General features: G+C 41.2%; 3 protein-coding genes, 2 long non-coding RNA genes and 2 pseudogenes across 23 annotated transcripts; 4 read left to right on the top strand and 3 right to left on the bottom strand.

Annotated features, from left to right (window-relative positions):
* The first annotated feature begins 3306 nt into the window (after window positions 1-3306).
* On the top strand, window positions 3307-63117 carry PUS7 (pseudouridine synthase 7). Its single transcript, XM_026503878.4, has 16 exons — window positions 3307-3555; window positions 11461-11893; window positions 12799-12883; window positions 13014-13115; window positions 16218-16362; window positions 22849-22960; window positions 24845-24922; window positions 44892-45020; window positions 45689-45814; window positions 52472-52533; window positions 53542-53702; window positions 54642-54768; window positions 56244-56345; window positions 58963-59092; window positions 60227-60318; window positions 61127-63117. The coding sequence occupies exons 1-16, from the start codon at window positions 3432-3434 to the stop codon at window positions 61261-61263; spliced, it is 2145 nt and encodes a 714-aa protein (XP_026359663.1). The 5' UTR covers window positions 3307-3431; the 3' UTR covers window positions 61264-63117.
* Window positions 63118-66632: 3515 nt separating this feature from the next.
* Window positions 66633-88104, top strand: LOC130542036 (uncharacterized). Its single transcript, XR_008956263.1, has 3 exons — window positions 66633-67162; window positions 69431-69714; window positions 87934-88104. It is a non-coding gene; the product is annotated as an uncharacterized LOC130542036 (long non-coding RNA).
* Window positions 83865-85928, bottom strand: LOC113266187 (LIM domain and actin-binding protein 1-like; annotated as a pseudogene).
* Window positions 88105-111787: 23683 nt separating the features above from the next.
* On the top strand, window positions 111788-336907 carry SRPK2 (SRSF protein kinase 2). Of its 13 annotated transcripts, none has more exons than XM_057304080.1 (17): window positions 111788-111929; window positions 112496-112550; window positions 266193-266344; window positions 297022-297130; window positions 297825-297912; window positions 298107-298194; window positions 300914-301020; window positions 309065-309230; window positions 310386-310411; window positions 311821-312067; window positions 312776-313258; window positions 319526-319626; window positions 319738-319845; window positions 324336-324405; window positions 325030-325122; window positions 325452-325544; window positions 335255-336907. In XM_057304080.1, exons 1-17 carry the CDS (start codon window positions 111803-111805, stop codon window positions 335437-335439), a joined length of 2298 nt encoding a protein of 765 aa, XP_057160063.1. In that variant the 5' UTR covers window positions 111788-111802; the 3' UTR covers window positions 335440-336907. The 13 variants fall into 13 exon arrangements, with proteins under 13 accessions (XP_057160063.1, XP_057160064.1, XP_057160065.1 ...); XM_026503903.4 differs by lacking the exon at window positions 111788-111929 and adding an exon at window positions 112274-112405; XM_057304081.1 differs by lacking the exon at window positions 325452-325544.
* On the bottom strand, window positions 254734-264432 carry LOC113265632 (40S ribosomal protein S16-like; annotated as a pseudogene).
* A 2357-nt stretch (window positions 336908-339264) lies between the features above and the next one.
* Window positions 339265-433622, bottom strand: KMT2E (lysine methyltransferase 2E (inactive)). Of its 7 annotated transcripts, none has more exons than XM_048212902.2 (28): window positions 433223-433619; window positions 420031-420165; window positions 412640-412712; window positions 409339-409523; window positions 383387-383501; window positions 382097-382326; window positions 379142-379222; window positions 375156-375214; window positions 374054-374226; window positions 369699-369737; window positions 366093-366323; window positions 365846-365976; window positions 364721-364838; window positions 363726-363835; window positions 360860-361124; window positions 359804-359902; window positions 350789-350953; window positions 350179-350487; window positions 347254-347508; window positions 346949-347093; window positions 346176-346426; window positions 345727-345783; window positions 345020-345583; window positions 343693-343979; window positions 342872-342960; window positions 342643-342768; window positions 342370-342467; window positions 339265-341534 (listed from the first exon to the last, which is right to left on the bottom strand). In XM_048212902.2, exons 4-28 carry the CDS (start codon window positions 409407-409409, stop codon window positions 340026-340028), a joined length of 5577 nt encoding a protein of 1858 aa, XP_048068859.1. In that variant the 5' UTR covers window positions 409410-409523; window positions 412640-412712; window positions 420031-420165; window positions 433223-433619; the 3' UTR covers window positions 339265-340025. The 7 variants fall into 7 exon arrangements, with proteins under 7 accessions (XP_048068859.1, XP_057160062.1, XP_057160061.1 ...); XM_057304079.1 differs by lacking the exon at window positions 420031-420165 and adding an exon at window positions 410023-410219 and having other exon boundaries at window positions 433223-433591; XM_057304078.1 differs by lacking the exon at window positions 420031-420165 and adding an exon at window positions 411032-411113 and having other exon boundaries at window positions 433223-433591.
* A 52-nt stretch (window positions 433623-433674) lies between these two features.
* Window positions 433675-437287, top strand: LOC130542048 (uncharacterized). Its single transcript, XR_008956328.1, has 2 exons — window positions 433675-433795; window positions 434048-437287. It is a non-coding gene; the product is annotated as an uncharacterized LOC130542048 (long non-coding RNA).
* The last annotated feature ends 72494 nt before the right edge of the window (window positions 437288-509781 follow it).

The following is a 509781-nucleotide window of genomic DNA, read 5'->3' on the forward strand; positions in this document are numbered from 1 at the left end:
GGAAGTTGTGCTCTATTAAAATGAGGGACTAAACAAAAAAGAAGAGATAGGATATAGGAAACAGAAAATACAATGCAGGAGAAAAATGAATTGAAAGTCCCTGACAACAACCATCACCAGACATGAATTGATGCAGGTCTAGAAGGCTCCAGGAGAGACTACTTTAGACAGATGAAACTAATAGAACACCTCATCTATCTAAGTCTTGGGAGGCAGAGATTGAAACAATCATTAAAAAGTTTGCGCTTGGCTTAATGATGAATACTAAATCAAAATAAGATAATTATTAACTGCAGGAAAAACAAAAAGCTGAGCAGGAGAAGAGAAGTAATCTTAGTATATATTACTTCACCCAAGATGTAAGTAATGTTTACCTAGTCATAATGAAGTAAACACAAACCTATTTAAAAAGGACAGTATAACTAGATTGAGCAGGTAAAGAGATGAAAAGGGTGGTGGGGTAGAGGAAGGAATGGGGAAAGGAAGAAGAGCTAAATCCTCATCTTCCACTTAGTGAAGTCAATAGGTAATGCTTAAAAGTGAAAAATTAAGAAATAGCCATGCAAACATTTTATATGGAGACATGGAGGTAAGTATCACAATAACCAGTTAAAAGAGGCGAAATGGGGGCACCTGGGTGGCTCAGTCATTTAAGTGTCTGACTCTTGATTTTGGCTCAGGTCATGATCTCAGGGTTGTGGGATTGAGTCCCACCTCAGGCTCCACACTCAGTGGGGAGCCTGCTTGGGATTCTCTCTCTCCTTCACCCTCTGCCCCTCCCCCCTCTAAAATAAATAAATAAATCTTTTATAAAAAGGTGAAATGTCTGCCTTTGAGGAGGGGAAAATTGGGAAGGGGGTAGGGGGTACAGTCTTTGCTCTCTCATTGCAACTTTTAAGATTTCTACAGAATTATTTGACTCTTGCAAACATGCAAGATCTGATAAAAATAAAAACATTAAAGGAAAAAAAGATTGCTCTAAACTCAAAATTTTCTTCTGAGGAATTCACTTTCTGGTAAGGGAAATAGAAATGAAAATAAATAAGATTGAATGCAGTAGGCTCAAACAACAGAAATGTTTGCAATGACTGAGGGAGCATAGAAAACAATTGACTACTATCTGGGGAGTCTAAGATGGACAGAATACTAGGCAATAATAAGGATGAAATAAGAGATCCATTGTGTGTGTTAGGCACTTAGCAATGCATAGTGCTCGTGTGGGTTAAAAGCAGGATCCTGAATATTATACATTATATACATGTTAGAATGTAATTTGAAAGTCAAGGAGAACATTAAATTATTAAATGATTATTAGAGGGAATTGAAATTTGGGACAGGCTTTGAGTGCTTCTGTATTATTCTAAAAGCCAATAAAGAGCGGCGATTTTGAAAAACAGAAAACTAAATATGCATGTTTCACTTGGACCTTGTCTAACAGACTAAAATGCAAAAAGGTTAAGTTTTGACCATGGACCTAGCTAACAGCCAAAGGAATGTGAATATTCTTTTCTTCCATAAGCAGCTATAAGGAGTTGGGCCACTATCTCAGAGAAGATACTTCTTTTTAAAGTATACAAAAATTTAAGGTTTGGGATCGAATTTTTACTGTGGCTGTGATAAAAATATTTGCAGTTGTTGTCATTGGGACATTAACCTGTGAATTAGCCATAGCCCAAGGACACGTGATTATACATGTATTAGAGACAAAACTGTCCGTGGTACTGTACTTAATTGAGGTGACTGATCTTACAGAAAGGCAATATAGAATCCTACCAGTCTTAGTGAATTATCCATACTGAGTATGGATAATGTAAATCCAGATTTTAGGGGTGCCTCGGTGGCTCAGATGGTTAAGCGTCTGCCTTAGGCTTGGGTCATGATCCCAGGGTCCTGGGTTTGAGCCCCGCATCAGGCTCCTGCTTGGAGGGGAGCCTGCTTCTCCCTCTCCCTCTCCCACTGCTGTTCCCCCTGGTCGTGCTCTCTCGCACTCTCTGTCAAATAAATGAATAAAATCTTTAAAAAAATATATAAACCCAGATTTTAAAAACAAGTCTATAGATGCTATAGAAAACAACATGGGGTTGTTCAAAAAAATTAAGAATAGAATTACCACATGGTACATCAGTTCCACTTCTGAGTATATACCACAAAAAATTGAAAGCAAGTTCTCCAATAGCTATTGGAACAGCCATGCTCATAGCAGCATTATTCACAATAACTGGAATTTGGAAGCAATGCAAGTGATGAGAGGTGACAAAATGTGGTTATATAAATATGTAATGGGATACTACTCAGCCTTAAAAAGGAAGGAAATTCTGACACATGTTATAACATGGATGAATAGTAAGGAAATAAGTCAGTCACAAAGGAGCATATACTGTATGATTCCACTAACATGAGTTAGCTACAACAGTAAAATTCACCCAGACAAAAAGTAGCATGGTGGTTGCCAGGCGCTAGGAGGAGGGGATACTGGGGAGTTATCACATACTGGGTAGAGAGTTTCAGCTTTGCAAGATGAAAGGAGTTCTGGAGATGGATGGTGGTGATGTTTGCTCAGCAGTGTGAATGTATTTAAGGCCACTGAACTGTACACTTTTACCATGGTTAAAATGGTAAATTTTATGTTGTGTGTATTTTACCACAACTAAAAAAAAAAAGTCTAACAGAAATAAAAGAACTTGAAATAACACACAGGTTTTTCACCAAGGATTGAAATTTGGCAAAATATTAAATGTGCAAAAGCTATTAAAGGCCCGGATTTGGTTGCAAAACGTGTGCTACCTGAAGGGCCCGGACGGAGTACTGGACTTGATCTTCCTTCACACAGAAGCACAAACTTGCTAAGGATCCCTTTTCCTGAGGCAGACCCTATTGAGGAGCCATCAAGCAGGAGGGGTATATCGAAGAAATGGGAAAATGGTTCTCTTGGATTCTCTGCACTTTGAAGGAATTATATATAGAACAGTATAGTCCCTAAAGTTAGTCTTTTCATTAAATTGGCTGCGTGTGGAGAGCCACGCAAAAGGGGCTTAACTATCCGGAAGAAACACTAAAATACATCAAACATTCGTAAGGCCATAGCCGCTTTAGAAGTCCTAGAGACTGTCTAAAGGACTCTTTGGTGCACGATGAAATCACTGTTTGCCCCGGTCAAAGCCCAGGCGAATGGGCCCCAGGGATCTCCCGGAACCTCAGCTGGCTAGGCCGCACCGCTGACGCTGGGACACTGGGCGGCCGGGAGGGGGCGGGGCCTTGCCCCTCCGGGCCGCCGTGGGGGCGGGGCCGGCGGCGGAGGCCGGGCTCCGCCCTGGGGGTGGGGCCGATTAGCCGCTGCGCGTCGGTGCGCCGCACGTGTGAGAGCTCGGCCGCCGGCGAGCCCACCCGCGCGCTCCGGGCCGCACGGGCTGAAGGCGCTGACCGAGCTGCCTATGCCGGGGCGCCCTCGCAGCAGGCTCTTCCGAGTGGCCTTCACCACCGCCGCCGCCCTCCTGCGCCCGAAGCAGCACGCCTGCCCCCTCGCCGCCCGGCCCCCGCCGCGCTCCCAGGCCCCGGGTAAGTGCGCGGCGTCGCCGCAGCCCCCGGGCTCCGCGGTCCCCAGGGCCCCGCCCCGAGGGGCAGTGCGGACTGGGAAGGCGTCCCGGCCGCGGCCTAAACCCGCGGCGCGCCCGCTGCGCCTCCATTACGGACCGTGCCCGCGGGAGCGCGGCTGGAGCCCCGCGGTCCTACTCCGGCGTTGCCAGCCCCGCCCCCCTCCCGCCGCCGGTCGGCAGGGGGCGCCGCGCCCTCCCGCCTCCCCGCGCGGCTGCCCGCTCGCCGATCCAGGCCCCTTTCCTCCCTTTCTTTGCCCCGGACGCTCCCTAAACTCTTCTCGCTGGGGAGAAAACCGCCTATATCCCGGAGCCCTTTAGAGCTCAGGTGTTTTGCGGGGCCAGTCTTCTGCAGGGTAAAGCCCACGTGCTTTCGTCCTCGATTTCATCCATCACTACTTCTTGCGAGCTTGCTGCACGCCAGGCAGGCGCTCAGCTGACTGCTTGTTTTCTACACGTTTCCCAGAGTGGCAGCGAACAGGTTGGGGCCGAGGAGTGTTTTTCTCCAGCCCTCCGCCGGATCTGTGTTTAATGAGTGGATGTTGGAGGTGCTGCTGTGCTTGTTGAAAACTCACCCGCACCGGTTAAGGACAACCGCCAGCCCTGCATTGAGAGGTTTAGAAAGATATCCTTATTGCCTGGGTTATTAGCGCCTGCCAGGAAGTCGGGTTTGGAGAATTTGGTTTGTCAAATATTTGACCGCGTTGTCAGACCACTTTTTTTTTTTTTTTCATTCGGAAAACGCAGGTTTACGACGGGTGTGTGTGTGTGTGTTTCTCCAGTCTCCAATCTGATCTGTGAAAACAGGCATGCCCCCTTGGCTTGGGGATGCCTTGACAATTGAGGGATCTGTCAAAAAGCATCCAGTACACTCATACCCAAAAGGGGATGGATAGGCAGTGATTTTGTTCAAAAATCGTTAGGCAAGTAGCCAACAGTCTGTATATATTAACTTAGCAACTCCTTTTGTTTTTTGTGTGTGTTTTGTTTTTTAAAGATTTTGTTTATCTGACAGAGGGAGAGAGCACTAGTAGGGGGAGCAGCAGGCAGAGGGAGAGGGAGAAGCAGAATCCCCACTGAGCAGGGAACCCGACCTATGCGGGGCTGGATCCCAGGACCCTGGGATCATGACCTGAGCTGAAGGCAGAGGCTTAACCGACTGAGCTCCCTGGGGGCCCCCAACAACTTTTGCACATAACTTTTGGTAGAGGCTGGGGCGATGCAAGTATTAATAAAACATAGCTTTTGCCCCCAAGTAGGAGACAGAAATTACAATCCAGCTGGTCTGTTGATTGTTTGCTCCTGACTCAGGTCCTTTACTTGTGCTGGTCCCACTGCCTGGAACTCTCCCCACACACATCTTTTTGTGTCTAGTTCTTCCATCAAGTCGTGGTTCAAAAGACACCTCCTTAAAGATGGTACATTAAAGAGCACCTCCTTTCTCTCCTTCCCTTTACTCTGCTTTATTTGTAGCTATTATGTGTGCATGTTTCTGAGATTATTTTATTCAATGATATATCCTTAAATAAATGTAAAATTAGTGAGGGCAAGAAATTGTTTGTCCTCAGTGCCTAGAATAGTGCCCGACTCATAAGGGGTGCACAAATATTTGTGGAATTAATGAATCTAATGGATTTAATAATTTTGCATATTAGAGTGTTATGTGTGCTCTGCCCTGAGCAAAGGGCTGTTTATTGTGAGCTAGAGGGATTATTGATAGTTTGCAGAGGATGGATGCATTTAAAAAGTGGATGTTGTATTCCGAATGTAGGTAGGATTAAGACAACTATGGCTTTTTTAAAATGTTCATTTTGCAGAAAATAATGTTAAGGGACTGTTAGTGTTGTATTACAGTTTTGAGAATGCTAAACTTTTTTTGTTGAGTATGTAAAGAAAGCCTATTGGTGAATCTAATATCTTAATGAAGAAGCCTTTAAAATATTGTTAAAATTGTAATTGTCCTAATCTCACTTGGGTCATTTGAAGTATAAAAGAGACAAAACCCCAGTATCTTAGTACTCCCTTCAAAAAATTGTGTAGGACTTTGAAGTTCATCGGAAAGGATCAGTAGATTTCTTTCTCTTCTCGGTGGTAGAATCAAGCTTCTGGTCTATATTACTTGACTGTCATTAGTATTCTGGATTACATATTTGTGCAGCATAACATGTTTTAAAAACATTTTTAAAAATAACATTAAAAAAACTCATCAAGCTGTACCCTCCACCCTTCCTCCCCTTTTTAAAAAGCCAGCCATTTTTTTACAGCTGTGAGGTACAACACTTGAATATGTATATTTGGATTTTCCTGAATGCAAAACTGATTTCCTTAGGAAAATCATACTGGGGCAGTCAGGGTGGTTTTATCTTTCTGATTGAATTCTTCCCAGCCTCTTCCATATTCACAGGATCTGCTCCCTCTCTCTGCCCATTTAAAAATTACATTGCATTTTAGTCTTCCCTTCTATATAGTTTTTGCTCATGAAAATGATACTAATTTGAGTTCTCTTTCTCCTAGTCCAGAAGTGTGCACAGCTGTTCCAGTTAAATATGTTTTCGTCTTCTAGGCCCACTGAAAGAACTTAGCAAAATATATATTAACAGATTTATAATCATTGGTGCTATGTATACTTTAATAATTAATGTCTGTGATAGGGCCATTGGCTAAAACAAATGAAAACTATAATTTAATTTGAAACACAACAGTGAGATTAGTTAATGAGCTTGTCTTTACAGTTAAATATAACAAGAAAAAGAGATTAGGCAAGTGTCCACAAGTATCAAGAAAAAGACTGCCAAAAAATATTAAAAGCCTGTTTATTTGGTGCTGTTGGCAGTGCTGTGAGGGTCTCTTAAAATTAAATGGTATTTGAAGGAGGAGACCATGTTTAATCATTAGCCCAGAGAACAAAAGAAGCATGAGAAGCTTTGTTTTTTCCCCAGACTCAGCAATACAGTTCTGCTGTGTAAACCATCCATAATAAATATTAATGACCAACAGTTGAATAGGAACAGCTATTACAGACCTCTGAGCAAGTCATCATTTTTCAGCTTTACAGAGAAAGAAACCTCAGCCTAGAGAGGATAAGTGATCCACGTAGTAAACGGCAGAACCTCGATTGGGTTGAAACCAGTGGGTGATACTTCATATGCATGATCTGCCTATATTCTCATTCCAGGGATGGTAGGCCTAACAGTGCTGTTCTAAACCTCACAGAATTGTATGCATGAAATCACTGACGTGGGCAGAGGGGAGAGCAAGGAGTTGGGGTGATGACCATACTCGGACTTAGGTGGCAGCATCCCCTGAGATAAGAGGCGCAGTTTAAACACGCACAAAAAATGTGTGTTGGTGGTGCGAAACGCAGATCAGTTTAGGCCATGTTGAATTTGACCATTTGGTTCAGCTCTTCCGAGCTGGGTAAAGTGGAGCCAGATGCGTAATTTCGGGGGATGCTCATGACCCCCCTGAGCCATAGGGCCGAGGAGAGGCTTGAATGAGCTCACTCCGCAGTTGCTTAGCTGTCATCATTGTTGCTTTGGACCCTCAAGCAAAGCAGGAAGTTGGAGATGGGTCTTGGCCTGAAAAATTGGAGAGTGAGCAGGGAACAAGACTCGGGTAGGAAGCTAGAGATGTCCACATTTAAGTGGCAGCAGAGAAGGAGGGGAAAAGAGCACCTTGAGAGGCAGGAGAAAGGTGAGGAGTAGAAGCAGACTTTCAAGGAAGTGAAGCGGTGAACCATGTCCAGTTGGGAAAAGATGTCAGTTAGAACAAGGATGGAGTGGCTGTGGTTTGGGCACAAGGAAGCCATCACTGAACTTTAAAGAAACAATTTGAGTGGTGTGTTGGAGGCAGAAGCTAGATCTTCCCCCCCCTTCCCCCCCGCCAGCGCTAGCTCCACACGGTGGGGCATGAGTTGATTCGCTACAACGTCTTTCGTGTGCCTGGAAGAATGCCCAGTGCAGGGTGCGGGGTGAGTGAGTGTTGAGGGGGATGAAGTGGGTGTTCAAATGACTACGGACTTCTTTTAAGAGGGTTGCCATATTTAGGGAAATGGTTATGATAAGTGGTCTTGTGAAGATGCTGGAAAGAGTTGTGTCTGTCAGAGGATCCCTGTTTTCTTTTTGAATGGCCAGCAGGAGTTGGAGAAGCCAGTCCTGACCAGGGATGGCTGTCGTGAGAGGAACTCTCCTGACCGGGTGTGGTTTTCTCCAGCAGCAACCAGGAGCACAGACCTGGACAGTAGGGTTGGTACTTGGTTGGGGTCTAGCAAGGATCATGGAGCAGGACCAGTGAGCAAGAGTGTTGAGTGGTGGCTCACAGATACTGAGGTTTGGGGCACTTAAAGAAGTGAGGGTGGAAGAGACGGTTTCTTGGGGCCTGTTTGAAGAATAGGTGATGGGAGAGGGCGGGACAGAAGAATGGAAAAAATCAGTGGTTTGATTGGAACAGAATAGTTTGTGTATCTTTATACTTTGTAGGTTTGAAAATTTTTATAATAAAAATAAAAGCTCAGAGTAGATGTGATGTTCCCATCACTCAGGTTTTGGTAATTACCTACCTGGTTTCAAATTTATACCTGCTCCATTTCCATTCACCACTGGTAAATTATTCTAAAGCAAATTCCAGACTTCATAATTTTCAACCATAAATATTTCAGTTTGTATCTCTAAAACATAAGGATTCTATTTTTAAATGTAACCACAGTAACATAATCGCACCTTAAAAAGTTGACAATACTGGGGCGCCTGGGTGGCTCAGTCTGTGAAGTGTCCAACTCTTCTCCGACTCTTGATTTCGGCTCAGGTCATGATTTCAGGGTGGTGGGATGGAGCCTTGTGTTGGACTCCAGCTGGGTGAGAGCCTGCTTGAGATTCTGTCTCTCCCTCTTCCTCTACACATTCTTGCATGCTCCTGCTCTCTCTCTTAAAAAAAATTGACAATAATACCTTAATGTTATCATATATCCCCAGTATTTCTGCATCTCTGATTGCCCCAAACACTTTTTTAAATAGTTGACTTGTTTAAAGAAGGATCCACTCATTGCATTCTTTATAAGCTTACCTGTAAGTTCCCCTCCCTCTTTTTCCATTATCGTTTATTAGTGAAGGAACTGTCTTTGTCCTTGTAGAGTTTCCCACATTCCGAATTTTGCTGGTTCCTTCCCTGTGATGGTGTTTAAAATCTTCTGTCCCTGTATGCCATCTGACCTACCAATTAGGCATCGCCTTCCAATCAGTAAGAATACTTCACAAAGGGGCACCTGGGTGGCTCAGTCATTAAGCGTCTGCTTTCGGCTCAGGTTGTGATCTCAAGGTCCTGGGATTGAGCCCTGCTCAGCGGGGAGCCTGCTTCTCCCTCTCCCACTCCCCCAGCTTGTGTTCCCTCTCTAGCTGTTTCTGTCAAATAAATAAGTAAGATTAAAAAAAAAAAAAAGGAGTGCTTCACAGATAATAGCATGTGCTTTCAGGGACATGCAATGTGTCTGGTTGTCTATTTGTTGTGATGTTGGTGGCCATTCATGGTGGTTGATTGTCCAGGTCCACTGTTTCCTTAGAGATTTGCTGTTTAGTGTGTCTTTGATCTCTGTAGGTGGGGAACAGTTTCAGCACCAGCTCTAAGAAGTCTACAAAATATCCAGAGAGGGCTCATGAGCAGTCAGGCAGGAAACAGGCACCCACTGGGGCAGGGCCTGAGTTGTTGGAGGCGTGTGGGAGATCATGGTATGGGTCTCTAGATGATGGGCAGTGCCAATGCAGGACGGTGCGGACATTTCTGCAGAGGAAATAATTGATGTTCCCGCCAAGGCTTATGACCATCAGTTGTGGAGAAGGAGCTTAATGAATCCTCTGCATTCTGGGAAGGAGGGAGACATCCTGCTGACCATAAAGTCCCTGAGCCAGCCTGCTGATGTGGCTGTTACTGGCTGTGCTTCCTCCCCACTGGGAGCTCTGGGCTGGGGGGTATGGGGATGTCCTGGTGGATCCTGGCATGTCAGCTAGGAACCTTTTATCATCACTGGGAAGCCATTGCAGGTTGGGGGTAAGAGTATGGGGAACGCAGTGTAGTGCCTGGCTTCGGGATGTTCCAAGGTACCTGCGACACCACATGACCATAGGTGGGCTTGTCTTCTCCCACCACCTGCTTCTCTGCCTGGGGTTTCCGTGCCAGGAAGAGCTCCCCTGCCCTCTCAGGTCCCCAAGGCAGAAAACCTGAGTCATCTTGGAGTGTTCCTCTTTCTGCCCACATTTGTCATCCAGTCCTGTTCCTACCACCTCCTAAATGTCCCTGAATCCAAACTTCCTTTCTTTCGCCCTTGCCTCAGCTTTAGATCATGTTGTACTCATTTCTTGGCTCAGTTTTGGCTGTACCCTCTTTTTTTTTTTTTTTTTTTAAGTTTTATTTATTTATTTAGTTTTTTTTTTTAGTAATCCCTACACCCAACATGAAGCTCAAACTCACAAACCGGGAATCAAGAGTCACACTCTCTTCTGACTGAGCCAGCTAGGCACCCTGCAAATGTGGATTCTTAAACTTTAGTTCATTGTTATTATTAATCTGCTGTAGATGCTTCTGTAGTTGGGTTTCTTGTTAACGAGGCCTTGGAGAACCTTAGAATATTAATTTTCTGCTCATTTATGTTCATTATGAGTTTGTTTACGAAGTTCGTAGCATGTTAATTATATCATCTCTCTATATAATTAACATAGGAAAGCTTCTGTCCTTATTTCACCAAGAGCACCAAGTAAGATCAATTTAGATAAATGTATTTATTTTGATTGCCACATGTTATCCCTCTGGCAAGCTGCTTAGTACCGGGAAGTCTGTATGGCTTCTTAGACTTCCCCTCATTACATTGTGTGTGGGCTGGTTAAATGATAATCTGTGTTGTTTAAATTGTGGCAAAATACAGAGAACATGTAACATTATCTTATTCATGTTTTTTTTTGTAAGAGTTTATTTATTTAATTGAGAGAGAGCATAAGCAGGGGGAGGGGCAGAGGGAGAAGTATACTCCTCCCTGAGCAGGGAGCCCAGCGCAGAGCTTGATCCCAGGACCCTGGGATCATGACCTGAGCCAAAGGCAGACGCTTAACTGACTGAGCCACCCAGGCACCCCCATCGTATTCATTTTTAAGCATACAGTTGAGTATGAGTAGTGTTACGTACATTCACAGTGTTGGGCAACCAGTATGCAGAACTCTTTCTAATCTTGCAGAACTGAAACTCTGTACCCATTAAAGAACTCTGCATCCCCCTTGCCTTTTTAATATGGTATGAGTATGCGTTCATGTCAGTAAGTGTATTTATGCACTATTTTTATTTGATCGGTTTTTCGAAAGGATAGTAATCTTCGTGAAACAAAGTTCAAGTAACCTGACTATGGTATTCAGTAAAAACAGAAAGTCTCCCTATTGTGCCCAGCCTACCCATACCCTGTCCTAGAAGTAACCACCTTTCCCAGTTTCTATTCTCATGGTTTCTACGTATTGTTTAGTTTATGTTCCCTGGCATTGTTGTTCTTAGTTTTTTGCTAATATAAAAGCACTGAGATGAGTATCCTAACAGCTAAAACTTGAAGCACTTAATGAAAAATTTAAGCATTTTAATTATTTTAAGATACTCCCTGCAAGTAGTATTTCTGAGTCAAAGGACATACATTTTTTTAAGGTTTTTGATGCACACTCTCACATTCTGTGCAGAAGTGTTGTGCCATTTCTCTGTGCCACCAAAGGTATATGCCAGCATCAGGAAGGATTGTTTTAATAAATGAATTTTAGGACCCTAGGAACAAAGTTAACTGCCTCTTTGCTGAAACCCACCTCTTAACCGAAGTAATTGTTACTTCTGTCTCTCTCTTTCTTCCTAAAAGGTTCTCTTAAATGTTTTCTTGGAACCTTAAAAATGGAGATGACAGAAGTGACTGGTGTGTCGCTGAAACGTGGGTCTCATGCTGTCGAAGATAATGACAGTGTGGCCCCAGCTGAGGAGGCAAAAAGACAGAAGGTCTTGGACCACTGTCTGACCGCAGGTCAGGACGGGCTGGAGCACGTCTCTCCGCCCGGTGGCGTGCACGTGCCTGAGCCACCCGCAGCTGTAAGCGCCGGAGAGGGTGGAAAGAATTCTGATGTGCAGTTGGAAGAAGAGGAAGAGGAGGAAGAAGATGGCCTTTCTGAGGAGGGTGAGGAAGGGGAGGAAACTGAGAGTTTTGCAGACATGATGAAGCACGGCCTCACTGAACTTGACGTTGGCATCACCAAGTTTGTAAGTTCCCATCAGGGATTCTCAGGCATCTTGAAAGAAAGGTATGTTTCATTTACGTGTCACATTATTTTCCTTCTATTTGTTCTTTTCTCGAGAAAGAAATCAGCAATAGGTCTTCTATTTAGCTTTCTGTTCCCAAAGATTGTTTACTGGTGGTCACAAAGGACTAGGATGGAGGAGAGCTGCCTGAATAGGCACATGAAGCCATTTAAAGATAAAATGAGTAAATAAGAATAATTTTAGTGGCAGGCATGCCTTGCTCACATGTGAATGAGTGCTGTTCACTTCTTTAAGTTATTTTAAATGGTTTTAAGTTTTCTCTTCAATTGGTCTTCAAATCTTAAACTTAACTCCTTCACCTAAATGTGCCACATCTACAGTAGAAAGCAGGTAGTCTTTGGAGCCAGACGGATCTGGGTGTGAATGTGACTGCATTTACTTAACTCAGAGCCTCGGTAGCCTTGTCCAAAAAACGGGCCCTAATGCCACCTTGGGGTTCTTGAGAGGATTTTAAATAATGTGTGTAGAGTATTTAGCATAAAGGTAAGCTTCAGGTTGGTTCATGGTAGATTTATTGGGTTCTGATTTAATTAACCATGCCATATTTTATGATTCACTTTAGTATGGACTGTCTCTGTAACATTACTAAGCTTTAGTTTATGCGTTTCTCTGAAAGAGTATTCTAGAAGTTCAGAGGGTCTTTTCTTTACATTCTAATACAAAGCCAACTGTGGCTTAGAATTCAGTAAGAAATCAGAAGAAATAACTCCATATGAACTTTGTACTGAAGATTCTTTTTTTATTTTTTAATTTATTTTATTTTTAAGATTTTTTAAAAAATCCCTGCTGTGTACAATAGCAAGGCTTAATGTTGATAACCTTTCTCCTAAAATTAATAGGAAGCAAACTGTTAATGCTTTGAAAGTTTGTGTTTTCTTTTCATCAGATACTCCGACTTTGTTGTTCACGAAATAGGGAAAGATGGAAAGATCAGCCATTTGGATGACTTGTCTGTCCCAGTGGATGAGGAGGTAAGAGCAGCTCTCCAGCAAAAGTCACTTTCTGTGTAAAATAGCATTTTCTAGAGATCCTAGAGATAGCGATCTCTGACAGCTTTGAATTCTTTACGTGACTCCCTGGGGTCTCATCATTATTTTCAAGGATCCTTCAGAAGACGTATTTGCAGTTTTGACCGCCGAAGAAAAGCAGCGTTTAGAAGAGCTCCAGCTTTTTAAAAATAAGGAAACCAGTGTTGCCATTGAGGTAAATAGCACAAAAATGTATGGAAAGGTTTTTTAGGGTTTTGATTGCTTCTTTTTGGGTGAACATATCTAAGGGTTTATTAGAAAAATTACAGTTGTTAACAAAAGGATGACCTTGCTCTATTTGATCTAAAAGAGCATTACACTGAAAATGTTTTTTTCGGGGCACCTGGGTGGCTCAGTTGGTTAAGCGTCTGCCTTGGGCTCAGGTCATGATTCCAGTGACCTGGGATCAAGCCCCTTATCAGGCTTCTTGCTCAGCAGGGAGTTGCTTCTTACTCCCTCTCTGCCATTCCCCTCCTTGTGCTCTTTGGCACTCTCTGTCAAATAAATAAATAAAATCTTTAAAAAAAAAATAAAAATGTTTTTATCAGTGGCAGATAACCAGTATCTAGATAAACTATAGCCAAAAAAAGAAGCTATGTTTTTATTTTAAGAAAATTTTATATATGACCACAAATCAACAAAGAAATGTGTTGTTTGGAACCACAGAGTCGCCTTTCTGTCACATGGTGTCTGTAGCCAGAGGGCTGGGACAGCCTGACAAGGAGATGTGTGGCCTGATAGGGAGGCTGTGGCTCTGGCTGAGCCTCCTGCAGCCTCTGGCTCTCAGGTGGGTCTTTGAAGGGAGAGGAGTTGGGGAAAGAGAGAAGGGAAATTTTTTGCTCAACTTGAGTCTGCTTCTGCTGTTGAGGAAAAGAAGAGCTCAGCTACCAAATGGAATAGTGGATACCTTTTCAAAAGCTTTTGTTATGAAAATTTTATTCTTCTCAGTGCTGTCCAGTGGAATTATAATGTGAGCCATGTATTTAATTTTAAACCTTCTAAGAACTTAATAAGAGACAGGTGAAATTAATTTTAACTGTGTTTTATTTACCCTAGTACATTTAAAATATCATTTCAGGACACCTATGTGGCTTAGTCAGTTAAGCATCCGACTCGTGATTTCGGCTCAGGTCACGGTCTCGGGGTCGTTAGATCCAGCCCCAGACTGGGCTCTGCACTCAGCTGGGAGTCTGCTTGCGATTCTACCTCTCCTGTGCCCTTCCCCCCACACTTGGTCTCTCACTCGCTGTCACACTTTCTCTGGAATAAATAAATCTTTAAAAAAATAAAAAAATATCATTTCAATTGGTAATATTTTTTTACAATTACAAATCAGATGTTTTACTTTTTTTTTTTCCTACTTAATGGGCAGGATCCAGTGTTCTTTTATGCTGGTAACATAGCTCGGCACGACTAGCCACATGTCAGGTGCTCGGTTGCCTCTGTCGCTCATGGCTGCCATATGGGACAGAGCAGCTCTAGGTGATAAGATTTTAAGAATCTTGTAGCACAAGATTTTTAGAATGTTAAGTTTATGTTAAATTCATTTTGTACCATAGTTTAATGACTTACTTGATTTGGGGTTGTCTAAAATTCCCCCTTCCATCACTCCCAGTTAACCAGAGTTTACCATAACTTTTCAGAATTCATTATCTGCACCCAATCCTCATCTCCTCTTCCTCTGCACCGAAATGTCCCAAAAGTGTGTTGTAATTTTGGGGTTCGTCAATTGCTGAATTTACCTATGGACAAAATCTTCAGCAGTGCCAAAGAGAAAACTAAGAATTGTTCTCGAGAGCAGTCCAGGAGGATGCTTCCGGTTTCTCTCGCTTACGTAATGCAGTGGTAGATCTTAACCCCATAATGTGCATTTTCCTGTGTGGATGACACAATTTACAGTCATCTACTGAAAGTTTTTACCTTTAAAGATGAACCCTGGGCAAATTTCCTTGTTTGTAAAATGAGGATGGACTTGCCGATTTTTGAAGTCTAAATACGTATTCGGTCATGTGCACAGTGTGATTCCAACTCAGTGTTCTCAGTAAATGCCGGATCTAGACTCATGTTTTGATATGAAAATGTCATGTGCCTGTAATTATAATGTAGTTTGTTTTCTTTTACGTTTTTAACTTTACAAAATATTATTAAGTTTAGCAAGTAGTTTCGTGTATCCTGTGTTTTTCAGCTTGCAGGTTGCAGTCCTTAGTGGATCATGGAATCAATTTAGTACGTCTTAACCAATATTTGTGTAAATGCAGAACGATAAAATAGAAAATAACTGCATTGTACACAGTAAGGATAAATACTGTTTGGTCAGATTTTTTTTAGATTTTTAGTAAGGCATATATACATACATATTTCTGGCTGTCGAATCCAGGTGAGAAATGTACTTCTTAGTGTGAGACACATTCAGAAATTGAACAACAGTTTCTTTTCTTTTCTTTTCTTTTCTTTTCTTTTCTTTTCTTTTCAGGAGAGAACATGGGTGCAGCTGGTGGGGGTGGGGGGTGGCAGAGGGAGAGAGAGAATCCTAAGCAGACTCCACCCCCAGTGCAGAGCTGGAGCCCAACGTGGGGCTCGGTCCCATGACCCTGAGATCATGATCTGAGCCGAAATCAAGAGTCAAGTTGTGTAACCGACTGAGCCATCCAGGCGCCCCTGAACAATAGTTCTATAACTAATAAGTTTACATTTTCTAGATGTTGATTTTGTTTTGTATTGTGAACAAATGTGCTAGAACGTCATCAGTATAAAATAGGATTCATTGTGGGGCAGCTGTAGATTGGACTGTTCAAGGGAGTGGAGTTTCTGATCTCTCAAAAGGCCCAGCTTGCTGACATTGCTGTCTGTGAGCTCTGAGTCCCTGAGCAGAAGTGTCTGTGATGGGTGCCTCCGGAGTCACACCAGCCTGGATTTCACATGTGGCGCCGCTGTCCTCCAGCTGTGTGACCTGGGACACATGCCTTTACTTCTCTCAGCCTTGTTTTCCTTCTCTCCAAGTAGGTATGGGGGTGGCATGGTAAGGAGATGATGGGGATTAAATAAGCCGATGACTGCGAAGTTCTTGGTACAGCGCCTGGCAGATGGTCCTGCTCAGTAAATAGGCTCTGAAGATGTGCAGCATTGCGAAGCTCTGAAAGATCCTGAAATCCTACGTGTGGACTTCTGTTACTTTGCACAGTTGATAACATGACTCGTGTTTTTACTGACTCATTAGTAATATTTCCCTGTTTGATGTTTGTTAAATCAGTAGTCACGTTATTTCTGTTTTTAATAGGTTATTGAGGACACCAAAGAGAAAAGAACCGTCATCCATCAAGCAATTAAATCTCTGTTTCCAGGATTAGAGACAAAAACGGAGGACAGGGAGGGGAAGAAATATATTGTAGCCTACCATGCAGCTGGGAAAAAGGCTCTGGCAAGTAAGTGTGTGAGTGACCTGGCACTACTTCTGTCCGGTGGTCATGGGTGGCATCCCACTCCTCCTGCTCTGTGCCCGTTCATGGTTAAGGGCTTCTTGGCTGTTAGGCAGGAAAGGATATTGATCGTGTCACTCCTTCAGAGAAGGTGAATAATAGCTTTCCCATTCACAGAGCAATCCTGCAGACTGCTTCTGGTAGGGGGCCCTAGGTCTCTTATGGGAGTCAAGACTTGCTGTAGTTACAGTGGTGCCTGGGAGGCAGTCCTAGGAATTTGATACGTTCCCTGAAGAGCAGAATGGGCTCAGCAGCAATTCAAGAAGAAAATGGAAGGATATTGCTCATTCTGTGTCTTAATGGAGGAAAGAAAGCTTTCAGATGAACCCAAAATCCCAGTGGCATATTTTCTGCAAAGTCCCTGTATTGGAAGAGCTGTGGTTTTCCAACCGTGAGTTTTTTCACTCATGCATTAAAAGCATGGACTATACAGGAAAGCACCCTTTCGCCCATGTTCATCTTTCGTTGTATATCATTCATTTGAAATGAGTGTGTCGTCAGTGAATCTCTTTGATATTTATGCTCTAATATGTTTTCTACAGCCATGAAAATTTCTACTTGCATATAACCTTAAGAAAAATTAGGTAATTTTTCTTCTTTTATCTGCCAAATCAGCAGGCAAAATTCTAATGAAAATGACGGGGAAAAAAGAGATTTCCTCACCCTCGTCCCCTACCCTTGATAGCTTTTATTAGGGAAGAGTTATTTCTAGATGTATTTGTCAGAGCAAAACGCCCAAAACTGTGTAACAAAAGACAATTCACGCTCTTCGTGCTTTGTCAGTATTCTCTTAGGTTAACTCTGTGAATGGATGAAGACTTAATTGTTTGTAACTATGATTCTAGTGAAATAAGGGCAGTATAAGAAAAATGGGAGCAGAAATAAGGTTTAGTGATGCCTGAAAAAAATAATATCGTCAGTTCAGTAAGTCTGGATAGTGACACAGAAATCCGAAATTTTGAGCAGGTGAGGAGGATAAGGTGGACATCGGAGGCCACTCCTCTGTGGATACTGCAAGAAAAATGAGATGATGTGTTCTGGAATGACTGAGGGCATGAGTTGTTAATTACTCCTCAAACCGCATACTAATGGTTTGGTTGTTGTACATTTCTCTGATGTCTGAGTCACAGTATAAAATAGTACTCCTGCCGGGGTTGTTCAGGAGCAGTAATCCCAGTGAAAAGTGATTTGAGTGATTTTTTTGCCTTCTCCCAAGATTGGCAGTTGGCTAGTAACTATCCTAGGTATAGAGAGGGTGCGGTGGTGCATTTAGTCTCAAGTCTCTCAAGGAGCCCAGGCTGAGGACGGCTGCTGGCAAGCTGTTCCTTGTAGAGAGGCAGTCCACAATGGTCACCCGCCCTCTTTCAAGGGCAAGGTCTTAATTCTGCTGAGTGTGGTCATGAGGAAGCAGATTGGCAAAACCCGTATTGTTTGGACTGGCTGCGGCTTGGAAATGATCTTTCTTTCTTAGAGGATGCCAGCTTTTGTGATCTGCAGGGTGTTAGGGCATTTATTTGCACATCACGGTGGCCCTTAGAGTTTTCCCACCCTTTCACCTTTAAGCGAGTGGTACCAGATCTCTCACGTTCTGTCTTTATCCACATTTTCTATGCTTAAGCCTCACCCACCTTCCTTTTTTTCGAAATAAAAAATTTCTTTACGATTTTTCGGGTGAGATGCTGAGCTCTGTAGGACATGAACCACCCTCCCGGTTTCCCTTGCACGTCTTCAGTAAAAGGAATTTCTCACGTTAGCAGGAAGCATGAGGGCAGGTCACATTGGATTGTTACTTGCATAGAGTTCTAAACCTCTTGGGCTTGAGGTGTTTTGGCATTTGGTCAAAGTGGACTAGAGGTCTGAGCCGTTCTCTCCCACCTCCTCATAATCCCAGACAGACACTGGAGAGCCCGTGTTCATCTCTTGCAGATCCACTCCCACCACTGAGAGTGCCTTAGTTAAACGCCATTGGAAAAGCCGGAGAGCCGGAATCCAGAGACTACTCTTCATGCCCCTGCACATAGAATCCAGTACCAATGACAGCTTATCCTTTTGGGCTACCTTGACTAGCATATGAATAAATTAGCTTTTAAAGCTTCATTACAAAACTAAGTTTATAGTGTTTTTAGAGCTCCTTTCCTGCCATACCCTGATATAAATTGTTACATGCGTGATCTAGGAGACTTGCAATATTCTCACCTAAACTTCTCTCAGCTAGAGCCATGCATCCTAAAACACAGGCATGGTGGATTCTAAATCATGGTGCCCAAACACCACAAATTACCAGCTGTTTTAGCTCCAATATTATGTTGTTAATCCAGTCGGATAGAGAGGGCACCTTGATTGACCTACCAAACCATACTTACGGTATTTTAATGAAAATAGCATATAATTATTCTAAGCCATGTAATCAGGTAAACTACTTTATATTTTCAGATAGAATGTATTCCAAATGCCTCTAAAAATACTTTTTAAAAAGACTTAAGTAAAAAAAAAAATTTTTTTTGACATGTAGAGGTTCCTGCATACTTTCTGAAATGAGTGGGTCCCAGCAGGGATACGCAGATCGAGGAATCCACAGACTCCAGAGGAAGGGCCAGACAGATAAAAAGGAAACTCCCCAGGACGGACTGGTGTTGTGGAATCCACAGGAAGAGAGAATGCCGATAATCAAAGTGCTTAGCATGGAAAATATTACAGATGGGTCCAGCAAGATAAGAACTCTGAAATATATCCCATCAGTTTTTAGCCACATAGATATCATTGGTGTGTTTGCCATAGCAGCTCTAGTGGAATAGGGTTTGAAACCACTTTACACCATAGGCTGAGAGGGAAGGCACTAATTACGGAATGCTGTTCGAAGAAGGTGTAAAGGGGGGCACCTGGCTGGCTCAGCCAGAGGAGCATGCGGCTCTTGGTCTCAGGGTCGTGAGTTTGAGCCCCACGTTGGGTGTAGAGATTACTTAAATAAATAAAGAAGCTTAAAAGAAGTAAGCTGTAAAGAGAGTGAGAAAGGAAAGCAACATGGTTGAGAGGGAGGCATAAGTTCAACTTTTGAAATGGAAGAGCCCCGGGCATATTAATACCCTAAAAGGGAAAGAGCCAGAAGTTCTGGGAGGAGAATGATAGTGTATGGAGCAGGATCCTGAGGAAGCTGGAAGGTCGGTGTGCAGGGATGCAATCCTGGAAATGGCCTTGAATAAGAAGGAAAGAATGTTCTGCATGCTACCCCATTGTGTCCTCTTTCTTGGGCTACATTTTTCCTTCCTTATTCATGACGATCTCTGTGCTCAGTACCTGAACCTTCCTGAATGTGGTTTCTTTTTCTCTGGTTTCTATTTCTACTGGACCGGTGCTGCCATATCAGACCATCAGAAGGTTGCTTCCTGTGATCTCAGCCTGAGAATTCTTTGCATTTACATTTTATATCAGAGTGTCTCAAAAAAGTCTGAAAGTTATTTTAAATTCTCTTAAATTATAAAGCTACATACATGCTATTTAGCATTTTAAGGATTTGGAGTTTTAGAAAGTCAAATCACCCAGAAGTTGAGACTCGTTGATTTTCCGTTATTCAAAATATTCCCAGTTAACTAATGCAGATGCTTACCATTTTGTATACTTAGTGCACTTAGAAAAAGAATCCTCGTATCTGTTATTGACAGAGGAGATAATTGTATGCATGCTCAGTGCTTGGATTTGCTAATAAAAGATGCATGCCTGTGAGCCAAAACTCATACTCGGTTGTCATGGTTTCTCTTAAGGTATAATAGCATTTAGTTTCTTAGCATTGAGGCTTCATTTATTTCTCGCCATTATAGTTGATTGGGAATGTTCCTGAGGGGGGTCATTAAGGACAGGTAAAGTTCCACTTCATCAATTCTGATCACAAGTTTTTTTTAACTTTTCATTATGGACATTTTCAAACAGGCACACAGAGTGTTAAGTATATATTGAACCACTGTGTACCCACCAACTACCTTAAACATTATTAACATTCTGTTGTTTTTGTTTGATCTTTTCTACCCACTAATTTTTCTTGTGGAGTGTTTTAAGGAAAATTCTACACAGCACTTCATTTCACTCATGAATACTTCAGTATGTATTTAGCAGCTAAGGGCTAAAATCCCAAACCATTATCACATCCTACATGATGAACAATAATTTCTTAATATCCAATACCCAGTGCACATTCAGTTTTTCCCTAGTTGTCTCAAAAATGTCTTTTACAATAGGTGACTTGTCAATGATACAAAAAAGGTCTGAACATTGCATTAAATAGATAAGTTTCTTAAATCACCTCAAATCCCTTGTAATTTATCAGTTCAAGAACTGTTTTCTGTAATGATTTTTCAAATTTTTATTGAATAAAAAAATCTTTATAACTCAATTCAGGAAACTCATAAAACGTAGAAAAACACAAAACAAAACAATAATTACATGCAGTGTCACCACCAAAAGATAATCACAAGTAGCACTTTGTGAAAACAAATCTCTAGATGGGGAAGCATTTTGTATTAGGTGTTTTTTTTTTTAAGCTTTTATTTAGATTCCTGTTAACATGCAGTGTAATATTAGTGTCAGGTAGACAGCATACTGTATTCACTCGTAAACCCTATGCTGCGTCCTGTGGGTACAGACAGTGCGGCTTTGAGGATGAACTGACATGCCCTTGTGAGGGAGACAGGGAGGCTGGTACCTGTAGGTGAGTTCTCTCCTCGTTCACTGTTTGCCTCTGCGACATTCCATTGTTAATGTCTGAATGGCTGTTAACCCACCACATAACTACCAGGTGCTGTAACAGTCCTTGGTAGAAACTTTCCATGCGCTCATTTGCATGTTCACCTCTAAAGCACTTTAATATTATTATCAATTAAACATTGCTCTCTTGTGCTCTTTATGCTGTGCATTTGGACAGAGGTCAGAACTGCAGCAGGTAAGAGCGGTTGGTGTTTCATGTAGAGAAAATGAAATGCCAATGATTATTCTCCCAAGTGCTAAGTAGAAGACAATTTTGCTTAACTGTGGTGAGCTGGAAGGAAAGCCAAAAATAATCCTCTTATTCACAATTTTCTGAGGATGCGTTGCGAGGAATTCACACGAAGAGCCAAAGAAATCCTCATAATATGTTTGTTCTCCAGGACAGAAGAGAGTCACATTCATATTTATCAGGAAGGAGAAGCAGCCAGCTGAGCATACATGCTATGGCAGTTTTCCAAGATGATTTACTGATTCATTTGTTCTTTGCGTTGTAGCGTCAATCACTAACCTATCAAGAGTGCTTTTGTTTTGACAAAGCCAAGTGTACCAGCAGCTTCAGTACCGGACATTTCTTAATGTCTGAAGAGGGCAGATTCATGAGTTCATGCTAAAGGATTATTTTTAGGGACAAAGACAAAGGAACATTTTTAAAAGAAGACTCTAAGAATTGTATGAAATCTTTTTTCACAGTTTTCCTTTGATGGAGTTACAGAAATCAAGTGAATTAGGTGTGTTTAGATAACAGTTGCAGCTGGAATATTATTGTACAGTGTCTGGAAATGGGGTTGTGGCTTACATATTTTTCCCAAAATATGTTGATTTTTCAAAATCAAAGTTTAAATCTAAATCCTAATATTTTTTTAAAAATATGTCTGTAGATGATAGTACAATTTAAATTTTCATTTAAGAGAACACTTTTAAAGGTTCTCCAAAGCCCAGACATGTTGGTCAGTTTTCAAAAAGTTGAACAATCAAAGTAACTTGTAGGTCAGAAGTTCATGTTGAAAGTTAACATTTAACCTGGCTTAATTTTTAGAGTTTCTTTTTCCCCAAGGATAATGACCATTACATTTTGAAAGCCAGCCGCTCTGTCAGGTAAACATTTGTAAACCACCTAGGATTAACTCAACTTTTGTGAAGGAAGCGGCCTTTGGAAAACTTGAACCTGTCACCGAGGCAACTCCTCACAAGCTTTATCCCCATCCTTTCTGAGGCATCCAGCGTGCATGTGTGAACTCCCGGCTTGGGGTTGAGGCAAGGCTTATAGATGCCAACTGGAGTGCCGTTTCCCTCTGGACCGCGTGTGTTCTAGAAAGCCAGTACCCACCTAGAAGACACGTGCTTGTGAAGTCAACGCCACTGGGGAGCAGTGGACCCCTCTGTGTGAGGGTTGCTCTGTGTGAGGATTGCTGGTTAGTCTTACTCATTTGTCACACAGCCTGCCTTTCAGCTTTTGATTGTGACTATGGACAGATCATGTTGAGTCTCCAATCACAGGAAGTGTAATACCTGTAGCCCACACAGCTGTAACCACTTAACCTGTGTTTCTTGTCACACTAGATCGGATTGCTCACTCAGAGGTTCTCTAGCAAAAAATGAGCTCGTAGGTTTCATAAGCAAAAGCTTAGATCACTTTTGTTATGGTCTTATATAACATTTAATTTTCTTGTTTTTAAGATCCAAGAAAGCATTCTTGGCCAAAATCTAGGGGAAGTTACTGCCACTTTGTACTGTACAAGGAAAACAAAGACACCATGGATGCTATTAATGTGCTGTCCAAATATTTACGGTTAGTATCTCATTCTTGTGCTGACACAAAATGACAACACGGGAATTCATTTTTCTCTTTCCATGCTAATGAAAAAGGAGCGGGAAGATAGGCGAACAGATAGCAAATGTGCCCCCCCCAGTTATAGTTTCCTTAGACAATAGGTGAATTTAAAAAAATTTTTTTTAACCTCTGTGCATATTTCTAGTGATTCAAGTTGGAAATTTGGTAAGTTAATAGTTCACATACTGGTCCATCCAGCTGAAAATAAATATTAACTTGCTTCCTAGAAAGCCTACACTTTGGTGTGTTCGCAGGGATTTGCTTAACTAGACTGTGAACTCTTAATGCTTGGAGATTGAAGACTTGAGACCAGTCGGATTTCCTCCTAGGAATGCAGAAAGAGCAGGTGTGGGGCTCCTGGGTGGCTGCCTTCGGCTCAGGGCGTGATCCCAGCGTTCTGGGATCGAGCCCCACATCAGGCTCCTCCACTAGGAGCCTGCTTCTTCCTCTCCCACTCCCCCTGCTTGTGTTCCCTCTCTCTCTGGCTGTCTCTATCTCTGTCGAATAAATAAATAAAATCTTTAAAAAAAAAAAAAAAAAGAGCAGGTGTGAGTCTCTGAGGATGGGCCAGTGTCGAAGACTTGTTCTTTACTCATGTTCTTCGCTCGTGTTTTTCACTCATGTTTTTCAGTCGTGGGTATGGGCACCACTGCCAGTCTGTGTGCAACGGATGTTTACTTTTTGATACATACTTAACCCAGTTTAAACATGGTACACAGTGTGTCGGTTTGCTGTGGCCACCGTAACAAAATACCACAGACTGGGTGGCTTCAATAACAGAAATGAATTTTCTCACAGCTCTGGAGACTAGAAGTCCCAGGATCAAGGTGTTGGCGGGTTTGGGTTTTTTTCTGAGGCCTCTCCTTGGCTTATAGATGGCCACCTTCTCTCTATGTCCTCCCATGGTTTTCCCTCCGTGTGTGTGCGTCCCCAGAGTCCGTGTGTCCAGATTTTCTCTTCATAGGAACAGATTGAATAAGGGCCCACCCAGCAGCCTCATTCTAAATGAACCACCTCTTTAAAGGCCCTCTCCAAGTGCAACTACATTCTGAGGTACTGGGGGTCAGGGCCGGTAAGGCTGTATTTCAGCCAGTAGGGTGAGGTACCCTCTAAGGGACATTTTATTTTACTCTAGGTGCTAGCTCTCTGGGAGTCAGTGGAGCCTGTCTGGACCTGGGCCTGGGAGGATAGACCCTTGTGGAGGGCCTTCCTCTGAGATCTGCAGTTGGGGAATGCTCAGAGTTCAAGAAATTTGTCCTGTCCTTTTCCTTTTCATGTGGAGCAGTTTTCTTAGTTAACTAGCTTACTTACATCTTTTTTTTTTTTTTTTTACTTCTTTTTTTTACTTACATCTTTATATCAAAAATATTCAGATCCCTATTTTTAGCATTTGGTCTTTTTTATGCAAACAAATAGCATGTATTTATGGAAACTTCACATTATTATTAACTTATTAAACACTGAAGATAATAAAATTTTCAGAGTGGTCCATGATGTATCTAGAATGAATTTCTCTTTACCTTCACTGTCGTGTCATGTAGTGAATGGCCAATGATCGGCAGGAAGTGCATTCTTTCCTTTTTGGTTACTGGCTAGCCAAGTCTTCCAATGGCCGTTTTTCTCATAGGCACAAACATCCTAAGCCCTGCTAAGAAGGGAGCTGTCCAGGCATCATTTACTTTCTTAGCTTGCACATTATGTTTTCCTGGGTACATTTTTAAATCAAGTTTCTCCTTACTCTTCTATTCTATTATGATTTTATTTACTTTGAACCTTAAATCATGAGAAATAGAATTTCCTAATGGTGTGCCACTTCATATGGTTTTGTTTTTGTTTTAACAGAGTCAAACCAAACATATTCTCCTACATGGGAACCAAAGATAAAAGGGCCATAACCGTTCAAGAGATTGCTGTTCTCAAGTAAGTACCGAGTACATATCGGAATTCGTTCTGCAGAAACCTTAGTATCACCTTCCACAGTTCTCACATTTGCTGTGGGGTTTTTCTCTTCCCTTTTTTTTTCTTTCTTCTTATTCTTTTTTTTTTTTTTAGATTTTCATTTATTTGAGAGAGAGCGTAGGGAGAGGGGAACAGAGGGAAAGGGATAAGCAGGCTCCTCGCTGAGCCCAAAGCCTAAAGCAAGGCTTGACCTCACAACCCTGAGATCATGATCTGAACTGAAATCGAGTCGGACACTTAACCCTTCTGAGCCACCCAGGTGCCGCATCTCTTACCCCCTTTAAATGGTGTCTCTGCCTATTTGAAAAATCACTTTTTATTTTTTTCTTCTTGCTTATCTGTATTTCCTAATGTTTTTAGGAGCAAACAGGTATTATTTGTGTGATTTTTAAATGACTTTTGTGGTAGAGCCAAGAGAATAAGTGCTGCTTCCTTGCTGTCCTTTTTTGTTCATTCATTATTAAATATAAGTTACTTAAAATTTAACTACAAAGCAGTGAATGAGCTCTTTTGTTACACACTGGGGATATACAGATGAAAAGATGGTCTGTGCATTTGAAGCAATTATAATTTAATGGAGCAGACAGACAGGTAAACCAGAGCTTATCACACAGTGAGATAAATGCTAAAATACAGGTGCATTGGGGGCATTAGGGTAAGCCAAGGAAGGCTTTCACAGAAAATGGGATGTTCGAGTTTTAATCTTTTTTTTTTTAAGATTTTTATTTATTTATTCGACAGAGATAGAGACAGCCAGCGAGAGAGGCAACACAAGCAGGGGGAGTGGGAGAGGAAGAAGCAGGCTCCTAGCGGAGAAGCCTGATGTGGGGCTCAGTCCCAGAACGCTGGGATCACACCCTGAGCCAAAGGCAGACGCTTAACGACTACGCCACCCAGGCGCCCCCCCCCCCTCGAGTTTTAATCTAATCAGGGCCTCTCTGCCTTCACCAGCGACATTTTGGAATGGATAATTCTTTGTTGTGGGGGTCATCCTGTGCATGGCAGGGCTTTTAGCAGCAGCCCTGGGCTCTACCCACTAGATGTCAGTAGCATCCCCCCCCACCCCCCACCCTCCAGTTGTGACAACCAAAAATGTCTCTAGACTTTGCCAAATGTCCCTTGAAGGGCAGAATAGCCTGTGGTTGAGAGCCACTGGTCTAGATTCTAGAAGGACAAGTAGGAGTTTCCTGGAGCTGTGGAGGGTCTAGGGTTGCTTGTTTAAACCAAGAAAATACCTCATGAAAAGATGCTGGAAAGGAGTTGGGGAGCACCACACATTTGGTACCTGGCAGGTACTTTAGTCTTGTGGGAGCTCGCAAGAAATCAGGATCCTCAGGGGCCCTGTAGGTCGTGGTGTGGATCTTGGACTTGACCATGATCTAAACGGAGGGCATTGTGTTGAGAGGCAGGACTAGGGGTTGTAATGAGAGCAAGTGGGTGACCCTGGAGTTCGGGGCTGTTACCGTGTCCTGGGGGCTCTGAACCCAGCCAGTTGAGTGAAAGGAAGGGGAAGAGATGAATTTATAGCCACGTGAAGTCAGACAAATTCAGGCTTTCATCTTATGCACACACACAGACACGCACATACCAACACACACACCCCAAGGTAAGGAGTGGTGGGAGGAAGAAAAAGGGGCAGGAGGAAACTTCTGAGGGTTATGCGTATATTCATTATCTTGAATGTGGTGATGGGTTCATGGGCTTATTTACATGATAAATCTTGTACATTTGGAATATGTACAGTTACCACACGTTAATTATACTGTAATGACAAAGGAAGTCCTCTGCGCTTGCTGTCCCCACTTAAATATGTATATTGATTTGTAACCCCCTTATCCTTTCATTAAGAGTTTGAGGCGCCTTTCCTCTTCACCCCACGATCCCCTGTAGTCTCCTTCTTTCCCATCACTTGAAATGGTGACGGGATTAAGCATCTGGTTGTATCCTAATGGATTTTCCAGCCCTTTTCCTCCTTGACCTTGGGATGGAGGCATGATGTAGTCGTGAAAGCAGAGTGAGAACATCTCTCTGTGACGTCACTGACGGTGTGTGCACACGTTGACGGGTTTGAAAGAGAGCGGCAGGAGACAGCTGAAGATGTTCTGCGTGGTGGCTTGTTCTTTTCTGTCCTGTTGATGCACAGACTGTGGAGTCTTCTGCTGAGTGGAGGGGCAGGAGTGGGGAAGGGAACTTGAAAAGGGCGTGAGGATTTGAAACTGCCGCTGCAGGTAGTGGGCCAGTGGGCTAGCCAGAAACTCTGAAGGGTTAGGGGGAACAGCGGGGACTCAGGGGCTCTGGTGTTTCCATGCTCAGTATCTAAAATATCGTTGTAGTCAACTCCTGTGCTTTCTGGCTGGTTCTGCAGATTTTTTTCATCTAAGTTAAAAAATAAGTTAAAAAAATAATAAGTTCGGAGCACCTGGCTGGCTCAGTCAGTAGAGCGTGCAACTCTTGATATCCAGGTTGTGAGTTCGAGCACCATGCCGGGTGTGGAGATTACTTAAAGATAATATCTTTTTAATATGAAATAAATGAGTTAGTTGTTTTATTTTCCTCACAGAAGGAATTAGGTAGAAAATGAAAGTTTTGCCGTAATTGTACTCCCTTAGAGATTGCCTTGTTCACAGCTTGGTATATTTTTGTGGGGGACTCTTTTTTCCTTGTGAACTGAAATATTTATATAAAATGTTTTCTTGTGAACAGTAAATGATATACCTCTTTCACTTTTAGTACATAGCAAAAGATATTTAAGATATGGTGAATCCTAATTTCTGAACTGTTACTCTATTTTTGGATGTTGACATTGTTTCCCATTTCTTGCTATTATAAGCAATTCCATGACAGACATATTGGTAGCTAAATCTTGGCCCACATCTGTGAAAACTTCATTAAGATAAACTTAGCAGAGAGGGGGCCTGCGTGGCTCAGTCGGTTAAGCATCTGCCTTCTTCTCAGGTCATGATCCCAGGGTCCTGGGATTGAGTCTCGTGTAGGGCTCCTAGCTCAGCGAGGAGTCTGCTTTTCCCTGTCCTCTGCCTGCTGCTCCCCCTGCTTGTGATTTCTCACTTTCAAATAAATAAATAAAATCTTTTTTTTTTTGTTTAAAGATTTTATTTATTTATTTGACAGAGCCAGTGAGAGAGGGAACACAAGCTGGGGGAGTGAGAGAGGGAGAAGCAGGCTCCCAGCAGAGCAGGGAGCCCGATGTGGGGCTGGATCCCAGGACCCTGGGATAACGTCCTGAGCCGAAGGCAGACGCTTAACAACTGAGCCACTCAGGTGCCCCCCAAAATAAAATCTTTTTAAAAAGATAAGCTTAGCAGTGGAATTCTGATTTAAAGGAAATATGAAACTCGAGGTTTTGGGGTTTTGTTAGGAAAGCCAAATTGCCTGACGGAAAGGTGGTACCAATTTATCACCTTTATTTTGCTTCCCCAGAATCCTCCCTAACAAGTGTTATGGTTTTTAAAAAAAAAAAAATCCTTTGCTAATTTGAGGGTCAAAAATGGGCATCTCATTATTTTATACTGCATTATATGATGTGAAATCTTTGACTATTTGTAGTGAAGATATTTCTTTCTCTTCTTGGTAGCCACCAGGTGTCATACTTCATCATAGTGCTGCTCTGTCTCCATAGCCCTTTGCTGCTTTTCTCATCTTCCTGTTGACTTAGTAAGAAACTATATTAGACACCTAAGCGTTGGCCTTTGGAAAGCACATAGCACTTATCTCGCGGATGCAGGCGACACCCTTCGTTTGCTTAATGGATACACAGGGCCAGGCAGTTTGGCCTTTCCCGTGAGAACGGGTAGACAGGATAAACCCACTCTGCCACACGGGGGTTTTAATTATTGCTGAATCGCTCATTCCGAGGGATAAGCAGCGTTTCTTTTCAGCTTCGTTATAACTCTCCAGCCACCTCGTAATTTTAACAGGATCTCCAGCAGGAACAGCCTCGTTCAGAATGATTTGTTTCTTTTCCTGCCTCTTCCTGCCAGTCTCCTTTCTGAGCCTGGGCCAGTGTTTTGCTGGCTTTGTTAATAAAGGCTTTTTGTGCAATGTGTTGCTTAGGTTGGCTCCTGATGTTTAAAAGTGAGGTTTTTAGTAGTCCCAAGTTAGTCACAGAATTCGCTATGATTTTACAACCGTAGAGCTCTGTCGAAGATCATCAGAATTAAAACTGTGAGCAGTGTCATGAAGATACCGTCAACACCATTCAACCTCTGCTCAGGGAGCGCCCGTCCTGTAAGAATGAGTATACCTCTTGCTTTCTGCTGTGCCAGCGGGATTCAGAAATATGTGTCTGTTGTGTGTTTGAGAAGAGGCAACAGAGTGTGCGTCAGCCATAAAAAGAAATAAGTACTGACATATATTACAATATGGACGGGTCTTTTTTTTTAAGATTTGATTTATTTATTTGAGAAAGAGAGCAAGTATGAGCTGGGGGAGGGGGCAGAGGGAGAAGCCGACTGCCCGCTGAACAGGTAGCCTGATGTGGGGCTCAATCCCAGGACCTTGGGATCATGACCTGAGCCGAAAGCAGACATTTAATGGCTGAGCCACCCAGGTGCCCAACATGGATGAATCTTTTTTTTTTTTTTTTAAGATTTTTTTTTATTTATTTGACAGAGAGAGACAGACAGCAAGAGAGGGAACACAAGCAGGGAGAGTGGGAGAGGAAGAAGCAGGTTCCCAGCAGAGCAGGAAGCCCGATGCGGGGCTCGATCCCAGGACTCTGGGATCACGCCCTGAGCCAAAGACAGACACTTAATGACTGAGCCACCCAGGTGCCCCCCAACATGGATGAATCTTAAAAGCATGATGCTAAGTAAAAGAAGTCAGACACAAAAGGCCACATACACGATTACATTTATATGAAATGTCCATAATAGGGAAATGTATAGAGACAGAGTACATGAGTGGTTGACAGGGGCTGCAGGGAGAGGGAATGGGGTTAATAGGTGTAGGGTTTTGTTTGGGGTGATGGAAATGTTCTGGGATTAGATAGTGGTAACAGTTGCACAACATTCTGAATATACTAAAAGCCACCGAACTGAATACTTCATAATGGTTAAAGTGATAAATTTTAGGGTATATTAATTTTATCTCAAAAAAAACCCAAAAAACAACAGAGCTGTCAGGTACTTGCATGGCTATCAGGGAGTACTCTCCAGAGCCTCTCCAGAGCTGCCAAGTTGGCTTAACTGTTGTTTGTTTCTGCAATAGCAGTTCCTGACCAAAGAGGGGCTCTGTCGTCCTCGTCCTCACTCTGGCCCTTCTGATCCTCTGCTTCCTGGACTCCTTGGGATATAATTCCTGGATGAATTTGTGCCACTGTCCGCATACATATGCAGATAAGGACCTGGTGCCTTTTCTCCTGGACCTGCCGCCTCTGAGCGGCTTGCCAGGGCTGAACTAGACCTGCTTTATAACGTTTGGTCCTCGGATTGGATGTGGTGAGGGGGGATAATGGAGTAGGAGCTCTGCTTATTTCCCAGCTTCTCTGGCTAGCTTCCTACATTTTATATTAATCAATGGGGCAATGACAGATTTTTTTCCTCAAGAAATTTGGTCAGGCTGCTTTTGCACATACTGAGCTAGGAAACAAGTATACTGATTGATATGCAGCAAAGGGGTGATTGAGTGTCTTCAGAAAGTATAGGGAAATCTTCAGCAAAGAAAAAGAGAGTTTCATGTGATGAATTGGCTAGCTGGTCTTATATAGATGAATTTTAAACAGTTGAACTCAGTGAACGGCATGTTTTTAACTAAGGACTAAGAAACTTTGCCATCAGTTTTTCCTGTAACGTTGGGACCTCAGAGACTGCAGGGCAGAGACGCACACCTGTGTGGGGCTGCTTCCGTGATGAGCTACTTTGGGTGTATAGACCAGGCACTTGGGGCAGAGCTCGGCCTTTCATGCCGGCCCCGGTTCCCCGGCTCCACATCCAGACACACACCCGCCCCCAGCGCCTGCATTTCCAGGCCAAAGCCGGAACATGGCTCCTGACAGCAGGAATGAGCTCAAGGACTAGTCCTGGAAAACAGTCCAGAGTGTGAAGTGTGTCATTCCACACGGCGAAGCACAAATACGTTTGTTGTAGTTCTCAGAGTAGATGTCTATTCGGAGGAAATCTGAATTTAGAGAAAGTTAAAACCATCATATGCACAATGATGTAACATGCAGCATTATTTGTGATTTTCAAAAATTGTGAACAACCCAAATAGCCCAAATCGGAGAATCTTAAATAAAATGAATGGTTAAATAAGTAAGTTTCAAGCATTGTTTTCAACCATGTTAGATTCTTTCTTTCTCTTTTTTTTTTTTTAAGATTTTATTTATTTATTTGACAGAGAGCACAAGCAGGGGGAGGAGCAGAGGGAGAGGGAGAAGCAGGCTTCTTGCTGAGCAGGGAGCCCGATGAGGGGCTTGATCCCAGGACCCTGAGATTGTGACCTGAGCTGAAGGCAGACACTCAACCGACTGAGCCACCCAGGTGCACCACATTAGATTATTCCTTAAAAAAACAAAACAAAACCTTTTTACTAAAGTAGAGATGTAAGTTGTCATAACAATATAAAAATATTCTAACATGACAAAATATGAAAATCTCAAATGAAAAGCCAATGTTTTATTTATTGAGGAAATACCAGAAGGATTTCATTTAGAGCCAGAACAAAATAAATAAAGATGATCACACTATTACCACTCTTTTTTTGTTGTTCTGGACTATAATGCAAACAAACAAAATTAAGAAGGGTCACCTGGCTGGCTCAATCAGTAGAATACGCGACTCTTTTTTTTTTTAAAGATTTTATTTATTTATTTGACAGAGATAGAGACAGCCAGCGAGAGAGGGAACACAAGCAGGGGGAGTGGGAGAGGAAGAAGCAGGCTCATAGCGGAGGAGCCTGATGTGGGGCTCGATCCCAGAACGCCGGGATCACGCCCTGAGCCGAAGGCAGATGCCCAACCGCTGTGCCACCCAGGCGCCCCTGAATATGCGACTCTTGATCTTGAGGTTGTGAGTTCGAGCCCCCTGTCGGGTGTAGAGATTACTTCAAAAAAAAAAAAAATCTTAAAAAAATATTTTTTTATACATTTTTTTAAAAAAGATTTTACTTATTTATTTGTGAGAGAGAGAGCAAGAGCGTGAGCCCAAGCAGGGGGAGTGGGAGGCAGAGCAGGCAGAACAGGCAGAGGGAAAAGCAGGCTCCCCACTGAGCAGGGAGCCTGTTGTGGGACTCAGTCCCAGGATCCTGGGATCATGACCTGAGGCAAAGGCAGGCGCTTAACCACCTGAGCCACCCAGGCGTCCCTAAAATTTTTTTTAAGAAATAGGTGTTGTAAAAATTAAAAGGGAGATGGCCAAATCGCAGTTTTTGTCATTGATAATTATTTCTACTCCAAAGAGTTGACTGAAAGTTATATAAGATAAAAAAGATTAATGTACAAAACGTAATATGAAGACAATAGCTAGTTAGAAATTATAATGGAAAAGAAGTTTTTTTACACAAAAGGAAAAAAAAGAATGTACGTAGGAACATTTTTTTATATATATAGGATTTTTATGAAGAAAATTTTGATATACTATTGAGAGATGTAAAAGAATGAATGAATGAATGATACAACCTGTTCTTAGGTACATATAAATGTCTTTTCTTCTTGAATAAATGTATACATTTATGCTGCTACTAGAGAGAATAACAGTACAATGGTATTGTTTAAGTTAATCATAAAGCAAATGTAGGAAACTTGAGATGAAAACTGGCTATAGAAATTCTGGAAAAAGTCACTAGCAAAGGGGAATTAACCTCAGTATATATTAGAGCATATTCTAGAAATATTACAGTTAAAGCAGTTTGATCTTGGCACATAAATTGGTAGAATAATTAGAAACCCAGATCCACCCACAGATTTAGTATGTATTCAAAGTAGCATTTAAAGTTAGCCGAGCGGGGTGCCCGAGTGGCTTAGTCATTAAGCATCTGCCTTCTGCTCAGGTCATGATCCCAAGGTCCTGGGATCCAGCCCCACATTGGGCTCCCTGCTCAGTGGGAGGCTTGCTTCTCCCTCTCCCACTCCCCCTGCTTGTGTTCCCTCTCTCGCTGTTCTCTCTCTGTCAAATAAATAAAATCTTTAAAAAATAAAGTAAAATCAGCAGACGGGGTTCCCTGGGTGGCTCAATCTGTTAAGCATCTGCCTTTGGCTCAGGTCATAATCTCAGGGTCCTGGGATCGAGTCCCGCATCGGGCTCTCTGCTCAGCGGGGAGCCTGCTTCTCCCTCCGCCGCTCCCCCTGCTTGTGGTATCTCCATCTTTCTCTCTCTCTGTCAAATAAATAAAATTTTAAAAAATAAATCAGAGAAAAAAATGGTTGAGTCAATGAATGTTGTTGAGATAACTGACTAGCCATCTAAGAAAAAAAAATTGGCTCCTTACCTCAGTTCCCTATTCTAAATAAATTCCAGGTGAATCAAAAACTTAAACATAAAAAGAAAAAACTGCACAAAAGAATCAGTGATGATGCTTTTGTATGTCTCCACTGAGTAGGTCACGTGGCAGTGCTTTGTCAGATTTTTTTTTTTCTCGCATAAAGAAAACTTTTATTTGAAGCAAAGAAGGAGATCACTGGGAATGGCTTGCAAAGCCGTGACTCCGCTTTGCCAGATATTAACAAAGCCAGTTCAAAAGCAGCACCAGCCACAGTATCACTGCACACAGATGCAGGCAAATAAATATGTATATTTTTTGTAGCCAGTTCCTTGGTGCAGTTTTTATACTCCACAGTCTGCTTTTCTAAAAGGCCATAAAGCAGAAAGGCGTGTGTGTGATACTGTTAATTTAAAATGTGGAGCCCACGCCACTGAGCAGCTGCTGACATGGTTGCCAGTTTGTGTGTGAAAAACACTTTCCCTGTTCTTTCCTTCACCTCCTTGTTGCTTAGGATGAGGAGACCTCCATGATTTAAAGCCCAGGCGAGAGCAGGAAAACCTTCCCGAGTCAGCGTGACCTCTCTCGTAGCCCCCTCCTTCGTAAGGGACCCACTTTTGGCATCAGAAGTGGACTGGGGAAGGAGGAACAGAAGCTTCCACTCAACGCCCCTGGAACAGCAGTGCCCCGAGGTCTTTTTATTCCCCCCCACCCACAACCAGTGTAAACTTAGAACACCCCCGTAGTGAAGATTAGTGTGCTGGTGAATGCGTGGAGGCCAGCTCTGAATGAGGTGTGATAGGAAGTAATCACTACCAGGAAGCCAAAAGGAAAAAAGGAAAGGTGCCCTTTTTACTGAAAACAAAACAAAACCAAAAACTGTCGAAGGACTCTATTTGCTCTTGGGAAACTTTAAAAAAAATGATCACTGGCTAGGGATACCGTTTCTCTGTCTTAAGCCTCAGAACTATTCTTTTTTTTCAAGATTTTATTTATTTGACAGAGCGAGAAGAGAGGGAGAGGCAGACTCCCCACTGAGCAGGGAGCCGGACATGGGGCTGGATCCCATGACCGCAGTATCATGACCTGAGCTGAAGGCAGACGCTTAACTGACTGAGCCACCCAGGCACCCGAGCCTTAGAACTATTTAAAAAAAAGAGATTCATGAGAATAACTAAAATTTTACTTTTTCGTCCTTATTTATGAAAGAACGCCATCTGAGGAGGAATGGTAGATAGAGAAAAACACTTTCACATCAACACACTAGTTTTTGCTTCAGGCAGGAAGAATCCTGGGGTGCCTGAACAGACGGATGAAAGACTATGGGGAACAGGATAATCCACCTAGGAGGAAAGGCCCCTTTACACTGGAAAAAACTAGCACATACCATTCTAACCCAGTGATTAATTTATCACCATCGGTGATGGACAAACTGAACATTATTGCCTTCTGCTGGGATACACTGTAAAGGCCATAGCCTCACCTAAGTAATGTGTTTATCTGAATCTAATCACGAGGAAGCAGTGAAATCCGCATGTAAAGTCATGGTGTGAAACAGCTGGCCTGGATTCTGCTAAAAGTCAGATACCAACAGAAAGCAAAAGGCTGGGCCGATCCAGACAGCTTAGTGGACACTAACTGGACGTCACAATAGCAGTGTGTGGTCCCTTGGTTAGATCCTCAGTTCAGGGAGCTTAAAAAAAAAATCGAAAGGATGTTATCAGGTAATTGGGTGAGTGTGGATATGCACTGCCTGTCAGTAGTGTTGAATTCACGTTAGGCTTCCTGAGTGTGACCTGCTTGGGGAGGCGTCTAGGAGACACACAGGGGTCACTAGGGGTAAGGTGTGATATCTGCAACACACTCAAAATCTTTCAGTGAAGTATTTAGATCTTACATTTGTGTTTATGTTTGTGCATATGTGTGTAATGTGTGCGGTGTTCATAGATTAGAAAGAGATATATAAAGTTGGGGGGGAAAGTTAGCAATTGGTAAATCTCCTGGGAAGTATAAGGTTACAGTGTTGCCATTTTTCTCCAGTTCTGAATTTTTTAAAATAAAACAAGTGGGAAATTTTCTAATGTATAAACTACTATAAGTTAACTAAACTCAGAGCGCCCGGGTAGCTCAGTCAGTGAAGTGTCTGCCTTTGGCTCAGGTCATGATCCCATGGTCCTGGGATTGAGCCCCACGTTGGGCTCCCTGCTCAGCTCTCTCCCCAGCTCATGCTCTCTCTCAAATAAATAGACTCTTTTAAAAAATAAACTCACAAAATGGGAGATAATATTTGCAAACTATGTGGTAAAGGACAGATTTCCTTACTCTGTGAAAACAGTAAGAAAAATAGTAACAATCCAAAATAGGTAAAAAAATAGGTAACAGGACAGACAGGCAGTTCACAGCCAACATATGCAGAAATGTTTAACCTCACAACAGGAAGTGTGCAAATAAAAACCAAGGAAATACCATTTTTAACGGTCTGGCAGACCTCAAAAAGGTTTATAATTGGCTATGGGAGTAGACACAGGGACGAGGCAGTAGGCACTTACATGTTAATAGTGTGAGCATAAATTGATAAAACTTTTTTGGAGGGCAGTAGGGATTAAAATTTAAAATCCACACCTCCCACACCTAGGAATTTATTTCAGACATGCACTATGTATAGATGAACAGAGAAGTATATGTAAGGATATTTACTGTAGAATTGTTTGTGATAGCAAAAGATAGGTAGCAATTTAAATGTCCATCAAAGGGGGTCAGATAAAGCATTGAATACGTAGGACAGCAGCCATCCCGTGCAACTGGACTAAGAATGCGGCAGCCTCAGAAGTACTGTGTGGATAAAGCAAATCTCGGAAATGCATTTTTAGGTGGAAAAAAGGCAAGGAGCTGGGGCGCCTGGGTGGCTCGATAAGCATCCAACTCCTGATTTCGGCTCAGGTCATGATCTCCGTTGGGAGATCAAGCCCTGCATCAGGTTCCCCGCTGAGCAGGGAGTGTGCTTTCCCTCTCCCTCTGCCCCTCATCCTGCTCATGCACTCTCTCTCTCTCTAAAAATAAATAAATCTTAAAAAAAAAAAAAAAAAAGATGCTGAACAATTTATCATGTAACAAAATTTGTTTTTTAAAAGGGAGGCTCTGGGTGCTAGTTACATGGTTATGTTCACTTTGTGAAAATTCATTCCAGCAGAACACTTACGAGTCATGTATTTTTCCATATATACAATGTATAAAGAGCTTACAAAAAATTTCCTAAAAGGGAGGAGACTTTAGGTACACATATGCTTCTATATACAGAAAGTGTTTCTGGAAGGATGCACAAGAAACTGTTAACAGGGGCTGCTGGTGGGGAGAGGTGTTGAGGGATAGAGATAAGACATAGGTTTTTCAGTTCTGTATTTGTTTTTCTACATAAATTACTACTAAAGAAGTTAAGGAATTTTTCATGAAAATTTCCTTATACATTTTAAAGATTTTTTTTAAGAGAGGGAGTGAGCAAGAGAGAACTTGGGCAGCGGGGAAGGGCAGAGGGAGAGGGAGAACTCCTTTTACGATGACACGGGGCTCGATCCCAGGACCTCAGGATCATGACCTGAGCTGAAGGCAGATGCTTAACCAATTGAGCCACCCAGCCCCTCCATTCTTATACCTTTAAAATGATAGCAAGGTACGAATTTATGGTAGAATGCCATCTCTATCCCTATCTGTCTATATCTATCTATCTATCTATCTATCTATCTATCTATCTATCTAATGTGTTTAAAAAGTGGGAGGAAATGCAAAGTTAGATATTAACAGATTTTTTTTTCAGGTGATGAAACTGCATTGTTTTTCTTTTTTTTTTTTTTTTTTTTTTTTAGGGCACCCAATTTTATTACATCTTAATATTTGCCGTATTTACTTACTATGAAACAGTCCGTCATCATCACTGCTACCAACAGTGATCATCATAATAAATCATTACGGTACCGTTCCTGCTGATTCTTCCTGGATCTCTTTCCCAGCCCCGTTTCCTAGAGACAAAACACCATCCTAGAGTAGAGTTTATTCCCATGAAACTTTTAAATCCATAACTACATATGTGTGTACATAGAGTTTGCGTGGTCTCAAACAGTTTAAATTGGAATGATACTGTATATTGTATGTACATTCTCCTGCAACATCTTTTTATCCCTTAACATTTTCTTTTTGAGATTTATCTGTGTTGATATGTTTAGCTCTAGTTCATGAACTTTACTTGCATAGTAGTCTATTGAATTATTGCATTGTAAGATGGGATACTGATGGAACATTTAAATTGCCTACAATTCTTTTCTATTACAGTATAAAAATGTTGCATTGGATATTCCTGCTTATGTCTTTCTGTGCACATTTGCTTCCATTTCTCAGAATACAAGGCATGGAATTTCAATGCTGAAGATGTTCATCTTCAAATTAACTAGAAATTTTGTCAAACCGCTCTCTGAAATGATTACGCAAATTAGCATTCCTACCAGCAGCACATGAGACTTGCTCTTGCTCCATATTCTCCCCCATACTTACTAAGGTCACTGTTTTCCCAGTTGGTGGGTCTAGAACTGTATCTCGTCCTGTACGTGTGTTTGCTTCCTCTCTCCTCCCCATCCCCCATGCCTGATAGGGCTGAGTTCCCTTTCTTGTTCACCTGCTTCTTCCATGAATTATATCTTCCTATCTTTTATCCATTTTTCGGTTGGATTATCTTCTTCATGACTGACAAGATTATTTTTTACAAATTCTGGATATAAATTTTTTTAAATTACAATCCATGAAAATGTCTTTTCCCAGTCTGTGGTTTTCTTTTTTTTTTTTTTTTTTTTTAAATGATTTTTTATTATATTATGTTAGTCACCATACAGTACATCCCCGGTTTCCGATGTAAGGCTTGATGATTCATTAGTTGTGTATAACACCCAGTGCACCATGCAATACGTGCCCTCCTTACTACCCATCACCGGTCTATCCCATTCCCCCACCCCCCTCCCCTCTGAAGTCCTCAGTTTGTTTCTCATAGTCCATAGTCTCTCATGTTTCATTCCCCCTTCTGATTACCCCCCCTTTCTTTATCCCTTTCTTCCCCTACCGATCAACCTAGTTCTTATGTTCCATAGATGAGAGAAATCATATGATAGTTGTCTTTCTCTGCTTGATTTATTTCACTTAGCATTATCTCCTCCAGTGCTGTCCATGTTGTAGCAAATGTTGAGAACTCGTTCTTTCTGATAGCTGAGTAATATTCCATTGTATATATGGACCACAACTTCTTAATCCAGTCATCTGTTGAAGGGCATCTCGGCTCCTTCCACGATTTAGCTATTGTGGACATTGCTGCTATGAACATTGGGGTGCATATGGCCCTTCTCTTCACTACGTCTGTATCTTTGGGGTAAATACCCAGTAGTGCAATGGCTGGATCATAGGGTAGCTCAATTTTTAACTTTTTAAGGGACCTCCACACTGTTTTCCAGAGTGGCTGTACCAACTTGCATTCCCACCAACAATGTAGGAGGGATCCCCTTTCTCCACATCCTCTCCAACAATTGTTGTTTCTTGCCTTGTCTATTTTTGCCATTCTAACTGGCGTAAGGTGGTATCTCAGTGTGGTTTTGATTTGAATTTCCTTGATGGCTAATGATTTTGAACATTTTTTCATGTGTCTGTTAGCCATTTGTATGTCTTCATTGGAAAAGTGTCTGTTCATATCTTCTGCCCATTTTTTGATTTGTTTATTTGTTTCTCGTGTATTGAGTTTGAGAAGTTCTTTGTAGATCTTGGATACCAGTCCTTTATCTGTAGTGTTATTTGCAAATATATTCTCCCATTCCGTGGGCTGCCTCTTAGTTTTTCTGACTGTTTCCTTGGATGTGCAGAAACTTTTAATCTTGATGAAGTCCCATAAATTCATTTTATCTTTTGTTTCTCTTGCCTTTGGGGATGTGTCATGAAAAAGGTTGCTTTGGCCGATGTCGTAGAGGTTGTTGCCTATGTTCTCCTCTAGAATTTTGATGGATTCCTGTCTCACATCGAGGTCTTTCATCCATTTGGAGTTTATTTTTGTGTATGGTGTGAGATAGTGGTCAAGTTTCATTCTCTTGCATGTAGCTGTCCAATTTTCCCAGCACCATTTATTGAAGAGACTGTCTTTTTCCCACCGGATGTTTTTTCCTGCTTTATCAAATATTAGTTGCCCAAAGAGCCGAGGGTCCATTTCTGGGCTCTCTATTCTGTTCCATTGGTCTATGTGTCTGTTTTTGTGCCAGTACCATGCTGTCTTTGTGATCACAGCTTTGTAGTACAGCTCGAAATCTGGCATTGTGATGCCCCCAGCTTTGTTTTTCCTTTTCAACAGTTCCTTGGAGATTCGGGGCCTTTTCTGTTTCCATACAAATTTAAGGACTGTTTGTTCCAGTTCTTTGAAAAATGTCCTTGGTATTTTGATCGGGATAGCATTGAAAGTGTAGATTGCTCTGGGTAGCATGGACATTTTAACTATGTTAATTCTTCCAATCCATGAGCATGGAATATCTTTCCATCTTTTTATGTCTTCCTCAATGTCTTTTAAGAGTGATTTATAGTTTCTAGAATATAGGTCCTTTACGTCTCTGGTTAAGTTAATTCCAAGGTAACGTATGGTTTTTGGTGCTATTGTAAATGGGATGGATTCCCTAATTTCTCTTTCTTCGGTCTCGTTATTCGTGTATAGAAATGCAACTGATTTCTGAGCATTTATTTTGTATCCTGCCACGTTACTGAATTGCTCTATAACTTCTAATAGTTTGGGAGTGGCTTCTTTTGGGTTTTCCATATAGAGTATCATGTCATCTGCAAAGAGAGACATTTTGACTTCTTCTTTGCCAATTTGAATACCTTTGATCCCTTTTTGTCGTCTGATTGCTGTTGCAAGGACTTCTAGTACTATGTTGAATAATAGTGGCGAGAGTGGGCATCCTTGTCGAGTTCCTGATCTTAAGGGAAAGGCTTCCAGCTTTTCCCCATTGAGAATAATATTTGCAGTAGGCTTTTCATAGATGGCTTTTATGAGATTGAGAAATGTACCTTCTATTCCTACACTCTGAAGGGTTTTAATCAGGAAAGGATGCTGTATTTTGTCAAATGCTTTTTCGGCATCGATTGAGAGGATCATATGGTTCCTGAGTCTTTTCTTGTTGATATGATGTATCACGCTGATTGATTTGCGAATATTGAACCACGCTTGCATCCCAGGTATGAATCCCACTTGATCGTGATGGATAATCCTTTTAATGTACTGTTGGATTCTATTAGCAAGTATCTTGTTGAGGATTTTGGCGTCCATATTCATTAGGGAAATCGGTCTGTAATTCTCCTTTTTGATGGGGTCTTTGCCTGGTTTGGGGATCAAGGTAATATTGGCCTCATAAAATGAGTTTGGTAGCTTTCCTTCTGTTTCTATTTTTTGAAATAGCTTTAGGAGAATAGGTATTATTTCTTCTTTGAATGTTTGGTAGAATTCCCCAGGAAAACCGTCTGGGCCTGGAGTTTTGTTATTTGGAAGGTTGTTTATCACTGACTCAATTTCTTCATAATTAATTGGCCTGTTTAAGGAATCAATTTCTTCTGGTTTCAATCTTGGTAGTTTATAGGTTTCCAGGAAGGATTCCATCTCTTCCAGATTGCTTAGTTTATTGGCATATAGCTGTTGATAAAAATTTCTAATAATCCTTCCAATTTCAGTGGTGCTCGTCGTGACCTCTCCTTTTTCGTTCATAATTTTAATAATCTGGGTCCTTTCTCTTTTCTTTTGGATAAGTCTTGCCAGGGGTCTGTCAATTTTATTGATTCTCTCAAAGAACCAGCTTCTAGTCCTGTTGATCTGCTCTACTGTACTTCTGGTTTCTGCTTGATTGATTTCAGCTCTAATTTTGGTCAACTGCTTCCTCGTGCGTGGATTAGGCCTGTCCCTCTGTTGCTGTTCCAGCTTCTTGAGGTGAGAATATAAAAACTGCATTTTAGATTTTTCTATTCTTTTGAGTGAGGCTTGGATGGCTATGTATTTCCCCCTTAGGACTGCCTTTGCAGTATCCCATAGGTTTTGGACTGTTGTATTTTCATTCTCATTGGTCTCCATAAATTGTTTAATTTGATTTTTGATTTCCTGGTTTATCGAGTCATTCCTGAGCAGGATGGTTCTTAGTCTCCAAGTGTTTGAGTTTCTTCCAAATTTTTCCTTGTGGTTGAGTTCCAATTTCAGAGCGTTGTGGTCTGAGAATATGCAGGGGATAATTTCAATCTTTTGGTATCGGGTGAGACCTGTTTTGTGTCCCAGAACATGGTCTATTCTTGAGAATGTTCCATGGGCATTAGAATAGAACGAGTATTCTTTGGTTCTGGGGTGTAGTGTTCTATATATATCTATGAGGTCCAACTCGTCGAGTATGGCATTCAAAGCCTTTGATTCTTTGCTTAGTTTTTGCCAGGGTGTTCTGTCTATTTCTGATAGTGGAGTGTTGAGGTCCCCTACTATTAATGTATTTTTATTTATATGTCTCTTTATTCTGGTTAAGAGTTGGCTTGTGTATCTTGCTGCTCCCCTGTTGGGGGCATATATATTTATAATTGTCATATCCACTTGTTGAATACTTCCCTTAAGAATAATATAGTGCCCTTCTGCATCTCTAACTATAGTCTGTAGTTTAAAATCCAATTTATCTGATACGAGAATTGCTACCCCAGCTTTCTTTTGAGGTCCATTTGCGTGAAAGATGGTACTCCATCCCCTTACTCTCAGTCTGAATGCATCTTTGGGTTTGAAATGAGTCTCTTGTAGACAGCAAATGGATGGGTCATTTCTTTTTATCCAATCTGCAACCCTGTGGCGTTTTATGGGATGGTTCAAACCATTTACATTAAGACTGATTACTGAGAGATATGATTTTAATGTTGCCATGTTGCCAGTAAAGTCTTTGTTTCTATTGGCTGTGACTTTCTGTTCTGTATCACTCTTGGGGCCTTTTTACTTTTATAGAACCCCCCGTAATATCTCCTGTAGGGCTGGTTTCGTGGTTACGAAATTGGTTAGTGACTGGCGATTCTGAAATGTCTTTATTTCTCCATCAATTCTGAATGACAGCCTTGCTGGATAAAGGATCCTTGGCTGCATGTTTTTCTCTGAAAGAGCTTTAAATATGCTCCCCCAACCCTTTCTCTCATTCCAGGTCTGTGTAGACAGGTCTGACGTAATTCTGATGCTTTTGCCTTGGTACGTGAGAAATTTCTTTGCCCTGGCCGCTTTCAATACTGTATCCTTGCATCTAATATTTGCGAATTTCACTATGACGTGACGTGGCGTAGGTTTGTCATGGTTGAGCTTGGGAGGGGTCCTCTCTGCCTCTTGGACACGAATGTTTGTTTCCCTTGCTAGATTAGGGAAGTTTTCAGCTACAATTTGTTCAAATATCTCTTCTAGACCTCTGTTTTTCTCCACCCCCTCGGGGATGCCGATGATTCTAACATTGGATCGTTTCATTGAGTCAGTAATCTCCCGTAATCTACATTCGTGGGCGTGGATTTTTTTAAGACCATCTTCTATTTTCATTTTTTCCTCTATTAACCCATCCTCCAATTCACTAACCCGTTCCTCTGCTTCTGCGACCCTGGCCGTCAGAGCCTCTAGTTTTGCCTGCATTTGGCTCATAGAATTTTTAATTTCTGTCAGATTCGCTCTCATTTCTGTCCTTAGGGATTCTATATTCTCAGTAATCTTTTCGTTAATAGTTTTTTCAATTCTACTCATCATTTTGACCATCGTTACTCTGAATTCCATTTCTGATAATTTGGTTACATCCATATCCATTATTTCTGTTGCAGAGGCCACAGAATCACTGTCTTTTCTTTGCTGGGGGGGGCTTCTCCTTCTTGTCATTCTGATGAGGAGAGGTTGCGGGGTTTCCAGAGCCCAAATTATTGACTGGGTCCCAGGCCGTGCCCCTTGTTTTATAGGGATCTTAGGGATGTGGGCTTCTTCTTTAAAGATTTTATTTATTTATTTATGTGGCAGCCAACCAGCGAGAGAGGGAACAGAAGCAGGGGAGTGGGACTCCCCCGATGAGGGACTCCTTTCCGGAACGCCGGGATCACGCCCTAAGCTGAAGGCAGGCGCTCAATGACTGCGCCACCCAGGCGCCCGGGTTGTGGGCTTCTTGATTTTTCAGCCTGCCTTCTGTGTTCTGGGGGAGGGGCCTGCCGTGCCGATACTCAGGCAGCCCTGTTTGGGTAGTCTCCGCGTCCCCTGCGAGGGGGGATGGGGATGGGCACTCCCTGAGCCGGTATTTCCAGGCTTTTGTTCTCTGGCGGCTTTCCCTGGCGGTTTGCTGTGCCTCTTCTGAGAGTCAGAGCAGCAGCGGCCGAATTTCAGCCTCTGTCACAGAACAGAGGGATTGCGGCCCGTTCTCTACTAATGTTCTGGCCACTTTAACTCTGTTCCTGTGGTGCTGCTCAACCCTGCAGCGTCCCGGGATGTGCGCCCCACACCCGGCGTCCCTGCCCTCACTTCCAGGGCCGGCGCGTCTCTGTCCTTTGTGTTTCTAATGCCGCCAGCCGCCCCCGCGCGCGCGCTCCCGGATCTCCCGGTCTCAGTCTGGATCCAGTGAGCGCACCGGGATTCCGGGGTTCCGTGAGATGCCTGGTGGCGCGCGCACCCGGCTCACGGTCTCAGTCTGCTGTTTTGCGGGTGCCGTCCGCGAGCCCCGCCCGCTCCCCCGTGCAAGTGGCTACCGCTTCCCGGCACCCGAACGCGGCGGCTCCCTCCCCCTTCCGTTTATCTTCCGATATCTGTGCACAGTTTCATGGCTCCCCGCTTCGTACCTCAATACTCAGCGCTGGAGATGTTCATTTGTAGAGATCCAGATGTGTCTTCCTGCGTCTCAGGCTGGTTCCGTGGTTGTTTAGGCTGGTCTGGTACCTATCCACCTCGACTCGGAGGACCGGCTGAAAACAGTGTCTCCTACTCCTCCGCCATCTTAACTCTGTTTGCATTGTTTTTCTTATTCTCTGTACATTTTCGATCTTTCTTAGATTACAGTATTTTTCTGATAGATAAAAATAGGACTAACTCTTCTTTAAAATGCAGTAACAGTCCTTACCGTTGCATGGGATTGCTCTGTTATTATTCCCCTTCTCCCTCACAAAAAGTAGCAAATTGCACAGATACGATTGTTCCATTACTCATTATAAATCACATGAGACTTTATGAACATAAATGTGGCCCAGGTTAATCTATCCGGTGAGATCGAACCAGTATCGTTTTGCTGGAGAAATAGTCCAGAGGGAGATGAAAAGTATGCTCAGCCCACCTGCCGTGGCGCCTGTGTTTTGGCTCCTCGTAGCTTGGCATGGTCTTGTTTCGAGCTGTCGTTTCACGTAGTAGGGTATCCAGGACCTTTTCAGTCAGGCGGTACTTCATGATCCTCTTGGTGGTCCTTTTTTATTTTATATTTTTTAGAATAACTGCTCAAAGGCTTGCCCACTTGAACAAGTGCTTGATGAACTTTAAGCTGGGGAATTTCAGCTATCAGAAAAACCCTCTGAAACTGGGAGAGCTTCAAGGGAATCACTTCACCGTTGTCCTCAGGTAAAGACCTACAGGTAGGAATGCAGACCAGAGAGGGTCTCCCTGGGCCACCTCACATCTGTTTGGAACCATTATTAATCCAGGTGAGCGGTTCTAGCAGGTGTGGCAGTGAGGGAAGGCCGAGCAGAGCCTGATAGGGCTGGGAGAGCAAATACTGCTGGAGAGTTGGTACCAACATCCCCTCATCTCTCAAAACTCAGCACTTCCTTTGGAAAGGAGCCGTGTGCTTCAAGCACGGTGTTAAGAGACGAAGAGCCTGTGCTTCCGCTTATAGGCAGTAGCTAGGATGGGCAAATTCACGGACAGAGAAAGTAGAAGAAAGGTTACCTGGGGCGGGGGAGTCTAAGAGGGGGACATGGGAGTACTGTTTATGGGTACAGAGTGGGAAGAGTGGAAAGTTCGGGAAGTAGATAGTGGAGAATGTTGCACAACACTGTTGGTGTACTTACAGCCACTATGTTGTGTACTTAAAAATGGCTAGAATGGTCAATTTAATGTTATGTATATTTTGCCACAGTTTTTTTTTTTAAAACACAAAGTCCTCAGCAGGTAGAGAGAAAGCTGCAGGGGATAAGGACACGGCCCGGAAGCCAAGCCTTATCATTGAGGATACGCGTCCCTGAATGTGTTTGACTCGGTTTTTTCTCTGGCTAACTTGGGCCCTACAGAAATATAACAGGAACTGATGAGCAAGTTCAGCAAGCTATGAACTCTCTCAAGGAGATCGGATTTATTAACTACTACGGAATGCAAAGATTTGGAACTACAGCTGTCCCCACATATCAAGTTGGAAGGTGTGTATTTAATTTCTTTTGTCTGAATGAGCTCACTGAAAAAAAGCAGAAAGGTTTTTTGTTGCTGTTGTTTTTAATTATTCATGTCTGGGCCGAATGAGCCAGTGTGTCTCATCAGCGGATCCACAGCATTCTTCTAATTTTTGTTTTTTAATATAATACCAATTAATACAAAAATAACAATAAAAAATTAAATCAGTGTTGAAAAAGATATAACCTGAAAGGTAAGTTTTTCTCTCATCCCTGATAACCCATCCAGGGATTCTCTTTTTAGTTCCTTCTTTACAGGTAAATCTTGGCTCAGTTCAATAAGCTGTTGGGTAGCCTGACAGACGATGCATTTGGAGATCTCCATTAACAAGTGCTTTCCAGTTTATTAAATTTTCATCTTCACTTTCCCCCGCCCTTAAAGAAAGTGGTGTAGGACGGAAATAGCGTGGTAAAATTTATTTTAAGAACTCTGATTCACTTTCAGGAAAAAGGGAATCCCTCTAGGGTGAGCTAGGGTGGGAATCCCATCAACAAATACTTGGACTTTTGATCTTGGGGTCATTGGAGCACCACATTGGGTGTAGAGATTACTTAAATAAACTTGAAAAAACTTCAAAAGGGGCGCCTGGCTAGCTCAGTTGGAAGAGGGTGCAGCTCTTGATCTCTTGATCTCAGGGTCGTGAGTTCAAGCCCCACACCGGGTGTAGAGATTACTTAAATTTATTTTTTTTAAGATTTTATTTATTTATTCGAGGGAGAGAGAGAGAGAGCATGAGCAGAGGGAGGGGCAGAGGGAGAAGCAGACTGCCTGCTGAGCAGGGAACCCCATGCAGGGCTTGATTCCAGGCCCCTGAGATCATGACCTGAGATGAAGGCAGACACTTAACCAACTGAGCCACCCAGGCACCCAAATAAATAAACTTTAAATACATACGTACATACTTACTTACTTGGATTTGGAAACCTAAACCTGTATATGCTGTCCTGCGTCCAGTAGATTGTTACATAAAGTAATCATTCTCATGGGAGTTCGGATTATAGAAGTTACGAGTTGGAAGTGATTTGAGAGATTATGTAGTTTGTGTTCTTCCCTGTGTTTCAAACCCATATTCTAGCAAAGGTGAAATTTAGGCTTGGGGGTCTGCTGGAGCTCACTAGTTGGTCCCTAGTAATCCTAGCAACAGGGGACTTTTCTTGACTTACCGTGCGGGGTTGTAGCAGCTGACTACACAAACTTGTATTTTTAAAAGCACAAAATGGTTGGGGTGCCTGGGTGGCTCACTTGGTTAGGTGTCTGACTTGGTTTTAGCTCAGGTCATGATCTCAGGGTCGTAGGATCAAGCCCTGTGTAGGGCTCCACACTCAGTGCGGCTCTGCCTGAGATTCCCTCTCCCTCTGCCCCTCTACCTGCTCGCACACCTGTGCACACACTCAGTCTCTCTCAAATAAAATCTTTTAAAAAAAATAAAGTTTTAGGAAAGCACAAAATGATAAAAATCTGTCATGTAGTATTTCCTCTACTTCTTTGATGCAGTGTTTTGAAGGTTAAAAGCTCAGGCAGTTCTGAACCTCAGATTACTCATCTATCAAATGGAGATCATAATGCTAACTTCACAAGGTGGTGAAAATGACGTGACATGATATTTATTGCAGCACCTATTGCTATGTCTAGGACATAGTAAGTGCTCAATAAGCAGAAAGGAATATTTTAATACTAAAGCATACTAACCAGAGAAAGAATTTTTGCCGAGAAGAAAGCTAATGATCATTATCATTAGATAATAAATGATAACGTTTTCAATCTTGCTAAATGGTAAGAAGACATTGATAAAGATAGTGAAGATGTTAATCGTATTATGGGACAGAATATTTAAGGGAAGGCTGTATCTATCAACTTTTGGTTTTTTTAATTTTGTTTTGTTTTAAATAGGATTTTATTTATTTTTTAAGTAGACTCCATGCCCAGCATGGTGCTTAAACTCATGACCCTGAGATCAAGAGTCACACGCTCCACTGATGAGCCAGCCAGGCACCCCAAGCTGTATCAACTTTTTTTTTTTAAGATTTTATTTACTTATTTTAGAGAGAGAGAGAGCAAGCACAAGCGGGGGCAGGGGGAGAGGGAGAGAATCTCATGCAGACTCTGCCCTGAGCACAGAGCCCAACATGGGGCTCAGTCTTATGACCTTGAGATCATGACCTGGGCCAAAACCAAGAATCAGACACTCAACCAACTGAGCCACCCAGGTGCCCCTGTATCAGCTTTTGTATTTGGAATTAATTTGGTAGAAGAACAGCCATGGGACCCTGCCAATATTATACTCCAAAGATAATGTAAAATGGCTAATGAAAATGAGATCAGATTTATCAGAAAGGAACAAAAATTGCATTGCAGGCCCTAAATATAGAGTCAGTATATAGCCCATTCAAAATTCCAAACCAACAGTTTCCATAATGTAAGAATATTTTCTAGCTTCAGAGCCACCCACTATTACCATCATAGGACCTCCTAAGGAAAAAACAAAACAAACCTTAGTATATAGATTAAAGATGGAAGAATGACATAGCCAAAGTTTTTAAAGAACTCTTACAACTCAAAGACAAAAGGGACAAATAACTGTCTAAAAATAGGCAAGTGATCTGAGGAGACATTTCTCCAAAGAACATTGACTAATGGCCAGTAAGCACACAAAAAGATGTTCCGCATCATTAGGGAATCACTGATCGTTAGGGAAAAGCAGTTCAAAACCACAATGAGCTATCACTTCATATCCACGATGATAGCTAAAATCAAAAAGACAGACAATAACAGGTGCTGGTGAGAATGTGGAGAAGTTGGAACCCTCATGTGCTGCTGGTAGAAATGTAAAACGGGTAACAGCCTGGCCAGTCCCCAAAAGGTTAAATGTAGAGTTACCATATGACTCAGCTGTTGTCCTCCTAGGTATATATTCAGGAATTGAAAACGTGTTCACACAAAAATTTACACCAATGTTTATAGCAGCCAAAAAAAAAAAAAAAAAGGAAACAGCCCAGATGTCCATCGACTGATACATGGATAAAGAAAATGTGATGTATCCATACAATGGAATATTATTCAACAATAAAAAGAGAATGGAGTACTGACACCTGCTACAATATGGATGGACCTTGAAAACATGCTAAGTGAAAGAAGCCAGTCACAAAAGGGAGGATATTATAGGATTCATTTATATGAACTATTCAGAATAGGCAAATGCATAGAGACAGAAAGTTGGTTAGCAATTGCCTACCTCTGAGGGAGGGATAATGGAGAGAGACTACTGATGGGTGTAGGATTTCTTTTTGGGTGATAAAAATGTCCCAAAATGATTGTGTGACGTTACACAATTCTGTGAGGATACCAAAAGCCATTGAATCGTGCACTTAAATGGATGAATTATATGAATATTTGAGTCATACCCCAGTAAAGCTGTTTTTTTTTTTTTTAATGGAATAAATCCTTGCATATATGGTCAAATGATTGTCGACAAGGGCAACTCTAAGACCATTCAATGGGGAGAGGACAGTCTTTTCAACAAATTGTGTTGGGGAAATTGGATATACATATTAAAAAATGAAGTTGGACCCTTCACATCATTACACGTTGTCTCACACCATTTATAAGAATTAACTCAAAATAGATCCAAGACCTGAACCTACTACAACTATAAAATTAGGGGAAAACCTCATGATATTTGATTGCCAATTTCTTGGATAGAACAATAGGTTGGACTCCATAAATTAAAAATACTTATATACAAAGGACGCTATCAACAGAATGAAAAAGCAGTCCACAGAATGGGAGAAAATATTTGCAAATTATATATCTGATGAGGGGTTAATATCCAAAACACATAGAGTTCCTACAACTCAACAATAAGAAAACAACTTGATTAAAAATGGGCAAGGAACTTGAATAGACCTTCCATCAAAGAAGAAATACAAATGACTAATAAACAAATAATGAAAAGATGCTCAATATTAGTAATCATTAAGGAAATTCAAATCAAAACCGTAATGAGATAATTTTTTATACCCGTTAAAAAGACCATTATTTAAAAAAAAACAAGTGTTGGTGAAGATGTGGAGAAATGGGAACCCTTGTGCATTGCTGGGGGGAATATAAAATGGACCAGCCTCTGTGGAAAATGATATGGTAATTCTTCAGAACATCAAATGTAGAATCACCATGTGATCCATAAATTCCATTTTTGAATATCTACCCAAAAGAAGTGAAAGCAAACACTCAACAAATATTTACACACTCATGTTTTTTAGAGTATTCATAACAACCAAAATGTGGAAGCAACCAAGTGTCCATTAACAGATGAATGTTACATAGGTACGATGGAGAATCCTTCAGCTTTGACAGGAAGGAAATTCTACACATGCTACAACATGAATAGACCTCGAGAACTTTTATGCTAAATGAAATAAGCCAGTCACAAAAGGACAGATACTGTGTAATTCCTCTTACACGAAGTACCTAGAATAGTTAGGTTCCCACATAAAGTAGAGCAGTGGTTGCCAGGAGATGGGAGGTCTTTAATGTGTGCAGTTTCAGTTGAGGAAGATGTAAAGGTTCTGGGGGCAGGTCGTCCTGATGGTTACACACAATACGAATGTATTCAGTGCTGTAGAACTGTACACTTTAAAAATGGCTAAAATTAAGAGTTTTATGTTACGCATATTTTATATAATTTTAAAAAGCTGTAAGAAGGAAAAATAATGTAAGAAAAGTAGAAAACATCTTAATGTGTAGAGGGCCTCTTGTAAAGCTAATCTGCATATTTAATATGGCAATATATACTGAACTTTCATGTATATGGTAGCAACCTAAGAAACTTTGTAATATATTACACCACGTGTTGGCAGACCTTTTCTGTGAAGGGCCAGATAGTAAATATCTTGGACTTTGTGGGCCATGGAGTGTTCGTAGCAGGTAGTCAGCTCTGCTGTTAAAACAGTGTGAAACCAGTCACACGCAGTGCGTCGTCAGTGCATGAGCACCAGTGTTTTACAGTAAACCTATTTCCAAAATCAAGTGACCAGCCAGGTAACAGGTTTTTGAACACAGACGTCTTCTTCTAGAATACAGAAGGACCAGTGCCCGGTCCTGAACTAGTTCTCCACTCTCTGGAGGTGTTGCGGCTAGCCTAGCCAGCTCCATAATGTGTCACCCAGGAGAGTACTGGAAGACTGATACGGTATGGCTTCTTCCAGGACTGCAAGGATGGCCAGCAGTAAGAAATCTGTTGTGTAGTAAGTCACACTAGTAGATAAAAAAATCCATATGATCATATCGTTGGATACCAAACAGCATTTTACATAGTTTAATATGCAAAAATATCCCATAGAGGTTAACTAAAATATGAAAAATAAAAAACCCAGTTAACTAAAAGAAAGGGTTTCTATATTCTTATAGTAGGGAAGGTCTGTCTTTTTTAAAAGATTATTTATTTTAGAGAGCAGGACAGAGTGGGGGGGTGGAGGAGGAGAGAGAGATAATCTCAAGCAGACTCCCCGATGAACATGGAGCCTGATTTGGGCCTCCCTATAGAGCTCGATCCCGAGATCATGAGATCATGAGATCATGACCTGAGCTGAAACCAAGATTTGGACACTTACCCGACTGAGCCACCCAGGTGCCCCTAGGGAAGGCCTTTCTAAGCATGACTCTAACACCAGAAATCTTAACTGGAAAGAATTTCAGCTATGATACACAAAACAGAATTTTCGTATGGCAAATTGTAATAAAAGTTAAAGGAAAAATTGGATATGCTTATAGATGTATCAGAAAAGTCATGGGGGCACCTGGTTGGCTCGGTCAGTGGAGCATGTGACTCTTGATCTTGGGGTTGTGAGTTCTAGCCCCACATTGGGTATAGAGATTACTTAAAAATAAAATCTTTAGGGAGCTCCTGGGTGGCTCAGTTGATTAAGCATCTGCCTTTGGCTCAGGTCATGATCCCGAGTCCTGGGATCATGGATTTTGGGTTCCCTACTCAGCGGGGAGTCTGTTTCTCCCTCTGTCCCCTCATTCCCTCTTGCTCTTTGTTGCTTTCTCTGTCAAATAAATAAAATCTTTAAAAAAAAAATAAAATCTTTTTTTTTAAGCCATGAAAAATACTCTGTCAAGTGTTGATTTATAGTGTTAATTAGATAACATGCAGCCTTTCTTATGTACTATTAAATTTTTGAGAAGCATATAATCAGCAAGAATAATGGGAAGGATAAAGTGTTATTTATTCTGTTTGTCTAGGCAAGAAGGTATTTAACAAGGGGGAGAAATTTCTTGAGAAGTTTCAAATAAGTTTTACTGCAGAAAGACTTAACTTTGATTTATACAGATAATACTATGTGTAACAGCTTACTGAGTTGGTTACTGTTCATACTATCAGCATTTTAAAACTGTGACGTGATGCTGAATGTTAATGAGTGAACCTGCCCTTCATTTTGTTCTCTCTTGTTTTTAAGTTCTTTTGACATTTACGTCGGAAACCTTTGTCATTATATTGGTTTCTCAGCTTCCTTTTAGATTTAATAAAATATATACAGTTAACATGGTTTGTGACTGCACAGATTTTGGCATATAAAATTCATCTGACTGCAAAATTAAGTAAAATAAATAATGTTTAATTTTAGAGCTATCCTACAGAATTCCTGGACTGAAGTCATGGATTTAATATTGAAACCCCGTTCTGGAGGTGAGAATAAAATTCATGTTAATGAAAAAAAAGAAATAGAATATCTTGTTAGGTATTTGTGGAATTCCTTTGCATAAAAAGTATGTGTGCATATTGGGGGTGGTTATTTCAGAATTTTAAAGATTGTTTTTACAGTAAAATAAAAAGGATAGTTCATTTTTTCCCCACAAATTCTATGTGTATATATATATATATATATGTGAGATTTATAATTTGTATTCTGTTTTCAGCTGTTTAGCTCATCTAATTTATTCATTCATAAATGAATACATTTATTTCTTTTTCCCCATGCACTACTAAATCTCCGAACATGCAGGAATCCAGACACATTGCACTTGTGGTGAATGTGTTAAAGCATAGTGTAATACAGAATGTAAAAACTGGGCCAAAAAATGTGGAGGGTTTTTAGTTTGAAGAGTTTGTCAAAAACTTCCAGAAAGTACCTCTACATTCATACCGTATGAAAAAAGATTTAAATACTACTGTACAAGGTCACCTGGGTGACTCAGTTAAGCGTTCGACTCTTGATTTCGGCCCAGGTCTCGATCACAGGGTCGTGAGTTTGAGCCTCACGTTGGGCTCCATGCCCTTTAAAAAAAAAAACCAAAAAACACTACTGAACAAATTATCAAAACAATTATGCCCTTGGGGTAATAATTCATTTGCAAATTAAAAGAGATAAAATTGTCTAATTTTAAGGACAGTGACCTATTAAATTTGCCAACACTGTAGAAAAAGAGAAGGAAGAAAGGAGTACCTCGGTTTTGTCTTGTGTTTAATCAGCTGTGATCATGGAACAGTAATGGTCTTTAAATCCTGGGGTGGTGGTAGGTGGACAAAGCCGGCTCATTCAGTACGCTCTACCTGTCCCGCCTTTTCACATTCTCATGGGTATTCTCATGTGAGCAGAAGCTTTTTCCAATGTTGTGTTCCTTAGGAAGCACATTAAGTTACAGAAATCTATCTTTTCAATAAATTGTTTTAATCACAGCTTTTTATTTCCCCCAGCCGAAAAGGGCTACTTGGTTAAGTGCAGGGAAGAGTGGGCGAAGACCAAAGACCCAGCCGCTGCCCTCAGAAAACTTCCTGTCAAAAGGTGTGTGGAAGGGCAGCTGCTTCGAGGACTTTCAAAATATGGAATGAAGAATATAGTCTCTGCATTTGGCATAGTGAGTGCTATTTGTGAAGTCAGGCAAATGACTTGAGGTGGCTTAATGCTTTTTAAATTTTATCGTTAAATATTTTACTAAATTTTGAAAGAGCAGAAGGGAAATAAGGATCCTTCGGTGATCTCTGAGTGCCGTGTTACCTAAGTGATCCTTGGTTGTTCCCTGAACGGTGATGGGGGTGGAGGGTGGGTGCGGGAATGTTGGCAATATTTATTAATGTTGAGGGCATGAGAAAAGCATTAAGGTGGAAAATATTATCTACAAGGAAATTTAAATTAACCATCGTGGTACTTCAGAAATTCAGTCTGTCTGAGAGTTCCTTTCTTGATCATTCTCCAGCATCAGCGCTGTAACCTACCTAAGAGGTTGTATGAGAAATGGTTTACATGATTGCATTTCCGTTTGGTTTCTTCGTGGTGGTCCAGCAGTGGGTACCATCTTTGCATGTGTGGCCTATGCTAGTATTCGGATATCTATAACCCAGAATAGACTGAAGGTTAACTCTTCAACTTCAGTCTTATTTAATCTTCCCCAGGCAAACAAAAAAAGCAGAATTTTAAATCAGTTGTCCATTCAGTCATTTAGGTTTTTTCCTTCTATGGAATTATCAGGAAGAAAGCACTGTTTGCTCTGTAAGTGGTGTGTAAATTTCTACGGTTTAAGCACTGTGTCTTTGATTCAGGATATAGTTCCCCCGCAGTTGCTTTATTTGCACGAATGCATGGCAACCAGTGCAGTTGGAGCCGACTGTGAACACCCTGTAGTCAGAGGGGTTCTGTGTCTAACACTGGTTGCTATGTGTCAGTCACTGTGACATTCAGGGTATGAGCTTCTTGTCCTAGGGTCACCACTAAACAAGTGATATGTCTTGGAAATTACAGTACTTTAAATATTCAGAATATGTATTTTTTTCCTTGCCTGTTTTTTAATTCCTTTCAGATACCAAGAAATAATCGCTTAATGTATATTCATAGCTATCAAAGCTATGTATGGAATAACATGGTAAGCAAGAGAATAGAAGAGTACGGACTGAAGCCTGTTCCAGGGGACCTTGTTCTCAAAGGAGGTAAAAAGGCAAATATCCTCATTTTTCCACCCAACTAGGGTTAGTTATTTGACACTAGTGCTTAAAATCTGGCCCGGCCACTACTTAAGAGATAGAGAGATGTCTAGTAAGGTTGAAATGGAAAGACATTGTAAACTCAGATTGAACAGTTTGGATCTGTGTCTTTAATGAAAATATATATCCAATTTGGGGCTCCTCGGTGGCTCAGTCGGTTAAGTGTCTGCCTTTGGCTCAGGTCATGATCTCGGGGTCCTGGGATTGAGCCCCGCATCCATCCCTACTCAGCGGGGAGTCTGCTTCTCCCCTTCCCTCTGTCTGCTGCTCCCCCTGCCTATGCTCTCTGTCTCTCTCTGTCAAATGAATAAATAAAATCTTTAAAAAAAAAAAAGAAAAGAAAAGAAAAAAATATATATCCAATTTGAGTAAGTGCCTAACTCGCTCTGGGTCTCTGGGCCTCCATTTTCTCAGCTAGAATAAGATTTGGACTTAATGTCGCCTTACATCTTTTTCCAAACTGTAACCTGGGTCTAGCAAATACTCCCCTCTGCTTCCGGATGTACCTCAGCCTCTCAGCTGTTGTCTGCCAGTTTTAAAGAGTTTCTTTAAGTCAACACTTGATTGGAGCTCGCTTTACATGCGGGCCATGATATAACAGACATTTAGTGCATACCCTGTGCCCGCAGCATTCAGAAAACACACAAATGATCCCATCTGATGCTGAGCCCTCACCATGGGCCAGGCCTTTTGCTGAGCCCTTTGTCGACAGCTTCTGGTTTAAAGCTCTCAGAGTATTCTGTCAAGTAGTGTCTCTGTTCTTCAGACGAGGTTCACAAGGTTCCACAGCTGGTTAAAAAAAGAAAAGGCAGGAATTCAGAATCAAGGTCTGCCTGTTTCCACAGTCCCCATGCTTCCGGTGTACCCGGCTGTCCTTCTGCTCTCTGAACACATAGCCTGCTCGTCTGCATGTATCCCCGATAACTCCACGAAGGTGTCTGTTGAGAAATTTTGATTATCCTGGATTAATAGTTTTTAACCTATCCAATGTTGATTATATCTAGTTATTTTAATGTCCCATGTGCCATTACATTTCATCTTCTAAATGCAGACTGATTTTTTAAATTATTCTCTTAGCAAAATGCATCCATTGGTGATAGCGTTCTAGATAGTATTTTGTAGTGTTGCTTAAAAAGGAGCTGCTTTTTTTAAAGCAAACATTCTAAAAAATTGAGGGTGCAGCTGAGAAATAATTTTTTTTTGACTTTCCACTCGTTCTCAGTCATGATTTGTATTTCTTGGGTAGAGCAGAAAGGACAAAAAGATCTCTAACTTCATGTCTTTAAGCTTTGTAGGCCACTCAGCCTGTGTCCACTTGCACATCTGACTTCTTAGATGTGTATAATTTTAGAAGATCAGGCTCTTGAAAATATTACCTATTTTCACATTTTTTCTTAATTTCTCTATTTGTGATTTTGCAGCTACAGCCACCTACATTGATGAAGAAGATGTTAATAATTACTCAATCCATGATGTGGTAATGCCCTTGCCAGGTTTCGATGTTACCTACCCAAAGCATAAAAGTAAGTTCCTTGTCTGGGGAAAATAGTTATAACAAAGTCTGAAGTATTTAAGCCATTGGCCACCAAGCGTAGAGAGACGGGAAAAAATCAGTATTTGAAATATAATTTTAGAACTTTGATTTCCATCAGACTTGAAAATGTTTTGATTTTAAGCATTTATAAACCACGTTTACATATAAAGTCCCCCAGGAAGGGATGTATTCAGATGGATAATTTAAAATTAAAAAAAAAAAAATTTTTTTTTAAGTCATCTCTACACCTAACATGGGACTCGAACTTATAACCCCAGGATCAAGAGTCACATGATTCACCGGCTAAGCCAGCCAGGCGTCCCTGGATAATTAAATTAAGAAACAGAAAGGTGGTGGTGGTGGTGGTGGCAGTAGTAGGAGTAGTTATAGTAGTATTGGTATTATTGTTACTAGTGTTGCTGTTATTATTGGCATTATTTAAATTTCTGAAATCCACTAATTCTTATTAAGGATAAGAAGGCTTTGGAAAAAGTCACTGAGAAAGTGAACGGACAGTCCTACTTTAACATTGCTTCTTTTAGCCTTTTTTGTTTGACACCATGTAAGTAATACCTGCTTACTGTGTTTTAAAAGTCAACGAGCACAGAAGTTTATAGAGTGAAAAGTTAGAATTCACTCCCCTTATTTCCCGTTCTCCATCGGCTGTTATGAATTACTTCCCTTACCTTCATGGATTAGGGTTGGGGGGGTGGGTGGACTGGAACTTTCATTGTTCAAGGATTCAGAAATTTTAAAAAAGAAAGCAGCTCTGAGCATGAGACCAGCTTGGTGGATCTGACCCTGGAAGTTTACTCCTAGCCAGAACTGATCTGTGGGAGGTTATTGTAAAAAAATCTTTTCTTTTGGGGCGCCTGTGTGGCTAAATTGGTTAAGCATGCAACTCTTGATTGCAGCTCAGGTCTTGATCCCAGGGTCATGAGTTCAGGCCCCACATTGGGCTCCCAGCCTACTTCAAACAAACAAACAAACAAAAACCATCTTTTCTCTCAAGGGACCAGAATGTCCCTTATCCATGTTATATTCCTTGAAATTGTGCAAGTTATAGAATGATTAGGTATTAACACCCTTCTTTGATAATGCAAATACTTAAAAAAATTCATCTGCTGCTTACATGTTGATTAACACAATCAGATTGCTGTGTTCCTAATACTTATGTGACGTTGACTTCACTGAGGGACAGGAGTAGAGATGAGGAGGAGAGAATGACTGGGGAGACGAGGGAAGGGGTGGGCAGGGTCTGCCTAGCCTAATGGCTCAGTGGGGCCCCGAGGAGACACTGCTACTGGAACTAGTGAGAAGGAAAGCACTTAAGATGCTCAGAGCCACTCTTGCTCTCTTTCCAAGAAAGAAAAAGTAAACATGCTTTTCTTCTTTCGTGTACCTCTCAGGAACAGAAATGTGGGTTAATACCAGATAAGACATAAATTCAGCACAACCTTTGACCAAGCCGATCATGAAAATCTTGTGGGTAAAACAGGGGCTGACAGACTGGATTGGTGCTGGTTTGGGCCCGGGGGTTGGTAACATACACACACACTCGGCGTCCAGTAGTGCGCAATTCAGGGATCCCTGTTGTCTTATAGGTGTGTTGTAAGGGGGTCTTTCCTTCACCCTAGTCTACCCAGTATTTTTTATGAATAACTTGAATAAAGAAATCTGTTTATCATGTTTGCAAATTATGTTACCCAGAATGGCTAATACTAATTATATGAAAAGTAAGTTTTTTAAAAGAACTGCAGAAGGCATTGAACATAGGGTTAAATGTAAATTGTTACTTTTGTAAAGGCCTAGTTTGATAGTAGTCTACATAAAGATTCTGGAGTTATTACTAAACATCAGGCTGCTACCCTGAGGCCAGTGAAGGGTTTTGTGGGGAATACAGAAATGGCAGAGGAGGGACAGGTGGAGGACCGGTTGTGTGACCTAGAGAAAATACGGCTTAAAGGGCCAATACTCATGAGTACGTGTGGAAGAGGGCAGTGAAACTGCTGTGTTCCAAAGCAGTCAACAGAAGTTCTAAAAAGACAGATTTCAGCTTGGAATAAGAACTTTCTGACAATTGTGTTCCTCACAAAAAAGTGGTTACCCCTAACTGGCCTCATGCAAACAAAGGCCTGGATGACTGTCTCTCTTGGGTGTTATAAAAAAGATTCCACATCAGGTGTGAGGCTGAGCCCAGATGGTTTTCCAGGTCTCTTACTTTTATGTATATTTATTATTTATATCTGCCTTCCAGAAAGAGTTTGAGGCCTCTCTACATTGTCTCTTCCAACTCTGAGCATGTATAAATTGTATTAATAACTTCTGATGGAATGTTTTTTGTAGTTAGCTTAAAAACCTTACACTCCAGGTACTGTGGCTGCTTGCAAGAGATAACTTACAAGTTGGTCCAGTCTAAGCTGGGGACACCTAGCCCTGGGAGTAAGTCCCTAAATTTTGATTCCAGAGAACAGGCTGGATGATAAATTAGAGGGACTGGTTTTGTTAGGGTGATCTAACTGAATTTACGTCTTACTCTCTTTGTAGTCTAGCTGAAGGTAGCTTGCTGGCATGCTGCATTCCAACTAACGTTTTGTGTTTTATAGTTAGTGAAGCCTACAGGGAAATGCTCACAGCGGACAATCTGGATATTGACAACATGAGACACAAAATTCGAGATTATTCCTTATCAGGGGCCTACCGAAAGATCATTATTCGTCCTCAGAATGTCAGTTGGTGAGTGATAGTCTGGAATGAAAGAGAACTAAATTATGATGTGAGATTGAAAGCTTTTGCATCACTTGTGTATTTTCCAGTATTTACAACCTGGTGTACAAGTGCTACTTGCTATTGTCACTATTATTATTGCTACTACTTGGAATTTTTCAAATCATCAGGAAACAAATGAGTGAAAGTGGTTAAGTTTACATTTTACTGACCTTGCTAAATTATTGAAGAAATGTGCAAAGAATAAAATTTTTCCGCATTAGTAAAAAATTGAGATTTGTTGGGGCACCTGAGTGGCTCAGGTAAGCATCCAGCTTGGTTTTGGCTCAGGTCATGATCTCAGGGTGGTGAGCTTGAGCCCTGCATCTGTCTCCAGAGTCTGCTTGAACCTCCCCCCCCTCCTATAAAATAAATAGAAAGAAAGAAATCTTCTAAAGATTGAGATTTGCTTACAGAGCTATCCCTGAGCAAGCTACCTTTATTCAGAATTAGCTGAGAGTTCCAAACGCTGATCTGTTTGTTTTAATATCATGTTTCTAAAGAGAAAAATATACATGTATTGGCTCATTTCAAATATTTCAGTACCTAAAGTAAACTAAAGCTTTAGTTGATAATTTTTAAAACTAAATATTGAATTAGTTGTTCATTGCCAGGAAGTTCTCTCTCTTCCCTCCATCTCTTTCTCTCTTTCTGTCTTCCCTCCTCTTCTCTGGGTTGTGGGATGAGGTTGGCCGTGTTGGACTTGGTCCTCCCCACTCCAGAGAGCAGTTCCTTGTGACTAACGCTGTGTTGTTAATAGTGAAAACCATTCTGGAGAAAACATAAATGCCATTATTCATTCATTCACATCTGTGCAAAGTTAAGTTTACTATTTATCAACTACGTATAAAGAGAAGTTCTATCCTAAGGAAACATTTTATATTTTTTTACATAGGCTGGCATCCTTCGTCACCTTGCTGTGTAATAATATAAAAGAAATACTCATGCGTAAGATCTGGTCCTATCCTGTTAATCGAATAGTCCCACCCAGAATTATTTCCAACAGACCTATGTGTTCTCCTTTCTAAGCAAATGGCAATGAGCTGCTTAGTACCTTTTATGGCAGTTCACATTCACACTTTTCTTTCTTTATGTGTTTTGAAGGGAAGTTGTTGCATACGATGATCCTAAAATTCCACTCTTCAACACAGATGTGGACAACCTGGAAGGGAAACCACCACCGGTGTTTGCTTCTGGTAAGTTTACTCAGCCATCAGTTCTGTGTCAACTGTGAAATGTTTTCTCAATCAAAAACATAAATTAAAGAAAAACTCCTGGGGCACCTAGGCGGCTCAGTTGGTTAAGCATCTGCCTTCGGCTCAGGTCATGATCCCAGGGTCCTGGGATCGAGCCTCGCGTTGGTCTCCCTGCCCAGTGGGGAGTCTGCTTCTCCTTCTCTCTCTGCCCTTCCCCCTGCTCATGCTTTGTCTCTGTCTCTCTCAAATAAATGAACAAAGTCTTCTAAAAGAAAGAAAGAAAAAACTCTTATAATCACCACCACCTTCCACCAGCTCGGTGATTTCTATTTTGTGTTTTGTCATCTTAGTTTCATGGCTATAGCTCGATAATTAAAATGGTAGATTTCGCTGAAAATGAAGGAACGTTACAGAAGGTTGTGGTGTTAGGTGATTGAGTATTTCCTCCACGACCACCCCTCCCCCCGAGTTAACACAGGTGAGTGAAAATCCAGGAACGGAGTCTAACACATGAAATTTGCATTGTCATTGTCAAATTCTTGCCGCCATTCCTTTGTCTGTTTTCACCCTATTGCTTTTGTGTCGTTTGCCCTTTTTATGAAGGTTCCAAGTAGAATTGCCGTAGGGATTAGCTGGATCATATACTCCCAGCTCTCACTTCCACGTTTCACTCTCGGAGGCCACACGGGGAGTAGCGCCTGAGGAAAGGAGCACGGTTGTTTCCTTTCTGTAGAGATGATATGACTCTCCCCAGTCTGTCTGCCGCTGCCTGCCTTTTCTGACCATTCTCTTCTCTCTTGCCTGGCAGAAGGCAAATACAGAGCTCTGAAGATGGATTTTTCTCTCCCTCCTTCTACCTACGCTACCATGGCCATTCGAGAAGTGCTAAAAATGGATACCAGCATCAAGAACCAGACCCAGCTGAACACCACCTGGCTCCGCTGAGTCCTTTCCCCCAGGTTTAGAAGATGCACACAAGTGTTTGCTGGCTTCCTGCTCATTTTTCTCTTAGTAGAGACCCATAGGTGTATTTTAGATCTTTGTAGCTAAAGATTATTAGTATTTTTCCAGGTTTTTATTAGCTTAATTTGCAATATTTGTACACATATACAAATCCTGAGGATCCTAATTCTAGCTCAGAGGATATAAATTGATCAGAATATATTTCAGGTGCTTAAATCATAGTAAAATGTCAGCTTTCCTGGCTTTATAATAATTTAAAAGGACTTTGGTTTGAAGTTGCAGTTTTAAGTTTTGCTACATTCTTAAAGGACAACATGAATTTTTAATGTATCCATGAATGGAGTATGCAAGGATGCATTTTAAGAGAAAATGAAACAAAACAAATCTTGACTATGAATAAATAAAATACCCCACCCGTCGCTATTAATACAAATACAGTACTCATGTTTATTTAAATGATAAGACATTTACAGGTTTATAAACAGAAAAGTGATTGTATCATCATCTAAATCCTATACCAGGTTTAGGTAAGTGTTGGTAGATCTTTCAGTTGCAATAGCTTTGCATTTATATTCTCATTGCCTTGCAGGACAGTTGCATTGATAGGGCCTGTTTTTCTCGATGTAAACACGTGCAGCTATTTTTGTTAGTCAAGGTCTGATTTTTACTCTAGGTGCCTTTTATGTTCAGAACTCCTTCCATCGGACTGGTTATTTGCCCCAAAATAAATGACAGCAGAGAAGAAAACTTTGAACCTTTCCAAGGGCTCCTCAAATCAGCAGCATCCACCTCTGTCACCTTCCGCGTAGGTGTTTCGGTTTCTGGCCTTGTGTAAAACTTGTCTCTGGCGTGAAAGGCTTAGTAGACCTTTCCAAGGGTGTGTGTGATGTAAGTGCACCGATTTTTATTTTCTACCATTTCTAGAACAAAATATAATAAATATTTTTTAAAACTCCTTTCTACTAGTTATATGTTAATCAAATAAATTATCTAAAACTGAGTGTGAATGAGAACCTTGGCCCAGACTGAGGGCAAGGAACGGAGTGAGTGAGGGATCCTCAGAGATGGTGTTGACACAAAGATGTGTCCTGCTCGGGTGTGAGATGTCATGAGAATAATACAGTTGAGTGTCAGGCTCTACGGCTGTTGGACCATGTTGGACTGGATTCAAGGTTATTCTTCCAGTAGCACCCCTCACTTGCTTTCCAGCCTGCTTTCTGGAGAGAAGAACGGAGAAAAGCTTCCCTACCAGGAACATCCCACCATGACAGTGTGAGTGACATTTGTCTCGTGTCTGGCGGTGGAAGACTGAGAACTGATTTTCAGCCCTTGTATTTTAATGGCGTCCATCGCACTGCAGAGGTGAAAAAGGACTAGAAATCTCATGGGAAAGAACCCTTTCAGCTGGCTGGTTTCTAAAGACTCTTCTGTCCTACAAAAGCTGAGATTGTTGAATGTATATGGGCCTGTTCGTACTTCGCAGTGCTAGTGAGTGACTTTCCTTCATCAGACTGATGAGTGAAGACGTGCTCGTGAAGGGGACCTGACTGCCTTGTGCAGGTGCATTTGGTAGCTCTGCATTTATACATTTACATTACTGGGGGGAAAAGTGAGGCTAAACTTAGAAATGTTGTCTTCATCTGGGAAATACTTAGGGCCCGATGGGATGAGTTCGTTTTCCTGCTGCGTTAGCCAACTGCCAGTTTGTGCATGTTTCCTCTCAAACACCACTGGGAAAATAATGATTCAAGGCAGAGTCTTAGAGCCGTTTTGGGACTTGGGGACCTCCCATCTAATGCCAGGGACTTGTCAGCTTGGAATAAATCATTGCCTTAACATCGATGTCAGGACATTTTGTTGATGTTAACAAAGGGGAGACATTTCTCTGAGGCAAATTTATAAGCCTGCAGGCAGCCTCTTCCTCAACATAAATATACCTTGTGTTCTCAGTTTTTGCCTAAAAAAAATAATAAAAGACCATTATTTTTTATTATGATGTAAACCCAGCACTATTAACTAAGAAGCTAAACAGTCACACTCATACATCAACTGTTTTATTCATGGTTTTATGTTGCAGATAGGAACTAGACAGCCATTAATGACACTAATAAAAAAATATTTCTTGGATGTATCCAACCAAAAAATTAGTAGCACCTGCAAGAGCACGTGGGTACGTACAACTTGACCAGCTGTGCCACACAGTACAAATGAGCACACACTGCTCTTTGTACCGGAATGCTTTTGTGGCCAATTTTGCACTAAAAACATAAAGATCGGTGTGTGTGATACACAATAGGATATAGGCAGGTGCATGTGTGTGTGTGTTCTAGTCTGTACTGACGTGTGGATGCGCGGTATTCTGAAGCAGAAACAGCGTACCATGTCATTACCACACGTGAAGAAGTGAAAGTACGATGGAACGGGGCGCCTGGGTGGCACAGCGGTTAAGCGTCTGCCTTCGGCTCAGGGCGTGATCCTGGGGTCCTGGGATCGAGCCCCACATCAGGCTCCTCTGCTATGAGCCTGCTTCTTCCTCTCCCACTCCCCCTGCTTGTGTTCCCTCTCTCGCTGGCTGTCTCTATCTCTGTCGAATAAATAAATAAAATCTTTAAAAAAAAAAAAAAAAGTACGATGGAAGAACTCAGAGCTGTGAATGGCCAGGTTCCGCCCTCCATAAATTGAAGAGTAGGCTTGCAGAGCCAAGGGTCACTTCACGGTTCTCTGTTCAGCGAAATCTGCTTTCTTAATTTCTAGGGCCATATTCCTATAGGCTCAGTTTTGGATCATGAACTTGAAAAATTGGAGGAAAAAGTATGGATGTTGCCTCCACGGGAAGGAAGGGAGCAAGTGTGTACACACATACACACACATACACATACAAAGATATGCTCACTTCTTACACAATTTCAAAAAAGACGCCCTTCTCTAATTAAGGGCTTTCCAAACTTGAGTGTGCATAGGACTCAGCCGGCAGTCTTGTATGCTGGGGGATGTACCTCAGGAACTCCAGGTGGAGTCAGAAATACTTGGCATTTCTAACACTCCCAGAGGGACCTGCTGCTAGTCTGCACACCGCACTTGGGGAAGCAAGGCTCTAGACCTGCAGTGGCCAGTGCAGCAGCCACCAGCCACAGAAGCTTAATTTAAATTTAAGTTAACTTTAAAAAAAAAAAGATCTTATTATTTATTTGACAGAGAGGGAGAGCACAAGCAAGGGGAGGGGCAGGCTCCGATGAGCAGGGAGCCCGATATGGGGCTTGATCCCAGGATCCCGGGATTGTGACCTGAGCCAAAGGCAGGTGCATAATTGACTGAGCCACCCAGGCTTCCCCCCCAAAAAAAATTATTTTTAAGTTAAAGTTTACAATTGAGCTTTTCAGTGGTAGCAGCCACTGTCCCACTGCTCCATTGCCGTGTATGGGCAGCAGCTGCTGTCCTGGGTGGCACTACTCTAGATACCACACATCAGTCACCCGAGGTTCGCAGGAGTCTGTGTTGATCAGGTGTGACACCCACGGGTCCTAATGATTAAGGCACATAGTACGTGTTCAGCATGTGCAGGTGGGATGACTGCAGTTAGATCCAGGGCTCACATTGACGATTTAAGAGTTCCCTCTTGAAATAGATCACCCTAAGAGTATTCCTTAAACTTGCTTCCATTTTCTGGTCTTCTCCAGGACCACCTGTGATCCTGTTTTCCTTCTCTTCTGCCCTTGCTTTGATCTAGGTACCTTGTCCAAAGATTTAGTAAACCCTGTCTTGGGAAAATCATCCCCCCAAACGTCTTAACTGCTGCAATTAATAATGTTCCTTCTTGGGGCACCGGGGTGACTTAGTCGGTTAAGTGTCTGCCTTCGACCCAGGTCATGATCCCAGTGTCCTGGGATCGAGCCCCGGCATCAGGCTTCCTGTTTAGCAGGGAGTCCGCACCCTCTCCCTCTCCCTGTGTGATCTCTCTTGAGCTCTCTCTCGAATAAATAAGATCTTCAAAAAAAAAAAATAATAAGGTTCCCCCTTGGCTGGCACACACTGTAGCTTCTAATGAAAGCGCAACTATAAAAAACAAGGATGGTTAGAGTCCACATGGTTTTGATGTCTAGCAGGAGTACAGTTTTGTGCTGCAGCTTTTCCACCTGTGTTGAAGACTCCAGGAGAGTGAGCAGTATGTAGAAGAGAGCAATAGGGAACTGTAATGGGAGACGTTATTCAAGACCCTTATCTTCTAATGTATACTTCCTATCGTGTCAAGAGCTTCAAATGTTGCTTTAGAACAGTGCTGTCCAAGAGAAATACAATGTGTACTCATATGTAATTTAAAATTTTCTAGTAGCCGTATTAAGATAGTAAAAAGATCCGTTGATAGGTGAAGGGGTAAAGACAATAGAATATTGCTCAGCTATGAAAAAGGATGAGATCTTAGCATTTACAACAACACGGATGGATTTAGAGGGTATAATGCTAAATGAAATAAGTCAGAAATACTATGTGATTTCATTTATGTGTAGAATCTGGAAAAAAAAAAAAGAGACCCATAAATTCAGAGAATAAACTGATAGTTGTCAGAGGAAAGGGGGGTAAGGGATAGATAATGGGTGAAGGGGTGTGGGAGATACAGACTTCAAGGAGTATGGAAGGAATAAGTCATGGGAATAAGAGGCACAGCTTAGGGAGTATGGTCAATAATGTCATAGCATTGTTACATTGTATGGTAACAGATGGTAGCTATACTTACGAGCACGGCATGAAGTATAGACTTGTCAAAGTACTATGATGTATTCCTGAAACTAATGTAACATTGTGTGTCATCTATACCTTAAAAAAGTGAAAAGGGCACTGGGCTGGCTTAGTTGGTAAGAGTGTATGACTCTTAATCTCAAGGTTGGGCGTGGAGATTACTTAAAAAAAAAAAATGATAAATTTTTTTAAAGTAAAAGGAGACAAAGTGAGATTACCTTTATGTACTTTACTTAAACCAATATATCCCAAATATCACTTCAACATGTAATTGATATTAAAAGCTGAAAACAGGGGCATCTGGTTGGCTCAGTCCGTAGTGCATGTGACTCTTGATCTCAGGATTGTGAGTTCTAGCCCCACATTTGGGTATAGAGATTACTTAAAAATAAAAAATCTTTAAAAATATATAAAAGCTAAATACACTCTCCTTTTTATACTAAGTCTTTAACATCCAGTGTGTATTTTATACTTACAACAGATCTCAACTTGGACTAGCCACATTTCCAGTGCTCAATAGCCACATGTGACCAATGACTACCATATTGGATAAAGTTCTAGAAAGATCCCTCCTTTATTGCATGTCACCGATATGATGGTAAATTTGTCTTGAAAGTTACAGCTTAATATGTAAAATTGGGAATATGTAGGTTGGGAGTAAAGTTAATTAAATATTATTTTGAAATGCTTGGTAGATTATTAAATTATACGGTGATTGGAGTAAATATTTTTGCTATGGGAGCACGTAAATATCATTAGTAGATTTTGAAATATTTCAGAATGCCTGAAGTTTTCCTTAAGCAGTTCCAATGACACTCTGGAATTTTCTCTCTTTAAATAATGCAGAAGCTAATCCTTAGTTTAACCTCTATCTAGATTTTAAATTCCAAATCTAGGGAATATAAATAGAGGTTTCAGGGCATGAGAATGAGGATTATGTGACTGGTTAGCATAAACTGGGAATTCAGGTTGTGTGGGGGTGGTAAGCCAATCGAGGCAGGGCTGAGATTTTTGTCTTACTTGTGTTTTGTTTTTATTAACAGCTCTGTTGCTGGGCCATCCTGACCTCTTAGGGCAGGGCCTCTGTGCATTAATTAGGAGGAAGTCAGACTGTGAGTAACTCCAAACAGTGAAAATCCAAAATTAGGTATAATCTGTTTTTTTTTAATTGAAGTAGCTGACATACAGTATTAGTTTCAAATGTAAAATACAGTGATTCAACATTGGTATACATGACAAAGTGACCACCTTGATACATCTAGCTACCCTCTGTCACCATACAAAGTGGTTTTACATATTGTTAACTATGTTCCCTATGCTGTACATTGTACCCCCAAGTCTTATTTGTTTAATAACTGAAGTTTGTACTTTTAATCCTCTTCCCTTATTTTGCCCATCCCCCACAAGATAAAGTTTACTGTAAATACAGAACAGTTTATTGGTATCTCTAGCTTGTTTGTAGGAATAACATGCCTAATTCATTCCACAAATGTTTGTTGCATTCCTCCTATATGGAAAGCACTGTGTTGCTGTCTTTAAGTACACCCTGCCTTGAAGGAGCTCCTGAGGTCAGTTTGCCCGGTACTTCCTTCCTGTGCATGTGCAAACTGAAGGCCAGGGAAAAACAGTCCAGAAGTATGGTGGCGAAGGGAAACCCAGCAGCATAATACAGCTGTGGAAAGTAATCAGAAAATGGAAGCGTTGTTAGGTGGGTAGTTGACACAGTGGAGATAGTTGTTTTTCACAGAACTTTGAAGAGTTTGTAACACTGAAGACATTAAGGATGTATTTGTTCTTAGATGTCTAATGTCCTAATTTTAGGCTCAGCAAAGGCAGATAATTACAAAGACCTAACTGATACTGTAATAGTGCTATATGGTGACAGAGTGGCTAACGCTTGTGAGCACAGCATAACATGCAGAGAAGTTGAAATCACTGTATTGTGTGCCTGAAATGAATATAACATTGTCAACTATACTCAAGTTAAACAAAATAAATAAAAAGACATAACTATACTGACCCAGCCATACTTCTGAAACCAGCGAGGGGCCCCTGGCTGGCTCAGTCAGTGGAGCATGTCGGGGTCATGAGTTCAAGCTCCACATTGGGTGTAGAGCTTACTTAAAAAAAAAAAAAAAAAAAGAAAAAATAATAAAAAATAAAACCAGAGAATACCCATTTATGGTCCACTAAAATATTAATGGCAAGACTAAATGTTAAAGCAAAAAACCAGATGCTTTTCTCTTATAGCTCATGTTAACTTTTTTAAAAAGATTTGATTGATTGATCGATTGATTGATCATGACATGAGTCGAAGACAGATGCTTAACCAACTGAGCCACCCCAGGCACCCCTCATATTACTTTCTAAAGGAGTTTCCGATATGTATTTTTAGTCAAAATCACCAAAGCTAATGTTTAAGAATTCACAATGTTTTTTATCTTTTCAAAGAACCAGCTTTTGATTTCATTGCTTTTTCTCGATTGTTTTCTTGTTTTCAATTTCACTGATTTCTACTCAAATTATTTTTTTCTTTGCTTAATTTAGGCATAAATTGCTGTTCTTTCTCTAGTTGCCTAAGAGGGAAGCTTAGATCATTGACTTTAGGTCTTTCTTCTTTTCTAGAATGTGCATTTAATTACAAATGTCCTGTTAAGCACTGATTTTACTACATTCCCAAATTTTGATAAGTTGTATTTTCATTTTCATTTAGTTCAAAATATGTTCAAGTTTTTCTTGTAGCCTCTTTTTTGACCGGTATATTATTTAAAGAGTCTTGTGTAATCTCCAGATATTTGGGGTTTTCAAGCTTTCTGTAATTGGTTTCTAGTTTAAATTCATGTGATCTGGGGCACCTGGGTGGCTCAGTTGGTTAAGCATCTGCCTTTGGCTCAAGTCATGTTCCCAGGGTCCTGGGATTGATCCCTGCATCAGGCTTCTTGCTCAGCAGGGAGTCTGCTTTTCCCTCTCCCTCTGCCCTCCTCCCCTCCCCCGGCTCATGCTTGCTCGCTCACTCTCTCGTGTTCTCTTTCTCAAATAAATAAAATCTTTAAAAAATAAATAAATCAGGGCTCCTGGGGGGCTCCGTCAGTTGGGCGTCTGCCTTCAGCTCGGGTCATGAACCCAGGGTCCTGGGATCAAGCCCTGCGTTGGGCTTCCTGCTCAGTGGGGAGTCTGCTTCTCCCTCTTCCTCTGCCCTTCACCCCCACTCATGTGCACTCTCTGTCACTCTCTCTCTCTCTAATAAAATCTTTAAAAAATTTTACACAGGAAGAGGAAAAATTATACAGGTCAAGAACTTGTATATATACAAAGAGCATTGCAAATAGAATAATGTAAAATATAACCTTTTACATTGCTTATTTTTTATAAGCTATTTCTTTTTTTAAATTATTTTTTATTTTTATTTCTTTAGAGAGAGAGTGTGTGCACAAGTGGGAGTAGGGGCAGAGGGAGAGAGAGAATCCTAAGCAGACTCCTCACTGAGCCTGACATGGGGCTCGATCTCATGACCCTGAGATCGTGACCTGAGCTGAAATCAAGAGCTGGACACTTAACCGACTGAGCCACCCAGGCATCGCTTCATTCTCTTTTGTTTTTTTGGTTTTTTTTAACGATTTTTTATTTTTAAGTAATCTCTACACCCAACGTGGGGCTCTGAGATCAAGAGTTGCATCTTCTACCAATTGAGCCAGCCAGGTAGGTGCCCCTCTATTTCTTATTCTTAATCAAGCAAATAGGTAACTCTTTGTTCAAAATAATAATAGTAATAGTGAATTGGGTGATTATGGCATGTGGAAAAGTGAAATGAATAAAAGCAGTATAAGGGACAGCACAAAGTAATTGGGAGTACTCTATTATATGGTACCTGTACAATCCACAAATTACCTGTATGACCCATGAATCAGTATAGTGTTGAGAGTGGATTATATTAGTTATAAATGTATATTGTAAATTTTAGGATAATCACTAAAAATTTTGAAAAATAAAAAATTGTTACACTGAGAAGTGAGAAAATGGAATCATATACAATGTTCATTTAAAACCACAGGAGGCACGAGATGCCTGGGTGGTTCAGTCAGTTAAGCATCCGACTCTTGGTTTCAGTTCAGGTCATGATCTCAGGGTCATGAGATCAAGCCCCATGTCAGGCTGTGTGCTCCGCGTGCAGTCTGTTTAGGACTCTCTCTACCTCTGCCCCTCCCACCTGCTTTCTCTTTCTCTCTAAAATAAATAAATAAATAAATCTTTAAAAATAAAATCAGAGGAGGCAGAAAAAGAGTTGAGGAAAAAAAGGTACAAAAAACTAATGCAACAAACAGAAAACAAATAGATATTAACCCTGCTAAAACAACAATCAAATGAAGTGTGAATGATACCAATTAAAAAACAGATATTATCACAGTGGATCAAAAAAACAAGACCCAACTGTATGTTGTTTAAAAGAAGTCCACTAAAAATATAAAGATATAAGTTAAAAGTAAAGTGATAGAGAAAGATATACCCTACAAACACTAATAAAAAGAAATCTGGAGTACCTGTATTAATTTGAGATTTCAGAAGAAGGAAAATGATCAGAGATAAAGAGGGCCATTATGTAAAGATAAAGAGGTTAATTCTTCAAGAAGACTTAATAGTCTTAAACATCTATGCACCTAACAACAGTGCGTCAAAATATGTGAGGCAAAAACTGACAAATGCAAGGAGAGACAGATAAACCCACTATTGTGGCAAAAGACTCCAACACTCCTCTTTCAGTAATGAATAGATCCGGGAGGCAGAAAAGCAGTAAGGATCTAGTTGACCTGAACAGCACCATCAATCAACTTGGTCTGCTTGACATTTATAGAAGATTTAATCCGGCAACAGCAGAATACACATTCTTCTCAAGCTCGCGTGCAACACTCACCAAGATAAACCATATTCTGGGCCATGAAATGTACTTGAAAAAATTTTAAAAAATAAATATATACAAAGTAATATTCTCAGATCACATGAATTAATTTATTTATTTTAAAGATTCTATTTCCTTATTTGAGATGATTGCAGATGCTTACCCGACGGGGGCACCTGGGTGGCTCAGTCATTAACTGTCTGCCTTTGGCTCAGGTCATGATCCCAGGGTCCTGGGATTGAGTCCTGCACCAGGCTCCTTGCTCAGTGGGGAACCTGCTTCTCCCTCTGCCCTCTGCTGCTCCCCCTGCTTGTGCGCTCTCTCTCTCTCTCTCTCTGACAAATTAATAAATAAAATCTTTTTAAAAAGAAAGAAAGAAAGACAAGGCTTCTGGTGAAGGATTCTCTCAGTTTTTGTTTGTCTGAGAGTCTATTTCTCCTTCACTTTTGCAGGATGGTTTCACTAGGTATGAATTCTAAGTTGGTGTTTTTTAATTTTAACACTTTAAATATTTCACTCCACCTCTCTTCTTGCTTTCGTGGATTCTGATGAAAAGGCCAAATAATTCCTATCCTTATTCCTCTATAGGTAAGGCATTGTCCCCTCTGCCTTCTTTGATGATTTTCTCTTTGTCTTTAGTTTTCTGCAGTTTGAATATGATATGCTTAGTTGTAGTTTTTATGGTTTTTATCCTACTTGGTGTTCTCTGATTCTCCTGATCTGTCATTTGGTGTCTGTCGTTAATTTTGGAAAATTCTTGGCTGTTACTACTTCAAATTATTTATTTTGCTCTGTTCTTGCTTTCTTCTCGTATTCCAATTACATATATGTTGCATCTTTTGAAATTATCCCACAATTCTTGGATATTCTATTGTGGGAAAGGGGGGGGCTTGTTTTGTTTGACCTTTCATTTTTTCTCTGCATTTCAGTTTGGGAAGTTTCTATTAACACATCTTTCAGCTCACTGATTCTTTCCTTGACGGTGGCCAGTCTGTTGATGAGCCCATCACAGGCATTCTTTATTTCTGTTATTCCCACCAGAATTTAGTGGGTTTTTTTAAACATTTCTTTTTTATTCTTACCGTTTCCATCTCTCCGCTTATATTACCCATCTGTTCATCAGTGTTATCTACTGTTTCCATTAGAACCTTTAACAGTAATTGTAGTGCTTTTAAACTCAAAAATCTGTACCATATCTGAATCTGGTTTTGATACGTAGTTTCCCTCTTTGGACTGTGTTTTTTCTTGCCTTGAAACTTAGTATGCCTTATAATTTTTGTTGAAAGCCAGACATCATGTATCGGGTAATAGGAGATAAGCAGGTGTTCAGTGTGTGGTTTCGTGTTAATCTGGCTAGGAGTTGGACTGTTTTTCGTGTTTGCTCTAGCTGTAGGTGTCAGAGGCTTTCATTGCCTCTCAAGTCCTTGTTTTTGTCTCCTCTGTTGTCTTTCTGATTCCCTCCAAACTCCTTCTTAAATAGAATCTGCACCTTTGCATCTCTTTCAGCTGGAGTCCACTGTTATTATTCTATAGCCCTGTTGACATGGTAAAGGAGAGAGAAAGTGTTCTATAATCCTAGACTGAACTTTAGTCTTTTAGGAGGTCTGTGTCCCTGGGCGTGGCTTTCACAAGTGTCTCTCAGCATTTTCCCCCGTAGGTGTGACAGGAAGGCTAGAGGGGGCTGGATTTGGGTAATTTCCCTCCCCGGAGTCAGATAAAGCTCTGTGAAAGTCTATTTACCCTGCTGAAGAGGACTTCATTATGGAGAACACATTGTGCATATATCAAAATAGTTACTTTCCCCTCCCCCTGCCAGAAACACAAGTGTTTCTTGGCTCTTCATAATGAGAACCGAGTGGGGTTTCTAGAAGTAAAATCTACTAGAATGTGGAGGCCTCTCTAAGACCACAGCCAGTCGGAGTTTCCTGCCCTAATGCTAGTCCACACTCAGCCCCTAGCAATTCATCAGTTACCATTTTAGTCTTCTACCAGTTTATGGCTCCAGCAACTTCTGTCCCAGGTAAGCTGATCTCAACTGTGATTCTCTGTGTTTTCCTGTCTCCAGATTCTGAGGTGACAGTTTGCCCTGCAGCCTGAATTCTCTGATAGCTCCAAAAAGAACTTGTTCAAGACATTGATTTTCAGTTTGTTCAGGTTTTTTCTTATAAGGACATTAGTGACAACTTCCAGACAGTTTATATATGAGAACTGAAACTGGAAGTCCCCCAGTATGTATTTTTTCAAATCAAACATGTACATAATTATGTATAAATAGTACCTCTTGGGGTACCTGAGTGGCTCAATCAGTTGAGCATCTGAGGCTTGATTTTGGCTTAGGTCATTTCACAGGGTCATGAGATCAAGCCCTGCATCGGCTCTGTGCTGGGCATGGAGCCTGCTTAAGATTCTCAGGGCACCTGGGTGGCTCAGCCCATTGAGCCTCCAACTCTTGATTTCGGCTCAGGTCATGGGACTGAGCCCTGAGTCAGGCTCTGCACTCAGCGTGGGGTCTGCTTATCCTTCTCCCCTTTCTCTCTCAAATAAGTAAAAATAAAAATCTAAAAAAAAGATTCTCTCTTCCTCTGCCCCTCCCCCCCAACTCCTGCTCTATCTCTCTAAAAAAATAATTAAAAAATAAATAGTTCCTCTTACTTGGAATAAATGTCATGATTCTAGTGCTTCTCAATCACCATTGTATTAATTCTAAACCTCTTAACATAACTGTCGTTAACAGTTTGCTGTTATTTCTGATTTCTTCTCTCTGTTTATATATGTGTATATATCCATATCTCTGTGTGTGTGTGTGTGTGTGTATACACAATATACATAGACATACACACATATATACACACATTTTTAATCTGGGTATGTGTGTATACTATGCCTCAACTTTTTTTCCATGCAATACTCTATACTTTTTTTTTCTTTAAAAGCTGAATTTATTTTAAATGAGGTTTATATTCAACTGACAAAAACGTATTTTTCTTGAAATTTCGTCTATTATTCATAATCACTCATTTTATCCAATAAAAATGTCTTAAGGGGCCCCTGGCTAGCTCAGTCAGAGGAGTGTATGACTCTTGATCTCAGGGTTGTGAGTTAGAGCCCCATGTGCGGTGTAGAGATTACTTAAAGAAGTGAAACTTTTTTTTTCTTTTAAGATTTTATTTATTTATTCAACAGGGATAGAGACAGCCAGCGAGAGAGGGAACACAAGCAGGGGGAGTGGGAGAGGAAGAAGCAGGCTCACAGTGGAGGAGCCTGATATGGGGCTCGATCCCAGAACGCCGGGATCACGCCCTGAGCCGAAGGCAGACGCTTAACCGCTGTGCCACCCAGGCGCCCCAAAGAAGTGAAACTTTAAAAAAAAATGTATCAAGTAGGTGCTATGTTAAAATTTGGAATTCTATTAAAAACATAGGGAAAGGGGCGCCTGGGTAGCGCAGTCGTTAAAGCGTCTGACTTCGGCTCAGGGCGTGATCCCGGCGTTATGGGATCGAGCCCCACATCGGGCTCCTCCGCTATGAGCCTGCTTCTTCCTCTCCCCCTCCCCCTGCTGTGTTCCTTCTCTCGCTGGCTGTCTCTGTCAAATAAATAAATAAAATCTTTAAAAAAAAAAAAAACATAGGGAAAAACTCTAACTCATTTCCCACTAATTTTTGCACAGGTATTCAATTAACTTATATTGTTATTTTCCTAATTTCCAAATAAAATATCAACCTAATAAATAGAAAAGCCTCTATTTTCTCCACTTTCCATCTTGTGAAGGTTCAACAGGTGTTCTAAGATACTATTTTTTTAGTATCTATACTTTCAGATATATTTCCGGTTTAATATGGCAGACTTGAACGCATGGATCTTACTATCATTTAACTATGAAATTCTAGGAGAGTGAGCAGGTGGGATCACCACTGGTAAAGAAAAAGAAGAGGAAATTGCACTTAGCCCAACACACCGTCTGTAATGAAGGATTTCTGGCAATTGGCAAGCTTGAGGTCCACAAATACAAAGAGCAGGGCTGGGCCGGGAAGCCTTATTTAGAGTAATTCATTAAAGAAGCATGCTTGGAATTACAAGGACAGTTGGTTACCTCCCCTCTCTTTTCCATCATTTATTTGTTCAACAAATATTTGTTGGGCACTTTGTAAAGGGCTAGGCTCTGTTCCAAGTGCTGTTGCCCTTGGGATGAAGCCCGTGAACAGTTCTCTAAAGAAAGTGGGTAGGTGGCCTAAGGAGGGCAAGGGAGAGCGTCGCCTGAGCGGACTTCAGAACTCCACCGCGGGTGTGCGTGGGGAGGAGGCAAAGGCAGCCTGCCTAGGAGGAAAACACACTTAACCCGTTCCATCTAAAGTACAGCCCTTTTCAATTTGGTGATTGTGGGGTTCCCCAGCCTGCTTGCTGGCTCCTCACCCACACATTTTTTAGTGAGGCATGCTGGAAGGCGGGTTCTGCCACTTCCTCAGAAGCAGCTCTCTCTCCCCGTAGGGAGAGGCCAGCTGGAGGCAGAGAACACCCCTCCTTAAGGTACTGCCCACCATGGCCTAGGCTAACCCACGGAGGCCTTTGTGCGAACATCTGAGTGAATGGCCAAGCTCGCTAGACAGGAAGAGACGTGGCGGCAGCGTGGAAGGGAAGGACCAAGATGAAAAAACTGAATCACGGACCCCACAGGAGACATAAATAACTCTAGAAACAAGAGAATTTCAAATTGTCCTAATTAGTATCCTCAGAGGGTGGGGCATCAATCCAGCAAACGGTCTGCAAGGAAAGGGGATTGATTGGACAACTGGCAGAGTGATTGCCGAAGTACTGTCATGGATCGGAAGAATGATAGAGTGGGCTGGCGCCAGGCCGCGTAATTGGGAGGACAAAGGAGCGGGAGCCTGTCAGAGCCGAAATCAGAAAGACAGCAGATGGAGGCGACGTCGCTGCAAAGGAGGAGAACAAAGACATGCGTGGAGGAATAAATCATAGAAAATCTCCTCTCACTGAAGAAAAATGCCAAGTGTCAAGCAGAACTAATGGGAAAGGCTCACACATTCTGATGAGATTTCAGAACCAAAAATCTTCCAGAGACGGGGCTGGAAAGCCATGGCACTTGCGGAGTAGCCACATCAGACCGACTTTCGATTTCTCATCACCAAATGCTAGAGGACATGGGAGCAACGGCTCCAGAGATGGAGGAGAGAAGTGTTAGAACCTCAAATTCTATACTTAGCTCCGGCATCAATCAGATGTGAAGGCAAAATGAAAATACTTTCAGACATAGAGATTCCTTGCATGGGAAATTTTTAAAAGGGATTCTCCAACATTTTAAAAAATCCGGAAGGAGCACCTGACTGGCTCAGTCAGTAGGGCATGCGACTCTTGATCTTGGGGTCATGAGTTCAAACCCCAGGTTGGGTGTAGAGACTGCTTAAAAATAATAATCCAAAAAAGGAAGATGATGCGAGAGTAGCAGTTAGAAACAAAGTACAAGATAGTTCATATTAGAAATAAAAGACGAAATATGTGGAAGATTCTTTGATTGCCAAAATGTTAATGACATAGGGTTACATTTTCCTTTTTTATTAGTTCCGACACACTAGTTAGTTCTGTAATAATATTTGCAATTCACAGCTTTTATGACACTACTACTTTGGTCTTTTTTTAAGATTTATTCATTCAGTAAACGTTTATTGAGGGGCATCTGGGTGGTTCAGTCAGTTAAGCATCTGCCTTCAGCTCGGGTCATGATCTCAGGGTCCTGCGATCGAGTCCTGTGTCAGGCTCCCTGCTCAATGGGGAGTCTGCTTCTCTCTCTCTCTGCCTCCCCCCCCCCATTCATTCTCTCTCTGTCAAATAAATAAATGTTTATTGAGCACCTGTTAACCAGGAACTGTTCCTGGCACTGGAAACAGCGTACACAACAAAACTCCCTGCATGGACTTACTCTCTTCCAAGTGGGGAGACTCACCTCTGGGGAGGTGGCCGAGATCTGAATCCAGTGAGAGAGTGAGCCATGAAGAGCAAATACAAAGCCTCCAAGGCAAAAATACATGGCCCGCTGTAGCCAAGAGGAAATTCAACTTTATATTTAAGCAGATAAACAGTGTATAAATATTCGTCTTGACAAGTAAAATAATTAGGGGATTAAAAGAATAAATACATTAATTTACTCATTTTCATAGAGGGAAAGCAGTAGATACAATGTGACATTTATAATTTAAGAAATAGATGACTTCATGTAATATCTAAAGACAGAAAGATAGCCTGTAGGAGAAATAGCAGTAAAAGCCAAAACTGGAACTGTTGGAAGTAAATGAGAAGAGTCAGTGTAATAAATCACTTACATACCAGGAAGGAGAGAATACAGCCTCAAGTCAGGATACAAACAGAAAAGGATTTTATTTCATGTTATAAGGATAATGAACTAAAGAATGAAAACCAGAGACTATGAACAGTGGTCGTGTTTGTGTACGTGGACCTGGAAATGAGGAAGGGGTGACTTTTATTTTTCATTACCTACCTTCTGTTCTGCTTTAGTTTTTTCTGCCTTTTCTTTCTTTTTACTTTGCCTGCATAGCTATATTTTTATTTTTTATTTTTTTGCATAGCTGTATTTTTTAAAACAGCTTTAAAATAATATAGCACCTGTTTTGTTCCCAAAAGCATTTCAAGTAACTTATAAAAATACAAACAATAATAATTGTAACAATGAGATGAATTCAAGAAGGAGGGAAAATCATTATAGGAAGTTTGAAGCTTGAGTAATGTTAGTATTTAAAAATTATTTAAGATCTATGTGACACAGTTTTCATGGCTTAGCCATTCAAAAAATAATGCTCTGTTGAATGTTTCTCAAAATTCTGCTAACTCCAACAGAAAATTCTCTCTTTGGAGATCATGATCAGCTGGAGATGTGTGAGAGAATGAGCCAAATCATTCCAGCCAACAGTCCTTGACCAACACAATATGTCAGTTTCACTCGCAATCTGACCTCTCCTCTAAATGTAATTTAGATGTTGAGAAAATGGATACTTTACTGTAACATACTGATAAAGGGCCTGTAGAAATGAACATGGTAACCAAGATTTGAAACACAGGCTACTTCTTTTAATTGGTCAACATTTTGCATGTGGTTTATTATAAATTCCAGAAGATGACAGGGGCACCTGGCTGGCTCAGTCGGTAGAGCATGAGGCCCTTGATCTCCGGGTTATGAGTTCGAGCCCCACGTTGGGTGTAGAGATTACTTACATAAATAAACTTGAAAACATTTTTTGAAAAATGAGAACTTCTACACTGGAAAGATTAAAATCTTTTGTTGACATTTATGACATGCTAATCGGCCAGTGGAGGGCCATCCAGCTGTTAGCAACTATGCTTTTTTTTTTTTTTTTAAAGATTTTATTTATTTATCTGACAGAGAGCGACAGCCAGCGAGAGAGGGAACACAAGCAGGGGGAGTGGGAGAGTAAGAAACAGGCTCCCAGTGGAGGAGCCTGATGTGGGGCTCGATCCCAGAATGCTGGGATCACGCCCTGAGCCAAAGGCAGACGCTTAACGACTGCACCACCCAGGCGCCCCTGTGCTTTTTTTTTTTTTTAACTAGCAGTAAGAAAGATGCCGTCAACAGGTCTTCAAGATCATGCAGACCATTTTTCAGATGAGGAAAATGGCACCCAGAGCAGCAAACTGACTTGGGCCATAGTGAGCACCCATCATCTCTGACTCCTAATACAGTGCTCTTTCCCCTCTATACCTGATAGGGGCAGTTCTGGACGCTCAGTGTTTAGAAAATGTAAGAGGTGGGGGCGCCTGGGTGGCGCAGTCATTAAGCGCCTGCCTTCAGCTCAGGGCGTGATCCCAGCGTTCTGGGATCGAGTCCCACATCAGGCTTCTCCGCTGGAAGCCTGCTTCTTCCTCTCCCACTCCCCCTGCTTGTGTTCCCTCTCTCGCTGGCTGTCTCTTGCTCTGCTAAATAAATAAATAAAATCTTAAAAAAAAAATGCAAGAGGTCATTGTCGACTGTCACAATGGTTGGGCAGCATTACTTGCAAATTAATGAATGGAAACCAAAGATCCAAGATTTCTGCAATAAAGGGACATTCCTGCCTATTGAAGTCTTATCCCTCACTCACACAACTTCTTTTTGTTTTTTTTTAATAATCTTTATGCCCAACATGGGACTTGACCTCATGACCCTGAGATCAAATGCCACACGCTCTACAGAATGAACCAGCCAGACACCCCAGCCCCATACAACTTTCAAATGTCCTATCAGATGTGAGTACAAAACTTGTTTCTTATTATCTGAACCTAGAAAAAAAAAAACCCTTCTTTTACAAATAAACGAGTATTTTTTACATGTTAATAAACCTGAATTTTCCAAGAGTACAGTTATTATGAATATGAGCGAAAGATTTGACTCTGTTATGTTCTGAACGTTTGCAAGAGGTTTCACCATTTCTGAAAAACGTATTTCCTGTGTCAGTGCTATGCGGGATATTGGACTTACCATACAACTCCCATATTACTCAGCATTTATAGCTGTCACATTCACTGTGATTCTGCATTAGGTTTCAAGTATCTGATTATTTCATTCAGCCTTCCTATACGGTCACGTCTGGACATGTACATAGTGAAATACCTGTTTCCTTTATTTCTGCTCTATAATATAGTTGGAGCATTATATTGACCTTTTATGAAACTTTACTTGAGGAGAAATGATATGATCAATGAATTTCCTTTATAGATAATTTTTTTAATAAAATAATTATAATATTTTTAACAACAACTTTTGGAAATAATCCCCAAGTAAATCTACAGATTCAGTGTAGTTCCTGTCAAAATTCCAACTGATTGTTTTGCAAGATGGACAACGTGTTCCTAAAGTTCATAAAGAAATGCAAGAGACCCTAAATGGCCAAACAGTCTTGAAAAGTTGGAGAACTCCCACTTCAGATTTCAGAACCTACTGCAAAGCTGATATAAAATGGCACACGAACAGTGTGTTATCAGCATAGGGACAGACGTATAGATCAGTGAAACAGAATTGAAAGTCCAGAAACAAATCCATACCAAACATCTGTGGTCAGTTGCTTTTTGGCAAGGTTCCAAGCTCATTTAATAAGGAAAGACGAATCTTCCAACAGATGGTGTTGAGACAACTGAATATTGGCAAAGACTCCCTCCTTGACCTAACTCTGGCCAGGCTCCTCTAATCCCTCTAGGCTTTGACTTTCTGTGTTCATCCTTGGGCCTGCATCATCCAGGTTAGCAAGAATCTTTTAATTCAGGTTAGAAAGAACCCCCACACTCAATATATATTCAAATTCCCCTTCCCACACCAACCCCTAGGTGATATCTGATCATGCTAGCCTGGCTTCAGCAAGAATCCTGTCAAGTCCTTAGGCAGAGTCACCCCTTACCCTGATGTTTCCTTTAGTCATTTTCCACACACTGACACCCCCCACCCTGCTCCTTGGCTGTCTATCCCCACTTTTCCTTATCATATTTGGAGTTGAACCCAATCTTTCTCTCCTATTGCAAAACCCCACTGCAATTTCTTGAAAAGAGTTTTTCTTATCATCTTTAATAAGAGTTAGAATAATTTTTTTTTTAAAGTAGACTCCACGTCCAGCATGGAGCCCAGTGTGGGGCTTGAACTCATGACCCTGAGATCAAGACCTGAACAGAGATCAAGAGTCAGGTGCTTAACTGACTGAGCCACCCAGGCACCCCTAGAATAATTTTTTTAATATAATATTCACATGTAGAAGCATGAATTTGGATTCCTGCATGACACCATGTATAGAAATTAACTCAAAATGTATTAAAGATATAAATCTAAGAGTTAAAGCTATAATATTCTTAGAAGAAAGCATAGGTGTAGATCTTCATTTCCTTGGATTAGGCAACAGTTTCTTAGATCCGATGCTGAAAGCACAAGAACAAAAGAAAAAGTTAATGAAATGCACTCCATCAAAATTAAAAGCTTTTTAAAGATTTATTTATTTTAGAGAAAGCATGTGCGTGAGTTGGGGGGTGGGGAGGAGAGGGAGAGAGAATCCTCAAGGAGACTCCCCACTGAGCACGGAGCGTGATGTGAGGCTCAATCCCAGGACCCTGAGATCATGACCTGAGCCAAAATCAAGAGTCAGACACTCAACCAGCTGAGCCACCCAGATGCCCCAAATTTTAAAACTTTTCTGCATCATAGGACACTACCAAGAAAGTGAGAAGACAACTCACAGAATGGGAGAAAATATTTATAAATCATATCTGATAAGGGCCTAGTACCTAGAACATATAAAGAACTCTTACAATTCAACAACAAAAGAGAAACAAGCCAGTTTAAAAATGGGTAAAAGATTGGGGCACCTGGCTGGCTCAGTTAGTGGAATATGTGACTCTTGATCTTGGGGTTCTGAGTTCAAGTCCCACATTGGGTATAGAGATTACTTAAAATCTTTTTTTTTTTAATGATTTTATTTAATTTATTTGAGAGAGAGCATGAGCAGGGGGAGAGGGAGAGGGAGAAGCAGACTCCCCACTGAGCAGGGAGCCCAATATTAATTGACTGAGCCACCCAGGCACCCCTTAAAAATAAAATCTTAAAAACAAATGACAAAAGATTTACACAGACATTTGTCCAAAGAAGTATAAACAGCCAATATGCACATGAAACAATGCTCAACATCATCAGCCATCAGGAAATGCAAAATAAAACCACAATGTGATACCACTTTACACCCACTAAGATGTCTATAATTTAAAAAAATAGTAATAATTACAAGTGTTGGCACAGAGGTGAAAAAATTGGAACCCTCATGCATTGCTGGGGGGTGGGATGTAAGATGGTACAGCTGCTGTGGAAAATAGTTTGGCAGTTCCTCAAACAGTTAAACACAGAGTTACCATGGGACCCAGCAATTCCTCTCCTAGCTATCCACCCAAGAGAAGTGAAAACATGTTTGCACAAAAACTTGTACATGAGGGGCGCCTGGGAGGCTCAGTCGGTTAGGTGTCTGCCTTCAGCCCAGGTCATGATCCCATGGTCCTGGGATCGAGACCCGAGTCAGGCTCACTGCTCAGCAGGGAGTCTGCTTCTCCGTTACTCTCTGCCCCTGCTGCCCCTGCTTGTGCTCTCTTTCTCTCAAATAGATAAATAAAATCTTAAAAACAAAAACCAAAAAACTTGTACATGAATGTTAATGGAAGCACTACTTATAATAACCAAAAATTATCAATTGATGAATGGATAAACAAAATGTGGTATATTCATACATGGACTATTGTTCGGCCATAAAAAGGCACGAAGTACATGCTGCAACATGGGTGAGCTTCAAAACATAATGGTAAGTGAAACACACACACACACACACACACACACACACGCACACACACACGGAAGGCCACATGTTGTATGATTCCATTTCAATATGTCCAGAATAGGCAAATCCACAGGGACAGAAAGTACATCAGTGGTTGCCAGGGGATAGGGAAGGGGGATTGGAAGTTAAGGGGTTTCTCTTTGAGCTGATAGAAATGTTCTGAGAATTAATAGTTGTCATAGCTGCACAATGTTGTGAGTATAATAAAAACCACTGAATTGTGCATTTGAAATAATTAAAATGGTGAATTTTTTACCTGAATTTTAGAATTTTATCTTTATTTTTTTCAAATGCAAATTAAAAGCTTTATTGAATGAAAATGTTTCAGACTAAGCAAAACTATAAGAAAGCAGACTATTTTACATGTCTAAAAAAATATTAGAGCTAAATCTCTAAAAATGCAGTACAAAGAAGTCTATAGCTTAAAATACCTCTCTCCCCCACATACAATTTGGAATATCAATTGTGTACAACAAATGTACTCAAGTTTATAATGTTCCAAAGCCTTAACTACTAGAAAACCATCTCCCCAAGAAAAGACCTATAATTGGTTTAATTGCACCCTGGGAATACTGTCTGCCATAAAAATCAATACATTTCAGAGCTGATAAGTATTAAAAACAACAACAACATCAAAAACTAGTGTCCCAGAGAGGGGATATCAGAAGTGGAATATATAGGGCTTGGGGTCTGGGCTCCAGTGGTTTAAGGCAGTTTTTCTGTTATTCCTCCTTTAAACTCCTCACTTTGCTTTAACATGCAACATGGCAAACAACAATACAAAACATCTTAGAAAAATGTTGCAGCTTTCAGTGAATGAGGAGCTGCACAGATACCACCAGAGCAAGCAGTCTCCTGGGCTGTCGTCAGACTCACTGGCAAATACCAGGGCTTGAGAGGCAGTGGAACCCTCCAGGCACCAGATGTGCTCAAAAAGTGCCCCCAAAGAATGGTTGTGAATTATCTCAATAATCCAGTTCGGGACGTGGTTTCGAGAATGGGATGCGGAGCAGTGACTTCCCCATGTGTACCAGAGTAAGAAAATTAACCCAAAAAAATGTATTAAGGGTTAAATATTTGATCTCTTAACAGATGAACACAAAATAATTAAATTGGTATTCCTTTAAAAATATACAAACTGTGCCCTTTATACTAAAGTGCATTCAGTCATAATGTTTAGGTTCCTAAACGCCCTCTGCATGTTCCCTAATTCCATAGTTGAATTTTTAGTGTAACAGTGTGCTACCAGTCATCTATTTTTGTATTGCCTTTTGGGAATACAGTGGAGTCTGGACTGTATCGGCTGACATATTCCCCCCTCACCAGAAGTCCTTAAAGCACCTTACATATATCATCATTGCTAAAATACAGGACTGAAGTAATAGTCTCTCTAGCACTTAGAATTGGTTCACTTAAGCTGCAGTATGGGATTTTTTTGAAGCAAGAACTCTTCCAAAATGACTTCCACATACATTACAGTTCATGCTAAGATCCCTGTGTACGTGCATCGGTGTGAGAAAGGGCAGGGACTCACTAACATGAACACACATTTAAGGCCACACACCATTTGCAGTTTGTCATTCCTCATCCTCATCCTCATCATAGTACCGACTTCTCTCTGTTTCTCCACACACAGCTCTTTGACTACTTCTCCCTCCCAGAAACCCCCATCCTGGGATTTCTGATTCTGGATAGTGAATTCTTTAGGGGAGGTATTCTCTGCAAAGCTGGACCAATTTGTAGGCTTGGGTACTAGTGGAGGGTGCTGTTTGAGGTTTCTGTCATCTTCATCTAAGTTTGCACCATTTTCTAGAAGATTCTCACTCCCCATCTCGAAAGCACCGACTCCCTTCCTTCTCCTCCCTGTCGCCCCTCCTCCGGATTCCTGGTTTTGCCAGGTTGTTTTCCCCACACTAGCATTCTTTTCGGAGGTAATGGCATTTTCTGCTTGTTTGCTTCCTGCTGGCATTCCTCCTGTAAACTCCTTACTCTGCTCTGACATGCTCCAGCCTTTCCTTATGGATGGGGGCAAGATTTTGGGGGCTCTTGCCTGAAGTGGTTTGAAATGAAGCTGCTACAGTGAATGGGTGGCTTCTTTCTTTCTTTCAGTGAAGGAGATCATCTTAGCTTCTTCAGATCCGGATCTATGTCCTCGGGAGCTTCAGGCTTGCTGATTTCATCCTTAGGAGGCCATTTGGGCTTGGATACTTGGATCCCTTCCTCCAAAGTACTTGCGGAACTACCAAGTTCTGGGGGGCAGGGGGGCGGCGGCCAGGTGATCTTCAGCTTCTTGGTTTCAGCTGGCTTGTCTTCTTTCTCTGGCTGAGAGGAGGCCTTGGCTTCCATACCTGCTGTCAGCACACCCACCTTAGCAATGGGGGCATCTTCTAGTCCTGGGCTCTGAGGGGTCTCCCTTGCATTTGGAAGCTGGGCTGGTCTTTCCAAAGTCCCTTCGTTTCCAGTTTTGCTTGCCCACAGATCCTTGTGTGGTCTGTGCCCAGAGCCTTCATCATAGTTACCTTTAGCTTTGAAGAGTTGGTTGAAGTGAGGCTTGCGGTAGATTCTCCCATGAAAGACGCATGTGTTCCTAGACTAAGTCTGTTGTTGCATTAGGAGCAACGGAAGCAGCTTCTGTGAACCACCTGCTAGGGGGCCGAGACACGCTCTGTTGGGCAGACTGTCTTCTGACTTAGCACACAAGTCTCTCTTGCAGGTGCCTGAAACTTCTTCAGTGCTTTGGGAGGAGAACTTTCAGAGAGGCTGGAGGCTCTGGCATCTGGATTTAGTGGCGTGGGGTGGACAGGCGGCTGGACCTCTCTCTTGACCCGGGAATTTTGGAGTCATCCTCAGTAGGGCTGGAACGGACTGCCAGGCTGTTCTCAGTTGCACAAACCTTTTCTCCAGCCTGATGGGAGATGCAGACCTCAGGCACATTCTCCTTGTGTTCTGATTTATGAGTTTTGATTTCACCACCATCGGCTCTCCAGTCGTTTGTAGAGTTGGTGGAACCGCTCTGTTTGGACACAGCTGCCTGGTGCTTGGCCATTGGATCCTTGATGGAGGTTTCTGACAGGCGTCGTTAAGTCCAGATTTCACCTGCTCTCGCTTTTCTCTGCGTTGAGTGTAGAAGATGACAACTGACCTGGGCTATCTCCACATCATCCGGAGAACAGCTGCTTTCAGAGACCCTCCTTCCACCTGCCCTGCGGCTCTGGCCCGAAGAATCTGCTTGCTTGGAGTTGGTTCACCCTCCTCAAACATCATCTTAAGGCTGTTCAGCGGAACATTGTATTTCTCTATTTCATTTGCAGCTTCTATGTTTTCACTGATTTCAGATTTTCTTCCTTCGTGCCTGGATTCTCCTAGACAAGTTTCCATTTTTTTACATTCTTTCAAGTGGTCTTTAAGACACTTATTGATCTCAAGGCAGGGATACAGGCACTGCACAAGGGCTTCAGGAGGTGATCCGAGCCTGGGTCTGAGATGGACTCGTTCTCCATGGTCAGCCTTGGCCTCAGAGGCAGAGCTTCTAGCCCCTTCACCGGCAGGATGGCTGCCTCCGTGTCTGACCTCCATGCTGCCGATTCGCAGGAGTCTGTGTGAGACTCTCCCCAGGGCTGGGCTCTCCCACTTCTTCTTTACCACAGTCAGGATCCCCCTCCTGAAGGGCTGGGGAGATTTTCAGGGTCCTAGAAGAACAAGAAGTAAGTGCCAGTTATAACTTGCCCGTTGAAATATTCAAATGTTGTGCTTTGTTTTTTTGTTTGTTTTTCTTCTTAAGGTTCTATTTATTTGTTTGAGAGAGAGAGAATGAGAGAGAGAGCAGGAGCAGGGGGGAGGGCAGAGGGATAGGGAGAAGCAGAGTCCCTGCAGAGCAGAGAGCTGGACACGGGGCTCAATCCCAGGACTCCAAGATCATGACCTGAGCCGAAGGCAGACGCGTAACTGACTGAGCCACCCAGGTGCCCCAAACATTTTGTTCTTTGTAAAATGGAAGTTAAAACTCTAAGCTGCTTCTGGTCCACTGGTGTTTCAGACAGCTGTGAATAGTTACAGCCCTGCCGCATGGAGAAAGCATCCACCCCGGGAGAGGTATTTTATCTTAATTTTATAAAGAATAGTAAGCCCATTTATATTATATTTTTATAGAAACAACTCTGTTTTCCAAGACAATTTTAAAAAGTGAGAAGGATGACACTGTTTTACATTTTGGCAAGTCTCTTTGATGTCTGGTCTAATAGAAGATAGATTCTCATATTTGCTTTTGCATTCAGTCTGTTACAATGTGTTGTTTGGTTAAAGATGACAAAGACGGTCTGGCCTTAAATAGAAAGGTAGTTGGAAAACAGGGACATCACCTGTTAGAATGTTTAAAATTTGAATATTTAAAGTTACAGGACTGACCATACCAAATGTTACTGAGAATGCAGGGCATCAAAGTTCTCATACTCCTGCTGGAGAGACTGTAAATGGATACAGCTTCTATGGAAAACAATTTTGTAATTACTTGAAAGTTAAACAGAACCTACCGTATGACCCATCAATCCTACTTCTATGTATTTACCAAAGAGAAATGAAAGCACATGTACATAACAAAGTCTTTTACACACATGTTCGTAGCAGCCTTATTTGTAAAAGCTAAAAAATAGAAACAACCCAAGTATCCACCTACAAGTGAATGGATGTACAAATTGTGATACGTCCATTAATGCAATTGAACTATTGATACAAGAAAAAATGTTATGAGTCTCAAAATTATTATGCTGAGGGAATGAAACCAGACCTAAAAAAACCACGTATGATTCCATTTTTAAAAAAGATTTATCTATTCATTTGTGAGAGAACAAGAGAGTAGGGCGGGGAGGCAGAGGGAGAGGGAGAGAGAGTCTCAAGCAGACTCCGCACTGAGTGCAGAGCCTGATGGGGGCTCAAGCTCACGACCCTGAGATCATGACCTGAGCCGAAATCAAGAGTCGGATGCTTAACCGACTGAGCCACCCAGGCACCGCTGTATGATTCCATTTTTAAGAAGTTTTAGAAAATGCAAACTAATCTATGGAAAGTAGATCAGTGGTTGCTAGAGGATGGGAGTGTGTGGGGACACTGGAAGGGAGGGATTACCAAGGGGACATGGGGAAACTCAGGGGATAGCTATGTTCATCACCTTGATTGTGGTGATAATTTTTCAGGTGAATAATATGTCAAAAATTATCAAATTGTACCCTTGAATATGTACTTGATGTCAATTTTACCTTAATAAAGCTGTTCAAAAATAAATGGTATTTTTAAAAAAGAAAAAAAAATCAAATATACACAACAGATCTTGTTTAGATCCTGTTTTGAATCATTTGTAAAAAAGATGCTTGAGAGGGGCGCCTGGGTGGCTCAGTCGGTTAAGTATCCAACTCTTGATTTCAGTTCAGGTCATGATCGCAATGGTGTGAGATTGAGCCTGGTGTAAGGCTGCACAGTGCGTGTGGGGCCTGCTTGCGATTCTCTCTCCCTCTGCCCCTCCCCCAAAAGATGCTTGAGACATTGGAGAACGCTTGAATACTGACTGGATATTAGATTATGTTAAGGAATTGTTAGTATTTTTTCAGTGTGATAATGGGGTTGTTATGTTAAAAAGTGTCTTATCTCTTACAGATACATACTGAAGTATTTATGGATGAAATTATATGATGTCTGGGATTTACTGAGTTGGAGGAGATGATGGTATGAAACAAGGTTGGCCAAATATTACTAATACTGACTTTATTCACCCTGCTTAGGATTCTCGATCTCCCTCTCTCTGCCCCCCCCCCCACTTGAGCACACTTTCTCTCTCTCTCAAAAAAAAAAAAATATATATATATATATATATAATTTAAATGATGGTTGTATAGAGGTTTGTTATACTCTTCTTTCTACTCATGTGTATTTTGAGATTTCCCATTATAAATTTTTGTTGTTGTTCTTGTTTGATTTTTTAAAAAATGATTATTTTAGTCCTGCTCTGAAACAGTGGCCTAGACTAAGTGGCTTCTAATCTTCTCATCTGAGAAAATGTACCTTTTCTGTTAAGTTATGATCTCTATCATAAATTATATGTTTCTCACTAGAAGCAAAAAACTGAAGTCTGAAAGACACATGGGGTTTTTTGACCAATTAATCATAAATCTCTACACTAATATACTGTTGGAATCATTGCTTAAAAAATAAAAAGTGAGCCAGTGGCATAGGATAAAAATGCTATTTAAAAATTTCTTTCTTCTTAACTCACCCCAAAATCTCACAGAAATAGCCTGTTACTGAAGAGAGAACATATTTCTTATCATTACTTTGAAACTCAAACAAAGCAACTTACATTTTTATTCTGGCTGAAGGGGAGAAAAGTGATCTGATCTTTTCTGACTAGCTACAAGTTTTCTAAGTAAAAAAAAACTGAGCCAACTGGAAATTATCTCTAGAGAGCAAGCACTGGATAAGAATTATATCAAGGTATTATTTTCAAAAAGTTAAAAATGTGACTCTTGCAGAAATAGACTCATAAACACAGAGAACAAACTGGTGGTTGCCAGAGGGGAGGGACGGTGAGGGGTGGGGCAAAGTGGGTGGAGGGGAGTGGGAGGCACAGGCTTCCAGTCATGGAGTGAATAAGTTATGCGGATGAAAATTGCAGCATGGGGAATACAGTGAATGGTACTATAATAGTGTTGTGTGTTGACAGATGGTAGCTACTGCATAGGATAATGTATAGACTTGTCCAATCACTATGTTGTACACCTGAAACTAATGTAACATTGTGTGTCAACGATACTTAATGTATATATTTATTTATGACATATATATGACTCCTACAAATAGAGAAAGAACACAGGGAAAAGGGGCACCTGGGTGGCTCCGTTGGTTAAGCATCTGCCTTCAGCTCAGGTCATGATCCCAGGGTGCTGGGATCGAGACCCGCGTCAGGCTCCCTGCTCAGCAGGGAACATGCTTCTCCCTCTCCTCCCTGCTCCTGCTGTCTCTCAAATATATAAACAAAATCTTTAAATAAACAATTAGAACTAAAAGTATAATGAACCAATTTGCTTTCCTTCCTCCCTAACCACCATATTATCAAAACACTGTCATGCCATGTTCTTTAAGTAATTCCTCATATATTCCCTCATCTGAATAATATTGGACTTCAGGCAGCTTCTCAATTCAGAACTCAGTGTAGAATATGGTCCTCTTACATCACAGCTTGCCAAAAATCAAGGGGTGACCCACCTTTCTCTTGCTTTCTTTTTCTTTTTGATTGAAGTATTGTTGATATGCAATATGATATTAGTTTCAGGTGTACAACATAGTGATTTGACATTTATATACATTATGAAATGCTCACTATGATAAGTGTAGTCACCATCGGTCACCAAGCCATATCACAGTGTTATTGACTATATTCCCTATGTTGTACTTCTCATCCCATGACTCACTTATTTTGTAACTGGGACTTTGTAATTCTTAATCCCTTCTATTGCTTTCACCCATCCCTCCACCCACTTCTCCTCTGGTAACCATCAGTTTGTTTCTTGTATTTATGAGTCTGTTTCTGTTTTATTTGTTTGTTTGTTTGTTCATTTGTTTTGTTTTATAGACTCCACACATAAGTGAAATCATATGGTATTTGTCTTTCTCTAACTTATTTTACTTAACATAATACCCTCTGCGTCCACCGATGTTGTTGAGAATGGCAAGATTTCATTCTTTTTTATGACTGAGTAATAATACATATATTATTTTATATATATGTATACCCCATATTATATATATATATGTTTTGTACATATTGTATATATACATATACCTCACATCTTTTCAAATTGATTATATTTTTAAAAATTTTTAAAGGATTTCTTAAAGATTTATTTATTTATTTGAGAGAGAGAGAGAGAGCATGCATGTGCACATGCACATGGGGGAGGGGCAGAGAGAGAGAGAGAGAGAATCCTCAAGCAGACGCCCCACTGAGCAGGGAGCCTGACGCAGGGCTCCATCCCAGGACCTGAGATCATGACCTGAGCCAAAATCAAGAGTCAGACGGTCAACTGACTGAGCCACCCAGGTACCCCAATTCTATATTTTTAAATTAAACTTTTTTTATTTTAAGCTAATTGTAAATTTACATGTTGCTGTGAAATAACACTGAGAGATCCATATTCCCTTTACCTGTTATGCTTATAGTACAATATCATAATCGGGATCTTTTTTCTTTTTTTTTAAAGATTTTATTTATTTATTTGACAGAGACAGCCAGTGAGAGAGGGAACACAAGCAGGGGAGTGGGAGAGGAAGAAGCAGGCTCCCAGCGGAGAAGCCTGATGTGGGGCTTAATCCCAGAATGTTGGGATCACACCCTGAGCCGAAGGCAGACGCTTAACGACTGTGCCACCCAGGCGCCCCTCATAATCAGGATCTTGACATTGATGTAGTCAAGATGTAGAATGTCCGTCACCACAAGATTCCCTGTTTTTTTTTTCCTCATCATAGTAAGTGTCTTCTTACTTCCCATCACCTGTTTCACCCATTCCCCCCATTCATCTCCTCTTTGGTAACCTTTAGTTTGTTCTCTGTAGTTAAAGTCTGATCCTTGATTTGCCTCTCTCTGGTTTTTTTTTTTTTCCTTTGCTTGTTTGTTTTGTTTCTTAAATTCCACATATGAGTGAAATGAATACCACATCTTCCTTATCTGTTCATCTATCAGTGGACGCTTAGGTTGCTTCCATATCTTGGCTCTTGTAAATAACGCTGCCATAAAGGTGCTCAAAATCACTAATCATCAGGGAAATGCAGATCGAAATCACCATGGGGTGACCCACCTTTGATGACATATTTTTGTAGCCACAACTTTTTATAGTCATTATAATTTTTAAATGCTCACAACGTTCACCCCAAACTGTTAGCTAAATGCTTCTTTAGTTAAAGAAGAGCGGGTGATTTTCAGATATTTAATGTAATATTACCATCATTAAAATAATTAAACATATGGAGCCCATTAGACTAAGGTGGCGGTAACATCTTGATAGCCTACGCAAGCAAACGGAAACCTAAGCCAGAGTCAAGTCCTGTAAATGCCTCAAGGTTAAGAAATCGAAACCTAAGAACAACTAATCACAAATCCAAGTAGTTTTTTCCCAAATAAGGCTACTCTAAGCTATAGCCAATCAAATAATTTCCTTGCTTTGCTTTTGCATGCTCTATAAAAGCCTTTCCCCTTTCATGGGGTACCTCCCCTGGGTGGCTCTGTTGGTTAAACATCTGCCTTTGGCTCAGGTCATGATCCTGAAGTCCAGGGATCAAGCCCCTGGCTTGATCGGGCTCCCTGCTCAGCGGGGAGTCTGCTTCTCCCTCTCCCTCTGCCCCTCCCCCCACTCATGTTCTCTCTCTCTAGCTCACTTGCTCACTCTCTCAAATAAATAAAATCTTCAATTAAAAAAAACTTTTCCCCTTTCAGTGGAGTGCTCTTAACCATTCTTCATTTGGCGCTGCCCAATCTAATTGATATTGGCTCATAGACATGCTTCAAAATCTTCATGTACCTCAGTTTATCTTTTAACATCATTTATTGAAATAGTCTCAGTATAGGGTTTTTTCATGAATGTGAATAATAAGCTAAACCTCATTCCTGGTGAAAATGTTTTATGCCTCGAAGAATTATATATGTATATATGCATTATTTATTATATATGCCTACATATACATATGTATTATATATTATAAAATACATATGCCTCTGTGAATTCCAAAGACTTATATTTCAAATCAAAGACCACTATACAGTATGTCAAAAATTCAAGAGATCATTTTTATTTTCTCTCTATATATAATTATTTCAATAGAAGACAGTTCATATTTTATCAGTCGGAGCTTGCTATGATTTCTTCTTTGCATTTGCTCTTCTTTTTGCTTAAGTAGTTCACTTCATAGTTCTTTCTTCTTTTTGTGTGTGTGTGTGTAAGTAGGCTCCGTGCCCAATGTGAGGCTTGAGCTCACAACCCTGAGATCAAGAGTCAGTTGCTCTACCAACTGAGCCACCCAGCGCCCCTCTTTAATGACAGTATTAGAATGAGAAAAATCTTGTAAATTGAAGGGGTTCATTCAGGGATAGAAAAACCAGAAGTGCTACTTTATAACACAGGCACATTTATGGAACATATTACTAGTAGAGATAGTATAACCATCAAAATTCCATATGAATTTATGAAGAACTCAGGAAAATTAATTAATAAGAGACCCCAGGGGCACATGCCTGGCTCAGTCAGAGAGCACATGACTCTCGGTCTCTAGGTTGTCAGCTTACAACCATTTACAGGAACTCATCTGAATTCACTTACTTTTTTTGAGAAAATGATTAAACTTAACTGCACACACACACCAATTATCAGAGATTTGCCACTTTTTCTTAAAAACCTGTTTGTTTGTTTTTTAATTTTGATTCCAGTACAGTTAACATACAGTGTTAAAAATCTCCTTTGAGCAAATAATATAATATCTTCAAATCTCCTATGTAAAAATAGGGGAAAAGGACAAGTCTCTGTTTGTGGCTGTCATATTGATGAAATGTGTTTAAATGCTTTATTTCACTCAAACAAATGATACTTAGATGTGATGTACTCTAAACAATGACGTCATCTAAGCACTTTGGAGGTTTTGAAATACCCTAAGCAAAAAAAAAAAAGAAAAGTAATAGGTAAAATTTCTTACCATTTGCAGAGTGCATCTACTCAAATTTATGGATAAGAAACATTGAATTAAGTCAACACACAGACAAAGAATTAAGTCAATACACATTCAGCATAAAAGAGAATGTCTTACTCTCTTTTATGGACTCTCCCTAAGATGCAGAAATTTAAGTCTTTCTATGATATGTATCCTTTAAAAGACCTACCCCATCTCCTACACTAGTTAGAAAACAAATATTTACTGAGGCCTCACAGTTGCAGAGTCAAACCAACATATTAAAATACACAATAAAGAATAGATTAAAAAAAGAATAGATTTTTGTTTTGATTGTCAAAGAATGGACAAATAGAAGTAGGATAAAAAAAGAAAATATCTGGGGCGCCTGGGTGGCTCAGTCGTTAAGTGTCTGCCTTCGGCTCAGGGCGTAATCCCAGGGTCCTGGGATCGAGCCCCACATTGGGCTCCATGCTCCTCTGGGAGCCTGCTTCTCCCTCTCCCTCCACCCCTCCACCCCTCCCTTACTCCCTCCACCCTTGCTCCTCCCTCAACCCCTCTCCCTCGCTCATGTGTGATCTCTCTCTCAAATAAATAAAATCTTCAGAAAACATCAAATTAGTAAATAGATAATAAATAGGATAAAGAAAATAGATCATTACTAATAACTGCTCAGAATATGACCCAGAATTAGGAGTTGTGCTAGTAGATTGTTGAAAGACAAAACTGAACAACAGTGCCTGGAATTTATCTTTCCTGGCCCTGCCCTCCGATCTTTTTCTCAAAGACCCAAAAGGCCTCTCCAGGCATGGGGCCCTTTATTAGTTCCCTACTGTGGCTGTAACAACATGGCTTAAAACAACAGATATAGTGGGGCACCTGGCTGGCTCCGTGGAAGAGCATGCCACTCTTGACCCCAGGGTTGTGACTCCAAGCCCCACACTGGGCGTAGCTTACTTTAAAGCAAACAAACAAACAAACAAACAAACAAACAAAAGAACAGAAATGTATTCCCTCACAGGTCTGGAGGCTAGAAGTCGGAAATGCAGGTGCTGGTAGGGCCGTGTGCCCCGTGCAGGTGCCGGGGAAGAATCCTTTTTTGTTTCTTCCTAGCTTCTGCTGCCCGCCCACACCCTTGGCATTTCTTGCCTTGTAGATGCACTACTTCAACCCTTGCCTCCAAGGTCATGTGGCCTTCTCCCCTCTGTCTCTGTGCCTTCTGTATCTTTGTTTCCAAAGATTTCTCTCTTCTTATAAGGACACCAGTCATTGGATTAGGACCAACCCTAATCCAGTATGACCCCATCTTAACTTGATGACATCTCCAAAGACTTATTTCCAAGGAAGGTCACATTCGCAGGTATGGGGGTGAAGGGTGGGTATGTTAAGACTTCAAAATATCTTTTTAGGAGACTCAATTCAACCTATTCTGGGGCCCCCTCCTGGGCTGTTCTCTTAGGCAATACCCTATGCACTAACTATACCTTGTGGTCAAAAGTGGAGTGTAGGCTAGGCTACTTGGGATGTTGGAATAAGTAGTATATCATGTATTTATGTTTATTTTTGTGTAAATATCAAATCAAATTAAGCTCAATTAGTATTTAGTATGTGGATTTTTGACTCTGGCACCCTGTCATTCATGCATCGGTCATTCAGTGTCAAATATGCTGTTCTTAAAAGAGACTTGAATTTCCTGACATGGAGGCATCTTCACGCTTTATTTTTTTTTTTACTTTTATTTTTTAAAAGATTTTATTTATTTATTTGACAGAGAGAGAGACAGCCAGTGAGAGAGGGAACACAAGCAGGGGGAGTGGGAGAGGAAGAAACAGGCTCCCAGGTAAGGAGCCTGACCCAGGACTCGATCCCAGGACTCTGGGATCATGCCCTGAGCCAAAGCAGACGCTTAACGACTGAGCCACCCAGGCGCCCCATCTTCACACTTTAGAATAATGAGCCAATTGCAGATTACACAAGCCTAATTACGAGATTTGTAGGTTGTATTATCTAGTTTAATGAAACCAACCCTCACAAAATTAACCTATGGCTTTAAAAAAATTTCCACCAAGAGAGGTGCCTCGCTGTCTCAGTCGGTGAAGCATGAAACACTTGATCTCTGGGTTGTGAGTTCAAGCCCCACACTGGGCGTGCAGCCTACTTTAAAAAAAAAAAAGATTCCCCCAGAGCAGCGATTTTCAAAGTGTAGTCTGGGGACCCAGAGGAGATCTGTGAGCCCCAAATACATAGCACTAAGACATTATGTGCCTGTTTCTACTCTCAAACTCTACTGAGTATGCGGTGAGCTTTTCTAGAGGCTCCGTGACATGGATGATGTCATCGTTCTGCTACAAATAGAATGTGTGCTTGGGAATCTGTGTTTTTAAAATTTTGTTTTAATTTCCAATATGGTAAATATCAATAGGTATATAACCACACCAAAAAACATCTCTTTGAGGTCTATAATTTTTAATGTAGAAAGAGTTCCAAGACCAAAAAAGTTGAGAAATCACATATTGAAGATAACACTAACATTGTGGGCATAAGCTAACAAGAAAATGACATACAGTGACAAACTCTTAGAAAGCTACTTTACAAGGCAAAAGCGATCTAATCAGATCTGACAAGAATTGGGCCAGATATAGAAAATTATGAGCGCTATTTGAAATAAGGATTTCTATCCCTTATCATTATTGATAAATTTTGCCCTAAATGTTTATTATATATCAGATCTTTATGAAATATATTTTTGGCTTTCATAGCCATTAAAGTCAAGTACCACAATAAACTGAACTTAGGAGTGTTTCTATGAACTGCTGTCTCACACAGTGTCAAACCAAGACTTAAAAAATTTTAAAGGACCATAATTAGTCATTTTGCTTTCACTACAAAGTTAGTGCTGACAACATTTTTAGTAAGAATAAAAAGTCTTGGGATGCCTGGGTGGCTCAGTCGGTTAAGCGTCTGCCTTCAGCTCAGGTCATGATCTTGGGGTCCTGAGATCAAGCCCCCAGTCGGGCTGCCTGCTCAGTGGGAAGTCTGCTTCTTCCTTCCCTCTGCTCCTCTCTCCCCCTCTCATGTGTGCTCTCTCTCTGTCTCTCTCTCAAATAAATAAAATCTTAAAAAAAAAAAAAAGAGTGTCAAAAGATCCTGAGATTAAAAAGTTTGAGAACCACTGGCTTAGATCCACAAAAATATAGTCAAATAATGGAGGGATGATGGACACAGAAACAAAAAAGGTAGAGCTCTACCCCCATGGAGGGAAGGGGAAGTGGTGTCGTGGGTAGGCATCCAATGATGACTGCTACCAGAGGGAGATGGTTTGGATCTGGAACGTGACTAAAAAAGGGACAAAGTGTAAGGATGGCTCAAGGCAAATAAGAACAAGGAAGCTTTTTCTTCCATTATGGCTGTGGGAGACAAGTTTACAGAAGACTGATTAGCAGTGCCCGGTCTGAAGCAGGGGATGAGGACGCCCGGCTATAGTGTCGGTAGCATCGGATATTTGTAGCGAGAAAGGCTGTGTTAGCAGACTAGTTAACCAGTAAAAGGTATTGCAATAATCTTGTGCCTTAAGTATGAAAATATTTTTACCTTTTTTCCCTAGATTACACCTTTGCATTTTTAAAAAAATCATAATTTTATGTAGTTGAACAAAACGATGTAGGAGAAAAGCTATTTAGAAGACGGTTTTACTCCAAAATGAAGAAGTGAAGGAACATGTTCATAGCCCATATAGGGTCTGAGATAGAATCCTAAACGCGGGTCCCGAATGCTGCTGAGGCTAATGGAAACCAGCTAATCCTCTGTCCAAGGTGCTGCAAGTGACAGGGGCTCCCACACTGCATTTAGAAGTTAACACGCAGGACAATATTCTAATTGTAGCTTGTCATTACAGAACTACCTATTTGTACTTTTTAGAAGATACTGGTTGATTTCTCAGACCTTGTCCCACTGACAATGTTATAGGAAGCATTTTTTGTTGTTGTTGTTTTATATATCTCAACATAACTCACTTTGTGGACACATCCAGCATCATTATCTGCTGTAAATTGATTTTAACGCTTGCCAGGAACTATTAGCAGATATGTTTGCTATCATGATATTCAGTTTATTTGTTTTCACACAGTTTAGATCCCTCATTTCTAGTGGCGCTGTATGTGCATGTATATAAATATATGACTGTTAACTCAATTTTCTTCTTTAAACTTTGGATTGGGTTATAAGAGCTTTGAATCCTTCCAGAAATTTTTGCTGCAACGAGAGAGTCTGCCTATTGGTGTGGCTATCATGAGAACTTTTGCTCTCCATTATTTCTCTTTTGGTTTTAGGTTTAATGGTTCCTAGTTCTTTTACATATACAGAAAGGGCATTGGGTAATGTTTTATGATTTATGAAATAATGTTTTATTTTTTTAAAGATTTTGGGGCACCTGGGTACTCAGGTGGTTGGGTGGCTGCCTTCCACTCAGATCATGATCCCAGGGTCCTAGGATGGAGCCCACATCGGGCTCCCTGCTCAGCGGGGAACCTGCTTCTCCTTCTCCCTCTGCCTGCCACTCCTCCTGCTTGTGCTCTATCAAATAAATAAGTGGAATCTTAAAAAGATTTATTTCTTTGTTTATTTATTTGACAGAGAGAGAGAGCATAAACAGGCAGAGCAGCAGGCAGAGGAAGAGGGAGCAACAGGCTCCCTGCTGAGCAGAGAGCCGGTCGTGGGACTCCATCCCAGAACTCTGGGACCATGACCTCAGCTGAAGGCAGACACTTGGCTGACTGAGCCCTTCAGGTGCCCCAATGTTTTTTTTAGGATTTATTTATTTATTTTAGGGGTGCCTGGGTGGCTTAGTCGGTTTAGCAGCTGCCTTCAGCTCAGGTCATGATCCCAGGGTCCTGGGATCGAGCCCCACATCGGGCTCCTTGCTGAGCGGGGAGCCTGCTTCTCTCCTGCCTGCCACTCCCCCTGCTTGTGATTGCTTTCTCCCTCTCTCTCTCTGTGTCAAATAAATAAATAAAATCTTTTTTTAAAATTTAGTTATTTATTTTAGAGAGAGAGCGAGCAGGGTGGGGAGGGACAGAGGGAGAGTGAGGGAGAGAGAGTCTCAGGCCCACTCCGTGCTCAGCACGGAGCCTGATGCAGGACTCAATCTCACAACCCTGAGATTATGACCTGAGCCGAAACCAAGAGTTGAACGGTCAACCGACTGTACCACCCAGGTGCCCCAAAATAATGTTTTATTTTTAAAGAGGAGGAACCAAAGTGGAAAAAATATATGCTGGGTCAAAAGATTGTGTGTGTCCTAGCTCTCCTACCTACTGCAAAAATGGGACCTCTGGAGTGTTTTCCAATGCCAACAACAAATTCTCTGATTTTCAGGACACCCAGTGGGTGTTCAACAATTCACTTCAGTTCTGACATTAACTACCTGGGGTTACCACAGACCCAACAAAACTCCCCCCCTTCCAGCTTTAGGACCAGTTGCAAGTCTTGGAGAGATCACCCATGCTTCTGACTGGCCATAAAGCAGGGGTCGCCACAACCCTCTAGTCAGGTTCGATAATTTGCTAGAATGGCTCCTAGAACTTAGGATGGCATTTTACTGGTTTGCTATCAAGGATACAACTCAGGAGCAGCCAAACAGAAGTGAGGCATAGGGCAAGGTTCGGGTGGTGGGGTGCACAGAGCTTCCATATTCTCTCTGGTCACACCACCCTCCCAGCACCTTGATGCTTTAGCAGCTTGAAAGTTCAAATTTTGTTCAAGACTTTTTATCTGCAAGAGCTCAGTCTTCAGCAATCCTTCTCTCCAAGGAGGTCAGGGGTAGGGCTGAAACTTTCAATCCTCTCATCACTTGGTCTTTCTTTCTGTGACCAGCCTTATCTTGAGGCTTTCTAGAAGCCTACCCTAAGTTGGCCAGGTGTGATGTAAATGGGCTCCTCATGAAAAACAAAAGACCCTTCTAACACTCAGGAAATCTCAAAGGTTTTAGAAGCTTTGAGCCAGGAAATCGGATCAAATACCATGTGTCCTGTTCTACTACTGGGACATGCGCATTTACTATTTTACAGGATGGATTTGAAAGAAATTTTTTAATGGATCTGAAAGCATTCTTTTAGCCAGAAATTGTAAGATAAATGTAATGTATATTCCAAGCCTATTACTTTGTTCTTTGTGGTTGCTCCACAAAGCGAGAAACTGTTGATGGATTGACCTCGCAGAGGTTTAAGTGCATTGGCAAGCATGCCTCAGATGGAGTCCAGTGGGATTTTACACACGCACCCCTATGGTAGACTACTACACAGTGGCCCTGGTGACTCATGCCTCCCTAAATTCACACCCTTGGTATCATTGCCTCTTGCAATAAATCTGGCCTTAGAATTTGCTTAAAGCAACAGAATATTCTGGAAATGACAGTGTGTGAGTTTTCTGAAGCCTACACAGCTTGTGCCTTCAGTCTCTTGAGACTTGCCGTCCAAAGAAGCTGAGATAGACCGGTTAGTGATGAAGGACCGGTTAATGATGGAGAGAGAGAGAGGTCCCAGCCTTCCCGTCTTTTCAAGGCCTCAGCTATAGGAAGGGGGTCATCTTGGGCCCTCCAGCTCTAGCTCACCCACTGGATGGATGCAGCAGCATGTGTGAGCCCAGATGAGACCAGAAGAACTGCCTAGTGCACCCACAGCATTTTGAGGAATAATAAATCATTGTTGTAAGCTACTAATTTTAGGGTTTGGGTTTTTTTTGTTTGTTTATGCAGCAATAGACAACTGAGGCCATTCTCAACTTGTGATGACCAAATTCTTTAGGTGTTAGTTGTCTGTGAATCTAGCATTAGACAGGAAGGGGAAAGGAGCAGCAAAGAGTGAGACCTGAAGAAATGCCTGAGGACTCAGAAATAAGAGGTACTTATATCACCTTGAACAATGACAACAGAACATGGTGGCTTCCTCTTTGGTGACAAATAGTGCATGAGAAGAGACATCCATTTGTTGTACATCACTGGGTGTGATGAGTCACAGAAACGTGCCTTACATACCCAGAGATTCAAAAATACCATTGTCTTTATTTTTTATTTATTTATTTATATTTATTTATTTATTTATTTATTTATTTATTTATTTAATTTATTTTGAGAGAGAGAGAGCGCACACCCAGGGGGTGGTGGTGGGGAGGGGCAGAGGGAGAGGGGGAGAGAGGGAATCTTAAGCAGGCTCCATACCCAGCATGGAGCCCAATGCGGGGCTCAGTCTCACGACCCTGAGGTCACAACCTGAGCCACAATGAAGAGTTGGACACTTAACTGACTGAGCTACCCAGGTGCCCCACAAAATACCATGGTCTTTTTTTTTTTTTAATTTTATTTATTCATTTGAGAGAGAAAGAGACAGAGAGAGCACAAGCAGGGGGAGGGACAGAGGGAGAAGGAGAAGCAGACTCCCCGCTGAGCAGGGAGCCCAGTGCAGGGCTCCATCCCAGGACCCGGGGATCATGACCTGAGCCGAAAGCAGATGCTTAACTGACCGAGCTGCCCAGGCGCCCCAATACTATTGTCTTTAATTCATAGTTAGGTATATCTGCTTCCAGTTTTTTAAATGAAAAATCCCCGTTATATGGATTGTTTTGATTATTCTATTAATAGAACCTCAATAAGATTGTATTACTTGTAAAGTTAGAAGAATATCACTCTACCAATCCTATATTATATAAAAATAGATTTATGGCATTGGAAATTGTGTTGTTCTAGAACACATAAAGATGATTTCATAGGGGTGCCAGGTTGGCTCAGTCGGGTGGAGCGTCTGACTTTTGAACTTGGGGTTGTGAGTTCCAGCCCTGCGTTAGGGGTAAAGATTACTTTTTTAAAAGTTATTTTATAAACAAATGTGTATGTTGCCTTCACTCTTCCTCTTTCTTTCCCTTGCCCTAATGTTTGGTGAGCGGGTTGAAGTGTTAGATGGTGGCCAGCTTCCTGTACCAACGTCTTCGAGCAAGCTGCTACTTTTTCTCCATGATCAGGTGAAGTCAGGAGCCCTAAGTTCCCAGCAGGTGCTAGAGACCCATCGGTCCTTCAGAGTTTGGCTTGTAAAGTTTTCAGGTGGGGTCTGCAGAGGTGGGCTGTTTGCCTCAGGGCTTGTATAGGTGATTCTTAATAAATCAAGGAGGTTCGAGGGGAGCACCCTGAAGTCTGAGTCGCTCTAAGAATAAATCTCCAGGGGGTTCAATTCAGTTTGGGGTCTCCATTAAAGATTTTTGAGAAAGGGGGTGCCTGGCTGGCTCAGTCAGTGGAGTCTGTGACTCTTGATCTCAGGGTTGTTGGGTCAGTCCTCATGTTGGGTGTAAAGTTTACTTTAAAAAAAAAGTTCTTTTTTTTTTTTTTTTTTGTAAGATTTTATTTATTTATTTGACAGAGAGAGAGAGCACAAGTAGGCAGAGTGGCAGGCAGAGGGAGAGGGAGAAGCAGACTCCCTGCTGAGCAGGGAGCCCAATTTGGGGCTCGATTCCAGGATCCCGGGATCATGACCGGAGCTGAAGGCAGATGCTTAACCGACTGAGCCACCCAGGCGTCCCCCCAAAAAAGATTCTTTTTTTTTTTTTTTTAAGATTTTATTTATTTATTTGACAGAGAGAGAGACAGCCAGAGAGAGAGAGGGAACACAAGCAGGGGGAGTAGGAGAGGAAGAAGCAGGCTCCCAGCAGAAGAGCCTGACGCGGGGCTCGATCCCATAACGCCCTGAGCCGAAGGCAGACGCTTAACGACTGAGCCACCCAGGCACCCCCCAAAAAGGATTCTTGAGAGAGGGTTTAAGCGATAAGATTGATGTACAGGCACAGGGCCGCCCCAGCCCATAAGCAGCCCCCCTACCACCGTTGGTTGGGTCTGCTCCTCTATCAGTTCCTTTAAGCAGACTGTGAGGAGTGAAATGGGTCTTGGAGGGCAACAGAAGCAGCCTGTGGAAACCGAGGCCTGTTTATCTAAGCTGCCCAGGGAATGTGTTCTCCGGTTACCGAGTATGCGCTAGGACAGGACTGACCTCGATTTACATTACTGTCACATTAGCTCAGCTGTACAAGGGAACTTCCTTTTATTCTTACTATTTATTCAACACCACCTACTATGTGCCAGGCACTCCCAGAGGAGTTAAGGACATACAGTCCCTCTTTAAGCAACAGACTCTAGTTTTCTTTAGCACTGCAACATAAAAATCCTGACGTAGAGATTAAATTACAATAGTGTGGGACTTAATGACTTTTAAAAGTTCTGAGATTTGGGGAATGCCTTAAAACCAAAGCAGTTATTGCGGCAACCATTTGGGAAAGTATTTTGGTGGTGTCTGCTAAAAGTGAACACACATACATACCCTATGACTCAGCAATTCCGTTTTCTAGGTATATGCACAAATTCACCAAAAGACAGGGACGAGAACATTCATAGCACTGCTACTCCTAGTAGCCCGAACTGGACACAACAGAACCACGCGTTACTGGCCGAATCATGTGTCCCTTAGAGTCTAGAGAGAAAACAAATTATTTTTTTGTTGCAGTTAGATCAGCTACTTTAACAGAAAAATGAATATAAGGGGCGCCTGGGTGGCACAGCGGTTAAGCGCCTGCCTTCCGCTCAGGGCGTGATCCCGGCGTTCTGGGATCGAGCCCCACATCAGGCTCCTCCGCTATGAGCCTGCTTCTTCCTCTCCCACTCCCCCTGCTTGTGTTCCCTCTCTCGCTGGCTGTCTCTATCTCTGTCTAATAAATAAATAAATAAAATCTTTAAAAAAAAAGAAAAATGAATATAAGGCATCATTCAGTTGAACAGGTACTGGAGAGCTAAAAAAGGATAAAGGGGGCACTGTGGTAACTCAGTACTAACGCAGGAATCGGCACCCATCTCTGTGGCTGGGGGACAAAGTGCAGAGCTGGGGTACTCCACCTCAGAAGCTTAGAGGAGGGAGCTGGGGCCCAGAGGTCTCAGGAGGGGGTACTGCCTGGCCTTGATGGTCCTTCTGAGGGGACACCGTGAGGCTCGTTTGAGGAGCACTATAAAACTTGAGACTGGAACCCACTGCTGCTGTGAAGAGATGGTGGTGACGGGACCCGCCAGCTCTGTCTCCCTTTTCCAGCCTCCGGGCTCCCTCTAGCGCCCCCAACTGGCAGAATCAATTGTAGTCTCTTGGCTGAGTCACAGCTGCCTCATTACAAAGCTGAGAGTAGAAGGGCAATTTTGGGGTTAAGATACAGTATTTGTTTTTTGTTTTGCTTTTTTTTTTTTTTAATATTTTATTTATTTATTTGAGAGAGAGTGAGAGCGTGCTCACGTGGTGGGGAGAGACAGAGGGAGAGGGAGAAGCAGACTCCCCACTGAGCAGGGAGCCCAACTTGGGGCTTGATCAGATGCTTAACTGACTGAGCCACCCAGGCACCCCTTGTTTTGCTCTTTTGGAGAGAGAGAGAGCACGGTGGATAGGGGCAGAGGGAAAGGGAGAGAGAGAATCTTAAGCAGTCTCCATGCCCAGTGTGAAGCTTGAGGTGGGGCTCAATCTCACCACCCTGAGATGATGACATGAGCTGATATCAATAGTAGGATGCTTGAATGAGCCCCCCAGGTGCACCAGGATACGGTAGTTTAATAAATGGTGCCAGTGGGGGTGCTTGGCCAACTCAGCCGGTAGACCATGTGACTCTTGTTCTCAGAGTTGTAAGTGCGAGCCCCACATTGGGTGCACAGATTACTTTAAAATAAAATCTTAAAAAAAATAAGTAAATGGCACCAGTGGATTTTAAAAACAAGTGGTATATTCACAAAATGGAACACTCTACAACAATGAAAGTATTACTGTGTGTAACACACGGTTCAGTCTCACAAACATAAGGCTGAGCAAAAGAAACCAGATGCAAAGACCTAGTTTATGATTTCATTACCATAAACCCAAAAACTGGGCAGCATTAATCAGCAGTGTTACTAGTTAGAATAGAGGTTACCTGGGTGGGACTAGTGACTGAGGAGGGATGAGGGGGCTTTCAGGAGGTACTGGGAATGTTCAAATTGTTTTTTAAACAATTCTATTTATTTGAGAGAAAGAGAGCACAGAGGGAGAGTGAGAGGGTGAAGCCGACTCCCCCCCCCCCTCCCCCCGCCAGCAGAGAGCCCAAGGTCGGGCTCCATTCCTGGACCCTGAGATCATGACCTGAGCTGAAGGCAGATGCTTAACCAACTGAGCCACCCATGACCCCAGTGTTCAACATTTTTAAACACAGGTGTTTGTATTTTGTACCTTTGTGACTTATGCATGTTTTTACTTGTATATTATGTAACAATAAAAAGTTTAAAAAAATAAATACAATTGAACACTATGATCATGGGGACTATCAAGCTGTTTTCTGTTTTGTTTTGTTTTAATTTTATTTTTGGAAGCACCTGGGTGGCTCAGTCAGTTAAGCATCTGACTCTTGATTTCAGCTGGGGTCATGATCTTGGGGTTGTGAGATTGAATCCCAAGTTGGGCTCTGTGCTGGGCATGGAGCCTGCTTGGGATTCTCTCTCCCTCTCCCTCTGTCCCTCCCCTGCCTTAGAAAATGAAAAAAAGATTTTAAGCGGTCCCTATACCCAGTGTGGGGCTTGAACTTACAACCTTGAGATCAGGAGTTACATGCTCCCCTGAATGAGCCAACCAGATGCTCTGACTATAAAGCCATTTTTTTTTAAAGCTTTATTTATTTATTTATTTATTTATTTATTTATTTATTTAGAGAGCACAAGCGGGAGGGGCAGAAGGAGAGAGAATCTTAAGCAGACTCCACGCTGAGCACAGAGCCTGATGCAGGGCTTGATCTTACAACCCTGAGATCATGATCTAAGCTGAAACCAAGAGTCGGACACTTAACTGACTGAGGCACAGAGGTGCCCTCAGAAAGCTGTCTTTTAATGATAAAGTATATTTTATCACTATACGCAACACCTCTATCTACCCAAAGTTATAAATACACATTTTTGAACAACTGATTGTGAATTATGCTAGAACAGAATTCATGTTTAACTGTGAGAAAAATCATATTGTTTATTTTTACATTAGATTTTATATTGGATTTTTATATCATAAAGTGGAGGACAAAATTCTAATACTCAGAGAGTTCATGTATTTGAGAACGAGTATTCTATCATGGCTCTATCCATGTCCAAATGCTTGAAAGAAATGGGGCTCGTGGAGTTCAGCATAGTTTATTATGGCCAGACCATTTAATTTGTTTAGATATGTGCTGGCATATTAGTTAATATTCTGAATCTCTACTAACAGAGCCCTGGGCAGATCTTTAGGGGCCTTTTTTAACTGGCTTATGTAAGTCTTATATACAGTAGGCATTTTATTTATAACACATCTATTACTAATGTTGATTTTCCCTCAATAATCTCGACTACATTCCCTTTTCTTTATTTAGTGTGAACATTGGACTGAAAATTCTCTTTCATTTCTACTGTTTAGACAATAGCCAAATGAGGGGTCTGTAAGGATTCTCGTTTGCAAATCAGAGGCACTAAAAGAAAGAAGGAATGACCCCTTGTGGTGGTTTAAAAAATACGTCCACATATTCTCTGTTCCTTTTCCCTTCAAGAAGTGGTTTCATGCCCCTCCTTTGAGCATGGGCTGGCCTTGCATCTCATGGATAGAATGTGGTGAAATGATGGATTGTGACTTCTGAGGGTAGGTCACAAAAGGCAGTGAAGTTTCTTCCTTGCTCTCTGGGGGAAGCCGGACACTCAAGCAGCCCTATGGAAAGACCCAGGTGGAAGAAGTGAGGCCTCCTCGAAAGAGCCAGTGAGGATCTGAGGCCTCCTGCTAACAGCCATGTGAGTGAGCCATCTTGGTAACAGATCTTTCAGCCTTCCTCAAGCCTCCAGATGACTGCAGCCCCAGGTGACAACTTCACACTCCAGCCAAACAGCTCCCCAAGTCCTGGACCACAGAAATCGTGAGATAATAAATGTTTGTTGTTTTAAGTTGCTAAATTTGGGAGAAATTTGTTTTTTAGCAATAGATTAGTAAGATACGTCTTGATGTGGATATACGTAAGAACAGCTAATACTTATTGAACAGTTAGCTCCTTCTCTAAGCATTTTAGGTGAAACAACTCATCGACTCCTCCCATCTATATAAGGTAGTGAATATTACTGTCCTCATTTTGCAGATCAGGAAACTGAGGTGCAGAGAAACAGAGTAACTTGCCCAAGTTACCCAGCCCAAGGTTTACCTAGTAAATGGTAAAAGTAGGATTTGAACTCTGCCAGTCTGGCTCTGCTGCTCTGTACACTCCCTTCTGGGTTAAATTGCTGCTGTACGGCACTGAGAAATATGCCGTAATAATAAGAGACGGGCTTACGCTTCATAATAGAAGGTATAAATTAGATCTACAGAAACTTTCCTAGAAATGTCAAAGCATTGGAGAGCCTTTAGAAAGGGGCTAGGTTCTCATCCACTAAAGGCCCAAAGCTGGGTTGTATGACCTCTCAGGTCTGTTTCCAATCCCGTGACATACTTCATAAACCTTCTGAGATACAGTATGATTTAATAGCTCTATTTAGAAATATTAGTGTGTAATTGGATTTACAGCATTCTGTAATTTTTTCTTATATTTAGTAAAAATTAATATGATATGTTTGCCTTGAATTCTGTAGTGCTAGGTTGGGAAAAAATGCATAAATACTGCCCTTTTCACTTCTTTTGGACTGCTACAGAGAGCAAAATATATCCAGTTCTAATACTTCTGCTTCTTAATTATAATATTCTCAGAATTAGATTTATTAGGAATAAAGAATGGTAGAATAAAATAATTAAATTTATACTCAGGGTTGTGAGTTTGAGCCCCACGTTGGGCGTAGAAGTTTAAAAAAAAAAACAACTTATACTCTCTGTTTCTTTTTGTAAATTTCCTTTAAAATGTCATTTGAAATTATGATGCATCTCAAAGAAATTTTCCATTTTTATTAAAAAAATTTTTTTTTTCAGTAGGCTCCACACCCAGTATGGGGCTTAAACGCACAACTGACCCTGAGATTAGTCACATGCTCTACCCACTGAACCAGCCACATGCCCTGAAATTTTTAACTTTTAAATTTGCAGAGACTAGGTTTATATTTTTATCATTCTTTCTGTAAGCACCTAATAGAGTATGTGTAGATTTATTGATTGATAATTAAATTGGTGTATTTTAATTCGATAAATTCAAAGCAATACACAAATATTCTAGGTGGCAAATGTAGTTCTCTCCTATTTTATAGACGTAGAAAGATTGACAAGAATACCTTAAGGTCTTTAATTGCTATCTTCTCAGTGAGACTTTTTTTTTTTTAAGATTTTATTTATTTATTTATTTATTTGAGAGAGCACAAGCAGGAGCAAAGGGAGGGATAGAAGTAGAAGGGGAGGGTCAAGCAGACGTCCCGCTCAGTGGGGAGCCCAACTCCGGCCTTGATTCCAGGACCCTGAGATCATGACCTGAGCCAAAGGCAGACGCTTAACTGACTGAGCCACTCAGGCGCCCCAAGTAAGACCTTTCTTAATCACCTCTCCAGGGGCACCTGAGTAGCTCAGTCAGTTAAGCGTCTGCCTTTGGCTCAGGTCATGATCCTGGGGTCCTGGGATTGAGTCCCACAGCGGGCTCCTTGCTTAGCGGGGAGCCTGCTTCTCCCTCTCCTGCTCCCCGTGCTTGTCCTTTCTCTCACTCTCTCTGCCAAATAAATAAATAAGAAATAAAATCTTAAAACAACAACAAAAACTCTTGGAAAAAAAAAGCCACCTCTCCAAAAGCTTGGAATTTTTTTGTTTTTCATTTTTTCTTCTTTTTATAGATGCTACTGCCATCTAGTAATCATAGTAATAATTCACATATTTATTTTGTTTATTTTCTGCTCTGGCAGTAGAATGTAAGCTCCATGAGGGAGGGAGATTTTTGTGTGCTTTGTTCACTGCTGTAGACTCAATACGTAGAATAATGCTACATTAATAGGTATTTGATAAATATTTGTTGAACAAATGAATGCAAAAGATCTAGCAGACAGATTGGGTCTGTGTCTCCCATCTAATGTTAATGGTAATTACTATGTATTGAATAGTTATTTATTTTACTTGATTATCATATTGATCTAGGAGGATTGGTATTGATATTATTACCATTTTCCAGATGTTGTAATTAAGTAACTTGTCCAAGGTTATGCAGAAATTAGTAGCAGAAATTGGTTTCAACATTAAAGTAAGTGAAAGCAGCCAGTCACAAAAGGCCACATATTGTATGATTTCATTTATATGATCTGTCCGGAATGGGCAAGTCTATGGAGACAGAAGGAGATTAGTGGTTGCCCAGGGCTTGGTCAGGGAAGGTTGGGGGGAAGGGGGAGTGACTACCAATGGGTATGGAGTTTTTTTTAGGGGTGACAAAGATATTTTAAAATTAGATTGTGGTGGTGGTTGCACAACCATATGAATGTACTAAAAACCATTGAATTTTGCACTTTAAGTGGGTGAATTGTACGGTATGTGAATTAAATCACAATAAAGCTCTTAAAAATAATAAAAGACACTGGTTTCAAACTAACATTTCTTTGGCTTTAAAGCTTCTAATCACCTTCCAGAAGGAGCTAAGACTGGACACATGCTGGTTTTGAGACCAGATCAAGGAAAGTACAAGCTTTCCTGAAACATCTTGTGCCAGAAAGTTAAGAGGTACTCAAAAACCTATTGGGACATGTCCGGAGGACACTACAACTTGGAAGGGTCTTTTCTGGTCAAATATGGAACAATTCAAGATCAAAAATCAAAATGACAGTAATTACTGTCAATATTGATACCAAAAACAAAGGCAAAACACAAGCTGAAAACAGAGAACCAAGGAATGGTGAGAAATGAAAGTTCTTCGTTACATAAAAATGTCACCTGAATGGTACAGATGGAACAGATGGAATGATAAGATTATAGTGTCATTATTCTACCACCACTATAGTAATAATTGGATCAGGCAAGCATCATCAAGATATGCTAACCCACAGAGTGAAAGAATCTTGGGGAAGGATACTCACCGAGTTTCAAAGTATTACCCCACAGGATTTTTTGTTTCTTTAAAATTGAGGTGAGATTCACATCACATTCAGTTAATAATTTTAGAGTGCACAATTCAGTGGCATTTATACATTCACAACATTGTGCCACGACCACCTCTTTCTGGCTCCAAAATGTTCTCACCCCTACAAAATAAGATTTTGTAACCATTAAGCTGTCGCTCCTCATTTCCTCTCACCCCCAGCCACTGGCCACCACCATTCTGCCTTCTGTGGATTCGCTTACTCGCGATGTTTCGTATAAATGGAATCATATTACAAAACAGACCTCTTGTGTCTGGCTTCTTTCTTGTGTCTGGCGTAATATTTTGAGGTTCATCCATACTGTAGTATGTATCATTCTTTTTCATTCTTTTCTTCTTTTTCTTCATTCTTTTTTATGGGCTGAAAAATATTTCATTGTATGTGCATACCGCAATTTGCTTATCCATTCATGTGTTGATGGATATTTGGGTTGTTTCTAACCTTTTGGCTACTGTGATTAGTACCGCTATGTACATTTGTGTACAAGGATTGGAGTATCTGTTGGCAATTATTTTGGATATATACCCAGGGGCGGAATTGCTGATAATTCTGTGTTTAGGTTTTTGAGGAACTATGGGACTGTTTTCCACAATGATTGCACCATTTTATATTTCCGCCAGCCATGTACAACGATTTCAATATCTCTATATCCTTATTAACACCTATTTTCCATTTATTTATTTATTTTTAAAGATATATTTGAGAGAGTGAGCGAGTCGGGGGAGGGGCAGAGAATCTCAAGCAGGCTCCCCACTCAGAGCAGAGCCCATGGGGCTCAATGTGGGGCTCAGTGTGTGGCTTGATGGGGGGCTTGATGTCAGGACCCATGAGTTCATGATCTAAGCCAAAACCAAGAGTCTGATGCTTAACCGACTGAGCTACCCAGACACCCCTTATTTTCCATTTAAAAAAAAGGAATATAGTCATCCTAGTAGGTGTGAAAGGGTATATCATTGTGTGTGAGTGTGTTTTAAGATTTTTTTTTATTTGAGAGGGAGAGCAAGAGAGCACAGAGGGAGAGTGAGAGGGAGAAGCGCAACTCCCTGCAGAGCAGAGCCTGATGCAGGGCTCGATTCCAGGACTCTAAGATCATGACATGAGCCAAAGGCAGACCCTTAACCGACTGAGCCACCCAGGTGCCCCTCATAGTGTTTTTGCTTTGCATTTCTCTAATGATGTTGAGCGTCTTTTCATGTACTTGTTGGCCATTTGTATATCTTTGCAGAAACGTATATTCAAGTCCTTTACCCATTTTTCACATAGACTACTTTTTTAAATGGAAAAGAAAAAAGCTAGCTTTACCATAGAAAAATGATTAAATGTAACATCACGAATAATGGAACAAACTGACATCATTTCCCTTCTGTTGCAACATACTGAGATGGACACAATATCATCCATACAGTGTACCTGACAAAATTATTTAACTTGAATCTAACAGGGAACAGACAAATACAAACCGGGGAACATCCTGCAGAACAGAATTGGGTTCTTCAAAAGAAGTCAATGTTATAAAAGAAAAACAACAACAACAGAAGGGATTATTCTAGACTAAAGGAGTGTAAAAAGACATGGCAATTAAATGTAATGCATGATTCTTGATTGTATCCTGGATTGGAAAAAAGTCATTTAAAATGGATATTTTGTAAATTTGAATATGGCCTCTGTATATTACAGATAATATTATATTAATATTAAATTTTCTTGGAATGATAATGGAATTCTGATTATGTAGAATATCTTTGTTCTTAGATACTTATCGAAATGTTAAGGGTAAAGGGTAACAATGCAAAAACTTCAATGATTCAGCAAAAACAAAACAAAGAAAGTTCATATGCATACATACACACAAGTAAAGCAAATGTGATGAAATGTTAAAAATTGCTGAATATGGGTTAATATGGGTGTTATATTTTTCTCTTAACTTTCCTGTAGGGTTAATATTTTTGAAAATAAAAGTTGAGAAAGTACTTAACTATAGAAAACCAACTGATGGTTACCAGAGGGGAGGTGGGTGGGGATGGCTGAAGCAGGTGATGGGGATTAAGGAGTGCACTCCAACCAGGTGATTAAAATAAAAATTAAAAAAAAAATGTTGAGAAAGTAAGAAGTTCATCAAGTCTAAACAGCACTTGCAGATCTTTGGGTTTAGCATCTTCAGAATAAGACTGCTCTGATGAGTTAAGAATACAGTTGTACGACCAATGAGAGTAAATGGTCAAGGTGGATATCTTTCCAAAACATAATTATTTAAACAATCAAAGGAACACTGCAGGTATCATTTTGTCCCATTTTCAGCTTGAGTCCCGTCTTTATTAGGTAGCATGGTAGGTGGAAAGGGTTTGACGTCAGCTAGGCCTAAATTTGAATTATCGTGGGGCAAACTGTCAACTTCTTTAGGACTCAGTTTCCTCATTGTAAGGTGTAGACAATGACTACTTGGTGGGATTGTTGTGTTAAATTGTTATGCACTTGGTGTTTACTGAGCTGGGCTTTGATTCAGGTGCGAAAACTTCATCGTACTTTCCATACCATTTGCATCTTTTCCCTTATTGAACTCAAACAATCCTGTGGGGTAGGTAAAGGGGAGAGATGAGAGGACTTCTCCAAGGTCACACAGCTGGTGAAGGACCCAGGTTTCCCCGCTCTTGGTCCTGTGCCCTTTCCACACCCGCCGGAGAGGAGGAAGCGGCGCTCATGGGGATGCAAGGATGTAGAGGAGCAAAGGGGGAGAAGAGGCCGCGTGAAGAGAGGTGGTGTGAGACCCGCGGAGGCGCGGGCCAAGGAAGGGCACATGGAGAGGCGGGTGGCGCGATCGGCCGGGGTGCGTAGGGGAGAGGCTGTGACTGGAGAGGGAGGGTCGCGCGGGCCGGGTGCCCGAGAGAGGCGGGAGGCCTGGGCCGGCCATGGGGGCGCAAGAGGCTGAGGCCCCAGCCGCCGGCTGGGCGGAGGACGCCGTGGGCGGCAGTGGCGGTGGACGCGGGGAGGCACTTCTGCACAGGTGGGGCAGGTGGGTGGGTGCGGGGCACGCGGGAGGGCTCGGCGCGGGGGTCCGGACCCCACCGGGCGGGTGGGGGCGGGGCGGGGGCGGGGCCGGCCGGGGGCGGGTCTCGCTGGGCCCCCCGCGGGAGCGGCGGCTGCGGCGGCGGCGCAGGCGCGGTTCCCGCCTCCTCCCGGCTGGCGGAGCGAGTGGAGGCTGCAGCCCAGCTCGGCTCGGCTCGGCTCCCGCGTCGCCGCTGCCGCCGCCGCCGCGAAGCCCCCCGCCCCCCTTCCGCCGCGTCGGGATGAGCTCCCGGAAAGGTGAGTGGCCCGCGGCGTCCCCTCCTCCCCGCCACGAGGCCCCGCAGGCCGGCCGGCCCGACCGTTAATGTGTGTCTTCTCTTTCCCTAGTGCTGGCCATTCAGGCCCGAAAGCGGAGGCCGAAAAGAGAGAAACATCCGAAAAAGTGAGTCCACGCCGCGCTAGCCCCGGGGTCCATGCCCCCGCCAGGTCGAGGGCAGCCCGCGACCACGCAGGGGAAAGTTGCCCGGATCCCCGGGGCCGGCGGTCTGATCCCCCGGGACGCCGGTGCTCGCCTCCTGCGCGCCCCGGCGGGCGGCCCGGGGGGAGGGGCGGGCGGGGGAGGGGCGCGTGCGAGCCCGCGACCGGCCCGCAGAGCATCCCCGGACCCCCGGGCCCGGGGCGGCCACGACCGTGGTGGTGGTGGGGGGCGGCCGGGCGCAGAGACGCCGGGCGTGCGCACCCTCCCTGCGCGCCGCGCTGGCCCGGGGGTCGCGGGCCTTTCCCGGGAGGGGCACTGGCGTCCGCCGCCCCGGCCCCGCCGCGTGCGGGTGTGAGGCTGCTGTGTGGCTCGCACCTGGGCACTGGGGCCCAAGAGGAAGAGGAGCCGAGTGTGCCAGAAAGTGAGTGTGTGTGTGTGTGTGTGGCCTTCTCTTCCTCCCCGGCCCCCGCCTCTCGGCCTTTTCTGCTGAAAACCCGAGCTGGTTGTCAAGTGGTTTGCCTCGGGCGTGTTCCTGGCGCGAGTTCAGCGCCGAGACCTGTGCGTTTCGGGGCTCGGGTTTTTATTCGAAACTTTCTGCTCGGGCCGAGCGTCACTTTGCTGCGCGGCGGCTGCGCCCGGGTCGCGGGGCTGCGCGGGACCGGTGGGCGTGTGCGCGGGCGGTCCCCGGCGCGGCTCCCCAGCCCTCATTGTGCCGGGGAGTTGATGAATAGGGTGGTGATATTTAAAACGTGCCAGCCGCCGGCCACCTCCAGCCTGGCCGCGGACCGGAGTGGGAGCGGCCGGCGCCCGAGAAGCCTTTCCTGGAGAGCTGCTCCGAGACCGCAGAGCGCCGCCGCGTCGCTCCTTCTCTCTTAATCTTAAAAAACCAACTAGCGTTCAACGTCTTTACTCCTAGATTTGTGGCTTCACTCTTCCTTTTGAGCAAGAGACACTCTGTGGTATTTTTGGTCTTACAGGGAACGGCAGTCCATGATCATCTTCAAAATCACGAAGCATTTCTTATTTTGTTTCCTTCGGGGGACTACCCTGCAGCATTCCCAGGCTTTTCCCCTTCCTGTCCGCCTGGGTCTCTGCCTGGTGAATTTCATGCTCTGTGAAAAACTGCCTGAGGCGTTACTAACGTGCTGGTGTATCTTGACAGGATTTTTGTTCACTAAGATGGACTATAACTTGAAAGTATTTTCGGGGTCTCTCAAAATGTGCATCTCGATATAAATATTACAGTGACGGAAAAATGCTTATTAAGGACTTGAGGAACTGGTGGGTAAAAATCTGATACTGGATTCTTAAGACGTTAAAACGGAATGGATATGGCACTTTGAGGTCCTTTACAAAATTAATGCTGGCTTTCAAGTCAGGGCCTTAAATTTGGGATTTCCTTTGAACATTGGGAGATTAAGCCCACGAGTAAGGAGAACTGTAACGTTTAGGATCTTCAGTATTGGGTTTTAAAAACAACTTTAAGTTCAAAGCATTTATTTTCACATAGTACATTATGTTTAGAAATGTAAAAAGGAATTGAAAAACATGTCCTCAGTTTTGGGAATGGTTTGTGTGTGTGTGCGCGCGCGCACATACGTATGTATAATATGTACGTGTGTATGTGAAATGTAGACATACGTGTAGAAAAGCACTTTTAGTTAACTAAGTCAACACGTGTTTCATATTTCGGGGTATGACTTTCCTAATGGCCAACAGCCTTTTTTGGTGTGCTGCAGTTTGGATTTAAGTGGTATGTTTTAAAGAATTAGCGTATATCCACAATATCCAGTTTTTACTTTCACAGATTAACCTTCAAGATTCTTCCATTGTCTGCTGTATTTATGTGATAAGATTTGAGGGAAAAGCCCTCAGGCAGTGGCTAAGTAAATTGGTTGGTCTGCAAGGTAATTAAGAAGAGGAGACCAGCCTAATTACATAACATAAAAGCAGTGCCATTTTTTGCTTAATTCTTTGAATTAAAACATTATTTTAAAGGAGCGCTGGTTATGATTTATTCATGTATTCAACAAGTATCTGCATGGCTTTCCTGGGAGATGATGATAGAGCTTTGAACAAGACAAAGCTCCTCATGAATGTTACATTCTGTGGGTTTTAGGGAAGAACCCCAAAGAAGACAACAAATCAGGATGGCAATTTCAGGTAGTGCTATGAGGTGGGGACAACATTTGGATAGGGTGCCTTAAGCAATAGTGATAGGTGACATTTGAACACTGGGCCAGGCATCGTGCTGATAGCTTTACTGCCTTTTATCCCTTGTGACAACACTAAGGTAGGCACTGTGGTTAATCACCAGTTTACAGATGGGCAAGCAGCATGCCCGGCTGCAAAGTTGAATATAGGCAGCCTGGAACTAGAGTCCACACTCAGCTCTCTGCGGAGGTGACATCTGAACAGAAACTAAAAGGAGGAGGAGGAGATGGGAGTGTGGCAGAGGACTTGGGGAGGAAAGGGCTAGGAATGTTGGAGGACCCCAAAGGTCAGGGTGACTGGAGTGCTTTGGGAGAAGATGGTGCCAGGGGAGGATGGGAGTTGGGTAGGGCCCTGCCCTGTAAGCCATCCAGACGCTTACCAATGGGCATGACGGGAATGACGGTTCCTGTGGAGAATGGAATGTCAGGAGGAGGGGAGAAGTAGAAGCTGGGAGCTGGCCTTCTGTCTGTGAGGGAGACCCTGGTAACTTGGTTCAGGGTGCAAGCCGTGGTGCCAGAGAGAAGTGGTGGAAGGGACTTCAGGAGATGGCTGGTTTGAGGAGAAGTCCTCATTTTTATAGTCAGCCCTGACAGAGGTGATAATCACACAGTTAGCTGCGTTTGGACCAGAATTCAGGTCTCCTGATGCCCATTGTTTTTGCTTTTTGATTAATTCTCCAGAGGAAGAAAAGGAGTAATTGGTTTAATTTTAAACTGTATAGATGTAATGACTGGCAAACCTAAATTATGTGACAGCATGGGCCTGGCTTGATGTAATGTGATCTACTTTTGTCATTATCTACTTGTGTACGCAAGCTGGCTCTTCATTCATTTTCATTCAGTGAGCTTTTGTGAATTGAGCCAGGTCCTGTAGGTTACTTTTTAAGAACGCTGGAATTTGTAGTTGTCAGGAATAGCATTAAGATTTCTCTACTTAGCTGAGTCAAAATTTCAGTCTTGTCAGATTGTTCCGGTGAGTTTAGTTTGCTAATTATTAATTGAGCTGCTTTGTGAGTAACAGGCAGCAGGGAAGGACTACAGTGTCAATTCAATCATGAAATCTCCAGAATTAGCTAAATCAGGTGCACCTGGGTGGCTTAGCCCTTAAGCATCTATGCCTTCGGTTCAGGTTGGGACCGAGCCCACATCGGGCTCTCTGCTCGGCGGGAAGCCTGCTTCTCCCTCTCACACTCCCCTTGCTTGTGTTCCCTCTCTTGCTGTCCTTCTCTGTCAAATAAATAAAATATTAAAAAAAAATTAGCTAAATCATATGGCTGGGGACAGTTGCTTTGGGGCATGAATGAATGTATGTATAAAATTTTTTAGGGATCTTTATTTTTTTAATGTGTGTAACTTTTTCGTTAAGGCGTAATGCACGTACTGTAAGATTATCTTTTAAAGTGTATAATTTGCTAGTTTTTAGTATATTCACAACGTTGTGGAACCATCACAATGATTATTCCAGAACATTTGCATCCTCCCCCCCCCAGAATAAACCCCATACTTATTTAGCAGGCATGCCTCATTTTTCCTTGCTCCTAATTTATTTTCTGTCTCTACGAACTTAACTATTCAGAGTATTTCATATAAATCGTATTATACAATATGTCAGCCCTGTGTCTGATTTCTTTCATTTAGCATAATGCTTTCAAGCCTAATACATGTTGAGGCATGTATTAGTACTTTGTACTTCTACAGTGCCAAATAATGTTGCAATGTATTGATACGCCATGTTTTATTTATCCATTCATCCATTGATGGACATTCAGGTTCCTTCCACTTTTTGACTATAAATTATTATAATAAAATTATTTTTTAAAATATTTATAATAGAGCTTGTAAGCAGAGAGAGGGGGAGAGGGAGAGGGAGAGAATCTCAAGCAGACTCTGTGCTGAGCATGAAGCCCCCTGCAGGGCTTGATCTGAATCTGAAATCACAACCTGAGCCAAAACCAAGAGTTGGACCCCCAACCGACTGTGCGCCCCAGGTGCCCCCAACTCTTTTTTTTTTTTTGTAATTAAAACTTCATTTTGAAATCCTGTGACTCACAAGAACTTGCAAAAATGGGTACTGAGTTCCCTGTGTACCCTTTATCTAGCTTCCTCCAGTGGTGATGTCTCACATAACCATAGAACTTTGTCAAAACCAGGAACTGACATTGCCACCACAATGCTATTAACTGAAATAAGATTTCACTGGCTTTTACTTACACTTTCTGTGTGTCATTCCCTCAGACGGATCACTCGTGTAGAGTAGCGTAGTCATGACCAGAGTTAGGATGCAGAACTGCTTCATCACCACAGAGAAACTTTCTCTTGTTACCCTTTCAGAGTCAGACCCTGCCTTCAGCCCTGACCCCTGGCAAACACTGATCTGTTCTCCATCACTGATTTCGCCACGTTGAGACTGTTACAGAAGCAGAGTTATACAGTATGTAACTGTTGGAGAGTCTCTTTTTTCACCTGGCGCAGTGCCCTTGAGATCATCCATGCTGGTGGGTGTATCAGCAGCTCATTCATTTTTGCTGCTTCATAGTTTCTCATGGTGTGAACGTACCAGTTTGTCCATTGACCTGTTGAAGGACGTTTGGATAGTTTCTAGTTTTTGATTCTTACAGATAAAGCTGCTGAACATTTGTGTACAGGTTTTTATGTGAACACGTTTCCATTTCTGTAGGGTAAATACCCAAGAGAATGATTGCTGGAGGACTTACGTTTATACTTTGACTTTCTAGCAAGGTAGCAACTTGGTTTCTTGATGTGTGTCTTTCTCTCTGTGTGTCTCTTGTTTCCTCTGTACAGTGTCTGTGATCTGTGTGTATGCTGTTGGTGATGGGGTTTTGTGCTGGATCCTTTGGGCTTTTAACTTTCTGTTGGTGGGTGGATCCCGTGGGTTATTGCTTCTCTCTGCTCTGTGGTCTAGGTTCTGACTGCTACAGAAAATGACAGGCATGGGATTGGTGGCATTGGGTCAGTAAATCACAGGCGAGACAATTTAGGAATGCTGTCGTGGAAGCTGATATCTTTATTGGGTAATCCTCAACCCTTTCCTGTATTATAATCTCAGGTTCACAAACCCATGACCTTGGAATACCTCCCTTGGAAGGTAATCACTTATTTTTTACTTCTTGGTTTGTTACACATTGTTTACTCAGCAAATATTTTTGCTTACCATAAAACAGTATAACAAACACATATGAAGCAGATTCCTAGTGGTAGGCAGTGTTGTATGCTAGGAAGATGAACGTAAATAAAGCCCAGTTCTAACTGGCAAGGAGGAGAGAGGTCTCTGTCTCACGGTGAGTAGATCATTGTGGGACAGTGTGCTCAGCACTGTGATTTAGGTGCAATGGCGCTTTGATTGGTAAGGGAAGGCTTTAGGAAGAGACCTTGTTTAATTTTAGCACTACTGTTACTCTAAGGAAATAGCTTTTTTTTTTTTTTTATGATTAGAAATAATATGGTCTTGGTGGAAAATTCAGACAGTACCTAACAATTTAAAGAAATAAACATCAGTTGTAGGTCCACCAGTTATTTTGGTATATTATCCTTTTACTTGTGCATATTTTTTTCTCCAGCTTTATTGAGATATGATTGCCATATAACATGCAAATTTAAGGTGTACAACATGATGATTTAGTGCATGTGAAATTGTGAAATGATTGCCACAGTAAGGTTAGTTAACACCTCCATCCTCTTACATAATTACCTTTTTTTTTTCCCCTTCCTGGTGATAACAGTTAAGCTCTACTCTCTTAACAACTTCCAGGTATATGATATAGTACTGTTAATTATAGTCTGCTTGTGCATTTTTTGTTAGTTTTTTAAAAAGTTGAGTTATAGCGTGTATATATATATATGTGTGTGTGTGTGTATAGTAAAGTGCACTAATTCTAAGTGTACAGTTTGATGATTTTTACATGTATTCTTACCCTTATAACCACCACCCAGATCAAGGTACAGACCCTTTCAATATTGACTCATAAGGCTGGTTCCTCAAGCCTCTGCCCAGTCTATACCCTGCCACCCAGAGGTAACCATTGTGCTCCTGTCATTATTGATTACCCACCTGTTCTTGAACTTCATATGGATGCACTCTTGTGTCCGGCTTCTGTGAGGCTTGTCCATGTTGTTGCACGTACCAGCGCTTCACTGTTAACCGCTCTGTACTAGTCCATTGAGTGAATATACCACAATTTACTTATCTATTCTGTTGATGAGTATTTCTTCTTCAGTTTTTGGTCATTATGTATAAAGCATTCTGAATAGTTCTGCATAATGAATAAAGCATTATGAGTAAACGTTCGTTTTTAAAGAAGTGCTTACTACCATACAGTTTGTAACTGATAGTAGTATTTTTTAAGATTTATTTATTTAGTTGGGAGAGAGAGAGAGTGAGCTGGGGGAGCAGAGGGAGAGAGGGAAAATCTTTAAGCAGATTCCCTGCTGAGTGTGGAGCCTCATGAGGAGGGGTGGTGGTGGGGGCTCGATCCCCCGACCCTGAGATCCTGACCTGACCTGAAACCAAGAGGTGGACGGTCAACTGCCTGAGCCAGGCAGCCGTAGACCTTCTTGAACATGCCTTTTGTGGACGTTTGCATTTACTTCTCTTGGAGATGAGCCCTAGCAGTGGGATTGCCAGCTTACAGAATAGGTATATGCTTAGTGTTAGTAGTAGGGCAAAGGTATCTCCCCCCCAGCTTTATTATGAAATAGTTTTGATTGCACTGCTTTACTCTCAAACCAGCAGTGTATGATAGTTTTGGTTGCTTTACATCTTTGCCACACTTGATAGAGTCTTTCTTTTTAATTTTGGCTATTCTGGGTTTATATTGACACCTCACTTTGGTACTGTTTTGCATTTTTCCGAGTGATGGTGTTGAACAACTCTTCCTATGTTTATCGATCATTTGAATTTCCTATTTTGTGAAGTGCTTGTTTTGTCTTTTGCCCTTTTAAAAAAATATTGGGTGTAAGTCTTTTTTTCTTGTAGGAAATGATGACACTTTTATTGAGATATAATTTACATACCATAAAATTCATCTGCTGGAAGTGTACAATTGAGTAGTGTACTTTTAGTAGATTCAGAGTTAGGTTAAACTGATTCTTAAAGAGCCAATAATAGTTTGCCAAGTAGGGAAGAGGGGGCAGGGTGAGGGCCTTTCAGGCAGAAGCAGCATTGCGGCTGGGATAAACATGTGGAGGTGTAGCTGGCCTGCTTGGATTTCTGGAATGTCAAGCAGGTAGGAGAGGCTGGGGTGCAGGGTGTGGTGACCAATGAGTGGAGCTCATCTGTCTGAGGAGGTTGACAAGGGACTGGGGAGCTGTGAAGAGGCACAGGTTGACATTTTTAGAAAGATTACTCTAGCTTCTGTGTGGAGAATGCCTTAGAGGCCAGGAGATCTATTAGGAAGCTATTGGAGGAGGCTTCAGGAGACCGATGGGCATTAAGGAAGCAATAGAATTCTTTGAATTTAGTGTCCAATTTAATGTGGGAGGTGGGTGGGAGGGGTCTAGGATGAATCCCAAGTTTCTGAATTAGCAAAATTTATGGATGGTGTTGTCATTCCTCAAGATAGGGAATGCAGAACCAGTTTGGGAAAAGCTGATGATGGCTCTGGTTAGGCTCTTAGAGGTTAGGGATACTAGTCCGTGTTGGCAGCTAGAGCACTGGGAAGAGCTGTGGTTAGGAGATGTGAATTGGGAGTTGTTAGGAGTAGCTGTTGGTGGCCACTGGTTGAAGGTGCTGAGTGTGAACAGAAGAAAGCCACAGGTAGGGTTGGTAAAGGAGGAGCCAGAGAGGAGAACCAGGAGAAAGGTGATTCGCGGAGACCAGAGTCACAGTCTGCAAAAAAGTTCGAGATGAGCCACAATCTTGGCCTTTGATTTTGGCAGTTAGGGAGACATTAGAGACCAGTACTTTTAGACCAGTGGATTTGCATGAGTGAATGAGATGACAAGATGTCAGAGTCTTTTTTTTTTTTTTTTTTTTTTAAGATTACTCCTTGGGACATCTGGGTGGTGCAGTTAAGTCAAGCGCCGGACTTGGTTTTGGCTCAGGTTGTGATCTAAGGGTCTTGAGATTGAGCCCGCCTCAGGCTCCTAGCTCAGTTCAGAGTTTGCTGAGACTCTCTCTCCTTCTTCTGCTCCCCCCCCCTTCAAATAAATAGATAAATCTTAAAAAAAAATTACTCCTTGCGTAAACTGACTTTGTATAAAGGAGAAAAGGTAGAGGGGTCGTTCTTGAGAAGTGGGTCTCCCCCTCCGCCCCCTACCCCCACCCCCTGTAAGCAGATGATAAAGAGTCAATAGAAAGGGAGGGGTTGAAAATACTGGCAAGGGGGATTTTGGAGCAGAAACCCTGAGTTGACAGGAAGGGGGTTTGCTTTGGACATGAGGACTGTGAGTTTCCCTGAGATGAGGAAGGCTGTAGGTTGCATGTTTTTAAAAAACATGTTCCCAGACCTTGCTGGAATGTTAAATAAAACATTATATAGGTACCGTATTATCTTTGGAAAATTAAAAAAAAAAACTGGAATGGAGTAACATCTGGCCCCTAGGGTTTGGACCTGTGGTAGGTGCAGGAAAGGCTGGCTGTTAATAGGCTTCTGGTGTTAATGCTGTCCTATTTTTTTCTCAGTGACGTATCCAGCTGTCCCGACTGTGTTGCATTTCCACATATTGAGTGTGTTCACTTCTCTGGCTGCTGTAGTTCCATGTTGTTTTAATTGCTATAGTTTCAGATACATCTTACAGTTTTTTGGTGGGCCAGAAGTTCTCCTCCATCTCCCATATACACCTTGTTACTCTTGTTTTCAGAATTTTTTGGGCAATTCTTGCATATTTATTCATTAAGATCATATTTCTTTTTTTTTTTTTTTTAAAGATTTTATTTATTTATGTGACAGAGAGACAGCCAGTGAGAGAGGAAACACAGCAGGGGAGTGAGAGAGGAAGAAGCAGGCTCCCAGCGGAGGAGCCCGATGTGGGACTCGATCCCGGAACGCCGGGATCACGCCCTGAGCCAAAGGCAGACGCTTTAACGACTGCGCTACCCAGGCGCCCCTAAGATCATATTTCTAAGTCCCTCCCCCAGTTTGCTTTTGCTGTTTGGTTTGAGGTAATTGAATTTGTAGATTAATTTAGGGAGACCTGACAAGTCTTGAATTAGAAACACATTTTAAAAAGTGACTTTATTTTATTTTTGATTTATTTTTATTTTTTTTTAAAGTAAGCTTTGTGCCCAATGTGGCACTTGAACTCACATCCCGAGGTCAGGAGTCACACGCTCTACCGGCGCCCCTAAAAAAATGACCTTAAAAATATGTACCATATCTGGAAGCTATAGAAGTATATAAAGAAGAAAACAAAAATGGCTCATTGTTACCATCCAGCAGGATATGCACAGATAGGATTTTGTTAATATTTTGATATAATTCCTTCTAGGCTTTTTTTCCATTCTTGTGTTTTTTTTTTAAATTTACTTAATCATTGCATATATGATTTTGTATTCTGCTTTCCTTATTTAACATTTTGTCATGAACATCTTCAACATCCTTAAAAACTTTTTATAACCAATTATTGACTCAGTAACATTATAATCTATTTAATTTGCTTAAACATTTTTCTATTCTAGACAAATGTTTCCTGTTTTCAGGCATTATAATATTTCAGTGAGTACCTTTGTCTGCCTTTCACATGTTTTAGACTATGTAGAGTCCTAGGCTGGAAAAATCGAATCAAGGCAGTGAACCTTTTTAAGCCAAATTTTGGAAAGCTCTTGTAAGAAGAGTCAACAGGACTAGAACTAGCCAGAACGTGAAGAAGAAAAGCAATAAAAAAATGAAAGCTTTAGTTTGACTGAAAATGTTACACTGAAGAAAGAGTAAGACAGTTGGGAGGAGTTGTTTGGAGATGGGAAAAAGATTTTATTTTAGGCACATGGATTTGAAGTAGCACGTGGCCAAAAGGAGGTGCATTGTAGGGAGTTGGTGCCCAGCTGGGAGGCTGGGACTTAGAATACGCATTGAGGATGGTTAGGACAGCGAGGATGTTCAGGACAGCAAGGTGGGCTTCCTTCCTGTTGGAGGAGGGCTGAGGCCTCAGTCTGCGGGAATGCTTGCTGGGCAAAATGAAGGAAAGAAGCTAAAGGTCAGAGTAAAGAAGACAACTAAATGGGCCAGAGAAGTCCAAGGAGAACGAGATTTGAGAAAAGTTCGTTAGATTTGTTCATTTAGTTCATCATTGATGGCCTTCATATTTCAAGGCTTAATGTTCTTTCTTCTATCTATCTTGACAATTTATGAAGAACTTACCTGTCATGGTCTTGTCTCATCATCTGATAAAGGCAGATAGTGTTATTTGTGTTGGTGGCTAAGGATTAAAGAGATTTTTGTCTTGCTCTGTTGTGTTCAAGGTTTAATAGGACCCCCAGATTTTTGACACCAAATCTTGTGTTCTGTTTTCCAAAAAACCCACAAAAACCCACAAAAACCCAAAAAACAAAAACAAACAATAAAACAAAAAAAAGTCTTTACCTGCAGTTGCCAGGTTTTTGCACTTGTAGCCTGCCTTGATTCCAGGAGCGTTACCAGCCAAGGTTAAGGGTAGCACAGTCTAGACTTGCGGAGGCATTAGAGTAACTTGTGTGGACAGGTATTAACAAGAGAAATTTTTCTTTCTTTGTTTTGGTGGGGGGTGCCTTATTTTGTGTCCTATGTCTCTATAGGAACATTTCAGGTTGAGTTTGTTTTGTAAGATACCTTATGTACCTGAATATAAGACACCCGATTATAAGTCTCCTAATTTCCCAGTGAGATTAAGATTCTCTACAACTTGAATGTATAAGTCTGAGGTATAGATGGAATAGTCAAATGTTTACTTATGATATTTAATTTCCAAAGTTAATTACACATACATTTAAATTAAGTGAATTTATACATTACTTTAGGAATATCTCTTTTCCTTTTAAGTTTCCTGAAGCAGTTTTATTCAGACATTTCATATTTATGACATCAATGACTATTACAAATGCTTTTTGATTCACTATACATACAAAAATGGTAACTGTGTAAGGTGATGGAGGTGTTAATTAACCCGATTGTGGTAATTATTTCATAAAAATACATATGTCAGATCATCATGATATACACTTTAAGTATATATATATAACTTCGTCGGTTATACCGAATACAGCTGTTAAAGTTATAAGATTCGTGAAATTGCTATTTCTGAGTAATTGGTTATGGAGATTCATTACTATCTTCCTTGTTTTATTTGTTTACAAAAAAAAAGCTTTTTAAACATGTTAAAAAATGCTTTTTGAATCAGTTAATGGTTTTCCAGAGCACATGGCATATATTTTTTAAAACTTATTTTTTCCCTAGTTTTATTGAGAAGTGATTGAATACATCACTGTGTGAGTTGAAGGCGTACGGCACGATGGTCCAGTTAGTTACATTTACTGTGAAATGACTGCCACCGCGGGTTCAGCTAATATCCATCTTGCGTATAGATACAATAAAAAGAGAAGGAAAACAGGTTTCTCCTTGTGCTGAGAACTCCTCGGATCTGCTTTCGTAACAGCTTTGCCGTGTGCCGTAGGGCGGTGTTAACTACGGTCGTCATGCTCCATCATCCTACGTCCCCCGCACGCACTTGTCCTGTGACTGGAAGTTGGTACGTTTGTCTGCCTTCCTCTACTTCTCCTGTCCCCGGCCTCTGGTAACCACAAGTCCTATCTCTTTAAAAACTTCATTTTTTAGAACAAATTTAAATTTATGGAAAGCTGTGAAAATAGTACCAGGAGAGCCTGTGATGCATCATTCTTGAATCCATACAGGTTACTGACACTGGTTCTTTGATCCAGGCTACAGCTAACTGTTTGCAAAACAATGAGACATTTGTTTTGTTTTGTTTTTCCTCATTTTTTTTAATGGAACTACTTTTGTTATTACAATTTAATGATTTACTTGCTTTTTAAAACTATTTTTAATAACAGGCTTGTGTACAGCATCAGTGAGGTCGTATCTTAAGGAATAATTCCCAAAATGTATTGAATATACTTGCCTCCTCTTAAATTGATTTTATGGGGTTGATGTCTCTAAGCCTTCCAAATTAGTATTGATTACAGTGATTTCAGCCAGTTCCCCCAGAAGATTCTCAGTCAGTGAAGAGTGGCTTATCCCTCCTCCCCCATTCTGTCTGACCAGCTCCTCTGAGCCAAGCTCCTCTGGGAGTGATCTGTCCCCTGCCATCAAGCCTAACATTACCATAATCCTGATTGTTCATTTCCTCTTGTCTTGAGGATTTTTTCCTTTATTATGTTAAAGATAGGTTAGTTGAAAGAGCGGTCTATCATAGTAAATGCTTTCTAAGAGCTGGAGTAAGGAAACTGTCTCTTTTTTGAGGGATAATTTTTGGGAAAAGACCATGTCTTATATATTTGGGCATATATGATACTTTATGCTGAGTTCTGAGCCTTACTAGATGAATCCTGCAAAATGTATTATGTAATGTTTTGCCCCTGATATTTGAATTCACTTCTACATTGAATATCTCTGTAGTCACACTGCTTTTCTAGTAATCTAATTAATGATTGATTTATCAATTCCAGGGTGCATTTATTTCAGCTATCTCTTGGACAAATGATGTAAATATTTTTAGACATTGTAATTCTAAAGTCAGGGTCTTAAAATGTGGGGCCTAAGATAGGCACAGGAGGGAACACCTGCATGAGGTTGTTGAATGTTTTAAGCTCCGATACGTTGTAACCCATGACTGTTACTCACTTCAGTGGAGCATAGAGTGTGGGTGCCGGCATCCCCTGTAGGACTGAAAATTTGTACATGTGCCTCTGGATGGGCTGTGTGAACTGTGCAGGTTAACTAGGTAGGGCGTGGGAAGGGTACGGCATAACCCGAAGCCGAAGTTTGAGTCGTGGAAGAGAGAAGGCGGACAGTGCGCTTGGAAGGAGTTCCTGGCTCCTGGGACTCTTGTGCCCGGCCGCTGGCTTCGGTGCCCACGGAGCGCAGGTGCCTCGCGGGCTTTTGCCGCCGCCTTGCGGGCTTCTGCCGCCGCCACTCACACAGCCAGGCTGAGCCTCCCGCTGATTGTTGTTTCCAGAATATCTCACTGAAGGATTTTTTTTTTTTTTTTTTTTTTTTGAGGAGGAGGTAGGATGTGTTTCATCCCCAAATAGGTTGTAACCGGATGTTACTTGTGGCGTGAATGTGGACCTGACTTTTTCACAGGGGAGACCCACCCGGTGAGGGCTGCGGGTCCGTGAATGCTGAGTGTCCTTCACCTGTACTTTGCAGTAGCAGAATGCTTTTCAAGCAGAATTTTTCGGAGATCTCTTCTGTGTAAAGTAGAGAAAGTTCTGGGAGAGTTGGCACGTGAGGGGTCCGGGCCACCAGGTCTTCTCCTCATCTGCTGTGGGGCTCCCCTTGGCGGCTTCACGGACACGGCTTCACATTTCTTAGGCCTTCATTCTTCTTCCTTTCTCGTTCAGTGAAGGATTGAAGTTACTTGATTCAGGTCACTGAATCACAGGTCCACAGCCCTGGACTCTGACTCAGTGGTCTTCGAAACCACCAATTGATCTGCAAAAAGACAAGCAATTCTGGGTCTGATACGGAAATTAAGTTTCTAACCCCCCAAAGAGAGATTGTTGCAAGAATGTTATTATTTTTTTTTAAAAGATTTTATTTATTTTTTAGAGTAACCTCTACACCCAGTGTGGGGCTCGAACCCACAACGCCAGGATCAGGAGTTGCACACTATACCGACTGAGCCAGCCAGGCACTGCAAGAACTTTATTTTTTGATTCTTCTCTTTATTGTCCAAAAAAACAACAAAAAAAAGTGTATTCTCTTCCCATGAATGGAGATGACTGTTGACATGCCGCACGGGTCTGGACTGTTTTGTCCTGTGCAGATGTGGTAGGAGTGGGATGGAAGCTACTTCAGGTAGAAAATTTTAGTGTATAGTAAGATAGTTTTTTAAAAAGGTGTAACTTGTTTTCCTTCTTAGCTTTGGAAACTTGTTTTTTTTTTTTTCTCGTAGCTACAAGGCTGAGGCTTTCAATATCCTTTACGTAGCAACCAGTATCGTGTAGGTCTGACTGTAAGGGCAGACCTGTTCTCTTTCCTGTAGCTCCAGTCAGGCCTGCTACTACCTGCAGCATCTTCGTCATCAAGTTAAGGGACACTCGAAGATAAGTTTACTTTTTAGAGGAGCCTGGGCTTTGTCTATTACTTTGTGTAGGAAAAGGCTGTTTCAGTTCCTCAGCTTACCAGAGAACACGTGATGGGTTCCCTTCCCCAAAGTCTGGTTTACCCTTGGATGTTCTTCACTAAGGCTGGTATTGCTATCAGAGGTAGCTGACCAGGGTTTGAGTTTGGAAGGGATCACTTTTCTGAGTGGTGTTAGATAATTTATTTAATTTTTCTAAAAGCTCAATTTCTTCATCTTAAAGTAGAGCTAAGAGTACTTTACCTCTCAGAGAGTAAATGTGAGGATTAAGTGAGATACACACTCACACTCTGCACATAGTAAACGCTCAGTAATTGGCAGCTATTAGTTTTATGATTTTTCATTGTATTTTAGAGGTTTTTATAATAGGAAAAAAGGCAAGCTGAGAAATTGTGAAAATTTCTTATCTAAACGTGCACATGCTGTTATTTTGGCCAGCTTACATTTTTAAAAATTGAACTACAGTTGACACACAAGCTGTGTTAGTTTCAGGTGTACAATATGGTGATTCAGTAACTCCATCACAGTACCATTGCTTATGTTCCCTCGGCTGTACCTTCCATCCCCGAGACTGACTGACTCCGTGACAGAACCCTGTACCTCCCTCCCCACTGCACCCTTTTCTCCTGTTCCTCCATTCTTCCTCCCCTCTTGGCAAACATTGGTTTGTTCTCTGTATTTATGAGTCTGTTTCTGCTTTTTGTTTCTTTGTTCATTTGTTTTGTTTTTTAGATTCCACGTATAAGGGAAGTCATGTGGTATTTGTCTTTCTGTGTCTTATTTCACTTTGCATCATACCCCCCAGGTCCATCCATGTTATTGCAAATGGCAAGATCTCATTCTTTTTTTTTTATGGATGAGTAATATTCCATTATGTTTACACATGTATACTTACACCATATCTTTTCTTATCTCTTCATCCATTGGCTAGACACTTGGGTTGCTTCCATATCTTGGCTGTTATAAGTAATGCTGCATTGAACATAGGGGTGCATATATTATCTCTTCAAATTAGTGTTTTGTTGTTTTTTTACCTACTAGTGGAATTACTGGATCATAATTGTTTCTATTTTTAATTTTTTGAGAACATTACATTCCCACCAACAGTGCAGGAGGGCTCCTTTTTCTCTACATCCACGCCAACACTTCTATTTCTTTTTTACTTTTAAAGTTTTTATTTATTTATTTTTTTAGTAATCGGTACACCCAGTGTGGGGCTTGAACTTATGACCCTGAGATCAAGTACATGCTCTTCACTTTTTTTTTTTAAGATTTTATTTATTTGAGGGGAAGAGAGAGAGAGAGAGCGAGAGTGCGAGCCTGCACACGAGTGGGGGGAGGGGCAGAGGGAGAGGGAGAAGCAGGCTCCCCACTGAGCAAGGACCTTGATGTGGGGCTCAATCCCAGGACCCTGGGAACATGACCTGAGCCCAAGGCAGATGCTTAAGTGACTGAACCACCCATGCCCCTGAGAGTCACGTGCTCTTCTAATTGACCCAGCCAGGTGCCTCAACACTTGTTATAGCTTACATTTTTTTTTTTTTTTAAGTAAACTCCACTTCCGGCGTGGGGCTCTTGGGCCCCTGGGCCACTGAGATCAAGAACTGAGTACTTTACCTACTTAGCCAGCCAGGTGCCCCTTTGACTTTTTGATTTTAGCCGTTTTGACTGGTGTGAGGTGATACCTCATTGTGGTTTGATCTGTATTTCCATGATGGTGAGTGATGCTGAGCATCTTTTCATGAGTCTGTTGGCCAGCTTAAATCTTTATCTTTCTATACCAACCCCTGTAAGTTTTTATAGGAGGTATGTTGTCTAAGCACAAGTCCTCATAGTGAATTAGAGCAATGAAATTACTTCTAGAAATCATGAAGGAGATATTCATTGTTCATTGTGATCTCTGTCTAAGTGTATAATTTGAAACTAGAAGACGGGGTGGGGAGGAGGAGACAAATGCATGTGATAAAAGGAATGGCTGATGCCATAGTCATTTTTTAAATTTATTTTTTATTTTTTAATTTTTTAAAGATTTTATGTATTTGACAGAGAGAGAGAGCGCGCACAAGCAGGGGGAGCAGCAAGTGGAGGGAGAAGCAGGCTCCCCACTGAGCAAGAACCTCGATGTGGGGCTCTATCCCAGGACCCTGGGATCATGACCTGAGCCAAAGGCAGCCGCCTAACCGACCGAGCCACCCAGGCGCCCCTTTTTAGTCCTTTTTAGGCAGAGTCTAAGAGGGAAATAAACATTTGGTATCCCTTGTCTTATAAAGTAAATGTACTTTGGGTAAGATTGAAAAGCCACCTTTTATAAAGGGAATTCTAGTTCCCTGTTGGCTGGTATTAAGAAATCAAAGCGATGTTTAAAAATAAAACAACCCCCCCCCCCCAAAAAAAAGTGGTATTTTCACATGAAAAGATTTCTTAATAGATTTGAGAACTTTGGCTAATAAAGGATGAAGGTGGCTCTCAGGCCTGAGCCATAGTGTTGTTCTTAGGGTGGGGAATGCTCTTCAGCTCTACCCATCTCAGGGACTTGGCTTTCCCAAGCTTTGCTTGTCATATTATCTACAAGACCAGAGAAATCCCTCTTAAAGTGGGGAGATTCTTGACTTTGTAACTTGAAGTTTTTAAAGATTTTGAAAATAAGCCTCATTCCTTCTTTTTGATAAGGATGTAGTCTTGTATGTCACTATGAAAAAGCAAATATGGTTGGACATGCCTTAATTTTGAGCTGAGTATATATGACATTGAGCTATATGAGATTGGCTTTTCTTCCTTAAGTGTTGGATTCTGTCAGATTTCTTGTGGTTTATCTCATATCCATAAATAGCTAATAGAGCAACTAATGTTTATTAAGCATTTGTGTCTTGGGCATTCTGCTAAATGCTTAACAGATACTTAGGTTTAATTCTAACAGCCTGAAATTGGGCTCTTTAAATTTTCAGCTGTCCAGAATCCATTTATCCTCCTGGAAGGAGGCCTCTGTTTTTGTATGGGGATTATCCCTTATCTATTTTTGGTTCAGGTAATTCAGGTCTCTTCCCCTTTCTCCTGGCACTCCAGGGATAGAGCATGGCCTGTTTCAGCCACAGTTAGAGCCCACCTAGAGCTCATCGTAGGGCTTTTGCTTGAGGATCTGGAAGAAGCTTTTGCTTTCTTTGGCTTGACTGTGAGAGGTTGTTAAATGGAGTTATTGAAGCCTTTTTGTCACCAGGCAGATCCTGCAAATGAGCAGAGAACAGAGTCTAGCCAAAAGGTGGAGAGAAACTCGGTCCTGAAGATGATGTTGAAACTCTGTTTGAAGCAAGGGCTACCTGCTGGACTTCCAGTTATGTAAGCCAGGTTGAGTTGGGGTTTCTATTGCTTAAAACTGAAAGAGCAGCATTACTCATAGTGGTGGGTGGAAATAACCCAAATATCCATTAGCTGATGAACGAATAAACAAAATGTAGTATATCCACATGGTGGAGTATCATTTGGCAATAAAAGCAGTGAATTACTGTTACATACTACATTGTAGATTTACTTGAAAAGCAGTACACCAAATGAAAGAAGCCACTCATGAATGACCAGATATTATGTTGACATGAAATTTCTAGAGGCAAATCAATAGAGATGGAAAATAGAGAACTGGTTGCCTAACTCTGGGGGGGGGGGGGAGGGGAAATAGGGAGCTGTTGTTGATAGCAATGAGTTTCTTTTTGGGGTGATGAAAATATAATAAAATTGTGATGATGCTTGCAGAACTCTGAACATACTAAAAGTCATAAAATTGTACACTTTAAATGGGTGAATTGTATGATCCGTGAATTGTACCTAAAGCTATTATTTAAAAAAAAAAAACCCAAAAAAGCCCAATGTTACAAAAAAACCCCTGAAAATTCTAACAGATTGTATTATTATTATTATTATTATTATTTTATTACTTTCAATTAGGCAACATATAGTACATCATTAGTTTTTGATGTAGTATTCAACGATTCATTAGTTGCATATAACACCCAGTGCTCATCACAATACGTGCCCTCCTTAATACCCATCTCCTGGTTACCCCATCCCCCCACCCCCTCCCTTCTGTAACCCTCAGTTTGTTTCCCAGAGTCTCTCATGGTTTGTTTCCCTCTTGGACGCCTTCCCATTTAGTTTTCCCTCCCTTCTCCTATGGCCCTCTGCGCTATTCCTTATATTCCACATATGAGTGAAACCATGTGATAATTGTCTTCCTCTGCTTAACTATTTTTGCGTAATCCCCTCCAGTTCCATCCATGTCAGTGCAAATGGTGGGTACTCATCCTTTCTGATGGCTGAGTAGTAATATTCCATTGTATATTATGAACCACATCTTCTTTATCCATTCATCTGTTGAAGGGCATCTCGGCTCCTTCCACAGTTTGGCTATTGTGGACACTGCTGCTATGAACATTGGGGTGCAGGTGCCCCTTTTAACTACATCTGTATCTTTGGGGTAAATACCTAGTAGTGCAATTGCTGGGTTGTAGGGTAGCTCTATTTTTCATGTCATGAGGAACCTCCATACTGTTTTCCAGAGTGACTGTACCAGCTTGCATTCCCACCAACAGTGTAAGAGGGATCCCCTTTCTCCACATCCTCTCCAACATTTGTTGTTTCCTGCCTTGTTAATTTTTGCCATTCTAACTGGGGTAGGGTGGTATCTCAATGTGGTTTTGATTTGTATTTCCCTCATGACAAGTGATGTGGAGCATTTTTTCATGTGTCGGCCATTTGGATGTCTTCTTTGGAGAAGTGTCTGTTCATGTCTTCTGCCCATTTCTTGACTGGATTATTCGTTGAGTGTTGAGTTTGAAAAGTTCTTTATAGAACTTGGATACCAGCCCTTTATCTGTAATGTCATTTGCAAATATCTTCTCCCATTCCGTGGGTTGCCTCTTAGTTTTGTTGCAGGTTATACTACTATTATTCTCATTTTACAGATGAGCTGAGGCACAAAGGTTGAGCATTAGGCCCATTGCTGAGTGCTAGAGGGTGGAGTGCTGGGGTTCAGACCACCCGTCTGACCACTAGGTCTAAGCTTACAGCTGTGCTCTGCTGCCTTTTCTTTTTTGTTTTTGTTTAAGATTTTATTTATTTATCTATTTTATTTTTAAAAAAGATCTTATTTATTTATTGGACAGCGAGAGCACACAAGTAGAGGGAGCAGCAGGCAGAGGGAGAAGCAGGCTCGCCATTGAGCAAGGAGCCCGATGTGGGACTCGATCCCAGGACCCTGGGATCATGACCCGAGCCAAAGGCAGACACTTAACTGACTGAGCCACCCAGGTGCCGCTTATTTATTTATTTATTTATTTATTTATTTATTTATTTTAGAGCACACACGCACACGGAGGGGAGAGGGAGAGGATCTCAAGCAAATTCCATGCTGAGCGCAGAGCCTGTTGCTGGGTTGGATCTCACGACCTCGAGATCATGACCTGAGCTGAAACCAAGAGTCGGATGCTTAACTGATTGATCCACCCAGGCGCCCCTGTGCTTCCTTTTCCGAAGATAAATAAGACTCATCCTGTGGAACTTTGGAGTTGGGAGTTCCTCAGCAATTACTTAATCTAACCCTTTCATTTTACTGATGAGAAAATTGAACCTCAGATAATGCCATGACTTACTCGAGATTGCCAAGTTAATTAGCGACAGCCAGGGATTTATGACCTACTCGAAGAGACAGGCAGGTAAACAAGTAGCAGTGATAAAAAGTGGAAGGGTGGATAGCAAATAGAAGTACAGGCGTTGTGCTGTGTGAAAGTAAGGGAAGGCTCATTTAGTTCTGATGGCTACCCCGGGGGGTTTTCATCGAGGCTGTGACATTCCGAGGGCAAAGCTGGTAAACAGGCCTGAGTGTGAGGGGGAGTGAGAGGTCCTGAAGGTCTCAGTGCATACCTGGAGTGCACAGCAGGATGCAGAAGGTGGTTCGAGCGGAACGGTCATGAAGGTAGCAGTAGGGAATTGGGACTTTCTCTGTAAGCAGTGGGAACCATTGCACATCATCAGGGAGGAGAGGCGTGATCACCTGCTTAAGATAATGGGCAGCTACGGGAAGGATGGGTTGAGGTCTGTGGCAGAGACGGAAGATTTGGAGAGACGTTTTTGCATGTTCTCGCAGTGATCGTGGTGCACCGGGCTGGGTGATCGTGGGAGGAGTGGAAAGGAGGGCTGGGATGTGCGTCTGCACAGGTGGAATCATTGGAAGCAGATTGGAAGCAGCTAGACTGTGAGCTCCTGGGGGCAGCCTTGTCCTGCTTGCCGTGTATCCCTGGCACCCAGCACAGTGCCGCACACATTTGTGGAAAGCAGAAGGGGGGGGGCATTTTCATATGACTTTGGATATGTCATCGTCTGACTTTGAAGATTTTGGTCTTTCAGTGAACACAGGAGGACAAGCAGGGTTGGGTGTGGGGAGGAGGGGAAAAATGTAAGGAGTAAGGGGGAGGCAAAAAATGGAGATCTTGTTGAGTTAGAGGTACTTGTGAGACATTCGTGGCTGTTGAGCGGGAGAAATTGGGATCCCATATGTCTACTTGGATGAGGGACAGCGGCTGTAATACATGTAGGAGTCAGAGGGTCTTCTGCAAAGAGGTCCTAATTGAGGCTGTGTGAGAAGTAAGAGAATGTTGAGGATAACCTCCATTTTGAAGGGGCAGGAGGAGTGGCTGCTCTAGCAGAGACCGGGAGAGAACCATGGGTTTGTTCTCTGGAAGCTGAGGCACAGGGACTGTTTGAATGTGTGTCCTGTGCAACAGAGGAGCAAATGAAGTGTGAAGACCAGGAAAGAAGAGTGATGGGTAATTTGGGTGGCTAATGGAGGTGTGCCCTATGGAGAATTGGGAATTTTTGAAGCATGGTTAGAAGACTGGGGCGGCTGCTACTGATGGGCAGATTAAAGAAATTAGTAGCCGTGAACCTTTACTTAACCTTCATTGCGTGCTCTGTGCTGAGCGCCAGACGCGTTCTTCCCTTTAGTCCTCATACTGACTAAGAGGTACAGTAAATGGAAAGATTGTTGTAAAATGGGGAGGGTTTTTAGAGTGCGGTTATTATCTGTCATACTACACATAACAAAACTGATTCTGAGGACTTGCCCCCTAGTCCAGGTCATACAGCTTCTATTAAGAGGTGACCTGCAGAGCCTACACTCTCGATTGTAGGGTGTTGGTCACGGGTGAGATGATGTTTGTTTTCCTTCCTAGCTCTATTAGTTATTTATTACTTTGCAACAAATTGCCTTAAAACATAGTGGCTTAATCACCAGGATGTATGCTTTAAATATCTTAAAATTTTGTCCATTACACATCAGTTAAAGCTGGGGAAAAAAACCACATGGCTTAATACCAGAGACATTTATCATTGCATAGTTTCTGAGGTTAGGAATTCGGAAGCAGTGGAGCTGGGTGGTTCTGGCTCGGGGTTGCAGACATTTGAAGGCTTGGCTGGGGCTGGGGGAGCTCCTTCCAAGCTGGCTTACTGACATGGCTGTTGGCAGGACACTTCAGTTCCTTGCCATGTGGACCTCTCCTTGAGTGTCCTCACGACATGTCAGCTGGCTTCATCCCGAGTCATGATCCTAATGATCCGAGGGAGCAAGGAGGAAGCTGCCGTGCTTTCCATGACCTCCTCTGGGAAGTCTCACACCTGCCCCTCCGCCACATTTTATTGGTTAGAAGTGAGCTCCTGAGGGGAGAGTGGAGGCTCTGTCCTTTGAAGAGAGGCATATTAAATAATTTGTGAACATATTTGAAAAACCAGCACACAGGTGAGGCACAGTGAGGAGGAAGGCGCCGGGGGGAGGAGTCAGAAGACTGGGGTTTCAGACCCAGCTCTGCTGCCGGCTCCCTGACACTGTTGAGGATGTGGTTTCTCCTCCCTGAACCTCCATTTCCTCTTTGAAAACAGGGTCCTGAAACTGCAGGCTGCTCCACAGTGAGTTATAAAGGTGGCAGCACAGAGGTAACAGCTGCGATGGGCTCTGGACGCCTTCAGGTGCTGTGGGCTTCAGAGGCCGGTGTGACTGCTCAGTCCAGGCCTGCAGTGTGTACTCATGAGCGTGTTGTCTGAGCCCTCTCGTGCCTCAGTTTCCTCATTTGTAAAACAGGATTAATTCAGGTGTCCATCTCATGGGGTTGCTGTGAAGATTAAATAAGAATTCGCAGGATAAATTCAGTATAATGCTTGTACCTATTAGGCCAGGCATTATTTAATAAATAGTCACTTTAAGGGTCTTTTCTTTCTGCTTGTGTCCATTCTGTTATCTCTTTCTTGGGCTTCAGCCAGTATTTGGCCCTCGGACTCTCACATGGATATAAATTTATGAGGGATCCTTGATCCAAGGTCAAATATGTTTCTTTAAATAAAACATTTCCTGTTTAAAAATGTATCACCTGATTGTACAGAAGTAGTTTGGTTAGAAAATATTTCAAACTTTTCTGTACCAAATAGTGACTTATTAAGTTTGCCGAGTAGTTACAGTCTCATTAATATTAATATGTCATTTGTGGATCAGTTGGAAAATGTTTTGCTTTTTTCTAGGTTTCTGTTTTTAAGGAAAATTTCCAATTGTGATGTTATCATATTTTTTAATGAGTAACTAAGACCCTTGAGGTATCTGTGTTAGTGGTAGTTTAGAATTGTGCACATGACTTAGTAATGGTTCATGGGGCACCTGGGTGGTGTAGTTGGTGGAGCACCTGACTCTTGAAGAAACCAGAGTTTAATTGTTCTTTCACTGGGTACTATTATGAAAACCATTTGAGTTTTTTTCTTTTTAATTTTTGAAAGACTGAGACAAGATTTATTGCACTGCTGTTTGCTACAGTAGAGAAATACAAATTGACACTTCCTACATATATTACTGTTAAAATATATTTATGGTAAAATATCTTTGTGAAGCTTCCAAGATAGCTTATTTCCTAAAAGATTGAAGGGAAAGTTTCAGTAGCAGCCAGTTATTAGGGATACCCCTTTGGAAATCATTGTAAATAATTGAATACATAATAGTCTAAGTTTTCTTTAGAAAAGTTTGTCAGGTTTGCTTTAGAGCCAGTTTTCTGTCATTTGTAAGAAATAATTTGTACATACTCATTTCTTTTATTGTAAAAAAACCCCACAACATTAAATTTACCATCTTAACCATTTTAAGTGTACAGTACAGCAGTGTGTACACACATGGCTGGTGTAACACAGCCCTAGAACTTCTTCATCTGAGAGAACTGCAACTCCTCCGTACCCATTGAACAACATCTCTGCTCTTCCCCCTTACCTGGCCCCTGGCAACCATCATTTCCTTTCTGTTCTTAAGAGTTTGACAACTTAGATCTTTTTTTTTTTTTTTAAGATTTTATTTTTTTAAGTAATCTCTGCACTCAATGTGGGGTTCGAACTCACAACCCCAAGATCAAGAGTCGCATGCTGTGTTGACTGAGCCAGCCAGGTGCCCCAAGTCTCTTATATAAATGGAGTCTTGTAGTATTGACTTTTTGTGACTGACTTGTTTTACTGGGCATATCCTCAAAGTTCATCCATGTTATAGCATGTGTCAGGATTACCTGTTTTTGAAGTCTAAATAATATCCCATTATATTTATACATATTCATTCATTTATTTATTTTTATTATTTTTTAAAGATTTTATTTATTTTCTTGCCAGAGAGAGAGAGAAAGAGAGAGCATGCAAGCAGGGGGAGGGGTAGAGGGAGGGGCAGAAGGAGAAACAGAAGACTCCCCGGTGAGCAAGGAGCCTGATAGAGGGAGGGGCAGAGGGAGAAACAGAAGACTCCCCGGTGAGCAAGGAGCCTGATAGAGGGAGGGGCAGAGGGAGAAACAGAAGACTCCCTGGTGAGCAAGGAGCCTGATTCAGGACTCAAGATCGTGACTTGAGCCGAAGATCCTTAACCGACTGGGCCACCCAGGCGTCCCTGTACATACTCATTTAAAAGCCAGTCTATTTAATAGCTAAGTAACAGGACATTCTATATTAATTGATTAGTTCTGGGACAGTGTGCTGTATTTTTCTTTCCCTTATAGACTTTCACTTTTTATTAAGTCGTTGATTTGGGGGGAAGCAGAAAACTTGTCCCCACAAATGTATGGTGCTATTTAAATTCTGCAGCCAACGAAGTGCCATAAAACTAAGGAGCAGCAAAGACCTGATGTTCCATTAATACCTGTAGTTGTGCAGTGGAATCTGGCTTTTGTATTGTTTTGACAGTACTAGAGAGACTTCACGTTCACTGAGCTTTCATGGCAGTTATTCGAGTGCTCCGTGCGCCAGGCGCTGGGCAGAGGTGACAAGGAGGAGCGGTTTTCCATTGGAAAGAGAATTGTGTGATCATCAGAATTACTCACTTTCCAGGACAATGAAGTATTACAGTTGATAGTGGTTTGAAGTTAATAAGGAGATTGAAAAGGTAGGATGATGAAATACTCAATTTCTTTCTTTCTTTTTTTTTTTTTTTAAAGATTTTATTTATTTATTCGACAGAGAGACAGCCAGCGAGAGAGGGAACACAAGCAGGGGGAGTGGGAGAGGAAGAAGCAGGCTCCTAGTGGAGGAGCCTGATGTGGGGCTCGATCCCATAACGCCGGGATAACGCCCTGAGCCGAAGGCAGACGCTTAATCACTGTGCCACCCAGGCGCCCCGAAATACTCAGTTTCTAAATATAAAATTTTTAAGCCATGGTGAAAACATTCAAAATGATTATTTTGCCACGTGAGTCAACCTAGGAAGACTCCCCCCCCCCCCCCAAGCTTTTAATACAGCAAATACTCCTGTAGAAAAACTGTTACATGGTACTTTCCAGGAAACAAATGGTTAACATTTTACACTCTTCTTTTGAAGAAAGAAAGAAGATTCCGTTTTTGTGTTCAGTCAGCAGATACAGGGAAGTATATAACGTATTTTAAACCAGTGCAGTCCAGCAGACCTTTGCGTCATGATGGAGATGTTCTCTATCTGTGCTGTCTAATATGGCAACCTTGAGCCTGCTCTTTTTTTTTTTCCCCTCAAGATTTTATTTATTTATTTATCAGAGAGAGAACGCGCACGCATGCATGAGCAGAGGGGAGGGGTAGAGAGAGAGGGAGAAGCAGACTCCGCAAAGCAGACTTCCTGCTGAGCAGGGAGCCCGCCATGGGACTTGATCCCAGGACCCCGGGAACCAGACCTGAGCCAAAGGTAGATACTTAACCGAGCCACCCAGGTGCCCACTGAGCCTGCTCTTGATCACTTGAAGTTGGCTATCGTGACTGAGGGAGTGAAGTTCAATTTTATTTAATATAAGTAAATTTAAACAGTCACCTGTGGCTGGTGGCTGTGATATTAGAGTAGATACAGAACATAGGCCCATGTGGTCATTGGCCATGTCCATTTTGGAAACTTGTTTCTTGCCCAGCTTTATATTCCAAACACATTGATTTCTTCATGCATAACAAATATTTATGAATACGTAAAGGAATTGAGACGTTTTTATCCTTCAAAGGATACAGTGTTTCAGTTATTTTACCTTATTCTCTCTTGTAACTTCTAATTGTTATATAATGTGTTTTCCTTATTTTTAATACAGTATTTTTTCATTTCTTGCAGTATATTTGGTCATATTATTAATTTCTTTGGTCTTGTGCATTTCTTTAAAATGCGCGAGTGAGTTTAGATAATCCCGTTATCAAACTGAAAGGCTACTGTTTTTGGTTTTTCAATCTGTAGGAGAGAAACTGGACTGTGAATTGAGATTCGTCCTAATGGACTCTGAGCACTTGACGTCAGTATAAGAGTTGTCATTGTTTTTTGTTCCCTTTACACATTTACTTTAAAATCCTTTTCTCTTTCTTTTAGTATTTTACATCAGAGACTAGATGAGCAAGTTTTTTGGTTTTTTTTTTTTTTTTTAATTTGAATGTGGGTGAAGTTGAATGAGTTGAGGTCAAAAGAAAGCCTTTCTGCTGGTTACCCAACAGTAGGGGCTTAGTGGAAAGACTTGCAGGTGAAGTTAATAGTGGTGCTGCGGAAATTTGGAATGATGGAAGGGCCGTACAGTTGGACCTTGAGGTTAGGATGTAGAACAGAAGTCCGCAAATTATGGCTTGCTGGCCCAATACAGTAAACAAATACCTGTGTTTCTGTGTTCTGTGAGGTAAGATGGCTTTTAAGCTTTTAAATGAATGAGAAAATTCAAAAGGAGAGTATTTTGTGACATGTAAAGTCATACGAGATTCAGATTTCAGTGTCCATAAAGTTTTATTGAAACACACGTTCATTTCTTCATGCATTGTGTCTGTGTGTTTTGTGCTACAACAGAGATCATACTGCTTACGAAGCTTAAAATATTTGCTCCCTGGGGCGCCTGGGTGGCTTAATGGTTGAGAGTCTGCCTTTGGCTCAGGGCGTGATCCCGGCATTCTGGGATCGAGCCCCACATCAGGCTCCTCCGCTGGGAGCCTGCTTCTCCCTCTCCCACTCCCCTGCCTGTGTTCCCTCTCTCGCTGGCTGTCCCTCACTCTTTCAAATAAATAAATAAATAATTTTTAAAAAAATATTTGCTCCCTGGGTCTTTGCAGAAAAAGTTTGCCAGCCTCTGCTGAGAATGTTACTGAAAAATAGGATATGACATTGTAAACTGAGAAGTACAGTTTTGTGAAAAATGAGAGCGTAATAGCCAGTGCTTGATAATCTAATTAAATCGGGTATTGAAATACCGAGTGCTGAATGGAAGTGTACTCCTAGTGAGTCAGTTATGATGTGTGTGAGCAACGAAAGACAAGTAAGCGTTCTCTCCTCAGAGGCTTAAGTTCTGAGAGAGAACTTGATAGTTGGTCACACAACTTTCTGCAGGTTTTCTGACCTTCACCTTCTTCCATTTTTAAGAGTCAGGTATTGCTAAAATATTGTTCCTCTTAATAACGAGTATTCGACACGTCTGCCGTTTTGCAGTAGGTCCTCTGAGACACATCTGGCACCTCCTCACGGGTTTCTGCTCACTGACCTTGTTCGTCTCTCTTACTGCTTCCTTTCAGTCTTGTTTATTACCTCGTGAACACACCCTGCTCTCCGGGCCCCTTAGCAAAGGCCAACTGGGGACACATTTTCTGTGTCATTTGTGTTTGGGACCCAGTTCAGCAGTTCATTCTCTCACCTCTCTTTAGCTCTTTTTTTTCTCCTCTACTTTAACATACTCCATTTCATTATCCCTCCTTCCTTCTTCCTTGTTTATTTGAAACTTACCTGCTTTTCCACATCCAGGCCACATCTGTAGCTGGGATGCTTGGGGGCTGTGGGAGGAGAATGGCCAGACTGGGGGGAGTCTGACTTTGCAGTGAGAGAAGAGTAGCATGTGAAGAGGCATGGAGTTGAGAGAGCGAGATGGGTTCTGCAAATGATTGGTATGTCTAGAATTCATGTCTTTTGGGAAAGTGTTAGGAGATGAGACCAGGGAGCTCAGCAAAGTTTCTACTATGAAAGACCCTTGCTTTACCCCAATAGGTTTTCAGATCTTACTTAGTGTGTGTAAGATTCAACCTGCCTGGGTAGAACTTGTTTGGCCCCACCCCCAGAGATTTCTAGTCCAAACTCTTGGGAATCCAGAGTAGGCGATGATAGGTGGGGTATGAGGGTGGCTTGGGAAAGAGCAGATTATGGAAGGTCTTGGTGTCTTGTTTGAACGGTAGCTTTTGTTAGTAAGATAGCCGTTTTAAGATTCTGCATCAGGACAGTGACCCTGGGAAAGCCACCTTTGGAATTGTTCAGCTTGCTTTGGAATGAAGAGAACTAGGAGGCAGGGAGGAAAGGCTGGGAGGTGCCTCAGAGGGTCTTTGGTGTTTAGCCTCGTCCAGAAATGTCTTGAATTGGTGAGAAAGAATTTGAAAGAGAATTTGAAAATGGAAAAGAGAACTCCTGACATACAGGACAAAGAGGATGAGAAATGAAGGAATCTAAAATAAGTTGTGTTAAATTTTAGAAAATGCAAAGTGATATTACCTTATATTTTGATTAATAAAATTAAAATTAGCTTTAGTTCAGGAAAGGAGTAAATTTTACGGGTGGCTGTCTTTTCCTTTTTTGCAATTATCAGTTGAAATCTTTCTCTCAAATTCTAGTTGATGACAGATTTTACTGTCTTGTTTAGTGGTTTTATTAGCAAGTCTAGTTTTATTATACATGAGCACAAGCCCTTTTGGAATTACATGAGATATGAAATAAGTGATGCACATTTCTTTTAATTGGCATGCTTAAAAAATGATGTTGAAAGTGAACTCAACATTTCTAGTACTATTTTCATTTTCTATATATTCTTCTAGACCATTTGCATACATTTTTTTGTTTTGGATTTCTACCAACTTTATTGAGGTACAGTTGACGTACAGTAACCTGTACACATTTGAAAGGGTTTTTTGGTTTTAAGATTTATTTGTTTATTGATTTGACAGAGAGAGCACAAGCTGGTGGAGGAAGAGGGAGAAGCAGACTCCCCTGCTGAGCAAGGAGCCCGATGTGGGTCTTGATCCCGGCATGATCTGAGCTGAGGGCAGACGCTTAACCGACTGAGCCACCGAGGCACCCCATTTGATAGGTTTTTGACGTATGAATACACCTGTGAAACCATCACTGCAATCACAGTCTTGATTATGAATATATCCTTTACCTCCCAAAGTTTTTTCCTGTCACTTTGTAATCCTTCCCTACTGTCCTTCCCTGTTTCCCCCACTGATCTTCTGTCATGTAGATGAGTTTGCATTTTCTAAAATTTATATAAATAGAGCCATACAACATGGATCCTGTTGTGTCTGGCTTCTTTCAGCACAATTATTATTTTGCTATTTATCCATCTTTTTGAGTGTATCAGTATTTCATTTCTTTTTGTCGCTGAGCAGGATCTTATTTATGGATATACCACAACTTGTTTATGCTTGTTATTTATTGATGGGCATTGATTTCCAGGTTTTGGCTTTTATGAAGAAGCGGTGGTGAACATTTGTGAATAGGTCTTTATATGGGCATATGCTTTCATTTATCTTGGGTAAATAGTTGTGGGACGATTAGGTCATGTAATAAAGGTATCTTTTTAAAAAAGTGCCACATGTTTCCCAAAGTGGCTCTACCATTTTTTCTTCCCACCAGTGCTAGTTTCTCAACATGCCTGTCAACACTTGGCATGGCCAATCTTTTTTAGTATTTTTGCATTCAAGTAGGTGTGTGGTTATTGTCTCATGGCTTCAATTTGCATTTTCTAATGACTAATGATGGTAAGCATCTATATTTTCACATGCTTTTTTGCCATCACTTGATTTTTTTTGATGAAGTGTCTATTTAAGTCTTTCAATAATTATGGGTGGTTTGCTTTGAGAGTTCTTTTGTATATTTAGAGTACAAGTCCTTTATCAGATGTGTGATTTGCAAGTATTTTTTCATATGCTATGGTTTGTCTTTTCATCTTCTTGACAGCTTTTTAAAGAACAGAAGTTCTTAAATTTGATGAAGTCCAGTGAACCAACTTTCTTTTGTTATTGGTTCTAAGCAATCTTTGCCCAAACTAGTCTCACAAAGGTAGTCTTCTTATGTTTTCTTCTAGATATTTTGATTGTTTTAGCTTTTACTTTTTCCATTTTGAGTTGATTTTTGTACATCAAGCACAGAAATTAACTACATCGATGAAAGTTTATTTTACAAATGCGTTTATTTTTCCAGTACTTTTTCATCTTTTTTACCTTGAGATCGAGAGTCACCTGCTCTACTCACTGAGCCAGCCAGACAGCCCTCCAGCACTTTTTGTAGAAAAGACTATTCTTGAGGCACCTAGATGGAGCATCTGACTCTTGATTTTAGCTCAGGTCTTGATCTCAGGGTTGTGAGTTCAAATTCCACTTTGGGCTCCAAGCTGAGTGTGGAGCCTACTTAAGAAAAGACAAGACAAGACTTCTTTCTCCACTGAATTGCATTTGTTTTTTTGTCAAAAATTAATTGACCATATTTGATATTCTGTTTCTGGACTCAAATCTATTCTACTGATTAGAGACCTCTTCATCTGTCTTGATGCTTTACTGTCCTAATTATTATAGCTTTAATAATAACTCTTAAAGTCAGGTGGTTTCAGTCCTCCCCTTTTATTATTTTTCAGGTTTTTTTTTTTGGTTATTCTAAATCCTTTGTATTTCTCTATAAATTTTAGGATCAGCTTATCAGTTTCTACCAAAAAGTGCTTATTTAGATTGGGATTGCATTGAATCTATAGATAAATTTGGCTGGAGGAGAAGTGACATCTTAACAGTGTGGAGTCTTTGGTCCACGAACATAGGTTTCTGCCGTCATTGAGGTTGTCTTTAGTTTCTTTTCAGCAACAGTTTTGTGGTCTTCAGTGTACAGTTCTTACGCATCTTTCTTCCTGTTTATTCCTAAGTATTTAATATTTTTTGATCCTATTAGTGTGTATTTTTTAATTTTAGTTTTTTACTTTATTATAATTTTAGCTTACATAAATCATGGTTATGATCGTGGTTTCTGGAATTAGACCTAGATTTAAATTGCAGCTTTGCTACTTCTTGGGTGACACGGACTGTGCAAAAATTACTCTTTTTCTGAACTTGTTTTCATCAGTAAAATGGAGAATGATTATAGACAGCATTTTTCGACCTTGGAGCTGTAGATGTCAGTTGCATCTAATCAGCCTGAAAATGAAAAAATGTCTCCAGACATTGCCAGATGTCTCTGGGCATTGGGGGAGGGGGTATATCATATTCACCCCTGATTGAGAATCACTGTTGTTCTCTCTTGGTGAGATTGCGGTGAGGGTTAATTTGATGTGTATGGGAAGGACTTCGAGAACTTGTCTATGGGAGACAATAATTAGTCAACACTATGTCATACATTCTTCAAATTGTTTTGGCGTTTTAAGTTATTTTGCTTAAGTATAAGCTCAGAAAGGGTAGTCTTTGGAAGGAAATCATTTAATTACGTCTTCGAGTCCAGGGAAGGTGTGATAAATAATTCAGTGTGGATGCTTTATACTAGTTTGAGGAGGTATATCTAATTACATATCTATGTGGCAGCCAGAAAGAAATGAAGAAATAGAGGATTATTAAGAAATGGACTGCTGTCTACTTTCTACTGTGTCACATCTTCTTGGTGTGTGTGTGTCTTAAAGATTTATTTATTTATTTTAGAGAGAGAACATGAGCAGTGGGAGGGGCAGGGGGAGAGGGAGAGAGAATCCCCAGCAGATTCTCTGCTCAGTGCAGAGCTGGATGTGGGGCTCCATTCCACGACCCCGAGATCATGACCTGAGCCAAAATCAAGAGTTGGATGCTCAACTGGCTGAGCCACCCAGGTGCCCCTTGGTGTGGTTTTATATTTATGTCAAAGGTGGTGGATTTCTAGAATGTCAGAAAATTGAAGTGTGTTTTGGGGTGCCTGGGTGGCTCAGTTGTTAAGCGTCTGCCTTTGGCTCAGAGCGTGATCCCAGAGTCCTGGAATTGAGCCCCACATCAGGCTCCTATGCTGGGAGCCTGCTTCTTCCTCTCCCACTCCCCCCACTTGCGTTCCCTCTCTTGCTGGCTTTCTCTCTCTCTGTCAAATAAATAAATAAAATCTTAAAAAAAAAAAAAAAGAAAAGAAAATTGAAGTGTGTTTCAAAAACAGTGACTTCATTTTGCCTGGTGGGTATGTGTTGTTCCTTTGCTGTTCGTCATTTCATCATCTTTTGAAAAGAAGACCTTTATTTCATTTTGCTGAATCCTACAGGGTTGTTTGAGAGTGCTGGTGGAAGTGCAGGAAGGGGGTATCCTCTGTCCTCCCTTAGGCACCTGACTTAATCTGAACCTGGAGTTTCCTCCCTAGAATTTGAACCCTGCACCCAGTGACTAGAGGTCCTGCCCTCTAGGCACAGGACCCAAACAAGGTGGTGGAGATCATCCAGGGCTGCCTCCCTGTGGACCCTTCCCTTTGGCCCTGTGAGTGCCTGTACCTTTCTCACAACCCTCCCCCTCTTCTTCTGAGTGGTGTTGGCCGTGACAAAATTGATGCTTAGCGTTTCTCCCACACAGTTGAGGTAAAATGTGCAAAAGGCCCAGAAATGCTTTCAAACCCATATGTAAGTATGTGCTTTTCTTACATATTATTTTGTCTGGTTTTAACTTATTTCTTCTGATCATATGATTTTCCAGGGGAGGGCTATTTTGTGAGTATAAATCCGGTCTGTAAAAAAATCTCATTTGAGAATGGCCATCCTTTTTGAGGAAATTTTCTTATTTTTGTATTTGGTGCTCTACGTTTCTGTGACTGATGGAGTGAAGTAATTTTAACACTAACACGCCAGAGAGGAGGACATGTTTTACATTTCCCATTAAAAAAACAAACAGCTCTTATTCCCTCTTAGGCTGGGATAGTTTTAGCATGTTCAGTTATCGGGATGTGCATTTCTGAAGACCATGCAGATGTCCTAGAAGTCCGTGATTCCCCCTTACAGAGGGGACGGGGAACCCTGACATTTGTTGTCCAGGTGGCTGAGTCATTTTTCTCTCTCGTCTGGCTGCAAGGAGCCTTTCTGGATACTTAGGAGGAGATTCATTAGGACCTGGCTAGTCTTGTTGTTATACCTGATGAGTTGTAGGCCGAGAGGTGGTTGAGGAATTGCTGTCTTGGAAAGTGGGTGAAGTTAGGTAGAAGTTGGTGGATTCAATCTGGGACTCCACCTGTTAATTAAAATGGGAAAGTGGCCACTGCCAGTTTCCAGGGCATCCGTTTCAGGGGCACTTTAACATTTCTTTAGGACATTGAAGCGTTTATTTAGATTAGAAGTAATGTGTGCTTGGAAAGGATCTTGTTGGAAAGATAGACTCAAAGCTTACTTTAAAGAATGGGCTCCATCCTGTTAGGAGACTAGTATGTAAAGTGTTAGTGTTTAGCCTCGTATGATTATATAGTACAGGGCTCCTGGCTGGCTCTGTCATAAGAGCATGCAATTCTTTTTTTTTTTTTTTTTTTTTTTAAGATTTTATTTATTTATTCGACAGAGATAGAGACAGCCAGCGAGAGAGGGAACACAAGCAGGGGGAGTGGGAGAGGAGGAAGCAGGCTCATAGCGGAGGAGCCTGATGTGGGGCTCGATCCCGTAACGCCAGGATCACACCCTGAGCCGAAGGCAGACACTTAACTGCTGTGCCACCCAGGCGCCCCAAGAGCATGCAATTCTTGATCTCAGGGTGGTGAGTTCAGGCCCCACGTTGGGTGTAGAGATGACTTAAAAACAACAACAAAGATTATATAGTACAGTTTTAAGTTTGTTCTTTTAGCTATAACTGTTTTACATGCAGTTTTTGTTCACAGTATGAATGTTTATCTAATATTTCATCACATCTCCCAGAAATTAACCAGCACCAAGGTTTAGTGTTCTTTTATAAAAAATTTAGTTCACTTGATTTGTTTTGTGATAGGGAAATTAGTCTTGAGAATATGACATGCTGTCTGAAAATCTCATCTGTTGTACCTTTTGAAAATGGGGTGTGGGGGGTTGTTGGTTGATCACAACAAAGATCATCAAGAGGTGATCTCAGTAAAAACCCTGAACTGTTAAGAGTCGGTGATAAAAAAATGTTTATCTTTTAGTCCTAGGAAAGCCGCTGAGTTTTTAATCAGCACCTTTATGGTTGTTTTCTCCATAGTTTGTAGCAGTTTAGTAACTACATACTAGACTGTGGAAGAGTGTCGTAAAATGGACCAGGATTGCTGGGGATCTGTGGGCAGTGAAGTCGCACAGTGGGGATACATGGGTGGTGAATGATAGTAAAATTTTATGTGGTATTTGAAATGTTCTTACTTCTTTCTCTTCAACTTGTATAATAGCAGTTCTCAAACATTGTGGTCTCAGGACCTCTTTACACACTTAAAAAAGGAGGACCCCCAAAGAGCTTTTGGTTTTGTGGATTACATCTGTCAATATTCACTGTTTATTAGACATTTAACTTAAGTTAAAAATTACTTATAATTTTTATTTTTTTAAAATGGCCACATAAATACCATTTTTAAAAATGAAAAATAACTTTCTCAAAGTATTTGTTGAGAAGTGGCATTGTTTTAGGTTTTTGCAAGCCCCTTTAATGTCTGGCTTAAGAGAAGAACGTTGGATTCTCGTATTTACTTCTTCCTTCAATCTGTTGTGATGTATTTGAAGTAAGCACATGAAGAAAATGTGGTCTTGTACACGTATGTAGTTAGAAAAGAGTATTTTAATGGACTTTTCAGATAATCATACATATTTTTTCTTACTACACTGAAATCTGGCAAGTATTAGAAGCAAGGAAGTGAGTGTTGTGGAATCTAAACCCAGACTGGTGAATGTTTCATGTGCTGTTACAGTAAAATCTGTTGATTTCCTTGCACTTTAAATGACTCTTTCCCCTCTGTGTGATCTTGTAGCATCTTGTGTTGGTCATTTGGAAAATGAGTTATGCAGATCTTCCAAATGTTCACACGTCATTATGCAGTATCCAAAAGTAATGCTCATGAATGTCTCATCAGCAGAGTGTGTAAGTGTTGAGACCTGTCATGCTTATGGTGGCAGATACAAGTTCCACAGAATATTCTCTTGAACGCTTGGATTTTATCATTGGCAACAAATACTCTTTCATCTGTTTTTCTTAAATTGCTAGGCTTGCTTCATTTGGTTCTTTGTTTTGTTTTGTTTGTTTTTAGAAATGTCATCCATGCAGCCAAGTCTGAATAAGTATAGTTTGTGTATCTGTTGTTTTTTCAAGTAAAGATGATGTGTGAAAAAAGTGGCTAGTTCCACTCACAACTCAAACGATTACCCAAGTGCATTTTCTTGAGATAGCCATCATATCTTGGTGTGTACCAGGAGTTCTTGATGCACATTTCCAACTTTGTCACACAGAATTTTAAGAAGATACATGTTTAAGGGTAGGATCAATAAAAATAATTTTAAATTTTTTTATTAAAGATATTCTTTTTAAGTCATCTCTACACTCAGTGTGGCGCTCGAATTCACAACCCTGAGAGCCATGGTTGCATGCTCCACTGACTGAGCCAGCCAGGTGTCCCATTTTTTACTTCTTCATTAAGGACATTCTTAAACAGGGCATTTTATTTTTGTAGTGGCGAATAATACAACTACTAATAAGGATTGTTGTCAGGATTCATACTGAGGCACCAACACTTTTATGCGCTATTATTCTTGCACAATGAGTGAAAAAAAGCAAACCATATTTTGTTGTTATTCCTGGGGGCCACAGGCGTCCATGTATCTGCTTTGAGATCTGCTGTTGTCCAGTACTACTCAGCACTCAAGGCTCAGTTGGTATCTCCTGAATTTTGGAAATCACAGGTTGATGTTGTGTTTCTTCCTTAAGCATTTTGTTAGAGTATTCAACACACTGCAGTTGTGTGAGCTTCTTGAAGATGGGAATTGTCTCTTAATCTCGTCCTATTCCCTTAGGGCATACTACTTGGATCACAGTGGGTGACCACTAAATGTTTTGTGGAATGAATGAGTTGACTGAAATAAACATCGAAAAAACCAAAACTAGTCTGGAATCTTTTTACTAAAACAGAAAATGGCCTTGTATACCTCTACTCAAAATTCCTGAGGGCGTGTTTTTGGGGGCACAGAACATTAAAAACTATATGCACTGATGACCCAGAGTTATACATAAAATATGAAATTATATTTATTAGTCTTTGCTTGAGAACAGGACTTTTTTTTTTTTTAAGAATTTATTTATTTGAGTGAGAAAGCAAGAGAGAGAGAGAGCGCGTGCACACAAGCAGCAGGGAGGGGGAAAGGGAGAGGGAGAAGCAGACTCCCCCTTGAGCAAGAGCCCAGTGTGAGCTCCATCCCAGGACCCTGAGATCATGACCTGAACTGAAGGCAGATGCTTAACCAACTGAGCCACCCAAGCGCCCCAAGAACAGAACTTCTGTGACTAATTAATGCAAGGATGGATCAAAGGAGTAAGTCGGAATATTTTTCTCTGTTGAAAATTCCTTGTAAAATAAGAATAGAAAGACCCTTCCTTAAAATCATTAAAAATATATGTCTTAACATGATAGCCGTGATCATGGTAAATGTTATAAATGTTACCATTCCCATTACAATAAGGGACAAGATTGGGCTGATTGGTTTCCCTCCCTCCTTGTTGCTTAGTGTAATTTTAGAAATGTCAGTGCAGTGAGACAAGAAAACCACACAAAACGTACACAACTTAGAAAGAAGTGAAGCTTATTATTTTCAGATGGTATAGTCTACTTGAAAAATCCAAGACTATTCTGAAAATTATTATAATCAAGAAGAGTTAAGGAAAATGAAGTATTCCAAACAGAAAAAAGTAAATAATATAAAAATATTTCAGCAATAACCTATTGGAGATATAATGGAAAGACATCCTCTTTTCAATAGGATTCAAAAATATCTTTTTCATAATTGAGGACATTTAAGCAGATACATAATTTTTTTTTAAAGATTTTATTTATTTATTTGACAGAGAGAGACAGCCAGCGAGAGAGGGAACACAAGCAGGGGGAGTGGGAGAGGAAGAAGCAGGCTCCCAGGAGAGGAGCCTGACGTGGGGCTCGATTCCGGGATCATGCCCTGAGCCGAAGGCAGACACTTAACGACTGCGCTACCCAGGCGCCCCAAGCGGATAAATAATTTGAACAAATTAATTAGAACATTGAGTATGTAAGGTCAGCATTTTTAGCTTGACACTCTTAGGTTAGATAAATTAAAAAAAAAATCTTGTAACAATTCTTACCAAATTTATTGAAAGTTAAAGTTTCATGCCACCTTTTATCTTTGCCTTGTAATAATTTCATTTTAGTACTTTATTTTAAAACATTTTATTTTCAACTTTTGATTATAGGAATTACATTGGAAAGTATTTTCTTCCATTCTTTTTTAAAGCTTTTTTTCAGTTATGGGAAGTTTCGAACTTAGAAGTTGAGCTAATAGCATATTAAATGCAAAAACTGGGGCTCCCAGATGGCTCAGTCAAGTGTCTGCCTTCGGCCCAGGTCATGATCTCAGGGTCTGGGATCGAGCCCCGCATCGGGCTCTCTGCTTAGTGGGGAGTCGTCTTCTCCCTCTCCCGCTCCCCTTGCTTGTGTGTTCTCTCTCTCTCTCTCTCTGCCAGATAAATATAATCTTAAAAAATGCAAATGCCTGTCACTTAAATTCAACAGTTATTAAGATTTTGCTCCATTTCTTTTATCTATCCGCCCCCCCCAGTCTTGTGAATGTATTTCATTTATTTTTTAAGTAGGCGTTACCATGGGGCTTGAACTCACAACCCCGAGATCAAGAGTCTTGTGCTTCACCTACTGAGCCAGTAGGTGCCCCTTTTAGAATGTATTTTAAAGCAGGTATCTATTTATTTATTTGAGATTTTATTTTCTCATTTGAGGGGTGGAGCATAAGCAGGGGAGAGGCAGAGTGAGAAGCAGACCCCCTGCTGAGCAGGGAGCCGACCCGGGTCTCCATCCCAGAACCCTGGGATCATGACCTCAGCGGAAGGCAGACACCTAACTGACTGAGCCATCCAGGCGCTCCAGCAGATATCTGATTGATTATTTTGCCCCTGTGTACTTCCATCACTGTCTAAGCTCAGGCTGCCATAGCAAAATACCATGGACTGCGGGGCTTAAACAACAGAAATGAATTTTCTCACAGTTCCAGAGGCTGAAAGTGTGAGGTCAGCAGGCCAGGCTCTGGTGCGGGCCCTCCTTCTGCTTGCAGATGGCCTCCTTGCTGAGTCTTAACAGGGGCACTAGTCTGATCTATGACCTTATCTCAGTAAACCTAACCACTTGCCAGAGGCCCCATCTCCAAATACCTTCACTTTGGGGGTTAGAGCTTCAGTATCTGAATTTGGGGGTCCATGGCAGTCATTTATGTTTTCTTATGTAATCACAGTTCATTGTCGTATCTAACAAAGTCACAAAACTCTCTGTGGTCATCTAAAACCCAATCTTGTATTCACATTTCCATAGTTACTTTTTACAGTTGATTTTTTTTTAGAATTGAGTTTCAAAAATAAGTCCATGTGTTACATTTGTTTGTTTTGCTTTTTAAATATGGGCAACTAAAAGAGTGGTTTTAAAAAGCAGTGCAGTGGGACGACTGACTCTTCATCCAGTGGTTGTATTAAAACAAAGGAAGGAGGGGGAGGGACTGCTGTAGAGTAAGATATTTAAAACGCAAAATGAACAAATGTAATACGTGGGCCTTCTTTGGGGGGAGGGTCCTCATTCTGACAAATCAATTGTATAAAAGATGACAGTGTCCTAAGTTGTATAACTAAAATATTCTGGAAAACTGACACAGAAACATTTGAGTTGTAAATTAAAAAAGAATAACATTCTGGAAGTATTTTCATTAAATGAAGATTTTATGTTTTCCACAAATCACAATGGTATTTTAGTTTTAAAACATTCTCAACACACTAATGAAAATTTTGTTAGAGTGTTGTTAAAAGTCAAACTATCATTGACTCATGATGTAGCTTTAAAAACTTTTCTGCCCCCAAAAAACAAAACAAAACTTCTCCAAAGCTGAATTTATCAGAGTAGTTTAGTAAAATTTTGTAAAGATCATTACGAAGAGATTTTTGACTCTGTATTTTGTATTAACTATGCTGAATATTTAATGTGCAGTGATATTATTCAAGTATGAATGTAACCAGTAGGTGGCAACAGGTCAATACCTGAATCTATTTTTAAGAAAATTTCAAGAAAAATAGTAAAAGTAAATGTATATACCTTATGTATAGATAAGGTACATTTGATATTTTCCTACAGATGTTTTGTGTTTATGTCCTTAATACATGCTTTTTTTTTTTTTTTAGAGACAGAGCTCTCAGGAGCACTTGAGCCAGGGGTGGGGGGTGAGGGGTGAGGGGCAGAGGGAAGGGGAGAGAATCCTAGGCAGGCTCTGTACTGGGGGCTTGATCCCACGACCCTGAGATCATGACCTCAGCCAAAACCAAGAGTTGACGCTCAGCTGACTGAGTCACCCAGGTGCCCCACCCAGTACATGCTTTTTAATTTGAAAAATTGGTGTAGATTTTATTTTTGTATGATATACGTAGTTCCTTTTTAAAGCTGTGATTGGTGTTTGATAGTTGGCTGATTAATTTATAGTTGTACTTAAGAGCTGGGAATGCAGTTATTTCATTTATTACCCGGTGGATACAAATAAGCATGATTTGGGGAGTTGTTTTTTGCCTTTATTAGAAGCTTAATAATAAATCTGGTATTATGCTAAGTAGTGTTTTTTAACTTACTAAAAATGAGCTTATATTGAAACCCCACAAAAACCCCAGAAACTTCATAACACTGTATGATAGACTAAATTGGGAGAAATTAGTTTTTATTAATGGGGAGTATATTCATATGTTGTAATGTTATAAATGCATTAGATCTATTGTTACTTACATGAGCTAGAGAGCATTGCATCAGAGTTTGACAAACGAGAGGAAAGAGTAATACCATTTGTAAAAGGTTTCCAGTGCCACGTACCGTTGATGGTTGTGTGTCTGCACTCTCTTCTCCCTCACCTCCCTGGGACTCCCTGGCTCGTATCAAACTATGCAGACGTGGATTGTCAGGGTCACATCAGAACGTCGTGGCTGCCTGGAAGTAGGAGAGGGGATTGGTACTCAGGGTTTGTGTTAAAGGGTTAGCTTAGCTTTTTTTTTTTTTTTTTTTAATTTAGCCATTTTTTATAACATTCGCAGTTAAAATTCTGAAGAATGGGAAGAAGAGTTCAGTTCTTCTGTTTCAGTTCTTCTGTTTATCTTTTGAATTAAAAAAAACACAACTAACTGAACATAAATCTTGAGCAGAGCAACTAGTGCTTACAGAATGGTTTTTGTCACTTCAAATTTAAACACTTTAAAGGTGTATAAACGTTTTATATTTTGTCCATATATACAAACTAAATGTCATTTTTTAATTCTTTTGGGCGGGGAGCAGAGGAGCAGAGGGAGAGGGGGAGAGAGAATCTTAAGCAGGCTCCACACCCGGCCGGGAGCCAGACATGGAGCTCAATCGGAGGACCCTGAGATCATGACCTGAGCCGAAATCTAGGGTCAGATGCATAGCCAGCTGAGCCCCCCAGGTGCCCATCATTATTTACTATTTGATATATTTTAGGTACTTTCTAATCTATACTTATATACATTTCTAATATAAACGGACACAATTTACATAGTTCCACATTTTTAGGCTTTTTGGTGGTTTCCTTTTTATTTTATAAGTACCCCTTCTGTTGGAATATATTTTGCCCCCTTGGTATTGGGGGGAGAAAGAGTAATTTTTTGGGAAATAGAAGTCCAAAGGTATGAGAAATGTTGTAATTTCTGTCATTTATTTTTAGAGTGTCTTTGGAAAGAACACTAGCGTGCAGTTCTCTTTCCTTATCCTGCCCAGTTTTTGGCTTTGTATTTCATCCCGGTTTGTAAGGTGGATGAATGCAGGTGGCTGGCAGGAAGGTACACTCCGCTCGCAGTGAGCTACTGTGTGGGAACTTGTGAATATCCTCTTTATCATTTACCCTTGTCCACTGATACTGTTCATAGTCCCCTGGGCTCTGGCCGGCGTCTGGCCTGTTTGAGCTGCTGTTTTCCTCCTCCTTTGTTTTGCTGCTTTCTTGTTCCTTATTCTGGCATCAGCTTTGACGTTGCTTCTCAGAGAGTTATTGCGTGCCCATCCCATATACAGTGCCTCCTCAGTAGGTCTTTTCTTGGAGCAGTCTGTCTGTCCCTCTCTGGTGCTTACCAGGACATTACATTGCTTTTTGTTCTGTTTGCTCTGTTCCCTACCAGCCTTGAGCTCGGGGAGGCCTGGTGCCACATGCACTTTATTCAGACCCTGAAAATGCAGGGCCTACACCTGTGCTTGGAATGTTGCATGAATTTAGTAAGTCCAATGAATGAATTCTTGAATGAATGAACTTTAAAGATTGAAGGTTTACCTCTCACATCTCATTAAACTTTTTTCTGTTCATCTCTCTTGTCTCTTCATTCTGTGGTAATAAATTTTCCTCTTCTCCAAAGCTAGGATATGTTTTTAGGATCAATATTTGTTTTTATGGGTTATTCTTTATATTTAACTCTTTGACACATCTGAAATTTATTGTAGAATATAGTAGTGTGAAGTACAAGTCAAAGTAATTCTTTTTGTTTTAAACTACATTTATTATGTATTGAGTCATTTCTTACTGTTGTAATTAAAAATTTAAATCTGTCTGTAAAAATACTGTTTTAGTCCATTAATATCTTCTCTTTTTATTTATTTAAAGATTTTATTAATTTGAGAGAGAGACACAGAAAATAGAGCACGAGCAGGGAGGAGAGGGAGAAGCAGTCTCCCTGCTGAGCAGGGAGCCTGACCAGGGGCTCGATCCCAGGACCCCGGGATCATGACCCGAGCTGAAGGCAGATAAATGCTCAACTGATTGAGCCACCCAGGCCTCTCATTGTCTTCTTTTTTTAAACTAGAAAAATCTTAACTGTTACATTTTGGAAATCTGGTACCCATGAATATATAATAATTGTCATTTAGATTATTTAATTGTCAAACCCATGTGAATTTTACTATCAAAGGGTCAAGTTATAGAAAACATTCTATGTGATTTCTACTTGGTATTTCACTTAATCTCTGAATTTACGTTATCGTATTTACACTTAGATAGGTTTCGTATTTTTAAATTAAATAGTATATGTTTTATCCAACCATCCACCTTACTCCACCCCACCCCACCCATCCTACAACTTTATCCTTGCTAAGTCATTTAGGAGTAGCCATTGAGAGTTGCTGACATATTTTTTTTAAGATTTATTTATTTGAGAGAGAGCACGTGGGTGTGTGAGTGGGGGGAGGGGCAGAGGGAGAGAGAATCTCCAGCAGACTCCCTGCTGATCACGGAGTCTGACAGGGGGCTTGATTTCACAACCCTGAGATCATGACCTGAGCTGAAACAAAGAATCAGAAACTTAACTGGCTGAGCCACCTAGGTGCCCCAAGAGTTGCCGACATATTAACTTCACCCCTGAACAATTAGGCATGTCTCCTAAGAAAAGGGATGTTTTTCTGTAACACAACTACAATGTTATTATCACTTTCAGGAAATTTAACATTACTATGATATTATCATCTAATGTATAGTCCATTTGTATGTATTTGTATGTGGTATTTATATATACTCTGTTTCATATATATATATGTATGTATATATGTAAATTTTAAATCCAGGATCACACGTTGCATTTAGTTGTCATGTCTCTTAGCTCTTCTTAATCTGGAATAGTACTTCTGAGACTCTACGTGGTGAAGGACCCTTTTTTTCTTTCATTTCCAATCTGCTGTGGACCAATAATTTTCTAAAATACAATAATAATAAATTAGTATAAAAATAAAATGGAAGAAATGACATGAAAATAAGGCTCATGTAAAAAATTAGATTTTACTATCAAGTTGTTATAAGAATTTCTGAACTCTAAATCTGTGTACTTATTATCAATCAATAACAAACATTTTGAGGGCTTTTACTGCTCTGTGAGGTAAGTAGCACTGATCTGGAATGGTTTTCCCAGCTTAACTTTTTTTAAGACTTCAGTTATTTTATTTATTTTTTAAAAAGATTTTTATTTATTTATTTGACAGAGAAAGAGGGAGAAAGCACAAGCAGGGGAGCGGCAGGCAGAGGGAGAGGGAGATGCAGGCTCCCTGCTGTGCAGAGAGCCTGATGCAGGGCTCGATCCCAGAACGCTGGGATCAGGACCTGAGCTGAAGGCAGATGTTTGGCTGAACCACCAGGTGCCCCAAGATTTTAGTTATTTTAGAGAGAGAGAGTGTGTGAGCTGGGAATACAGAGGGGGACGGGGAAGGAAAGGGAGAGGGAGAGGGGAAAGAATCTAAGCATACTCCCCACTGAGTGTGGAGCCCGAGGCAGGGCTTGAACTCACAACCCTGAGATCAAGACCTGAGCAGAGATCAAGAGTCAGACACTGAACCAACTGAGTCACCGAGGCACCCCCCCCTTTGAAATTAATAAGATACTGTGAGACTGTGTGAATATCTGTTCTTACAGGTATGCAATGGTTTTAACATCCCTTGATGTTTCTTGCCTGAATCAGTGTTTTGCATCTGTGGGTTGCAAATGATAATTGTCTAATCTCTTAGTATCTTTTTACATTGATTAGTTGTCATTCTTTTGAAGAGAAGACATTTTTCTGCTCCAGCAGTTTTTAAACCACATTGTAGAGATGAGCCCTCTTCCCTTTTTTTGCAGGATGCATGTCTGACCTAAGGAAAATTGAACTGAGTGTCTTTTTATTAAACACCTCCCATTTCCCTTTCCATTCCTTTTCCATCAGTTTTGCCCTTTGGGTCTGTTTTTTGTCCCAGTTTTCCCTCGGCTCCTGCTACAGAACCTTCTCTAAGGCTTCCTCAGCCCGTGAGGGCCTCATCTCCTTAAACTATCTGCTGTTGTTTTTCTGTCTGATGATCAAAACTGCTTTGCCTAGTCCACATTAATGCATGAAATTCTGTTATTTTCTTTAGCTTTTTGGATCTATTTGTGTTAGATTTTTTTGTAAGGTGAGTGAATAAGTTAGGTGACTAATAGGCAGTGTGACATGTGGGAGAAAGAGGTCTTGGAGGGGGCGGCTGAAGCTGAGGAGCAGCCTGTCCTGTGGCTGAGTTTCCTGAAGACTCACTCCTGAGTCTGGGAACCTGAGGTGTTCCTGTGTTTTGTTTTGCTCTTTGTTGTTGTTGGTCTTTGTTGTTGTTGTTAATACCTTTTACTACTGGGCTGCAGGCTGGTTTAATCCTTTCCCCCTACTTCTCCCCGCAATTTCCTGTCCTACCCAGATCGATTTTGTGTGATGTTGGGGTTTATGACCGAAACGAACCAAGGGATAGAGTCATTCGTAGGACTCCTTTGGAAGTTGATAATCTGTATTTCTGCTCTCTTCTGGCAGAAACTCTTGTAAGTTTGAAGCTCATCTGAATTTAGTACCTGGGCACCTAGTTAGTATGAATGGCATTGCTAGGCGCCGGGATACAATCCTGAACAAGTACATGTGGGCTTGACACTACGTCTTGTAAGGAGACAGTTACACATCTCACATGGCTGCAAGGAAATGGGAGAAGAATCAGGGGCTACAGGGAAACCTTACCTGAACTTGGCAGGGAGGAGGGGTCAGTATGTTGGGGAGAGGTGCAAAACCAAGAGACTGTGGGAGTGGTTGACAGACTTTTCCTGTAAAGGATCAGATAGTAAATGTTTTTGGCTTTTCAGGTCACATGATATCTGTTGCAACTACCTAACCCTGCCATTCCAGTGCAGAAGTGGCCTGGGAAATAAATAAACAAATGAGTGTGAGGGTGTTTCAGTCAGACTTTATGGACAGTAAAACTCAGAATTACTTATAATTTTCAGGTGTCATGAAATATTATTCTTTTGATTCTTTTCCCCCCAACCATTTAAAAATGTAAAAACCATTTTTAGCTTACGTGTTGTTACAGAAACAGGTGGTGGGCTATAGTTTGCTGACTCCTGGAATATGGTGCTAAAATGCTCATTATCAAGGGTCTTTTGCCTGAACTCTTGATAAAAACACAGCTATCACGTAATAGACCTGCAGTCAGTGTATGCGTTATGCTTTCAGTAAGACATAAATTTGTAGGTAGGGTTGAAAATTATAGTATTTCTGCAACTCTAACTGTTCTTTTGAAACATTCCAGTAATTCTGGAAATTCAAAGGAAAGGATGTTGGGAATTACGAGAGTGATTGCCTAGTGGTGCCGCACACACAGAGGGGCTTGCGTAGTGTAATTAATGGTACTTAGAAGGCCCATTCCAGTCGTGATCTTGTCAATTACTGGCAGCGCAGATCATTGCACTTTTCTGAGCTTTGTGAAAAAGAGAAAGTAAACTCAACGCAGATACTGCTTGGAATTATTGCAAGTAATAGTATACTTTAGAGCACTGTGTAACGTGTCAACATTAGTATTTTAAAATTAGCCATTTCTCTCATCTTTACATACATCCTGTGCATATAGGATGGCATTATGATTGCTTAGTTTGCTTCACAAGATGAGTTCTTGAGGAATTCAGCCATCATGCAGACGTTCCTCATCTATCGTGTGTTAAGGACTGTTCTAGTTAGGGGGATAAAACAAGGGATAGGTGGGGGTATCGGAATGGTGGATGGGGAACATACTGGGGAAAGCCTCTTAGGAAATAAGGTTTGAACTTGAGGTTTGGGCAGGTGAGGAAGCTTTCAAAGAGCTGGAGAACACACCGTAAAGGCCCTGAGGTAAGGAGTCTTTTAGTATGTTGAATAAAGGCCAGCAAGCATAGGTTGGATCAAGTGATGTAGACAGGTCTGGGACAGATGTATAGGACCTATTGGACCATGGAAAAGAGTTTGGATTTTATTCTGAGAAAGATTAAAAAGCTATTGGAGGATTTTGAGCCAAAAAGTGAAATCTATGTACATTTAAAACTGATTACTCTCCCTTCCCCCTTCTTCCTGAGCAGTTTCTGTCCTAAAACCGTCAGGTGGGGCAGAGCAAGGTAGGCACACACAATTTGAGGAGGGGTGTGGGGAGCTGTTGTGGTCCCGAGCAGCATGTCTGGGCCCAAATGGGATGAGGAGGGTGGTTTGTGACAGAATGCTTGTGCTCTCTTGCAGTCTTGTTCTTTCTTGCTCCCTCTCGCTGTCACTCTTCCTCTCAAATAAATAAATAAAATCTTTAAAAAGAAACTGAAAAATCAAAAACCAACAGTGTCACTCTGCCATTGTATGGTAAAGGATTGCAGAGTGGCAGAATTCCAGGGAGGAAGCTGGTGCAGCAGTTAATCTGGGTGGGTAGTGCTGGTGGGTTGGGCTGGCAGTCTTTTATTTATTTATTTTTAAGATTTTAATTATTTGAGAGAGAGAAGGAGCAGTGGGGAGGGGCAGAGAGAGAGAAAAAAGCAGACTCCCTTCTGAGCAGGAAGCCCAACACAGGGTTCGATGCCAGGACCTGGAGATCATGACTTGAGCTGAAGGCAGATGCTTAACTGACTGGAGCCACGCATGTGCCTCTTGGGCAGGTGGTCTTAGTGGAGGAGGTGAGAAAGATCAGATTGGGGACTTACTTTGAAGAAAGAGCTGATTGGATTTACTGATGGGGTGAGATAAGACAAGAGTCAAGGTTAGCTTCTTGGTTTTTTAAGGATTGACAAATTTGGGAAAGATGATGCTGTTAAATAATGCCATGAATTCATTTTTTTAAAATGGAGTTTGTCAAAAGACCTGGTTTCTAGTCTTAGCTCACCCTTGGAGATGGTGTGTGAACTGAACTTGCCTTGACTTTGCTGGCTCTTGAGTTCTTCCTGTGAACAGCATTGTGTAGAATCTTTACAGTAGGACCAACAGGCCACTGTAGCCATACCAGAATTTGATTTCAGCAAGGCACATCCGTGGTCTCCGGTGATACTTTGTTGAGGAGTTGGAGAAATGGGGTTTATGTCATTGCATAGCTAGATAGTTCAACACCTGAAGTATCGATTTAATTATCAACTTCAGAACTTTCAAAGGGTTCCATTAAATAGTGAGATGAAATAGTTTGTCTTTGATTCTACTAAATGTTTTTTTATCATTGACTTGGATGATTTGGGTCACTTATCAAATTAGGATGTGTAGGGATGTTGAGAGCACCTTTTTTGGGGGGGGATTTATAGTTGGGAATCATAAAAGTCTTGGTTGAATAAAACCACCTCTACATGATTCTTTCTGATGAATAGCTTCAGTTAACTTCCTAATGTCCCTACTTCAGTTTACATACATGGTGGATTTTAAGTAGGAATAACAGGGTTATTGGGCATTAAATGATAATAGATGGGAAAACCCCAGGCATGATGCCTGTTGGATGCACCCTATAGATGTCAGTAGTGTTCCTCCCCAGAGGGTCTGCTAGCCTTGCTTATCCGTGCTTCACATTTGTTAGCTTTTCAGTTATGATTCATTTGATCAAACTACTTCTAAGGAAAGACAGTTTGATTCCTTCAAATTTTAAATTTGTTTCTATCGTGCATACTTGAGGTGGCCTTTCTTACCTTGAAAAAAGCTTCCTTAAGTGAAGTTTTCAGCCAGGTTGCTTGGCGCACTAAGGGAAGAGTGTGAGTGATGTGTTCCCAGATCATCACTATAGTGTTAGAGGCATAGATATACTTATGTGATACATAATACACATACATTTCCACTTCTTGGAAATTAATGTACTATTCCCACTTTATCCTTAAAATACTCACTCTAAAGGCGTCACTGTTCCCTGTGTGCGTTGTCAGTGTGTAGCATCTCATACTTTTAGTGCTGAGTAAGTTACATAGTAAGGAACGGAGAAGAAAGACTTTATTCTTCTTTAACATTTCTGAACAGGGCCAGTATTATGATTTTATTTGCTTTAAGAATCAGCTCTTGAAAAAGTAATAGACTGCCTGCAATGTCTCAAATGTGAAATACGGGTAGGTGTTTCAGAGAAATTTCTGTGCAGTTCTGCCTTGTGGTTTGAAGTTTGAAACTTAAGAAGAGGAAGTTTTTTGCTGCCTGACATTTTTGAACACTGGTGGTGGTGATGCAGACCTGAATGTTTGTCACTGCCTGTAGTCACAGAGGTCCTCACCTTCCATTTGTTTTTGAATTTTGTTAAGTTTTAGTGTATATGTTTCTCTAGTGTTTTTTCCCCCTAGTGTAAAATTTCGGTCTTTATGTAAATATATATTCTTAGAGTTTGTTTTCATAGGTCATTTTTGACCCAGTGTTTTCTCTCCAGCTGCATCGAGGCTATGAGCCAAGGAGACCTAAGGTATTGTGAGGGGCACACTGAGTGAGTTGGGGAGAGCATTCCTGGATCAGGTGGAGATGTATAGACTAGCAAATTAGACATCCTTGCAAACTTAAAAAACAACAACAAAAACTTGAGGTGAAATTCACACAGCATAAAATTAACCAGTCTAAAGCGAACAGTGGCATTTAATATCCACGTAGCCACCAGTTCCAGAATGTCCCCCCGCCCCCCGAAACCAGTGCCCATTAAACAGTTGTGCCCCATTGCTCCCTCCTCCAACCCCTAGCTACCACCAGTCTGTACTTTGTCCCTTTGGATTTATCTACTCTGAATACTTTATATAGTGGAATCATGCAGTATGTGACTTCTTGTGCCTGGCTGTTTTCATACAGTGTTTCTGAGGTTTACCCAGTTGTAGCATGAATCAGTATTTCATTCCTTTTTATGGCTGAATAATATTCCATGACACGTATATGCCACAATTCGTTTATCCACTCTTCACTCGCCGTGGTTTCCACCTTTCGCGTGTTATGAATAGTGCTGCTGTGAATGTGTGTATGTGTATTTGAGTACCAGTTTTCGTTTCTTTTGTTGTATAGCTAGTGGTGGAACTGTTAGGTTGTATTGTCTTTCTGTGTTTATCTTTTTGAGGAATCAGCACACAGAGCTTCCACTATTTGATATCCCCTCCAGCAATGCATAAGTATTTCTCCACATCTTTGCTAACGCTAAGGCTTGTTTCCCAGGCCTCCCTCCCTCCCTTCCTTTCTACCTTCCTTCCTTTTTAAATTATGGCCATCCTTTTCGGTGTGAAGTGGTATCTCATTGTGGTGTTTTGCATTCTCCTAATGATTGAGTATCTTTTAATGTGCTCGTTGGTGATTTATGTATCTTTGGTGAAATGTGTATTGACAGTGTTTGTTATTGAGTTGTGTTTGTTATACATTTTAGGTACTAGATCCTTATCAGATGTGTGATTTGTTAATATCTCTTCTGTCGGTTGTCTTTTGCTTCCTTGATAATGCATCTTGATGCAGAAGAGGTTTTTTTTTTAAAGATTTTACTTATTTGTGTGTGAGAGAGAGCATGAGCAGGGGAGCAGCAGGCAGAGGGAGAGGGAGAAGCAGGCTCCCTGCTGAGCAAGGAGCCAGATGTGGGACTCGATGCCAGGACTCTGGGATCATGACCTGAGTGGAAGGCAGACGCTTAACCAACTGAGCCACCCAGGTGTCCCAAAAAGTTTTTACTTTTGATAAGTCCAATGGATCTATTTTTTTCTTTTGTTGCACATGCTTCTGTTTGTATAATGTAGGAACCTGTTGCCAGATTGAAGGTCCTGAATTTTTATCCCTATGTTTTCTTCTAAGAGTTTTATGGTTTTAGCCCTTATATTGAGGTGTCTGATGCATTTGAGTTAATTTTTGTATGTAGTATGAAGTGGAGGTCCAGCTTAAGTTCTTTGGATTATGTATATCCAGTTGTCCCAGCACCATTTATTGAAGAGACCCTTCTTTCTCCACTTAATGGTCTTGGTGTGCAAACTTTTATTTCTCTTTATTAGTATATGGGTTTATCAAGAATTCACTTCTGAGGAGGAGCATTGTATGAGAGGGTCTTTGGGGGCCACAGTCTGGCTTTGGTGGTAAATAGGGATTTGTCACTTGAATGCAAAATTAGCTTTATAAATACAACTTTTTTAAAGATTTTATTTATTTTTGTGAGGGGGGTGTGGGGGGATGGGGAGAGAGAGAGAGAGGGACAAGCAGACTCTGTGCTGAGTGCAGACCCCGATGTGGGGATTCAACCCTGAGATCATGACCTGAGCCAAAATCAAGAGTCAGATGCTCCACTGACTTGAGCCACCCAGGCGCCCCATATATAACTTTATTTTAAATGAAATGGTTAAATTAGTGCTGATTTTATTTTGGCTTTTGAGTCTTCTGTTTTTGTTTTTTTAAGATTTTATTTATTTATTTGATGGAGAGAGAGAGTGAGCAAGCACAAGCAGGGGGAGCTGCAGAGGTGAGGGCACAGCAGGCTTCCCACCCAGCAGGGAGCCCAGCACTGGACTCAGTCCTGGGACTCTGGGATCATGACCTGAGCCGAAGGCAGACGCTCAACAGACTGAGCCACCCAGGCGCCCCGCCTTTGAGTCCTCTTTAGTTTGCCTGTGGTAGTTCAGTACTGTGAAGTGAGCTTACTGGTTGCCTTTTCTGAAAACTTACAGTTTATTCTATAATTTATTCTCAAAGTAATTAATTAAGGTATTTTTAAATGAGAATCTCTAAAGAAATATTGATAAATAAATATTGATAAACTTGCTTTAAGTTTGTTTAACATAAACAGTTTGCATATGTAACTCGTCTTTTTCCCCTCTTCCACATGATTAAATTGGCAACATTAAGGGACTGAAGATGAGAGGTACTGAGCAGAAGAGGAAGGTTAGCTTGCAGTTCATTCCTCTGTTGAGGGAGTGGGTGTGGCTGTGTGTGTGTGTGTGTGTGTGTGTGTGTGTTAAAGCATAGATGTTGCTTTGATCTTTTGAGTATTAATTTGCCTTAAATATACAGCCTATGGACAACATTGCGACTAAAAAGAAAATGTAACTATTTAAATTTGATGAACTGGATTACCAGAAAAAGACCACTTAATTATTTGGAAAAACAATTAAAAAGCAGATTATATAATTTTTTCCTCTTCCTGGATTAAATGTAAGAGTGGATGTTGACAAAAACTAAAGCTTGGTAAAGTTAATCATTAATGTGTTTCTTAAGTTTTCAAGAAAGTGGAAGGAGGATAATTTTAAGCCTTAATACTATAAATGGGTCTTTTAAAAAAGTTCATGAAACAAACACCTGGAGGCTGTTTGTACTTAAGCCCCTATATTCTGAGAGACTAATGTTTAATAGATAATTCTCTTTTGGTTATCTCTTTGCTGTGTTGGAAAGGACATTTGCAGTGGGAACAATTTCGAGTCCTCCATTAGCATGTATAGAATTTTAAAATAGGGATGCTTGGGTGGCTCAGTCGGTTGGGCAGCTGCCTCTAGCTTGGGCCGTGATCCCAGGGTCCTGCTCTCTGCTCCGCGGGGAGCCTGCTTCTCCCTCTCCCACTCCCCCTGCTTGTGTTCCCTCTCTCACTGTGTCTCTGTCAAATAAATAAATAAACTTTTTTTTTCTTAAGGTTTTATGTATTTATTTGACAGAGAGTCAGCTAGAGAGGGAACACAAGCAGGGGGAGTGGGAGAGGGAGAAGCAGGCCCCCTGCAGAGCAGGGAGCCCAACGCGGGGCTCGATCCCAGGACCCTGGGATCACGCCCTGAGCCGAAGGCAGACGTTTAATGACTGAGCCACCCAGGTGCTCCCCAAATAAATAAAATCTTAAAAAAAAAAAAAATAGGTGCTCATGGAAACTACTGATATTTACTTGATCTTTGGTCTCATTTGTAAAATTGGAATAAGGTCAAGGAATAAAATATTGTCAAGCTAGGAATCAGGAATGTAGTGTATCTGGTGGGTTTTCTCTGGCTTTTAGAATTATCGTACTAATTTGTGCCATTTGCTGTGAAGCGCTTACTAACATGGAGGGAGCACAGTACACGTGAATGCTGTGCTTTACCTACTCCTGGAGAGAGTCTTCACTGTGTAGTGGAGAGACTACAGAAGTTAATGCTACTTTCCAGTCCTTTCCAAACAGTAATCTGAGAGGTGGTTTCCACTGTTCAAAAGACTCTTTTCTTCAAGTTAAGAGGCACGCTTTTTTTTTTTTTTTTTTTTTTTTTAGATTTTATTTATTTATTTGACAGAGACAGCCAGCGAGAGAGGGAACACAAGCAGGGGGAGTGGGAGAGGAAGAAGCAAGCTCCCAGCGGAGGAGCCTGATGTGGAGCTCGATCCCAGAACGCCGGGATCACTCCCTGAGCTTAACGACTGCGCCACCCAGGCGCCCCAAGAGGCACACTTTTAAGATTGCCTGAAAGATACCTTTTTCATTTAGTACACTGTTTTGCATTGTATAAAAATGCTGGGGGTTTTAGGATACCAACTGAGAAGTAATTTCAGAAAAATTTTTAGTAACTAATATCTGTAATATGAATATGCATTAGGAGGAAAACTATCATAGAACCTCAGAGTTAACAAAAAGTTATTATGTAATATATTAGAATCATGCCAAATATATTTAACCTGGATTTTTATTATTTGTGTGTTCACCAAGAGTATTTCCAGACTTGCCAGAGGGATGAGAAATGTGTCATATTTAGAATGACATAATACTCCAAGGGACTTTAGGGATTATCTGCTTAAGTGGTTTTAGGACTTTAAAATGGTAGAACCTTTTCTTTAATTGAAATCATATCCAGGAGTCCAGTGTTTAAAGCATCAGTGACAAGTGGTTTGAAATGAGACTTGTGGGTCTGGAATCCTCGTGCTTGCTTGGCGGGTTCTGTGTGCCACTGGTTAACAGTAATAAACAACATTGACATGTATTGAGTGTTCATTCTGGGCCAGATATGAAAGCACTTTACGTGCATGATCTCACAGTTTGAAAACCACTCATCTAGCTCGGCTTGTGAATTTTATCTCTGAAGAAACAGGCCCAGAGAGCTTCCATGAGTCACCCAGCGTTTTTGTAGAGTTAATGTTACTGAAACCCTTCAGCCAGTGTAGCTAATGGTGTGTGTGCGCTGTGTTGTTTTTCCAGATAGGAAAATAATGCGTGTTCATTGCCAACATTTTTGAGTTCAGAAAAGAGTATAAAAGGAAAAGAATACTTAACTTCACTAATTAGGGATTGGTAATACTTTGGTGTTGATCTTTCTAGCCTCCTTTATAAATGTGTATTGGAAGTTGATATAGCTACCATACCATTTTATTATGAGTGTTTTCTTAAGGTTAACAATATATTCTAAAGCATGTTTTTTTTTCCCCTAAATGTTCTTCATGAGAATGATTATTTAATGAAATTTTACTAAATTGAACAGTTTATTTAATGTTTCCCATTGTCGGACATTCAAGATGTTTGCAGGGTTTTTCTTTTTTCTTTCTTTCTTTTTTCTTTTTCTGTTATATTTAATGCTGTAATGAACACTTAACATAAAATTTCTGGAACATGAACTTCTAGATTTCATATTACTGGATCAACAGGTGCCTTAAAAATATATTTTGAAGCATACTTCCTAACTGATCTCTTTGGAAGGTTTTGCCAGTTTATACTTTCTCAAGTCATGTAATTAAACTCATGTGCGTTCTCGACAGTGCAGTTCAAACAAACAGGTCATTGTTTTAATTTGCAGTTGATTATAAATGAGGGTAAACTTTCCCCCTTTAATTTTATTAGCTGTTTTCTAGTTTTTCATTTGTAAATTTTTAGTTTCTTTGTCAGCTTTTCTATTTCTCTGTTTTTCTCTTTTTAAACAGTAAGAGTTTAGGAAATACCTGCATGTGTCTCTCCACTGTGTGCACCCTCCATCCCCACGATCCCTGTCACATCTTTTGCCATTTTTTATTCAGGTTTAAAAAAAATCACTACTTTTTGGCAGAAAGAAGTCTTAACTTCTTATCTTTTAATTATCCCTTCTTGTGAAATCAATCCGTCTTTTCTTTTTCTTTTTTTTTTTCTTCAAGATTTTATTTTTAAGTAAGCTCTACACCCAGTGTGGGGCTTGAACTCATAACCTTGAGATGAAAGGTTGCACGCTCTACCCACTGAGCCAGCCAGGTGCCACATTCCAATTTTTCTTTATTCATTTCCTAAAGTACTTTGTAGAGAAGCTTCCCCATATCAACTGTTTAGATACTTCAGGTGCATTTTTTTTTATGTAGATAAGTCTGTATACAAGCTTGATTCTTCCCTTTTATTTAGCACATTCAAAATAGTTGATTTACTGGCTTCTTCCAAAATGACTTAAAAAATTACTTACGGATTTAACTGTATTTGTGTATTGTTATACTTACTGATGCATAAACTGTTCCATCTACGGCCAGCAAGAGCTCCTTCAACTGCCAGTAAGTGGCAGGGCTGAGTCTACCTGTTCTGACATCAGCTCTTGCTTTCAAAGACCACGTGCTCTGTGTAGACTTGAGCCCTGTATTCTGAGGTGGCTAGACGGAAAGGAAGGCTGGCTGAAGATTTCTGGGGAGTATTGTTAATTAATTTGTTATTGGTCAGCACAACAAATATTTGACGAACCATTTCTTCAGTGTGCTAGGGATATGGTAGTGGCCATGAATAATTTCAGATCAGTGCTCTGGAGAAAATTAAATAGGATGGTAGGATAGGGAGTGAATGTACTAGTTTAGGCATCAGTGAACAGAATAGTTTTTAGCTGTTATGCGCCTGGAGTCTATAAGATAAAAATCTTGCCTTTTATGGATCAGAGACAAACCAGGGAGGTACTGAGTGGTGCTGAGTTACCTGCATTTGTGAGTAGAGTAGGAACCGTCTCCTGAAAAAGTAGTTGAAAACAGCGCTCAGAATTTCTGTTTAATGCTTTATGCTGGAATTAAGTTACTTAAGGCTTGGGAGACTCTACTTCTCATTCCTCTAATTACTTGTGATAAAAATAATTCTGATAATTCTAAAACGGCGACCTGTGCTACAGTGCAACCTGCAGGGAAGAAATCTCTTGGCTGTGAAGTAGAAGGCTCCAGATTCTCAGTCTCAGGGGTTTGTGGTCTTTGAAGAGGCAACTCCTTTGGCTTTCTTTCTGAAAGTGATGCCTGTTGGAATTTACTGGTGGCAGTAAGAGGAACTTGGGAACACTTCTTTGGGAAAGAAAAATCTCTTACACATTTGGGCATGTTATCATTTTGGTGGAGGCGTTACTCAGTGAGCTTTTAAAAATCCGCCCCAAAATTCATGGCATGGGACCTGGGTGTGTGCTACTTCTAGTAAGGATTCGACTCTCCGAGGTTGAAGAGATGCCACGAGATCATCATCGGCGTGTTGGACAGCGGCTGTATGAACGGACGAGGGCTCAGTAAACGACCTTAAGGAAATGACTTTAACCTTGCCGAAGTGGTTGTGGACGTTCACAGTTCACAGCCTTTCCCTTTTCACTGGCATTCTTTTTCCTGTTCGTTTTGCCCCATTTAAAAGGAACACAGGGACGCCTGGTTGGCTCCGTTGGTAGAGCATCCGACTCTTGATCCTTGGGGTTGTGAGTTCGAGCCCCACGTTGGGTGTAGAGATTAGTTAAAAAATAATTTAAAAAAATAAAAGGAACAGAAAACCCAAGAATCTTCCTTTCCTTTCTGACCTTACCTGCTTCCCTTTGTTGTTTCCCTTCATTGTTCTCATTCTGCGGGATGGCTCCACTATTGTTTGCTGTGTAAATGTGCCGTTTAACTTGTGTATGTATGCTCCGCATATGGCAGATGTTTTACATTTTCTAGAGAATAACCTCTTTGTTCACATTCTCCATGTTCACTTATTTGCTTCTCCTGCTTTCGACTCCAGTTTTTCTCTGTTTGTTCATCGTCTGTGGACCTGCTATGTATATTTCTCCCGACATCAGTCTGTGGAGTCACACGGTATTGTGTTGTGGAGAGATTAGTAAAGTCAGAAGACCTTCCATTTGCAAATTGAAAGTGGATATTTTCTTTTGCCTGGGATAATTGTGAGGCTGAGGTTAGATGTACTTTGGAAACCGTAAGGCACTATCACAGTCATGATATAAAGGCTGTTGCAGCCAGGCTTTGACTTCTCTGCAGTAACGCAAGTTGTCCGTCCTGCTTTGAACATCAGAACGTGACATCTTCAGTGATTTGAAGCTTTCTAAAATACACGGTGTGCTTCTCTACCACTTGAGAATTTTCTCCACGACTCCTGCTGGTCTTGGGTGGCGCTCTGCCTCTGCTGCCCCGCCCCCGGAACTGGATGCGGGGATGTGGGCGCAGGAGGAATTTGTTCTGATCCCGAGGACTTGCTTCCTTGGGTTTGCCTTCTCCTGGGCCTTCTTTCATCCTCCCCCGCCCCCCCTTTTGTGTTACTTGTTGCTCCTAGTTGAGCTGCTTGGCTCTCACACCTGGTAGCCCGGTCTTTTATTATCTTCCTTAGTCAGTTGTAGTGCTCTTCCTTTGGCTGGGCTGGCAGAACAGGGTCATCTAATCGTTGGGCTTTGGATTCTGCTCTTGTGGTTCCTTGAAACAGCTGCTTCATCCTCTCCCTCCCTTCCTTGCCTTCAGAGCACTTTCTCCCCCTTGGTTTTTTAGCCCCTTCTTCTAATCCCGGAGCTCGCAAAACTTGTCAGTAACCAACTCCCTAGCACAACAGCAACAGAAATAAAAAAAGCAGAGGCTGGACTTGGGACATTTTAGTTAGCGCCCGATTTCAAGTTCAGCCCGGCTGTGACACAGTAGTTACCAGCGGAGTGTAAGAGGAGAATTGACAGCAGAGCAGAAGGACAGAAAGGAGACGGGTTGCAGCAGTGAGGTGAGTCTGTGGCCGCTGAAGGGACACCGCAGAGCCGCTGTGTGCCCGGGGCGGCTGGGGTCCCAGGGCCCGGGAGCCACGAGCGAGCAGACGTGTGCGCTGCTCAGTGGACGAGGGAGCGCTGGGGTGCACGTGCAGCCCTGCTACCCAGACACCGGCCTGCTGTTGCTGTTTTCCTCTGGTAAAGGGCAGAGAGAAGGAAGCTGGTGCCTGCAGGGAACTGACAAGGGTAGAAATATGGGAAAATGGCACTTGACCTAGGAGAGTTCTGGTTTTGTTGTTTTATATGATACCGTAGCTCCAAAAGAGCAGCTGCCTCCTCAGAATAATTTTTACTGAGATATCATTCACGTACTATAACATGCACTCATCCCTCTCTCTGCACACCCTGGCAACCACCATTCTGCTTCCTGTCTTTATGAATTTGACTGCTCCAGATGCCTGATACAGGTAGAAGCATCAGTATTTGTCTTTTTGTGGCTGGGTTATTTCCCTTAGCACAGTGTCCTCCAGGTTCCATGTTGAAGCGTGCGTCAGATTTCATTCCTTTTTATGGCTGAATAATCGTTGCATGTACATCCCACAACTTATTCATCCATTGGTGCACATTTGGCTTGTTTCTCCTTTTTGACTATTACGAATAGTGGTGCTGTGAACATTGTGTACTAGGATTTGAGGAATATCTTATAGTTTTTATTTGCATTGTCCAGTGACTAATGATGTTAAACACCTTTTCATGTGCTTGGTGGTCATTTTTATATCTTCTTTGGAGAAATACTGTTCAAGTCCTTTGCTCGTCTTTTGATTGGTTGTCTTTGTTGAATTGTAAGACCCTTATCAGATAAATGATTTACAAATATTTTTTCCCATTCCATAGAGGTTGTCTTTTCACTTTCTTGATGTCTTTTGATGCACAAAATAGCTCTTCACTTTGTTTTACTTTTTTTTTTAAGATTTTATTTATTTACTAGAGAGACAGAGATAGAGATAGAGAGAGCAAGGGCTCTCAGAGCTCGCTCCTGGAGAGGGAGAAGCAGCTCCCCACTGAGCAAGGAGCCCAATGCCAGGCTTGATCCCAGGACCCTGGGATCATGACCTGAGCTGAAGGCAGACACTTAACCCCCTGAGCCACCCGGCAGCCCCTGTTCTTGAGTTTAATTGCGGCTTTTAGTTAACTAAAGCAGTTAAGCAGGCCATACATGTATGAAGCCAAACCCTTCCTACCTAGAGTATGGGTTCTCTGATGAAAAAGAGTACAAAATATCTCTCTCTGACCTGTGTTACGTGAAAAGGCTGAAGTGGTTGGCATAAATAATGTGTATTATGGAAAGGTGGTTTGGCTTTTTAAATTGAGGCTTAACTTACTTTTTTCTGCTCCATTTCATATCATAGAAGGTTTGAGGAGGCTTATGGTAGTTGTGCTCAAATGGAGAAGTCTGAGTAAAAGATAAAAATTAGGATCAAAGGAAAAATAAATAAAGATTGGGGAAAAGAATATCATTGGACGTTTCTAGATGGGGAGGAACTGTGCAGTAGTTAGTGTAGGATTATGAGTGATATAACATTTTCTTCTTCGTACATGATTTCTCATTCTTTTGTTTACATTTAACATGTCTTGCTTTAGTAAAGAGAAGATTTTACTATGGTATTATTAAAATTCGAAATGCGTTTGTCAGAGTCACTGCTTTCTCCACACTGATACATGGTCCATTCTCTTGGTTTTTTCTGCTATGGGCATTTGTGTTCATTCTGTCCTTCTTCCCTGAATTTCATTTGGTCCAACTGCTCATGTACACCGCCCTCAATCCTGTCCTGGTCTGGGATCCCTCAGGGCACCTCCCGGCCCCTGGCTCCCTAGTCTTGCACGTTGCATTACTGTTCTCTCAGCTGCAGCCTGGCCTCTCTGCTTTTTCCTTTCTGTTTGCCTCAGTTCTGCTAGGACTCATCCCAGATACCCCACGCCTGGGGAAGACTCCCCTGATTTCTTGGACTCTGTCTGTGCCGACTTGGGTTCCTTTCCTCATTCTTCCACGGCCCCTACCCAGCTCTGTCACTGCGCTGACCACAGGGTTTATGCGTTGTGTGTGTGCTTTTATCCTCACTAGATGAGGACGTAGACTTCTTCACTGTGTGTCCCCATGCCTAGCAGAGTATGTGGTAAAGGCTTGCCCCAAATACCTGGCTATTAAATTAATAAATAAGGTCTGTACTATTATGAGGTGCCACCTGGTGGTTGTGGGCTGGATCATGCTTGTGGATGTGTTTGTGTACCTTACGGTGCTTGGAAACTTGGGATATTTTACATAAAAAAGTCCCTATTTCTGGGGTGCCTGGGTGGCTCCGTTGGTTAGGCGTCTGCCTTCGGCTCAGGGTCCTAGGATCGAGTCCCACGTGGGGGGGCGTCCCTGCTCAGCGGGGAGCCTGCTTCTCATCTCCCTCTGCTCCTCCCCTCCTGCTTGTGTGCTCTCTCTCTCTTTCTCAAAGGAAAAAAAACAACACATCACTTTCCAAGGTTCATGACTTTACTACCCTTAAAAAAAAAAAAATCCCTGTTTCCATCTTCTGAAAATACGAGACTCTCTGACCACCCTGCATCAGCGTTCCTTTCCCATGCTGTTCGCTAGACCTGGTTGTGGTTGTCTCCTCTTTTAGATGATTTGCCCTACTCATGTGACTTGTTGTCCCCTTGAGACACTTGGGATTAGGTCCCTGATCCAGAGGAAGGATCGACTGCATGCCCTACAGCCAGATCTCTCTGTCTGCCTCCAGTTGATCTTTTGGTAGGAGGTGGGCAGCAGACAGAGGTTTTGATTTCTGGCATGGTTTCTACAGTTCTTTCTGTGAGGGTAATGAAGGATAGAGCTTTCAACTTCATGCGTACATACACAACTGAGACATTCACCAAGTGCTGGTGAGTTGAATTTCCAAGGACATCTCCTAATGACACAAGTTCAAATAAAATGACATGTTTAGTTACAGGAAAGTTTATCATTCTGAAGTTCCTAAATGCCCTTTTAAAGTTTTTGACATGTAATCTGTATGTTGATGAATGGGTTTTGGTTAAAATATTAACATCTCTTACCTTCAGCAAATATTTATGGACTTGCTTTGAGAAATCTTTAATTCCTTTATGAAATTAAGGATGGAGTTTTGTTAACTTAAGTTTGGGAATTTTAAGGCATTAAGTAAATTGTGTTCTTGGTGTGACTGTATGCAATATTGGTGTGCATTTTTTTTGGCCATGGTGCATAAATTTCTAGGGGGCTGATCCCAAGTCCCAGCAAAGAACTGCAGCCATAGGAAATGGGGCAGCCCCGTAGGGCTTTAAGCGGGGCAGTAAGGGGATCTTGTTTTCTGTTTTTGAAACTTGACTCTGCAGTATTGTGGGCCAAGGATTAGAGAAGTGTGAGATACCAGACGCAGAAATGGTGATGGCTCCAAAGAGAATGAATGATTAGGGAGGGAGAAATTCTGATTATTTTTGGTGAAGTTATATCATCTAAGTACTTAGGTTAATTATGAAACTCCTTTTCAGATAAGAATGAATGAATCCTGGGAATACTGTAGCTGACAGTAGCCTCTTACTCAGGCTGTTACTCTGATTGAGAAAGGAGAGAGTAGTAAGAGTCTCCTGGCTCTCTGTGGGAAAAGAATCTTTTAGTTGAGTAAGCAGAAACTCACGATTACTTCTTTCTGTCCTCCCACACGTCGGGCGTAGTGCTGTCAGGTGCTTTAGGCACTACGGAAGTGGTCCTGCCGATGGAAGCAGTTCTACCAGCCAGCAGACCTACCAGCCTTCTGGGTAGAAGCAGGAGATGGTGGCTGGGCCTCAGTTGCGAGATTCACCACTTCCGCCCTGTGTGCCTCAGTTTCCTCAGCCATACCCAGGGGCCCTAAGAGTGTTTGCTTACCTCCAAGAGTTGTTGCAAAGAGTAAATTAATATATGTGAAATGTTTACAATAGTGTCAGGTATTTTATAAGTACTTAACACACTTGCGTCTACCACTGCGGTTACTATTTTTATTAATGGAGAGATCCACAAATAAGAATTCTTTTGAGTGAAATTTCTGTTAACATTATGTTAACGTTGTAGTGAAGTTTCAAAAACAATACTCTTTGGCTCCAAATCACGATAAGAATTTAGCATTACAGCTTTTTAAGTGGTGATCAGAATGAAGATTAAAGTCTGTACAAGTAAGAAAGTCAGTGTATGTCCGCCGTTCCTTAAGGTAAGCCCCCGCCCTGCTGCTCGTCCACGTTTAAGAAGTTACAGTGTACAGTATTTTTCATTTAAAGCGTATGAGCATTTCTACACTTTGAAAACAGCACGCGGCAGGTTGGGTTTTCTAGAGCTCTCCGAGAACGTAATCCTGTGAATGCTTGGGCGGTGAAACGGGAAGGGGAGCAAAAGAAATTCTTGGGCACCATCTCAGTCTGTTTCAGGGTTGGTCGCTGGCAAGAGGGAGAGACAGGGTTTATTTCCAGTGGTTTTTTTTTTTTTTTTTTTTTTATTCTCTTTGGTGCAGAATGAATTTTGTATGAAAACAGAATCATAAACTGTTGTGACCTCCAGGTGGAACAACAGAGCTCTCTGCCCAGACTTCTGACGGCGGGAGGTGTTCAGGTGGTGAGCCTACGGTATAGCAGCGAAGCTGTAGGAGTTCTTAAGCCCTCCCACTTTGCCAGCCACGTTTCTAGATATTATCTTGCGTCATCCTCACTAGTCTCCTGAGACAGATATTCTTTTTTTTTTTTTTTAAGATTTTATTTATTTATTTGACAGAGAGACAGCCAGCGAGAGAGGGAACACAAGCAGGGGGAGTGGGAGAGGAAGAAGAAGGCTCATAGTGGAGGAGCCTGATGTGGGGCTCGAACCCAGAACGCCGGGATCACGCCCTGAGCCGAAGGCAGACGCTTAACCGCTGTGCCACCCAGGCGTCCCTGAGACAGATATTCTTAATAAATTCTGTTTTTCTGTTTTTTTTTTTTTTGAAATAAAAGTTTTATCTGTTTTTAGAGAGAGTGTGCACGCTTGTGTTTGAGGGGCAGAGGGAGAGGGAGAGAGAGAATCTCAAGCAGACTGCCCCCTGAGCACTGAGCTCAATCTTATGACCCTGAGATCATGACCTCAGCTGAAATCAGAAGTCGACCGCTTAACCGACTGGGCCACCCAGGCACCCCTAAATTCTGTTTTTCTAAATGATAGTTAGGGATAGTAAGTAATTTGAATTTTAGGAGTGGTCATGCAGGTCAGGGCAGTCAGCCAGTGCCGATATTCTCAGTTGCCATGGTATATCCCACCTAATTGTTAAATTACTACTTGATTATAAAAAATATATATCCTGATTATAACATGTATATTTATAGTCCAGTGTAGGAAATTCAGAAACCACTTGGACTCTGAATTCCTCTGGATTCTGGATTCTAGCATGCTTACATATATTAAAGAGTTCCTCAAGGCACTGTGCATTTGTAGAGGTATCCCCTTGGTACTTTCTCTCAGGGAGTTTTTTTCCATGTAAAAGTAAGATTTAGATAAGACTTGTTAGTAGCAGGAGAGAGTGAAAGATCCGTCTATGTCAATGGCCAAATGGATGGCGTGGCCGCGGAGTGGTGCAGAGGGGGAAGGCTTCTCTCGCCTGCCTGTCCTTGTTGGAATTCAGCAGAGTTCTAGCCCACCATTTTTAACAGACTTAAGTTCTGGAGTCCACCACTTACTTAGTACGTATTGGAAATTATTTGATTCTATATACCCTCTTTTCGTTTATCATTTGTTTATCCTTTTTAAAAGATAGCGGAATTCTAGTTTTAACAGTAAGCCTTTCTTACGTGAAGAAAAGCCTCTTTGTAGCCACCACAGCAGATGGAACGGCACTTGTACTTCTAAATTTTTTAGTAGTAAGGCTCTCCTAAAATAGCACCAAAAATTAATTACTTTAATTGACACTGCCCTCCCCCATCCCTACTGGGGAAGTCGTGGTTTGACATAAAATCTGACCCTTCTACTAAAACCTCCTTTTGAGCTGAGGCCTTTGTGTCCCCAGCGCTGGCCCATTTGCACCTGCCTGCTGCTCTGTGTCTTTCTCCACTAGGCAGAGCTGTGAGATAAGAGGGAGAGGACTGTATTCCCTTCTCGGAACTGGGTGGCATGATGGTTTGACGCCTGACCCTAAGTGTGAGTTTGTATTTCCATAATCAAGTTGTAAGTTCATGTTCCAACATTGCTTTTCTCAGTATTAGAGTCCTTTCCCTACCTTTCGTGGGATTATTTTCTGTTACATAAATGCTCCTGTGACAGTGTTTTCTAATTCTGAGAAATTATGACTTTTATTTTTCATTTTCTTCTTAAAAGTTACTCTCTACTTAAGTTAGAGATGTATTCAACATTAAAATGGATTGCCTGTAAAGACATTTGTAAATGAATGTTTTGGTTAAATGCTTTTCCAGCCGAGGGCGGCGTCTTGCCAGCAAGAGGGCGGCAGTTCGCCAGCATGTCTTTCTACATGACTTTTTTTTCTTTGTTCCGGCAGAGTAACATCCTGCTACTTCAGTGGTGGAAAACTCCTTTCTTTCTGGGATTTTTAAAGAATGTCGTTTGCCTGGTTTAAAAGAGTTGACCAGAAGTTGACTGTGGTGTGGTCTCTTAAAAGTTTAAATATTTCTACTTAAATGGTTTGGTTCTAATGATATGTCCTTTGCAGTAATAACTCATAATTATTATGACTTTCATTAATGTTGCGAAACTATTTATGGTATTTTTGGTAAATGTATTGAAAGGCACGAGGTGAGAGTACAGAGATCGATGGCCCTCTAGGGCCTGGTTAAGTCCTTTGAAAGCCTGAAGCACTGGGCCTCTTTTTCTCCCTCCAAAATGAAAAATGATGGTATTCTAAACAGTAAGCTAAAGGAGAATTTCCATTGCCACCCATAGTTGAGAAAGGACATAAAATATCAATCTTAAAGAAAAAAACATTCTTCTAATTTTTTTGGTGGTATTCCTTGAGCATGCTGAAGGCGGAACAAAGTTTGCCACCTCGGAAGACATCACTTTGGCAAAAAGATTGTTTTGAACCGAAAGCAGTTAGCTCTCTGCCCTCTTACTTTCTGTCTAAAAGCAGGACATAAATTTCCACTTGTCGAAGTGTTTCCCTTCCTCATACCGGGAGTGAGGAGTAACAAACCTCATAAACAACCTTTTTCACTGTACTTAACTCTAGTCCCCTTTCGCAACTACCCCCAGCCTCTTTTTCTTTCTGAGCCTTTTTTCCTTGCAGCACCTTTTGTGAAGTCCTGCATGCATCCCACCCATCCCTTTGAGTTGCTTGTCACCTGAGTTTTCTGTGTATGCGCTTGACAGTATCCACGACCACATTTCCTTCCTCCTGTTAATTTGCTTTTTATCCGTTTGATTTGTGGGCCCAGTGGCTGAACCTAGGAGGTGAGGGAGTTTTCTTTTCCTCTGCGTTGTGCTTCATCTTCTTCCTTCTGGAAGTTTCCAGCTCTGATTTCCCCCAAATTCTGTAGAAGACAATTAGAATAACAGGAATGAGCAAGAGAGCATAGTTTATTTATTTGGAGGAAGCTTTTTGTTTTTTAAAGTTAATTCTTTAGAATAACTATTAGTTCCTTTTCATGGTTTTTGTATACTGCTGTGATAAGGCAGGATTTTTGTTAAGTAAACATCCTGTATTATCTCTGTCGGAGGCTTTAGGATCCAGAGAACATAGAACCCATTTAAATAGGTACTTGACGTAAAGCATTTTGAGCAATGGTTATTTACTGCCGCGGTCTGGATGCTTCTAGAGTGATAGTTCGTATTTTTCCGTTAGAGCAGGGTCTTCTGTAGCTATGTGGTGGTTTTAATTTTATACATTTTGATTTATCTCTAATCTAGGAAGGCTTTTAGTTTTTCTTTTGCAAGGAGATGGCCCTAGTCTGAAGGGGTCTGTAGGCACTGTGTCGCAGTTACTAATAGCAGCCTGGACAGTCCTGAGGTACTGTGGATTGCTCGATGTATCATTAGTCTCTGGAGTCCTATAGTCACAATACTAAATACTAAATGAAGAGATTGGTTTTTCTTTCAGGGTTTTTCTTTTTTTCCGTCTAATTAAAGTGTAGGATATTACCTGATGGAAAATGAAGGGTTAAGGCAAAACTCTGTCCAGCCTTTGGGCAAGACATTTCTGTTGACTGTAGTGTGCATGTATGCATATTCTGCCTTGTTCCAAAAAGGATTTAAGGTAGTACTTCTCTGCAGTTTCTATGGTCTGAGTAAGACTTACAGATACACTTAACAGTCTCAAGTTGAAATGAATCTGGCTTCCAAATGCTGTGTACTTACTCAACAATGCTGCCATTGTACCTCGAAGTCTTGTTACACCTTCAGGGTTTGACTATGTTCACTGGTCATAAGTCTTTATCCTTTGATGTTAGAATCAATTTTTGGCATCGGCCAAAAATCACCGAGCGCCAAGTCTGGTGAATAACCTGGATAGGCAGTCCTGGGTTGTTAGAGTTTTTTGGCTTATTGTTTTTGACTCATAGACTATGAGCCAGAACGTTTTCAGGATGATGAAACCGGTTTCTGAGCCACAGTTAACTCCTTGTTACTTCAGCAGACTTGAACAATGGGGCCAATTGACTTTTGGTCTTTGTGGGATGTTCCTACAGTAGCAGTGCCATTGAGATCAAATAAACAAGTTAGCATTGTCCTCGCTTGTGATTTTGATATGGAGGGTTTTTTGGGGTTTGGACTGCAACAGTTTTCTGTTGCAAATTTCGTGTTTTCAGGTCACTGTGAAACCTTTTATCATTAGTTCTTCTAATTTTCTTAAAATGTTATTTTCTTTAGCTGTCCATGAAAGATTGAAAACAAAGAACAGGTTCTAACTGCTTTTTATCACTTTGTGAAAATATTTGGAACATTATTCACCCTACTTCCTGTATATTTTATTGGCCACCCTGCCTCACCCCTCTCCCCCAACCAACAGATTTTCTTGTGTTCTGATTTTTCTGCATAATCATTCAATTAGATGAATTAAATTTTTACTTTGATAGCATTTTGCAGATGAGGAAAAAGACTTATGGAAGATGAGACTTACTTAATTTAAAGAGGAAAAATTTAAATCCCAATTTTCTGAGTCTAATTTTGAGGACTTTTGAGTACTTAATGCTGTCATGATGGAATTAAGTCCTATTTATTTTTAGTTTTTTTTAGTTTTTTTTTTTATAGTAATGTGAAAATTAAAAGCATTCTCCCTTTATTTCCATATATTTTACTTGAGGATTTAATGCCCCACAAAAATAAGTGTTCATTTTTTTTTTTTTCTCAGTAAGGTCATTTTTCATTATAAACCAGCATGGATCCTGTGCACGCATTTACCTCACCACATGGTGCTTTGGCCTTGAAAACAGTTATTGCATATGAAAAAATTATGTTTCTCCTGTTCCTGTTTCTTTGTTTCCATAAATCATGCCAGAAAATCATATGTATTTTAGTGTTGCATTGAAACATTAGTTTGTCTTTTTTATAATTTTTACTAAAGCCACATTTAAAAGTTTGCTCCATGAGGGCCTCCTGGGTGGCTCAGTCAGTAGAGCATCTGACTCTTGATTTCAGCTCATGTCATGATCTCAGTTGAGCCCAGAGTTAGGTTCTGCCCTCAGTGGGGAGTCTGCTTGAGGATTCTCTCCCTCTCCTTCTGCCCCTCTTCCTGCTCATATTCGTTCTCTCTTTCTCCCTCTCCCTCTCTCTCTAAAAATAAATAAATAAATATCTTAAATAAATATCTTAAGTAAATTTGTACATTTAAATTAGGCTGAAACATAAAGTTTCTTTGTTCAGTATTATATTTCATTTATGGCAGTATCCTCATGTGCTTATAACTCAAAGAAGTGATCATTTTACTTTGGAAATATTTTAGACCTTTGGAAATGTGTTATATTCTATGATTTATTCTGATTGGAGTAGTTTGGGTCACCTGGCACAGAATTCATTCCCTGGGAAATGTGATAAGGGCATTCACTTAGACACTGTTTTGATGGCAGCTGAGTTGGATATGTGAGTGTTGGGGGAAGAGTGGGTCCCTACATAAAGTCAGAATGCTGTTATCACAGGTGAGAAGATTGGATGAGACTGTGTACCAGAACTAGTCAGTCATTCACTGTAGGCCCGTTACCTGCTCATTTCAACTCAGGAGATGGTACACTTTGCCTCCTTGTTCTTCCTGTAATGACCATCCAGGCCACATAGATACTGAGCTCAAATGGGATCACCTCCAGCTCCTCACACATCTAGGGCATTCTCCCACCGTACTTTCCTATTCCCCACTGGTGGATATTTAAACCGTGCCCCTTTGTTATGTATAGGTATTCCTCTTGTAGTTCTAGAGCAAACATAAATTGTACTCACCAAGAGTTCCTGTGGCCTGTCATTGCCTGTCGGTGGGCAAGTGTTAAGGAACTGTTCTTATCAGCAAACGCTGCCACACACAAACTCTCCAAAGCTCAAGGGGAAGAAATATTTTTATGAAGGATTACATACGGTCCATCCATCCTGTCATTCTAAATTTTATATTAAGCTGAGCCATTTTGGTGACCTGCTTTCCTGTAAGGCATTGTGTTAGAATGGGTTACACTTATGGTGGATAGAGGTACTATTACAGCTCTCCTCTGCCCATGGTAGAAGAAAAGGCTAATATTTCTTATTTTTTAAAGTTCCTCTTTAAAAGTTTAAGAAGTTTCTTTTTGGGATGCCTGGCTGACTCAGTTGGTAGAGCATGCGACTCTTGATCTCGGACTTCTGAGTTCGAGCCCAACTTTGGGTGTAAAGATTACTTAAAGTGGAACTTCTTTTTTTTTAAGATTTTATTTTTAAGGTAATCAAAATATATTGATTTCCCTTAACTAGAAATAGATATGTTAGGCTGTAGTGTTCTTTTAGGTTCTGATTTTTTATTTTATATTTAAAATATTTATTATTTATTTATTTATTTGAGAGAGAGAGAGAGAGAGTCAGAGCACACACGAGCCAGGGGAGGTGCAGAGGGAGAGGGAGAGAACTCCCCGCTGAGCACGAAGCCCGACTCGAGGCTCGATCTCACAACCCTGAGATCATGATCTGAGCCAAAACCAAGAGTCTGATGTTCAACTGACTTAGCCACCCAGGCATCCCCTAGTTTGATTTTTAAAAATTTGATTAAAAATGAGAAGACAATATAAAAAAGAAGCACTAATAATGATGTAGTTAAAACATATATAGAATATCATAGCACCAAATCTCAAATTTTAAAGATCAGAAAATTGAGGCCCAATAAATTTCGGTATCTCTCCCAAAGTTTACAGAACGAATACAGGCTGGGACTGAACCCAGGTCTTAGGACTCCCAAGTCCAGTCCTTGGTTGTGGGAGGGTGTGCTCTCCTTGAGATGCTACGGATATTGGGAGTAATGACAACTGAGAATTACGTGTTGATTTGGTAATCTGTATTAGCAACCTTTGTTGAATGCTTGCTGTATCAATGGTATTGTGTATGACTTAGGAGTTGAGAGAGGGAGACCCTTGCCATCAAGGCCATAGTGAGGGATGAGGGAAGATGAGCCTTTTGCAAACATAAGAAATGATTGACTTGACCCCTGAGGTCTACTTCAACTCCTTCATCGGATCATTTAACAAACCAGTTTTGGACCTCCCCCCACCCCTTGGGTAGAAACTGTGCAAGTGGGTTTTGGAGTGTGGGCCATGTGGGATGGTGAGTTTCCTTAAAGTTAGGGATAGGATGGAAGAAAGTGTTAGTGTTTCAGTTAAAGAAAGTATTATTTGTTCTGCAGATAACAAATATAAGGCTTTACTGTTCTGAGCATAGATATAGTTTTATCCAGATAGCAATTGACTTCATCTTTACAAGGTTCATTGTTCTTCTTTATTCCTTTTTTTTTTTTTAAAGATTTATTTATTTATTTGACAGAGAGAGAGGGGGAGAGACAGGCAGCAAGAGAGGGAATGCAAGCAGGGGGAGTGGGAGAGGAAGAAGCAGGCTCCCAGCAGAGGAGCCTGATGCAGGGCTCGATCCCAGAACGCTGGGATCATGCCCTGAGCCAGAGGCAGACGCTTAACGACTAAGCCACCCAGGTGCCCCTGTTCTCCTTTATTCCTAATTTCTGAAAAGTTAGTTCACCAATATCTTTTTCAGAAAGGTTAATAAAATGGGGAATTCTCCAAACAGAAGTTCTATTCTTCATCCTATCTGTGCGCTATATGGAAAGTATTCATTTAAAAAATTACATGGATGGAAAAGAGGCTGTTCACAACGTTGAGATGGGGCAAAGCCCTTAGTTGAAAGGATTGTGGGAACTTGAAGTATTGGGCTCTCCCACCTGAACCCACTCAGCAGTAAAAATGGGGATGTGAGAAGAGTGGCCCCACCTCCATCCAGGCCCTGCAGGACGGGGACACTGGAGGAGCAAACGCCTCTGGTCCCTGGGGCCTGCAGGAGAAGTCATGTCTTAAGGGGCAGAGGTTGTGGGGACTGGCTTATGGTTCTTAAGTTCCAGTGGGCGGCGGGGGGGGGGGGGGCTGGGGAAATTAGGGCACATTAGTGGTGCTGGTGCCATGGGTAACTCAGGCTGACAGAACTGAGTAGCATCTGGGAAGGTGGGTAAGCAGCGCTAGCTGAAGGGGGGCTGTTGCTGGTTCTCTTGGTGGCCATGAGAGCCATGTGCTGGGAGGGCACGTGAAGGCCTCCTGGGGAACAGGCTCTGCTGGGGGCCGGTCCACACCTCCTCTCCCCTGCTGTGCCCTGGTGCAGTCACTTGGACCTGTTCTAGGCTGGGGGTGGGCACCTTATTCAGAGCCACACTATCCTGAAAGCCTCTTTATTTGATAATTTTGTTTGCTTTTATAGACACAGAAATACTATTATACTGTAGTAGTGCTTGAATTTTGTTGCTTACTTGTGTGGGGGGTTTTTAGCTTTTTAGTCCCCTCAGATGGCCTGCCAGAAATGTTAGCATGCAGAAGTGCCCGCCGTGAATACAGAGTGGTCGAGAATCCACCCCAGCTATTTCCTAAACAAGCCTTGTTCTTTCATTCTTTGTGTATTGTGTGTTCATGGTGTTTCCTCTGCAAGCTGCTGAGGGCCTTCTCCTGCTTTGTACTTGGAGTAGTCTGTTTTTACACTACTCACCTTGTATTTCAGTGAGTTGATTATGTTGTTGTCTGTATTAGTCTGAGTTTCCAGAGTGGCTGCACCAATTTGCATTCCCACCAGCAGTATATGAGGGTTCCCCCTTCTCCACATCCTCAAAGGGCCAGAACTTTGGATCAAGCAGTAAAAATAAAAAAAAGTAATTGATACCTTGCTCAACATACAAAAATTAACTCAAAATGGCTTATAGGCTTAAATGTAAAACTACGAACTACTAGAAGAAAACATTTGGAAAAAATCTTTGTGACTTGAGTTAGGCAAAGACTTAAGTAAACCCAAAGCATGATCCATTTAAAAAAAAAAAGAAAGATGAATTGGACTTAAAGTCATCTCCTCTTTGAAAGACATTCTTGGGGCACCTGGGTGGCTCAGTCCATTAAGCGTCCAACTCTTGGTTTCAGCTCGGGTCGTGATCTTGGGGTCCTGGGATTGGGCCCCAAGTTGGGCTCTGTGCTTAGTGGGGAGTCTGCTTGGATTCTCTCTCTCCCTCTTCCTCTGCCCCCCCCCCACATTCATGCTTGCTCTCTGTCTCAATAAATAAATCTTTAAAAAAAAAAATTGTTAAGATAACAAAAAGAGAAACCGCAACTGGTAGGCAGTATTTACAAATCATATATCTGATACAGAACTTTTTTTCTAGACTATATAAAGAACTTTGCAAACTCAGGAAAAGATACCAATTAAAAAATGGGCAAAAGATCTGACATGTCACTAAGGAGGATGTATAGATGGCAAATAAGCACATAAAAAGATGGCCATTTTATCAGTCATTTAGGGAAATGTAAATCAAACCATGAGATGACTCTATATACCTTTTAGAATGGTTAGAATAGAAAGAAACTGACTATACCTAGTGCTGGTGAGGACGTGGGCCCAATGGACCCTTCACGCAGCATACCATATGACCTACTCCCGGGTTTTACCCAAGTGAAATAAAAACTTATGTTCATATAGGAACCTGTGTGCTAATTTTATAGCAGCATTTTTTTTTTTTTTAACAGTGGCCAAAAATGTAACCATTCAGATTTCTCTCAACTGGTGAATGGATAAACAAATGGTGATACATCAGTACAGTGGGCTACTGCTCAGCAAGGAAAAGAAATGGGCTACTGATGCCATTGCAGCGGATGGGTGACTCTAAAAGGTGCTAATGCTTAGGGGCGCCTGGGTGGCTCAGTTGGTTAAGCGGCCGATTCTTGGTTTCTGCTCGGGTCACGATCTCAGGGTCTTGGGATTGAGCCCTCCATCGGGCTCCACGCTCTGTGGGGAGTCTCCTTGTGGATTTCTCTCTCTGTCTCCTTCTGCCCCTGCTTGTTCGCTCTCTCTCTCTCTCACAAATAAATAAATCTTTTTTTTTTTAAAAAGGGAAGACGGTGTTACGCTTAGTGAAAGAAGCCAGACTCAAAAGCCTGCAGACTGTACGGTTGCATTTGTATAGGAAAAGGGGAGACAGCAGGGACAGAAAGCAGATCAGTGGTTGCTAGAGGTTATAGGTGGGGAGGGGTTGGCTGTAGAGGCTCATGGAGCAATTGTTTTGGGTGTGGAACTCTTCTTTATCTTGTCCGTGGGGTTGGTTACACAATTGTGTTTGTTTTGCACAGAACACATAGGGAACTGAACATAAGACAGTGAATTTTACAGTATGTGAATTATACCTTAATTAAAAATGAAAACCAAAGTAATTTGATACAGGTGATTATCAAAAGTTTTGTTAACTCTCTTAAAGCTTGGTAAAACTTTGCAGGTTTGGGGGGAAACAATTTGCCAGATCACCTCTGAAGGCCTTTCAGTGACTGTCGTGAGGACCTCTGTATGCCTAATCTTTTGTCGGAGTGCATAACCATGGAGGTAGGCTGTAGGACGTTGCCACGTGTTACAGATGAGTGTGGTTTGAAAAACGGGTAAATGTTGAACAAGACAACATTACACAGTTGATGTGAAGGAAAATGGCAAGACGTGATAGGTGTGCTTTATGTGATGGCCTTGCATTCCAGCAGTCGTGACCCCTGCGTGGCGTGTGGAACACGGCCTGTGGCGTTTCATTCTGTCAGTGTATCACTGAACTCCCTGTAAAATTAAAGACCTGTGATTGGCACTTGGTTTGCTGTTTCCAGCAGTCCACTGGATTTTATGTTTTATTTCTAAAATAGGTTTATTTCCTTTTGACAGTTCTTTCACACCTGAGAGTTATTGTTACTGAAGATTCCCGAGAGTACTGTCGGCGAGTGTGAGGGGGCCCAATAAGTATTCTTAGTCTGTATGTTTTTTTGTTAGTTGATAGCACTTGAACCCCCCACCATAAATGTTATCGTGGACCTGCCATAAAGATTGTGAGAGGCACTTTGTAGTAGCGGCCTCTGGAGCCAGGTGACCTGGGTCTGTCTCCCAGCTCTGCGGTTTATTAGCTGTGTGACCTTGGGCACAATTTAACTTCTCTATGCCTCTGTTTCCTCATCAGTAAGTGAGGGGAGGGTGATAATTACAGCACCATCTCCACAGAGCGTTTGTGTGGATTAACTGAGCTAATAAGTGGGAAGCCCACAGCAGGTAGCCTAGAGCTGTGAGCTGCTGCTGCTGTTAGCATCATTCTTCTGTCGAGGAATAGCATCATACGCCTTCCTTAGTTTATGTCCGAGAATGGCTATCATGCTCTTTCACCCTTTGGCTTCCTGAGATTGGGTTTCTTTACTTTCTGCAAAGCCAGTGGACATACCTCATACTTTCTTTCCTCTTGTTTCCCTGAAGTTCCTCTGTCCTATATACTTCATTGCATATTTGATTTTTAGTAAGAATGTTTGTTACATTTGGAGTCTGTCTTCTAAAGACTCATTGTCTTAAGAAATATGAGACGGAACGAAATGTATCTCTTAAATCGGGAGGCAGTGAATGTGGTTATAAATTGAGATTTGGACACTTGGTAAATTTAGAGAACGAATACTATAAATCAAAAGAACAACCTGTTTGCTTCTTTGTGTACTATGTTACTTTTGTAAAATTGTGTCTTTGTATTGCTCTCTCAGCACAAGGCTGATTGTGTTTGTCAGTATTTTGAAGGTACTTGTTAAAAAGCACTTGTGGGATGGTTTGTGGAATGGCTCTGAGGTTTCACAGAGTATTGTCCTCAGACCCGTTCTTTAGTAGGACAAAATAAGATCTGTCTTTTAAGCTTGATGATAGCAAACCAATTTACTAAGTAAGACTGTTCTTCTTGTGGGGTTAAATTGGGTAGTATTCATTAGAGGTTCTCAGACTACCAACTGATTTGCTGGCAGTGATGGTATCCTCTGTACTGAGAATCTGAGGTCACTTTTGCAGCCTCTCTTACTACCTGAGCAAAGCCTCTTCACTGTGGAACCTGAACCGTGACTCCCCGTATCCCCTTCTCAGCTCCTGGCAACCTCTGTTTTATTTTTCTCTATTAACTTACTTATTCTAGGTACTTCATGTAGGTGGAGTTATATTTGTCCTTTTCACTTTGGCTTATTTCACTTAGCATGTTTTTAAGATTCCTCCATGTTGTAGCATTGTCAGAATGTCCGTCTTTTTTTTTTTTTTTTACAGCTGAATATTATTCCACAAATCCAATAATACAATTAAATAATACATTTAACCCAGTATCTCCAAAATCACAGTAATCTGTGTAAAGATATTAATGGAATATTTTTCATTTTCTTTTTATGCTAAGTGCATCTCTGTTGGGAGTGGCCACCTTTCAAGTGCCCCGTGGCCATATGTGGCTAGTGATTTCTGTATTGGACAGTGTAGGTCTAGAATAAAGGATGATTACTTAAAATTATTGAGCAGCTCAAACTTTTTTTAAAAAGAAAAATATTTGCTGAAAGACAATTCTAGAGAAGATTGTAGTCCTCAGCCACAGAAAAAGAGTATTTAAAAAATGACGAAGGACTCAGGCATGGCTTTTCCTTCCTTTCCTTTGTTTCAAACTTCACAAGGGTTAAGAGCCTTTGGAGGAAGACATACTTAACTCTGAATTTCTTTTGATGAATAGATGTAAAGAACTCTTGACAGGATTTTTGATTCACAGTGTCCTAAATACAGTGCTGGTAAACCATAGGTAATAAATGTTCTGAGTAGAAAAATTTGAAATTCAAGTAGAGCTGGAATAGAAATTTGCAGTGGGTGCCGTGGGGCTTGATGGAAAACTCCTGTCCAAACTCTGGAATTTTTCTTTTCCATTCCCATTCCTTGAACTTTGGGGATTGTGCCTGATGTATGTCAAGCACTCCTCACTGTCGCTGTCGGGAACGAGGAGAGCACAGGGCTGTAGACTGGAGATGCCCGGTGGCAGCCTCTCCAGATGTGACTCTGCTGTGTGCTGCCTCCCCTGGAGGGATTGGATCAGGCGTGCGCCCTGGCCCAGCACAGGCAGACCCCAGGGAGTCCAGCATCTTGTGGATAGTCTCGCCTGGCTAGAAAAGATGACTTGGAATAATGCATTCCCTGCCCCAGGAATTTGGATTTCTGAAATGGACAGATTAGGCCAGTTTGGTAGGGCCACTGTATCACTGTGGTTAGTAGTAGCATTGACTTCAGAGTTCGATTTACCCGGGGCCAAGTTCTGTGTCTGCCACTTAATGGCTGGGTGACTTTAGACATGTTACCTTACCTCTTTGCTCCTCCCTTACTGATCTACAAAATAGAGATGGTCGTCGTATCTGCCTTAAGTGTTTTTATGAAGATAAAAATATGTAATCCTTGCCAAATTCAGGAGTTATCGTTGACATCATAATACAAGACAAAGATAATGTGGCCGCCATGATGTAGAAGGAGCCTGGCGTACTTCTGTTTCCCAGGCTGCAGGTACAGAGCTAATCACTTGGGACGGAATGAAACGGATGCTCAGAAGCACATGTACTGTAGCAGTGGGACCCTCAAAAGAGAGTGGGCCCAGAACTGCTTTTATAGGGGCCTTGAGTAAACATTCAAGTGTTACAGGTAGTTTAAAGGAAACTTAATGTACAGTGTGCGAAACTATCTCTAGTTTCCTCACCAGGCTAGAATGAGCCAACTGGAAGGGCACACACGTAGCCACTGTAAGGGACAACGAAGAAAGGCAGGAAGAAGCGAAAGGCACTGAAGCAGGCCTTCAGCCACTGTTCAGAGGCCCTGAGAATATTCGAGTAGTGCATGTAACAAAAGGCTCTGAGGTAGCCTGATTTTATTTTAAAATCAGAAGTATGAATGTCTCAATCCAGAATGGCTTAAATAAGGTAAGACACATAATCTTTCAACTGTCATGAACACATGACTCTCCAGAATCACTCATTCCTTGAAGGCCGGTGGTGGAGGTTCACCTGCATTCAGAGGAGGGAAAGCAGGGGAAACTGGTTAAGAAGTGGTGAAAAGTTAAAAACATTAAAGAATTATACAGTCTTTCATGTGTGTAATACATGAAATACAGATGTGTTTTTTTGGGTTTTGTTTTTGTTTTTTTAAGAGAAGGGGAGAGGGGCAGAAGCAGAGGGAGAGGGCATGAGAGCATCTTAAGCAGACTCCACACAGCGCGGAGCCTGTCGTGGGACTTGGCCTCACAACCCTGAGCGAGAATCAAGTATCGGACGCTTAACCAGCTGAGCCACCCAGGCCCCCCGTGAGTTTGAAGAATAATGAAAAAGGCACCTGAGTACCCCACTCTCCCAACTCAAGAAGTAGAATGCTGTCAGTCCAAATATTTTCCCCCTTTCCTCTTTCTTTGTTGTTGGTCCAGATTTCAGAGAATTAGGCTTTAGAAAAAGGAAAAAGCAGGTTACTTCAGATGAGTTAAAATACGTTGGCTAGTATATTTCAGTGTAAATTGAGGAACCATTTTGTTATTAAAGTAGATAATGATATGACTGGAAGGAAGTTATATTTTTTAAAAAAGCAGGACTAGAATTTCTTAACCTTCTGTTCTTGAGCCATTTTAAACTTACCTCTTCATTGCGGTGGTTCTGTTGTGGGAAGTGTTTCTCGCTGTATAATTGCGCTGGCACTTGACTCTAGTGTCTCAAGCACACGCCTTTCTCCTCTGCACTGTCTGAAAAAGAACGCAATAGTCCATGGCTCTGCGTACAAAATTTAGTTACCCTACCCCTCATCTGCGGGGTTCTGCATTTCATCTATAGCACTAGCTTGTCTCTCATAGGCTCACTGCATCCATTGGTTGAAACTTGATCATTTTTGGACTGCTAAATTATATTTTTAGATACTTTTTTTTTTTTTTGAACTCACCAGTTTGTCTCAGCAATTTTATTTTGTTTTAAGAGCCTGCTCATGATAGAATTAGAAGGGACAGACTGAATTTAGTTTTTAAAGCGAATTTTAAATGCTGTTTGTACAACCTTCACAAGATTCCCTTTCTTATGATAGAACAGTGTCAGAAGAATTTCGCTATTTTTTTTCCTTCAATATAACACTCTCAGGATTCCAGCAGAAATTGCTTTGATCTTGATTAAACTGTGAATTTTATTTGAAAGTGAAAATTGGCATTTTGAAAGCTATTTATAATGGTGTGATGGCAGTCTTTTTGCAGAATGTCCATTTGAAAGCTGGGTAACCACAAAAGGGGTTTATTTTAAATGGAATATCATTTGGCAACACTTCACATTATTTAAGAAAATTATTTTTAATTACACAACACCCATAAAAAATTTAGGTGCGGGTAAAGGTAAAATTTTCTGAACACCATTTCCTCATTCCTCATTTCATCTGCAAAGTAAGGAAAACCTTTTCCTAATCATTTTGGAATATACTCTTCCCATTTACATGTGTGTATGTATATACACACACACACACACACAAGTATACATGCACACATATGTACACCTGGGAAATACACGTCTGTAACAACAGTAGTATTATACTGTGTGTATTCTGCAAGCTGCAGTTTTAGTTTGTAGATCATTCAGTACATGTAGACCTACCTCATTCTTTTCAAATGCTCTGTATGATGAGTGTACCATAGTTCATTTAACAGTCAGGTTGTTCCCTTACTTGCAGTGGTGTACAGCATTAGGATGGGCATCTTTGTGTGATTCTCCTAGACCACACGTGACTGTTTCTGTGGCTTAGATTTGGAAGAAGTGGGCATGCTGGATTGTTGACTATCTAGCATTCCCTTTACTGAAGTCAATAAATACAATATTGTTTGGTATGATTGGCCATTTGCGCTTGTGCAATGAATTTTTTTTTTTTTTGTAATACCAGTCATTTTAGTTAGATAAGGAGGACAGGGGCCAAGTATAAAACCAGTGATTCTCAACACTGGGTGCTTATCAGCATTACCTCAAGGACTTTTTCAGCATCATCACTCTGAGAGAGTGATTTAAGTAGTCTGCAAATAAGTGCAGATGGCCCTGAGGGTGAAGAGGAAAATTAAATACAAGTAGTACATCCCGAGACTTTCTGAGAGTACTCAAGTTACCCAGTACTGGCTCAGGACCTAGCTCACCCCAGAAAATACAGCCAAAATATGGCCAAAAAGTTTGATTTTCTTTCAACTCTCAATATAAGCTAATGGCCTTACCCCCCCACAAATGCTTAACACATAAATGATTATTTTCAGATTGACAGAGAGGAAGAAGATTTTTTTAGGAGGAGGGGACAGCAGGATTATAAGCATGAAGCATGCGTAGGACTGCATTTGTAGGATTGTGTTACAGCTTTCATAGACATTATCAACATAAATGAGTAGTTAGCTTTTTTACTTTGGAAAAATTTGAGAGCATTCTAAATGGGCCACACATAGAGCATAATGGTTGAGGGCCCAGACACTGTGCAGTGGCCGCTGCAGTTCAGTCCCCCTCTACTAGCTCTGTGAACGGTGGCAAGTACCTGAGCCTTTCTATTCCTCAGTTGCCCTATCTGTAAAATGGGGATAATGCTAATGTTTATCTTATAGGGATATGAGAGTATTGAGAGAGTTATTATAGAAAGCAAATAGAAGAGTTCCTGATGCATTGTGATTGGTACAAAACGTTAGCTGTTACTGTTGTCATTGTTGCTAGTTATCACAGATACAATTATGAATCCTAATGTCTTAATCTTTAGGTATTGTTTCATGCTCAGTATATTTTTTTTCTAAGTGACTAGAAAGCAGCAACTCGATAGATGGCCAGAGATGATAAGGATGAAGAACTTGTACTCTGGATTATCGATTCAAGGTTACTTTGATGTAACAAGGTTTTCTGTGTCCTCGATATGTTTAAGGCCCTGTTTGTTGATTTTTGCATATTAAAATGGAGAACTAGTTGAGGTTTTCTGTCTATGTAATTGGTAGGAAATCCCACAAAAATCAAATAGCCTGTGACTGATTTGCGAAAGTATTTGTGGTACTTCATAACACTCTGTAAAGCAACAAAGCCTTGGAAGTAGGCTTTACTATTGCTTGCTGCTGTTAAAGATTTTTATAGACATAAGGGACAACTGATGCTTGAGGTGAGAAGTTTAGGATTTACAAATGATAGAGGTGATAATTGGCTAAGTTCCTGAGGGGCACTGTGTGGGCGGACAGACACATTTGAATTGTGGAGAATCGACAAGTCTCGTAAATAGCTCCATGAAGTTGAGTATTGTTTCCCCAGAATGATGTAAGATTTTAAAAATTTACTTTTCATTCTGATTCACCTGTTGAATCTCTTACTTCGGCTTTAGATGTATAGTTGGTTGTATTCTACCCTGTGGAAAAGCACGACTTTGTTGTACGGCCTGTAACATGCCCCACCAGGGTCTCCGGCTTTATTTCCTACCAGTACGTCCTTCGCTCCCGCCAGTCACCAAAACAGCTTGGATGACCCACACGACAGGGTCTGGCTTTGTTTGTGCCATTTTCCTGTTGGGAGTGGGCTTTTCTGCACCTGGTGGAGTCCTCCTAACCCTAGTAATAAAGGCCAAATGCCTTCGGCCGTTCCCTCTGCCCTGACAGTCTGGTCATTTCCTTCTTGCAGGCTGCAGTGGTGGATGGAGCTCGGCTTTAGAGCTCCATTGTCCGGCTTCTCATGCTGGCTCCCCAACATACTAGCTCTGAAGTCTTTTTTTTTTTTTTTTTAATTGGGATAAAATTCACAGATCACCTTTTTCACCATTTTAAAGTTTACAAATCAGTGGCTTTTAGCATATTTATAATCTTGTAAAGACATTGCCATTACGTAATTCCAGACCATTTTCATCATTCTAAAAAGAAACTCTTTGTACCTTGGCAGACACTCCCCATTTTCCCTCCCCCCACCAGCCCTTAGGGCTACTTACCGTCTCTCTAGATGTTCCTGTTCTGGACATTTCATGTAAATGGAATCATGCAATATGTGTTTTGTGTCTGGCTTGTTTCACTTTCCATGATGTTTCAGGGTGTATCCATGTGGTAGCATGTATCATTAACTACATTTGTCTTATGTATGGGTATACCACATTTTGTTGATCCGTTCATCAGCTGATGGATATGTGGGTTGTTAACAGTTTTTGGGTACTACGAATAACACGTGTGTACACATTTTTTTGTGAACATAAGGTTTCAGTTCTCTGGGTATATACTGAGGAGTGGAATTGTTGGATCATGTGGTAACCCTTGGTTGAACTTTTTGAAGAACTGCCAGATTGTTTTCCAAAGTAGGTGTGCCAGGGGGGCCTGTGTGGCTCAGTTGTTAAGCATCTGCCTTTGGCTCAGGGCGTGATCCCAGAGTCCTGGGATCGAGCCCCACATCAGGCTCCTCCTCTGGGAGCCTGCTTCTTCCTCTCCCACTCCCCCTGCCTGTGTTCCCTCTCTCACTGGCTGTCTCTCTCTCTGTCAAATAAATAAATAAAATCTTAAAAAAAAAAAAAAAACAAAAACACCAAAGTAGCTGTGCTGTTTAACCTTCCCACCAATAGTACATGAAGTTTCCAAATGCCCCACATCCTCTTCAACACTTGTTGCTGTCTTTTTTATAATAGCCATCTTAGTGGGTATAAAGTGGTATTTCATCGTTGTTTTGATTTGCATTTCCCTAATGACAAATGACATTGAGTAACTTCTCATGTGCTTATTGGCCATTTGTGTTTTTTCTTTGGACAAATGTCTATTAGATCTTTTATCCATTTTTAAATTGTGTTCGTTTTTTTTTTTTTAATTGTTGAGTGTAAGAATTCTTTATATATTCAGGATTCTGGTTCTTTATCAGATATATGATGTGCAAATATTTACTCCCATTCTGTGGATTACCTTTTTTTTCCCTTGCTACTATTTTTTGAGGCACAAAAATTTGTGCATTCTCTGGAGGTTCAGTTTATCCTTTGTTTTTTGTACTTTTTGTGTCATGTTTGAGAAGCCAGCCTAACCCAAAATCATGAAGATTTACATCTATATTTCCTTCAAAGAGTTTTATAGTTTTACCTTTCTATTTAGGTCTTTGATCCATTTGGGGCTAACTTTTGTATGTGCTGTGAGGTAGGAATCCAGCATTATTCTTTTGCATGTGTATATCGAGGTGCCTAGAACCATCTTTTCTTTTTTTCTAAATTTATTTATTTTAGAGAGTGAGAGAGCGAGAGCATGAACGGGAAAGGCAGAAGGAGAGGGAGAAAGAGAATCCCAACCAGACTCTGCCCTGAATGCAGAGCCCAAGGCAGAGCTCTGTCTCCTGACCTTAAGATCACGACCTGAGCAAAAACCAAAAGTCAGACGCTTAATGGACTGCACCACCCAGGCGCCCCAGCACATTTTTTGTAGAGCCTGTGCTTTTCCCGTCGAATGGCCTTGGCACTCTCATTGCAGATCACTTGGCTGTAATGTGAGGGTTTATTTCTGGACTCTAATTCTGTTCCATTGATCTATATGTCTTCCATTTATGCCAGTTTCACAGTGTTTTGATTACTGTAGCTTTGTAGTAAGTTTTGAAGTTGAGATGTGTGAGTCCTCCAGTTTTGTTCTTTTTCCAAGATTGTTTTGGCTATTCACGGTCCCTTGCATGTCCATATGAATCGAAGGGTCAGCTTGCCCATTTCTGGGAAGGGGGGGTGGAGGGTGGGGAAGGCATTTAGAATTCTGATAGGAATTGTGTGAACCTGTAGATCAATTTTGGGGGAATATGACCATTTTAACAATGGTAAGTCTTCCAACCCAGGAACACAGGGTGTCTTTTCATTTAAGTCTTTAATTTTTTTCAGCAGTGTTTTACATTCTCAGTGTGCAAGACTCTCATTTCTTTGGTTCAATATATTCCTAAGTATTGTATTCTTCTTGATTTTATTATAAATGGAATTGTTTAGTTCTGGGAGTTTTAGAAAGTCCTAAAACTTCCAAAGCTTTAGTTTCTATGCATGCAAAATGGAATTTATGTTAAGTACCTGCTTCTCCAGTTGTGAGTTGATTTGTATAAAGGGCTCAGGTAGGCCTGATGTGATGGTTCAAGCTAAATGTTAAATATTAGGCTGTGAACTCTCCAAGGAGTGGAATTTCGCCCTATGTATTTTTGGGACACCTCCTTCCTCCCCCCGGTCAGGTAGCATTTAGTGGGGTGCCTGTTGGTGCTGAGGGAATGTAGGAGGGTGGAAGAATTGTACTGCATCATCAGTTTCGGTTCTTAAGTTTGAAAGTTAACGTGGATTGGGAGTTAGGGACTCCTATTCCTCCTTACACTTCATATTTTGATAGGGCTTCTTTCTTTACACATGTAAATAAGCCTTGTGCAATAATTTTACCACGTCTTAAGGTAGTGAAGTTACTTTTCAGGATGTTGAATGGACTTTGGTTTACTAAAGGAGTCAGAAACCAAGAAATCATTGCCTTGGTGAACTCACAGTCCTCTAAATGCCAAAATTGTAAATGAAATTAAAATGTCCTAATTTATGACATTGTAAGCCACAATATTAGAAAACCGAATCGTTTCAGTTTTATATTAATATCTAGTATTAAAAGCAATGTTTTAATTAGGATTATAAAATACTTCCTTTTTCTGAGTGCTATAATTTCTAAAATTCATATATTGGAAAAATGTATAGATGGTGTTTATTTTAAAAGTGTAAAACAGAGAAAGCTTTAAACTTGATCTCATGGTAAACAGAGCACTGGATCTCTCAGCCTGCGTGTAACAGCTCAGTTATCTAAGAACTGGTGTTACTTCTGTCTCCCCAACAGAGTCAGGGTTAGAGTGCCTTTGTTCTGTTTAGCAGCCGGGATTAACTATTAATGACACTCTGCTGTGGTGAGAAATGTGTAGACAGTTGTGAGGAATTAGCTCCATTACATTTCATTGCTGATAGAGGGAGGGCATTGATGGTGATGCTAATAAAATTAAGCATTTATTTAAACGTTCATATTTTCTCATTTTTGTATTTAGTTGTCCTGAAATTCCTCAGTATCAAAATAACAAAAACAATGGTAACAAATACTGTATGATGCGCTGTGAAGCCTGAACGCACCCCTGCAGTGTCAGGATGGTTGGTGTGGGGTCTTGGGCTGGTGTAGACACAGCCAGAGACCCTGGCTTCTCTGCTCCCTGCCTCTTACCTCCAGGCTTCTGGGGTCAGTGAGGATGGGAATCCCAGTTGGAGGGGATTGACCTACTTTTCTTGCTACAACTTGAAAATCAGTAACAAACCTTTCCTTTTAAACTAATGTTCCTTTCAGGTTATAAATTATACTCAGTAATAATTTAAAAGGTGACAGAAGGAAAAATATTTCCTCTAGTAAATGAAGGTTGTGGTAAGTGGCAGCAGCAGCTACCGTGGAAGCTCAGACTGAAGCCTAACCAGCTGGAGACCACCTCGTCCTCCTCCCGTGCCTCCACCGCCCACCCCTGCCCCAGTGGGGGTTTGGAGTGAACACTTTGTACTCCACTGGCACTGCGCCATGTTCAGGAACACAAGTAATCCTGTTGGGGGATCGTAGCATGAGGAAATTTGATACTGGAAAAAGACTTTTAAGGAAGGGGGTGAAATTGGGAGTTTTATCTTGAAAAAAAAATCAGGTTCTCAAAGTAAGCTTATTTTTCAAAATTTGAATTGTAATTGAAAAACAAGTACTGAGTATTCGATTGAACAAAGAATGTGTTGTTTTTGACATGAATTTTCATTACTAAGTTTTATATAATAACGTGATTGGATATCTTCTAATTTGTAATGTAGTTGTAATGAAGGACATTTTTGCAAACTATTTAAGAGTGTTATTATTTTCCCTGTTAGATAATCAAATTATTATCATTCTTGAGACACTTAGCATATTATTGTCCTTGTTGATTTTTCTCATCAATTACTAACTTTCCTAACTCCTCCTGTAGTCTCATTTCTCAGACTCTGTCCTCATTTGGAATTCTAACATTTCATTAGTATATTCCACCAACTTTGTCAAATGTTGCATTTTGTGTTGCCTATTTTCAGTTTTCACTTTGTTCTGGATTTGCATTCTATTTGAATTGTTGGGACTGTATGAGCATCGGTGAGACAGAGACAGAGAGAAGGGGGGTTGATGGGTGGACACAGAGGCTAGGAATAACCAGGGACAGTTTATTAACGATTGTTTTTGTTTACACAATTTTTGCTTTTCTGTGTGTTCTTATAACAGATGACTTGAATAATGAATGCCGGGATAACAAGGACCCCTTTAGAGTGGACTGTCTTCATGGTGTTGGTCAGTTAATCGCTGACCGTCCTAGACGTCTCGGAGAGCTTGCTTTACTCCTCCCCTTTATGAAGGATCTCTTAACGTGTCTATCTTTGAATTTTGAGTCAGGAACGCAGTACTTGGTCCCAGATGGACACTTGAGCCAGAGAAGCGTCTGCAGGCCCTGTTTTGCATTTAAATGGGAGCCCAGTAAAGGTACTTCTAGGCTTGAGTTGGAGACCGAGAGAGAAGGACACCAGCGTGCGTCCCAGCAGTAGAATCTGTGAGCACATGAAAGAGCAGGAGATGCAGTTAATTGGTAGCGACAGAAGCAGTGGAATTAGGGTCACAGAGGTGTTGAATCACCAGAATGGTGAAGCGTTAAGATGGAGAGCAGTCCCTCTGAGTACTTGGGCCCAGGAGCTGAGTATCAGCTGCCCTGCCTTCTGAACAAGATTCTCACTGAGGCCTGTGGTGGGGGCATTTTTCTCTTCTTACGTTCTAGATGTTTTCTTGCAGTATTATCCTATCACCTGAGGTAAACTGAGCACATACCTGTTTCTTGTAGCCTGAAACAGCTCCAAATATATCTAAAGCTTTAATAAAAAAAAGAAAAGTCCTCCTTATGTATACCCAAAATAAAATCAGCTTTGTGAATGATTATGTAAAGACTTTGGCAAGAGGAAGGAAGTTTAGTAAATCTGTTGGAATAACACCCATGGAAAAAGGATGTAGGTGGAAGAATTTAGGTAGAACTCTCTGCCCAATTATGTCTTATTTAATTTCCATGTCCTAAAAGGAAGGGTCCCACGTGAGCTCCTGTTTGGCGTGTGGTGCCGTAAAGGACGTGGGAGCATGTCATCTCGACAGCATCCCTGTGTTAGTCTCATCCACGTGGATTCAGGGCTGCCCACTTTCCCTCCCAGGCTGTCTGATCTGCGAAGCACATCCTTTATTGGACTTTGTTTTAATAGTAGTTATCGGTAACTGCTATTCCTGGTCTTAAGGCTGGGCTCAGCTCTGGACTCATAGCCCTGTGTGTTCCGTGAGTCTCCAAACTCATGTTATTAAGTGGAAAATGAAATATTAGAGATAGTAGGCCATTAACCAAAGAGTTAAAAATATTCATCTTTACAAGGAATTTGAGCATCTTTTAAAGTGTAGGTATGAGAATAAAAGGTGTTTGTGAAGAAGGTCTATGGGTTGGATAGAAGAGAATGCGTGGGAGGTCCTGGTGAATTGGTTTTTCCTTTTTGGTGTGTAAAGTGATGAATAATAAAGAGTATTGATGTCATTGACCAGTTGTAATCAAGAAAGCTATTAGTGATGATTTTAATTGATTGGAGATATGAGAAAATAGAATTTAGAAGCTGATTTTATTTATCTTTTTTTAAAAAGATTTTATGTATTTATTTGAGAGACCGAGAGATAGCAAGAGAAAGCACAAATGGGGAGGAGGGGGGGAAGCAGGCTCCCCGCTGAGCAAAGAGCCTGACGCGGGGCTCAATCCCAGGACCCTGGGATCATGACCTGAGCCGAAGGCAGACAGACACTCAACAGAGTGAGCCACCCAGGCGCCCCGAAGCTGATTTTAAAGAAGGCTGAATGTTCTGCTTTGGTTGCTAGTCCTTGGAAATTTAGCTGTAGCTCTCAGAGACAGTAGTCTTTTGGAGAAGATGAAGAGTGTTCTTGCTACCAGTTGTTTATCTTTTTAACTCTCCAATTTATTCTTCATAAATTCACATGGTCAGCTAGGTGATGATCTCTGAGGATTCTTCTAACCCTGCAGTTGTTTGACCCTCTGACTGATTGTATCTGGAAATTTATATTTAAGAATAAGGAAACTAAGTTAGCTAGATTGTAACTTTGACTAGAATAGGCTAAGAAAACCATCAAAGTCTCAATAAGTAAGTGTAAATTGAAGTGAAATGTCAGGTCCCCATCCCTAAGGAAGCTGTGGTCTCAGGGATGTCAGACAAGTAGTGTATATATTTTAGTAATTCTCTAATGAAGTGTATCTGATCTGTAGAGGGGTAGAGAAGGTGAAGTGTATTCTGTCTGGGACACTGTTGGAGGGAAGGTAGCACTTGGGCTAAGATTAGAAAAGGGAGTTGGAAATGGCTAGCAGACACATGAAAAAATGTTCAACATCATTAGCCATTGGGGAAATTCAAATCAAAACCACACTCAGATACCACCTTATGCCAGTTAGAATGGCAAAAATTGACAAGGCAGGAAACAACAAACGATGGAGAGGATGTGGAGAAAGGGGATCCCTCCTACATTGTTGGTGGGAGTGCAGTTGGTACAGCCACTTTGGAAAACAGAGTGGAGGTCCCTCAAAATGTTAAAAATAGAGCTACCCTATGACCCAGCAATTGCACTACTGGGTATTTACCCCAAAGATACAGACATAGTGAAGAGAAGGGCCATATGCACCCCAGCGTTCATAGCAGCATTGTCCACAATAGCCAAACTGTGGAAGGAGCTGAGATGCCCTTCAACAGATGACTGGATAAAGAAGATGTGGTCCATATATACAATGGAATGTTACTCAGCCATCAGAAAGAATGATTACCCAACATTTGCATCAACATGGATGGGACTGGAGGAGATTATGCTACATGAAGTAAGTCAAGCAGAGAAAGACAATTATCTTATGGTTTCACTTATTTGTGGAACATAAGGAATAGCAGGGAGATAGGTAGGAGAAGGATGGGAAGAATGAAGGAGGGGTGGTAAACAGAAGCGGAAATGAACCACAAGAGGCTATGGACTCTGGGAAACAAACTGAGGGTTTTAGAGGGGAGGGGGTGGGAGGATGGGCTAGCCTGGTGATGGGTATTAAGGAGGGCACGTATTGCATGGAACACTGGGTGTTATATGAAAACAATGAATGAGTCATGGAACACTACATCAAAAACTAATGATGTACTGTATGGTGACTAACATATCATAATAAAAAAAATAAAATGCAATAGGTTGAGAGCCTCAAAAAAAAAAAAAAAAGAAAGAAAGAAAAGGGAGTTGGGTGTGCAAGAGAAGCAGACGGGGCACTGCATCCCAGGGAAGGAAACTGCATAAGAAAAGACTTGGTGGTGTGAGAAAGCATGGTGTGTGTGCGCTTAGTAGTCCTGGAACATAAAATAGATCGAAAAAGGTGAGCGGTAATAATGATACCCCAGATGAGACAGGGGTGCTGGTCTGGGATCCTTCACAAATTCCTGGCTCAGAAGGGCAGTGCTGCTGCTGTTCAGGGAGATGAAGACTCCAGTAGACCCTGGACTGAGAATTTGATGAGGTTAGCCTTAGATGCTGAGTTCAAGGCGTGTCAGGACCATGTATGTAGGGGAGATGTCTGGTAGGGGTGGAAGAACATATGGTTCTGGGTTGCAGGAGAGAATATTGGGTTCAAAATTCAGGTTTAGTCATCATCAGTGTCCTTTGGTTGTGGATGTCAAGGGAGTAGATGGAAGAGTCACTGCGTGAAAAGAGGGTCTTGCGAGAGAAGTATCACTAACATGTCTGTGTAAAAAAGATGATAAAGCGAAGAACCTAGAGTTAGGAGGAGAATCATAAGAACACAAAAGGACTAGAAAAACAAACAACTTATGTTGTCCCGTAATGTTATTTCGAGATTAAAATAAAATTATGACAAAAAAAATCACCCATAATTTTGAATACTTATTCAAACTACAAAGGAACCACTTGTTCATTTTCTTTGTGAAATAAAGAAGTGTGGCCTTAGTACTCATTGGCTGAATGAAAAAATGGAGACCGTGGATGGCTGAATAAATACGTATTTATGGGATTGTAAGATTGCTGTTTTGAAAGAACTGAGGAGTGGTGGTGAAGAGAGTAATTTAGAATTGTGGGGGTGGGTGAGGCATAAGGTTTTAAAATATAACTATAAAAGCATACTGGATAGCTACATCAATTCATAGACTGAAATACTTTCTGAAAGGGTCCAAGATTTACATGCTAAGTAAAATTATAAAGTGTATTAGAAGAAAATGGGGTGATTTAAAAAATTTGGTGTGGGGAAAGTCTAAATGTAACATAGGAAGACCATCATTGAGGAAAAGATTGGTGGACTTAATTGCAAAAAAAGTAATAAAGTATAGGGTCCTAGGTCCTAGATACTGTGAAATGAAACAGAAGAACCACCAGCTAATTTGTAATGTGTGTAAGAGAGCATCCGAAGTGTGGTCATGGTAGAGGGCTCAGGTGACCAGAGGTTCAGGAGACTGAGGTCCCTTAGCCAAGGGTTTTTGGAAATCCTTTCTGTCAACATGAACATCACATGGCAGGTATTGTGGTGGAATGGCTTCTAGAGTTCTTAGTGAACGTGGGGAGTAATCAGACCGTGGCTGTATCGGTAAGGAGAAGTGGGTAGTAGAATAGATGGGACACACGGGCCTCAGGGTATACAGTAGTAACGTAGTATTTGTGAGCATTCCTAAATGCTTGAGTCCTTTGGGAGCTAGAAACAAATCTGAAGGTTTGAAGAAAATGTGAAAATGGTGGTAGAAACCTGTCCATGGATTATTGGAAACCTTTTTTGTTTGGAGCTCTCAAAGCTCTAACTTTCGTTTCTAATGTTTATATACTTCCTAAGAGCTGTGCGGTTTAAACTTGGGGGGTCTTTTTTTTTTTAAGATTTTATTTATTTACTTATTTATTTGAGAGAGAGAGAGTGAGAGAGAATGTGAGGGGGAGGGAGAGGGACAAGTGGAGTCCACGCTGAGAGTAGAGCCTGACACTGGGCTTGGTCCCACAACCCTGAGACCATGACCCAACCCGAGTTGAAACCAAGAGTCAGACGCTTAACTGACTGAGCCACCCAGGCGCCCCTAAACTTGGGGTCTTTCAGTTTACCTGTACAGATAATCCGTACACTGAAGTGCGAATTTTTTGTCTTTTTGAAATGATCAATTACCACAATGAAGAAGGATTCAAGTGTAACCTCATTTCTGACTTGGCTGGTTGATAAACTGAGAATAACTCTCTAGATGGGGAGGCTGAGATACAGATTAAAGTTAAACTTCGATATGTAATCAAACTATAGTGATAAAAAGGTCTATGTTGAGGTTGATAGTAAGAGGGGAAGGTGGATCAGAACTGTGGAGAAGCTGCTTAAGATAAGGCAGACCTGGTGTACCTCATTAACTCATTCAACAAATATTTGTTGAGGATTACTGTCCTTTGCTAGGCACTCCCGAGCAGCGGACACAGAGGGCTGACTACATGTCAGGCACGAGCCTACATCTGCATGACTGTCATGGAATACTGTATTTCATTAAATCCTCACAACAGCCCTTTACAGGCCGTTATTATCCCCATTTTATAGGAGAGGAGATAGAGGCTTTTAGAAAGTCTAAGTAATTTCCCCAAGGTCATGTGGCTCTTAAAGATGTTAGAGGATCCTGCCTTCAAACCCATGGCCGAGGCTGAGCTCTCAAATGTTGCTCTTTTGAAACCGGCGGGAGGGGCATTACTGAGCATTCACTGTGGCACCTGGTGCCAGACTCTGTCAATCCACCAGGAATCCTCAAGGTAAGTTTCATTATCATCATCTCCGTCTAACCACCATGCGCTGTGCTCTCCCCAGTGGTTAGGGAGTTCGGCCACAGCGTGTGGCGGGTTCTGCGCTCTCATCACATGTTCATGCCAGTTTTATATAGTGCCCGTTGCATGAAGTCGGAAGCTTAAACAATTTAGAAAATCCCTTATTTTAACAACATTGAAAGGCTATTTCTGAACAGGTCCATTGTATTTTAGGCAACTAATTTCTTTCCCTTTCCCATCTTTTCATATTCCTTTGATTTTTGTAATCGAGATTCTTAAAAATTAAGATTTGTTTTGCCCCTTAAAAAAAACCCCAAAACTGTTGAGGTCTACTTTGAAATCCTGAGACTCCCTATAGTGGTATTTCAGTGGCCAAGTGTTTTATTTTTGGTATGTGAACTTTTTATTATGCATAGGGAAGCACGTTTATGAATAGGAAAACAGCTTTGCATGTGAAATAGCCTGGGTAATGGGACCATGTCAGTTTTATTCACATAAAATTATGTGCTTTTAGGTTAGTCATTAATATTTTTAAAGAAACTGTGCTAGGGTTTTTTCTTTTTTCTTTTTTTTCTTTTTCCTCTCCCTCTTATTTTTACCTCTCCTTCCCTTTTAGTTTGTTTTTTTTTTTTTTTTTTTTCAAATCAGTATCAGCAGTTCTCTTTTAATTAAACTGAATTGGCGCTTCCATTTCTGTTGCAGATGGCATTGTCAGTCCTTTCCTAAAAGGACAAGTATATTATCTGCTCGGTAACTGGGTGTTGCTGTTCACTTGTGCTGTACTGCGAAGGAGGAGGGGAGAATTAAGGTGTAAAATAGAAGTCTTTTTCTGAAGGAGTTAGGGACTAGATATTACACAGATTCTTCAATTAAAGACAACCAAGAAATTATAATAAAGGTTAAAAAAAATTCAATCTATAAATTGGAGTTCTGGTTTAATATTTCATTCTTAAGTGACAAAAATGATTCACTGAGCCATATTTTTTAGGGCCGGTGAAATGCAAGTAGCCAAGGGTTGCACATCTGTTCCTTACAGCTCATACCTTTATTGCCCAGGCTTCTCAGATGATCTAGGGTATCAGATGCAGTGGTGAGCATTTCTTGTTTGTGTTTTAGTTTGCTGCATTTGAAATCTTCTGGTAGAGCCGTGCTAGTTCTACCTTAAAAAAGAAAACACCCCTCTGCTTGAAAGAAATGGTACTTCCTGCTTTCATAAACAGTCATGTGCATAGTTTAGCAAGGCCTGGTGCCTCTGGAGCTTTTCCCTTTATAGCACCATCGAATCCCAGTCCTAACAGAAGTACTGCGAATCTTGTGGCCTCTTTTTGAACAAAAGGGATCAGGGACGAAAAATCTGTTGATACAAAGCTTGAAGGCAAGGGCAGGCAATCTTGGTTGTGAATATTTTCTGATTTTTCCAGAAATCAAGCAGAAGATTGAGCTGCTGATGTCAGTTAACTCTGAGAAGTCGTCCTCTTCAGAAAGGTACAGCTACATCTCTTGCATGAACAATTAATGGTGTAGCATTGCTAAGAAACCAACCAGGACGTATTTTTTTTCTTGTCAAGTTTGCCGTATGATGTATTGTACTGCATGCTGGTCACTGTGCCGTATTGAGGATGTGTATTTGGGCAGGCTGTTCTGCTTTTACAAAGGGTAATTGATTTTGTAAAAAACAGTGAAGCCTGACCAGCTGCAGCATGTACAGCATAGCACAGCCCAGCGCTGGTTCACGTGTGGCAGCTGTCGAAGGCTTTAAAAAATAATTTACTTAGCTGCAAAACAAAAATCTTGCTTTCTTTCAGGAAATACTAGTATTAGATTTTCTTCCTGTATTTTGAGGTTGTTGCTACAAAATTACCAACAATATTTGTAAGATCTAGGTTAAAAATACTTGGCTTTTGGTTGTCATAAATATTTTCTTATGTGGAAAGGGAGTGCCATTTGTAAATCGCTTAGGAATTGCAAACCCACAGATTAGTCACATTCTGAAAGAGAGATATGATGCTCCTTCAAGTCTGTGCTAGGGAATGGAACAGTCACTGCATGCAGTAATGGTTCGTGCCTGCAGGTAAGGACAAAATGACTCAGAAGTGTTTTTAAAGCAATTATTTTATCTGTCAATCAAGTGATTATACCTGTAAGGAGGTATTTCCTTAAAATGGCTATTTTACTTAATAAATGGAATTAGGGTATTTTTATCTCAAGCCAGAAATGAGGCTATATAGTTGCCCATTTTGATATGTAAATGTTGTGTTCACTTCTGTTTGCCAAAACTGTGTATACTACCTACTGTTTTAAATTGAGGTTCTTGGGCATACAGTTGATGCTTACCTTTCTCCTGGTTACCTAATAGTTTATACTTTATCCTGGTATTTTATGTTGAAGGTCTATTGATGTGTCTCGCCTGTGGTTAGTTTTCAGGTTATCCTTTTTGTTCACAGATTTAATATTTAAGAAAATATTATGGAGACGTGATTTAGTAGTTGTGAAATGATAGAGAAAAAGCACTGGGGGGGGGAATGAGGCGAAGAACCTTCCGTGGTAAAATGGATTTAATTCAAGTACACTAGTATATGGAGGACGTGATCTGATGGCAAAATGATGACATTAAATCGATTTATTAGTGTAATTAGGTGAAAGGCTCCTGGCTGTAATTTAGAGCATTACAAATAAGACGTTAACTGCTTTCTTTAGAAACCGAAAACAGAAAAATTTATTCACATTTGTGTTTATTTTTATGTAGTTTCTAACTCCTGGTTTGTGGCTAGCCATCCGATTTTGCACACTCTGTCTGCTGAGATGAAAAACAATCTTGAGCCTTGTGAGTGTTCTGCCAGTAAAATGGTGGTGATGGGAAGGGGAGAGGGTGGTGGTGTAAATAGTGAGCCGTCCGGGTGCCAACTGTAATGTTGGAGTTTTGTTACCAGGAAGGGCATTCTCAGTGGGATGGCGGCAATAATTATGTTAGCTCTTTTGAGCAGCATGAATTCTCTATTGATAAATTGAAGGTTGGACAGAATGGGTGAATATCAGCGAGAAACAAGTTAGGAATGGGTGAGGTTTCTGTGATTAAAATACATTCTTCTAAGGAAAGATTCTAAAATATTTTGGTGATTACATTTATTTATCTTATTATTAATGTTATTTATTTATTATTTTTTAAGTCTTTTTACCTAAGCTCTTGTTGTTAAATTTGATGGAAAGGGAGGTTACATGTGGTCATGGTTTTAAAGTTTAGAAATCAACCAGTATGCTTGTGACAGCTTTATACACAGTTTTACCAGAGCTTGCTTGCTTTGTCTTTCTTTTGGGGGTGCTTAGACATATATATGGCCCTTGTGATAGGCTGACTTCATGGGTGATAAATGTAGTTTATGGGTCAGCCAGCACTGTGCAAACACAGAAGTTGTTTCATTAATGTATATATATCAAAAACAGAAGTTACTCCTTTTTTCTCCTCTTTTTTAAAGGCATACAATAATGAGTAGTCAAATCTTCTGTCTTTTTAATGTATTTGAAAAAACTTGAGAAACAAGAATATGAAATAAAAAAAAAATTCATGGCCTAGTAATGCTGTATCCTGCCCATGAATGTAATAGCTTGTAGTATCATGTAACATTACATCACATCCTTCAATTCCTCGTTCACCAGTTACTGAAATTTTGAAAGTCTTAGATTTTTTTTTCTTTCATTTAGCTGTTTGAGTCATGGCCTTAAATCTTAAAGCTATTTGGAATTTACGTATGGTCGGTAGTTCCCCCTCCCCCCCCTTTTTTGGTAAAAATAATAAATCCTGTCTTTAAAAGAAGAGAGAAGCTATTTGTTTGCAAGAAACCAAAACTTACCTTTTTCTACAATTGATTTTGTTCTCTCTCTGCAGTGCAGAATGATTTTTTGGTATTTCAGGCCATCCAGTGGAGAAGCAACATTTCTAAGTGCAAAATATAATAAATATGAACAGTGATGTGATATTCCTCATAATTCTTCCATCTCATATTTTTAACCTGCTTCTTGGGAATTTCTAGCCCTGAGTGACAGCTAGTGTTGAATTCTTGTGCAGACAGTTTTGTAAAATGGGAGAAACAAACCAAAAAATAAACCTAATTTATTTTTGTAGACTTAGGATCCTTCGTTCAGAAATAAATCTGATTTGAAGCAATATATGGAATTTTGAAGGTTGTTTTGGAGCTTAAATTAGAAAATATGTTTTCTTAACAGATCTCAGTAACACCTTGAAATTTAAGATGATATTTTTACCTTTAACAGAATAGCGGCAGTCCATTGAATGTTATTCTGTAGGGGAGGCATGGAGTACTGTTCAGAATGGCTGACTCATAGGACAAAATCCAACAGGGTGACAGAAAGTTATAGTTTTATTTTTTGGTTTTATACTTTGGAGAAAGGGGAAAATGTTAACTTACTCAATTTTTAAATTAAGGACAGAACATTATTGAATGAATTAAAAAAAAAACAGCAACAACACATGATACTTGATTTGTATGTTATTGCCAGTTAAGAGGAACACATATCAGTTGCAAGGGGGCCCCCTTCTGCAGATTTTAGGAGCAAATCTCACTATGAGTATCTGCTTTTTAATTGCTGCCTGTTGAATGAATGAATGTATTCATCTTAAATATGGTAGTGAGAGGACTAGTCACAGGTTTACTTTTTTACCTACCCCCATTTCATGGGAAAAAAAGCTGTGAGCATTTCTTTGATATAAAAACTAGGTTTTCAAGGTTTTGTTTCTTCTTGACTTTTCTTAGCAATAACACTTCTGGGATTCGGAAATTTATGGGGTGGAGTGGGTGGGGAAGAGGAGGAAAAGGAGTAATAATCATGATAATAGCTAGCAAAAAGGTAATAATCATTTATTAAACAGTTCCCAAATACAAGTTCTAAGTGAGGAGGGGAGGGGAGGAGGCAGGGAGTCGGGGAGGGGCAGCAAGGAAGGGGGGAGAGCGAGGGAGTGTGCGCCTGCCTGCAAGGGTTGGCTGTGGAGAGGGAGGACTCTGACACATCATCCCTAAAGATCCTCAGTGAGCAGAAGGAACTTTATTAAAATTTTTGTCAAACTGTATTGCTACTTCTTCAGTGAACTCACGAACAAAATTGGACAATTCTTAATCAGTGAAGAAGAGCTGAGCCCAACGTGCTCAGAGTGGGGATTCCCAGTCGTTACCTGCGGATTCCTGGGAGGGCTGAGGACTTTGTGAGGGGAAGGTCCTAAGGAGCTGGGAACCTGCATTCACACAGAGCTTGGCCCATGTCTGCTCTTGTGAAATGTAAATGTTGTTGTAATTAGTAAAGTTCACAGTCAGTCAGAAGTTAAGTAAATAGCAGTGCCTACTAGGTTTGTGTTTTCTCAGGGACCAGATACCAGAAAGATCATTTTGTGTGTGTGTGTGTGTGTGTGTTTGACATTTTGGCGGGTTAAGAGGGGTTTTTATGCTGTAGTAGATACTAAGTACTAGCTTAGATCATTAGCGTCCCACATAGCTAGCACTTGATTGAATTTATACATTGCTAGCTACCTTTTTCAGGAGAAGAAAGGAAGAAGGAGAAAGTATCATAAAAATATTTACGCTGTGGCCTGTGTTCTGCTAATGCTGTATGAAGAGGATTGGTGAGAAGTGACAGCGATTGTTGTCCCTACCCCAGCATGAGAAGGACGTTTGAAACACATAAAGAGCCTGTGCTATTTTTGTGTGTGTATTTTAATTCCTTTTATTAGTTTGGAGCCTCTTAACTGAAAGAAAAAGGGCATATGATAATGACGCGTGGTTGCAGAAAGCAACAAGAGAATCTTGGAAGAATAAGGGGAATGGAAGGGGGAAAAATTTTAAAAATCAGGGTGGGAGAGAGAAGTAAAGGATATTCGGTGGGAAAAGATCCAGGACCAAGGTCTCTTTTATTTGCTCTTAGGTCGGATGTATTTTCCTCCATGTTTCTATGGGGAACTAAGAGCAGTCATGGAAGGATAGCCAGATTTTATTAAAAAAATTCCCTCTTCCGGGGGGGCCCGGCTGGCTCAGTTGGTAGAGCTTGCGACTCTTGATCTCAGGGTTTTAAGTTTGAGCCCCACATTGGGTGTAGAGATCACTTTAAAAAAAGATCTTAAAACAGAATTCTATCTTCGTTGTGTTCCTCTCTCCCCACTCCAGCTCACAAGGCAGTGCAGGTAGGTAGTGGTGACTGCTTCTCCACTTCTCTCTCACCCCTGCCGCAGTCAGGCGTACGTTCCCGAGTGCTGAGGAGAGATGATAGTGGCGGGTTGTGTGGTCTCTCTGCACTCAGTCCTTGCGCTTTCTTCTGTTTTCATTTAACTTTCAGTAATATGTTTATTGAAGATATATATGGGAAAGTGCACAGATCATAGATCATTATGAAATCCAATTATTGGGTTTTCTTTCTTCTGTAGTTTATGTTTTACTTGTTGTATCTAAGAAATTTTTGCCAAGCCAGATGTCACTAAGATTTTCTGCTAGGTCGACTTAATAAACGTTGTTGGCTCTTAATATGTTAAGACTGGGATTCATTTGGGTCTTAGTATTAAGGTAAAAATGAAGTCATTTGTATCTGTTGAACATCATCTGTAAATAGAAGCCCTCTGTACATGGTTTTGGTCTGTCTGCTCCCCGCGTTACCTGTGCGTTGCTCTTGTGTTTTGTGTGTAGCGGGAATTGGCTCGGTCTCGTTGCTGTGCAGAAATCACCATACGAATGTGCCCCGCTTTATTGACCCATTCTACTGTTGATGAGCATGTGGGATGTTTGCAGCTTGTTAGGAAAGCTGCTGTGTGAGCATTTGAATACGTATCTTTTGGGGAATGGACCTCTGCAGGCATTTCTGTTGTGTGTGCACCTAGGAGCGCAATTGCTAAGCATTAGCGTACATTGCCAGTTTTCCAGAGTGAGTGTGCCAGTCTACACTCGCACTAGCTCTGCTCCAGGTCCTGGTGAGGTTGGTACTGTCTATAGCCTTTTTCTCTGTCTTCCCATTTCTGTTCCCTTCCCCTTTTCTTTCTCTGTCAGAATTCTGGTAGGTGTGCCAGTGTGACCAGTAGTTTGAGCCTTTTTGAGGAGAATTAGATGTAGATAAGGGACTTTTTGAGTACCAGCTTTCATGAAGGAAATCAGAAGTTTAGACCAAATGGGAATCATAAGGTGTAGTCATCTGAGGTGCTGCTCTCCCACTGACTGATTCTGCTCTTCTAACTGGGCCCTGGAGGTGTTAACATTAGTTTTCAGACTTGGTTTCAATAGCAAAATTACTTCTTCATTTAAACCTTACTAGAAGCCTGTCATATAAAACATAAAAGCCCCGGGTGAGAACCGGGGAAGTAATCAGGGCCTCCATTCTTGGTACTCAGCATCCGACCCTTGAGAACCCCTTCATGGACCTCTGGTCCTCCTAAAACTTACCTTGAGGTAGGTAGGCCACCTTGGGTCTGACCAAGAAATGAGGACATTTTTTGAAATGTTTAGATTTTGTATTACCTTTTTATAATGTTAAATTTGTATAGTGTTACATTTTATATCATAGTCTCTAAAATTTCTGTATCCTACACCTAAATAAAAGTGTACTTTTGTCTTTTAATTTCTGTTTAAAAAAACCTGGACAATTTTCTGAGCTTTCTTCCTGTTGGTCATTATTTATGTGGTCTAGATGCAGTAATTTCTAGATTATTGTGTTTGTTACCAATTTAAACTTTGATTCTGTTTCCCGATGCCTCTTTGGAGGGCTGCCAGCCAGCATAACCTTTCAGAACACCGGTCTGCTCAGGCAGGTCACTCCACTTAAATAACCTTCAGCTCTTTTCCCACTGTTCTTGGTAGAAAAGGAGAGCTCCGTATCTGGGCCAGTGAGTGCCCACATTCTCCAGCCCCACCTCAGACTCCTTTGACTTCAGTCATGTCCCTCTTGGTTTGCTCTTCTGCTGCTCCGATCCCTCCCATCTTAAGGAAACCCTGCCTAGGTCAAATTACACCTATTATAAGCCCTTACAGGACGTGTACCTTTCCTTTGTAGCATTTGTCACAGCTGTTGTTTGACAGAGGGGAGTATCAATGACATTGGGTCTACTTACTGGTTTGCTTAGTGTTAGCCCCAATTGAAGAACTTAAATATAGAAGTGTTTTCTTTGCAGAATATTTTTACTTTAGATCATTTGCAGCTTACAATTTAGGAACTTTTTGGGAAGACTTTTGGTATAGGGAATAATTTTTATGGTATTGGCTTAGAGTAATAAAGTATAGCCATATATAGTCATAAATAGTTATATATATATATTCTCATATTATAGTCAATTATAGTGATAAGCTAATTTAACTCAGAGTATCCCAGTTATAAATCTTAGGTTTTTCTATCACCATAAAAATGCAATTTGTTATTAGATATGTTTTTTACATTTATTATAATGTAAAATGGAAATTAAAGTAAATCTGAACACTTTCCATCTCTTTGCCAAACTGATAACATCAAACGATAGCCATTTATTTCCCAAACGTCAGCGTTTTGTATATCACCTTGGTGCTGTTTGTCTTGCTTGTACTCCATCCTGTACTGTTATTTACTTAATAACATGTTTTTTGCTTGTTTTTAGTTGTGATAAAATATACATAACATAAATTTTTATAATGCTTTTTTAAAGTTAATTTTCTTTAAAAAGAAATCTTTGTGTTCCTACCAGAACCTGAAAGAACAATTGCTATTAAATCCTGTCTCTATTCTGTTGTCTGATAAAGGCTTTAGGCCTGGCCATATGCTCCCTCTGTTTACCAGGGAAATTAAATTGGCAAATGTCAGAAAAGAGGTTAAATCTGTGTTAGCACCAAAGTGAGACATGCTCTTTGATATACTCAGATAGCCTGAAAGAAGTTGGGAAAAGAGTAACTCTCTCAGTATGTGATTCATTGTAATTCAACACCAAGTCCCAAGTATCACCTGTAATCCCTTCGTGTACCCACAGCAGCACATCCTCTTCTCTTTGGGAACTGCCCTCCTCCCCTCCCCCCAAATGGCAGATCAGGGAAGTTTTGCACAAATGTGAACAGCTAGTATAAAAATAACAATGACAACAATAAGAAATAACTCTAGCTCTAGCAGTCATAGTGCAGATTCCCTTTGGAGCAGAATTCTTCCAGCCAGTGGCTGGAGGAAATTAAAGACTAAGTTTAGTGTAGATTACATTTGTCATCCATCCATCCAGCATTTATCAGCAGCTGCTGTGTACTCGCCAGTCAGTGATTTGGAAATCAGGGAGCAGCAAAGGCAGCACAAAAGCATAGGATCTTTATAGAAGAGGCCTTGGTGGGTGGCTTACCCCTGATGCAACGTGGTCGGTTTTTTGGGCATGTAGAGCTGAGCACCGTATCATGGACTATGCCAGTGGGAAGCTCTTGGCACTTTTTTTGAAAAGATTACAGATAACCAATAGTTGCATTTTGTGTGAACGTACATTAAGATTAGAGGTACGATGAAGGGGTTACAGACATTTGCCTACCAAAGGCAATTGTGAATGAGTGATGAGGGCCAGGTGCAGACTCTAGAACACTAGAGACCACAGTCCCATCTAAAGAGGTGGCTGCTGCTATGCTTCAATTAAAAAAAAAAAAAAGTGAAAACTGGGGAGAAGGAGCATAGAGAACTCAACATCCTTTCCTGTTCTACAAAGGCAAAAATAAAACACAAAGTGGGTCTTTGTGACTTACTCTGCACCTTTATGCTAGCAAAGGTTTTGGAAATAAATGAAATGATTTGTAATGTGTATTAAATTCATTATGGTTTGTAGTGTAAGGGTATGATGTAGAGATTAAACCGATTTAATAATGCAAAAATGTTATTAAAAGACATTGTAAAAAAATAAAGTAAGAAAGGTGAAAAATGGGTGGCAAGAAAGTATTTAAAGATGTTCCAGCGTCTATAAACCCGAGTCTATAGCATAAGGGTGTGTGCGCGCGCATGTATGTATAAATGAGTCTATACACACAAATATGTGGTCTGCAAAGACGCACTGTGTAATCCGGCAGTGCTTGGTATGGTTACACGTCTGGCCTTTTGCTAGTAGGTGTGTAATGCAGTTTTTATAATGACGTGTGTTTTTCACATCAAGTGTTTATAAAGACCCCGTATCCCACCAAGATAAGTAAACGAAGAGGAGGCTGCTGCCCTGCTCTTGCCGGCTACCAACATGTTGGAATACAAGCCAGGTTTTGCTGGCTTTTGTGATTTTTAGGAGAAGTTGAGAATTTGTTTTTTTATGTCAGATCTCTTATTTTTATTTATTTTTTAAAAGGTTTTATTTTTTAAGTAATCTCTACACCCAGTGTGGGGCTCCGACCTCCAAACCTGAGATCAAGAGTTGCTCACTCCACTGACTGAGCCAGCCAGGTGCCCCAGATCTCTCATTTTAAATGATGGCGCAAATTAAAAAAACAAAACAAGAACTCACACCGGCCTTAAAAGAGTATCTGCGGTCTAAATTCAGCTCATGGTAGACGTTTTTCTTCTGTGCTGTAGCACATTGATTTTAGCCAGTGAGCCACAGACATGTGCGGGTTTATCGTAAAGGATTTTCAAATCCTGTGAGTACTATACGCATTATCTGTAGATTGGAGGCGTACAAGTCCAGGTATTGTTATACTAAGAAGTGTGTCTCTGCGTTTTTCTGACGGTTCAAATACGCAAAAGCACTGGTGATCACTGCTCTAATAACTGCATACTAAGGTATCAAACCTCCAGAAGAATTCGGTTGTTTGAAGTAGGAAGGGCCCCTGAAAGACGTGCATTTCTCACACTGGGAAGGTTTATGCTCATTCATTCTACACTTACTCAAATGCCCCCTGTGGTAAAAGTTAGACTGCAGTAAGTTAACCTGGAAATTACAGAGGTAGAGCAGTACCCTGTTTGTGCGGCTGTCTCCTCATCCTTTCTCTCCCTTCCCCTTTCCCTTCTTCTTCCATCTTTCTTTTCCCCTTTCACCCACACTCCTCCCACAAAAAAGATTTTGAGGCTAGTTAGAAGAATATCTACAATGCAATAGGGAAAGAACCAGAGGAAGTGCAGGTCAGGGTAGAAGGTTGTGATGGTGGATAGTCAGAAGCACGCCCATATGGGGCATTTGCTTTGCACCTGCTAATGGTGACTGGCAGATTTGGCGTTAAGTCTCCTGACAGCTGGACTAAAGAAGAAAAGTAATGTTGCTCTTACTATCTGTACGGAGAAAATATACTAGTTCCTACAGGAGAACTAAACCTTTCCTTTAACTTAATTATGATTAATATTATTTAATATAATCTTTTTTAGATTTTATTTATTTGAGAGAGAGAGAGCACACGTACACAAGCGGGGGGAGGGGCTGAGGGAGAGGGAGAGGCAAACAACCTACTGAGCGGGGAGCCTGATGCGAGGCTCGATCCCAGGACCCTGGGATCATGACCTGAGCCGAAGGCAGATGCTTCACTGACTGAGCCACCCAGGTGCCCCTTAATATCTCTTACACATATCTCAGAAGATAAGTTTATTCATTTTAGGAAATTCAGATAAAAAGGACACAAAAAGCACGATGCTTTTATCACTAAAGGTCAGTCACCTTTATTAATTTTTTAAGAGTAATATTTTGTTTTAGTGTAAGTAGACCTATAAAAATCAAGCAGACATACTTTAACAAAATCGCCATCATCAAAAAGAAAACCCAGTATCATACCGACAAATTACTTTGGAATTGGCTTTTTGTATTTATCACATGCAATCTTTCTTATGTTACTAAGTAATCTTCTGTAGCGTCATTTCTTTGTGGTCCCATTTTTAACGGCTGCGTAGGACTGAGTCATTGGTACGGAGGGGTATGCCATAATTCTGTTTATTGAGTCTCGGTGGTCTTAGAGACGGAGTCACCTGCGAAGCCGGCATGTCAGGGCCTTGGGCAGGAGTGTCCCATTGTTCCCCAGAGGTGCAGCGTCGCGCTCGCACTGGCAGTGCAGCAAGGACCTTCTTGCCTCCACTCTTACTTGGGAGTCTCAGCCGTTTCTTTCTGACTGTCGTACAGCTGGTGGCAAACTGTGTGCTCGCCGTTGCTGACCTTCTCCTTAGCTCTTCTCTCTAGTAAAGCCAGCTGTACTGTGACGCCTTCAGTGCTCCTCTGGGTGTGCACACGTGCGAGCGAAGTGCACGTCATCAGCTTCAGCCAACTGTAAGACGCAGTACACTCTTGTATTCGGTCGCATTCGTAAAACACTCAAGGTATGCTTAGTGCCTTTGTTAATGAGCCTTAGTTTTGTAAGGAATTTTAAGAAGTTATATGATAGTAGCTTCTCACCCCATACAGATGACAAAACAGTTAACACCAATGATAGGTTTTCCTTTTTTAAAATATTTTTAAAGATGTGTAGAAATTAAGATTCTCCAACCCTCCTTGTGAGGGTTGTGGACTGGGGCCTTGTGGGTGTTCAGTAAATATGCACTGACTTTATTGTAAAAATTAATCACCTGTTTAGTCAAGCTCTTTTTTTGGCAAACTGCATTTTTCCTGCTAGAATTTGAGGGTTTTGGGGGGAGGAGCCAGCAGTGCGTGTGCTTTTGTAGAGTGGGAGGCTGAAGTGTGAAGTCACAATCCTCAGGTTAGCCTTGCAGGCTGGGGAGATGGCATGTGAGAGGTCAGAGTGAAATGAAACATTGTGGTACCATCTGGGAATTCTGGATAATTCTGTAAGGCTGGGAAAGAGGTGGAGGAAAGGGTGGGACACAGGTGAGAGAGAGATTGTGGCCTGGCAGCAAGGATCCTTCTGTGCAGTGGTAAGGATTTTGGATTTTATCTTATTTTTAATTTTAATTTGTAAAAGATTGTATTTATTTAGGGAGAGCATGTGAGCAGGGGGAGGGAAAGAGGGAGAGGGAGAGAGAGCATCTCAAGCAGGCTCCATGTCCAGCTTGGAGCCTGACGCGCGGGACTCCATCTAATGACCAGATCATGACCTGAGCCAAACCCGAGTTGGATGCTCAACTGACTGGGCCACCCAGGCGCCCCAGGCTTTTGGATTTTAATGAAGTTTACCAAGAGCCATTGACAGGGTTTAGCAAGGGGAATGTTGCACCTGGGTGTAGAACTTACACATGCTCCTGTGAGCATAAAGTCAGGTCTCAGGTTTTTTAAGAACGTCTTAAGAAATACATTTTCCCCTCTAGAATAGAATCAAAGGTTGCAAGGTGTGTTGTGGGGTTGGTGGCAAAATGTTATTCATTTGCTCTGGAAAGGGGTGAAAACGTGGCAGTATTTACCATTTAAATGATAGAAGGTGGATGAATTCCTTGATGCTGTTGAGTATTAAACACTGAAATGGATTACCAAGAGAGGCTGTGAAGTGTGCTTCTCTCCAAGATTTTAAAAAGAGATTGGTTTCTTATTTGTTTATATGGATGAGGATGTCCTAAGGACAGGTGGTTGGCCTGTCAAACCTTAAGTATTTTTTTCTGTGTTGTATGTGGTTAGTCATGATTACAGGATTTTTGTGGTTAATAATTTGTCTCTTGTTTCCCTGAGCTTTTGTAGTTGAAGCAAGAGAGTGTATCAATGATGGATTTATTGCTGTGGTGGTATCTTTGTATGCTTCTGTTTCGGCGTAGATACAAGTATTTATCTCGAAGTAAACAAATCCAGAAACAGTGTTTGGGCCGGCTGAGCTACTCCTCGCTCTGTCCCTCCACGCCCTTGCTCCTGAGCACCTTCCGCTGCTCTTGCTGCCCACGGGGCCACCATGTTCTCAGCGCCTAGCTCAGGCCCGGCTTGGCAGTCCAACTGGCTCTGGGAGAAAAATACAGTTATTACCCCTGCTTCTCTCAGAGGTGCTATAAAATATTTAACAGCTGGTGACAAAAATGGAACTGCTTATCTGTGGTTCACCCTTCTGGTAGTTTAGTGCAATCAAACATTTTATGGAGAACATTGAAGGCCTTCTGATTCTTGGGACTGGATATTATGATAGATCTGTTTGTAGTGATACTTTAGATAAATGCAAATTAAGCATTTTCCAAGAAATTTCTTTTAATTTAAGGTTTTAAAGTAGATGTACTGAAGTTAACTTTTTCTGAAGATGAGGCTCTGTTTAGTTACCTCGTATGATTTGATACTTTTTGTGGTTCTGAACTTCAGAATTTCCACCAAGAGTTCAGTGGCACCACACCTTACATATGCATGAGGTAAATCCTGTATGTCTCTGGATGTGAAATTACTGTGTGGTGACTGACGTCGTGTCCCCTGTAAGTCCAGCACAGCCAGCCTTTCATCCACTGGTGCAACACATCAGCATTCCTTTTATCGTTTGTTGCATGTGAGGGCATGTGGTACAAAATGACGTATTTTTGAACACTAGAATAACATGTTTCTCAGCGACATGGTCAAGCTTCGAGAGGCATGTGGACAAGAGCTCATGTGAAGAAATCAAAGATTTACACATCTTATTGCCTGTCATTCCACCTCGTACCCTTACTGAAAGGAATGTTGGGAGGAATCACCACATTACCAGAGTTGTCATTTTCTTTTTTTTTAAAGTAGTTACCACGCCCAACGTAGGGCTTGAACTCATGACCCGGGGATCAAGAGTCACGTGTTTTACCTACTGAGCCAGCCAGGCGCCCCTAAAATTGTTATTTCCCCTCCAACTTTAATACAGTTGAGATGGTGGAATGTAAAAGTTCATTTATGAATGATGCAACTCAGTTATAATGATTCATTTTTATTAACTAACCAACAGCATTTCACTAGTTCTTTTGACCAGGCATGCATAGATGAATAGAATGAAAAAACATCACAGCAAGGAAAGAGCTTGGAGATCCCATGTATCCTCCATGCTTGTTTTTTGCATGAGGAAGACTGATGCCCTAAACGGTGAAGTGATTCATGTAAGCTTCCACTTTGGATTCCTTTTTTTTTTTTTTAAAGATATATTTTTTAATTTTGAAAAATTTTTGAGAGAGAGCAAGAGAGAGCAAGTGAGTGGGGGGGGGGGGAAGAATCTGACTCAGACTCCCTGCTGAGTGCAGAGCCTGACGCGGGGCTCGATCTCACAACCTCGAGATCATAACCGAGCTGAAACCAAGAGTCGGACGCTTAACTGACTGAGCTACCCAGGCGCCCCTAGTTTCTTGTAACCAATAACTTTCAGTACTTAAAGTTAAGAAATTTAGAGTCTTGGAACATTGTACAAAGAAATTGGTTTGACAGTTTCCTTTTTCTTTAAGAAAACCAGGAATGGTGATTTTAAATTCTACTAGGACCATTCTTTTAGTTCTGCTCTGGCCAGAGAATAGAAGAAATAACTCCAGTGCTTTTGTTTTATAGTGTATTCTCCTGTTCACTATTAGTTTAATTCTTTAAGTAGTTCTCTAGATGTATAGTGTAGATGACTGTTTTCTCACTTATAGGTAAGAAAACCAGTGTCTTTGTGATTTGACGATGTCAGGCTCTGGGTGGTGGTCGGAGTTGTGCACAGCCGTGAGGCACAGCCCCACCCTCTGCACCTCAGGGCACACCGAACAACAAGGATTTCGAGGGTTTCCACGTACAAGGTGTCCCGAGTCAGGTTGCATGCGTTTATTAAGAACGTGCCCCCTCAGGTCTTCCTCCAGCAGCGTCAGTGTATGAGCACCACTAGGCAGAGAGACCCGGGTTGCCAGCCGTGGCCGTCGAACAAAGCAAAGGTAACTGGCACAAGTGGACAGAAGTCACACTTCTGTCTTCGTCCCTTGTATTGCCCATCCTGGCCTGACAGGGCTTTTTAACCCCAGATCTATTCTATCTGAAGAGAATTATACAATTTCGTAGGCAAGAGGACCAGTGACTCTGACCTGGAGTCACAGAAGCTGCGGCTTCTAAGTAGTGGTAGGCTTTTCAGGAGAAGGTAAGAAAGGTCATCAGTACAGTCCGTTCTGATACCGAGAATCAAACTTCGTTTCAGCTACTGTTTGATACATTTTGTTAGGTGCCGTTATCCTGTCGTATTATATCTTGTTCAGTTAATGGTTAAAAACTTCAAACAATAAAATGAGAACCCCATAAAAGGTGTAGCTCCTTTTTTCTTTTCTTTTTTTGTGTGGCTGGAACTTCGATGGTTCTTAGTAGCCACGCAGGCACGATTATGCTCTGGTGGTCAGTGATACAGTTCAGAAAGCTCCTTGTCCGTCCCTCCGTCACCTGGTCTGGAACCTGTTCCAGGCAGGCTGTTGTTAGTCCTCACAGCAGTGTGATCTCTGATTTGTGGATGGGTTGGTGACAACAGCCAAAGCCACAGAGCTGATGAGTTTAAAAAGTGCCTCCTTTTTACAACGTTGGATGGATTTGTACTTCATCTGTAGGGAAAAATGGTTAATGGCGGGAAGAAAGACTTTTGTTAACGTGCAGCCTTGCGCTGTAGCTGTGAGCCCCTGGAGACATGGTTTTGATTCCCAGTTCACATGGTACTGTGAGTACCAGGACCCTCCATTTTTCTCTACACTGAATTTGAATGCCCACGGGGGAGGCTGCAGCCCATGCCCGTAGGACCAGGACCCAACGTTGACCATTGTGTATCTTAGTGCTTCACACTCACCTGCCTGATTCATTCATTCATTCAGTCATTTTTTTTAAAGGTTTTATTTATTTATTTGGTTTAAAGATTTTATTTTTAATTAATCTCTACACCCAACATGGGGCTCAAACTTAGAACCCCAAGATCAAGAGTCGGATGCTCTACCGATTGAGCCAGCCAGGCGCCCTCACCTACCTGATTCTTGAAGGCATTTGAGCTATGAGCTGTATGTGTAAAGCGAAAAGCTTCCTTTATCTGGAAATGTCACTCATCAGCAGATTTAACTCCTGACAGTTCGAGGCAAATGAAAGATTACTGTCACTAACTAGCCACTTACTGAAAGTGGTGAAATTTGTAGTTGTCTTAAGCATTCAAAATATCTGGTGCTGAAATACATAGATGTGCTTAATACAAAAGGTTTCTATTTTTGGTTAGTAAAGAAGTTGGGGTAGAAGATGAACTATAAGTCATCCTTCTCAATTTCTTTGGATTCTCCTTAACCAAATGTTGGCCCTTCCTCGGGGTCTCTGTCCTAGGTCTTTTCCTCTGTCTGCATTCTCTCTGAAGATGATCTCATCTGTTTCCATGGTGTTGAGTTCCATCTGTGTGCTGGTGACTCCCAAATTTATATCTTAGCTCTCCATTCTGAGCTGTAGACATATATATCCACCTGCCTACTTTACATCACTACCTAAGTGTCTTTTGAAACCATACCATAAACCAAAGTCTTTATCTTGTTGAATCCTTCTTGACTCTGCTGATAGGTTATATGGCCAATCTGTGTCTCACTTTTCTGTCTTGTAAAATGTAGTTGTAAGGGGAGGAGAGGGAATAAATCATCCTTTTGGTGTATGGCTGCCCTTAGGGACTCTGGAGTCAAGGACAAAAATTACCCTGTGTGTTTAAATGTTAATGCTAAAATTTTCCCTGCCTCTGTGGGTTTAAGTGAACGTTATAAATATCTTTGAAAGAAAGAAGAAGGCAACAGGAAATTTTATAAGGTCTATACAAGGATGGAAAGAAGTTCCCTTATCTCAGCCCAGCAAATACTGAGGGTTTTTGCTGATGTGGACAGTTGACCCTTGAAGGAGTTTGAACTGTGTGGGCCCACTGATTTTTTTAAAAAGTACAATAAGTGTACTTTTTCTTCCCTGTAATTAACATTTTCTTTTCTCTGCCTGACCTTGTTGTAAGAATACAGTATGTAATATACAAAACGTGTGTTAATCGTTTAGGTTATCAGTAAGGGCTCCTGTCATCAGTAGGCTATTGGTAGTTAAGTTTGGGGGAGTCCAAAGTTACTGTACAGGAATTGGCGCCCCTAACCATGCGTTGTTCAAAGTTCAACTGTGTATGTAACTTTTAAGCTTTCCTTTGTAGCAGCTGCTGGAGCCACTGTCCTCTCTGCCAGGTTTCTTGTTCATGTTACTTCTTAACTGTCAAGCTCAAATTATGGGCCCACTGTGACCAGGAATGCTCCTTCTGTCTCTAAAATTTTGTCACACTGCTCATTTTAATTTAAATAAGGGAGTATTTATAACTTTCTATAGATTCAAAATCCTCAGCATTGCCTTATCTCCTAATTTTTCCTCACTGTCCACATCCGGTTGGTCACTGGGTGCTGTTAATCCCCTTGTGGACATTCTTTCCAAACTGTCTGCTCCCCTGTGACCTTGGTGCCCTGCTTTTATTCAGCCGCTCCACACCTCTGGCCTCCAGGGCTGCTCCTTCCTGGCTGCCGCCGGCCTGTCCCCTTAGCCCATTGTGCCACGTCGAGGATCACATTCCTAAAAGAGACTTTTTCGTCTAGCTTAAGAAGGTCTCTTCACCGTCTGGTGCTCCCCACCTGCAGTTCCTGCCGCCCTGCCGTCTTGGTCTTGCCATCCTTGCTGCGTCCGCGGATGCTCTTCCCGCCGCATGGATCGTGGCTGTGCTGAGACAGTTGGCACTGTGAGCTGCCGCTCCAGCACCCCCGCAGAGTGCCCTTCTCTCTGTGTCTCCCAGAAAGCTATTGATACACCTGCCTGAGAGCTGCCCATCACCTCCCTAGACTGTAGAGAGAGCGTTTTATCCATCTCTGTGTTCTGGTACCTAACACGTCTTCTAGCCCGTATAGTAAGTCACAAACGTTTATTTGAATAAAGGTTTTTAAATTTCTTTCCCAATTAGTAAGGAAGTTTTCTCTGAGAAAAGATTATTTTTGTCTTTTTAATTAGACTATATTGGGCAGTATTCCCTTATTTTACTCTCTTCTGCAAAGCTTCGTTAAACGTTCGTTTCTGTAGCTGTTTTACCCAACCTTCCTGTGCTTGGAAACCCTCGCATTGTTTTCGGTGGGATCTCCAGCAGCTTCTTTCTGGTAGTACTCTTTTCTTCTGGAAGGTACCTACCTGATGTTTGAATTACCTGTGAGCCACGAGCGTTGGAGGCATACCAGTGAATTAACGGCAGGCTCGGGACTCGAGCTTACGCTACCTGTTGCTCTTGTGCTCTTTCCCTTGAGTCTCATGCCAGCAGCAAGAACACTAGGCACAGCTCCCTGGATTGGAGTGAGAACATTTTGTTGATGCCTTAAACTTTAAGTGATTGTCTGAACTGCAACTGTTTATCAATATGCTCTAATTTATAGATAATTATAATCTTGATAACTGAAATTTAAAATTTTGCACCTTTCCCCAAATTCAGAGTTTTTTAAAATTCTCAGCCCTAAATTCACCATTTACTATTTAAGGTTGTTTGCAAGTGACTTTAGGATCTTAATTTTAACCTTGGTCACCTTTGCTCCTTCTCAGGTTCCTCAACTGTAAAGTGACTCACACAGACTTGGAAAATTGAGATTAGAATGTAAAGATGTCCGGGCTTTTTGAACTTTGGCCACACCTTCTACCAGAATAAAGTGGGGAAGTAGACTTAAATATTTGAAATGCTACTTCCTTGGCAAGCTTTATGTCTTCAGAGCTTTCTGTTCTTATATTCGGGTTATAGCTGTAGTCAAGCGAAGGTTACTCTTAAGGATTAGAGATCCAGCTTGCCTTCAGGTGCATTGGTGAGCCCCATTGGCTGCTCATTTGGCTGCTGCAGACCAGTCTAGGCCCTGTCTTGAGTGGATGTGAGCTAAAAATAGATGATTCATTTTGGGTTGGCAGAGCACAGCTCTGGATTGTTTTTGTTGCTTGTTTCAGATTGGACTTTGTGTGTGTGCCTGTGAGTGGGTCCTTGTGTATACAGTAGAACCTAATAATAGTGATTTTGCTTTACTTACTGTGGGGTTTTATCTACAACCTCCATCCCCCTGCCCTCCAGCCCCTATACATTTTCAGCCACTTCCTCACAAAGGAAGAGGGGATTTTTTGAGATAACTTAGAGCTCTAAATTGGAAGGGTCATTTGAGATGATGTTGCTCATTTTATAGATGAGGTGGCAGACCTAGAAATGTCGCCTGTTGTAAATCAGGTGATAAAGGCACAAGATAGAAATGACAGTGGGAAATACTGAATTTTTTATTTTAAAAATACATCAATATATGATTTGGTCCTTGGACTTGGAGTAAGGTTATTCATACTATGGCAGACTGTTGACAGTGGCCCTGCCTTGATAACCTTTTCTTGGGGGAAAATTTCCTTCTAATGTCTAAGCTTTTCCAGTTAAATGTTTGAGAAGGGCGGTAGGGGGAGTGACTGATAATAATGTAAAGCCTAGAGAATTGACTGATGGGGGCGTGGGAAGGGAGGAAGAGGAGAAGCTTTGACAACAAAAGATCAAATCTGACTTGATCTCCATCTTGCAGGAATCACAGTTTCCCACAAGGGGGGGGGATCATCTTGTGGTGATGGATTTATAGAATATTAGTACTGAAAGCAGCATGATACATTGGAAAGAGTGTATGGGCTTTGGAGCCATGGATCAGAAACTAAATTTGGGCAAGCTGCCTAACTTAAGTCTTAGGTTTTCTTCTTGTTTGTTTATTTATTTATGAGACAGAGGGAGAAGGGGAGGGGAAGTGAGAGAGACAAGCAGACTCTGCGCTGAGCTTGGAGCCTGATGTGGAGCTTAGTCCCCCGACCCCGAGATCAGGACGTGAGCCGAAGCCAAGAGCTTAACCGACAGCCACCCAGGCGCCCCAGTGTTCTTGTTCTTTAAAATAAAGGTGATAATGCCCAAGGAGATAATGTTTATAAAGTGGATGCTCAAGAGGTGATGGGTGGTCTTGTTTTATGATCACGTGCTTTGGAATCAGGCCGGTCACTGAATTGCTTTGTTTACCTTGGGCAAGTAGGTAACTTTCTCTGGGCCCCAGTTCCTGTATGTGTATAAAGCAAATATAATAATGCGTACCAGTCGGGAAATCATGAATTTAACCATTCAGTAAATGATCTGGGAGCTGGTAGAGGCCACAGAGAAGGAGTGTCTAAATTTAGCCCGACAGTCCTGTTCTGTACCTCAGTTTGTTACCATCTAATTTTGGTATCAGAATTAGAGTTCTTTATTAGCAAAATTACCAAATGAAGTTTACATCCTTTCCTTACCATACGATCTCTTTTTAAACATTTTCTATTCTGACGCCATTTCAGTGCTTTCACTTCCAGTTCTTGTATCTTTTTGCCTTTAAATTCTTTCCTTCAACTTGGTGAACTGGTTCTTAATCATTCTTTAAACAGCAAACAAACAAAATGATAATAAAAGCATTGTAGGGACGCCTGAGTGGCTCATTCGGTTAAGCGTCTGCCTTGGGCTCAGGTCATGATCCCAGGGTCCTGGGATGGAGCCCCGCATCAGACTCCCTGCTCAGCGGGGAGCCTGCTTCTCCCTCTGCCCCTCCCCCTGCTTGTGTTCTCACTCACTCGCTCTCAGAAATAAATAATAAAATTAAAAAAAAAAAGCATTGCAGACTGTGAACTGGAATTGTACTGCCAAAGGTTACTTTAATTAAGCATCTTAAACAGGCCAATATTCAAGAAATACATGTCTGGTTAAAAATACTGATAAATAAGTATTTGGGTAAATACCAGGTAAATATTTTCATTTGTGCTAAGTAAAGCCCTCCAGTGAATCAAGAGCATGTTTAAAGTGCAACATATGAAAAAATGTATTTTAAAAAATGTTGTTTCAGAGCAGTACTCTTTCTCATTCTCCTGCAATCTTTCCATTTTTAGAGGCAAGTGAGGTTCAAAGGTCAGCTGTTAGTTCATCCTGTACTTTTCTGAAATTACAATCTGTGTTTAGGCTTTTAACGTTAAAAAACTTGTTTCCTTCTTCCCTCCCTGTCTTCATCCCTGCCTGTTTGTAATTTCTGTCTAGGATTTCTACATAGAGAACTGTACAAACCAGGCATACGTAGTGCTTCACACGATTTTTATACCTTTTCTGTATTCTTGGGACTCAGTTTAAAGAAATGTTTTAAAGTGTGTGCATTCTATATTGCTTCCAGATAAAATTATTATTTCACTGTCACTATCTAAAAGGATAAGATTATTAAAAAATTTACTTTTGACCTTTTAGGCTGAGCCCAAAGTATTTGATTCGGAGACTGAACTTGCTCTCCTGTAGGTAAAGTATGATCAGTGGAGGTGGGGACAGTGAGCAGGACTCATCTTCAGAAAAGAACCTGGGGGACGAGGGGAAAGAATACCAGCCAGTAGGTAAGGAGCGGTGCTGGCTGGGGCAGAAAGCTAGAAGTGAGAGCTGCTGCTGAGCAAGATCACATTGAAAAGGGGGAGAAAAAAAGTGGGCCCAGCGGCCTCTGGCTCTGTGCCTCTCATCAACCATGTGTCACTGTTTTTGAATCTGTACTCTGATTTTCCCATCCTTGAATGGTCTTTCTGTTGCTTTGTCTTGTAGAGGACTGTTCTTCTACCTGCTTCTGTTGAGTTACTCTGTAAATGATGTTTTATTTTTTTCTCTCTTCCCATCACTTCTCGTCAGCTTCTAGGAGTCTGTTAGAAACAATGTATTTTATGTTCAGGCTGTTTCCCCTCCAGCCTTCTTAAGGGCTCTGACCTACTTAAAGGGGGAAGAAAACCCGAAAAGATACACTGTTTTGGGTGTGAAGAACTGGACGTACTGCTTCAGTGGTGCCTTGATAATTCAGGAAAAAGTCCTTTGTTCTCTGTATGTTTTTTATTGAATGACTTCCTGTGCAAAGACAAATTGGATCAGCATTTTTTCTGACTTAAGGAAGGAGTGATAGCTATATTTTGCATTTTCTGATGCTAATTATATTGTAGTTTTCTGAGATGGTTTTCTTTAAAATTTTGGATTTGTGAGGACATAGAAAGGTTTATTATCTTCTTGTTTCCCTTTTTGTTAGTTGATAAAAATAAATCATGCTAGGGAAGAATGATTTATAATTTATAGCCTCTTCTGATGAATGGTACTCTTTCTAAAGTAGAGGTTTCTAATCAGCAGGTTGAGCTATTCACATATGTAGGGCAGCTGTACACTTGGGTTTGCCAAGGATAGCCCCAATTTAAGTATGTTTTCTTGGCTTATTAATAGGGAAGGGAAAGAAAGAAGCCCTTTTACTCTTAAAAGTGTATTGGAATGATGAATTGTGTGGTCACCCTGGCTTAATGTCTTCATAGATCTCCAGTGTGGTTACTGTGTCCACACTTTCTTCTCTGGGGTCAAAATGTCCATTTGGGCAGAAAGCTTGGAAAGGTGTTCCAGAATGATTGTGGTTGTGTCTCTCTAGATGGGATTATAAATGATGTTACATTCTTCAGTGTATGTGCTCTACTTTCCAACTTTCTTCTATAAAACCAAAACAAAAGAACTAAAGAAGTTTCAAAAATTGTTTATGTTAAACAAAAATAAAATAGAGACTGTGTAATGGTGAAGCTTATCAATCAGGCTTTTGCATTCCCAGCAATATAAACTGACTTTGTCTTTTTTTTTTTTTTTTTAAGATTTTATTTGTTTATTTGAGAGAGTGAGAAAGCCACAGAGGAAGGAGAAGCAGCAGGGAGCCTGATGCTGGGCTTGATCCCAGGACCTTGGCATCATGACCCGAGCCAAAGGCAGACACTTAACTGGCTGAGCCACCCAGGCACTCCCTGACTTCATCTATTTTAACTAAAAAATACAGCTTATTGGAATGATTGAAGTACAGTTGACTCTTGAACAATGTGGAAGTTAGGGATGCTGACCTCCCAACAGTAAAAAATCTGCTACAATTTTCGACTACCAAAAACAGAACCACTAATCGCCTGTAGTTGACTGGATCCCTTACTGATACTGATGTGGCACACATTTTGTACGTTACGTGTAATGGAGGAGAGTTGGAAGAAAGGCGGGGCAAGGGGTCCCTGTCCTAAGAGGAAACTACCCTTAAAAGGAAAAAGACCCCATCCTGTTATTCTATTCCACCCTGGAAGGAGCCCTCCACCCTTTCCCCCAACTACCTGATAGGTGGATGAGTGTGGACAAAAACCTGATGGGGTGACACGTGCATGGAGGGTTAATCAGATTAAAATAGTCCACCAACAATCTCATAAAAACTCCTAGACTTAGGAACTCCAACGGCAACCCTCTTGGGTCCCCTCCCTTCGGGAGCTTTATACTATCGCTCAGTAAACTTTGCCTTGCCGCCTGCCACTTTGTCTGGTTTACCTCTTCATTCTTCGAAGCGGCGTGACCAGGAACAGGGGGCACTAAAGGAAAAGAAATCCTGAAACAACATGTATTATAATACTGTATTCTTACAATAAACTAGAGAAAGGAGAATGTTATAAAAACCATAAGGCAGGGAAAGTACATTTATAGTACCGTACTTTATTTGTCAGTAGCATAATTTTATGTTGTCTGTTGATACCATGAATTGTCCGTCAGTACCTGCAATAATATGGTCTTACACGGTAAAAATCACTATAGCTGTTACACATATTACTAATACCAGACATCAGAAATGAAGACATAGGGGCGCCTGGGTGGCTTAGGTGGTTAAGCATCTGACTCTTGATTTGGGCTCAGGTCGTGATCTTGGGGTCGTGGGAATGAGCCCTGTGTCAGGCTCTGTGCTCAGCGGGAAGTCTTCTTGAGGATTCTCTCTCCCTCACCCTCTGCCCCTCCCCACTCGCATGTGTGCTCTTGCACATGCTTTCTCTCTCAAATAAATAAATCTTTAGAAAAAATGAAAACATAATGTGAAAAAGTAGTTTATATTTATTTACAGGTATAATGATTTGTGCGTTGATAATGAAGCAGCAGCAATGAGGTGGTTTTATATAGCCTCCTGTAATCGATACAATTGCTTCATGGCAGCCTGGCTTATACACTAATGAATGAGTCGTAAAATTTTTGTGCCATCCAGTATTAGAAACATTGTTACATGAAGAAGAATCCGTTACCTTTGATGATAGGATGATGAGCAGTTCCCGTGGATATGAGAGGCATACTGTGCAGCAGTGTACATCTTTAAAAGCAGAGTTATAAAATAGAAAGTTCACCGTATTTTATATGAGCTATCACTCACCTCATGCCCGCGTAAGGATAGGCTACCCACTTCCATGTGGGTCTTCGACGCGCCATGTTCTTTAGGGTGAATATGTAGGCGGTGATGACGACCCAGAAACATCTCACACAGTGCGTGTCCTGCAGTTTAGATTTCCACACGAAGACATTCACGTACACCACAGATGAGTTGATTGCCTGCACTGTTCGCTAGGTGGAAGCAGATCATCCTAAAGCCGTCATCGTTGCCGTCTTCGGGTTGCACAGGCCGCGGGGGAAGTAGCAGAAGGGGCGGGGTTGGGCTTGCTGTCCCGGAGTGGCAGAGGTGGAGGTGATGGAAGGCGAGGCCGGAGAGGCGGGCACGCTGGGCGTAAGCATCTGGGAATACCTCGTAATGTTCGACTTCTTTGGCTGTTTCACGTCTCTGAAAACATTTCTGTATGGTACCAAATCCTTGCACTGTTGACTTTAGTTTCAGTGCCTGTATCACAGAAGGGTCCAGGTCGTGAACGAGATCAAAAGCCCTCTTGAGTAACCAGAGCCCTTCTGCCAGATTGTCCAGCGTCAGTTTGTTTTCTGGCGCTGCATCTCCTGTGTCTTCTTCCTCGTCCTCTGGCTCTGGTAGGAGAGCGCTCGTCCTCTCTTAATTCCTCTGGGGTGGTGTCCCTTAGCTCTTGAGTTTCTCTGAGATCCATATCTTGAAACCCTTTACCCACCCATTTTTGCCATATCAACAGTGTCTTTCGTGATTTCCTTGATTAGCTCTGTCATCAATCCTCTGAAGTCATGCAGTCCTTTCCATGTACGTCACCATGTGCAGTGAGCCTCAGTGACGCCTGATCGCGAGGCTGAGCTAGAGTCCTTGTGTCTGAGGGCACGTAGTCCATTCTGACACCTTTGGTGCTGATCTCATGGGGTTCTGGGTGGCCGGGGCATTGCCCAATCAGAAGAACTTTAAGAGGCATCCCCTTACTGGCAAGGCACTTCCTGACTTCAGGGACAAAGCTCGAGGGAATCCAACCAGGGAAAGGGGTTCCCCTTGTCCAGGCCTTCGTGCTGTACAACTGAAAGACTGGCAGTTGAGTTATCTTTGCCCTTCCAGGCTGTGGGGTGAGCAGCTTTACAGATTACGGCAGTCCTGATCATAAACCAGACTGCACTGGTACAAAACAGTGGAGGTGGACTGTCCCTTCCTTCCTTAAGTCCTGGTGCTCACTTCTCTTTCGTACTTATACATGTCCTTTGTGGCACTTTTATCCAGAATATGGCACTTTGGTCTGCATTAAAAACCTGTTCAGGCAGATATCCTTTCTCCTCAGTTATTTTCTTAATGGCGTCTGAGAAGTCATTTGCTGTCTCTTTGTTGGCAGAAGCTGCTTCTCCTGTTAAGATATCTTAACTTTTTTTTAAAGCCAAATCTCTTTCTAAAATTATCAAACCATCCTTTGCTGGCATTAAGTTTTCCAGCTTTAGATCGTTCACTTGGCTTTTACTTGAAGTTGTCATATAGTGACTTGGCTTTTTCTCGAATCCTATTAGTCTTAGAGGTGTGCCTTTCATTTAGCCACCCTGCACCCACGTTAAAGCTGCATTTTCAATATGGGATAAAAATGTATTTTGCAGAAGGTCCAACGTTTTCATGCCTCCTGGCGTAGCAGCAGTGACAGCTTCATCAACTCCCTTTTTCCCCCCTACAGCAGTCCCTACACTGGATTCATTTTCCTTGAAATGGTGGGCGCCATAGCTGCAGACCTCAATCCACACACGTACCAAGCAGTCGAGCTTTTTCTTGTAGGGTCGTGCTTCCTGGGAGCGCTTCCTGCGTCATCAGTGGCGCTTCTTAATGGGTCCCGTGGTGTTATTCAGGGTTTATGGTCTTGCACTAAACACAACAAAAAACACACGAGAATAGGGAGAGATCACTTTTACCAAGATACACGGTTTCCGGGAGAGACAGCCTGCTTGTGCCGTGATTGGGGTCACCCAGCGCTGTAAGTGGGTGCTCGCCGCACTGGAGCTCCCCGCATAGCAGCAGAGGTCGCTCTGAAGTTATCACGGTCGTGCGGTGTGTATTGCGCTCAGTTTTGTGCAGTTATGATTTCACACTGCATCTTTGTTTACACTTCTCTTGACTGCAAATGGCACCATGTACAGTCTTCAAGTGTGTGTAAAAGTTTTGATAAGTTTTAACTTTTCTTCTTTTTATAAAGATTTTATTTATTTTGAGAGAGAGTGCACAGGAAGGAGGGAGGGGCAGGAGGGAGAAGCAGACTCCCTGCAGAGCAGGGAGCCTGATGCTGGGGCTGGATCCCAGGACCCTGGGCAGACGTTTAACAACTGAGCCACCCAGGTGCCCCTAAATTTTAATTTTTTATAATTTGTGTATATTTTATGGTAGTAAATGATAAAATAGATCAGTTATCTACATACCTTTTATGCATTTGTGACATACCTGATTTCTTCTTAATTTTTTTTTGATATTTCTAGACCATGCAATTTGCATATTTATTCAAATTGTCAAAAATTTCCAAAAAACTTTATATTTTTTGAAAAAATCTCCAGTCCCCTTATAGGGAGATTTTTTACAGTTCAAACCCGTGTTGTTCTGGGGTCACAGATGTAGGTGGTGGAACAACAGAAAAGCTGGGGGAATAGTGGAGAGGCAGCGGCCACCACCATTGCACTGGATCGGCCTCGGGATGCCATGGCTCTTGGACACCTCCCACCACTGTAGCTGGACCCCTCATCCTGTGATTTTGCTTCCTGGGCCATGGGCCTGTGCTTTGGCCTTCAAAGAGCTGGAGCAGATCACATCTTCTTCTCCAGGACTGGGAGGCAGAGCTTTATTGTGACTTCCGTATGAACTTTTTTTATCATCTAGTTACACCCAAGAGATGAGAATAATAATAATAATAATAATAATAATAATAATAATAGTCTAGTTATCTTGATATCCCTTCTCTTAGGAATTTGAATGAGGCATGCAGCATATTTAAAAGGAATCTGATTTGATTTGAAAATGATCATTAATTACTGCTGGTTGAGAGTCCCAAGTAATGTTGCTTTGCTGCTGTTTACCCTGCATGATTCAGCCCTTACTTAGAACCTCTTGTCATTTGTCTGGTTGGGGGAGTATGGAGTAGTTATTTTGACAGAGGGGTTGATTTAGATACATGCTTTGCCTCTAGCTCTAGGTTATTTTGCTCATGAGTTGTTTCAAACTTAATAATACTGTAGCTTTTTTAGTGCTTTAATTGTCAGAATGTGCTGCTGCTGTTATTGGCTGTTTATAAACATTTAAATGCTTTGCCCGAAATCAGTCCAAGACTTACGTGTATATAATGAACCTAAAACCGAGCAAGAAAAATAGAAATCTCTTGTGTTAATTGCTCTGGATATGCTTTTTTAGGTTCTTAAAGTTTGGCTTGTGGTTCTAATAGAGCACCCAAGTGTCTCATGTCTGGTGGCAGAAGCCATCTGTGTAAGAACTCTTCACTTACCAGAGTCAAGGTATTCAAGCTTTTAAACATACATGATAATTACAGGAAAAACTTTGTGCCTTCAAAGTCAAGTCTGATTTACATTTTTGTAATCGGAAGTGCAATGTGAGATTTAAGTAGTGTTTAGAGTTCCTTTCAGGGATGAAAAATATTTGGGCCCCAGAAGAGTTACCGGCTTAAACGGCTTGCCCCTCTGAACTTTTAGTTGTTTTAGTAAGGAAGATTTGTTTGATCAGCACAATATATTTGCACATTCTTCTCCTAGGAGTTACATTTAATTGATCCAAGTGAAGGTGTAAAGTGTGTTTTGAGAATGTGCTGAGTGGGTTGCATAATTTAGTGGATCTTTTGTTAGTAGACTTGCACTAGGGAGTAGGAATATGCAGGATGTTATGACAAATAATATTTGTTAGATTTTTCTATTCTAATTGTTTTCCTTTGAGTTTTAGGATTAACCATTTTGGCAGCCTACAGAGTGGTGTTTCAAAAAGTCACCTTTCTTTTCTTTCTTTTTTTTTTAAGTAGGCTCCATGCCTAGTGTGGGGCTTGAACTCACGACCCTGAGATCAAGACCTGGGCTGAGATCCAGAGTCTGATGCTTAACTGACCGAGCCACTCAGTCACCCCCAGAAAGTCACTTCCCTCCCTCCCTCCCTCCCTCCCCCTCTTTCTTTTTTCTTTCCTTTCCTTTTCTTCTCTTTCCTTTCCTTTCCTTTCCCTTTCCCTTTCCCTTTCTCTTTCTCTCTTTTTAAGATTTTATTTGTCAGAGACAGAGGGAGAGAGAGAGAGCATGCAAGCAGGGGGAGCAGCAGAGGCAGAGGGAGATGCAGACTCCCCCTTGAGCAAGAAGCCTGATGCTGGACTCGATCCCAGGACCCTGGGATCATGACCTGAGCCGAAGGCAGCCGCTTAACTGACTGAGCCACCCAGGCGTCCCAAAAGGTCACTTTCCAAACCAAATTTGATCAAAAGCATAAAGCTTGTGGGTTTTGTTGTTGTTTTTTTTGTTTGTTTGTTGGGTTTTTTTTGCTTGTTTCTTTTGTTTTGTTTTTGAGAATTGTTTCTGCGTGCTGCTGTGAAATACCTTGTTTCTGGTAGTCTCAGAAAGCTGATCATGCATGGTGTTCTGGCAGCTCTCCAGACCCAGGGCCTGTCTGGGCACAAACCTAGCTTCACGGTATCACCTGCTATAATTTAAAGTGAACCCTCAAACCATCGTCTGTGTCCTCAGAGACATTATGTCATACTCCGCCTCTTGCCGCACTGTGTGAAGCCATGTTCCCAAACTGCTCTTCTGAGTCTATCTGCATTTGTGGAGGTGGTTCATTTGGCTCTTTTCATTTATTTATAGCTCCTTAATAAAAATCTTGAAACAATTCATCTTAACTGTTTGAATTTGGTATTTCACATGTGGTATCCATAGAAACTTTCCTTGGCACCGCTTGTCGGAATGTTCTGCTGCATTGCTTTGCCCTCACCGCCCTTCCCTCTGTCTGGCAGGCCGACTGCTGGTCGCTGCTGTCAGCGGCGGCCTGTGAGGGGAAAGAGGTTTGGTGTAAGTGTCAGAGGTTTTGGCTGTATGTTCTGAAATGGGTCTCTTAATTGCCCTAAAATCTGTTTTCTCGTCTGTAAAATGGGAGTAAAACCTGCTTTTCCCTCTTACAGCACCACTGTATGGGCGCAAAGATGATTTTTCAGTGAATCAGCCCCACCTGTAAATTATAATACACATGATTAAATGACATGCCACTAAGAAAGAAAATTCACTGTGTGTTAAACTCTGTTACAGCGTTGATTACAAAATGCATCTTGCTATCAGAGATTATAAATGTGAAAAATATACATGTTATAATAAGTGAAATGTGTTATATGTGACAGCTCCATTCTCCATATTGCTGTCAGAGTGATATTTTAAAAATCACGAGTCTTGTAATGTCATTTCCCTGCTCGAAATTCGTCAATGATTCTCCATAACCTACGGACACACTCGAAACCCTTGATGTCATGAATGGGGGCCAGTGTGATCTGGACCTGAGTGTGGTGCCCAATGGCACTGGCCTTACCTGGGAAACCTATCAGAAATGGGACTCTTCAGACCCTAGCCCCTTCCTGTGGAACAGAAACCTGGGGATAGATCCAGCAGCTTGAACAAGCTCGTCATGAGATTCTGATACATGGCAAAGTTTGGGAACTTCGATCTAGGTCAAACCTATTTTAAGTTTGTCCCCCTGCCCTTCCTTTTAGGTGTATTTAAGTTAATGTAGAAGTAGTGGGACTGTTCGGATGTAAGGTGAGTACTCGCCTTCCCAAGAAATTATCCCCTAGAGAAGAGCAATGGGGGCGTCTCTCCTGTTGGGGGTGGGGGTCTGTGTCAAGGACATTATTTTGGGTAGCAGAGGATTCTTTGTGATGGCATACTGTAAATCAAAATGACTTCAATCAGTGCTTAATTTCAGATATTTTTAGAATTCGCTAGTGGAAGTAGTAAAAAAGCAAAGGCATTTTAACACGGATTTCGTAATATTCCTCACAGTTGCAAGTGTTCACTGTCTAACACCTTTTAAAGATCACACAAAAAGCAAAACAATAAGTGATTGTGATTTGGAGATCGTGCGTGTGTGTGCGTGTGTGTGTGTGTGTGTGTGTGTGTGTAAATCAAATGGAAAACCAAATAAATGGTTATTTCTGACTTGGGATAACAGTTCCACAGGCAGTATCATATTTATTTAAATAAAAACAAGAACAAAAATCTATCGCAAAAGCCTTAGAAATAAAGATGCTTTAATTTGAAAAACCCACGTTAGACTAAAGCATTGGCTTTATTGTTGGATACAGTGATAACAAAGATGCGTATGAAGCATTTGGATAAACTTCATGAATGTAAGAAAAACAACCTAAACGATATTTTATAATGTGCATTTAACTCTATATGCTCAAATTAAAAATTAAATATTATAAGTAAAACATTTGTTTCACTTCTATACCTAGAAGCTTACCAAAAATTTGGGGGGAGTAATTGTCAAATAATATTTACAGTTTCAAAAAAAATCCATTGTCCTCTCTGCCCGGAATGGTCTCCCACCCCTTTCTCTTTGTGGGCTTCTCGTATGAAACTCAGTTCCCGTCTTCTCCCCATGTTCACTGTACCCTTTCTTCCCCACCCTTGAGGTTAAAGTACCCTTTCCTGCCTCCTGTAACAGCTGGTGCCGCTGCATGTCAGTGCACCTGCCTTCCTTGCTTTCCTGCTTTCTGTTTGCTGCTTTATTTCTTCTATTAATGTGTAAGTTATTTTAAGGCTTTCTCTTTGGGGTAATTCAGAACCAGGTGTAGTGAGCATGGGTTTTATAGACAGTTTTGGTTTGAAGGATGGCTTAGCTATTATTTAGGTTTATCACCTCGCGAAAGTTACTTAGTCTTTCTCAGTCTCCAGAAATTGAAGATAATAATTAGTTTGTTGTTTTATACTGAGGATTGAATGAAGTGTCACAGTTAAGCATCAGTAAATGCTTAAAACCATTCAGTTTTGTCTTCAGTGTATCATAGGGACTCAAGATTTCTCTTTTAAGTGATACAGAAGAGTTTTATCTAATTTACACCCCATTACCTCTGGATACATCAAAAAGCAACTTTGATTTCACCCATAGATGAAAAATTAGCATATGTTTCAAAACCTTATTTACTAACTAACATATTTCCATTGTTTCAAACAGTATTTGTTTAATTCTGTCTCTTATAATAGTTACCCACAATCTGACATTCCAGTGGCAACTACTGACATACACATCTGTAGTCTTTTTCTTGTCTATTTTTTCTTTTTATGTAACCGAGTTTACTAAAATGTGATCTCATTTATCTGATTATAACGGAAATAGGAGAAGTCTTCTTAATGTGTGTCTAATTTTTTAAAAGATATTTATTTGTTTATTTATTTATTGGGGTGTCTGGGTGGCACAGTTGGTTAAGTGTCCCGACTATTGGGTTACCTCTCTTGTTGTGATCTCAGGGTTGTGAGATTGAGCCCATTATCAGGCTCCTTGCTCAGTGGGGAGTCTGCTTGGGATTCTCTCTCTCTCTCTCTCTCTGCCCCTCCCCCCATGCACACGCTCATGTGTGTTCCCTATCTCTCTCAAATAAATATTTAAAAATAAATAAAAATAAATTTTATTTTTAATGAATTCAAGAATTTTGAATACATAGAGACAGAATATGTTTGCTGTTATAAACATTTTAACAGAAATTGTTTGGAATGTTTTCCGTGGACAAATTCCTAGGGAAAAATCACAAAACAGACCATTTTAAAGGTTTCTGACACATATTGCCTACTGATTTTAGCAGTTTATGTCCATCAGCAGCATATAAGTGCCGTTGTCTGTCTTTATCTGTGTGTATGGTTGTTTTTGAAAACTTCGAATGGGGGCGTCTGGGTGGCTCAGTCGGTTAAGTGTCGGCCTTCAGCTCAGGTCATGATCCCAGGATCCCAGGATCGAGCCCTGAATAGAGCCCCTGCTCAGCTGGGAGTCTGCTGCTCCCTCTGCTCTCCGCCCCCCGCCGCCACCTCGTGCTCCCTCCCGCTCTCAAATAAATAAATAAGATCTTTTTAAAAAATTGAAACAAATGTGAAAGGTAAATCAAGGGCATCTCGTTGGTATATATGCCTTTCATAGGAAAATAAATCCATTCTCTGGGTAGATCATTTCCGCTTCCTGTGTTCCTCCAGTCATCGTGCTTATGTGTGTCATATTAACCCTTCTAAGGCACACGTGGTTTTATCATTTTCCTATTCTCCGTTTACTGCTTACTCAACTTTCTACGGATTTTAGAGCCCAGCAGCACCGGTCTGCAGCTGGTGTCGGCACCATAGTGGGGCTGAGTTTGTCGACCCCCGCGGGGGCTGCGCTGCTGCTCAGCCCTGCTCGCCTTGGCCGTGGGGACACTCACCCATCTCCGTGTCTGTCACAGTCTGACACATCCTTCAGGTCTCATCCTAAGTATCTTTATCATTTCTTGAAGGAGTACCTGTCCCTTCTGGGAAAGGCTTCTGTGGTTTTGGTCACTTGGATCCTCAGGTCCTCGTGCTCGGCCTGACACCGTGCTGTCCTGCTGTCAGACGGTGCTTGTTCGTGCCCTGGGGTTTGAGCTGGGAGAGGGGGCTCAGACTCCCGTGAGAAAATGTCCCGCCCACTCCCGCCTGGACTGTCCCGATGCGTCAGGATCCAGTTCAGTTCCACACCCCCTCGAAACCTTCCCGGATCACTAAGGCCTTATGATGTCCGTCACAACCATTTAGTTCTTAAATTGAAAGTTGTTTTGAGGTTTTTGCCTTGGCTTCTGGGCTGGATTCTGGGATAGAGACTCTGCGTCGCCGCTTCTGTTTCCGCTCTTACTGTACGCAGAGGTTTCTGCTCTCTGTGTGGTTGCTTGACCTCTCTCACCTCCTGGCCTCGGTGCCCTACATCAGTTTACCCAGCACCTGTTCCTGTTCTACCACCATGGATCCTGACTCTAGCATTTTATTCCTGCACCCCCTCTCCATCCGGAAGGTGGGGTGGGGGATGAGAGGGAAGGAGCAAAGCTGAAGGGTGCATGTTTGGTGTCATAAAGGTGAGATACGTAGATGTCTGGGTTTTCTGTATGTTAGCACACAAGGGAAGGCCCTTGAAAGCAGCACTGTCCCTTCACATTTTGGGGTGGTTTTCTCTGCTTGCTTTGTTGAGCTGAGCTCCCTGCAGTTTTCTTCTCTCTTGGGCACCAGCTTTTTAAACAACTGTTGGTGGGCCAATGTCATTCCAGCATCATGATACTCCAGTGAAAAGGCAGCAGAGGCTGCTGCTTCTGTGAGCAGTAGTTACACTTAATCAGCAGAAACGTAAATGTTTCTGTATGAAAGAGAGAAATGACTGTACATATTAATTTACTCCAAAGTAAACAAAAAGGTGTTTCGGTATCCTCTTCCAGTATCGTTTCTGTGGGCCCGTTATCACACATCTAAAGAACTTGTGGTACATCTTTCATATTCCCTTTAGTATCCAGACACTGGAGTGTCAGGAATTTGTTTGAAACATTTTTTGAAGAGATATTTTCAGAGGGTTGGTGTGCCTTGCAGCCTCAAATGTAAATTTTCAGAGTGTTCATCAAAAGCTCTAAATCCAGGCACCGTACTGTTCTCCTGGCACGTTAATTTTCCACATGCAGTGGGCTCTATCCGTTCCTGGTATCGCTTCTCTCATCCCAACTTAGGATGATTGGTTTGGCCATCATTCATATTTTTATTAAAACTTTCCGTTTTTAAAATAGTAGATTAAAAATACTAAAAATAGCTTGTGGGTATGAAAATTTGCCTGTATTAATTATTTACCCCTTCCTCATTTCTGTGAGGGTTAAGGTAGGTTGTGAGATGTTCACCGTGCTTTTTAAAATAATATCTTTTTTTTTTTTTTAAAGATTTTATTTATTTATTCGACAGAGATAGAGACAGCCAGCGAGAGAGGGAACACAAGCAGGGGGAGTGGGAGAGGAAGAAGCAGGCTTATAGCGGAGGAGCCTGATGCTGGGCTCGATCCCATAACGCCGGGATCACGCCCTGAGCCGAAGGCAGACGCTTAACCGCCGTGCCACCCAGGCGCCCCTAAAATAATAGAAATGAAAGAGAAAAAATATACTTCTTGGGCCTCTCAGAACTGCTTTGTATTAGTAGAGGACATTGCATTTTCTGTATAATAAGGTACAGTGAAGTATGCTGTAGCTGCTTGGTTTTTACCCCCTCTCCCCCACAATCTGAAAGAGAGAATTGCATTACTGTATTTTTAGTGCTTTTAATATTTTACCTGATTGACAGAAGAACTGTGACAAGGTAAATACATTAAAATCTAAAAATGTTTTTTCCTTAATAATATATTCTGTACTTAAAAAGTACTATTGAGAATTACTGGTTCAATTAATGGCAATAAAGATTCTAGGAGCAAATTTTGCTATAAAGGGATTTCCTGTGGTCTGTGGCATATGGTGTTTGTTTGGTAGCAGATGAGGTAAGCGTATATATAATAATTCAAAGGAAAGGTGGCTATAGGAGGGTGGGGCGGGGAGAATTAATTATAGTTTTAAGACTCGTTAAATGCTCATGTTGGACTTTTCCTTCATTATTTTCCTTGATATGATTCTGGGCCCCCCAGTTACCAGGCTTAGTTCAAATTGGTCTGTATTCCATTCTGTAAAGTGGAGGATAGTAATATTATCCATGATAGTGTTGTAAAGAGGATTGAATGAGTAAACATATGTCACAAGTTTGGGATGATACCTAGCACTCACTTAATCTCAGTAGTTAGTACATATAATACTTACGTTATATTTTTTATACTGGTGGCATGGCCACAGGAGTTCATGTTCTCTCTGGTATCTGCCTAGACTAGGAAGCGGAGAAATAGGTAAACATATTTTGTTTCATTTTCTTGCACATGTCTATGAATTGACTAGTAGATAAATATGTAAAGTTCTTGAGAACCATGAAAGTGCAGTGAGGTGAAACTGGATGGGAAGTGAATATCTGTGATGTGTAATGGGTTCTGAGTGGTGAAAAAATTTTGGATTTGAGGCATAATATGGCTTTTGAGGTTGCAAGAATAGGAATAGTTGCATTGTTGAGATAGAATTTTTAAATATTGGAAGGGGACCTTAGAATCTTTGTGGGTTTGCAGAATTTGAGGGTGAGTCTGAATTCTTCCAAGTTCATAATGAAGTGTTTCTGAGAACATTTATCTTCGAAGCTAGAGTATGAATTTGGAACCGAAGGGAGGAAACATAGAAAAGATAAAAGGACTGTGCATCCCTAATGTCCATTCAGCCAGTGAAGCTCTTCAGACTTACATTCTGATTGTTGACTGTGTATCAGTGCTTTAACTATTTTCTGTAGACTTGATGTCTTTGTACCTTGAAATTTCCCTGCATGAGGTTATAAAATAATAGAGATGCTTTACTTTGGGGGCTTTATGGGGAGAATTGCTGGGGGATTGTCTTCAAACTCAGGGACATGGATTTTGGGAGGCATAAGCCTCTTATCCCCTGCTAAAGCCTTGGGATAATGTCCAGTCAAATCCTGGGCTCAGATCCTTCCTGATTTTTGTCAAGCTCTCTGGCTCACTGTATGGCTTACTTCATTTGGCTGGTAGCTCCATATCTCTGCTTATAAAGCCTCAAGTGAACAATGCAAGCTTAATAGGAAAATGATAAGCTATGCATTTAACTTTACTTAAAAATGCATATATATAACATGGAGCTATAATTCACGTAGCATATAGTTCACCCATTTAAAAAGTAGAAGTCAGTGGTTTTGGTATATTCACACAATTGTGTAACCATCACACAATAAATTTTAGAACGTTTTCATCACCAAACAGAATCCTGTCCCCTGTAGCAGTCATTCCCCATTTCCCATCGGCCCCCAGCCCTAGGCAACCAGTAATCTGCTTTTTTCTCTACAAACTTGAATATTTTGGACATTTTGTACAAATAGAACCATGTCTTTGGTTATTGTCTTCTTCGACTTACCCTAATGTTTCAAGGTGTGTCCATATTACAGCATATATTTGTCCTTCTTTCCTTCTTCTGCTGAATAATACTCCATTGCATACATACCTACATTTTGTTCATCCGTTCGTCAGTTGGTGGACATTTGGATCTCTGCTTTTTGGCTCTTTTGATTAATGCTGCTATGAACATTCTTGTGCAAATTTTTGAGTGGACATATTTTTGTTTGTTTTTCTTATTGGATATGCTCAGAAGTGAAATTGCTAGGTCATATGGTAATAACGCTTATGTTTCTGCTTTTGTAGAAACTGCCACACTGTTTACCAAAGCTGCTGTACTTCCATTCCACCTGCAGTGTAAGAGATTTCCAATTTTTCCACATCCTTGCCAACACTTGTTACTAGCTTTTATTTAATTGTTATTACAGCCATCCCTATTGGGTATGAAGTGGTATCTCACTGTAGTTTTATTTTTATGTCCCCAATGGCTAATGATGTTGAGCATCATTACTTATCATCATGTGCTTATTGGCCATTTGTTTATTGTCTTTGGAGAAATGTCTGTTAAGATCTTTTGCTCAATTTTAAATTGAGTCGTTTATCTTTTTTATTACTGAGTTGTAAGAGTTCTTTATTTGCTTTCAGTTATTGAGTTTGGGAGTTACGGTGCCTTTGATTCTGGGGGAAAAAGGACCAGGCAGCAGTTAATAGTCCCAGTTCTCACCACTTGCCACTAAGGTGTCTCCAGTAATTTAATGCAAAAAGGTAGAGGAAGTGAGAGATGAGAAGTGATTTGCTCCTGGTGCAGATGAAAACAGTCACTGCTCTCTTAGCCTTTTATCCCAGTCGGGATATTCTTTTGATTTAACCCAAACTTGGGAGGGGGGAAAAAAAACTTTATTTTTGAGGGGGAGGTCTTTACTGCTGACGACATGGAAATCTTTTTAAAGCAGGAATTTTGTTTCTTCCTTGAACACATGCACAGTGTTTCGTTTTGTTTTTTTAAAGTAAAAAATTTTTCTCTTATTTTTGTATATTGGAAATATATAAATATAATCCCTAAATGCTTCACAGGCAAACAAGATTTTATATTTATCTTATTTAAAGTAGATTTAGGGGCGCCAAGCTCAGTCAGAAGAACACGCGGCTCTTATCTGTGGGTGGTAAGTTCGAGTCCCATGTTGGGTGTAGAGATCACTTAAAAAAAAAACACACAACGTAAGACATTAAAAATAAAATAGATTTAATATTTTGGCGTACTTATTACCATATTTTGGGAGGTCTTTAGATTCTGAGACACAACAGAAGTTCGTATCTGGTAATAAATCTGTATTTTAAAGTTAACTTTGGGGCACTGGGGTGGGTCATTCGGTTGGGTGTCTGACTCTTGATTTCAGCTCTGGTCGTGATCCCAGGGTTACGGGATCAAGCCCTGCATCAGGCTCTTCACTCAGTGTGGAGTCTGCTTATCTTTCTCCCTCTCTTCCTCCCCCAACTCACTCACTCTCTCCGTCTAAAATAAATAAATAGAATCTTTTGAAAAAGTAGTTAATTTTATTAGCACTGTTCACAGCTTTTAAAATCTGCAGCAGCGTTGTTGAGTAGAATGCTCTGTGATGGAAATACTCTGTCCAAAATGGTAAACAGACCCCCTATGTGTAGCTGTTGAGCACTTGAAATGTGGCTGGTAAGACTGCTGAGTCTTTAGGTTAATATTTTTAATTATTAAAACTAAAAGTTAAATAGCCACATGTGGCTAGTGGCTGTGTTGCACTTCTAGACATTACAGGTGTAGAATGTCACTAATCTGTTATGTTTTTTAGAAGTATGAGTTCAGCTATAAGAAAATTGTTATAAGAAATAAGTGCAGTATGTTTTTGGCAAGTATTTTTACTGAATGTATTTTCTATTTTCTCTAGTCTTAAGAGTGCTTGCTTTCTATGTGGAGCCTATTAAACTTTATAAATAAAATTAAATTTCTTTGTCTATATCTGTAATTACAGCGTAAAAAATGGCTGGGCAGATTTGCACCAAATTTAGAAGGTTTTGGATGTTGTGAGTGAAAATATAGACTATGTGTCATGCTTTAAGAGTGGCTTTGGGGAGTATGGTGGCTGTTAGCTCTGAGAGACTGATGGATGATGGGAAGCCCTCCCTGCCACACTCCATCTGGAATGTGGAACGGACGGGAACAACTCATGGTTTTAAGTTACTAGGGCAGACGATCCTAACTGCTGGTTGGCCTCTCTCTGTAGCCTGCTCCAGGAATAGCAGCAGCAGTGCTTCTCCAGTGCAAATGGGGAGGCTAGTTGCTAGTCTTAAGTTAAATAAATTACCCACTGTCTTTACAGACAGCAAAGCAAGCCAAATTTTATTGACAGTTTTTGGATGGTGGAAGTGTTCTAGGTAAATTTAGCTTCATTAACATGATTATGAAAGCTTCAGAAAGCAAAGGGAATCACTTGATTTGGTATTTTAACACCCTTTATTTAAGCTCCTGTGTGTCTTGAGATAAGTTTTTTTCCTCATGAAAAGTTTAACTTTGACTTAGCAAGTAAACATTTCAAACTTTTTTGGGCCAGGGAGGATGTTTAGTTCACTTTAAATGGTAGATAAACATACCAAATTCATGAAATATACAACAGGGATAATGGCAAGATGTATTTTAACTGGCAGTTTGCAGTTCGATTTAGAATTCTGCGTGTTCCAAAATGGAAGAAGGTGGCAAGCTGAAACTTGAGCCAACCATAACTGTATGAGGGGTGTGTTCGGGGGCTAGAGTGGGTTCAAGTCTTTTTTGAGGAAAGGATAGAGACTCTGAATTCCTAGAAATAACTCCGATAAAAGCTATGTATGGTCTTTTTGGAGAAAATGTCAGAATATTACAGAGGACATAAAAGCACTCAAATATAGGGACGGCTGGGTGGCTCAGTCAGTTAAGCTTCCAACTCTTGATTTCAGCTCAGGTCCTGATCTCAGGGTCCTGGGACGGAGCCCCACGTCAGGCTCTGCACTCAGTGCAGAGTGTGCTTGAGAATCTCTCTCTCCCTCTTCCTCTGCTCCTCGCCTGCTCGGAGAGGGCAGGGTGATTTAATATCATGTGCAAGTTAGTATTCTGTAAATGCTGCTGGGACAATTGGTTATCCATACGGGAGAAACTAAAACTAGAGCTCTACCTCACGCCTTAAAGAACCTTCCCAGGTGGATAATTAAGTACGTTACCCGTGTATCAGAGTTGAAGATGTGCACGGCCTGTTGATGAGATTTTTTACTTCTAGGTATACACCTTCAAGTATGTATGTAGTGGGTTCTATATTTTATTCTTTTCTGACCCACTGCGTACACAGATCTTTCCATGTAGAACTGAAATTTGTTTAAAGAAACAATACTCATACTAAATCAAACACACTTTTCTACATTATTGCGTTTTTAATAAAATACTGTGCGTTTTTAATAAAATGCTGCCATGACCCAGTGCATTGATTTCATGAGGATTTCATGAGCTACTGAGTGTAGCTTGACAGACTGCCTTTGAGAAACTCTTGTACATGTGTGTAAGGAGATGTGCATGGAAATTTTAGCATGTTTGTAATAATATAAAATGATACATGCCTGAACATGGTTAAAGCATAAAAATGTGCGTAGGAATGATGAATCTTAATTTCGGGTTGGCTCTTACCTGTAGAAGGGAGGGGGGGAGGAGGAATTAAGGGTCTTCAAGTCTATAATGAGTTAATCCTTAATCTGAAAAGATGTGAAGCAAATGTGACTAAGTTTGTTAACATTGCAGGTGGGCATACCTTTTTTATGTTTGAAGTAATGGAATACGATATAATAAACAAGAGGGAGAAAGAAGAGGAGCAAAGGTGTTTGTTTCACTTAAAATAAAAAGCAGTATTGAGGTGAGGCTAGGTTAGTAAGCAGGACCTAGATCATCAGAGTTGTTTTCATCACGTTAAGAATATTTTTGCTTTGGGGCGCCTGGGTGGCTCAGTCGGTCAAGCATCTGCCTTCAGCTCAGTTGTGATCCTGAGGTCCTGGGGTGGAGCCCCATGTCAGGCTCCCTACTCAGCATCTCCCTCTCCTGCTGCCCCTCCCCCCACTTGTGCACGCTCTTGCTCTCTCGTGCTCTCAAATAAATAAAATCTTTAAAAAATATATGTTTGCTTTATCTTAGCGGCAGAAGGGTGTATTTTATTTATTTATTTATTTATTTATTTATTTATTTATTATTTTTTGAAGATTTTTAAAACAATTTATTTTACAGAGCACAAACTGGGAGTAGTGGCAGGCAGAGGCAGAGGGAAAAGTAGGCTTTCTGCTGATCCGGGAGCTGATGTGGGACTCGATCCCAGGACTCCGGGATCATGACCTGAGCGGAAGGCAGACACTCAAGACTTAGCCACCCAGGCGCTCCAAGGACAGCAGGGTTTAAAAAAGGAATGATGAGATCAGATTTGTGTTTTTGAAGGATCTCTTCCACCACAGTGTGGGACAAACTTGGGTGAGCAGAGGCCGAGGGAAGTGTAATGATTCTGTCGTGGGGTGTTTGGGGCTTGAAGAGAGCAGGGCAGTGAGAGGGTGGAAAGGGGAGGGTCGGTGCACATGGAGGAGGCATCAGTTTGCTGGGGTAGGGGCTGACACCGAGGTAACTCCTAGCTTCCCTGGTCACCACCAAGGTGCGTAGAAGGTAGTGGCCTTCCCCGGAAGGGGAAACAGAAGAGCTGGGTTAGCTTCTAGGTGGTGAATGCAGAGAACTGAATAAGTCAGGTTTTCTGTAGGAAGATAATTATGCTCAGCATTGCTGCTTGATTCCGTTTCGAAAGAACTAAAACTAAAATTTTATAATCATTGTTTTTATGTTTACAGAGTAGTATTTCTTTTTAGTTTAGATTAAGAAGGTGATTTTCACATTAAAGATGGAATAAAGGTACTAAGGTTGTATAACAAAGTACCTGTTTGAGTAATATAGATACTTGAGGTGATGACAATAGGGAATTGGTTTTGCCTCATGATACAATTTGTATGTATTTACAGAACTTTTAGATGTACCACTAGGTATTGGGTTAATCTGTTGAGTTTTTTTGTTTTGCTTTGTTTTATGAGTTACTTTCTCAAACATTCAAGAAATTATTATTATTTTTTAAGTAGGCTCCATGCCCAGTGTGGAGCCTAGCGCGGCGCTGGAACTCATGACCCCGAGATGAACAGTTGGATCCTTATCCGACTGAGCTACCCAGACACCCCTGAGCATTAGAATTTTTTATTGTTCACTGACTTTGGTCTATAATTTTAACTTTTGTTTTTGTTGCAGTTGGTTTCCAGAAGCCAGCTTTGCGTTTATTCTTTTATTACTTTATTGTCCTCCTCTGAACATGAAAGAAGTTTGATAAAATCCAAAGTTGACTGTTCCAACTGACACCATACATATAAACCGTTTTTTTGTAGGAACGTGGTAGAGATGCACCTGCTAGTGGAATGGAAACCAACTTTGCTTCTCTGTATCTGTCTCTCTGTGTTGGAGCTGTTACTTAAGGATCCTCAAAGATGGCATGTTAGTAGCCACTACTGACGCCAACAGGCATGGCTCTGTGCTTGTCATTGGACGGTCTCTCCCTTTGTAAAGCAGTACAGTGCCCACCACACTGCACGGTACATGGGTGGTCTTTCATAAATATTTGTTGAATGAAAAAGTGTGCCATGGCCAACATATTAAGGGTTTGAATCTTTCACAGTTTTTAGTGTCTTTTGAAGTTCAGTTATTACTTTATGAAGATAAAATGTTGCTCTTGAAAGTGTATTTTTACTTACTGTAAGTAAAGAGATAATGGTTCTCAGTGAGCAGGATTAAATTAAGTGGCTTGGAATGCTCCCTTAAAATAATTTATGATAACGTGAGCCCTTTGGTGTTGAACCCTTCACTGGCCAGGTGGTTTAATAAAGCATTGATGTGATTTCTAGATAAAACCTTATTGTTTGTTTAAATTCCCATATATATTATCTGGAATTATAAAGTAATAATTTTATTGTGTTTGGATATATGATTTATTTTTAAAAACTAAAAGTAGAAAAGAAACTACTACTTAGTGTAGATAGTTTTAAAAAATAAGGAAATAATTTCATGTTTTTAAATTGAAGAAAATATTAGATGTTTGCACAATACCTGTGGAGCAAGAACTCCGTTATCCAGGGTTCTTTTGTTCTTCATCTCAACTACCTAAAACACAGGGGAGAGAGAGAGAACAGAGAGTTGTGAAATTTTGCAGTGTGCAAGGCCCGGAACCAGGAGCCTCGTGGTTGGAGGCGGTGCTTAACCCCCGCAAGTGGTGGAGCAGAATGTGTCTGCGGTTAATTAGCAAGCCAGCGGGATGCAGGAAGCAGCAGCACTGTCCTCGCCTGGGTGGAGGTCGCAGACGCTTCACACGGAGTTGATCAAATTGGACTTGATGGTTGAAGGAAGAGTGTAATTTGTCAAGACAGAGTGAGGAAGAAGGGCTTTTGTTAAGCAGAAGGTTGCACCCAGGTGGGAGATGCTTACTGGCGTTCTGGTGCGGAGGTGTGGCAGGGCGAATTGCAAAGGAGGGGCCTTCAGTTCCATATTGTGCCTGGATAATTGAAATGTGGAGAGCCTGTGGTGGGTCAGCATGTGAGGAACCTCTGCTTTTTCAGTTTTGGTGATGTTCGGGAGAGGATCTGGAAGGCAACGGCAAAGAAGAGCTTTTGCAGGTTTTTTTGTTTGTTTTTTAAGCTGAAGAGACACACAGATCTTTTTGAAATTATTGCCCTTGAGCCCCTTCTGGGCAAGTGGAGTGGAGGTTGTGAGGTGTCATGGTCTCATGTCTTCTCTGGACTGTCGGGCCCTGGGCTGAGGCAGCAGGTCCCCTAGGGTGTCTGTGTGCGGGCAGTGCCAGACTCAACACTGCGTCTTACTCCTGGGTCATGTGCACAAAGAGTAATTGCATTGATGCTGAATGTTTCTTCTGTGCTGTTTATGGTTTTTAAGAAATTAGTCTTTAAAAAGATATACTTGAATAAATGCAAAAGCATTTAGATAGATAAAGCCTGGCTCATAGTAGTAACTAGAGTTTAGCTGGCTTTTTCCACCCTTAGAATTACAAATAAAAACTTCCTTGTTCCGATTCCAGTGACCCAACAGAATACTTCAGGAGGTCAGGGTCCATATCGGTCTTGTTCTTGATGAAACATGAAACACAGACCGATACAGTTAGTGTGGTTACTGTTGCATATAAGTGAAAGTCTTTCAGAAGTGTGTTTTAAAATTCACGTTATTATGGATTCTGCTTCTGTCTTTATATCAGAATGCTCTTTCTCAAAAATGTAAGTAATGATGAAAAACTTATAAGGAATGTGGGGGAACAGTGTTTAAAGAGTTAGCAATACTCAGAATAGATACTGAAGTATGTAAAAAAAAATGTAGTTTTAAAACTTGCCAGTGATTTTACTGTTAATAAAAATGGTTTTCTGCTTAAAATGCTTATAAAATTACTAGGCTGTTGTCTTCAGTAATTGTTAGATCAAATTTTACTTCAGATACTGGGTTTCATACTTTGTTGATTATAGGACCTTTATTGTTTTTATGTAGCATGGGACGCTACTTACTGTAAGGAAATAGTCCTCTGTTGCTGGGGTGTCGGCACTGGGAGTGTGGAGTGTGAGTGTGTGGGGGAGCCCTTCCTGAGCAGTTAAGCTACCAGCATGGAAGCTCCCTGATGATGAGAGTGAAGTGTGTACAGGTTTCTGTACAGCAGTTTGGCAGTGGGTTTGGCTTTTAAATGTCTGTAATCTTTGATCTGGTAGTTTACTCCTGAGACTGTGTCCCAAGAAAATAATTTGTAAGATAGCGACAAAGATGTTTGACCAAAGATGTTTTGAAACATTATTATATACAGTCTCCCAAGGCTTGAAACAAAGGAATGGTTAAGTAAGTTTGGTAGATACGTGTCGTGCAGTAGTCTATGCCTAGTAAAATGGCATTTAGAGAGTTTTTAATGACAGAAGAAAATGCTCATGAACAGAATGGCCTCAAATTATGTAAGCTATACATGGGTAAAAGTTGGGAGGACATATATGGAGATATTATGGCTTATCTCTGTACACTTGGACTGTAAATAATTAGTTTCTTTATAGTTCTGTGATTTATATATTTTTAATAATGAACATAACAAGATTTTTTTGTTGTTATCTGAAGAAAAATAAATACTACTTTTAGATCGGAAATACCACAGGTCGTGTCTCTAATTTGGCAAGGTAGCTCTGGTGAAGGGAGAGGCTGAATGGGGGGCGGGGCTGGGCCATGAGAGATGGATGCAGGAGGATAGTGTTTAAGGCAGGGGGATAATTAAGGGATAGATCATAGGAGCAGCAGCATTGGGATTCGAGAGAGTCATCAGAGAATGAGTTGGAGCATCCATCTTGGCAGACAGGTATGGTTGGGGTGGAAGTAGGCTTTGGAGTGATGTTGGTTTGAGATCCTAGAAGAAACGTACGGGTTTCTGCACACCAGTTCAGCAGGCCGGTGGACAAGCTTGTCTGGATCCAAAGTAAGGCATGGGGGCTGCTGCAGCTGGCAAATGCGTGAGGTACCAGAAAAGTACGGAGCAGAGAAGGTACACTGGCTTGTTCAAGGCCACAGGCTCATCTTAATTTACATGAGGTCTGTGAACATTCCGGACTGTGCATTTAACTACTACTTTGCACTTTTCAAGTTTTATTGAAAGGAGTAAAATATTACTTAGTTTGTAAAGGCAAATATATAAAGGCAACAGTATAATATGGTTTAGAGATTTTCTTGGTCAAAAAAATCGTGAGTGGGATTAATAAACCTCTTGGACTGATTCACTCACATGAAATTCATTTTCTGACTCTACCAACTAAATGCTGCAACTGTTTTAAATTAATGATTTATAATTTTATCAGTTTCTACTCTTTATTTCTCCCCATTATCAAAAGATTATTATTTTGGCACTTGCGGCTGTTGTTTCTCCTCCAGTGCTCTTTTTAAACATTTCAAGATACCAGTTGAAACAAATTAGCCACAGTCTGGGATGACAGAAGTAATGCTGGGAATCTGGGTGTCTTGATAGATACAAGTGGTTAAGGTGAATTGTAGTGAAAACAAGGTATTAAAATTCTACTAGAGTGGTATGCTAGTTTTGGATTCTTCTAGTGATGTGTTTCATATACTGACAAACTGTTGAAAGACTTACTATTTTAGCTAGGAATCACAAGTCAGACTATCCAAATTATAAATGGACCGGAGAGTTAGGGGACACAAGATTATTAAAGCATTCAGTATATAAAACATGAATTTTATTAAACTCTGTCTTTTGAGGGGTGGCTGTATTTCGTTTTTGTCTGCTGATTTGAAAACATAAGTCATTTAAATGAAATCTTACTTCATTTTTCAGGATTTAAGTCACATATTCTTTGAGTTCCTAAAATTCTCCCTAATAAGTAGTAATGAATAGACTAGTTTGTATGCCCCTAGGTCAATGTACACTGTTGGAAATTTTTGCCTGTTCTTGCTACCAGTTTGTGACTGACTCATTACTAAGATTCTTTACTCATGAATTCCTAATGTATAGAAATAGTATCTTTTCCACAGAATTTCTGATATTTTCAAATGGAACCTCGTTATTTACTGTATATTTGGGGGGGAAGAACTAGGAAATATATATGTATATATATATATATTTTTTTTTTTTTTTTAAAGATTTTATTTATTTATTTGACAGAGAGAGATAGCGAGAGAGGGCACACAAGCAAGGGGAGTGTGAGAGGGAAAAGCAGGCTTCCCGCCGAGCAGGGAGCCCAGTGCGGGGCTCGATCCCAGGACCCTGGGATCATGACCTGAGCCGAAGACAGACGCTTAACCGCTGAGCCACCCAGGTGCCCCTAGGAAATATATATATATATATATTTTTAAAGATTTTATTTATTTATTCGGCAGAGATAGAGACAGCCAGCGAGAGAGGGAACACAAGCAGGGGGAGTGGGAGAGGAAGAAGCAGGCTCATAGCGGAAGAGCCTGATGTGGGGCTCGATCCCATAACGCCGGGATCACGCCCTGAGCCGAAGGCAGACGCTTAACCGCTGTGCCACCCAGGCGCCCCAGGAAATATATTCTTTAATTCAGAAAATTTCTGTGATTGCATTGGAATTCAGAATCAGTGTAAGGTAAGGAAATGAGAGTATTATAGGCATAATGACTTAGAAAGTAGCAGGTATACACCTTTTCAATTTTGACATTTCATTCAGCATATATTATTGAATGTCTATCTTAGTAGGTCCCTGTAAAGGTACGTAGGCAGTAAGGCGTAGCTCTTGTCCTTGGTCATCTACGATGACATCATACCTGGTAAAGAGTGATCGACCACCCAGCACTGGAAAGCCTGAAGGGAACCTGGGTAGAGGAGCTAATTGAGCTTCTTCAAGGGAGAATCTGGTGGGTGATGAGTAAATGCTTTTACATAGCACAGAAAAAGCATTAAGAGAAAGATGAAAAAAAATTCTGTTGTAATCGTATATGGCTCTGGGCTGGGTGGGGCTATTCAGTTTCTCCAATAAAGAATTGGTGGAGCTGGGCTTGTGTTTTGGGAGCAGGGTGGAGTAAGGAGTCTGAGATTCTCACTGTTCATCTTCAAAACCGTTTCTTATCCCAGTACCTTCCTGTGTCCTCTGTGCTTTGAGGCTCCAAAAGGTCTAGTCTTCGCCTCAGGAACAGTTGTCATCTGGCTGCTCTGAGGGTGAGAGAGTGTGTGGAGACGGAGCCAGGGCCTCCTCCAGCTGCCCTGCGTGTGTTCTGCAGACTTCCCCGCCCCCCCCTTGCCAGCCCCTGGTGGCGGTGCTGAGGCGCTCGTGGTTCTGGGGTGGACCGGTTTCTGGTCGGTGTGTTTCTGCGGTGCCTTTCAGTTGTAGCTGCTTGTGTTCTGCTGGCTATCTCCTCCATTCACTGTTTTCAAAAACGTTGTTGAATTTCTTGTTCCTCAAGTTTTTACCTTTCGATTGTTCTTGCAGGTTTTCTTGGTTTTTTATTATTGAAAAGACAGAAGAAAAATGTATGCTATGCTGTTAGTCATGTTTAAATTAGACATTCTTTCGCTATGGTTTTCTGAGGTGGAACTTAAACATAAGGATATAATTATATTTTAATGGGATTAACTAAAAGTTGCTCTTACTTGAAGTGGGTGATTAGGGTAGTAAATTTTAAGAAATATGCATTCATTAAAGGGGAGGTCCATTTCCTGAAGTCTTTTGGAGGATTAGAAGTTTTTATTTGTATCAGCCTTTCTTTGCTTATGTCTGTTCATATCTGTTTGCCTGTGCGGTTGACCCTTGAACGACACGGGCTTGAACGGCAACAGTCCACTTGGACAGATTTTTTTTTTTTTTTTATAAGTACAGCACAGTACTGTAAATGTGTTTTCCTTATGGTTTTATTAATATTTTTGTCCCAGCTTTCTTTATTGTAAGAATACAATATATAATATATATAACATACAAAATATATGTTAATCGACTGATACAAGGAAGGCATCTGGTCAGCAGTAGTTAAGTGTTTGGGGAGTCAGAAATTACATGCAGATTTTTGACTGTATGGAGGTTGGTGGTGCCCGTATCACCCACGTTGTTCAGGGGTCAACTATGTTTGAATCATAAGCACACTTGAGTGCATTACTGGTAGACATCTGTTAGAGGCGGCAGTGACTCCTTCCTAACCGTGGGTGTGTACTAGTCTCCTAGTGACTCGTGTCCAGGACACATTCCAGACCTACTGAGTCACATTCTCCTGGTTCTAGGCTTTTGTTTTTTGGAAAAGCTTTCCGGTGGTTTTGGTGTATAGTCCTCTTCATGAACTATTGTGTTAGAGCTTCTAAAATAAAAATAGATTAAATATTGCATGACACTTATAGCTTACCAGAAATAAATTCCACATTCTTCATTCAAGGGTGTCAAAATCTGGTCCTAACCGTTCTTTATAGAATTTCTGCCAATATTCACCTATGGGTCCCTTATGTATCAGCAAACCTGAACAAGCCCTTTCCTGCTGCCATACCTATGTGCTCATGCACGCAGTTCCCTGCCCTGAAAGTCCTTTCCCTCGCTACCACTTGTTCTTCCTCATAGGGGAGCCTCAATTGTCACTCCTTTCTGTAAGCATTCCTTGGGACTCACGTGGCCAGAGAGAACATTGTAGCCTTTCTGTCATTGTATCCCCTGGACCTTACAACAGTGTTGGAAACTGTCTGACTTGAATATGTTGTGAGTTAATTAAGGAAATAATCTCTTCAAACCAGTGTCTGCCTTGTTTTATGTTATTTTATACCTGTCTGATATAATCTGTTAGACTTCTAGTTCCATGAATGAAGGTACATATTTTACTCATTTTAGCAATAAAAATAGAGTTCAGTAAATATTTCTTGAATACGTAAATGAGGTGTACCTTCTCAGTACTTGGGAAATCCAGCAGAACTTGGAACTGCAGGGTAGAATCACAAAATTTATGACACAGGGAAGGAAGGGGAGAGACTATCCCAGGCTCTGCGTCCTGTTTGATCTGAGTCGGTGAGATGCTCAGTCTGGTAGAGCACTTTAGTCCCTGCCCTGTCAGAGCTGTGAGTTTGATGCTTTTCGGGACAGTCTTCAGTTATTAGATATGCTCGCACTGAAATGGGACTGTGTTGTCTGTGAATGCGCGAGAGAGTCATTTGTAATATTTGCTCTCATGGGTGCTAGTCTTAGCACCACTCTGTTTCGAATTTCTGTTCCACCTTAGGTAAGACTCTCAGTGTTTAACTCTGAGGCTTTGGTTTTCTCCCCTGTCAAGTACCGCCCTTGCAAGGTAGCGGGTCATCTCACACTAGGCGCCGAAGGTCCGGACTGAGTGCCATGTGTGTTAATGTCAGTGACTAAAGGGTTTGCACTATTTTATACTTGGTAGTGAAGAGCACTGGACCGTAACCAGCTGGAGTTTGATGGGAGCTTGTGTTGAGGGCATTTCACAGGTGAGAACTCAGTGGCAGCAATGATGGTCTTTTTTTTTCAGCTAGCTTTATTAATGTATAATTTACATAAAGTAAAAATTTCCCAGTTTGAGATGTACAATTCAGTGAGTTGTGACCGATGTGCACATACATGGTGTCTTGAGAATCACAACCGTGAGGTGATACTCACGGCCACTCATCAGTTTCCTTGCTCCCCTTTGCAGCCAGCACCACCCCCAGCCCCTGGCAATTGATCTGCCTTCCATCACCGTCATTTTGCCTTTTTAAAACGGGGTCATGTGCTAGGTGGTCATTGGTGTTTGACTTTCTCACTTGGCACTTTTTTTGCTTAACACATGCTTTTGGGTTCATGTTTTTGTACTTATTGTTGATTGTCTTATTGCTGAGTAGTTATTCCATTGTTTAGCCACAGTTTATCTTTTCTGCAATCATCTTTTGGAGAGCATGAAACTGGCACATTATTTGTGTAAAGATTTACTTGACAACACTTATATCCAAAGTGCACATGAACATGATTTTTATTATTTAAAGGGTCATTAAAGTAATATGGAACATTAGAACAAAAGACTTGTATATAATGTTTATGGTGGTGACATGTGCATGCAGTGGTGTTTCTTAAAGTGCAGCCCTTGAACCATGTGCATCAGAGTCTGGGGCAGGGGTTAGGGGGTGCGGTTCTTACCAAACATGCACATTCCTGGGCCTCATCTCCGTCTTAGTGACCCACACACTCTGGTTGGAGGAGTCTGAATGCGGTAAGTGGGTATCAGTACCAGAGAGGACTCAAACCAGTGGGTGTACTTATTTATAGTTTGTCTTTAGCCAGTTATACAACTGAGAATACAGTTAACTGGCTCCTGATACTTCAGTGATCTCACACTACTGTTGTTTGACAAATTGCATTCTTTCTTTTGAGAGCTCTGGTGACAGTGTGATTGTCATTCTTTGTAGGAAATCTGGCTGTTTTTCTCTCTACTTTTTTCTCTGTGCTTTGGTGTTCTTCAGTTTTACTCTATTGTGGTTTCTTTTTATCTGGCACACTTTGTGCTTTCTGAATCTGTGAAGTTATGTTTTTTATCAATTCTGGAGAATTCTCAACTATTATTTCTTCTAATAGTGCCTCTCCTCCATTTTCTCCCTTTTTTGGAACCCAAATATTAGATAGGTTAGACCCTCTCACTCTCAGATACTCCAGGTCTTAACCAGTCTCTTTATCTTTCCTGTGATCAGAATATTCTAGGTGATTTCTTCAGATCCATCTTCCAGTCTATTTGTGGTCTAATCAATTCAACGAATTTTAAGTCATCTTCTTTTTTTTTTTCTGCTCATACTTCATTTCCTTTATTTCTATTAACATTATGGACATACTTATTTTATATTCTGTATTCCACAATAGTATCTGAAATTTCTTTTTGTTGATTATTTCTTTTGGCTTGCTCATAGGGTGTTGTTTCCTTGTTTAGGTGATGATTTGAAAAAAAAAATTGTTAAATTACATTTCCACAGTCTCAATCACTACGAATACCAAGGAGCCCTGATTGAGGGTACATTTCTCCCAAGAGGATTTGTTTTTTACTTCTTCTAGGATGCCTGGGATGGCAATGACCCAGAAGCACTCTAAATTTCTTGGCATGGGCGATTTCCAGGACGGGGTAGGTATGATGATAAATTCAAATGCTAACTCTGCATGCAGGGAAGCATGAGATCATGAATTCTTAGGGAGGACTTCCCCTTCCACACTAATCTGAAGAATTAGGAGATACGGTATCCTGAGTCCCTCTCACTGGCTGATCCTAGGTGCTCGATTCCACTTCTTCTGGTCTTACCTCGTCCAAGAGCCTGTTGTTGGATATCAGTTCACTTAGTTGGAATCCTAACGTACTCTCACTTCATTCTGGAGCCTCTCCCACTGAGATTGGCTTTGGTGCTTGCAGAATCTCTTGTTTCCTTGGAAGATGTTTTTTCTGATGGCTTCTTCAGGTGTCCACCAGTGTCTGAGAGTGGCCACTCCTACAAGAATAATATTTATGTGCTTTAACATCTTTGAAGAACTGTATACACAATTCCTACAGTAAGGTTTGTATTACAGCTAATTGAAATGACTGCCTTCAGAAATAAAGCTGTATATTTAAAATTTAAGAATATGGATGAGTGAAACTATAAAGTTTCAGAGAGAATGTATTGGAGAGGACCAGTATATCTTCAGGTGATCGAAATTCTGTGCCAGCAATTGTGAATTTTTTCCCCTCTGGGGAATATCATTTTTAATATGGGAACAGTTTTGATATGTAAAGCCCATTGTGTGGAACCCTAGCTCACAAGGTCTTCGAGGACTGGGCTTACCTTTATACTTGTCAAAAAAGACCTAGTTAGAACAAGTCATGAGTTAATGGAGAAGATTTATTAAGCAATTTGCTTACTCTCTAAATTTTAAAAATTCATGTTAGACATCATTCTCTTCAAAGACAGTCATAAAAGCGCTATAGTCCCTTTGTCTTATTGTCTTGTAGAAATATGTGATCACTAACAACAGAGATCCTGGTGAGACTTTGCTAAATCTCATAGCTAATCTTGACTATGAAATACATGGGTGTAGAAGCAGAGGGGTTGAGAGGTAGGACTCATGCTGGCCTCTGCATTGGGACAGTCCCAGGTGAACAGAGAGGGCCCGGGTCTGCTGGCAGTGTTAGGGGCAATGGTCAGGGTATACCTGCTGGTCACAGCGGGAGCCCTGAAGAGGCAGGTTCCCCGGCACCACCCGGTTGGTGGGTAGGGAGGGGAGGACTCACTCTTACAGACTGCCTCCCACCACATGCACACTCACGTACCAGCTGATAGATGTATCATCTCTGAATAATCACCACACTCCGACTTTCCTTCCAGGCCCAGAGAACTTGTCACTGGCCTGAGTTCTCATAGTTTTTTGTTTTTTTCTTTTAAATCTTAAATCCCGTGACAATTGTTTATTATAAAGATGAACCCTCATCCTCACCATAGGCTTATCGCTCGGATTTCTGGCAGCGAGCACGGGCACTAGGACCGCCAAACTTTCTGGATTCGCAGCGCTGGGGATCAGCTACCAGCAGGGTCCGGTCGTACTGGATGAGGATGTCTTTGATCTCCTTCTTGGAAGCCTCATCCACGTGTTTCTGGTAATAGGCCACCAGGGCTTTGGAGATGGACTGGTGGATTACGTACATCTGGGGCACGTGTCCACCGCCGCAAATGGCTCCTCGCCCAGAAGCGAAGAGGTTTCAGGAGCTTGTGTTGGAGCATGTGCGGCTCGATCATCTCCGGGGGCCGCCCGTTCACCTTGATGAGGCCGTTGCCCTGTTTGCTGCGCGCCACTGCTTTGGCGTCTTCTTGAGAGTGAAGACCTGCAGGGACTGCAGGAGACCCCCAGTTCTCGTGGATTTTCAAGTGATGTAACTAGTATTCAAACCTGACCCCAGCCTATCAGAAAGCTGCACGGCATTTGGACTTTGACCTTTGTCCTAACTCTGGTTCTAAGTCAGTGCTTTAGTAAATTCTCCCTAGCTGAACTGGAGGGAATGGGGTGTCATAGGTCTGAACTACTTTCCCAGCATGTGATGATGGCATGAAAGTTTCTCTTTCCTTATTTTCCTTTCCTGTCTTTATAAGTTAATACTTTATTTCAATAGGTGTGCACATGGTACCACTTGAAAAAGTATGAAAGGAGTATAGGGAATTTTGGAAAAGTGAATTCCTTTCCCTGATCACCAGTCATTGAGTTCCTTTCCCTGCAGGGAGCCGTCACTGTCAGTTTCTTGTTGCTCCATCCAGACATAGTAACACGAGGCACATGCTTCCTGTCTCTGTAAAACAGATGGTACATGCCATATCCAAATGCTCTGCACCTCTGTTTATCAGTGGCATGTCCTCCCTATTAGTATACAGAGAACTGCCTCATTATTTTTGTGTAATGCCTTTATTGAGAGAGAATTCACCTGCTGTAAAATTGACCCATTTAAGATGTACAATTCAAAGGTTTTTCAGTATAGAGTTTTGAAAGCATCACCAACCACTTAATTTTAGAACATTTTCGTCACCCTCGAAAGAAACTCTTACACTTCAGTAGTCATCCCCATTTCCTTCCATCCCCATAAGCAGCTGTTGATCTGCCTGTTCTGGGAATTACATGGAAATGGAATCATTCACTATGATCTCTAGTGACTGGCTTCTCTGATTCACCATAATGTTTTTAAAGATCATCCACGTTGTAGCCTTTATAAGTACTTCATTCCTTTTAATTGTTTTATTGCTGTTAACAGACATTGGGGTTGTCGTTCCTTTTGGCTGTTACGAATGATGATGCACTGAGCATTTATATACAGGTTATTGTTTTGATGTATGTTTCGGTTTCTCTTTGTTGTTATATACCTAGTAGTGGAGGTGCTGAGTCATAGAGTAATTCTCTTCAACGTTTTGAGAAGTTGCCTGCAGTTTTTCACATGTTTGCAAAATGTCTGCACCATTTTCCTTTCTCCTAAGCAGTGTACGAGGGTTCTGATGTCCGCACATCCTTGCCATCACATGCTGTTATCTGCCCTGTTGATTATTATTGACTTGTGATTATTATCCTAGTAGTTGTGAAGTGGTAGCTCATTGTGGTTTTAATTTTCATTTTTTCTGATGGTGGTTGATGAACATGTTTTCTAGGAGATTTTTATAGTTTTAGATCTTAACATCTAGGTCTTTGACCTGTTATGAGTTATTTTTGTGTGTATGATATGAGTTTAAGAGTCTGCCTTTATTTTCCATGCATATATTCAGTTGTCCCATCACATTGTTGGGACTACCCTTGTTGAAAGATCCGTTGATTGTAGTATGAGGGTTTATTTCTGGACCCTCAATTCCCATTGATCTGTATGTCCATCCTTATGTCCGAACCACCTGTCTTGATTACTGTACCTTTGTAGTGAGTTTAGAAATCAAGAAGTGTGAGTCTTCCAATTTTTGTTCTTTTTCAAGATTGTTTTGGCTATTCTGGGCCCTTGTATTTCCATATGAATTTTAGGAATGGGTTGTCAATTTCTGCAAATAAGGCAGCTGTTATTTTGCTAGGGATTGTGTTGAATGTGTAGATCATTTTGGGGCATATTGTCATCTTAACAGTATTAAATCTCCAGTCCATGAATATGGGATGTCTTTCTGTTTATTTAGGTCTTTTTAGAATTCTTTCAATAATGTGTTTTAGTTTTTAATGTATAAGTTTTGACATTATTTTGTTAAATTTATTCCTAAGTACTTTATTCTGTTAGATGCTATTGTGGATGGATTTTTCTTAATCTCATTGTCTCATTCTTTCTGGCAGAGTTGTGTTGTATATGTGTGCCATAACCCATCAGGTGTTTTAATAAGTCCTCTCTCGATGCACATTTGGGTTCTAATATATGGCTGTTTGCAGACATTGTCACGGTAAGTGTATCAGTAAGATGAATTCCAGTAAGGAGGTGTGCTGAGCCTAAGAGTGTTCAGATATTGGAATCATCTGTCAAATTTAAAATGAATATACACTCCCTGTTTATAATTTTACAGCTTATTTTTCAAACTTCTAGTAGTGGGCTATATAAAAAAAATCCATTGCTGTGGATTATAAGCTGGTGCCTTCATAACCTTGTACTCTGTCTCCGAACTAGGCTCTGCCCTGGCCCTTTCATTCATCATTTTTCCTTGGCATTCTCACGTGCTCTGGAAAAGGCTGTAGCTATCAGCTGCTTGCTTATGACCTCTGCTTCTACTTATAGCCCAAACCTTTGTTGTTTTAGCTATAGATGCTATGTACCAAGCAGTTCCTACACTGCTGGGCATCCATATGCCTCTCAAACTGAGATGAACTAAAAGAGAAAGATGTTTTCTCTGGAAGCCTTTCCTCCTCCTCCTGGCTCTGTTCTCTATCCAAACCAATGGTAATGCTATCTTACTACCAGAAATCTAGGAGGCAAAGACCTACCTCCAACAATTGAATTACCAAGTTCTGAGTTCATGTTTTTATCCTGTCTTCTCTGGGCTCCTCACTAGTTTCCTTGCTTCTGGCTTTTATCCCTTCTACCCATTCCACATACCAGTTCCATATGTTCTTGGCAGAAAGCAAATTTCTCACATTTCATGGCTCCTACTTGGTGTAAGGATAGAGCCCAGACTCTTTAGAACGGTGCTGTGGGTCATTCTCTGTGAGCTGATTACGGCAGAACCTCTTAACTGTCTCCAGCCACGGTACTCCAAAGGCTCTTTTAGGCCTTTGTGCTTCTGGTCACCTTGTGTCCTGGGCCTTGGGCCTCCACCTGTCTGCTGCCCCCACTCTCCATGCCGTGTTCTGGTCAGTCTCCTGAGATCACTCCCAGCATGTAGATGTTTCTGCCATCTCCCCTTCCATGACAGGACCTGGAGAGCATGGTTTGTGTTCATGCATTTCTCCCCTCCTTGCTGGACTGCATCCCTCAGCGTTGGGCTCCTGGGAAGCTTTTGCTGGGATATGGTAGACACTCTTGACTATTTGTGGGATTGGTGGATGTCTTTTTACATGGCTCTGAGCTCTGGCTTAAACTTTTCTGTCAGTCTTTTTCCACTTCAGTAGTAATATTTCTTCCAGGTCCCACTAATGTTTTATAAAATAGTCACAGTATCAGTGGCTTAAGATGTATTTGCCCTGTCATTTATATGTTGTTAGGTGATCAAACAGTTAACGCCTTTCTTGTCTAAAATGTTAATAAGTTGGGAGGCAGGTCTATTTACTTCTTCACCAACTTTTAGTTGGCTATGTTCCATATTCTACAAAGCAATGTAGTCTTAGAAAATAAGGTTCAAAGGTTCTGGCTTGGAATTATGATTGTTTCTTTTAGAATTTGGGGCATATGTTTTTGTTTTTTGTCGTCGTCATTGTTGTTTTAACCTGCCTGTGCCCCAAAAAGAATTGGCTTTCATTTTAGAATACGTAGCTTCTTAATTCCTCTGGCCATTTTAATTATTTAAAAAACCCGGACCTCATTGTTGAGGCCCAAATCTGATAAATTAACATGAAGTGCTCTATTACTTACTGAGAACTTACTTGGCAGTTGTATTCATTTTCTATTGCTGTGTAACAAATTATCACACACTTAGCAGCCTAAAACAATACCCATTTATTAGCTCATAGTTCTGTAGGTCAGAAATGAGGGCTGCACAGCATGGCTGGATTCTCACTAGACTGAAATCAACTGTTGGCCAAGACTGCGGTTCTCTGTTGGGGCTCAGAGCACTCTTCCAAGATCGTTGGTCATTGGCAGAACTCATTTCCTTGCACTGAAGTCCTTATTAGTCCTTCTAGCTGTTGGCTGGGCACTGTGCTCCCTCCCAGAGGTTGCTCGAAATTCCTCGCCTGTGGCCCTGATGGGCAGTTCACAGCATGGATGTTTGCTTTCTTCTCGGCCAGCTGGAGCACGACTCTTTGACTTCTGTCACCAGCCAGAGAAAACCCTCTCCTTTTGAAAGGCTTATATAGTTAGGTCAAGCCCACCCAGCATAGCTGCCCAGCTGCCGTGTAGCATAATATCGTAGTAAGAGTGGCGTCTTATTCACGGGATCTACCCACGTTCAGAGGAATAGGGAATTCTGCAAGGGTGAAGATCACTGGCGTTCGGTTTTAGAAGCTGGCCTACCACAGCAGACACTTAATATTCAGGTTTGATTTACACGAAGTTGGGAAGTTTTTTCATTAGGGAAGAACACATGAAATCGTCATGGGGTTTTTTCTCTTTAGCTGTGCGGCTTTACCCAGTGTTAAAGCAAGGCTTTTTGGATAAGCAATTTTGAGAGAAAGTATGTATTGATTAGTTCTGTCCTTAAGCAGAAATGGCAGATTGCATGTTTCTCTGGCTAACAATTTACCATCAAGAATGGGAGAGTTAGAGGGAGGGAGGGAGTTTTGGATCAGGAGGTAGACTTATAAGGGGCAAAGAAAACAAAATTTGACTTTATGTGAATGTTCTAGGAGAAGTTCATTTGAAACTTTTTTTTTTATATTTTGGTTAAAGATGAATAAATTAATTTCTTAAATTAGTGTCAGTTGCCATTTAGGTTGATAATAAAGGAAAGGACTTCTTTTTTCTGCCAAATGTGAAGTTTACTTGTCCTTTTCTCTGCTCAAAAGAAATAGCAGCTGGAAGGAAGTCGGGACTCCCATCCGGTTGCCATGACAGTGTGGAGACAATGATGCGCGCCTTTTGCTAGCGTTCGCTTTTCCTCCCTTGTGCGGTAGAGCAAATGCACAAGAAAAATACAATTTGCAGTAGATAAGCATGGTAAAATCATCTTAGTATTATAATATTTAAAGAAAAATATTTTTTAAAGATTTTATTTATTTGACACAGAGAGCACAAGCAGGGGGAGTGGCAGGCAGAGGGAGAGGGAGAAGCAGATTCCCCACTGAGCAGGGGAGCTGATGGCGGGGCTTGATCCCAGGATGCTGGGATCATGACCTGAGCCAAAGGCAGTCGCTCAACGGACTGAGCCACCCAGGCGCCCCCGAAAATATTTTGTTTTTTAAACTGCATTTTTTGATCATCCTATTTGGAGTAATGAGAATATTTAGTTGTGTCCTTTGTAGGGCAAAATAAATATAATTCTTTGTGAAAATATAAATGACTAGTTGGAATTTTGTTTCTAAATTTTGTATTCTAGTCACTGAGGGTGGAGCCTTCTTTATTTATATGAGAACATGTTCTTTAAATTCGTTTACAGAACTGCATACTAGTTTTCACTGTAAATGTGGCTGGCGCAGTTGTGAAGGAGACCATGTGTACAGATTTTCTAAATCTAAATGTAGGTATCTCTAATTTTTCTTGGAGGCATGTACTTTCTAAAGTGGACATTAAAAGATGTAGGGGTGTGTGTGTGTGCGTGCGCTCACCACGCACGCACACTTTTGCTTCTTAAAAAAACAGCTTTTGAAGTTGCTCCGCACCTGTTAACAGTTAATCCCCACTCCCCTCCTTTTCTCTTTCCCCTACTGCCAGCCTTCAGCAACCACTAATTTACTCTGTTCTCTATACATTTGCCTGGTCTGGACATGTTTATGTCAAATGGAATCCTATACCATGATCTTTGGTGCTTGGCATTTTTCATTGAGCATAATGTTTTCAAGGGTCACCCATGTGGTAGCATATGTCAGTGCTTCATTCCTTTTTATTGCTTAATAATATTACCACATTTTATTTATTCATTTATCATTCCATGGACATTTTTTGTCTATTTTAAATAATGCTGCTATGAATATTTTTACACAAGACTTTGTGGGGACATATGTTTTCATTTCTTTTGGGTATATACCTGGAAGTGGAATTGTTGGGTTTTATGATAACTTTAAATTCAACCTTTTTAGTAACTGCCAGACTTCAAAGCAGCTGGGCCATGTAACACTTGTGCTATAAATTCAGGGTTCTAATTTCTTTAGGCTCCACAGTACTTGTTATTGTCTGTTTTGCTTTGTTCGTTTATTTTTAAATTATACCCGTCCTATTGGGTGTGAAGTGGTTATCTTGTTGTGGTTTTGATTTTCATTTCCCAAACAACAGTGATGGTTGAACATTTTTTCATGTGCTTATTTGGTGTTTTCAGGTCATCTTTGGTGAAATGTCTGTTCTAATCTTTTTCCTATTTTTAAGTTGGTTTGTCTTTTTATTGTCAAGTTGTAAGAGTTCTTTTAATTTTTTTATTTAAAAAAATTTTTTTAAGATTTATTGAGAGAGAGCGCGTGCGCGCGCGCGCGCACACACACACACACACACACACACACACACGAGCACAAGAGGAGGGTCAGAAGGAGAGAGAGTCTCAAGCTGACTGCACGGAGTGTGGAGCTCAATACAGGGCTCGATGCTACAACCCTGAGGTCATGACCTGAGCCTAAACCAAGAGTTGTTAGCTCAACCAAGTGTGCCACCCAGGTGCCCTGAGTTCTTTTTATATTCTAGGTACAATATCCTTATCTTGTATGATTTGCAGATATTTTCGTCCATTCTGTGGACTGGTTTTACCTTTTTTTTTTTTTAAAGATTTTATTTATTTATTTGACAGAGCACAAGTAGGGGGGAGCGGCAGGCAGGGGGAGAAGCAGACTCACCGAGCAGGGAGCCCAATGTGGGGCTCAGTCCAAGGACCCTGGGATTGTGACCCGAGCCAAAGGCAGATGCTTAACCACTGAGCCACCCAGGTGCCCCTGGTTTGACTTTTTTGATGGTGCCCTTTGAAACACAAAAGTTCTTAATTTTGATCAAGTCCACTTTATCTTTTTTTCTTTTATTGCATATGCTTTTAGTGTTACATCTAAGAAATGTTGCCTAGCCTAGGGTAATAAAGATTTACTTGTATTTTTTTTTCCTCCCAGTTTTATAGGTTTAGCTCCTTCATTTAAGTCTTCGCTTCATTTTGAATTAATATTTATGTATGTGTGAGGTAGAGTTACAGCTTCTTTTTCTTCATACAGATGACCATTTTCCCAAGTACCATTTTTTTGGAAAGACTGTTCTTTCACCCTTTAATCGTGCTGGTGCCCTGGTGAGAATATTTGAGTTCCCTGCACGGCTTCTTCAGTGCTTCTAGTAATTCTTATTAGAAATAACTTCTTGATGGTTTTCATCAGGACTGATAAAAATATTTTTTTTTAAATCTGTTGATATATTTCATGAGTATGTATTTGGTGATACACACTGCTACCTCTGGATCTGTTAAATAGTTGAGATTTAACCAGGCTTTGTAATGCTGTGGAAGCCACCGGAAGCCGCTGTGAAGAAGGCAGCCTTCAACATGGTGTGGCCTCGTCCATACAGCTGCCCTAAGGCAAATTTACCTGTTTCTCCTGTGTGGTGAGCAGTAACAAGGATGGATGGGGTGAAAAAGAACTATGATTGGGACAGTAACATTGTTCTGAGCCTTACTATGATGAGTTGGGTGATTTAATAGCTGGTGATAATTGATGTGAGGCAGGTTACCAGGAGAAGCCTTAGAAAAAATCACAGGGCTCCTGGGTGGCTCATTCAGTTAAGTGTCTGCCTTCAGCTCAGGTCATGATCCCAGTGTCCTGGGATGGAGCCCCACATCGGGCTCCCTGCTCAATGAGTCTGCTTCTCCCTCTGCCCCTTCCCCCACTTGTTTTCTCTCTCTTTCTCTCAAATAAATAAATACAATATTAAAAAAAAAGAAAAGAAAAAGAAAAAGAAAAATCAGCACTTACTGGGTGACCAGGAGTGTGTCCTCTAGTGTTAGTGATCCGAAGGGTCGAGAGTAGTGCTGTCCTGGACAAATACCATGTGATCCTCATTTGTAATTCAAAGTGTTCTAGTAGCCACATTAAAAAAGAGTAAAAAGAATCAGGTGAGTTTAATTTTAATACATTTCATTATATCCCAAATATTGTTTTAACATATAATAAATATAAAATTATTAATAAAATATTTTACATTTTTTGTATGAAATCTTGGAAATCCAGTATGTATTTTTACACTTATCTTGATTTGCATTAGTCACATTTCAAGTACCCGCATGTGGCCAGCAGCTACTGATTAGACAACATAGTCCTAGATGCTGTGATATGATAGCCAGTTGAAGTATTACCTCAGCATTACTCAACTTCCTTTATACTTCAAGGTACCTGACTCATCCCTTTAATCTGAGAGAACTGATGGGCTTTGGGGGAGCTCTCTGCCTGCCTGTTCAATGTGGTCCTCACTGGAGGGACGGGAGGTGCCTGTTCATTGAGACCAGAGAGTCTGAGAGTTTTGTCAAGCAATGTGGGCAGCTCACCAAATGGATAAAGAATAATTAAAAGAAACACATTGTGATGCAGGTATTTGAGTCTGTGAAAGGAGAGCAAATGGGCCCATGAAAATTAGAATTTCTTTTCCCTTATCACAGACACAATCTACTTCATAGAGGTGAAGCTAAATACAGAAAATACTGTGAGAGCAGTGGATCTCAAATGGGCATGACTTTGTCCCGGGGGAGTTGTCGGGGAGTTGTCGAGGTCTGGAGTAGTTTCGATGGTCACAGCTGGGGGTGGGGGATGGGATGTTACTGACATTAGTGGCTTGAGGCCAGGGCTACTGATAACATCCTGCAGAGCACAAAACAGCCCCTGCTCCAGCGAAGTACCTGGCCCAGATGTGAGACGTGCAGAGCACAGCGGTGCCTGGCACTGGTAGAACAAGAGCCTCCAGTTCTGTTCTTTTCATTAGTTGTTGCACAGTTTCTGTAGGCAATAGAACACGTTTTCTTTTAAATATGAAGAATCTCCTCGTTTATTCCTATAAAATCTCTAAGGAAGAAATAGCTAATTTTCAAAGCATTTCTGATTGAGCATATTGATCAGCGGGGTAGATTTTGCTCACAGCCCTGACGGCTGAATGGGTCGCCTAAGAACGTACTTCCTGCTAACCTTCCCTTCTTCGCTCTGGAGAAGCCGTGAGACGGGCGCAGCCCTCTCCTGCCTCCCCTTCCTCGGACCTCTCTTTGGTCCGGTACCGTTCTACTTGCAGGCAGAGCACGTATGTTAAAAAGAGAAGGAGCATTTGCAAGGCTGCCAGAAAGATGATCCCACTTGCATAAGGTCTGTTGGATGTATTTTTGGACATATTCTGGCGGTGATGTGGGTGTTCGGTTGTGACTCTTCCCTTGCAGCGCTCCGTCATGAGCAGTGGTTAACTCAGAATATGATCACCACCACGCTCCTAAGGTCTGTCACCCCGAGGGCTGTAACTGAGTCTTCATAGATTCGAGCAAGTAGAAATCAATGCAAGTCATTTACAGCTCATAAGCATTCATTAGTTGTTCTGCCAAAGGTAGTCCTTTCTTGCCGGTGTTGGCCTTCAAGGATCCCTACCCCTTCCTCGTGACTGCTGGCGTTTCCGCTGCCTTCCACCTCTGCCCCCCTTCGTTGCTTGTGGCAGTTTGAGTTTTGGGAGCGACCACATAAATGAACTGTAGCTAACCTAGGCTAAAGGCAATACAGTAAATGCTATTCGGGGGATCTTAGATGTGGCAAGAATTTAGAGGTCCGGCTTAGAAAGGGGCAGCGATCAGGGCAGCTCTGCTGGCCCTGCCTCTCACGAGCCGCTGCAGATGAACTTGCCCCCCTGTGACCGCTGACCTGAAGGCACCAGGGCTCTCGAGTGAGCCATGGCTCTCTGTGGCATCAGCTGTACCACGTGAGGAGAGCAGATCTCGAGCCAGCCTTCCATTGTGCAGAGAGTAGCGGTGTCTCAAGGGGTGCTTTTAGAAGGGGAACATGAATACTGGGCAGGCCAAAAACAAGAGCATTTGTCTACCCTATTAGTGCTGTGGGATTCCCCTCGCTCCCCAGACTAGAGACTCCCTGCTCACCTACTGAACTCTCTCTGGGGAACATAGAGTTAGCTTCTGCGGGTGTCTGTACCTCCCCATTTCCTACCCACACAGCTCTGGCCAGCTCAGCGAGAGCAGTGGTTGCCCATTGCTAGGGCGGCTTGTCTTAGCTGGAGGGAGAGATGTGCTTCTAGCGCCTACGTTGTGACCTTAGGTTCAAGTTTCCCCAGAAGAGCATGGTTAGAAATAGCAGTTAAATTTTATAGTAAGTGAAAGCTTGATTTTATAGAATTGCATTATGAACGCATTGCGTACTTAAGCAAATGTATTCAGTATGCTCTTGAGTTTCTAGGTGCATGAAAGGTTTATATCTGTAATCTCTCAAGGTTAAAAAAATTTTTATTTTTGCATTACAGGTTTTCTTATCTTTTGTAAAAAGGGCATGCTTAATCATCATTGAGCTGTTATGTGACAATTAGAAATGACCATTTTGCAAACCTTGCAAACCTGGCATTAATGTATGGACTGTATCTGTGTTTGACTGACAGTGGGTGTTTTCTTTGTTTAATTTCCAGTTTGGGGACAGTGTTCTTGATAAGCCAGGTTGATAGATAAGTGAATTCCTTAATGAAAATAACTGTACATCAGCTGTAGCATATATTAGTCAGCTTTTAGGAACCATACATTCTTACTATTTTTATAGGATTTAATTTTAAAATAATGGAAAATAAGACCTTTTTTAAGTTCAGGGCTGCTTTCATCTGTCTTTTTATAATCTCTGTGGGATGTGTTCTAACTAATAAGGCTGTGTATCATGGGGGGCAGGGTGAATGCTCTTTCTGTTTCACTTATATTTCATAATCTTGTCAGGACTTAGGAAATACTGAATCTCTGAGTGAAAATGTGTCTGCAAAGTATAATTTTTCCTCCTGACCGGTATGTTGAAACATTACTTGAATTCAGCTAAAGTGACAAAGTGACATTAATCAACATTTCTTCTTAGTGTGTGACAAGTTTTATTTTTCTCTTGTGTTAAGAAACTCTCATGTGTGTCCATAATGCAAGACTGACTTCTGAGTAAATAGGAATTTTCCTTCCACTGTTTCAGGCCGGAGCCTCAGCAGAAAGCTCCCTTAGTTCCTCCACCGCCGCCTCCGCCGCCCCCGCCGCCTCTGCCGGACCCCACGCCCCCGGAGCCAGAGGAGGAGATCCTCGGATCTGACGATGAGGAGCAGGAGGACCCTGCCGACTACTGCAAAGGTGACGCCTTGCTGCCTCTGGGCCACAGGCGTTTGTCAGGGGAGTTGCTGATGCAGATCGCTTGGTCCTTACTAACCTCTTAGTGTCAGTATCATTTTAAAGTTCTAGGTCGTTAAATATAGAATGCTACCCAAAAATGTAAGCGATATCAGAAGGAAAAACTATAAGAGGTAGAAAATACATACATATGTACGTACGTACTCTGAGTACTTCCCAGAGGATTTAAATCTAATAGAATTAAACGTAGTATTAAACAACAATTAAAGATAAAAACACGATAAACCATCTAAGGAGAGCCTAGAGACTTGAAGTTACTAGGCTCCTGAGGCGAACCAGTTTAACTGGCGTGCAAGACATTTGACTTTAAGTTTTCAGGCTGCTGAGACTAACAAGGAACTAGCCCTTTCTCTGTATGGCATTGAATTACATAGTACTCATTGTCCATGGAAAGAGAGCCTGCTCATTTGTTTACAGAAACAGACTTTTTCCTGGCATTGTGCTTAACGAAAAAGACATTCTGTGGGTTCTGCCATTGTGTGACACAGTGGATTAGGTTTTTAGCTGTGATTTCACAGAATACACAGAAATTACTTAAGTGAGGGGCGCCTGGGTGGCTCAGTCGGTTAAGTGTCTGCCTTCGGCTCAGTTCATGATCCCGGGGTCCTAGGGATTGAGTCTCGCATCTGGCTCCTCGCTCAGCAGGGAGCCTGCTTCTCCCTCTGCCTGCAGCTCCCCCTGCTTGTGCCCGCGCGAGTTCTCTCTCTCTCTCTGTCTCTGGCAAATAAATAAAATCTTAAAAAAAAAAATTACTCAAGCGAAGTGTTCCTGTATTGATGCTTTCTAAAGATCAGGAACACAGAGTTAAACTCCTAAAAGGCAAGCGTGTTGTTTGATCAGTTTTCAGAACAGCGTGATGCAGACTCTATACTTGGTGTAGACTGGACTCTGAAAATGCAGGAGAAAGGGAAGTTGCTGTGTCCATTTGACTCCTCTTTTTACTTAACTTACTCATCTGTAGTTTCACTCTCTCTGGTAGAAAATTATCACAGTCTGGTAGTCTGAGCTTCTGAACATTTGATGAAACACTGATTTGCTACAGATTAAGTTAAATGTAAATCAGATTCTGTACAGAGTAATGACAGATGGCAGAAGATGGATGCCTGTACAGGCCATACAGCATTAATGAATCCCTGGCTCTGGAGTGTCTGGATGAACTTACCTAGTGATCGCAGGCCATTCGTGTATTGGTTATGATACATTGTACTCTTTAGTCACCTATTAAGAGGAAGAGAAAATTATGTTCTGCTGTAAAAGTTTAACAACTAATCTTCCACTCTAACCTGATTGTTCCATAGGTATGGGTTTCTACACATGGAATCTGTTTTCTTTAGAAAAAGGAATGTAGATCTTCAGCATTTTTATGAGGAGTGATTATGACCCCAGAGGTCTTTGCCATCTAATATGGAATATAACAGAGTCTGTGGAAAGGTGAAAAGAAGAGGTTTTATATCCTCCCTCCTACTCTGCATTTCTTGGTTCAGAAATGAAGTTGTTTGAAAAGGAGATGCGGACAGTTGTCTTTCGATTTTACTGCTGTGAGGCCAAAGCATTAGGGTGGTTCTGTAGGAACATTTCTTTTTAGCACATGGACTCCACCATGCTGGAATGAGAACCCTTGGCCTCACATCTGGCTCTTCAGTATGTGGGTCAGGAGATGTAACCAGAACTCTAATTTATCCCTTTATTATCTCGTAGATCCGCACAGCGGACACCTCAGACCGAAATACAGGGCTGTGAATGAAGGATTTCATAGTCAGGGCTGATTTTAGGTAACATTTACTGAACTCTAAACGTCTTAGAGTATTGAAGTCAGCCTCACTAAAGCATATGAGATACACGAGGTTCGTTCCCTCTCTCTCTCTCTAATTCCTGACTTTGGTAAGTCACTTGTGCTTCTAGTCAGCATTACACGTAACAGATGCTTTACTCTGTGAATTTTGTATATAGATCAGAACTCTTTGTCTAAGGTAACCGACGTAAATACATCCAGGGAGTCTGGAACTGAATGGGAATGTCTGGGACAAGAACTGTGCCCCACTCCCACCCTCCAGCCATGAATAGAGTTTAAGTTTCCAACATGTTGCTTATTCACTCCTGAGTTATTTAGTGTATTTTGCCCACAATCAGGTACATTCTTTTTTGTAAGTACAATGCAACCATCAAGATCAAGAAGTTAACATTGTAGTAGTTCTGCCATTCTTTCCTCAGACTCCATTCAGGTTTTGCCAGTTGCCAATATTGTCCTTAATATGAGACCAGTCCTTCTTAGAATCATGTTACATTTTGTTTTCTTGTGTTAAAAAACAAAATTCAACCGAGAAGATTTGGAGATCTAATTGGCTTTATTTATATTAAGCATTTCATGAATCAGACGTCTGTATCCAGCAAGTGGAGACACTCCTCGGAGTTGTGAAAAATGAGAGCTTTCTTTGGGAAAGAGAGTGAGGCTTGGAGTTACTAGCAACAGAAAGGATTATTTCATGCCAGGACATCTTCCTTTGACGGGGAGAGAGGGGCAGGATTTTTATCATGGAGATTACCTCACTTGTGCTTATCAGGAAACTTCTGGTTGACTTTTAAAAGGTCACATTCCTGGGGTAGGTTGAAACTATAATTAAGTCTTGGTTTGTCATGTTGGGGGGCAGATGACTTGTTGGGCTTGCTTTTTTCTTTGTTAACACTTCTTTCTTTAATCTGGAACAGTTCCTTAGTCTTTTCTTGTCTTTCATGACTGACATTTTTGAAGATTGTAGGCCAATTATTTTGTATAATGTTTCTTAATTTGGTAAACTGTTCTATTTTGTAGATTTTGTTTGTTTTTTTAAAGTAATCTCTATCCCCAAGGTGGGGCTCTAACTCATAACCCTGAGAATAAGAGTGGCATGTTCTCCCGACTAAGCCAGCCAGGTGTCCCCCCCCCCCCAATGTTTCTTAATTTGGAATATCAAAAAAGTGTTGTGGGGCGCCTGGGTGGCTCAGTCAGTTAGGCGTCTGTCTTTGGCTTGGGCCATGCTCCCGGGGTCCTGGGATAGAGCGGAGGGCTCCCTGCTCAGCGGGGAGCCTGCTTCTCCCTCTCCCTCTGCTGCTCTCCCTGCTTGTGTTCTATCGCTCTGTCCAGTAAATGAATAAAATTTTCAAAAAAACCCAAAAAACAAAAAAGTGTTGCTCTGTGAGAAGTGTTCTCTTAGCACCTTATTTTATCAGGTAGTGCATGGTTTTGTTTTATACCATTACAGTTGATGTCAGTCACTTTGTTCGGGGTGGTGTCTGCCAGATAATCTGTACTGTGAAGTTAGTCTTTTCCCCCTGGTAATAAATAGTCTGTTGAGAGCTACTTCTTTGAGACTATCCGTAGCCCCTTGTCAGTGAGTGTATTTCCTTCTCTCTCTCCTGTCTTTCTCTTCCTGTCTCCCACCCATTCCTTCCATCCATGTCCCTGTCTTGTCTTTCTAGCTATCTCAGATGGACTCATTCACGAATTTCCCTTTTATTCAGTGAGTTCTAATCAGTTCCTCTCCTTATTTGTTTTGATGCTTGGCTTATCCCACGTTTGGCCATTAGGAGTTCCTTCAGGTTGATTCTTTGCCCTTTCTAGATGTCCTTGTCATTCTTTGAACACTTACTTTCAAGTACAGTAAATTGTTCCAGGCTCATCTTGTATTTTCCCTACAGCCTGGAATCCAGTCTTTTCTACAAGGATCCCTGGTTCCTTTTAGTGGGGGATAGGATTTTTAGAAAACAAGATCTGGGCATTGGATGTGATTATCATCGTTCGGGTGTCAGTGCTTGTAGATCTCTTAGCATAGGGTTAGGGATACATAGGGTTAGAGATACACACACCTTTTATGTTTATGTATTTATGCTTATTTCTATTTTTACTTCTGCATATATTAAAATACGTGAATTTAACCAGATATCTATAATACCAGGGCATTCAGCCCAGTTTTCTCCCTTTCTGGATTTCTGGATTTCTTTCTTTCTTTCTTGGACAGTAAGAGGGTAGGCTCTCATTATCCTCATTACATGCAATTATTTGATGAATCACCGGCCGCTGTCACTGCGGTGAAGGGCATCTCTCCCCTCTGCTCTTACCTAGCCTGCGCTCAGAAAGCCTTTGTTGCCCCACCCTGTCTCATGACTGGACTGAATTTTTCGGGCAGGGGGTAGGGAGGGTTGGCTTTTGCAGTTTAGGGGTGGGTTTTACTTAGTGTGGGGAGGTGTCTTGTCTGTCTTCTGTCCCTTCTGTTTTCTTTGACTCCATTTCTAGAAAACCTCTGCCCTCCCAACCACATCTTAGTATCCACAAAGTAAAATAAAACACCAACAACAAAACACACTACCTGTTTTATCTCTTCACAAAAGAAGTATTTGTTCACCTTAGGAAACAGGTACGTTGAGGGCCGAGTGAGCAGAGTCACCTGGACTCTCAGCACCCCACAAGAGCTGTGGTAAGCCTCTGGGTCTCTGCCCTCCTCGTTCCTTTTTATCTCTTAACAAGTCTTTCCCCTTTCGAAAACATAGGAAACCTCAGCTACTTGAGCACAAAGGCCACTGTTTAAAGTTCTAATATTGCTAAAGCATTCTTCATTGCTCCTTTCTACTTGGCTGTGCATTCTCTTTCTTCATAGCCAGCTTGTTCCCACTCATCTTACTTTTCTTCTCCCACCAGACCCAGGAGGACTATGGACTTTGGTGTCTGAGTCCTGGGGTCAAAATCCGGCTTCCCAGTTCTGTGTCCTCAGACAAGCTCCTTCATCTGTGATAGAGGATCTCTCTCTGTGTGGTATAATATACAACCACATCGTACCACGTAAGATTTTATAAGGATGAAAATGTAACAGATAAAGGAAGTATGTGCCATATTCCCTGGTACGTAGAAGGTGCTTAAGAAATGTGAATTTTATTTTCTTCTGTCCTGTCCTTGTTCCTTCATTCTCCTCCCAGGTTTGTTCCCACCTGTGCTTTCATGCTGGTGCCCTTCGTGCGGCCCCCGTGGGGTCTTCGCTGCCTCGCCGTGCCGGGCTTGTTGCCCTGGCCTCTGGAGAGGGAGCTGTGTCACATGGCCTCTCTCTCCCTGTCTCATTGTGATGTCACCTCTGGTCAGTTGTCTCGGGTGAGACTGGGCAGTTTGTTCAGATTCCTCCTTCCAAGCCCGGGAGATAACAAAGGTCAGGCACAGGGTGAGCCAATGAGCAGACACTTCCGTGAGGCCCTTGCACAATGTGCACGCGGTTCGTGAGTTTGAGCATAAAGCCTCTTCGCCAGAGTAGAACCTCGTCCTGTGGGGAGATTGCAGTGCTAGGTGGGTCTTCAGAGTGTGACTCGGCACCGCCTGTCTCAGAATGGCCAGGGGTGGCTGCTGGCCACTCCTGGGCTGGGCTGGAACTCCTGACCTGGGATCCCAGCGAGGCCGACCCGGACACCCACGTGTTTCAGAGCCTCGTCAGGCTTGGCTAAGGTATGTGCATGCCTCTAAACTCCAAAGCCAGCACAAAGAGGGGGCTTCCGTTCACTCATTCGAGGTGACTGAGGCGCTGTGGAAGGGGCGTTAACTGCTTCGAACTACCTTGTGTCTAAACGTTTTTCCAACCCTCAGCACATATTTGCCACGAGGACTGGTCAGTGGTGACAGTTGGAACCTTGTTTTGTTAGATCATCCTGCCTGCACCTCCTCCTTGGAGATCCCGGTTTGGTTGGCTCCCCTAAGTCGTTCTTCAGTAAGTTGGCACCTTGTACAGTTTCATCACCTGTATTGTTTCTGGAGACATCAATTTCAACACTTGTGGTCTGACTTGGTGAGCATGCGTCATTTCCTCAGAAAGGCCTTCTTTGAACCCTTAGTCGCATCTTCATTAGGCCCCTCCCTCTGCCCCTCACAAGAGCAGCTGCCACGACCTCCCACCCCCCAGCAGTCACCAGGGTGGGGATTACACATTTCTTTTTGTGTTCATTTGTGATCTCCTCCTCAGTCTGGAAGATTCCCTGTGGCCAAGGGCTGTGTATTCTGTCAACCCCACTGCATTTGTACTCTCCACAGTGCAATAAATATTTTTGGTTGGATGAAGGAATTGTCTCTAGTGTTTAGTTACAGCTAAGGGACAAATGACACTGATGTTTCCTGTGTGTCTCAGAAGGCATGTCAAGAGTGAGGAGGTTGACATGCCGTGAAGGGGCCACGAGTCAGAATACAGATCTTTCATTTCTTCCCTAGATCTTTTTAAAATTATCCGTAATGCTCCAGAGGTCTTACTTATTATCCTCGTTTGAGTGGCATCCAGTTTGTTTCTTTTGAAACTTAGGAATATTTTCTTCAAAACATAGGATAAACAATAGAAATACTCACACACTAGAAAAATGTCTGATGACTTTTTTACACACAAATGGCCTTTCCATCTATGAACAGTTTAGACTGGCTGAACTTTAATAACTCTAAAAATTTAATGTTGGTGGTTATTCGTTCTCATTGTCCTTGTTTCTCTCGACAGTCTATGCCTTGGGACTATTATAGCTTCAGCTTTTCTCAAAATAAGAAAGCAGTACACCTTACATAGGGTTGCCTTAGAAACCAATGTCGTACAGCTTGTATTTCATAGAAGTGTAGTCTTTAGTTTGCTTTTTTCCTTTTTTGGGGGGGGTATAAAAAAGATCACCTTTATTCACTCGGTTATTTTCCTTAAAACCACTAATGCTGTGCACATACTTAATCTTACCATGTTTGCATATGTTTTAAAAATTATTTGGTTTAATTTGGTTTACCTGAAGCCTTAAAAAGAAACTCTGCTTACCTATGTGAGCAAAGTAACAGAGGCTCCTGAGTTAATTACAGAAGTCCTCAGTACATTTCTTTCGTGGGGACTGAGGAGAGTCTGACACCCGATAGGCCTGCTGATGCCGCAGATCGCCACTGCCGAGGGTTGTCGATCACTAAGCGTTAGTTAGCATGACGGTTCAATTCTCTGAGCCTTACGCTGTGTAGAGTGTTCTACTTCAGGGGCTATAAAGGTGAATTGGAAACCAGCCCCCACTCTCCAGGAGTTCGTGGGCGCGTGACTTTGCTGCTAGTGTAAACAGAAGCCAGTCAGCACCAGAGCCTTCCGCCGGCCTTGCCTTCGCAGTCCATCCCTGGCACCTAGTAGAGTAATGTGTGGCTTGTTGTATAGTGACTGAGGAGACCACATCGAGAAGCTCCTTAAATAGCCTTTTTCACCTTTACTGTGTGGTTAAGAAAGAAAAGATTGGTGAGAGCTTTTAGAGGTTTGACGTATTTGGTTAGAGGTAAAAGACTTCCTAGAAAATGTAAAGGGGGCCTTACCGCTGGAGAATCATTGGACACAATTGTTACAGGACACTTTCTCTGACTCAGCCCTGGAGGCTGGGACTGGCGTTTCTGGGAAGCGCTGAGGCCCCTTGTTTTCCTCGCCCATGGCAAGCTGAACGCTGATGCTTAGATTAGGTTGAAGAGGAGTTTGGGAGCATTGTGTAGAGGACAAAGATGAGGATAAGAAATCTGTACATGAAGTAAGTTAAAACACCAGTTACTAATGTATATTGAAAACAAAACTTGAAGGAACACAGAATAGTTCGTGTGTGTATATAGATTTCTTGGGATTTTCTGCGCACGGGTCATTTATCGTATCACAAGTATCATGCAGATACTTGTTTTCCTCAGCATTCTTTATGCATTTTATTTCTCTTTCTTGCTTCCTTGTTCCCTGCCTGAGGTTGAATACAAGTGGTAAGAGTGGACATCGTTTATTGTTTCTGATCTTACAGTAAATGTGTAGATACTTTTTAGCTCTCTTTACAGGCTGTGATGGATCATAGATTTAAGTAAAGCTAAAAGTATAAAGCTTATAAAAAGAAAAAAAGTAGGAGGATATCTTCACAAACTTGCAGTAAGGGAAGACTTCTTAGTATGCAGGAAGTATTAACTACAAAATAAAAATTAATAAATTTGATTTCATCAAAATAAAAAATATTTGCAGATTAAAAGGTACTTGTAAAAATGAAAAGACCAGCCTCAGACTAGGGGAAAATATTGGTTACGTGGATAGCTGACAAAGAACGTGACTGAGAGAGCAAACATAAGTTTCGTGAGGTTTTGAAGAAATATTCTTTATATTGATTAGGGTGTAAACGTTTGTCAAATATCAGGGAATTGTGTACATAAGATGTTTGACTTCCATTGTAAGTAAATTTTACCTTTATTTATTTATCTATTTATTTATTATTATTTTTGTCAGAGAGGATGAGAGAGAGAGAGCACAAGTGGGGGAGTAGCAGGCAGAGGGAGAAGCATGCCCCTCACTGAACAAGGAGCCTGGGGGGGACTTGATCCCAGAACCCTGGGATCATGACCCGAGCTGAAGGCAGATGCTTAACTGACTGAGCCACCCAGACGTCCCAATTTTACCTCAGTTTTAAAAATGGTTGCCGTACCTAGTTATATGTGGGTTTATAGGATTTCTGGTGTGTGTGTGTGTGTGTGTGTGTGTGTGTGTGTGTTACCTCTTCGTCTGAATTTTTCTTGATTTTCTGTACTAAGTGTACACTTCTTTGTAAATAGAAAAAAAAAGTGTTTAAAAAAGAAAAACTTAGGAACCGTTGTAGATTTTGAACAGGGAATGGCTGTAGTTAAGAAAGATTAATTTGTAAATCTTGAATGATTAGAGAGAGAAGATACATACAATGGAGAGGTCAGAAAAAGAAGCAGCATCACGGAGGAAGCATCTCTGTGTTTGTCAAAAGACTGAATATAGAGGACAGCGATGAAAACCTTCCAGGTCTTGAACTGTGGGGCGACTGGAAGAAGAGCAGTGCATTCTGGGCATCATTTTTTTTTTTTTAAGATTTTATTTATTTATTCGACAGAGATAGAGAGACAGCCAGCGAGAGAGGGAACACAAGCAGGGGGAGTGGGAGAGGAAGAAGCAGGCTCATAGCAGAGGAGCCTGATGTGGGGCTCGATCCCAGATCGCCGGGATCACGCCCTGAGCCAAAGGCAGACGCTTAACCGCTGTGCCACCCAGGCGCCCCTGGACATCATTTTTTTTAAAAGGACTCTGTGAATTTTGAATCTGCTTGCCATTTCTTCTTTGTTTAGGATGTTATTTGGCTATTAAAGAACTCAGAGCCATGGGGCACCTGGGTGGCACAGCGGTTGAGCGTCTGCCTTCGGCTCAGGGCGTGATCCCGGCATTATGGGATCGAGCCCCACATCAGGCTCCTCCGCTATGAGCCTGCTTCTTCCTCTCCCACTCTCCCTGCTTGTGTTCCCTCTCTCGCTGGCTGTCTCTATCTCTGTCGAATAAATAAATAAAATCTTTAAAAAAAAAACAAAAACAAAACTCAGAGCCAAATGTGCAGCCCTCCTGTTAACAAGTGAGCAAGAATTTCCAGCATTGCATTCTGTGTCCTAACTTCACTGCAGCATTATTCTATTTTATTTTTTTTTCTGGGCAATTTTTTCTTTGCCCCAATTTCCTTCTAATTTTGTATCTTTTATTGTGGTTTTATGAACTGCCTCAATTCCTTATTGGAAAGAAGTGGATTTGGCACTATTAACAGGAACAGGGAAATCACAGTTGGTCTGGGGAAATTTTGAGTTTGACTTTATTCATTTAGTTTAAAGAAACTGGTGTAGATAACAAAAAGACAGCTAGAAATAGGAACCTGGGGCTCAGAAGAGCAGCTAGCAAATGGTGTCGTAAAGAATTTAACACTGCCCAGGGGCGCCTGGGTGCCTCTGTTGGTTAAGTGCCCAAGTCTTGATTTAACTCCATGGAAAGAGGACTCCTGGATGCTCTGCATTTGGGACCCTTCTCGATCCTGCCCCTACATCTCTTCCCTTGATTGCCTGTAATCTGTGGCCCTTATGTTTGTAGTAAAATGTGCTCATGAGAATAGCGGCCTTTGGGGAGTTCTGTGAGTTCTTACAGATGATCAGCTGTCGAAGCTGAGCTTGTGTGTGGATCTGCGCACTTGAGTTGGTGTCCGCGGTGAGGTCTTTGGGGTGCCTCAGCTCTGCAGTTCTCTGAGAAGTGGAGGTGTTCTTGTGGACCATTCCCAGACGTTACACAGGCACTACAGATTTGTTAGGAAAACAAATCCTGTCAGAGGTGTTAAGTGAATAAAGATGCAGAAGGCTGTTCACTGACAGGCCTTCGGGAGATCCAGTGGAATACAGGAGGAGAAAGAACAAGTTGAGAGGAACAGAGCAGTCAGGGAGGTCGGAGAGCAGCCAGAGATTGGGGTTCAGCTTGACATGGAGCAGATTGAGGAACTGAGCAGACAGCAGCTCTGTTAGTTTTAATCAAAAAATCCTGTATGTATTCAGTTGTGTAACTGGAATTTTCCATTTTTGGGGGTAGAAGGGTCTTAATTGCCTTGTAAATGTCCGTGGTTCCTGTCAGTCCCTGGCATCGTTGGCCCTTTTTTGGGTCTGCACATCCTCAGAGGTGGGTGGCACGGCATCTGGGCCAGAGCCACCACGTGCTGTCTGCCGTGGGCTTCCTCCCTGCTCTTCGCTGCCCCGGGTGCTGACGGTACCCGCTGAAAGATTGCTTTTGGCCACGCTGCCGGGGCTGTCCCCGCTGTGCTTGGTGCCAGAGCCCAGCCCAAATGCCTCCTCTGCCTCTGCTTCGTCCAGTAGGGGTCTGCACAGCGGTGCCTGCGCCGCCTCACTCCACACCTTCCTTCTTTGGCCAAAACTGAAACACTCTGGCTCTTTGGGGCTGTCTACCAGTTCTCTCGATGGGCCCCAAGCATGTTTGATTGTTATTTGGGACCTAAATTAGGATTTTAAAAACATTTACAAACAGAACCTAGTAATGAGACAAGTTTTAAAATAATTTTTCTCTTTTTTCAAATTTATTTTTACTAAGATATAATCGACATACGACATTTTGTAAGTATAGATGTACATTGTGTCATTAAGGTGTTGATTTGAGGCATTGATGTATTGTACTATGATTGCCACCTTAGTGCTAGATAACACTTCTGTCATGTCCCATAATTATTTCCTTTTTGTAGTGGGAACGATTACAGTCTCGTCTCTTAGCAACTTCGAAGTTTACAATAGAGTTGCCTGTATTTTTTTATTTCTCTCTTGAGGCTATTATAAAAAAGAACTGTATTCTTAAGAGTTCTTATCCAGATCCCTCTCCTTCTTAGCACTGATATTCTGGATCGTAGAATGCATTGGGTAGAATGATTTTCGTACTTATCTGTACTGGATCCTGTTTCAACGTAGAATTGAAGATTGAAATGAAGTAAAGGAGTTTTAAATTTTGTTGAAGTTTTTTTTTCTTCTTTTTTCTACTTTGTATTGACTAGCAGTACTTGAAAACTTGCTGTTTTTTTTTCCCCTCATGCCGTTTTCTGTATTGATTACAATAGCTCCCTCACCCCAGTCCACTACAGTGATGTTCCAGTACCGCCCTGAATGCCTGAAGCTGCACGTAGTAGCAAAGCCCAGAGATACAGGTTTCTTCCTATACATACATGCTTGTGATGAAGTTTAAGTTATAAATAAATTAGGCACAGTGAAGAGATTAACAACAATAATAAAATAGAACAATTATAATAATATACTGTAGTAAAAGTTATGTGGTCTCTCTCTCTCTCAGAATGTCTTACTGTTCTGTACTCACCCTTCTTGTTTTTGTGGTGATGTGAGATGACAAAACGCCTCGGTGGCTCAGTCGGTTAAGCGTCTGCCTTCAGCTCCGGTCATGATCCCGGGGTCCTGGCGTCGAGCCCCGTGTCAGGCTCCCTGCTCAGTGGGAGTCTGCTTCTCCCTCTCCTTCTCCCCCTGCTTGTGCTGTCTCTGTCAAATAAATAAATAAAATCTCTTTTAAACAAATGCCTGCTAGATGAGATTAAGTGAGGGAAGTGATGTAGACATTGTGACCTTGTGTTAGGCTATTGTTGACCTTCTGGTGATACGCCAGGAGGAGGATCACCTGCTTCCAGAATGCAGCTGACCATGCCAACTGAAACTACGGGAAACGGGGGAATACTTACATAAAACTAGCCACTCTAAAGGCTACAGTTCATTGGTTTTCAGTATATTTACGGATTGGGCAACTATTAGCACTAATTCCAGAACATTTTCATCACTCCAAAAAAGAAAAATGTTCATTAGCAGTCAGTCCTCATCCCATTTCTTCCTAGTCCTTGGCAACCACTAATCTGCTTTCTTTCTCTATGAATTTGCTTATTCTGGACATTTCATGTAAATAGAGTCCTACGGTATGTAGTCTTTTTTAGCTGGCATACTTAGCATCTTTTTAACTTTGATCCATGTTGTAGCATGTGTTATTACCTTATACCTTTTTATACTGTAATATTCTGTGGTTGAGATATATTACATTTTGTTTGTCTATCAGTTGATTTACATTTGGTTTCTAATTTTTTTGACTATTAATATGCTACTCTGTGTGTGTGTGTGTGTGTGTGTATTTGTATATGAGTGTTTAAGGGGGCCTGTTTTCATTTTCTTGGGTATGCCTAGGAGTGGAATTGTTTTTGGGTCATATTGTAACTCCATGTAAAGTATCTTGAGGAATTGCCAGACTCTTTTTCTGAAGAAGCTACTCATCACTGTGTATTCCCACCAGCAGTGTATGACGTTTACAGGTTTTCCATATCCTTGCCAATACTTATTCTTTCTTAGCCATGCTGGTGGTACTGAAGTAGAATCTCATTGTGATTTTGATACTGATTTTTTAAAAAGATTTTACTTTTAAGTAATCTCTACACCCATCATGGGGCTCAAACTCATAACCCTGAGATCAAGAGTCTCAGGTTTTTCTAACTGAGCCATCCGGGTGCCCCTGATTTTTATTTTCTGAAGGACTATTGAATTTTGGAGATAGTAGTCTTGGAGAGGTTGAGGTCACATCTTTCTTGCAGAATAGGGAGGTTTTACATAGCTGTTGTGGCGAGCAGAATAGTGACTGGTTACTATTGGCAGCCTTATGCCAACTTTTAATTTCGCTTATGATTTTATGGATCAGGAATTTAGAAAGGGCAAAACTAGTATGGTTTGCCTCTGCCTCATGATGTCTGTGGCTTCAGCTGAGACATCTCAAAGGCTTGAAGTAACTCGATGGGCTGGGGACTAGAATCATCTGGAAGCTTACTTACTCATGTATCTGGCTGCTGGGACAGAGGATTGGAAGACTGGAACTGCCAACTGGAACACCTCCATGTGGCTTGGCTTCCTCACAGCATGGCAGCCTCAGAGTAGTCAGATTTCTTACCTGGTGACTCAGAGTTCCAAAAGCAGACATCCACCTTTCAAAGTGAGAGCTGTGTTGCCTTTTACAACCTAGCCTCAGAAATCACGCAGTCACTCGTGCTGCATTCTTTTGGCTAGGAGCATTTTGGAAGCCAGTCAGATCCACAAGGAAGACAAGTAGAGTGCGTTTCTTGATGATACACCTTCGGGGTTCTAGAAGAGCAAGTGGTTTGGAAGATTGTCTTGTGTCCTTTTTTGGAGAAGATGATTTGTTGGAAGAAGTTCACAAGAACTTAATGAAAGAACATTGCAGCCTTCCATGTATGTTTAGCTAGATTTATTTTTTGGCGTAATCATTTAACTACTTTTCTTAGAGCATAAATTCATTTAATACTCTTTTTGTTTGGCATAGACTATAAGTCCTAAGCCTGAAGCCCACTAACTGTATCTAAGTTGCTGTGTCGAGTGCCTCATATAGGAGCATGCACAAGTTGGTACATGAGTTAGGCTTTCTCGTGATGATTAAACTAGGAAGCATTCATTGCTTTTGGATTATAAAACTAGATAGGGTTTGAGATTGAGGCTCAAAAGTAAGTTCTGTTTTCCATATATATGTTGAAGACCTTTTACTTCCTGCATTTGTAGTGCTTTGAATCTAAGAACTATGTTCTTTTCCCCATTTTTAAAATTTCTTGAGAATAATTGAGAATTTGGATTATTCACAATGTATATATTCTTCATTTTTTGTGAGATATAACATCTGCTTGGGAAGACGCCTACAGTCGTGTGGTGGAGTCCGACCTTGCCGTGCGCTTTGGTATCTCCTTGCTCTCTTATGGTCAGGAGGAGACAAAAATAACAGTGGGCCTTGACTTCTTGAAGGAGTGTAATCTTTCAGTTACGTATTGATAATCTGACTGCATATAATTATGGGCTTTGGTTTCAAATAGCCAGGGAACTGCTTTCAGCGTACTTTTGCTTGAAAAGTTTCTTAGTTACTGAAAGAAATCTCAGTATTTTTTCCTGTCTTCCGATTTCTGAATTCTGCTTTTACCCCAATAAGACTTTCTCATTCCAAAAGCAATTGTTTCCCCAGTTCATATTCTAATGTATTATATTTGAACTTATCCAGAACATAATTAAGAACCAAGAAATGAGCCCAGAATCTGTGAGTACATCTGAATAATGTCCAAGTTCTTGTACTAAAGCTCATGTTTACTAAAAGGGGAGAAAATGCCCTTTCAGAATTTCAAATAGTATCTATTTACTCTTCCTTTGCCCACAAAGCAAGTAAGGGAAGGCTAAGAACAAGACATAAGATATAAAAGCTAGAAAAATCATAAAATTCCGATAAACACTGCAGCCTTAATCTGCTTGATGTAGTAATGAAATTTTTAGGCAGAAAGACCACATGTCTTATCAGAGGAAAATCAGATTGTGATCAGACTTTTGTACATCAGCGTTGTAGACCAAAAGACAATAGCGTAATGCATCTGACATACTGAAGGAAAGAAATTCTGAGCCAAGTATTTTGTATCCAGTCACATTGACCTTCAGTTATAAAGGTCCCACGTAAATTGTTAGGTACGTGCAAGTCTTGAGGGAGTATTTTTCTCTGAGAAAGCTGTTTTAAAAAAAGAAAGAACTGTAAACAACCAAAATTAATGCAGAGGGATAGACATAAAGACTGATTTCATTAAATGACAAAATTATACCCGAAAAATTACTCCTCTATCAGTCCTCTAGAGTATTTATCTTACAGCATACTATTAAGTAGGTGTATTAACTAGACACTCAAAAGGACTTTAAAGAATGAGTGTTTACTTTCTGTCGACTGTATTTTTCAATTTAAGGGTAAATTTTGTAACCACATATTTAATAGAGCGATGATTTAGATTCTCCTATTAAAGATAGTGAAGAGATAAATGTCTGTGTCTGGAGCTGTGTATGTAAGAAACAGTAGAAAGTACTGGTCATGGATACGGGATGTGTCTGTGAACTCTCTTTAGCTGTGAATTCTGAGATTTGTGGGTTATTGGTGTGTACAATATATTTTTAGTGAAATTGCACCCTTGTTATATGTGTATGTGTGAGAAAAAAGTTTGTGACCCAGATTACAAAGTGAATCTCTGTACTTGGTCTCTTGGAAACATCCATTAGCCATTTATAATCTGATGTTAACTCCTGTGCATTTTAAGGACTTGCTACCTCCAAGGTGCATGTATAGAATACTGTGTCTAAACCATTCTTGCTGGATTAAGAAATGATTCTGGAGTGTTCCAGACTACAGACTGTAGAGATTTAGGCTTTGAGAGTTGGCCACGCCCCACCGTGGGATTTGCATGTCCACTGTGGGCTCTGTCATTCCTTTTTTTTTTTTTTTTTTTTTTAAGATTTTATTTTTAAGTAATCAATACACCCAGCGTGGGGCTTGAACTCACAACCTCACAAGCCAGTCAGATGCCCCTTGAGGGTCTTTTCTAGCAAAGTGGAAATGTCAACATCACTATATTTTAGAAAAATTTTGCTGTAGCTACAAAATCATAGCACTAAAGTGACAAGAAACCTAGTTATTGATCATAAAAGCAGATGAAATCCTTACTCTATTTGATTTTTGTCTAGAATCACATTCCAGCTTTGTAAATATATGGAGCTATTAGTGGACTTTAACCCTTAAATGTTTATAATCCCATGATGGCTGTGTTCAGGATCTTATAAATATTATCACAGCTCAATTTCCTTACCAATTTGTCTTAAGTACTGTACCTTTTAATTTTGTAGTATAAAAAGTATAATTTTTCCACCACACAATTCTCTTAGTGGTATTTTTATATGATATTACTTGGGATACATTTGAATTATTAGTTTACTAGTTCCCCATCTGGTCATAAGAGAAATAAAGGGAAATCTTCTAAGGATACACTGTATTACTAAATTTTGTTCACAATATTAATAATGAAAGTCTGAACTTGAACAATTCTCAAGGCTCTTCATAGTCTGATCCCAACGTGCTTTTCTTGTTTTCTTCTTAGCAGCAAACAGAAGTATTTATTTTATTGTGAACATGCCTTCCTGCTGTTGTAATTTTCCTCTTGCTATCTCTTTTTCTTTCTGGGCCTTCCTCTCTTTTTCTGTTATAGTGTAGTATTAACTCAGAATTTAACGTTAGCCCACATCTTAAACTGGTAAAGCCTTTTTAGTTTCTCCTTCACACCAAGGAGCAGAGAACCAACCTCCCTCCCATCTGTGTCTCTTGTGTTCTCCGCTTTCTCTCTCATGTATTTATTAGTTTGCCTGCTGTGATCCAGGTACTATGCGTTAGGGATACTGTCTTTCTCCTTGTAGTATTTAAAATCTCCTGGGAAAGGGACACTTGGCTGTCTCATTTGGTGGAGTGTGCAACTCTTAATCTTAGGGTTTTGAATTAAGCCCTATGCTGGGTGTAGAGATTACTTAAAAAAATAGAATCTTTAAAATAAAATCTCCTGGGAAAGACAAATGAGAAAATGAATAATTAAAATATTCTTCTTTGTAACAGAGCATACTGAGACATTATAGAGGTACGTAAGTACAGGACAGGAGCTTTTCCTCAGCCGGGAAGATCAGGAAATGTTTCCAAGAAGAGGGCCTTGTTTGAGCTTATCCTGAATGATAAGTAGCTGTTAATTGTATCCTAACACTTTACATTCTTGAGACATTTTACACGTAAAGTACATAGAATATAATAGGCAAATAGATGAAGAAATTATAGAAAAAAGTCACATTAAGGCTAATACATGAAGATTTATAAATAGATATCTGTACAATTTAACAGTGTTGTAGATTTTCCTCTGGGTTTCTTAGTCATCAAAGCAAGGAAGGAAATGCAGTGGTTGTGAGACTGACAGTTTTCATAAGATGAAAACAAACTAGTCACTCTAAACAAGAGTGCTTTTTCATGGTGCTAAAGATAAATCTATCATGAACCAAGGCATTTGTGAGATTTTATTCTTCCTGCAAGCTGATAAGTTAGCCAGCCAGTTTCATAGATGCTTGCAGAAGACGTGAGACTCCTGAGTCAGAAACAGAGGGTTTTATTACTCACAGCACGACAAGCAGCGTGTGCTCGTGTCCATACTGGTTCCTACCCTCCGTCCCACGAGGGCCATGTGGAGGAAAGCCCAGGTGGGCGCTCCACACGTTGTGCCTGTGTATCAAAGCCGAGGACCTTCAAGCTTAGGAATCTAATCTTTATGGGTATGCAACCAAACCTGCCCAACCTTTGTTACTGGGGGGAGATACTTATACTGCACAGCAAACCAGTGTGCCCCCTTCTCCAGTGGGAGACAGTATGTCTATTTTCCAACGTCATTCACCTTGGAAACCTTTGAAAGATAGTCTGCAACAAAGGCTACCAATGTCTGTATTCAAAAGCTGTGCAGAAATTTGGTTGGTTTGGGACCAGGTTCTCTCATGAGATTATAGTCAAGCTGGGGCTGCAGTGACCTGTAGGCTTGACTTGCCCGAAATATCTGCTTCCCTGATCATTTTGGTGGTTGTTGGCAGGTCTCAGTGCCTCACTGCTGTTGACTGGAGGCTTCGGTTACTTGCCACATGTGCGTCTGTACAGGGCTGCTCACAACAAGGCAGCTAGCTCAGCAGAGAGCGGGGAGAGCCCCAGGATGGAAGCCACAGTTTTTATGACATGATGATAAGCCACACTCTCATCTCTTGGGAAATGACATTAAACTTGAATTTTGAAAATCTGGATTCTTTTATAAGTATATTTTAATGTTTGGATAAACCATTGATAAAAAGATGAGTTTCTTTAATCAATGTGATACATCATAAAAGAAAGTATAAAAAGCATATGATCTTTCAGTAGATGCAAAAAAAGCATTTGCAAAGTATAAAATTCATTCATGATAAAAACCCCTAACAAACTAGGTTTACAGGGAACATACCTCAACATAATAAAGGCCATATATGAAAAACACACGGCAAATATCACACTCAATGGGGAAAAATTGAGAGCTTTTCCCCTAAAGTCAGGAACAGGACAACAAAGTCCACTCTCACCACTTTTTCTTCTTTTTTTAAGATTTTATTTATTTAGAGGCACCTGGACGGCTCAGTTGGCTAAGTGTCTGACTTCAGCTCGGGTTGTGATCCCAGGGTCCTAGGATCAAGCCCCGCATTGGGCTCCCTGCTTAGTGGGGAGCCTGCTTCTCCCTCTCTCGCTCTACCTGCCTGTGCTCGCTCTCTGTCAAATAAATTTTTTTTTAAAAAAGGTTTTATTTATTTATTTGACAGAGCACGTTTGTGAGTCATTGGTGGGGAATGGAGTGCAGAGAGTGAGGGAAAGAATCTCAAGCAGACTCCACGCTGAGCATGGAACCCTTCGTGGGACTCAGCCTCCTGACCCCAAGATCACGACCTGAGCCAAAGCCAGGAGTCAGATGCTCAACCAGCTGAGCCACCCAGGCAACCCCACTCTCACCACTTTTATTCATTCTGGAAGTCCTAGCCACAGCAGTCAGACAACAAAAAGAAATAAAAGGCATCCAGACGAGTAAGGAAGAAGTAAAACTTTCACTGTTTGCAGATGACGTGATATGATAGATAACCCAAAGGATTCCATCAAAAAACTGCTAGAACTGATAAGTTCAGTGAAGCTGCAGGATACAAAATCAGTGTGCGGGCAATCTGTTGCATTTGTATTCACCCGTAATGAAACAGGGAAAGAGAAATTAAGAAAACAATCCCATTTACGATTGCACGCAAAATTATAAAATACCTAGGAGTAAACTTAACCAAACAGGTGAAAGGCCTGGACACTGAAAACTACAAAACATTGATGAAAGAAATTGAACACGACACAAAGAAATGGAATGACGGTGCATGCTCATGGATGGAAAGAAAATTATTGTTAAAATGTCTATACTACCCAAAGCAATCTACAGATTAATGCAGGCCCTATCAAAATCACAGAACGAGAACAAACAATTGTAAAATTTGTATGGAACCACAAAAGACCCTGAATAGCCAAAGCAAACTTTAAAAAGAGAAACAAAAGTGGAGGCATCACAATTCTAGATTTCAAGTTACATTACAAAGCTTTGTAGTGATCAAAACAGTATGGTACTAGAACAAAAACAGACACACAGATCAAGGGAACAGGATAGAAAACCCAGGAATAAACCCACAATTACATGGTCAGTTTTCAACAAAGCAGGAAACAAGATGCAATTGGCAAAAGTCTCCAAAAAATGGTGTTGGGAAAACTGGACAGCTACATGCAGAAGAATAAAACTGGACCACTTTCTTATACTATACACAAAAATAAATTCAAAATGGACTAGAAACCTACATGTGAAAACTGAAACCATAAAAATCCTACAAGAAGGCACAGGCAGTAATTTCTCTGACATTGGCCATAGCAACAGTTTTCTAGATATGCCTCCTGAGGCAAGGGAAATAAAAACAAAAATAAACTACTGAGACTACATCAAAATAAAAAGCTTCTGCACAGTAAAGGAAACAAAACTAAAAGGCAGCCTACGGAATGGGAGAAGATATCTGCAAATGACATATCTGATGAAGGGTTAGTATCCAAAATATATAAAAAACTGATAGAACTCAACATCCAAAAAACAAATAATCCAACTCAAAGTGGGCAGAAGACATGAACAGACATTTCTCCCAAAAAAGACCTCCAAATCGCCAACATGAAAGGTGCTCAGCATCACTCATCATCAGGGCGATGCAAGTCAAAACTACGATGAAATATCACCTCAGACTAGTATAACATTACTCCGAATGGCTAAAATCAACAACCAAGAAACGTGTTGAAGATGCAGAGAATAAAGGAACCCTCTTGCACCGTTGGTGGGAATGCAAGCCGGAGCAGCCACTGTGGAAAACCGTCTATAGTTTCCCCCAAAAGTTAAAAATAGTACTACCCTACAGTCCAGTAATTGGACTACTGCGTATTTACCCAAAGAATTCTAAAACATTAATTCAAATGGATACATGCACCCTGTGTTTACTACAGTTTTACTTACCATAGACAAAATATGGAAGTAGGCCACATGTTCATCATTAGATAAATTTACAAAGAAAATGTGTGTACACACACATACACAATGGAATATTAGCCATAAAAAAGAAAGGAAATCTTGCCATTTGCACCCATGGGGATAGAGCTAGAGAGTATAATACAAAGCAGAATAAGTCAGCCAGAGAAAGACAAATATCATACGATTTCACTTACATGTGGAATTAAGACACAAATGGGCGAAGGAAAAAGAGACAAACCAAGAAAGAGACTTTTTAAAAAAAATATTTATTTATTAGAGGGAGAGTGTGAGTGGGAAGAGGGGCAGAAGAAGAGGGAGAGAGGATCTCAAGCAGACTCTGCGCTGAGCGGAGTCCGACAGGGGGCTTGATCCCACCGCCCTGAGATCACGACTCAAGCTGAAACCAAGCATTGGATGCCCAACCGACTGAGCCACCCAGGTGCCCCCAGAGTCTTAACTATAGAGACCAAACTGATGGTTACCAGAATGGGGGGGGGTTAAATAGGTGATGGGGATTAAAGAGCACACTTACCATGATGAGCACTGAGTAACGTATGAAATTGTCAAATCACTGTACTGTGCACCTGAAGCTAATATAACTGTATGTTAACTATACTGGGATTAAAAATCAAAAAACGATAAGTTTCTTTTGGACGTTTGACAGCTCTAGATCATTATATCTGGGGTATCACAAACCTTTTACTAATTGGGCTCTGTTAGTGAATTAGATTACACTTTTGGCCTGTTTTACCGTCTTAAATAGCTATAGACAATACCCTGAACCCTAGTCTGCTGACTCAGTAATCCGTCACTAGTCACAGTGGATTTGGAGAATGGCAGAACAACAGTGAACACTTCTGTGGCACTGAGTACGTGCCCAGGACAGTTCTGAGTGGATGACTGTAGGGCGAATACCCAGAGAAATAGAGTAGTTTGCTCAGCGTTACATAGCTAGTAAATGCCAGTGCGATTCAGATCGGCTTCCTTTTTAAAGCACAAATCTGAATAAGTTAATTCATAGTTAGGCAATAGTTTACAATTATTTGTTGGACTTTATATTAACATTTTGTATGTTCAAGGTCTCTGAATCTGTGGATTCTACTTATATCTCTGTGGCTCTACTGCAGAAATTGTTTCTGCGTTTTATCATATATTCTCAAGTAATTTTTGTTGTTATTTCTTTGGGTCATAGATAAATACTCTTTTGGAGCACTTTCCTTTGCTCTGAGTTTCCCTGTAGAGCTCTCTCCCATTCGTTAGTGTTGCAGAGAATATTTGGTATAATAACAGATTAATTTATAGTCAAGAGGGTTTTTTTTTTAATTTTTTAAAAGATTTTACTTATTTGAGAGAGAGAAATAGTGACAGAGATAGCGAAAGAGAGCATGAGCAGGGGAGGAGAGGGAGAAGCAGGCTCCCCACTGAGCAAGGAGGCCGATGCGGGACTCGATCCCAGGACCCTGAGATCATGACCTGAGCCGAAGGCAGACGCTTAACCGACTGAGCCACCCAAGCACCCTTCAAGAAGGTTTCTTTTTTTTTTTTTAAAGATTTTATTTATTTATTCGACAGAGATAGAGACAGACAGCGAGAGAGGGAACACAAGCAGGGGGAGTGGGAGAGAAAGAAGCAGGCTCATAGCAGAGGAGCCTGATGTGGGGCTTGATCCCATAACACTGGGATCACGCCCTGAGCCGAAGGCAGACGCTTAACCGCTGTGCCACCCAGGCGCCCCTCAAGAAGGTTTTTTAAAAAAAGATTTTATCTATCTATCTATCTATCTATCTATCTATCTATCTATCTATCTGAGAGAGCGCGCGCGCGCATGCACGTGCAAGCAAGCAGGAGGCAGAGCGGTGGGGAGAGGGAAAGAATCCCAAGCTGACTCTGTTCTGAGCAGTAGGCTGACTCGGAGCTCGATCTCATGACCCTGAGATCACGACCTGAGCCAGAACCAAGAGTGGGGCCCTTAACTGACTGAGCCCCCTAGCGCCCCTATATTGAAGAGTTTTTAAATAACAATGATTTCTCTGCTTACCTGCTTTGGAATCTCCCTCAGTCTGAAGGGAGTTTGTTAGTTGTGTCAGAGGCTTTCTTATTGCCGCCTTTTGTTTTGTTTTGTTTCGATGGCTACTAGGGCTATTTTTTAATACCCTTATTTGTGCTGCCTTTGAATGTGTAGTGTTATTGATGTTTCTCCTGGGGTACATGTGATTTATTTTTTGTTTTTAATTTAAATTCAATTAATTAACAGTGTATTATTTGTTTCAGGGGTACAGGTCTGTGATTCATCAGTCTTATATAATATCCAGTGCTCATCACAACACATGCCCTCCTCCATGTCCACCACCCAGTTACCCCATCACCCCACCCCCTTTGCCTCTGGCAACCCTCAGTTTGTTTCCTAAGATTAAGAGTCTCTTATGGTTTATCTCCCTCTTTGGTTTCATCTTGTTTCACTTTTTCCTCTCTTTCCCTAAGATGCCCTGCCTTGTTTTTTAAATTCCACTTATTAGTGAGATCATATGATAATTGTCTTTCTCTGATGGGTTCATAATACCCATCCACGTCATTGCAAATGGCAAGATTTCTTTTTTTTTGATGGCTGTGTAATACTGCATTGCATATATATACCACATCTTCTTTGTCCATTCATTTGTTGGTGAACATTGGGCTCCTTCCATAGTTTGGCTATTGTGGATGTTGCTGCTATAAACATTGGGGTGCAGGTGCCCCTTCGAATCACTACATTTGTATCTTTGGGGTAAATACCCAGTAGTGCAATTGCTGGGCCGTAGGGTAACTCTGTTTTCAACTTTTTGGGGAACCTCCATACCATTTTCCAGAGTGGCTGCACCAGCTTGCACTCCCACCAGTGTAGGAGAGCTCCCCTTTCCCCGCATCCTCGCCAACATCTGTTGTTTCCTGACTTATTTTAACCATCCTGACAGGTGTGAGGTGGTATCTCATTGTGGTTTTGATTTGTATTTCCCTGATGCCAATTGATGTTGAGCACTTTTTCATGTGTCTGTTGGCCATTTGGGTGTCTTCTTTGCGGAAATGTCTGTTTGTGTCTTCTGCCCATTTCTTGATTGGATTATTTGTTCTTTGGATGTTGAGTTTGATAAGTTCTTTATAGATTTTGGATACTAGCCCTTTATCTGATATGTCATTTTTGCAAATATCTTCTCCCATTCTGTTGGTTGTCTTTTGGTTTTGTTAACTGTTTCCTTGTCTGTGTAAAAGCTTTTTATCTGATGAAGTCCCAATAGTTCATTTTTGCCTTTGTTTCCCTTGCCTTTGGAGAGGCATCTAGCAAGAAGTTGCTGTGGCCGAGGTCGAAGAGGTTGCTGCCTGTGTTCTCCTCTAGGATTTTGATGGATTCCTGTCTCACATTTAGGTCTTTCATCCGTTTTGAGTCTATTTTTGTGTGTGGTGTAAGGAAATGGTCCAGTTTCATTCTTCTGCGTGTTTGTGTCCAGTTTTCCCAACACCATTTGCTGAAGAGACTTTTTTCCATTGGATAGTTTTTCCTGCTTTGCTGAAGATTAGTTGACCATAGAGTTGAGGGTCCATTTCTGGCTTTTCTACTCTGTTCCATTGATCTATGCATCTGTTTTTGTGCCAGAACCACACTGTCTTGATGATTAGAGCTTTGTACTAGAGCTTGAAGTCCGGAATTGTGACGCCTCCAGCTTTGGTTTTCTTTTTCAGCATCCGTTTAGCTATTTGGGGTCTTTTCTGGTTCCATACAAAGTTTAGGATTATTGATGGTATTTTGATAGGGATTGCATTGAATTTGTAGGTTGCTCTAGGCAACATAGACATTTTGACAGTATTTGTTCTTCCAGTCCATGAGCATGGAACGTTTTTCCATTTCTTTTTGTCTTCCTCAGTTTCTTTCATGAGTATTCTGTAGTTTTCTGAGTACAGAGCCTTTGCTTCTTTGGTTAGGTGTATTCCTAGGTATCATATGGTTTTGGGTGGGGTACATGTGATTTAAATTATACTTTAAATTAATGAAGAAAATAGTATTTTCTTAGATTTCAGTATTCTTATTTGATGTTGCCTGTAAGCCATAATGTCACAACTGAGAGATGTGGCTACGAAATTTTAGGAAGCTTATGTGGGATAAAATTTTAAAGCAATACTTTATTTTCATATTTAGTTCATAACCAAAATTATGGTTGCTAAATACTTGTAAAATCTTGTTCATAAAAGCCGATTACAATAGATTCTTATGAGTCATTGACAAACCATTTCTAACTCAGGCATATTATCGATACCTTATACTGAGAAAATAGATACCATTTAAAATGGCAGTTTTTATTTTATTTCAGAGTTTTTTCTCTCTGTTTATTCACAGTGCCATGCACTTAATTCATATTAGAATCCCAGATGGAAAGAAAGGGGTACATATTTTAGCTGATGGGTGAATAGTCAGACATGGTATTGCAGACAGAGCACAGTGTTTAGAGTCTGGCACATCTGGATTCTAATTCTGACCCTACTGCTTCCTTCCCAGGTGGCAGCTGACTGATGGTAGAGCCTCACTAGCCACTCACTGACACACACACACACACACACACACACACACACACACACACACGTTCAGTAGGAAAGATAGTAAGTATCATCATAAACACAAGGAATCTAGAATGAGCCTTTAGTAGGCTTTTTTATTTTGCTTTCCCTCTTATCTATTTCTCAGAGGTCGTTTTAGAAAAAGTAGGGTCCCACCTGTGTACTATCTGGTCACGTCACTGAACCTCCTCTGTGGGCCAGTGGTTGAAGCTGGTCTTTACCTACTCTGGGCTTGCCTCTAGACAGCCCCTCTCCCCAGCACACATTTGGGATGCGTAAGAGACTGGTTAAAAATGACATGCTTTTTATTATGGAAATTATCAAACATACAGAAGTGTTGAAGGAATAGTATAGGGAATTCCTGCATTTCCTTTATGGAGGAGAGTGTTACCATTTTAGCATTGTTGAAGAGTTGCTGACATTTTCTCTTACTTGCTTTATTGTATACATTTATCATTTTTTTCTTTTGCTGAATTACTGGAAAGGAAGTTACAAAAATCATGACATTTTACTCCAAAAAATCTTCAGACTTATCTAAGAATAAGCATTCTCATTATATAGCCATAATGTCATTGTTATAACTAAGAAAATTAATAATTCTGTAATATCATCTAAAATCCATATCTTATTTAAGTTTACCTAATTGTTTCAAGAAATGTCTTTTACGCCTATTTTTTTTTCTTCCTCTCAAGTCTGGGTCGTAATCAGATTTACCCATTACATTATGTGTTTTTTGATCCTTTTAATCTTGGAATGAGTCCCTTCTTCTTTCAGTTCCCCAGCAACTTCAAGTCTGATGCTGTCTCGTAGGTTTTTCACAGATGCTCTTCTGTTCCTGCTTTGTTCAGAATTTTGATCAGCAATGCATGTTGAATATTAGGAGATTTTTTTTTCCTGTTTAGTGAGCTAATCCTATGGTTCCTAAGTTTTCATTTCTAGAATAAAAGCCACTTGGTCATAGAGTATTATCCTTTTTTATGTTTAATTAGATTTGATGAAATTCTGTTTGGAATTTTTGTATCTACTTCATGGGGAAATTGGTCTGTAGCTTTCTTTTAATGTCTTTGCCAGGCTTTGGAATCAAAGTAATGCTGGCTTCGTAGAATGAGATTGGGAGTATTTCCTCCATTTCAGTTTTCAGGAAGTATGTAGAATTGTTAGTATTTTTCCTGTAAATGTTTGAGATTATTCACCAATTCATTTTTTATGGGAAGGTTTTTAACTACAAATTGATTTTTTTTTTTTTAGAAACTGGTATAGAGTTATTTAGGTATGTATAGTGTGTATGTATGTGTTGTGTTTTTCATGGTATTTGTCCATTTCGTCTATGTTTTCATATTTATAGGTATAAAATTGTAATATTCTCTATTATCCTTTAATAGCTATAAAATATGTAGTGATATCACCTCACTCATGTTGGTAACTTGTGTTTTCTTTCTGTTTTCTCTGGTCAGTTTATTATTTTCATTTTCTCAAAGAACCAGCTTTTGGTCTTACTGATTTCTCTCTATTTTTATGCTTATTTCACTGATTACAGCTCTTAACGTTTATTCTCTTCTTTCTTTTGCTTACTTGAAGTTACCTTTGTTCTTTTTCTGTTTTTGTAAGCTGGAAACTGAGCTTATTGATTTGAGATCTTTTTTCTGATACAGGCATTTTGTGCTCTAAATTTTCCTCTTAAGGTTTAATTTTAGCAACATTTCTCAGATTCTGATGTTAGGTCTTCATTTTCACTTAGTGTAAAATTCTTTGTAATTTCCTTTTCATTTCTTCTTTATCCCATGGGTTATTTTGAAGTGTGTTCGTTTCCCAACTTTGTGGTATTTTGTTACTCATTTTTAACTGAATTCTATTGTGGTCTGAGAACATGCTTTATATTTCTTGAATCTTTTAATATCTGTTGAAACTTGTTTTATGCCCAGTATATGGTTTATGTTGGTACATGTTCCGTGTACTTGGAAATAATATTTGCTGTTGATTAGAGTGTTCTATAAATGTCAATTATATCAAGTTGCTTGGTGGTGTATTCACATCTTCCATATCCTTAACTGCTTTTCTGTCAGCTTGTTCTATTTATCTGTGCTCCCAGGTGTGTCTGTATTATAGTTCTGTGAATAAATTGCTTTTTGCCACGCCTTCCTTTTTTAAGACTGTGTGTGTTGGAGGTGGTTCTCATGTTTTTCTTTAGACCTTCAGTAGCCTTCACTGGTTGTGGAGAGAAACCTCCCCAGCAGAAGACTGAGAAACTAGTGTTGATACAAAAAAATGAATACTTAATAGTATCTTTATTAGCAAATAAAGACTTTGCTGAAAATCTTTACAGTTTTGTATGATAGAGTTCTGAATTTTTGATTGCCTCAAATTGATCCTATTTTTGGCTCCGCAAGGAGAAGAGTTATCTTTATCTTTGGCCAACAATTCTAGAATAGCTAAGAAAGGTGGTTTTGGAATTGTCTTCTTTGGAGCCTTGATAGTTTGAGTAGAGCTTTAGTTACAGTTTCTTTAGTGTGCTGGAGGGGCAGGAGTTGCCGAAGATACCATTGAGTGAGCTCAAGTACTTAACAATCAGGTTTTAGTCTCTAGTATTTGTAATCCAAACTAATATTTATTTTTTAATGATCAAAGGTAAACTCCTAAGTGATAAGTGCATGGTTTTTATATTAAGTAATACAAATAGTGAAGTGCAAATGTGTCAGCTAAACTCCTAAGTCATGGTAGTTCTCAAGTGCTTGAACCTTTCTGGTACTCTGCCTGATGCCATGAGCAGGGTCTGTGGGGAGCACTGTTGATAAATTCCTGTGCTGCCTGTTGGTAAAGGAGCAAAAGGAGATGCCCTTATCTGGTCTGTGACTGTTCTCAAGAGTCCTTGCGTGCTAGACAGTGTTGTAAGCCATGGAGTGTCTGTTGCTAGTGGTCACTGTGGTGCACACTGTGAGCTGATCTCAGGGAATTGGAGAATTAATTGGCACGGTTACTGGAGTGTCCATTTTCTCTAATTCTGTGGGTGTTGGGCAGGTTGGTGCGGTCTGCTATGGGAAGTCGTTGTTCGACCTTCTGGCAGCATGAATATCATTTACCCTTTTATGGGAAGAGGTTGAAAAGTAGTCAGAAGAGACTTGTTTTCTATGGAGATCTGGGAATTAGGGTAGGAGAATATATGGAGTATAGGTTTGAAATTATGTCATATTTTCAAAATAAAAGGATAACTGTTCAGTACTTCTAATTGTTTTTATATTTGTATTAAAAATTTCTTCTCTGCCCCCTCTTGTTTTAGTTGGCCTGCCTTTAGGTATAGTATTATTATTATTATTATTATTATTATTATTATTATTTTATTATTTTTTTTTTTTAGTCCTCTGCTAGGTACATCTTAGCTCATCTGTGGCCTCCTGAGGTAACTGGACTAAACTAGTAATTTCTTTTGTTCAACTTTCCAAGTCCTATTGAGAAAAGGAGTGGCCGTGCTTACGCTGTGATTATATTGGAAACAGCGCTTTTCTGTTTTTGCTCACATACGCACTCTGGCTGTTGGAGAATCCGTAATGATACAGATTTTTAAATTTAAAAACTTTAAAGTTGGGAATACTATGCAATTAAGTAGTAAATGGCTTTTAATTAAGCTATCGAGTGTTCCCCCAATATTAAGATCAGGAAATAGTCCCGCAGTTGTTAAAAACAAAATACATTTCTTCCTGGTGGACAGGGCAGGGACTTTGGAGTCAGACCCAGTTTCCAGCCCTGAACCTATTACTTACTGTCTCTGAGACTTGTGCCCACTTCAGCAGTGTAGATAGAAATCACACCATCTGCTTTGTGGGGTGGTCGTCAGAAGTGACATAGACACCAGTATTTCCTAAATACTTTGTATTGTGAAATGTGACTTGTTTTTTTTGTTTGTTTTTGAAGGAATCATTTCATGAGCAAATATGTCTGGGATTTGCAGCATGCTCTCTTTTCTTTAAGGTCCCACTGTGTGTTAAGAAATCGCTTTGCTTTTTGAACTTCCCATTTCCCAAACGGACTTCTCCTCCCTTCTTCTCCCCACCCCCACCGTGGAACACCTGCAGCATATTATAGTTTACTTTCCTTTCGTGGAATATGGTTTTGAAAATAAAGGGCCTAGCACAGTGTCCTTGTACTTGGAAAATTATAGGTTTTTTCCTCCTCCTTTCCAGTGTTAATTTTAATAGTTCAAAAACTGTATTGTAAACTCAGAGCCCACTTCAGTTTTAGTTTAGTTTAACCTTCTAAGTAAGCAATAAGCAATTTTTTTCTTCCACTTTTATTGCGATGTATTTAATAATACAGCACTGTATAAGCTTAAGGTGTATAGCATAATGACTTGACATATGTGTGTATTGTGATTACTACAGTGAGTTTAGTCACCACCTATCCATCCATTTAGTAATTTGCTATATTCTTAATTTATTATCTTTTAGTTCATATCTTTTATCCAGAATATTGTTAAAGACTTTGATATTAAAATCTGAGAAATGCTGATGTGGTGGTAGTAGAGTAAGAGTCTAAGAAACTCAGTATCTGGTCAAATTCCTGCTTCACTAATTCAGTTGAGTAACAGTTTAAATATTCATAAATATTCGTAGTATTTCCTGAGGTCTATTCCTAGCCCTCTGAAAGATACTGGGATGGGTTAAAAGATGTGGCTTGGATGCTTATGCACCTGCTCTGAGCCTCTGAGCACGAGGTGGGAATGAACTATCCATGTCTTTCTTGAGTGATTTGTAAGAATTCTGTAGTTTTAAAAAATGAGAGATAACATTGCAATAAAAAAGCAGATGTTAAAAGAATAAAAAAGTAGGAAAGCATTATATTTGTTTTAGTAAAAAATTAAGATACATAAAAAAGAATAAAAGTAATTTTATACTCAGATATGCTTGTTGCTAACATCTTATCCCCCTAGGTTTTTCCTTGTGTATTTCACAAAAATGGTATCATATTCTACATGCTATTTTGTAGCCTGCTTATTTTATTTACAAACCCAGAGGAAAGGTCTTTTTATGCCAGACATCTATAAAAGCACCCTTACCTTTCCCAAGTATCTGCCTCAAGATGGTGTCCTCTCTCTCTCCAGCCTGTTTCTCAGCAGGGGTGTGAGGTTGGAGGAAGTGTGGGGAGAGGAGCAAGGTCTGTTGGAGGGTGAACTGTTGTACATTATATGATTCCTTGTTGCTTATGTGTAAACTATTGGTATATGCAGAATTAGGTAGAGCACACATCCTTTACTTTGTGAGTTATGTTCTACTGACCTAAAACGTTTTGCATTGAATTTATTGCTTAAAAGGGAAGACGACAATGTATGGAAAGGTCAAGAGCTGGTGTGTGCATATTACGTACACCTTGGCTTGTTATGGGGTACTGGGCGGTTTGTTGTCTTTCTGAGTTAAATCAGAATGGACAGAAAGCCTAATAGAAAGGCAGAGGACATTTTTCTCTTGATGAAAGATATTTTTGAGAAAAATATTATATTATTAAACATACTTTGATTTTATTATTTAGAGCTTTCTTAAATGGTATCAAGAACTGACTAAAGGGGGCACCTGGTGGGCTCACTCTGTAGCGCATGTGACTCTTGATCTTGGGGTCTTGAGTTCAAGCCCCACATTGGGTATAGAGATTACTTAAAAATAAATAAAATCTTTAAAAAGAACTGACACAAAGGATGAGATTTTACTATTTCTCTGAAATTAAAAAAAATTTTTTTTTAATAAAAGGTGGCTACCATCCAGTGAAAATTGGAGACCTCTTCAATGGCCGCTACCATGTTATTAGAAAGCTAGGATGGGGACACTTCTCAACTGTCTGGCTGTGCTGGGATATGCAGTAAGTGTTCTTTCTCATTTGTCCATTTGATTTCTGGTCTAGTGCAACCTTTGTCATGAAGTATGGCAGAGGAGCACACCTACTTCTGTTGTAGCATGTATAGTACTTAGCACGGGCCTGCCTCCCCCAGCTAGACATCCCCCCCCCCGCCCAGTTTGAATTTCACTTGTCTATTATCTTAATATATTAACTCTCTTCTGCTTTTATATCTGAAGCTTATTCATTGAAATAGCATTATATCAGATATATTCTTCTAGTAATTCATCTATATGAGAAAAATATTCACATGTAAAAAGATAATGTATAGGCCTTTAAAATCAGTGATTTCTGACTTTTTTTTTTTTTTTTTTTAAGTCACGACCCCATAGTATGAAACTGCACTGCTACCCGGGACACATACATATATGGGGTGTGTGTGTATGTACTCAAACATAAGTGTTACAAAATAAGAATTACTCTTAATCTGTGTGATGAACTCTTAACATTTTTCCAGTCCACCTTATTATTATTAGGCAAAAACAAACACAGAGCAAAAAAGAGATTGTTTTGGTCCATTAACCTATTGCTTAATTGTGGCCACACAGTTTGAAAAGTACTATTTTAAAGAAAAGGTTATTAGAAGTTTCTATTTATTGACTAGTTTTTATTATAATGATCGCTTCTGATAATATTTAAAATATGCATTTTTTTAAAGGGGGAAAAGATTTGTGGCAATGAAAGTTGTCAAAAGTGCCCAGCATTATACAGAGACAGCCTTGGATGAAATAAAATTGCTCAAATGTGTAAGTACTGTGAAAATGTGAATAATGCAAGAAAAATTAATGACTTAAAATTTTACAGAGGAATTTTTAGTTCAAATACTCAATCTTTTATTTTTAAAAACATCACTTTTACTAAAATGTTTTTGGTTGGTTATAATGGAAATGACTTTCAGTCCTAAATGGTTCTGTTCTTGAATTCATTTTTCTTTCCATAGGTTCGAGAAAGCGATCCCACTGACCCAAATAAAGACATGGTAGTACAGTTAATCGATGACTTCAAGATTTCAGGCATGAATGGAATACGTATCCTTATTGATAGTTCTTTTGCTTCCTAATGGCTTTTTACTTTTAAAATATGGAAATATTTCAAGCTTATTTAAACTTCTGTTTGCTGTGCTGTATCAGTGTCCATATAAAGCCTCTAGTATCATTGCAGATTATTATAAAATGGTGTGCCAAAAAATTCCCCAGTTCCTGCCGGTCCGTTTCAATGTCTTGGGTCATCTCTCTGAGGTCATAAAGCATCTTAAGCATCCTTCTTGTGCAGGCACCGGGCTCTTTACAGACAATCTTTCTACCTTCAAGCTAGGGAATGCCTTACATAGGTGTAAGGAGAGAGCAGAGTAAGATTAGTCACAGTCATCTTTACAGATTACAAGGAGCAAAAGGTCAGTTGTGTCAAGAGCCAGGGTCTTCTCCTTCTTATCATGTTTGGAAGAGATCCTTCATTTTGGTATTTGACCTGCTCAAGCTCCAGAAGCCTGAGGACAAAGCCTTCTCCCAGTTCAGATCCCAGAATGGCACCCTGTTTCTGCATCTCCCAAGCCTTAATCTGTGGGGAGGCACTTCCTTCACACCCTGTATGTCTGAAGGAGGTTCTGTATTTCCTCTAGAGATCGGACTAGAAGCTACTAGTAAGTACCAATGCCTGCCTGCTTATGTCACCTTGCCCTTTGCCTCAAGATTATTTCTGCTAGTTGCTGAGTGCATTTCCTCCCCCTTTTTTTAAAATGGTTTTTTTTTCTTTTTTTTTTGATCGAGATTGAGAGTGAGGGGGCAGAGAGAGAATCTCAAGCACAGAGCCCGATGCAGGGCTCAGTCTCAGGACCCTGAGATCACGACCTCAGCCAAAATCAGGAGTCAGATGCTCAACCGAGTCACTCAGGTGTCGTGCCCCCCCCCCCCCCCATAGACAGAAAGAGCTGGTCCTCTGCCCGGTCTCCTGGTGAGCCTGTTTGTTTATGGGCAGGCAGGGCGGACCCTCTTCTTGGATCAGTTCTGTAAGGCAGTTTGTTGGGCTAGCTGACAGGGTTTTTTTGGAGAAACTACCTGATTTATAGGTAAATGGAGTGTTTTGGGTATATATTCCAGTGGCTGTTTTTACCACTAAATAAAATGCTAGGAAACCATTATAGTCCAGGTTGTCAGTGCTTTGAGAAGACTTAGGTCATAATTTAGAAATCTTGGCCTTTGACTCTGTGTCTCTTACTAACTTTAATCCTTAGTGTGCCTTTTTTAAATGATGAAATAGTAAACTTCTGGCTTTAGATTATCTATGCGTAGTACTCCAATATTGTAGAAATTTTTTTTAATTTTCATTAAAAATATTTAAAGCAACAGTTATTGTGATCATGTGATTGGTAGATCCAGATATTATAGAAAATATTAAATCAACTAACCTGCTTTAGTAGCCTATCTGTAGGCTTCCAGGGATGAAGGGTATATTCTCAAGAGGTTTCAGAGCCATTTTAAATCTTCCTGTATGAATAACATGAATATATTTGTATATATATTTGTATGATGGACTTTGGTGGGTCATAGTCCTGGATAGTGGGTGGTGGACTAGAATTTCTATTAAAAAGAAAAAAAAAACAACCAAAGAACACCCAGATTCCTGAAATTTCATTATTAAAAGTGGTTCTTAGGTGCCATGTCTTATATTGTGATCCTATGTTATTGAAAACTTCCTGTAGTATTAAAGTTGATCTGGTTCTGCCCTGAAAGATACTGTTGAAGGAAAAGATTAAAAATCTTCACTGTGGGGGCGCCTGGGTAGCACAGCGGTTAAGCGTCTGCCTTCGGCTCAGGGCGTGATCCTGGCGTTATGGGATCGAGCCCCACATCAGGCTCCTCCGCTATGAGCCTGCTTCTTTCTCTCCCACTCCCCCTGCTTGTGTTCCCTCTCTCGCTGGCTGTCTCTATCTCTGTCAAATAAATAAATAAAATCTTAAAAAAAATCTTCACTGTGTTTTTGTAAATTTCTATTTTATAAAGTGTTTTATGGATTGGAAATTTAGACAGGCAGGGAAGACACTTAAGACAGGGCTTTTTGGGTCCCCCCCCCCCATCAGTTTTTATAAGGTTTCAGCTTTGCTCACTTTTCATTATGGCTGATTATCAGAGAGGGGAGTGTTGAAATGAGCGAGTGTGGGGAGGTGTGGGGTTGCATCATGGCCCGGCCACCTGGGGACTGTGTGACGCCAGAGAGCTCTTGCAGCTTCTGGTTCACTGTGGTTGCTTCCGTGTGGAGGTAGGCACATTGTTTGATGAGCATACATTGAGTAACATGTAGGATACATAAGTACTTAATAAATACTAGATCTATTTATTTTGGTGAGAAACAGCACGTGACCACTTCTGGTATTATTGATAGTAGTGACGTTGCATTTTAAACATTTTAAAGTGTTTTCTTTGTTTTTTTTTGTGTGTTTTGTTTTTTTGTTTTAAGAGAGGGAGAGATTGCACATGTGCACAAGCAGGGGAAGGGGCAGAAGGGGAGGGAGAGGAAGAATCCCAAGCAGTTTCCGTACTGAGCGCTGAGGAGCTGGGCTCAGTCTCACAACCCTGAGATCATGACCTGAACCGAAACCAAGAGTCAGACACTTAACAGACTGCGCTACCCAGGCGCCCCATGATGTTGCATTTTAAAAGAAAAAATTGCCAAGTGCCGCAATGATGCTGCTTTGAGTAATTGCATCACTCCAGGAAATGTATCTGCAAATGATCCTTAACCATGTACCAGACGTCTGCATGGTCTTCGAAGTACTTGGCCACCATCTCCTCAAGTGGATCATCAAGTCCAATTACCAAGGCCTCCCAGTACGTTGTGTGAAGAGTATCATTCGACAGGTGAGGATGTGAGGGCAGCCCCCGCCCCCCCCAGTGCGTAAGTGGCTAGCCTTTCAATGGAAATTCCTGGTCTTAAATACACACACACACACACACACACACACACGTGCGTATAAATATAATCCCTGTTTTGCAAATATATGCGTGTATATTACAGTGCATAACATTTTGGACTTGTTATGTCAGCTTTATAATTATTTAATCATATGCCATTCTGTCTTGTAAAGAGGGCAATATGTAAATGTCAGGCATGTATTTCTTTTGGTGTATTGACCTTTTCTTAAGGTAAGTGATATGGCATACCGAGAAATTGTTTTATCTAATATCATTACTGTGAAATGTCCCACTTAGTTACTTAGAAAATAATTCAGAAGAAATAGATAATTTGTGTTTGTTTACTATTTCTACGTATCTTTGGATGGAGGCTAAATGAAAGATAATATAAGGAATGTTAAAGTTATATAGGGAATATAGTATTAGTTTTGTCTTCTGTTCAGCTGCCTTGACAAAAGACAACCTTTAACTGAGGCCTGTTTCAGCGATGATTTTATGGAAGAGGAACGGAGGTGTGGAGAGTTTAAGTAACTTGCCTCCGGTCAGGAGGTGACTTAAAAAAGTAGTAAGCTGTGGGCCAGTCCTTCGTACCCAGAGCATCTGGCTCCGGAGCTCTTACCGTTAGCATTTTGCCAAGCAGCGTGGAATACCTTCAGAACTATACCTGCCCTACTGTCCAATAACGTTAAATCACTGTTTTCCTATGAAGCTGTTTAAGGTTTTCTGCCATCTGGTATCAGCCCGTATTTCCCCTTGCAAACCCCGTTTCAGCTTTTATCTCCTGGCAGGTAAATGTTTTCCCATTAATTAATATTTTTAAATAGATAATGCAGGTAAGTGTTCTAAAATGTTAGGTCCTTCAGGTATCCAGCTTCTCTCCCAGAGTCAGCCAGGTTGCCAGCCTCTTAGGAATGTTCACAGATGCCCAAAATTTTACAAATGCATGCAGAGTTTTTAATCATAATTTTTTACTAGTTTCATTTTGTAGGTATTTTAGAGAAAGTACTCACTTGGCCATTTTTTAGCTGCACATCTTTGATCATTTCTTTTGTCTTCTGCTGCGAAAAATACTGCCCTTTCTTTTCTACCCATGTTTTGAAAGACTCATCCAAAATCCAGTTTCCGTGACAAAGGCTTCCCACACGACCCCCATTAGGAATGCTCTTTCTTCCCTCCTCGGTCTGCCTGTGGCCTCCATTTGTGCCTTTCCTAATGATCGTAGCGTCTTACTGTATACGCCCCAGTTTCACAGCCCCGGCACTATTGAGATTTTGGACTGGAAATCCTTCGTTGTGGGGACCTGTCTTGTGCATTGTAGGGTGTTCAGAAGCATCCCTAGCCTCAAACAACTAGATGCCTGTATCAGCCAGCACCACCCCAGTTGTGACAATTTTAAAGGTCTCTAAACTTTGTCGGATGTCCCCGAGGAGGCAGAATTCCCTTTTGTGGAAAACCACCGGAATAGGGGAAGGTGCACTGGGTTGGTGCCTTGTCAGTAGACTTCACATTATACCTTTGGCGCTTACTGTTTTGTGACCCTGATCCGATGATGTAGCCTCTGTGAGCCTGTTTTCTCATTTATAGAATTGGGGTGGTAATAGGTAATTTGTGAAGATTAACATGGAGGGACTGTTGACACGGCGTCCAGCGTGGTGACCAGCATGAAGTAGCCTGTGTGTCTCCCCACCTGCCTTGTGAGCTCTTGGAGTTGTGCGTTCTGTGTGAATCCTGTGTCTCTTTGGTCAAAGAATGTGTTTGATAGGTTGTCTTTCCTTAAAGAAGTATACGTTCCTCTTCTTATTCTATAAAATGGCTCACTTTCTATGATTTGATGGGCTCACAGACCAACATTACCACTTGTTTGTATTTTAAAAGTAATGACATAGTTGAATCATCTTTCTTTTCAGGGTTTCCCATACACTGTTCTCAGTGCCTTGGTCAGTTCTGAGCTGTCCTCGTGTCATGCTGGTGACCTTGTGCTGGATCGGAGAAGGGCCATGCTGGGGGCGTCTCGGACGCTGTGTGCAGCCCCTGCCTTTCCCAGGCTGCTTCTCTGGCTCAGGTGTGGAGTCTTGTGTGGGTCTGCTCATCCGCCAGCTTTCAGTTCTTCTTTTTAAGTCCGCTTTAGTGAGGTCTGTTTCATGTCTTGCTCTTACTTCTGAATCCAGAAGAAGAAACAGGATGCTGATGCTGGCCGTGTTTACTTGTGATGCATGAAAGGTATGGCTTCTTCAGATGCTGTTGCTCTTCTTTAAACATGGCTTTGACTTGCTTATATATTGAAAGGGCAGCTGATATTTTAGTTTTTAAAACTTTATTGTTTAATTCATTGCCCTTTACAGGAACCTGTAAGGAAGTGGCCTCTTGGTAACGGCAAGGCCCTGAGTTGGGTGACTTTGCTATGGTACTGGAAAAACTGGCAGTCGCAGCTTGTCGCTCTGGATTTTTAAATATTTATTACTCTTCTATAACTGTGATTGTCACTAGCATTTATAGTGCTCTTTAGACACCCACTTTTTTAAGCGCTGATTTGAATTCAGGTGGTAGAATTCCAGAACCCATGCTTTCAGCTGCAAGGTCCTGTGAAATGTCTACACAGAAAGATCTGGGAGCATTTAGGTTATAGCATGTGTTTGTGAAAAGTGTGCATTTGTGGGTCTGTTCGTGGTAAATGGTTTTCTTTGTCTTAATGGTAGAGCTGGCAATTAGATTGAGGAGATAGCCATTAGATGTTACTTACTAAGTGACTTGTAATTGGTAATATGTGCTGTGCTATGTAACCTAAGGGGGCTTGTGAAATGCAGTGCCTGTGTGGGTCAGGGGTTCTGGGGGCAGACAAAGAGCCTGGCCCTTCTGGGACAGGCAGAGTCACCTGTTAGCATGGAATGCTTTTGTCTACACTGAGTATCTATTTACCATTTCATTTATGTTACTGCTCCTAGTTACCAGTGAATTCATGATCACTGAGCCAGGAATCGGTGGTAGAACAGAAGATGAATTTTAAGTTGGTAAACGTGTTTATATTCATTGTGGTAGTACATTTGGTTCTGTCCTAACTTGGAGTTCTCCTCAGACGGTTGTGTCCTCAGCTCAGAAATGTGGGCAGCCTTTCTCAGCCCAGCGCTCTGCAGCGCCCTCTACGTGCTGGGCACGGAGGCTTTCTCTTTCCTCCTGGCCGCATTCGGAGGAACGGCTGCAGGGTTTGCTCATGAATTCTCAGCAGTCCAATTAGAACACGGAGCGGAAGCCTGTTCCGTGTCACAGCAGACGAGGACAGTGTCCACGGAAGCTTGTGTGTGCGTGCGCATCCGGTTCCCGCCCCTTCCGTTGAGCTGGGATTTCCACACCCCTGCATTCAGTTGAGTTGTCAGAATTGTCAGAAGCAGGTTGTAGAGTTTACCTCATGTCTGTCTAGTGAAGAAGAGAAATCCAGTGGGAGGCTTAGCTTTCCTAGTAGGAAAGTGTCTAGGCTTGAGGAGACCCCCTCTGGTGCTTTCGTCCACACCACAAGGAGTCATATCTCGGGGCTCCTGCGTGGGGTCAGCCCCTCCCGCTGCCTGTTGGGCTCCCCTGCGTGCTGCATGAGCAAGGCCTTATGGAGTAAGAGGCTGGCCAAGTCTCTCTGCCCTGCGTCCTTTGTTCAGGCGTGGGGCAAGAAAGTCCCCACGGGTGACCAGAGTCAGAAAATAATTTATTTATTTTTTAAGATTTTATTTATTTATCTGTCAGAGAGAAAGAGAGAGAGAGTGAACGCAAACAGGGAGCGGCAGGCAGAGGGAGAAGCAGGCTCCCTGCTAAGCAAGGAGCCCGATGGGGTACTTGATCCCAGGGCCCTCGGATCAGGACCTGAGCTGAAGGCAGACTCTTAACTGACTAAGCCACCCAGGCGTCCCTGGAAATAATTTAGAAAGTTGCTGTCATTCTCATTCTCTTTGCAGTTTAGAATTTGGGAGGAGGCTTCATTTTCTGGGTGGTGAGCAGGGCCCAGGAGACATCTTCGAGAGAAGTTCCCACATTTCTCTCAACTCACGCCTCCTCTTGTATCTCTAAGATCACGGACTGTTGTGGCAAGCTGTAGGCTTATGTTGTTAACACCAGTACTAGATGCTCTCTGCCATCCCCACAGGTGCACAGAAAGACACCTGAGAGACCATCTTGCCCAAGCCTCTGATTGTACAGATGAATTTGAGGTCAGGGAAGGGGACTTGCTCTGAGCCAGAACTAGGGGCCCCAGGCTCCCAGCCCTGGGCTCTGCCTTCGCTGACAGGCTGCTGCTAGCATGCTCATCTGGCTTCACTAGGAGAAAACTGGCCGCTGCTGCTGGGGGTGTGATCTGGCTCCTCTGAGGGAGGTGCGGCCCCGGCCCATCAGTGCGCGGACTGCGCTCCGCTCCCACGACGGCTGTAGATCCCAGCCGCTGGCGAGCAGGCGCGCTCTGCAGCCTCTGCTGCCTCCTGCTGATGAGGCCGAGTATGTGTTTTTAGGCAAGAAAGACAAGTACACCAGGCCTGGCAAGTGAGGAAACACAGAAAATTCGTAAAGGCTCCTTCTAACTCTGCTTCTCAGATTTTGCAAGAGGAGATCTATTCTGGGCACGAAGCTTTCATTCACTGCTTTTCTCTTTTTTGTGCATCATCACAGTTATTCTGCGTAAATGGTTATGAGATTGCCCATCATTACTGTTTATTCCGGATTCTGGGGATGCTTTAAACTTCACTGGCTGAGAACAGAAATGCTAAAATAGCCATTCTTTTTAGTCTACAGCTAAAGACTTGTAAAAGAATTGTAGTTCAGAATTAAAAGAAATTATGGCATCAGAATTTCATTGCTGGGATGTACCACAGAGTTTATTAGGGATAGCCCACGCACAGGTGGGAGAAATGAGACCCAGAGAAGTTTAATAAGTGACTGAGCAAAGTCAGAGTTGTTTAGTTAATGTCAGTACCGATGTTCTGACTTTGTTCAGTTCTCCCATTTATTTTGAGCTTCCTGTGAGCTAGACCTTGTTTTTTGTAGATTTTCCATAGATTATTTCTAATTCAGACCTTATTTCTACTTTGTAGATACACACACACAGACACACACACACACACCCTTAATATGAAAATGGAAGCTCAGACAGTGTAAGTACCTTGCCCGGTGAATGAACGATCTGGCAGGAGTCTAGGAGTGGTGTGAGTCCCAAGGTCCTGTTTTAACACCACACTGTGCTGTGTCTCTCAACTCCTTCCTTTAAGATTTGCATTGTCTTAATTAATTTGTCTCAGCAGTCAGTTCTTTCACTGTGTTCATCATCAGACATTATAAGCTGTGCTTCTTAAGGAAAGGTAACTCAGTTGTGTGCAATTACAAATATTTTAAAAATCTGAAACCTTAACTTCTTGCTGGGAGCACTGTGTTCATCTCAGGTGCTGCCTTCTCATTGGGAACTCATGAACACATTTGGATCCTGGATCACATTAACTCTTACTTGTGTAGCCTCCCACACAGTGAAACAACCTGACCACCACGGAAGAGCTACGGTGGAAAGATAGGAGTGACTTAGGCATGAAATGGTGGTGAAAAGAAGCTGATATTTTTACTTTGAGTTAATAATGATCATTGAAATGCAATTTCAGTTGGAATGATTTTAAACTGTATAAAGTTTTTCAAAAATCTTGTTCCTTTGCCTCCATAGGTTAGAAATCATTACTGTTCCTGTCCATTAATTTCTTGAACTTCTCAGAATCTCTCTTGTCATTCAGATATAAAAGTTCCTCGTATCATTTCAGTTTGAACAAATAAGGTGCATGAATGTCAGTGGATAACATATAGGCCCCTTGGATTGTGTTCCCATCGGGATTATAACCTAATTCTTTATGGAAACGTATATTGAATCTTTCTTCCTGGTCCTTTGATGTTTTAAACATAATTTAATAGTTCTAATTGCAGTACTATTGCAAACATTAAATATTAATTTTAAGGCAAAAAAAAACCAACAAACCCAAGTGCCTTTTCTTCTGTCATTCTGGTTTTATCTGTTTCATTGTTTTGGTGCTTACTAGGAACTTGTCAGCAGCTCATTAAATCGTGTTTGTTATGCCCATGGTTCATCTTGGTTTCTTTTCGGCCAGTCCCTTTCCTCCTCCTGGCGTAAGCCCGTAAGCTCTCTGAGGACACAGGGGCTCTAAGCCCCAGGAGACAGGGAGCTTCGTTTATTGCTGTAGGTCATACACCTAGAATCAGCTGCATGACCTGTTACAGGAGTTTGGTGCTTGGTCAGTTGAAGTCATGTAAAAATACTTCCTAGGTAGTTATTTTAGATAAGTGTAGAGATTTTCATCCTGTTTAAGAGATGGGTTTTCAAGGGTGCCTGGGTGACTCAGTCATTAAACGTCTGCCTTCGGCTCAGGGCTTGATCCCAGAGTCTGGGATCGAGCCCCGCATTGGGCTCCCTGCCTGCTTCTTCCTCTCCCACTCCCCCTGCTTGTGTTCCCTCTCTTGCTGGCTGTCTCTATCTCTGTCAAATAAATAAATAAAATCTTAAAAAAAAAAAAAAGAGAGAGATGGGTTTTCCTTTTCTCATTTTCCTTGTGGAACCTCTGTCCCCTCATTTCCCAATGCTATTGTCTGTTGAAGTTGTTTAGTCATTTACAGTAGACAGAGCATTGGGCTATTGCTGAGAACTTTCTAGAGTTGGAAATACATAATATGGATACATATTATGTGTCTACTGCTTGTTTTTCCGACTCCCTTGTCTGTTGTGGACAAGACCCCTACATGATATAAAGTGTGTGATATTTATTAAATGCTAATATTTATTGAGCAGGTAGAATTTGTAATGTACAGGATCATGATGGGAATATTTTAAAAATTTATTTTTGTTTATGGGAAGAATTGAAAGAATTCCTCTCTGATGGAAATAATCCCAGAGATACTGTGGCCTCGTATTTAGGTCACTGGACTGTGTACGTTTTGTGGGTTTTGTTTTCGTGGATACTTCAGCAGTTTCTTCGAGTTCAGTGCTGTCGTGTGGTCTGGACTCCACAGCTGTTCCGTCCTGTTTTCCTGCAGTATTAGAAATGTGTACACATCATTAGACATCACAGAGACACAGATCATACTTCACACCTGCTGGGGTGACTAAAATAAAAAAGATAACAAAGTGTAGGCCATGACAAGGAGGGGGGAGCCCTCATACATTGCTTGTGGGAATGCGACAAGGCGTGCCCGCTGTAGAAAACAGGAGTTAGCCTACAACCTCACAGTCGTACTCCCAGGTATACACCCAAGAAAAATAAAAACGTTTGTCTACACAAAAACTCATGCATGGATGTCCATAACAATATATAGGAACCAAAAAAGGGAGAACAATCCAAATATCCATCAGGTGAACGGTTAAACAAAATATAGCATGTCCAGTGGAATATTATTTGGCAGTTACAAGAACGGAAGTATGTGCTACACGTGGATGGACCTTTAAAACATTGTGCCAGTTATAAAAGACCACTTTGTATGATTCCATTTATATAAAATGTCCAGAGCCAGCAAATGTGTGGAGATAGAAAGTAGATTAGTGGTTGCCTAGGGCTGGGGAGCTGAGAAGAGATGGAGAGTGACTGCCAGTGGGTAGCATGTTTCTTTTTTGGGTGATAAAAATGTGCTAATTTACATAGTGGTGATGGTGCACATCTAAAAACCATTGACTTGTACAATGGTACACTTGTACATAAAAGGGTAAATTTTATGTAAATTACATCTCAGTAAAGTTGTTGTAAACAAAGTATAGGTATAGATGTGTTTACTTCCATGAACATAAAGAATCACCAGAATGATGCACATTGGTTGCTTATGGGAAGGTGCTGGGCCCTTCTGGGGTCTGGGGCAGGAGGGAGATTTTTACTAAACACCTTTCGTGTCTGATGCCTTGTGATTATGGTACCAATTTTACGAGTGTGGAACAACGAAGGTATTAATAAGTCGTCTCTTCTCTTGATTTTACTATGACCAGGTCCTTCAGGGGTTAGATTATCTACACAGTAAGTGCAAGATCATTCATACTGACATAAAGCCGGAGAACATCTTGATGTGTGTGGATGATGCGTATGTGAGAAGAATGGCAGCCGAGGCCACGGAGTGGCAGAAAGCAGGTGCTCCTCCTCCTTCGGGGTCTGCAGGTGAGTGAGCTGAGCCGGCTTTGTTTCAATTTGTTTGGGGGCCACGCTGAAGGCAGTTGAGTCAAACATGTATCTCTTAGGAACTTTTGGAAGAGTCTGATTGCTAGAAATAATGAGACCTTTTTCTTGAAAAGGAAGATGCCCCAATTATGCGTTAATATTTGAGTTGCTTAACTTGATCCTCCCTTAAAAGATCATTTGCAATCTTGTGAGCTGCTTCATCTACATTGGAACATTGTCCTGTGCTGCACACTTGTCTGCAGGGGAGCATATAGTAACAGGTTGTGTAGTGACCTGTAGTCATCAGAATATTCCCCTGGCTTCAGGCTTGTTAGAATGCTTCCTAGTCTCTAGGTAGTCTTCATCAATCTGAGTCTAATGGCGGGTTTGGAATCAGTTACGAAAGACCCACGTTGGGGGAGAAGGTCAGATGCCTTAAGGATTGGCATCTAGAGTTTTCCGTCTGGTTTTGACAGAGTGTAACGGCTGCAGTGACGTGACCGCTCTCGCCATCTCTTTCTGTTTCCGCACCCTAGTGTGTCGTCGGGCGAGTGTGCAGCTGACGGGCTGCTGTGCGGTGACTGACAGGCTCTGGGGAGAGGCACCGCCTCCCAGTCTTGTGTTCTACCGTCAGGGTGCGTTTTAGATCAGAGACCTACAGCCGATCAAGCTGTGGATGTCAGCAAGGACCAGTTGTGTGATTTCTAGAATATTTGATTTATTTCCGCTATGTAGACTTGCTTAGTTTTCAAACTTACATGTACACCTCCTAATCTAAACTGTTCATTTTATTGTCTGCAAAACAGATTTGGTTAGATGACTATGTGACATTTGTGAACTCTTCTCCATTTTCTTAAGTTATCGGTCAGTGCTTTGGGATTGACTCTTTTTGAAATGAGTGGGTTTTTAATTTTAGATAAATAAGAGAAATGGCTCCTTATGATCAGCTACGCCCGTGCCTTTGCAGAGCCAGTCGTTTGAGTTGGATAAACTTTCTTTAGATCCCTGTGATTAGAAAGCTCTGATGTTTAACCATTTTGAAGTTGGGTAGCCATTAAAAGGCAATAATTACCTTCATTTTACAGTTCAGATTACGTGCATAAAGATACAGACCTATTTTCCTCTAAACATTCATTTTGTTTCCTTTTGTTGTAGTGAGTACGGCTCCACAGCAAAAACCCGTAAGTACCTACACATACACTTACCTTTACCTTTGTGTTAAAAGCAGCTGTTCCTTATCGAGCTTTTCAAGTTATAACATTGGTCTCTGCTGCTTTCTGCAACAGTTTTTCATTTAAGGTTTTTTGGGGGAATGGATTGTACCTTTTTTTGTTATGTTCTCAATTGTAGATGTTTAATACGTAGTAATATGAAAGACAGGCATGTTTATAAATGCTGTGTGTCCTTGAATATACGAGACTTACTGTTCCGGTGTGTTGAAGTGATTTTTAGAGTTGGAATCGTTGGAGCTTTTCCAAGTTTGGTCTTCATTTTCCCTGTGCACTTTCTGGGTTGCTGTTGGCGGAGTCTGGTGAAATGTGATGTGATCGAGATAGAGTTTGAAGTGTGATTATTATGAAACACTTAACATTAGTTCTGACTTGCCCCCAAGATACCTGGTTTTCTGAAGCTTGCACTCCGATTTGTTTTCCAGCCAGTCGTTAAACATTGTCTGTTTTGAGGTATGAAACAAGCTGCTTGGAATTAAGTGTTACCCGAGTGTCCCTAAACCTGCTTAGTTCCAGTAGAGGATAGAATATATGTATCTTGAGTTGACGAGTCACCTACAAGTCTTGAAAGAACGTTAGGAACCAGAAGCATTTGAAAGGAAACGTTGAGAAATTGAGCGTGCTGCCAGCAGCCGTCACTCTGGAGTGAACGGCCCCCTACGAGGGGGAGTGGTAATAATTATGCCCCCTGGCTTGCTGGGACGCCGAGCCATTGCCTACATTCCTGCTGTGGTTGGAGCAGCTTGTCCTGTTGATTGATTCTGTGGAAGAACTGGAGGCTGTCATTGCCAGCACTTACCCAGTCACATGGCCTCGTCGGAGGCAGGCTGAAACTGTGGCTTTTTCTTTTTTCCCTTGACTTCCTATGCTCATTGCTGGCAGTTTCTGCAGTCCTGCCTGTTGATAACAGCTCAGTGTGTGAGACCCAAGCACCCACAGTGCTGTTGACCAACAATGAGGGCAGTGCACCCGTGTCGCCAGGCTTGTCTTTTATGGCAGATAGCTGGGTGAGACAGGACATATCGTTAGTTTGTGTATAGGCAGTGACAAAACTTGCAAGAGGTGCTTCTTATTTAAAGGCCAGAGTATCTCAGCATTTTCCATTCTTAAAGTTGAATTGAGACAGACTTCTTGGATGGGAACCGTGTGTCCCTCTGAGGGCAGGGCCTGCTAGTAGCCCCCTTACTTGATGTCATCAGGCTTCTTTCTTTCTGTTTTTACTGTAACCCGGAGCACAAGGTTTTCACGAGTAAGACCTGAGGAAACAGGATTTGTCTGTGTTTGTCGTGCTGGTGCTCGTACTCCTACGTAGTGCTCTAACGGGGCAGACTGACCTGTGGTGTCTTCTTGACATGTTGTAGATAGGAAAAATATCTAAGAACAAAAAGAAAAAACTGAAAAAGAAGCAGAAGAGGCAGGCTGAGTTATTGGAAAAGCGCCTGCAGGAAATAGAAGAATTGGAGCGAGAAGCCGAGAGGAAAATAATAGAAGAAAACATCACGTCAGCGGTACCTTCCAATGAACAAGACGATGACTACGGCCCAGAGGGGAAACTCAAAGCTGCCGGCTTAGAGGACGCGGCCGAGGGCGAGCCTGCCAACGACAACGGTCAGTCTGCATGGGGTCCTGGAGCTTCCTTACTGGGCACCCGCCAGCTCACCACGCAGGCTCACTTGGTGCTGCGGCTTCAGATGTGAGGATGATTCTTTCCAACTCCTGGTTGGGGAATATGGGAAACCGTCTGCCACTTCATTTGTAAAATGAATGCCAGAAATATGTTAGTATTTCTAAAATAGGTTTTTAAAAATGGAAAATGTCTAACACCATGTCTCGATCATGTTAATGATTGTTCTTTATTTTGTAATTAACCTTTAACCTAAAGTAATGTACCCACGGACATTTTCTGAAGATTGTAGAAGAGAGGGTAGAAGCGGAAAGGCGATTCTATTTATAGTCATTTTTTCCCCAAGTCTAACTTTTTCTAATAAGAGTTAGCCAATTATTTACTAAATAAAAAATAAGATTTAGAAAACCTAAGATCTTACCCTGAGAGCCAAGAGGTGTTTTGCTTTGTAGTGCAGAAATCAGGCACATTCATGGGCGCTTGACTGGCTCGGTCAGTGGAGCATGTGACTCGATCTCAGGGTCATGAGTTTGAGCCCCATGTTGGGTGTGTAGAGCTTACTTGAGGGGGAGAAAAAAAAACAGTAAATTAAGCACATTCAAAATTGTCTCTTGTTGGGGGAAATATGAACCTAGTGTCACTGTGTTAAGGAGAGTGACACATTCTGATTCTTAACCCATCAACTTTTTAAGGCGAGGCTGAGGACCAGGAAGAGAAAGAAGACACCGAGAAAGAAAACACTGAGAAAGATGAAGATGATGTTGAACAGGAACTGACCAACACAGACCCTGCGTGGATAGAATCACCCAAAACCAACGGCCATATTGAGAATGGCCCATTCTTACTGGAACAGCAGCTGGATGATGAAGATGATGAAGAAGAAGATTGCCCAAATCCTGAGGAATATAATCTCGATGAGCCAAATGCAGAAAGCGATTACACATACAGCAGCTCCTATGAACAATTCAATGGTGAATTGCCAAATGGACGGCATAAAATTCCTGAGTCACAGTTTCCGGAGTTTTCCACATCATTGTTCTCTGGGCCCTTAGAACCTGTGGCTTGTGGCTCCGCGCTTTCTGAGGGATCCCCGCTTACTGAGCCTGAGGAAAGCAGTCCATCCCATGACAGAAGCCGGACGGTTTCAGCCTCCAGCACTGGAGATTTGCCAAAAAGTAAGTGCCCCCCCCCCAACCAGGTGTCTGCTTTCAGTGGCCCTGGTATCGTGTCCTTGACACACACTCTGAAGGGAATTGACTGGAGGTGGTCAAGTCCTGTATGTATCTGTTCACCACTCTCGTTGTATTATTGTACCCCTGCATAAGTAGTGTCATTTAAAATGTGCTCCGTGCCGCTTAGCCTTTCTCTTGCCTTCTGAATATCAGTCCCATGTCTGAGCTTCTCGTCCCGCTTCTGTAGGTAGTGGCGTCTCCGGTTGCAGAAACCCTCCCGGTCCAGCAGTTATCACGTACTGTAGCGTTTATAGAATATGTAGGTTATGATTCGTACTTCCATCCAATAGGGTATATTTAGTTTTGGGATTTTGTTTTGTTTCATTTGTATTCAGGGAAAAAAAACATACCTGCTTTTTGTATTGAGGAAGAAGTCTCTTATTTTACTTTGATGTTTGTTCCTGATTGTAGAATTCTGCTCTCCAAAGGTTAAAGCCATTTTAAAGGAAGTGGCATGGATCTTAATGCGATGATGACCTCTATCAGCCCCTTATTTTGAGAGTGAGTGCCACGTGACCTGTCTGCCTGTGTCATGCTAAGCGAACTTGGGGCATCACGGTTGGTTTCCATTCTGGCCCACAGAGGAGTAGCTCAGTACCCTCCTCTGCTCCCCCTGCTGACAGGAGTGTTTACCGCATGATGAGTCTGTCGATGACCCAGCCCTGCAGAGCAGGAGGAATCCCACAGCCCCTCCCAGTCCCTCAGGTGGGAGACCCCGGAGCCGTCTCTGTTACTCATTGGCTCTAGCTAATCATCCTAAGGATGTGGGTGTTTTTTTTTTTTTTTTCTTGGGTAGACATATCCTGTTCCTTTTTACTTTTAACCTGACCAAGGACTCTTTGAGGGTGCTTATAAAATGCTCTCACATGGAAGGTAGGTTCGTCTAGGGAAAGACTCACCTCTGTGTGTCTTCCTTCACTCTCACACACTACTTCTGACAACTCTGGTCACCAGATGTGTGTGTAGGGCATCTTCCCTACACCAGAAGCTTTTCTGACACCAGCTGGTGTCCTATGATTTAGCTTAATTCTGACACGATCTGGAGACAGCATCAGGTCCCACATGGTAAGAGCTGAGTCCCAGGGACGCCTGGGCAGCTCAGTTGGTTAAGCGTCTGCCTTCGGCTTAGGTCAGGATCCCAGCGTACTGGGATCGAGTCCTGCATTGGGGGGTTCTCCCTCTCACTCTGCCTGCCGCTGCCCCTGCTTGTGTGCGCCTCTTCTCTCTCTCTCTCTCTGACAAATAAAATCTTCTAAAAAGCTTCTAAAAAAAACCTAAAAAAAAATCTTCTAAAAGCTCAGGCCCACAAGACACCCCGACCCCCTTCGTACACCAGTGACAATCCCATATTGTCACCCGTGCTTCTGACCCGTCAGCTGTGAGTCGGAGGTTCCCACGTCCCCCTGTTCCAGTTAATCTGTTACAGCAGCTCGCAGAACCCAGGTTTACTTGCTAGGTCACTGGTTTATTCTGAAGGAATGTAACTGAGGAGCGGCCAGACGGAAGAGATGCGGAAGGTGAGGCTTTCGTGCTCCTTCCAGGCGAGCCTCCTGCCCTGCAGTCTCTCACACGTCCCTTCCTGAGGCCAGAATTTTCCCAGTTTGGGGCCACGTGAGCCCCTTCCCATTGTCTTTTCTGTCCTCTTGACACAACCCCATTGTTCTTTGCCTGCTCCCTCACTTGCGAGAACCACATTCCCAATTCAACTCTCCAGAAGTCAGTGTGTCTCCAGGTCGTTCTTGTGACTTTTTTTTTTTTTTTTTTTTTTTTTTTTTTTTTTTTTTTACCTTTTATAATATACAGAATATATAGGAACAGTAGCATGTAAGATTTATAAATATGCATGTATGGAGGTGAATGTGCAAGCATTTTTTATTAATGGAGTAAACAGTGAAAAAGTTCCACCATCACAAGTATAATAGCTTCTCCCCGTTTATTTTCACAATCTAGTAAAGAACGTCTGTGTGCAAATGCATGTTCGCTCATGCTTCTGTGCCTTTGCGGATGCGTTTCCTCCTGCTTGGAATGTTTCCTCCTCGGGATCCATGGTTTGTCCTTTCAGCCAACTTACTTGCTTGCCGGCCGGCAGCTCAAATATGAGCCCTGCCCGGGGCCCCAGCGGGCCTGTTGCCTTTCCCCTCTTTACCTGCTGCTCCTGCTTTTCTTACCTGAACGCTCATATTTCCGTTACCCTTCTCACTGAGATGTACAATCTCGGCGAGCCCGTGCATTGTATCGTTGTATCTTCAGCGTCTAAGTCAGTGCTGTGATAAACCTTTCCTGAATAATGAACAGATCCGTGCCGTCTGGCTACACTCTTCTCCTCTTCCCTTTGTCCCGCCTTTCCCCATTCACCATCAGAACCTTGTTCGTCTAGTGCACGTTCCATCCCCAGCACCCTTTCTGCCGCACCGGTGTCACCTCAGGGAGAAATAGGAGGTCTGTTTTTCATGTTGACCCAAATCTCTTATCAAGCAGACCTTTTCACTGTTAAATTCTAGGTACACACCAGGGACAGCATCTCCTTCTCCAGTCCTTTGTATGGAGGCACTTAGTTCTGGTTCCCAGCCTGGTGTTCGAGGACCGTGGGCGGTGGCCTGCATGGGAGGCCTTCTGTTGCCTGCGTGAAAGGGGCAGGGCCCTGGGAGGCTGGGTGGCCACCTACCGCCGCATGAGCATGAGGCAAGAGAGACAGGCTGTGTTCAGAGCTGGTGGGTCCTGGTTGTCGCAGCAGAGTATACACATGTGAGGGAGCAGGAGAAGGAAAAGGCCAGGAGGGGTGAAGGAAGAAGGGACGTGCCGGGCAGAAGGATGTGGACTTCTCCCCGGACTGACTGGGTAACCACTGAAGGCTGAGCAGGCAGGATTCCTTTTGTATTATTAGCTGCTGGAGCCATAGCGCGCATCTTGGCCCGTCCCATCTGGTCCTGCTGGCTTTCCCTGCAAGGTATTCACCCTCACCTGGCAGGGACCCAGGTTGCTGCCAGTAACACAGGCGCCGTGCTGCCCACTCAGCGACTCTCACTGCCTGGCCTGGTCTCTGCAGGGCAGTCCAGAGAGTGCTTTTCAAAGCACGTCCTGGCATCTTCCCTCCCCCTCCCTCCCGAGGACCTCCAGTGTCTTTCCACTAGGAATAACACTGCGAGGCGTTGCTCTGGAAAGCTTAGGAGCTCTCCGCAGCCCATTTCCTAGCAGCTCACTCTCTGGCACTGTCTCCCTCACCCGTGGCTCACTCGGCCCCTCCCACGATGACTTCCTCACGGGTCTCAAAAGTACGAGCTTGTTTCTCCTCTCTGCACTTTGCACTTGCTGTCTCCTCTGCCGAGAGCCTCTCGCCCTTCGTGTCTCCCTTTGTTCAGGCCTCTCCTTGCATGCCACCTTCTCGGGAATGACCTCCCCTGCACATCCTCATTGTCCATTTCCTTTCTTTGTTTTTCTTCTTTCTTTTCTGACATGGCTTGTGACTCAGTCATTTTATTTACTTTAGTGCCCACTGATATGTGAGTTTCCTATTTTGGGGTATGGTGGGGGAGCCTTACACGTTTTGCTCCTGCTGTTCCGAGTGCCACGTTAGTACACAGAAGGGACTCAGTAAATGCGTGGTGAATGAATGGCCAGGCTCGGGCATTGAATCTCCCAGTTCTGCTCCTCTCTGGGCCTGGCTCTGAACATCTGCTTATGGAGAAGGTAGCCACGCCTTTGTTGTAAGGATGTTTTAAAGTATATAAAGAGTCAGCGTGAGCCCAGCACAGTGCCTTGCAGATAAGCAGCGACGGCCGTGTCGTCACTCAGGGCCGCCACGCTGCCATCTTACTGGTTTCTAAGATAGCTTCACATGGAATGAACAGTGTCACTGGGATACCAGGTCAACAGAGATGATTTAAGGGGCCCAGTCCTTCCTGAAGTGACATCTCCCCACCTCTCTCTTCCCACGTTTCAGTTCCTCCTTGGCAGAGGAGGAGAACAAGGAAGGGCTGTGGGAGGTCACCACAGGGATGACGTCATCAGAGGAGCTGACCCGATTCCCGGGCCAAGCAAAGTCGGTAGGAGTGCACAGCTCGCACGAGTGCCATGTTCACATGGGCTTTGTTGAGGGCTGCCTCAGGTACCCTAGCCGGGTCATCATCACACTGAGAAAAGGAAGTCAGAACTACAAGTAGATTCTCGTTCAAAAGCCTCCTTTGTGTTCTTCACCAGCTAAGGTTCTGGAGTGAATTCCCTGTTATTTGGGAGGCATTGTGAGCAGGGTCCTTGTTGACCAACCTGAAGCCAGAGGATAACCGCCTATCACTAAAGACACCTTGTCTTGTGATCATAAATGAGGGGGATTAAATGCAAAGAAACAGTATTGAACATGTGAGGTGCTGTGTTTTTTGCAGTGTGTTTCCTCTAGTTGACTTGAATTATCCAGCTCCTGGGAAACATCTTTCAAACACCTGGGAATGGGTGGTCATCACAGAACCCCCTTCCCCGCGAGTACCCTCAGGCACCCACTTAATGTGGGCGAAGCAGAACTAGAGCTTCACCCCGCTCCTTCCTTAGACCTTTGATCTGAATTGTGTGGCTTCCCCTCTGCTCTCTGCCAGTGGGGCTTTGGTTCTGGCCAGTGGAAGCCTTAGCCTGGGGTTGGAGGGGGAGGGGTCTGGCATGGCTCTTCCTCTTCTTTCTGGAGCACTGAGCCTCACAGAATTTAAGTCATTGCCCAGAGTCTCAGAGCCTGTTGGTGTTGAAACCTCGATTTGAATCCCGTTGTGCAGACTTTACACTAGCTGAGCTGCGGAGCCAGTAGCTTCATTTTCTTGCCTGTTGACTCTGCTTGATTGAGTGACATGTGGGAGTCCTCTGGCCATTTCTAATGCTGCCCATCTACCCATTGGGTCAGCGCGTGTATGCCGTGTTCTCAGCCTGTCCCCCAGTCACTGTACACATTTTGTGTCCTCGTGTGGGTCTTTGCTGCTTTCCTTCTCTTCATTTGTGAGTTCTTGTGTTTGTTCTGCTGGCTCAGACCGCCTTTGGTGAAGCCCACAGTGCACCAGCATCCTTTTAAAGAAGAAAAGGTCATAGGGCAGATGGCAAACAGGGAACAATGAGCCTGACCGGCCCACATTGACCCACAGGCCTGGGGGCTGGGTCTTGAGGGTTTAAGATGTTGGAGAGCTCTGTGGGTACCCCAGCTCCTGGATGCCTTGCTGCTTGTGTGGGGCTGCCAGGGAGTCAGAGCGCCCTCAGTGCCGGGGCTCTGCGGCGTGGGCACCCCTGAAGCGAGGCTGGACGTGCTTGAGCAGCGCCCGGCTTCGAGCAAACAAAAGGGTGTTTAATGTTCTGCATCGAGTCGACTTTCCTGTTTAGTGTGTAAATACCATTTCAGAATGACTTCTATGATAAATAAGAGCCATAGTTACGTGGCTTCCGGAATCAAGCTTTTGGTCAGTTTGAGGTTTGATGAAGATGCTTACTCACTTCAGGATTTTCTGTCTGGGCTGCTCCACGTTATTTTCCTTTGTCAGGTGCCTCCTGGTTAACCGTGCTTGAATGGGGCATGGTTTGGACTTGTCTGAGAAGCTGTTCTGGCCCCAGGAGCCCTGAGAAGCCTAGTAACCCTGTGTCTGCTGTTGAGCTTCTCTCAGGGTCACCCTGGGGTTAAAGTTGGGCTAAACCCAAGTTGCTTGGTCGTGGCCTTTAATCTGTATTTGTTAGTCAACCATTGTCTAACCCTTGAGGTCTGTGTGCTCAGCCCAAGCAGAAGGAGAGGTAGGGGGTGTGGTCACCAGGTGAACTGTGTGTCACTTACAAAGGGATTGGCACCCAGGAACCTGTCCTCACTACCTTTGTGTTTCACGTGATAACGTACCAGTGAGCTCGGTGTGGTCCCTTGTGGGCTCTGAGGCAGTGAGGAGCGGCTTTAGAAAGACGCAAAAGAGAGCAGAGTAGGGTTGACCTAGAGGTGAAGGAATCAGGGATACAAGGAGAAAGGACAAGGCCGGGTCAGGGAGTGTCTGGGCAGCCCAGTGTGCTCTCTTTTGTGAAGTACCTTCCAGGGATGGAGCCCAAGAATTTAAACTTCTGTTGAGTTCAACTTACAGGGTTGCAGGCCTAAATGCTCATCCCATCACTTGTCTAGAAAAGGAGACTGTGCCCGGCACACATTGTGTGCACACATGCAGACCACTTGTCCCGAGCACTAACTGTCCTGCTGTTTGCTCATGCCAGCAAAAACCCGGGCGGCCGACTTGTTGGTGAATCCCCTGGATCCACGGAACGCAGATAAAATTAGAGTTAAAATTGCCGACTTGGGAAATGCTTGCTGGGTGGTAAGTAGTTTTCTTTCTAGAACATTTTGCTCATGATCATGTATCAGAAGACACTTTTTTCCTTTTTAATGTCTGTTTTCCTCCATAGTAATACAGTCTGTTCCCTTCCAGCATAAACACTTCACAGAAGACATCCAGACACGTCAGTATAGATCCATAGAGGTTTTAATAGGAGCAGGTTACAGTACACCTGCTGACATTTGGAGTACAGCGTGTATGGTAAGAACGGCCGTGGCCATTTTCTTCTGTGTAAAGACTCGTCCCCTTAATGCTCATGACGGGACAGTCCCACTGCTGCATGTGGTCTGTGTTTTCCCGACTGTGAAATGGGTCCACTGTGGGAGGGCTGAGGGCGAGGTTGCTGTCTTGAGTGTCTTGAGAATTGGAAGAATTCTTCTCAGGTGTGTCCGGGGCTTGGCCATGTCTGGTTTGACATGACTGTGATAGACAGTCTCCGGTCAGGGCCCTCTTCAGGCCACCGCCCCGAGAATCACACCCTCTGCTGTGGTGACGAAGTCACTTCAAGTCATTCTTCCTGGTTTCTGAAAGCTTGCAGGCCATGTGCAGGTTTGCCCTTTACTCGTGCTGTGGGGGATGATGAGGCAGTGGTGTCTGAGGGGAAGATCGAGGTCGAAAGGCGGGGCCCCTTCTTGGTAACCCCTGACAGACCTGATGTCCTTACCGTAGAGGAAAGGATTTCACTCTGTGCCAATGTTTAATGTCTCTTATAAGGCAAAACCTAGAGAATATTCTAGCTTATTGCTGTAGGCTGTCCACTGACTTCCGAGACACAGCAGCCGCACATATCCCCTTTGAGTCTGTTCCCAGAGAGAACACGAAGGCATCTCTCGTCAGGCCTCAGGACGCCTCTTCTTTCCCCCGTGTGTGTCATCATCTCTTCTGGCTGCATCGCAAGGTTGCTCGTGTCTACACTGCGCGCCCAGGCCCTCACCGGGGCGTCTGTTTCTCACTTACTGCTGACCTGTGACTTGAGGAGCATGCGTGGGCCCTCATCCTTAAGCCAATTTCGGTCTCTCTTTCTTGGCCCTGTTTCCTATCCAGGGTGCGCTCGCATGTGCGTGTGTGTGTTGCTTGGGGTGCTATTTCATGTTTTTCTTACTTCATTTATGTTTTTCCCCAAATTCTTTGATATATTTACAGCGAGAGGCTTTGTGTATGAAACTTGGCACTTTGTCTTCTTACTAGAAAGAGCAGTGAGGAATAGATGTCATTATCTGTTATTCAGAGATTAACAGTTCTTTGGAGTTTGCCGTGCTATATGCCCTCTGATGCTGCAGTAAAAGCATGGTGCTAGATGATATGAAAAAAAGTAGATGTTTGTGTAAAATTATTAAGATCTCAGGCAACAGATGTGGCCAAATAGATTGGAAACAGTGTGCCTTTCTGCTCCCACTTTGCTCTGACAAATCATAGCAGATAATAATTTTTAAAACTAAGTTTTTCAGTGAGTATCAGAAACTTAGGTCTTTGCTGTGCTAGGTATGGAAAAGAATGGTGAAAAGAATTGGTGGGCATGTGGTGGCTGCTTTGAATTTGGAGACTGCTGTGCGGGGAGGGACAGGGAGGGACAGGAATCTGGAGGGCAGGGGGTGGGGAGCCCTGGAAGCGGCAGGAGCCCGAGGCTGGGTCAGTAGGAGGGGAGAGAAATGTTCCATTTCAGGATGTGGTGAGGTCAAGGCTTACGTGTCCCCAGCAACACAGAAGGGGCCATACCAGGCTGCCCTGAATTAGACTCTGACGGCTCTTTCAACTCTGAAATCCTGTGCTTCTAATTTGGGGTGTTAAATTTTGGTGATATAACCAGAAAAATAGGACAAGATCACAGAGGTAGGAGAATAATGGTGGAGCTGTCAGTATGCTTTTGTACCAGGTTGTCTGTCTTGCCTTCTGTGAGGTAAGGACTTGTCCCCTCACACGGTGTCCGCATCCTGGCCACTTCCGCTCCTGTGGACAGTGATACAGAAGTAGCAGACTGTCTCCTTTCTCCTACCTCCCCTTCCCCGCAAATTAGGCGTAAACTCCCTCAGGGCTTCGAGGGCTATTTGAGGGGTTTTTAAAATTTTTTAAATCAGTTGGTTGTCATTGGGGTGATTTTTTTATTTCTGGAAGGGGGCAAGCCTTGTTCCCCAGCCGCACCTTCCATCCCCAGAAGGCAAGGCTGAGAGGTCCCTTGTGTTCTTCCTGGAGAACCCGGTACACACAAGGCGGTGCTGCCCCCCCCATCCTCGCGCTGAAGTTTAGAAGTACAATGGCATATTAAATTCATGCTACTAAGCTGTACGGAAGCTCCAGACTGGTGGTGGTGGTGTGGCGCGGAGCCCTTTGATGACATGAGCGGCAGGAAGTCTTGCAGACGCCCCGGTGGAGTTGAGAGCTCCTGGGTGGGCAGCAGGCGCTTGTGCTCACGGATGAGTGCCATCCCCGTTGTCAGGAAGGAGGGCAACAAAACGGGGCAGAGTAACCGAAATATGTCACTTGCTGAACCTCTTTTCCTTTTCTTGAGTTTTGGGGCCCCTCAGATGTAAGTGCGTGTGATCTAAAAATTCTGTGTGGGCCGAGGCGTGGACGGTTCTGCACTCGTCTGTCGGAGCCCGGGGTTAGGTAACTTCTGTGGGCTCCACAGTGAGCCCCGGTGAGGACCAGGGAAGTGAGAAAAGCCAGTCTGACAGACTTCACCCGACCTCCTCAGCACTGGTCACATCACAGGAAGAATAGGCGACCTTATTTATTGAGAATGGTGTAGGAGGGCATTTCAAGAAAGAGGTGTCTGGCCTTCCCAGAACCTGAGAAGAGTTTGGTCATGGGGCGTCCTTGTAGGGGATCTGGTCAATACAGAGGAAGGAAGCCACAGTTCCCAAGCATTACAAGTCCCAAGTGGTAAACTAGGAGTAGTAAAGGTTGTATTGGGAGTGACTTCGTGAGCGGAGGGCAGTCGTCTTCCACAGTGTCACAGCGGCCGGCACGGAAGCAGGCCGGAAGGCACAGACGCTGACATTCCCGTTGTGATTCCTGCCCCTGCTCTGCTGAGCAGGTCCTTTTCGTTAAGAAAATCTCATCCCTCTTTGGAGAACTAGGACCAGATGACACGACAGGAGAGTCTCCACCTTACCTCTCCTCTTCCTTTTCTCTTTTAAGTCATTTCTTTGTGGGCTTCTTTGATTTGAGAATTTCGTTGGAAATAACATGGGTGCTAATCAGAACAGTCCTCTTTCAAAGAACGCTCCGTTAACATATCTTAGTGTTAGGCTGTAAGAAGTAGACTCAACCTGATTGAAATGTTTTTGAAAACTAACCAGAAGAGTGAGCGAGGGCTCAAGGGCAGGGTTAAGGAGCAGCGGTGGCACGGTCCTCGGGGCTCCCGCAGTGGCGCCTCGCGGTGTCTCCCCCAGTAGGGTCTCCCCTTTTCCTCACGGCTTGTCCCAGGCGGGAAAGCCTCTTCTGGCCATTCACCATGAAATCTAACTATTCCGTTTGGATTTGTGGCCAGTGTGAGGTTTTGTACCCTGATCTGAGATCATATTTCTTGTTCATTGGGTGGAGGGGAGAGGCCCCAGGCAAGGACCTTCTGTGACCCTGAGGTGCTGGCGTGACCAGGTCCTGCGAGATCCTGAGTTCATACACTGGTGCTCTCTCGGGGTAGCTGAGAACCATCTTGTCATCCCATTTTCCTCCTTTCTTTGAAAAAAGAGAAAGGTGAGGCGATGTGGTCATGGCCACGTGCACCCACCCTTAGTTTGTGGAAGGCCGTGGTGGAGAGCCTCTTGCCCACACTCTGGTCAGGGCCTGGGGAGGAAATGGGGGGATGCGGGAGGGCAGGGCCGGAGCGTCAGTGCCGGGGATCCAGGCCCCTGAGCTCCTTTCGGAACAGCAAGATCTAATACAGAATAGAAGTGTAGAAAAACCAAAAATAGGATGTAGCCTTTTCCTTTTTAAAAAAAGATTTTAAGCACATGGTATTGGATCCGCAGAGCAAAGGCAGTTACCATCTTTATATATCGTTAGCAGATTAAACTTGTGGTCCTGAGGGCTTTTTTGAGAACAAGGGAAGAAGACTGCCCAGTAGAAACGGAAACACAGGGCCTCCCCCACCAGCTGTCATGCTGGGGGGCAGGTGGTGACGGCCCAGGAGGCAGGCCAGCTCTCCTTGCCCACCTCACTGGGTTCCTCCGGGCCCAGGGCACAGAGCGGGAGCCACAGAGCCTTCTTTGTGGCTCTCGGTTTTCCTTCGGTTGCGTCAGAAATGAAAGAAATGATGAGACGCTGAAAATAGCTCTTAGTTACTAAGACATGAGGGTCTTTGCTTCATCTGCTCTCTGGGGGCCAGACGAGCCTGGGGGTTGAGGGCAGGCATGAATCGGCCCTGGTCCTGGACTGCGTCCGGGTGCTGCCATTCATAGTGGGGGTGCAGTCTCCAGCCAGGCCTGCACACGGCTGCCGGCCGACGTGCTGCCTGCAAGATGAGGGGAGGACGTAGGCTTTACATCCTCCAGTAGAGGAGATGTGAGAATATTTCTGAACCTTCTTTGAACTTTTTGGAAGGAAGAAAAAAGTTGATATTGAGCTCTTTTAGAAGGCTCTTTGATTTGACCAGATCCTCATAAAATGTAGGTCTCTTGTGCGAGGAGAAAAAGTTGCTGGCTCAGGGGCCGCTTCACAGAGTGCTTAGCGTGTCATCTGTTGTATCCTAGGCATTTGAGCTGGCAACGGGAGATTATTTGTTTGAGCCGCATTCTGGGGAAGACTATTCCAGAGATGAAGGTGAGTATCGCTGCCTGCCACATACCTCAGGCTGGGTCTCCTGAGAAGCCTGAGCTGCTGGACAGTAGCGTGTTTCTGTACTGAAATAGAGCTGTGTTTTGGTTTTCAAACGCCCAATTCAGTCGCTTTTCCTCGAGCTTGAAGCCCCCTCAGGCACAGTGGATGGGCAGCTCTGCGGAGAGCCCTTGGCCCCAGCTCACCCCTCCCTCCTGCTTGCCCCGGGCCTGGTGCCCAGCAGCCAGGAGAGGACGGGCTGTGTGAACCGCAGAGCCTCTCTGTGCTCCTTTCGTCCACTGATCTGCCCACGTCTCTGTCCTGTTGGGGAGCTGAGTTGAAAACCTGGGAATTCTGGCTTGAATTCCATCTGTAAACCTGACCATCTCCATGCTTATTTGCTTGCGATGCTGGGGTGGCCTGGGGCGAGCTGGCACCAGTCACCGTTAATGGTCCAGATGGTGCCTGAGGCCCGCCAGCCCCACCAGCCTCTGCATGAATGTGCGCAGACATTGTTGATTTGAATCTATTTCTGATTTTTTACTAATTTCAATTTTTTCCCTCTTCTTTTATCCCATCCTTCCCTTTGCCCCTCCCATTCCCGTATCCTTTTTTTTCTCTCCTCCATAGACCACATAGCCCACATCATAGAGCTGCTAGGCAGTATCCCAAGGCACTTTGCTCTATCTGGAAAATATTCTCGGGAATTCTTCAATCGCAGAGGTAGTACCTCTTCTTTTTGAAAAGCGCCATGATGCAGACAGAAACGGCATAGCAGCTGCTGATTGTAGCACTAATGGTGACAGACCTGGCTCCCAAATTCAAAAAGCAACCTAGCAAAATGCCTATGCTGATTTAAAAGTGGAGAGGGAAGACCACGCTTGCCCTGGGCTGTGGTCACCCGTGCATCCGGCCACACCGGCAAAGCCTGTGCTGGGATTATCCAGATCGCGCTCTGTTTCTGTCTGCGCGGGCGGTAGCAGTGTCTGCATGCAGTGTACTGATTAAACTGTCGTGTGTTTCTGTTTTGCTGGCAATGTTTCCCAATGCAGATCACATAGCATTGATCATTGAACTGCTGGGGAAAGTCCCTCGAAAATACGCTATGTTGGGGAAATATTCCAAGGAGTTTTTCACCAGAAAAGGTAACGGTATTTATGCAATGCTAATTTTCGGCATAATCCTCTCCCAAAAGGAGAAATTGTGCATTCCCATTTGGGCAGTGGAGAAAGACCTGGACCTTTACAGCTGGGGAATTCTGCTGAAGAAACCTCTCAAGACATAAACTTGAACCATCTCATATCTGTGGAGTATGGATTTTGTAAGAGCACAACCTTCCTGAAACCCTCGGTCTCCTCCCCACTTCCCTCTTCTAATCTAAGCCCAATCCGTGTATTCGTGGATTTGTAAAAAGGAGTTTAAGTGATTTTTAGGAACCAGCTAGATTTAACTTTCTGTTTTCTATGTTGTTCTTGGAGCCCCAGTGTTTCTGCCTTGGAGTAGAGGCAGCCTAGGGACTGGACTTAAGGAATGTCCCTCCGTGTCGTCTTGGGTCTGTTTGAGCTACTAGGGAGTGGGTGTGGGCTTGTGAAACCCTGCACCCCACACTCTGAGAAATTGAGTTTTGTTCTCCGTTGCATTATTCATACTGCGTTATAGCTGATTTACTTTAATATCACAGTTCTGTTGATCTTCCCTTGATGTGACCCTGAATAGCCGTTTCTTTGCCTTTTATAGTCTCTAATTAGTGATGAGTTTTTTTAAAATACTCAAAAGCCCTAGGAATTTATTTTTAAAGGATCCCTCCCCAATGCCGTATTCTTTTGTGTGAGCATGTTGGTCCTCTTAATTCATGTTTTTCCAGCTTGGATTGGCGGGGGGTGGTGAGGGCTGCAACACCCTTTAATAAAAAAACTTTTAAAGTTGGTGTGAGCAGGACATGGAGTTTCTAGAAATTTCTGAAAGTTATTGGTCCTCTGTTCCTCTCTGCTTTAGCCAGATTTGGAGAACTGGTTTTTTGGGTTTTTGGTTTTTTTTTTCTTTTTTTAAGATTTTTATTTATTGACAGAGACACAGCTAGCGAGAGAGGGAACACAAGCAGGGGAGTGGGAGAGGAAGAAGTAGAGCAGGGAGCCTGATGCGGGGCTTGATCCCAGGACCCTGGGATCACTCCCTGGGCCGAAGGCAGACGCTTAACAACTGAGCCACCCAGGCATCCCTGGAGAACTGGTTTTGACTTTGTATTTTCCTGTGAGATAGGTAGGGTATTCTTTTAGCGGAATAATCCTTTTTTATACCCATTGGTGATGTTGACCTAACCAGTCCTCATTTCATCCTTTACATATTCCTATTAAATGCATGGAAACTTGAGAACTAACTGTGCCGAAGCTGATGGTTTCCTGTCCCACTTACTCTGAGCACAGTGACCACAACTCCCAGCTGTTCCAGGATCACCCAGTGGGTGACCTTTAAAATATGTAACTAGATGCAGTTCTTTTATTACTACCTTTTCAAGGCTTATCACAGGAGAAAAGGTTGTCAGAACTGTTGTTCAGACAGCCTGTATTGATTTTGGTTCCCAGAATCTATGTGGTCTTCGCGGCTGGGTCACATGAGCAAGCTCCATGGTTCCCCTCACACATGGGCCCCAGTAGGCTCGAGGGCGGGAGAAGGGCTTCGCCACCAAACCATGTTTGGTGACGAAGCTGAGGTTTAGCGTGCTGTGAGGCTGGGCATGTCTCGTCTTCATGTGCCCTCTGAAGCTCCATTTCCCGTCTGGCTGGGGTGACTTCAGGGTGTGTGGTTGTTACAAAAAAGTATAAGAGGTGTCTGTGCAGTGCACGGCACCCTAGTAGCTCATGTCGTGTTCGCTAAGGCAAAGTTGTAAACAGGAGAATACTTGAAACAGCATGAACTACTAGACAGTGTTATTACTGGGAGAATGGACCAAGTTTCCATAGGAAACTTCTAGAAAATGTTACTTGAAAATGGCTGAAGCGAGGAATGCTCCGGATGATTATGGCTTGGGATTCCGTGTGACTTGAGGAACTCTGTTTTAATCAAAGCAGACCCCTTCTTCCACACTTGAGAATGTTTTTAGAGCCTGTGAGAGATGGTCTGGCCGTCAGGATGACGTGGCCAGCAGATGACTTGCAGCGAGCCCCCAGCCACAGCTGTCACCATTGTCAGATGGGGGCTTGGAGGGGAGAATGGCCAAGAGCTACTAGCCTAGTCTGTCCTGAGAGAGGGGGCATTACTGACTTGCTGATGCTCTGGGGGAGGGGACAGGCACTGCAGGGCACTGGACCACAGCTCCTGCTCCTTCCACCAAGCAGAGAGTCTGCCACAGGTGCGCGAGCGGGTGCCAGCATCAGGCCGAGGGGAGCCTCCTTTCCCACACGCGCCTCAGGCAGGGTGGGACCGACGGCCCAGAAAGGCACACGGGGCTGTTTCCTTCAGTTGTGCTGCTGCTGCTTAGAATGCCTGGGCTCTGCTCTTCTCTCGTTCCATTGTCCATGGGTTGGGAACCACATACCGTGCACACTGGGAAGGAGGAAGAACAGGGACAAAGGAGGGGACCTGAATGGTGAGAAAATGAAGTTGTGGGAGTTATTTGAAGTCACGTGCCCAGCTTTGTTCCTGGAGGCAGCTGCTCTGAGCCCCTTGTGCCCATTGGGCTTTGCCTGAGCCTCATGCCACCAGGGACAGCACCTGTTGAGGACCAGCCCAGCACCAGCCCCGGGCCTGGAACCCTTGCCTCGCGCCACCTGGCAGGTGCTGTCTTTCGAGGACAGGCTGTTGAGTGATGCCTGGTGAACCGATGCCGGGTCGCCGGTGGGTTTCAGCTCAGAGCTCTCTGTCCTATAGCTCTTCATGCTGGAAGGTGGCCCTTCTGTCAGCTCCGCTGCTCCTAGGACTCGTGGTCTGTGCACGACCACTGCCCGCGCCCTGAAGGGAGTACGAAGTGCTCGCACGGGACCGTGCTGCTGGTCCTGGTCGTGCATGCACTTTGAGGACTCGTGTGCACGGGGGTTTTCAGGAGCTTGTTTGAAGGTGAGCTGCAGAGTGGATGCGCATTGGCGTCCTTGGTAAAGAAAGACCGAAAACACTACGATGTGCTATCACTTTTTTCCCTTCATTTGGATATGAGGGAGAGTTCGTGACTAGGCAAGAAATCCTCTAAACTGACTGGGAACTGGGACTTAGGTCCTGCTCATTGTTTATTTATAATCACTGGAGACGAGAAGGGATTTAGGCTTGTTTACAGAAGTCGCAGAAATAGTATGATGAATGAGGGCCTGTCATGAAAATAGATTTCACCATGTCCCCTAGGACAAGGGGAATGATGTGTTACATTGAAGATGGGTTTGGCATGCCTCCCTAAGTAACGTGTGTGAATATACATTTTGGAAGTAATGAGATCTTAAATGTATCCATTAAAAAAATTTTTTTTTTAATATCTTTGTACCAGAACTGATAGAAAAGCAAGATCGAAAACTTACTAATTTGCTTTCATCACCTTGGAAAACAGCCAGTGGTTGAGAGGGAGTAAACAGCATGTTTTTGTGCTCGTTGTCCTGGGTGGGATGCAGGTCTCATCCCCACCAGGAGGGAGAGTAGGCTGTGTGTGTTAGAGGTAAAGGTCAAGGGCAGCTAAGTGGCATCTTCCTAGTTATAATTCTGGGTAAAATGGTGGTTACTAGTTTGAATTATTTCTTGGCCGGGAAATTTTAAATGGAGCTGGATTTTTGGCAGAGGATGTAACTCCTTTCTCACCCTGTTAGGGTTTAATAACCAGTAAGTTATTCCTTCAGATGTGGACATTGGCAACCAAAGATCGTTCATAAAAATCATCTTGGTCAATGTGATAAGATGTGCCCCGATAGAAATAGCATCTCTGTGAATTTTGTCCCTGTTCTGTCCTGTTACGATCTGAAGGTGTGTGTACCCTCCCCCCAAAATTCATATGAGGGAATCCTAACTCCCCCCGCCCCCGACCCCTTGCAAAGGTGGTGGCTTTCAGAGGTGGGGCCTTGGGAAAGTTCAGAAGGTCATGAGGGTGGAGCCCTCACGGGTGGGATGAGTGCCCTCGTGGAAAAGACGGCTCCTTCACCGAATGTGCCATGTGAGGAGGACACGAGGAGTCTCTGACCCACAAGAGAGCCCTCAGCAGACGCCAGCCCTGCTGGCAGCCCGATCACAAACTACCAGCCTCCAGAACCGCGGGGAAGGAAGGCATGTTGATTTATAAGCCTCTCGGTTGGTTGTATTTCGCTCTGGCCGCCAGAACAGGCCAAGGCGCGGCCCCAGGCAGGGAGCCATCCTCCGTAAGAGTCCGGGCTGGCAAGTGGTGGTGGCACAGTCGCTGCAGTCGGAGCCCGCCGCCCACACTGCCAAGCGGACACCATGCTGACCATTGGCCGCCGTCATTCTAGTAAAACCTGCATCGGGGATGGAAGTATCAGAAGAGTGTACTGGTTATAAGAGACGGTTTGATTCTTGGTAAGGCCGTCCAGTGTGCTGGAACGTGTGGGAGTGAGCCTGTGTGTGGGACCAGAGACCGTGAACTGCGACTGGGAATTTCAGAGCCCTCAGGGCCCCTGGGGTGCCGGCCGGCTGCCACGCTGGGAACCGCAGGCCGCTCTTGGAAGGAGGCACTGTGCGCTGTGTTCTTCGGTTCCAGCGTTGGAGATGAACATTGTTGGAAGGATTTTGACTTCTCTCTTGATGTCTGGGCTGCGCAGAGTGCTGCCCACACCGGTGGCCCCTGCTGATGTCCGCGGGCAGCTAGAGAAGGTTCCTCATACTAGTGAGTTGGAAGCTTATGCAGTGTGGACGACTGTAACGACAGTTTGACTAAGCATCAGTTGTGAGTTGTGAGGCTTCTATGCCAGGTGCAGAGTGGGTTCCCTCAGTACTTCATGCGCGTGGAAACGGGAACCCTGTTCAGTCCTGGCTTTGGCTGGAAGCCTCTGTGAGCCAGCAGCAACGAGAAACCCTGCCTCTCTTGGCTCTCACTCTGCGTTCTCCGCACCCTCACCCCTGGCCGCCTCTGATCTGCCCTCTGCCCCCTGCAACAGATTTCCCTGTTCTGGATGTTTCCTATGAATGGAATCCTGCAATCTGTGGACTTGGCGACAGTTTCTCCCAGTCCTTCCGAAGGCTTTGTGTGTGCAGAGACCGTGCTTGCTTGCCCCACTCGTCAGCTGACGGCTGTGCGGTTTGTGTTTCCACTTTTTGGCTCTTAGGAATAATGCTGCTGTGAACATCGTACAGATGTTAGTGTGGACATGTTTTCATATCTCTTGAATGTACATGGGCGATAGTTGAAGTATAAAGCTTCAATTTTTATGAAGTCCAACCTTTTATGTTTTCTTTGTTGTTTTTGTTACTTATACTTTTATTTAATTATTTTTTAAATTAACATATAATGTATTATCTGTTTCAGGGGTCCAGGTCTGTGATTCATCAGGCTCATATAATACCCAGTGCTCACCACAGCACATACCCTCCCCAGTGTCCATCAGCCAGCGTTACTTGTGCTTCTGATGTCTCATCTAGGAAACCATTGCCTAGTTCACGGTCACGGAGATTATCCTGTTTCCTACTGAGAATTTTTTATTAAAGTAGGTTCCATGCCTAGTGTGGAGCCCAACACGGACCTTGAACTCACAACCCTGAGAGCAAAACAAGCTGAGATCAAGGGTCGGAGGCTTAACTGACTGAGCCACCAGCTCAGTCATGATCTCAGGGTCGTGAGATCAAGCCCCACTTTGGGCTTTGCCCTGGGTGTGGAGTATGCTTAGGATTCTGTCTCTCCCTCTGCTCCTCACCACCCCCTCGTGCGTGCACATGTGTGTGCACACTGTTTCTCTAAATAAAAATTAAAAATAAAAAAGCACTCTGATAATTTGGGATTGGCAAATATCCATTTGCAGCCCCAAAGCCTTGACTTGGCGGGGATGGGGGGGTGAGTGGGGAGGGCTGCCGAGGGCAGGGCCGCCCATCTGGCCTTGTTAGGCTCCAGAGGAAAGACTCAGTGATACTCACATTCAAGAAGGAAAGGAAGTTCTATTTAAAAAATAAACACTGTCACTATTAAGTGTCTAGTTATTTGCAAACTTTGAGTGAAACATATTTTGGTATATTTTCCTAGGGAAGAAAAAATCGTCAAGGTGAAAATTTGTTGACTTGTCAGGAGCTACTTGTACAATAGGAACAAATAGGAAAAAGGTCTCAATTTTTTTTTCTCATTTTGGTCTCTTTTTCTCCCTTAAGCGTTTTGTTATTTTATTCTGTACTGTAAGTGGTGGTAGTGGACACGGCTGTGTTTCTTGTGTGTGATTCACGGGGCTGGAGCCAGTGAGTGGACCTGAGGTCCTTACTCACCAGGTGAGGCTGCCCTGCCAGCAGCCGCTGCAGGGGCCTGGGAGCTTAGGGTTTATTAGGGAACATCAGCTGTTGTTTTCCTCCACCTCCCCCTCCCCCTCCCCCTCCCCATCTCCCCTCCCCTTCCAAATTTTTATTTAAATTCCAGGTAATTAACATACAGTGCAATATTGGTGTCAGGAGTAGAATTCAGTGATTCATCACTTACTACAACACCCAGTCCTCATCACAAGTGCCCTCCTTAGTCCCCATCACCCATCTAGCCCATCCCCCACCCAGCTCCCTCTATCAACCCTCAGTTTGTTCTCTATCAGTAAGACTCTCTTATGGCCGCGCGCCTGGGCGGCTCACTCAGTTAAGCGTCTGCCTTCGACTCAGGTCATGATCCCGGAGTCCTAGGATCAAGCCGCACGTTGGGCCCCCTGCTCAGTGGGGAGCCTGCTTCTCCCTCCCTCTGCCTGCTGCTCCCCCTGCTTGTGCGCTCTTTCTGTCAAATAAATAAAATCTTTTTTTTCAAGTCTCTTATGGCTTGTTTCCCTCTTTTCCTTTTTTCCCTTTCCGCTGTGTTCATTTGTTTTGTTTCTTAAACTCCATGTATGAGTGAAATCATACTTTATCAACTATTTGGAAGACTCTATTTCATACTGAATTGAACGTAGTAACATGTACATGTAATCATAGGGCCTAGGCAAGTTTATATCCTGTTTTTTTTCTTGGCATTGGTTTTTCCAGCATCTCCATGGCCCACAGATCGTTCTGTTGGGAGGCTGTTCAGGATTCCGTGATTGCAGCATTATTGTGTATTCAGGACCAACTGGTGCTGAGGATTGTTTCGCGTACTGCATGTTTCCTGTTGTCCTTACTGCATCTTTGCACATAGTTTTCTGTGTGGGATTACCTGGTCAAAGGAAGTTAGATATCTTAGTCTGTTCTTTGGAAATACCTGTATGGGCTCATACCAAGTGAGGTATGAATAAATAGATCTTCATGGCCTTTGAGCAGTGTATTGTTTTCATTACGATTATTACGGAGATTTTAAGGCGTCTGTCTCGGGAAAGCTTCTCTCTTTTCATAGAAGATTGTACTTACTTTGATGCGTGCTGATGGATTCGAGTTTAAAGCTGGCGCCCTCAGGCAGAGACTCCGCTCGTGGGCGGGGCCACAGTGCTGCTCAGCAGGTGCATCTGCTCGCCGGGGCGTGTGTGCTCCAGGTCAGAGTAGGTGCAGGTCACTGACGTTCCCTCCCCTTTCCAGAGAACTTGCTTTTAGCATGTTGTGTGTGACCTTCCTTAGTTTTCCGTCACCCTTGCTCTGCTGAGAGCCGCAGTCGCCCTAAAATCACAAAGGTGTTTGGGGCGCCTGCTCTGCATCTTTAGGGGCCCTTTAACAGTTACTCTTGTGATCATATTCTTCTAGTCTTCTGTTCTTTTAGTACCAAACATGGGGCCGTGTCGTGTCCCTCCATGTCATTAAGTAAATATTCACTAGTAATCCTTGAGCGGCCGTCCCGCGGTTTGTTGTTTTTAACCCCCGTTCTCCTGTTACTGAGCGCCTGTCATTTTGCAGGTCCCTGTACTTTGCACACCCTGTGTGATTCGGGGTGTGGGGTGGTGGGCACTGGGGGTGGATTTCTTAGGCCGGAGTCCTAGCGCTGGCGTTCCAGACGCACGGGGGCGCACTCTGAGGGAAGGCTGGACTTGGTGCTCCCGACGCAGCCCGCCTTCCACGGGAGGGAGCCCTTCCTGCTGTAAGACGGCACGGCCCCCTCCCTGGTCCAGGAGACCCGACCCGCCGCTCTGGCCGCCGCGCTGAGCTCTGGCCTCGGCCCTCGGGTTATTCACGCGCCTGCGCTCTGACAGGAAGCGGTCTCACGCCGATTCCGGATCCGCGCGGCATGACTACAGCGCTGGCGACGCGCCCGCTCGTGCGAGTGTAACCGGACGAGCGTGTGGGCCGAAAGACAAATTCCTTGTGGAATTACAGGCAATTTCTTCTTGTGTTTTTGTGATTTTCTGTCACGATTCTTTATTGTCTGTGTGATGAAAGAAAGAGGGGGGCGGTCTGAATGGAGATGCATCCATGGGTGAGACAGACCAGGTGTCCCGAGAAGACCTTCGGAGGCGGGGAACCGCGCAGCTCCCTGCGCATAGCCCAGCACGGACCGCGGGACACGCCGCGGGTTGCTCGCGCTGCAGTGCGGTCGGGGGCTGGGCTGGGGGGACGAGGCCGGCCCCGCGGGAGGCGTGCAGGTCGGCGCGCGTCCCCCTCGGCCGCACGGCGTCGCGACGGGCGCTCTGGGCCCGAGAGCGCGCGGGGAATGGGCGCCAGGAGCGCCTCTGTGCGAGCGGCTCGGGAAGATCGGCGGGCACCAGTGAGGCCTCTCCAGGTCCAGGGGTGGGTGTGCTGTGAAAATGTCTAGCTGGAAGAGAAAGGGAGTTCCTCCTAATGAAAGGTAGCCTCACCTTTTGGTAGTTTGACTTGAAACAACTTTTCTTCCTATTCTGGAAGGGGCTGTTGAAGTTCTCTGACCGTCTGCTGGACTGTCAGTCACTGTTGCTTGTCCGTCGGGGCTACTCGTCACCTACGCTTTTCATGTTACAGGCAGCACATTTTCAAAGTTTAACTTCAAGATTCGATGTTTAACTTCAAGATTTAGATTTTATAGCAAATGTGTAGAAATGAATGGTATTTGATTCAGGTCGGCCTCTAGAGCTGGGTTGCCCGGTACCGTTGCCTGGTACTAGCTGATAGTGGCCGGTTATATTTAAACAAAGGAAAATTTCAGTTCCTGGGTCGCACCCGTAACCACATCTCAGCATAGCAGCTGCCGTGTCGGATAGTGAGAGAAAGTACGTCTGTGCCATCAGAGAAAGTTCCAACAGCACTGCTCTAGACAGAAAGACTCCCTTTTCTTTGGATGGTAACATGCAGAAATAATGGTCCAAGAGGTTTATATAGTGTATCTTAAAGTTTTTCTAAGCATATTTATAGATTGCAAAAGATCCTGCATTGGAGAGAGAGTGCCTTTGTCATTCTTCGCAAATGAAAACATTCTGGGTGGGAGCACCCAGCTGGCTGTCAGAGGAGCACGCGACTCTTGATCTCAGGGTCGTGATTTTGAGCCCCACATTGGGTGTAGAGATTACTATATATATATATATATATGCTTAAAAATAAAAGCATTCTGGGTGGACTCAGCACCTCTACTCATTTAAAGAAACCTGGAACTGATTCGAATGAACTCTTCCCTTTTTGATGAGCCCTTTATTTGCGTTTGCTAAGCTTACTTGAAATCCCACACAGCCGTGTAAACCTTGATTGATGATCGCCTGGGGGGGAAGCTGGCTTGTTCTGTGTTGCTTAGTGTCGGGCAGGTAGGTGTCTGCTTCCTGGAACGCCTGGCTGGACCACCCATGGGAAGTGCACATCTAGAGCTTTCTTGACCCTGCCTGTTTCTTCCCTGTAGGAGAACTGCGGCATATCACCAAGCTGAAGCCCTGGAGCCTCTTTGACGTCCTTGTGGAAAAGTACGGTTGGCCCCATGAAGATGCTGCACAGTTTACAGATTTCCTGATCCCCATGTTAGAAATGGTTCCCGAAAAACGAGCCTCAGCTGGCGAATGCCTTCGGCATCCTTGGTTGAATTCTTAGCAGATTCTACAAATAGAGCATTCTGAGCTAGCAAATGTTTTCCAGTACATTGGACCTAAACGGTGACTCTCATTCTTTAACAGGATTACAAGTGAGCTGGCTTCATCCTCAGACCTTTATTTTGCTTTGAGGTACTGTTGTTTGACATTTTGCTTTCTGTGCACTGTGATCCTGGGGAAGGGTAGTCTTTTGTCTTCAGCTTAGTAGTTTACTGACCCACTTTCTTCTGGAAACAATAACATGTCTCTAAGCATTGTTTCTTGTGTTGTGTGACATTCAGATGTCAATTTTTTTGAACGAAAAATACTTTCCCCCTTGTGTTTTGGCAGGTTTTGTAACTATTTATGAAGAAATATTTTAGCTGAGTACTATATAATTTACAATCTTAAGAAATTATCAAGTTGGAACCAAGAAATAGCAAGGAAATGTACAATTTTATCTTCTGGCAAAGGGACATCATTCCTGTATTATAGTGTATGTAAATGCACCTGTAAATGTTAATCTCCATTAAATATGGGGTGGGGACTCAAATTTCAGAAAAGCTACCAAGTCTTGAGTGCTTTGTAGCCTGAATTGCATGTAGCGGACTTGAACTGCTCCCAGGAGCCGTGCAGACTTTTCATTCCATAACAGTCCTTTTACATTTGGATTTTAAACGAGTGGCTCTGAGTTAATGTCATTCCCTATATGGCACTTTAAAGCAAGAAAAAACATGCTTTCATTCTAAAATACGTATTATAGTTTTAGCGCTCCCATTCATATTTTTGCATATTTTTAAAAGTAATTTAAAGGAAAAAGAGCAATTTCCCTTTAAAAATGTGATAGCCTGGTACCATGTGGTGTTGCCTCCTCCAAACACTGTAAGTTAAACTCTACGTAGATTAAATCAGACAACAAAACCATGTGCAGTGTGTGGAATGAGAAAAAACATATATATAATTTTTTTTTGTTTTGAAAAGTTTGCTTGTGTTTGTCCAAAACCGAGGTATGTATGTACAGTTAGCAGTGCTGCGGGCACCAGCCTAGCATCTGCGAGGTAACAGGGATCACGGTCACTCCCTAGGCAGTTAGATGTGCGGCTACGTCACTAGCTTTTTCATGGTCTTCCCATGCATTGAAGTTGAGAAAACGATTTTCCCTTTGCAGGTTGCACACGATTTTGTTTATGCATTTCCTTAACGCTGTAGAATCCAGGACACAAACCATAGTAGGCAATACAAATTTAGAATGTAATATACGGAGGTGTATTTAGCCTCTTTTAGAAGTCAGTGGATTGAATGTCAGGTTTTTTTAAAATTTTACATTCATTAAGGTGCCTCGTTTTTCTTGACTTTGTCCATTAACATTTATCCATATGCCTTTGCAATAACTAGATTGTGAAAAGATAACAAGTGTTGTAATAATAATCCATTGTTTGAGGTGCTTGCAGTTGTCTTAAAAATTAAAGTGTTTTGGTTTTTTTTTTCCAGACATTGGCTTGGTCATTGGCCTGTATTTGAAGCTATAGAATCAACCAGCATCTGCTCTCCTTTTAGTGTAGCGTAACCCAAACTCAAGGAAGTATCAACATTCCCGTTGCAGGACGGGTAGCTGTAGAACATGGGTTAAGTCTTACTATAAGGAAATCATTCATTCGTTGTTTTGTAAGAGTAGAATATGGATCTAGAAGAATTGCTGTAGGACAGATGCACTACCTAGAACTTGAGTGATTCTTTTTCATTCACGTTCCATCAAAAACATTCCGATGACATTATGTTTAAGCATTGCAGATTTTCTTTTTTTCTTTAACAGTATTCACCTTGAGGGAGCAAGACACACCTTTTCAGGATTTAGCATGGTTTCCGTACCGGGAGGTGGAACCCACCCACTTCCTTAGGCATCGTGCGTGCGCGTGCGGAGGTTTTCTGATGAGGCTGTGGGTTATCACGTAGCTTCTACGACAGATGGCTGCTGCAGTTTCCGTGAGAGCCGTTCTCACAAGAACCGCAGAGTGCCTTCCTGTCTTCCCTGACTCGGAAGAATTTGTGTCGGGTTTAAAGCACACTTGAATGAAATTTATCTAAGGCAGTTTCAGCTCACGTTAGAAAATAGACTTGATTGTTAGGGATTTGTAAAGATCTGTCCCTTTCTAACTGGTTTACAATGTGAAGAAGTTGTTCTAGAAGGAATACACATTTGTATTAGGTCTAGCATGGTTTTAGCGGACTCTCAGTGGCTCGATGAGAGAACACGAAGCTGAGTGAGCAGCGCTAGTTACGCAGCTCCCCGCAGCTGGCTGCAGTGAACGTCCTGGCTTTTGCTCTCGTTAGTCCGGTCAAGTCCTCATGGAGAAGGACAAGCAGTGGATCGTGATTGTAGCAGATGAGAAGCTGGCTGTCTGGAAATTAGAACTGCTCAAAGGCCCAAAAAAAAGCAAATTTAGAGGCATCAGGAAAGCATAAACTTTTCAGGTGAAAACCGATTTACTGACTTGCTGTTGTACCTGGATCATACCTAACTAGTTAAACACGGTAAACTACTGTTTCTCCCTGGGTAGAGAACTTCGGTTTCTATTCACAGTTGAGATTATTCCTTAAATTCCACCCTTTTCTTCTGTTAATGTTTTTGTAACTTTGATGGTAGAGACAGTGTCTGAGAGTGTATGTGCCCTTCATCGAGGAGTCGGGGACTTATGTAAGATTCTGCAGTTCATAGACAAGCTTCTCTGTCAATTATTTGTGTAGTAGGCAGATAGATGCCAGGAAATTTAAATCCTTAGAAAGAGGTGAATAATGCTACTCACTGTGCTAATAGTTAACCACCTTTGTTCTGTGAAACCGTGGGGCCGGGTCATGTGTCCTGGGAGACGTGCTGCTTTAGTGAATGCCGTAAGCGGTGGGTTGTTCGGTAAAGTCAAGAAGGGCAAAGTTGCCCAAGTTCTTTTAAAACCTGAAGCTGACTAGAATTGAGCCCTAAACGCAGCTCCCTTCATGTACCATCATTAGCTGGTTTCCAAAAGGAAATGGACATTAAAAGTTACTGTAAAACAGGACTTTCATTACTGCCAAATCTTACCCATTTTTAGTCTGTTGACGTTTTTCTCCAATGCACAGAATGTGTATGCCGTGCCAAATTATGTTAATTAGGTGAAAATTGGAAAAATGTGTTCGTGTCATTACTTACGGTTCTACTTAATCCTCCTAAGAGGTATAAGACGATTTTTCCAAAACAAAAACTAGCATTGGGCATTTCAGCCAAGTGTTCACCTGAGAGGCTATTATTTTCATTTCACTTGCGAACTCTTAATGATGCTGTTTTCCTTTGTTTTATATGCCCAAATCAAAATTTTAGGACCTCCTATTACTTTCTTTTTAATACTATATATAGCTGGATAGTAAATGTCAATTTAAGGTTTTCAAATAATTTTGATTGATCAGTAGGACGTTGCAGTCATGCATGTTCTACAGGGTGCAAATGAGGTGTCTGCGGTGTCAGGCAAAACTACGCCATGTTTTCACAAACAGTTGTCAGTTCCGGTCTAGAACTCGATCACGTGTAATACTTGAATGATATGGGTTCACATTTTGCATGATGTCAATTAGAGGCAGAGCCTCCACCCAGCACAGGAGTTTCCTGCAGAAATGACAGGAAGGAACGTTACAGGACCAACCAGCCCCTCACTGCCTCCTGATGTCTGCTACAGTCCAGCCGAGGTAGGTGTAGCTGCAGAAAATGGAAGGCTACTGACAAACTAGATCTGAAAAAATGGAACTTTTGTAAAAAAACAAGCAAAAAAACACTTGTTTAAACAGATTCCAATCACAGAAGTTATACAGGACAATTTGGTAAAACTGACATAATTGTGATTTATTAACATGAATTAAAATGCCCAACCAGTGCTTCAATGTGACAGTATATTTAAAATAAAAAAGAAATTAAAGGCCATATACTGTACTACTTTCACAAAGATCACACAGTTTTGCAAAGACTTGTCATATGTACAATTCTATATATCAAATGAGAAAAGCTGTAAGCAATTATATACGCAAAAGAAATGCAGTATTTACAGTTTGTCAGGAGACATTAAAAATCATCTATACATTAAATTACATTTTGCTTGCAAATAACCGATAAAACAAAATGAGCCATGTCCACACCAAACTATAAAAATCTGTATTGCATTTTTTTTTTTTTAATATACCTAGGATGCACTCACGGAACTGCTGACAGGAAAAAAAAAGAAAATCCTCATAGTGCCATTACTTAGCTGTGTACTTAAATGCATATGTATAAAATAATATAGAAAACATTCACTAAATGAATTTTAACTGCAACAATGAAATTTAAAGATCATGTAGCATCAAATCTGCCAGAGAAACAGCTGGAATGTTCACTTACAAAATAAAGATACCTAATACTGGCTTAACAGCACATTTTTTAAGGAATTTTAAAAAGCAAAAATGGGAAAAATACAATGAAAGAGCACTGGTGTTTTTTTTTTTTATACAAAGTTTCATGTACAAGCTTTAAAAAGTACCTTAATAGGTACATATGAAATATACAGTTTATCTTACAGCACATTTTAAAAAATGTTTTTGCAGTCCATTTTAATGCCACCCTGAACCATGGTAATTGTTCTGAAATGTCGGTGGCACCTGTGCTCTGTGAATCGGAATCTGTCCAGGCACTGGCGAGGCCTGCTGAGGTCCTTGAACCCCATGAGGCAGGGCCACAGAGCCAGGATGAGGACAGAACCCTGAAGCAGGAGGTGTTGGAATACTGTTTGGTCCTTGGGGCTGGAGATGAGGACCTGCGACTGGTAGTGGACAATGTGGCCCTGTTCCAGAAGGCTGGTGTTGGGGTCCCGGTCCCAGAGTGGTGTGATGTGTGGCTTGGGAGGGATACGGTGGTACGGCTGGATGAGCGGTTGCAGGAAAAAGTGGAGGTCCTTGATGAGGTGGATGGTGTAAGGCTGGAGCAGAGGTGGTATGGTGCCCAGAAGCCAAAACGCTGGAAGGTGGCGGCGGCGGCGGTGGGGGGGGTGCTGAATTGACCACATGCTGGTGTTGTGTTGGTAGACCTTGGAGTCCTGTGGAAGGATGGGGTGGCGGGTGGTGATGAGGGGCAGGACCGGGAGGTGGCGGGGGTGGTGGCAAATGGTGTCCAGCAGTTTGAGAATGAATGTGTGACCCAGGGGTGACCGCGTGAACGGGCCCTACGACGTGAGCAACAGTGTGTTGCTGATGGGAACTGGGCTGCTGGACAAGGTGTGGCCCTGGGGCCGGGGGTGGGGGTGGCGGGGGGGGCACCACGGCGGCAGCAGTTTGATGGTGAAGAGGAGGGTTCGGAGAAGGCAAGAAGTGCCCTGGAGTGACGTGGTGGCCTGGAGCGGGCTGCTGGCTGCCGGCGCCCGGAAGTGCTTGATTTGGTCCTGATGCAAACACAGTCTGTTGGGCAAGACTACCTTTAAGCTGATTATAATTCTGAAAGTTTGAGGAGGGCTGCTGGTTTTGATAATAAGACGAGGAAGAAGGGGGCGGAGGGGGTGGAGGGGGCGGTGCCGTGCTGCTCAGACTGGGGGCGGTAAACTGACTATATGTCGCTGAAGATTGTCCTGAGGGGGTCTGTGTGAATAGTGCTCCAGACGGGGCCTGCTGAGTACTGGCTGGAAGGTTCTGTGCTGCTGGGTAGAAATTTCTCTGAGGCTCTCGCTGAGGCGTTCCCACTTGAGGTGACTGTGCATGATGAGGCCTGTAGGGCGATCCTAGCTGCTGGGAAGGGGGCTTTGGTGAGAGATAACCGTGCTGCACAGGTGGGTGGGGTGTCGAGGACTTGGGAGGATTTTCTACGTGAGGGGACGGAGGACAGTGCAACTTGACTGGCGCGGACGGCAGCTTCTGGGAAAGTTGCTCGGCTGAGCCTCGAGCGAGCGGCTGAGGAGGGTTCTTTGGAAGTGCTTGCGTGTTACTTAACAGCTGCTTCTGGGGGAGCTCTGCTTTCAGGTGCACCCCGTTCTCCGCTTCCGACGCGGTAGCTGTGGCCTCCCAGTGGGAATCGGACTTTGTGGGTATTTTCCCATGTGGCTGAACAGGAAGTACGGGTCCCGGGGAACCAGGCTGTGGAAAGAAAACGAACCCCGTAAGGAACGTCTTACATGTATTGAGGTTTGTTACCAGTGGTACTGAATGTCACTTCGGATGCACTTTAGAAAGGGGGAGAGAGTAAGGCGGACTGGGGAAGTCCGTCAGAGACGGGGGGGGGTCCTGAAAGGGCAGCTTTTTCAGCAGTTCAACGAGTTCTGGTCCTGAACTTAAACTGAATTCCCTGGATTAATTTTTATGGAAGACAAAGAAAGAATGGCCTTTATGTGCGATTTGCCTCTTTCCCCTCAGTGATCCAACCCGTTTTTGAGCCTTATTCTGCAAGAATTCCAGTAAGCTCTGGCACTGAGCAAGTTTTAAGTCTGCTAACAGGACCTGCTGCACCCAACCCGTCTGGGTAAATAAACGTGCTCACCCGAACTGGTGCATTGTTCAAATACGAATAAGCCAAGTACAAGACACTTAAATGTATGTGATGTTACATAGAAGAAAAAAAGAAAACCAGTCTCATCTTCAGTTTCCACAGATATTGCCCCCACACGAGACCAGCACATCTTCCCGAATCAGGATGGCGACAGCATTTCTTTTCAATGGATGTCCTCTGACCTTTTGTTTTTAGAGCACTGACTGCATGGTCCTAAATTGTATGAAAAGACTGAACTTCCTGGGGTGACAGGGGTGGACCTCTAGGAGAAAATGTAGAGGACTGAAGCGCAGAGAGCACGTTAGACCATCTGGTCCCAAAGTGTCCAAAAATTGCAAACTGACGCTTGGTATGGCAGGAGAATCTCCGTATGCATATGAGCACCCACTTTTCTGAATGGCCATGTTCAAAGGTCAATTTTATTACCTTGTTCACTTTTGAAGGGCTTTTACAAGTGTTTTGAGAGGTGTCTGGGGATGGACATTCACTTGTAGTCATGGGCTCTGGATTTTCAGGGTCAGGATCTGTAAAGCAGAAGAAAGCTTGAGTAAACGTAACATTGCATGACCAGCACTGCCTTGCACTGACACTACAGAGCAGTGTGAACTCTCTTCAGCCCGACTTTGTAGAAGGCACTCTCCTCGCTGATTCAAAAAGGTTTTTAAAACAATAACCATGACAGGTCATCTGCTTACTGACCTTCCATAAGTTCACTGAAAGGAGGGACTGGGCCCTTGGGTTGCAACTGGGGAATGTGATTTGAATGAGATGAAGGTGAAGACGGAACATGACTCGGTGAACATGGGACACATGGTGACTCTCCCCCTAGAGATGAAGCAGACCCAAAGAGAACATTAGAACTGCAAAGAACGAGGGTGCAGAGGGATTAGCTGGCTCCACTTTCTGGCAAAGGAACAAGCTCGCTTACCACTGTCTTTATCTTTGCGGTGATCACTGAGAAGTAGTGCTCGCTGGTAACTCCTTTCTCTCACTTGCTCCACTGAGGTTGAAGCGGTCCTTGAACATAAAATCATACCATCAATTCAAGGAAGCTACTGCCAGCTAGATTATTCTCTGTCCTTGATGGTCAACATGTCCTCTCAGACCAAGGCTTTTGTTCTGCTGGGAAAACACTCAGGTGTAACGCTTTGAAAATAGCCAGACTCCATTCTCCTTTGTCTTAAGCAATTTCTTGGTGAAGGGGCGGGGAGGGGAGGTTGTGAAGTGCATCCGCATTCAGAATGTCACGGCGGGTACCAGATACACCCTTACAGATCACCCCGTGGCTGGACTGTAAGGCTAGTGGGAAGCTCTCAGGGGGAAGGGGACCCAGAAGGGAAGTGAATGAGCCCTTCTGCCCTTGCCAAGACCCATCCCATGTCCAGCTTCGGCTGTTCCTACTAAAGAAATACTAAAACTTGGTTCTTCTTTTCTGAAACTGGTTAGGGATATAAGGAAATCGCAGGATGCAGACTATGAAAAAAGTTCTTTGGAGAGGAATATTGTGAAAAAGGCGAAAATCGTCAAAGAGGATCTCTCAAAATTAGGACTGCAAACATCTCTCTCCTTAGAGCGGGGGAACAAGAGTTCACTACCCAAAGCTTGTGTTTTTCAGAACAGCACACTTCAGATCTTTACAGATCTAGCTGCGTTCACAATCAGCTATGGAAAAGATCCTGCCCGGATGATAAAAAACAGACTAATTATAAGGTATACTACTCGGGAGTTCGCTCTTTTAGACAGGCTTACCATTGGACTTCTGGGTCGTTCTTCTCAGTGGCAGAAGCTTCCTTAACAGGACAGTTACTGCTGGTTTCTTCGGACATAGCACTATAAACCGCAGCTGGTGTTGGTAACGGCAGGCTGGCGGTACTTTCTAGCTGCTCCCCGCTTTCGCTCCTGCTGGCACACCCGTCACCACCGTTGCTCGAGTTGCCGCTTGCGTGAGGTGACACACTAACCAGTGGAAAGTGCTCGGCCTTTGAGCCGCTCTTCCTGGCTTCCCGCTGTCTTTTACGGTATTCTAATAGCGAGACCTTCCGCAAGAAAGAGAAGGAAGAGCCAGTCTTTTATTCTTGTTTTATATGTCAGAGTCAATCTATGCTTTTTTTTCTAAAGAAAATTACTACATTTACATTAGGAAAATTATGTAAAATGATTTGATTTTGAACAAATAATAACAGTTAACAATTATCAATGCCTATTATAAGCCAGGCATTGTATTTAGATGATTTACATACATTATCTCATTTAATCCTCACAACAACCCTATGAAATAGGTATATTATCATCCCCATTTTACAGATGAGGAAATTGAGTAACTCACTCACTCAAGGTCACACAGCTGGTGAGTGTTGGAGCCGGGATTCGAACCTAGGTCTTACTTGAAAGCCCGTGCTCTTTCCACTATACTACATTGCTTCCCACAAAGTTGCCAACTGGACTCTGTTATAAAAATTAAAAGCACACATCACTAAAATTCTTTGACTTGCAAAGCAATAAGCCTATTTATTAACAAATAAAATAAGTGGTGTAGTTTATCCCATTTCTCTGAAATAAGGCATTCTAATTGTCTGTCTCAGTACATCTGCTGCCAACCAAATAATGGTGGTGAAGTCAGGGAACTTACATTATTATTTACAGAACACTTTTCAAAATACTCCTATCCATGGCCTAAATACTATCGATATTCTGGATGATGAAAGCAGCGTTTCTCCAATACAAGGCTGCCTGTTCTATGTAAAATAAGGATAATAAAAACACAAATATTATTCAACTCTGTTTATTTGGCTAGGAAGTGGTTATTATTTTTGAAGTTACTCTTTCAGTGAAATAAATCATCTTGAGATTTTTCTGAAACCACGTTACAAGCATTTTCCCTATCACTAGAATGTTTTACTTCTCTGCAAATATCTTCTAATTGAGCATTTACAAAAGGTTTAAAAGTGTACATACCAAAAATTTAACTTGAATAACTGGAGTACGAATGCCTTACATAATACATAACTGCTAATAACCCTCAGAAGTAGTATGAAAAAGACACTATTAAAAGGACTAAAATCGTTAAATTTGTAACCTTTTTCTTTTGTGGTGGATTCTGGGGTGTGCAACTTCCGTCGATCAAATTGTCATTAACAGTCCGTCCGAAACCAGAAACAAGCCCATCTTCTGAAGTACAAAACACAGGTGTTTCCATAAATATGCCTCTAGTATCATCCTGCATCAGGCACTTTGACTCACTTATTCGGAAGCCTCCTCCAACCTCCAACTGATGTGAGGGCGTCAGGTCCCTCAAGTTAGAGTTTACTGAGAAGTTAACTCCTGTTCTGTCAGGACTCTTTACCCAGGAAGAATACATTGTGCCCCGTCCAGAGTGAGTAGATTCCAGTTGGCTGTTAGAATCAGTCCTGTCATGGGTAGGTGGTTCCATGGTTTTATGTAAGGCAGTTTGCTCAATTGCATCGAGTCCCAGCTGAAGGTCTGACACAGATTCCTTTTCTCCAGGGCACTGCCTGTTGACTTCAGTCCTACTCCTCGGGCTGGTGTAACCAATAGTCTTTATTTCTTGCAGACCCAGGTCAGTTAAATTAGAATTTCTAAAAGGCCCCAATGTTAACATGGTTGAAGATCGGTCATATCCCTGTTCACAGAATTAAAACAAAAAATTACACAAAAAACCACATCTTGAGACTACTAATTTTAAAATCTCCCAATAATTTATACAAAATGATGGTAATAGGAAAAGGTCACCAATTTAAATAATCTTTTTGAATAACTTCTTACCTCTTGATTATAAGTGCGTCTCTTAATTTCTGGAGAACTTTCTGGGGAAGAAATATTCTACATAAAAGAAATAGAATTGAAAATTAAAATATGTAACTAAATCCATGATAATTTATAGAAATGAAAACTTAAACCATTACACAGACTTTGGTTTTAAACTTTTTTCTGTTTTATTTCCATTCCCCCACAGAAGACCTCTTGCTTTAAAATCAATTTGATAGCCAGTCTGATGCTGAGTATCGATAAGATGAAAGTTATGCTCATTTTAATAAAAATGTAAAAGTTTAAATTCACATCAGTGCATGTTCCAGATTTGCTCTTTTGGTTTCTTAACAACTTTCTTCCCCTTACTCATAAGGCACAGTAGTTGTTAAGGGAGGGGGTGTGTGGAGTGGGAGCTGTTAAATACCATCCCCACAGGTTTTCTTTCACCCATTTAAGTTTCTCACCTCAAAGTGCATGGTATTCCCTGGTGTGCCAGGTGTTACTGGGGTAACTGGTGAATATATGGGCTTATAACCATTTCTGCAAGCTTCATCATCTGATTTTACCCGTGGAGGAGTGGCAAATGATGGGTCCGTGGGAGTAATATCTGTGTGAGTCGGTGTAGCATACGGCGAAGGAGTAGGTGTGGAGGTTTCAGAGTAAGCAGAATCTAGTAACTGATAAAGTCTTCGTTTTTTTAGTGGTGTAGTTAGATCTGTTGGCACAATAAGAATTCACAGACATTATATTGATGGTATTTGCTACAATCTGTAATATATTCTGAGAAAGATCAAAACATCAATGATAGTAATTATAATGAATTTCACCCCCAAACTAAATTTCAGGGTTTCTAAAGATACTACTAACAGGAAACAATCTCTCCCCACCCCCACGAGTTACTTTTACTATTAACAGCACGAAATATCTTGCCAGATGGCTTACGGGCCTAGGAGTCTCTGCGAAGTTTTAGAACTACAGATGTGAATTTAACTGATTTCCAAGCATTCTTTTCGATCTGAGAAGCAGCCCCAAAATTCACCCATAAACCCCAATATACGTAGTAGTGCATATTTGAGGTTTTCGTGTTTATCTTCATCCAAAAGGTTAGAGGACAGAAAAAATATAACGAAATGGTTTATTTTATAAAATATGTAACAACTAGAATGTGTCTGTGATATAAGCTATATACGTCCTGCCACATTCTTCACACTAAAACAACACTGAAAAGAAATTCTACCTGGAAGGGAACAGCTATCATTTAGTAGTAGTGGACTTTTACTTTCACCATTCACCGTAGGACTTCTGGATCTTTCTTGACAGGGTGAATTAAATCTATGTAAAATTGCTGAGTTTTCCTCTTCTAAGGCTTGTTTCAACCATCGCTGAAATACATAACAAATGAATAGAAATCAGTTTGTAGCTGTTTATATAGCCTATAAATGTAGAGCTGATTCTAAAAGCACTTCACTACCAGGAATGGTAGTAAGGAAGGAGACTGGCCCTTGGCTTATCCTAGATTTTTATATCCAAATAAAAGTTTACCTTCTTGCAGGAACCAGAAATGTTTTCAGTAGGTTCTTTTTTTCTCCTTTTTTCTGAAAGGAATGGTGAAGTAAATCGAATATAGTGCTTAGGAGTAGAGTATACATGGGGACTGTAGGCCAGGCCTGGTAAGGAATTGAGCTGGGTAGCTAACACTTCAGGATCGGTAGTTATGCGCAGAGGCCTTTCCGAAAGGCTGTCTGAAGGTTTTCCTGTCTTCTCATTCTTCTCACTTAACCACTCATTGACCAAGTGCTACAGAAAAGAAAAATGTGGATCACTCTATATGTAATTGCACAGATTATCCTACTGAACATTTTGATACCAAATTAAAAATTGATGTATTATCCAAAATGACACGCTGGATAATTGAAATCATTCCTAGATGATGTCCAAAAAAATCAATACGTCATTACATTTCTTTGGTTAACTTCTCTTACTCCTAAAATCTTTTATACAATAGTATTCTGCCAGGAAGAAAACACATGGTCACCTTTTGTAAAACCGCAAGGTCTAAGAGACTCCAGTACCACCTTATAAACACAAACACTGAATTTAGGTTTGTTACTGCTTCTGTTATCAGTCTACACGAAAAATCTGATTTTATGCAGTGTTTTTCTACCCTGGCTGCCTATGAGAATCTCCAGATGATGAGACCAATGCATATACATTAAAAATAAATAAATAAATAAAATGGTGTCAGCACTGACAATCACTGTTTGAAAATTTACATAGTCCTTTTTAAATTAATTCTGATTTATTTTTATCTACACTGTATGTAATTCAGTCTTTATTGGTTACATGAATATACCTGATCCCAAAATATGACGACTATTCAACTTCGTAGGCTAGTTACAGTTATTTAATAAAGCAATTGTAATGGGCATGGAAATAAGGATAACATCTGTCAGCACAAGCACATTTTGTCTGCTGTGTGACCATTCGTATCTTTTCTATCTGGTAATCAAGTAATGTTATTTTTACTCTAATTTGTTAAAAAAAAGTACTAAAAGTAGTATATGCAGTCTCACACACAGATACACAGACACATTAAATAATCTACCGACACTGTCTTCCAGTGATAATCAGTAAAACATCCTAGCATCTTTTTTTTTTCCCTTCTTTTTTCCCCCCAATGTATGTACAACTGCATATCCTGGACAAACAAGAGAAAGCTCATGGAGTCAGCAGCCAGACTGCCTGGGTAGGAATCCTGGCTTTGCCATTTACTCTGTGACTTCAAGCAAGTTTTAGAACTTTTCTGCATCTCAATCCTTATCTGTAAAAGAAGGGTCATAAGAGAAACTAGCTCTACAAGTAGGGTTATTGTGAGGATTAAAAGAGCTAAATAACATACATAAAGCTCTTTGAGGAGCACAGTATCCGGCACAGAGGAAGTACTATGCCTTATTACACCGAATGAAGCCTTCACATTAGGGGAAATCATGATCATTTGGTGCTCGAACACTATGTTGTTAAAAGAGGGGAAGACCATCAACAAAACCTGTGGCAAAGAAGGCTTTTTTAGAGAATCAAATGGGAGCAAGAGTCTGTATCTCAGACCAAGAATTTAAATAAATTGATAGTGCCACAATTCAGCCATTTAAAAATTAAAAGGCAGGAATTAGGTCATATCTGTAGTCAAAAAAGTAGCTTCTCTTTTAAACATGAGTTTTTCTTTTCACTAATGTAAATCACAAAGACAAGTTGCAGTTATTTTTTTGTCCTTCCAAAGTGGGCAAAAATAACTGCTCATTGTTTGGTTTTGTTTTTTTAATTCCAGTATAATTAACATACATTTACCTGCTCATGGTCAAGGCAAGTGTTGGCTTGCTTGTTCAAGATCTGTGGGGCAGTAAGGAGGAGTACACCCTTCCAATTAGACAAAACTGTGTTTAGATCTTGTCTCTAACTAACCCTCTGACTCGCCATTAAAGTATACTCCTGGTATGTTTACTGAATATACTTCTGGCTTCAACAGAACCTACAAACTGTACTGAATCTGGTAAGAACAAGATAAATTGGGTGCCTGGGTGGCTCAGTCATTAAGTGTCTGCCTTCGGCTCAGGTCATGGTCCCAGGGTCCTGGAATCGAGCCCTGCATTGAGCCCTGCATCGGGCTCCCTGCTCAGCAGGAAGCCTGCTTCTCTCTTTCCCACTCCCTCTGCTTGTGTTCCCTCTCTCGCTGTCTGTCAGATAAATAAAATCTTAAAAAAAAAACAACAAGATAAGTTTCAAAACATTTTGTTATGTAAGTGTACAAGAAGAATCCAGTTATGATCTAACCCCCCCCAAAAGAGCTTAAGGATTACCACTTTGATATCTCTGTTCCAATCTACTATAGTCTACTGGGTGTTGGGGGTGTTTCGTAAGGATGTTCTGTTATTTCTGAGCTGTAAAGCTCAGGTTGCTTGATCTCAGTGAACAGTTTCCCATAATTGCTTTATTAAGTCTGACAGTTTTTCAAAGATGAATAAACTCCTCTAAAACTACCCTTCTTTATGGCAATCATTAATTTCTTCACATAATTTTAATAATCTACCTATACTGTGGAAATTGTAGGAAATAATAAGACGGATAAATTGTAGGAAATAATAAGACGGATAACATGTAAAACCAGTTGTTTCTGCAAAGTGTAAAAAGTGTACATAGGGTACGCAAAAAAAGGAATTTTGATAAATTATTAAAATCATTACATTGCGATTTGCAATTCTAAAAGGAAGTCTTGATATACTGAATATTGTAACTCTCTTTACTGTTTTTAAGTCTCATTCTTAGTTTAAAAACTCCGTTAAGTGTAAAAACTATGCCTCTTGTTCTGTTCTAGTCCTTATGTTATAGAGTGAATCTTAAAAACACAAATATATTTAACATCATAAGACACTCTTGTTAGAAAAGAGTTCCCGTGCTCCTGAAGAGCCCTACCTTCTTAGTTTTCGGGTACTTCGCAGGACATTTAGTAAGTGCTGGGACTTCAGTTTCGGGAATCAGTTCTGCTAGTGCAGTTTCAGTTTCTGGTTCTATTGCAAGTACAGTATTTTCAATATCGTTCTGTTGTGAAGTGACTTCTATGTCAGGGGAAGATGGCTGGATATCTGAACACATGCTGACAGTCCTGTGTCTCCGACGCTGCTGTCCAATGTGAGTCCGACTCCGAGAAAAACTTTTTCTCTGTTTAGTTCTATTCACTTTGGCAGGGGTTGGCTTGCTAGCAGTTTCTTCTTTTGCTTGTTCCTAAGTCAAAATACAACAGGGTGGAACTTTTGATACTATGTTTATAGAAATGAGAAGTTGAAATCTAAAAGCATTAATCTACTTCAGAAGCTAATTAAGTTTATGAATTCTGATAACATAACTTTTTTTTACTCTAAAACAAAGAATCTTATATCTCAAGTCTAAATTCTCAGGATTTGAAAAATGCTACTGAACAGCATTAGACATTAAAAATTCTTGACAGATGCAACTAAATCAGGTGTGACAATTTTATCGGCAAGTGCTTAAGTATGAAAACAAAACCAAGCCCAAATAACAATACCTGAATAACTTCAGCATCACTGACAATCTGTGCATCTTTACATTCAGTTTTAACTTCAGTTTTGGCTGTGCTGATCCTTTCCAAAGCTTGTTCTCTTCTCTTCTCTCTTTTTTCAAGTCTGGCAAAAGCTTGCAGAATTGCTTCCATTTTCCTTTCTTCTCTTGTCTACAAATTTAAATTTCAAGTGGCATAATGTCACTGAGCTGAAGTAAAATTCAAAAGTCCAACTGTTCGTGGCAAATGTAAAAAATAAATTCTATGATGTTAGCAAAACATTTCTGTTGATGACAGCTGGGGGGGGGGAATATTCATTCGAGATCCTTCAGAGTCTGAAACATCTCAGGAAGCCTTGTCATTACAAATACATTGCATGAAAGGAATACTTGTTGGATGACTGTCAACAATAAAGTAAAACCAAAAAAAAAGGCACAAAAAACTACTTGCTTTACCAAACTGAAAATTTTTCTCAATAGGGAAGTTAGCCCTTTTTAAAATAAGATTCAAAGTTCCCACGTTAATGAACGTTGAAAAGATCACATTCACAGAAACTTAGGGAGTGAATACATTATTGACATGTGGCAGGATATTACAAGGTGAAGTCCTGGGTTCAAATTATGTCTCTAGTCATTTACTATCTTTGTGACCCTAGGCAACTTAACGACCCTAGTTATTAACTTTTTTGAGCCTCTTACAAAATGTGGACAATAATAATTACACTTCACTGAATTGTTATTGAGTTCAAATAGAAAATATCTGTGCGGCTTGCCAACAGCACTTGGAAAATGGGAGGCGTTCCCGAAGTGTCAGTGATGATTCGCACTTTAGCCTTATCGCCCTCTGTCACAGTTCTTACAAGGCATTCTTCAACCCTCTGACCTTCCTGTCTTCCACTGACAGTTTAAGGCAGGGACTGAGGAACAGCAAGAGTTCCTTTGTCCTTCAGTTCTCTTTAGAGAGAGAATATTAAAAGCACAAGACCCAGAGCCTCGGCCAGAAACAGGACGCACGTCCATGGACTGACAGAACCAGGTCCTGAGTCTCAGAGCCATTTGGCTTTCCTCCTCTTCTGGTCAGTGACGTGGGGAAGAAGGGTTAGGAACTCCTGCTCGGGCTGCATGGTCTTCTCCACACTGGAGCTTTAGTCCCAGTAACTGTCAGCAGAGGTTTAAGCATTAAGACATCTACATTCTGAAAACTGCTTGCTGTATTTTTTCCTTCATTTTTAAAGAAAGATTTATTTTAGAGCTAGAGCGTGTGCTTGAGCAGGGGGAGGGGGGAGGGAGACTCCGCAAGTAGATGCCCCTGGTTAGCGCAGAGCTGGAAGTGGGGCTCGATCCCAGGACCCTGGGAGATCACGACCTGAGCCGAAATCAAGTGCACCTGCTAAACTGACTGGGTCCCTTTTTCATTTTTTTCACTCAATAAGGGGACAAAAATGGTCTATCAACAGACTCCTCTGACAATACTGCTAAGCTTCTAGTTAGTCACAACAAACTGCCATACTCCAAACTTGTCACTCTTACAAAACTATTATCCTCACTTTATATTACAGGTAAGAACACGGAGGTCCACAGAGGTAATAAGGTTGCTTGTTTGTGGATACATATGTACATATCCCGCTGCTCTTGCTTTAGGATGGGCAACTGGCACTAAAATAAACAGCACAGGCAAAAGTGGTCTTTTCACTGGAACTGGAAGTTTACTCAAACCCCTTTCATCTTATGGCTCTTTATAAAAACCCTAACTTTAGAAATCTGGAGTAATTAAATGATTTTCCTAATGCTTCACCTGCTGAACAGGGGACCGGGTGAGGAGGGAGAAAGGGTTAACTACTATGGTTATTTTCTCTCCTCAAAAATTTTACAATAGATCTGACAAAAAGTACATTCTTCCAGAAGAAACAAACTTAGCAAGAATCATTTTATGTATAAAAAATTACCAGTATTTAAGATAAATATGAATTTATGACAAAAATCTGACATAGCTCAATATTCACTTGTTTTAGATGGAAAGACCAAATTCATTCAATTAAAAACTGAACTTCCAGGGTGCCTTGGGTGGCTCTGTCAGCTAAGCATCTGACTCTTGATTTTGGTCCATGTCATGATCTCGGGGTCATGAGATCCAGCCCTGCTTTGGGCTCTGTGCTGAGCATGGAACCTGCTAAGATTCTCCCTCTCCCTCTCCCCCAGCTTGCACACATGCACATGCAGTCTCTCTCAGGAAATAAAAAGTAAATACTGAACTCCATGTAAACAATACAATTAATTGACAGTCAAAGGAAAATACTTCAGAGATGAGTCAATCTTTTTGAGCTCGTCAGGATCTTAAAAAAATCTAGTCCTGTGCTGCCACAGAAACCAAAGCCCATGTGTATTACGTGACTCATTCAAAGGCAGAACCATAATTATTATCCAAGTTTCCTGGCTCCTAATTTACTCTTTCCAATTAACCACCACTGATACTACATAAAGCAAAATAAAGCATAACTCTTCCCACATTTACTACAACTGTCAACTGAAAGCACTAAAGAGATATCCCAATATTTTAATACAATCTCATCTTTAAAAAACAGACAAATGTTGGAAATGGAAGCACGCCTTTGATTTTTTACATGAAAAAAACATGCTAGTCTACTTTTAAATTCCTTAAGGTTCATAGGTCGTTCAGCATTTGTTTTCACCACTGCCTCTAACACATTCTTTGACACCTAACTGGATACACAGTATCTACTTAATGGCAGAAAACTTGCCAATTTTATAGACCTAACTGATAAATAACCAGTTTTATATATAGCCTGGGGTAATTACAGTTTGTGTAGGGGATTAGAGAAATTAGGAGTCCTAATTAACCAGCAGACCCTAACATCTGTGCTTGATGTGGTTCAGATTATACTTGTCACATTCGGCTTAGTGCTAAGACCTGCATATTCTGTAACCATGACTCATTATTCCAAGCCCATGACCAGACCTCAGAATCACTATTATCTGTGAGCCGGGCAATCACGGACCTGATACAGAACTAGAATTAGACAGGTTTGCCTTTCAGGAATACTACATCAGCTTCTGACATACTGTTAATGCTGGAGTACTGGATGCTAAACTAACCTATGAAGGATCCCTAATGAGATCAACAGACTGCTTTCATGACATGTGTCTTAGTTTATGGTCTTACGGAGCAAATATAGAATACTGTAATTCCTGTAAGCAGAAGAAAGTCTGCTTAACATCCCTTTATAGGATTTTATCACTTAAGTAGGTATTTTGAGTATTTTTATTCCAATTTTGTGCTTCTATATATAAACACACTGGAGCACAAATCTGATTTAAAATCATAAAAACTGATAAACCTGGAAGATACTATGAAAATCTTGTCTAAGCCTCCTTTCAGTAAATGGTGAGGTCCATACAGTTCAAGGGCACATAATAAAGAACACATATTAAAGTTTTATATACAATACTGCAACTGAAAAAATAAACTCCACTGAGTAAATTGTTAGAATTCATCCTAATAACTAGAGATAATTGGTACTTTTTCACTGAGGAAACAGAGCTGATGCCCTGTGGGTGCCCCACAGCAGCTTTAGAGGGAAATGTGCCTCGTAGGAGAGTGAAAGAATGAGAAGAAAACACAATGAAGACCTCTAGGGACTCATGGTTTATTTTTTTACCTTGCTAATGGGTAGAAGGGTTTCTTAAAAGAAAAAACTTGCCTTTTAAAGGAAAGGGAACCAGCAGGGTCAGCCTGCCAAATTACCCTACCCACAGCCTTGAAATAGAGAAAGTAAGAAATTCCTTACTCAAATAACTTTGCTTATCCTCTTAGAGATTAATTTATTAATCTTTTAAAAAGCGGTTCAGATTACTGATTACCAATAGAATAATTCCAAAATAAGAAGTATGTCTTGTGGGGTATCCCCATTTCTTCTCTACCAGATGAGGATTCCGTTTATCCTCACAGTACTGCTTCCTCGTTGATACTTATTTCTTAACTCCCTACATGCCATCGTCCATGAAGCTTCTCCAGAACCTGGCCACCTTTTTCACCCAGTACCTTCCCTGGCCCTCAGCATGGAGTGAATACTCACAGCTTTGTTAAATGAGTAAGAATTGTGAATGTATAATAGAAAGCACGTTGTCACTGTTACGTGAAAGTATGGAACAAAGTATTTTAACAAGATTTTGGAAATCGTGAGTTTATTACAAGGCAGCTAAAGCTGAGTATCCTCATTTTGTTTGAACAGAATACCAATAAAAATAAATGGGTTCCCTTCTGCTATGTAATACCATAATGTCATTAATCACTCACCTTTAGAAACACAATTCCTAAACTCTGTAATGAGAGAAAATGGGACCTAAGAAAACTGAAATTAGTAACCGACAAACAGTCATGTTATTTTTAAGGGCTGAAAACTAATCAGGTGGGTGATCACATATCTTCAGATGAGTTTCCTGGCAAGAAATTTATCCTAATGATATCTTACTATTAAAGTTTCTTCCACATCTTCTAAAGCGATCTTCTAAGTCAAGTCACTTCCTAGAGGCATTAGGAACAGCAGGATTCTTTCTAATCTTTTCCCACAAGATGCTTGTTCCATCGAGTAAAAATCGGTAGATGTCGAAGGTATCACCACAAACAAGCTGCAAGGATGTCTAAGTTTATGAAATGGTTTCATAAACAGAATTAAGTCTTTAAGCACACCATGTGTACACTGGGAAACTCAAAGTTGGGGACCTGAAGCACTGTTTACTAAACTCAACTGGCCACAAAGCTCTTTTTTTCACAAAATGTATTAGAGTTCTGTGGAATAATTTCTGGTGTGAAGGATGAGGGATAAGAAAATTATGGAGAATTCTGCATCCTGGCAAGGCCTCCAGGACACTACCTGGCCTATAAGAAAGCTTCAGTTAATTCACACTTACAGGCTTATCTACATCTCTACTTAAATGGCTGCCACAAATATTTAGTAGGCTCATTTAGTGACCATGTACTTTATAAAAGCCAGCACATTTTTTTCCCTAGGAGCTGGGGCTATAGCAATTAACACAATTACAAATTCTCGCCCTCATGTAGTTTATATCCTAGTGATACACAATTCCAGATTTTCCTAGCTGCTTGACAAGTTGAAGCATTCATAACCTAGGTGACCATCCTTTCATACCCTTTTTGTTTTTTAATTTTTTTTTAAAAAAGATTTTATTTTTCATTTATTTGAGAGAGCAAGCACAAACGGGGGGGGGGGGCGGGAGGAGCAAGGGGAGAGGGAAAAGCAGGCTCCCCACTGAGCAGGGAGCCCGATGCGGGGCTCAATCCCAGGACCCTGAGATCATGACCTGAGCCAAAGGCAGATGCTTAACTGAGTCACCCAGGCGCCCACTTCTTAAATCTCTATCCTCGTAAGTGTGAAGGCCTCCTGAACCACCTTCCCTGGACTCCAGTTTAAGCAATCTGACTACAATATACCATCAAACATTGCCAAGACTATATATCCCCACAGTACAGTCTTTCCATAATGCCACAAAAAATTATTTTGAAAACACAGATCAGAAGATACTTTAGGAAGTTCTTTTCATGCCATTATAAATTGCGAAGGGCAAGCCTCCTTTTTTATTTACATTTTTTAAAAGCTTTATCACTTGTTAGTTCAACAAAATGCAGTGAGCTTCCCAATACCTAACCCCCTGCCGCACACTCTCTTTACCTCTGACAAGGTTATGGTCACCTCACCTCACCTGCTACTGTGTACCTGGGGGCGTCCACTCAGTAGTGCTCTGGTTCTGCAATTAGGTGACTATAAACAGCCTACTGTATTTCAACTGCCATAGCTTAACTGGGCTGATTATAGGATTCTCCAAAGTGAATTGCAACCCACTTCCAAAGAAGTATTTCTTACCAGCTAAAAAGCAAATGTCAACCATCTACTCAGTCCTATAACCATTTAGGCACAAATTTGCTTTTGTAAGCAGGTAACAACTTTTTAAGGGGGCAAAATAATGGAGGGAAAAGGAAAGTGTTATTGAAAGAATAGCTATCTGGCCATATAATAATAATTTATTCTTCCATGAAATCTTTTTCAACATTTCATGTGATCTGCTACCAACCAACCTTACTTCCCAACTCCCCCCCCCAAAAACAGCCTACATAATCCCAACCAAGTATGATTCATCACTTTTATAACACCCCCCCAGGCTATTTTCCCTACAGGCTATTTCTCCACTCACTGCCATACAATTAGGTACAAGCTAATCTGTACTTGTTCCAACCGTACTCCTGAGGGCCATCATAAATACGACCTATTTCATGAAATGGCCTCTGAGCACCCCCACCCCAACCACAACTCTAAGTTATCATATTTATAGTTCCTTTACCACATTTCTTGCTGCACTGTAATTGTTTCTATAAATGCCCCTGAAGGCAGAGACATTGTCTGATCTTCCAACATCACCAAAAAGAACAAGCAAGCAAACAAAATAATATATCCACTGGTGCAATTTTTGGGAGACAGAACAAAATGCTAAATATTAGGTTGTGTATGAAACTGCCATTTATGTAGGTAAACACTGTCGAATCAACAATTTCATAGGCTTCAGCTATACTACAAAAGGATGGGCTGAAGGATATCTGAATTTGGACATTACATGGTATTTACCTGCGAAGAGAGTATGACTAACTCCTTTTATATCCCATTCTCATGAATATACAAGAGAAATAGTATCTCCTGTTATATCCACAATGATTTAAAGTCTGTCCTCTCACAGAAGGAAATTTCAAGCAGTTTAAGAGAAGTTTCTCAGGAGTTGTCCTTAATCTTTCCAACTGTTAACCTAACCAATACAAAAGGCAGACACTAAAGGCTGAGATTAATATTTAAACTTTTCAAAACCAAATATTTTGTTTCTCACAAATACTGTGTTGGCAGGGGTGGGGGAGACCATGCCAACTGGCTTCGGAATCCCAGGATGCATTCTTTCACATTCTGCTTGAGTATATCCAAAAATTCTATCATTGAGATATCAAAGCAAATGTACCAATTAGAAATAGTAACACTACAATGATTTTGATTTCTAAGTATTTATTTCATATCCCTTCAAAATACCAGACAAATTCTAAACACTGATGCTTTTCAAGTTTTCCACATTTTACTCGTATAAAAAATACCCAGCTGTACAGCAACCCTAGAGGCAGATGTTAAAATGAATACGCTAAAATGGACACAGAATTTGAAGCATTCACCTGTATTAATATAGCATACTAACAAGTAAAATCAGGACCAAACGTGGACCAAGGAAGCCTTTTTAGCTGTCCAAAGTTCCATCAACAAAAGGATATTTCTATTTTCGCAATTTATAATGGCATGAAAAGAACTGGGATCTGAAAATGAAGAGTTTTAAGTTCACAGATTTTCTCAGCATTAAAAGATATTTTTTAAGTAGCCCCACAATCATAAAAACTTTTTTAAAAATGCAATCTGAGTAAAATTACTGTTAAGGGCATTAAACAAACCTTTTCTTTTTTAATCTCATGATTTTCTCAAAGGAGTTGTTACAGCCCTTAAAGTCACTTGTGAAAGAGGTTCCTCCTACCAGACACATGCCTCAACCAAAAACAAGTGATACCCTACATTGGTTTTGCAGTTTAGTGCAAATACACTGCTGTGGCTATCGTGGAATGAATGGGCCATTACTGAAAATCTAGTCAAGAGAGGGCCACAGGTAATTTGGGTAGGTACAGGTAATTTAGATGTAACCAAATCTCAAAATTCCTTTAGGTACAGGAAAAAAACTCTTCTCTTTATAACCAACTTCCTTCAGTACTTTCTCCTACAGAGTTGTTTTTTTGTCTCTTTGATCTCTAGTATCTCCCTATCCCCTCAGAGCAATGTCTCTGAAATCCAGAGGCTGTGAAACAGTTCCGCATCGCTTTCACAATTATGAACATCAGCAATGAAATAACATTACAGGAATGACCATCCAGGGAATAAAACAAACTTAATGCTAAGTATGCCTACAAAGACCAAATTTCAAAGACCCTGCTCTAAGTATATGACACCTGAGATTCCATGGAATGCAGCATGAAAATCACAGATAGGAAACAAGGAAGAATATAAAATAAAAAGGAGTGGGGAAAACCCATACTAAGATCATTAATTGGTGTGTTAAGTCATTTTCAAATCTTTGGGCAAACTATACCATAATACTTACTTAACTGGCCTAAATATTATATCCACTGCTAAATTAACGTGGATTTCTAAGGAAGTATCTTGTATCATTTCTTGTATTAATATATATTATTATATATATAATATTATATATTATTATAGTATTATATTATTATATATATAATATTATATATTATATATAATTATTAATATATCCACTGCTAAATTAACGTGGATTTCTAAGGAAGTATCTTGTATCATTTCTTGTATTAATATATATATAAGATATATATATACAGATATATATATAATATATATATATATAATATATATCTGTATGAAGAGTAGAACAAGGAACATAAATACAAATGCATTTTAATGAAAACCTTATTTTATGATACCAGTATGAGATACAGACATAGTAGCTACCAAACAGTCGGGTGGTTTTGGTTTTGTTTTTGTTTATGTAAGTCATTTATTTGGTGCTGTTATAAGCTTTAAAATTCCATTTTTGCTTTATATTAAATTATAGAAGAGAAAAGGTACATTTAGCTAATGAAAGACATTTCGAACAGTAATTCTGGCATTAAAATTTATTAACAGTTCTCAGCTTCAAAAATGTTAAATGTCATACATTCTAAAATTTCTATTGAACACAAAATAAAAATAGAAAAGATTAGTGCAAGTTACTTGAATGGTATTAACAAAGCCAAACAGAAATGCTCAGTGGCACATCGTGTTTGCTAACTTGAAACAAAGAATAGTGTCAGAACCCTCCTAAAGGCAGCAACAGTTACTATGGGAAGAGCAGTTGTCACAAGAGACAGCATGAAGCAGCCACTGGCTTCCCAACTTACCATCTTCCTTTTCCTTTCTGCAATCTGCTCCTCTGATTCCATTTCTACTTCATTGCTAATGGGAGTTTTTTCTTCTATATCGTCAATAAAATCTGGTTCCTGAAAGATGGAAATGACTGCTTTATAGAAACTACTATTCCATCTACAAACTCAGGACACTGAACTATTACAAATTTAACCACAACTAACGCAGTCAACATAGAAAAATTACAAGCCTACTTAAATCCATTTCAGAACTTTAAAACTGGTTTTAATTCGAGAGAACTTTCAAAATTAAATAATTTTGCCTTTTAAAGTTCTAGTCAATAATGTTATTAACAGAGCCCACAAGGTCAAATATGGTAGCACAGCCTTCTGTTTATATCCTTCCCAAAACATAAACACATAAAATGACTTCATAAAACCCAGTGCCTAGAGATACCAAGTGCTCAAATAAATGTTTGCTCAATTTAAAACTTATGGGAAAGTATCATTAAACTGATTAAACTACTAAATTATGGAAGATGGGGTACTGAAGATGAGCGAAACACCTTACTTAATTTTCATTTTAAACGGTCCCTCCTAACTTCCATTTATGTAGAGGGCATATAAAAAACTATTCCCTGGCAAGGCAGACATATGGGCCAAACTCAGCCCCCAAAATTATCTTATGTGTTAAGAGAATTTTTTCTGAAAAATCTTCTCTCTCATCCTTATAGACCTGATTTAATTATGCCTCAAATGTTTAAAAAAGGAAATTAAGACTTTAAATAAGAACACTTATTAACATTAAGGACAATACCATCTGGGAGAAGTTTTTAAATTACCCACTTACAGAAAAATCTTGTATTCAATTCTGCAAGGATTTGCTGGCTGAGTTGTTTAACAAGCTTAACAAACACTGCACAAATTCCACCAGAACTTGTGTACTTGTGTTTTATGCTTCTAAGTGCTTCCTTAAATAACAGATTTAACTTTAAAATTTTAAACCACTTTACATAAAAAAGAGGTTAAAACATTACAAATTATTTTCTTTTGTTGACTTCTGTTGAGAATCAGAAGAGCATAGTTCAGTACCTGATTATTTGATACTGATAGTCTCAGTGGAGAAAGCTTTCTCTGTTTAGTTTCTGGGCTCTTCATTTTGTTGGTTGTTCCTTCACAATCCAAAGTAATATTCTGATTCTGTGTATCTTTTTCTTTTGAAATATCCTTTTCTTTTTTTCCTTTTTTCCTTCTGGTCTCATAACCGCTATTGATGTTTTCCGTGGATTCAGAACTACGTTTCAGAACAGGGCACTCTGGATTTTCCTTGAGGCATGCGCAGTCCACCTTGTACTTACTGGAAAGATAACCAGTTAAATATTTACTCTAGACACAAACTGTAAAATTTTCTAATCCATTTTAAGCTGCAACTCTGTAAAATTATATGCTGCTACTACTACTTATAAGCAATCCTTACTTCGTGCTAATTTTGCATTCCCATGGTAAGTATCACAAACAAGTTTTTCTCCCTCATTATGTTTTTTACATTTAAAAAACATAATCATTAGAAGTTGATTTCTGACCAGAGATCAGGCCTTCAATCGTAAGGATAGCCAGTTATGGTTTAGAGGGGGAAAAAAAAACCCTCAATAAATTAAAATTGAGTCCTTTTCAGTAAAATGATTCTTTGGCTCACAATAAGGCAAAAATGGTATTTACTTCAGTGGTCCCAAACCATAACTATGTCTTATACTTTAAGAAATGACTTCGATAACCAGGTGTCTTTAAAAAGCTACCTTGAAAAAAGGGGAAGTTACGTTTCCCTTTGCCCCTCTTAAGTGTTCCCTCTTTCAAATGAACACTTGAAAAATAATTGCACTCTCTCTCATCTTCACTGCAGTGATAATTATTACTTCCACCATACAGAGAAGATTAAAGCGCAGAGAGGTTCAGCATTTTGTCCAAAGTGACAGTTACTAAACGGTTGGGACAGCATTCAGGTACAAGTCTGTGTGAGTCCAAAGCTCACACTTTTTACCTCTTCAGTATTTCTGCACTCTGCCCTCCATGTCCCTACCACCATGATTTAGTTTCTCTCCAGGATGCAGGCAAAATGCCCAACCTGAGTTAAACAGTAGAAGCCTCCCATTTTACATGTTTTAAGTTGTTTAATGTTTGTTCACCATAAAAATAATTTACTTTCCTAAGTTTCTAATACTGCTCCTTACTCACTTTCAAGATTAGTACAAGTCAAACTGGCTAAAATCTGTGAATCAGGGATAGAATTCAAAAATTTATGATCTATGCCCCCACCTCCCCAAATTAGGTATTACTAGAAACTAGGCTGAAACTCTTTCTAGATGTTTTCTTTGATTTTAGAATACAACTGCAAATAATGATGGTCAACAGCTAATGTTTACTAAAAGCACTTATTTTGTGCCAGGAACCGTTTTAAACACTCTACATATCTTAAATACACTAAATCTTCAAAACATTCCTGTTACGTGAGTATTACTATTCTCCTATTATGACATAAGGAGATGAAGAAATTGGTCCAAAGTTACATAGGTAATAATAAGCAACCAAGCTGGGAATTGAAACCAGATTATAAAACGCTTATATTCTTAACCACTTACAGGAAACAGTCTTTCACAGTAAATGAGCAAAGAGCCATTATGCTAAATTTCCCACCATCTGGGGGAAAAGGGGCTAAACAAGGTAATGCGTAAGTTATACTAAATTTGACTCTCAACAATCAAGTAGAGCTGCACAGTGCAGGAAGTGGAATTTCATTGACAGAAAACATGGACATGTAAAACTTATGCATTTAAATAGGTTACCATACAAAATTTTAAAAGCAAAATCCAGAATAGGAGGAAATGAACTGAAACACTTATAACCCAATAGACTACAGGATACAAAAAGAACCACCCCGCCTTCCCCCCAAAGATCAGAAAAAGACTGTCCAGCAGGAAAACTGAAGATGATTAAACAACTCATAAAAGAGGAAATTCAAATGACAAATTAATATACAAAAAGATCCTTGGGCTCATAAAATAATCAAGGAAAATGATAATTAAAAATATAAAAAGATACCGTTTCACATGGATTAGCATCAATTTTTAGAAGTCGTAAGGAAGTGAAGCAAGGAAGAAAGGTGTGAGTAGAAACTGGTCATCACCCCACATCTGGTAAACCCTGAGGCCGTACACATCCTACAGCTGAGCAAGCACACCCCCGAGACTCCCTCCCATGGAGAGAACATGTGCCCACAAAGACATGTTCAAGAAGTCATAGGAACAGTTTTGGTAAATCTAAAGATCCAACAGAGGAAGGGATAAATGCCATTGGCAGTGAAAATAAATGAACTACAGCTACACAGAACAACAGAACCGAACCTCAAAAGTAATGAATGAGAAAAGATGAAACACTACAGAATATAATTTACATTGAATTTAAACTGAAGTTTTTATACTCAGAATTAACTTTATTTTCCTAGTGTTTCAGAACAACAGTTCTCAGAATTTCCTAACAGGACTCCAACAAACCCTTTCAATTTATACTGCAAAGAAAATTTATACAATTTCTTTCGTTTGGAGGGGCAAAAGTGAAATTATCCATTCACACTGATCAGGCAAATTAACTGTAAGACTAAAACTGTACCCCCTAAAATACCAGAAAGAACAAATTCTCATGTAAACAAGGTCAGTGCTGTATGGCTGAATTAGGACTAATGATTTTAATTACTATGAGCACTTACGTTACAATAATAATTAGAGTTTGGAAAAGAACTAAGTAATAATGCTCAGTGGAAGTTGACACCAAAATGCTTGTTTTCAACTAGATTTCATTGTCTCATAACAAATACAAATAAAAAGCTATGAAAGTAATGACAATACCTAAGATTTTTAGGAAGACTATTTCAAAACACAGAACTCATTTAGAGACTTGAACTTACCAATTCCCATAGTCAAAATCAAAGGCAATAGTTATTTCAGTTCCCTTTGGAATACTCTGTATAGAATAAATGTAAAGATGAATGGTTCCATCTTCAATTTCATGCCTCACCTGTTAAAAGAATAATTTTATATTTTTATAAATTTCTATCTTAGAAGCACCTCATCCTGCAATTTTGAAAACTTTTCAAAGTAATTCATGAGTACAACGTGAAAAATATGCAAGCAATTACAAGATGTAACAGTGGTTATCAACTAGAAGCAAGTACAGTGATGCAAACTCCACAGTCCACCAGGTAGCATTAAAAAGCAAATACTACACTTCACTGATTCCACAATGCATATTTTTTCAACTCCGAGTATCCCTGAAATTGGAAGTTTTATAAGTGATGGTATCTTCGATTTGACGACATGCAGTAATGAGTAATGGTACAGTTAATGCCATACTTTTCTATGACAGACACTAGTCCTCCTAACAAGTTCTTACAAGTAAAACAAGCACAGACAAGCTTACAAAGCTAGTTTGTCAAAGACAAGACATGAATCTAGTATGTCTGGTTTCAAAACCTATACTCTTAATTGTAACATAGCTATAAATTTAAAATGTTTATTTTGGCATGTAAAAAAATAAAACTAGAAATACTACTTTAGGCTCCAAATTAAAACACAGTTGTATAAAAAATTTTTATAGTAGCACATATAAAATCTACTTTAGCTTTCAGTTTCATCATCTATCTTGATCCAATCAGATCATGACCCATAAAGAGAGCTTAAGGAATAAACAGAAGCCCAATATTTCCTCTTACAAAGAACATCACAATTTCTTCAATGTGTAATGTAATTTTTAAGACCTCAGAGCCCAGTATCAACTAATTTTTCAAAATGGAAACACACTGGGCAATATAAAATTCATCAATGGTTAAAAGGCTTGTGTTTGATACTCAATTCCACACATCCCCCACACCCCTGCCTCCCACAAAGATTTCTGTAAGCTTACCTCTGCATTGGGTGTACAAGAACGCCTGATGAACCGAGCCTCATTCCCAAAAGTCCTTGCATCAACACACATTTCTAGCCCGTGAAATTTAGAATAAAATAAAACAAAAGGATATGGTCTACAAAGAAAGAAATGCATTATAAACTATTAACATATTAACAAACTTCTAAAAGACTCAAAGTAAATAGTGAAGCCAAGATCTGAATACAGGCAATCTGATACCAGAGCCCATTCGTTAAGGGCTAGTTCATGCCAATTACATTTTTACCTGCTCCAATAATCTTATCTAAATTAAAGGTAATTAATTGAAGGTAGAAATTCAAATTTACAAGGAAAAATAAAAAGGAAGGGACTACTGCCTTTACAGAAGGATTCATAACTGGACACCTTTAAAATCTTTATCTCCTAGTGCATTTAAGTGTTTGATTTATAGCACTGTTTGTATGTAAAAGAGAAGTATTCTTGTATAGCTTTCGAATCTTAAAAACTCAAGTTATAAACAACAAATACTTTTAATAATCATATAGACTGAGAATGTTCTCTCTCTAGAGATACCAACATATTTCCAGACCTCAGGGAAGCAATGGGTCACAACATCAAATTCCCACCAAAAACACAAACCACAGAAAAGTGCTCCAGAGCCATTCCAGTAGCAAGAAAGTGGGAGCTGAATGTGGTGGCAATAATGGAAAAGCAAATCTAACATCCTCTAATATAGAGGAAGGGGTTTTGCCTGTGATCACCAATGGTCTTTTCAGGTTCTACCAATGATGTTACAAGGAATTAGGAAAGATCCCGGAGGCAAAAGGATTCCTTATAGTCTTAGGTAATCAAAGTTTTTCATTAACATCCACCTGTATTGCTGTAGTTTGTCTTTGAAGTAGACTGTTGTAGGAGTGTCAGCAAGACAGAGATAGGTAAGAGACTGAGGAATACATCTGCTTTTTGCTATACTTTATTATAGTTCAAAAGTTAACAGTCACTGTTCAATCACACTACACTTTTAAATGTATTAAAATGATCGCTTAGGAAAGCAAAATACATACAAACACAGACAGCATCTTGGTAAAACAGCCAAAAAAACAATCTTTAACTACAGTTAACTGGTAAAATAAATAAATATACCTCTTAAAGAAATATCCATTTGCTTCAAACTGTTCTCTTAGCATAAACTTCCCTCTGTACTCAATGATAAGTGCATCAGGAGGCAAATCTTTTGCGGATTTCAGAATTTTCTTATTTTTTTGTATATGGCTCTAAAACCAGAGAAATGCTGAGATTAATTAAACCTGATCGCTTTCAATTTACTCAAGATATACATTAGAAAACAGTTTTTGTTTCGTAATTTTTTTTTGGCAAATGATATACTTACCTCCACAGGAGGCTTAAAGAGCAGATTGTTGGTATTCAAATCTGATTTGTTTATTTCTTTTTTGTCATTTCCATTGCCTAATCTCAGAGCTATTCTTTGTGCCTCCCTCTGAACACCCTCACTATATTGGTTACTGTTTGCCTCTTCGTATCGATCCATCCACGCTTTAATTTTTGTCTCCCATCCAAAATTTGAACCATCAGATGAAGGATCAATCTCTGGAGCTGAACCCTGAAATCATAGCAAACTAAGCATTAATATCTGGACTTCTAAGTATTTATACACACACACACACACACACACACACACACACAAATAAATAATAATCTATGTAAAAGAACATAATATAAAGTAGAAATAATGGTAGGCTTTCTGAGTTGATCCTAGGGAAAAACTGACCATAAATGAGCAGCCTACCACGTCTTTATACTGCATGCCAGACAAGTAAGGACTTAGAAGACTAAAGGAGGCCAAATTATGTGTGACTAGCATAAATTCAGACCACTAGCCAAACTGAGGCCTTCAATAAAACTGCAAATACCCCAAACTTTGGAGTCACTGTCAGCTAATGGTTAAAAAAAAGATAGCGTAGGGTCGCCTGGGTGGCACGGTCAGCTAAGCATCCAATTCTTGGTTTTGGCTCAGGTCATGATCTCAGGGCCGTGAGATCGAGACCCACATCAGCCCTGAGCTGGGCGCAGAGCCTGCTTAAGATTCTCTCTCCCCCCATCTCCCTCTGCCCCTCCCCCACTGCTCTCTTGGGCACTCTCTTAAAAAAAAGATATGAAATTTTTTATTAGAGATTGTCAGTATCTACCTTGTACTCACAGTTCTGATAGACTACTACAATTGTAACATGTTTTATTTAACAATATACTTTGATATCTTAATTTAGTGTAATTTCAAGATCTATAATCAACTGTCCACATGATAAATTTGACATGAGAACAAAATGTCTCACAGAATGTAAAATGACCCAAAATGGTCCATAACCTAAATTCAAGGGTCATACTGAAAGCAAGAACATTTAAACTTAAATACTTTCTCTTCATCTATACCTCCTACTAAAAATCCGTAAGATAAGAATGCTAAAAGCCAAGTACAAAACGTTACAGCCTCTCTTAATCTGTTACAGAGCAAAAAGAGGGGGGCACCCGGCTGGCTCAGTTGGAAGAGCATGCAACTCTAAATCTTGGGGTGGTGAGTTTGAGCCTCATGCTGCATGTAGAAATTACTTAAAAATAAAAAAATCTTAAAAAAAAAAAGAAAGAACAAAATGGGGCACTTTTCCTGCTGGAATGCAATTTATAGATAGGTACAATTACCACACATTTTAAAAATGTGGATTCCCACAATTTTTTTTAAGGTTTTTTTTGTTTTGTTTTAAAGATTTTATTTATTTATCTCACAGAGACAGAGCAAACACAGGCAGGGGGAGTGGCAAAGGGACAGGGAGAAGCAAGCTACCCACCAAGCAGAGAGCCCAACGTGGGGCTTGATCCCAGAACCCTGGGATCATGACCTGAGCCAAAGGCAGACACTTAACAACTGAGCCACCCAGGCGCCCCTTCAACAACAATTCTTATTTGCAATCTTAGGGTGAAAATGAATCAATGACGATAACAAAAACATTTATGTTTCATTAGCATAATTCAGATTTCAATTTTTTGTAAATGCTATTCATCAGTTTCTTTCTACAACACTGAACACCTTACACCTTGATGAGAAAAGATTATTTCTAAAATATGTACAACCTAAGTAACTAAAATTTTAAAATCATATGTAGAATTCATAAAAACTCATATATCCTATTAGACATGTACACATGTGCAGTAACACTAAAATTTACCATTTGTCCACGTTCCATATAAGTAACTAATTTTTATTACAAAAAGTATCATTCTTTCTTACAATGAAACAAACTACAGTAAGTTGTTCAGCTGCTTGACAGGAGTAGGTTTATTTTTACCAACTGATATTTTATGTAATTATATATTCCACATTATAATGACCACCTTGTAACAGATTTTTACACAAATATGAAATACTATATAATAAGGCCTTCATCAGCTTTATTAAAGAAATCTATAAATTTAAAAATTTTTTCCTTCTATTTTACCTTCTCCCCCACCCAAGCCTTCTACTGACCTGGTATATATTTGATACAGTAAATTCTTCTGTATCTCTTGAACCTATAAATACTATAGAATTACTAACTGGAATTGTTATGATCTTATAGAGGTATCTTTAAGTAAAAAAAAAAAAATCTTTAAAGATGCACAAAGCATTATTAAAATTTTACTTCCTTAGTCATTTCTTTACATAAGAAATGAAAATATTGGGGCGCCTGGGTGGCACAGCGGTTGGGCATCTGCCTTCGGCTCAGGGCGTGATCCCGGCGTTATGGGATCGAACCCCACGTCAGGCTCCTCCGCTATGAGCCTGCTTCTTCCTCTCCCACTCCCCCTGCTTGTGTTCCCTCTCTCGCTGGCTGTCTCTATCTCTGTCAAATAAATAAATAAAATCTTTAAAAAAAAAAAAAAAGAAATGAAAATATTTCACTTAAGTAAAAGATGCCCTGTCTTCAATAAACCTGCTACTGGGATAACTGGATAAATCAGAAAGAAAAGGAAACTATCAGAGTATTAAGTTTCCACTAGCTGAATTCAAAAACTTTTTCAGACTGTACGCTATGTCAGAGAATATCCCAGAAACCCAAGTTTAATATATAGTAAGTATAAAATCCTTAACTTTAACACATAAAGAACATTCTATGAAACTTTGGGCTTGTAGTCTGTTGAGTGACACCATGTTAACTTTCCTGAGAAAGAACTACAAAAGCATGTAATAATCATCACTAGACATCCATTTAATGATTTGTTTTCCAGGAAATGTGGAATAATAAATAACTATTATGCTTTACACTATGGGCACAACAAATATACCGTAACATGCTCCCCACATCCTACTCTACTATCTGACAACTTGAGAAGCCCATTATCCTTTAACCACATAACCTAGAAAGCTACAGTCACCCTATATAGTTGACCTCTGTGATCCGACACCTCTCTTTTAGGGGGAGGCAGAGCTGATGAGCCTTGCCTCTCTCAGCAATCTGGGATTCAACAAAATTGAGGCTATAGTCTAATTATTTCAAGGTACAGTGACTACTTTGTACTTCAACAGTGATTTTACAGTATTTTATAACAACTTACTTGACTAAATCACTCGAATCCCAACTATGCAAAAAAAAAAAAAAAAAAAGGAAATTTTCAAATTCTCTATGATTTTGCATTCATATGTCCAGTATACGATGTAGTACTGGGAGGTACGGAATGCACTGATAACTGAAATTCAGATTATCCAAAATTTTGATATTAGCAATTACTTATATACCACCTCCTTTTGCTTAATATTTTAACATGTGAATAAACTCCAAGAGTATCATATTAATCAAATTAGAATTCTCTATGGTGCCACTTCTGGTAAAGATAATAAGCAATGAAATGATACACAATGAAGAGAACATAAAGATTTTGGACAAGTAATCACTTAGTAAGCTTCTGACAAACTGACAGTTGGTACTAAGGTCTTTAATGTATTTACCTTAACTCTTGATGACTTCCTAGATCCTTCACGAAAGGCCTGAAATAACATGAAATTCTGAGTTAGTTCTTTTTTAAACTGAATATGATATTTAAGAATCAAGCAGTTCACTGAAGTCTTCTACTAGAATATTATTCCATTATTAATAAGAGAATGCAGACGGGGTGCTTGGGTGGCTCAGTCAGTTAAGTGTCTGTCTTCAGCTAAGGTCATGATCCCAGGGTCCCAGGATCGAGTCCTACATCAGGCTCTCAGTTCAGTGGGGAGTCTGCTTCTCCATCTCCCTCTGCCCTTCCCCTCCACTTGTGCTCGCTCGCTCTCTCATTCGCTCTCAAATAAAAACTTAAAAAGAGTAGAATGCAGACTTTGTATACCTGAAATTACAGTAACAGTGTATATCAACTATACTCAAAAAAAAAAAAAAAAAGAATGCAGACTATGTAAGAACATGAGACTATGTATATGAATGATACTGCTAAAAAAATCTCAAATTTTCTATGTGCTCAATTATTACAACCATGGAAAAATAACTGATTAAATTGGAAGGGTATTAAAAATATTACAGTACTTTTATTGAAGAGAAAAGTTTTGGGAATGATAAAATAATGTTACTACTTTAATACTCTAAGTGAACTAGTAAACGATATTTGAACATGTAGTGGAGCTTAAGTAATAAGCACTGTGGTAAACAGAGCTGTATTTATTCAATAAATATTTAGTGACAGCTCACTAATCTGCTGGGTCCTGAAGTGGTATTTAACATTTAATTCCTATCTTCGTCATCACTCCACCCCAAAAGTCTCTAGGGAGACTAACAAACATAAACCAAGAGTAAGCAATATAGATCCAAATGTATTTAAGTGTTAAGTCTGTGTGTAGACTACATGTTAGAAGAAAGCAGGATTTATTAACAACAAAATGAACCTTCATGGAAAACATGGGAAAAGAGCTAGGTAGACTTTGAAGAATGAATGTACTCAGACAGATGAACAACTGAAAGGAACACAATCCTAGTACTAAAGAAATATGAGGGGCACCTGGGTGGCTCAGGTGGTTAAGCGTCTACTTCTGCTCCGCTCATGATCTCAGGGTCCTGGCGTCAAGTCTCACCACACCCTCCCAGCTGGGGTTCCCTGCTCAGCAGGGAGTTTGCTTCTCCCTCTCCCTCTGCAACCTCTTCGTGCTTTCCCTCTCTCTCAAATAAAATCTTTTTAAAAATTATAAAAAGAAATATGAAAGAAGGCATCAAATAGGAAAAAATATTTGAGGAAAAACTAATACACACACTTTTACCCACTGAAGAGTATGACATAAAATTTGCTACAAAATTTAAAATTAGATCATGGAAGCCTTATTTAAAAAGTTGGATTTTATGATTCCAACTTAAATACAGGTATGCTTTTCTTTATGCTGGAGTAATCAATAAAATACTTCTGAGCAGAGAAGAGATGTAAGAACAATATTCACAGGAAACATCATAACCAAATATAGGATGTTATGAAGCAGAGGATAAAGTTGGAGAAATTAAAGATGGTTAAGTTACTATTGCACTACTATGAGGTGATGAGCGTTTGTAGAAGCAAAAGGAAGAAAAATAAAAATACAAGAGACATTCCAAAGGAAAAAATCAATAGTGCTTTTGAAAATAAATCTGAATGTCCAAAACTAAAGATGACTCAAAGATTTTTGAGGCTGAACAATGGCTATGCTGCTGGGGAAAAAAAAAAAGAATTTGAAAGATAGTCACAATACCTGTCTTTTTCTATGTTATCTGCAACATTTACAGTATTAATTCTTCATGGGGCACCAGGGTAGCTCAGTGGGTTAAGTGTCTGATTCTTGATTTCTGCTCAGGACATGATCTCAGGGTTATGAGATTGAGCCCCACCTCAGGCTGCTTGCATGGAGCCTGCTTATTAAGAGTCTCTCTCTCCCTCTCCCTCCACCTCGGCCTCTGTCCCTCCCTCTCTTAAAAAAATAGTATTAATACTTCATGTCAAAGTCCTGAATTACTGAAACACCAATACTTTGCTAGGGTTTTATGAATATTTGAAAACTGTTATCTATCCAGAACATCTACTGTAAACACCATTCAAATTTTTAACAATTAGCCATAACAGCAACAGGCTGAATAAAAAGCAAAACTGTATAAATCCTTTTGTTATATGGTTTTTATTACATATTAACCTCAAATAATAGTAAAACCTTAACAGTGGGTACAGCAAACTAGATCTTTTATGCACAGTTTCTGGATTTTTTTTTTTTCTAATCCTTGTCTATATTTACTAACAACACAAGAGAAAAATTTCTCTTTACACACTAATATTCTGAAATAACTTTGACACAATCCAAGACTCAGGATTGATTCATTTTAAATAGCCAAAAGTCATTCCAGCCAGAAAAAAATACAGAATCTATGCTTTACTCAAAAACAGATTTGTTAAACCAAATGACCTAAAACAAGAGGATAAAATTTCTAAGTAACATTTTTTTTGAAAAGTTTATTTATTTGAGGCATGCCTGGGTGGCTCAGTCGTTAAGCGTCTGCCTTCAGCTCAGGGCGTGATCCCAGGGTCCTGGGATGGAGCCCCGCATCAGGGTCCCTGCTCAGTGGGAAGCTTGCTTCTCCCTCTCCCACTCCCTCTGCTTGTGTTCCCTCTCTCAATGCCTCTCTGTCAAATAAATAAATAAAATCTTAAAAACAACAACAAAAAAAGATTTATTTGAGAGAGAAAAAAGTTAAAAGGAGAGAGAGGGCGAGGAGAAGCAGACTCCCCGCTGAGCATGGAGCCCAACTGGGGGCTCGGTCTCACAATCCTGAGATGATGACCAGAGCCAAAATCAAGAGTTGAACACTTAACTGACTGAGCCACCCAGGCGCCCCTCAAGTAACCTTTTTTTTTTTTTTTTAAAGATTTTATTTATTTATTTGACAGAGAGAGAGCACAAGCAAGGGAAGTGGCAGAGGGAGAGGGAGAAGCAGGCTCCCCGCTGAGCAGGGAACCCAAGGAGGGACTCGATCCCAGGACCCTGGGATCATGACCTGAGCTGAAGGCAGACACTTAACTGACTGAGCCACCCAGGCGCCCTTCAAGTAACTTTTATACAATAAATAGGAAAGCATAATTTCAAAGCGTGAGATGAAAAAGGTGAGTCAATACTGACACATGAATGCCGAAATTGTAAGAGGCATTTTTTTTTTTGACAATTTTATTTATTTGACAGAGAGCACAAGCAGGGGGAGCAGCAGGTAGAGGGAGAAGCAGGCTCCCTGATGAGCAGGGAGCCCAATGAGGGACTTGATCCCACGACCCTGGGATCATGACCTGAGCCAAAGGCAGATGCTTAACTTTAGAGAATATTCTAAATGGTGAAGGGAATGGCATAAGCAAAGATAACACCCAATGGGACACCTGGCTGGCTCGGTCAGTACAGCCTGTGACTCCTGATCACAGGGTCGTGAGTTCAAGCCCCACACTGGGTGTGGAGCTTACGAAAGAAAGGAAAGAAAGAAAGAAAAAGGTAACACCGAGAAAGTGCAGGTAGATTTTAGTAAGAAATTATCCAGAATGGATAAAATACAGGACAGGTAGAAGAATAGCAGAACTGGAGAGGGACATAATATGTGAAGACTGCTATAGTCAAAGTATATTTTAAGCAGGGAGGTGAAATTAGAAAATGCAAAGTACATCTGCCTATTAAACAACCAGATGATATCGTGAAGAACCACTCAAGGAAAAACGCTTTGAAAAAGCCTTGATTATATATCTAGGGATAATTTCAGTCTATAATAGCAATATAGCCATCATGAAAAATATTTTTTACCTTAGCAGACAAAAATCTTCAATAGCAATTATAACAAATTTAATGAAAAAGTGGCTCAGAAATGGTTTTATGCCATTACATCCTTAGGATAATTTATCACATAGAATTTAAGTGAAAAAAATCTACATGATAAGAAATTCAACAAATACGGAGGCTTATTAAAATGATTAAATATGATTGAGAGAACTATAAACAATCATTCACAATCATTCTATGCTCCTTTACCTGTTCATAAGCTATTAAAAATTTAGGACTGTTATTTCTGTTTTCTAAAACAGCAATTTTTTCCATTTTATTTTAGCTTTTGCATTTCTATGACTAGTTTCATTAGTGATGATTGCAAATCATTATGCAAACATTCTTCTCTATCACACTCCAATCTTTAAAACATATTAAAATTTTAAAATGAGTTTTAAAAAGCTTAGATTCTGCCAACTTTTCTGGCTACCATCCAATACTCATCTGCCTTTCCTGTAAAACTCAGCTCCTACCACTTCCCACACACTCATCTTAAGAAAGGAAAAACTTACTTTTTTACACTTTGAAATGTTTTGTTCTTTCTCCCCACTTTTTTTCCTTCTTTTATCATTAACCTTGGAAACTCTTGAAGCAGTTAAAGTAATCGATGTTGGGGTGTGCTGAAATGCAGTATATAATTCCACAGGAACCTCATCACCACTCTCAGTTGCACTGGTATCACCATCTTCCAAGGCAAAATAAAAATTATTGTATTTGCCATACTATTTTGAACAAAATAAAAAACAAAACAGCATTCTACATGGCAAACTGTTCTATCTCCATCTGTCTACAGAATAAACATTGTTTTACTTCTTCCCCTCACTCAAAGTAAGATACATTTAAATGCAAACCGCAAGTACCATTCCTTATACATTAAACTAGATGAAAAGTCTGACAATACACTGAGATGGTGCGACTGTGGGAAATCAGCACTTGCATAAACTGCAAGGAAATTCAAAATACCCTATGAAGGGGAATTTAGCCATATCTAGCAAAATTCTACACTTAGCCTTTCACCCAGTAATCCTATTTCTAGGTATGTATCCAAAGATAAAGTGAATGAAAATCCAAAAAAACTCTTCCAAGAGGGTTTCATTGAAGGTGCTATTTGTAATAACAAAAACTAAAGAAACAAAAAATACTGGAAACAACCTAAATGTCCATCAAACGGGAATAATTCAATAAACTATGATTCTCCAAAACCATTTGTATTAGTACTGTTTTAAGCCTAAATGAAAAGTTGTATTGTAGTTCAACTTCTACAATCTATTCGTAAAAATGAAAAAAATACTATTCCATGTGATAAACTAATGGGATCACCATCTCTCTGAAAAGCGAACATATTTAAATACTTCTCTAAACCTATCTGTTACCTTTGTAGAAAAATATGGATAATTTATAATTTTTATTTCCCTCTACTTCCTACATTTTCTAAAGTAAGTACACTCTTATTCTATAATCTGGTAAAAAGACTATTTAAAATCTCTACCTGATTGTAAGTCAGATATACAATCAACATTCACTGGGAAGGTGTTTACATCTGACTAAAATATGCAGGGCATTCATTCTCTCGATCATACTAATCTTAATTTAGTACAGATCCTTTTCACCTACCTGACATATTTTCCCTTTTCCGGCGTTGTAGTAGCACTGCCCTCTCTTTATCCAAATTCCTGTATTAAAATATTAATGATTATTTACCAAACTTTCATGGATTTAGATATAAGAAGAGCAGTTTTAAATGTAATAAACTTTACAATTTCTCTAATTTAAAGCAGATCGGTTTTAGAGGTGATGAACTTCACACTTTCTCTAATGTTCCTACTGAAAAACACAGTATAAAATATATGTATTATCCCTTGCCTTAGAGCTTATCTAGCATAATTAGCAGTAGATGCCAGTTAAGTGACTCTATTGCACTCTTTTAAGAAAAGAACTTTTTACTTAGGAAACTAGTACTTTTTTATTCAAATTAAATATTTAAGGCAAAAAGTCTGTTAAAAAAGAATGCTATTTCATGAAAAAGACGGAGCATCTTGAAGGGATGGAAAGAAATGAGTCAATCTCTATATACTAGTATGAAGTGATCTTCAGCACATATTTTTAAGAGAAAAAAGGAAATGTGGCAAATTCTATAATATACTATCACTTACCTAAGTAAGGAATACAAATACGTATGCACATATCTGTTTCTAATAAGGAAACATCAATGGAAAGAACAATCCATTTTTTATCTTACTTCAGGGGTGGAAGGACATAATCACGTTTAAGTATATAATTATAAAAATAAAGTATAAGAAGCAATCCTAAAAATAAAAAATAACTAGCTTCCTCATACATTTCTGATAGGAATGTAAAATGGTACAACTGATATGCAAAAAATTGCTGGACAATTTCTTACAATAGTAAACATGCCACTTTCATGTGACTGAACACCTTCACTCTCAGGCATTTATCCCAGAGAAAACACACTTACATTCACACCAAAACCTGTACACAAATGTTCACAGCAACTTTATCTGTAATAGCCAGAAAGTGGAAAAGACCCAAATGTCCTTCAATGGGTGAATGGTTAAACAAACTGTACATATATATCACAGAACACTACTCAGCAATAAGAAAGAACAAAATACTGGTATATGCAAGAAATTGGCTAGCTCTCCAGAGAATTATGCTGAGTAAAAAAAGCCAATCCCAAAGGTCACATACTGTATGATTCCACTTATATAACATTCTTGAAATGACAAAATTATAACCATGGATTACAGATTACAGCAATGGAGTTGCCAAAGGTCAGGGATGGGAAGGGTGGGAGAGGTGGGAGGTGGTGTGGCTGTAAAAAGCAACATTAGGGATCCTCCCCATGGAAATGTTTTGTTTCCTGACTGTATCAATGTCAATATCCTAGTTGTAATATTGTATTAATAGTTTTGCAACATGTTACCACAGGGGGGAACTGGGTAAAGGATATACAGAATCTCTGTATTAATTCATAACTGTATGTGAATCTGTAATTAACTCAAAATAAAAAGGTTTATTTTAAAAAATAAAAAAAATCACCTCATCAATATAGCGTGTATCCAGCTGGTATTATAATCACACAGTGAAATACTTTTAAGGGACTTTAAACACAATAAACTATAAATTCCTGTGGAACATATCTTAAGGAAAAAAGTTCTAAACTCTTTTACATAGGGGCACCTGGCTGGCTCAGACGGTAAAGCATGCGACTCTTGATCTCAGGGTTGTGAATATAAGCCCCAAGTTAGGCGTAGAGTTTACTTTTTTTAATTAATTAATTAATTAATTAAACTGTTTTACATAATCATATCTTGGTGCTAGTGTTGATATTGTTACTCTAGACTGTTATATTTTTCTATGAAAGGAAGCAACTGAGTAGCTGGTGAAATTCTAGTTATATTATTGTCTATGTTGTTGGGAACTAGGAGATATAAATGGAATACGGAAATGGTTAAAAGAAAACCTCATATTCCTAAATTTAAATTACAATTATCTGTATAAACTCATGTACTTTATCTTAAAAATAAACAAACAAAACATATTTCCCTAGCTTTGTCTAAAAAGACAAAGACCTAGGAACAGTGACCAATCCAGTAGGAAAGAGCATGACTAGCTCTCAGATTCTAGAATTGAAAACCAATTCTCAGAGGCTCAGGAGTATAAAATAAGCTCGAGACATCTTGTCATACCAGAAAGCACAAAACGTAAGTACCACTAGGATACTGTCATAATGGCTCAAGAGACAACTTGATGAGGTTCCCAATGACCAAAACTGGACAAAATTTGAGTATCAATAAGGATAGTAAATGCAACAGACTGATATCTACGATGTTTAAATCCGAGTTTATAATGATACTTAAATTTCTTTTAAGTATTCTGAACACTAGTAAATAAAGGGTAAGAATCAACAAGCATTTATCCTGCCTTTCCAAATACAGTGGACTCTTAAACAACATGAAGACTTAGGGGCACCAATCCCTTGTGCAATCAAAAATCCGCATATTAACTTTTGACTTTCCAAAAACTTAAACTACTAAAAGTCTACTATTGACTGTCAGCGTAAACAGTTGATTAACACATATTTGGTATATGCATTATATACTCTACTCTTATGGTAAAATGTACCAGAGAAAAGAAAATGTAGTTAAGGAAGTCATAAAAATACATGTACATGTATTGGGAAAAAAAATGCACATTAAAAAAGAAAAAATCATGTTTAAGTGAACTCACACAGATCATAACTATGCTATTCAAGGGTCAACTGTATTCCTTAAGAGAACTAAACAGTTAATATGGGGAAGTTTGTTTCTATAGAAATATTCCAGCTAATAAGTTATAAGCAATAAGATTAACATGGCACTAACTTGCAACCCCTAATAAATTAATGGATCTAAACAAGGACTATCAATGTGTCCTATCATAGAGACAAGCAATCGCTTCTCAGCCTTTTGGCTAAGATCAAGTGAGACAACCAGATATTATGTGTTACTTGACAGAACACAGTCTATGAAATATTCTCCCCCCACCCCCCCAAAAAAATTGAACCCACAATCCGATCACACACTTATTTACAGAAATAAAAAGGATACAGAAATTGGTTATATCATGATAATGCAATCAGCAAACAAATCAGGATAAACAATTCAATTCCTTAAACACATTGCAAAGGAGACCAGAGTTTGTGGGGTAATGGAAGGAGGTTTATATTACCAGAGTCTTAACGGACAGATGTATATCAACCAATCAATATTTTAACGGTGGCTGAGTGATAATACATTTTATTACATGTATAATAATGGCTTTGGGGTTGGTTTTTTAAAAATTCTTTTACAGATATATATATACATATATATATATATATACATATATATATATATATACACACTGAAATACATAGGGATACACGTGAATGAAATTCTTTTACAGATATATATTGAAATATATATAAATATATATATACATATATACACTGAAATACACAGGGATACATGTGAATGAAATTCTTTTACAGATATATATTGAAATATATATAAATATATATATATATATACACTGAAATACACAGGGATACATGTGAATGAAATAATGTATCTGACCTAGGAAATTGTGTGAATGAAATAATGTATCTGGGACTCCCATTAAAATATGTGAAAGGGACAAGAAATATATGACAGTATAAATGAAAAAGACTGTTGAAAATTGTTGAAGCAGGGCAGTGGAATGATTATTTTTTATAGAATACATGGATCTAGTAACTCTTTAACATAGTGCACTCCACTGAAAAGAGATGCCATCACTTAGAAGATGTGTTGTTATTTTCTGCATTATTAATGAGGTAAAAAAAAAAAAACAACTCTACCGAGTAAACCATGAATATTATCAATGGAAAGATTCTTCCTGATTTTAGAGATGTCAGAATACAAAAAAAATAATAAACATAAAAATGAAAAGTGTATCTTAGAATTGATGAAACACAGTAATCCATTAATTATTTAATCCAGAATTCATACATAAACTTCTATTAACCAAAGATTATTTCAGTAAATTTACTGGCAATCTTATAAGCATGCACAACTTACCTAGGCTGACAACGTTCACATAAATATGTATCAGGAATATGCTGCCTGTCAATCCCCATGCAGTCAATATGTTGCCAAACGCTTAAAGAAAAAAGCAGAACATATAAAATATTAATAGAATCATCCTTAATTTAAGATCTGATATTCTATTTAACTATTACCTAGTAAGCGCCCACTTTGAGTTTAGCACTGTAAAAGGTGCTGTGAGGAATTCACAGAAGTATGTCCTTAGGGAGATAAAACTTTGAGATGCAAAGACAAGAGGACAAATATAGGATATTATATATATATATATAAATTTCTAAAGCAAATATAACTTTTAAATATGAAAGGTATACATTACAAATATTATCCAAAGTCACAATGTGAAGATGTCCACATTATTTGAAGTTAATGGGAAAAGCACCCTGGAGAATAATGGACTTGAATAAAACCTCATTTGGGAGATTAGAAAGAAAAGATGTCATTATAGCAACATTTTCTCAAGTAGATTCATATGAGGAGCAATCGCCAGAAGGCAGTTAATCTATATGAAGGGAAATTTTCATTCTGAGAAATACGGGGGGGGAGGGGTTAGAACTGGATTAGTAAAGTGCAGTCAGATTATACAGGACTTGGAATATCAGGAAGTGTATAGATTTCCTCTAATGCGTACCAGGAAAAACTCGGGCTGCTTTGATGGTATACAGTAAATTCAAAGAACTTAAGAAACTCAAAGTAGAAAAACCACCAACTAAGAGGATTTTCCAACATTCCAACCCTCAGTTAAAGAAGGATAGAACTAGAATGCGGCAGAGAAGATAAAGAATCTAAGATACATTCTATGAGCATAGGGATTAAACCTATTCTGTCCTCAAATTAGTTTTATGGAATACATGGATCAGCTTGAGGCAACCTCTCAATTTGTTACTATTATTGTATTTTGTTGCCAAGGCTGTAATTGGTCCAAAGCTGATTTTTATATATATGTATATGTGTATATACACATATACATATATACATACACACACACACACAATATATCATATATATATGCCTATTCCTAAAAATAGTCTTAATTACTCTTTACATAAGAATTAGCCATTTCAAATATATCCCTTCTGAGTTAACTATCGTATGCTCTTCAGTTCTAAACTGAGAATGTTCGGGAAAGAACTGGTAGGAAGCGGAAGGTAATGGAATAAAAGATGTGGGGGGAAAAAGTGAGAAAGAAAAGCAGAGCACCTGACAAGGCAGGTTAGAATAACAAACTAAATTAAATTTAGGGGTAAGTAGTAATGTCATGAAGATAACAGAAGAAACAAAACTAGAAAATGAATAAATGATCTGAGCTCTAGAGGTCAAACTTGAAAGAGAGGAGGATAGGCAGCAGGCACATGGACACACATAGAGGCAATATGGAACAAGAAGAGAGGAAAAAAGATAAAGCCTTGCAAGTATACTACAGATTAAGCAGTAGAAAAACAACAACAACAACAAAAATAGATTCATAACAGAGAACAGTTGCCAAGAAGCAAATACCTTGAACAATCCAAAAACTGAACTGGTCCCTCAAGAATTTGTAGGTATAAATCCTAAGGACTAATTAACTATTTTCTAATTCAGATAATTCTATATTATATCTAGATCATTGTAATGAAATCCAAAGAAAACACTCCATTAAAATGAAAACACTGCCAAATGGTATGTAATTTATCACATTAGACAAGATCAGCTAAGAGAAAGCTATATTATATGATCAGTTAAAATATGAATTGAAATTTTCTAACTAGTTATTTGAAAAATAATGAAGAAAACAAGTTATCACTGAAGTTATTTTTTTAGTTTTTAAGTTTACCTCCTGAATAAATTTACTGATGTGATTGTTCATAGTAGTGACACGTGTCATAGGTAATGAGTATTTATTTTTAAAATTTAAAAGGTACCACAATATATTTTTATTAAAATTAACCCAAAAGATCACATCTTTACATAAAAATATCAAATTTCACTCTCCAATTAAGACTAATTTCCCCCCTTTTTGGCAAAGGTAAATCAACGTTTTGAAATATAACCCTACATGCATGTTTATATCAATAACATCCAACATCCAATCACGTAACAGATGGGAACACTATTACAAATAATACAAAGTAATTTATATTTGGCTCTAAGATGTATTTTTACACTCACACTCAAATATAGGTATATGCTATACTATTTCAAATCAAATAATGAAGCAATACCACAAAGATCTGACCTAGGAGATTGTGTGTAAAGCCACCAAAATTTCTTACCCCCCTACAGTACACTGCTTAAATCCTCTCTGCTTCCCACTCTGTGCAGGGGAGGGACTCAGTAACTTTCAGGCTGAGATCCTACGTTCCCTCTGCATCCTCCCCAACTCCCTCCCCCCCCAAAAAACAAAAAATGAAAACAAAACCCCACTTTCTGTCCCAATCACACCTTCTCTAGGGGAGGAGGCCTTTCTTGGTGGTTGAACCAGGGTTGGGGGAGGGGAGACTGTGGTTCTGGTTCAAGGAGACTCCAGAGTGCTGCAAGGTTCAAGTCAAAAGGAGGTGAGAGAGTCAGGTCAAAAAACATCAGTCAAAATGTATAATTCCCCCAAACTGGAAAATCACAGTTGACTATACAGCACAAATAATTCCAAAGGAAATTCAGAGGGCTCATTTTTCTATCTTGTCTACCACTATATGTAGTTGTATTATTATTGAATGAGCAAAGAGAGAGATGGGATCCTGTATGAATAAAGTTCAGAACTGACTGCCTATTACTTAACAATGAGGATTTCTAATAAACTCTAACAAAGCTTCTTTCCCATAGGGGATTTTTCTAGCAAAACATCAAAAAATGCATTCATCAATTTCTTTAAAAGTGACTTTGTCTTTTTCAAGATTAACACTCAAAGGTTAGCAGCATTCAAGAAAAGTAAACTAACGGTGTAAAGTATTTTACCTGCATTTGTCACAACAGATCATGTATCCATCATCATGTGTAAAACCACATATGCACCTGGTTACATCAGTACCATAACTTCCATCCTCAGATGTGCTGATTGTAGTAGCACTGGAAGTTTCATCAAAATTAGGAGTGGTAAATATGCCTACTTCATTTTTGCTAATAAGAACTGATGGAGGAGGGGAAGCCGGAGGTGTTGGAGGAGGACGAGCACCATAATTATGGTCCTGGATAATTGAACACAAATACAACACGATATAATTTCCACAACAATATGAATTTAGATAAAAGTCAATCCTTAATTTGAATATTCAAGAAATATGAAATCAGTCCATTTCTTCCCTAATACCTTTAAAATAATGACTCGGAGAAGCTAGATATTAAACCATACTCGTAAGTGAAAATGTCTACCTACAACCTCAGTCACCTCCACAGTGACTTCCTTCAAACTCCACACCCTCACCTCACTAATCAAAAGATATCCTCAAAGTCTATGGTCAAAGAGCTCTGCCTTCAAGACAGAAGCAGGTACAAGATGTGAACATAAGGGTTAAAAAAAAAAAAAAACCTCAGGAATGTGGAGACTAAAGAATAACAAAAACAACTAATAAAGACATATGATCACTATAAAGTATATAACAGAAGATTTTTAAAAATTTGGTTTTTACTCTGGTCCCAGTGGTAAAAATCCGTCGTAACTGTACCTGGATAGTATAACATGTGTCCAGTTCTGTAACTGTTTCAATCTAACCTGTGCCTCTTATTAGCTATGCAACACTGAATGAGTTAATTTAGATAAGCCTTCATTTTTTCAGCTATGAAACATGGATGAAAATTATGCCCATCTCATGAGGTTGGTTTTGAAGATTAAGTGTGATAATATATGTAAAAATGTTTACAGTCTGGCACATAAGTCCTCAATAAGTGGCAATTACATAATTTACTATATAAATTACTATATAATTTAGAATCAACAGTAGATAGTAAATACAACCCTGTGTTTTTATAGAGAAGGTAAAGAATTACATAGCATAAAATGCATAATAATAATAATAATAATAATAATAATAGCTTCTAGGGAATGCCTCTTCTAGAATTTTAATCCCTCGAGTAAATACAGTTAGGGTAATAAAAAGTTAAACAATAAATTACATACCTAATTATTTAGATAATATAAAACAAGTATTGTTTTTTTTAAATATTCTGTTTTAGGCACAATACTACAAACATCTACTTTCAACCTCTAGATATAAAAAATACTCTTCCAGAGAAATGTTGGACACTTACCGCATAGGGCAAACCGATATAACTGTGTGAATGATGCGAGCTGCTGGTATATAACTGGTGGGGATAACTGTTGGATTTCTCAACTACCACAGGGCTAGCTTCTACGGATTCTGGTCTGGAGGGGAAAAAGTTGCGTTAAAGAGAATTCCATTCATTTTTGTTCTGTTCATCCATTTAAAATTACAAGCATTTTATTTCATTGTCTATACAAATGTCTTTTTATGGTATGTAGACACCCTGTGGACAAGATATATCCTATATTTCCTATCCAGATTCTGTGTCCTAACAACAAAACTTTCAAGTAAAATAAATGTCTCACCTCCAAGTTCAAATATAGGTTCCCTCGCATTAGGAAAAATTATTAGAGATTAAACATTATTTAATATGCTCAGTGGCACTGGGGACACTACACATGGGGGAGAAAAGTGGCAGAAATAATTTAAACAGGACGAAGAACACACTGAATCTGTATGGACCCCAATGTCAATTGAAGTATACATTTCAATGTTCAAAACTGTATGTATGTGTTAGTGTGCCAAGGTGTAATGAAGCCTGGAAAATATCATTATATAGGAAACCTCACAATGAACCAAGGTTTGCTTATGAAAAAATATAAGCAGCAGCCTGTGGTAGAGTAAGATCAGCAGTTCTTGTCTGCAATGGTTAAGTGATGATGACCTGACCATCAACTGATACAACTGGGACTAACAACTCACCCACTGTGACCGACATATAAACTCCCTGGCCTAGCATTATACATACATCACTTTCCCAATTTCCTTACTGTATCAATCCTCCTGAATCCTATCCTGGTAATTCCTATTGATCAATGTAGTAGTGAACCTACTTCTGAAGCCAATTCACAATGAAATTAATTTCTGCCTTGAGTACACAAAACGTGACTTGTTTCTGTGCCTTTTATTCCTACCACAGCCACCAACAGAGAAGATTTTTTCATGATACTCCTTATCCTACCTCTCATTCAAAACTTGCCCTTAGACGGGCGCCTGGGTGGCACAGCGGTTAAGCGTCTGCCTTCGGCTCAGGGCGTGATCCCGGCGTTGTGGGATTGAGCCCCACATCAGGCTCCTCTGCTATGAGCCTGCTTCTTCCTCTCCCACTCCCTCTGCTTGTGTTCCCTCTCTCACTGGCTGTCTCTATCTCTGTCAAATAAATAAATAAAATCTTAAAAAAAAAAAAAAACTTGCCCTTAGAACTTATTACTGTTTGCACTCTTCATGGTTTAAGACTTCTTAATGTAGTTACACTCTAGTTGTCCTATTTCAATAGCCAATTGCTTCTTGATATACTGCTCCCCCTCACTCCCCTGTACAAAGTCTCAATGTAGCTCCAAGTGGCTGCTGCTGTGAGACCTAGTATTCCACAACCAGGAGAAAGGAGACACAAACTGAGGTTGTCACATGGTTCTGGAGGAAATTACAGAAGAGCCTCTAAAATGTTCTGAATACTTCGAAAATCAATACTCACCTAATGTCTATGCTGTTATTTTAAAAATTATTTGCTTACTCCTTCTTTTAAAAATTTTTTTTTATTTAAAATCAACACATTCTCATTGCATAAAACTTAAATATGTAAGAAAGTGAAAGACCATGTCTTTATCCAAAACTCAAACATACCCATGTTAAGATGCCATGTAGCTCCCTCTAAATTTTTCCTATCTGTAAATATATCTAAGAGGTGGTTTTTTTTATTTTTTTTTTAAATAAGTTTATTTTTTTAAAAAGATTTATTTGTCAGAGAGAGAGAGCTCATGAGCACAAGCAGGGGCAGCAGCAGGCAGAGGGAGAAGGAGACTCCCCACTGAACAAGGAGCGGGATGTGGGACTCAATCCCAGGATTCTGGGATCAGGACCTGAGCCGAAGGCAGATGCTTAAGCGACTGAGTCACCCAGGCATCCCAAAGAGCTGTTTATTTTAAAAAATGAGACTACAGGGGCACCTGGGTGGCACAGCAGTTAGGCGTCTGCCTTCGGCTCAGGGCGTGATCCCGGCGTTGTGGGATCGAGCCCCACATCAGGCTCCTCTGCTATGAGCCTGCTGCTTCCTCTCCCATTCCCTCTGCTTGTGTTCCCTCTCTCGCTGTCTCTATCTCTGTCGAATAAATAAATAAAATCTTAAAAAAAAAAAAAGAGAGATTATAATGGGGGCGCCTGGGTGGCTCAGTCAGTTGAGCAGCTGCCTTCGGCCCAGGTCCTGATCCCAGGGTCCTGGGATTGAGCCCCGCATCAGGGCTCCTTGCTCGGCAGGAGCCTGCTTCTCCCTTCCCTTTGCTTACCACTCCCCCTGCTTATTCCTTCTGTCAAATAAATAAATAAATCTTAAAAAAATAAAAAATAAAAAATGAGAATTTACTGTATTTGCTTTTTCTATCTTTCAGTGTCAATACTTACCTACCTTATTTTTGGTAATAATTGCTGACTTCATTATTAATGTACATAGTCTACTTAACAATTTCCCTACTGGTGGGGGTGCCAAGGTGGCTCAGTCAGTTAAGTGTCGGACTCGACTTCAGCTCAGGTCATGATCTCAGGATTGTGCGATCCAGCCCCACACTGGGCTCCAGGTTCAGCACAGAGTCCGCTTGAGAGTCTCTCCCTCTCCCTCTGCCCCTCCCCCCCACTTATGCATGCTCTCTAAATACATAAATAATTCTTTTCTTCTTTTTAAAGATTTTATCTATTTGACAGAGACAGCCAGTGAGAGAGGGAACACAAGCAGGGGGAGTGAGAGAGGAAGAAGCAGGCTCCCAGCAGAGGAGCCTGATGCGGGGCTTGATCCCAGAACGCCGGGATCACACCCTGAGCCGAAGGCAGACGCTTAATGACTGAGCCACCCAGGCGCCCCTACGTAAATAATTCTTAAAAAAAAAAAAGAAAAATAACAATTTCCTTATTGGTGGATATTTGTTTCTATTTTTCACTGTTAAAGGTACCACTGCATTTGTACACCATTCAATCGTCTTAAAATACACGGGAATATTTCTACAGCATGGATCCCTGGAGGTAGAAATGTTCAACAAAAGGGTAAATGCATGTAAATGGATAGATATTAGCAAACTGCCTTTGACTGATTTACAATATCAATTGCTTTAAAATTCTTCCAAAGTTACAAAGAAGAAGAAGTTGGGGCTCATGGGTGGCTCAGTCAGCTAAGCATCTGACTCCTGATTTCAGCTCAGATCATGGGATGGAGCCCTGTGTCAGGTTCTGTGTTCAGCTGTGAGGCTGCTTGAGGATTCTCTCTCCCCCTCTCACTCTGCCCCTCCCACCACTTGTGCTTTCTCCCTTTCTCAAATAAATAAATCTTTTTAAAATTACATAGAAGGAAGAAGTAGAATTTTGGCAATTCCTGATCTATAATACTATTATTAAGGCAACATGGAGGTATTTTGATCAAAATAGAAAGACTCACACTTAAATATCTGGATCAAACTCCAATTACACTACTGAAGAGTGTGGCAAAAAACTTTGGTATTTTAGAGTAGTTAATGGTTAAGCATAAAAAAACTTTCAGCACAAAAGCAGTTAAGTTCAGGCATGTAAATAAGTCACAAATGCATAACTTCATGATCAAATTAAAGCTGCACCACTGACAATTTAGCAATGAAAGAAAGCAGAAATTCTTTATCAAATTCCTCATTTCTACTGCTGCCGCTTATATTAAAGGTAATTTTAAAAGGAAGGTAACAGTTACTTTTTAAAAAATTTTGTTGACATATTTTAAGGATTTTCGCTGAACTATAAGACAGCATTTTAAAAAAAGTAATACAACAACATATATCTTTAGAAATATTCTTTACAAGTCCCACGGTGCTAAATATCCTCAAAGCTCTGCATTTCCATAACATGGTAAACATGAAAACAACTTTGTGACAAATACCAAAACTCAAACATCCTTTGATCCAGTAACCCCATTTTTGGAAATTTATCCTAAGAAAGTAATTCCCACTAAATAAACGCCCACAGATTTGAAATGTTTATTGTCATACTATTCATAAAACAATATATAACAGGAGAAATCATTTAAATACCCAATCAAAAAATGATTAATTAAAGCCAAGCAAACCTACCATATTTACATATGGACAACACCTTGGCAGGAACTCACAGTAACAAAAATCACTATACTAAGGTCATAGGAGTTTCCCTTAAAATCTTCTGGACCATTTCATAAAGCTTTAATAAATTTCTAATGTCAGGGCTAAAGGGATAATACGCAATAACAAATTTTTACGTGAACAGTCGCTACAGTGCTCTGTTTAGCCTATGTATATATAGGCTATGCGTGTGTACATACACACAAATTCCATATACAAATATAGCATTTATCATAAACTACATTAGCATATTTCTATAAATAATTATGTATCAAAACATAAATCATGGTGCTTTGTTCATCATAAGATTTCACCTACATAGATTTGAAGTCACTTTTCAAATAGTAGGATACTTACTTGTACTCATTTATATAGGCTTTGTATGTGTTCTTAAATCAATGAAACAATGATTACTATCAAAAAGATACTCTCTATCCATGGGAAACTTACCAAAAGATAATCACTCTCTAATATGAGAATTCAAAGTGTTAAAAACAACAACAACACATAATTAAAGTATTCATAATATGAATAATAAGGGGGGGGTGCCTGCGTGGCTTGGTTGGTTGAGCGTCCAACTCTTGGTTTTGGCTCAGGTCATGATCTCAGGGTCATGAGATGGAGTCCCGCATCTGGCTCTGAGCTCAGCAGGGAGTCTGCTTCTTTCCCTCTCCCTCTGCCCCTACCCCTGTTCACACATGCTCTAAAATAAATAAATGAAACTTTAAAAATAAATATAGATAGATCGGTAGGTAGACAGATCAGACAGACAGACAGATAGATATAGATGCAATAACGTATGGCCAAACGGTCAAAACAGAATTTGTAGATGAACTCTCTTTTTCAAAACTCTGATTTCTGTTTCCCACAAATTGAGGACATGAAATACATAGAGTTTCTAATATGCAACCTGGCTCTAAAACCGAATTTTAAAATATGCTCTCTTAAAAAAGAAATATGCTCTCTTCTTGACTAAGCCAACACTCAGATACTGACTGCTTCTTTTGAAAGTTCCCTAATAGCTAATAAATGCAGAAGGAATGATCAAAGTAAAAAAATCATGAATTTTCAACCTTCTAGAGATGATGGATTTAGGCAACAGATAACCAATGGATGCTAAAACCCTGAAAGGTTGAAAATTGGTAACACCTGAACCTGCTGATCTTTTTTATCATCACTGAAAGTTAGACAACCAAGTTTTATGTCCTTCTCTAATACTATGCAACAGAAAAGTACAAGGTCCCACATTTAAAGTGTCATGCTGAAAAGAAAAAAGGAAAATGAGAGAGGGGAAAAAAACAAATCTGAAGCTAATCACATCTCAAGGTCTAAATACCAGTTTATAAAAACATGGAGATAAGTGTATTAATACACGACAGCAAAAGGAAGCAACAGACCAAATCCAGAACATTAAAACTTTTATAGACCAAAAGACTCAATTTGTTAACAGTATATGGTATGAGGGAAAACAAATTTAAAAGGTTGCTGCAGATGAAAAGAGATTCAAAGATATTTCAATCAAATACAATGTGTGGATTTTGTCTGGATGCCAATTTGAACACACCAATTACAAAAAGACAGTTTTGAGACAAGTAAGGGAAATCTGAAGATGAATTCGGTATTTTATATTGACTGTTAATTTTGTCGTATGAAATAACAGTATTGTGGTTTTAAAAAATCCTTATCTGTAAATGATGTACACTGAACAAAACAGGTAAAATGATGTGGGGATTTGCTTTAAAATATTTTAATAAAACTGTAAGATTAAACAAGATTGGCAAAACTTTGAATACTATGGAAGCAGAGTAACAGCCACTTGGGATTATTATACTCTTCTCCCTACTATTGTATATATTTTTGTACTTCCATACTAACAAGTCTTTTTAAGTTCCCCAACCTTTTTATCTTACATTTAATATCCTTAATTCAACAGGTACCTGTAAGAATGGTATACTACTTCCTTTCCTCCCAAACTCAGGAAGATATCCTGGGCATTTCTATTTCTAAGCATCTACCTGTGGAATCTCAAACCTTACTTCTTGATTTCAGCACATTTTTCAAAGCATACTTCACATGATCAAGAAGCACTTTCCTAAGTGCTTCAACTCATCACAATTTTTATAAGTCCTACGGATTCCTACAGCACTTATTTATTATTATCTTTCATGTAATATTTTTGTATGCTATCAACCATCTTATCACATGCATTTATTATTTCTTTCTTCCACACTCCATCAAAATTAACAAGGAGTCTTCTCTCTTAAAAAGAACATGGGGGTGCCCGGCTGGCTTAGTCAGAAGAGCAGTCGACTCTTGATCTCAGTGATATATGTTCAAGTCCCATGTGGGTATAGAGATTACTTTAATTAAAACTTTTTTAGAAAGCATGAACTGGGATCTATGTGTCTAAGCCTGGCCATTCAATGGGTACAGCTGAGTAGTCACCTTTCTAAAGTTGAACTTTTTATTTGTAATGTAGGGATAAATATACCCCCCCTTCACCTTCCTCCCAGCAACATGAATGAAACTCAAATGATCTTCTCAACTATAATGCATTATACAGATATGAAACACTACTTATTTCTTCAGAAATGTCTCTCAAGTTTAACTATTCAGTCTGAAATTGCTTTTCAATTATTTTAAAACCTTAACTCCACCGTAATTCAAACTTCCAATAGTGATTCTAAGTACAAGGTCTAGCTACACCTGTTTTAAATAAATCACTAAATTTGCAAGGTATCAAAACACTGTTGATATTTAAATTTAGTAAATATTGAGCACTAAATATATGCTAAGTCCTTTTAAAGTGTATCCTTTTTTAAAGTATACTCCCATAACTCTCGAAATTATACTGAAATAAGTGCCTTGAAATAAAATGATTCCTTGGTAATCCCTTTGTAAAATAGATTTTAAAAATATATCTTCTTAAAGTTGAGTCCATAAATACATGATGCTTCACATAGTAAAAGACTAAACTTTACATCAAGAAATGTAATCTGTGGGGCGCCTGGGTGGCACAGCGGTTAAGCGCCTGCCTTCGGCTCAGGGCGTGATCCCGGCGTTATGGGATCGAGCCCCACATCAGGCTCCTCCGCTATGAGCCTGCTTCTTCCTCTCCCACTCCCCCTGCTTGTGTTCCCTCTCTCGCTGGCTATCTATCTCTGTCAAGTAAATAAATAAAATCTTTAAAAAAAAAAAAAAAAGAAATGTAATCTGTAATCATGAACTTGTAACGATCTGTAATCATGAACTTGTAACGATCATATAACAAGGTTTTAAAGTTCTAGGTCAGTGATTCAGAATATTATTCAGTGACATAAAATATATTTTACCGCAACACTGTATATATTATATATAGGCATCACTAATCGAACAGGGACACACAGCAATATACATACATCACTTTTCTATACTTACCTTGTCTTTTTTAATAATGTGATAAGCTCCAAGAGGCAAGAACCTATTACTGTAGTAACAGTTATTTACTACCAACAAAATAAGAAATAGAAAATGGCGGGACAACAGAATGGGATCAATACATATATATTTTTTAAAGATTTTACTTATTTGACAGAGAGAGACAGCGAGGGAGGGAACACAAGCCAAGGGGAGGGTGAGAGGGAGAAGCAGGCTTCCCGCCGAGCAGGGAGCCCAATGCGGGGCTCAATTCCAGGACCCTGAGATCATGACCTGAGCCAAAGGCAGACAATTAACGGCTGAGCCACCCAGGCGCCCCTGGGATTAATATTCTAATTTTAGTTCCAGTCACTGCTTAAATCATTTATAATTTTGACACAAAAGCTAAGCAAGCAAGGAAATCTCTATCATGGGCAGCGGAGATTTTTTAAATGTTTAAAATGATTTTTTTTCGGGCGCCTGAGTGGCTCAGATGGCTAAGTATCTGCCTTCACCTCAGGTCATGATCACCAGGTCCTGGGATTGAATCCCACATTGGTCTCCAGCTCAGCCGGGAGCCTGCTTCTCCCTCTCCCTCTGCTTCTCCCCCTGCTTGTGTTCTCTGTCTCTCTCAAATAAATTTAAATAAATAAAATGATTTTTTCAATACTACTGTACATCTGGATTTTATTTTATTTTTTAAGATTTTTATTTCTTTGAGAGAGAGTGTGTGTGTTTAGAGGGGGGGAGGGCAGAGGGAGAGGGAAAAACAGACTTCCTGCTGAGCACAGAGCCTGACAGGGGGCTCAATTCCAGGACCCTGAGACCAACCAAAGTCAGATGCTTAACTGACTGAGCCACCCAGGCACTCCTGTACATCTAGATTTTAGAGAATTGTGTTTTCTTTAAAGATTTATTTTTTTAAGTAATCTCTACACCCAACATGGGGCTCAGACTCACAACCCCGAGATCAAGAGATCAAGAATTGTATGCTCCATCAACTGAGCCAGCCAGGTGCCCTTAAATGTTTAAAATGTTTTTGTTTTAAGTAGGCTCCATGCCCAGTATGGAGCCCAACGCAGGGCTTGAACAGATCAAAAGCTGATCTACGATCAAGAGTCAGACGATTACCCAACTGAGCCACCCAAGCACCCATAAACTGTTTTTAAAGTAATAACTTTAAGGTTTTTAAAAGGACTATACATAGGTATAGTCAGCCTTAAGCATGTCAATGGAAAATCAACATGATTTTGTGCAATACTTTATATACACATGCGAGGTTAATGTAGATTAACAAAATCTGACACAATGCATTTGATTCACTGTTCACCCAATCTAATATCCAACATGTTAAACCAAGAAGTTATATGTAAGCTCCTTGGAAAGAATAATTTTATTCAAAAGCTTTGCAAAAGAATACTTTACCATTCCTCTCTTTAAAACTCTAAAGGTGCTCCCTAGTTTTTATGTTTTAATGTTAAGTGACTAAGTACCTGTTCACATAGATGGATCCACTGAACTATCCTGTTTCTTGACACATAGGTCTCAATCTTATTAACCATCTTTTTAAAAAACATTTTTTTAAAGTAATCTCTACACTTAAAGTGGGGCTTGAACTCATGACCCTGGATCAAGAGTCACATGCTCTACTAACCAAGCCAGCAAGGCACTCCTTATTAACCATCTTTATAACACAGCCCCTTAAGCCCTGATGATCATTTATCTTTCTTCAGATCCATTTATTTCTTCATAAAGTGTGGCAGACAGAAAGGCAGGGTACTCCAGCCATGAGTATAATATACTCTGTAGAAAGTGATCTCATGATGCTCATCATTTTCTGGATTCTTCTGACACAGCTTATTATACCAACGTCTAAAAATCACCTTATCTTAGTATTTCTGTCCTTGCCCATAGAGAAGCATTTGCCATTTTCTGCTGACTCACAGTATTCTCAAATTTGTATTTTATCACCACTAACATATGCTTTCAGTACATAAAAGAATGAATCTGGACACATCATTATGCCATCCCTATCCCAAAGAAGTCATATAGACATTAAAATAAGAGCAACCCTAGTAATGCTGGAAGACACCACTGTTTATATCACTTCACCCAGAAAGTTTATTTTTACACTTTGTTTCCGTCTATGATAAATCCCAGCCATAAAATTTTTTCTAAGTGTTTCTGGTGGATTTACCTTACAGTCAAAGGAGCATACAAACTGTAATTCAACAAATAGTTCTATGATGGCGTTCACTATGTGGTTAAGGTAACTTGTTAGATCCTGGACAGGATGAAGAGATAAAAAACATACTCCTATCACTCAAAGAGATTCTGATCTTGGAAGGAACATCAGGGTTAACAAAAAGAGGTACACAAAAACCACTATACAAGGCAAAAATAGGATACTGCCATAAAAAAAGTATGGGCAAATGCTTAACAAAACTCGTTCCTCCTCTGTGTGAGATTTTGCTCTTTAGTTAACTTTCTACCTGTTACCCTAAAACCTGATACGGTAATTTGCTATATTACTCAGCAAATTAAAATGACCCCTGATTAGTAAATAAGGTGTGTCTAGACTGAGAAAACTATAAATATTTGATGAGGATGCCACAGATTTGAACTTCCCAAAGATGCAGTGACTCTTCTAACTGGCATGTCCCTTGCAGGGAACCTGGAAATTCTGCCTATGCTTGTTACAAGAAATACTTGCTCTGAAGGGCATAAGGGTTCTAAATCAGGACTCTCATACCTCCCTTATGTGGACCTTGTCTCCGTACCTGACCAGTCACCTGAGAAGCCAAAAAAAATAAGTTTCTGGATGGCTGACCGTACTCCTACATGGTCTCATACAGACACGAACAACTGATGCTAACCTCTGATAAACTATGGCTCCTGTCCTGTATACCGCATAGATCAGTGCCAAGTAGAGCCAATGATAGTCTTGTAAGTCTGACTGTTTAGTGGAACCTAAGAAGACCTACTCGGAGAAGCTGCAAAAGTTCAAAGTTCAAGGCTCCAAAATCAAGGGAATTCAAGAGAAGGACGTATCTATTTGAGTAACAAGAAGGATAATGAAACATGAGGTTTCATTAAAAGTGAGAATACTTCTGAAAGACAGGACTTTAAACATTTGATATTTATACCAAGTACATATCTTCTATTGAAAAAAATTTTTTAAACCATTAAGATGGAGGAAGACAATATCCCATACACATGCAAAAAGAGGAAAAATGGCATGGGGAGTCTTCAAGGAGTATGAAGAAGTCAGTTAGACTTCAGAATAGTTAGCTTAGTTAGCTGTTGGTCAAAATTAAGTAACGCACAAAACCCTGCAATGGAGGGGGATTTTTCTTTGTAGATTGGATTTAGAGAAACATTGTTTAAACTAGGTCTTTAGATGATCTGTATACCAACATCATCAAACACAAATAAGCACTTGCGCTGAATCTCATGGCAGTGTTCAGCATAAAGTGGTGGTCATCCAAGATCACTCTCAACAGACTTAAACTTTTTTTCCTAGTTCAAAAGTAAAATGGCAAAAAAAGTTAAAACTTCATAGGGCTCACAGAGCCCCTGGGGACTACATCCATAGACCTCAGTTTGACTAGCAAGGATTAAACAAATATTGAAGGCCTTATGCTTGCCAGGGACTATGAAAGATAAGACACTGTCCCTGTCTTCAAGGAACTTATAATAATATAGTTTTAATTCACTCAATAAACATTTAAGCACACATCTGTAAGTAGAAGACACTGAGATGCTGGAAGTTAAGAAATAAAGAAGTAAAAGAAGTGGTCCTTCTCAAGAAACTGATGTATGGGGAAGAGAAGTATAGCAATGATTATATAGTGTCATCAGAGGTATGCACAGGGGCTCTTCATAATAGTAATCATATTTACCAAATTGAAGGGAATGAAAAGTTAATAAGCCCAAGAAAGAGAGAGGCAGAAGAGCTGGAGAAGGTATTCCACACAGAAAGCACACATGCATGCAGTCAGAGATATAAACACCAAGACATGTTTAAGCATGCTTCTCTAAGCATGACTGACAGAACACCAGTATCATAATCAACTGTAATGCATGTTATAATTTTTTTACAGCTCTACTTAACCGAATGAATAAAAATTTTTTTAAAGATCAGGCTCAGAAATCTACAATAAGCACCTTCAATCTTATGTTCACTGAAGTTCAGGAAGCACAGATTAGAAAGAGCTGGCTTATATACCTCAACATCAAAAAACCCCAAATAACCCAATTCAGGCAGAGGACCTGAATAACATTTTCCAGAAGACATACAGATGGCTAACAGACACATGGAAAGATGCTCAACATCACTAATCATGGAAGAAATGCACATCAAAACCACAATGAGGTTATCACCTTACACCTGTCAGAGTGGCTCAAACTGAAAAGACAAGAAATAACAAGTGTTGGCAAGGATGTGGAGAAAAAGGAACACTCACGCACTGTTGGTGGGAACGCAGACCAGAACAGCCACTATGGAAAATAGTATGGTGGATCCTCAAAAAATTAAAAATAGAATTACCATATGATCTAGTAATTCCACTACTGGGTACCCAAAGAAAATGAAAACACTAATTCAAAAAGATATAGGCACCCCTATATTTACTGCAGCTTTATTTACAGCCAACATATGGAGCCAACCCAAGTGTCCGTCAGCAGATGATTGGATGAAGAAGGCATGTACACACACACACACACACACACACACACACACACACACACACAAAGGAATGTTACTCAGCCATAAAAATGAATGAAATCTTGCCATTTGTAACAACATGGATGCACATAGAGAGTATAATGCTAAGTGAAGTCAGACAAAGAAAGGAAAATACCATATGATTTCACTCATGTGGAATTTAAGAAACAAATGAACAAAGAAAAAAGAAAAACAAAAATTCTTGAAAACAAAGAACTGGTGGCTGCCAGAGGGGAGGTGGATAGGTGAAATAGATAAAGGGAGATTAAGAAAACACTATTGTGATGAGCAGTGAGTAATGTTGCTGAATCATTATATTGCATACCTGAAACTAATAAAACTGGATTTTTTGAAAGATTTATTTATTTGTGTGTTTGAGAGAAAAAGGGAGAGAGAAAAAGGGAGAAAGAGTGAGTGCTCACGCAGGGGGAGGGGCAGAGGGACAAGCAGACTCCCTGCTGAGCAAGGAGGTGGGGGGCTTGTGGGGGGAAGAGAGAAAAGAATTGCTAAAATTCAGAGCAGATGGAGTTAAAGGTATGGAGAAGAGGCCAGAAATGAGGGCAGATAAGTCAACCAAGTACCAGTTCAAAAAGTACCCTGGGTATCTAGCTAAGGAATATGATCTTTATTTTGAAAAACTGTACAGAGCCACTAATGGTTTGCTTCTCCACCAAGGAAGGTAACAATGTGATCAGAGTAGCAGCATTTCCAAATAAAGCTGAGGGCTTCAAATGCCAGCTTGAGTAATCTGTATATATTTCTCCCAGATTCAGCAGGTTCAGGAGAAGTCCTGATACTGATCAGAGCAGGTAAAAAGTGCTACCTCTCCAACTCCTTCCCCAACCCCACTTACAAATAAGTTACCTTTGCTGTCCTTTGCTTGACTGAAAAACACTTAGTACCCTGTCTAGTTTCAAAGTAATCTTCAAGAGCAAATGGTGCCTACAGTCTAAATCAGTAACTTTTTTATTTAAGAAAGGGATAATAAAATGTGCAGCTTGATATTACAACTAATAATTTCTGCAAAGGAGTTCCTTCGATTCTTAAGTATGGGGTCTACCCACCTTGGTGATTTATCTACAGTAATTTTTTTATTACATACAGAACACTGGGCACATTAACCACTGTAAGATTCATGCGATATTTAGTTACTTTTAATGACAACGTGGAAGTAAAAGACCTTCAAATATTTTATTACTAAAAGACAACTTAACTCTTAGTAATCTTTTAATCCATCAATTACATTATCCACAAGAAGTTCCCATTAATTCTCCAGCAGCCTTCCTTATGTTTTTAAAACCTTAGCAAACTTGGAATCATTTGCCAAATATGCCTTAAATTATCTTTTCATCCACTTAGTTTCTAATTATTACATGACATGCCAAACTTCTTTGCGTCTACCTTTCCCCTTAACAGACTGTTCCGTATTCTGAGAGAAGCCTTTTATTTGGTTGTTTTATTTGTAACAGCATCTTTTATTTGGCTGGTTAGCCACACAAAGATTAAATCAAGATTCAAGTGCCCATTTTTGATCTATAGCACATTACTATGAAGCTTCCAAAAAGGGATCTTTACACAGACTCTAGAGTTAAGAAAATGAAATTATATTTTAAACTCCTACTTTTAACTGGTCTGGGAAATTTCATCACTTAATCCTTCAACATTTAAAGAAAATGTGATTTCCAATGTCCTAGTCAAAATACTATCACTTAAAAAAAAATACCACCACTTGTTAAAATTCTAATACCGAAGGATCTTATATCCCTCCTACTTCTACATTCTGTCTAATGTATTCTACCACAGTCAGTACACAGTCACTCAGGTAATGTACATAGTAAATTTCAATCGCTCTCTAGTTTCGATTTTAACGCTGCTAGTTTCCTAATGCCTTTTATTATTTCCCAGCTTCCTGAAATAGGTACTAACCAAAACAGCTAAAGAACTACACCATTCAACTCACTGAAATCACACCAACTGTGTAATATTTTTTATACACAAGAGACAGTTTGTTCAATTCTACAGCCCCTTACACCTTCCTACAATGGAGAGGCTGTAAAATATTTCTAGCTTTAGTTCTGTCTCTCCTAAACAACTGAAATAAAATTAGCTAAGATACGAACATTCAACAATCATTCCTATATAACAGGCTTCAGAGTTAACAGAGAGACCAATATGATTCATAACTCAATACTTACTTTATGCCAGGTCCTGTGGTAGGTGCTGCACACCCAATGATATATAATAAAACAGATGTTTGTATTCATGAAGCTTGTATTTCAGTAAAAAGATAAGGAAAAAATAATGAAAAAAACCAAGACTTTTTCAGAGAGGTTTTTCAGATACTATTTTAGATAGTGTGCAGAGAAAAGGCCTCACTGAAAAGCTGTATTTGAGCTCAGCTAAGACTAAGCTAAGAGCAAAAAAAAAAAAGAATGTTCTAGGCAGACGGAACATCAAGCACAAGGTCCTGAGGCAGGAACAAGTTTAGAATATTCAAAAGAACAAGGAAAATAATATCAACATGGGAATAACATTAGGCCAAGGGGAGAATATTGAGTAGAGATTAGAAAAGTGGGGCCAACAGTGCCAAAAGAAGTTAGGATTTTAAATGAAACAAAATAATTACTGGGAGATTTTCAAGTGGGAGAAACTTAAGATTTGTTTTATGCTTCAGAAGAATCGAATTACCTTCTATAGAAAAAATGAATTGTGGAAAGCAAAAGAGAAACATGGAGATTACCGTAGCGTCCAAGCAAGAGATGAAAAGGGCTTAGACTAAAGACAATGGTAGAAATGGAGAGAAGTGTCCTGATTCTAACTGTATTTTGGAGGGAGACACAGGATTAACCAGTGAATCAGACGTGGTGAGTAAGGGAAAAGGAATAACCCAGAAGAATGCCTTAGGGTTCTGGCTTAAGCACAGAGATGGAGTTATTTAAAGAAAAAGATGACCCTGGAGCAGAGGGAAACAGATCTGAGGGAAGAAAATCAAGCAAAAAATGAGAAAGAGTGGCCAGTTAAGTGTGGTATCCAGAAAGCCAACAGAGTTACATCTTTCTAGTAGGAGGAAACAATCATTTATATCAAATGCTGATAAAGCTATATAAATTACAGAAGACTACGAATTATTTTGACAACATGGGTATTTATAGTGGTGTTGTGTAGCCTGATGCTAAGTGCGAACTCTTTCAAAGAGTTTGCTATAAAGAGGAACAGAAAAATGGGATAAGAAATAAAAAGGGGCAGCAGTTTTAAGGTATTTATATGAGACAGGAATGATCTAATTAGAAAGAAATTAAAGATGCAAGAAATATGGGATAGCTGCAGGTGAGAGTGAAGTGTAAACAACCTGAAAAAGATGAGAGGGGGATGAAATCCAGAGAGCAAATAGAAGAACAAGGCTCTACTAAAAGTGACATTTTACAAGAAAAGCAAAATTTGACTATAGATAGATTTCAGATATGGAGTTGTGTCCCCAGCTTCTAAAACAGTGGCTGGTATATTATAAGCCTTTAGTAAGTATTTATTAATAAACAGGAAGTTCCTCTCAAGTCGTTGTTACGTATTAAAAGTCATACACTGAAATATTAGTACTTGCTTAAGCCAAAGAAATCAGAGAAGAATAGTACTCTTTATTTGAAAGAGTACCCAAGATTCACTTTCTCTAAACAAGAAGTCAGCAAACTAGGATCCCTGAGCCAAAGCCAGCTCAATGCCTGGTTTTGTAAATAAAGTTTTATTAGAACCCAGTTATGCCCATTCACTTACACCTACTGTCTAGTTTTCAAGCAACAACAGAGCTGAGTAGTTTCATCAGAAACCATATCGTTCCAAATCTTATATATTTACTCTTTGGCCTTTTAAAGAAATAGTCTGCTGACTCCAGCTCCAAATTTAATTTTAAATTCCAAAATAATCTGGAAAGTGAAAAAGGATTCACTAAAACACACACTATAGTGTATAGTATACCTAAGAGAGTGTATAGTATACCTAAGAGTATACACACTATAGTGTATAGTATACCTAAGAGACCTAGTAATGCAGGGGGCTATATGGGTGGAACTCATGAGACAGATTAGGTTGAGGATGATTTGGAAGTCATGAGCCTCGTAGGGTATGGTGAAAGCTATAGAAGTGGTTGAAACCTCCAGGACAGCTTACAAGGTTAGGGAAGTAGACACTCCTAGAAAACATAAATATTTAACAAACAGGAGAAGAAACATTAAAAAAAAAAATTAAGGCACAAAAAGAAAACCAGATGAAAGCAGTTTGGTGGTTTCTTATAATGTTAAAACATAGAATTACCTATAACCTAGCAATTCCACTCCTAAGTATATACCCCCCCCAAATAAGACTCAAATTGATATTTATACCAATATTCATAGCAGCATTACTCACAATAGCCAAAAGGTGGAAACATCCTAGTTTCCATCAACAGACAATGGGATAAACAAAATGCAGTACATCTATACAATGGAGTATTATTCAACTATACAAAAGAATGTAATTCTGATACCTGATACAACATGGATGAACTCTGAAACATTATGCTAAGTAAAAGAAGCCAGACACAGAAAAAATATTTATTTTATGATTCCATTTATATAAGGTATCTAGAAGAGCCAAACAGAGACAGTAAAATAGAGATTATCAGGCACTTGGGCCTAGAGGGGATAAAGAGGTTCCTGTAACAAGTGAAAAGTTTCTGTTGGGGATGATGAAAGTTTGGAAACAGATGTGAGACTGCCCCGCACTGTGAATGTACTTAATGCCACCTGTATACTTAAAAATGGCTAAAACAGTCAATTTTACATTATTTACATTCTACTACAATAAAAAGAGCCAAACTACAAATAGGTAGTTTCACTAAAAACAAAGGTACTAAGAGTCATAGTATCAAATCTTGAGAGCACAAGCAATTGAAGGTCTGAAAACTATGCATTTGCCTCAATGTGACAGTAGCACAAAGTGAAAGCCAAACTGTACACAGCAGGTGGAAGAATAAAAGCAAGATCAGTGCAAGGAATCAAACATATGAATGCGGCTATAATTTAGTGCCCAAGGAATTATCAAAGTCAGAGGCACAGATAATACTGACAGTGGGTCAAGATTTAATCCAAATTAGCCACTCCCAGGACCTACTTCTGACCCCCTGAGGTGATGCTGGGGGCCTGGAGAGAAGGTGAAATAGCAGAGCAGGTGGAACAAAGATGTGGTAGGCTTGGCTTGCATCTGGCCCCAAGAGAGTGTTGGGGCACAGTTTCCTTTCCCTCAGACTACAAGGAGGTCTGTTCTGGCCTAGACCTGCTGGTAATTGATCTGTTCCTGCTCAGTCCAAATAGGTACAGTGTAATGGGGAGTTTCTGGACCCCCAGACAATGCTATCATGAAGCTAGGGATGGAGGATCAGTTGCTGAGTCCTACCTGGTATGGGACAGAGTGTAATAGGACAGCAAATGTTCAGGGAAACAGTCTCTGCTACTCCAAAGTGATGTTCAGACACTGTCCTAGAAGGTATTCTGAAGATCACATGGTCCACCCTCCAGCTTTAAGGACCAGGAGATAATTGATCCTAGCTTCAAAAACTCTAGATTGAAGGACTAACTCTACCACTAAGTCACTGTGTTTCCTGGGACATGTCATATAACCACTCTGGGTCTTAGTTTCCACATTTGTAAAATGAACTCTTTTTTTTTTTTTTTTTTTTTTAAAGATTTTATTTATTTATTCGACAGAGACAGAGACAGCCAGCGAGAGAGGGAACACAAGCAGGGGGATTGGGAGAGGAAGAAGCAGGCTCATAGCAGAGGAGCCTGATGTGGGGCTCGATCCCATAACGCTGGGATCACGCCCTGAGCCGAAGGCAGACGCTTAACCGCTGTGCCACCCAGGCGCCCCTGTAAAATGAACTCTTAACTCCAAGTCATGTGGTTTTATAACAGCAAAGAAAATACTAAAGCCTGGATCTCTAAAGTTGCTCTAGAACTTCTCCCATTGAACAACATTGCCCCCACTATGCCTGTGAAATCTACTAGAGTACTGTTTATGCCTGTGGATTAGTGACTTAATGAGATAAACAGCTTTATCTCATTTTTGTAATACAAAATGGTAGTTTGTGTCATTTTATAGAGATACACAAAGCCTGAGTTCTGGTAATCCTGAATCTATGCCACTTTAATTTTCATTACATCAAGCTTTACAAATATGGAGAATATCTTTGGTCATTAAAATTAAAATTATTCCTTTATGTAGTATTTCCATTTATAAAAATGAAAACAGGCTATTTTCAAATGTGCTAATTGAAGTTCTAAATTATTATCAAAAACTTAGAAAGCAGAACTATCATTTTGTTTGTAGTAATCTACCTGATGTTGCCCGATTTTTCTGGAACCACTTTATAAATTAAAAATCTTACTTAGACCAAAATATTCTTATTCTTTAAAAAGGCATCATAAATTACCATCCAAGGCACTAAATTACGCATTATTGGTGCAGGCATTTAACTAAATTAGATAAACTGAACTTAAGATCTAAAAAAAAGAAAAGTATCAATCATTAAGTGAGGCATTTAGAGAAAAAGAACAGGTTAGAATGACTGAATAGGGGTGCCTGGGTGGCTCAGTCGGTTATGCATCTGTCTTTGGTTCAGGTCATGATTTCTGGGGCCTGGGATCGAGCCCCACATCGGGCTCCCACTCAAGGGGAAGTCTGCTTCTCCTTCTCCCTCTGCCCTGATCCCCCCATGCTCGCTCTCTCAAATAAATAAATAAAAATCTTCTTTAAAAAGTGATTGAGGGGCACCTGGGTGGCTCAATCAGTTAAGCATCCGCCTTCAGCCCAGTCATGATCCCAGGACCCTGGGATCAAGTCGACCTCAGGCTCCCAGCTCATCCCTGCTCAGTGGGGAGTCTGCTTCTCCCTCCACCTGCCGCCTGGCTCATGCTTTCTCTCTCTCTCAAATAAAAAAAATCTTTAAAAGAAAAGTGACTGAATAAGTAAGCCGGGATTCCTCAGAAATTGGGAGTTTTATGATTTCCTTCTTCCTCAACAAAAATTTAATTTCTTCCCTGTATAAACCTTCAAAATATAGTCTGATTTAATGAGTTTATATCAGTGTTTTAGGTAAAACCTCTATAATTTTCCTTTTAATGTTAAAATATTCACTAACACACACTGGGGTATCAGTAATGGCACATGGATAGACTGACTCCCTAACTGCTACAGTAATAGGTATAAAAGACCTCCGTGAGTTCTCAATATGCTCCTTCAGATGTGTGATCAAAGCTTCTCAATTCCTTTTATCCTTGTTAGAGCCTATTATTTTTTACAGATATCATATGAAAATTACACACATTACAAGAGCATACCCAGAAACATTTTGAAATGGAGAGCAGGTTTGGTGTGACAACTGCCCTCAGTTTATTCTGTGTGGCATTTTAGTTCACTCAACTCATCCATTAATAAAGCCTGGCTCTTCTGACCAAGTGGCCTAGCAACCCTGGCCAAGCAAACCTAACTTTACTTTATTGATTACATGGCCTTAGTGAAGGTTGTTAACCTCCTTTAGCTGCATTTCTTTTGCAAAATGGGAATAATACTTGCCTTTTTGCTGGAATGATTAGGAGATATTATAATACACTGTGTTACAGACAGCTGCATGAATGTACTGAACTTTGTATTCAGTATCACAAGTGAAAAAAATTAGAAGAAAAAATTGTTTATGATTAAGTGTGAAACAAACGAGAAATTCAACATCATTCTAAGAACAGTTCTAAACAATGCTAGCGCAGTACTGTAAAACAGGCTTTTAAATATTAGAACAAAACCATATTCAAGTGAAAGTACTTCCAAATTAGGATAAGAATATCAACACTTACTTTAAGAGCAACAGAAAGTATTAGTTTCCTGATAGTGGATTATGTGTAAAGAAATCATAAATGAAAATGTTAAGCATCAGTGAAAATGAACACGTAAAATATTACTAAAAACATTTCATTAGACACAAAACATTTTAGCATCTTCAATTACACAAATTCAGACTGAAAGCAGCCAAACACTTCAACAAGTAATGAACTCTGTCAGCAGGTGGCTCTAGTGACATTGAAATAACTTAATGTCAAATGCTATAGCAAAATAGTTAAAAATGTACTCAATCTCACAAATTTTAACTCAAAAAGAGTCACAATAATACCTCAATCCAAGCCCTCTTTTTCAAATTAAGATAACCAAAGTCTACAATAATCAGGAATCATGTTTAAGGGCTCACTAGTATGCTACTGGCAGAACAAAACTGAAAACCTAGATATCTCCTTTTAGTACTGTTAGTCAACAAATGAGCATTTACTATGTTGACAGGTATAGTTTGAGGAGCCCTCCTCCAAAATAATTCACCTCTAACTTACACATGTCCCATTTACTAATTTGTCCACCTCATCTGAAAGTACACATAATTATATAAAAGCTCATTTTAATTATTTCTAATGGTATCAAGGTAGTAATAGTAAAAGGAATACAACGTTAGCAATCTTATTCCCAGTCACTGACAGAGAAAAGTAGTTTGGCTTTTCTTTTTTTTTTTTTTTAAAGATTTTATTTATTTATGTGACAGAGAGACAGCCAGCGAGAGAGGGAACACAGCAGGGGGAGTGGGAGAGGAAGAAGCAGGCTCATAGCGGAAGAGCCTGATGTGGGACTCGATCCCGGATCACCAGGATCACGCCCTGAGCCGAAGGCAGACGCTTTAACAACTGCGCTACCCAGGCGCCCCTGGCTTTTCTTTTTTAAAAAGGCTACAAAAGAAGAAATTTAACACTCCCCATTTACACATCTTCCCACTTTCCAGCTCCAGAAGTGTTTCCCATCTTTTTGTTTATTTATTTAACCAATTTAGGAATTCAGATAGTTGGAATACCAGAGGTAGAAGAGGTAAAAAGAAATCAAACAAGTTCTATCTATTAGGATAAAAAAACATACAATTCTAATAAACAGCTGAATTCTGGCTCAACTTTCCTGTCCAATGATAATGGAGTCTAGGTTTTTTTTTTACATCCCTTATCCTTGAGCAAAGACCTGAGAATACGTTTGTTATATGCAGTCATTTATTACATTGAATTTACTAATGCTAGAACTGAAGTTACTAAATACACGAACCACATGTCAAAACAGTTATGTTATATAGATCACTCTGCAATATTAGTAAAGGAGCTATGGTACAGAAAGGCCTAAAACGAACACATTATTAAGTTCTGCCTCTGCCACTTTTCTGCTCCGTGACTTCAGTTTCCTCACCTATAAATTAAGAATAACAGTATCTACCTAATAGCTATATCTTTATCTTATTCAGAGACTCTTAGGTTTCACTTTTACAACTTTCATAACTAGCCTATAGCCTACAGCCATGTTTTCTTCTTCCCTGAGGTTCCACCACTTTGTTACCTAGTCTAGAGTTTCTTTATCCAATACAGTAGCCACTAGACATATAATGAGCACCTGAAATGTAACTAGTTTGAATTAAGAGGTGCTGAAAGTATAAACCACATACCAGATTTTAAGTATTTTTAGTGTGGAGAAAAAAATAAAAAATATTTTTATACTGATTATATGTTAAAATAATACTCTGGACATAGTTAAATAAAATACATTCCTAAATTAATTTCACCTTTTTTTTAAACCTTTTTAATATGGACACTAGAAAATTTAAAAGTATACATTGACTCTGTGTACTTCTTCTTACTGGACAGCTCTGAACTAGAGTTCTGACTTCCCAACTTAAACTTTCCTTAAGAGTGGGGGTAGGGGCGCCTGGGTGGCACAGCGGTTAAGCATCTGCCTTCGGCTTAGGGCGTGATCCCAGCGTTGTGGGATCGGGCCCCACATCAGGCTCCTCTGCTATGAGCCTGCTTCTTCCTCTCCCACTCCCCCTGCTTGTGTTCCCTCTCTCTCTGGCTGTCTCAATCTCTGTCAAATAAATAAATAAAATCTTAAAAAAAAAAAAAAAAAGAGTGGGGGTAAAATTTATACTTTACCTTTGTAACCTGAGCCTCTAGTAAAACACTTTCCACACAGTTAATGCTTTTAAGTGATGATCCAAAATGTGCTTTCTCTTGGATTTCTAGTCTTACCCTATGAAATTATGCTAGAAGAAATCTACTTCTAGTATTAGCCTACATTTATGGACATATAGTTAACCAAAAAATTTCACAGATGGAACTTCTGATAAAAAAAAACAGTCTCCTGATTGATTAGTCCAGTTATGGTCATTTCATTAATCAAGTTTTTTAAAAATGTATTTACACTTAGCTCAATTTTCCCTTTAAATATATCATTATCTTTCCACATTTTTTTATTGTACCCAGGATCATGCCAGGCACTAGTGAGAAAATCAGTTAGTCATTGAGTTAACCTGTATGTTGTGACAGGTATTTCTCAAATCTAAGGACAAACACAATGCAGGTAAAAAACTTACTGCTAAGATCTAAGTAGTTAACAGGCAATTTTTAAGGGATCTTAAGAGTCTCCCCTGTAGCATTTGGCTTCAACTCCAATTCCATTCATCAAGATCTAGGTATTGGTTTTTATCAATGCTATGTATAGTAAAAAGTAATTTTTGAATAAAACATCTTCAATTACATTCGACTGTGGAATGTTTATAACTCCTTTTAAAAAATACTTAGGCTAATGAAACAAAATTTTATTTTTTTAAATTTTATTCTTATTATTAAAGCAGATATACCTGAACAGTAATCTATCAATCTTCACTGGTCAGTTATTCATAAAATATTTTAAAATTATTCTTTTTAGTTCAAACATTAGGTAGAGAGCCAACTCTTGGCAAGGTAATAGGGAACAGAAAGAGTAAAATACAAGATCCCTAACTTTGAAGGAAAGGCAAAACAAACCTAAGGTTTATCGAAACTTAGTGATGAGAAGAGCACAAAAATGTAATAAAGAAGAAGCTGGACTTGGTGAGAATAATGAGTTTTATTTTAGAGACACATTAATTCAACAGCAAATGTTACCAAGTATGGAAATAATGGACTAGAGCTCAGCAAACCCATTTTTCACACATCCTGAACTAGACATTCAACTTCAGTTTCCTGTCTATAAAATGCTACAGATAGACTAGATGAGCAAGCAATCCAATAATTCTTTTATAGCTTTAGAAGCTAGTGTAAATATGGTCTAGTGTACTAACACACTCAATAAACAATCACTGAGTATCTCCTAAATTTTAAAATAGTTTATTAGTGATAGATTGTATTTTAGCAGTACAATCTTTTTAAAAAAAATTTATGTATAATTATTATGATATAGCTACATGAATACAATAAAATGTAATTCTCTAAAAAACTTCTTAGTTTAAAATAATTCTGTAGCTTCACAGGAGGTAAACAAAGAAATAGGGAAGTCTCATGCATCCTTCCCCCAACATCCTGCATCTTACACAACTTTTGATGTATTTGAAATAAAAAGAAAGCATCATATTAATTACATCAAAATTTCTTATAAAAACAACTCTAAAAGCTTAGTTTCTGTGGGAAGCAGGGAAAAGATTATTTAAGGGTCTTTTTAAGCTTCCAGGTTTTATATTTAAAAAAAGGAATTTAAAAGCTTGAAAATTAAACCACAAAAATTCTGATGGTTGTCCCATAATAAATATTGGCACCAGCTATACTTTCTGTGTCCACTGAGTGGGGGAAGCTATGTCCAAGCGACATATATCTGTATGTGGAATAGAAAAAAAATAATAATTTCCTAAAACAGAAAGATTGTCATTCTGTAATTACTTACAAATTGATCATTTTCCCATAATAAAAATGGCCATATTTGTATCCAAAACGATTTGGCTCCATAATATAAAATCATACTTATTCTGTAAGTACTCTAATAAATACATTTAATAAAAAAAAAAATAGGAAGCTATTCCCTACACTGCCCTCTTTCACTATTATTCATTCCCTTTTAACTGTATGCTAATGTCTTCCATTCTGTCTGTGAATTACTTTCAAGTGCAAATACTAGACATGCCAACAAAGGACAAATGTATCTCATACTGTACACTAGACAAATTCCTATCCAGTATATAAATTTCAGAAATTACATCTTGCATTAATTGCTTAAGACTATTTTTAAAAAAAAAGAACTATAGAGGTGATTCTATTTAGGAAGCAAAGCATCTTTACCAATAAACACCTGTAACTATTATCAGATATGGATTTGCATCTACCAGATACTTCATATGAAGAAAAACCAGTCCTTCAGACTCATAACCCTTTGTCTCCCAAGCACTGCTTCCAGGATCTTTAATTCCAAAAGTATCCCTATTTGGGCAGAATAATGGCAAGCAACCGTCACAGAATGCCTTGTTAGGAATCTATTAGTTTATGACAAAAATAATTTATACATAGTGCAAAAAACATAATGGCTTTTAAAAATTGTATTACAACAATCATACAGTTAAACAGACTGTATAATATATTACTGAAACATTAGAGAGCATCTCTGGGTTTTTCCCAATAGCACAAACAGAAGTAGTGAAACACTTCAGACCACTTGAAATGACAACAAAAGAAGAATAAATAGCATTTTTATCCTCTCCATGTATCAGTTTCAGAGGCCCTAAAATAAATAAATTTCCTTTTTCAAACTTAAATTCTAATAAGATCAGCTTTCTCGTCAATTAGAGTCTCATTAGACACAATACATCCATTTACTGAAACAGAACAAACACATGCATCTTTCTATCCTTCAAACACTGCTACTTGAATCCCCTGCAATTTCCAAAAACAATCAATTAATCCTCACAGCCAATAACCTAGTGTTAAAGTGGCTGGTCATTCAAAAACAAAATATAATGAAATCTATCTGCACGATGGCCTAGAACAAATAGTCTAGAGGCAAGGTAAGAACCTTTCACTGAATACATCAGAAATGGCTCTTATAAAAGCAAAAGTTATCAAAATAATCATCCAGCAGAAAATAATCCCTCTTATTTAAAAATGGATTGTTTTTCAACTCAACTTAAAAAAAAAAGCCAATTCCATGTTTAAATGGATCTTACAGTATTTTTAAATATTCAAATTTAAAACCAAATTACTTTTCCAATATAAACATGACAAATCTTACAATTTAAAAAAACAACAGTTATCTATTATCTTGAACCCACGACCCTGAGATTGAGACCTGAGCTGAGATCAAGAGTTGGATGCCAGGGGCGCCTGGGTGGCTCAGCTGTTAAGTGCCTGCCTTCGGCTCAGGGTGTGATCCCAGAGTCCTGGGATCGAGCCCCGCATCGGGCTCCTCCACTGGGAGCCTGCTTCTTCCTCTCCCACTCCCCCTGCTTGTGTTCCCTCTCTCGCTGGCTGTCTCTATCTCTGTCAAATAAATAAATAAACTCTTAAAAAAAAAAAAAAGAGTTGGATGCCAAAACTGAGACACCCAGGTGCCCCTATTATCTTGATTCTTGAGGTTGACAATTAGCAGATGGATAAGACAAAAAGAATTAGAAAAAGATACAGCATTTTGGCTCAAGAGTTGTTTTAAAAAGTAACTTAAAGGAATTTTTGTCTTTAACCTTCTGATATTTTGTTTTCAACAAGAATCTAAAATGAGAAAAAATATAAATGCAAATCAAGCACTGCTTGATTGTGCTAAAATAACTGTATAAAACATTCTGCCTTTCTTATCCAAAATACTTTTAATTTAAATACTTACTCTGAGCCTGCAGCCATTTCCAAGTATGATGTTTCTGCTGTATCAACCCCCAAAGGGATCACTATGCTCATGACGTTCGCCTCTGGTAAATTCGATTACTATGGAGTCCTATGCATTGGTATCCAAAACACTGGGGCATGCCAGCCACAGTGCTCATTGCAAACATCTAAGTGCATCCACAAACCCTGTTTAAAAGAAAAGGGAACAGAAAGTTAAAAATCATCTTCATATTCCTAACACAGTCATACTATAAAAACAGTAGGTAAAATACATGAAGAAAGCATTCTTCATTAAAATATACATATAAATTAGAATTTGCTCAGGGAAGGAGTCTCTATTTCATTTAGTTTTTTTTTTTTTTTAATTAAGTTATGGGACTGTGATCGAAAGAAGTTTCTGAATCAAAATCTCCCTTTGGGAAAGATTAACTAAGGTGTATTGCTTAGTGAAGAACCAACAAATATTACTCATTTTGAAAGATAAAATGGAATTTCTTACAGCACTAGTATCCAAAACAAGTCTTCCTGGTTCAGAAAGTGATCCAAACAAATACTGAGTACTTACTATGGGACTGAGCATCATATTAAGCTTTTAGATGGATGATCTATTTAATCCTTACAGCTCTGAGATAGGGATCTTTTACCACTGAGGATCACAAAAGCAAGAAAGATTAAATAACTTAACCAAGGTTGCTCAGTTCAAGAAATAAAACCAGGATGGGGCGCCTGGGTGGCACAGCGGTTAAGCATCTGCCTTCGGCTCAGGGCGTGATCCCGGCGTTGTGGGATCGAGCCCCACATCAGGCTCCTCTGCTATGAGCCTGCTTCTTCCTCTCCCACTCCCCCTGCTTGTGTTCCCTCTCTCGCTGGCTGTCTCCATCTCTGTCAAATAAATAAATAAAATCTTAAAAAAAAAAAAAAAAAAGAAATAAAACCAGGGTTTGACTCTATTGTTTATATAATGTATAAAAGGAAAGCAACTTTATTTGTAATAAAATCCACTGTTTTAAAGTGGTTGTCATTTTCCGTACTACATAAATACAGGTCTACTGAGGGAGTTCTCAATTTCTTCAGTTAGTATCAACTCCCTAGAACTAACATTCCCTAATACAGGCAATTAGCAAAGAAAACTAACACACTTCAAATGTTTTTTAAACAAATTTACCAAGTAACAAAATATATTCAGCTTCACCATCAATGCTTCTAATCTAATTCACTGTATAACACCTGCACATGGTACTCAAATAACTACTCAAAATTTTTTCAGTAATAAAATAGTACATCTCAGGACAAAAACAGAGATAATCCTATAAACAGGAAAAGAGCAACAGTCAAAATTGTTTTTTGCCATGTTATACCTGAAATACTGAAGAGCAAGATTTCTTCAAATAGCAGTTCTTTTATTTATTTTTAATTTTTACAATTAACCTCGAGAATACCTAATTCAGGTTAATTCCTATTTCACAGATAATGCAGATTGTGAGCTCATTCCTTATCGGAGCAAACACCAAAATAGGGAAATAAAGTGGTAACAGTGGTTTGAATTCTCCAAGAAAACTAGCCTCTATTTTTATACCATGTATAACAGGGGGAGACCTACTAGATTATAAGATATTATAATAAAAATATACGATAACAGGCTTTTGCACCTGAAACTTAAAAAAAGAAGTACTGGACCTATCTCTAATGCTCACCAGATGTGTAAGCTAGGCAAGTTATTTAACCTAAGCCTCAGGTTCCTTGTCTATAAAATGGAAATCTATCCTCATAGCGTTTCTGTGAAAAAAAATGAAATAATGAATGTAAAACATTTTTGTACACAGCATTGCACATATTTGGCAATCAATATGTGGCAGTCACATAAGAGCTGCTCTTCCTTCATGGAAAAGCTCTCTAGACTTCATTTAAAGTGAATCTTCTAATAGTTTCTAAGACTAAAGTAATCACAGTTTTCAACTTGCCATGTTTTTACAGTCTCCATCAAATTAAAATCATCCTCCAAAAATAATTATAGCAGAGTGAGAAAAAGGAAAAGCTGCCCTACCGTCTTTTCTGCACCCCAGACCATATGAGAGTTACTTCATACAAGCCGTATTTATTAACCCACATAAAGCTATAAAATTTCAAATTAACAAAATGCAAGCAATACAAAACTCTAAGTTTGTTCTATTCAAACGGTACATTATTGTGTATTTCTTTAAAATGCTAAAGACATGGATCTAACAGCAGATAACAATTACAGCTTAAAAAAAAATCCTGTTCCTTATTGATAGAAGCTACTTGATAGACGTTTTCTTCAGCTCAGCTTATCTTTACATTAGACTCATAAGAAGTCTTATATTTTAGGTGTATGTTGTTAAATAAGTAGTGCACTTTTTTGTTTTAACCAGAGGCAGAAACTAGAAAGCAGAAATCAAGTAGTTATGTATTCTTTTAAGTAACTGAGTAATATTTCCAACCTAAAAGAATCTACTTGAATATGTATTCAATAGTGTGCTCCATTTTTATAAAATATACAATCCTCAATAAACACTACATTTGAACTATTTTTAAAAAGCAATGAAGAGCTTGCCATGAGCCTATTTCAGACAATAGCTTGTGTTTGTGTGATTACTGCCTGTCTCTCAAACCCTGCACAGTGCTTGGAGCATAACAGGCACTCTGTAAGGGGTTGGTGAATGAATGAGAGCATCTAAGATGAAACCTCACCCCTGGTCTCATTAGCCAAATGAGCTGTCAACCTCTACAGTTAAGTGCTGTAACAGCAACTACAGGACACCTTTTCCACAAATGCATCAGTCTAAAAACACAGATGCTCATCCCCAGGATAGACACATCATCGCATCTGAAACAGAACCACAGACTAAATTTGATTCAACAGGGAAGATCTCAGTAATCTATTCACAAGAGGTCAGAAGGCAACAGGTCCTATCTATTGAGACCATAAAATGGCAAATATTTCACTATGTTCATTAATATCAAAAACTCTATAGCCAGAAAACTCACACTGTTTAAAAATGTAGTTGGTATTTAATAAAATCATAAATTCATTAGGATCAAATCACTGTGTCTTTAAAAAGAAGAAAGGGAAAGCCAAAGCAGTAAGCAGAAAAGGTGTGAGCTTATAACACAGCCACAACTGGAGGAAATTCAACAATTCAACACAATCCAAAGAATTACCACAAAGCTTTCACATCTTATATGCGAATCAAGAAACTGGTTTTCCAACTGGCAAGCAAAATATATACAAAGTACATTGAGAAAAATGGCAGCCATTAAAGAAATAATATAAAAAGAAATACCATGAGATGTCTGGTAAATCTGAGGTCCAAGAAAGAATAAATGTCTTCACAAAACCTGCTATCCAGAACAGACCTAGAAACCAAGTGAACACAGGAGTATTGAGCTGTTTTTAAATGGCATAAAATTTTAGGTACTTCTAATATGGCACCTAAAATCAAAGGGACTCAAAGACAGCAGCTAATTCTTAAAAAAATAAATTATTCACTTCTTTATACAAATGAATGTAAACATAGTAAAGACAACAATTAAAGCAAAGTACCAAATCAAACTGAATAGAAACTGGAAAAATACAATATTAATAACAGATTTAACAAAGCAAAGGCAACAATACCAAAACAAAAACAAAACCCTAAAGTAGGAAAAACAAGATAAAAAGCTATGAAAAGCAATTAAAAACAGTCTATCAGAAAAACTGGAAGGCTGAGGCTGCTTTTAAGACCATGTTCAGAAAACAAAAAATACCACTGAAAAGATGAGTATTGTACCCAAAAAGCAGGATGAAAATATGAGTTTTTTTTTTCTAAAATTACAAATAAAAGTGCCCAATCTAACATAATCTCTTTGAAGAGTCGTGTATTGTTATCTTTCTGTCCTAAGTACCTTATACTTAGAGCTCAAAAAACACTAAAATTAAATCAGTGTTTATGTTTTGGACATGTATCACTAATAACCTGGTGAATTTTTGGCTAAATTACTAATGAAAATGAAATAAACTTGAAAGAAATTGTGAGGGACCACATACATTAAGATTTCCTTATAAATTAGAAATTAAGCTGCCCTTACTATGACTTTAAAATTTCTTTTCTCTGTAGCAGTTAACTAAGGTATAATTGAAAAAAAAAAAAATACTGGTTGATCAAGATCTATTACCAAGTTATTGCTTATGAAACTTTGGACAAGTCATTTCACAACTCTGGGCTTGAACTATAAATGGAGGTAGGTTAGGCTGATGATCTTACAGTTTAAACCATATAAGCACAAGTATATTAACAGATTATTCCTGATAATCGAAACAACAATAAATATCAGATTCCAAAAAGCAACAAAAAGTAACTTTGACAAAAGAATGAATTATTTCTCCAACTGGGTTAATATTACTATCAGACAGTGCTCTACAAGCACTTACCTGATACTCAAATCTCCTCAAATAGAGGTTCTAATAGCAATAACAAATACTGAGTGCTTACAATGCTTAATCCTTATGAGCCTATCGTGTGGGTACATTTATTATCCCCATTTTACAGTCAAGGTAGAGATTAACCTTGTCTTAAGTTCTACAGCTAATAAATAGCAGAATCAAGATTGGAATGCTAGCAGTCTGATTCCAGAACCTACACATTAGTTTGCCTGAAATTAAAATTCACTAGATGACTGGTGTTTACAGTTAAGAGGAAAAAAATGACAACTGCCTCTCTCAAAAAGAGGAGAAATTAAATAAATACATAAGCGTCACACTCCAGGACATCTGGACTACATTTATTCTAGCATACTGAAAGAATAGTAATGAAACCCACCTTGCTCCTCCCCCAAACCTGATCTACTGAATGAATTTACATGCATTCCACAACACTGCATTAAAACACTACAAAAGTGGAGACACATGGTCTCAAAGTCTAAAATTCGGATTTAAAATATTTCGGGGGTGGTGCAAAGGACATAATCAAAGGACATTCAAATTCTCTATTATTTTCAGGAACAAACATGTGCTTCGCTAGTATACTGAAGTTAGGGAACCATGCTCCAAATTTGAGATTACTAATTTGCACAAATATAACAATTCCTTACACGAAACTATTTGTTAAGCAAAGGCTACCTATATAAACACTTGAATTTTAACTTGAATCCCCTTTTAACAACCACTTGGTTCCTAGAAACAATTTCACCAACCTACATTATAATACTTTTATAGCAAATAAAATCTATTTAAGAAAACCTGTACTCTTGTGTCAGGATTAATGTTAGTGGACCTACTTGAAAAATGGAAACCTATATATAAAATTCAATGTTCAAAAAAGTGTATTTTCTGGTTCTGTAAAAGTCTCACAGTGTTTCATTGTTATCACATTTAACACAATTCCGTTACTACTAAACTCAATGTCAAAGTAGCAATGCTTCAGCTTTCACATTCTGCCACTTACTAATAATGGTTACTTATTCTCTTGAAGCCTTAGCCCCTCATCTGTAAATAGGAATAATCACAGAACCTATTTCTGAATCACTGTTTCAAAGACTGTGTGTGGCACTCAGTGCTAGCTTGATGATCAGATAAAATTTCTGGGAATTAAATATTTAGTAAACGTCCTTAAGAATGAGTACTGAGAACAATTCTCAACTATTATACTTGTAAAAAGTCAAATAAACTATTAAGAATTTCTGACCAGGGTGCCTGGCTGGCTCAGTAAGAAAAGCATGTGACTCCCAATCTCAGGATCGTGGGTTTGAGCCCCACGTTGGGTGTAGAGATTCCTAACAAAATAAATAAATAAACTTAAAAAAAAAAAAGGTATTAAAGTATTAAGAAGAACAGCGTTTTTTAAATTTTCTTAAAGATTTCAGTTATTTATTTGAGACAGAGAGAGAGAGCATGAGCAGGGGGAGAGGCAGAAGAAGGAGACTCCCTGCTGAGCTGTGAGCCAGATGTGGGGCTCGATCCTCGGACCCCAGGACCATGACCTGAGCCGAAGGCAGTCACCCAACCATCTGAGCCACCCAGGCGCCCTAAAAACAACCTTTTTAAAAAAAAAATACATGAAGACAAAAAGTGAGTGTAATGCAAACTATACATTTCAGCTGATAATGATGTTTCGATGCTGGTTCACTGAATGTAACAAATGTACCATAATAATGAGGAACAGTGACGATGAAGAAGGTTGTACTTGGGTCAGGAGGAGGCATGTAGGAAATCTATACTTTCCTCTCAGTTTTAAAGTGAACCTAAACTTGCTCTAAAAGATGAAGTCCATTATTTTAAAAAATACATGTATGAATACAATATAGTGAACTATTTGTCTGGCATTACATAATGGGGTACCATTCTTTCTACTAGAGTTTTTGGAAAACTTCTAAACACCAGTTCTGCAACCAGCTGAAGTACTGGTACATTCCTCCTTCCCCATCTCAAAGCACGTACAAGTTAAAATAACTAATTTCAATACTATCAGTTTTTTAATGCACCACACTATCATTTTTGAGTAGTATTTGTCATCCCCCAAAGTGTTGGAGATCACTAAACTACAGTGTAAAATGTGGCCTTTTAAAGTAGCAATTCAGGGGCACCTGGGTGGCTCAGTTGGTTTAACAGTCCGCCTGTGGCTCAGGTCATGATCCCAGAGTGCTGGGATGGAGCAGGGCGTCCAGCTCCCTGCTCAGCAGGGAGTCTGCTTCTTTCTCTCCTTGCTCGTGCTAATAAATAAACAAAATCTTAAAAAATAAATAAATAAAATAGCAATTCAGTGACTGATAAGAGTTGAGAGATTAGACTGGAGTCTCTGGGTATAAACAATTTGTTTCCTATACACACAAAACTGCTCTCAGAATTTTGTCTTTACTCATACCTGAGAATATAACTAACAAAAGCTATTTCCTGCTGAAACAGTTATCTATTGCCACTTTCTACTTGCCATATGGCCCACAACTACATATCTTAGAATTTACTGCTCACTACACAGTACAAAAGGAAAAAAATCTTCAAACCTGAGAATAATCACATGTTCCCAAATTCCTTAAAAGCTTACTTTTATGTACAAAAGCAGTAATACCACATACTTCAATGTAAAGCATCACATATGTGAAGCATCATACCTGTAAAGCATAATACCACATACTTCATGGGTTCTACAACTTTTTTTTTTTTTTTTTAAAGATTTTATTTATTTATTTAACAGAGATAGAGACAGCCAGCGAGAGAGGGAACACAGCAGGGAGAGTGGGAGAGGAAGAAGCAGGCTCACAGTGGAGGAGCCTGATGTGGGGCTCGATCCCATAACGCCGGGATCACGCCCTGAGCCGAAGGCAGACGCTTAACCGCTTACAACTTCCTTCTGTTAAAAAAAAATTGCTATCTACATGAGTAATTTTTAAACTGTGCTGCCAATAGTCCTCATGGAGTTGGGGATTGAGATGTTAGAAAACAGAATCAGGGAAGTTAACAAAAGAAAATGAGAGACATGTTCTGCAGATTTAAAAGGAAAAGTATGAGGCTGCACGTCTTATGCGGTACCTATCAAATGGGAAAATGACATTAAATGAACACTACTTAGCAATATAAAGGAATTATTGATACGTGCAAAAACTTGGACGAATATCCAGGAAATTATGTTGAGTGAAATAAAAAAGCCAATCCCAAAAAGATCACATACCATATAATTCCATTTACCTAAGAGTCTTGAATGACAAATTACAGAAACAGAACAGATCAGTGTGGTTATAAGGGGGGTAACACCAGGGATTCTTGTAGAGATGGAACTGTCTTAACTGTGGTAGAGGACATAGGAACCTATGTATGTGATAAAAATGCACAGAACTAAACACAGACACACATGCCCATGCACACAGGGGTAAAACTGGGGAAATGTGAACAAAGTGGATAGATTGTATCAATGTCAATATTGTGGTTGTGACACTGTACTACAGTTTTGCAAGATGTTACCATGGAGAGGGAAACTGGGTAAAGGAAAAATAGTTTCTCTGTTTTTTTTAAAGATTTGCTTATGTGTGTGAGAGAGAGCATGCATGTGTGAGCACAAGCAGGGGGACGGGAAGAGGGAGAAGGAGACTCCCCACTGAGCAAGGAGCCCGATGCAGGGCTTGATCCTGGGACTCCAGGATCATGACCTGAGCCAAAGACAGACGCTTAACCAACTGCCATCCAGGCACCCCTCTCTGTATAATTTCTTACAAAGGCATGTAAATCTACATTACTTCAAAATTTAAAATTTAATCTTATAAAATGACATTAAAATTGTGGCCTTCAAACCTTTCTGAGTACTGACAGAAACTTTTTTACAAATGAAACTTTACAGTGAAATCTAAGCATGTATTTTGATTCCAGGATGAAAAACAGCTTGAAACTCCTATGCTTTCCCTAACGATTGCTAATGTCAACTTGAAGTACTATGTTAAGGAGGCCACAGCCAGATATAAAGGGAGAAGGCCTCAAGTGATCAGTAATGTCTGTGAACAGGTACATTAGGCATTTGTACCTCATATTTGCTAAGTCTGTGGTTGAAGAGGGTGGCAGGGGAATGTTCCTACCTACATATCCTCCCACCTACCAGTTAAGTTCCATGAAAAGCCTATGGCTTCCTGGAGAATAGCTCAAAAATCACTGGCTAAAAGAAAATACTTCCTGACTCAACGTATGACATGAAAAACTTATTTCACTGGTAAACTCTACCTGCACAAAGCAGAAAAGAAAAAAATAAGCTTCCAAAAGTAGTGCTGGAGACTTTTGTAATAAAAAATCAAACAAAAACAACAAAAAAACTCCATTTATCTTTTAGTCAACCTATACAGACTGTTAGGCTGGTTCATTCTTGCTTTTTCAGCCTTTAAATAAGTATCCCACCAGGTGAGGGCACAATTTTTGACTGAAACAATTAAAGTTGGCAATAATTTTGTTTTCTCATTCTTCATTCTAGTCTCAAGTAAAACAATATCCTCTCCAGGATTAACTAAGTAGTATTCCTTCAATCACAATTTTGAATCATTTCTTTCAGATTAGAGATCAAGTCCTCTCTTATTTCAATATCTAAAAACAATACGTATCAAATCTAATTAATAGGATTTAAATAAATCTTTCAGATTCTACTGTCTACATTTTACTATCTCAGCCCTGGGCTGCCAGAGTAATTTTCTAAGTGGTCGCTTTCTCTATTCTAACTTGACCTTTAAACCAGTGGTTCTCACACATGAATCCACAAACTGCTACTTTTCATATACCTGGGGTCTGGAATTGAAAATGATGCAGTCCTAGGCCTCATTCCCACAGATTCTGATTTAGTAAGTCTGGGATGTGGACTGGATGTCTTATTTTTTAAAAACGCATTTCTCCAGCCCTTTATAACAACTGCTTAGACACTAAACAGATATACTTCGAAACCAACTAGTATCCTAATTTTGCCCTCTTCAAAAAAGCATAGTAGCTCACAGTAATTACAGTTAAGTTCCAATCTTGACATTATCAGGTTACCCTGTTCCATGTTAATATTCCAATACATAAATTCTCTGATTATGCCAGTCTTTTTGCTACTGTTGGCATATCTTTGCTCATTCCCCTTCAAATTTTCTAAAGTAATATTCCTTTACGTTTTTCCATCCCACCCAAAAAAATCTTATTAAAACTTCAAGGTTAGGGGCGCCTGGGTGGCTCAGCCATTAAGCGTCTGCCTTCGGCTCAGGTCATGATCCCAGGGTCCTGGGATTGAGCCCCGCAACAGGCTCCCTGCTCAGCGGCGGGAAGCCTGCTCCCTCTCACACTCCCCTTGCTTGTGTTCCCTCTCTCACTCACTCTGTCACATAAACACATTTTAAAAAATCTTTAAAAAAAAAAAAAAGTCAAGGATCATGTAAGTACTTACTATGCTTCCTTGGAAGATTCTCAACTTCCCAACTTAAGACTTTTCTGCTACAAAACTAGCTTCAAGGTCTCTAGCAGATCAACCTCCTGTGGGCTGTTTCCTCATCTATAAACAAAAACTGAGCCAGACTACCTCAAAAAACTATTCCAGCTATAAAACCTGTTCTACCCTAATCTCTTCCCTTAACTTCCCAAAGAATGTATTATAGTTTTTTAAACCACTAGCTTACATTTTGACCCATTATTTTGAAATAGCTATTAGATGCTTAGCTCTCAAAACTGGATCATCTACTTTACCCTACACCAAGAACTGGAATATTTACATTTTAGCTATCAAAGCCTAGAATGTGGTGGTTAAGATACCACCTAAATTATCCTTGATTAAATCATATTCTTCCTTATCCTAACACATTCAATCCCTTCCTCCCCCTTTTAGATGAACACTAACTTTTCTCAAAACAAAGCAAAATACCTGCCACAGAAGAACATTACTGATTTCCTTCTGGAACTTTTCTTTTGTTTTTTGTAACTGTTTCTTTCTCTTATTACTTTTAAAATGTGGAGACTCTCAAGGCTCAATCCACTCCTTATTAGTCTCCATCCATCTTGGATTTCACCATTCATTCCTGTTTGATTTCCTATCCCTAGCCGTCTATAGGGTATGTATCTATTCAATATCTGCCATCACTGCAAAAGTCAAACGTTCAAACTGGATCTCTTTCACACACTTTTCATTCCATTTCTTGTTCGTACCCCATTCTTCTGATTCTTTTTAATCCTTCTTTTTTCTAATCTCCCATTATATTTGCTCACCTAGCCTTTGTGCCTCCTCAGGGTTCCAGATTCATTTTTCCTCAGTTTCCATGGTTCCCACCATCATCTTCATCATCTGAGTAATTTCCAATAATCAACCATCCTTCCAGCTTGTCACCATCGAGTTCTGAATATCTGATCTCCAAACAATGGAAGAAATCTTGCATGTTTTTAAGCACTTCTCCCCCAGATTATAGGGCAACTATTCTATTAATTTAAAATGTAATAAAATAAACTCAAATTTATCCATTTAACATATTTATGTTAACATGTTCTAGATACTGGTCTATGTGCTCGGGAATGAGCAGTGAACAAAATTAAGTTGCCCTTAAGGCCCTTTTAATGAGCAAGGGCCATATAATCAAAGGTATCTTAGAGTAGTTTTAAGTAATTGCCCTTGATAATGATTTGTGTATTCTCATTACTTAGCCAAAAATTAGTCCTTATAAGGATCAATAGAGAGGATTTTTTTCAAATGATGTGAATTCAAATTCTTGATCAGCCATTCCTTTTTTCCTTTTTTTTGAGAGAGTGCGCGATTGAGTACGTGGGGGAGTAAGGAGGAGGAATCTTAAGCAGGCTACACACGGGCGCAAAGCCTGATGTGGGGCTTGATCTCACAATCCTAAAATCATGACATGAGCCAAAATCAAGAGTTGGATGCTTAACTAACTGAACCACCCAGGCACCCCTTGATCAGTCACTCTTTTAATTATGTGACCCTGAGTCTCTCTAGGCCTCTCATAAAAAATGGGTAAAATATCTACCTTGCAGAGTTGGTATGAATGTTAGCGCCTTCCTTCTTAGAATTAAAAGCATGAAGTTCCCATTATTCAATCCAATGATAAATTTAATCAACCCCAGTCACAAATCTGTTGACCACTAAAGCCACTTAGTGAAAAACAGTGGCTCTATTATCATAAATATCTGAAAAAAATCTTAAAATTCTACATTTAAGATATTTACTATAGAAACCTTAAGTCTAAAAAAGAGTAATTTCTAAGTATTAACAAACTACAAAATCAGCAAGAGACTAGCAAAAGAAAAAATACTTTCCACATTTAAACCATTTATTTCTACAGCATTTCCCCCAGTCCTTTTAATCCCAAGACTTACAGTATTCAACAATCAACTTCTTCCTCTGCATACGTTAATATAAATAGAAAAAAACAAAAAACTGGAAATAAAAGGACCAGTGCATAAGAACTAGAGAGTTGAAGCGTAGTTAAAAACTGTCTATGCATCTCACTCTCAAGAATGAATTATGGAATTAGATCTAAGCCTCCATTAAGAAAATTACTCAGATATGCAAACTTTATTAACTTATTATAATATGTCTTGTTCAAGCTTTTAGAGTAGCCAGTCTTGAACAGGCATATAATCATGGAGACACTGTACAATAAAGGGAAAAATAAAATGTCAAGAATGAAGTTGGTAGATACAAGTGCTATTACTGACCAGTATATCTGCTATGAGACAGGCTACATCCACTTTCACCTTCCAACTTAATTTTAAGACCTGTCTTTACAAATACAAAACATTACGTACATACATAGATAAAAAAATAATCAACATGTACTGAGCTGACTGGCCAACCTTACAAAAGTCATTTGTACATGAAAAAATTGCCGTGCGAAGTTGAACTAGAAATACTTTTCTCCAAATCCTTAATGAACCACTTACTTCAGGATATAAGAGGCATAAAATTCAAACTCCCTGTAAGTGAGAGTTCAGGCTATATCAGCAGAGACTCCTTTTAAAACTCCACTATCATTCTGGATTAAATTTAAATGATAAGATATTCTCAAAGTAATTACACAATAAAAGAATTTTTGTCTTCTGGCAGAATACCAAGTCCATAAGATCTGCCAGTTTTTACTTGGAATTCAAAAATTAAAAAGTTATTACATTAGTATAAAATTAAAAGGTTATTACTAACAGACAGCAACCATGTTACAATGTATCAAACAATTACTGGCTAAAATTTGAAAACCACACAAACTGATCTCGGTTATTAGCCAACACAATCATCAGTTACTTCCCTTAGGAAATATGTGCAAGATCAGCAAGCCAAAATTAGTAGCTACCATAATGCTTTCAATTAGAGGGCGTTCAACTATTTGACACTAAACGAATCTAGTTTACAATATTAACAGTTAGAAGAGTCCTAAAGAAAAGTAGAATTTAAATCTCACAAGATAATAAAGGTTACTGGATCTTGATAGATCAGTGCATCTATTCAATTCCACAAATGTTTGAAATCTGTCATTTTGTCTAAACAGAATTCTATAAACCCCAGTGGACAAATCACAATCAGATTCTGAAACAGCATTTTAATTTAAGTAGTTGTGTGTGTGTGTTGGGGGGGGGGGGATGCATGTGTGTTCTCCAGCAATGGACTTCACTGAGGGTAACTGGAATTGAGGGGTGTATTAGTTTCCTAAGGATGCTGCAACACATGACCACAAACAATTCTAGAGACCAGAGTCTGAAATCAAGATATCAGCATGAAAGAGCATTTTAAGATTTCCAAGATACCAATAAATAAATAAATAAATAAATAAATAAATAAAAATTTTAAAAATCTGGATTTATACATACAACAGGAACTCGAAATTTGTGAGCTCATCAAAGCCAGTTAACATGGAGATTCATTTAAAAATTATATATATCTTAAACACTGTATTTTTAATTTAAAATATCATTCACCAATATTTTAGTGTCAAGCTAAAATGTTCTCTTTGAACATGGCTCCCCTACTTGGACTTTTGGGTTCTCATTCTCGTATCAACCGTATCTGTGATGCATTGTCTATAGTTTTTGGTTTTAGATTACTTCAAGATAAGAAATTACTTAGACACCAGTGGAGCAATGTGAATGTAGACTTCCTTCTAGATTTGGATTTGTATTATTTTTCCCCATTTTCTTTTAGTTATCTTGCCCATAACTAATTAAACAACTTTCTTTAGCAATTAATGTGTTTTTAACAGGTTTTCCAAAGTAGTTAACTTAGTTTTCATTTAAACAATTCTCTCTTCACACTCATTTATCATTGGTTTATGTTATATATAATAATATAAACACAAGTACAATGGGATTAATGTATTTGGGAACAAACAGGACTCTCACGAACATTCAACTCAACTAGTCAGAGCATCACAGAGTAGTTTACATCATTCAACATACAACTGGCATTAATATTTTTTTAAGATTTACTTATTTTAGAGAGTGCAAGCAGGAGGGCAGAGGGAGAGGGAGACAATCTCAAGCAGACTCCACGCTGAGCGGAGCCCAACGTGGGGCTTGATCCCAGGACCCTGAGATCGTGACCTGAGCCGAAACAAAGAGTGGACACCTAAGCAACTGTGCCACCCTGGCGCCTCTGGCATTAATATTTTTTGAGTGAAGGTTAAGGAATCTTCTGTAGTATCTACATAAAAAGGCTTTGGGAAAAATACTATATATATATATATAAAATAAATAGTGATCACCACAGCACATGAGAGACAATTAGGATAGAGTCAGAAACTCACTTTTTTTCCAGAAGCAGCTACAACACGAACAGCTGGAGCACTAAGAACTGTACACATATTAACTCACTGAATTCTCAAAATGACTCTATAAGATAGACTGTATCATTATCTCAATTTTGCAGATCAAGAAACTAAGGCATTAAAATAAAAGTAATGTGCCCAAGATCACAAAGTAATACAACCTGGTGTGATTATGGTTCCAGTTCCTACTTTTAAGTCCTATGCAATACTGCCTCTAAAGAAGTATTGTTCGAGCTCTCTTAATAAGCATATATCACTTTCATAATCTTAAGAATTAGAGGGGATAATCATGTCCCAGTATGTCACTCCCCAAAGCAAATTTTTTAGCAGCTCTCCCATAAAGTCCATAATCTTCCATCCTGGCACTCAGGGCTCACCACAACTTGATCACAATTTGTATTGCTAGAATTCCAATCCATGACTCTTATACAAATAACACGTGGGTTCTGGAAACCGATAGATCATCCTGAATTGGGATGTACAGAAACACAAAACATGGAGAGTCTGTCTCATGACACTACACAAAGACTAATATTCCTTCATTCAGAGAATCTAAAAACAGTGGTCTGGCTTCTCAAGAGGACAGTCAGCATGGTTTCTTGAAAAAGTTTAAAGTATCAAGAATTGTGACCTAAATTTTAATCCTTGATCAACCACTATCTAATTATATGACCTAAGAAAAATTATTTAATCTCCCTGGTTTCTGTTCCACTTGTAAAATAAAAGGGAAGAGCTAGAACAGTGTAAAAATACAGCTGAGACTAGTAACTAAAATGCAAATTCAAGGCTCCACTAGCTGTGATTAAGTAGGTCTGAAATGGGGCCCAAGAATGTTTGTTTTAGTAAGCATTCCACGTAAATAATACATGTGGTCCCTGGTCCACAATGAAAAATATTTAAATAAAAGATCTCACAAGTCAATTCTAACTCTAGTTTCTTAACTTCAGTCAATAGGATGCTACTTTACATAACCAGGATGGGGGTTGTGGCCTAAAAAGACAATCCTCAGTTCATCATGGAATTTGTTTTTGCACCTCTCACCCCCTACTTTTTTAAGACAACGGAATATGATTTAGTAGTGCTACAAACTGAACTTTCATTCTCTTAAGACACAGTTTATTCAAATGAGTTTTAAATCAATTAAGCACCTACAAAATGCTGATTCAACTGTATCATCTTATTAATCCTCCTTATTTTGAAATATGATCTTAACTTTCTCAGAAGTAAATTTTAAGCTTCAGAGAATATAATCTCCACTCTACAAGTATTCACAAGTTTTAAAATTTTCTTCTCCCAATTTTCCCTGAAAATTTCTAATTTTCATTTAATAAAATAAATTACTAATTTTCATTTAATATGTTACCCGGGGCTTAAATCAGCAAAATATTCGAATTATTGCCCAACTTCACTACCATTATTTTGCTATCATTAAGAGGAAATATGCCAAATTAATAAAAGTATTATAATGTAATTAAAATCTGAATAAATGTTTTCCCTGTTTCTTATCCTTTTCTTGTCCTTTTGAACTTTTCCTCAATGAGTATTCTATTTGTTCCAAAAATCATACACCACTTTGTTCTAAGAGTTACAGATATTTGATGCTCTGCTGTATTAAATGTACCATCTCCCCAACCTTTTTAAAACAGCAAACTTGCATATATGTTAAAATAAAAAACTTCTCGATAATTTCAGAAAAACATATTTTTCTTCAAAAGAATTATTTCAAGGATTTTTTTTTAACAGAGAACAAGGAATAACACCATAATTAAAAAACGTATTTTCAGCCTTGTCTTAGAAATCAAAATGCTAGCATTAATAGCAAATTGTAAACCTAAACAACTGTAATGCAAGGGTCATTTAGCAGTAATTGTAAAAACTAAATGAGGAATTGGAACACCGTAATTTAAAAAAAATAATTTAACAGCCTATGTACTTATTTTCTATATTCTGATTTCAAATTAGACCAGCATTCAGTAGGCTATCTTAAATTCCATTTGTGTAGAAAACTGACACTATCTGACATTATCCAAATTATCTACACTTTCCTTCCTTAAATTTTTTTTAAATCTGTTGTGATTACAAAAGCAATCCATCTGTCTCACAGAAAGACCAGAAGAGAAAACTCCCACAATTCCAATTACCCAGACACAAATCACTGCTGGAAACTTTGGTGTATTTGCGGCCACATGGTAAAAACTTATTCAGGCACCAATAGACACTAAGTCTAGGAAAGTCTGACAGGGAACAGAATATTTACACAACCTCAAAATACCTTCCCACAAATTACTTAATAATGGCAAAAAGAGAAACAGTAACTATACAATGGAGAAACTACTCCACACCTCAACCAAGCAATCAAAATGAACTACTGACAAGGGGCAAACATTAAGTGCATCCAAATGATTAAAACAAAACAAAACAAAAAACCCACATATTGCATATCTAGTATTCCAGAAAAAATGCAAAATCTGAATCTAATCAGAAAGAAACCTTAGATAAACCCAATTGAGGGACACTGTTTAATAACTAGCCTGCCAATGTCATGAAAGACAAAGAGACCTGAGAACTAAATGCAATCTGATCCTGATTTGGCAATTGCACCAGAAAAAAAAGTGCTAATAAAGGGCATAATTGGGACAACCGATGAAAATGGAATATGGACAACAGTCTAGATGAAAAGTATTACATCAATGCTAAATTTCCTAAATGTAACCACTCTGGTTACTTAAGAAAAGATGCTTGATCTTAGGAAATGCATACTTAAGTGTAGATGGCATCATATATGCAATCTACTCTCAAAGAGTTAAGAATTTCTTTTTACATGTAGAGTGAAAATAATAAAGCAAATGTGACAAAAGGTTAAAAATCAGGGGATCTGAGTAAAGGGTTTAAGGGAATTTTATACTGTTCATGTAAATTCTGTAAGACTGAAATTATTTTAAAATAAAAGCATTAAGGGGCACCTGGGTGGCTCAGTCGTTAAGCTTCTGCCTTCGGCTCAGGTCATGATCCCAGAGTCCTGGGATCGAGCCCCACATTGGGCTCCCTGCTAAGTGGGAAGTCTGCTTCTCCCTCTCCCACTCCCCCTGCTTGTGTTCCCTCTCTCACTGTGTCTCTCTCTGCCAAATAAATAAAATCTTCAAAATAAATAAATAAATAAATAAAAATAAAAGCATTAAAACACCTTGGTTTTTTGGCAGTATTCCTCAACATATATGCATATATTTATATATTTGTATTTTTAAAGTTAAAAAGTGGAATCATCCGTTTGATACTATTTAGTTTCAGAGGCCCTCCCAAGTACATTTAAATATCCCTGAAAAAAGACAATTGTCCTTCTCTTGCTCTCCATCCAAACAAACTCTCCCACACCATAAATACCCACTCTACCACCATCTCCTTAACCAGTTACAGCTAATTAAAGGGATCAAGATGGAGAACAGTAGCTCACTGACACCTTGCCAATTCCTGTGAGGTCCAACTGTACTTTCTTCAAAAAAGTTCTCTAAGATTTCCCTTCCGTCTTAAAACAAATCTTTTACTTAAGCTAGCTGGAGCTGATTTCTGTACCTTGCATCCAAACAAACCCTGAAACAGCAGGCTTTTGAGAAGTAGAAATAAACAGTGCAAGGGAAACAGTAGCTACTTAAATTAATCTTTTGTCTGTGCTTGAAAAAATATGGTTTTGCTAGGGGCTTAATGGTAAGATGTAATAAGGCTGTGTCAATTCAGCCAATTATGCAGCTTAATTTAAAGAGAAGCAGCAGAAAAGCAAATAATTCAAAAGGAAAAATCTTATTTTCTCAAGAGGAGCTACTATGTATCAGACCAACCTCAGAACCCCATCAATTTATGGTTAATGAAGCAGAGTCTCAACCTTTCAAATCAGTCACATCAAGAATCTTCCCATCTTTTGCCACTTCATTAAAGAGAAAATGGATTTTCAAATTCCTGAAACTTGTCTTACTTTAAACAACATACAAAAAAACAGAGGAATTTAAGAGGTCTCTCTGTAAAATCAAAAAAGAAACTATTATATTTCATTATTAGTCTGTGAAATAAGTCTGTAAAAAATATCGGAAGAGTGTATCTTTCTCATATATAGTCCCCTGATATGTAAACTTAAAAAAACAAAACTGTTTTCCTAACAATATTCTAATCTTAATTCTTCACATCACATTCCTCACTTTCTGCTAAAAACCACTGACACTAGGCTTTATTCTTAGACCAGTGAGAAATATGGGAAAACATATTTAATCTTTAAATTTACTTAACTCAAATAAGTTTAAAATAATTGCTCATAGTAAATTCAGTTAAAGTCTTTAAAAATTATGTTTAAATACCTTTTGAAAACAAAAGTCAAAATTTTTCTGGTCTCAGATAAAATGTTAGATAACATAATTCTGTGAACTTGAACTTTAAAATTATCTTATGAATACCACAAACCAAAACTATCTCAATCCAACTGTTCATTACTTAACTTTATGCCACAGGCTCAGACCTTAAATGCTGCAACCAAGTTAGCTATAACACAGGTGTGATTACTCAATGTTCTTTCTCAATTATAAACTTCAGGACCAAAATTTTTATTGCTTTGGATTAACTCGAAATTAAGCAAACATCTAAGAGTTGCTAGAAAATTATCTCTCTTCTCCAACTGTACAACTCCAACTGTACAATAAAGAAAGCTGCATAAATCATTTTGTTTCTCAGGTCCTGTCTTAAATCCAGATTTCACACTTAAGACAACTTTAAAATGCAAAAATAAATATTTTAACTAAAAATAATGGACAAGTAGTTGATTATTTACTCACTAAATTACCATATTATAGATAACTTATGTATGAAAAGCCATAGTATCTGTTTTGATGGCATTGCAATTCAACATATCAAAAAAGAATTCTGACTGACCTGTTCCATTGAAAAGTCCAAGATCCCAAACAGCTTAAATAGTTCTTGTAAATAATCACATCAGATTTTTCAATAAAGCTGGAAAATGCACCTAACAATATAAAAATGCTTTCCTAAACTATCTAAAAATAAAATTTTATTTATAAGCTGTCTATGAAGAAGAAAGAACTGATTTCATACTAAGGGAAAATATTTATCAAGTGAAATTTAAGACCCAACTATTTTCTTGACTCTAAGTAAAAAGCATCCTAGTTACTAATGGTTAATAAAAACTTCTCGTATTCTTAAAAATACAAATAACATCTAATTAACTCAGCCTTAGTCACCACCATCTGATTTTTTAATGTAGCACTTAGCATGAGTGCTCACAATAACAAAAAAAAATTTCTTTTGGTTAACTCCTACCTCTCTATAAAATACTGTTTAATTGCAATAACAAGATTTTAGTTAAATATTGTTACTTCAAATCTGGTGCACTAAAAACTATTTTCAACCATTAGTATTGCTCTTCCATATTAAACAAATGTTTAAGTGATACTTACTATTCGTTTAATATTAAAAAAAAATAAGGCTCTTCCCAACACCTGTACATTACAAAAGCCAATAAAAAAGAGACAGCCACTCCAATTTTAAACTCAGCCTAAAAACCAACATTTATATATCTAAATAGTATCCTTCTTATTTTCCCAGTCAACACAAAAGAGTAATTTTCCATACAGTAAAAATAATTCTACAGCAACACTAAAAAGTCTCCCTGAATGTATTAAACATTTATTCTAACATATGACAAGGAACAGTCCCTGATCACCCTGAATATTTGAGATGTGCTTGCTTAAATGAAAAGCTTTAAATGCAACAAATAATTGAGCACCTACTCTCTACTGTGAATCAATCCTTTGGAGATGAAAGCTAATTACACATTATGAACGTATTTTTAAAAATACAGCATATTTTGCAAAAATTCCATACCAATATTTCTTTAGCAGTTTTTGATAGCTCTTCCACGTTTTTTTGGTTTTCTCCATTTTAAACACTCAATAGCACACATTTAAGTCCCAGTATTAACTTCCAGAAAAGCAGAGCTGTTAGGATTTACATAACACACTTTTAAAAATAAAATCATAGGCGTAAGACTTTGATGCATGAAAATGGGTACATTATTCTTAGAAATAAGAAACCAATTTAAGAAGTTAGACTTTCACTAAGACCACTAAGGTACGTGTTAAAGGGAAGAATTTCTCCTAAATTATTAATTGGCTTTTATCCTCACTTCCTCATTTTAGATCCAAGAAGTCCTAAAGCTTACTGTGGTATACATGGTAAAATTCTCTGGCTGGAAGCTGTTAAGACAGACAAGCCAAAATTGTGAGAGTTATCAGAGATCTAAAGAGTCAAAGGGAAATGGAGGAGCCCCGTAAAGGTTCTAAACTTAAATTGAGATCAAAGGGATCCTATAATGTACACTGACAACAAAAGGGAAGTATGATCAAAATATAGTCTCCAAAAATAAAATTTGCTCTCCAATTACATTATAATTTTCTACAAATCCACTTAAACAGATAAACACCTAATCCCTCAAAACTCAGCTACCCTAAGAACAAAGACCATTTAACTAGTTTTCTCCCCCAAGAGACCTATTGCATCAAAACTCACTGAGAATAAAACACCAGGCCTAACCTTTTAGTAAATCTGCCTCTGCAATTATAAAGGACATATAGTCAATGGGGTATACATTAACAAAAACTAAACATTTATAGCCATGTTATTTGTAAAGTACAATATACATAAAACATATATCAAAACAAGCAAACAAAATCCAAAGCAATGAAGCAGCCCAGTATGAAGAAAGCTAAGAGCGTGAAGGCAGCTTTTCTCATAATTTCCAACTTGGTATTGTTTATTTGAAGGCAAATAAGTCCAAATGCTTTGTGTGTCTAGACCTGATCAAGGTCACTATCAAGAAAAAACAATGGGTGTAGACAGCGTTCCCTCCCACGGCTACATAAACCAAATCTCCCTAAGAGTATACCGATTTCCTACATTAGATAGTAAGTTTAAAGTACCAACCTCCTGAACCACAGATCTTAACCACATAGTCTATAAAACAAATACATAATCTTTACACAGCAGTTACGGATTCTAGACTTCCATGACCACTCAGAGCATAATAAAAATGAGTATTGACCAGAAATCCCTACACAAACTCCTACTACCCAACAACATATCATTTTACAATAAAATATTTCAAACATTCTAAGGTTATGTGCTTAGTCTTCCATGATGAAACTCTCTAAGCTAGTTATTTCTACAATTATTTTGTAGAACAGAAAGTTAACTAGTTCGTATATGAACTTCAATGATTCTCTTGTTCCACCGTAAATATTAGAGCAGAATTTACAGTGGAATAAAAAAATCATGAAAAGGCGTATATTCTCCAACCTTTTAAAGAACTACTGCATTGAAAGGCACTCATCTTTTGGTTATTCCATATCAGAATGGTCATTAAATGCCATTAATGGCCCATTGATATCTCACTGATGAGTTCAGGCCGAAAAGATCAACATCCCACTACAGAGATGAATTTTAATCATTCCCACTTTTTAAAATACTATTAAGTGACACCATTTAATTTTCTGCCTCAATCTATTAGATTCTGAAATTAGCATAAAATGGATTCAAGATCCTATATTACTGTATGGCTTATATTTAAAGTCATTAAAACAGACTAAGCTCCACATGCTAAAATAGGTAAATGGGCATGGGGGAGGGGGTGGATTTCAAGAAGTAAAGCCTTACTTTTCTACTTACATAATTCTGATAGTATACTATAAAACAATTTTAAAAGGCAGCAAAGCATGCAGCTACACTTCATAAAATATACAAACTTAGAAAATTCTTAAAGGAATGCTTAATATATGAGAAAAATGGATACAAAATATAATAGTGAGAAGAACAAGCATTTCCACACCCAGTGAAGTAACAGGTTTAGGCTTGTTTGTACAGCTCCCTAAAAATTAATCTGAAAGAGTACAAAAACCAAAATTCACAAAATTGGTCAAGAGGTGGATGGGAAACATTTCACTCTAAATTAAAACACCTAGTCACACAAAATGTTACAGTTACACACTCACAAAACATTTTAACTTACTTTAGCACAGTGAATAAAAAACACCTGCACTAAACCGAGCAAAAACTATTCCTTGTCCCAAATACATTTTTTTAAATGTTTAAGAGCACCTACCCTCTCTACTGAAATTTCTAAGGCTACCTGAGTGTTTTTATTTTTTTCGAAAGTGGTGTCATTTTATTTGCCTCTCAGGAAAAACCAATAAAATTAATCAACTAAAACACAGCACTGTAATTTGCAGTAAAATCAACACATTTTTGTAAACTGTTTGGGGAAGAAAAGCAGCACAGTCTTTTCATGTAAACATAATAAGCCTGTAATATGCTGCAGACAAACGCACTGCATGGGGTGTGGAGGACCCGAGCTGATTAGATTACCACAACATCAGCCTGGGGCCGCCATTTTTAGAATCTGTAAAGGACAAAAGAGGGAAATTTCACTTTTTACTTCCCATCTCGAAAAATAAAAGAAAAAACGGGGCTATCTTCCAATTAGGTATTGATGTCTCCAGCCTCGAGTTGAATGCACCTCACTTAATTCTCTCCAAGGTCTCCAGAACTCCAACACCTTACGTTATTCACATCTCTAAAAGGAGGGGAAATAAGGGAAAAAAAAAAACCCCACAAAAACCAAAAAAAAACCCAAAACAAAACAAAACAAAAAACCCGGTGTTTACTCCAAAGCGAACTCTAGCGATTTCTCTTTGACTTTAAATTATACCATTCTTAAGAGACTCTAGCAAGAACGGATCTCTACGGAACTGAGGCCAGAAGAGAGCACTCCGGATTGTTTTTTTTCTCCCCCCCTCCCCCGTTTAGCACAGTGAACCGTTTGTTTCTTTTCTGTATCTGCTGCCACAGTGTTTGTGCCAATCCCTTGGTCAAAATAAGCTCTTCTGAAATGTGCCATATTGTGGATTCTAAGCCTCCGGTACAGTAAAGGACGGCGATAATGCAAGCGGAGTGGGGGAGGAGACTGAGAAGGCTGGGTACTGGGGTGACCACCTCAGGGGCGGGTTTACCCTCTCCCGGAGAGGATGAGGAGCTGTCTCGTTCTCCCACAAAGGGAGACAGAGACCCAGAGCGTCCTTTTAACCCTCTTGGTATTTACCAGAAAATTATACCACAGAATGCCAGGCAATTAATGGAAGAAGAAGAAAATGGGGCCTATACGGTTTTTCAGCACCTGAACAAGATGCGGTCGAGGAAAGGGAGAGCTGGCAGCTCCTGGGACCACTTCGACACAAACCCTACTAACAGTCACAAGCCTACCTCCTCACCCAAGCGGCCTTAACCCGCTGCCAATGAGGAGTGCGCCCCCTCCCTAACTCCCACTCTCAAGGGGGTTTAACTGCCAGTTTCCCCTTTCCCCAACCCTAAAACCCGCCATAATGCTCCCTTTCTAGGGTCAGGGAAGAGAAAGGATAAATTCGATTCAAATAAGCAGCGTCTTGCTCCAGCCCAGACACCTGAGAGTCAACGTCGACTCCCCCAAACCCCCTCCCAGAAGGATAAAAATGAGAGAGCCCCCTCCCCCTTGAAACACGCGTCCCTCCACCCCGCAAACCCCAAGAACTCCCAAGGAGACGACAGGCACTGACCTGTGATGTTCACACACCAGACACCCGAACCCCGTTATCTGCTCGACCCCCAAGGAGTCTCTCCACACCTCCGCGAACAGACGACCCCCCCGACAGCAGCCACTGCGGACACAGGACCCGGTTCCACACACCCCCTCCCCAAACAGCAGCGCGCAGCCTCTTCACCAGCAATCAAGGAGTAGGGGAGGGGGCACCCAGACAGTCAACAGGAACGCAGAGGCGACGGCAAGGCTGCTCAGAGTGTCTATGCCCCCTCTGTGGCCGCTCCCGAACTCAGGTACGGTCTCCGACTCGGCCCCCTGCGCCCGCTCAGTGTCACTGCCTCTCGCTCTGGGAAAATGGCGGCGACGGCGGCGGCGGCGGCGGCGGCGGCGGCGGCGGCGGCGGCGGCCGCGGCGGCAAGTGCACGGGGCCCGCCCGCCCCGCTCCGCAGGGGCAGAGGGGGAGGGGACGAAGCTGCCCGCCGCCATTTTGCTTGTGGGCTGCCGCCCGCCGTTGCCTCTCCCACAGAGGCTTGAAGATAGCCAACTGGAGGCAGAGAGGTGGGCAGAATCTCCGTCTTTTTCACAACAGGTGCATTCAACAATTCTCAGAAGGTTTGGGGAAGTTTCGGTATTTGGTGGGATTGGTTCTTTACCCCTTTTCCCTGAGCAGCCCTCAAGTTTGGATATCGGCGAGCTTGGGCACGCCACTACTGGGTGGAAGGATAAGGACTGTAGGCCCTGGGAACGGCCCCCCTCACCTCACCCTCCTAAAGCGATGCACTTTCTCCCACTCCCCAAACAACCTCAGTCTCAGTCTCAGTTTCCCCCTCCCCCTCCCCAGTCTGGCCTCCAGCGCTGGGTGAACTCGGTTGGGGTGTCACTCGACGCCCACTAGGGGCTGAGGAGGCTCCAGTGCGCAGACTCCGGGCATCGGATAAAAGCGGAGCTGGAGCGTCCAGCGCCGTCTCGATGGAGGAGCGAGAAACGGAAGAGGTCGGGGGGAGAAGCAGCAAGAAAAGTACAGCCACCGTCAGCGCCGCTTTCCTGCCACCGTGTATCGGGGTAAAAAGCTGCCGTTGCCGTCGGTGCAGTTGCCGTCGCTGCCTCCTACTTTTGGCCCCGGGGAAGGATTTCCCCGCCGGCGGGACAATGTGCGGGGTGGGGAGCGGGAGTTCCTTTATGTGGTGGTGATTAAACGAGGGAGGGACAGAGAGACGGTTATCTCGAAGAAAAAAAGGGGGAGGCCAAAGAATAAAACAAGGGTTTCCCCACTAAAATAACACGGTGATTCCGGTTCTTGTTTTCGGGGTCTTTCCCCCGAAATGGCGGTTTCCGCCTTCTCGCTCCACGGAGACCAGGAGCGCTTGGTAAGCCGAGTGGGGAGAGGCAGAGGCGGTTCGCGCAGCCAATCGGTGCCTGATGTGTTCTGTCGGCCGCGTCCCGATTGGCTAGTGATGACTTCATGCTGCAGCAGCGGGTGGGGCCAGAGCCGTCTGGGGAGGCTGTTGCAAAGGCAGAGAGGGAGAAGTGACGATGGTGATCGTTGCTGCCGCGGCTGATATGGAACCAAGCAGTGGCGAAGAGAATCTCAAGGCTCTTCCCTGAGTATTTTCTCCTGTCCCTGCGCGAGGTGAGGGCCCCGGCTCGGCCTCTGCGAAACTTTGGGGCGCTGGCGCGGACGAGGAGACACAATTCCTCCCATGACTTTTTGTAACTGCGTCAGGGCAAGATGGCGCTGGGTCTCCTTGGGGCGCGGGGGGAGAGGCACGTCCACCGCCGCCGCAGCGCATGTGACCGGGCTGCATTCCTGTGGGGTTTGGCTCCGACCCAGGCTGGTGCGGGGGAGGGGAAAGGGCTTGGGCGGAGGAGACTGTGGTGCGGTCGGCGTTGGCGGCCTGAAGAGGAAGAGATGACTGTTTGAGAACGCTTCCCCTCCCCCCTTATAGCTTACAGCTGCGGCTCCCGGGGGAAAGCCCCGGAGGGACACTCCTTCTGGGGTGTGACGGCTGTTGGTGGAGGAGAAGGTTTGGTGCCCTATTTTCTTATCTACCTTTCTCCTTGCAAAGTACTTACGTAAGGTGGCAGGTTCCTAATGTGGGAGTCGCGATCAACTGTGAGTCCCTGAGGGCCACTGGACTGAGTGAAAAGGAGAGACTAGCTGGGCCACAACGTCAAGAAGGATCAGTTATTTTCTGAGAAGACGTAAAGTTTCTCAGATCCCAGTAGAAAAATATTTACCAAATTTGGAAGCAAGCGTAAAAGATGTAAATAACATCCAGGAACACTGAAAATTTCCTAAAAGTTACCATCTGAATTTTGAGGACCCTTTTCAGGCTTTCTGTTCCTTCCCTCTGTACTTCTCATATCCTCCCTGTCTATATTCTACAAGTGTAATCTTAGTGGCTGTGCTTTTCTTTTTGAATTTAGGCCTGATTAGTAATAACAATAAAAGCCGCTAGTGTTGTAATCTATATGAAGTAGGGATGTTTTCAATACTTTTGTCTTTCTGTCGCTTCTTAACTGTGGTTTTTAAAAATAAAAGATGAAATCACTTTCGGTAAATATTAAGATTCTTGCACCATTATGAAGCCTACCTCTCTAAATCACTTCTGTAGAAGTATGGACTTTAGTTTTAGAAACCTTCTTAGTTGAAGATCTTTAGTTCAAAAGTTTTTAAGTAGTTCATCTTGGAAGATTCAGTAAGAAATACTAGTTTTGTTTTTGATTATTCTCACTTGGCCAAACAAGCAAGGTAGCCATTAACGAAACTAGTGAAAATTCAAAAGGCTTCTCCCCTTGGGTGGTGTTGAGAGCAGAGAGTTACACACAACAAAGACATTTGCAGTGAAACCTGGCTGGCTTTTTGACAGAACACATCTGCTAGGAGGAAACGTTTGCTGGACCTGAAAAGTCGGGTTTAACTCAGGTCAAGGTTATGTTATTTCCTTTAGTGTTAGTTGCAGACTTCGTAGTTCGAAAACAAGATTTTTTAATTCATTTGTTTATACTTAAACCCTTGGCTAGTTTTTGTGGCTTTTTCAGTGAAGGAACAGTATGAATGAACTGAAAAGCCTGTAATTAAACTGTAAATATTAAGTAGTACAAAGATTTTAGAGTTCAAAGTGTTTTTCCATTGTGAATAGAAAATGGGCATTTTGCATAGAAGAACTCTTGCTTGAATAACTTAGAGGATTTTTTGTCATGTATAAGTTGTGTTTCCCTTAACTGTCATAGTAGCTTTTATTTTGGCTCAGGAAAAGGGGACCGAATATGAAGTCAGGTTTTTAAGGTAATTTTCAGTCTTCCTAGCTTCCCTTTGCCTTAATAAGGAAGAGAGGCCATTTTTCAATCTAATAAACATCCTTGTTTCTGTCTTTTTCATCAGCTTGTCCACATTATTCCTAATTGCCAGATCTTGAGCTCTAGTTTTTCTTTTGCCACGTTCCTGTGGCGTTTTAACTACTACTTGGAATTACTTCTTGGACTACCTTCTTGTGTTACATGTTATCTCTGGGGAATTTCTTTTGTGCCTATGACTCTCCAGTAAGGCCTAAATTTTTATCTTAGCTGTAAGTGCAATGTTAAGGTATACAGGGGGGCCCACAGGCTTCCTCAACTCCCATTAAAAATACTGAGCTTGGTACTAGATTCCAAAGAACTTTGTTCACCCATCCCCTCAAAAAATTTTTGCTTCTCATCCTATTTCATTGAGTAAACCATACCCCAGCTTTCCTATATTTTTATTCAAATCATCTGTTATATAATTGGAAGTTTTATAACTGCCTTCAGGTGGCAGACATCCCCTAATTGGTAAAATACATAGGGAGTACTGTTTCATACGTTTGTGTGTCTGTCCACACCACCCGAAGTATTTCTTCCCACTCCTGGATAACTTGAGACTTTGCCTCCTGAAACTTCCAAATTCTTGCTCCCAAGTCCTATGAACCATTCTTTACATTAATGACCTAGCCCAGTGCTTGACACTTGGTTGGCATTTCAGGTGTACAAGTTTTTTGTGGCGGTGTGTTGTTTTTTTAGGTGGATAACACTCTATTAATAAACTTCAGTGCAAACTGTAAAACATAGCTTTCATACTTTTTCAAAAACACTTGACCACCAGGGTTTGATGAGGAAATGAAGGATTCAGAGGCTCACAGGCGAGTTTTTCTCACCTTTACCTTATATGAGAGGGGACAAGGGGCTGCTGATGGGCTATTTCTGCCTCCAGAAAGATGGGAAACAAAACTGGCTTTATTTTTCAACAGCGTATTTCTCAAATCTGGAGGCCATTTTAATCTACAAGCTTCAGTATATAAACACCAGTGATTATTTGGGTTTATAATTCTTTGATGTGTTTGGGGCTTATTAAAGTATTTAGTACTGCTTGCTCTTATACTAGAGAACCCAATTTTTTGTGCCCTTGAGTTTAGATTTTGTCATTTTTCTTGCTGTCATTTATAAGTGTCCATGTGCCATCCTCTGGTACCTACATGTGTTTCATGTATTATGAGATTGGCATTCCAGTAATAGGGCTTATTAAAATTGCATGTAAAATGGAGCTCCTTAATAAGAATTCTAAGAGTCAGATTTGAGTTTTATAAACATTGATGACCCTTTGCTGTTAAAGCTTTTGGGGTATTTTTGAATAGTGATTGTCTATCTTTTCAAGTTCAAAGTAAGAAAATACTCAGAATTATAAGGGACTTCACTGGATTTTGTTTTTATATGGAGTTTTTCTCTGCCCCACCCCTGACTTGAGTGTTGCCTAAGTGTAGAACGAAAAGATCTATGTCTGAGAATTGAACTGAAACCATTAAATATACCTTAAATTGTGATGGTTAAACATACCACCTGATTGGTTTAACTTCCTGAAAAATGAATTTAATGCTATCTCGTTCTTCCTGGGCAAGGTGTTATGTATGTTAACACTAAACCTAAAATTCGTATTTGAAAGTAGTGCTCAAAAAAAGTTTTCAGGGCTTTGGATACCTTGAATCAACTTGATTGGTTTTCTTAAGAGAAAGATAGGTTTATTCCTGAGTATTCAAAAAACATTTCAAAAGTTAACTGCCTTCTGTTATTCAAAAAGATCAGGTCTAGGGTTGCCTGGGTGGCTTAGTCGGTTGAGCATCATTCAGTATGAATTCTTGGGTTCAGCTCAGGTCATGGTCTCAGGGTCCTGAGATGGAGCCACCCCTCCCTCTGTACGAAAGTGCGCACGCGCTCTCTCTCTCTCAAATCTTTAAAAAAAAAAAAAAAATTGGGGCGCCTGGGTGGCTCAGTCTGTTAGGTGTCTATCTTGGCTGGGGTCTCTCAAAGTCCTTAAAAATATCAGGCCCATACTCTCCCTGTTAATTACTCAAATTTGAAACATCTTTAAGTATGGAGTTTGATTTGGAAAATAGAGAAACTAATAGTACTCTTCTTCCACCTGAATGATGCAAATAGGAAGCTAGCAAAAGCCCACTGTTCTAGAGTTCTCTGCAATGATTTAACAGTAGGTGTAGAAAATGGGCTCTTTAATATTCAGTGTGAATTGTAAACTTTAATGTAAAAATGGAGCCAGTGAAGAGCTAAGAAATCTATTGGAGGTCCTTTTGCTCACAGTGAGTGGTAATTTACAGAACAAAATTTCTGAATGTACCTAGTTTCACAGCTGTGCTTGCCCTATTTAGAGCTTGTGATTGTGTTTTGTTCTCTTATAAGTATTTATGGCCTTTTCCATTCCTTGCCTGTTTGCCATAAGCATTGAAGTGTGCAGAGTTTTTCTTGTATTTGTATTATAAAAGAAAATTGGGTTTGGGTGTGTTTTTTGTTGTTGTTGTTCCTTTGTTGTAAGCACACGACAAAACAGCAGTATGGTCAGCCTTGTCTTTCCGAGGTAGAGAATATACCTTCACTGAACAACTATCTCTTAAACAGTACTGGTCCTAATAAATTGGTTATTGACCTAGAGTAAATGAACTAAAACTTAAATCGAGTTAAATTATATAGAAATTTATTCTAAGAGATTATGTCACTTAATATTCCTTATCCTTAAAAGTATTTTTTGAAGTGCCCCTCCCAAAGTATATTGATATTTGTGTCTCAAATTTAAAATTATAATCTGGTTTTTCCCCTCTGAATGCTTTGTTCCTGGGACAAACTGGAACTCCAGCTCTAATTTGAATAAAATAATTGGCATTCCTACCGTATTTAAGACACAAAACATAATTCCCAGCCCTTATATTTTCAGTTAGGTTGGCAAGATAAACTATGGTAATTAGAACTTTTGAAACATTTTTATCTAAATGTTTACGTGCTGGTTTCTTCCAACTTTTATTCTACCTTTTTAAATTTAGCTCAGTTTTAATGCCACTTCCATTTCTTTTTGTATAGGTTGGTTTGTTGCTAACAGCTAACATCAAAGAAGGAAAAGATCACTGGTTAGTAAGTAAGGATATAATGGATGGAATTAAGGATTTAGGAATAACAGTTTTTGCTTTAAATTAGCAAGGTAAGCTGTAGTGGGTCACTCCTACTAGTTTAGCAAGAGTGGAGAGTTGTTGGAAAGTTGTAATTTAAACACTCATAATCTTTAACTGCTAATGAGTCTCATCACCCCCAAAAAGGAATGCTGAGTGCCCAGAAACATATTTCATACTATTGTACGTACTTCATCTCTGTTAAGTGCTACTTACCTGAGGTTGGCAGAGCAGTGATTTCCTTTTTTTTTTTTAAGATTGTATTTATTTATTTGACAGAGAGCCAGCCAGCAAGAGAGGGAACACAAGCAGGGGGAGTAGGAGAGGAAGAAGCAGCCTCTTAGCGGAGAAGCCTGATGTGGGGCTCGATCCCAGAACGCTGGGCTCACGCCCTGAGCCGAAGGCAGACGCTTAACAACTGTGCCACCCAAGCGCCCCAAGAGCAGTGATTTCAACACCACTCTCTCTTCTCTGACTTCGCTAAAGTTTATATTCTTTGTCCAAGTTATACTGTCTGAATGAAGACTTAGTTTTAAGCGGAGGCACAGGACAGTGAAATGTGTTAGGACTTGTGTTTTTTTTTTGTGTTTTTTTTTTAAGATCTTATTTATTTATTTGACACAGAGAGAGACACACCGAGAGAGGGAACACAAGCAGAGGGAGTGGGAGAGGAAGAAGCAGGCTCCCAGCAGAGGAGCCCGATGTGGGGCTCGATCCCAGGACCCTGGGATCATGCCCTGAGCCAAAGGCAGACACTTAACAACTGAGCTACCCAGGCGCCCCTGTTTGAAATCTTATTTACCCTTCAACCTTAGGGGAAGGGACTGACACTTAAGAGCCATTAATGTAGACGAGTAAGAACCTGAATGAGAGTAGGAGTAAGGAGGTGTAGTATATAAGACATTACAAAAACATGCATGCATGTTGCCTGGATTTGAAGTGAAAAAACAGCTGACTTTCAAGAAAAATAATTATTTTAAATTCGGTAGTTTTAAAAGATGAGTGTCAAAGCTGAGTGTATTCAGTCTTCATAGGAGACTGATCTAACAAGAAAGTGGACGTGTTCACATTTTAGTTCTAAGAGTGGGAACAGATTTCATTTGTTTTCTTTAGATGGCTAAATTATATGGAATAAAGTCACAGGAAAGAATGTGCAGCAGAAGGAATATAGTCAGTGATACTCTGATAGTGTTGTATGGTGACAGATAGTAGGCTACACTTGTGAGCATAGCATAATGTATAATCTTATCAGATCCCTGTTGTATAGTGAAACTAATGTAACATATGTCAACTACACTCACGTTTTTAAAAAATAAAATGAATAAAAATAAATTATATACCAGTACATAGTTACCTGAGTCTTGTTAGTCATAGTAAAAATAATTTGTTCATAACTATCCTAAGGATACCTTTTGCTTTTAGATTATTCTGTAATCCACAGACGATCACATTTTAAAGTACCCTTAAAAAAAATTTTAAATGACTCTCCAATGAGTGGAAATTTTTTGAAACCTGAGGTTTTCAGTATGCATCACCTACTTTAGGTTTCTTCTTTCTTTAGAAAGTAAAATAGCATAAACCAGTTCTGATAACTCTGGAAAACACACACTGCTTGGTTAACTCTTTAAAACCAGGTTGTTCAACAACCAGTGACTTGATTCCTAAGGAGTAAAGTAACAACCCAAATGTTTGGTGAGCACGAGATGGTTTAGCTATTATATATCCAACTCTGAACTAGGGAAAATTGCTACTGATTTGTTAGACACTTGAATTATAGGTAGATCAGAACTTAACTAACCATGTAGGAATTTATAAACAACTTCTTTTTGTTTTAAGAATATATTTATTAGAGAAAGAGCAGAGAGAGGGGCAGCGAGAGAGGCAGACTACCCCCTGAGCAGGGAGCCTGCCATTGGGCTTGACCCCAGGACTCCTGCATCATGACCTGAGCTGAAGGCAGGTGTGTAACCTACTGAGCCACCCAGGTGCCCCTATAAACCTTTTTTTTTTTTTTTTAAAGATTTAATTTTTTTGACAAGAGAGCCAGTGAGAGAGGGAACAAAGGTAGGGGGAGTGGGAGAGGAAGAAGCAGGCTCCCAGCAGAGGAGCCTGATGTGGGGCTCGATCCCAGGACTCTGGGATCACGCCCTGAGCCGAAGGCAGATGCTTAATGACTGAGCCACCCAGGTACCCCTAAACCTCTTCTTTTTACATGTAAAAAATGAATTCACTCTGACCGATCTGCACCTCTCCATCACATACACGTTATGACCAATGCCTGGTTCCCATTGTCTTTTTGATAAATTTTAATGTTTCCAGATAAAGAGGGAACCTATTCCTCCAGTTTAGTCTTATCCCTAGTATTCAGATTTTTCACGAAGGAAAGCTATGGTAAGGTAACCCACTCCTTCCTGAAGAAAACTTATTTTTTAAGTTTTATTTAAGTAATCTCCACCCAATGCAGGGCTCATATTCAGCACCCCCAAGATCAAGAGTCACATGGTTTCCAACTGAGCCAGCAGGCACCCCAAAAACTTACATATGCAAGAATTTTTCACATTCTGTAGTTGAAACCTGAAAAGGCAGCAGAAATACTCATTCTCAAGTGCACATGATAACAATAGTATGGTAGCGTAGGCACCTCTTCTCTGTCCTAAACACAACTTGTCTGACCACATCTGTGCAAGACATCCTGTGGCTACTCTCTTTATTCCCATGTTCTCACTTTATGGCAAGTTAAAGGGCAAATGGGAGTAAAAGGATAAGATGATACATCAAATGGATGATTGAAGAATCCTTTAAAAATTAAATGAGAGAGGAGCTCTTCTCATAAGATCAGACATCAGGATTCATATTCCTGGGGAATAAGGAAGAATTATATGCAGTTGTCTGCATATGTAACATTTTTAAAGTTCTATATTATGTGCTCCCGATGTGGTTGGTCTTCTAACCCTGTAGTATTTAATTGCTTAGAATATATCTTGTTGGGGCGCCTGGGTAGCGCAGTCGTTAAGCGTCTGCCTTCAGCTCAGAGCGTGATCCCTGTGTTCCGGGATCGAGTCCCACATCGGGCTCCTCCGCTGGGAGCCTGCTTCTTCCTCTCCCACTCCCCTGCTGTGTTCCCTCTCTCTGGCTGTCTCTCTGTCGCATAAATAAATAAAATCTTAAAAAAAAAAGAATATATCCTGTTGAGGGACACTTGAGTAGCTCAATCAGTCGAGCGTCTGACTCTTGATTTTGGCTCAGGTAATGATCTCAGGGTTCTGGGATGGAGCCCCACATCTGGCTCCACGCTCAGTGTGGAGTCTGCTTGTCCTCCTCCGTCTGCGCCCCCCCCACCTCTCTTGCTCTCAAATCTTAAAAATACAAGTATATATATATACACCTTGTTGAAACTCTATATGCTACGCTTTGTTAGTTGCTACTTCTGTCTTTCCTGTTTTCTTTAGTTTCTTCCGCGTAACTGTTGGTATTTCCCAGTGCTATGTCCCCAGCCACCTTTTCACCAGTTGTGTTAATCAATTTCCACATCTTTACTTACTGAGGATTCTAGAATTCAAACTAAACAAATTCAAAACTGAACTTTTTCTCTCTCTACTTTATTTCTTGAATTTCATTTTTTGGTTAATGATTCTCTTGTACCCTTCTAGCTTAATGATCAAACATCTTTCCAAAGCACACCTTTTTTGCTAAAAACTCTGCAAATAGTTGCCAGAGATTGAGGATCATGAACACCACTAAAGTTAAAATGACCCAAGTTTCAGGCAGTTGGGTGGCTCAGTTGGTTAAGCATCTGCCTTCAGCTCAGGTCATGATCCCAAAGAGCCCCATGTCAGGCTCCCTGCTCAGCAGGGAGTCTGCTGCTCCCTCTGCCCCTCCCCCCACTCCTGGTCTCTTCCTAATTCACTCTCTCAAGTGAATAAATTAAAATCTTTTTTAAAAAAAGGTGACACAGGTTTTAATATTTGCTCTTCCAGGGGCACCTGGATGGCTCAGTTAAGTGTCTGCCTTCGGCTCAGGTCATGGTCCCAGTGTCCTGGAATCGAGTCCCACATCAGGCTCCTTGCTTGGTGGGGAGCCTGCTTCTACCTTTGCCTGCCACTCGCCCTGCTTGTGCTTTCTCTCTGGCAAATAAATAAAATCTTTAAAAAAATAAGTAGGCTCCATGCCCACCATGGAGCCCAGTGCAGGGCCTGAACACAGGACCCTGAGATCAAGAGTCAGGCACTTAACCGACTGAGCAACCCAGGCCCCCCCATATGTTCTCTTTTCTATTGACTAATGAGATGATGACAGGCAGTGTCTCATTCATCTTCATAGCTAAAGTGCAAAGTTCCTGGCATAGAATAGGTACCCAGTTTTGTTGCACAAATAAGATAATTAGCTTTGATGCCAGGTGCCTGAAAATTTTGCCATACCTATGTTTATGGTAATAGCAAGTCAGTGAAATACGAAATTGAATGCAACGTGCTCTGATTTATTCCGTACTATCATGTTAAAAACTTTGAGGTGTTTTTCCCCCCCACTTTTTTGGACACATATTTTGCCAGTTTTACTAGCTCTCAAATCTGGTTTCTGTCACGTTCCTCTTGCTGAAATATTTGTACCTGTTATTGTGCAAGCCAGGACTAGGCCTTTACACTATTAGTTTATAATCTAGTTTAGGATTAAGCCATGTGGGTATAACTATAAATGTTCAAGCAGAACCCCTGCTCACAGGTAATGTGTTTCACAGAGGAAATCACATTTTTGGACTAGGAGGCAAAATGTTTGTGAATTTCATTAGTGACAGGTTATGGGCATTGAAGTGCAACATATTTGTACTTGGCATAGCTTTATGTGCAAAAGCATAGAACAGGAATAAAGGACATGTGTTTAAACTACAAGAAACCAGTTTGACTAGGCTTGCATGCAATACATGAAGAGATAAGACTGGAAAAGAGGATGGAATGTGACAAGATGATTTCTTTTTTTTTTTTTTAATTAATTTAGATTGCTAGTGACGCTCAAGACTTATTTTTTCCTTTTCTGTTTCGAGGAAGTCCTCTCAAGGAGGGAAGTGACTGGCAAAAAAGTCTTAGATTGGACTGGACTCAGCTATTACCAACTAATCCCAAATTGAAAACTAGACCATTAGTAAAAACCTCGTCTTCCTTATCTCACTTTTAGGTGGGATTAGGGTTAGAAAAAGTATTTGGTTTCTTTTTAAAAAACAAAAAAAAAGCTGTTTTTTTCTTCCTAGTTGGACATAAAAAGCGGGAATGAGAAAGCAAGTGTGATGCAGTCTGATGACTTCCTTTCCTGTTCATGCTCACCTGTTAGAACCTACGTGGCTTTTTTGTTGTTTAGATTTTATTTTTTTAAAGATTTTATTTTTAAGTAGTTGCCACACCCACCATGAGGCTCGAACTCACAACCCCAAGATCAAGAGTCGCATGCTCCACCAACTGAGCCATCCAGGCGTCTCTACAACCTACATGTTCTTGATGAACTTGCTTCGTCTGTAAATTATTTCATTGTCTGCGAATATGTAGTTTAGTGCCTGACAGCATTAGATTGTTGATAACCACTAATAATAAACATGGATTTAAGAGATTTCTGGCAATTTAAATTTTACGCTAAGAATCCATGTAGCACAGGCAACCTGTGTCTACCTATGTAACAAAAGCCGGAACTGGTTATTTTGCTCCTGCATCAGGAAGTATATCTTGACACCTGCATTCCTACTAAAATTCTAGACCCAAAAGAATTTATTAGGATGCTTCAGTTTCAGATTAATATTTTTGTTCATGTTAAATTCATAATGCCCATGCCAAGTGCATTTTTTATGGCTTTAGGACAACATACACACATTTGGCAATCAGAAATCCTATCATTGTTGTAATAGATAAATGCTACCCTTGTATGACCAAGATCTGACCATATAAAACTGTAAGAAAGTTGTGATTCTGACTTGATAATAGTCATATAGAAACAGTTATAATTTCCAGGTGACTTTCATGTTCTCACCATTTTACAGTGTATATTTCAGAAGAACTTACCCATTTATAGATCTGGGAGTATACCCATTAGAAAGCAGAAGCAATTTATTGTATAATAGTACCCACTTAAGTTAGGACATTGACAAGGAAAAAGTGTCATCACTGGCATTTTTCTTTTATATAAATACATAATGTATTCTGTACATGAGAAGTTTTTTTAGAATTAGTATTTCCTGCCAGAGCAGATTTCTATATTACACTTTTTTTTAAGGGAGGCAGGGGATGGGGGGTAGAAAATCTTTTTTATTTATTTTAGAACACACACGCAAGTTGGAGCAGCAGTGGAGGGCAGGGAGAGGGACAAGCAGACTCCCCACTGAGTGCAGAGCCTGACACTGGGCTGGATCTCATGACCCCAGCTGAAACCAGTACTTGGGCACTCAATAGAGTGAGCCACCCAGGTGCCACCTACATATTTGTACATTTTGACCCAACCATGAGCTAAAATGTCCATCTTCCACGCATGATTTTTGTCAGCCTTACTGGTACTTGACAAGATAGTTTTTCTACTTCACAAAAGAAGTCTGTCCCAAGTATAACACCTGTGTGAAACTAAAACAAGTTTCAGTGTGCTTTTGTTTTTTTTTAAACATATGCCTAAGCCCTCGTTTCATCATGTGAGATGTCACCAAATGTGGTTTCCTGGGTGAGCTAAATATTCTTATTATAGCAAATACCTTTTTTCTGAAGGTTCTTGGCTCCCAACAGTTAAACATTCTGAAAAACAAAGTTTGACTTACAGTGCTTTTATATCAAGTGTCTGGTTTGTGTGTATATTTATATTGTATGCTCAAAACGCAGGGGGAGGGGGCACAGCTATATTAGATACCGATTCCTGTTTTTTTAAATGTTGACATACAATTAAAGGTTAGAACCAGCTAAGAATGAATACCATTTATACTTAATAAATGTCAGCTGAACTTGCATTATCTTTGTTTTTATGGTGTATCCTACAGCAATAAGTTGTTGTTTGGGGTTTTTTGTGGGGGGGGGGAGGCGGTGAGGGAGCACGAGGAGGAGAGGGCAGAGGGAGAGAGAGAATGCTAAGCAGGCTCTATGCCCAGTTGGGAGCCTGATGCAGAGCACTTATCTCAGGACCCTGAGATCATGACCTGAGCTGAAATTGAGTCTGACACCTAACTGAGTGGGCCATTCAGGCACCCCAGCAATTAGTTTTAGTGCTGGAAGAGATGGATTTTTGATTTAGCCCTCTTTACAAATGAGGAAATTAATATCCATCAAGATAACTTAGATTTCATTTCAGTACTTTATTTACATAGGTGTTTTCACATTTGATCCTACTTTTCCTTTCATTTCTGTTTGAATCCTTTATTTAATGTTTATGTTAAATCCATTTTTTAAAAGATTTTATTTGAGAGAGAGTGTATGAGTTAGGGAGAGGAGCACGGGGGACAAACAGACTTCCTGCTGAGCAGGAAGCCTGACACCAGGCTTTATCTCAGGGCTCTGAGATCATGACCGGATCCAAAGTCAAAACACTTAACCGACTGAGCCACCCAGGTGCCTCAACTCATTTTTATTTTCTATACTTTTTATAGCCTGTGTCTTGATCTCACCTGGGTGATCATTAACATTAAATAGCTAATTTTTGGTTCCTATATTTACTGCCCTCTCCCATTTTTTTTTCAACCCCTGTACTCTACAGACTTTCCTCTTGATCAACAGCTATACCATTTCCGGGGCGCCTGGGTGGCACAGCGGTTAAGCGTCTGCCTTCGGCTCAGGGCGTGATCCCGGTGTTATGGGATCGAGCCCCACATCAGGCTCCTCTGCTAGGAGCCTGCTTCTTCCTCTCCCACTCCCCCTGCTTGTGTTCCCTCTCTCGCTGGCTGTCTCTATCTCTGTCGAATAAATAAATAAAATCTTTTAAAAAAAAAAAAAAACAGCTATACCATTTCTGTAGTTAATGTAACAGTGTATATACTCTTCTGTAAATACATGTGTATCAGAGTCCTCTAAATTTATTATTGCTGGGATGCCTGGCTGGCTCAGTCAGTGGAGTGGAACTGTGCCCTTTGATCTTGAGGTTGTAAGTTCGAGCTCCACACTTAGTTTACTTAAAAGTAAAATTTTTGAAAAATAAATTTGTTATCCTTGCCTCTGGAGGTAAGAATGAGTTGTATTTATCACTGACCCAACAAAGTTTGGTATTACAGAAGTTCTCAGCCTTTGTAAAGATGACCAGAAGTTAGCACAGTTAAATTGAGAGGGAAACCAATACTCAAACTTGTATTAAGCTACAAAATAAATTCACCTCTTAAGTTGCATTTAGGTAGTAAATTACTTCCTAATTTATAGCTTTACGTCCAAATAGCTTTCTCAGAAACTAAAAACACTGAAAGTAGTAGAGTGAGGTTTATGTTATAAAAATCAATATATGCTCATAAGACCTTAATAGCTATGATGTACAATTGTTTCTGTGTATCTTTCCCCTTTTTCTATCAGCTAAATGGGAAAATTATGTTCAAGGATAAATTGAGAGTATTTTAATTGGAGGCCTAGATCAAAGTGTGTAGTTTTTTAAGGTTAAGCTCTTCAAACTCATAGTTAAGTTGTCCATACAGGTGCTTGGTAAAATCAGTTATTTGTGGAAAAGAAGTAGATGCTTGGTTTTCTATGCATAGAAAAAAAAATTTCCAAAAGATTAAATATCTAGGTTATGTTTCCATCTCTAAAACAGTCAAATCATATGTTCCCTGGAATTAATTTTACATTGGTAGATAAACTAGAATGGTTTTCCATGCCATGCATTTTTATAAAATAACTATAATTTGTATGAAAGTTAAAATATTCTAAATATTAATTAGCAAAGTAAAATAAAGGAACCAGATGACAAAAATCAACAGTGCTTGAGGAGACGGAGAGAAGACAGTTATGCATTTAATACCCTGGAAAGAGAATTCTCAGTGGAAAGTATGTCTTTAACTGCCTAAAATTTGGTATTTTAGAACTCATTACAGCCAGACCAGTGAACTTTTTTTTTTTTTAACTTTGGGCTCTAGTATAATGTTCTTATGAAGGTAATTGTAGGGTATTGGCTCTCTTTGAGAGAGGACTAGGAAGAGGTTTGAAATCACAGTCCATGTGGACTTAAAGCTACGGATTTTTGTACACCTGAAATTAACATAACCCTGTTATGTTAATTATATTTGAGCTTAAAAATAAAAATTTTGAAAAAGCTGTGAATTTTTTAAAGTATTTTCAGTAGTTAGAGTCTGATTATTCATGCTCTTTGTAGCCTCTCTGTCTCACTGGCAGACCTTACTTTCTTGCTCATCCTGCTGTTACTGTGCATCAGGGAGGCATTGTGTACCAGAAGGCCTTCAGCTACTTGGGGAAAAGGTGCTTATAAGAACAGGGTAATTATTGGGACGCCTGGGTGGCTCAGTCAGTTAAGTGTCTGCCTTTGATCCCAGGGTCCTGCAGTTGAGTCCTGCATCGTGCCCCCGCTCAGTGGGGAGTCTGCTTCTCCCTCTGCCTGCTCTGCCTGTCGCTCCTCCTGCTTGTGCTCTCTGACAAAACTAAAAAAAAGAACAGGGTAACTATTAATCATAATAAACAATTTTTGTCAAGGTGCATGGGTAACTCTTGTGTATTAGTAGCTGTAAGTGACTAGATAGCTTCTCAACAAGCAGGTTAGATTTGTTCCTTCTGAATCACGGACCTCACACACTAGGTCTAATGTCTCATAGGAGCTTTGATAGCATAGAATGGTTAAGATGGGAAAGGCTCACATTCTCTATCCCGTTCAAACAATACAGAGCCATTCTTTGAGAACAGGGTTTAGGACAAATAGCGTTTATCCAGATCTCTAGGATATGAATCAACAAAGCAATTAGGAAACTCTTGTGTGTTTTTTTGTTAGAATGTATGAGATTTGGTATATATGAGACAAACTAAAGAGTTGGCAGGGTTTTAGAGCTGTTGAAATCCATTGGTTTCCAGACTTTGGGATTTTTTGAATGAATCAAATGATAATATGGATAATAAACCTAGTTGCCAGTTTTAGTTCTTAAAATAGTGATAGCGTATGCAACATTTGGTTTTAAAATAGTTATTAACAGCAAATAAAGACAATTTTTTTTAAAGATTATTTTGAGAGAGCGAGTTTGAGCGAGCACAAGCTAGGGCAGGTGGGGGAGGGGATAGGGCACGGAGGGGCAAACAGACTCCCTGCTATGTGGGGTCCTGGGATCAGGCCCCAAGATCACTACCTGAGCTGAAGTCAGATGTGTAATCAACTGAGCCACCCAGGTGTCCCAGGGCATATGATTTTAAAAATGAAATTGTCTTTTTGAAAAACTTGCCACATGATTCTCATTTTGCTGTAAAATAATGAAAAATTGTCCAGATTTCATTTTGGGCTATTACTTGGGAATCATTCGTGTATCTCAGCACCTGTTCTATGACAAGGCAGTCTTAGAAGTAAACAAATGTGTATATTATATATATTTCCAACACTCTAATTAGGGTAAATCCAGAATAACAGCCATTAAAATTATTTGCAAAGAATCATTTCAAAGTATTACATACTACAAAGAAATGGTAACAAAAATAGGGTTACAATTTTGTGGGACTTTTGCATAAGTGTTATCATAGCAATGGGTAAAGAGGGATGCTTGGGTGGCTCAGTCAGTTAAGCATCCGACTCTGATTTTGGCTCAGGTCATAATCTCGGGGTTGTGAGATCAAGCCCCAGGTTGGGCTCTGGGCTGGGTGTGGAGCCTTCTGAAGAATCTGCCTCCGCCCCTCCCCCCCTAAAAATAAATAAGCTTAAAAATATATATATATATATGGGTAAAGAAAGTAAAGTAGAATAGTTTCACTGGGTCTTTCTGGATTGTAGGCTTACAGATGGATTTTCTGCAACAGGCATGTATTACCAGAAAGCACTTTTTTCCCCAAAGTTATTCTAGTTTGTAATGATATTGGAAAATGGTTGTACATTAACTAAAAAATGGGATACAAACTAAAATCAGTATGGTTTTAGCTTGTCAGAAATCTAGGCACCATCCTCAGTCCTTTAACACCATGTGTCCATTATGTCCATAGTAATGTCCGTTTTAACCTTTTTATTTCTTGGTCTGCCTGCCCTTGTCTTCATCATGACTACTACTTCATGCCTGGCATAGAGTAGTCAGTCACCCTGAATATTTGCCAAATAAATGAATTATTAAATATATATAAAACCATGTAGTAGCCTCCGTGCTTACCCTGGCTATAATCTTACCCTTCAAATTCATGTCATCCTTCAAAGTAGTTTTACTAAAATGTGAATCTGATCTTACTGGAAATGCTTTAATGGAGGAGGCCTTGTTCCTTAGGATGGCAACCAAGGCCCTGTGATCTAGCTCTGCCTTTTTTCCAAAGGTTGAGTTGCACCTTCTTTTGCTTCCACACCCATATTACTACTGCCCTCAGTTCCCCAAAACCTACTTTGTTCTCTGACTTTTTGTGTGTGATCATCTCTTCATGAAGTACTTCCTGCCTATCTCGCCCTTGGAATGCATCTTTCAGTTCAAGTGTTTTTCCAAACAGTTCATTGTTCTTTACAATTCCGTGTAGCTTTTATCCAGCTCTACTACTGCACTTAATGTAGTTTAAGTATTTAGAATCCCCTCACCCTGTTAGAATGCGAGCTCCAGAAAGGTAGTGTTTCACTTTGTCTCCCTGAGATAAATACATAGTTCTTGCATTAATATCTAGGACATAGTAAGTGCTCACGTAAATGTTTGGCTTTATTAGGTTTCTTTCCTCTTTGGTATAAATATAAATCTGCAAAATAGCTCCTAAACTTAGATTGTGAAGAGAAGGAAAGAAGATTCGAGATGAATTTTTGTAGTTAAGTTAGACCTAAAATTGCTAATGATTTATGCCAAAGAGCAAAGCCATTCTTATTCTTTAATAATAATAATAATTGAACATCTGTTCTTAGATGCAATAACTAGGTGCAATTATCTTGAAAGAATAACGATCCTAGGTCAAATATCCTGGCACTACTATCTGTTGCAGGCAGGTTTTTAAAAGCCTCTCAACAGTGTTGTGCTGGGCAAAGTGAAAATTCCCCTCCATCCTCTGGTGCTTGGTTATAAATTTTTATTTTTCACATTTAACAACTACCTTTCCAATGCATAGAAAAAGATAACTATAAAGGTATTTTAACTTAGAGAAGATAACTTTCCCATAGCGAACTTTTCTTAACAGTTCCAGCAACCGGCTATTAATAGGATGAAAGTTCAGGGCTAGATTCTGGCATCTTATTTTTTTAATTTTTTTATGATTTGTCAGCGTTGCACGTATGCAAACGGGGGGGGGGCGGCAAAAAGAGGGAGAGGGAGAAACAAGCTCCCCGCTGAGCAAGGAGCCTGTTGGAGGGCTCGATCCCAGGACCCTGGGATCATGACTGGAGCTGAAGGCAGATGCTTAACCAACTGAGACGTCCTCCCAAAAAATCCATTTTTTTTTTAATATTTTTTTATTTTATTAATTTGACAGAGAGAGACAGCCAGCGAGAGAGGGAACACAAGCAGGGGGAGTGCGAGAGGAAGAAGCAGGCTCCTATCGGAGGAGCCTGATGTGGGACTCGATCCCAGAACGCTGGGATCACGCCCTGAGCCGAAGGCAGACGCTTAACGACTGCGCCACCCAGGCGCCCCAAAAAATCCACTTTTTAAAATTAGTTTCCCTGCTATATGGGAATGTTAAAATGTTGCAAGTCAGTGCTTCCCAAGCCAGTTTGGTCACTGTAATTATCTGGGAAGCTTATTAAACTATACATTCCTGAACTCCACACCCAAACTTCCCCAGAACAAGATGTTAGGCGTCACCATTCCTAATTTTTTTAGGATGTAGCAATTCTTGAAGAACCATATGCTGAACTACTTAGTGTGACCCAGGAATGCATTTTGGCAAACTTTAGGTTTTTTAATATTGATTTAAGAGAGAGCACAAGCCAGGGGGAGAGGCAGAGGAAGAAGCAGACTCCCTGCTGGGCAGGGAGCCGGACACAGGGCTCAATCCCAGGATCCTGGGATCATGACCTGAGCTGAAGGCAGAAGCTTAACCAACTGAGCCACCAGGCACCCCAAGATGTCTATTTAATAAACACTTAGATATGTGAAATGAGGTGTTTCACTAAAAGGTCTATACAAACCTACAGTATAAAGAATTCTTTTCAGTTCTCTTTTGGGAAGTGTTGCTGTAATAGACCTGTCCAACCTAAGAAGCTTGGAAGTACTGTTGTCATGAACAATTTCTTAAATTTCTTCTTAGTAACTTCATCAGAACAGCAACATAAATTGTTTTCAAAGAAATTTAGAATATTCTGATGGACTGAACTTTTCTCTAGTAGATAAAAGCCAAGTATTGTTAGCCTGGAAACCAGTCCATGTGGTTTTTTGGTGTTCTGTTTAGGTTTTTTTGGTGTTCCGTTTTGTTTTTTTAAGTGTGTTTCGGTTTGTTGTGAAAAAGAAACCTTATTTCTAAACTCCCACCTTTAATATACGAGCACCTTAAAAGGAGAGGAGCTATTGGGGCACCTGTCTGGTTCAGTCACTAGAACATGCAACTCTTGATTTTGGGGTTGGTAGTTTCAAGCTCCACATTGAATGTAGAGGTCACTTAAATGTAAAATCTTCTATGGGCGCCTGGGTGGCTTAGTTGGTTAAGCTCGGGTCATGATCCCAGGATCCTGGGATCGAGCCCTGAGTTGGGCTCCCTGCTCAGCAGGGAGCCTGCTTCTCCCTCTCCTCCCCATTCGTGCTCTCTGTCGCTGTCTCTGCCTCTCTCTCTCAAATAAAGCCTTTAAAAATAAAATGTTATAAAAAAAATTTTTGGGGGGGGAAGGAGGGGCACCTTGGTTGGCTTGGTTGGTGGAGGGTGCAACTCTTGGTCTCCGGGTTGTGAGTTCAAGCCTCACTTTAGCTATCATTTAAACATAGTGACATTTCGTCCTACAGCTTTTACAGGGAATCAATTCTGAGATGTGTAATTTTTTTCTAAGGTTTTATTTATTTATTTGACAGAGCACAACCAGGGGGAGCAACAGGGAGAGGGAGAAGCTGGCTCCCTGCTTAGTGCGGGGCTCAATCCCAGGACCCCAGGATCACAGCCCAAGCCAAAGGCAGACCCCCAACCGACTGAGCCACCCAGGTGCCCCTAGACAGTGTGATCTTTTAATGAAGGTTAATGTTTTCCCTTAAAGCTTAAACCAGTAATTTTAAATTCTGTAAGTGCAGCTCAGTAGAAAGAAGCCGCACTTCATTTAATATTCATAATTTAAGAGTAGTAGATCTTAAGAAATGAAGAAGTCATGAGCTAGGACTTTAAGGATCCACTTCAATGTAAAAAAATTCAGTCCTAATGCCAGTAAATACTCCCATCATGTAATTCCATGTTTTGGTATCCTTTTCACCAACCAGCTTTGAGTTAGACTTGCTGTGTAGTGATGGAGGTAATGTACTCGCCTAAGAGGTTTAAGTTTACTTTCTTCACAGATTGATGAATTGTTTTGAATTTTACATCATTATTAAAAAAGCTAAATATAAGGAGCTACAAATTACTTCAGCAAGTCAGTAATACAGCCAAAGCTGGGGAGATACATATGAAAAAATATAAATACAAAAAAAATTCTTTCATCAAGTTGGCGGTAAACATTGTGTGAGACATTGTTTCTGAGAACATGGACATGTCTTTTAGTCTGGAGTAACTTCTACAGTGGTCCCTGTATTATCCAGAAGATTAACCAGGAACAAAAAATACAATTTAATTTCCCTTAGATCAAGGTTAAGCTCATCCAGGTCTTTCCTGTTGATTCTGCCAAGCTAGTTCCTGGGCTACACTTCACTGGATGCTAGGTAGGAACACTGGGAATCTTGTTCATCCATTCATAGGCATCACTGTTCAGATGATGAGGGGTTTGGCTACCCTCAGAGGTATGGTTACTCTCTTATACCCTCGCTTCGTTGAATTTCTTTACTTTGACATTCAGAGCTCCGGGCAGAAGTCACTTACTAGTTTGGGGGACTTGGGTATTTTTTTTAAGTTAAAGGATTGGGATTCTCCAAATTGAAAACCAAAGTCCACATCATTAGCTATGGGATTTTTTAATATGAAAGGCAAAATACAACACAACTGCAGTTAAGAGTAAATAAGTAAGATAAGTAATTGTGTAAAAAGGAAAGAAATTAAGGACTGGATTTTAACTCACCCTGCCTAATAAAGTCGTGGTTGAAAGGATAAATGAGGTATGGAATTTAGTCCTTCCAACATTCCATTGTGTTAATCATTTTTCCTGTTCAAAGAGGCAGCAAGGAGTAATTTCAGTGGCTGCAGTTACAAATAATGTGCTATATAAGCTCCCAAGTGCAGAGATAAGAATGGAGTTATGGTTGTCAAAGAGAACTTGGCCTTCATTCTTTTTTATCATTTGATGGTTTCTGTTGCCCCTAGAGAATCATCTTAAGATATCACTATTCCTGAAACCAGAGTTTACACAAGTGCCAAACACATGAACAAAATACCCTACTAAAATTCCTCTCAAACACTGTATTTTTTTAAGACTTTATTTTTAAGTAATCTCTGCATCTAGTGTGGGGCTTGAACTCAACAACCCCAACATCAAGAGTTGCGTACTCCACCAACAGCCAGCCAGCCACCCCTCAAAAACTGTATATCTTCAGAGAGCAGGTGTATCTGCAGGCTGTCACAGTGGTCCTGCTCAATTCAGCATAAGCGTAACAAATACTAGTGGAGACTGACAGAATTTAGGATTAACCTAAAACCCTCTAAGGTATCCAGTATTAACTAATTCCTCTCCCTCATTATGCAAGCATTAGTTTGCCTAAAAAGTGATTGACTTTTTTGTCAAATAGCCACAGTGATTTTGGGGCAGTTCATTGCATCTTTGGACAGCTCTTTTTCCTTTTGGGACTGTAGAACTGAATATCCTAAATTAATTCTGTGCCACAAAAACATTAGTAAAATAAGGAATTGGGTACATAAGTGGCAGACAACATAGGTTATTAGGACACATAGCTTACTCCATCAATAAACCAACTAAACAAGAAACTACTTGAGAAACTTTATATTAGAGGTTTTTTTTTTTTTTTTTACTAGTATTATTTTCAAATCTATGGAAATATTTTCATAAAATAACTATTTCATTGCTAGCTACTAGAATTACAGTTGCAATTTTTAGGAGCTGTTTGAGATGTGAGATGTAAACATAACACTGAAATTATACATGTAAGTGTATGATTGTAGCATTGTTTCAATAAACTTAAATCTTACTTTCAGTGATTTTTTTTTTTTAAGATTGTATTTATTTGTCAGAGCGAGCACAAGCAGGGGAGTGGCAGGAAGTGGGAGAAGCAGCCTCCCCCTCTGAGCAAGGAGCCTGTTGAGGGGCTCGATCCCAGTACTCTGGGACCAAGACCTGAGCCAAAGGCAGATGCTTAACCTACTGAGCCACCCAGGCGTCCCGCTTTCAGTGATTTCTTACTTTAATCACAGAGTTTCTCTTCCCCCAGCGTGTAGCAGGCATATATTTTAATACTTGCTGTATTAATTGGCCAGACAGAAGCACACAGTGATAATGTGAGATGCCAAAAAGTATCATGGTGAAGACCAAATTGAATTAAATACCTAGCCAGAACTTTTTAAGTTACTGTGACCATACGTGCACACAAGTGAGATTTACTCTTTCTCCCAATAGGGACTAGGAAAGAAATGGGCGAACTACAGGAAGCACAGCCTGGGAGTTAAAGTTCTTTAAAAAGTTGTTGAAGGCTTGAAGGGGGTCCCCATGTGACTTGATACTGTTGCTTGAAAAGCCTAGAATACTTCCTGGGTGGCCTTATGCTTCCCCCCCCCAAAAGTAGATTCCTGGACTAGAGCAGTTACAGGAAAAACTTTGAACGTAAGATTTCTAAAAACAAATAATGCTGAAATGGCAACTAGTTTACCGGAGAGCCTGCTGTTCTTCGAGGGATCAGTCAGTACATAGAGGGAAGCTGGCTTAGCCAGGAGGTCAGAATACAAATATCGTAAGAACTAGCTAATGAATAGGCAAATAATTATATGTAGCATGTCACAGCCAGTAGATGGAGTAATATGATGCCACCATTAAAATGAATTTATAATAACATGTAAAAATTGTTTAGGCATATTTAAACTATTAGGATAGGGCTTTAATACCCTATTGCATTAGAGACGCACAGAAAGAAAACGTAAAGATGTATCTCCACTGCAAGCAAATAGACATATTTTGATTTAGTGCATACTTCTCTAGTAGTTTTACTTAATCTCACTCTTGCCTATTGAGTGTTAAGTAGTTTGGTTATATAGCAGCATTCTCTGAAGTATCATGTTGGCAATACCCTTATTTTAAAGAAATGGAAACTGCTAGGTTAAGTAAATTGTGAACCAAGGCCTGTATCATGCTCAGTATTCAAAAAGAATAAACTGATAGGATAAATGACATTAATAAATGGAAGATTTGCCTCCTCGCTGGAAAAACTTAACCTTCAAAAGATGGCACTACTACATTAAACTTTTACTGAAGTGGAATCACAAATTACTATAAATGCTTTTTTATTACTCGACAGGCTACTAGTAAAGTTAATCAGACATAATAAACATTGTCAAGATTTTCTTTTAAGATGGACTCTTAGGTGTAAGCATTTTATAAGACAGTTATCAAAGCTGTATTGGACTTCAGTTTGGTCATCCACGCATGTACATCCTAAATGTAGCTGCCCTCTTTGGGCAGCCTCTGTTTGACTCGTGCCAAAATTTAAAACAGGGCTGTGTAAACTTAATCACATTCCCCAAAAAGAATTTACTTTGTGAGGCATAAATAAGTAACGTTTATTTTATTCATGATTTCACAAGATAGACTGAATAGAGTTTAAGTTGCAAAATATGCTATTCTGCTCAGAAAACCCCATGCAGTTCTCTGGTTTTCGTGTTTTTGTTTTTTGTGGTGAAACACATGAGTACTGCCCTCTTAAATTTTGAAGTGCACTGTACAGTATTGTTTCTCCAGCTTTTGTTTCTCACTTTCAGCTGCCTGGTCTTTTCTAAGTTTCCCCCTTTAAGTCTTTCTTTCTCATGCATATTTAGCAGTTGTGGGCACTATACAACCTTAGCAAATACATTCTTGGTTAGGATGTAGCAAATACAATCAGACTTTATGTCCTGCCGTGTAGCACTTATCCTTAATGCAAAGTCTCACTCAAGAACCCTGTAGTGTCACAGAGGACACACTACAGAGGAGACACAGTGTACGTCTAACATCTTTGGGGAGTGTCTCACTGGGTTAAGCTGCTAACGGCACTTTTCCTCAACCTGGGCCTTTAGTCAACATTAACAAAGGTAATAAAGAATTGCAAATTTTAATCATAAATAGGTGGAGGAGAACTTAGACTGGTTTAATAAAGTTGGAATACGTTATATCTGAGCCTGAACATTTTAAATAAATAACAAAGTCTTTGTGAAACAGGTTTTTCTACAGAAAGGCCAGTTTCCATCTAGCACATTTCATTTGGCTGTGTTCCTTTATACTATATAGAATTTAAAGAATTTCAAAACAGATTGCATCTTTGCACAGGTTATTCAGTTTTATGGCTGTCTACCGCTATAGATAATTTCCATCTGATTCTACAAAATCTACAAGTTGCCAGGATAACCTTGGGATCAACCACAGAAATAATTCTAGGCAAGCATGATGTATTTGTCTCTCAGCCAGTGGTTTGTTTTTTGAGATTTTATGAATTATATGACAGAGCACAAGCAGAGGGGGCAACAGGCAGAGGGAGATGCAGGCTCCCCGCTGAGCAGAGAGCCAGACCCTGGGGGGGGGGGGCGGGTGGTGTCCATCCCAGGACCCTGGGATCATGACCTGAGCTGAAGGCAGATACTTAACCGACTGACCACTCAGGCATCCCAGGATGCACATTTTAAAAACCATTGGCTTATGGGGCACCTGGTCTTCAGCTCAGGTCAGGATATGATCCCAGGGTTCTGGAATCGAATTCTATGACAAATGAATTCTTTTAAAAAAAAAATCGGGCTCCTGGGTCAGTCTGCATTAGAATTACCTGGTGCCTGTTTAGAGTTCAGATGCTTGACAAACCTACCAAGTCAAAATCAGATCATTTCTATATTTTGAGAAGACAACTGTAATCAAAAGAAATGCTCCCTTTTTGAGATCTTGAAACGGCAGTGAGGAGACTGTTCTCTTTGAACGTTATCTATTTAGGAACAATACTATAATAATGGGATGTTATGAAATCCAGATGAGTATTTTAACAGGCTTTTAGGAATGCAAAAAAATAGGGCACTGCATAAACAACTGCAAGGAGGAGTGTATTTGAGCAGTCTTGGATGGGGGCGGGGGAAGCTTTTAATTTACAGTGCAATCCTACAGGGAAAGGAGGGGGGAGAAAATGCTTTTGAGCTGCACACAGAAGAATTGCATCATATACAAGATTTGTTGGATAGTCCCTCTCCTGTGTATTCCTGTTGAACAGGAAAACTAGTCATTAAAAGTAACTTGATATAAAGATAATTGTAGGAGATGAGAGAACAATAAAATACCACTCTCATCTATTGTCAGGGAAGGGGATTGGCTGGGCCAAATAAGTTAAAATAAGGGAATTAACAATCATCAATACAATGTTGATGTAAAAGGAAGTTACCTATCTGCATAGTAGGTTCCACATAAAGGGATACTGCAATCCAAATGACCGTTAATAGGCTTTAAATGTTTTCAACAAGTTATATTAGTTACCTTGTGAACCCAACCGTAACTGGGAAATAGTCAAGGGTAATCCAGGAACAAAATCCAGGTTCATTGTACATTGAAGAGTAAAGCTTTAAACACGCCCTACATGTGGATTAAGACAGTGACTGATTAGAATCCCTTTTCTGGTGGTTTTGTGGAACCAAATTATTTGCACTGAAGAACCACCATCTGTTTCCCAATAGAGAAAGGAAAATAGTAGGGAAAGGCAACATACCCTGGGTTTCCGGAGTAGTCCTTTGAAGTACCTTTTCCCACTCTTAACTGACCGAGACTATAACCTTCGTTTGTTTCAAGCTCCCAGAAGATAAACTTAACCTTTACACGAGTTACTTCCAGAGATGTTTCCCTTGCCCGCAACTACACACATCCTTAGTTTTGTGTCAGAGGCCTTTAGACAGCCCCTTACAGCTTATGAATCCCTTCTCAGGATGTTTTACGTGTATATTACATACTGCACACACAACTCCGTCCGCAGACATCTCGTTAGGCATCCTATGCCGGGTATTAAAATTCTGAGAGAACGCTAAATTAATGAAGATTGTAACTAATAGTGTTTGAGCATCCTGTTCAGGTTGGGGGTACTTTGTGTTACTCAAGTTTCTGGCTGGAGAAACTAGCACACTAAAAAGTGGCTGGGATGAGAAGCCAGTGAGGAGTTTTACTTTAATAAGAAACACTTAAAAAAAAAAAAAAAAAAAAAACTTAAACGCGCTTCCAACATTTCTGACCCGCCAAGAGGAAAGGGGTTCCGTAACCTAGTTTTGACCCTTTGTGGAAATAGCCCCTGACACTGCATACAATATATAACTGGCTCACCGTGCCTATGGACACACCCAAGATGGCCTTTAAGAGCCCACCACCCACTTTACACGAGAAGCCTCTTCCTTGAGACCTCCCTGGCTCTCGCTGAGGTGGTTTTTTGCTCTCGTGAACTCCACGAAGCCGTCCAGACATTCGCCCGCGTCTGGAAGAGCGAGCCGTGGGTGGCTGCCAATAGATGCAAACTCGTGGCTTGGCCGCTGGCCCGAGCGAGTCCGGACCCGGCGTTTGCGTCGCGGCAGCAAGCTGGCCTGCGCGGCAAAGGGCGTAGCCCGCGCCGCTTCCTGCGTCACAGGGGCGCCGCCCTCCCGGCGGGGGAGGGGCAGGCGGGCCGAATCCGCCCGCACCTTACCCTAACCTTTGCCCGCGGTCGGCTCCGGGAAGCGGCTCTGCCCTCCCCGGGGCTGGAGTCCCCGAGGGCCCAGCGTGTCTACGGCCATTGGTACAGTGAAGATCGAAGAAGCAAAAGACCGGCCGGCGGAGACGCGCCGCTGCCTTCCTCCCTGCGCCATCTCGGAGGAGCGGCAGAAACGCACTTCCGCCGCAGCCGAGAGCCCTGGCGGTGCTGGCCTGCCTCTGCCAGGCCGGCTTCCGCCCAGCGCTTTCTGCGGTACCCCGGGTCCAGGGCTCTAGCTTTTTCGGTATTCAGGGTCTCATGTGACTCCCCTTTTCCTTTTTATACTATCTGTCCGTCGCTTTCTCAAAAAAAAAAAAAAAAATCTGGTGCCACTTCCGGCTTCCTCCAGCCGTGACGCACTCCGCTCAGACTGAGAGCCCGGCGCAGCCGCCATCTTCCGGAAATGCTGGTACAGGCCCGTGTGGCTATTGTCCTGTGTACAAAGAGGAAGGGACTATTCCGTCCGTTTTCCTGATACTCTGCTGGGGAGGGCGGGAGCAAGAGTGGTCCTGCGGTGGGACTCACCTGTATTTGAATTCCGACCCCCACCCCAGCTCCTTAATCGGCTTTGCCGCACGTTGAAAAATGGTAATCTCTGAACCTCTCTTAACTTGTTGATGGGTCAAATGAGGTAGTGCATGCAAAGCCCTTAGAATAGTATCTGGCTTAAAAGTAAAAATAAGGAAAAGCTGTGAGGATATACTGAGCGCCTGTTTGCTTTTGCCATAGTCGTGTTAGGTATGGAAAGTGCTTTTGATTCTTCATCCCCACGGAATGGCCTTCTAGTACCTGAAAGAGCTGATGTTTGACGGCTCCTGAGTTTGCCTGCGTCTCCCAGGCAGCCCTTGATGCACCTAGTTCCTAGGAAAGTTTCTGCTTTTACTTGACTTGCCTCTTTTTGCAGCGTTTTGTACTTGATGAATATTCTGTAGGGATAGTGGACGAGCCTAGGTTTGGTGTGATTGTAGCATCACATGAATGAAGAGGTAGACTAGCTTCTTCCCAGGTACATTTTAGGCTGCTGACAGCAGGCCATAATGCTTCCCTACACTTGATCCCTTACCATTTGGAACTAAGAATAGATTGAGGAGGGGGTCTTAAAAAAGAACGAGAGAAATGCTTAGATAATTTTGGTCACTATTTATAAAAGAATAAAATAATTAAACATATAAAAGAGATTGTCCCTACAAGAAATGGACGAACTCCACAAACTTGTGGCAGACTCACTGGTGAAGGCTGAGTCTTCAGATGTTGAGGAATAATTAAAACTCTTCCTTTTCAGCTGAGTCGCTAACTTTTAAGTTTCTGGTTGATTTCTGTTGTCCCTGCAAGACTCTGAAGTCTTACCTCTTACCCTCTAAGTCTTTGCCCCTTCAAACACTAAGCATCCATAACTCAGACTGAATAATACCTTCGAACAGCACAGTTCCCACTGTGGAGTGAGATCATCCGATTCCAACATGGGTTGAAGAGTTGCAAGTTCCTTATACTTTAGAACATTTAACTTGTACGTGAGTTAGACCACTGTCACAAAAACCAAAATGGAATCTTTAATGATATGGAAACACAGGCAATATGTAGTTTAATGAAATGACATGCACAGTGTAATCTTATTTTTGCAAAAATGTGTGTATGGATATGAGGAACATTAATTTCCTCTTTAGGTCTTTTTAAGGGTTCTGTGATGTATTGAAATAGTGTAAAGTAAAAGTTCTTTTGTAAACTTTATGAAGATAGATTATAAGAGATGGGGTCATTATAAAAGATGGATATTCTGTTAGCTAACTCTTCAGTTTGCAAGGAAAATCTCAGTTTGATAAATCAAGAAATATAAACAACATTTAGACATCTGGAGTTATTGCTAAATGATGATACCTCTCCAGTTTGAGGTTGAAAATGGGGTCTTGTTCCTTTTCATTTTAAGCTCTTGGATATGGATTTTTTTTTTCTTTATAAAATATATGCGTGTTTTACTTTGCTAAATTTAAAAGATTAAAAATTACACTTAGGCATATTTTAAGATTTATTTTCATGTAGGTTAACCTATCCTTTCCAGGTTTGTTCTTTCTCTTCTCTACAAGGAGCTAGAGCAAACAAACTAGCTGAAACGTACTTTGAGTAACAGTATCAAGTAGAAACACATTATGACTTGGTTAATATAAAGCATGAGGTTTTTCTTTTTATAATTGAGGGAATGAAAATACAGCTTAGTTATCATGAATTGCGTCATACTCTTTTTGGGATGGTCTTTTGGCTTGAATCCATTAACTGACTTGTAGCACTGTGGGAACTGCATTATTAGAACAGTGTCAAAGTCACAGCTTTTGTATTTGGCGCCCTCTAGTGTATAATTTTAAATAACAAAAGCCAAGTTACCCTTGCTAAGCTGTTAGCTGGAAGATAAAATGCGAATTTCAGTCCACCCTGTGGCACCTGGCTGGCTCTTTATCTCAGTGTCATGACTTCAAGCTCCACGTTGGGCATAGAGATAACTTTAAAAATAAAATAAACTTGAGCCTATCTTCCTAGTGTGATTGATCTTGCTTTTTGTGACATCGAAAGAGATTTACCCCTCTCTGTACCTACACATTTCCTAGCCATGACACTCTTAACTATACTGTGACCTTGCACCAGTTGCTTAATCTGCCGACTTCAGTTTTCTCATCTGTAAAATAAGGATGACAGTCACAAGAATTGTACAGGGTTCCTCAGGACTAAGTCAGCCATTATATGTAATGTGGATGCTTTGTACGTAGTAGGACCTCAATAATTGCTAGCCTTTAAAAATACATAGTTATTGTTTTAATGTTTAAGGTTAATAGTTATATGGTAGATCTTAGAAAATCTAAGATGCAGAATGATAGAGGAAAAAGAAAAATTTGAAGATTTGGATTCAGACTGTAGTTTAAGCTGGAAGCTCCAAATTCCTTTTTCTGGATTATATTTTCTGAATTGGAGTTCCTGAACAAGCTGTGCACAATGTTTGTATTTTCTGTGTACAGGTGGGAGAGCATCATTGATACTAATTGAACCCATGTGAATCAGGATGTACAAATTCGTTTCCCACATTGACAGGCATGGATTTTGAAGCTTAACATCGCTACCTCCAGGGTTTCCCTAAGAACCAGTTACCTGAAGAAAGCATTGGGTACTTCTTACCCTTACTGGAGCCCCTCTGGAGTCTTTGGCTGGTCCTGTGTATAGTAAATGTTGCCATGCTATTTTTCCTAGGTATCATATTACAGGTCAGAATTGTTTCTCCTTCCCTTCCACTGCCTGGGTGTTAAACCAGATTGATTTCCTCATGAACAGCTACCAGCTAACCATTATTGAAGCTGTATTATAAGCTTGGGACACTACGCTGAGTACTTGTCATACATTAGTTCTAATTCTCACAACCCCCATCCACTAAAGTATTAGCCCTATTTTCCGGAGGACAAAATCACACTAGGTCACCCAGATAATAAGTATTAGAATCAGACTTTCAACCTGAGTCAGCTTCTAGAGCCCATGGCCTCAACATCACATCAGAAACACTTTCCAAAGGGAGAACTGTGGGTTATGCAGCCTTCAGAAGTGCAAGGAGGATCTCTCAACTCCCTTTAGGCACTAAGGTATCAGTTCTCCTTTTCGAGAATGCCCAGCTGGCTAGCCCTGCCATAATAATTATTAGACCCTGGGATACCTCACATGGTCCTTGCAGTTTTTCGAGGTTGACCCACGGGGTATCTCATTTTCTCTTCCTGAAAACCTTCTCCATTCATCATGCATTAAACCCCAAGCTAAGCTGGGGCAGCAAGTTCTTTTCTGGCAGAAGATGGAAGCTGCTGTTATTTACCCCCCAGGGGATATGCTGCAAATCCCAAGCCTTACAGCTGGGAACACGGAAATCTGGCTTTGCAAGCATATAAAACAAATCTTGACAAAGAGGGAGGGGTGTGCACACATTGGCCATCCCCATCCCAGCACACTGGACAAGGAGCTCTCAGCCAGGAGGCTGGGATGCAGAGGCACGGTCTCGAATGCCAAAACCACATTCAGCAGGCCTTCCGTCAGTCACACGGGCCTTCCACCGCTGGGGCTCATTCACTTAGGCCAAGCATGTGGTCTCCTAATTGCTTTTCCTCCCTTTAACCCTCTCCCCCCTCCTCCCCCACCTCGCCCTTGTCCTTAAATGCTTTCTCCAGGTCTACACTTTAACCTCATTGTAGGATCCCAGTGAATGCCAAGGTTTGTATGGGTGGAAGATTACAAATCAAAATTAAAACCTCAGACACAGCCATGGGGGGGGGGGGGGGGACCAGAGGAGAGAAGGGCCACAACTGAAAACAAATGAGCCTCTTTCATCCCAGTGGGATTTTTGTTATTGTTTTCTAAAGCCTGCTGTTCCTGCAGGGCACTTCACCAGAAGCTATGGTTTCTGGAACATTCAGAGAGCAGAAGCACTGCCAAGAGTTGTCCACATGTGTGTCCTCTGCAAGAGTTTCAACAAAACTTGGGGGCCTGAAGAAGTTCTATTTTTTAAACAAGCCTCAGTTTCTCCCCCAATAAAAGAGGTTTCAGTTTTGAAAAGCAACAGAAGTGTAGCCTCAACCATCATTTTTCTCCAGAACCGAGAACCTTCACAAAATGACAGAGGGATCAGATCTGAAAAATCTGACTAAATGTAGTTTACGAAAAATTAAATCTTGTCTTTTCTCAACAGTCCTGTGCTCGGGGAGGGGATCCCAAGACAGAACTCCAGTGCGACCTCAACTCCCTGTTCATGTACATCTGGTTTTATGAGGCATTATGGTAATTAACAGTTTTATATGGGTGTGTCCGTGGTTCTGGGAATTTACAACTGTTTACAGCGGATGGCAAAGCTACTCGTGAAGCTGCTGACAGGGCTAGAATGCTGTCGAAGGACTTCTCCAGCCTCTGGACCAGCTCAGCTTCTCGAGGGCTGGAAACAAAATGGGCTTTCACCTCAGAGGAAGGTTTCAGTCCTGGTGCTGCTGTGTGGCTTTTTAGATTCCTTTTTTGAAAAACAGGAAAAATGAAATACCAAGTGCCTTGACCATGACATGAGAGAATCATCTTAGAAGTTGGGAGGGAATTCTCAAACACATCTAGCATTCAATCGGGTATTATTTTAATCTGGAAGGAGCCTGGAAGGCTACATAATTCCACGAATAGACCAGAGCTGCTAATTAACTTGGGTTAGGAGAGCTTCACCAACCTCTCTGTAAATGAGGACATTCTGGTTATAGATTATTAAGAGATTCAGTATGACCCGTGAAGGTCATAGATTTGAGTCTGTGGCTGGAATTTAGTCACTGAGCAACTCAGCTCAGAAGTTAAGCATATTTCGTGTTTCTAAGAGGCTTCCAAAAACCAGAAATTTTATTAAGTTACAGTTCCTGGGGGCACCTGGGTGGCTCAGTCAGTTAAGCGGCTGCCTTCGGCTCCCGTCATGATCCCAGGGTCCAGGGATCGAGCCCTGCATGAGGCTCCCCGCTTAGCGGGGAATCTGCTTCTCCCTCTCTCCCTATTCATGCTCATGTGCGTGGACACACTCTCCTTCAAATAAATAAAAATCTTTATTAAAAAAAAAGTTGCTTCTCCATATCTTTACTCAACTTATCCTGTGTGTTAATACATGAATAATTTTAATTCTCACTAACTCATCTGAATTCATACTAACGGGCAAATGTAGCCTGAAATTTACCACATTGCTGGAGAGGCTACATAGCAAGATGGCTTGTTCAGGCAGCCCTCCTACGCAAAACCTTGGCACCCCATGCACAAATTCTGAGTTGTGTAGGGGGAAAGCCTAAGTACACATGGTCTGCTGAAAATGCCAGATGAATTTCTGCAGCTTCTTCAACATCCTTATTATGTAACATGTCCTGCCTGGATTAAGGACCCACTTTTGATCACAGAGGTAAAACTGGACCCTTGTGCCCCTAAACACAGAAAGTTTGATTAACTCAATTGTATGCTCTTTCCAAACAGCACATTTGTTTTCGTGGCCAGGAAGTTGGAACAGCGTTCCAATAAGTGTTTAGATCTGGTATTACTTAGGCTACAGGTTCAATGACTCACAAAGAGAAGCCAAAATACAGTGGTAGTTCAGCTCAGTCAGGGGCCGTTTCTCTCATTGTGCTGCCACTCCTGAAACAAACATGCCTTTTGCTTCATAGTCCAAGGTAGCTGCTCCAGCTCCAACACTCACATCAACATCCCAGCAGAAAAGGAGAAAATAAAGACATTCTCTAAGGGTAACACTCTGGATGTTGTATACACCAACATCTACTCCCAACTTCGGCATATCCAGCTGCAAGGGAAGCTGGGTGACCATGTATCTGGCTAAAATTTGTTATCCTACAAGAAAAGAAGTACAGACTAGAGAACAACCAGCACTTTCTGCCACAATTCCCTTCCTGTGTTTTTTTTGCTCCAGACCTACTTGATGAAGAATTAAAAATGCTGAGCTAGAAGCCCACTGAATTCCCTATGTGCAGACATTGAAAACGAGAGGCATTTTTACTCTCATTTTTGGATAGCATCAATAATACATGTTAATTCTTGGGGTGGGAGATAGAAAATATAAATCAGAATGTAAGAATTAGCATCCTTATGAATCACTATTGTGCACCTGAAACTAATACCGTATGTTAACTAATTGGAATTTAAATAAAATCTTAAAAAAAAAAAAATTAGCACCTTTAGACTCTATCCCCCTGTGAGAGGGAGGTCAGGATTCTGAGGTCTTTCCTGACAAACTTGCCCAATACAAATGCAGTTGTTGAATCTCAGGGTGGGAATTTACATGACAGGATGGTGGTGGACATAAATGATCTATATTGTGGGGTGGGGGGAGGACTCTTACCTGCCGAACAACTGAAAGAAAACAGAAATGGAGAAACTTGGATTTTAGCTCTACCTCTTAATTGACCCCCTTCGTGACCCTGAGCAAGTAACAAAGCCATCATGTTTCCATTTCTCCATCCATAAAATGTACTTTTATACTTTTTCTCAATCCCCATTACAAGATAGTTACAAGAATCAAGTCTTCCTTCCTGGATCCCTTCAAATACTCTTGGGTGCCCCCTTCCCCGCCCGGTGAAAGGTACTGAGAATAAAGAGAGACTTGCCCACCATCCCCCTGGAGTGGAATCTAATGGGTGATGCATATCAAAATCTTATGAGGGGTATCAGCTGGCAAGCATAGGTCAAGGATTACTATCGAGGAGTGTTTACCAGTCATCGTAGGTCCTCGGCCCTTCACACCTCTTTGCCAAGGCCAAAGTGGAGGAAGAGGTAGAGGAGATAAAGCGGTCAGACAGGTGGATGTGGTCTGGCCTGGGCGGGCGCCATTTTACCAAACCCAATCAGCCCTAACTCCCCTACGATACTAATCGGCATTTTCTAGTTACAACGAGTGCTGTGTTCTACCTTCTGACAGGGAAGTAGGAAAATAGAGATTTGCAGAAGTCGCTAAAAACTCATGTCAGGAGGCAGAGTTCCATTTCTAGATCCAAGAAAAACTTCCTGTTTTGTTAAGACCCTTCTTAGGAGCGGAAACCAGCTCACTCAAATGAAAACCGCAATGAATAATTTCAGTGATTTGTACCGTATGTTAAGCAAGCCCAAAATCCCAAGAGAAGGTTGTGAATAAGAAGAGAAACCATCAGAAGGGAACTGTCCCATGTCAACCCCCACTGACCAGGGCTCCTCCTCACTTCCTCCTTCACCACTCCCTGAAGAACAGTGACCAACAATGGCGTGGAATAACTTCGGGGAGAACAGGACGCAAAGGCAATCTGGCAAAGCCTCGGGGGCTTGTTCAAGAACTGCAGAACTCCGATTGCTCACCCTCTCTCCAGATGGAGTTTCCTTTTCTGCACAAAGATCTAGGAGAACCGCTTTATTAGCCTCGCCTATACTGCAATAACGAAATAAGTCCAGAGTCTTAGTTTTCCACAATAACGTGGTATCGTTGCTTCCGTGATGTGACGGATGCGGGTTGGTGGTGGAGATCAAGAACCCTGGTTGATCACTGCAGTCTAGGTCTCCACCATCCCGGCCAGAGAAGAAAAGGCATGGAGAAGTCACATGTGCTCTTCCGTGCTTCAGAAGGGACATGGGTGACTTCTGTCTCAGTGGTTGGACAGAACCAAGTACAGAGGGGCCGGGATGGACGGGGACATGCATGGTTACAGCCGCGCAACAAACGCTCTGCCCCCGCTGCCCTTTCGAGTGGGGGCGAGCTACGACATATCCTAGTGGCTCAGAATCCCAGACCATGAAAGGATCATTTGAATCCCAGTCCACTGAGATGTCTCCCCTAAAGGTCTTTCTTGATAATTTCCTGAGTGTCTAACAGGCAAATCTCAGGTCAAAAATAGCCCAGCCCATTTAAGGTGGGTTCTATGTAAGGGTTTTACCTCAACCCCCAACTCTTCCCATGTTCTATTTACCTGATGAGCTAGCCTCACAGTGTTGCTGGGAGACGGACGTAACTTGGTGCCCCTGGGAGCATGGGTCAGTCATTGGAACCAAAGCAAAGCTTTTTAAATCATGGAATTTTAAGCTGTTCACATTTAATTCCACGCAAACGCCAACATAAAGCTGGAGGATTGTTCTCTAAAAGACTGTTGACCAAATTGTTCAAAATATATTATGATTCAAGCCTCCTCTTGCCGTTGACTCATGTCTGACTCTTGTCCAGTGTTCTCATGCCAAGGGAGGATGCTCTGTATTCACCATCAATTAAATATACATACAGCTCATGCACACATGGGGTTCTCATGAATGAACTTGTATGCCCTTGCCAGGGGGCAAGAAGTGAAGTAATAGCTTATCCAGGACTTAAGTGCCTTTGCCTTCTCCACCTTGCTCCTTGCTTTGGGGACATTTGCAATCCACCAGAAACGCAGGAGAGAAGCAAGGGAAATACAGCTCATTTTGGAGGCAGACTGACTTCACAGGGTGGTTCTCTGCCCTTCTGTTTTCCTTGGCCTGCTGTGGAGCTGTTTGGGGACTTAGGAGGCTCTCCAACCATGAGGCCCTTTCCAGACCTGATTTCCCCTTGGAATGACACATTAGCCTCCCTTCAAATGTAGCAATTGTAAATTCCTGACTGGGGAGCAGCAATTGCTTTGAATTACACACTATTTGAATCAACCAGTATGGGATTAACAAGGCGTTATTGTTCTCCAATCCTTTACTGAAACTCTGCTATAGCAATTTCTAGTGACATTGTATTTCCCTGCCTAGCATTTGACGGTGCAAAGCAACACTTTCCCCACTGTAATGGGTCCTTTTAGTTGTGTGTAATAAAAACCTCTGGTTACAATTTTACCAAGAGCACCGAACAGGAAGAGAGAATATTTGCCAGGTTTTCTCTGTTTGCTTTTTTCTCTTCCTTTCCCGCTCTTTGGCTTCCCTACCGGAATTCCACATTTTAAGTTCCTCAGATTCGTGAAGTTAAACATTGCTTCATGACTGCTATGCACACATGCAAATGTACACACAATGTAGGATTCTCTCTCTTACACTATGTGTATATGCTATTTTTAAAATAGACCTCAGGAGCACAGAATGAAATCAGTCATCATCCTTGGTTTGTGATACAACTCTCATCATTGCCCTGGAAATGCTATTGTAAATGTTTTTATGATAACCCAAGGAAACAATTTACATTTGCTCCAGTCCATTAAACACACACACACACACACACACCCCAAAAACACATTTCTTGCTTATTCACTTTTTACTCAATAACCAAGAATAAATCAACTAATATTTACTTTCTAACCAAAACCATTTCTAACAGAACTGAAAGGGAATCTCTTTATAATGAAAGGCTTTACTCATAAAAGTGTTGAGCACAACAAGATTTACCTACAAAATAGGCCTTTATAAAGGCTTCTGAGTCAGTGAATATAAACCCAATGAATTAGAGCTGTACCAGAGTCTTTTCTATCTGGTTTTACACCAGTTAAATCTAATAAAGATCATGAAGATAGAAAGCCAGCTTGAACTAAGAACATTTTATATTCTATTAATAGGTAATAAAACTAAATCTACGCAACTGCTGAATGAAAATATTAATTACTTCATTATATAAAACTTTAGGCCTACATAACTACCACTCCAAAAACCTTGATAGCACAATATTTTAGTTTTTTAAGATTTTATTTTTAAGTAATCGCTACATCCAACGTGGAGCTCAAACCTACAATCCTGAGATCAAGAGTCACATGTTCCATCAACTGAGACAGCCAGGCTCCCCAGTGGCACAGTACTTTTTAAAAATTGTTATCTTATTTGAGGGAGGATGCAGGGGGAGAGAGAATCTCAATCCGACTCTGCACGGAACAGGGAGTCAGATGTGGGGCTCGATCCCACAACCCTGAAATCATGACCTGAGCCAAAACCAAGAGTTTGACACTCAACCGGCTGAGCCACCCAGGTGCTGCAGCACAGTATTTTTAAAATAGGCTTTGATGAAATTTACAAAGTAATAATCTTTACCCATTTGTCTCCAAACCATCTTCTCAGATCTTGTATCTACATTGAAAATTTTTTTTAAATCTTATTTGAGAGAGAGCACACGTGTGCACGTGTGCGGAAGCAGGGGGGAAGGGCAGAAACAACGCTCCCTGTTGAGCAAGGAGCCCCATGCGGGACTCCATCCCAGGACCCTGGGTTCGTGACCTGAGCCAAACATAGATGCTTAACCTACTGAGCCACCCAGGCGTCCCTCCATTGAAATTTTTGTGCCAGAAGGGAGTTGGATGATATTTCAGATATAGTTATACTATAAGAAGTATGATAAATTATTTTTTTAAAGATTTATTTATGGGGGGGCACCTGGGTGGCTCAGTTGGTTAAATGTCTGCCTTTGGCTCGGGTTGTGATCTCAGGGTCCTGGGATAGAGTCCCACATTGGGCTCCCTGCTCCGTGGGGAGCCTGCTTCTCCCTCTCCCTCTGTTTGCCGCTCCCCCTGCTCATGCTCTGTCAAATAAATAAAATCTTAAAAAAAAAAAAAAGATTTATTTATGAGAGAGAGGGCGTGTATGTACACACGCATGGAAGGGTAGAGGGCAGGAGGAGCAGAGGGAGAGAGAATCCTAAATAATAATAATAATTATTATTATTATTATTATTATTTTAATCATTAGAGGACCAGGAATTCAACTTTAAAAAGCTAGGTCTATAATCTGCACTGAAAGGATTAATCTGCAAATATTTTAATCTTTTAATCTATAAACATATGAGCCAGTTTCTCCCATTTTTCAAACCTCTGACTTCTTTGAAGCATTTCCTCTTAGAAAAAAAAAATAGGAATGGGTTGTTGCTGCTGTTCACAATTTCATCAGCAAGGAGATAGAGCTAATTCCTTTAGGGACCTTGTTTCAGAGTAGAAGCGTAGATGAAATCCTGGGACACACGACTGGATTTAAGAGGCCTTCTGTGGACACTTGGCTCCGAGGTAGCATAAACAAGAAAGCTCAAGAAGCTCAAAGCTGAGGCCAAAATCACGCAGTGATTTGTACAGGAGCAGTAGACACTGTGAACTGGAGCATAAGGGGACGCCAAGCGAAAATCTTACGAGACATGGATTCCTCCTCCTTGTGAGCAGGGCCTCCATACAAACAAGTGAAGAGAGAAAAAAATGACAGGAAACTTGCAGTATAAACTTACAGACTTCTGGTAGCACAGTTTGTAACAGGGCTCAAGTATTCAGCGTTGCTTCTAAGGTAAGAGAAACAAACGCGTCCCCGTTTGAGCCTAGGACGTTACCCAGCCATGAGCCTTGGTAAAGGATTTGGGGAAATTCCACGAAATCTGCAGGCCAAGTAATTTCACTTATTCTTATACTCAAACTTTTCCATTTCGTTTTGTTTCAGCAGTTGTGAAAAAAAAAAAAAAAAAAAAACAGTAGACAGCGGGGACAGAGCCAGGAGCTCCCTTTTCCAAGAACGAACCAGGTTTGATAAGAGAAATACCACGTGTTTTTCTGAAGATAGTTAGGAAAAGTCTTTTTATGCCAAGCTCAAGCCCTTGTCACTGTTGAGGAATGTCCTTGCTCCTATCTCCCTCAGACGGCCATGCCCCGACGGCTCGCCCCCCCACCACCACATCCGGTGAGCACACTCCTCTAAGCTGTGCTCTGTAGTGCCGGGGTCCTGGGTGGCCAGGACTCAACGGATTGGGAACGACTTCTGGAGCCACGGCAGGGCTCTGAGAGCTCACAAGTTCTCCCGCGTCCCTTTCTCTCCACTTCCTTTATTCGACATCTGCCTTGTGCCTCAGTTTCCCTCATTAGGACTGAAGAGCTGCCCCCGAGCAGAGCTTTAATTACCCTGCCTTGCTCTTTGCCAGCTCCGTGCTTTTCTTCCCACCCTTCCACTGGCTGGGACTCAGGGGAGTAAGTCACATGCTCGGGAGCCAGGCCTCCTCCACGACTTGGGTCCACCATCTAGACAGTTACTCCCTGCTTACTCTGTCCCCTGAAGATACGGATAATTGCCTGAACCTGACCCTCGCTTGTCTTCTCCACTGAACCCACCTGATGATCTCTTCCAGAACCAGTCTCGCCAAGTCAGTTCCACTGCCTCCCCGTGCCCACCAGCTGACACCGCTGACGTGCTGATGACCACACGAACGAATGACAGCGAGGAGCCTAGTCTATCTTCAACACGCACTTACATTTCTTTAATAATGACACACCACTTGGAAAACCAGGCACTGGGAGAGGTTAAGGGATTCACGCAAGGTCACCCATACAGTAAATAGCACAGCTAGAATTGGAACCTCGAGCCTTCTGTCGCCAGCTGTATTTCTGTTCCCAATCCTAACGTGTAGGCGTTTTCCCCACACCGAGCAATTATCAGACACCAACTGGATGTCCCACAATCTAGCTCAATTCTGACACGATCTACCTGGAAACAGCGTCCTATCCCACAGGTTAAGGTCTCCGTCATCAGAGGACAATGCTCTCCACCCCCCGCCCCCCGTCCTGCCACCTTTGGGTGACAATTGCAAGCAAGTACAGGTTATCCCTTGTGCTTCTGACCAACTAACCATATATAGATTGGAGGGTCCAACTACCCTCTCCTTCCATTAATTTGCTAGAGCAGCTCACACAACTCAAATATTTTACTTACAGATTGTTGGCTTATTAGGTAACTCAGGAACAGCTGGATGGGAGAGATGCATGGAGCACGGCATAGAGAAAAGTCGCAGAGTTCCCATGTCCACTCGGAGCGCGTCACTCTCCCCTCACAACTCCACCCGCTTAGCCGGAAGCTCTCTGAACCTCCGTCCTTTTGGGTTTTTATGGAGGCTTCAATACTTAAGCATGATTGATTACATCATTGGCCACTGGTGATTGACCTCAACCTCCAGCCCCTCTCCCCACCCCTTAGGTCAAGGGGGTGGCACTGAAAGTCCCAGCCCTCTAATCATTTGGTTGGTTCTGGCAGCCAAACCCCATCCTTAGTTAGGGATCCAAAAGTCCTCTTGTTAACATAACAAGACACCTTTATAAATCTTACTGCTTGGAAAATTCGAAGGGGTTTTGGAGCACTGTGCCAGGAACGGGGTCAAAGACCAAATATATATATCTTATTGTGAATCACAGTATCACACCAGGTAAGTACTCTTAAACATGGGCCAAGAGTTCCCAATACTCACTTTGCCTCCACACGGTTCAGACACTGTACGTCTGTGGGGGCGCCTGTCTTGGGGGCCGAGCGGAATCTCAGCTAGGCTGCCTCCCGGCCCAGGATGCAAGGTTGCTCTGCCTGACGCATTTATGCTTCCCCTCCTGCTGCCGGCTCCCTTGCCAGGAGACAGGGCTTGCTGGGGATGATGAAACTTCACACCTGAGTGCGTCGTCCTTCAGCCCTGAGGCCTGGGCAGGTTTGCCTGGGATCTAGGAAGCCCCCATATCTTGGGCTTCTGGCTCCAGCCTTTAATTTTCCTCTTGATAGCTGAAGGTCAGAGAGGTGAAGTAACTCGTCCCACATCACACAGCTAGTCAGTGGTAGGGCCGGGACGGAGGTTTCACGGTGCTCAGGGCCACCCCGTGGACGCTGGAAACAACGAAAATCACGTTTCACACGGGGCTTCTGATGGGAGACTGCTTGAACCTGTGACTTTCGCATCTGTGGCTCACCTCTGACAGGGAGCAGTAGAGGCCTGGTTAAAGGGAGGACAAATGTTGCTTTTAAGGAGCAACTGGATCTGAAGGAATTGGGCCGGCACGCATCTTTGGTGAGAACTTGGACTTGGTGAGTCTGTTACCATTCTGGAAGCCAGAAAGGTATTCGTAGATGGATTCACATAGCGTGATCTAATTTATACCACAAGACCAAAGCCGTCTTACAATGAAAATAACCCTTTACTCAGCATTTACTGCACACCACAGACTGCTCTAGGTAAGCATTTTAGTTGTATTAACTTATTCAACGCACACTATCAACTCTAACCTTATCATCCACATTTTACAGATAAGGAAGCTGAGCCACCCAGAGGTCAAGTAACTTGCCCAAGATCACAGAGCTAGGAAGAGGCAGAACTAAGATCTGGAAGAAACGGTCTCCTCGTGTCTGCACTCCTAATCCCTGCACCAGACTGGCTCTCATGGGATGTGGGGAGTGGAAGTTTTGGGGGGGGTTGTTTTTTGTTGTTTTAAGATTTTATTTATTTGAGAGACAGAGTGAGACAGAGAGAGAGAGAGCAGGAACGGGGGAGAGGGAGAAGCAGCTCCCCGCCGAGCAGAGAACCTTACTCGGGACTCAATCCCAGGACCATGCAGTCATGACCTGAGCGGAAGGCAGATGCTGAATTGATTGAGACACCCATGTGCCCCAGAATGGAAGTTTTTGAAGACACCCAGAAAGGCATAGGGATTTGAATTTTTTGTTCAGGGAGAAGAACAAGAACCAGTTATCATCCATATTCCTAGGTTCAGTCAAGGCTTACCTACCCACTGACAGGAGATCATGTATGACCTTGATAGCCTACGGTTAGCTTTTCAGAGCTTTTCACTTTGCTTTTCGTTTTTCACGGTGAGGAAACTGTTATCTAGCCCCATGTGGTTTCTGGTTCACTCTCAGCGTGGTATAAAGTCACTAGGGTTCCTAGGCTCAAGTTCAGAGCAGATAAGGTGTGCAGAAACAGAGAAGGAACCAAAGAAAACTACCACCAAAATAGAAGTTTAGCAATTTTCAAATCTTGTCACATAACTCCTTGCTTGGGAAGAAATGCTCAAAAATCAACAAAAGGAGGAAAAACAGGATGTTAAAAAGCACTTTTATTATGTTTTTAGAAGTTTACTGCCAGACTATTTCTGCCAAAAAATAACATGCCTCTTCCCTACAGTCTACACAATTTGGGGTTTGCTGGGAATTTTGTGGGATTTTTTTGGAATAAAACCTAAGTTCCCACCAAGTTCATTGTCAAAAAGAATGTCCCAGAAGTGAACATGCATACGGGGAATGAGGGTCCTGGATGGAAACAGCAGCCCTGAAGCCCCCACTATGAGTGACATGTCCCATAAAGCTTTGGCCCAGAGACGAACACCTCCAATGGAGCCTCTTCACTGCACACATGGTGATGGCAGGTCTCCTGCTGAAGGTCTCTGTCCCATGGACTGGGGACGCAAAATGACACCAGATCATGACGATGGGGGAAGGGTCTGGGACTGGGAGCCAAACAAAGCTGGACTCCAATCCCGGACCCCCCAGCTCCTAGTGGTGTGGCTTCTCTGAGCCTCCATTTTCTCATCTGCAGGATTGTCGTGAGGCTTAAATGAGATGTCGTCTGTGCATTGCTCAGCACGGTGTCTGGAAGGATCAGCATAAGCCCTTCCCCCTGGGAGAAGACAGGGTGGAGCCAATGGCTGTCGGGAGCAGAGAGGAAAGAAGCGGGACTGAGGGCTGAGCACAGTGGTTGGGAGAGCCTGGAGGGTCCGGCAGGGAGAGAAAGGCAAAATCTTGGGCCCCACCCGGACCTACCAACTCGCCCATTCTGAGGATGAGGCCCCCAGTCTTATCCTAACAAGCCCTCCAGGTGATTCCGGTGCTTGGAACATTTGGAAACCACTGGTCTTGGCCTTCAGTGGAGTGAAGTGGACTGAGAAAACATCAGGAGTGAAAGCAAAACTCCTCACCCAGATTAGCAAAGTATTGCCCAGGGTGAGGGATGAAGGGGGAGACAGAAGGGAGGTAGGTGATGGGGGGGGCACCAGGAGAAAACTGAATCTGAGTGAGCGCTATACTTTGCCTGGACCAAGGGGCTATGCTCCTTGCCCTCCGGCTGGTGTGTAGTGAGGACTTACACTCGACGGCAACCAGGCTTTCTCCATTGCCTGCCTGACCCGCAGGAGAAATTGCTGGGGTCTGTCCTCCCTGTACCATGAGCATAATCCCTCCTTGCCATATTCTTGAATGTTCATCGACCTTTGAGAGGGGGTGGGGCCCTGGACCGCTAGTGGCATGAGAGGGAGTGGAGGGGGAGGCAGCCTCACCCTCGATCGTGAACGCCGTGGGGTGGAACCAACGCAAGATTACTCCTGAGCCAGGGCAAGGGTAACACCCCAGTTACAATCACTGCTTGGGTAGGAAACCCATTGGCATTGAGTATCCATTCCCATCTCTCCCTGGGGTGCCTTTCTATGTTTCCGAGGCTAGAAAGTTTAAAACTACATCTCCCAGACTCCTTTGTAGTTGTTGTTGTGCAACTTACTGATTACGCAAGTTTCAGAAGAGAGAAGTAGGCGGAGGCCCTCAGCCGTCTGCTTGGCTTGTTGGCCAAGGATCATGCCCATGGCAGCACTGGTGGGTCCAATCTCCACATTTCCGGGGGACAGCAACTGCAGTGTGTGCACGGGCTCAGTTCCAGAGGCGGCCTCCAGATGCTCCACCGTCCTAATGTGGGTGGTGGTCGTAGCTCCGGCAGGGAGGGGGGAGGCGGGACGCAGTTCTTTGTGTTTCAGACGGTCATTCCAGAAGGCCCCAGCCTAGATGGTGGTTCCTTCAGTAATTCCAACTGTTTCATAAGCATTAGCTTTCCTGTATTAATTTCCTTTGTGCTTAAAACCTAGTCTGATTCATATTTCTTGAACTAAGAATGTACTATTCCAAAAAAAAAAAGAAAGAAAAGAAAAGAAAAGAAAAAAAAAGTCTGCCTTTACATTTAACTGAAGAGTCAGGGCAGTCGAACAGAAATGCTTCTGATTTTAGAAAACCATGCCATGCGCCAAAGGAGCAGTGTGGACAATGCATGCCTCAGAGGCTTGGAGGTGAGAGCCCTCACCCGCCCCCAGCCTTGGCTGGGCTTTGGGGCTGGGGGGAGCTTGAAGGAAATGTCTTCAAAGACCAAGCCATGTGCTTTCCGGCTGATCTTCCTGTTTCCCTCGGCCTTGACCTTGCTTGCTGCTGCCTCATTTCTTCCTCCATACCTTCTCTTGTGGAACTGTGCTCACAGGGCGGTCCCATACCTTTGTCCTAAATATCAAACCCCTTTCTCCTTCCCTTTTTTTTTTTTTTTTTACCAGCAGGACTCCTGTTTCAGAGAATGCAAGTGTCCTAGGTTTCAAAGAGGTTAATAGTTTGTAGGAGGAGTGACTGAGTGGATGTTATTGATTTCAGAATGTGAGCCCTTGCTGACTGCCACGCATAATCCCGTGTGCGCGAGGAGTCTCCGGAATTGCTGTTACTTGTTCGGGAAGTTTTAAGGGCTGGCTTCCACCACCCAAGGCGGCTCATGAGGCTGAATGTGGAGATGCCTATTGTCCTTGCCTGATGAGTCGTCGATTAGCTATGACCACAAAGAATAGAAATTTCCCTTCCAAGGCTGGAGAGCCAACGTGGGGCTGACCCTCCCTAGAAGAAGCACTTTCTATACGAAAAATTGGCAGGCAGGACTTGCTTTGGATTTTAGTGGCCCACGTTTCCTCCAGCTCCACAAGCCACGGGTACGACTTAGAGGCACGGGTCTCCTCATGCCCTTTCCTAGTTGAAGGCTTAGCTGTTTCTCACCTGGTTCTCTCACCAGCTGTGCTCTCACTAAGCTACCGCACCAAGGCCTCGACTCCTGCTCCTGTCCCTGGTTGGCTGTCTCTCAGTCTCCTCTCGGTGGGGGGAGAGCAGTATTTCCCTTCTGCTCCGAGTGTCCCTCCCGAAGACAGAGAAATACAGGCCGGTATTAGTCAGGGTTCTCCAGGAAAACAGAACTAATAGGAGGTATATACACAAACAGATTTCTTTTCAGGAATGCACTCATGCCATTGTGGGGGCTTGTGGCAAGTCCAAAATCCGACGGAGGAGGCCTGCAGGCTGGGAACTCAGAAACAGTTGAGTTGGACTGTAGAGGTCCTGCCAGCAAGCCGGGAAGAGCCAGTGTTGCAGATGAAGTCTGAAGGTGGTCTGCTGGCAGAATTCCCTCTTGCTCAGAGGAGGGTCAGCCTTTTGTGTTATTCAGGCCTTCAACTGCTTGGACGAGGCCCACCCTCAGTATGGAAGGCAATCTGCTTTATTCAAAGCCCACTGATTTAATGGAAATCTTGTCCAAAAAACACGCTCACAGAAACAACCAGAAAAAATTTAACCAAGTCTCTAGGCACGGTGGCCTACCCAAACTGACACATAAAGTTAACCACCACAGGGCCTTGTTACTAAGTGAAAATTGCCTCATGTGCTTGTGCTCTAACTTCACCCTGCCTCCAGGGCAGTCAGCTCATTACAGGTGCCCCCCAACCCCCTGTCCTCCCGACCTCATATGGTTTCCCCTGGGGGTCAGGGATGGGGCAATGAAGTGGAAGAGGGGTGCTGGGCTGGAGGTTACTTAGAGAAATGTTGGGCTCAAAATGAGCTCTTCTCAGGAATTCCCAGTGTGTATGTCCAACCAAGCCAGAGAACTCTCTTTCCCCTCGGGGCTCCTTCCATAGCCACATTCCATCTCCAGTTCAGGGGAAGACATTTTTCCATCCTTCACCAACATCTTGCCCTAGAGTCAAGGCCCAGCCAACCCCTGCGCCTCTGAAGCACCAGATCTCCAGCTGGTCAGCCCCACTAGCCCCCGGCACATCCAGAACTTCCTGACTCCAACTGTGTGGTTGAGTTGAGCCATGGTGACATCAGTCATGTTACTGTTGATCAAAAACAAGGGTAAACTGTAACCAAGGCCTTTGTGGTTTTTGACTTAACTGTCGCTCACTAGTGATGATACAACTATGAAAAGGCCCCAAATAGAAACTGTGTATACAGTAAGGGTAGAGAGAGTAAGAGACCAGACTCTTCTCCTTTAGTGACAGAAGGTGGTTTGTCTCCTTCATTGGAACAAGTTCAAGTACACACCCAACTCAGTGTTGCCTGTGCATTTGCTGTTTTCTTTTAAAAATAGCAGCTTTTGGGCACCTGGGCGGCTCAGTCAGTTAGGCATCTGCCTTCGGCTCAGGTCATGATTCTGGGATCAAGTCCCGCATCAGGCTCCTGGCTCGGTGGGGAGTCGGCTTCTCCCTCTGCCTGCTGCTCCCCTGCTTGTTCTCATCCTCTCTCTCTCTCTCTGAGAAATAAATAAATAAAAATCTTTTTAAAAAGTAGCAGCTTTACTGGGATGCCTGGGTGGCTCAGTCAGTTAAGTGTCTGACTCTTGATGTCGGCTCAGGTCATAATCTCAGGGTGGTGAGATCAAGACCCACACTGGGCTCCACACTTAGCACAGAGTCTGCTTGTCCCTCTCCCTCTGCTCCTCACCTCCCTCTCTCTTTCAAATAAGTCGGTAAATAAATAAAATCCTTTAAAAAATTAGCAGCTTTACTGGATATATGTGGCTATAGTCCACATACTATACAATTCACCCATTTAAAATGTATGATTCCATGGTTTTTAGTATATTCATAGAGTTGTGCAACCTTCACCACAAACAATTTTAGAGCATTTTATCACCCCCAAGAGAAACACCATATCCATAAAAACCCATTCTGATCCCCCCAACCCCAAATTCCCCAGACCCTAGAAAATCACTAATTTACTTTCTGTCTCTACTTTGTGTCTTCGTCCAGATGTACTTATTCTGCACATTTCGTACAAACAGAGTCATAAAATATGTGCTTCTGACTCATTTTTATAAAGGTAAAATAAGCTTAGATTTTGTCATGACAACAAGATACCCAAACCAAGCATTCACTTCCCAGGGATACTGGTCACATTGCTCAGCTTAGCAGAATAGGCAAAAATGCATCTATGTGGTAGGAAAGACGGAAATCCTAGATTTCTAGCAACACTCAGCCTGTAGAAATCCTGGAGTCTGTGTAAAGTTGACTTATAATTCAAAGAGGTCCCAAGAGGCGTGTAGTGGACGAGGCACAAGAGCCCATTGAACCCTTCTCTCTGGAAGGCCAGGTGGCAAATTTCCTGCAGTCCAGCTGCACCTTGAAGATGTGTCTCTTGGGAAATTAACTCCCTTTACTCTTGCAGTTCTCTTCCCGGGGTGGGGGTGGGGGGATTCAGTGAGCATCAAACAGGCATTTTATTTTATTCCTGTATCTTGATTGACTAAGAGCTGGGTACAGAGGGTATAACACTGCCTGCGCACTTTGGGGGGATCACAGCATCAGAGCCTAACCCCAGGACCACGGATCCAGATCCCGCTGTCCTGCAATGTGGTGCATTTGGCACATTATAAGACAGGAAATGCCAAGAATGAAAGCCAGTGCTTTGAAGGACGCCTGGGTGGCTCAGTCAATGAAGCATCTGGCTTCAGCTCGGGTCGTGATCCCAGGGTCCTGGGATTGAGTCCTGCATCGGGCTCCCTGCTCAGCGGGGAGTCTGCTTCTCCCTCTCCCTGCGGCTCCCCCTGCTTGTTCACTCTCTCTCTCTCTGACAAATAAATAAAATCTTAAAAAAAAAAAAAAAAGAAGAAGAAAGTTAGTGCTTTGAAATGGTGTGACAAGCTAGCTGTTTAAAACAAAGAGAAAACTAATTAGCCAGCTCTCAGACTCTCTCTGGGCCTTGGGGTATGGCTCCGCTTTCTCAGAGCTTGAGAATTATTAAACGTTGCTTAAAAGGAAATGTACACAAGCACTTAAGGACGCTCTGGCCAGTATACGAGGTGAATCAAGGACCTGCATTAGTGACAAAGCTCACTGCAGATGTTACAATGTAGAGGTGACAGAAGGCTGGTCCCCTGGAAAAAGTTACTCCCTGATGAGTGGACTGGAGCTGGAGGGGAAAGGGTGACAGCGCTTACTAACAGCCGTGACTGAGGTGAGAGAACAGGGGAGGAGGGTGGAGTGGCCTTGGCAGCGGCATTTTCCAAGTACTGCTTGGAAGTCAGATTCTCTCAGTAACGTATTCCAGTGATGCCTCAATTTTGTACAAAAGTTTTGGTGACACAAGACCACGGCTGCTCCCTTCTCTTTCCTGCAGGTTTATACCAAGTGCAGGTTGTTTCACAGACCCCGGAGAAAGTGCCAGATTGCTTTGGTCAAAGAGGGCTGCAGAGAACCAACCAGTCAGTCTATATTGGCAATTAAACTGGCGGACTAATACAGAGTCCAATAAAGGAGCAACTTGGAACGTGGTCATTCCTCTTTGGCTGCTGTAAATTGTTTTATAATCTCTTGTGATCACCGTATCTCCCCATCTGCCTTTTAATTCTAAAGGTCAGGAGTGTGTATTTGCCTTTTATGGGGTCATTCCATGTGCCTTGCCCCCAGAGGACAAGGCGCTCAATCGTGTAGACAGACTGGTGGCTTGAGGCAGGAAGCCACACGCAGGTGGGCAACGGCAAGACGTGGGTGAGGCAAGAATGCCAACAAATTTAAATAATCAGCTTGCAATTGTCAATTGTTCACTGTAGCACCTTGAAACCCATTCCAAGACCTAAAAGTGTCTTGGAAATTAATTCCATGAAACGCATTGCACATTTTAGTGAACTAAAGCAAAATCACAGGTTTTTTATTTTTTTTATGATTTATTTATTTTAGAAAGAGAGAGTGAGCACGTGTGAGCACGTGTGGGGGAGGAGCAGAGGGAGTGGAAGAGAGAGAATCCTCAAGCAGACTCCAAGATGAGCGAAGAGCCCGACGCCGGGCTGGACCCTAGGACCCTGAGATCAAGAGCTGGCTGCTGAACTGACTGAGCCACCCAGGCGCCCCCAAACTCACAGTTCCAGAAAGGAATTTATGTTCTAATAAACCATGTGTGTAATTCCTTGAAACCGTCTAGAAAATTTTCCTTTTCTTGACTAGTGCAAAGGTACTAAATGAAGATGAAGGACTGGGAATGAAAATACTAAAGGCCTTGTGCCGAAGAAGAGTTTTCTCGTTCTGGAAGAAAAGAAAAATCCCCAACCTCCCTGCTGCTTTCCAAAGTCTTCAGCCAAAGAAAATAATGCAAGTATAAGTTGGATTAACTTAGATGAGTACAAAACAGTGACTGTGTCCAGATGTGGGCGATTATGATAAGCTGAAGAATTAGCATTTGCCCAGGAAAGAAGGCTGGGTGCTTGGACCCAGAGTCAGGAGGTATGCTGGCCATCAGTCCTTGAACTCCAAAAGCAAAAGAAATGCAAGATAAATCTAAAACCAAAACCAGAAAGTAGGAATTGGGGCATGGAGGTGGGGGGGTTGGGTGAAATCGCTGAAGGGGATGAAGAGCCCACTTACGACGAGCACTGAGACATCTACAGAATTGCTAAATCACTACATTGTGCACCTGAAACCAAGAGAACACTGCGTGTTCACTATACTAGAATTAAAATTAAAAACATAATAAAAATTTTTTAATTAAAAAAAAGAAATTGGGGCATGGAAATACTGACCTTATGAAATTTAATGTTTAAGTTGCTCCTTTCCCAGGTGTGGGTGCCCCTACTGGTCTGGCAGTTTTCAGCCAGTGGGTTCAACAAGGAGGCTCAAGAAAATGACTAGGAAGCTATTAAAATAGTCAGATATAGGGGCGCTGGGTGGCTCAGTTGGTTAAGGGTCTAACTCTTGATTTTGTCTCAGATCATGATCTTGGGGTCGTAAGATCGTTCAGCTCCATGCTCAGGGGGGAGTCTGCTTGAGATCCTCTCTTTCCCTCTCCCTCTGCCCTGCCCCCCAGCTTTCTGGCTCTCAAATAAATAAATCTTTAAAAAAAAATAGTCAGATGCCAGGACCCAGCTTGGCCCTATTGTATCTGGGGCAAAGTTTCTGATATTGAGTATTTTTATTATTTATTTATTTATTTATTTTTAAAATTTATTTGAGAGAGACAGACAGAGAGCATGAGGGAAGGAACAGAGGGAGAGGGACAAGCAGACTCCGTGCTGAGCACAGAGACTGAAGCAGGGCTTGACCCCAGGACCTCAAGATCATGACCTGAGCCGAAATCAAGAGTTCGATGATCAACTGACTGAGCCACCCAAGTGCTCCTGATACTGAATATTTTTAAGAAGTAGGTGATTCTAATGCTGTTGGGTCTGTGGGCCACATCTTTTTTTTTTTTTTTAAAGATTTTATTTATTTATTCGACAGAGATAGAGACAGCCAGAGAGAGAGGGAACACAGGCAGGGGGAGTGGGAGAGGAAGAAGCAGGCTCCCAGCAGAGGAGCCTGATGTGGGGCTCGAACCCAGAACGCCGGGATCACGCCCTGAGCCGAAGGCAGATGCCTAACCGCTCTGCCACCCAGGCGCCCCTGTGGGCCACATCTTGAAAGCCAGTAGACCACTGCTATGGACTGATTGTGTTGCCCCCAAATCCTTTATTTATTTATTTTTGAGAGAGAGAGAGAGAGAGAGCGAGCAGGCGCACGTGTGCATGAGCAGGCAGTGGGGAGTTGGGAGGGGTCAGCAGAAGGAGAGAGAATCTTTTTTTTTTGTTTAAGATTTTATATAAATAAAATATTTATATTATTATTTATCCCAAATAAATAATTGGGAGAGAGAGAGTGGCAGCAGAGAGGGGCAGAGGGAGAAAGAATCTGAAGCAGATTCTGCACAGACCACAGAGCCTGATGCGGGGCTCGATCTCACGACCCTGAGATCATGACCTGAGCCAAAACCAAGAGTCCAACCCTTAACCGACTGAGCCACCAAGGGCACCCCTCTACAAACTCTTATGTGGAAGCCCTAATCCCTATTGTGATAATATTTGGGGACAGCGCCTTTAGGAGATTATTAGGTTTAGCTGAGACCCTGAGGAAAGGGCCCTCATGATGGGATTAGAGAAGAGACGCTAAGGCTCTCTCTCTCCCCAGGTGAGGACACAGCTGCAGGCTGCTCTCTGTGAACAAGTGAGGAGGCCGTCAAGGCTGTCATCAGGAGCTGAAACAGCTGACACCTTGATCTTGGACTTCCCAGCCTCCAGAGCTGTGAGAAAGAGATGCCTGCTGTTTAACCAACCCAGTCTGGGGTATTCTGTTACGGTGCTGTGAGCTAAGACAACCATGACGTAGACACACAAAGTTGTCCATGCTCTGTAATGTTGGGAAGGCTGCAGCCGCCAGAACACAGAGACTTTTTCACATAATTTGAGGTCATATTTTCCACACAAGGTCACACCTATATTGTGCTAGGTCTGGGAGACTTCGTTGTAGATGCCGAGGAAAGCTCTCAGTCATCGTTGGGTGGAAGTGGATTCTATGACCAGACTCTTCCCTGAACTGTCCTAGACAGGCAGCCTATTAACTTCTGTGGCACGTAGCATTTTCTTCTCTTTATACTTCATTTGCGTACATACTTTCTTTGCCCCTAGACTATAAGCTTCAAGGAGGCAGTATCACGACTGACCCATTTCTGTAGCCGCAGAGTTTAGCTTAGTGTCTGGCACACAGTAAGAGCTCAATACATGTTGAATAAAATGCTTATTAAGTGAATTATACCTTCAAATATTTTGAAGGATAAAGCTTGTGGCTCAAGAACAAAACAAAACAAAACACCCTTGGGGCGCCCGTCTGGCCCAGGCAGTACAGCGTGTGACTCTCGACCTTGGGGTTGTGAGTTGGACCCCCACGTTGGGTGTAAAGATTACTTAAAAAAAAAATCTTTTAAAAAAACACCCTTTTTATTATGGACATTTTCAAACATAGGAAATTAGAGAAAATAGTAAAATAAGGTCCCATGCACTCATCTCCCAGCCTGGGACCAATCACGTTTCATCTAGACCCGTCCACTTCCTACCTCCCTTCCCCCCACTCCCACAACGCTCATGATTATTTTGGCAAAAACCCCCTATGTTACATCATTTCCATTTCCTTCAGCATCTATCTCTTTGAGATAAAGACCTTTAAAACCAAACAAAACATAACCACAGTAACATCAAACTTTAAAAGATTGACCAGGATTTTCATAGCATCAAATGTTCAGTTAGTATCCAAGTTTTCCCAGTTGTATCATGAATAATATTTTTGTTTCGGTCTGTCTGCATCAGGATCCAAACAAAGCCCACATGTCAAATTTGGACGACTGATCTGTTTCTCAAGTCTTGGAACCTGCAAATTCCCCTTCTCTTTCTCTCTTCTTGCAACTTTTTTTGTTGAAAACACCAGATCATTTGTCCCACAGAGATTTCCACATTCTAGACTTTTCCAATTGTATTTCTGTGGTGTCATGTTCCTCTACATGTTCCTTTTTTTTTTATAAGATCTCTTTATTTATTTGAGAGCGAGCGAGCATGCCAGTGCAAGCAGGGGGAGGGGAGGAGGGAGAGGGAGAGAGAGCATCTTCAAGCAGACTCCAGGCTGAGTGTGGAGCTTGACATGGGGCTCAGACTCACGACCCTGGGATCATGACCTGAGCTGAAATCAAGAGCTGGACTCTTAACCAGCTGAGTCACCCAGGTGCCCCACTGCATGTTCCTTAATTCTGAAAACTGGTCAGGGGCGCCTGTCAGTTAAACATCTGCCTTTAGGGTCCTGAGATAGAGCCCCACATCGGGCTCCCCAATCAGCAGGGAGTCTGCTTCTCCCTCTCCCTCTGCCCCTCCACCTATTTGTGTGCTCTCACTCTCTCTTTCTCAAATAAATAAATAAAATCTTTTTTAAAAATCCTGCAAATTGGTCATGGAATTATACCTGGAGTCTTGGTAAAATCCAGGCCCCCCTTTTCATTGGGGATGGGGAGTACAAAATGCTTCTGTTCTGGTTAGTATGGTTGCATAACAAATTATCCCCAGACTCAGCAGCTTAAACAAATTTTAAATTTTGCTCATGATTTTATGGGTCAGGAATGTGGAAAGGGAAACAGGTATGGCTTATCTCTGCTTCATGGTATCTAGGGCCTTAGCTAGGGGTAAAACTCAAATTACCACCCCCACTCCCCCCAATACCCCACACAACACCCTAATACCAATATTACTACTACAACATAAAATATAGTTTTCTGTTTCTTTATAATTTATTATGGGCTGAACTGTGTCCCCCCCAAATTAATATGTTGAACTACTTCAGAATGTGACTGTGTCATTAAGATGGGCCCTCATCCTGTATACTGATGTGGTTAAGAAGAGGAGATTAAGACACGGACATGCACAGAGGGAGACCGTGTGAAGACACGGGGAGAAGACAGACATCTACAAGCCAGGGAGAGAGGCCTCAGAAGAAACCAACCCTGCCGACTCCTTGATCTTAGACTTCTAGCTTCCACGACCGTGAGACAGTCAATTTCTGTTGTGTCAGCAGCCCGGCCTGTGGCGGTCTGTTAGAGCGGCCCTAGCAAACTAATACACAGCTCCTTCTTATCTCTAGGGCGTATCATAATAGGGTATAGTCAGTTTATCATAATTTAAAATTATTAGAAATAATTCCCCTTGGGGGGGCACCTGGGTGGCTCAGTCGTTAAGCGTCGGCCTTCAGCTCAGGTCATGATCCCAGGGTCCTGGGATCGAGCCCCACGTCAGGCTCCACGCTCAGTGGGAAGCCTGCTTCTCCCGCTCCCATTCCCCCAGCTTGTGTTCCCTCTCACTCTCTGTCAACTAAATAAAAAAATCTTAAAAAAAAAGAGAAGTAAAGAAAGAATGCCTCTCGGGGCACCTGACTGGTGAAGCCCTGACTGGTGAAGCTGATTGGGGAGCCCGATGTAGTCAGTGGAGCATGCAACCCTTCATCTTGGGCTTGTGAGTTCAGGCCCCACATTGGGTGTAGTGATTACTTAAAAATAAAATCTTTGGGGAAACAAAAAAAAGAAATAATTCCTCTCTGTATAGTTGCGTCACCAATTCAATACACAATTAGATTCATTTGTTTCATATGCGTTCAATTTTTAGGAATTTCTTTTTTTTTTTTTAATTTATTTAAGCAATCTCTACACCCACCACGGCGCCGGAGATCAAGAGCCGCATGCCCTACTGACTGAGCTAGCCGGGTGTCCTGGGAATTTCTTTTTTAAATCTATCTCTATTAAATTTTGTTTATAATTATTTAAAATACGTACATGGTTCCAGAGTCAAATCTACAAAACAAAGAACATTGAGAGAAGTCAAGTCTAGTTTCTCTCTCTCTCCCCTTCACTCTATCCCCCCACCTCCTTATGGATAACCATTTTCACTAGTGTTTGGTGTATCTTTCCATTAAAGAAAGAGACAAGTACATATAAGTAGTTGTATTTCCTTTTCTTGGATAATACTAGCACACTTTACATGCTGTTCCGTACCCTGCTTTTCTGACAACACACTACAAGGATCATATTAATACACAGACCTACTGCTCTTTATATAATAGCAAAAGACTGGACACAACACAAATGTCCATCCACCGGGGCACCTATGTCATGGCCCACTGTGCAGCTGTGAAAAGTAAGAGACATGAAAGGCATCTCTTTGGGTGTCTGAGACTTTAGAATGCAATTTAATTAAATCTTCCCGGGTCCTACATCCATCCCTGTCTCAAAGCGGGCTATTTCTACAGTTGACCCTCCTTGCTGAGAGAATACATTTCCACTTTTTCTTATCTCAGTTTGCATAGGAAATCTTTAGCACATGTAATTCAAGCTCCCACATTCAAAATAATATCCTCTGGGCTTTCGAAGGAAAAACAAATCCGGAATCTCTAGTTCTGTGGATTACTTCCTTCTGCCTCCCTTCTCCTTTAAGCAAGACCCAAATCAGGGATTATACAAATGCTTCTGGTCCAGCATGCCCAGATGTAGAAGTCAGACCACACCCTCTCAGGCACCATCTCCCGCAGCTGGGGCGCAGAGCAACCTGATCCTGCACTCACCTACTCAGCAGCTATTTAGTAAGTGTGCGCTGTGCGCCACCCACCATGGTGAGGGGCTAACAACAAAGCAGTGAGTAAAACAGCCCCAGCATCTACCCTTCTGGAGCTCAGACAGTGACTCTTAGATTCTGTGACTCGCTCAAGCCATCTTGGTCCCCACATAAAACACACTTCGTTTTCCTTTCCCAAGAAGCTCACAGCCTCCAGGCTGTCATCATTGTCCGCAGGTGAAGCCAGGACTGAGTTTTTCCTCATTTTAGGGAAAGCGTTGGGGGAAAAGCCCGAGGGGTGTGGCAGCACTCCCAGGGCTTCCCCATCAGGGGTCCCGATTGTGGATTCCACAGCAGCGATTGCTCTCATCTGATGGAGAGTAGCCAGCCTTGCCTTCACATGCCACTTCGAAATCCATCATGTCTCCGTCTTAATTTTGCACTGATTTTGCTTTGGACTCCCCCATCCTTTTTATAACAGCAACTGTCACCACCATTCATTGAATACTTACTATGTTCCAGATGTTGTGCTAAAGTGCTTTACACTGAAGTCATGTAGTCTTGCAAATATTATTACACAGGAGGACACGGGCTTAGGGAGAGCAGGGAACATGCCCGACGTCACACATCTAATAAGTGGAGACATGGTTAGAGAAGTCACACTGGTGGAGGTAAAGCAGTCTCTGGTGTGACCAACAGGCAACAGCCAGAATAATAATGGTAACAGCTAACTTTTATTGAGCACCTACTATTGTACCAAGTACTGGTGCTCACCTATTAGGGTCAAAAAGACTTCTTCCTCAGTCCTCGTGTTCCCTTCCACACACAGGAAGCTCTTCTAGCCGAAGATTTCGGACTCGTCTCTACTCCTTGACTTCTCCCTAGGAGTGGAGGGGAGCAGCCACTTCCCGGGTGGGGGGGGGGGTGGTGAGTATGAGGGAAGGAATCCCAGATACGTAGCTCAGCCCCTCTCTTCTCCTTGGCAGCTGGCCTCCTGAACATGCTCTGGGCTCTGTTCTCCGTGGTTTACAGGGACAGTCCCCTATCCCGAGGCCTGCCTCAACCTGTGTGGGTACCTGCCTAATTCTGTTCACTTACCTACAAATACGAACCACTGACTCCAATATAAAACTGATCCCCGTCTGTTTGATTTCTTCTTGCCCATCTCTTACTGAGAGCTTTGTAAGGAATGAGGGGTGCCCTCTATTATATCCTCTTGGATTCCCAAACTGTTACCTCATTTAATACCAATAAGAATTCATTAGAAGACTACTCTCGGATGAGGAAACTAAGCCGACCTAAGCAGCCCCTCCGCTAAGAACGAGGAGTCTGTGGTCTCCGTTCAGGATTGGGTGAAATAAGTTTGCAAACTGTTCAAGCTTTACAAACAGAAGGCCCTCGGGCGGTGGATCTGGCTCTGCCACCCCCTGGCACAAGGGCCCGGAACTAGGGCTTTCCGACCTCCGGTTCCTTTACCAGGGAAGTGAGGGGTCCCCCGGCTGCTGTGAGTTCTGTGACCGTGAGTCAGTAGTGACCAGCCGCCCACTGTCTCCCCTGGCTTCCTCTGCGTCACGGACGTCTTCGGATGCTGGCTTCTCCCCCGATTGAGTGAGGGCCAGTCCCTGGGGACACAAGGTGCTTGAAACTCCCTCTCGTTGACAGGGCGGGGCCTCCTGAGGTCAGCGGCTTGATCCTGTTTTGTTGCTGTGGCAACAAGGGCGCCCACGCTTCCGTTTCCGGGAGCGTGATGCAAGCCGCGGGGTCGGCGCTGCGCGTGCTTCCCGGGCCGTCCCAGCTCCCGGCTCTGCAGCAATTCCCAGCGCCGTCGCCGGCGCCGAGCGACAGGAAGAGGACCCTCTCCCCTCCCCCGGCCGGCCGTCCCCCCCGGGCCGGTGCCGGAGGAAGTGAAGCGAGGCGCGGGCTTCCCCAGAAAAGACGCACAGCTCCGTTAGGTCAGCCTTAGGAAGAAAAATTCTCAAGAAATCCGGGCTCAGTCCTCTTTAGCCTGCTTCAGAACAGTGAGTTCTGCCTCACGGCAGAAGCCTGTCCTTCGGTTTAGTTATCAGGGACGGGGTGACGGAGAACTTGGGCAGGCCTTGACTTATGGTAAGTTTCATCTGATTCCGAAACTCAGCGGTTTAACGCCGGAACAAGACAAACTAGCAAAGAACAGGAAGTGGAAAAAACATTTGCCTACTGGAAACCACCTTTTGTTCACCTGCATTCCTCCAAAACAGCAGTCAAATTAGCCCAGATACCTACCTTTTGCGGGGTAGCCCCAGATGGTGGATCCCCCAAAAGGACTTTGTGGACGAATTTGACGCCCCGGTTTTTCGGAAGAGAGTTCAAGAGGTGTCAGGGGAACTTAAGGTTGTGTCTCCCTGCCTGTATAACAAGGTGGCTCACTCTTCTGTGCATTTTATTTTTTTATTTTTTTAAAGATTTTTATTTATTTCTTTGAGAGAGCGAGAGATAGAGCACGAGCAGGGGGGAGGAGCAGAGGGAGAAGCAGAAGCGGACTCCCTCCTGAACAGGAAGCCTGATGCCGGACTTGATCCCAGGATGCTGGGATCATGACTTGAGCTAAAGGCAGCCGCTTAACTGAATGAGCCACCAGGGGTCCCTTTTTTTGCATTTTCTGAAAAAAGAAATTGCTTTGGCCAAGGAGGACAAAAGGAATAGGACAAGCACAGGTTTTGGAAGTGCAAAAAGGGTGGAGATGTCAGTATGTACCAGAGAGAAAAGGGCAGGCAGCCAGGACAAGAAAGACTCCTCTGTCCTTCTAACCCTTGCCCTCACAGGACCTGTCCCCACTGGTAACCAGCAGACACTTCCTCACTGGGGTGGGGGAGGGTGGCTGCGGCCCTCAGTGGCATTGTTCCCAGAATGGAAAATGTGGGTGTTGGCAACCATATCAAAGGCCTTGGATTGTTCATAAACCTTTGCACCTCTGATCAGCAGACCGCAGTGCCTGCTGTTCAAAGTCTGTGGAAGCTTTGGAACAATAGACTTGGCCCCCTGCCGATCTGTTTGCCTGACTTTCTGAAAGAGGTAAATGGGCCCCCAGACCAATTACCATCCTACCAACCTCCTTGAAGTGGCTCTCACCAATTAAAGGCAGTGCAAGGCCAACACCAGTTACCCCCAACACGACTCTTGGGAGACAGACTTAGAAGGAGTTGAGGGAGGTACTCGCTCCAGCACAGAATTTAAGGGGGTGCCAAAAAAAACTCAGTCATCAAAATAAATAATACTTTAATGTAATCTTTTAAAATGTTTGACATTTTGTTCATTGTGGGTTATCTTGCATTAATTGTAATTTTTGAAATGATTGCATCCAAATATAGTTTATCTCGATAACTGAGTTTCAGCCCCCCCCCCCCCCCACTTAAATTTTGCACCGAGGTGAGGAACCCACTCTCCTCACCCTAGTCTCGGCCCTGTTGAGAAATGGTGTTGTTCACAAACACTCCGAAATAAGAGACATGGAAAAGGCCCATGATGATTAATCAGTAGGTGAGGATCCTTCAGAAGGTGTGGAAAGTGTGGCCCAGAGTACCCAGGCCTAGATAGCAAACTTGGGTGGAGATGTGAGGAAAGTCAGCCTTCTTACAGGCTCCAGACACCTAACAGCTCAGCCAGGGAATGTAGCTGGAAAGCTGCCTCCAAGAGCCCAAGTCCAACCCACCTGCAATTTTCCACAGGGAGGCTGGGGCGGTGGGCAGTTTGCCTACTTGGCATAGGCTGAGAAAAACTGGAAAGGCTCCTTTCCCCTGAGGGTCACAGGAGGTGACTATCAGTAGAGTGGTCAATCCTCTGACTCGAATTGGTTTTTTTTTTTTTCTTTTAAGATTTTGTTTATTTGAGAGAGAGAGCAGAGGGAAGGGCACAGGGAGAGAGAATCACAGGCCGACGCCACGCTCAGCGTGGAGCCCAATACAGGGCTCCATCTCATGACCCTGAGATCACGACCTGAGCCACCCAGATGCCCTAAAGTTGTCTTTGTTTTAAAGAACCTTCCATTAAAATGCAACCATCTCTGTAGGAAGTCATTATCAGCAGAAATCTTAGCATAGAGATGAACTCATTGATTGATTGATTGATTGATTGATTCATTCATTCAACAAACATTTACTGAGTACCACACACCAGACTGGAGTAGGATCTACCCTGCCCAGTCTCATGACAGTTAGAAACGTCAACTTAGTGTACTAAGGTCAGGCTAGAGCCCCAGGCAGGCTGGTGGGAGGGCCCCTCGCTCAGCCAGATCTCCTAGCTGGGACTGCAACTGAGGAAGAGCAGGACTCAGGGCAGGCTCCTGCCGGGGCTTACAAGACAGGAGTGCAGAAAGGAACAGAAAGAATCCTCCTGTTGCTCCGATATGCCTGGGCTAAGTAGGGCCCCAGGAAGTATCCAGCAATTGGCTTTGGTTCACGGAACTAGAGGGTGTCATTCTCAGAATACAATGTATCAGTCGTGGCAGATTTGGGGGGTTCTCCCTTCACCCAGTAAAGACTCTCACAGGGGGGTGAGTTTTTCCCTGAAAAGTATGTGGCCGTGCATCTGGGGGCTTTGCGCAAGGAATCCTGTCCGTTGCGGGGGGGAGCCCAGATGGACCCCACCTCTTGGATCTCTGCCCAGCTCTGGCCTGACACGGTGGGAATTTCCTTGGCTTTGTGGCTCTGGCCCAGGTGCTCCGGTGAGAACAGTGAGAACCCAGAACGGGGCTGTGACCCCAGTGAGGCAGCCTCCCCGGGAGAGAGAAGCCATCCCACTTGTGCTCGCTTTGCTTGGATGTGCCTCCCCAGAAGGGGCCCCGGGAGCTAATTCCTGATGTGGCAGCCCTGGGAAATGACAGGAGAGGGGAGGCCAGGAAGGCTTCTGGATCCTGAAACCTCTCTGTCTTTTTTTTTTTTGTTTTTAGTTTTTTCCTCTCTTTTTAAACAATTCACAAACACACATCGATACAGCACTTTTATATACATCATCCTATTTCTTTTTCCCAACAACTCTGTTAGGAGAGGTTCTGTTTTTCCCGTTTGCTAGCTGAGGAAATTGAGTCCTAAGAGGTGACATAACTTCCGGATAACTCAGTCAGTAAATGGAAAAGTGAGGACTTGGACGTTACATCTGTGCCTTTTTCCTGTGTCACTCAGCCCTGTGACCCCAATGCTCCTGTGCCCCAGATGCCTGGGGATATCCTTTCTCCCTCTTCCTCACCGCTCCACATGTACAACTCACGCCAGCTACTTCTGTCTGAGAATCTATCTCAAGTCTGCCCATTTTCCTGCATCTCCCTGCCACCAACGATCAGGGCTCACCTGCTCACAGATCTCTCAGCGGCCACTTTGCTGCTCCCTTGCAGTTTTTTCCCTCTTCTTACTGGCTGTGTGTCCTTGGGCAAATTTCTTTTTCTTTTCTTTCTTTTCTCTTTTCTTTTCTTTCTTTCTCTCTCTCTCTCTCTCTTTCTTTCTTTCGATTTTACTTATTTATTTGACAGAGATAGAGACAGCCAGCGAGAGAGGGAACACAAGCAGGGGGAGTGGGAGAGGAAGAAGCAGGCTCCTAGCGGAGGAGCCTGATGTGGGGCTCGATCCCACAACGCTGGGATCATGCCCTGAACTCCGAAGGCAGATGCTTAACTACTGCGCCACCCAGGCGCCCCTCCTTGGGCAAATTTCTTAACCTCTCAGCGCCTGAGCGTGATCTCTGCAAAATGGAAACGAGAATATCACCACCCTGCTCGCTCGCGCTGAGGATTTGGCGGGAGTCCCCAGCGCAGGCCTTCCAAGTGAGATTCCCATGTCATTTAAACTTTTCTAGCCACCATAGTAAAAAGGGTAAAAAGAAGTGAACTTAATTTCAGTGGTATAATTGATTTAGCACCACTTATAAAAGAGTGTCCATTTAACGTGGAAGCAATATTTTAAAAATGTTACCGAGACATTTTCTATCCCTTTTTTCACACGAAGTCCAGTGTGCATTTTACACGTACTACATGTCCCGGCTTTAAGCGTCTAGTAATCCCACGTGGCCAGTGGCTAGAGAACTGGTTCAGCGCGCTCCAGCAGGGCCCGGAGCCTACGTGTTCGCTCCCGGGGTGTTTGGTCCGGCCCGGCCTCCAGGCAGGGTGGTTCCTCCGAGCGCCCCGCTCGGCCGCACCCTCGGCCTTCGCTGTCGCCTCTCCCTGCCTACCGCCTTTACAGCAGGGCTCGGGACTGACTCCAGAAGGGCGGAAGCTCTGGCTTCCGTTTCCTGCCGGCAGAGAGCCTTAACATGAGGCCCGCCGGCCTCGGTTTTCCTGTCTGCTCGTGGGGAGCCTTTACACTTAGCTAAACCTGATAATATGGACTCAACCTTGGTATAATTAGCATGTCTGTCGGGGGCCCCCCAGGGGTGGGAGGGCATATTTTGGGTGAGGAGGGTTCAGGAAATGCCCCTCAGAGTCTGGAGGGAAGGCATTGCCACATCTCCGGGCCCCCGCTGAGGAGGAGGGACGCACCGGGAGCCACAGTGGAAGCTGGTGATTAGGGAGGAGTTTCCAGGGCAGGGCAAAGCGCCTCAGCAGAGTTGAAGACGTCTTTCCTTCTTTTTTTTTTTTTTTTTTTTTTTTTCATTTTGAAAGAGCTTGGCTGGAAGCCCTCAGCCTGGAAGGAGGGTCTGCCTTTCAGCAGGGTTTCCTGCCCCAGCCCGGCGGCTGCCCTCCCCTGCCCAAATGCAGAAGCAAAGCACTCTTCAAAGAGCGGTGGCACGCGGGCCAACTTCTGGCCCTTGCCCTCGGACGCGGACCGGCCACTTGTACTTGGCGGCTGGCTCGGGCGAACTGCTGCTCGGAGGATCTGAAACTTGGCTTTGGCCTCCTTGGGTTTCTCAGGAACCCAGCCGTCCCAGTTTGCTGGGGCCGCTCTAACACAGCACCACACGCTGGCTGCCTTCGAATAGCAATTGCGTGTCTTACAGTCTGGGAGCTAGAGGCTGGATATCAAGGTGTCCGTACGGTTGTTTCCTTCTGAGAGCAGTGAGGAAAGGATCTCTTGCAGGCCTCTCTCCCAGCTTCTGGTAGCCTCCAGAGTTCCTTGGCTTGTAGATATTCTTCCCAGATCTTCACATTCATTTTTGCTCTATGCAAGTCACTCTCTGGGTGCACTTATCTCCTTCTTATAAGAACCTCAGTCAAATTGGATTAGGGTCCAGCCTAATGACCTCATTTAACTTGATTACCTTAGTAAAGACTGTGTCTCCAAATAACCCTCCACATGGAAGGTTAGGACTTCAAAATATGGATTGGGGGAGGGGCACGATTCAATCCACAACGCTAGCCTAAGCTCCTTTTGCAAGTGTAGGCATCTGCTCTCATGCACGGGGAACCCAGGAGGTGGGTGAGCTTTTGAGCCTTCCAGGGCCAGTGACCAAGTCTTCAAGGATGTAGTCTATCTGATAGAGCCGCCCAGGTAATCACGGGTAATTAGCGAGCCAGCTCCCAGAAACTCAGAATTTCCTGGGGCTGCAGGTGCTACAATGACCAACAAAACTCAGCCTCCACCCTTCAGGAAATGTAATCCAATAGAAGAGATAAGACATACATTAACCAGATAATAAAATACAGGGCAGTGAAAGGTACAAAGAATAAAGCCATACAGAGGGAGTGCTTTCTTGTGGTTGAGAGATAAGTAAGGTTCATGGAGATTTGCTTTGAACCGTCATTCTGACACCAAAGGTAAAGATGACAAAGGTGAGGGAAAGATGGGCATCTCAGGGAAGACTGGATGGCTTGGCACGTTCAGGAGAGGGATGGAAGCAGCCAGGGGAGAAAAGGGTGGGAGGGCAGGACAAAGTCTAGCTGTGATGGGCTCTTGCTGCCAGGCCGCGGGGACCTACTGAGAGTTTTTTGCAGGACAACATAACGCACATGATCTATTAGGGATCTTAGCCTGGTCGTGAGCAGGGGATGGAAGGAGTTAGAAAGGTGGAGTGGGCGGGGTGCCTGGGTGGCTCAGTCGCTTGGGCGTCTGCCTTCAGCTCAGGTCATGATCCCAGAGTCCAGGGATCGAGCCCCACATCAGACTCGGTGGGGAGTCTGCTTCTCACTCTCCCTCTCCCTCTGTGCTTTCCCTCTTTCTCTCTCTCTCAAGTAAATAAATAAAATCTTTTAATTAAAAAAAAAAGAAAGGTGGAGTGGGAACTGGGAGGACAAACAGGAAGCTGGGTTGTCGTTAGGACGGGAGGGAAAAGGCCCCCAGAGCTCTCGCAATGGAAATGCAAAGGAAGAAACGGGAGCGGGGAAGTGGGAAGAAAGACCCCACAGAACTTGACGGGAGTTCATGCTTGGGTTTGGGAGAACAAGGAAGAGAAGGCAAAGGTGGCTTCAACTTTTCCAGCTGGGGCCATTTGGAGAGGGTGGCTACCACGAAGAGAAGGAAACAGGGAAGTCAAGGGTGTGGCTCTGGGGCTGCTTTCGGGCACACCCTGCCAGCGGGGCCTCAGGGCGCGGCCTCCAGCTGTGGGCCGGTGCAGGGGAGGGGTGCCAAAAGCAGGAGTGGCCTCCCCTGACTCCCACCCCGGCTCTCTTGACCTCAGAGGCGGTGTCTTAGTCATTTAAAGGTACATGGATGGCTGCAGGGCGTTCTTAATGTCACGGTGAGGAAATGGGACAGGGAGAGACCTTGCAGCGGCCTCACGGAGCCTAGAAAAAACGAAGAGATTGCAGTGGTGTGACATGTGTATCTGACAATGTAATCTCAGCCCTGAGCTGGCTTAGCGTCCGCAGGATGCCTCCCACACTGGCATTCCTTCTGCGGGGGCAAAACAGCCACTCGCATGCAGTCCCCAGGGCTGCCTTTCCTCCCCCTGAAACGCATAAGATACAGCTTCTGTCTCCTTAAGAAAGCTGCTCATCTCCTGTTGTGTGTGTGGGGGGGTGTCTGGAGCATACCTGTGTGTGTGTGTCTGTGTGTGCACGTGCCTGTTGTGTGTGTCTGTGTGTGTGCGCGCGCGCCTTTGTGTACCTATATGTGTGTGTGCTTGTGTGTGCACAAGCCTGTCGTGTCTGTGTGTGTGCACTTGTGTGCATGTGTGTGCTTGTGTCTGTGCGCTATCATGTGTCTGTGTGTGTCTGTGTGTGTGCTTGTGTGTGTGCACCTGTGTGTGCACCTGTTGTGTGTATGTGCACCTTTGTGTGTGTCTCTGTGTGTATGCACCTTTGTGTGTGTACCTATATGTGTGCTTGTGTGTGTGTATGTGTGCACCTCTGTGTGTGTGCATGCTGGTGTGTGCACCAGCACGTGTGCCTCTCTCTGCACCCGTGTGTGCCTCTATGTGTGTGCCTGTGTATGTGTGTACCTTTTCGTGTGCTTGTGTGTGCCTGTATATGTGTGCACTTGTGTGTGTACCCCTGTGTGCATGCCTGTATGTGTGCGTACGTGTGCATGTGTGTGTGCTCCCTACTTGGTGTCTCTTCCTCCCTATCCTGTCTCAGGCCTCTCTCCCTGCAGGAGCATTCATTTATTTATTTTTAAAGATTTTATTTATTTATTTGATAGAGAGACAGCCAGCAAGAGAGGGAACACAGGCAGGGGGAGTGGGAGAGGAAGAAGCAGGCTCCCAGCAGACCAGGGAGCCTGATGTGGGGCTCGATCCCAGGATCCTGGGATCATGCCCTGAGCCAAAGGCAGACGCTTAACGACTGAGCCACTCAGGCACCACTGCAGGAGCATTTAAACCCCTTGCTCGCCAGTTCCAGGGACCTGTGTCTGATCAGCCAGAAACTCTTATGTGGTCGGAGAGATGCCGACAGCGTGATCTAGAAGTCACTGTCCATGAATAAAAAATACAGTATCCTGGAAACAAGATCTAGCTAAAACCACCCTTTTTTGTGATCTGTTATCTCCAAGGGCTAAGAGGGGAAAGCCAAAGTAAGAGATGATGCTATGGCCTCTACAACGCATGTTCCTGGCCGCGGCTAACCTGGACGGCATCTGAGGTGGACTGTAAGGAAACACGACTTACAAATGCAGAGTAGTTAGAGGTGCGGACGACGCACTGGGAGCTTGAAGAGGCCAGGATATCACCTGCTCTAGTCTCAGTGTCTGATACTTTATAAAAGAATTTAAAGTCCATCCAGCAAGGATCCAGTGCACAACGGTAGAGGATTGGCTTCAACCCCTATCTTTTATCCACATAAAGAAACACACTGTGAGGGGTTCCAGGCTGGCTCTGGTCGTTGGAGCACATGACTCTTGATCTCAGGGTTGTGAGTTCAAGCCCCATGTTGGGTTGTAGAGATTTTAGGAATAAAATATTTTTTTAAAGATTTTTTTTATTTCAGAGAGAGAGGGAGGGAGAGCAAGAGAGCATGAGCAGGGGGAGGGGCAGAGGGAGAGGGAGAAGCAGACTCCCCACTGAGCAGGGGGGGTGTTCGATCCCAGGACCCTGGGATCATGACCTGAGCGGAAGGCAGACGCTTAACCCATAACCGACTGAGCCACCCAGGCGCCCCTAGAAATAAAATCTTTTAAAAAAAGAAGGAAAGAAACACACAGCGTCCACTAGATGGGAGGTGGCAGAAGTAGCTATCCTGACCTGGAAAAATGTTCACAGTCTGCTCTTAAGGATCCGTAAAGTAGCATCTAGTTTTTTGTGTGTGTGAAAAGCGTATGTATATTAAATATTGAAAGTAGTTATGTCCTGGTTGTATTATGGGCGACTTTTCTCTTTTTAAAAATATTTTAACATTATTTTTCTTCTTAAAATTTTTTTTTTCTTCAGTGAAAATATACTACCTGTGAAATTTTAAAATGAATAACACTATTTCACAATAGCACACGCCGTCAGGAAGATTTCTTCGGGCCCATCGGAGAGCAGAGACGAGCAGGTCTCTTACTGCCAAGTCGGCCACCTCCCCGCCCCCACCGCCCTCCATCTCAAAGCTGCCGCGAGGGGCTTTGTCCTCTAAGCCCTGCTGGGAGCCCGGGGGAGCTGTGATAAGCACCCCTGGCTCCATTAGGACAGGGAGGGGTCTTAGGCAGGTCTGGTGACTCTTGCTCTGAAAGCCCCCGTTAATCGGGTCCCGCAGGAGGTAGGAATTGGCCTCTCCTTCTGTTTTCCGGCGGCCAGCTGCTCCTCTCATGAATATGTTTTCTTCTGGTTTCAGCCCCATGACTTTGCTTTCCGAGTGCTATTGTACCCACGCCAGCTGGTTAGCAGGACTGGTTTTTAGGGTGAGAGTCTGCAGGTCACACAGGGGTTAAGTGCCATGAGAAGGGCAAAAGTAAAGTTAGAAGGTTGGCCAGGAACTCACAGGCAGGTGCAAAGGTGAAAGGACGAGGGCCTCTGGGTGTTGCCTGGTCTGAGCGAGGGTCCAGGCAGTGCGGTTGGGGACTGGAGCGCAGGGTCCCCGGCGGTGGCGGCAGCACTCTCAGGGGCATGAGCAGGGGTGGGGTGCGGGGAGGGGGAGGTGTCCTTAGACAGCTATGCAGACTTCTGCTGCTGCTTTGACAAATGGGTGATCCCCACCTGCTCCCTCTGCCTTGCCCTCTAGGGAATACCGTCACTGCAGGTGAGGGGCCCTCTGGAGTTGCAGTAGTTTCCGTCCACCTGGGCTTTCACAGGGGGAGATCTTGAGAAAAGGGGAGCCCTGAGGACACCCAGACTCCCCAGGACCCAGGCTGCAGCCTCTGAACTCTTTTTGGCTGCTTGTTTTCTTCCCTTTCCTTTTCCTTTCCTCTCTTTTCTCTTTTCTTTTTTTCCCCCTCTTCTAAGGGTAAAATAATTCTGACCTACCAACCCCAGGGGGGTACAGTCAGAAAAATAGGGAGCAGCGGTTTCAAGCTCTGCCTGTGACTTGGGCTAATTACTTAATTCCTCTGAGCTTCAGATTCTTCACATGTAAAGGGAAATACGAACAGTATATGCTTTGGAGTTGCTGTGAAATAATGCATCCTGAAGAATTTAGAGGACAGTGCTGAGAGCATACTAAGCAGGAATGAACTTGAAAAGCACATCCCAACTAGCAAGGGCAGAGACAGCGTCCTTCTTACCAGGAGAGAGGGCAACAGTGTGGGAGCAGTTTCTGGAGGACCTTTTGGGGCCAGGCATTGACTCGTTAGCTGCTGGATCATGGGGAATTTCCAGGGAGGGGCTGGGGTGATGAGGAGGGTGACGCTACGTATCAGCGAGTGTGGAGTGACATGAAGTAGGGCAGCATAGCGGCCGAATATCAGTTGTAATTCTAAGTGCTAGGTATCAGTGATTAATTATTTTGAAGAAATGTTAGCTACAGGGTTTTTAGAGCTAGATTCCCTCTTCCCAATGTATGTGTGGGCGTGCGCACACACACGTGCTTCTTAATTTTAAAGACAGAAAGACCAGAAAGCACGTAGGAGAGGGAGGGGACCAGCATGTGTCAGACTTGGATTGCTACTGTTCCGATGTGCGCTGCTCTGGGATCTGGGAGTGTGTGTGTGTGTCTGTGACCCAGCCTACACAGGACAACTGCTTTCTGATGAGCCAAGGCTCTGTTTGCCAGGCTGGCAGGGCCTCACTGTCGTGCCCTGACCAGTGTGGATTCTGCAGTCACCAGACCGTAGCATCAGGCTGACAGGGCTGGGTAGGTATTTGGGAAAAGACCCTGGGCTTTGGTCACAAATCCACGAGCTCTGTATCAGTTTGCTAGGGGGGGCTTAAACAACAGACATTTATTTTCTTGGGGCGCCTGGGTGGCTCATTCAGTTAAGCATCTGCCTTCTGCTCAGGTCATGATCTCAGGGTCTCAGGATGAAGCCCTGGGTCAGGCTTCCTGCTCAGCTGGGAGTCTGTTTCTCCCTCTCCCTCTGCCCCTCCCCCTGCTCCTTCTCTCTCTTTCTTGTTCAGTCTCTCTCAAATAAATAAATAAAATCTTTAAAAAATTATTTCCTCACAGTTCTGGAGCCTAGAAGTTTTTTTGGTTTTGGTTTTGGGTTTTTTTCTGGAGGCTCGAAGTTTGAGATCAAGGTGCTGGCAAGGTGTTGCTTCCTTCCGAGGACCGTGAGGATGGGTCTGTACTAGGCCTCTCTCGCTGGCTTGTCGATGGCTGTCTTCTCCCTGTGTCTTCAGATCATTCCCTGTGTGGGTCTGTGTCCAAATGTCCTCTTCTTGTAAGGATACCAGACATATTAGATTAGGGTCCAGCCTGATACTCTCACTTTCTACCCTATCTCCAAATATGGTTACATGGCGAGGTGTGGGGGCTTTGGACTTCGCCACGCGGAGCCACAATTCTGTAGATAACAGTTTCATTCCTCCTAGTGCGGCGTGCCCAGGGAAGCCTGCAGGCTTCTGTCTGGCACCGGTAGGGTACATGCACCTCGGAGATACCCCCCGCGCCTTCTTTTTCTCACTTCTTATGGTGAAACATTGGTTAACATTTTGTAAGATATCATTCCATTGATATGTATCTGTCTATTTTTGGAACCATTTCAAAGTCACCTCTAACTTCAGGATACATTTCCAAAAGCAAACGAAGGGGAAAAGGGCATCCTTTACACAGCCATGATGCCATTATCATACCTAGCAATAATTTCCCTGTGTCACCTAAGAGCCCATATTCAATTTCTTCACCAACGAAGACACACACGTTGAAAATGGTTCTGACTCTTCAGTGTCTTGTATCTTTTCATCTTGAGCACGTTCCCCACCTTTTATTTGTGCGATATTGACATTTTGAAGACACGAAGGCACACCCTGGTGTTGTCTGACCATCCCCCTTGAGGTGATGATTTATTTCAGGTCATTATGATAAGTAGCCACATGAAAACCACTTATTTACTGTAAAACGGTTGTTGGGGACAGGACCTGGTATGACTGCAGTTCCTTAAGTACGTGCCATACGAGAAAATCTCACGAGAATTGAGTGCCGGGAAAGAGTTGTGTCTCCTGCTATAAACTGGCATTTTCTTTCTTTTCTTTTTTTTTTTTTATTTTTAAGTTTATTTAAGTAATCTCTACACTCATCATGGGGCTCGAACTCAGAACCCTGAGAGCAAGAGCTGCATGCTCTTCTGTTCGAGCCAGCCAGGTGCCCTGGCATTGTATTTTTTTTCTGATGAGAGCCAGGAAACTTACTGTCTCCCTTTTTATTTAAGAAGCCTAGAGTCAAACTTTTTACTGTGGTGTGTTTTAGGGACGTCATATGGGCTTCTCCTTTTTTCTTTAATCCTGGGCTCTATTTTGTTAAGTCTATTGTATCTTTCACTGTAAATCCTCTTCACATTCTTTTTTTTTTTTAAGTTTGTTTGTTTGTTTATTTATTTATTTATTTATTTATTTATTTATTTATTTATAGTAATCTCTACCCCAGTGTGGGGCTGGAACTTATGACCCTGAGATCAAAAGTCACATGCTCTTCTGACTGAGCCAGCCAGGTGCCCCTCAAATTCTTTTCTGTTTGTTTGCTTTAAACATACAGGATGTAAATAAACCCAACTGATTTCCCCAAGGCCTTTCCTTTACCTACAAGTTAAGAGAGGAAGAGCTCCTCCACAGGTGTTTTGCAGCCAGCTCCTTTCAGGGAACCAAAGGACTGAAGAAAACTGAAGACCAAGCCTGTCCCCCGCACAGAGCACTCTTCAGTGTGGTCCTGATTTAACACTGACCCTGTCTTCTGACAGTGAACAGGAAGTCGGCTCCACTTGTTAATTTCCTAAGGTGATCCTGGCTCTCTGAGAGTAACTTCCGGCCTACAGGTACTTGCCTGCACTTAATTGTCCACCAAGCTCCGTGCTGGGAATGGCGAGAAATCGAAGGAGGCAGTTACGGCTTCTGACTGACAGGGTTTAGGATTTATGGATCATTTATATTTCCTGGAGATTACAATAGCTCTTGATTTTCAAGGACTTAAACACACCCATCTAAGGGGGCTGGTAATCTCAGTGGAAATTTGATAGCCAGAAACACCAGGAGGTCCGATTTTAGGGGATGCTTATTAGTGCTTATTATGTGCCTGGAACTTAAGGATATTATTATTTAATCCTCTGAACAATTCTGGACTATAAACATGAGTGTCTACCTTTTCTAGGCTAGAAAACCAGAGGTTTAGAGGTGCTAAGTAACTAGCCTGAGTAAGTGGAAGAGCTAGGATGTGAAACCTACCTCTGTCCCCGAAGCTCCTTCTTTAATGTTACACCATACTGTCTGTGTTTTGTTCCTTGCACAGAAGAAAATTAGCGAGGAGAAAGACACTACTGCTAACCTCAGAGCTGGGGGAGAGAAATGATTTATTATGCTTTTGACTTGGCCCCAGACCCATGGGGCCGGACTCTTCGAGGACAGGACTGGAGATGGGTTGATTCTGGTTTTTTCTTGGTCCCTGGGCTGGAAGTGGCTTCTCCCCACACCAGCTGCCGGTGGCACCTGACGGTTCTGTGGGGCAGCAGCAACACCAGCTGGTCACACAGGCTTCCTCCAGAAGGCCTGACCCACAGCCCGCTCCCCTTACACTGGCAGAACAAAAGCATCAGCAGCCCCCACTAGGAGGCTTGCCAAGAACTCAAATCCTTATTCAACAAAATGTACGTGGTTGAAGAGAGAGTTTGTGATCTGAATATGTATGCGGGCAGAGCAGCTTCCTGCCCCAGCACCCTTCATTATCTCTACTACGGAGGTCACTGGGACGGGAATGTGAAATCCCCCCACACCCAGACCATGTGCACTCCAGAGGGGCTTTATCTCCTCTGGAAATTGTGAGGTCAAGAGGTGTGAACTTAGGGTTCCTCTCTGGGCTTTGGGAAATCCCTGAAATTCAGTGCACACTTTGTATTTGTATAGATACGTACATCTTTCTAGGAAGAGGGGCCTCAATTGTTGTAAGATTTTCAGAGGAGTCCCTGACCCCTAAAGGTTAAGAATCATCACTTTGGAACAAATTTAGATAATGTGTCATTGGTTTAATATTAACTTGAGCTAATTTAAAATTACTTCACCTTCCCTAAGAGATTTCTGTCTGGTTTTCTTGGGATTTGGCTGGGTGGTGGGAAAATGTTAAGTAAAGAACGTGTCACTGATTAACCAGTGAAAGCTTAACACAGCAGTTAAGAGCCCAGGGTCTGGAGTGAGACTGGGGGGAAGGGAGTTCAGCCCCAGCTTTGCTGCTCAGTAACCACAAGACCTTGGGTACATTATTTAAACTCTGAACCTCAGTTTCTTCTCTGTAGAATGGGGTGGTAACTAAATTACTACCTCATAGCATTATTGTGAGGACGAAGTGGGATAATCCACACAGAGTTGTTAGCACTACACAAGGTCAGCCATTATTAGGATCTGTTCTATTATTCCTTGTTGAAGAGAGTGGAATCGTTATTGGTGGCAGTGTCCTTGTGGCAGGCAGATGTCAAAGCTGTCCTTCCAATTCTGCATATGCTCAGAATATGCTGGGTCGGGGTGCCCAGGTGGCTCAGTTCCTTCAGCAGCTGCCTTTGCCTCAGGTCATGATCCCAGGGTCCTCAGATCGAGCCCCACCTCAGGCTACTTGCTCAGTGGGGAGTCAGCTTCTCCCTTGCCCTCTACCCCTCCACTCATGCTCTCAATTTCTCAAATAAATAAAAGAAAAAAAAAAAAAAAGAACATGCTGGGTCCTCTTACTTCATCCCTCCGTTCTCCTCCCAGATCACTTATTTATTTTTTTAAAGTTTATTCATTTATTTATTTTCATAATCTCTGCACCCAGTGTGGGGTTTGAACTCACAGCCCCGAGATCAAGAGCTGCACACTTCTCCAGCTGAGCCAGCCAGACACATTTCCTTCCAGATCATTTAAAGCTGGACTGGTCTTGGGGCGCCTGGGTGGCTCAGTCGGTTACACGTCTGCATTTGGCTCAGGTCATGATCCCCGGGGTCCTGGGATAGAGCCCCACTTGGGCTCCCTGCTCATCGGGTAGCCTACTTTTCCCTTCCCTCTGCCTGCCGCTCCCCCTGCTTGTGTTTTCTCTCTCTCTCTCTGTCAAATAAATAAATAAATAGAGTCTTTAAAAATAAATAAATGAATAAAGCTGGCTTGGTCTTAAGGCCAAATCAATAACTACTTTCTCTGTACTTCCCAGCACGTTCCACATTCCAGCCTGGTTTATATCTTTCTTCTTAAAGCCTATAACCCATATATTAGAAATGGAGCATTCCTTCTATATCAGACAATATGTGTGTGTGTGTATATATATAATTTATCTATCTATCTATCTATCTATCTATCTATCTATCTATCTATCTATCATCTATCATCTATATTTTTTGGTCCTTACAACAACCCTGTGAGACATCTCATTAAGAAATACCTTATTAGCTCAATTTTACAGATGAGGAAATTGAGGCAGACAGGTAAGTAATTTTGCCTAAATCCTAAATCCACAAAGCTAGAAAACAGCAAATATGAGATTAAGGTCTAGATAACTTCAAAGCCAGTCTGGTTTGCTATGTTAGCTACTCACGTCCTTGCAACGTCATTTGTGTATTATCCTATAGTATTTAGGTTGTCATGTCATTTTACCTTAAGTCTGTAAATTCCTTGAAGACAAAGACAATTCATTGGACTATTTTTCATACCTTGCAGTACCTAGGACAATGTCTTGGGAATAATGGATACCCCATAAATACTTGTCTGTGGGTTATTGAACGGGGTCACCTGGCTGGCTCAGTTGATAAGAGCGTGTGACTCTTGGTCTCAGGGTCCTGAGTTGAAGCCCCAGGTTGAGTGTGGAGCCTACTTAATACACACACACACACACACACACACACACACACACACACATACAGGTTACTGAATGATTATATGTATATATATGGGAAACAACTGAAATACATTGTGTGATTTGTTTAATAATTTAACTACTTTCTCATACTATAAGCAGAGAGGGTTTTTAAAGTACCATTTCTAGGGATGCATGAGTGGCTCATCTTTCAGCTCAGGTCATGATTCCACTGGGATGGAGCCCTGCATCGGGCTTCCTGGTCAGCAGGAAGCCGGCTCTTCCCTCTCCCTCTGCCGCTCCCCCTGCGTGTACGCTCTCTCAAATAAATAAAATCTTTCAAAAAAAGTATCATTTCTATAAAACAAAATTCTATCTTATTTTTATTTTAAAGCTTTATTTATTATTTATTTATTTTAAAGAGAGAGAAAGAGAAAGAGAGAGAGCACGCTAGAGCATGTGAGTGGGGGGAAGGGCGAAGGGAGAGAATCCATAAACAGACTTCCCACTGAGCGCAAAGCCCAGGCTGGGGCTGGCTCCCACAACCCATGAGATCATGATCCAAGCAGAAACCAAGAGTTGGATCGTTGGGGCGCCTGGGTGGCTCAGTCGATTGAGCATCTGCCTTTGGCTCAGGTCATGAACCCAGGGTCCTGGGATTGAGTCCACATTGGTTCCCTGCTCAGCAGGGAGCCTGCTTCTCCCTCTCCCTCTGCCACTCCCCTTGCTTGTGCTCTCTCTCTGTCAAATAAATAAATAAAATTTTTCGGGGGGGAAAAAAAGAATTGGACACTCAACTGACTGAGTCACCCAGGCGCCCCTATTTATTTTTTTAAGTAAAGTCTACATTCAGTGTGGGGCTCCAACTCATGACTCCGAGATCAAGAGTTGTGTGCTCTACTGACTGAGCCAGACAGGCACCCTTATAAAACAAAACTTAAGCATAAATAATGTGCTACTATGGAAGCTACACTCTTTCTAATGTATCTATAGAAAGAATAAAAATATGGCTCAATAGTACGAGAGGTTTGTACCTGAAATTTAAGTGCTCGGCACGAAACCTGGAGTGAAATAAGGAATTATTATTATTATTATTATTATTATTATTATTATTTGATGCTGGATATGCAATTATCACCTATTACTGTTGTCAAAGAGCTACTTGTTCTGAGGGAATTCTTTTTTTCTCCTTAGAGAGAGGGAGAGAGTAAGAGTGTGAGTGTGTGTGCACGCGCGCACGCACAAGGGGCAGGGGAGAGGGAGAGGGAGAGACTCTTAAGCAGGCTCCATGCTCAGAGCAGAGCCGGATGCAGGGCTCAGTCTCACAACCCTGAGATCATGACCTGAGCTGAAATCAAGAGTCGGATGCTTGCAAGGTCCACAATAGCCAAACTATGGAAATAGCCCTGATGTCCATTGACAGATGAATGGATAAAGAAGATGTGGTACATATATACAATGGAATATTAGCCATCAAAAAAAAAAATGAAATCTTGCCATTTGCAATGACATGGATGGAATTAGAGGGTATAATGCTAAGCGAAATAAGTCAATCAGAGAAAGACAATTATCCTATGATCTCACTGATACGTGGAATTTCAGAAACAAGGCAGAGGATCATAGGGGAAGAGAGGGAAAAAATGAAACAAGATGAAACCAGACAGGGAGATAAACCAGAAGAGACTCTTCATCTCAGGAAACAAACTGAGGGTTGCTGGAGGGGAGGGGGGTGGGGTGGGGGGATGGCGTGGCTGGGTGATGGAAAAAAAATAAAATAAAATCTCTACTTTTAACCACTAAAAAAAAAAAAAAAAAGCGTCAGTCGCTTAACCGAATGAGCCACCCAGGCGCCTCAGTCTGAGGGAATTCTTAACTCTAGTTTTAAAATATTGCAAAGAGGAATATTCTCTGCTCTAACTGCTTTCCTTTGCTCCCTACGTGGCTTTAGAGTAAGTGTTATCTCCGTTTTCACTCACGAGAAACCTGAGGCTCCGGGAGGTGGTGCTATGCCAGGGAGGGGTGGAACTAGAATTTAAAGCACTGTGTTTGGGCTCCCAAACTCCAGCTCTTCTGCTAGTAACACAGATACTGTTGCTGTGTAACAAATGACCCCTTCTGGGGTAGCAGTTTAAAACAATAAACATTTGTTGTCTTCTGTGGTTTCTGAGGCTCAAGCACCCAGGAGCACATAGCTGGAATTGCAGCCAAGCTGTTCAGTGGGGCCGCAGTCACTGAGAGGCTCGGCTGGGGCTGGAGAAGCTGCTTCCAAGCTCACTCACATGGTGGCTGTGGGCTTCAGTTCCTTGCTGGCTGTTGGCTAGAGGTCTCAGTTCCTAACCATGTAGGCTTTCCATGACCTTCCCGAATGTCCTCAAAACATGACAGCTGTGTCTTCTGTGAGTGATGAGAGACAGTCCACGACAGAAGTCATAGTATTTTAAAACCAAGTTTTGGAAGTGACATATCATCACTTTTGCTGTATGTTGTTGGTCACTTAGACCAACCCTGGTAGAATGTGGGAGGAGATTATGCAAGGCTGTGACTACCCAGAGGCAGGGTTCATTGGGGGCCATCTTGGAGGTTGGCTACCAGAAATAACTGGACTGATTGAGGGGATCAAGTGGACAAGGTCCTAGTGGTGGCAACTTCCTACACCAAGCGCACTGGCTGTTTTGTGGGGACTCTTGGGCTTATTCTCTGGGGGCACACGAAGCCTCTAATGCCCACTTTGGGCTGCATGTGTGCTTTGTACTGTCTAGCCTGATATAATATTTCTTTTCTTTTTCTTTTTAAGATTTATTTATTTATTTGAGAGAGCGAGAGATAGCGCGTGCATGTGCAAGCATGAGCAGGAGGGGCAGAGGGAGGAGAGAGAATCTGAAGCAGATTCCATACTGAGCAGGGAGCCCAACATGGGGCTCGATCTCATGACCCTGGGATCATGACCTGAGCCAAAACCAAGAACTGGATGCTTAGCTGACCGTGCCACCCAGGCGCCCCTGATATAATATTTCTACACAGCCTGCTCCTGAAGCTTGAGCCCTGAGTACAGGAGCAGAGAACCCAAAATTCCTGTAATAGATTTTTTTTCTAAGAACGTATGCATATTCACAAACAGACC

This window comes from Ursus arctos, unplaced genomic scaffold (genome assembly GCF_023065955.2).
Source record: "Ursus arctos isolate Adak ecotype North America unplaced genomic scaffold, UrsArc2.0 scaffold_3, whole genome shotgun sequence".
Classification (NCBI taxonomy): Eukaryota; Metazoa; Chordata; class Mammalia; order Carnivora; family Ursidae; genus Ursus; species Ursus arctos.

What these genes read in the sequence shown, in the direction of transcription:
- PUS7 (XM_026503878.4), top strand. Translation starts at nt 3,432, where the DNA reads ATGCCGGGGCGCCCTCGCAGCAGGCTCTTCCGAGTGGCCTTCACCACC. An exon ending in TGGGAAAAAGGCTCTGGCAA is followed by an intron (nt 16,363 to 22,848) that starts GTAAGTGTGTGA and finishes CTTGTTTTTAAG; the next exon opens with ATCCAAGAAAGCATTCTTGG. An exon ending in CGTCCTCAGAATGTCAGTTG is followed by an intron (nt 59,093 to 60,226) that starts GTGAGTGATAGT and finishes TGTGTTTTGAAG; the next exon opens with GGAAGTTGTTGCATACGATG.
- SRPK2 (XM_057304080.1), top strand. Translation starts at nt 111,803, where the DNA reads ATGGGGATGCAAGGATGTAGAGGAGCAAAGGGGGAGAAGAGGCCGCGT. An exon ending in AGAGAGAAACATCCGAAAAA is followed by an intron (nt 112,551 to 266,192) that starts GTGAGTCCACGC and finishes CCACTGTTTCAG; the next exon opens with GCCGGAGCCTCAGCAGAAAG. An exon ending in CGGCTCCACAGCAAAAACCC is followed by an intron (nt 310,412 to 311,820) that starts GTAAGTACCTAC and finishes GACATGTTGTAG; the next exon opens with ATAGGAAAAATATCTAAGAA.
- KMT2E (XM_048212903.2), bottom strand. Translation starts at nt 409,409, where the DNA reads ATGAGCATAGTGATCCCTTTGGGGGTTGATACAGCAGAAACATCATAC. An exon ending in TATCAGTATCAAATAATCAG is followed by an intron (nt 359,903 to 360,859) that starts GTACTGAACTAT and finishes TCCATCTTTCAG; the next exon opens with GAACCAGATTTTATTGACGA. An exon ending in CCGCAAAGATAAAGACAGTG is followed by an intron (nt 342,769 to 342,871) that starts GTAAGCGAGCTT and finishes CTTCATCTCTAG; the next exon opens with GGGGAGAGTCACCATGTGTC.